At 39.8% G+C, this 576,716-nt stretch overlaps 33 protein-coding genes and 6 long non-coding RNA genes across 72 annotated transcripts; 23 read left to right on the forward strand and 16 right to left on the reverse strand.

The window, feature by feature from the left end:
• Positions 1–11,566: 11,566 nt before the first annotated feature.
• Positions 11,567–14,384, reverse strand: LOC112557356. Its single transcript, XM_025227156.1, has 4 exons — positions 14,305–14,384; positions 13,294–13,488; positions 12,763–12,942; positions 11,567–12,277 (listed from the first exon to the last, which is right to left on the reverse strand). Coding segments are annotated over exons 1-4 (633 nt in total). The 5' UTR covers positions 14,307–14,384; the 3' UTR covers positions 11,567–12,021.
• Positions 14,385–15,338: 954 nt separating this feature from the next.
• On the reverse strand, positions 15,339–19,286 carry LOC112557724. The gene is made up of 4 exons (XR_003097996.1): positions 18,984–19,286; positions 17,605–17,814; positions 17,030–17,188; positions 15,339–16,456 (listed from the first exon to the last, which is right to left on the reverse strand). It is a non-coding gene; the product is annotated as an uncharacterized LOC112557724 (long non-coding RNA).
• A 109-nt stretch (positions 19,287–19,395) lies between these two features.
• On the forward strand, positions 19,396–28,734 carry LOC112557722 (phosphopantothenate--cysteine ligase-like). Its single transcript, XM_025227725.1, has 6 exons — positions 19,396–19,567; positions 20,730–20,955; positions 21,754–21,968; positions 22,245–22,367; positions 25,022–25,087; positions 25,674–28,734. Exons 1-6 carry the CDS (start codon positions 19,430–19,432, stop codon positions 25,869–25,871), a joined length of 966 nt encoding a protein of 321 aa, XP_025083510.1. The 5' UTR covers positions 19,396–19,429; the 3' UTR covers positions 25,872–28,734.
• Positions 28,735–28,737: 3 nt separating this feature from the next.
• On the reverse strand, positions 28,738–54,512 carry LOC112557723. 5 transcript variants are annotated; one of them, XR_003097992.1, is made up of 3 exons: positions 54,365–54,512; positions 52,261–53,421; positions 28,738–51,435 (listed from the first exon to the last, which is right to left on the reverse strand). It is a non-coding gene; the product is annotated as an uncharacterized LOC112557723 (long non-coding RNA). The 5 variants fall into 5 exon arrangements; XR_003097993.1 differs by having other exon boundaries at positions 28,738–50,509; positions 50,724–53,421; XR_003097994.1 differs by having other exon boundaries at positions 28,738–49,850; positions 50,293–53,421.
• A 5,960-nt stretch (positions 54,513–60,472) lies between these two features.
• LOC112556102 lies at positions 60,473–75,040 on the reverse strand. Of its 7 annotated transcripts, none has more exons than XR_003097609.1 (7): positions 74,754–75,040; positions 74,227–74,394; positions 70,352–70,546; positions 68,686–70,035; positions 67,457–67,649; positions 67,033–67,221; positions 60,473–60,902 (listed from the first exon to the last, which is right to left on the reverse strand). It is a non-coding gene; the product is annotated as an uncharacterized LOC112556102 (long non-coding RNA). The 7 variants fall into 7 exon arrangements; XR_003097608.1 differs by having other exon boundaries at positions 67,873–70,035; XR_003097613.1 differs by lacking the exon at positions 68,686–70,035.
• A 7,879-nt stretch (positions 75,041–82,919) lies between these two features.
• LOC112556099 lies at positions 82,920–95,993 on the reverse strand. 2 transcript variants are annotated; one of them, XM_025224769.1, is made up of 16 exons: positions 94,537–95,993; positions 90,920–91,043; positions 90,514–90,645; positions 90,129–90,404; positions 89,587–89,786; positions 89,103–89,347; positions 88,496–88,776; positions 88,090–88,290; positions 87,539–87,699; positions 87,101–87,266; positions 86,658–86,879; positions 86,407–86,511; positions 86,103–86,252; positions 85,546–85,770; positions 85,250–85,344; positions 82,920–84,956 (listed from the first exon to the last, which is right to left on the reverse strand). In XM_025224769.1, exons 2-16 carry the CDS (start codon positions 91,007–91,009, stop codon positions 83,822–83,824), a joined length of 3,684 nt encoding a protein of 1,227 aa, XP_025080554.1. In that variant the 5' UTR covers positions 91,010–91,043; positions 94,537–95,993; the 3' UTR covers positions 82,920–83,821. The 2 variants fall into 2 exon arrangements, with proteins under 2 accessions (XP_025080554.1, XP_025080555.1); XM_025224770.1 differs by lacking the exon at positions 94,537–95,993 and adding an exon at positions 94,374–94,516.
• On the forward strand, positions 87,166–88,047 carry LOC112556104. The gene is made up of 2 exons (XR_003097614.1): positions 87,166–87,300; positions 87,529–88,047. It is a non-coding gene; the product is annotated as an uncharacterized LOC112556104 (long non-coding RNA).
• A 143-nt stretch (positions 95,994–96,136) lies between the features above and the next one.
• Positions 96,137–104,613, forward strand: LOC112556100 (serine hydroxymethyltransferase, mitochondrial-like). Its single transcript, XM_025224771.1, has 12 exons — positions 96,137–96,287; positions 97,390–97,536; positions 97,900–97,979; positions 98,134–98,334; positions 98,502–98,583; positions 99,523–99,645; positions 100,083–100,222; positions 100,692–100,857; positions 101,608–101,707; positions 101,911–102,066; positions 102,188–102,295; positions 102,450–104,613. The coding sequence occupies exons 1-12, from the start codon at positions 96,249–96,251 to the stop codon at positions 102,575–102,577; spliced, it is 1,470 nt and encodes a 489-aa protein (XP_025080556.1). The 5' UTR covers positions 96,137–96,248; the 3' UTR covers positions 102,578–104,613.
• Positions 104,614–105,728: 1,115 nt separating this feature from the next.
• Positions 105,729–116,192, reverse strand: LOC112556101 (GTP-binding protein Rheb-like). Of its 2 annotated transcripts, none has more exons than XM_025224773.1 (8): positions 116,137–116,192; positions 114,521–114,592; positions 113,357–113,424; positions 112,654–112,736; positions 112,319–112,375; positions 111,958–112,005; positions 109,699–109,780; positions 105,729–108,932 (listed from the first exon to the last, which is right to left on the reverse strand). In XM_025224773.1, the coding sequence occupies exons 1-8, from the start codon at positions 116,159–116,161 to the stop codon at positions 108,840–108,842; spliced, it is 528 nt and encodes a 175-aa protein (XP_025080558.1). In that variant the 5' UTR covers positions 116,162–116,192; the 3' UTR covers positions 105,729–108,839. The 2 variants fall into 2 exon arrangements, with proteins under 2 accessions (XP_025080558.1, XP_025080557.1); XM_025224772.1 differs by lacking the exon at positions 116,137–116,192 and adding an exon at positions 115,582–115,770.
• Positions 116,193–118,655: 2,463 nt separating this feature from the next.
• LOC112556105 (nuclear envelope integral membrane protein 1-like) lies at positions 118,656–123,902 on the forward strand. 3 transcript variants are annotated; one of them, XM_025224774.1, is made up of 9 exons: positions 118,656–118,802; positions 119,146–119,264; positions 119,388–119,607; positions 119,872–119,944; positions 120,360–120,453; positions 121,535–121,645; positions 121,956–122,191; positions 122,473–122,634; positions 123,297–123,902. In XM_025224774.1, the coding sequence occupies exons 1-9, from the start codon at positions 118,697–118,699 to the stop codon at positions 123,553–123,555; spliced, it is 1,380 nt and encodes a 459-aa protein (XP_025080559.1). In that variant the 5' UTR covers positions 118,656–118,696; the 3' UTR covers positions 123,556–123,902. The 3 variants fall into 3 exon arrangements, with proteins under 3 accessions (XP_025080559.1, XP_025080561.1, XP_025080560.1); XM_025224776.1 differs by having other exon boundaries at positions 122,473–122,565; positions 123,295–123,466; XM_025224775.1 differs by lacking the exon at positions 123,297–123,902 and adding an exon at positions 122,941–123,280.
• A 5,645-nt stretch (positions 123,903–129,547) lies between these two features.
• Positions 129,548–138,341, forward strand: LOC112556106 (nuclear envelope integral membrane protein 1-like). Its single transcript, XM_025224778.1, has 9 exons — positions 129,548–129,563; positions 129,755–129,871; positions 131,183–131,405; positions 131,721–131,793; positions 133,306–133,393; positions 134,687–134,800; positions 135,666–135,901; positions 136,417–136,569; positions 137,422–138,341. The coding sequence occupies exons 3-9, from the start codon at positions 131,279–131,281 to the stop codon at positions 137,597–137,599; spliced, it is 969 nt and encodes a 322-aa protein (XP_025080563.1). The 5' UTR covers positions 129,548–129,563; positions 129,755–129,871; positions 131,183–131,278; the 3' UTR covers positions 137,600–138,341.
• Positions 138,342–140,777: 2,436 nt separating this feature from the next.
• LOC112556107 lies at positions 140,778–144,154 on the reverse strand. Its single transcript, XM_025224779.1, has 7 exons — positions 144,098–144,154; positions 142,938–143,041; positions 142,583–142,678; positions 142,226–142,348; positions 141,869–141,991; positions 141,539–141,644; positions 140,778–140,966 (listed from the first exon to the last, which is right to left on the reverse strand). Coding segments are annotated over exons 2-7 (537 nt in total). The 5' UTR covers positions 143,025–143,041; positions 144,098–144,154; the 3' UTR covers positions 140,778–140,964.
• A 1,182-nt stretch (positions 144,155–145,336) lies between these two features.
• On the forward strand, positions 145,337–148,296 carry LOC112556108. 9 transcript variants are annotated; one of them, XR_003097619.1, is made up of 5 exons: positions 145,337–145,536; positions 145,632–145,661; positions 146,338–146,676; positions 147,326–147,530; positions 148,108–148,296. It is a non-coding gene; the product is annotated as an uncharacterized LOC112556108 (long non-coding RNA). The 9 variants fall into 9 exon arrangements; XR_003097621.1 differs by having other exon boundaries at positions 145,346–145,536; positions 145,632–145,702; positions 146,573–146,676; positions 147,323–147,530; XR_003097620.1 differs by having other exon boundaries at positions 145,346–145,536; positions 145,632–145,702; positions 146,573–146,676.
• Positions 148,297–152,749: 4,453 nt separating this feature from the next.
• Positions 152,750–216,300, forward strand: LOC112556491 (trithorax group protein osa-like). Its single transcript, XM_025225542.1, is given in 8 exon segments — positions 152,750–152,857; positions 178,632–178,801; positions 202,260–205,151; positions 205,154–205,538; positions 205,834–205,946; positions 208,217–208,351; positions 208,995–209,147; positions 209,875–216,300. Coding segments are annotated over 8 exon segments (4,035 nt in total). The 5' UTR covers positions 152,750–152,841; the 3' UTR covers positions 210,046–216,300.
• Positions 216,301–219,912: 3,612 nt separating this feature from the next.
• On the forward strand, positions 219,913–229,823 carry LOC112556492. Its single transcript, XM_025225543.1, has 13 exons — positions 219,913–220,141; positions 220,793–220,864; positions 221,274–221,303; positions 221,837–222,027; positions 222,423–222,511; positions 223,101–223,361; positions 223,812–223,942; positions 224,380–224,527; positions 224,656–224,792; positions 225,527–225,755; positions 226,045–226,167; positions 226,563–226,789; positions 226,999–229,823. Exons 1-13 carry the CDS (start codon positions 220,017–220,019, stop codon positions 227,705–227,707), a joined length of 2,472 nt encoding a protein of 823 aa, XP_025081328.1. The 5' UTR covers positions 219,913–220,016; the 3' UTR covers positions 227,708–229,823.
• A 4,217-nt stretch (positions 229,824–234,040) lies between these two features.
• LOC112557170 lies at positions 234,041–237,216 on the forward strand. Its single transcript, XR_003097910.1, has 2 exons — positions 234,041–235,142; positions 236,827–237,216. It is a non-coding gene; the product is annotated as an uncharacterized LOC112557170 (long non-coding RNA).
• Positions 237,217–240,219: 3,003 nt separating this feature from the next.
• LOC112557654 lies at positions 240,220–268,640 on the reverse strand. The gene is made up of 3 exons (XM_025227643.1): positions 268,073–268,640; positions 256,249–257,102; positions 240,220–242,280 (listed from the first exon to the last, which is right to left on the reverse strand). The coding sequence occupies exons 2-3, from the start codon at positions 256,307–256,309 to the stop codon at positions 241,886–241,888; spliced, it is 456 nt and encodes a 151-aa protein (XP_025083428.1). The 5' UTR covers positions 256,310–257,102; positions 268,073–268,640; the 3' UTR covers positions 240,220–241,885.
• A 3,318-nt stretch (positions 268,641–271,958) lies between these two features.
• Positions 271,959–279,743, forward strand: LOC112557703 (long-chain specific acyl-CoA dehydrogenase, mitochondrial-like). Its single transcript, XM_025227702.1, has 9 exons — positions 271,959–272,099; positions 273,099–273,249; positions 274,446–274,476; positions 274,763–274,869; positions 275,463–275,627; positions 275,780–276,011; positions 276,668–276,883; positions 277,490–277,617; positions 278,281–279,743. The coding sequence occupies exons 2-9, from the start codon at positions 273,146–273,148 to the stop codon at positions 278,459–278,461; spliced, it is 1,164 nt and encodes a 387-aa protein (XP_025083487.1). The 5' UTR covers positions 271,959–272,099; positions 273,099–273,145; the 3' UTR covers positions 278,462–279,743.
• Positions 279,744–285,132: 5,389 nt separating this feature from the next.
• On the forward strand, positions 285,133–311,919 carry LOC112557963 (membrane-associated transporter protein-like). Its single transcript, XM_025228138.1, has 6 exons — positions 285,133–285,330; positions 305,292–305,434; positions 306,365–306,677; positions 307,393–308,901; positions 309,889–310,064; positions 310,345–311,919. The coding sequence occupies exons 2-6, from the start codon at positions 305,324–305,326 to the stop codon at positions 310,495–310,497; spliced, it is 2,262 nt and encodes a 753-aa protein (XP_025083923.1). The 5' UTR covers positions 285,133–285,330; positions 305,292–305,323; the 3' UTR covers positions 310,498–311,919.
• Positions 311,920–317,700: 5,781 nt separating this feature from the next.
• LOC112557345 lies at positions 317,701–320,719 on the forward strand. Its single transcript, XM_025227145.1, has 5 exons — positions 317,701–318,616; positions 319,014–319,228; positions 319,660–319,817; positions 319,948–320,129; positions 320,518–320,719. Exons 1-5 carry the CDS (start codon positions 318,451–318,453, stop codon positions 320,595–320,597), a joined length of 801 nt encoding a protein of 266 aa, XP_025082930.1. The 5' UTR covers positions 317,701–318,450; the 3' UTR covers positions 320,598–320,719.
• Positions 320,720–321,511: 792 nt separating this feature from the next.
• On the forward strand, positions 321,512–327,409 carry LOC112558248. The gene is made up of 6 exons (XM_025228599.1): positions 321,512–321,591; positions 324,553–324,728; positions 325,072–325,286; positions 325,713–325,870; positions 325,993–326,174; positions 327,212–327,409. Exons 2-6 carry the CDS (start codon positions 324,566–324,568, stop codon positions 327,289–327,291), a joined length of 798 nt encoding a protein of 265 aa, XP_025084384.1. The 5' UTR covers positions 321,512–321,591; positions 324,553–324,565; the 3' UTR covers positions 327,292–327,409.
• Positions 327,410–329,721: 2,312 nt separating this feature from the next.
• LOC112557327 lies at positions 329,722–332,742 on the forward strand. Its single transcript, XM_025227113.1, has 6 exons — positions 329,722–329,764; positions 330,218–330,395; positions 330,820–331,034; positions 331,413–331,570; positions 331,754–331,938; positions 332,528–332,742. The coding sequence occupies exons 2-6, from the start codon at positions 330,233–330,235 to the stop codon at positions 332,602–332,604; spliced, it is 798 nt and encodes a 265-aa protein (XP_025082898.1). The 5' UTR covers positions 329,722–329,764; positions 330,218–330,232; the 3' UTR covers positions 332,605–332,742.
• Positions 332,743–334,485: 1,743 nt separating this feature from the next.
• On the forward strand, positions 334,486–348,133 carry LOC112558125. 5 transcript variants are annotated; one of them, XM_025228339.1, is made up of 6 exons: positions 334,486–334,720; positions 335,375–335,575; positions 335,951–336,165; positions 336,416–336,573; positions 336,793–336,974; positions 337,505–337,750. In XM_025228339.1, the coding sequence occupies exons 1-6, from the start codon at positions 334,678–334,680 to the stop codon at positions 337,579–337,581; spliced, it is 876 nt and encodes a 291-aa protein (XP_025084124.1). In that variant the 5' UTR covers positions 334,486–334,677; the 3' UTR covers positions 337,582–337,750. The 5 variants fall into 5 exon arrangements, with proteins under 5 accessions (XP_025084124.1, XP_025084127.1, XP_025084125.1 ...); XM_025228342.1 differs by lacking the exons at positions 335,375–335,575; positions 335,951–336,165; positions 336,416–336,573; positions 336,793–336,974; positions 337,505–337,750 and adding exons at positions 345,146–345,233; positions 346,303–346,518; positions 346,776–346,933; positions 347,166–347,347; positions 347,888–348,133 and having other exon boundaries at positions 334,702–334,720; XM_025228341.1 differs by lacking the exons at positions 334,486–334,720; positions 335,375–335,575; positions 335,951–336,165; ... (1 more) ...; positions 336,793–336,974; positions 337,505–337,750 and adding exons at positions 344,043–344,106; positions 345,146–345,233; positions 346,303–346,518; ... (1 more) ...; positions 347,166–347,347; positions 347,888–348,133.
• Positions 348,134–350,054: 1,921 nt separating this feature from the next.
• Positions 350,055–352,619, forward strand: LOC112557299. Its single transcript, XM_025227066.1, has 6 exons — positions 350,055–350,190; positions 350,739–350,899; positions 351,160–351,371; positions 351,667–351,824; positions 352,054–352,238; positions 352,391–352,619. The coding sequence occupies exons 2-6, from the start codon at positions 350,752–350,754 to the stop codon at positions 352,468–352,470; spliced, it is 783 nt and encodes a 260-aa protein (XP_025082851.1). The 5' UTR covers positions 350,055–350,190; positions 350,739–350,751; the 3' UTR covers positions 352,471–352,619.
• Positions 352,620–354,431: 1,812 nt separating this feature from the next.
• On the forward strand, positions 354,432–357,639 carry LOC112557224. Its single transcript, XM_025226958.1, has 6 exons — positions 354,432–354,654; positions 355,180–355,342; positions 355,544–355,755; positions 356,288–356,445; positions 356,839–357,020; positions 357,324–357,639. The coding sequence occupies exons 3-6, from the start codon at positions 355,624–355,626 to the stop codon at positions 357,398–357,400; spliced, it is 549 nt and encodes a 182-aa protein (XP_025082743.1). The 5' UTR covers positions 354,432–354,654; positions 355,180–355,342; positions 355,544–355,623; the 3' UTR covers positions 357,401–357,639.
• A 3,432-nt stretch (positions 357,640–361,071) lies between these two features.
• LOC112558387 lies at positions 361,072–365,033 on the forward strand. The gene is made up of 6 exons (XM_025228861.1): positions 361,072–361,196; positions 361,983–362,151; positions 362,621–362,847; positions 363,463–363,632; positions 364,099–364,277; positions 364,696–365,033. Exons 2-6 carry the CDS (start codon positions 361,989–361,991, stop codon positions 364,770–364,772), a joined length of 816 nt encoding a protein of 271 aa, XP_025084646.1. The 5' UTR covers positions 361,072–361,196; positions 361,983–361,988; the 3' UTR covers positions 364,773–365,033.
• A 2,214-nt stretch (positions 365,034–367,247) lies between these two features.
• On the reverse strand, positions 367,248–371,516 carry LOC112557385. Its single transcript, XM_025227199.1, has 6 exons — positions 371,486–371,516; positions 370,730–370,920; positions 370,351–370,565; positions 368,377–368,534; positions 367,963–368,138; positions 367,248–367,547 (listed from the first exon to the last, which is right to left on the reverse strand). Exons 2-6 carry the CDS (start codon positions 370,899–370,901, stop codon positions 367,471–367,473), a joined length of 798 nt encoding a protein of 265 aa, XP_025082984.1. The 5' UTR covers positions 370,902–370,920; positions 371,486–371,516; the 3' UTR covers positions 367,248–367,470.
• A 1,536-nt stretch (positions 371,517–373,052) lies between these two features.
• LOC112557406 lies at positions 373,053–376,068 on the forward strand. Its single transcript, XM_025227227.1, has 6 exons — positions 373,053–373,078; positions 373,745–373,935; positions 374,099–374,313; positions 374,802–374,959; positions 375,183–375,358; positions 375,769–376,068. The coding sequence occupies exons 2-6, from the start codon at positions 373,764–373,766 to the stop codon at positions 375,843–375,845; spliced, it is 798 nt and encodes a 265-aa protein (XP_025083012.1). The 5' UTR covers positions 373,053–373,078; positions 373,745–373,763; the 3' UTR covers positions 375,846–376,068.
• Positions 376,069–378,921: 2,853 nt separating this feature from the next.
• LOC112557355 lies at positions 378,922–381,927 on the reverse strand. Its single transcript, XM_025227155.1, has 6 exons — positions 381,902–381,927; positions 381,058–381,248; positions 380,678–380,892; positions 380,014–380,171; positions 379,613–379,788; positions 378,922–379,212 (listed from the first exon to the last, which is right to left on the reverse strand). The coding sequence occupies exons 2-6, from the start codon at positions 381,227–381,229 to the stop codon at positions 379,136–379,138; spliced, it is 798 nt and encodes a 265-aa protein (XP_025082940.1). The 5' UTR covers positions 381,230–381,248; positions 381,902–381,927; the 3' UTR covers positions 378,922–379,135.
• Positions 381,928–383,328: 1,401 nt separating this feature from the next.
• LOC112557318 lies at positions 383,329–386,284 on the forward strand. Its single transcript, XM_025227099.1, has 6 exons — positions 383,329–383,359; positions 383,928–384,118; positions 384,273–384,487; positions 384,990–385,147; positions 385,400–385,575; positions 385,986–386,284. The coding sequence occupies exons 2-6, from the start codon at positions 383,947–383,949 to the stop codon at positions 386,060–386,062; spliced, it is 798 nt and encodes a 265-aa protein (XP_025082884.1). The 5' UTR covers positions 383,329–383,359; positions 383,928–383,946; the 3' UTR covers positions 386,063–386,284.
• Positions 386,285–389,002: 2,718 nt separating this feature from the next.
• LOC112558333 lies at positions 389,003–392,960 on the reverse strand. Its single transcript, XM_025228769.1, has 6 exons — positions 392,838–392,960; positions 391,887–392,055; positions 391,247–391,473; positions 390,429–390,598; positions 389,764–389,942; positions 389,003–389,344 (listed from the first exon to the last, which is right to left on the reverse strand). Exons 2-6 carry the CDS (start codon positions 392,047–392,049, stop codon positions 389,268–389,270), a joined length of 816 nt encoding a protein of 271 aa, XP_025084554.1. The 5' UTR covers positions 392,050–392,055; positions 392,838–392,960; the 3' UTR covers positions 389,003–389,267.
• A 2,765-nt stretch (positions 392,961–395,725) lies between these two features.
• On the reverse strand, positions 395,726–399,199 carry LOC112557231. Its single transcript, XM_025226967.1, has 6 exons — positions 398,871–399,199; positions 398,173–398,336; positions 397,760–397,971; positions 397,129–397,286; positions 396,368–396,549; positions 395,726–396,041 (listed from the first exon to the last, which is right to left on the reverse strand). The coding sequence occupies exons 2-6, from the start codon at positions 398,324–398,326 to the stop codon at positions 395,965–395,967; spliced, it is 783 nt and encodes a 260-aa protein (XP_025082752.1). The 5' UTR covers positions 398,327–398,336; positions 398,871–399,199; the 3' UTR covers positions 395,726–395,964.
• Positions 399,200–400,584: 1,385 nt separating this feature from the next.
• On the reverse strand, positions 400,585–403,107 carry LOC112557262. Its single transcript, XM_025227009.1, has 6 exons — positions 402,972–403,107; positions 402,283–402,443; positions 401,816–402,027; positions 401,327–401,484; positions 400,921–401,104; positions 400,585–400,766 (listed from the first exon to the last, which is right to left on the reverse strand). The coding sequence occupies exons 2-6, from the start codon at positions 402,428–402,430 to the stop codon at positions 400,731–400,733; spliced, it is 738 nt and encodes a 245-aa protein (XP_025082794.1). The 5' UTR covers positions 402,431–402,443; positions 402,972–403,107; the 3' UTR covers positions 400,585–400,730.
• A 568-nt stretch (positions 403,108–403,675) lies between these two features.
• LOC112557341 lies at positions 403,676–406,715 on the reverse strand. 3 transcript variants are annotated; one of them, XM_025227139.1, is made up of 6 exons: positions 406,514–406,715; positions 406,218–406,398; positions 405,849–406,063; positions 404,865–405,022; positions 404,502–404,686; positions 403,676–404,025 (listed from the first exon to the last, which is right to left on the reverse strand). In XM_025227139.1, exons 2-6 carry the CDS (start codon positions 406,372–406,374, stop codon positions 403,946–403,948), a joined length of 795 nt encoding a protein of 264 aa, XP_025082924.1. In that variant the 5' UTR covers positions 406,375–406,398; positions 406,514–406,715; the 3' UTR covers positions 403,676–403,945. The 3 variants fall into 3 exon arrangements, with proteins under 3 accessions (XP_025082924.1, XP_025082923.1, XP_025082922.1); XM_025227138.1 differs by having other exon boundaries at positions 403,677–404,025; positions 406,218–406,715; XM_025227137.1 differs by lacking the exon at positions 406,514–406,715 and having other exon boundaries at positions 403,677–404,025; positions 405,849–406,340.
• Positions 406,716–408,056: 1,341 nt separating this feature from the next.
• Positions 408,057–420,308, reverse strand: LOC112557957 (leishmanolysin-like peptidase). The gene is given in 17 exon segments (XM_025228124.1): positions 408,057–411,122; positions 411,644–411,799; positions 412,365–412,495; positions 412,998–413,067; positions 413,267–413,362; positions 413,682–413,814; positions 414,009–414,119; positions 414,905–414,981; positions 415,605–415,714; positions 415,979–416,094; positions 416,565–416,665; positions 416,958–417,063; positions 417,711–417,886; positions 418,169–418,323; positions 418,326–418,359; positions 419,038–419,169; positions 419,670–420,308. Coding segments are annotated over 17 exon segments (1,998 nt in total). The 5' UTR covers positions 419,787–420,308; the 3' UTR covers positions 408,057–410,945.
• Positions 420,309–427,011: 6,703 nt separating this feature from the next.
• LOC112557962 lies at positions 427,012–433,291 on the forward strand. The gene is made up of 3 exons (XM_025228137.1): positions 427,012–427,248; positions 430,931–431,133; positions 431,576–433,291. Exons 1-3 carry the CDS (start codon positions 427,012–427,014, stop codon positions 431,802–431,804), a joined length of 669 nt encoding a protein of 222 aa, XP_025083922.1. The 3' UTR covers positions 431,805–433,291.
• An 11,448-nt stretch (positions 433,292–444,739) lies between these two features.
• LOC112556434 (transient receptor potential cation channel subfamily M member 2-like) lies at positions 444,740–481,234 on the forward strand. Of its 5 annotated transcripts, none has more exons than XM_025225439.1 (38): positions 444,740–445,523; positions 445,717–445,840; positions 446,075–446,226; positions 448,272–448,346; positions 450,753–450,924; positions 451,554–451,734; positions 452,265–452,428; positions 452,763–452,952; positions 453,218–453,324; positions 454,031–454,128; positions 454,474–454,673; positions 455,067–455,167; positions 455,886–456,020; positions 456,312–456,365; positions 457,636–457,716; positions 459,600–459,669; positions 460,278–460,393; positions 462,031–462,131; positions 462,606–462,831; positions 463,106–463,219; positions 464,141–464,208; positions 464,527–464,623; positions 464,934–465,062; positions 465,544–465,798; positions 466,177–466,351; positions 466,897–467,044; positions 467,543–467,736; positions 469,429–469,564; positions 469,911–470,076; positions 470,761–470,857; positions 471,376–471,435; positions 473,235–473,392; positions 473,824–473,915; positions 474,394–474,591; positions 474,877–474,979; positions 475,416–475,562; positions 476,158–476,265; positions 476,749–481,234. In XM_025225439.1, the coding sequence occupies exons 2-38, from the start codon at positions 445,742–445,744 to the stop codon at positions 476,860–476,862; spliced, it is 4,881 nt and encodes a 1,626-aa protein (XP_025081224.1). In that variant the 5' UTR covers positions 444,740–445,523; positions 445,717–445,741; the 3' UTR covers positions 476,863–481,234. The 5 variants fall into 5 exon arrangements, with proteins under 5 accessions (XP_025081224.1, XP_025081229.1, XP_025081228.1 ...); XM_025225440.1 differs by lacking the exon at positions 444,740–445,523 and adding an exon at positions 445,583–445,614; XM_025225442.1 differs by lacking the exons at positions 444,740–445,523; positions 467,543–467,736 and adding an exon at positions 468,774–468,958 and having other exon boundaries at positions 445,564–445,840.
• A 1,355-nt stretch (positions 481,235–482,589) lies between these two features.
• LOC112556435 lies at positions 482,590–488,127 on the forward strand. 2 transcript variants are annotated; one of them, XM_025225445.1, is made up of 3 exons: positions 482,590–482,806; positions 485,307–485,450; positions 485,896–488,127. In XM_025225445.1, the coding sequence occupies exons 1-3, from the start codon at positions 482,734–482,736 to the stop codon at positions 487,443–487,445; spliced, it is 1,767 nt and encodes a 588-aa protein (XP_025081230.1). In that variant the 5' UTR covers positions 482,590–482,733; the 3' UTR covers positions 487,446–488,127. The 2 variants fall into 2 exon arrangements, with proteins under 2 accessions (XP_025081230.1, XP_025081231.1); XM_025225446.1 differs by lacking the exon at positions 482,590–482,806 and adding an exon at positions 483,649–484,304.
• A 23,682-nt stretch (positions 488,128–511,809) lies between these two features.
• LOC112557964 (homeobox protein engrailed-1a-like) lies at positions 511,810–523,948 on the reverse strand. The gene is made up of 3 exons (XM_025228139.1): positions 523,663–523,948; positions 523,136–523,249; positions 511,810–514,518 (listed from the first exon to the last, which is right to left on the reverse strand). The coding sequence occupies exons 1-3, from the start codon at positions 523,946–523,948 to the stop codon at positions 514,163–514,165; spliced, it is 756 nt and encodes a 251-aa protein (XP_025083924.1). The 3' UTR covers positions 511,810–514,162.
• Between the last annotated feature and the right edge of the window lie 52,768 nt (positions 523,949–576,716).

Here is a 576,716-nt window from a genome sequence, read left to right on the forward strand (position 1 = left end):
TCTCTGTTTTCTGTATCTCGGAAAGTGCACATACGAAACACAGCTGACAAACATGACTTGCGTGCGCAACTTCCCGAACTCTTTAATAAACTAAAGGAGAAGAGCAAAAGGAAAAAAGGAGAAACTAACTAAAGTTGGGAAGTTATTAGTGGGATTAGTGAATTATTACCGCCGTTATGTCACTAATTTCGACACCATCGCAGCCATTTTGTTAGTAAAAACAAGTGGCTGACTGGACAAGATGAAGAAGACATCCGACACTCTAAAGACCAGCCGAGCATTAAAGGAGGTTACCAAGATGTCAAACATGACAAACCGATGGCAGTGACGAGGATGAAGCACGATATTCCTAAGGTAAAGGTAGTGCCATGACCTTTGAAAGGTCGGTAGGGAGTGAAGTGTTAGAGCCCTCACTTTTCTCGGAGCCAGCTTTACATGAGGGATGAGCCCATCTCACCTCCATCGGTCCCTTACCCTCACCAACCCTCTGTGGAGTCAGGCACCCACTCCCGCCGCCTAGGTTGACTGGGGAAAGTTTGCTGCGCTACATGGGTATCGAACCAGTGTGCCTCTCAGTTCGGACGCCAGGCCTCTAACATATCGGTTCCACGTGTTGTGGTGGTAAGTAATGACTAAAGATAGGGACAGTTGTTAGTGAAACCCCGTGAAAGTCATCTCTGTTCCTCGTTAGCTTTGTCTCCTTGCACTCGATACACTGGGTGTTTGTTTCGTCTTTATAGTTACGCGAAGTCACCTTTAGGTGAAAGCACTTCTCCATTCCAAACACAAGAAGGACGCATAATAATTGCTTTGAGCTTCTGACCGGGTCTGATGAGAAATTGTTAATCTTCGCACCAACGTACAACGGAAAACTCCTGTTATACTTGTGATGTTTCTGTTGTTGTGGCGTGCGTGATTCTCTTTTTCTGCCTTGTATTCATAGCTGATAATGTGTCTCTATAGTTTTCTGATTATGTCTGTATCCGAATATGTGCTTTGTGTATAGTTTGCTTTGTGTATATTTTTGTATTTGTATATGTTTTTTTGTTTGTATAGACTGTATTGATTCTACTGTAACGTAGGAAAAATATGTTATCAAAATGAAAGTAAACTACTCTGGACATGGTGGCAGACATGACATGACATAACACTGCATATTGTGATTGTACCAAGAATGTGGATGCAGCCACTTTGTGATGATAGAACTGTTTAGATGGACAATACGTCTTCATTGTTATGTATTTATTCTCCGGTAAAATAGTAGACAAACGTATACCATCATTCACAACCTATCCCCCCCTCTCCTCTCTCTGTCTCTCAAACTCTCTCTCTCTGAGGGGACACAGTGAGAGAGAATGTAATGTTTTCTGGAAAGGAATCGATTCAAATAATGATGACTACAGTAAAAAAAAAACCTGTCAATATTGCTTTTTTTGTGTCAATGCGGTCCTGATACTGCTAGCATTTTTTTTAAATCGCGATTGATATCACAGGCCTAAGCCGTTAGCCCTTTGGAAATACCCGAAATGACTAGTTCACCTGAAATAGAGCCACGCACACCTGAAGTCGTCTGCTGAAGCGTGACGAGACGTCTGCACTCAGTTTCCTGGAAAGTGAACTTTGATGAACTGCTGCTTATCTTATATATGACCTGCTTTTTGTTTTTCATTTTTCATTTCAACGCGAACTTTCTGTGCCGTTATTTGTTTGATTAATGACTTCACCAGTGTTAACATGGCTGCTAAGAGGGCGGAAGTGGATGTTCATTTTTTCTGTTGTTGTTGCTGTTGTTGTTGACATCAATTTATGGACAGTTGAAACCTCCGTGATAGTCATCTCTGTTCATCGTCGTCAAATTTGTCGTCTTTGCCCTCAGAACATTATTCAACTGGGTGTTTGTTTTGTTATTTTTATTATTTAAAGGCCATCAAACCCATGGACTATAAACACTAAATTATAATAAAGACAGATTTCACGAGCTGACCAAAATGGTGTGACAAATTGTCAGTTGCCACATGTCTGGTGAAATACAAACCTCATCTTGTCATTGCCCCCAAGCATGTGGATACAGCGATGTGGTGTGTTTATACAGCTGGAATTTGTGATACAAAGCCTCACCATACAAACACACATAATATTCATAAATTCAAGCTCACACATTATTCGTTAATACTCTTCACACACAAATACACCTAAACGCCATCTACCTTTGTCTAACCACTCAATCAAAAGATGGGTATCCCATTCATTCCTATAATTCATATTCATACATTTTCAAGTTTAGAACAATGTCACTGTTAGAGCTGGTTCATATATTTGGAAAAGACATGTATTAAAGTTTTTAATCATATGTGCAGTATTTTAATAGTGGACATAGTAGGATAGAGGACGGGGCCACTTGCCTTCAGAAAAAACCCTAACATGACATGTTCACAGAAACAGGCTCCACCTGAATGCAGTAGGACATGCTTGTCCTTTATATGTACCAATGCTTGTAATAACAAGCAGTTAGCAATTTCTTATCTTTCTTTTGTTTTGTACGCAAAGTGTTGAAAAATCTGATGTCTTTTCATCCCACAGATCTCGCAGGCCCGTATAGAAATACTTCTGGATTATGATTTGTTTACCTGAACGATACACCCAGATACCCCCCTCCCCCCAAAAAAAAAAAAAAAACAAAAAACCCAGCGTCCAACAAGAGGGAATCATTTTTCAAAAAAAGCAGCTTAAGGCTAACTACGACGTCTTCTTCATCTCAGCCAGAGACTTGAAAACCAGCGAGAACTACTGCAAACATCCTTCTTTCGGATTGGTCGATTTTTTGATGACGTCAGACGGTTTGCTGCGCCTTCCCCGAGAGCTCCGCGCGTGGCCCCATTGCACGCTGAGCAGCGACAGAGAAAGGTTCAAAGAGCGAGGCATTGAAGAAAGATAACTATTTTCTCCATACAAAACGAAGGAAATAAAAGATTTGTGTATCAAGACTTTACAAACATTCCATTAACATGAGTAACCGACAGCCAATCAAGGTGTGTGAAGAAGCCTTCCTCCGCTGTGCGCCGTGGACACCAATTACCTTCAGACTGCAACAACACAGGATAGTAAAAAAGAAGCCAGGTGAAGAAGAACGTTTTATTGAAGCTATAAAGTGTTTGGAGGCTTTTGGTATTCGCAGTGATGTTGACTCTGTGTGCGCACATCTGAGAACATTTAAAGATTCTGAAATCGCCAAAAGAGTGTTCTGTAATATTCGTGAATGGCCACAACGAAAGCCTTTGAGCTTACCTGATGCTGTCGACCTTTCTGTTACCGTGGAGAACAAAGACAGCATGGCGTACCGAGCTAAAAGGCTCTTTAAGGAGTTCCTACGTGCTTTCCTTAGTCTCTGCCAGAACCTCATTGAAGATAACCAGTCTCTTGAGCAGAGGCTGAAAGGCGCTTTCATTGATGTTTTCGAAGGACTGACAGATTCTAATTTCAGTCTTGAGCCTCACTGGAGCAAAAAAAGCATAGTCAAGCAAAGGTCTATTTGTTATGCAATACGTCTCGTCCATCGCTACCACAGAGAATTTCCAGACTATCACAAAACGATGATCAGTAATCTGGCCTTCCTTGCCCCTTAAAACTGGGGAATGTACCAGCGAGGACAAATGTATAGAGGAGACTACACCAATTGGGATATACCTGAAACATTTAGCGGATTTGAATTGGACACCGAATCTGACAAACCAAGGGATTGGGATGCCATGCAGGGAGAAAGGATAGTTTATGCTGAGAGGTCTACATTACTGTCTCCTTACAAACGTCCAAGATTGGCGGATTCATCGTCTTCGGAGGAAGAAGGATCGTCCTTACCGAAGATCATCCGCAAAGAGCGCTCAAACTTGACATTGCGACAGTTTACACCACCTGACATTGTCGATGAATCTCCTCCCTCCTCTCGCGCGTCATCACCATTAGAGGAGGTAGCATTTAATTATGAAGGACTTGACATCAACAGAGAAAGTAACAATATCGATGAGGAAGAAGGGACGAGAAATGTAGTAAACATGAACATGGATAAAACACTGATCTTTATTCCCCAACCTTCTACCTCTCGTGAAGAGGAAGAACCGTCGACTTCTACACAAGGGGGTACGACTCTGGGGATGCAAGAATCGACTTCCCGTTCAGAAGAAAAACCGTCGACGTCATATCAAGGGGAACAATCATCAGCTACTCTTAATGATCCAAAAGAACTAAGGATTGAAAAGACCTGGACCATATTAACTGTTGAAACAAATGCTGGACTCGAAGTCCTTGATGACCTTTCTGTACCATCCACGATGCCTGATTTGAACTCGGTACAAGAGGAAGAAACCACACCTCAAGGCACGAGGGACGTTACAACAGAAAGGTCAGCAGATGCCGTGGAGACAAATGACATAACCGTTTCTTCTGGTTCTGCTACAGGAGGCACCAGACAATCATCTTTAGCTACAGATAATGTTGAAATATTGAACAAAGTGTTGCAGAGGCCTGATGTTTCGTGGTTTGTGGACAATTTTCTTGTAGAAGTGATTGATCACAAATGTAAGCAGCTGCGAAAGAAATATGACAACTGACGATTTCACAGACTCACTTTAACAAACTTTATATTGTGACTGATGGGTTTGTCAGAAGTGCATTGTCTAAAAATCATTTTGTGAACACGGCTACAGCTCGAGCAAATGAATTTTTACTCTGTTACAAAAATGGTAAAGTTTATTCATTTGACATTTTTCGTGTAATTCAAAATTTGTAAAGGCCATTTTTACTTAGATCTTTTTTCTTCTCGGTATATTTGGTACCGTTGTGGCTATTTCACGACTTTCAATCATTTTTCTAATATTCGATCATGTTCAATAGTCTCTTGCTTTAATCTCACGTGCGCACTGATTTGCGATCTGATCTTTCATTTTTTCTCTGCCTTTGTTTATGTTGTGCTTGTAATTTTGACATATTTATCATATGCTTTTTGTTTGTTTTTTTATATAAAAGTTCCAGTAACGTAACAAAACACATTATAGTATCTCTTTAAAATGTGTATTTTTCTCTCATTCTGTTTTTACACACACATACAAAGAGTTTCCTGAAAAGGAGCTGGTTAACATAATGATAATATACATAACTTACAATATTTTGCTATTTTCCGATATTTTTGCTATATTTTATACAGTGCTTGTTTTGGTAGTATTTTTGTCGCTATGTATATCACAGGCCTAGGCCACTAGCTTTCTGGAAATACCCGAAAATGACTAGACTGCTTGAAATACACACGTACAGGTGAAATGAGGTCGTCGTTGCCACCCGGCATGAATACTGGACGCAGTTACCTGGAAAAAAATCAATTGGCTTAACGGTCTTCTGAGAATTAGAAGAAAAGGAAAATAAAGCGAAGGGAAAAAAAAAGTAAACTAGGTTATGGAAATATTGATGGAAATTAATGACCAGCCTACAGTCGCTGTGTTTGTAGAAGCCGTTATTCGCTGTGTGCTGTGGTCGTCAGCACCTTATCGTAGTCAGCAAACCAGCGACATCGTCAACCTCCCAGAAGAGGGGAAAAGATATTTTTGGGAACCAATCAAAGCGTTACAGAATTCTGGGGCTGTCAATTTGCTTATTTTGTGCCTATTTTGTTGACATATTTTTACATGCTTTTGTTGTGGTTTTTTCTAAGGTTTTCCAGTCACTTACAAAAGTACATTATGGCATTTCTTTAAAATTTGAATTTATAACGGCGAGAGTTCAATATGTACAAGATATATGTATGAGATTAACAGAGGAACAAAAGATCAGGTTGAAATTTTGTAATCAAAGGACTTGGCTAACATGTTAAAGTATTTCCTACTTAGTTTGATTAGTCCATAGGGTCGTGATGTATGCCAGCTTGGACTTTTACCGCACACCTGTAGGACACGTCACGTGTACTGACCTGTCACCATGTAAAGTAAGACAGTTTAAACTGTTGCAGTTTTACGTTGAAGTAGTTACACGTGATCTGGTTTCAAGTTTATTAAATTGTTGGATTTTTAAAAAAATTATTGTAGTCGCCTTGTAAATAGAATTGCATACAAAGATTGTAACTGTACTTCTGTTTTCTGTTCTTCATTACTTATTGTTATGTTCTCTTGTCTTTTATTCTGATGTAGTTACGCCTGATCGGGTTTTACATTGAATAAAATTTAGATTTTTTAAACCATCGTAGTTGCCTTATGAAGAGAAATGTTTAGACTGATTGTAATTCTGTTTCTCTTTTCTGTTCCTCTCTTTCTCTCTTTCTCTGTTTTCTGAATATCGGAAAGTGCGAATGCGAAACACAGCTGACAAATCTGACGTATGCGCGCAGCTTCCCAAAATCTTCAATAAACATAAAGGGAAGAGTAAAAGGGGAAAAAAGAGTTCGGAAATGGTTAGGGTAAGTTGTTAGGAGATTAACGAATTATTACCGTCGTTATGTCATTAATTTCGACACCATCGCAGCCCTTTGTTAGTATATAAAAAAAAGTGGCTGACTGGACAAGATGAAGAAGGCATCAGACACTCTTAAGATCAGCCTAGCATCAAAGTAGGTTCCCAAGATCGCAAAGATGGCGAAACTTTTCCTCCTGCGAACCGATGCCAGTCAGTGAGGTAAAATAGTATATAAACGTATATTATTATTCACAACCTATCCCCAGTGTTGTCCATAGGAATGGGAATCCCATGGGATGGGATGGGATGGGACAGCACACATTTGTATTTCCCATGGTAGTCGATATTTGATATTGTAAAATAAATTTACGCTGAAATTTGCATTGTCAGACTTTTTAAGCACAGGAAAAATACTTTTTTATTCCAGTTTCATTATGCCATGACTTTGTTAACATGTGTGCAATGCGCAGTGTTGTTCATAGGAATGTTATTACCATGGGATGGGATGGGACAGGCATAAATTGCCATGGGATTGGATGGGATGGGATAGAAAAATATGTCCCATGGACAACCCTGCCTATCCCTCCCCTCTCTGTTTCTCAAACATACGTACACTCTCTCTCTCTGGAGGACACAGTGAGAGAGAATGTAATGTTTATTTAACAGTAATCAATTCAAATAATGATGACTACAGTCAAAAAATGTCAATATTTGTTTTTTGTTTTTTGTTTTTTTTTTTGTCAATGCGGTCCTGAGACTGCTAGCATTTTTTTTTTTTTTTTATCGCGATTGATATCCCAGGCCTAAGCCGTTAGCCTTGTGGAAATACCCGGAATGACTAGTTCACCTGAAATAGAGCCACGCACACCTGACGTGAAGTCGTCTGCTGAAGCGTGTCGAGACTACTGCACTCAGTTTTCGAGAAACTGTTGCTTCTCGGGAACGATGACGTCATGAATGACTATATAACACACCCTTGGCCCACCCGCTTGCCTCATTGCCACCTGAAAAGTCAAAGGTATGTGGTCTTGTCTACCCTCTGACAACTAAGCCAAAACGAAAAAAAAGGACAAAGCAAGAAGTGAACCGTGTGTCTGGTGTATAAGAAAACAAACTGTGAGAAATGAACCGCCAGGCTACAGTGGATGTGGGCGTTGAGGCGTTCATTCGCTGTGCTCCATGGTCACCACTCGCTGTCAGACGCCAGACAAACATTCTCGTGGACTGTGCAAGAGATGAACAGAAACGTTTTTTTGAACCAATAAAGTCTTTGAGAGATTTTGGAATCTTCGACAACAACATCGACTCTGTGTGTGAGCATCTGAAAAGGTTCAAAGGTACTGAAATAGCCAAGAGGGTGTTTCGCAACTCTCGTCATTGGAAACAAAAGGAGCGTTTGAGCTTGCTGAGTGCAGTCGACCTTTCTATTAGTGTCGAGGGAAAGAACTACCAAGCGTACAAGGCAAAGAGAATCTTCAAAGGATACTTACGAATCTTTCTCCTCCTCTGCATAAAGTTAATTGGGAACGACCGACGCCTTGCGCGACAGCTGAAAAATACTTTTCTTGATGTATTTAAAGGACTCCCAAATGAGTTCACTCTCAACCCGAATGAAAAAAGGCAGAAAAGGAAGCCATGCGTTGTCTACTCGATCAATGTGGTCTTTATTCGTCATGAAAATCTCACACAGCATTACAAAGCGATGAATAAGGATCTGGACTTTATTTGTCAACTCTGTCATCATGGGGTGAATGAACTGGAGGAGCTTGCTGTAGACAGAGAGTCCAGACTTGTGAGTACACAGTCCTCACAGTATACAGAAAGCAACATAGAGAAAAGGTCTGCTACAGAAGAGACAGAAACAAGACCGTTAAAGTTTGTCCGAATAGAGCACGAACAGTTTACAGCACATTCGCCATACTCCTGCGACACTCCTCCTGCCAGTCCTGATGGATCAACACACGAGAAGGCATTCGTTTTTGATGATGACCCGATAGTCATATCTGACGATGAGGAACAAGGGGAACAGCCAGCCTCTGATTTAAATCATAGTGAGATTGGATTAAACGATCGCTGTATTATTGACGACGAAGAAGAACAGGAGGATCAAAATGTTTTGGATGAAATTTTTCGTCCAGTAGACCCAAATGTTCTCATGCAAGATTTCGAAGGAGGACATAGTGATGAATTGCATCCGTCCTCTAGCTCGTCTTCGGAGGAAAACTTAGACCAAAAAAATATTATCCTCCAAAACACTCCAGGGGTCAGTACACAAAGCACAACAGATGTCAACATTCCACAGCCTCCTGGAATATTCGCCGCTTGTCATGTTCCTGACATACATCCTACTGACAGAACCGTTACTGCCGATAATATAGCTACCGCAGCTTCCCTACTTACTCAGTCCTTCTTATATCCAGAAATGGAGCAGGAAATACTAACCACAGCGTGGAAGTCCCCGGATGTGCGTAGGGCTGTCACTCACTTTTTTTCAAAACTGATGGAGAACTGTTCCAAGAACATGGAATGAAATGTGAAATCACGGACATATATAGGAGACAGAAGTTCGTGGTGAAACTGATGATATAGGTGTGATTCTTTCAGAAGATTTCTGAGAGCAGGACTGGAAAAAGATAGATGATGAGTGGTGAAAGTGCAGACTGAACTGTGCAAAGCAGACACGGGGACAGGTATGCTGTTAACAACTGATAATCATTGGCTTTTCCCCTGGTGGCTTGTTTGTTGCTTAGTAATATTGTCGATTTTTTTGTAGCAATATCGTTTTTTCTCTCTAAGTACTGTCAATGAGATAAGAATCCACACATCATCCTATGAACTGTTTGACCTCTTGTATTTCTGGGCAGGTTATTTTACAGCAGCGTAGTAGCTAGAAACAGTGGTTGATGTATTTTGAATGCTGTGAATTAATGGTGGAATTTTTGTTTTGAGAGAGAAGTTTATAGAATTTTCTAGATGAGGTAAATAGTAGATTATTGGCTGGGGGAAATGTATTTCGTAAGTGAAATCTCGATTTTAAAGACTGGTAATTTTCTGTCCAGGTTTTTGTTTCATTTTTTTTTTCTTCTTTTGGCTATCAGCTTTGTGTTTTTCGGCTGTCGGTGGTTGGATTGTACCAAACTACGGGGAGAGCAGTGGCAGGTGGAGACTGTTTCTGTGTTCTTTTGGTGTGGAAGCATTGTGAGGGACTGTGTAGTCGGAAATGAATGAACATTGAAAACTTGACTGGAATGGGAACTGTCAGGATTTTTGAACTATGTGTTAAATAAGGAGCTTAGATATCTTGGGTTTTTGTAGACTATAATATTCTAATTATTTGTGATTGAAAGATTTTTTCAAATTATTTTTATCTTTAAATTCAATTGTTGTGTTTTATTATCTCATCTGAACGCCACTGTAGAGTGAAGGTAACAGTGTGTGTGTGTGTTTAGAATTTCAAATGTTACTTCAAGTAAAATATAATTAAGGCTAGTGAAACATAATTTGAGTTTAAATTGAGAGATTTTTATTTTAACTGATCAAAAGACAAGGAATGGTTTGCAAGGTCACGGTGTTTGAAGAAGCAATTTAAAAAGAAAACAAAACGTCGTTGTAATTATATTTCTATCCATTCTTTTAAAAGACTGGTAAGATATTTGGTTTTGATATCCCGCACAAAAACCTCGGTATCTATAATGTGTACACACTTTTACTGGTGTAGTAGTGTAGCAGCTCTATCTGAAAGCTAAACAAACACACACGCACACACGTAGAAGTATATACTACAGTATATATTATATAGATACTAAGGGGATAATGCTAGGTTGAGATATGATTTGGTTGAACATTTTAATATAAATAAATAATTTCGTTTGTTGGTATGTCTTGATTTTGAAAAAAAAGCATTCGATTGTATTAGCTGGAGCTTCATGCTGGAGGTTTTGCATGTTTTTGGTTTCAGTCCACAGTTTTTTTAAATGGATAATCACTTTTGACACACATATCAAGTCTAAGTTGTCCGTTAATGGCACATTATCTGAATGGTTCTATGTTAGAAGAGGATGCAGGCAGGGCGACACGATTTCGCCTTTTTTTTCATTCATTCTATATGTAGAAATGTAGCTACATGTATTATGATTAGAAAAAATAAATACATAACCAGACAAAACCAGACTGGTCTTCGTGAATTTTTTTCATTCTGTTTGCAATGCATGTTGAGCCAATCTTATATACTACATTTAATAAAGTGATTGGTCTCCAGTTTTTAATTTGATCTCTAGGTTTATGGTTTATCTACTTTGGGAATACATATGATTACACCTTTTTTGTGTAGAGGATAATTCACCTTTAATAAAACCTTCTTTAAGAGATCTAACAATGAAAGGACCAAGGTGTTTCCAAGAGACCTTAAAAAATTCCCCAGTAAATCCATCACTCCTTGCTTTTCCCATTACACATATTTTTAACAGCCTGACCCGCCTCTTCTAAAGTGATATTTCCGTCTAGAAGATTTAGTTCAAGCTGTGTAAGTTTTTGCATATCTTCTTGAATATTGGTAAAGTTAAAGTCCTGAACAGCTCGCTCTGAGTACAGGTTGGAAAAGAATGCATGCACTTCCGCTCTTATTTCTTCAGTTTTTCTAATACTCTTCCCATTTTGTTTCCGTAATTGCCGAATTAACTTACTTACATTATTACATTTTTTCCAGTGAACAGAAATATCTACTTACTTTCTCTCCTTCTAATATCCACTTTCCCCTGGAGCGAATCAGTACACCCTACATTTTTTTCTCTCTTAAACTAATGAGTTCACTTTTATTCAAGTTCAAGAATTTCTTCTTCCTTTACCTATCTTTACTTTCTAATATTTTTTATTTATCTTTATTTCTTTTCTTTTACTTGCTAGAATATGTCATTGTTTTCATTCTTTGAGCAGCTACACCAAATGTCAGTAGCTCGTCGTTTCTTTGACGTTCTGATAAAAGGTTTAGTGCCAAAACAGACCCGTTGCTGTCTACAATCAGTAAATACTCTCAGTGGTTGAGAAGTTGAAATGTGGTACAGTTCTTTCGGAATCCTCTGAGAAAATGAAAGTAAACCTAAGACAAGTGTTTGTAATGGATCAGTAAATAGAAACATTTTGTCTTTGAAGTTTTTAATTAGCAATGATCCTATTTGATCGTCATGTGCTTTTACCAACCACAACACAGATGCAAAATAACTATGTAATAAAAATATAAATACGCAATGACAGTAAATCAATACGAACTTATTAGAAGCAGTTACGTTCACAGCAGTTTTACAAGAAAATCAACAACTGGGGTTATAGGGGGAAGATGGGAAAAAGTCCTCTGCAAAATTCCTTTTGAGCCATGGGGAGTGGCTTAAAATTTTGGTGAGGGTAAGGATTTCAGACGATTGTTTGAAATTATTTTCAATATTTTGTGAATCCTTGATCGTACTAATATTATGAAATACAAGAAGCCACAACACAACGCATGGAACTAAAGGGCGAAATGTATATGTATGCATGTCTGAATGCTGTGTGTGTGAATTAATTAATGTAACATCACAAAGTTCAATTATAGTTGCTTTAAATGTTGGATTCTAAAAAGTTATGGAACGTATACACCTCTTCCTCGCTAAAATCCTTAGCAAGCTGCCCCTCGAAAATCTTCTGAAGTGCACGCGCTTTTGCTCTTGCATTGCTAGGTGGGTCACATCCTAAGAAGACCTCGGCGAGAGTGATCAGCTGGTAGTTCTTGACACGCTCACGTGAAATAAATTTCTGAGCCATGTCCAGGGTGTCTGAGAACCCGCCGATGACATCAAATGATTCTTCAATGAGGCTGAAACAAAATTTGTGTGTGTCTGTTTCGTTTCACACAATTCTGTCATCTCGTGTTTGGGTGTGTGTGTGTGTATGTGTGGCATGGAACGTGAGACCATAATCAGGGTCAATATATGTAATACAAATGAAATAATCACGTGTTTTGAGACCAGCGGAGAACTATAGGTTTGTTGAATTATACTTCAGAAATAAATAATAATTAATAGCTCAGGAAGAAAAGTATCTATCCTAACCTAAAACCCTTGCGAGCTTACACCCAAACGTATAATTTATAATCATTACTTCACTCATACCTCACTTTGTCAACTCACGAACTTCTCACATCCGTGGTCAAATACTACTGTGTGGTGTTAGCTTGTCCACCTCAAACAGTAATGAGCATTTTGAAAACACAATTCTTGTAATGATACACAAAGGATGACCGATTCCTACACACATATTCTACACTTTGGCGAAGATGTGTTAACAATGACTAGCACTTACCCACATCTCTCTAAACTCAGGCAAAGCACTTTAAAGTGAGAACGATAGCCGTTATGGGCCAGCAAGATGGCTTTTCGTCCGTCAGCCGATTTTTTCACCTCATTCAGCCATTGGATCAAATCCATAAGACATTCCTTCAATTCCTTGTCATCCTTTGCCTTAGTCTCTCGAGAAACAGACCTGATATTATAAATATATTATTTTTTATTTAAAATATGTATATGCACATAGGTTTGTGTTAAAATGAAGACTGTAACAACTAAGTGAAATGTGATAATTGAGGCCATCTCCTACATATGTGGAAAAAAAAAGAAAATCTTAAAAAAAATTATTATTTTTGCAGACCTTTTCCTTCTGTTGATTAACATGATATCGACGACAGTAACAGCAACAGAGCTCTTCTCTATCAGAGTACTGTATTAGATGTCCTACTTATTACTGCATATTTCCTTCTTAAAGCTTGTGTCTTATACTTTGTAGGGAGAGACGGTGAGACGAAGAGAACCTCGGCTGAGATATGCTGTTTATTACCTAAAAAATTCATTTTTCTGATATACCAGGCTGATCTGGGAGAGCTCTGGCACGTGATTCGTGTCGTAATTAAACAGCCCATGTGTCCCAATGCTCAGGAAGACGAGCGGCGTGTCATTATCGAGATCCACTGACGACGCTTGAGATGATTCAAGCGATGATAAAGAGAAATCTTCCTCACTTGGCAAGAAATCCCTGTGACAGAAAATCCCATTCAGTCCTGCAACGGCAATAAATTACCGTGCAAACGTAATTGTACACATGCATTTCTGCATTTTAAGTATAAATAGTAAGGTGGTGGCTACGGTCATTGGATTTACAGTTACTGTGTTACAAAACAGTGGAACTCTCTTCCCTTCCATATCCGCCATTCACCTACCTTCAAATCCTTTAAAAGTGTACTAAAAACATATTTGTTCCGCGATCGTTGCTCCTTACACCAATCAACATAGTTGTCACTAGTTGTGATTATAGTCAATTGACTAATCCGTCTGTTCGTCTTCTGCAGATTTATGATCTTCTCCATCTTTACAGTTTGTTTCACGATTCCTCTTTGTGTCTTTTCTGACGCCTCTACATAGTTTTAAAAATCTGATCGCCACAACCCAGGTCAAGAATCAGCGGCTTGCAACTGCACCGACAAGAAGAATATAATTTATTGGCACCCACGCGATGTGTTTTAGGGTCCACCAACCCACTTCCGATTTGGAGTTATAATGTATGTTGTAAGTATTTTGTTTATTGAAAAGAGGAGAGTCAATGGCTAATTTTATGCTTCCACGTGTGGCTATCTGATGTAGCTGTCAAAATTACGCCCTTACTAAATTTTGAAGCTCCGAATTTTGTCATGACTGCCCTTTCATTCTAGAGATGGTCAAGAGCGCAGGCACATATCCCGTCTTTGGAAAAAAAAAACCAACAATCACTTAACATCAAGAAGAATCGCAAGCTAAAACCATTTCACACAGCAATCTTTCATTTAAGCCAACAGCATTTAAAATGAAAACTTACATTTGTGTCCTTTCGGTCACGTAAGACAAACCAGAGTGGCTCACCAGCCGTTTATGTATTAAAGTTTAAATTTGTACTCGTAGTTCAAACACTGATTGGCTGATATAAATAGATTCACGCCACGAAGTACGTATTTCTTCATCAAAACTTTTCCTACGAAGAAGACTGGTATCATCAAGTCATTACTACAGTATTTTAAAGCCAGCACCAAAGTGTTATTGTCGTTGTAAGTTTTATGCATGTAAATGTGATCGCCTGTGAATATGTGAATTATCATGTTACTCCCAGCTCTGGTTGTTTGGTTCCTCTTTGTGTTTTCTATATTTTGATTTTATTCTTTGTTTAGTACAGTTGTTTATTCTTTTATAGTTTATATGTTCTTTGTTTTCCTGTCCCTCGTATGCTGTCCATGTTTCGTTCTTGGAGCGTGAGTATGCGCTTTACAAATTTTGCATTTATTAGTATTCTACTACAGACGTCACTTGTATAAGGGAGGTAACAACCTCAGAGACAGCCTGCTAGTAATTATGGAAAATTGGCACGAAGGACTTGCATCATAAACATACAAAAAATGGGTTTTAAATTAATTTTAGAGACATAAATTGCACGCCGGGTTTCTTGTATGAAAAGATCTTAAATGCACGTATTTTTCATTGGTAAATTTAATTTTTAAAGAAACCTATAAAAGATGTGTCTAGCCTTTATTGTATCAGCTCTGCTTAGACCTCGGTGTTTGTTAACTTTGTTTATATTGTTTAATTCTGACTTTTTCAATATATTTTAAACCTAACCTCAAATTTTGATTGAGTTCTTTAAAATCACTGTTTTTGTGACTGTCTTGAGTAAGTATGCAAGTATAAATGTGCATTAAAAACATATTTATTCCATGAGCATTACTCATAACACTCCATAAAGTGCTAGGTAAAAAGTCAGAGAGAGAGAGAAAGGAGATAGGCGCCACCCTCGCATGAAGCTTCCCCGAGAAAAGTAAAGTCTATCTCATTCTCAAACGACTCCAGGAAAAAAAGTTACAGGACCATATTTACATTTATTTACTGTCATCTTTTAGTTTAGCTAGATGTTACATTTATACCCGTAATAAACACTGTTATGTAGTTCCTCTTTCAGTTTGGCTAGATGTTACATTTATACTCGTAATAAATACTGTTATGTAGTTCCTCTTTAATTTTGAAAGGCATTGCCGTACAGACATGACATTTATCCGTTAAACTGCCGATCATCATTTAATGTTAAATGCACGCAGACATGTAATTAAAGACGCCCAGCTCGTTATCTCGCTACCATCCAGCACAAGTACTGGACGAAAAGTGAGGGTGACGATACAAAAAAAGGAGATGTGATTTGATTACAAGTAATGGTAACTTTGGTGGAATTACATTCTATCATAAAGTGTGGAGATGGGAGGAGCTGGCGACATAATGAATTGTGACTGTGTCATTCGTACTGAACGATCTTGCGCTTCAGTCATCAACAGAAAACACTTGATTGAAAAGGAAATGGCTGCCAAAAATGTTAAGCTCAGGAGAAATGTGGCAATATGAACAGAAAAACATTGTGTTTTCTTGAACGACTTAGTTTAGGTCTGTTTTAAAAAAAAATTTTAAGTTACAACAAAATATAAGGTCTGCATATGATACAGACAACTTACACATAAAAAATACTGCTTGTGTTTTTAGTTTAAATAAAACTTTGACAGATTCACATATAAGGACTTGGAAAGTTGTGACTCGAGTCCCCGCGTAGTGAATTCTTTATCAAAAGAATATTATACAACACATTAAACTACACTTTAGAAGTTCTGTACGCCTGTATGTATATGGGTATACATGAATGTAAGAAGGAACTGCACACAGCAGAAACTACCAATAGCCTGTTTTAAGTGATGGATTTTACAAAACATTTGAATGAATACACATCTTCCTTGCTAAAATCATCGGCAAGCTGCCTCTTGAAAATCTTCTGAAGTGCACGCGCTTTTGTTTTGGCTTTTTTAGGCGGGTCACATTCTAAGAAGACCTCGGAAAGAGTGGTCAGCTTGTAGTCCCTGACACGCTTCTGCGGAATAAACCTCCGAGCCAGGTCCAGGGTGTCTACTAACCCGTCGATTACTTTGAAAGATTCTTTAATGAGCCTGAAACAAACATTTCGTGTATAAGTTTCACTTGCCACGCTTTCCTTGCTGTGCTACAACTCTGTGTGTGTGTGTTCAGCAATACGAAAAATATATATTTAATGCTAATATATAATAGTTGCAGCAAGAAATATAGTTCTGATGAATAATGTAGATTTATTGAATATCGTTTTGAAAATAAATATGTAATTAATATTTTAGGATAAATACTTCGATCATATACTCTAGTCTAGCGAAAATAAGACTTAAATAAGTACTTAGAGTGATTTCCTCGATCTTGGTTTTGTTACCCTAGAACTGTTTTCCTGGAGTCAAAAGTACCAATTCATCTCAAGCGGTAATGACCATTTTCTCACCACAGTGCGTGTTTCGATGTGCTAACACCCCAATTTCTCTAGACTCGAACTGCTACATGTACAAACAATAATCACTACCAGTTCACATCTCGTTAGACTCACGCGAAGTCGTGCTAACAGCAACCTTTGTAACACGGAACAGTAGTTAAAGTAACCATCACTTACCCACAGATGTTTGCAAACAGGAGACAAGATGCTAACAGTGACCAAGACTTACTCATATTTATCTAGATTCAGGCAAAGCACTTTAAAGTGACAGCAAAAGCCATTATGGGCCAGCAAGATGACCTTTCTCCCGTCTGCTGAGTCTTTCACGTCATCCAGCCACTGGATTAAATCGTTAAGACATTTCTTTGAAACTTTTCTCTTTGAAGACCTGAGATCACACACAAACACACACGCACGCACGCGCGTGCACACGAGTAAAAGAAAGTATACGACAAGCTGAAGGCTACATAAGACTCTTAAAGACTGATCGGAGACTAGTTGCCCTCTAACGTTCATAGAAAAATATATTAAAAGCATAATAAAGTACTTATTTCAAAGCTTTTTTCTTTTTGATTCTAAATAAAACCTACAATAGTTCACAGCGGCAATACTTGTGTTCATAAAATTGGGAGAAGGGAATGGGAGAAAAGGTTGTTGTGCCCTTAGACTCTCTACTTGTCTATCTCCCTAATCGCCTCCTGGACAAACTTCATGATCGCGAGAAAGTAAATGAGGTGATTGCTTGTTATCACCAAATGTATCACTAAGCCGTTTTTAAATTCAACGTCGTGTACCTCTAATTACCTAAAAAAACTTTTATTCTTGTACACCAGGCAGATGTGAGAAATATCGGGAACGTGGTCTTTGTCGTTATTAAATAGTCCATGTGTCCCAATGCTCATAAAGACGAGAGGTGTGTCCTCGTTCACTGAAGGCGCTCGAAAACAAGTCAGAGATGATAAAGACGATGAGGAAGACGATGATGAAAGGTCTTCCTCACTTGACGACAAATCCCTGTAACAGAAAACCTCCCAAAATGTTCTCATTCATACAGTAACGGTAAAATCTTGCACGTGCGCATATGAACACATGCATACCTGAATTTCAGCACATGCAAACACGATTACATCATGCTCAAACCAAAGTTTTCTTTCTTGTCAACACATCTATTATAAAGCCAAACCATGTTCTTCCCCAGTTGTTATACATTAGGGGTTTTTGACAGCAATTTTAACCGTTTAATAGATGTTTAAATCATTATAAAATTATAAAACTGACGAATGATCATGTAGGATTGTGTTTTAATAAGTATCTTAATCTACACTAAGGCAGTTTCTAACTATTCTTCCTCCCGGAACGATGCAACAATGTTCCTCTGTTGTGAACAGTAAGCTAAGGTTACAGTAAAACAGAATTAATGCACTTCTCATCAGTGTCAACATCCTGTACACGCACAGATCTAAAACCTGAGCATGAAGCGAAAACTGTCGCGACGAAGTACAACGTCCGTGGCTGAGAAAATTTGAAAACTGCACGGCCCATAGATGAGAAACAAGAAGCTATATAATTGTAGAGAACTGAAGAAAATTTTATTAAAGCAAATGATTCTCTAACAAGATGTTCCTGATGAACAATACACTTGAAAGCTAGTGGAAGAACCACTAGTGATCTACAAGTGGAAGCAACTTGGCACTGGCATGAACCAATCCAAAATAAAAAGCACAAGTAGACAACAAAGACAAAGCAATCCCCTCAAGTCAGTCTGGCGATGGTACATCATGTTCATAAGTAGCCTTGGGTGAACAACCGTGAACAATCAACCATTGTTTTTCTCCAGGCCTGAAAGTATAATGATAAGCATGTAATTGATTTAAAATATGGAGGGAAAAGCTAGACCGCATCTCAGAGGGCAGTGATGCACAATGTAGTAAAAGTGCTTACCCTTCGATCACTTTTAGTGTTCTGTTCATTACATTAATCAGGATTATCAAAGTGCTTGTTCAATGCTGTAAATGAGGCGCATCAGGTGGTTTGAAAGCTATAAAAGCGCTCATTACTATTTCACTACTCTATGGTATAGCTACCTGCTTTCTTTGATGAGAGGTGACGCGTATGCAAGTGGACATCGTGTGACACTTTTCTTCAAACATGGCAGGAGTGAAAGGCAAATTAAAACAACTTACATGCGTTCCTTTCGATCTGGGAAGATAAGGTTGCAGCTGCTGTTGCTCCTGCTTTTTACTTCCTATTTATTTATTGTAGGACAGTGCTGTTGGAGATGGTGATGTCCTAAATTTGTGGCAAAGGGACAGTTCTAATATTTTTGTTTTCTTAGTCTTCAGCCGCTTCTTATTGTGTACATGATTGGTTGGTATAAATAGACGCACGTCCCCCTGCTCATATAGCGTCTTTTACCTAGCTGAATAATCTGTCTTGGCTGGATAATTTGGCTGTGCGCCAAATACCGGTAAAAAAGTTCTATTGCATTATTTCTCATCCGGCCATACCAGCCTATTCCCCACTGCAGATCTATACACGGGATCTATATGTTGGTCCCGGAGGATAAAGGGTTAAGAATATAGTCGGTTAAGCGGAAGAAGATTTCTGCAATGTGAAGGCCATACCTAAAATGACTTCCGGTAGCACTGACTACGACGATTTCTTCAACAAAACTGCTCCTCCTGAAAAATTTGAGGAGAAGATATGCATCATCAATTCGTTTGTACAATATTATAAAGCCAGTGACCAGAAGTTAGTCCTTGTAACGGTAAGCTTCTCTGCCTGTACTCTACTGTTAATATTCTAGTGTATGGTGTTGAGTATTGAAGGGAGATAATTAGTCTTTGAGATCGTCTGCTAACATCAAAAACATACGAAGGAAGGATTTTAAATGTCAGTTATACGCTGCATGCGAAAATTCTTGCATAAAACACGTTGTATATTTTTAATGAAGCGAATTAAAAGTGAGCACCTCTTAAACACATTTGCAACACAAGGATGAAATGGAACTAGTTGCCCTGGAATGCAAAAACAGCCAATTAATTTTTTTAATAAATAAAATAAAAGGATAAAACTATAAATTTTTAATAAGCATAAATGAGCTGTTCCTACCTGAGATCATCTTTATACTGATTTTTGTATGTAAATCTTAAAAAAATGAGTACCTCATAAAATTTTGAGTCTTTAACACACAATGGAACATGGACCATGTTATATATTCTAATGGATTGTCCTGCAGGCAGCAGATTTAATTGGTCATACATCATGTGCAAATGAGTGGTTATTACTCATGGTGATAAAAATAGCTATCATGAATTTAATAGACTCTTGAATTTAATAGACTCTAGAATGGTAGTAAATGTAACTATTTTTGATTCAACTCACCATCTCGTGATATAAACAGCATGAACACTATCACCACCTAGCTTTGTACAAATCTTTCTCAATAACATAAATGCTGAAGAAATGAATCAGTATTGGGAAGAATGGGATATGTCAATTGTAATAAGTGAAATATGCAGTAATTCGCTAGTTTTTGCACAGCTCTCATATGCAGTAATCACCAGTTCACCGAGGATGTGCGGTTTCTGCAAAAAAGAATTGTTCGATTTTGCAAATATTCCACGAGCATTTAAGTACATTTTGACAATAAATTAAAGCTTCAAAAGAGAAAATGGGAGTAATTTAGAGAGAGAAAGACTCTTTTTTTTAAGAATACCATCTGCCACAAATTATAAACTAATCGTTAGATAATGTACTCATAAATAAAACAGACTTCTTGTTGTTGTTGTTGTTGTCTCTATCCTTGTTGCATGTATAGTAAAGGCATTTACTTAAAAGAGTAGTTTTTGCCATTTTAAATATATTATTTTTTATACTTTATACATTTGTTGAGAAGTATGGTTTCAGGTTTAACTGTCTCTTTTCAGTCAGGTGGCACAACCGTCCCTCTGGAGAGTCGAACTGTGCGGTTCATTGACAATTTCAGCATAGGCACCCGAGGATCTGCCTCAGCAGAATATTTTCTTGACCATGGATATGCTGTCATCTTTCTACATCGTCAAAGATCACTTCTTCCCTTTCATCGCCATTTGCAGCACAATATGTTGGACTGTTTAGCTCTTCAGTCACCTGAAACAAACAGTCACATCTATGGTGCCTTTTCAAATTTATCTTCCAAACATGCTAAACTGATATGAAAAATAGGGACATTGTTTTTTTTATAGAAATGTGTGTTTCTTAAAATTATTGCTTTCCTGAAAAAAATTTGGTTACATAAGAAACACATGAAATATGTACATGTATTACATGCAAAATTTGATAGGAAGACAAAAATTGGTAGAGAGAAGCATATGTCAGTGCCTTTGGATGTCAGTTCATTTCCTTGGCCTGAACTAGTTGTTAAGAGGACTGGGTGGAGGTAGCAAGTGACAGTTCTTCATAGTTTCCTTTCCTGAGCAGCTTCTAAGAGGTCCAGTATGTCCACTCCTTAATGTTTGCTGCCAATTCCTCCCACCTTTAGAGTCACAGTGCCTGAAGGTTGTAGTTATGAAGTAAAAGTCACTGACCTGCCGACACAGGCACTCGGCTCAGTTTCTCCCTAAACCTCCCTAACCCATGGGGAAAAAAGAATACAGAACTAATTTAAAAATAATTTAATATTTTTATAACTGATTTGCTTTCCTTCCCTCAGTTTGATGGACATTGTTCCACATTAGTTTGCATGTTTATGTTGTGTGAGTGTTTAGTAAAACAATTTTTATTGTTGTCAAATTTAATCAAATCACTTACACTGAATAAGGCCTGAAGAAAAGTTGGGTTTTATATATAACCCCCATTATTGCTTCTGTTACAGCCCTCCTGACATCATTTCTATGCTATTCAGACAATCCAAAACCCTGAATGCAACATATTAATTAATTTGTGAAATTAAGCACAATTTCTGTCTTGTAGTAAACCAGGAGAGCACAGTCAAGCTGCTTCCAATCCTTCAGCGTTACAGTGAGTGCCAGAAAAACCGTCGCCTTTGTCTGGTGTCCTTTACATCTTTGGGTGATTACCTACATCTGTTGCGTGTAGCCTGCCAGTCTCTGCGGCCACTCTGCTCTCGAGCGATGCTTTATCTTGCTGCTGCAGTTTCTGACTTCTACATTCCTTCGGACCAAATGGTGTGTTATGTGTTTACAATCAAGGTTTTCTGACAATATGGGGGAAGTGCTAGAGGTGACGGTGCAGGGGAGAGAAGTGTGGGCATGTTTTGCAAATCCATCTATATGCATCTATAAATGGTTTTGCTTGAAACATTTCTTTTAATACTAGTTGTCTCCTTTCAGCTTGTTCTCTGAGTAGAGTTTAAATAGATGATATTGTTTAATTCTTTTGTTAACAGTTGAACACTTAAACTGACTAAATATAGGCTTATGGTTGTCTTCAATACATTCCAGCCAGAGCACAAAATCCAATCCCAAGGAGAAAAACCTTTACACTTGTCACTGGAGCTTGTACCCAAAATGCTAAAACCTCTGGTAAAGGACTGGGTTCCTGATGCTTATGTGATCTCTTTTAAAGTAAGCACGTTATATTTGTTATTTGATTTGAGATACTTGGCATGGATGTGGGAGCTTGTATATATTCTGCATACTTACAGATCTGTGGTGATGTTTCAAAGTGTTGCATGTGCATATGAGGGAATAGTTACAAATATTCTTCTGTTTATTAGCACACAGCTCCACATTTACCTTAAATTAGTAGAACATCCTTTGTACCTTGGGAAAGTCTTTTTCCAACATCAAGGAGATTCTCAACTTTTGTGGTTAATGTATGACTTTAGAGCTAAAGGTTGTCAGTTGAGGCTTAACTCATCCAACAAATTTGTTTACCTGATTCATCTAGTAAGTGACATTAAAATTAAAGAGTCATGCCATTCCCTAAATAAAATGGACTACTTACAGTTACTTCTATTGATCTTAGATTTGACTTATGTGGCTGTCATTACAGGTTCCTGCTTTTTCAGGTTTTGGGGAGAACTGACTCCCACATTGTTCTGTTTCTGGTTGGACCATAGTGTGAAAGTGATTATACACATCCCTTGAATGTCATCCATTGACAGTTTTGCTGGTCTCTTGGTACTTAATTGTTGTCTCTGGATAGATGCATCAGTTGACATAGATAACCACTCGAGTGGCTCCTTCAACGAATGACCAATCCATGACTTATGAAGCTGCTTCACTAAACACCTTCCAGCCTGGATGTCGTTGCTATTGCTGTTGTGATCTTGATGCTCATGTTTATATTTCTAACCCAGTTCTTTCCCCTTGTTACAATGGTGTAATGTACTTACCAATGGAAAATTTTTCTGCTTTATTGGTAGTTTAATTGGTTCCTGAGCGAGCAATCTAGCAGAGGTAGCAGAGAAGACTGGCATAAATGTAAACAGAAAGAAGACTAAAGTGATGAGAATCAACAAGCAGGAATTCCAAATCGCTTTGTGTATCTGGTGAGCATTGTTAATAAGGATGGTGGAGTGAACGATGACATCAAAAGCTGCATAGTCCTACTGTATGGTTCTGAAACCTGAAGTGTAACAAATGCCATCAACAATAACTTCCAGAACTTTACCAACTGATACTTATGCCATATTCTAGAAATAAGATGGCTTGAAATCTCCAACAGCAGCCTGTGAAAAAGAACCAACCAGAATACCACTAGCCAAGACATCAAAAAGAGCAAATGGGGCTGGATTGGACACACCCTGCGCAAACCAGCTGATATCATTGCCAGGCAGACTGGAACCCTAAGGGGAAGAGGAGAGTTAGGAGGCCAAAGCAGACTTGGAAAAGAACAGTAGAGAGCAAGGCAAAGGACGTTGGAACCACTTGGGCCCAACTGAGGGGTGGGGGGAGGGGGCTGCCACAAACTACAGGTCCATTCGCAAGGTGTTGTTGTGGCCCTATGCTCCTCAAGGAGTAACTAAACTAATAAACTAAAAACTATTTGGTTCCTGTAGGGGCATGTGATTATTGTTTATCTGGGCTTCAACTAGTCTGGCATGTTTCATTAGAGTCAATTGTCCAGTCCTTCTTCTAGGGTTATGTTTTTGGAAGCATTTGTCTTCTCTCACCTTAGTTCATTGATGCCATTTTAGCATCACTACTTGCTGTAAGGATTTACTCCCTTGGCCTTTATCTTTCCTAATATTATCCTGATTGAAGGCAGTAGGGCCAGTTGCTGTAGAGGGGCAGTAGGATGGGAATGGGTGATGTTACCCAAACTGGCATCATTGTTCAGTAAGCATTAATTTTTCTGGAAGCTTTTGCATCCAATGGTATTTTCTTTTTCTTAAGTTAACTTTGCTAAAGTAGAAATAGAATCACATATATAGCTGAGCATTGCAAAAGAATAACTACATTCAGCCGACTGGCGAAAAAAATTAGTTTGGCTGTTTTTTTTTTTGTTTGTTTGAAAGGGTGGGGGGTTGCTATTGATACATTTTAGTGACATTGAATGGACAGAATGGGATAAGTAAATAAAGTTGTGCAGGAAGGTAAATATTTTTTTCAACAATTATCTAAAAGAGGAAGAGAAAATTGTTTTAATTATCTCCAAACTGCTGAAATAGGTCTGGAAATATTTTTCATACTGTTACTTTCTCTCTCTTTTAATGAAGAGAAACCAAGTAATGAGAGCATGATTATGGTCATCAGCTGTGATCCACTTTAATTTCCCTGGAGATTGCTCGTTTATGTAATGTCTTCAGCAACATTTGCTCTTATTGTTACTATAGTGATTTCTCTTGCCCTGTATATGCATAAAGTTTGACTCTTTAAAAAAACAAAAAAAACAAAACTGAGTCCTTTAGATTTACGGAAGTAGGGTCTGTGAACTATAAGTGGGTTAAACCGTCCAGGGCATGACCTGAAAGGAGCTCAATACTCTTCTTTTGCTGCCTTTGATCTTTGCTGATTAATTTTAGTCTCCCATCTGCTGTGGTAAGGGGGTTTGCCAGACTTGGAAGAGCTTCCTCCAAAAGGAACATTTTTTTTCTTTTTATGCCTCTCTAATGTGCATCATGCATTGTCCTTCTCTTATTTTTAAGAAAAGCTAGCAGATTGTGTAATTACATCCAACGTGCAATTGTAATTGTGCATGTTTAAATATGTCTATACTGACTAGTTGCTTTTGATCCTGTTTGTATCTATGTTGTTGTTTTTTTCTTTAATAGCTTGAAACAGATAAGAGTATTCTGATTGGCAAAGCAAAGAAAGCCCTGGAACAGTACGAGCATAAGGTTGGACATCTGCAATTTTCATGTATTTCTTAATTATTTGCTCATTGCAGTGATTATTTTTGAACAAGAATGACATTAAGAAGTTCAGGGTTTTAAGACTTTTATTGCATTGAAAAGATCCCACTCTGTCAAACATCTTAGAGTTTTTTCACCTAGACTCCTTAGAACAGGGGTGCCCAACCTACAGCACTCAGGCCATATTCAGCCGGCTCATTTTCACAAGACACATCATTTCGTTAACATCACAATTGTGGCAAAATCGCCTTCTTCTGGCCCGTGAGATTTTGTCATGTCCAGTGCGGCCCTCAGGTGAGAATAGGTTGGGCACCACTGCGTTAGAACTTTTATGACCAGGATGAGTAATATTCTTTGCTGAATCTTTTTTTCCTCTTTGCACTGAATGCCCTCAAGAGATAATTTTCTCTAGTATTTGCAGCTTACTTGCTTTCAATAACTTATCAGGATCATACGTGTACATTTCAAAGAAACTGCAACTTTTTAAATGCTTGACAGAGTAGTTTTACTGCTTAAGGACTACATACTCTTAAACTGTTTATTATTTCATTATCTGTTGTTTGTATTGCAGCTTGTTGTAGCTAATGTTTTGGATACAAGAAAGAAAGAAGTTATACTGGTAACAAAGGACAAAGAAGAACTTCTTGCTCTCTCAGATGAAGAAGAACACAGGGGGATGGAGATAGAGGAGAAGCTAACCAGGAAAATAGCTGATCTTCACTTAGATTTTTACAGTAACAGTGCCATTGAAACTAAGACCTCACATTAAGTAACTAGGTAGTCTTCATCCAGATTTGATAGCGCAATTTCACTAACACATTAAGGACTGAGAAATCTTGGTGAGGGAAGAAAATGCTTGTTTTCTTTCCTCTAGTTTTGTGTACAGATGTCACTATAATTCCTGCATTTTAAATGTTGTTTGCATAAGTAAATTTTCTCAAACATGTCTACTTTGTATGCTTTCGACAAATTATTCTTGAGCTTTATAGTATCTCAAGAGCATAATTGGAGTTTCTGTCTCTTAATCACCCAGCAGTTTTCAATACTGATTTACCAATATTATAAAAGAGGACGTGGAAAGAGGTGGTTGCATTCCATCGAATAACTCTAGTTGGTGAGAAATGCTCTTCACTCATTTATAGCTGGTCTTTGAAGTGAAGCTGCAGTCAATAGAAACAGTGGTTTCAAACTCTTGGCAGCTGGAAATTCCTCACCAGTTGCCCATATCAGTCACTGAGTGTATATCGTACATCTCATGTCACTGAGAGTGTGTAATTCGTACATCTCAACCATTGACCATTAAAGTACATGAGCGCTAACAGGGACTAAAAGGTGATTTCTGCATCTATGTGCATATTTATGTAAAGTTTGTGGGGTTTATTTTCCCTAGCAAATTTCTTTGAACTGCCTGTGCCTGAAAATTACTGGGTGGTGTAAACTGCAAACTGATATATTTTAATTTGCATCAGTGATCAGACCATGGCAGTTTATAATATTTGGAGACAGAATTGGTGAAGATTGATCAAAATTTAAAAATTCCCATGTTTGGAGTCACCACCTGATGTTGTCATTTTTCCACATCAGCACAAGCGTAATTTTTTTTCAAGGGTGATAGAAGGCAGTTTCTCGACCAGTGAAGCAAGTATCTGATGACATTTCCAACTGGATTCAGTTTATCGAGTCCTATCATTTACATAATGGTAATAAATGTGGATTCATAAAGTTATATTAAGCTTTTTTCACAGACTTGGTAACGCTACTGGAATGCTTAGAGGATTGTCCTTTCTAATGATATCAACTGTCATTTATCCCTGTTCTTCACTGGACATGCTTTTACACTACCCTCTTCCCCATTCTTTTCCCTCTGCTCAATACTCTTTTTTAAAAACAATGCTAGGCTACACTGAGGACTAGATCAGTAAGATCTGCTTCTCACCTGCTGTCAATCATCCCACATTTTTGTTAACTACAGTAAATGCATGAATAGGGAAATAAAGCCATATCAGCTTTTAACCTCCTTGGCATTAACCCTCTGCATTATTAGGGATAGAAATTTTATAGGAAAAAAGTTTCTCACTAGACCTTCAGACTTCTTCCAAGTAAACGCAACAAATCCCTACCCCCTCCTCCCTTAATTTCCATACCATCACTCTCAAATTTACCCCATGTGGTGGTGGTGGTGGTGGTTTCACATTTCAGGTGAAATGTCTTCCTTGTTGGATTTATTTTTCAGATGAATCAGTGTCTGGGACATCATATTTTGTGATTGTGATGTAAACAGACCTACAAAATTTAGCATGGAATAGAAATGTGACAAGTTATCCATTCCTGATGTACCTTTGTCTTTAAATTTTGCTCATTGTTGCATCCCCCTCCCCCCCCCCATGTGGGACAGTGACTATTAAGGGTTTTTTTTTTCCTGGCATATTTGTCACCACTGATGCATCTTTTGATATAGGTTGTGAACATTGCATTCCTCAGCATGTGGGTTCACCCTAATGTTACATTGCCTTGTTTTATTTTGTGCACATGAATACTAGAAAACTGGAAATGCCATTTTTTCGTGCATGTTTTCAACAAATTTTGCATTCTGTGGACAATATCCCAATAGCTGTTGACTTGTGTTTGTAAAATTTCAATGCTCATCTCACACATGTGCACGCACACACACAAAGAATAAAATCATCACTATTAAATATTTTTTAAGGGTTTATTGCCAATTAAGTGTGAATAAAAAAAAAATTTTGGAGGGGGGGTTAAGTTTTGAGTTTAGCTGCGAGCCGGCTACCCAACCCTAACTCCTGTACTTTCAGGAGGGGGAGGTAGGCTTTTCCCAATGCTCTGACCAGCATTGCTGATGTGACCAGTCTGTTTTTAGCTTCATGTTTCAGACAATGGATCAATCATGAAGGGAAAAAAAAAAAATCATAATAAGTTACATGTACTTGCTATTAACAGACTGATCACTCAGCAGTGGTGTGTGCTCACCACAAATGTAGTATTTTTAAATAATTGTGCATTTAATACATAGCTCATTTAAGAATTACATATCACTGCAAGAATTACATATTACTGGGCAAAAATGTGATTAAATGTCACAGACAGCAAGAAGTTGCTTTAATGCCTGCTGTTACTGAAGTAACTTATGACTATCAGATAATTATTAGTCCATCATTGTTGTTTTATAAGTTATATAACTAGCTATCAAATGTTATCTTCATCACAATGTATAATGTAGTGTTGAAATAATTACCTCCCTGAAATTAAGAGATGAGTTTTTACTACATCAATGTATAGGAATGTAGTTTCTTGGCCAATGTTTTTTAGATTTTAATAATTTACCTGACTTGTTATTATGTGTATAATAGGATATAAATCACCATGCAGAATATAGCAGGATTCGAGCATAAACCATGACATAATTAATCATGACGTAAATGCTTTTTTGTTAGTTTGCTTTAACGTTGCTTTTCCACAATTATTGATGTTATTTTTAACCAGTATTGTTATGCAATAGCTTAGATATACACCTCTTGCCAATAGAACAAATTTTACCCTAATATGCACACACTGCAAAAATCAAGATTTATTAATTTATAAAAAAGGATTTAGTTTTGTGGCAATGTTTTTTTTTTAAAGAGTTTAGCAAGTTGCTATCTCTGTTATTGTTGTTACGTTGTTTATCAGCATGCAGAGTACAGAGCAATCCATGTGCATCATTTTCTTCCACAAACCAAGGCTTCTTTCATAATTTTGCCTTCATGTTGCTGTTTTCACAATTATAGATGTAATTTTTAATTAGTATTGTTATGCAATGGCCTGATAGATCTCTAAACAGTGTTATCTGTGCATCTTTACCCTAATATGCGCATAATGCAGAAATAAAAAGATGTATGTGAATATTATCTCAGTTAAGGAGAAGACAAATGGGATTAATATTGTTATGCATGATTTCACTTAAATAGCTTGCATAAAAACAATGAAACTAGTGTGGATGAGAGAAGAAGCATACTAGTAAGATGAAGAAGAGTTAATAAGGTACATATACATATACATGGGATATTTTATGATTGTAAAATCTTGTGCTTTAGAGATTTAAATTTGTTTTCACCATCCCAGAAAGACTGATAATGAACATTGCCAGAATAGTTCAATTCCATATCAAATATTTATAATTTTCTTCCTTTGCATATTTCTCCCAATTTCATATCTTTTTAGCACAACAATTAACTCGCTCTGCATTCCTTACCCATTTCTAACTAGTTCTTTTCATTTCAATTTTTATGTCTCAAATCCATTTTTGTCACTTTGAAGTGACTATAACTCTCATATACCATTTACCTGACTTCTCCCATTTCAGTCACCTTGTGTAAACATAATATACCATATATACTACACACACAAAATGTGTCTTCCTGTAATACATTTTTTAATACTAAAACAAAGTTGGCTAATTTTGCTCATACTTTCTTGCTTTTGGCAGAGAAAATCTTTTGGCACTGAAAAGCATCAGCATGTTAAATAAAATACGACAATGTGACCTTTTTTTTTTTTTATAAGGTTCAATCATTTTTACTACACTGAAAGACACAATAAAATCTACAGATTTTAGGTATCCATGTAAGAATTGTAAGTATAGTTCTATCAAGTCATTTGAGTGTCTGGTGGAAGGTATAGTTTTCAATGCAAGCATGGCTTTGAATTCTGTACCATTAAGGTATTTTTTGTGCTCATTGTTACATGTTTAAATGACCAATATGATTTTTTATGTATTTTGAACCCATTGATGTTCAAATTATCTTTAATTTTAACTGAGGTTATTATATTAAAGTTTCTAACCATTGTAATTAACCCTCTTACCACCATATAAAAATATAACATTACAATGACAGGTTTATAACTGAAGACAGTTAAGATAACAGTGAGTGAAGTTTGTTTTTATTATTACTGCTCTGGGATAAAACTTGAACTTTGCAATAAAAGTAATAAAAAACACCATTCCAGTGCTTCCCGACAAAGCCACGATCGTGGCCCATCGTGCTAATGGTTAATTTTTTCTCTTAATTTTGCCTAATGAGAATATCACTAAACCAGTAGCTAATATGAAATTTTTATGGCTACATCTTTATCTGTATGGGTTTTAGGAATTAAGAAAATTATAATTTCCATCTGTTTAGTCCTTTGGGTTTGTTGGGTTTTTTTTTTGTGTAGAAGAAGAGGGCTAGCTCACTCTCTATGCTGCAAGAGTTAAAACATACAATGTTTCTAGGTTCGAATTATTACAAATGCTAAAATAAAAATTGTGTTAAGGTAAAGATTTATTAAAATTACTACTTCTCATGTCAGACCTATTTAGTGCATTCATCATCTTAATCCACCATTTCTTTTGGTAAATTTTAAACATCCGAACATGCAGACTACCAAATATTTTTCTTGGAACAAAACTAAAATAAAACTCAGAAGTCAATGGCTAAAGCCTATGGTCATGATGGCTCCTTCTAAGAAGCATGTATGCACACACAATTGTGTGTATTTTAAATACAGATGACTTATACTATTTTCATTTCTAATTAGCAACGGATATCACGCATTATTGCTTTCAAATTGCTGTGTCATGAACATCACAAGCAACATTTTTCACACATAAATTTTACCATATTTACATTATCCCCAAAATATGAAATTTGAGATAATAAACACTTTTATCCATACCATGTTCACCATTTCCTATTAACCATCACACTGCTGCATTAAGAATTCAAACTTATAATTTTGAATCACATTTTAACTTTTGTTCATTTTACCATAAAATCATGACAAAGCCATCATTCACTTGTGCATCATTTGTCTTAGTTGATAGCCTTATGGCTGCTTCACATTTATGCTTTTCCCCCATCTTTTTCCTTAAATTTGTCAATTTGGTCAGTTTTTTGCACTTGACCCATTGGTATTTTTTACTATTTCTTGTATGTTTATCCATCATATATACACTTGTGCATAGATTGCCTTTATACTATTGGTCACATCACATCTATGCTTTTTCACATATTTTTCTTTAACTTACCAATTTTTTTCTCATTTCTGAACTCGTTTGCAATGATTTTCATAATTTTCTGTCCATCTTTCTATAATTTCATCTTCACTTTTGTAACCATGCTTAGCTCGAGGCTTCTTTTTGATCCGCCAATAATTAACATGATTCTTTAACTTCTCAACATTATTACCAATGTCCCTTTGCATAATTTACATACAAATTATAATCTTAGTTGTTTCACTCTGCATTAGATGGGACCCTTTGTTCAGTTTACTGTAAAACTTATTTCTTTCCGGTTTGCTTTGCATTTTCACTTTTCTCCCCATTCACTTTTTCCTCATTTTGCCAATTTTTATGTGCTTCAACAAATCTAAGGACTTCTTGCACATTTGCTTCATGTCAATTCTTGAGCATCATCATCCAATGATGTTTGATTGGTCAACATCAAATTTTTATGTGCTTCAACAAATCTTAGGACTTCTTGCACATTTGCTTCATGTCAATTCTTGAGCATCATCATCCAATGATGTTTGATTGGTCAACATCAAATTTTTATGTGCTTCAACAAATCTTAGGACTTCTTGCACATTTGCTTCATGTCAATTCTTGAGCATCATCATCCAATGATGTTTGATTGGTCAACATCAAATTCCATGTCTGCTTTTGGGTCTTTCAGCAGATTCACTTTAAATCTTGACCCTTAATCTACTATTATTTTTTAAGATTCCTTTGTTCGGTTTCCACAAAAATACACTTTCAATTTGAGTTTCATTGATCATCAGTATGCTCTCAATTTCATTAGCACTTTCTTAGCTCAACACTCCAACAGTCGTAAAAGATACATGTGTATTGTAGACCTTGCACAACTTCTTAGATTAATGTATGAAGCCTCAATCTTCACAAGATCTTTGTTTTTATTCATACATGATGGTTTTCGTGATAAATTTCACCTCAAATTTGCAGATTTGTCACGTGTTCATGTAATCTTTGCATTTAATCCTTTACAAGGTTATTGCACAACAGACTGGTTTGCAGTCTCTGACAAGACCATTATCAATCTTTCAGTAAGATTTCCATCATGTCGCATTTTTTGTTGCATTTTAAGTCACATTCTTTCCAATATTACATTTCACTTGTAGCACTTTTTCATTTTATCTTAACTTTTTCAGCCATCTTCAGACTGCAATGCTTCATATTTCATCACTTGCAACCTTTTATAACCTTACATTTTAACTTGGTACAACTGTCAAACACGTTAGATCCATCATTCTGATCGAGGCGTTTCTGAAGGCGTAGCAATCTCTTGGAACAAATCCTAGTCACCTTTACACTGTTATGACATTTCTCCTCCCTCTTTTTATGCCAGTTTCAACCACAAGCCACTTCTGCATTAGGAATGTTATTTTGTGCGCAAAGTGTAGAAATACAACATTTTGTATACCTCACATTCAGTTTTTACTTTCTTAGTAGGCTACTTGCACTATTTCTCTAACCTTCTCTTCCTCTACATCTCAGCCAAACTACTCCACTGTCTGATGGTCGTCTGCTCTCCATCCCTGTCACCATAATAACCAAATCTTTAGTTACTGTGCTGCAAAATGGTGGGATTTTTCTCTTAAATATCAGCCATCTACCCACTATCAAATCCTTTAAATGTGCACTAAAGAACCATATTCACAAGCATTACTCCTTAAATCCATCAACAAAGTTGTAAATAGTTTTGATGATTGAAGTCAACCTCTTCTCTGCAGATTGATGACACTATCCATCCTTATTGTTTGTTCCTGGATTTCTCATTGCATCTTTCACAACTGTTTTTCATTACTTATCTGCATAGTTCTTTCTCTGTGCTGACCTTTTTGTCTACCTACAGTTATCCATAAATGCAATGAAGTCATCAAGTAAGAATATTATAAATGTGCAAGTTTGTTCTGTTGACCATTTACCTACTTAAGTCAAAATAAGTTTATAAATTGCATTTCCCTATGTAAAGGTGAGCTTATTGTTCTACCTATACATAAATAAATCAGGGGCGGAAGAATGGGTACATTGTGGTACAAAATTTTCTAGTTTATGTTACTTTCATATAAATTAACATTCAGATAATTAATGCACTATAATTAATCAATCTAATAATTAAGTGATTAACCAAATGCATATTCTCGAGTGAAAGTAAAGAATGCACTTGAAATAATATGTGAAATAATAACTAAGTTAAATGGGTAAGAATTACTTGTCACTAATTCAATAAACATTGAGTACAATGAGTAATAATTATTCTTCACTTACATTAATAGTTACTAAGTATGTTACTTTGAACAAAATATTATATAGTCTTAGTCTGAATAAAGAATACACTTGAAATAACAATGTAGGCATTATGTTAAATGATAAACAGCAAGTTAAATGGGTAATATTTACTTGTCACTAATTCAATGATTAATGGTGTTACTTCTATATAGTTTAGGATTTCACAAAATATTCTTAAGTTCGAGTAAAGAGTACAGTCTAAATAACAATGTCAGTAGTACATTAAATAATTAACATTAAGTGCAATGAGTAATAATTATTTGTCACTTATATTAACAGTCACTAAATATGTTATTTTTAACAACTTATATTTTAGTCAGAGTAAAGAATACACTTGAAATAACAATGTAGGCATTATGTTCATCAGTATTACTTGTCACACCTTCAATGATTGACGGTGATATTTACTAAAAATACTTCTATATAGTTTAGGATTTCACAAAATATTCTCAAGTGCGAGCAAAGAGTACACTCTGAATAACAATGTCGGTACTACAGTAAATAATTAACATTGATTATATGTCACTTATTGCAGGCAATATGTTAAATAGTTAACAGTAAGTTAAATGGGTAAAATTTACTTGTCACTATTTCTAGGATTAAGGGCGATATTTACTAAAAATGTTATTTCTATATAGTTTATGATTTCACAAAATATTCTTAAGTGCAAGCACAGTAAGTTAAATGCACAAAACATTCTTAAGTGCGAGTAAAGAGTACACTCTAAATAACAATGTCAGTAATACAGTAATTAATTGAGTGCAACAAGTAATAATTATTTCTCACTAAATATGCTACTTTTGACAAAATATTATAGTCGTGGTCGGAGTAAAGAATACACTTGCAATAACAATGTAGTCATTATGTTGAATGGTTAGTCTTGGTATTGAGTGCAATGAGTAATAATTATTCATCACTTATTGCAGGCATTATGTTAAATAGTTAACAGTAAGTTAAATGGGTAATATTTACTTGTCACTAATTCAAGGATTAAGGGCGATATTTACTAAAAATGTTACTTCTATAAATATATATAGTAAAGATTTCACAAAATATTCCTGAGTGCACGTAAGGAGTACACTCTACAAAACAATGTCAGTACTACATTAGCTAATTAACACTGAAAGCAATGAGTAATAATTATACGTCACTTATTGCAGGCATTATGTTAAATAGTTAACAGTAAGTTAAATGGGTAATATTTACTTGTCACTAATTCAAGGATTAAGGGCGATATTTACTAAAAATGTTACTTCTATATAGTTTATGATTTCGCAAAATATTCTTAAGTGCGAGTAAAGAGTACAGTCTAAATAACAATGTCAGTAGTACATTAAATAATTAACATTAAGTGCAATGAGTAATAATTATTCGTCACTTATATTAACAGTCACTAAATATGTTATTTTTAACAACTTATATTTTAGTCAGAGTAAAGAATACACTTGAAATAACAATGTAGGCATTATGTTCATCAGTATTACTTGTCACACCTTCAATGATTGACGGTGATATTTACTAAAAATACTTCTATATAGTTTAGGATTTCACAAAATATTCTTAACTGCGAGCAAAGAGTACACTCTGAATAACAATGTCGGTACTACAGTAAATAATTAACATTGAGTGCAATGAGTAATAATTATATGTCACTTATTGCAGGCATTATGTTAAATCGTTAACAGTAAGTTCAATGGGTAATATTTACTTGTCACTAATTCAAGGATTAAGGGTGATATTTATTAAAAATGTTACTTCTATATAGTTTAGGATTTCACAAAATATTCTTAAGTGCGAGTAAAGAGTACACACTCTAAATTACAGTCAGTTATACATTAAATAATTAACACAGAATGCAATGAGTAATAATTATTTGTCACTTATATTAATAGTCACTAAATATGTTATTTTTAACAACATATTATCAGTCAGAGTAAAGAATACACTTGAAATAACAATGTAGTCATTATGTTAATGAGTATTACTTGTCACTCCTTCAATGATTGATGCTGATATTTACTAAAACTGTTACTTCTCTATATAGTTTAGGATTTCACAAAATATTCTTAAGTGCAATAAAGAGTACACTCTGAGTAACAATGTCGGTACTACAGTAAATACTTAACATTAAGTGCAACAAGTAACAATTATTTTTTACTAAATATGTTACTTTTAACAAAATATCAAAGTCTTGGTCAGAGTAAAGAATGCACTTGCAATAGCAATGTAGTCATTATGTTAAATGATTAGTTTTGGTTGGAGTAAAGAATACACTTGCAATAACAATGTAGTCATTATGTTAAATAATTAAGGGTAAGTTAAATGGGTAACAAATACTTTTCACTAATTCAATGATTAACGGTGACATTTACTAAATATATATTTCTTCTATATAATTTACGATTTCACAAAATATTCCTAAGTGCACGTAAGGAGTACACTCTACAAAACAATGTCAGTACTACATTAGCTAATTAACATTGAAAGCAATGAGTAATAATTATACGTCACTTATTGCAGGCATTATGTTAAATGTTAACAGTAAGTTAAATGGGTAATATTTACTTGTCACTAATTCAAGGATTAAGGGCGATATTTATTAAAAATGTTACTTCTATATAGATTAGGATTTCACAAAATATTCTTAAGGGCGAGTAAAGAGTACACACTCTAAATTACAGTCAGTAATACATTAAATAATTAACACAGAATGCAATGAGTAATAATTATTTGTCACTTATATTAATAGTCACTAAATATGTTATTTTTAACAACATATTATCAGTCAGAGTAAAGAATACGCTTGAAATAACAATGTAGGCATTATGTTAATGAGTATTACTTGTCACTCCTTCAATGATTGACGTTGATATTTACTAAAACTGTTACTTCTCTATATAGTTTAGGATTTCACAAAATATTCTTAACTGCGAGCAAAGAGTACACTCTGAATAACAATGTCGGTACTACAGTAAATACTTAACATTAAGTGCAACAAGTAACAATTATTTTTTACTAAATATGTTACTTTTAACAAAATATCAAAGTCTTGGTCAGAGTAAAGAATACACTTGCAATAGCAATGTAGTCATTATATTAAATGATTAGTTTTGGTTGGAGTAAAGAATACACTTGTAATAACAATGTAGTCATTATGTTAAATGATTAACTGGAAGTTAAATGGGTAACACATACTTTTCACTAATTCAAAGATTAACGGTGACATTTACTAAAAATATATTTCTTCTATATAATTTACGATTTTACGATTTCACAAAATATTCCTAAGTGCACGTAACGAGTACACTCTACAAAACAATGTCAGTACAACATTAGCTAATTAACATTGAAAGCAATGAGTAATAATTATACGTCACTTATTGCAGGCATTATGTTAAATAGTTAACAGTAAGTTAAATGGGTAATATTTACTTGTCACTAATTCAAGGATTAAGGGCGATATTTACTAAAAATGTTACTTCTATATAGTTTAGGATTTCACAAAATATTCTTAAGTGCGAGTAAAGAGTACACACTCTAAATTACAGACAGTAATACATTAAATAATTAACAACGAATGCAATAAGTAATAATTATTTGTCACTTATAGTAACAGCCACTAAATATGTTATTTTTAACAACATATATTCTTAGTCAGAGTAAAGAATACACTTGAAATATCAATGTAGGCATTATGTTAATGAGTATTACTTGTCCCTCCTTCAATGACCGACGGTGATATCTACTAAAAATGTTATTTCTATATAATTTAGGATTTCACAAATATTCTTAAGTGCGAGTAAAGACTACACTCTAAATAACAATGTCAGTAATACGGTAAATAATTGAGTGCAACAAGTAATAATTATTTCTCACTAAATATGCTACTTTTGACAAAATATTATAGTCTTTGTCAGAGTAAAGAATTCACTTGCAATAACAAATGTAGTCATTATCTTAAATGATTAGTCTTGGTATTGAGTGCAATGACTAATAATTATTCATCCCTTATTGCAGGCATTATGTTAAATAGTTAACAGTAAGTTAAATGGGTAATATTTACTTGTCACTAATTCAAGGATTAAGGGCGATATTTACTAAAAATGTTACTTCTATATAGTTTAGGATTTCACAAAATATTCTTAAGTGCGAGTAAAGAGTACACGCTCTAAATTAGAGTCAGTAATACATTAAATAATTAACACCGAATGCAATAAGTAATAATTATTTGTCACTTATATTAATAGTCACTAAATATGTTACATTCTTAGTGATAATAAAGAATACACTTGAAATAACAATGTAGGCATTATGTTAAATGATAAACAGCAAGTTAAATGCACAAAATATTCTTAAGTGCGAGTAAAGAGTACATTCTAAATAAAAATGTCAGTAAAACATTAAATAATTAACATTGAGTGCAACAAGAAATAATTATTCCTGACTTATATTAATAGTCACTAAATATGATACTTTTAACAAAATATTACATTCTTAGTCGGAGTAAAGAATGCACTTGAGTAAAATGATTAGCTGTAAGTTAAATGAGTAATATTTACTTGTCACTATTTCAAGGATTAAGGGTGATATTTACTAAAAATGTTATTTCTAAATAGATGATTTCACAAAATATTCTTAAGTGCGAGTACAGTAAATTAAATGCACAAAATATTCTTACGTGTGAGTAAAGAGTACACTCTAAATAACAATGTCAGTAATACGGTAAATAATTGAGAACAATGAGTAATAATTCATCACTAAATATGTTACTTTTAACAAAAATTTTACTTTCTTATTGGGAGTATCATGCATCAGGTTGTACATAACGCCTCAACCAGAGTCTGCCACTGATGTTGATTGGCTGTACTCCGCTCCAGGTGACCCAGAGCAATTATTACTAAAGTCATAAAATTGTAGTACTGAAGTCATAAATTTGTAACTTGTAAATGTGACTCGATGCTTTGCTTATCCTGTCATGCACACAGAACTATTTTTTGCTTTAGTTCTATTCACATATTTATTGAGTCAAAAGTGGAAACTTTTTAAGAGATGAGGTTGTTTTACTCAATTCTACTAACGTAATCCAACATTAACCCACTGAGCAATTATGATAAAACTCAACTCAGCCTACATGAACATCACCATTACACATTCATACCTGCCACATGGATTATGTGATGGATCATCGCAAATTAATTTGAAATATCCCAATTATTTCATGATAATGCCATGTTTAATTGACCAGGGTTAAATATTTAGAAGGCATAAAACACCACAGCATCATACTACAGTTAACAGGAATAGAGTATAATTTTGAGAAAAGATGATGTTTTAATAAGATGAAATTTCACGATTAAATTCACAAAGAGCTCTTGATTAAAGTTTGTAAATTTATAATGAAGAAGCAACATATAAAGCTGGCCATGATTAGAACAATCACCACGAATAATCGTAAGCAATTACGATGTGTTATGTGCATGACTGGTGAATGTTTTATAACTGTGCAAAAATCGACCTTTTCTTCAACCTTTATCAAACTTGGTAGGAATATTCTGCTTCAGTCATTGTCTAATTGGCTGGTATGCTGCCCCACCTTTTTTTTTTAATATAAAAGATGTTAGCAGTGATTGCAAATGAAGCAATACTATGTCAAAACATATTATGTTTGCTATGCGTAATACAGGCACCTACATTTGAGATGATGCCTACAACAGAGAAAGAGGTTTAGAGAAAGTCAGGAGCTATTCTCACTCGCCCCTTTACTTAGCTTCCCATGCCCATTGCTATAAGTACTGTCAACCTGTTAGCTTAGAAAAGAAAAATAAAGAGTACAAGCGTTTGATTACCCTCTGCTAAAGTGACATAACATCAGTAAGCATAACTCAATAGATCAATAACAGCTGTAAGAATCAGAATCAAAAAGGGCAAGGCCTTGTACCCTGATAAAAATCAGTCAACATTTGTTCTTATTTACCTCGATAGTCGGATTTATCTTAAATGACAATACCACTAAATAAATGTTTCACAATCCAAGCTTTATCATTTACTTCTACCCCAGCCTCACGAATAAATCCAGCTAACACGTATTTATCTCATTATTCGATAATCGAACAAATTTTCTAACACTACCATATTAACATACACTTAAACCAATCTTTACATCAAATCTTACCGAAGAGTAAAGAAACAGTTAAAATACCCGCACTTCTGTTACTGATTTAAAATTTCAGACAGCTTTATTAGAATCTCATGACAGAAAGAACTATTAAAAGTCTAACATTCACTCTCCTTTGTAACAGTAATCACATATTACATTTTGGCTTAGCACTGCTTAAATGTTTTAAAATCTTAGTTTAATAAATCTTTTAATTCTTTCTATATGAGCAAAGTTACCTTACCAATTGGTTTAAATCTCAACAGTTCAGCACAAGACACCACAGTACAAACCTTATCTTTGACTCTTAACACAAATATCGCCATAAATTTTCATTTAGTATCATCTGCACTAAAACAATTTTAGTTTAGTTAACCATTTTTTATTTTCTGGCAACAACTCAATATATACCAAATGCAAAATCCAAGCACTCTCCCATTCAACTAATTATGTCCTTGGTTGGGAAGTTAAATGCTACTTCATGTAGACCTAAGTTCAGCATTCATTCACCAGTCAACAAAGCAAAATTTTTACTGAAATCTCAAACTCTAAAATTATTATTTAACTTGTTTAATATGTTGCAGATGCTCTACACTTGTATACAACAAAAAGAACTCATCAATACAACTTCCAACTGTGTAATAGTAATACTTCAAAATAGCATAGGTTTTATCCATTCATAATTCCAGGTTACATGGTAGCTATTACCTAAGAATTTTCTGTTTTTTCAACTAAATTTTTGTGAATTATTGGTCACTCTTTTTTCTACATTGTTTCACCTTTTTTTTAAAAGACATTATCTTCTCTCTCTCACCAATTCATATTTTACCTACTTCCACTTAGTCTCACATACACTTTGTAATTAAAAATATTAATAACATTATCTACATTTTTTTGGATTCACAAAGTACACATCATTCCTAAATATTAGGTTCAACTTTGCAAAAAATGTCTTCAAAAAAAGAGGGGAGGGTATTGTATATGCTTTTGGGAAGAATATTTAATAACACTGACACAGCAGACATCATTAGCAATAACAGACATCATTAACAACCATACAAATTTATAAAATCTAGGTTATTGCTACCTTTCTGAACAACCAAAAAAAAAAAAAACTCCCAACTGGTCAGCATCATAAAATATTAACTTTTGTCTATTATGCCTAATACTGTACAAAACACGAAATAACAGACCATTCCAATTTTCACCATTACAAACTATATAACTTTATAAGATCGTGTTAGTAAAAAAAAGTATTCAGGTAAAAGGAAATACCTTTTCTCTTCCTTCCATACTCCTTAAAAAAAAACTTGGCCGAGATGCTATACTAAGTTTATTAGAAAAGAAAAAATATAAGTGTCAAGCATATATTAATATTAATCTAACGCTAACAAAATGTACTCTTAAATTGATGATACTGTAAGATGTTTTAGATCAATGAAGGTTTGAATTTCAGGCAGAAAGCATTATCTCCACAAACTAGGTGAGCATTTCAATATGCATTAAGTGCAACCATGCATACATAGAAAAGCAGGTAACTGAATGTAGCAAAATATATTAACAAAGTTATAGAATCAAATCTGTAGCATGCATGTGAAGCCTAGCACAGTCATGTCAAATGCCTTTATTTTCACTACAGAACATCCAGGAGAAATGACAATCTTAAAAACAAAGATTTATTATAGTAACCATTTAACCATCTTATTTACTGGCAATACACATTGTTCTATGCCCTTTTCTTAAGACAAGCTCACAAGGTAACTTACCAAAATTATTATTCAATGACAGCTATTGTCAAAGAATATGCATCTCAGGTAAACATGAGCTTTTATGGCAAATGATGCATGCATGATACATAAGTACTAGACTTCTAAGCAAGAATGCAGAAATTTAAGTTAAAAACTTCCTATGAAACAAGGTAACTACAGCTTAATACCTACATACATAATTGAAAACATTGTAAGAATTGTAGAATCTAATGTCAATAAGACAAAATATCAGTGCCACTGCTGGAAATTATCACCATCTGCTTTTATGGTTATAGCATTTATATTTTCACCGATGTAATTCATAGTCTTTATTCATGCTCAGACCTTTATCATGATTAGTATGTTCTCATATATATTAGTGATATCTTTTTGTTTTGTGTGAATGTAAAATCCTGCAATATACCAAAAGCTATTTTATGAACAATTCAAAAATGGTCTCATTTCTTGTATATATTTGAGTTTACCTTTCTACTGAAAACAGATATTTCTTGCTTACAAGTTACAGAGAGGCAGTGGAACTCAAGTCACTGAGCTTTGAATGCTACATATCACTAAAGAATAAGGTCTCAGGTAAATATTTTTTGTTATTTCTTATTTTCCCAGCACTTTCTAATGTCTCCCAAGTCCTTGTCTTTAGGGACAATGGGATTTTTTCCCCATACAATATTAGGTTTAACATTAGGACATTTTCTATTTAATGGTTAGTTTATTCCTTGTTACTCCTTGAGGACCCCTGTAGGACCCGGGGTATGCTTGCCTAGCGAGCATTACAAGAATAGGGTCCCTGCCATCCAGCCAGGCATGTGTTAAGAGGCAACTAAGGTGGACACCTCACCTACAGGTAAAATAGGTTGTAGTAGGGCTAACAACCCCACCAAGTTAAAAAAAAAAAAAGCCCATTACTGAAACTAAAACCAAAGAACTCATCATGGATGGCAAAGGTAATGAAGCACTCCTTGAGGAAGATAGGGCCGCACTATTTAATAGTATCTACTATTGATCTGTTAACAAGGAGTTAGTAGTGATCAATTTTTGGCAAACCGATGATTAACTTCTAGGTCCAAGCTGAATCTTTTCTGGTGTACATTTTTTTTCATCTAAAAGTATCTTCTTTTGACCATTAATTCTTAAGCACATTGTGAAAGAAGCCAATAAATCTTGGGGTAAAAAGGTACTATTGAGCATGAGTACCATGTGAGTTTGCTGTACCTTACAAAAAGTTTGTCAGTGATTGCTACACACCTTATACTGATAATGCAAATAAAAAAATAAAAAAACCAAACAAACACAAGATAAAACATAAAATTAAGCTTTCAATAGTGAGAATATGGTCACACTGAAGTATCTATTAAAATCTATTACAGAATCTGTTTCCTATAAGCACACTGGCTTTAAGTTCATGCTAGTGTTTCTAACCCACTAATGCAAAAGCAATCTGTAAAGACATTGGATGCAGTGTTCTACCACTCCTTAAGTCCTACTGAAACTGTGCACACATAACCATTCAACATAGACAACTGGTATTTCAATTTGAATTAGTAACAAAAGCACCCTGCATGACTGCCCACATGCTCAAAGCCCAACAGTTAAAATCCCATCAATAACCATATACTGGCAATTGTATTGTACATCTAAATGTTATTGGATTTTCTCTATCAAACAAAAGCTTTTTAAAACTTTTACTATTAGATTATTTCATGGGTTAAACTCCACCCTATCAAGATAAGAAAAAAAGTGCATGGTAAGTACCCAAATGGTCGTAGCCCAAAACGATCTTTTAAAGTACTATCAATAAAAACCTATGCTGGAAATTACATTGTACGTATCTCCACTCTTAATAAGAAAGGGGGGTAAAAAAGCACTCAACATATTTTGTCATTTTGACAAATGACCAGCATTAGCATTTTTTTTTTTCTACTTCACTAAGCAAAATCTTACAACTCAGTCTCACTACCTGAGTACTATATAACTTTACTTTTTGTCAAATGTGGCAGCTCAGGCAGATCATACAAATTGCAATATTTTTATCACTGTTTTTTTCAACTTCATTAGTTGTGATTGAAATACTTTTTTATGTAATAATTATGATTTCTTCTTACATCTTCAGATAAGATTGAAAGAAAATAAAAACAGATCTATGTAAGCATAAGGATGTTTTCAAAGGTTTCCATATCACCACAAATGCACAATTTAATTATTCCAACATCTTTTACACTATTAAATATTAATAAAATACCTCTGTGTAGTCATACAAATATGGCAAATGGTCATTTCTGCCATCTCTGCCTTTTTCTGAAGTGTTAGGGTGTCTTCCGTTTTTTCCAGAGCTTGGATGATCATGCAGCGCTCAATGCTAATAACATTTTTTTTGCTGCTTCGAAGAAAACTTTCGTCAGACTTCTTGTTAAAAGACTTCGTTATCGTCAGATTATTTCCTTTCCATCTTGTGCAAAACTTGGTGCCTGTTCCATGAGTGCATTTATCAAAATTTCTCCACATTGTCTAATACCTCCAAACACAGGTTGTTTTTTCAAAAATCTGCACCAACTTTATGTGTAGATCATATTTTTCTTCACATTTTGTCAGAGGCTTTCATTGACAGTAAATATTAACTTTCCTCAGCGATTTCAGCACATACCATGAAAAAGGACTGGTTCAACCATGATGGCAACTGTTTTTTCAACTGTCAAATGTAGCTTTTGATAAAATTTTTTGCCATATGTCATAGTTAACTTTTTACAGGTCAGTATTGGCTGTTTCGGTTTAAAGTTATACCATCAACAGAGGCTTTAAGAAAGTGAGACAACAGCAAGCACCGTACATGCAAAATCATGCGTTTTTCATTAAGCCTACTATTATGTAGAAAATGTATCATTAAATTCTTTTTTCAGCAAACTTTATTTTATACGCTCATAACTGTTAACTACCAGTGTCCAAAATTTTATGCAAAACCACCCAAAGTAGTTACACAGTTCCATTTATATATGTTAATAGTTTTTAACCCACTATTACTTTTTTCAACTAGCTAACATATTACCTATCTAATAAAAATATTTTGAAAGCTGTACTTATCTAAATGACAGTGTTCTAGATTTCCACCAGAATATTTACAAGGAAGTTTATACATCACAGTACACTTTTAATTACCAGCTTTTTTGACCCCCACTAAAGACAACTTAAGCTTTATTACATACACTTTGTTCTTGCAAGTCTCACTGAAATATGATGTAACAAAAAAAGATACTTTAGTATCAAAGTAAATTATCATAAATAATTTGCAATGCATCAACTTTCCTCAATTTTTCCAAGCAGAAAGAATGCTGTAAGTACCACTCAAATGCTGTTTATTAAGTGTTATTGACGAGTTGCATATCAACATGAATAAATCTTAATAGTTTATTAACATTTTCACTCCGTGAATGTATGGTGACAGCAAAGCTTTAACATTTTTAAGTGCATGGAAAGGGAGTAATAAAGTTGTGAATGCTATATATCATGGCAATTGTCCATGTTATGCCAAATGCAAAGTACTGACTTAACATAAACATAAAAAAAAATAATGATGAGATTTCTTAATTTTTAACCATTTAAATATTTTAACAAACTTTAACCATCTTGTATTGTGATTTCAACCACAAATCTCAGCCAGTGCTTTCTTTCTTAATTGTTTAACTTGCTTCAACCATCTTCTTAAGTTGGGATTTCCAACCACAGATCCCAGCTAGTGCTTAATTTTCAACTAAATTTAATTTTTGAACTACAACCATCTTCTTGTATTGGAATTTTAACCACAAATCCCTGCAAGAGCTTTCTTCATTTTCAACAATATAAATTTCTAACAAGATTCAACCATCTTCTATTGGGATTTCAACCAAGCAATTACATTCTTAATTTTTAACAAGCTTCCACCATCTTCTTGTATTGTGATTTCAACTCAAATCTCAACAAGTGCTTTCTTAACTTGCCTCAACAAGCTTGAATTGCGATTTCAACCAACCAGTGTAAGCTTTTGCCACATGACTTAGTCAACTTAAGACTTCACTTTTTATATAAGCATACTTCAAGTCTTGTAGCATCAACTCCACACTACATTAATAATTTCTTATCCATATTCTATTTGTCATATTTTGGGAAGTTCAATGTCATCTAATTAAACAGTCTGAGTTTTCATAATTCAACATAACATCAACAATGTATTGTTCCTACAATACTCACAATTGACTAATGAACATACAATGCAATAATTAAAATGATAATTTTGCATACCCCGCCAAAAAAAATTCATTTGTACAGGTAGTTATTTCCTTATGGTCTTATGAACAAATTTTATTTTTAACAGACAACTCGGACACAGCAGGGTTAAAAATTCTAAGTTTGTTTTCCTATGTGTATAACACAAAAACAAAGTGTTAATCCCATAATTAAACTTACTTGGCTGTTTGCATTATTAAAAAAATTTTGTTCAGCTCTCTTAACAAAGCAGTTCAAGTTTGTAAATTTATCATATAGATGACAGTAAGTGCATAAATTCTTTAACAATTTTTTTTTTGGTGTAGGAAGTTTTTGTAACTAAAATTCAATAATTGACCAGCAAATTTGGTATCGGTAGTAACAGCAAAAATATTTAACATGGATTTCCACGTAAAATTAGTAAACATTTTGTCTTACTTGTTAACGGCAGATTCCTAGCTATTTATACCTTTTCTCACACCTTTTTTCTTGTTTGCGCAGGAAAGAGTATGTTCTCTCCAACATCTCAGAATAGAGATTAAGTCATATTTCCCACAGGTAGCCATTGTCAAAAGCAAATCGCGTGCTGAGGGATTAAAAAAAGAACATACAGAAAGAGATCTGGAAAGACTGAACTAAGCACAAATAAAGAAGCATAAAAGGATCGGAACAATAATCCAGACTGTATATACATGTGAAAGCAGTTGTGTATGTCATCACGTGCACTTTTTAAATTTTTTTTAAAGAATAACTGATCTTATGGAAAGATTTTGGTAAGGTTTACCCAGCACACATCTGTTCCATTTTTCTACCATGTGCTCTATATAACAAAGTCAAAACAACTGTCAATATGCCAGAATGATTTTGCATAACACACGACATTCATTCAAAATTTGTACGAATGTGAAAACCTTTTAAGTTCAGAGAATCCTGTTTATTGGATACTAGTGCCCTTGAGTTCCCCCAGAAACACAGTTGAAGAAAAGGAATGCCCTTTTCTTATTTCAGCATTGAAACAAAAACACTTTTATTCTTCGAGAATTATGTTTTTAACATGCTTTTTAGCCAGCACCTCAAACTTATCTGTTACGACCAGTCTTAGCAAGGGGACTTGTTTCACAACAGACTATTTTGTTGCAAAGCCATATGTTTAGAACTTCCAATGTAATCTTTTTATCAAAGTTAATGTGTTTTAGCACATGAAATGATCGATGCAGAGTCCTCTAAGGATTTTATAAACTGCCCCTGACAGACTGATGTTAACAGCTATGAATTATGGTCCAAATATGGTCTTAAAAAAACTTTTTACTGAAACAAAACCAAAAGCCAATTTGGGATTGTTTTAAGAATATTAGAATTTAACAGATGTTAAAAACATTTCATGGACAAATGACTAACAAGATTGACAACCACAAGTTGCCATGAAACAAAATTACATCTCCCATTTTACAATAAATGCAGGCTTTAGACTTTTGTTAGAGCATATTATGCTCTCATCTTGTTTGCACAATCTCTGATGTATGATGAGCAACTCTTAATAACCACCGATGCAACTAAAAGGTTTTTTTATTAAAATAAATCACTATGGGTGTACACTGATACAACCAAGCTGTAGTTATAAAGACGTTTGCAATTGTGGTTAAGAATGAGTTAAGAATGTTGAGAAATAATAAGTTTTAAAATTGAAAGATCACACATTAGAATGTTCGCTTCAGCCCATGCATCTTAAAAAAGATAATAGTGATCTATGGTTATCTTCCTTTGACATTACAAACTGCTGGTTAATTCAAATTGCTGTATATTACAGTCATTTCAAGCACAGTGAAAACCTAAAACAATAATATGAAGTAATGAATGACTCCAGTTTAACATAGGCACAACAATACTCTCCACGTAGACAACCCAGAAGTGAACAAAATACAGATTAAAATTTCAGTGTTTTTAGAATACATCTTGAAACAGAAGCCGCTGTTGCATGCACAATAGCCAATATAAGAAAAAACTATTAGTGAAAGACCTAGGGAAAAAAACATCGACAAGCATATCATACCGCCAATATAAGACAACTGCTTCATTAGTGCTGGCACTGCTGGCTTAGCAAGCTATTCCTTACAACTAGAGACGACACACTTTAAATTATTCTGTTAGCTTCTACATAACCTAGGCCTGGGATCAGAAGACAAACTTGAATACAATTATCCACGTTATGGTTCCACTTAGTAATATAACACTCCTTGTAGTTCATCCAACTCCCATTACTGAGGCTATAAGGACGTCACTGAATAAAGACTAAGTGGTGAAGGAAACGGAGCCCTTTTTGCTGTGGGGAGCTGTGGATGGGTGAAGCACATCTCGCCAAAACTGTTGGTTCAGTTGGTCAGGTATTTGATGGCCAGGGACAAACTGTTTTTAACTGTCTTTGGCAACCATATGCATGGTACATTATGGACAACAAAAGCGTTGGTCAATAATACTAAGGCATGGTCATAACAACCGAGAGACTGGTGTAAAGTACAGGCCAGGTGAAGTGGCTGATAGAAGCAACACTGAGAACAGATGCGTGCATGGAAAGCCTGCGGAGGTGTGGGTGCGCATGTTGTCTCATGCCATCACAATCGAAGACCTATTTGTCAAGCTGGAGTTGAGCAAACTTAAAAATGACAGGCCATGGAAAGGTGAAATGCTGCATGCAGAGCAGTGATGAGCATTACAATCTTCTAGGTAAGAGGGCTTGACAGTTGGTTTCCAGGCATTCCTGTCAATAAGGTAGGTTCGTGGATGATGTACAGGAGTTGATTGATGGTACTGGTAGGAGGACAATACTGATGCAAACATGGAAGGCTTGGTCTTGGATTGGTTGTTGGAGTTTTACACCATGCCAGCAACTAAAATCCTAGTGGTCTCGGGGATGAAGGAAGCAAGAAAACCAGAGCAGTTAGAGGAGGGTTACACGGGTTTGTTGAGACCCCAGCTGCAGGTGTTTATCTACTAAAATGCTGCCAAAGAAAAAAGCACGACATGGGGGGAAAGTTATACAGCAACAAGCACATTCAAGCTTGGATTATCTACATTCTTGGAATAACTGCTTTCAAGTAGCAAGATTTAATGTCAAAGCATGTAAGATTTGATGAGAACCACTTGCCATTTTCCAGAGAAGAAAGCTACAGATAGTACAAACAGCATGTGTTTAAGAAAAATTCTAAAAGGTGGTTTCTGGCATCATGGGACTATCTTAATAAAATGTGGGTTATATTGTGCTCTAAAGTTTGACAGTAGTTCTGAAATGCCTGGAAATGTTTTCTCCCATCAAGGTGATTGGTACTAGCAGTCTTATAGACTGAAGTTGATCCTAGTTGACAAATGTGCAATCTTTAGCTGAACAATCGACACTATACCCATACTCATGGGGCACGGAGGTAAGGACCTCTATATTTAAACAGGGTAACACAAGCTGCATCATTACTCCATTGATTACAGCGAAATATTGTATAGTTTGTTAGTTTCCCATCAGATGAGAATTGCTACCTAAAATTACTTTAAACAAATGCAGAAGCATACAAGTTGCAGTGTATTGCAAACTCTTAAGTGATGATCATTAAACAGATGTAAACTAAAAAGAAATAAAGATGACTAATTATACTACAGACTTACTGATAACCAAGCCAGAATTGATGGACAATGTGCGCAGTTAAGGAGAAAAAATGCAGAACCCAGTTTCCATGGATATCTCACGGACGAGAAGACCATTTCCTTGGTAGAACAGCTGCAGTAGCTTACCAAACAGGCGAACCAAAACCATTTTGCACAGCAACACTTGTGGCATGGGACAGTAGCTTATCCATTCAAATACAAAAGGGTTATTGTGGCCCTTACCAAGGCCATGGAGTAAAATTGTTTTTGAATTATTTCCTAATGAACTGAAGAAATATCAGGAATGCTTAGCTCATTTAAAATATCATTTATAATCATTTTTTAAAGTGATACTAAACAGCAGCTTGCCCCAAAGAAATGCAGGTTAAGACAACAGGACTGTCAGAAGTGCTGAGGCTGGGGATGCCATGGAACATCAAGAGGCTCTGAAGTCCACATCAGGATGATTAAAAATTTTTTAAAGTGGTACTGAACGGCAGCTTGCCCCCAAGAAATGCAGGTTAAGACAACAGGACTGTCAGAAGTGCTCAAGCTGGGGATGCCATGGAACATCAAGAGGCTCTGAAGTCCACATCAGGATGATTGTACAGAGAAGAGCTCCTGGGCAATATGAAGAGAATGATTTTAAAAAGCTGGCTACAGCCACAGACCTCCAGGTAATCTTTGTGAAAAATAACTTTGAAACTGCAATGAGCTCAAGAACATTAAAACCTAACAGTAAAGAATGGCAGACAAAAAAAAAAAAAAACCAAACTATTCCACATTAGAAACCAAATTATCTACAAAAGGTGTGTCTTTACTGAGACTGATATTGTCCGATATCAAAGTCTGATTAAATGGTAATTGAAGGTAACTGAACACTATACTTCAGTGCCCTTTCAGTGCACACTTGCTTAAGGAATAAAAAGGAACTGTACATGCTAACTTTATAGTGTACACATATAAACAGGTTAAAAAGCAAAAATATCAGTGGCCTTGAAACTATTTTTTTTTAAACTAGAGAACGACACTTGTTACCAAACAGGTCCACATTAGAACTGACCACTCTAACAAGGCTGGGTCCTTGGGTAGAACACGATAGCATGTACAGAAAATTCAGACCGGCAAAGCTCAAGCCCAGTGCAGATTCAGTTTTTATGGGCCCATGGAGTGTACCTTCAGGTCTAAAATAGCGCTTCCTTATTTTTAAATGTTTTACATCAGCCAGCATGTTGTCCAACACTGGTAACTGACTTGCACATTTTTCCTGTATCAAGATCCTAAAAAAACAAAACAAAAAATGGCAAGCCCAAGCTAAACTGCACATCTTGTTAAAAGGAAAAAAAAAAGCCTAAAAAAATTTTGATGTTAGAAGCTTGAAACTGCTTTGTTGTGATACTAGCCATGTCAGAAGACTAATTCTTTCTGTCAATCACTTATTTGAAGATTTTAATGGAAACTTTTTCCATGAAATGAAATTAAATTACAAATTACCCAGTTGCAGATGATACTCATTCCAGACAGCTATAAGATACCATTGTAGTGGCAACTTCAGGTCAGCTCTGAACATAATTGTGCCCTTCTACATGTTTAGTCCTTAGACAAGGTAAAGATGACCTGTGGTTTTAAGAAAAGACTGAAATTTGGGTCAGGCAAGCCCACAAGCTGCGAAGATTAAGGGGGATGTCCAAAGATGAATGATTTCATGAGCTCATAACAGGTACTCTGTAGACCCAAGACTGGTATCGAACATCCAGGCCTTGCACAAGGACGAGTTGCAGCATGTAGAGCCTAAAAAAGAATTTAGCCCATGCCACTATACACACATGTCATGTACATCAACTTATCAGAGTATGAACTATTAAGCTCTGTAAGGATTAATCAGAAACTAAGTGAAGACATACCAGAAAAGTCTTTATGAATTTCAAAAGACAAAAAAAAATTGTTCTGACATCATGTATCCTTAAGAAAATGAATACCACAGAACGATACTTCTCACACCAAATACAAAATGCACTGGACTGCATCCACTAGACGACTTCAAATTCAGCTCATGATGCTTCAAGCAGGTACGTGCCATTTTAAAGCAGTGCCACTACTACTTCTAGATAATCCAAGTGGAATTAACTGCAACAACGACGGGCTTCAGGTCATCTTAATCTGCCAGCTTGTAATACCCCATTGTGCCAAACACATGATGTGAAGCCTTAAAAATAAAAATAAAAAAAAAGCTATCGCACATGTCCAAGATAGGTATTTTTTCATTAGACAATCTCTTGACTAATCTTAACGGCTTTAGAAAAGATTCTCTAATGATAACGTTTACAACAGCAGAAACCCAGCACACAGGCTGAACAAAGAAAAAAAAAACCCACCACAAGAGCTATCTGACTAGAATGCACACACACACAAAATCCAACACCCAATCTCCTATCTGATGGTGTTGACGAACTAGCCCATACCCAAAAAGCAGGAAAAGACCACTGTTACTGCACTTCAGGTGGAAATCTACTGCTGATGGATAAAGACTTAACAGAAGACCCACCATACTAATTGATATTATCTGCATTTTAGCGGGGAAAAAAATTACTCTCTTACTAATACCAGCCACAATAACTTCAGATATTACTGCACATTACACAATAATCAAAAGTATAAATGAAGACACCCAACATGTATAGACTAAGCCAGAGAACTCCCCCAACCGAAATATCTACAGACAACAATGGTAATAAGTTTTGAAGCCCAACCCCAAAAAATATATTTAAAAAAAAATTGTATCACAGCAATACAGAAAGGTTGAACTCGAGAAAAACTTGGTCACTAGAGTCTAATTTAAAAGCCAACAGACAGTACTGTAAAAATACTTATTCATGCTCATCTTTAAGGTAATTTTTATTGCAAGAAAATTTTTCAAGCATCTGCTCATCTTGATTTAAACTTTTTTCTTGACCTGTGAAATGAACTGGGTGTTATTGGAAATACTTTAACAGATTTGCAAAATCTAACAGTTGCCCATAAGAATACTTACTAATGATAATGATCCCCCTTTACATAGTGTTGTGTGCTTCCATCGCCAATGATGTGCCGATGAAATGCCTTGGGATCTGTACTTGCTTACAGTACTCAGGTATGTATGATGGTGAAGCACGTGCAAAACATCATCTGCAGTGTTTTCTGCATGCAAGTTGAAGGTATATCAACCTTTTGGTGCCTCGCGTGTCTTGACAAGTTTTGCATTTCCAGAAAAATGATACTCCATCCCCATTTGAGTGTGGCATTATGAAAATCCAATTTTTTCCCAAATGGTAGCAAATTGATGCTTTTTACAATTCCACTTCTTAAATGTACGTCCTTGTTGGTTACTGAAGATTTAGGTAACTGTTCTTATGGAGTGCCATGTTGTACAGCATTCAAAAATATTTCAATTTGCCCCAAAGCTGTAGGGATCAATTGCTATGAAGAAAAAAGCATCAACCACAACCTAATATATGCTAAATTCCAAAATTTTCAATTGCTGTTGCATTTTTAGCAATGTTATATAATCATGCAACAACATAAAGCCCAACAGTAAGACATTAAAGACAAAATGTCAGCTGGTTTTTGAACATATTTTACAGCTGATTTGTACATGTAGTAACTCATTAAGCACTTTGCAGATATGTAATGTGAACATTTTATGAAAGCCAAATATGCCACAATGTCAACTGAAACATATTTTAAATTGACCCATCTGCAGCTTTCAGCTCCAAATTTTACACTATAGTTATCAAGCTATATTACTTTTTGTGATGACATTTGATGTGCTTGCACATCAAGCCATTTAACCAGATAAACCTTAATTTTTTTTTTCATTTGCAGACATCACTTGTTATTGTTGAGGTAACAGTGTAGGCCAACCATAGTCTACTTTAATAATGATTACACTTAAGAGTGCAAGTTATATGGAGCCATAGGAAAAAGGATGGTGGCAGCAACAACTGTAAAGACGCGAAGACCACAAGTTGACTACCGACGTGTCACCCAGACAGCCTGGACAATAAGACCTCGGGCATCAGGATCAGTTAAGATGGCCAATGTGCGAGAGCAATCCCCAAAGGCCCCAACAAACCAATGTGCCATGTACTTCATGTCTCCCGCAGCCAGAGGCATTAATTGTCAAGTGCCCTTCCATCCTCTTTTTATTACTTTTCTGTAGACAAGAACCAGCATGCCAGTAATAGACACTTATCAAAGGCACAATTGATACTAAAAGATAATATTTAAAGTGTTACAATATACTGGGCAAGCACATAATACCTAATAGTATATGAAACAAAGGAGTGAATTCTTAATTTGATATCAGGGTACCAGCAGGGTGGGAGTATTTCGCCCATGGGGGAAACAAATTTTGGGAAAGCCATGTTACTTTTATCGCCCCATGGTGGTTTACCATGTTATTATTATGCCTGTTATAACATATATACAACTTCTTTTTTTATAAACGTGCTACAATGCAATTGCGTGTGGAGAAATCATTTGCACAGATTTATTCTTGCTATTGGCAGTTGTTTGTGGTTGAACAGGGTACGATCCCAATGAACTACGGATGACAGGTTTAGCTGTGTATCGCAGAATGGTTCAAGGGCTGCCAAGTTATGGTGCAGCATATTAAATAAGTGACTGCTGGTTCCCCGATGTCAAATTTTTCCATTTCCTCTTTATATCAGATCACATCAATCCAGAAAAGCTAACAATTACTGATTCCAAGTTAGTTTTTTTTTTTTTGCTTGTGACAAGGGAACAAAGGTTAAAATGGCGCCAACTGCCCAACACCAAGTCCTCTGGATAGATTTTTTTTTTAGGGTCTACTTATCAAAATTTCTACAATTATTCAGACTATATTATGTGCAATATTGATAAAAGCGCGATCACGTCATTTTCATGTCCAAAGTAAACGAAAATCTATCATCTGATAACTAAATACAGGCCACCATCCAGCTAAATACATTTCTAGGCTGTGTATCCAGAACTAGTAACACAGGACGTATTCAAAATCGCACGGTTTGTGGGAGCTACACCATCGCGACTACGTTGTAAACGTTAAACGCAGAACAAAGCTCGGCAACGTGTAAGTATTTTCTGAGATCACTTACCTGCTCCGTCTCCAGCCCAACATCGCAGACAAGCCATCCCCGCCAGCGCCGAGAAGCGCTTGCACGGCGGGGATTCTCTCCCAGCTCCTGTTGTCGTCTGTTTTCTGCGTTGTCGTGCCTCCCCTATATATACTCGCGGCTCAGAAACGTCGAGAAGCATGACCTCAGCATTATTTTAGAGTTGCTGGGATCGAGGAAATTTCCATAGGCCGGTTTCAGCCAATCCTAACCAGCAACGGAAGACTAAATTTAGCAACTGATGTCATTTGCGCATGCCCAGCGCTGCTGGGTGGATTTTTCCATCAGTGCGGCCCTGAACACTGTAAACAACGTGTTTACGGGAAGGAGCAGAGGGCACCTCAACCGAGAAAAATCGAGAAGGGAATGTGACCCAGACTTTAGTGTGTCAAAGAACACAAAAAGGCTAATGTATTGTGTCTGACAAATCCAAGCTACTGGAAACAGTAGCCTGCAGTTATCGACGTGAACTGTTTATAGATTCTATTAATGCTTAAGAACAGTTTCTCTTTAGCTTGAAAAAAAAACCCAGGTTGCGGTTGATGCACAAATCGCCATCTTGTTGCCACATCATCTTCACTTTGTGGGAGGTAGGGGCGGCAGTCATGGACCTGCGTTTGTTCATGTGTATTTGTGTGAGCTTGCGGGTGTTAAGAAGAGTATGCACTTAAACGCATGTCAAGCACATAAAGAAAATGCAGTAAACAAAAATGCATGTCTTGCCCTGTGCCAAATGATGATGACATACTTGAAACATTCACAAAGATTTGGAAGTCGAGAAGTTTCTACTGACTCTATGTGGCTTGCCTTGTCTTTGGATTTTTTTTTTATTTTTATTTTTTCGAAAAAGGGGGGGGGGGGATTGAAGGCAAATTGATGCTTGCGCCATATGTTGTCGAAAAAGAGCTGTAGATGTACCGGGGGACAGTGAAAGGAGGTTGTTGTTGCAATCGTTAGCCTCAATATGTCGTCCTTGCTATTGCTGACTGCTAGCAAGATAAGTGGCCGTTGGACAAGACTCGGATACCCATGATGCTAACACGATCGAGCAGCCTCTCAAACAAAAAGTTTGAATTTAACGCACATTATTTATTAAATAAATTGAACACAAAAATAAACTGATACACACAGTTAAGCGCATATATATACATTCTTGTTAGATCGAGTGGAAAACTAAACACACAATGTCTACACGTATTTATAAAGAACAGTACATGTACAAACTAAATCCAAACACTGTACAGATTCGGGCACGAAACTAACACAGAGACGTATTGACATTCGTAGGCACATGTCAGAGATGAAAATTCATACAAATATGGCAAACTGACAGTGTATACATTAGACAGATGAAGCAGAAAATTTACACTAAAACAGGTGTAGACATAATTATTAAACAGATAGAGTACAAAACTAAAGCTGAAAGAATCAGTGTATTTACATATCGAAATTTTAAAATCGAGCCAAAGATGTATAATACAAGTCCCTGATCGAGATGTCTCGAAGTAGTGTAAGGCCACACTGATTTTAGATGCTTGATATCGTGCTTCATTACTAATTTCTATTTATATTTGTATTTTATATTAATCAGAAATGTAGACACGCGGGGATCAATGACCAAACTGCAAGCTTGGCAAAATCTGTAACGGGAGCCTCGTGACTAACAAATGCAACATCAGCTGATGCTGTTCACATAAACAAATGCAACATCAGCTGATGCTGATCACACAAGCAATGATTATTCTCATGCCGACGGACGTAGACCATACGCAGGCTGTACGTACGTGCCACGTCGTCCACGCGGCGGCGTTGCGCTGTCGTTGCAAAAGTCGCCCACTCACCCAGTCACGATGAGGTAATAGCTAAATATAGCTTCCAAGTGTCGCGGATTTCGCAATCTTTTCGCAATGGGACTTCCCTGTCCACCAGAGATAATACGTAACTGCTAAAATTAAACTTCATTTTGTATGGGCCCCCGCAAATGGCATTCGTTATATCAACGTTGCAAAAACGTAGGTATGACGATTTCATCGCGTGGGGAATATTACGTGATTTGAGGGAGAGCGAAATGCTTACGACAGATCGTGCAATAACTCGACTGCTTGATCGTGGACCCATAGATGTCGGCATTTTTTCCAGCCAATACATGTACTTGAAAATTTTATTCCTTTCTACACGTCATGGGAAGCTCCAAAGCTGACATCAGAAACTTCCCTTGTAGTCCTTCCTGCTGCAAGAACAAGAAGAAGCGAAACGAATGTTTTATGCGACAGTAATTTTCTCTGAATCTCTCTGCGTTGACCTCAATACGAGATTTACAATCTCAAAAGAGTGCTTGACAAAAATTGTCTATTGTTGTTGAGAACCAAACTACAAACATCACTATACACACATACACAGAAACAATGTCACAGAAGAATCTTAATGTCTCGAACATCCAAGATATACATGATTAATATATGGTACTAAGTCCTAAATGTTCACACAACCCTAAAACTTTGAATGAGGGAGTTTCTTCGGGAATGTCCGCAAAGGTTCACATTGGGAAGTGCTGTAGGTCGGTTGCTTGGTTGATTTATTAGAAAAATGCTTCCACCTTCAGGTAATTTCGCACTATGGTGAAAAGGAAGGTGGGGGGGGGGGGAGAAAATAAAGTATCCGCAGAAAACCTCGACGCCTAGACTTATCACAACATTAGTGGCTATTGGCAGTGAAACGGTAGAACATTAGGTGCAAAGCTTAAGGTATCTTGGCAGAGTGCTAGACAGTAAACTACCCTTTCATGAAAACAGTGAAATCGAAAGGACATCGGTGCCTGTTCCTGCTAAGGCAGTTGAAGAATTTCAGTCAGCGTCTTATCCTTGAGACGATATCGCAGCCCGATCAAGAGCATTTTAACATTCAATCATAGTGGCTTGGCGTTCTCTCAATCAAGGATAAAGCTTGTTTGACGAGAGTTGTTAAGAATGCTAGCAAGATCATTAATTGGCTTTTCGCAAACAATTAAAGACCCTTAGGTCATTTATACACCAGGGCTGTGCGGTTAACAGCTGTCAGCATCATCACAGACCCCTCTCACCCATTAAAATGATTAAATCACTGTTTACAAAGTGCCACCCCTTGGTCGCAGATGAAAACAAGAAGAATGCTTTTACCAAGTTGTCAATACCAAGTGGGAGAAGACTCTTGACCAGGACTGTCTAATGAACCCTTGTTTTCTTATCTGTAGCGCGTAATACTGATCATGGTGTGCCCGTGACAATCATCACTGGGTGAGTGTAACTATGTGGTGGCTGAGGCGTGACTATATTTTTATTATTCATTTAAAAATTACTGGCTCTATTGTGGACATATGTAAACTACGTACTATATTGTATTGTATCTCAAATTGACTGTAGTCATGACGACGTCCACCTACTGATGAATTCAGATTTTTTTTTAACCTCTTCCTTTATCCGCCAAACAACACACAACGGCAGGAACTTCTTAAGGTGAAAGACAACAGTTTAGTTGGGGAAAAGAGCCCACTGTTTACAAATACTCGTACAAAACTTTTTAGACAGCCTTGACTTCTACAGGTCGGACGCTGCGTAGATCAATACTGCGCTTAACCGACATCCTCGTGACAGTCTGGATAAACAACTATCTAGGACATGAACGTGTGCCTGTGAGCGTGGAAGAAGAGAAAAAGAAAGAAGTGTAAACAAATGGATTTTCGCTTTCCTTTTGAAAAACCTCCGCAAAACGGACCAAAATTAATTTTAAAACAAAATATTTTTAGATGTACATTCGAAATATGTGTAGTCATAGTGAAAATCTTCAAAGAAAACATGAAAATCGTGACATCAAAACAAGGGAATTTATTAAGTCGGAAAATCCCTCGAGCCTTACAGAGATGTTAGTTTGCTTTTTGTTTCCTGAAGATCCCACGGCGATGACTGCAGTAACTTTCCCCTAACACCATTTTTAGAAAACGAAACGGAAACCTTGGGATTCTATTGAAATGTGCTGTTGCCTGCAAACCTTATTGTCCGCATTTTTTTAAAGCTATATTGGATGGTGAAGGAAATTTGATCATAGCTGTCGGAGGAGTGAACAGATTTTTCCAGTTAACTACTAAACTGAGGCAGGTTTGTACAAAGCTTCCGGTTTAGTCACATTCTTTGTTGAGACTAACAGCGGAGGACTTCGCAATAGGCTAAGCTTTGGTCCTGGCAGACAGCAATCCACCTACAAACGTCGGTGGTGTCTACCTTTCCTGGTAAATATTATTAAGTACCCTTATACAACGTGGACAGACGACAGTCACAAGCCTCGGGACGAACCTCAAATCGAATACCCGCGCTACTATACCCATAACACATTTCTCTCGAAATAAATACATAATTTATCTGCGTTATAGAGTCAAGAGTGCAGAGATGAGTGAGAGAGAACACAACTAGCAGGAAGTTTGTCAAGACAGTTGAAGTTTGAGAGGAATGAAACGGCATGTAGCTTGTCTATCGGGCACGACTGGAAGCAGACCCTTCAGAATTGTTATGAATGAAGGTATACCTGTTTCAGTAACGCCAGGTAACGACGACATTACAAAGGAAAGTTTATACAAAATGTGACGGATATAGCAACATGAGGTGGAGAATAAAGATGACGATATTCTTTGTTTGAGTAATGAAACGCAACAACTGCGAGAGTGCACATACAGCCACGATCAAAGATCAGGAGAGTACTGCTGTTTGAGAGCTTGAAGCCAACCGGTGGCCGCGGCGCGCATGAACCACTCCGCCTTTGGCAGACACCGCTACTTCTGTGCGCGTGATGCCATTTCCTACACTTTGTGCACTGAGAACTTAATTTGGGTTTGGAACGAAATACTAAAGACACACACCCACAGAAGTGACAGTTGTAGTTGGAAGTAAGGTCTGCACTTCATGAAGCCTGGAGGGATGTATGAACCAACACAATTTCTTTTCAAAACGTGCCTGATGTTGAACTTTCAAACATTTCAGGTATTGAGTTACCAGTCTGTACATGTTGAACTGATGTTCAGATTTCTCGGACTTCATAATCGGGTCTAAGCAGAGATCGACGCCTTTCAATATATCGAATATATATTTCAATATCGAAATCCTTTTGTCCGAGAGTTGTGAGAATGCAGCAAAGCGCACCATGAAACATCACCCTGTCTGAAGAATGATATGAAGTGGGAGTGACCGTAGTCTGGCTCTACTTTCGTCCCTCGTTGTCTAGGGTGAATCGCGTCGGGAGCTGTTCCGAAGGGAAACAACTCCACTTTTTTTTCAAAGAGGGACAGCAGAGTTATATCCCTTGATGTTTGACGGACAGTTACATTAATGAGGGTTTTCGTTTAGATCGGTGTCCTATGGCAGCATATAATCAGCATTTAGCAGTTCTCTTAGTGCTTAATGGCTTAGCTGAAAGTATTCTTTTACTGTGAGCGTCTTCTAGGAGCTACAATTACATTTTGTCTTCATTGACACGGATAAAGAGCGATTGAGTCTAAGTCGTTTTTACAGTTATCTGATCATACCGGGGTAATAATTTTGAATAGCTGGTAGCCAAAAAAAGCAAAGCGAAGCGTGACATCCTGGTTAATGAGTGACAGACTGTTGACTGCACCTGCATCCCTCTCTGTACTATACAACATTCCTCAGAAATAAAGCTGGGTTGTAACTATTACATATCAGTTTTGAAAGCCAAAGAATAAAATTTTGGTTTGTAAGTCAGTTTCTCTGAAATGTGTCTGTAACTGTTATCATATCCCATTGGATTGGAGAATTCAGAAATTAGCATACACAAACGCTCACTAATAGATGGTGACCTAGTTATAACCAGATAGCATTGAAACAAGAAAGATTTATAAAATGGTCGCATGAAATGTTTGAATAATGATCGCAGCAATTGTTTATCATGCCCACTGAAGTAATGTTTTAGTAATCTGTGCATACAAATTTATCAAAAGACTTACCAAATTTTTTTAAATGTTATTTAAATGTTTAACAAACAAAATGAGATGTTATTTTTCACACACACAGTCCCACTTAACATGACAGGAACGACATACACAGCAGATTAAAACTTTCCTTTTTATTAAAACATATTTCAGCACTGCAACTATATTACACAATAACAATCAATCATATGTACAACAAATGGTGACAATTTACAATAAGGAGTTAAAGAAAATGTTGGTGGAGTTAGCAATGAAATATGTCAACATATATTACACAAAAATGAGCACTTATATCAGTACCTCTTTTGGGTTAAAATATGTATATAAAATATATCATATAGCTATAGTCTAATAATATAAACTAATATTTATACATCACTTACTGCAGATCATGGTCTGCATCTTTAAGTCCCTTGAAAGCACGCTTCTCTCCCTTTTTACCTGTTCAGTTATAATTCCTAGCAACCTTGTCGATCAGGATTTGCCACACGATTCTTTTCACACAATCCTTTGCGTCTGTACCACACACACAAAAGAGAGGCTTTTGATCTGCAAATGCATTAGAAGACAGTAAACATGTTTGTCAAAAATATGACACACATAATAGACAAGAAAGGGTTTGGTGAAAATATACATGGCTTTAATTATTTATGCTCACAAAACAGAGTTAAGCTTAAACCATACACAAAATGTACATTTACATCCCTACACATTAAAACCAGCTGTGAAATCCTGACCCCTTAGAACCTTTTTTCTGTCAAGGGCCATATGAATATTTATAACACCATTCAGAGGCAATAGAAAATTATCAACTTAAAATAATAGCCTGCTATATTTGGTCAAATATACAATTAATGGTTGCTTTGGCAGTGTCAGACCACACGATTTTGCTGGCCTGAGAAGTGGATGTTTCAACTGCACCCCTGCCTTAAAGGGATTGAGAAAATAAGACAGCAAGCACCACTTCCATAAACAAATGACATCTACCCTAGCAGCATCGGAAACCATAAGCTCAAGGGGTCCACCAAGTTTGTCTTGATCCGACTGTGATACAGGGGGTCAATCTATCGCAAAGATTGACTCGTCGGGCATGGCGCTGTCAGCGCATGCGCACATAAGCCAAGCTCCACGCTCGCCGAGGCGAAACCAGAGTGCGGGAGATCAACCCCACATATAGGGTCGTGACCCCTAACAATGGCAATGACTCTTCGCCATGGCGTGCTACATACGACCACATGCGTGCAGGCAAAGCCGCCATTTTCAAATTTGTGAGTCTACACTTTTCCCAACAGAAAAGCTTCTCAAGCGGTCAATTTCTATACTGATACATGTGTTCGACGCTTCGATAACAGTACGTATAATTTTTATACTCTATATTAACATAGTTATTGAGATTTTAACTACAGAAATGTCCAAATTTAATGCAGAATATCATTCTAAGAGAAAAAAGATTAAGAGTACACATTAACGCAATAAATGCACAAGTTTTCCAGACAGAGGTAGAAATCGTGCTCAGCAGTTCTGAACGCTTGCATTTGATAATTCTTTAGCCGTTAGCAATGGAGAGAATTTGGAGCTGTCAGAATTTCCTCAAATTGCGATTACGAAAGTGGAACGTAACAGAGCTTCGACAGTTCCGTCTGTTTACTGGTACGATAGCGTTAAAATGCCAGGTTTCTTCGGGCAGTATAATATTTTTTTCTCTTATTTATTGTGGGTTTTTTTTTTTTTTTGTCTTGCAAGTCCTGGGCTGTGTGTGAACTATGCTGATTATTAGGCTCATAACCTTTCATGTTTATTTGTTCAAGAAGCAGTGTTTGTATGGTAAAGGATTTTTGGTGTAAAATGTACTTGCTTTGTCACATATTGCTGATAATGTTGACAGATTTGGTCCTTTGGACTCTTAACTCTGCCTCTCAATTTTATAACTTTTTAGGCTAGCTTAAACGACTTTTTCAAACACCAAACTTTCCACTGCAGCAGATCATTAAGAATATTTGTCAAAGAGCAGCATAAGGATTGTGTTCCCAGTGGTGAACCAAAAAAAAAACTTATATAGATAGCCCATTGACAACTGATTGTGACTGGAAGTATCATTTCAGACAACTTTAATGGTCTTTTTCAACAACAAATCATAATAACTGCATAATGGTCAATAATTTATTTTACTGTTATTCTAGATAGCTGGCTGCTGGCATTTTAAGATGAAAGTGGTCACAGGGTGTGCAACTTCCCACTACAATCTATTGAACCAGATGCAAGCTTCATTAATTAGAGCTATAAAGCTGATTCCTCATGTCCTATGCTTCCAGTTCTCCTGCACAAGTCATTAAGTAAGTGCAATTTACTTTTGATTCATAATATTCATAATCCTTGTGCAGAAAGAAAATTTATGAAGCATGTGACCATTAATGGTCAAAATGACTTCTATGTTATTGTGTGCTGCAGATTTAAGGAAGGAGAAAAAGATAATACCTGAACTGTTTGAACACAGTCATTACACCACAGATAGTGTAGCTTTTGTTGTGATGCTGCACTATAAGAGTGTGTTATTATTATACTTTTGATCTTGATTTGTGAAATCTTATTTGCCTTCTATATTTATTTCCATGCAGGTAACTACCAAGAATCTAGCTGAATCTGCAAGGGACAAAAATGTCGGAGGTGGAGAGTGATGACAAAAATGCTCCCACTCAACCAAAAAGGATACGGATAACTCCGATTAGATTTCGGTCTGTTTTCATTTCCTCTGCTTAATTTTAGGGAATTTTTTTTAGTGGACATCATGTAGGGACACAAGGCTGTGTCCTCTTTCTGGTAAAATAGCATACAGTGATAAACAAGTTTTGTACAATAACAATAAAATGTTCTTTAAAAAAATTTTAACAACCTATCAGCAGCTGACAGTTTTAAATGTACTAAGCTGAAAAAAGTTTATGCAAATGTATTCATTTGACACAGGGATGCACAGCTAACAGCGAAGGAGAGAAGGATGCCGAGGAATCACTATATGCTGACCATTCAGTTATGCAGCAATGTCCACCACCATTGCCATACTCTTTGCCACTAGTGGTTGGCACCATCTCAAGGGTGTCCCCAAGTAGCAGCTTTCAAAAAAGGACTGTTTCACCTTTGCCTTCACACCCCCAGCGCCTTCCGATTCCATTGTCTGGTTTTCAGCCTGCCAGCATAAAGACCCATAACCCCTTGGAAGGTAATTTAAAGCCATTTTGTTTATAATCATTTTAGCTTTTTTTTCTTCTTACCCTTGGCCAAGAGTTATGAACAGTGCTTTTATGAGTTAAACTGGAAGCGGAAAATCCCAGCCTTTTGCCATAGTGAAAAAATTTGAAACAAATATGGATCACATATCAAATAGATATGACAAATGGTAAAGAGTAACCAAAATTAATGGTATTTTCCAGGCATTGTGAACTATAGCAAAGCTAGCAAAGATCAGTATTTTACATGTTTTCTGCTATTGTGTTCTTAGGTTAGAACTAAACTAGAGAAAGTTGGGATGCAACAACTGTCTCTTCTGGAAGAGATGAAGAATGATACAAACAACCTTAAAAGGATGTTTACATGGATGGAGGAACAAGAACAGGAAAGGCAAATGACACGGGAAATCTGCCAGAGGGGTTCCAGTCTCCCTTAACAATCAGCAGAAGATGTAGAGAGTCTTGAGGGAGATATGAAGACAGACCCATAAAAAAGGACATGCTTGGTATGTGCTTTATTCTGATTTGTTAGTAGGAGGAGTCAAATCTTTTTATCTGATTCCCTTTAAAGGTTTCCATACCATACCATTCATTGTATAAAACTAATGACATGTTTGCAGTACTAAAAAGTAATAAAGGCATTGTTATGGTGGCATTGATTAGAGCAGATAGTAAATTTTCTGTACCCACTTTTGCTTGGTTGTATGAAACTTCCTGAATTGTTGCTGTCTTTTTTTTTGCGGGGGGGGGGGGGTGTGTCTTTAAATACTAGTTGTCATAACAGGTATTATAATGTTGCCCACTGCAATTTTTTTTTTAAATGATGTGTATTTATTTTTGTCTGTTTTCAGGAATGCCATTCGGTGATGCGTCGGGCTTCACATTAAAGCATGTAGTGAGGGGCATTCTATCTGTGCTATTTTCAACTGAGTTGGCCTGATCTTACAACTTCAATGGGACTCAAGAACCACCCCTTCATTTTACAAACAGTTCAGGGTAAGGATTTAAATATTTGACTCTGTGTGTGTGTGTGTATACGGTACATTAATACATGCTTGTCATAAAATAGGACTGTTTGGATTGTTTCTTTATCTTTTAGTTATGAACCTTAACCTTTGACTCTGCTAGGTGCAGACAAGAATTTTCATGAGTCATAAAAAAAAATGACAGGAAGATAAATCAGGCCTGGAGAACTGTCCCTACCTCATTTTATTGTGATTGAATTACATTGCCAAAATAAAATATGGACACATGTTTACGCAATTTCTAGTGACTGTAGTCCTTTAATCAGCTGGTTAACACTGTGTAGAAAGGAATTAAAATGACAGTTTATAGACATCTTTACAGTTCCCATGTATTGGGATTGTTTTTGAAATTAGAATTTCCAGAGTTTTTCTGCCTATAGAAATTCTAACTGAAATTCAAATGCAGTTCCACTTGTAGTTCCTTTCTGTTTATAACGCTTTAAATTTTTATGCCACTTTACATATCAGTATAATTTGCTTGTACCTCTTTTTGTTTCACATTATATTCTGGATTTTAGGGTCAGTAACCTACAATTAAGTGATTACTTTTTTATGCAGACCTCATATTCTTATATTTGTTCTATTTTTTAGATGCTGCAAGAAAAAGTTATCCTGAAGCTACGGATGCTGACTTGCATGCATCAACTTGGTTAGCTGGTGCTAGGGATCAAGAGAATGGCAGAAGGGAAAGGGTTGAGCACAGCCTATACGTCAGTTAATTGTTCTGGGGTGGAGGACAAGTAAAGCTGTGCAACTTTCTACCTACAGTTGTAAAATTCTTGTACATAAACCTGCATATACTAAATCTGGATTTATATAATTATATAAAACTGTGCTGTGATTATTATTTACTCTAACCCATTAATTTATCAATGAGGATATTTTCACCCGATCCAATAAGAGATGTGTTGTGGTAAATTCAGAATCATTTATATGTTTACAGTTCTTTTCTAATACCTTCTAAAATTCTTGAACATAATTGTGTTTCAAACATGTGTTTGATGGTTTCCTTTTCTTAGTGATAAAGGTGCAATTTAAAATTTTAATCTGTTTTAAAAGATTGTAGTTAATACCATAAGCTGCAATCCAACCTAGAACCTTTTATAGTTAATTTCATGACTTTGATTTTTTTTTAGAAATGTCTATTAAAGCATCACTCTTTTTTGACAGCAATTCAGTTCATACTTATCATTTGATATATTGTCATAGATCTTTGAACCTTTTCTTTGTGAAAATGTAATTAGTGTTAAGGAAACTGCAATTTAATTTTAATTGTTTTGTCAATGGATACATGGTTTTGCATCGTTCTACAACTTATAATTAAATAACGAATGTTGCATTAATATATCAAGAGGAAACATCTTTTATGTATGCAAACAGACAATGCTTTAAAAAAATTTTATATATTTTAAAAAATTTTTTTTTTATCAGTTTGCTTTTTATCCTTATTTATGATAACATTTTTACCTTGATAAATGATAAATTGTTTATGTATACAAATGAGACAATGCTTTAAAAAAAATTGTATATTTTTAACATTTTTTTTTATATTAGTTTGCTTTTTATCCTTATTTGTGATAATATTTTTACCTTGATAAATGATAAATTGTTTATGTATACAAATGAGACAATGCTTTAAAAAAAATTTTATATTAAAAAAAATTTTTTTAGTTTGCTTTTTATCCTTATTTTACCTCAATAAACGCCAATAAATGACAAATCATGTTTGTTTGTTTTTTTATAACATTTTGCACTTTTGTGCACTCTTTTGCTGCTTGTTATATATATAATTATTGCAAAATACACAAATTATTAATCCATTTGATATTGGTATTTTTTAGGAATTTTGGTATGTCTTGATTTAGAAATATGTAAATCAGGATATGCCGAAATCCCTAAAAATACCAATAATCTGAAGATATAAATAGTGGGATATATAAAAAAAAAAAGATGGGACGTACCCATGAGCCATCAGGGTTGACTAGCGGTCACAAGGGGGAGAGAAGCGTCCCACGCTTGTTTCACAGGTAAAACCGACATGACCCCGTTGTTACGGCCCGGTTTCACTTTCGCTATGGGTCGGACGCCATTTTGCCACATGGCCCCCGGATACTCAAGACATGTGCCCCACCTGTAGCCAATATTCCTTTGCTGCTGGGGTAATGCTTCATTCCCCAATAACCATAAAGATTAAAAGGCTTTATTTAACCTATCTTCCCAATCAATTGAATAATTCCCATTTGACTTTTAGGTAGTGCATTATGTTAAAAAATATATGAATATGACAGATTCACAAGAACTGATCCTTCTCTAATGCATTCCCTACATAAACATATAAAGTTTTTAAAAAAGTAAAGCTATGCTGTAATAATTCCCATAAATTATTATAAACTTTTATAATTTCAATCAAGGCTTTAACAACTTTTTACATACGAGTAATTCATGAAAGGAGTCATCATCATTCCAGCTCTAACAGCTCCTGCTGTGTTCTAACTGGAAGGATTAAATCTTCTGGCAACAGATGAGTATCCCTTGCTGGAGCAGGCTTGTCTTTAGTTACCAGTTCCGTCAAATGAACCAGTATATCTTTTGCTTCCTGCAGCATCAATTTTATTTCTATCCCTTGTTTGAGAACATGCCAGACATAAAACAAAAGTTGACATTTCACAAAGTAATTCACTTTTACATACTTTGATTATGGGTGAATAAAGCCTATCAACGGTGGTTTGTGAGGCAACTCTTGTACAACCAAAACTATTTTCGACATGTGTTTTGTGAAAGGGAATTCACAATAAATCGGAAAAAGCAAACAAAAAAGAAAGAAATTAAACCCATAACATAAAATATTTTCAATTACCTTCGTTAGACACTTACTGGATGCTGCCTTCTAAGGCTCCTCTTGTTTTCCTTGTATAGAATTAACATGTTGGTCATTGAGATGCTCATAATGTGGTGGCACTACTCTTGTGGTTAGTGCACTCGCCTGTGGATATAAGGGGTTGTTTGCCACTTTTGGTTGTAGTGGGTCTGGTAATGGTGGTGCTGGTACACTGAAAAATAAATAATCCATGAAGGAAAGGTTAAGAACATGTAGCATAAGCAAATATACACCATAACCAGAAATGATTAGCAAGCGCAATAACAGTGGTACTATTTCAGCCATAGATAATGTTACAGCAATGCATTATAAAAAGCAGTTAGTACATAATTGGTAATAGTATACAGTCAGCTACTGCATGTGCGCATATATATATATATGAACCTGCAACTTACACCATCCTAAAATAATAAAGTCTTCAGCATAGTATGGTCAACACGGCCTTCCTCTGTAAACTCAATAATGACAAATGTCCCAAGAGGCACGATACTGTTTTGTGAGTACAACAAATTTAAAATTCCCATTAACTAACATAAAAGTAATTTCACACTTATGGAAATGAATTAAATTTGAAAAGAAAATGTATACATGACAGGCAGTGCATGGTTTCACCTAACACTGATTATATTGTACACGGAATAGATTGGGCAGGTGCCCAATGTCAATGTGATGCAACATTTTTTTTTTGCTTTACTATATCCCTATCTCTGAGTGAAAAAGCTTATTGCCCAAATTGTAGTATTTTCTACGTTATCACATTTTTCAATAGTCTTTACAGCCCCAACCCTACTTTCTTATTAGTTGTGATGCATAACACACACAAAACTGTAATTGTTGAAATAAATCACTGGAATAACAACAATTAAAAGCGTTATCTATATGGAAGTATAACATGCTTCTAAAAGACTGATAAACAAGGTAGATCTGAGAGTTAACAATTTAAGTGCTCTTTCATTTCCAAATGATACACAATTATCTCTGGAATTTGTCTTGCGAAAGTGCTCGGTATCCGCTTCTGTGAACTGATGCTCAAAAAGAACTTGTGGCACCAAACCTGTGCGATGTGCCTTTTGTATAGAGACCTGTTTGTACCCAGCAAAGCACGCAAGATTCGTCCAAGCTTGGTAAGAGCTTGTAACTTTGGTTTGCCCATTGCCAAGCAAGCGCCAACTACGATCTGCGATGGGGAGATTGTCAAAGCCGCCTACCTGCTGACATTCGGGACTAAACCGTGTTTTTCCTTCCCGATGGCAGTGACTGTATCTTTGAACTGCATCCATTTGTCTGAACTTGATCCATGTCTTTGAGATGGGTGAGATATGTTTCTTTGGGAAATTTCCCCTCTAAAGCGTTTTGGAAACGTAAGAGGCAGGTCTGGGGTGCATCCAGGTGTTTTCGTGTGGGAGACAGAACATTGTGTCAGTGATGCATAGGCTATGTTCAGTGCATCTGCTTAGGAGTATCAGTCCTTTGCTGTTCATACTGTATACACATGAACAAAGACATCTCTCCCGATTTACGACCTTCAGCCTTCTGACCGCGAGACCTTTGACCCTCTTCCAGAAACGTCTTTCGTCATGCAACGCGCGGAGCATATACAGGGACTGAATGACTTGGTGTCAGATTAATATTAAAATTCGTCCTCTCGTTCTCCCCCCTTATTTCTCCCCTTTTTTTCCCCAGTATGTAAAATCCCAGTTTCATTAATTTATAACGATTGCAAGGTCTTTCGTTTGACCGCGTTTAGGGTGGAATCGAAATTATTAGCGCGTGCTTTGGCTTCAGATGATGAAATGACAGTGTCACTTCTGTAACGGTTTTTAATTGGGAATTTGCATAATGTCGACGCGCCTCCATGCTTTTAATTTACTATTTATTTTTCCTGTACTTTCAGGGAGGTGCCATCGTCGCCTTATTCTTACGGACAGTGCAGTGCCCTTTGTCCATTGGCCAGAGACATGATGTCTCAATTTGTGAGTAACAACAGAAAATGGAAAAAGAAAAGATGGATAAAAAAAACGAAGCTATTATGCATAAGCATAAAGGTAAAGGCATCTCAAGCAAAACACAAAAACCCACAATAAAACGTTAAAACCAGTCTTTCCTTTGAAGGCAGCCGCGGGACGTAGTTTTCCCACCCCTGCTCTCAACAGCATCGGTGATTGAGTTTAAAGCCTCTTTCTCATGTGTATCCATGTAACACTGTGTCGTCTCTAACATATACGTAAATGCATACATACGGGTAAATCAAATGTGGGAGCAACAACTTTTAATAACCACTTATAACAATGCGAGCGGTCCCAGCTGTAAGGTCAGCGAGGAACAGCATGCAGACTGACTAATAATCGGGTGAGTGCGGGGGTGGATGAGTCAGTGTATGTTCTGCCAAGGGACTTGCATGGCACCAGAAATCCCGAGCAGTCGTTCGGTTGATTGCACGAACTACTAGCCTTGAAGCTCGCATACTGGGGCGCTCCGGCACCGGGATTAGTTCCCAAGATATCCACCACGCAAAATATCGGGGTACTGCTCGACCTGTCCAACCGGGAGAGGCGTCTCTATAACAGAATAATAAAGAATGAAAAAAGAGTGTATCTGGGATCCTTGCTACCTGACATAAGTTGCTGTCTCCGGTTCCCAATATCCTGGGAGTCACGTGCCCTTGTTACATAAGACAGGAAGCGGACAGACAAGGGCGAGAAGATAGTAGTGGATCCATAACACAAGACAATAATTGGAAAACAACAAACTGTTATCTCTACAACACTATTAATTTCACTACAAACAATCATAAAGGTCTGCTCCATAACCTTAACTTAAATACCTGCTTCTACAATCTAAAGATCTTCTTTTAAGAAGCTGACATCAGCTCACCTCTCGGACCTCCTCAACGTGTGTGACTAACGTCGCGACATCTCTGTCTCTCCCAAAGTGACAGGGTAAGACAGCAAGAGCCATGTTTTCCCCCTGTTTTTATATACACTTTCCAGATACAGCCTTTTAGTATCTTCGTCTTTAGTCTTCCTTCCGCTGACTGACCAGTCAAAGCAGAGCCCATGGCCATGTGGTCTGGAGAAAAACAGCGTTTTTGTCAATAAGTGCATTCCACAATACCTACTCCGCCATCCGATAGAGTGGTCCTTCACCTATAATATCATACACAATTCAGACCAATTCCAATTACCCATCTTAAAGACCCAGTTGGGGGATTCAGTTGGTAGAAACAATATATATATAAACATATTCTGTCTTTGAGCCAAGGACAAAATACTCTCTCCAAAAAGCTGAGTGAATAAGGTCCCCTGTTCTGGAGATAGAAGCCTTTAAACATAATTAAGCACAGAAAAAAGATCGGATGTGTGATGCCACAGTTTCCAGGGATACGCGTAGTTAACATGGCCCCAGCTCTCCTATTGGCTGTAGTCCCTGAAAAAGTAAATGTATTTATGTACATTTCTAACTTTGAGTGATGATGTGTAGGCATGTAATTTTGGGGGGAAAAATGGACCCCACTAGGTGTGTGAGTGGTCCTATGTTCCACTGGGAGCCATTAAGAACAAGAAGAAGAATGAGCTACGGGTACGGGCACGGAAGATCATTATGTAGGCGTTAGCAAGATGGCTGGGCTAACTCCAAGCAGCCATCTATGTGTATTCATAGCTGAATGATTCATGTTAGACAGCAGGCAGCTAGCGACGATCTGTGTCTTGGCTTCTGGTCACCGATTCCTGATGTCCACTGTGCACTCGCAAGTACCTTGTCTGAAAAAAAGATGGTGAAAAAGTGCTAGTGGGTGTTGGGTGTATACGCTTTTGTACACGTAGGGGTGTCAGATGACATACAGACGTGTGAGTATTTGGGTACGGGAGGGACAATGTGTATACGAACGTGAGTGACCCTCTACTCACATGACATTGTGTGAGTACACGTGAGTCCTAAAGTTTCCTTCAAACGTGATTTCACGAGGGTTTTTTTTTCTGTCTCTCCTTCTTTCCTCTAAAACTTGGATAACCGAAGGCGTGTATCAAAGAATACACAGGGTTAGCACATAGCTATAGCTAACGGTAGTCTCCTGTTGGGTTTGGGGGAGGGGGAGAGGGGAGATGAATTGTGGGAAAAACCAAGTCTGTTGGAAGAGGGTTTGTATTTCGCATGCAGCAAAGGTCGGCAAAGAGGACATTCAACAGGCCGTCATGTTTCTTGGAACCTGCATTAATTCCCACGGACTCTCTGTATATAAATGCTTTCCTGTAAAACTTGTAAAAATCATCTCTTGATACGGGCTGATTCATTAGCTATCTCTCACACACACGTTCGCGTATTTGTGTGTGTGGTACGCCACCAGCGGCAAAATTGCTATCAAAGTACTTTAGTACATATATATATATTTCGACTGAAAATGCTTGAACTTTTGTGCGTGCCTGAATATCTGCACGACATGTAGCGGGATGTTTCCAGTGAGTTAGCTGTACGACGAATTGACAATCACATATGTCACTGTCAACTCATTGCCACAAAACTAAGCAAACCCTTTTTGTTACTTGCTCTCGAGAAACCGAAATCGTAAAAAAAGGGGATAATGAATTCACCTATACAACTTAGCACGCCACAATCGAGAAGGCAGGAGTATTGTGTGTGGGAGGTGGGATAAGTTCGTCAGAACTTTCTTCATTTACTTTTTGAAACCGCCATCGAGGACGCATGAGACACAGGCAATGATAACGAAAACCCATCACAATGGCTGTCACAAGCTGTGAACTCAAAACATCCGGCAAGTGACAGGACTCACGCCCCACCCTGGACACCCTTCGCACTCAGTCACCATGGTCTGGACCAAGCTTGACGCCGTTCGTTGAAATTTGATTCCAGATTAATCAGGACTGTAGGCGCTCGTTAAAAGCCGAGGCAACACCGTCACTTTCTCGCTAAGCCTCGTCTGATCTCGGGAAGAGCACGTGAAATCAAAGGCTGTCAATGCTGAAATTAGATATACAGTGGAACCTCGGTTAGCGAACGCCTCGGATAACGAATACTTCGGTTAACGAACAAAAATTTTGTTAAAAGTTTGTCTCGGATAGCGAACAAAATTTCGGATAACGAACAGCCACGTGAACCACACGTGACCGACCAGCATGTCATCATTCGCGCTCGAGACACAGTTACGATCGGTCGTTCTTTATCTATGCGCATCCTTCTTATTTAGTGATTTGTGTGCTTTATTTTAATAAGATAATCCTCAATCATGATTCCAAAGAAGATTAAGAGCAATTAATAGTAGTGAGGTAATGACAAGGAAGCGGCCAACAAATGAATTGTAAAAGGAAATGATTTCAAAGTATGAAGGTGGCATGCGTCTGTCGGATGTGTGATGTCGTATTACCGCAGAGTTTTACAAAAAAGGCAGAAGGAGCAAACACTGGACAAGTTTTTTCCTTTAACCTCAAAGCTACAGAAAAGGGAAGTCTCCCCCGATTTTATAATGTCACGTGTGCTCATGGAGGGGGAATCAAAGCAGTAATTCCACCCCTTCCTCCCCACACCTGCTTCCAACCACGCCGTCAAAATGGCAAGTTTTCTGATGTTTAAATGCTTTCGTTAATGTTTTTATGTTTATTTAACTCCATTTATATTGCATTATAACTGTTCTCATTACAAATACCTGTATAGCCTGTAACTTTCAAATATTAGCAAGTCAACAGGGGCTGGGAACCAATTAAATCTATTTCCTTTATTTCTTATGGAAAAAACTGTTTCGGGTAACGAACATTTCGGATAACGAACAACTTTCCAGAACGGATTAAGTTCGTTAACCGAGGTTCCACTGTACTATGTTACTCCACACACCCCCCACCCCCCGTGCGTGTGTATGTGTAAGCATAAAAAATGAAATACATTGACTTATAACAACCACATTTACTTTTTTAATATCAATAAAAGTCTCCAATAAATTCGGTTTAATACAATGGAGATGGAAAAAAGGAAGATATTTGGACAAAAAAGTTATTAAAAACTGTACACTTTCACACAGATACATGCAAACACGCACATGCACACTATCTATGTTCATATCGCCCCCAGAAAACTGCACAGGGGAACAGAATTGCAAAACGGGAATCAAGAGTGCACACCTTCTTGCGTCTTCACACACACACACGATACGTCTATACACATATATCATACGTCTATACACATACATATCATACGTCTTCACACACACGATACTTCTGTACACACACATAGGTCTTCACACACACACATACGTCTTCACACACACACATTATACGTCTATACACATATATCATAAGTCTTCACACACACATACGTCTTCACACACACACATGATACGTCTATACACATATATCATAAGTCTATACACATATATCATAAGTCTTCACACACACACATACGTCTTCACACACACACATTGTCAGAGCCTCTCCGCCTTCACACCATCACCAGCGCATTCTCTCGAGACGGTGAAGTCGACACTGCCACACACGCACAGTCATGATTAGACACGCACAGCAATCACACACAAGTCCTAGGAGTCCATAACCATACAGACTCGCACTGCACACCCCGCCCAAATGAACTACCCCCTACCCCACTTCAACACCCATCCTCCACCCTACCACCACTACACTTTATGTGCCCTTCATACACACACTCTCTCCTCTTCTGTTTCTCCTATCGCACGAGTGCCGGGGAGACAATCAAATGTGTAGCCCCAGAACCTAGAGACAGGCCACCTGTGCTCGGAGTCCTCGGTTTACAACAGACGCCGTGACTTCGCATGTCGGGCCAAGGCAGGTCACCCTCTGGCGTCTGAAGGCGACCACTGATTCTGCGTCATAATAACCTGCGTATCTCTTGGTCCTTCTTCTTTCCATCATCCCATTCCAACTTCCATGCCTCATCTGTTGAAGGGGAGAGAAGTCGTTAAAAGCTTTCTTACTCAAGACGAGTGCTTTTTTCCTCGCTTCAAGAAATCTCTCTCTCTCTGACACACACACACCTCGACTCACAGATATGCTCTGCCCTGCACTGCCCCATCTCTCTTGCAGAGATTGCACCATATCATTTTCCCTCCTCCATCAAAAGAGAGCCAGAGAACGACAGAAAAAGTTCAGGCGAAAAAAACCCTAATTAGCACGGGGTAGATCGGGACACTTGCAGCCCAGCTGATTAGCATAGCTCCACGCATCTTAATTAACCATCACTACGTGCCCGCCACGTCCCGTACCCCCAGTCGTGAGAAAACGTCACAGATACCCACCCTGCATGCGATTCCAGGCGAGGTGTTCCAAATTAGCGGCGTGGCGAGAGGAGCAAGCGTAAAATGAGGGCCACTCTCGACTCCGGAATATAAGAGTCACAAAGGGGAGAGCAGTCAGCGCGAGCCCGCCTCTTGCTGTGTCCTGTCAACCCGGCACACGACTCCCGACAGTTTACCTGGCGAGCGCCTTGAGGTAAAAGGGGGACCAGGCCTCCGACTAACGCCGACATCAAAGGATGTCTACATCATGGCTTTTGCTTCCAACAAAGACGACTAACCAACACAGCCACAGGTGAGCGCTCATCTTTTTTTTTTCTCTCTTCTTCTTCACTTCTTGCTGTTAGTGATGCTTCCATCTATTGCAAGTTGACCGCGGTATGCTCTCCGTGCAAGCTGTCTGTAGCGCTGTTCTGCGGCACGAATATTAGAGACGACGAAGAGAGAAAAGTTATCGTCCACGATCATGCAGGTAGTTGTCCAAGTCGTCGATGAAGTTTAGCGAGAGAATTTTTTTTGTCATTTCGCACTGCAGGTTGCATTTTTTCGCGCGCTGAACTTTTTTTTTTTAACTGCCACAGTCAGCGCTGGCCATGAAAGTATTTCAGCTCATGAGAGCGCGTGGTTTGGTGTGCCACTCTTCTAATGCACTCATGTTCTGCAAATATTCATCATTTGTTTCCTTTTCTTACTCTAATAAAACTGATGAAGTGGAAGCAGGATCCATCACTGTGCGCTTGTTTTTCATCTTACAATCCTCTCCCCTCACTCCCAACTTCCAACCCAACCCGCCACACCTCGTTGCGAAACTCGTCTCCCAGCATTCAAAAAACTTGCTTATTCGTCCATCATTCTTGCTAATCCATGCATGCACCTGTATTATCGTGCTTGCTTGCATGTTTGTAAATATGTTTGTGTGCGTGCGCCTGCGCTGATATGTGGCTTCGGCGGGTGTGTTGGTGCATGTCGCTGTGTGGATAAATGAAAGCCAGGTGTCTGATAACAAAAATGAAAGCAAGTGATGGTGAATTTGTATTACCACAAACGTCCACTATTCATCATTTGAAATAATTCATGACCGTCAAAATAGTTATTAAGTAATAACAAAAGCAGCAGCAAACAAATTTTCAAACACAACTCTGTGTCTGGGATGTCGTCGTCGTTCTGTGCGCAGTCGACATAGCACGAGCTTAACAGAAATCGGAGGAACAGGACACGATTACAAATTAAGAAATGTAGGGTAGAAAAAATGATGTGCTGAGTGCAGGGAAGGCTCCAGTAGAGTGCGAGGGCTTACAAGTACTGATCCCAAGTTGAGGTTTTATGCAGGCTGTAAACGATGTGAAGGACAGAGAAGAGAGTGCGACTCCCTCTCCCCCACGCCCCACTCGACAAGTCTTATCGTGTGACACTAAAGACTTGCAGTTTCTTGCCCTGACACGGCCTTGTCTGTCCGACCAGGCACTCTCTTCTTCTTTTTCTTCTCATACACTCACTCTCTCACGCACACACTATCTCTCTCACACACACATGCACAGTCTCTCCCACTTACACACACGCACGCAGATTATACACAACACGTCTCCGTGTCTTTGCTGTGCTTGTGTCGAGGTTGTGTGTGCATGTTGGGTTGGGTGGGGAGGGGGAGATGGTGACCTCCACGTGCAGGACCATTTATCAACCGCTCGCAACTTTTGCCGATTCTCTCCTCCTTGTCTGTGTTTATACTGGTTGTCAGGATAATAGGGCGGACAAAATTTTAGTCATTCGGTTGACAAAATTATGTTAACTCGTGTGCGCGCTTTCCTCTGCGTGTGTGTTCGAGCTCCAAAGTGTGTTAAAAAAGGAAGGATCTTGAACGATTTTATGTTCGTTTGTCTTTTAATACGACCATTATGGTAAGTAACAATGCAGGCATTTAAACAAAGTTCTGCGCAAGCGTGTGGTGTGTGTGGGGTGGTTGGGTGGGAATTTTTTCTGTTTCCGTTGCAGACAAAATACCTCTTAAACTCAGACCATTAGGAACCCTTCCTATGGAGAATCATCCAGACTTTTATTTTTGCTTGTTTGAGAGGATTCATTGCTGTGCAGGTGGATGATGTCTGTTTGGCTTGTTGGTTGCGTCACATCAAGACAACAACTGAGGCTAGTGTAGTCCTATAAACAATGCCACAGACAGAGAGAAATGACACCCCCTGGAAGCGAAATGTGAACCCCCGGCCCGCTATCCCCCCTGTCTCGGTGTCAAGCGCTGTACCGCTGCAGGTGACGAACCCCCAACTGTCCGTGCACACAGCAGTACAGTACAGGCGCCCACTCTCACAACAATGCCAAGCACGCAAGGTGAGTAACGCAGGTGGGGAAAAGCTCGGCAAAGTCGGGTCAGGGTGTGTTTCTTGCAGCAAACTAAAGTACATGTTTGAGAAAAAAGATGCATCTCACAAACGAACCTATCATTTTATAAACACGCAAGCAATCACACGAACACTCAAAAGTACATCATGAAGGGACGAACAAGGGACGATAGTCAGTCTAGTGATATCTTGGAATGATGGGAGAGACTGGATTTCGTGAGGCGAGAATCAGTCTAGTGATATCTTCGAATGATGGGAGAAACTGGATTTTGTGAGGCGAGAAACAGTTTAAACTCTAAACTCACTGTGAACGGGTTCAGAGGGTTCAGAGTGACCTTACTTCGTAACAACATTGACTCACATCATTGTCTCCCCTTGTTAAGCTGGGTAGAAGTGTAATGCGGACACTGCAGTAAACAATATAGTCCGCACACAAACAGGAACTTTAAAATAGTTAATTGCGGAAGGGACACCACCACCACTCCCCGGGGTGAACTGAGGGAGAAAATGAAGGGAGGGTATAAGCGCGAGATGGAGAGAAGGGAAAAACCGTACCAGGCGGGGGGTGAAGGGGGTAGCTAGGAGGTGAAGCGGGGAGGGACGTGCATGGTGGCCGGATGTGTGAACAACCGCCGGCTGTGAGCAGGTGGCACGTGCCTTCACTGTCTCGTGGGAAGTTGGGCAAATTTGCTGTGATTGCCTCCCTTGCGGGGCAGGTCCGCACACGCAAACATGCAGAAAAGCACGCGCTGTAGTGTGGGTGTGTGCGTGCGCTCGTGCGTTTGCATGTGTGCTCGCGAACATTACCGTTATTCGGGACGTTTATTTACAGCACGGCAATCGCCCCTCTCGTACCCAGCAGCGCCAGTGTCGAGAGTTGTCGGTCCCTACCTGATGTACCTGCTGTGTACCCCGTGACTCGTTTTGTTTGAACATCGCCGACACCGTCGTCCAGGTGCTTGATGCGCTGCTCCTCTCCTGCGTTGGGTGTGTCGTAAATCTGTCGTCGACTCCTGCTTCACACCCGGGTAGCTGTCACCCAGGACTCTCAGGTGGCGTAGTGTTTTAAGTGTTAGACGCCCGTCAGCAGCATACTCAAGACCGGAGGCCGTGGATTCAGATCTCATCTTCGAAAGTTTCATTCGTAATTTTCGACAAGGGTTACTCTGACTTTTACCGTGGGTAGAAAGGTTTCCATTTTCCTCCAGTTGAGAAGTGTCTGGAACGAATGTTCTCACCACCAAAGGATAAATATGTTCTCTTGACACCAGAGAGTTAAAAAAAACCCTCCTTAATCCATGTTGCAAAATCATCAAAAGACTCATTCATCAGAGAGAGAGAGATCGGAATAGGAAGTGGGGATCATAACCAACATTTTATGTGTGTTGTCTACATGTCTGTGTTACATCTAACCGGTCGGGTGGGGGAGAAGGGGAGTTTTTGATGAACCGCATCTAGTTATAAGCCTCAAACTCAAAAAACGACCTACATTTCCCTACTCTGATTCACTTTTGTTACCCATACGCGAACTTTTCGGAAAAACCATGACAGTAATGCTGAGCCAACGGTTCACAGACTACAGCCTCAGTGCAGTTGTTGTGATACATCAGATAAGGGTTACACAAACACGACGATTGTTTGTCTTGTCCAAAAACACTCTGTCACCATTGTTCAGCTGTGACTGTGTGTCTGCTCCACCTCAGTTGCACATCCTCTTCTGAGGATTGAAGAACATTTTTTCAGAAATACGATTCCTCCCACCCCCTATCCCTTTTCATCTAAATTCTGAATAGCTTTATAAAACTTATCAGTTTATTTCAACCTTTCACACATTCTTATGTAGTTTTGCATTATTCTTCCTGTTGCTGTTTATCCCCAACTCTCTCCCAGTGTCATAACATATAGATATTCACCTTCTGTCTTGTGTTATTTCGCTTTTTTTTTTTTTTTACTATATTTCTCCAGTTCTTCATTCCACTTCCCGCCCTTCTTTGTCCACAAAGCGCCCCCTTGATTTAACGGTGTTAACTGAGCCTCCACAGGTGCGCGTGGTGTCGACTAGCCAGTCGATCGTGATTTATCGCTCAGGTCGATGTTGCAGGCTCCAGCAAGGTAAGGTCGGGGCGTTTCGTGTCGTGCAGCACGACCACCACCACACAAATGTGCGAACTTGTAGTTTGTATTTATGCGTACACCAACAAAGCTTATATTTTTACAAAGACTATACAGAGTTGTGCCTCGCCAGCGCGCACTCACCACACATGCACACAATTATCACTCAGTTAAAATTTTTGCTGGAAGATGCCCACCCTACCCCAGAAGAACATGACACCAGGTCTGAGGCGTCACAGTGTCAAAGGGATAACCAGTGTACCTCCCACAATGCATCATTCAGCCAACCTGAGCTGCACGTGGTAATGGCCTCGGCCAGAGACTGCGCTTCCAATTAAAAGTTTTACCCTTGGCGGGGCGGCAGATTACCATACAATACAATTCTATTACACTCTGACAGCAGGTGAGACCGTAAAGTTAACTACTGGTGGAAGCAGTCATTGTTTCGTGCAACATCCCGCTACACGTTTGTAGAAAATGGAATGGAATGTCTTCGGTAAGACAGGAATGTGTGCCGTCTGTATGACAGAAACACGAGTCCATTAGACAGGACTGGAACCCATCTCTTCAAGAAGATATGTGCGATACGTGGGACAAGAACAAGGGTCTTTATCGGAACAGAATGTGTATCTTCAGTACTTTAAGAAAAGGGACAACCAGTAGGACAGAAATGTCTTTTTTTTTTTTAGTACAGGAACAAGCAGTTCTTCACCAGAACAGCAACCAGTGGAGGTAGGACAGAAAAGCGTTAATTTTGAGCAGGTCAAGACCTGCGGGTCTTCAACAGGGCAAGGGCAAGTGTCTTTAGCAGGACGGGCAAAACTATTTTCAGCAGGAACAGGAAGACATGTCAGTAAGTAATGACCAAAATAACTATTGCAAATGGAATTAGCAACCTGGTTCACCGCTGTTTAAACAGCTTAACACTTAAAGACAAAATGATCAATGAATCAATCACAGAACAGACTTCTTTCTTTGTTTTAGTGTTGTGAACCCTTTTGAACTGGGATCTACAGTTCTCATTTGAATGTTCTGCACCGGCATTCGTGGTGGAAGAGTTATTTCAGGCCGTTAAATAATGCGCTAGCGATCCAACTTCTAAGCATGTAGTGCACTTCATTTTTTTCCAGCCACGCCATCAAACCCTTCGCAGGTTGGTGCGTCCACAGTTTAAAACAATAAAAACATCTTCCGCTTGCCTTAGGTGCAAATATTAGTTTTAAATTAATCCAATTTTTCTAAGTGGTTATATTTACTAAAATTTGTGTGTTGTTGTCATTGAAAATAAAAAAGATGCAAATGGACCTTGTCATGCTTTCTTCTTTTCAGTTTGCGACATACAACTGCTTGGTGACAACTTGTGCAAGTGGACCTCGATTGTCCAAGGGCTGTTTCCAAACATTTGTTCAACGTGCGACGCCGCTGAAAACACTTCGCATTCATTGCCAGGCCCCACACTGACTGCAGGCGGCCGCCATTGAAAGCAGGGAGAGCGCGTGTGTGCACGTCATGGGAGCAACGGCCGCTAACTCGACCTTTGGGAGCGAGGGCGGTGCAAGGGGTGGGCAATGGTGGTGCAAGGTAGACGGGACGAGGCCATAAACATGTTAGTAGATCGCTTCTTTCCTTTTCACGGTCGTAAATGTGTGTGATTTGTTTAAAATAGGGACAAATAATCGTGCTAAGCCTTTTACAAGCAGTTTAACTAAAACTAGCTTAACTAAAACTCTTATTTTCACGTGATTTCACAGGATAAATTAATTGTTTTATATTTAGCAGTTTTGTGATTATATCGTTTGATAGTTAATAGTTTGATACAATATAGTGTTCATACTATCCTCCCTGTATGATTTATAACTCCGAGCCAGATTGTATTGGCTGTTCATGTTTTAAGTTTATATTGTTTTTATTTCTTGCCTTTCTCCGTAGACTAGCTTTCTGTGTTTAAATGATTTAATTGTGTGAAGTCTTAGCTTGGACTATCGTTTTGGTTCTTCATCTTCCTCTTTATTTTCATCATCAAACTCTCAACCGACTTCACCCGCTCACAACTACACTACTGCAGTTTGAGTTTTCTCTTTCCTCTGTTTGACATTGTTTGTGTGTTTGTCTCATCGCTTTCCTGCTTAGTTAAAGCAAGTTGTCTAAACAATCTTTTCAAAATTATGCACTTGATGCAGGTATCCTTCTTAAGCCTATCCTTGTTTCTTTTGTGGCTGCTCTATTTTTAGATTTTACACTTGTCTGGATTTTTTTTATGTATTAAGAAATTCGTCTGATACTTAAGAGGATAAGAAGAAGCAGTCAGTACAACATTAACGACACGATAGACGTTTGCTGGGTCAGAGGCAGGGTCAAGTCAGACAGGAAATGACCTCACGCTGAAGGGAGCATCCGTCGACAGTCAGAAATGCAGCACTGTCATGGAGTTGCTCTCTTTACTGAAAAGGTCAAGGCCAGCATCAACGATCTGCCTGACATCTCAACGTGTCGATAAATAAAATAAAAAGAAAGTTCCAACATTTCTTCGGTCAAGAGCGATGCCAAGGTTTTCAAGCGAAGACTGCGATAAACCTTTGACACACTTCATTGAAACGTGTCTGGAACGGTTGCTTTCATTTCTTGTCAGTCCTTCTTTCATGATTTCTCAATTCTAAACTTATTTTATATTCTTGCTTCTGTTTATTCGTCTTTGTGAGATATCCTTGTCATTTCAAAAGGACATAATTTCACAAAAAAATTTTTTTGTATCACAATTGTCGGAGTCACCTTGGAGATTGCCATCAGAACTCATGTTGGTCTCTATACATCGGATGGTCAGGCTGACAGACTTCTTTGAGCCCCATAGGAGTTCATGACCAGGTTGACAAACCGTTTTGTGCCTCATCTTTCCCATTAATACTCCTAATTACTTAAGTTGGATTGTAGTGGGGTGACGGTTTTTTCAAAGGTGGCGCTGTCACTTGAGGTCTACACGCTCTTCCACCAAGCTGGTGGCCTCCCCCCATCTACATTATTCTACCTAGTGTTCTGCATAAGATGACATCGAAATTCAGGTATTCATAATTCCTTCATCAACTTTCTGTTGTTGTTTTTTTCTTCATATTTTTCTTTCTTTCCTTTCTTTCGACCAGGAATCACACAGGGTAAAATTTGCTTTGTTTTATTTTGTGCATTTTCAATTATTTTTCAGCCTAAAAAATAGGAATTGCATAGTCTTCCGTAAATTATTGTTACATCAAACGCTGGCATCACAGATCAATATAAAAGACGACCGATGACACATACACACACAAAATAACCGGGCAAATATTTCTAAACATCCAGACTTACATGTGGTGTGCCAATAAAGTTTAAACTCTAAAATGTCGAACATTATGGTTGCTAATATACGTTAGTATTTTTATTTAAATCACATCAAATAAGAGAATTAATGTGTGGACACCACTTATGTTTGAATGAGGAATTGTCAAAGGAGAAAAATCACCAGGCAAATGATCAAAATTTGTGGTGTTGATCGATTTAGGCCGGTAAACAGCCATCTTTCAAAGATGGGTTAGTACAAGGTGCACAATATTCTCTCATTATAAACGCCATAAAAATGTAAACGTGTGCTTAGGAGTATTGCAGGATATTCTGTCGAACATGTCGTGAAGACTAAAGCAAGACCAGATTAAAGGAACAATATAACAACCAGCTTTGGTATCAACAAAATTATATCAGTATTTATTTCCATCTCAATTAAGATAAAGTCGTATGTATTAGTTGCTGGCTGTGCTAAAATAAAGAGTATTCTGCAGAAGGGTTTCTGTACAACACCTGAGAACATCGAAATTCTGTAAATCTTTACAAGCATCCACACATGTCAGCAGTACCGTGTCCAACCAGGTAAGACTGATTGGAGAAATGTAACAGGTTAAAAGTTGCAAAAATGCAAAGTGATGTTACAAAGGTGACGATTTATAAAAGATGTAGTGAACAAAACTACTTTTTTAACACATTTTATAAATTACTGAACTTTTCTTTGTTCACGCAATTCATTTTTTTTACACTCTCCAACGCTAATGAGGTGTAAACTCGAATTAAAAAAAAGGGAGGGGTTAGGGGATGATTTGCATTTTACATTTATATTTTTTAGAATAAAGCATTTTAATTCGACCGAAGGATGCGTAAGACTGGAGCAAAATTAGGTCTCTCATATTCTCATCGATGACCTTTGCCATTTGACTTACATTATATATCATCGCACTGATCTTCTGTTTATGCATTTTTTATTATGGACTGGGCAAATGGAATTGCTTTGGTATTTTAAAAGTGCAAAATGAAAATTATGGCGATATTCGAAGTCTGTTTTATTAAGAAGACACGTATGAAAATGTGTTCAGGTAAATGAAAGCAACAGCAGTTACGAACGAGACCACTTCGTCCTTAAATATAAATAAGAAAACAAGGGTACGGGGAAAGTTGAGGGTGGTGGTAGTGACAGCAATAACCACACAATGAAAGACCCATCAGCATGACTTATTATTGAGCGATTGTAGAACAACGTTAACACTTCTGATATTTTCGTTCCCGTTATGTTGTGTTTGTACTTTTGTTTCAATGTTAACTCGTCCGAACATTCTGCATAGCTAAGGAACCTTCCTTGAGGTGAGCCCGCACGTCATCCAGCGTTTGCCGCACTTGCTGCAGGTCAAAGGTCAGCTTCTGCTCTATGGCCGTCACCCTGCTGCTGAGGTCGTGCAGCAGCTCGCGTTCTGTCGCCGCCGTCTCCGCGTCCTCGCGCTGCTCCGCGCCCTTGACAGTCATATACCAGGCTTCCGGTGCGTCGACCTTGACACTGAGCTCAGGGTCGGAGGTAGCTTTGGACGCGAGCACTGGCCCGTTGTTGGAAAGGACCAATCCGCGCCGGAGTTTGGCCCTACCGAACAGCGTCAGCAACCGGGGGAAGGCCTTCTCGATGTCCACCCCGAGCTTGACGCTCTCTAAACGCCAGTCCACGCTGTTGCGGTTCAAGATCGCGGAGTAGGAGTCGTTCATCATGGCGATGAGAAGGTTGAGGAGCAGTATGGTTGCTAGCACGATGTACACGAGGTAGGTCAGCTTGAGGAATGTGAGGTAGGAGCTCCCAACGCTGCTGTTGACATCGTCATCGAAGATGTCGGCCTGGCCAATCATCATCCGGAAGACAAGGAACATGGTGTCGAGGGGACTTGGGTACTTGCTGGCCGCCACCTGCGACACCTGCAATATGGAATGGATAGCGAAGGCGAAACCGAGGAGAACGAAGATGTAGATAAAGAAGAACTTGACGATGTCTTTGACGATCATGTTCTGGATCATGCGCCAGAAGAAGTGGATGATGCGGAAGCCGCGAGTAAAGGAAATGGTGTACAACCAGCCAACACACAGCGCTAGCGCCAGGGCGTACTCCATGATGCTGACGTCCACACTGTACAGGATGATCCAGATGACGACGGAGCTAGAGTAGATAACGCCGATGATGACAGGCAGGGCCGTATTCAGCACAGCGGTAAAGCCTTTGCGGAAGCCCAGCAACAGCTTGTACTGTAGAGGCGCCTCACCCACGCAGATGGCCTGAGCGAAGCTGTACAACTGGTACAAGAGGATGAAGCTAGGCTCCAGAGGAACGACTGCGTACAGGATGATCCTCGAGGCCGGCCAGGCGGCGCTGCCAGGGTCCGTGCGTCTCCTTTCCAGCAAGTCGATGGAGGAGTAGCTGAGGGCAAGATGAGGACGTAGTTTTTCATGAACCATATGCGAAATCGCCACAGCTCACACACGTGACAACCTCACATTCTTACCACCATCTACCTCGATTTCTACTGGCATTAGGCAACAACATTTAGCTTTTTCATAAGAACAATCGTAACCACATTCAATCATTACATTCTTATTTTGTAGAAAGGGACTACCAAGATGGCGTCACTCAAAGTTGTGGTCTGTTCAGGAAAAAAGTCTCGCTAAAATTCCTCTTCTCTCTTTGTTAGACACACACACACCGTTCCTCACCTGAAAAGCGACATGTACACGATGTGTATCGCCATGATGATTGCGTAGGTCAAAGCCGCGACTCTGCTGTAAGCTTTCTCCATATCCCGAAAAGGCTGCCAAAGGGGTTTTGAAAACGAGAAAAGAATTACATAATAATCTATACTAATATCTGACACACCTAAAGAGCCTCATAATACTGACCGGACATGTTCACACATGATTACACGACACACCATATGTAAACCACACATGTTTACATGTGATTACAAACGACGGTGGTAGAGATGCGATGAGCAAACTGGAAACCCACATACCTGAACATCCAGAACCTTGCAGGCTTGCTCAGAGTTGTCCAGCGACAGCAGCCACTCGAGGTAGGACAGACGAGGAACCACAGTGCCCCCGGGGCAACAGCCGGTGACAGAGTTGTTGGTCAGAGGAGTCATGTTAGTGACAGTGTACAGCACTTCGTCCGTGTAATGAAAACACATCACCTCGCTCTTTCCTAGTACCAGTCGCAAGATGTCGGCTGCCCCAACCTGGGACCGAGAGTCAGATCATGAACGGACCACTCAACCTCTAGAGAAATCTTGAAATATGTCATGTTATCACCGCGTTTGTTTTTGTTTACGACCACCGTCAAATAATAAAATTTATCTTTAACGGATTGTTTCTTATGACTATCTTTGTACTCCAGTCCACCGAAATTCCTTCAAATATTAAACATACCCCTTTAACAGACCCGTTTCTACCTAGAAGCAAACTAGATCTTTACCGAGTGTACAAACACAATTTTGTTTAAAGAGGCAGAGATGAGGAGAAGTGTGTAACTGGCAATATTGTGGTCTGAGCATAACAAGACAAGACTAACCTTGCAAGCCAAGGCCAAGACATTGAGATCCTCTTTGTTGTAAGTCTCGGTGAGCAGTCTCAGCGCCGCCTGTCGGGTGAACTGTCGGAGAGTGTCCTCGTCCCCGTGTGGGTACTCTCGCTGGTGCTTCTGGCACCACCACATCACAGCCTGAACACACACGTGCGCAAACACACAAACGCCCATGAAAGCCATCTTTAATGCCTTCTGTGTTATTGTCTAGTCAGTCAACACGAGCGTTTAGGTTTTGCCTTTTTTTGTTTTTTGTTGCTTGTTTATGTTTTTCTTTGTTAATAAAACTTACCTGGGCAAGTATGGCATCAAAGACAGTCACGCAGGTTTTAGCTTTACGGGGATAGTTGGCAGACAATATAGTCACCATATGCAAGACTGTATTGCCCGATATGTCCTGAAACAGACATCACGAAGATCAGCTAAATGTTGTTATTCCTACATAGACATGTAAGTATTCTTCCTCTCCTGGACGTTTATATAAGTATTTAACCTCAAATTTACAAATGACCGTGTTAATAGTATGTTTGTAAGTCTGCCTACCTGAGCTGACAAGTCAGCACCCAGGATGACGAGTCTGGCCATATGGTCAGCAAAGCCTTCCTTCGCAGCCAGGTGAAGGACGGTCTCCTTGGCTTTGTTCTGTTCGTTGATGTCGGCGTCTCGCTTCATTGCCTCGAAGATGTCCAGCATGGCTGTGAGAGCCTCGGGTTCCCCAGGTCTGACCGCTTCGTGTAATGCGATGTTACCATCGTCATCCTTAGTCTGGCTTAGACAGGTATTCCACACAGGTATTCAGTAACTGTAACGGCAAGAGGCTAACAAACCTTTTTCTAGTGTTGTATTTTTGTAACAGTTACACCAGTAGTAGTAGATGTATGCAGAGAAATGGAAAATAGTTGCAATCTGCTAGATTATTAACTCTCTGATGTCGCACATTGTCAACCTTTCTGATGCAAGGGTCTTACCGACGGAAGGCCACCCACCTTAAAAGGCACGCTGCGGAACTCCCACATCACTTCCGGTCTGGCAAACTTGGCGGCGATGTGCAGCGCGTTGTTCCCGAAGTTATCTTTGATGTTGAGCGACTCCCAGGCGTGAGACTTGATGACGTAATCCATGAGGATCTTCACTGTTTCCGGCTGAATGGACCTGAAAGTTCAACGAAGATGATTGCTAGCTTCAGGTAAGATAAGACGCAATATAAATCGAATGTTAGTATGTGTGTACGTTTATGCGCGTGCGTTTGTGTGTGTCTGTGCGCTGCATAAAATTGTTTGAACCAAATCAACGAACAAAGATGTGACGGCCGTGGTACAATAAATGTGTTATGATTAAGATTACCTCGCTGTCGTGATATTTTCATGGGTTTTTTTTTTCGCCCACACTTATCAACAACTATTAATGTTGACAGACGACAGTACCTGCAGCGAGCAGCGACGTGCAAAGCCGTCTCGCCCAAGTTGTTCCGGATGCTGGCGGTGGCCTTGCTGCTGATGAGGGCGCCAATGGTCTTTGAGAACCCTCGCTCGCAAGCCTCGTGCAAGGCCGTGTTGCCGGCGCTGTTCTGGCTGTCGATCTTCACCTGCACGTGTGTACGCGTGCACACACACACACTCTTGTCAATATAGTTACTATATCCTCTACAATTTTTTCTATGCTTCTTGTTTTGTTTTCAGGTTTTTTGGGGTTATTTCTGTATTTTGTTTTTTGAGTCAATTGACAGCGCGTAAGTGCTAAGCAGAAACTATTTACTATATGCACAACTTTGCATTAAATGGATTTAAAAATCTGTTTTTATTAATTAATTTGACGTTAAGACAGAAATTGAGATGTGAGATTTCTTGGCCATTGTTTATTTGTAAAGATTTTTCAGCGCATGAAATTTGCATGTGTGTCTGTCAAAGAGAGAGAATTAAAGAACTCTTCTCTATCTTGATTCTGAATTTTATTTTTGTATCAAGTTTTATCTTACCTTGTCGTGAAAGCTTTTGATAACTTGGTATCTATCTTCCATCGCTGCTCGGTGCAGAATGGTGTTCTTATCGTCGTCGATGACACCCGGGTCCAGCCCCATCTTCAGCAGCTCGGTGATCTTCTCGCAGTCGCCGGCTGCTGCAGCCAGCAGTAAAGGGGAGCGCACCGCCTGACTGTCCTTGGTGAACTGCATCGCGATCTGTAACCGCAAACAAACAAAATGTAAGCACTGAACACCTACTCGTCTTTCAGAAATCACCCCCAAACCCACAACAATGTAAATATTTGCTCGTCATTCATTAAGTAACAATACATGAAAATAAAATGAATTTTTTTCTAGCATCTTCAAGGCAAGGAAGAACATATATTAAAAAAAAACAAACTCAAGTCGTGGTTTAGCTTACCTTTAAGATTTGTTTGTTGTGGCTTTCTACCGCAAGCGACATAAAATCTTCCCCCATGTGGTTCTTGTGCTTGTGATTAGCTCCCCTGTTCAGCAGCACCTGCACGCACTTTGCGAAGCCATGTCGCGCGGCGTGCAGAAGGGCTGTGTCGCCGATCTCGTCAGCATGGTCGATACCCGCCCCCTTCTCCAGAAGGTAGCTGACGACTTCGGGGTAGCCTTCTTTGGCTGCATGGTGTAGAGGTCTCTCTTTCCCTCGGATGCAGGTGTTCGGATCCGCTCCTGCAAATGGGGTGTGTACGCATGTCAGAAAACCCTCCAGGTTTCAACGTTTTTGTTGTTGTTGTTGGGGTGTGTTCTTATCTGCCCCTGCTGGTCACATCCATGTGTACACATGCGTTTGATTTGCACATGCGCATACTTCCTTACAACCTGCATGTCTTATAATTCACCCCTTCCCTATTTCTCGTATCATTATGCGCTTTTGTACACTATCCACCCTTACTCAACCACCCAGCTCCTTCACCCCGATGAGCCAGACACTTCCAGTAATAACAGAAGAACATCAGTGGTGTAATTCAAAATTTTTAACATTATTTATAACTTACCGTTTTCAATTAAAATCTGAACGATTGGCAGGAACCCGAGGGCCGACGCCAGCACGATGGGGGAGACAAGTCCGAGCTTTCTGGTCTGACCGATGTCTGCTTTCCCTTGACTGACCAGCAGCTTGACGCACTCGGTGTGGCCGTAACGCACTGCCCAGTACAGCGCCGTCGACCCTTTGTCGTTCTCGATGCTGGTGTCTGCGCAACGGTCCAGCAGCACTTTGACGATATCCAGGTGGCTCCACCTGTCGATGTACAGACGGGTTGACACGTGGACGAGGCGTTCATAAGTTCAACAGTTGATTTAAAGAGGCTTGATAGTGTAAGAATGGCTTTTGGCGTTAAAAACTCTAAGAAGTAAAAAGAAAATCTTTCCCTCTCACAATCCCTCTTCCGATTTAAATGAAGAAAACTTTCAGCACGTAGACATATCTTTCATTCCGTATTGTCTTTATTTCTATATTTCTACTCTTGGTCTATCTACCTTGCTGCCCACAGGAGGGTCGTGTCCATCTTGGAATTCACAGCATTTACTTCTGCGCCGTTGTCAAGGTAGAGCACGACCAAGTCCGTGAACCCCAGGAAGGCCGCAAGATGACATGGGGGCAGTGTCCTTGGCCTCTGACCTTCTATTTCCACGGGGGTTTCCTGAGCTAGAATTTCTTTCTTTTGAGCTGCATTTACCTGTGGAAACGCAGCAGGCATTGGTATCGGCTGTGTCATAATTGCGTCTGTTAACATTATATTCCGGGCTCGACCAGGCGAAAACAACACCTGGTAAGTAAGGCTGGCTGTTTACAGAAGAAGAGATAACACACATCTTTGCCCTTTTCGAACAGGTTTACTACTTGGCAAAATATAGATATTAAAATAAGTTATCGCTTTCCGACATATATTTACTCTACAAGAAAGATTAAATGGAATCGCAATTTCATTTAAAGGAATTGGAAAAGACCTGCTAACCGACATTTTTATTTTGGGGAAGAGAGAATTGATGGAGTGGAGTCGAGCACAAGGTTTCCTTACCTTGTTCAGAATGAGTTTAGCCAACTGCAAGTCGTTGAGCTCGGTGACGTAGTGCAAGGCGGTTTTCTTGCCCTTGATTGCCGCCACGGTGACATCACACTCCTGGCTGAAGACAGCTGGCTCCACGCGCTCGGCGATCATCGTCGCCAGATCTCGCCGGCGATGGTGAAGGACGTAGTGCAAGATGTTCATGTTGTTTTCGGGATGCCGCAGCTTCGCCAGACCGTTTTCGTTAGCAAACACATTGAGAAGTTCTAAAAATTGTTCGGGTTTGGCCTGAAAGTCAGAAAACGGTTTCACCGTGAACGTGAGGATTCACGTGGGTTTTTTTTTTTTTTTTCTCTCTCTCTCATTCACACACACACAATCACTAGTTCCAGCATACTTTCTCAGCCTCTTCGAAGAGTCTGTCCTTTGCCGTCCTTGTCCGTGCCGACACGGGTCTGTCCACAACAGCAGTTGTCACCGGTGCCTCAAAGTCCTCGAGTTCCTCTGATATGACATCGAGCTGGCGCTCCTGAAAAAAACACGAATAATGATATTTTAAGTGTTTTCACAGAGTTTTTGCAATATTTTGTCATCTTGACAAATGCCACACTTAAAAAAAAAAATTTCTCCATACAAAAAAGGAATCTATGGTTGAGGCTATTTACAGTCATTCACCAATAAGTATTCGTTCTCGTGTTTGTACCTTTGCTTGTTTATTTGTACTTGATGATTGATTATTTATTGGTGTATTTGTTTCAATGGCAGTGGGGCAACTTAAGTGGGTTTTCAACTCAGAACATTACCTCTCGCCTCGCTCTCAACGCTACGAAGTCGCCATCTTCTGTAGAGGCGGAGGTCAGGACCCCTGTCGCGCGGCGAATCACGCGCGACATCGTCTGTAAAATGTAACTCGGTGATGAACAGCGTCTGTAACGAGAAACAGCATGACATACAATCTGTAATGTGTAACAGCAGCACGTGCCTATAATGTGCACTGGCTATTAACAAACAACTTGCATGACAGTTACCCTCGGTAACATGTAACAGTGTGACGCGTACGTACTGTCAATGATATTCACTAGCATACAGCATGCACGTGAGTATGCTGTCTGTAATGTGTGCCATCTGTACCGCTTCTTGCAGCCTATGGCACATTTCTATACAATTATAGATGGTAATGACATGGGTGTATCGGTCGAACAGATGCAAAGCAACACCCACACATACTCATCAGACAATGGCCGTCTTTTAATTTTCCATCTTTTGTCTTCCTCGCCTCAAGCGTCCATATCGATGTGCATGCCCCCCGCCTTTATGAAGTAACCCCCCACCTCCATCCCATTCATCTTTTCCATTGATACCGACAGGTCGATGTTATTGTTCCCGCTTCGAGTCTTGTGAATGTCCGCAAGAATGACTTCCCGTGTTTACCATCGATCAACTGAACAACAACGTGTAACTGTTTTGGAAACGCACCGTCGTCAGATTACGTCTTGTGTTCGTGTGGATGTGCTGACAAAGATGAAACACACATTCATTGAGTACCTAGACACACTTGTCCCCGTACATTTGAGTCCTTGGATAAATCTGCTCATGAACCACTAAGGTATCGTTAGAACACAGGTCAGTGGCAGGTTGACAATCCATATACACACAAGTCCTTAAACAAATCCAAAAAATGTCCTGGAGGATCGAGCAGCAAACAAACTCTGCAATAAGTATGTCTGTGACCAGTATAGCAGTTATTTGTAGCCTTCTCTTGACACCTTTAATTATTTCCCAGCATAATTTGTGTAAAACAAAGGCAATTTCTACAAACTAAAAAAAGATCATAAGTAAGGTTAATAACGGTGTTGGGTCTGGAAGGCTGGTAGCTGGTAGATCACCATGACATTGTTACTGCGACATCATTAGCTGAGAGGCTACAAAGTCGTTTGACGATTAGAAGCGAGTTCTGGAAGAAAGTTCATGTCAGCGGTCTGAGAGCTGTCGATGCCAGACAAAACTGCAGGAGATCGAGGAGCACAAAAGCACGTGGGTGAAAAAAAAGTGGGGGAAAGGTCAGGACAGGGAGGGTCGTCTAAGCACGAAAGCTACCTTCAATATTTGATTAACACTCGATGATGACTGTTCCCCACCATTAACACCCCGGAAAGGAGGACTGGGACCTGGGGTAAGCGGACCCATAGATACGCTGGGTGCCATGGTAGGGTAGCGACAACAAACACCGCAGCCGACATTTTCTTCCCTCCCCCTGCCCTACATCTCCTTTCTGTCCCTTCCCTCTATCCCTACCATTCAAAGACAGCGATCTATGACTTGTTTAACTGCGATAGATGAATAAAATGAACAAGAAAACAAATAAACAAACGAGCAACTAAGGAAAAAACCAAACAAAAGATTAATGAAATGAACGAAAGAAAGAACAAACGAATGAAGAAATGAATGCATATTTTCATGAAAACCTTAGTGTTTATTGGATGTCGAGCAGAAGAGAAGAAATAGTCTGTAGAGGAAATTTAAAGCGGCTCCTGTGTTGTGGAAATTGATATTGAGGAAGAAGCACCATTGACAATACTATTTGGTTGAGAGCGTGCACAACCTGCACTCTTACGGACATCGTTGCATGGTTGTGAGCGTGCACAGTTTCTGCTCACCTGCATCCGCGCGTTTGTACCACGTGCGTGCGTGCGTTTCAGGTGAAAACAAACGATTAACACCAGTGAAAGATATGTATATGTACATGACACACACAACTCTGACGCCGAAAATCTGCATCGTCACGGTTAGATGAAAATGTAGTGCAGGTCGCTGGTGTGCTAGGGCATTGCGTGCGATGTTGCGGGAGGGGTAGGGGGAGAGAATGGAGGGTCTCTCTCTCGATCAGCCCTTGACAACGCTACACTCAATGGCATGTGCCTTGGGACTGTGGGTCAGGATCGCACGCCTCATTGGTTTGTGTGTTAGGTGCATCGTTCAATGATATTACGCCATGGAATATTTATATCTCTTCTTCTCTCTCCTTGTCTTCTTTTTTTCTGTTTTTACTTTTTGAAGCGCTCCCTGAACCATCGTTAAGAGGTATAAAGTCAGAACGTATGTCTTCCCTTCATTTGTTCAAGTTGTCCGTGTCCGTGGCTTAGTGCGGCTCTCGTCATCTCAACCTTTTCTTTTTTTTTTTTTTTTTTTACCTTCGGGTTAAAGGTTTCTGCCTCGAGAGCAGCATGGTGATTTAAAGCTGCCCACAGTTTGTCTTTTCATAAAAATTTTCCTTATAACCGTCAAATAGTGAAGATGAAAAAGCACGCGATGAAAAGACTTATCGCATTTATAAATATTATTTAGTTTTGCTAAATAATGTGACTGGTTAAGTCACGTTAATGCGGACAAAAGTTATTAATATCTTAATATTTATTTTATCATTGCTACGTTTTCCTTTCTTGTATGACACTGTTTTGCAGTTATTTGTATTTATTTTATCTGTGATTCAAGTTTTGTATGGGTGAATTGCTAATCGTGTGTGGTTCAAATGTCTCCATGCCATTGAGAAGTGAATGAATAAAAAAAAAATGTGTCAAAAATGAAACTTTAAAGCTGATTATGGTAGGGACATAGATTTATTTCGACTTATCAGTTAAATCTGACCAAAAGCACAAACTTCATTGAAACTTGACAGAGCCCTTGAAAAACTGAATTTATTTTTCGAGTCCGATTCTACTTGAACTGTACAACAACAACAACAACAACAACAACCACAGTTTTGAGGATTTGATCACACTCTTCAGTTAAAACACTGATGGCGGATTGTCTGCTGAAATGGGTGGCCAGCATAAAGGTTATATGAAATAAATCCTTTAACTCTTTTTTCTTTTTCTAAGGTATGCAAGCATTGTGCGGGTAATTTTGTTTACAAGACATATGCTGCCTCTTAAGTAGTCTGTCTGGCCAACCTTATTGCTTTGTGCCTGCGTCTGCTGTCTGTCTCTGTCTACAAAACACATATTTTCACAAAAAGGACTGAACCATCGAGCATATTCACGAACGCCATAAAATTTCAGTTCCAGTCTCATAAGATTCTACGAGTTAAATTATAAAGCTGTGGTTAAAGAAGTGTCATTGTCGTGATAATTGCATACAAGCACGCAGCAAACAGCTAAGCTACTTATACTTTATACACATTTTAGCTAGTCAGGCGTTACTGTGACAGTGCACCCGGTGCCAGATCTTATTCTCATCGTTAATGAGATAATTATCTACCTTACAGTCCTATACACCTCCTGCTGTTGAGGCCATTTTCAGGACGTGCTATCCTTGCGTCACTTCAAGTTGTATCCTGCATGGCAGTTAGTCGTAATACTTTAGTGCTACAATCGCTCCTGTCACATTAAGAGAGTTTGGTGTCACTATAAAGTATACTCACCTCACCAAAATGTCGGTCTTAGGTGTGATGTGTCCCTCGTGACGTAACGACCTCCATAGCGGAAGGCAGACAACAGTTAGGGGTTCTTTTCCTGGCGAGTCTTCAATCAAAGATCGTATTCATTCGATACATAATTTACACCACGGAAAGGTTTCTTACCGCGAAGAAAGGCTAGAAACTTCTTCGCAGTCCTCAATAGTAACGATCAACAGACCTTCTGTCCAACACTCGAGACGCAAGGTCAGAAAGCATGGGTTTCTGGGGTAGGTATGGGAGGAGCACGCAAACCACCCTGATCAAATTTTCCTGTAACAGACAACTAGGCAAATAAGTCCCGTCCAAACGGAAATAGACTTTTATAAAGATTGCGACACGCTCACATGGGTAGTGTTTGATCGACTGACGAGAAAGAAAGAGTGGAGACAGGAACTTTTTTCAAAGACCCTCCACCAACACCAAGGAGCGCAGCGATCGACACAGTCTGATTGACTGCCAAAGCGATCAACTGAGTCACGGTTGCACTCGGGTGTGCAGGTTCGTCTACCTGGAGCGCATCGCACGGCAACAGTGGTGTCAACACGACACACGTTCGGGTACCATTTTACACGCGGGGCGACGTCGTACCCTATACACACCCAGAGAAACCGGGCTTGGATATTAGATGAAAATCAGCTTCTACGAATATTGATGGGTGCGTTGAGAGAACAAAGGGGAAGACTACAGACATTTTGTCTTAGTGATTGTCCATTAGGTGTTAAGCTATACTGTCCAGTGTCGAGAAATGGTGGCGCTAATTAATTTTGAATAGTTTGTAAGATTACTATATATACCTTAATTAATTGCGTGTTGTGGGTCTGAAGGAAAATAATTAATCAAGTGTAATTATTGTGAAGAAGAAACCGTGCATGGTTTGTCGTTACAAAAATCTTTCACTGGCAGCAGAAGTGCCAAAGGAAATTAAAAAAAAAAAAATCAACTGGGTCATGTGATACTTTGACATAACTTGTGTCGCAAGAGCTACTGAGCCTGCCAGCTGATGGTAGTGATGCAAATAATTAAGGCGTGTTGGGCATGAGTGTACAATATGGAGATGGAATGTTTGTGGTTGCATTCTTGATCACTCTTTCTTATTAACCTCTCCGGTCCTTTCTCTCGTGCACCTTTCTCTCATGAGCAGCCGCCCCCCTCAACCAAAAAAAAAAAAAACAAAAAACAAAACCAAAAAAAAAAAAAAAAAAAAAAAAAATACGATGAAGCAACAATATAATGTTTTTCACTGTCAGCATGAAGTTTGCTCACCAAAGCCGAACATATCTTCCTATGCCAATGTGGCCTAATGCACTCTACTTGAGCAATTAAGTTACTGAAAATTTATTTGGATTAAAGTGGACTGAATACAGTGTCTCAACCGCGGTACAAACAAAAGTTTCACTCTTTGATTTGCATAAACCATACATATATGTATGTATATAATCTGAGCTAGAAGTAATTTCCATTCGCCTACAATAATAGATATCATATTCTGAACATCTACTTTGTTATTAAAAAGAAATATTCCTAAAATGTCCATTCCCTTTTGGCTCTTGACCGAAACAGCTATATTTCTCAGATTGTCACATTTTGACCTTTGAACTCCAACCTTGGCATTTATAAGTGTTGCTTGGGGGCACGCGTACAGCTGTCTGCTTACAAGTTCGTGGTGCTCTTCTACAATGTACTTCAGCTCGCGCCTTGTCTTCGCTCCGCGTCAGGTTAGTAGGCCGATAAGAGGTCAGCTGTTCGTTCTCTGGCTTAGGGTCGTTGCATGCAGTAGCCGTAGCTTAAAAAACAAGTGATGAAGGAATTTGGTGTGCAGTCAAGCATTGCAGCATCAGTGCACGAGTCTACGTGTCATTTGACGATGGTTGCATCATGTTACGCGAAAGATTCATAAGATAAGCGGCTACTAGAACATATGTTGTGCATTAGGGTCCAAGTGCACGACGGAACAATAGGTGTTGGGGTTGTTATTGGCAGACATCTTGAGAAAAATATATGTATGGTTGATGTACCTATATTAATTAGCTTAACATGGTTTCGCCACGCCTCCTATTTCTGCACGATGGAGATTTTCGATCTCTCTCTCTGTCGCTGTCGCCCTTCCCCAACCACCTCTGATTGTATGTGTGTTTAATGCAAACTATATCAATTCCCTCTCCCAAGAACCTCCGTCTCTCGTGGAAACAGACCATCGATGAATCACACAGAGGTGGACAAAATCCAATAATCTAAAATATAGATATTAATAAGACACATGAAGTATGTGTATATATATATGTGTGCATGAGCATATGATATCCACCATCAATGAAACTAATCAAACTTTCAATTCCAAAACATGTCTGCTAAAGTAAATGTTTTGCAAGATTGTGTGGTATTCCTTAATTAGGACAAATAAATTTATTACGAGTTCAGATTATGTTTAACGTGTATATATAGATATGTGTTAAATATAGTTACTTTAAAAAAGTGTGTTTAGCACTTTGTGAAAGAGACATAATACATGAAAAGTCACAATAGTGACAATAATAAAAGACACCAATAGTGTCTGAAAGAGTTTGTGTAAATGGATATGTGTGAGTGTGCATATCATACCTCTTCTTGTCTTTGTCTTTATATGCTTTTATTAGTGTAGGATGAAGCATAAATATTTTCATCTGTCATCCTATTAAAAAGTAAAAATTATTTTTTTTATATTATTATTTCAATTGTTATTTCATTGTAAATACAGTTGCAGATTTGGAATTAGAAAATTCTAAAATTTGACATGATTTTTAATTTTATTTATTTGCTTTTGTGGCACCATCCCTCTAGAAACTGCAAAATGTGGCAGTCACGCTGTGGGCTCGTCATGGCTCAACTGGCAGAGAACCACTGGCAGAAAGTGACCCAGAGGCAGTCGAGATAATACGCAAAGAAAAATTTCGTCAAACTCATGGACTAGAACTTATAGCATCAGAGGTAAAGAGGAATTAGTCCAGAGAAAATGGAAAGTAGATAGGACCTGTAGTAAGTTTTGATGTCATTTGTTCCTGGGGGGTTGGGGCAGGGGGAACTTGTAAATGCCAATATCAGAAGTTTTCTCATATGAATTATTATGTAACCCATTTATAAAAGTGAAAGCAATAAAATATAGAATATTTTTAAATAATCAGCTTTAATTTTGCATGGCTTTTTATTGGGCTGAAACAAATTTGTAAATAAAAATGGTTCAAAGCATTCCTTAAGTCAGACCAAGAAATTTATAGTGGTTGATGAACAGGAATGATTGCTTATTGTTTCCAGATATTTGGACATTAGGCTTTTTTTTTTTTTGTCTTACAGAATTTCGCCAGCCGTGCTGTTTTGGAAGCACTTGGTTCTTGCCTCAACAACAAATATTCTGAAGGATATCCAGGAGCAAGGTTTGCTTCATAGAATGTTAATTTGTACCATCATCATTAGCCTTGTAATTTGTTTAGATTAGTATTCTGATCCAGGGGAGATAAACCATATTTTCTTGAATGTCAATGATAGGGTGTTATTTAGAAACTGGAAGAGAATTTTTCTTTGTCACAGATATTATGGTGGAAATGTGTTTATTGATGAAATGGAAAGGCTTTGCCAGAAACGAGCCCTAGAAGCATTCAAACTGGACCCTGAGAAGTGGGGTGTAAATGTGCAGCCATACTCTGGGAGTCCAGCAAACTTTGCTGTGTTCACAGCTGTCCTTCAGCCACATGATCGACTGATGGGGTTAGACTTACCTGATGGGGGACAGTAAGTGTTACTGTTTGTTGCTTCATTTATTTTATATATTTTTGGTTGTAACACAGTCTTTCATTTGTTGTTTTCTTGTTCTAGTCTTCAGATTTTTTTTTTTTTTTTCAATAAGGCAGATCATAATGTCCTCTTTTGTTTGGCTTGAGTTTTTATCTTTTGTGCAGCTTGACTCATGGCTTCATGTCAGACACAAAGCGAGTCTCAGCAACATCCCTCTTCTTTGAGTCCATGCCCTATAAACTGGATGTAAGTGGAAATTCGTGACATTAGTATTCACGACATTCGTGTGCCAGACTCTTGATGGTAGACATCAAGTTCCTCGAATATCACTGCAAACTATCAGCTGCTTATTTCTTCTGTCATCTTCGGCTGCTGGTGCTCTTCTTTTTATTCTTTTTGTTGATAGAATAGAATACAAGGCAGGGTACCTCACTGTGCCAGGGTTGATTTCTGCAGCAAACTCTTCCAGCTGTGATTTATTGTCAACTTTTGATGTATCACTTCATCTGAGTCAAGCTTGTTTATGTGTGATGTCAGTGTAGCAGAATAGCAAAATACTTATATTCTTGATGTCTCCTCTGCCCTGGAATAAATTAATCAATCAGTCCTTCCTAACTTGACATCATGAGTGAACAAGATAAAAATTGTGATGTTGCCAGCTGCCATACAACTCTGTTGCTTGCCTGCTTCTCCAACCTTCTCTTTCTCTTTCTACAGTTCTGTTACTTCATCTGTTCCTCCTTTCCTCTCAGTCTTTTGCTCATTGGATACTCTCTCAAATTATAATATTTTCACTGCTTGGATGTGTGTCAAAGTCTCTTTAAAGTGTTTTTTATAGCCATAGGTAACATCTTATAATGGAGAAAATGAACATTAAAAGAAATCACATGCTCCAAAACCCCAGGGCAGTAAATATAATCTACTATACTATAGCTGATAACAGACAGTAGGAGAAGCCTGTCAATTTTGGTTAGGATCAAACAAATTATGTGTATTTTACAGCAATTATCCACTAATATCACATGCAAATATTACCACACAATGCTTTATTTATAAAATTGAATATTTCATGTCCCATTGATGCTGGGATGAGGCATTATTATTTATTTGCTTGACAGTAATTGAAATATCATGAAAGATCTGTTGTATAAAAGTGCTGCTAAATTTTAAACGCTATTTCTGTAGCCTACCACTGGCTACATAGATTATGAGAAACTGCGTGAAACTGCCAGACTCTTTCGTCCACGTCTTATCATTGCTGGCACTACAGCCTACTCACGCCTTTTGGATTACGAGTATTTCAGAAAGGTAAGTTTATGAGCATTGTTTCTAGTAATGATGGCTTAATGTTGTTTCTGATCTTTCAAAGAAACCAAGTTTTGTCTCTTGGATTTATAATGTACGCTGGTGTTTGTAGATTACCACTCAGTTGCTGTTCATTTTAACCTTGGCTTTACTGATTATCATTATTATATTTAATGATTACTGGCTCTACACATTCAAGCTTTACAACTTGAGAAAAGTATTGTTTTTATCAACACAATAAGTTTGACCTTTTAATATCTTTGAACTAGTTTAATTATCTACAATAACATAAAAAAAAATTGACAGCCTGATTTACAACTGAGTGAAGTTACTGTAGCTGTACATTTGCTAAAATGTTACTTTTTCTTTACCCTCATGATCTCCTTTTATATTTTATTTAGTATTTTCTAAAACTGATTCCTGGCTCTGTATTGTGGCAGGTATGCAATGAAGTAAATGCTGTGATGTTAGCAGACATGTCACACATATCTGGCCTTGTTGCGGCTGGAGTCATTCCATCACCATTTGAGTATGCTGATATTGTTTCTTCTACCACGCACAAGACACTTCGAGGACCAAGGTTATTTCATATTATCATGCCTCTTGTAAATTCAGTAACATAAAAGACTATTTCTCTGAACTTCTCTTCCCGTACATCCCAGCCAGACAACTATGCTTTTTGTCTGATGACTGTTTCCTATTTCTGTCACCTTCTTTTGTATGTTGTCCATGTCTCATTTTTGTCTCAAGCGCTAAGTGTATGCTCCTTTATTAGCATGAGTATGCATAATATAAATCTTGCATTGATTATTATTATTCCTCCCCCTCTCTCTCGCACACACACACACAGTCTTACATGTGCAGGTTTTAAAAATCTACAGGTGTCATTGGATTTTTAGATGGTGGAATCTTGCATTTCAAATAAGTTCATTCCCTCAACAAATTTTTCACTCTCTTTCTTTCTGAAAGTGAAAGTCTAATATGCCAGAGTTATGCTTTCAAATAATATAGCTATAAAATCAGTAAACATTTCTATCTACCTTCTTCAGGTCTGGTATTATTTTCTTCCGCAAAGGCATTAAAGAAATCGATAAAAAAACTGGCAAGGAAATTATGTATGACTTTGAAAAGAAGATCAACAATGCAGTCTTCCCAGCTTTACAAGGTGGTCCTCATGATCATCAGGTAGCAGGAGTGGCTGTTGCTCTTCTGGAGGTGAGATCAGCCATTAAGTTATCTCAATCAGTGAAACGGTGATAACATTCTTCTGTTTTAGTCTACTGTACCATTATAAATAAATTGTGTTTATTTAGTGTCCTTTCCTAGTTTCAGCTGGGCTCAAAGTGTTTGAAATACATACACAAAGGTGTATGTAGTACTGGACAGAACCATAGAGAAACATCACAACAGCCTGTTAGGCATGTGAGCACATTCATTCACAACCCCACACACCCAAACATGCATGCACACAGGACAGATATATATATACACACATGTTAAAGTGGGACTTTAAAGTGTGCAATCAGAAGAAGCCAAACAATAACTTTCCATATCAAGTTTTGGTAGGATTTTGGAGATGGGGGGAGTGGGGATTTGGTGTTTTACGCTGAGCCGGCAACTAAGGCTTTATCACAAGGCTGCCAGCCCTGTAAATATAGATGCCACAAGCAGAGAAAGAACAGCGTGCCCGAGATGAAAGTTGAACCCAGGACAGCCAGCCCTCTGGAGATGGTGGTGATGACAATGTACAGTTGTAGTATTTTCAATGATGTGTAAGAGGAATCATTAATATTTTTAGAAATTAGATGACTACATTGTAAGTTATAAAAGGAGTTGCTATATGTTGTATTTGAGACTCTAAAGCTTAAGTTTTTGCACAATATTATTAAACATTTTGCTCTGAATATAGAGAAACAGAACACCCATGTAAATAACCCTGTACTGATTTAGTACCTTCTACCACAGGCAATGCAACCTGAGTACAAGGAATATCAGAAACAGGTGCTAAAGAATGCCAAGGCAATGTGCAGTGCTTTGCTAGCACGTGGATACAAAGTAGTGTCAGGTAACGAATGTCATAAATCTGTAATCTGTTTGACTATTTCTCAAATATATTTGGTGGTTGTTTTCTGCAGACAACTCCAACAATTCACAGCTAAATATTATTTATGTGGCCATTCATGTAAATGTGATATTTGTCTTGATAAATGATTTATGTTTTAATAAAAATGGTTTGGAAATAATGATAATATAATGTGATTTTGCTAGGTGGAACAGAAAACCATCTTGTATTAGTTGATCTGCGTCCCCATGGAACTGATGGAGCAAGAGTGGAGCGCGTGTTAGAACTATGCTACATCACTGTCAACAAAAACACCTGCGCTGGAGACAAAAGTGCTATGACGCCTGGAGGTTTGAGGTTAGGTAAGTCAAAGACAAGTTATTTTAGTTTAGCTTGAAGTAGACTTTTGATTTCCCCAGTACAAGGTGATTTTAAGCAAATTAGTGAAAAGATCTTGGCATAACCAGGCTGTATCTTATACAGGGGCTCCAGCACTTACTTCTAGAGGGCTTAAAGAGGCTGACTTTGAACGTGTTGTGGAACTATTGGACAAAGGAGTGAAGATAGCTTTGAATGTGCAAAAACAAACAAGTGAGTGGTTATTTTGTTTGGCACTTTTTTAAAAATATCAACCCTTTTTTTGTAGCTTTGTTTTTTTTCAGTGAGTGCAAGAGTGAAGTTTGAATACCTGAAGGATTTAATGGTTATGGTCAGTGAAATTATGTTATTTCAAATTATTTTGCAGAGAGTCTGAAGGAGTTCAAGGCTTATGTACTTGAAAATCATGATGCCCTGATGCAGATGGAATCTTTACGATCTGAAGTTCAGAGTTTTGCTGGAAAGTTCAACATGCCAGGTTTTGATGATAGATGAAAAGTCCTGATATTAGGGCTACATAAGTGACCTTGTCATTACAGCATTAGTTCTACGAATATACAAATACCTCATAATTAATGAGTCAGCCTTCAAGTTGCTGTGCCTTCACCTGAGATTATTCCCTGCCTCTTCAATGTGATTGGAGAACATAATTTTGCTGCTGAACATCTAACAGCCCTTAACATTTCAGTTACATTTTATCAATATCTTGAACTTAAAATATCTCAGGAAGATATTGCCCTTTTCAGCATTCTAACATACACAGGAATGCTCGTCATGAAATCTATTTCTCCACCAAATAATCATAGCTACTCATTTATATTCTGTGAAGATGTTTCATAGGAAATAATTTTTGAGATGTGATCAAATGAAATGTTTTCTAATTTTTCTGTTTTTTTTCCTTGTTGACAATTTTACTAATTAACCATGCATTGGAGTCATTTGGTTTTATGTCTTATAAGTATATATTTTTCTTTCCCAAACTCCTTATGTAACTTAATTAGAATTTATGTTGTATGCTTTATTCTAACAGTATAGCATTTTTCCATTTGGTTATTCGGTGAGTTTTTAAAATAATTTTAGAGAGGTTGTGCTATTTTTTGTTTCTTTATGTTCACACAAGTTAATGTCTTATGCATTTACATTGTTAAAATCTCCATGCCCTTGACAACTTTTCCCCTCATTCTGTTGAAGCTGATGAAGTAGCCTCTGTGCTGAAAAGTTAAGTGAGCCAACACAGCTGCGTATATCTATGAGATGCTAACATTGTTCAATCACACTGTGAATTTTCCCACTTTATGTCACTTTTAAGTGCCTAAGTTTTCATCCCTTCTAGATCATGCTCAGTTGGCATGGCTTGGCCAATTTAATGTTTGATGAATAAGCCAAAACTTATTCAGTATTAAATATGACTATGGACAGAAGATAGTTTGGCATACAACGATAAAATGTTACACATGCTGAAATTATTATTGGGTTTCAGTTTAGAAAATATTATCAAGCTGTTTGACAAGCTGCTTATGAGAGGCAAATAACAAGATCTGAAGAAAATGTTTCTACTGTGGAGCATCCTTTTGCAGTATTTTTGATGGATGAGATTGTCTAATTCAGTATTTATATGAGAATCAGGATGAAGTGTTTTGTCATCTAGTCTTAAGAATTTATTATCCATAAACAAACTTTTGACAGTGGTATTTTTCTGCCACGAAAATATATGGGTTTTTTTTCAAAAAAGCAATTTTCTGGTTCAGGATTTTTACTAATGCCATGCTGATGAGAGATACATGTTCTTTCAAAAATATGCTAATGCATTTTTATAGATCATTTACACTTTTTGTATATTTCATTAATGTATCATTGTTAACCACACAAAGTCTTACTGGTGGTTAAGTATATATAAGAAAATATGGTGATGTGTAAATGCAGATTTCTACTTTGTGATAGCTTGTGATTTTGATATGCTCTGAATTTTTGCTTGAAACTGGGATTATTGGGCCAAGTCAAATAGGCATGATTTTGCTTGGCTGCTTTTGCATTTTTCTTTTTGCTTGTAATTTTAAAGAAAGATAAGTTTTTCTTTTTTATTTAAGGTTTTTGTTCCTGTACCCACCCATAATATGACAAACATGAATACTTTAGTTTTGATATATTGCTGGTTCTGCATCCATAAATTTCATACAATTTGTACACCAGTGAGTTACACTAAAAAATATTAATGAGGTAACATAATAAGCTTCTTCCACAAATCTCAATCTGGCTAAGTTTTTTTTCTTCAAAAGACTGTATCATGATTTCCCCTCTCTAGTGATATTAAAATTATTTTTTACATCTGTATGTACAATGCAAGCAGCATCATGGAGCAGGAATTTACAATATCAGAGAATGTATAAAATACTCTTTTCGTGAGGGTCTTGCTTATTTAGAACAGATTTTATTACTTTTAGAGTGTAACAATTCTGTATATTTTTTATGTTGAGAGAGGAACTGAGGTCTCAGCTACTGTTTCTTTGTTCAATGAAGGCTTGAAAATGTCACACTGACTGTTCTTTTTTATCAAACTGTTCATATGCTATAAGAGATAGCTGTTTAGTTTTACTTTATTCCTTGTTACTCCTCAAGAATCATATGCTGCAAGAGATAGCTGTGCTATATGATATTATGGGCCCTAAAAATAAACTTAACATGATCTGTCAAAGAAGTACCAGATGGTAGCAGTTCTGTAACATCACCATCCAGCAATTCTGAAAAACACTACCTTTTATCTATGTGAGAAAGTACATTGAAGATGCAGACTCATCTTGAGACTAAACCATATGCAGTGAAAGTTAAAAGATGGCATCTTCTCCAACTGTTCCCATATCCTAAAGATCCCCTTGTCATTAGGCAGGAGATGAGCAGCTCATTTTGCTAGCAAACTTTCTGGCTGTTCTTAAAGGCTGTAAGGTGGTGGCTATTTTATCACCTGATTTAGACTGAAAACCTTGTATAAGCCGAAAAAGATGGACAAGCAAACAAAAATGTCCAAACCAATATTTTTAGGCCTGAAATAATCCCAAAATAACATATCAGTTAATGTCCATCCCCACCCCTGCATCTTGGCACAGACAAAGCAAACTTAATGATATTGATGTTTGGGTGTTTCTTGGTTTTTTTTCAAAATTAAATTTTCATTATAAATCTGCCTCTTCAGACACTTATCTCAGGGAAAGGTCACCTATTTCTGTGCATCACATCAAGGTTTGAAATCTACCCTGGCCTATTACCTACAATAGTATATTCATCTCAAATCATTACCAGGAAAAATGTACAGTATTTAGGCAAGCTAAGAGTCATGGCACAGACATCATTATACTTTAATTGTCTTGTTAAAACTACTGTACCTGCCAATTTTTGCCTTGTGCCAAAAAATATCAAGGGGAAAAAAATCACATATAGACTGACCACTATTTTCTCCCTCTCACACATGCTGACACTGTGCAATTAACCATAATTACAGAAGATGAAATCTTCTTAATGGCTTTTCATATGACTCAAGTACATGTGAATGTTATTTCATACAAAGGTTTCTAGAGAGACAACTGTCATACATTTAAAGACAAACAAGAGGATAGGGGAATATTCATACCACACAAAACATCTGGTACCATTCTTGCTGTGGAAAAAATATTTTAACTGGAGATATAAGGAACAAAAGCAACACAAGTAGGAAGCCATCACCTGAGTCTCATAATGATGAGGCGAGGAGACAAAGAAATAAAAACCCTCAACATTTTCATCTTGGTCTACATCAGGAGAAAACCAAGATGGGATTATACTGATTTAAGATGACAGCAAAATGGAAAGAATTTTTTTTTAAAACATCAGACACCACAAATGTATTTTCATATCCAGAGAACTACTATGAGTGCAGATGACAGCTCTGAGAACTATTTCCTTTTAACCTTCCCTTACACGGACCTGCATTGCTAAACACTTGTGATTAACAAGTTCGCATAATAATGGCTTAAATGCACCTCAATCACACTTCCAGTAACCAGATCATGAAATATTTTTTAAAAAAACTGCTCACAGGCACCCTTGAACCCATCTTAGTTGTAATCATGCTTTCTTTGATCGGCACACCCACCTCCCAAAACAAAATGATCAAAATTTGCTCTCAAAGTTTGTCCTTCAGATCCATAGTTCAAGAGATGCATCAAACACAAAAGTTGACAAACAGAATCAATCCTTACTTGTGGGCTGTTATTTCTTAGAATTTCAGAATAATCTATTATTCATCTATCGGTAATTTCTCAGAGCTTGGGACAAAAATAAAGACTTTGATTGGCTTGCTCTCTCTTTCTCTCACACATACACACATACTCTCTCTGGTCTCATGTCTCTGACTTTTTATTTTTTTAGTGCCTTTTTCCACTGCACCCACTTACAGGTGGTCCATAATGGGTTGTCTCCCTGCTACATTGTGACATACATCTCCTGGTCCAAAACAAATATTATATATTGCCATCAGGACACATTACATGTTATTTTATGCTCTTTGTACTTCTAAAGAGCTTAAGTGTTCTGTGTAAAGATTCATCACCTTCAAACAGAAGATGTACACATTTTTGCATCATCTTTTACATGAAAACAATTGTAAATGAGACTGAATTCATAGCTGAATCACAAAGAATTTAAAAATAAATATGTACAGAAACAAATTATTTAAACACAAAAATATTGCAGCAGTTAAGGCTTAATGAAAGTGCCTCTTGGCCATTTTGCAATTTCCCAATGGAGATTTGAACAAAGAGAGCAGCAAACTAAAGAAAATGAAATGATAAGACACAGATATGAAGAAATGATGTCTCATTAACTGTCTAAATTAACTAGACCACCACAATCATTTTGACTGTAACTTGAAAGAGATGTATTATGCTCATGTAATACCCAGAACTAAGTGAGGGAATGGGAAAAAATATAGTAATTTTTAATTCAAATATAACAATTTTAAATCAGGTTCTTCTAAAATTGTGGATAACTTCAGGTCACTTACAAACTTTGTTTGAGATGATTTAATAGTCATTATTCTACGAGCAAATAAAGTAATCACAGAAAGTAAATTTTAGCAACAAACTGATTGCTAAGGTATACACAGAAATAAAATGGTGATTTTGTGAAAAGATGTATGAACGTAAAGGGAATTCAAACCACAGTAAAACAGAGCAGTATAAAAGAAAACCAAACAAAAAGGATTTTACAAATGTTAAAAAACAGGAATAATTATTTTATAAAAACCAAAATATGCATAAACATGTTTCCCTCAGATGGTTGCTAGTCCACTTTCTCATAAATCCATCATTTTTTAATGGCATACCCTTTCTTTGTCTAATCAGTTAAGTATATCGGTGGTCAGACAACAGTTAGCTAGCAAGGATCTTGTTCCTGCAGGTAGTACCTTCTGTTGTAGCATTGTCGCTATCATCAGACACTGTAACACAACTGTTCTCTTCAAACTGCTCAAAAATCAAGAATGATAACTGTCAAGAAAGCAGCATACAAAAATTCTCACCAAGACTGCATCTGTGATTAAAATGTCAAAAATAATTTTTCAATGGACTGATGTCATTTATAAAAATGATTAAAATATTGCTTGACGCTTAATTATACGACAAAGGGAGCAGCTGCTAGAATCGCTGAAAATATCATTTCATAGCAGTAAGATCTGGGAACTCTCTTTATGAACATTCCCTTAGACTTGATAAACCTCCAACTTCCTGAAGCCACTTTATCTGACAGCTTGTCCTGGTTGTCCAGCCTTACCTTTATTATTATACTGCTATTGTTAACACTGAGACCAAATATTGAACTTTTTCAAGAGGTGAACTCAAACATTAAAAAATATCCTAGGTCATCATCAAGCACGAGAACCATTCTTAAGACAATTTAAAGGAACACAATGTCTGTGAAGATCAGTTGCCCCAGTAATTTTGCTACTCTACACATTGATTTTCAGAAACCTATCGCCAGATAGCTCTTTTGGGTGCTGTTCCATGTTGTGAAATCGTTTAGTTTCAAGATATGGCATTATAACAACAAAACAGAATTTTTTGCTACTTACCCCATGCTCATTCATGTTTTCCTTTTTGAGAATTATACAACAATCTACCTGTAGAACCTTTCCACTGATGACAACAAAAATTCTTTCACCCATTCTTACACAAAATTCAAGTAACTCTTATTAAAATTCTACTGATATATTTTAACCTTTGTTTTAATTAAATCCCAATCTACAACAAGTCCTTCAGCCTCTGTAGATTAATCTTTCACTGTGTAATGATCACCATCATTAGAGCTGTGTTTATTATCACACTCTCAAACCTCTAATTCTAGCAAACACATATGCCAAAAATAACGATACACTTAATTAAAAAAAAAAATCAATAAAATTTAAAGCACAATGTTTGGCAATGATACATTATACTTTCTAAATTGTTACATTCTGTAGCTCAACATTTCGAGAAGCATGTATGAGACGTAAAACAAACATAATGATGATTTGCCCAAATGAATGGAAAACATCACGTAAGGGGGAAAAGTCTGAGCTAGTAATAACAGTGCACATCATAAGGTCTCCTTGAAAGGTCAACAGAAACATTACATGGCTCTGCACAGATATGTGGACAAGCAGAGGAGTGGGTGGGTCCTGTGGGCCTTTGTCCGACATTTTTATTCAACAAAAACTTGTGGGTTGTAGAGTAATAACAGAAAAATTCTGTGCTCAAGACAAACTGCAGCTGGTTTTGGTTTGTGTCCCGCCATTTTCTTGCTGAGATATGCATTGCACAACCTTCTCAAATATCTCCCTGACTGACTGCAACAGTGAAAGAGGATGAATGGGAAATAAAAACAGGTAGTACAACCCCTTTCTTTGAGTACTTACCATATGACATGACCAGGTGGAGCTCCACCTACTTGCTACCAAAGTCCAGCTGTCCACTCCTGATTGCTCAAAGTTGACCAATGAACAGAGAGAATGCACGCAACCAACTCACACCCACCCCCCCCACCTCAATCCTGCCCCACCTAGCCAGTTGAGTTCACTTGCACTCATCTGTCCTCAGACCAGGAACGGCAAATGCCATAGAACATGACAGGCAGCTGAGCAGGCCACTTTGTCATGCCAAAGGCAATACAAAGCTTCTCCGTAACACCGCCAAAAAATATTTAGCTGAAAACATAACTGACCTGGTCTAAACAAGGCAAACAAAAAAAAAAATTGGAGAAGGGAACTCATTGGCTACATGGGGCAGGATGGGGGGTGGCTGGTTTGAGTTTGTGCTCCCTATTCAAAAGTCACCTATGACCAGTTGAGAGAGGATCAATGGAATTTGGTAGCTAGAAAACACCACAATCATGTCATCTAGTAAAATGTGCAATTTATTTTTTTTTATTTGAAAACATCTTGTTATTTACTGAAAGATTCAAAAAACATTAAATTTCTATCCATTTATCTGGGACAAAAAAAAAATTTGCAACCATTCATTGCTGCTGTTGGGAAGATGTGGTATACGAAAACAAATTCTAGTATATGAACTTTCAATGATGAGGTTTAAAGTGTAACATTAAGCTATACTTACAGAATTTTCTTTGGCTGAGGCCTCAATGAATGGAGCTTTCCAGGAGTCGGCCAACTTTTTGCCATCCTCATAAGACACAACTCTGGCAAAATATAATCTATTACGTCACTTTGGCCATTTTGACCAAAAATGTATACTTTGATGGTGATGATAATAAGGATGATAGTAGACAACTTTGGTGATGATTATCCAAATATTTGTTGATAAAGCAAACATCCATAGTTTCCATCAAAACTGTTACGAGATTTGAGGTACTTCAGTCGCAAATCCAAAATACAAAGAATGTGTACTAGCATGCCATTCATGTGGGACATATATTTTTTTACATTTTTAAAAAAATCAGACAGATTAGCAAATTTAGCATGGCTCTTGTCACTTGTAATGAACAAATGTATGATTAATAATATAATAAATGCAAAATTTGTAAAGCACTCCTAAGGAGCATGCTCTTAGCGCTTAAGAACAAGAACGAAACATGGACAAAATACGAGGGACAGGAAAACAAATAGCATATGAACTATAAAAGAATTAATAACTGCACTAAACAAAGGATAAAATCAAATACAGAAAACACAAAGAAGAACCAAATAACAAGAACAAGAGCTGAGAGTAAAATGAGGAGGTGGGGGCGAGAATTGGTGTTTTACGAAGAGCCAGCAGCTAAGGCTATATCACGGCAAGGCAGCCTGCCCTGTAAACAGATGGCACATGCAGAGAAAGAACAGCTTGCCCAAGACCAGAGCTGAACCCAGGACAGCCAACCCTCACTGTATTGGTGACAGGCGCTAATCGTTGCGCCACTGAGAGTAACATGACAAAGAGGAACCAAATAACAAGAACAAGAGCTGAGAGTAACATGATATAGCAAAAGGAAGGGTGTGAAAAAGGACTAGCATTATGGGAAAGGTTTTTAGGAGTAATGTTTATGGAAGTGCATTTTCAGTGCACGTTTAAAGGATTCAATAATGGGTAGGTGGCGGATATGGAAAGGAAGAGAGTTCTATTGTTTCAGTGCACAATAACTAAAAATCATGTGGCCATATGTTGTTGTTTTGGTGACAAGAAGAGTAAGGAGACGATCATCAGATGAGGAGCAGAGCTGTCTAGCTGGGACATAAAGAAAGAGCAGTTCAGAGAAATAATCAGGGCAGGTGCCAGCAAAAGATATTAAAACACAGCACGGACAGTTTGTACTGGATGCCAGAATGGATGGGAAGCCAGTGTAGAAAATGAAGGAGAAGGGTGGCGTGGTTCCGTTTCCTAGCTCTAAGCACCAGACGTGCAATTTAGTTCTGTACTTTCTGGAGTTTATGAAGAAGGTATTCAGTGCAGCCAGCAAGCAAAGAGTAGCAGTAATCAAGTCTGGATGAAACAAATGCACAGACAAGAGTGTTGGTAGCACTTGTAGACAGTATATGACGGATGGCGATGATCTTGCATAGTTCATAATAGGCAGACTGATAGACAGCTGTAACTTGTTTAGCAAGAGTCATGTCTGCAGTGATAATGAATCCCAGATTCCTGATGGAGGATGCAAAGGTGATGTTGGTTTCACCCACCTTGATGTGATTTGGCAGACAAATGAGTAAAGATGAATTTCTTCTTCTTGAAAATAGGAGGGCTTCCATTTAATCCTCAATGACCTTAAGTTTGTTTGACACCATCCAGTCTTTGACTTCATTAACACAGACTTCTATGGTGCTGGTAGCAGAGTGAGACTCAGCCAGTGGAGTAGAGCAGTACAATTGCGTATCATCAGCATATGATTGATGATAAACATTGTGAGACTAGATGCAAGATGAAAGTGGTTTCATATACAGATTGAACAGAACTGAGGAGAGTACTGAGCCTTGAGGGACGCCACAAGAAAGTGGAGTAGGGCGAGATGTTTGACCATTAACAAACGCAGTCCTATCAGTGAGATAGAAGTTGAAGTGCAGGTCCAGAAATCCCATAGAGGGTGTATAGTCTATGAAGGAGCAGAGAATGGTCGATGGTGTCGAATGCAGCAGAAAGGTCCAGTAGAGTTATAGCAAAAACATTACCTCTGTCAAAGGCAAATAATGTCGGTGGTCACTTTAATTAGTTTCAGTACTGTGAAAAGGTCTATATGCTGACTGAGCATGGAGGATGAGCTGGTGCTACCCAATCAAATGTAACTTATATACATGATTGAAGTGTTGCAGTTTTAAACTTACAGTTATTCCAGTGGACTAAGAATAAATGCTAGAAAGGAGCCTGCCCTACTACTTGGCTTACCTCTCCATGCGGAGATCTGTCTTGTTTGCAACCAAAACAACAGGTACACTAAAGAAGAAAAAAATGCACACAGAACAGCTAATTAGTTTTTATAGTTAGAGTCACACTACGATGCACTGAAGTCCAATAAAATATTTCTACAATTGCAAATTGATATTGTACATTTGATTTTATGATTTAAATAAAGCAAAGCATATTTTATTTCTTTAGAAATGACAAGCTTCTGCTGTCACTAGTGTATTTTCACTATTTAAAAAACTTTTACAAAAATGTTTATGCAGATACTGGTTTTGGCATTTTGTAAGATTCATTTACAGGTGCAAGACCCACATTTTTTGCAAGCTAGTGGAATTATACTTACTCCATTTGCCCTTTCATGTCTAATAGCCTCTGGTATACAAACTTTGCCACACTGAAGCTGTAAAATAAAAATATTTAAAGAAAACATGGCAAATCCAATAGCTTACACTCAAAACACTGCAGTATATTTTAAATTTTTTTCGTACATTATACACAAAATAAACATGAGTAAAGAGATATGGCATACCTTTACACAAGCATTTATGTTTTAAATACCTGTGTCAGTACCTTTAAAAGATTTCTCTTTGGTTTCTTCTTACTCTGGATCCATGCAGAACTGAAAAAAATTAACACAGACTAGTTCCTTCCCACTAATATGGATATAGTAGGTCTTACCTTTTCTCCGAGTTGACAGAGTATACTAAGACATATCCATTGATGTTCATAAAATATGACTGTGGTATGATTGAATACTCATCCTGAAATGAGAATGGGTTCTTATCACATTTAGCAAGTATCACAAATCAATACAGCAGTACTTACCACAAAAGGAAGAACTTAAAATGGGAAAGGAGCATTAACATTTATGTTTCAAATAAAAGTTTGTGAAATGGTTTCATGCAGGTGCTTCACAGCTATGATTCAGGACTAAATGATGATCTACGTTTGAGCACATGTGAGTGCAGCCAAGCATACCTTACAATATTGAATGTATCTGAGTGCGCAATCCTAATATGCCTGCTTATATACATGAACACACAGCATCCATGCATGCAGACACACAAGCCAGCATACAAGACTTATGGGGTGTGTATGTGTTTGATATATATATATCAGGGCTTCTGCTAAGGCTAAATTCTTTGGGGTCCCAGGGACCCCTTCTTCAGATTTTTAAGGGGTCCCCATTCTTTGCCCAAATTTGAAGGGGACCCCATTGACGAAAATTGAAGGGGTCCTCCGAACTTTTAATGCGTACTGTACGCAATTTTTTGTGTAAGCAGAAGCCCTGTATATGTATAACATACTATATACATGCACAGATCAAATCTCTCTCAAAAAACACACACACACTATTTTCCTAATTTGCTTTGTGGCATACCTGTCCTGCAGTGTCAACTACCTGAAGGTGGTATTCCTGCCCTCCAAGTTTAAGGGACTTGTGGAATGCTAAAAAAAAATCATCAAACAATTTGCAACATAGATTTAGAGGATGACCACACGATTTTCTACCTCCCCTTCCCTGCCCAAACTCCTTAGTTACTATTTTCTCCTGTAACACCCATAAAAAATACACCTCTTGATGAGTGGCAATTCTATACCTTATTTCTTTACAAACTTTTATGAAAAATATGCATCAGGTTTTTATCATGGAAGATAATTTTGGTTCTTAGACAGATTAACTCAGGTAAGCATTTTGAAGCCTTTTCCTCTTTACATCAACATCTGCAAAATAAAAATCTTTCTGTAGCAGACTTCCTCTAAATTTTATCAAATTTTCTTTTGTATGCTGATTTTTTTTATTACACTTGGAAGCAAATTTTCCAGTTGAGTGAGAGTAACAGCAAAACTAAGAATTCAGATTTTTACAAGATTTTCAGTCTGTGAAAAGAATGCTAACCTTGAATTTTAAATATTATATAAATAAAAAAGGAAATCTGAATAGATTTCCTTCTCTCATTTTACAAGCAGACAAAAATAAAAGAAATACAAGGAAAACATAATGTATTGCAGACTTTCCAACAAGAAAAGGCCCAAACAAAGCCCACTACTTTTGAAAATGTTTATAGTAATCCCTCACCTATCGTGGGAATTATTTCCAGACACCCCTCAATAGGTGAAAATCCATGAAGTAGCAGTATTATATTTATTTTATTATTTATATTTATTTTAAAGTTTTATAAGCCTTTCCCACTCTCTTAACCCCTTTCCCACACTCTTATAAACACTTCATATGAATTTTCATTTTGTACAGTACAGTATTCACCAGCTGATGAAATAACTGTGCATACTGTATTTTATTTTGATTTAATATTCTTTTAATATGTTTGAATTAACATATACATATTTTTTTTTCATTTTAAATTTTTTAGGCAAAAATATTAAAATCATAAATATCGTATAAATACTTAGATACTGCAAAATCCCATGATACTGCGCAAACTTTGCGATATGGAATTAGAAAAACGTGATATAATGAAGCTGCAATAAGTGAACCACGATATAATGAGATATTACTGTATTTAGTCAATGTAGTAATACTTACTGTTCTCTATTGTTGGCTCATAGTTATCCACAAAATGGTTTTCTACAAATTGTATGATCAAGGAAGATTTTCCTGTAACAAATTAATAAAAAAAAAAAAAAAAGAAAAATCAAGCAGGTGATGGTACCAACTAGTTTATTTAGCTTTGTGATGACCTGACGTAAGTTTATTAGAATTTAATAAAAATGCTGTTGATGTGTTAATGTTATGTAATATTAGTTTTTCCTCAAAAGTTGTTAATTACGACAGTTACTGGATGAGAAAATGAGAGGTAAGGGTTGGAGGGAAGGGAGTGTGGTCGGGTCGAAGGTGGGAAATTATATGCCAAGCCAGCAACTAAGGCTATATCATGGCAAAGCTGCCAGCCTTGTAAAAAGATGCCACATGCTGCAAAAGAACAGCATGCCTGAGATGAGAGCTGAACCCAGGACAACCAATCCTCACTGTATTGGCGATAGACACTAACAGTTGTACCACTGGACTCAGAAGAGGGAAGGGAATGAATGAGAGCGAGAAGATATGTGTGTATATATATACATACATGTATACATGTGTATGCTTTTGCCTTAGTACTAGATACTGAAAAAATAAGTAGATCAGACTGTATAATTAGTTTTAGTGTGTACTAGCACTTAATTCCTATCTCACACACACACACACAAATCATAATGTGACAATATGAGAAAATTATGCAATATTCATGCATTTTTTAACTTGAAGTTTCTTTTTGTTCAGTTTTATCATAAAAGCATCGGTCTGTGAAATCCCATAAATATTTTAAAGTGTACTTATTAACCTCTTCTTTGTTTATCTTTTTACATATTGCAACGCTGACTATATACGACTGTCTTTCTACACACTAAAATTTATCCCGTATTTCGCAATTCAAATTTTTCAATTGCATCTTTTCATATTATGATTGACATGAAAGCAATGACTATTAATCACCAAGCATCTATAATTATAACGATCTCTAGAAATTCTGTCAAATGATTCGCATATCGCTATTGAAACTAAGAACGATAAGTGGAAAAGACACAATGTGCTCACGACTGACATACCAACTGATCTGAAACCCATAAATGCAATCTTCCTTTGCTTAGGTGGTGCTGACATTGTGGTTTCCAAAATAATAATCACGGTTCAAAATAACATACGTTCTTCTTCGGAGATTTCGTGAGGAAATTCTACTCAGTGATGGGTAACCTGTTTTCCACAACCCCATATGAAGGGAAGTAATACATAAATGAAATAGCTTCCCTTTACAATTTTTTTTTTTTTTTAATCCCACGGTTTCTGTTGTAGATATCATGACACAGAAAGATTACAAGAATATAAAAGTTGTAAACATTTTACAATTCTTGGTTTTTACAGCTCTTGGTTTTGCTGAATATCACACTGCCCAAAGCCAAAATCGCTACAGGATCAAGAGTATATTATTTTTAAAAAAATAATGTCCGCCTGTAGCTGTCTATTTGTATAAGCTGATAATTGTGTATGTTCAACTATGTTCAAATGTCAGATTAGTCATTTTCGATTTCCCGTACGCCGAAAGCTACGTACGTTTTGTGAAAGATTAATGTAGACTTTATAACCGTATGTCGGTGCAAACTTACTACTCGAGGGGGCGTGCGACACCATGCTGATACAGGGTGGAGATACAGTCAAATCTCCCTACTATGCCACCCCTCTACTATGCCACTCTCGGTATTATGCCACTTTTGCTGGGTCCAGACTATAAATTCAATGTAAAAAAAAAATTTACTATGCCACCCCTACTCTCGCTACTATGCCACTTTTTTGTGACTGTTAAAAGACACAAGTTGTAAAATTCCGCACAGTGCTCGATTATTATACTGTATGGTATACTGTAACATCGCTGTTAGTGGGGATGGAACATAGCACGCACACAGGGAGGGTGGAGGCTGGCAATGTGGGGGGGGGGGTGTCGCTGGCCGGGTGACAGCCACGTGACAGAGGGAAGGTGTGAGGGAGTCGACTAGCGACAGGATGCAGGTGCGCGGATGTGGTTGGGAGGGGTGGAGGATGAAGAGGTGAGGGGGAGAATGAGAGGAGACAGCTAGCGAGGCCGACGATTCTTGAGAGCTTTGGACCAGACTTGGGCAAAGGACTCCTGTCTCTGACCGGTCCGCCCGCCAGTATATATACTATACATACAGTATTGGGTAAAACTGAGTTAACTATATTAGTCCGGCCCTCTAAAACCATCCCAATTTCTCATGCGGCCCCTTGGGAAAATTAATTGCCCACCCCTGCTTTGGACTGACGGGTAACTTGAGCAAATAAAGCCGTTTTTACGAACCCTCTCTACTATGCCACTCTCGCTACTATGCCACTTTTGCTCGGTCCCGGTAGGTGGCATAGTAGGGAGATTTGACTGTACATAATTTCAGGTTGAACAGGTGCTGTGTCCACGAACTTGTATTGCTGGACTGCTGGCATGCTGTGTCATGACCTTTGTTGACCAGTTGAGGTGTCTGGTACGATAACCTTGAACAGAGGGGAGTGTAGTGTGAAGTGTGTATGCATGCTGTTAATGAACAGAGTGATAGAGATGATTATATAAGTCATTAATTTTCTATTAATACCTTCCTCATTTCTGAATTTTGTATAAAATGCAACAGTGGACAGAGCTAGGAGGGCGCAGGTATTTAACCTGTAAACCAGGGATGGGCAATTAAGTTTGCTTTTCGCAGGCTGGTCTCAAAATTCTCAGCTATGCGCGGCGGTCCGGTTAAAAAAACCCAGGTCAAATGACCACACAACAAACATATAGTGATAATATGGACATCATGATATAATAAGTACATATATAGTAGCGTTCACTTAGCGAATTTATTTATTTTGTAAAGTGATACTGTTTTAATTCGCTCCCAATAAAACATTAAAACCATCCTTTCCTTTAAAGACCCCGGCAGTGTTATATGTGTTATATCTTTGTACTTGTCTACGTTAGAGTGTTACGGACTGCCGATTTCTAATGCTGCTGTACTCGATGAATAAAACTTCACTCAAATTAACTTAGGCTGAATTTAAAAAAAAAAAAAACAAATAAGAAAACGAGCGTACTTCTCATTTTGGCAGACTATAGCCGGTCGAAAGACATCCAGCCCGAGGGCCGTATATAGTTTGCCCACCCCTGCTCAGCCCTCTATTGAGATCATGATTTATCACATCGTGACTTTGACAGCGGGAGAAAAAGAAGCGTTATTTCGGCTGACTTTGGACAAACAGCAAAACACGTGTCTTTAGCAGCATAATGTTCAGTGACTGTAACTATATAGTCAATCATGCATGGAGAAGAGTTGAATCTGAGGAATTTTTGCAATTAAGAAAGGATTGGAGGGGACTGATCTCTATATCCTTAATTTTGGTCTCGCCTGATATATCTTTTTCTGTCACTGGACTTCGTCTTGATGTGTTTTAAGTCATTCCTGCCGCTGGATGTGATGTCCTCTTCCATCCCGGACGCATACGTTTCTTTTGACCGGGAGACACGTACGTACGGCGTCGACAAATAAAAGTTCATGGCAGGGACAATTAATTTAGTTATTTAGAGACTTGCTCGACAAGAAGCCAAGGTCAACCCTTTTGGCAGGAAGAGAGTATTCGAGCACGAACTTCAATAAATACGTTATTAGTGGTCAGATTTACTACATCCGTATTTGACCGAGTGGTCGGAGACCAACTGTTCTCTACACATGTTTTTTTGATGACGTCACATGAAACAGCTCAATATGAGTCGCAAAATGTGAACGAGCGAACTGGTGAACTGTAAGCGAGAACGTGAAAGGGTATTCTGTGTTTTGTGAGGATGAGCTCAGTATATTATCTGTTAGTTTGCTAGTGGAAAGTTATGACATAATTAAAAATATTTGAGTTAAAAAAAAACTCTAATTGCCACTGACAGATTAAAGGCATGTCAACAGGAATTTCTATCGCAAATATATTTCCTCTCTATAACAACAGATTATACATGACCATTTTTTTAATTTTGCTTCCTTTGCAAACATTAAAACAAAACTCAATATTCGCCAGAGTATACACACATTACATACGTTACATCGCACGCACGAGAGTCAGCCGGCGAGACCAGGGGCAGGCAACACTCACAGACAGTCCTGTGACGTCATCGCGGCAAACTCTTTTTTCAAAATGGCTCGTCACTTTCTGTTTGGAACTGTTATAACATTAGTGATTCTCACTTTCACGTCTCCGGCAAAAGTTACTTTAAGCAAAGATGAATGTAATCCTCCAGACTGTAAGTCTGTTCGTTTTTCTTATTGTTTTGTTTACTGTAAATCGCATCATTTCAGACAGCCCAACTCGATAAAATGATTCGTTCAGTTTGTGCTCAAAAATAAGTTCAGTAGTTCACTTGCTGGTGTTTTTGGTTTCACTATTTGTGCCCCAACGGATCTTTGTTTTTGTATTACTTTGCACTGGTTGAGAAGGTGGGGGAAAAAATTCAGATTTAAAAATTATAACATGTAGTGTAAAACGTTTCTTTCGTTAAGTTTCGAACACACAGGACACAGCATCATCGTAGTTTAAGTTTATAGAATGTTTAGATTAATTCATTTTTCTACTTTATTTTCTGGCAGATATTCGTCTACTTAATGAAACCAACTTTAAAGTCAATGAATGTTCATTAACAAAACTGATCATCTTTTGCCATCCTGGACAGAAAAAGGCAGGGTGGAACTTATGGGTGAATCCCCATGTAAGTACAAAGTTAAGCTATGATCCTTTAAAATATTATCTAAACAAGGTGATGATGGTTGTGATAACAATAGTGAATATGACCTTTTTATAAATTTATATGAATCTCCTTACCTATCTTCAGGTGCTGCTGAAAGGCATAGACAATGGTATGCCTCCCCATGATCTGGTCGTTTTTTATGGAAACAACATGTCTGATGTTAAACATCGCATGACTGCCAAGCAATATTTTAACTGGAATTCCTTCATGCTTCTGAAAGAAGAATACCAGCTTTCCCCGTTTAACAACAGCTGTATTAGTTTCAAATCATCTGCACCGTATACAGTGCATTTCCGAATCAAAAGTAAGGGTAATTATGTGGAGGTTTGTTGATCAACTGGGTTAAAACTTATGTTGCGTTTAACAGATTATTTGAAATTTCAAGATTAAACGCTTTTAGGTGGAGGGATAAAAATTAAAGGTGCATGCACACACTTGCTTGCATAGATGCATATCTGCATGTTTTTTTTATGTATGTGTATATATTTTTGTGTATCTTAGATGCTCATCCACATAGATTTACCTATCTCTGTATATAAATATATCAGTACTTGCCTGTCTCTTTCAGATCCAGATTTCTGGTACATTACTTACGTTTTACTGGGTATCATTATTTTCTTCTGTGCACCGTCATGGAGCAGGTATTTCTCTCTGTATCTTTTTGGCATATGATCCTAGTGTCTTTTTAATGGATTTTTAAATATATGAATTGAATGATAAAGCCTAGAATTTATCCATGAATTGAATGGTAAAGCCTGGAATGTTACAATGCATTGTGTTTATCTGTAATATATTCCTCCATGTTTGTGTGTGTGTGTAGGGCATGCATATAGAGATGGTAGTGTGTGCACCAGCAAGTGAGAAAGTGCATAGTGTACCAGTTTATTATTCTGATTTTGAAAAGTATGAACTGACTGTTGCATTTGTGTATAATTCTTCAAGCATTTATTTGCAAACTGGTCTGACTTTTTATTATGATTAGATAAAACCAGTAACATTATTGTTAAAATCTTACCCATATTTTTTCTCATCATGAACAATGTTAATCCTCTGCAGGAACAGCCTTTTTCACTATGGAACAGGCATTTCATTTGGTGTGCTTGCTTCATTCCTCATTGTCTTCTTCGTTCTAACTCGTCTTTTACCACAGGTAACTGTAGAGCAAAGCTGATACGTGGTTGTTTTATGATTTGGTAGTTACTCCATATTTTACATATACCACAACAATTGTGTCATTCCCAAAGTCTAGATGCTGTCATAAACTGAGATGTTTTTATGATGTTTTGGTGTCTAATCTCCTTCATTGCATTCACAGCTAGTAGATGTGCATACAGAGAACAGTGTTAGATTCAGAGGCAGAAAATAACAGTCTGGTTGGCAAAACTAAGGTGATGAAGTAGTCTTTTGGTTGGTTGTAATCTGAGATTTTGTTCAGGAAGCTTTGTTTCCATCTTTATTTCATGAGGTTCTTGGCCACCTAAAAAGACAGTAGTGCTTCCAGTCTTTGCTAACTCATTTCCTTTCTTATTGCTGCTGATTTCACTTTCAAGATTTTAAAGGCAAACAGCTTAGTTTAGCTGATTTATAGATGATCTTTCTTCTTATTGGATTTTCTCCTTTTAACCTTAAAAGGTTGGCTTTTAGTTTTAGAATGCATGGTAACTTTTCTGTTTATGCTATTCCAGCTACCAATTTTACTGACTTAATAAACAAAAAAACGCAGTATTCACTTAAACTTTTTAGTTTAACACCTTTATCATTGTGCATTATCAATAGTTAGAGCAGAATGCTTTTTTTTAATTGTTCACCTTATCCTTTTGCCTGGATACTCCCATACTTGTATTAATTAACTTGAGCAGATTTATTAAAATTGAACAGAGTCAGTGAATGCTAGTCTGTGATACTTAATTGTCATACGCACACTAAAATTATATACATCACTTTGAAATGCTATGTAATATTAGTTCTTTGTGAAATCACGTCTTATATATATATAAGGATGTGAGTGTTTCAATTTCTGCATAAATGATACTTTTTTTTTTTTTTGTTCATAAGCTTTCTTCATGGGCCTTTTTAGGATGGGAACCATGTGTCTGCATATGCTGTATTTATAAACATTTCTTATATTGGCATTAATAGGATCATTGTCTCTGTATCTTCTTTCTAAAATTGTTTTATTTAATTTTTTTAAAATGAAAGGAGTTGGGTCTTAAATAATGCTTTGTTTTCAGCGTTTAAAAACTATAAGTTATATCGTAATGCTGCTCAGTGGCTCAGCTTCACTGTTCATGGTACAACTGGTCAAGAACTACTTGTTTGAGATCATTCAAATCCATTGGCAGGTAACTGGAGTCTTTTTTGCTCTCATATGAATGTTAAGGAGTAATTAATTGAAAACAATTTTTATGTTCTAGCAAATTTTACTCACAGGTTTTCAGAATTTAAATTTGTTAAAAATTATTTGGTTACCTACTCTCTTATCCTCCTGAAAATGTCTCTTAAGGTGGAATGTATATTTTTAACAGAATCACTGAATGTTAAGTAATAATTTGATAGTAGCTGTGTAGATGACTTTTAGAGTAAAAGCATTTTAGAGGAATTAGCAACTGTTCCACCATTGAGCTTACCTTTATTTAATTTTCTTTTTGACAGCTGTTCCTTAGCTACGTAGGAATTTCAGCATTAGTGAGCTTTATTATCGTCTATCGCTGGGGTCCCATTACAGAAACTCGCACTTTAAACCTAGTGCGCTGGATTCTTCAGGCCTTGGGTTTGATTCTGATCTACCAAGGTACTCAAATTGCTGAAGCTTCTGTAGCTATTATCTTGCTGGTGATAACAGTGTACCTAAGTCCACGCACTGTTCCCAACTGGATCAAGTTTGCCTGGTGAGTGTGTGATCTCTGCACAGTGTTCTATTGTCACTGGGACATTCTAAATAGAGGCAGTATAGTGCTAAACATTATATTACTTTTGCATTTTATTTTGCTGCCATCTAAAATAAAAACAAAAGAGGAAAACATCACAAACCAGAATCCCTTGATCAGTTTTATAGCAACCTATAGCTGTTCTGATAAGGAGCTCTCATAGCAGTCTTCCTAACCATTTCCTTAAAGGGTTGTTTTCTGGTCTGAATCGGCCTTCAGAATTTTTGTTAATCAAATCACAGGTACAAGATCTTCCCGCCAAAGGTTTGCCTTTTGACAGAGGATGAGTATAACAAGGAAGGAGAGGAAGAGACACTGAAAGCACTAAAAGAACTCCGGGAGTACTGCCGCAGTCCACAGTGTAATGCATGGAATACAGTTGGTCAGCTTTCATCCCCTTCTCGGTAAATATTTTTCTCACTTGCAGATTCTGTGACTTTCCTCTTGTAGTTAGTTTGCTAGAGCCCTGATATTGATCACAAATACAGGTCAATTTTTGGTGATTTGAGAGTCCAGTGTGACTTCTTTTTTTTGTATGCTTATGCAGTAAAACTTTCCCTATTGGGACATCCGCCCCACCCACCCCAACCCAGTTTATTTTGACAGATATATTTCACTATGTAAACATCCTCTCTGTTACAACAAGGTCTCCAAGACAACTTACGACAACAGTTTGTGCTCTATTTGGATTTTTTTTTTTTTTTTTGCAGACAATGCATGTTGAAAAAATAAAGTACATTTTAAAAAGGACTGGTCTGGTCGTTTGTTCTGTATTACAACTTTCTGCTAAATAATAGTATTGAAAGAATTTTCTGGTTCATTTTGTCTCTTTGTTTACCAACACACATCTATTCATGCTATATTTTACAATCTTTTGCAGAAGTCCCATGTTTATAAAAATAAAATGTTATGACTGACGTGCTGTACTTTATTGTAACTTTAAGCATAAACTGTGTCTATTTAGGATATTTTTATAAAATGTAGATAAGAGTAGCTCTGTGGATGATGCCACTCTTTGGACCTTATGTTAATCTCACCTTTGAGAACCTGTCTATTTCTGCATCAGGTTTGCTAAGTTTATTGCTGGAGACTCCCATGTGACTGATGATGAAATCGAGCAACACACCATGTTTGTGCAGTCTAACGATTTCAGTGACATTGAGGATGAGGTGTCTGCTGGAGGGGATAATGCACAGTTTGAGCAGCCAGACTTCCCTCGGCCCCAATTCAACTATAATCTACCCCCTTCTTTTGAACTCAATGATAGTGATTCTGATTATGAATCTGAACCTAACAACCGATATCATCATTTGTCTTTAGCATGACAATGCATAGTATTCCAGGCAAATTGGCATGCATGAATAGTTGCTACATAACATCATTTTTCACACACTATAATTGCAGTGTTAGAGTACTGACATTTCAGCTTTAGTATTAGTAAGCAGAGTATTGTTGTGCACTTTTTTTTTTTTTAAGATGTACTGTAGTAGCTTGATTTTTTTTTAAACTCCCTTCCTTCTCGTTTAATGAAGACAGGGGCCATCAGTTATTCGGTGTCCAGTCACTTAATCCCCAGACACTTCATCCCCGACACTTCATCCCCGACACTTCATCCCCTAGACTTTTAATCCCCAGACACTTCATCCCCGACACTTCATCCCCGACACTCAAGAACAATTTTCATATCATATTGTTGAAGAACATTAAATTTACTAGCTTATATAAACTTTAACTAATGTTGTAGATGTTCAAATGACGAAGTTAAAAGCATGATTTGAATTTGAATTTCAATTAAATTTTTCGCTGACTTCATAATTTTTATAGTTAAGGATTTAGTTTAGGGATTAAGTGTCTGGGGATGAAGTGTCTGGGGATTAAAAGTCTAGGGGATGAAGTGTCGGGGATGAAGTGTCTGGGGATTAAGTGACTGGGAACCCAGTTATTCAGGCAAAGTAATTTTAGAATATTTCCCCTTAAAAGTAGATTTTCCAAATACTTTTCTGTTTCATTTTATTAATTGTAAGAGAAGCAGCTTGTAATCTTTTTCTTTTTCTCCTACTCCTTCCCATATTCTTAAAAGTGGGTGGGTGAGAGGGCTACATCAGGGGAAGTAATTTTGAAATATTACTCTCTAGAAGTAGATTACCTAAAATATCTTATCTCGTCATCCATTCCTCATCAATGAATAATTTACAAATGACCATAATCATATAAACTTAAATGTTTGTGAAAAGAAGAAAAATATCTGATCATTTATGCCATGTATTCCATGAGGTTGTTTGTGTATTTGTGTCTTCGTTCAACACTTCAAACTGCTTGTAGATAAGGTAAAAAGCTGAAAAAGACTTTTTTTGTTCACATCAAACTGCTTGTAGATAAAGTAAAAAGCTGAAAAAGACATTTTTTTTTTAAAAAATCTGCTGTCACAGTTTTCTTTGAAACTGTTCACATCCTTAGAGGACTGGTGTAATAAGTTAATGTGTTTTCCAAGCGTATCGATTTGTCCTATCTTTTTCTGTGACTTTTTTGTCCATGATTTTCATCAGACAAAAGTATACAAAATGTGTTTTTAGTGAGGGCATATAAATAAGCGTGTATGTATCTTACCATGAACTTGCATGCCTATTGTCTTTAAAAATTATGTTGAAAGCATTTGGTCTTTTACAGTGTAATTCTTCTAATTCAGGATCTCTATTTGCACGAGTACTTCGTTTATGTGCTAATGGTGCTACATATCATGTAGATATTCATTTATCCCCATTCATTTTTTCTTTTTTATTTTCTATGCAATTATCTTAGTCTTAGAAACTTGTTCATTACATTTTCATGAAGAATACTCTCAGACATTCCCATCCATCATGCTTTAGCAGTGTACATTTGTCTTGTCAGGTAGAAGATACCATGCAGTATTAAAAGTACTTGAATTTGGACAGAAGGTTTAAAAGTTGTTTCTGTTTACCTTTTGTACCACCATATTTTTTTAATTGACTGGATGTGTTGCTAACAGAATTGGAGAATGTAAGAAACTGAAATAACTGCATTTGTGTTCTAATTTTGTATTTCAGAAATTTGGAAAGGAAAGAAAAAAATATGACTTTTGGGGTGATTTTTTTTTTTTTGTGGTGCCAGAGCATTGCCTTCAAATTAAAAAAAAAAATTATTTTTACATACTTCCAGATTTTCTCCATTAAAATACCTTATTTAGTTAGCTTTTTGTGGGCAATATTTTATGTGTGTGTGTGCGCGCACGTGCGTAAGAAAAAGTATGCATGGGTAAGAATGGGTTGGTATACCCGAGCTTTTCATTTGCATTTTCAAATTTGTAATGCAAATATGACAGTAGTGTCTGTAGCTTTGATCCCACAAATGGAAACAGTTGGAGAGTTTTAATTTTTAATAATATGTCAATTTTAAAATAAAAAACTTTTTGAGTGTACTAATTGATTTATACCAATCATATATCTTGGGCAATTTCTGATTAAAAAAATTAAATACTTTTAAGGGGAGTCAGGTTTGCTTATTTGCTGTTGTTTCTCGCCTTTGGTGAATCACCCTTTCAGCTGGTCAATCACACTAAAAATAGGACATAGCAGAATTTCCTTTAGGGGTTGTATTTTTGATCAAGATGTTTTTATAGACAACAAAACTTCCCATGCAAAACAATGTCAGTAATGTTTTCTAGCTTGCATATTGTGAACTATGGATTTAACAGAATTGCTACACTCCATCACTCCAGGCGACAAAATGTTATTCAGTATTTTGTCACAACAAAAATTCACTTCTCACTGGCATCCCGATCTCTTCAAGTTTTAGAGTGCAGAATTAAGCTGTCAGGCTTACCTTTGACATTCCCGAGAAAGTCCCAGTCATCTCTACTTGTTGCAGAAGCTCTCCCCAGCTACACTGTAACTGGCTGCAGATTGTTTTTAGACTACTTTGTGGTATCTTCTATAATTTTTTTCTATAGTCAATATAGGGGTGGGCTAATTACTGCCCGCGGAGGTCTTTGAACCGGCCCGTCTACCAAAATGTGAAGTGCACTTGTTTTCATTTAAAAAAAAAAAATTCAACCTAGGTTAATTTGAGGGAAATTTACTTTATCAAGTACAGCAGCGTTAGAAATGGCATTAAAACAAAGTACAAAAATAATAACTCGGCTGTCATGTCTGATGCAGTCGTTAGAGAGCATCGGGAGCGGCTGGTTTTAAAGTTTTATTGTGAGCGAATTCAAACAGCTTCACTTTACACACACGGTAAGTGAACCCCATTATCACTAGGTTTGTTGTGTAGTCACTTTGCCTGGTTTTTTTGGTAATTTACCGGCGCGCCGTATAGCTTAGAATTTTGAGACCGGCCAGCAAAAAGTAAATTTTGCCAACCCTGATATGGATGCTATGGTCTCGGCACTTTGAATCTGATTTCAAACTCTTCTAATTTTTCATCACAAAAAGAAAGGGATTGTACTCTTATCTTGGTCATGTAGTGTGGAACAACTTTTTTAAAATCCGATATTCAATACTGCAGTCTGCTTCAAAAAGTCTCTAAAAAAAAGCCTGTGTATATAATCTATACACCTGCCCACCACAGCGCTGATCATTGGTATTTAGTTTCAATCTGCTTACCTTTGCGTATGAGCTGTCGGTTAAGCAGTTTGACAAAGGTGTATGGTAAAAAAGAATTTTGTGTGCATGCGTATGTGTATAGACAGATTTTTGTCTGCAAATATCATAGGCCCTACTACCAAGGAGAGGTGTGTGCATTAAAAATATTTCTGTCCTGTATTTTGTGTTTGCTTATGTAGTACCAGGAATTAATAACGTGTTTTGATATCTCAGCTATGTTATCCCTAGAAATTCATTCAAAACACAACCTAGACCATATGTTCAAGCAGACCACCTTGCCTTGACTGCGAGATCCTGCTCAATGACTTCGACGTTGTGGTGTTGTGTCTTTGTTGATATTTTGGTTACGTGTGTGTATCACGTTCATTTTAAGTTAATTTATTTCTAAATTTGTGTATTTTACTTAATTTTGTAAAATGCATAATGCCGAAAGTAGGAAAATGCGCCGTGAAAATCTGCTTTTTTCTTTTTGTACGTGAACGCATGTCATTGTATATTGTATTTTCATCGTTTTTAATATGTGTTATCATATGTCCATCATTGGGCATTGTAAATTGTTTTTCAGTTTTCGTCTGTTACAACCCATCCGATCATCTTGTACTCAGCATCACTATATAGTTCAGTCACCCTGTACCTCACTGAAGACCTTGCATCATCGTCACACGTGATCCTGGGCGAGGAGGTAAACACGGACTGACCTGTGGACACTGAAGTAAATTCGCTGTTAACCGTTCTCTAAACGATCATCCCGTAGTCTCGCCGGTACATGGTGAAAATTCATTCAGGAAGCCTTGGTTTGAGGTCTAAGGACAACGCGTGCACCAAATACATTCCATCGTTCCCTACGATGTCCTTTCAGGGTCGAGCCTAATCACAACTCTCGCAATGTTTCCAGACCACTGAGTAGGTGTATGTGGGGGGAATGGGGTAAAAGAGGAGAGAACCTAAGTCCACATTGTCTAATTACCGATTCATTGATGCTGGTATATACTTTCTTGAGAACATAATATTTATCTCTCAGATAGGTATGAACATAAATATACATACCACGTGTACTTCAATTTCTATCATACCTTGGCAAAAGGGATAATGGCGAGCTACTGGAGATTGTTCCTGTATTTCTGAAACTCCTACCATAGCACGTGAGTACGCCTTTCTTATGTTATTCTTTAAAATATCAATATACTTTTCTCGTTCTATACAACTTTTGAAACTACCATACGAGAGAGAGAGAGAAATGAATGTGGATCATATGCAAGACTGAATCGCTGTGCTGCGGATCTATCTGGTAGCGCGGGTTTGAATGTTTCATTTTTTATCCACAGAGCTACATTACTATAAAACTTTGTGGGTTTATCGTGTTGTTGATCGTTGTGGTGTGTGGTTCTAACCCTTGCTGTCCTATAGAGCTGCTACTAATTGCCCTCCTGGATAAATAGTCATCTTAAAAATGACCAAAGGAGAAAACCAAAGGGCATAATGTCGATTGGAAAGTTAAGTTTCGTTTTGTTGTTGTTGTTGTTGTTGTTGTTGTTGTTTGTTGTTTTCATTTACGTGTGGGTAACTCTCAGATTGTGAATTCCAAGAAAACAGTACTTACCTGATTTTAACACTTCATTTTAGACCTAGCAAAATTAAGTGTCAAATTCTGTTCAACTAAATCACATATCTTCGCAATTTTTATTCTAGGAAGAGAAATCGGATGGTGACACCGACTGATAGGCCTACTCCACGAAGACGGAGTTTGAGGCGTTATCTCCTTTTAGCCGATCTACCCAGCTCGAGCCCAAGAAGTTGTTGTTTTTTTTATGGGTTTTTTGTGTGTGTCTGTGTCAACAGTGCCAAGCCAAGCTGAACGGGATCACAACCTCTGACCCTTACGTGTACATCGCCTCTAAATTTGTCCTTTCATGGTGTCTATTAAAATTTCAGTACTTTAACTGGTGACTGCTTTTGTGGAAAAAGTCACAATTTAGTGGGTAAAGCGAGTGGTTTTCAGTGCAAACTGTAGATGTTAGTGAATTTTTTTTTTATTTGGTTTACACGCCTTTTGTTTAGGTGTGTGTTTCTTTTTACATGTTAGTTCGAGATAGATGATGTCTTCAGGGTTTGGATTAGTTTAAGGATTTGGATTAGGGCTAAGGTTTTGGTGTAGGCTTTTATTATGGAAGATTGGACATCACAAAAAGGCTAAAGTTTCAGTTACATTTACGACAGCCTTCCGCTTTGTTATTTTGGGTTGTACAGTCTTGTTAGTCAACGGCCAAGAAGGTTGTAGAACGTTCACACGGTATGCAATTGCCCGTTTAGACACCAAACACCGCATACCAAGCACCGTATCGTGAAGCTCATGTTACAAGAAGTTGGTGACGCTCGGGCATTTTTTTCAAATTGAAATCTGTTGTTAGCCTTTTCCACTATAGTATCGGGGTTTCAGGCCAGTCGTAACACTGGATGGGGCGGGAGGAGAGAAGTCAGGGAGCGGGAGAAGTGGGTAAATGTTGCGAGACAAGCCGACGGCGGCGACGGGAGGGTAGTTTTAAATACGCTTGTCAGACCGTTTGGTTCTTAATCCTTGCGTACCTCGCCTCGGGACACGCATTCTAGGAGGAAGAAACAGTTCATTTGAATGGATTTCAACGTTCTGTTTCTAATTTCAGATTTCAGCTTTTTTTTAATGTTCACGTTTCTGAACGAAGCAGAAGCTAAAGGTAACAACAACGTACCTAGTGATTTAAAACTAGTTCGTTTTGTGGAACCGTGTCCATCCCTGCATGCCTGACAATCTGTTTACATCATATAATGTCTGATGTTTGAGCCTGCCATAATAAGTAAGATTCGAGGTTTTTAGTTTAGACAGTTACAGCTGCATAACGAAACCTCTGTGACAGTTGGTTTTCAGGAATTAAATCAGGATATCAAACTGGCATTTATCAATGAAAATGGGAAGGAAAGAAAGTTTTTCTTATGCCACCCTGGACAGACCCGGAAATGGGAGAATTTGTGGGTGAATCCGCGGGTAAGTAATGTTGGTTAACCCTCTAACGGAGTGAAATTTTATAGCGTTTACCACGAATGTGGTCCCAATACTATTTTGTCATTCATTTCATGATGAAAACGCACATTCTGTGTAAAATGCAATACTTATTTTAACAAAACACGAAAATCAGTGTAATTAACATGTACCACAAATTAATGGAGCTCGTGTATAGTGCACCCTATTCTGTCCGGAACATTCTTTTTCTATAGATTTTCCAAGTCCAACCAGTTTTTCGCCCAGTTTTATCAGAAAGATTCTCCGTTTGTGACTTTTGCTGCGTTGCCACTAGGGATTTAGGAAAATCCAAACAATGTAGGCATTAAAAGTGCTGATATCCGCCATGTTGTAGAGCAGACTTGGGCAAAGGCCGGCCCGCCTCCTGTCTCTGACCGGCCCGCCCGCCAGTATATATACTATACATACAGTATTGGGTAAAAATGAGTTAACTATATTAGTCCGGCCCTCTAAAATCATCTCAATTTCTCATGCGGCCCCTTGGGAAAATTAATTGCCCACCCCTGTTGTAGAGGGTTACTATTGGCCATATTCTTGTCTTTAGTTCCGTGGTGTAGCAGTGAAGCAGTTGGCCCATTGTGTCGACGCCATCTTTAGTCCAAAATCAACCGAGCCTTTTCTCTACAGTGATGTTGGCAACATCCGGTTGATCATGAGAAGTGCTAAACGTAACTACTACCTTGCCATTCTTTGGGCAATAGGAAGTCAGCATTCAATGATAATAAAAGGCAAAGAGTGCAGTATTTGTTTGCCTCAAATTACTACTATAATCATCCTAAGGAAGCAGTTTTTGTAGGGTACACCACTACGCGAGGCAGTTTCTTTACCGAAGAAAGAGGGAAAATGGACACCAAAATAGGGTCTAAAGGGACGCTGTGAATAATTCGACACCGACATAAGAAATACTGTTAGTTCAGGCACACACAGGGAAGTCGAGGGGACAATTTTGGATGACACGCTGTTTATTTCTTGGAATTCATACGTAAGAACGTGGCTTTTATGTTAATGTTAGGATTAGGTTTTGTTTATGCAGAATGAGAAAAAAAAAACGCTCGGTTGAGGTCAAGTTTTTGGTAGTCAACCCCCGTTCGCGCATGCATGGAACTTTATTGGGGGGATAGAGTTTCGAGCAGGAAGCACTGACTGGACTATCGCCACAATAGTGCGTGAATTATGATTATGTCATAGTTTAGTTCAACGTACCAACATTTAAACCCAAATTATACATTTTCTTTGTTTTATTTCTGAATATAACTGAGCTTTCTTGCTGTGCAGCTGCATGTAACACGTTTTGACAAAGATACCCCTCCTCATGACCTGGCAAGCTACAATGGAAACAACCTGTCTGATAGGACACAATTTTTGTCTGACATGGGATATAAGGAAAAAGATCTTCGTTTTATGCCACTACAAGAGGAATATAGGTTCTCACCTTTCAACTACAGCTGCATTGGCTTCAGATCTACGGAATCATTTGTGGTGCACTTCCATGTGACAAGTGAAGCCCTTATATTTTGTCGTTTATCTGGCCATGATGCCAGCTAAGCATCTTTAACTATTTATTAGAAAGTCCGTACTGCAAATTCAAGTTCGTAGTTTCAGGTAAAAGCATTGAATAAAAAGCAAGCTTACTCCGTTGAAAGGCGGGGTTTTTTTTTCTGATGGCATTTTTGTAAGACAAAAGTACAAATGAAATTCTTAGGGCTTATTAAATATTTTGATATCAGAAGGCGCGTACTTTTCTTTTCTGAAGTACACATACAGACATGCACATACATGTGTCGCCCTGACAATGTGTACCTAACTGTTTCAGATCCAGAACTGTGGCAGATGGGTGGTGTCATTTGTGGTATCTTTATGTTTTTCTGTGCGTCGTCTGATATAAGGTATTTCATTGTTCATTCAGTCGCGCATGAATGAGTAAACAAGTGGAGCGTGAGAACGTGTTCTAGTTACGATTGAGTAGTGTCGACTCACGCATTATTTAGATTAGTGATAAATAGTAGGAATATGATAAAGGAACGCCTTAGACCAGTCATGCCCAACCTTTTTCGGCCTGCGGGCCAAACACATTTCCGACATGCGTGTCACGGGCCGCTTCACCGCAAAAATACAAAAAAAGAAAAAAAAAAATAGAGCAGATACCATTTTTATTAGAAACAAGTTGTACTTACCATTAATTATGTAGTAATTAGTGGGATATTTGAAGTTGTTTACCCGAAACCAACTTCTGAATGTCCGGCTGCATCGTAGAGACACCAAGTCAGAGCACTGAATCGAAATGTTCGTCCATCGAAAAAAAGAGAGACGCCCCTACGTACGGATAAATACTTCTTCTTCCCTTTTTTTCGTTTTTTTAGGTCTTTTTTTTTTTTATTACTAACATGCCGATTTCCTGCACTGTGGGCAGAAGTTTAGCGGGCCGGATGGCACCTCGTCGCGGGCCGGATATGGCCCGCGCGCCGTAGGTTGGGCATCCCTGCCTTAGACAATAAGCCAGATTCCACTTTCTTAATAATTGTTCTTTAATATACTAAGCTACGTTGTGTTTTTTCTGGGGAAATACGCTAGGGGCTTGGAGCTAGTACATGTAATTATATTTTTTTATGTCAGCAGTCTAGTATAAGTGTATTGCATGCACGTACATGTCAGCGTGAATGGAGGAGCAGTCAAGAGTATAGTATGATTAACTGTGACAATTTGTCCATCAAGCATGCCTGTTCCCCTAGGCCCTCAGCGTGTAGATCTTTCTTGGAGCTGGTTTTCTACGGATGTATAGACGAAAACTTGAAAGACAAAAAAAAAAAAGGCACATTTCTTGTGGTTAAAGGAACTTCAATTTCTTCTTTAGGCCTGCTTATCAACAACCATTGCATTAATCTTAGAATTTCGTAAGAGTTCTGCACTGATTATTTAAGAGGGATTTAATGTAAGGTCTTCACAGCTATGGGCAGGATAATGGATAAGTTAATGGGCGGATTTATATGTATATAGGTAAACGCCTTTGGCTTTTTAACTGACATGATTATTAACTGAATATTCCCATATTCCCGATATCATTGGGAAATAGGCATTAGAGACCAGGTTTTTCTGTGAAGGCAGTCATCTCTTCTATCTCGCTGTTTTACATTTCCCAACCTTGTAATGAACATTACCCATTCCACATTTGTGTTAATTGGGGAAGCTTTCGGGGATATCCAGCTGGCTAGTATGCAAATGTTAGGGGTTGGACGCCATTACTCTAATCACTAAGTTATTCACTTACACACAACATACATGCAACTGTAAGTAAACGCTTGTTTTGACACCAGAAATTACAAGCGAAAATAATTAAGAGCGTCACAATCTATCAAATAAGCCCAACTTGCTACTTTACCTGCCTTTCTTCTTATTTACAGTTTGTTGTATAGGGGCTATCTGGTACCGCATGAGGCAGGCATGTTAATCGTCAATGCTGTGATGATTGAAGTTGCAAATTTGAAAACGGTAACCATTATTTCTTGAATTTTGTTTTAAGTAGCAGTATCTAGTTTGCTAGAGATGGCACGTGACAACACGGGTTGTCACGTGACAAATAGCTGCCTGCGCTCTTGTTACTCCAGGTGCTTGTTTCTATTCATTTAAACAAACTTTTTTCTGTTATGTTTTTTTCTTCTGTTCTTTAGACTGCTTTCATAATATTTCATCAGCCTTGTCATGGCGAAAAAAAGCCGTTTCTGGTAGTAAATCTTTTCCTTCAAGCACTTATCATGGACATGACTACATGGAGGATCACTTACAAGTCACTTCAGTTCCACCTGTCCCTCTCGATTAGACAAAAATGGACTAATGACCGTTAAGAACAAAAATTCAATCAGCTCATTACCTTTTTCAGCCATCTTTATCACTGAGTTCACCTCCGTAGGTTTTTTTAAATTTTACTGTAGTCACAAGTCCAAACTACAACGGGGAGGCGGGAGGAGACTGTATCATGCCATCTGGTAGGTACTCACAAAAAAGATTTTTTCCTACCAAAAATTACATGTTTTATCATACAGCACCAGATGTAGGTGTATAAAAGACGTCTAGGAACATAGTTCTATGGATCTCGGTAGTGATGGTGCACTAAAGCTTTCACAAGAACTGTTCCACACATGATGGAAAGATGTCTTAAAGTGCTAGACCTGGCTCTCAATTTCTCAAAGCCCCTCCACTTACTTCAATAACACTGCGCTGCTTGTCATTATCCGTAATTGGGTTAGTTAGCACCTTCTCCATGCTCTAGGTACACTGGGCCAGGCACAGCTCCTCTTATACAAAACGTACAAAGCGAAGAGCAATGTACTCATGGGTGAAATTGCCCTTGGTTAGAAAAGAAATTGGTAAAACTAATTCTAACCCAGAAAAAAATCTCCAGATTCATGAGCCACTGAAAAGATGAAGTTAACTAATCTATTTTGATAGCATGAATTCCCGAAAAAGCGTGAGAGTGCATACGCGGTTCAACTACAAGAAACCAATCAAAGAGAACATATAAAGATATACCATTAACAGCGTTTTGAAACCACTCCCTCCCTCCCTACCCCAGTAACTGAGAAACGTGACATTTTTTAAGCAAACACCATCAATTGTATAAATCCTAATCGGTTTTATGCAGACCAGCCGTCATCTTCAGCTCAGTGGATTCAGGCTGGATATGCATACACGGTTTTTTGTTTTCAAGCATGTTTGCACGAAAGCGATGAGTTTCATTAATTTTTTTTCCTAACTTAACATGAAGCACGATTAAATTTTTCACAGAAGCTGAAGATTGCAGAATTCATAGTGAAGGCAGCGTCATCATTGGACCTCTTTGTACTACTGGTCTTCAAGAAGCTGCTCCCAGAGAGCTTGGCAGGGTTTATGAAAAGCCTGGTAACTATAAAACATTCCTTCCACCCGAGACCCAAGTATGGAGGGGAAAGGGGAGACTTACGTTTAAGGGTACAGTTTTTCTTTGTGTACTTGAAACTTTTACAGAGCGAATCCGTGCCAAGTACATATTTGTTGAGTTCAAAATGCAACTGTGTTGGCAAAAATATATTGAATTATTAAATACCATAAAAATCTTTATGAGTAAAACAGGATGTGATATCTCCCGCAGAACACTGTCATGTTTCTAGCTTGGTACTGAGTGAAGTGTAGCTGAATGGTTAAGGTAATTGTAAGTTATATGCCTTGTATCTTAGCGAAATTCTCGTAGACCATATTCCATCCAGGTTTCTGGAACAGAAACAGGGTCTAATCTCTGCATTCAGGTTACAAACTACCTTTCTCTTTCCTTCCTGTCGATACTTCAACACCCCAAAAAGTGATACAAGACCACTTCGAAAAGATTTTCAAAAACCTGTCTTTTTAAATCGTTATACAAACCCTGGCAATGTGTTCGTGCGTGTACGCCTAAAGGTATATAATTGTGTAAACTCCATCTTATCCCCATAGGGATTAGGTTAGCATCAACAAAACTCCATTATCAGTAGTAATAACAAAGATGAGAGCTTAGTTTCAGAATAATAAAAAACTTAAAAGGCCGAACTTCAACCATATCAACTGATTACTTTCAAGCAGGATAAATATTCATCGTCCAAAGCGTCCATTTGACAAACTGTCCATCTGTTGAAGGAAATTTTACTTGTCTAAGTAGCCTGCAAATGAGTTCTTCATTTACGGTCAGTTGATATTTATGAACAAACATGTACAAACATCAGTTGTTGTTTTTTTACTTTTTTTTCCCTGACAGTTCTTTCCTCGCCACACGCCGTTTTCGTCATTAGTGAGCTTCGCCATTGTGTATAGCTTTGGTCCTATTACTGACCCACGAAGCCTAAACTTGGTTCGCTGGGTCCTCCAGGCCTTGGGTTTGAGTCTCATCTACCACAGCAGTCAAATTGAAGAAGCCTCTGTTGCTATCATCTGGCTTGTGCTGGCAGTGTACCTGCGTCCACGAACTATCCCCAGGTGGATAAAGAACCTCTGGTTAGAGACTTTTCTTTGTTCAGTGTTAAATTAAAATAGATTTTACTATTCTGCTCTTCTACTATTCTAAATTACAAAAATCATTAAAAACATTGCAAGAAAATGACATAGCACATTTGTGTGCAACGCCTTAGTTTTTTTTACAGGCAGTAATTTTGTGTCCTTCACTGACTCCCTACTCACCCCCTCACCACAAAAACACATACACACACACACACAAATGGTTTACATATTTCTAAAACAATCAGAACATTTTTGCAGTAGCACGAAATTGAAGGAAAACTAATATGCCTGTTTGTATTAGGTGTGCAGTCTTAATATCACTTTTACTTTAGTGTTACGTTTACTGTTATTGTTTCTTATTACTGCCGAAAGCTTTATATTAATTTCTGATCTCTTTGTTACTCCCCAAGACTTCTGACAAACACCTCACATCAAAAGGAAAATATTTTATTTGGTTACTACAGGCTTATAAATTATTCTTTTTCTCTGACTTCTTGTTATTTTAATCACAGGTGCAAGTCTTTTCGGCGAAAGGTTCACCTTTTGACAGAGGACGAATACAACCGGGAAGGAGAGGAAGAGACACAGAAAGCACTAGAACAACTCCGGGAGTACTGCCGCAGCCTTCCCTTACTCATAGCTGGTCAGCTTTCATCCACTTCTCGGTAGGTGCACATCAGCTTTCATGCTTCACAGATCTGACATCTTTCCTTTCCTGACATCTTTCCAGCTGATGTTGCTTTTGCCTTAACCACATTGTAAATACGAGGGTAGGTGCGCAGTAGCTGATGTTATCAAATTTAAGTCCTACATCCCTAAGCTTACTGCAGATGAACAAGTCTTCTTGTATTAAATATCACCAAAGTCTAAAAATATGGACTGAAAACGATCAACATTTTTTGTGGAACAGAGGTTATAAAGGCCATTGAGTTTTATGCTTTTTATAATATAGCTGACGACGCTGCTCGACATCCTTCCCAAAAGCCAATTTCAATCTTATATGAGGTTGAAACACATGTTTTACAAAACCTCAAACTTATAAAAATGGAATTCAAACGACTGCAGTGCATTTCTCCCATCATTGGAAATATGCCATACACCATGGACGTATATTGATGAACTGATGTCTGTATGCCGAGACTCGCTCTTGGCCTGTTGTGGAGTGATCCGCTGTTAGTCTCGGCGAGCCCTAACAAAGAATGTGCATAAACCGGAAGCTATGTCGTCTAATGCCTCTTTTTAGCAGTTAACTGGGAAAAATCGTCTGCCAGCAGTCCAGGGATATTAGTTCGTGCATACACTAACTTAACATTAGTGATCATAGCATGTCGCGCGCGTGGGTGGGTGAGAATACACGGAAACCAATATTATTTAACCCCCCATCCCCACATACACACACCTAAAGCTTTATCCTCATTTTGGCATTTACTTAAGTATGCTATTGACGAACATTTTGTGAAATGTAGAAAAAATAACTAGTGGCAACGTGTGATGTCGCCTGTCTATTCTTGCTTCAGGTTTGTTAAGTTTGTTTCCGGAGAGTTCCATGTTACTGATGAGGAAATAGAGGAGCACATCATGTTTGTGCAGTCTCAGGATTCCAAGGATGTTGAGCTTCACCCCAGCCAGCCCCAGATGCCCCAGACTGCTGAGCCTGATGGCAGTGGCTCTAAGCCTAACATTGTTAGTTCTTAGTAACAGTTATTATTTTCATTTCCATCAAATATGACGACGCCATGAACCTGGTTCACATTGATGATCATTACTAAACATTATTTTAGTAAAAGCTGTTTGAGCACTTATGTAATTCGTTGACATTCGGATCTTAATAATCAGAACACAGATTTATATAAAAAAAAATGGTTTGATTGTATCTAAACTTTCTAATAAGCAGTGCCCTACCCTACTAACAGTTCAATGTGTGCGTGTATGTGGAGGTGGAGTGTTGTCAGGGGAAGTAATTTCCCTTTAGCATTACAGTGTTGCATATAAAATGGTCGTATTATAATTTGTTAGCATTTCCGTATAGACGGAAAATGATGTAAATGAGTACTTCATTATCACTTACCTAGTACAATTATAAGTTTTATCTTTTCTTTATTTTCTGTTTAAATAAATTCTCTTCCAATTTCGTTGCCACTCTTGCTGTTATCTTCCTTGGTATTTTGGCTAGGAGGAAGGACTTGGTTACAGGAGGGTTGGTGTCGATGGGTACAAAGAACGCCTTTGTAAGTAAGGTGCATATTTAAACATAAATTCTGTTCTTTAGTATTCTATTAATCCAAAGGGAGACATCCGCTGCCTTCAGAAAGTGGTTAACGGTGTCCAGTCACTTAATCCCCAGACATTTCATCCCCGACACTTCATCCCCTAGACTTTTAATCCCCAGACACTTCATCCCCGACACTTCATCCCCTAGACTTTTAATCCCCAGACACTTCATCCCCGACACTCAAGAACAATTTTCATATCATATTGTTGAAGAACATTAAATTTACTAGCTTATATGAACTTTAACTAATGTTGTAGATGTTCAAATGACGTTGAAGTTAATAGCATGATTTGAATTTGAATTTCAATTAAATTTTTCGCTGACTTCATAATTTTTATAGTTAAGGATTTAGTTTAGGGATTAAGTGTCTGGGGATGAAGTGTCTGGGGATTAAAAGTCTAGGGGATGAAGTGTCTGGGGATTAAGTGACTGGGAACCGTGGTTAACAACGCAGACGTCATTATGGTGCATAATTATTTTATACTTGAATTATTTTAAATTAGTGCTTAGTAATGTTACAACAGACATAATGTTTGGTGCAAATTCATTTCCCTTGAAAAAATGGATTTACCATGCTGACGAAGACAGATAATCGTATTAACACTGGCCATAGTTTGATGACTCTATAAAAATCCTGCAGGTTTTTTTTTTCTTTCTTTTTTTCTTAATGTTAATAGTTAATTATTACTGTGTATGCTAATGAATATCATCGTCACCGATATATGTGAAATAAAGATCCGTTTGAATACTATTGATTATCGGGGAACAATATAGTTATCCTCAGGGAAGCCTTCGATCTCCAAATCGGATAATCCAGGATGATACTCCGAGCCGAAAATAATTCTGTTCTGCTGGCTGTTATGAGACTCAGTGCTGCTGGCACTACTCAGTAGTTCAGGCCAACATCATTGAGAGCACTGAACGCGATGCTCAATAAAATAATGTAAATACAGTGATACCTCGGTTCTCGAACATAATTCGTTCCAGGAGGACGGTCGAGAACCAAATTGTTCGAGAACCGAAGCAATGAAACTCATAGGAAATAATGGAAACTGGATTAATTCGTTCCAATGCCTATTTACTGGCCTAGTTTGTATATAATATGTAGAAAAACATGAGTCTCAACAAGAAATAAATGTATTTATTAAAACAAAAACAAAAAAAAAATGTACTGTACTGTACAGTAAATTGTGTTTCATTTACTGTACCTGTACCAAACTTTATGGCGCAACTTCGTTCGAATTCCAAGACAAAATTTTCTCGAATTTCCTGGTCGAATACCGATTTGGTCGAAAGTCAAGGCGTTCGAGAACCGAGGTATCACTGTATGTGATTCTTCACTAAAAATCGTGTGTGTGTTTTTTTTTATATTAATAATAACTTGTTTTCTGTTCTCGTTTAACTAGTAAGCGAACTCTAACCTATCCTCTGAACAAAGACTTAACAGTATATGAATCGAAGTACAAGAAAAAAAGATTTAATTTACACAATAATAAAACTCAACAGCGTAATGGCTTCTGTAAAAGGGGGTCCTAATACTTACTATCCATACTTCCAAACTTACAATGTGTGTGTCTGAAGTTGAAGTAAAGACATTAGAAATTTTCAGGACACTTCTGCGGAAATGTGTCCCTGGATTATTTTGTGAACAGTCGACACGTCTTTAACTTTCTTCAACGTTAAGAGACTTTTCAACGAATCCCAGACGAGTCAGGCGGGTGGACAATGACTTGGTAGAAAGTGGGATCGAACACTTAGGTTAGAGAATCTTGGCGCAAGTCTGTGTATATTTTAAATCTTATCAGGGTGGTGTTCGTTCCACGGCTGTACGTGGCATCGTTCATCACGGCGTCTACCACTGTGTGCTGTATAATTTCATTTTTAGAGATGATTCAATTATACTAAAATTCAATTATGAGCATCTCGACAAATATTCCCTTTGTTTCTAAGTCTCAATTGATTACTAAAACCTTCAAATTTACCTGGATGCATGTAAATCTGAAATTGTAATACTTATTTTCTTTAAATTACAATAGTTGTTAAATATTTATATATTTAATGTAATGAGTAGAAGAATTTAAAGTAATTACAGAAGAAATATAATTTACAGAAAGTCCATCAGAAAGGCTAATACAGAAAATCCAAATTCTAACATCAGATTCTGGTTGGAAACGGCTGATAACGGTGTATAGCCAGAGAGGGTCTGGTATAGCCACACTCTTTTGGTCCAGATAGCAAGATTGTCATTATGTGGAGACGATGTCAATACTTTGGTAGCGGATGTAATTTTCAGCTTCAAATGTACACGACATGATCACTTGGAACACAATTATTGACGGCAGTGTTTTGTCGATGGTGACCTTAGAGAGTCAAGTAGAATGAGATTACTATAACTAAAAATAATCATGTCAGACAGTGTGTGTCACTAAAGTTTAGGTAAAGGAATTAGAAATTTTCAGGACACTTTCAGGACATTTCTAGATTCGCCATACTAATTAACGGAATAACACGTTTACAAAAACAGATAAGTAGAAATTTAAACCTCTTCCGATCCGGAATTCTAAGAAATCATACGAACATCCAAGAAAACATTTGAGACAATAATTTCTTCAATGTTTTACTTCAGTAACATATGGTGCAAAACATTTTTTGTCATTGGCTCAAGAGACAGTCCACAAGACCAGAGTCTTCGACCTAAAAGCAAAGACGAGTTGTTTTCTGGTTTCGGAAGTTCCACTTAGTTGACTGTCGCTCATCTTTCATGTGGAGACAATTGTCAAGGAAGGCTCTCTGAAACACATAAGCGCGAAATAAATATCTCAGTGAATTTACTTATCCAAGCTCTCTGAAGATACTTTGTAACGGAATCGTTCTGCAAGGCGGAACTGAGTTTTATGGAAACATTTGCATGTTGTGCGATGAGTAAAGATGTTACTGATAGTTGTTTTTAAAAAAATGTACTCTTCTGATTAACATTGTTGAGTAAACTGTGATTTTCATGTCTGTGTGTTGTTAGTATTCGGTATATACTACATATCTTCTCAAAATCAAAAACTAAAATACAGAAGACTTAAAAATGTCACCCGCGGACAACTGTAACATCATAAAATGGGTTGTAATAACAAATCGTAAGAAAACAATATATGTATGTAGATAGACACTCATTGCGCTGTACACTATGACGTCATAAACAGACCGCTTAGACACACACAGAAAGACAGAGAGAGAGTTTGATAGTTGAACTGTGACACAATTCGAGATAAAGTGACCTCTGGAGACACATGGTGGATGGCGTCCTAGTTGAATGACATAAAACCCAGAGGTCACGACCTGACTATTCTTCCGTTTCCTTGTATACTCACAGCTCTTCTCGACCTCATCATCAATCGGAGGTGCATAGCGAAGCTCTCTAGGCTCCAAGTCCATTGGCAAAGACCGTTTGCTGCTGTATACGGTTTTCTCAATAACCTGCTTATTAAAAAGCGATTCTCTGATTAACTTCAAATGTCACACATCGACAGGCTTCTAACCAGACAAAGAGAACAAGCAACAAAGTGTTAGAACCTTTCTAACTACGGCTTAGAAACGCTTGCAAAAAAGATGACATCGGGTCTGGATTATCTTAAGGTTGTGAGTAGGAATGAAGTGGTTAACAAGACACTAATTATTAAAAGAACACAGATCTTCTTGACCTCATCAGCATCAATCTGAGCTCGATCGTCTTCCGTTGGCGGCCAGAACATATCGCGACGCTCTCTAGGCTCCAAGTAAGTTGGCAAAGCTCGTTTGCTGCTGTATACGGTTTTCTCAATAACCTGCTTATTAAAAAGCGATTCTCTGATTAACTACAAATGTCACACATCCACAGGCTTCTAACCAGACAAAGAGAACAAGCAACAAAGTGTTAGAACCTTTCTAACTACGGCTTAGAAACGTTTGCAAAAAAGATGACATCGGGTCTGGATTATCTTAAGGTTGTGAGTGTGAGAAGTTAGGAATGAAGTGGTTAACAAGACACTAATTATTAAAAGAACACAGATCTTCTTGACCTCATCAGCATCAATCTGAGCTCGATCGTCTTCCGTTGGCGGCCAGAACATATCGCGATGCTGTCTAGGCTCCAAGTCCGTTGGCAAAGACCGTTTGCTGCTGTATACGGTTTTCTCAATAACCTGCTTATTAAAAAGCGATTCTCTGATTAACTACAAATGTCACACATCCACAGGCTTCTAACCAGACAAAGAGAACAAGCAACAAAGTGTTAGAACCTTTCTAACTACGGCTTAGAAACGTTTGCAAAAAAGATGACATCGGGGCTGGATTATCTTAAGGTTGTGAGTGTGAGAAGTTAGGAATGAAGTGGTTAACAAGACACTAATTATTAAAAGAACACAGATCTTCTTGACCTCATCATCATCAATCGGAGGTGCATAGCGAAGCTCTCTAGGCTCCAAGTCCATTGGCAATGATCGTTTGCTGCTGTATACGGTTTTCTCAATAACCTGCTTATTAAAAAGCGATTCTCTGATTAACTACAAATGTCACACATCCACAGGCTTCTAACGAGACAAAGAGAACAAGCAACAAAGTGTTAGAACCTTTCTAAATACGGCTTAGAAACGTTTGCAAAAAAGACGATATCAGGCCTGAATTATCTTAAGTCATTATGTCTTTAAACATAAAAACGATTTTTTTTATAGAAAATTCACAGAATATGATTAAGTATCATGATGAACCTGTAGCAGACGAAGGTCAGCTTACCTCCTGCAAAGGCTCTACCTGTTGTGCGCTGATGCTGACTAGTGCCAGTGAGCACAGCAGCAAAGCGATCAACGAATATTTCAACATGGCGGGCAAGTGCGGATCTGCGCAAAAACAAAGAAACAGCAACAAAAATAAAAAATAACAAAAAAACCAAAACAAAACAAAACAAAAAAACCAAACAAACAACAAAAACGGTAAAGATAATACCAGTGTTGTCTTTACTACTGGTGACCACAAATCAACATCTCACCAGCACCATTACCACTGGCACGTGGAATGTGAAGAATTAGGCACAATTAGGACCATAAGGACCGGAACATCAGGATTAAAGTACCCATGGTAATTAAATTATTTCTGCAAAAATAATTTCAAACGTCGTTTACTCACGAAGATCAAAAGGCCAGAAGAAATGATTAGAAAATGGTACATAGCTTTAACTTTCTTGTTTGTACAAACACAATTCATGGTATCGTAGGGTTGGCAAGTGTCTAGCTCATAAATCATCATCCGCTTGTAGGCAATATTTGCTTCAACATTACAGTTATACACGACTATTCCCGATCATTCGAGCATGATGCTGACACCCGTTAACAGTTTTACAATAAACATCAAACTATAAGACATCGCGACAGTGCATGGTGACTGGCATGATAAAGTTGATCTAAATAAGTACATGTTTACTAAGAACTGAAAGGATATTGTGGTGAATCTTTTAGTATATGAGCAAGAAAGAAATTAAAGAGTACAGACCAGAGTTTTGTGAGGGAAACGTCGAACCGGACTGTATGGGTAGAAGCCAATAAAGTAAGTAAAGTGGAGAAGGAAGCAAGCAGTCATGTGCATCGAACACACCAGACAGACAACAGCGTTCTGAACTCTTTAAACAATGTGGAATGTGGTATGACAGAGACCAGTGAAGAGGCAGTTGCAACAATCCAGGATTGAGGACATTGGGAGACAAGAAGCTTGACGATGCCATCAGTACTTACTGACGATAGGAGAAAAGTAAGATACACAAAGTGGGCCTTACAGAAAGTATGGAGACCAGATGACAATATCCCTGAAAGAATAAACATATTCGTTTTGCTCAGCTGTCAATGAGACAAGAAATCTACCTAAACACAAAATAATTTAAAAGTAAAAAAAATATTTCTCACCAGATTTTGATGCAAAGGTCGTATTACTCAGGTGTGGAACACGTCTGGACCAGAAGGGATATCGTGCATTTATATACCTTCCAGCACATGACTCCTGCTGCTTGGGGGCGGTACGCTCAGGCGTGGTGACGATACATTAAGGATTACAAAGTTTGCAGTCGTCAGGCTTTGACCCCCTTCCTTTGCGCTCCTTCCTCTTTCATAAGGCGAAATTTTTAATTGGTGAAAACACCTGTCTATCTAATTAGCTCATTCCAAGGCCTCATGTCGCGAGTTGACGATTGGTTCAAGTTTATTCGCCATTTGTACATCATCGATGATTGGACGCTATTTTCGCTGACTCCACACCAGACAATATTTACTAATTATGCTTTAGCCATGTGGATTTGGGGACAGATCCCAGATGAGCTGGAATGTTTATATTACATCTATCCAAAACTGTTTTAAATACTACTTTGAGCTGGAGGCCTTAATTAGTAGTATAAAATCAGACATCTGACTACTTCTGAGTGTTCATTAATATTTACCCATAATCCTTGTATTGAACACGCATCCTTACTCTTCAATGATAATTTTCATATAAAATACACATGCAGCTTATGTTAAAAAAAAAGATGCATATGAAAATCTCATCTGATTTAATAGTTTGGTACGCTTTATTAAATACATCATGTCAGATGTCGGACATGCAGCATACAAATGATCCCAGTCGTTGCGAAAATCCTGCCATAGTCAGTTCATTCTTTCTTTTTTGGCTCAGTTTTGCTTAATTTTGCTGACTTTAACATCGCTGGGACCATTTAAGATGAGATTTTCATACGCATCTTGTTTTTTTGAACATAAGCTGCATGTGTATTTTATAAGAAAATTATCATTGAAGAGTAAGGATGGGTATACAATACAAGGATTATGGGTAAATATTAATGAACATTCAGAAGTAGTCAGATGTCTGATTTTATACCACTGACTAAGGCCTCCAGCTCAAAGTAGTATTTAAAACAGTTTTGGATAGATGTAATATAAACATTCCAGCTCATCTGGGATCTGTCCCCAAATCCACATGGCTAAAGCATAATTAGTAAATATTGTCTGGTGTGGAGTCAGCGAAAATAGCGTCCAATCATCCATGATGTACAAATGGCGAATAAACTTGAACCAATCGTCAACTCGCGTCATGAGGCCTTGGAATGAGCTAATTAGATAGACAGGTGTTTTCACCAATTAAAAATTTCGCATTATGAAAGAGGAAGGAGCACAAAGGAAGGGGGTCAAAGCCTGACGACTGCAAACTTTGTCATCCTTAATGTATCGTCACCACGACTCAGCGTACCGCCCTCAAGCAGCAGGAATCATATGCTGGAAGGTATAGAAATGCAGAAATTTCCTTCTGATCCAGACCTGTTCCTCACCTGAGTAATACACCTTTGCATCAAAATCTGGTGAGAAATTTTTTTTACTTTTAAATTATTTCCTGTTTAGGTATATATCTTGTCTCATTGACAGCTGAGCAAAACGAATATGTTTATTCTTTCAGGGATATTGTCATCTGGTCTCCATACTTTCTGTAAGGCCCACTTTGTGTATCTTACTTTTCTCCTATCGTCAGTAAGTACTGATGGCATCGTCAAGCTTCTTGTCTCCCCTTGTCCTCAATCCTGGATTGTTGCAACTGCCTCTTCACTGGTCTCTGTCATACCACATTCCACATTGTTTAAAGAGTTCAGAACGCTGTTGTCTGTCTGGTGTGTTTGATGCACATGACTGCTTGCTTCCTTCTCCACTTTACTTACTTTATTGGCTTCTACCCATACACTCAAGTTCGACGTTTCCCTCACAAAACTCTGGTCTGTACTCTTTAATTTCTTTCTTGCTCATATACTAAAAGATTCACCACAATATCCTTTCAGTTCTTAGTAAACATGTACTTATTTAGATCAACTTTATCATGCCAGTCACCATGCACTGTCGCGATGTCTTATAGTTTGATGTTTATTGTAAAACTGTTAACGGGTGTCAGCATCATGCTCGAATGATCGTAAATAGTCGTGTATAACTGTAATGTTGAAACAAATATTGCCTACAAGCGGATGAAGATTTATGAGCTAGACACTTGCCAACCCTACGATACCATGAATTGTGTTTGTACAAAAAATAAAGTTAAAGCTATGTACCATTTTCTAATCATTTCTTCTGGCCTTTTGATCTTCGTGAGTAAACGACGTTTTAAACTATTTTTGCAGAAATAATTTAATTACCATGGGTACGTTAATCCTGCTGTTCGGGTCCTTATGGTCCTAATTGTGCCTAATTCTTCACATTCTACAAGCCATTGGTAATGGTTCTGGTGAGATGTTGATTTGTGGTCACCAGTAGTAAAGACAACACTGGTATTATCTTTACCGTTTTTGTTGTTTGTTTTTTATTTTTGTTGCTGTTTTTTTTTTTTGTTTTTTTTTTTTTTTTGTTTTTGCGCAGATCCGCACTTTCCCGCCATGTTGAAATATTCGTTGATCGCTTTGCTGCTGTGCTCACTGGCACTAGTCAGCATCAGCGCACAACAGATAGAACCTTTGCAGGAGGTAAGCTGACCTTTGTGTGCTACAGGTTCATCACTTTAACGGTTTAACCCAACATAATTCTCACTGACAAAGACGTGACAAGCCTCCATTGTCCCAGCCTTGTGCGCAATTCGTGTTCTTTTAATAATTAGTGTCTTGTTAACCACTTCATTCCTAACTTCTCACACTCATTCTGCCCATACATCCAGACTTTGTGTCACGAAGCAGTTAATATAACAAAAGAAACACAGTCTGGTTCATACGTCATTTTGTGATGTCGTCACTTTAGTTTGACCTAATTGTGACGTTGCTCAGTCTCCTTGATTTACACTTGTAATCGTCTGCTGTCAATACTAGGATTTGCCAAGCGCCTTACAATGGGTCTGGAATAAGAGCTTTTTAGGCAAAAGCTAATTTAAACAAAATATTTCATGATATGTAATCATATTCTGTGATTTTTCTAAAACAAAAAACAAAACAAAACACTTTTGTATGTTAAAAAACATAATGACTTAAGATAATCCAGACCCGATGTCATCTTTTTTGCAAACGTTTCTAAGCCGTAGTTAGAAAGGTTCTAACACTTTGTTGCTTGTTCTCTTTGTCTGGTTAGAAGCCTGTGGATGTGTGACATTTGTAGTTACTCAGAGAATCGCTTTTTAATAAGCAGGTTATCGAGAAAACCCTAGACGGCAAACGATCTTTGCCAATGGACTTGGAGCCTAGAGAGCGTCGCGGGGTGGACTGGTTGACAAGGGAAGTCTATCCAGCTCCGATTAATGCCGACGTCGAGTCTAGACAGCGTCGCCAGATATACATTCTACCAACGGAAGGCGATCTACCTCTGATTTATCAGGATTAGGTCGAGAAGAGCTGTGAGTATACAAGGAAACGGAAGAATAGTCAGGTCGTGACCTCTGGGTTTTGTCATTCAACTAGGACGCCATCCACCATGCGTCTCCACAGGTCACTTTATCTCGAATTGTGTCACAGTTCAACTATCAAACTCTCTCTCTCTCTCTTTCTGTGTGTGTGTCTAAGCGGTCTGTTTATGACGTCATAGTGTACAGCGCAATGAGTGTCTATCTACATACATATATTTTTTTTTTTTACGATTTGTTATTACAACCCATTTTATGATGTTACAGATGTCCGCGGGTGACTTTTTTAAGTCTTCTGTATTTTAGTTTTTGATTTTGCGAAGATATGTAGTATATGCCGAATACTAACAACACACAAACATTAAAATCACAGTTTACTCAACAATGTTAATCAGAAGAGTACATTTTTTTAAAAACAACTATCAGTAACATCTTTACTCATCGCACAACATGCAAATGTTTCCATAAAACTCAGTTCCGCCTTGCAGAACGATTCCATCACAAAGTATCTTCAGAGAGCTTGGATAAGTAAATTCACTGAGATATTGGTTTTCGCGCTTATGTGTTTCAGAGAGCCTTCCTTGACAATTGTCTCCACAGGAAAGATGAGAGACAGTCAACTAAGTGGAACTTCCGAAACCAGAAAACAACTCGTCTTTGCTTATAGGTCGAAGTCTCTGATCTTGTGGACTGTCTCTTGAGCCAATGACAAAAAAGGTTTTGCACCATATGTTACTGAAGTAAAACATTGAAGAAATTATTGTCTAAAACGTTTTCATGTATGTTTGAAGTATGAGGTCTTAGCATTACGAATCGGCAGAGGCTTACATTTCTACTTATCTGTTTTTGTAAACATGTTGTTCTGTTGGTCAGTATGGTGAATCTACAGATAAAGTGTAATTATGTTTTGTGCATTTGAAAACAAACATAAATTACATCCGCTACCAAAGTATTGACATCATCGTCACATAGTGAAAATCTTCCTATGTGAACCAAAAGCTTGCGGTTATACCTAACAAACGAAGCATGTTATCAGCCGTTTCCAACCAAAATCTGATGTTAGAATTTGGGTTTTCTGTATTAGCCTTTCTGATGTTTTTTCTGTAAATTATATTTCTTCTGTAATTACTATAAATATACGACTAATTACATTAAATATATAAATATTTAACAAATGTCGTAATTTTTAAAAATAAATATTACAAATTAAGATGTACGGTCGTCAAAGTAAATTATGATAAACCGTAGAGTACGTAGTAGGGAAAACATTTTGTCAGCTTTTTTGTAATTAACAGTTTTTGTAATTGTACCTAAGGAGATGGTAAGGCAGCGAGGAAGAGAAGATAGGCACTACTAAAACGTAGAAGTTTCCCCGAGAAAAGTGAGATTTCTAACACCTCAGTTCTCATCCACCTGAAAAGGTCAGACAAACGACCTTTATCTTACCTGCTTCATACATTTAACGATTTTAACCCCAGGCTGCACGTCAGCGCATTTTGGTTGTTTGTTATCATTCTTCATGTACTAGCCTCCAGTGAATTCCGCACACAGCATTTTTTCACACAGAAGCTAGATATAATAATAATAATAATAATAATAATAATATAATAATAATAATAATAATAATAATAATAATAATAATAATAATAATAATAATAATAATAATAATAATATAAAAATAAAAAACACCTCAACTACTTGCACGTGCATACACAGTACAAGCTGCGATATCTTTATCGTCACCAATCTATTTGCAAGCGGACTAACTCAAGCTCGCCTGCCTAACTCAAGCCTCAGCAGTTTCCCCCCTTGGTTCGTTACGCGTGCAGCTTCTGCTCCGCTAATGGCAGGTGTCGTCCAGCGTCGTTTGGCGAAGTGTAAAATAATTCCCTTTTCTCGGGAGCTAGTCTTTACTTTACAGGAATTTCTCTGTGAGAGCGGTGCCCAGCCCATCATAATTCGCTGCCTGTAGCCGTCTAGCGCTCTTCAGTTCCCATTCCCGCCAGCTGGATCGACTGGACTAAGTTCACTGCCCTACACGGACATTGAACCCAAACCTCTACGTTTGTACGCAAGTGCTCTGACTATTGGGCTATATGTCTCACTACCACATGGAGTGCATGCCTCATACTCACACTCACTCGCGGTCGGATATAAATCTGTTCTTACATTTTTTCCATTAAAAAAAAAAGACTTCACTAGGCATACCTTTGCGGTTTACTTCATTAAAAATCCTAATAACTTTTTGTTTTTCAATGAGTCATTCTTCACACCGAACTTTGTCGCTTCGGGACGGGCAAACTTCCAATCTAATTTTTCGTGTTTGTTTTCTCCGAGTTTTCTATTTTTCCGTCAAAACTTTTTGAGTCCCTCATACACAGTCAGCAAAGTAGATGTCATTGACGCTCAACGGTTGTTTCAAGCAGGGTCTGCTCCTCTAGCGCGAGATAGGCCAACAAACTATAGGTCACGGTTGGGTCCATGACATCATCCGCTTTTCCAGTTTGATGTTTAGTTGGTGTTAGTGTTTGTGGCTGGAGGCGCATGGCCATTAAAATCAGATCAGTCACCCAGCCTTTGACTATTTAATACGACCAAGCCTCATTTGAGACCCATAAACAAAGCTAACAGGCTCCGTAGTCTTGTGGTTTGTAGGCTCCACTTTCAAGTAAAAGGTCGTTGGGTTCAGGTACGCGCGGGTCCGAAGACTAAACCCCCTTCCATCTCTCTCTCTCATACACACACTCCTGTCCACCAAGCAGTGACGGATATCTTATTTATCAGGAAAAGTAACAGTTGTGCGTAAAGAGAAGGTTGGGCTATGCTTTCAAGTGATTCTGATCCTTTTACAGTATGCTGCCAGTAAGGTAAACACTTCCTTTATCTTTTTGCCCAGTCTTCCTCATAAACTGTTTGTGGTACAAACATTAATGTGCTTTTAGGAAAGATTTTGACCCTAAGGTTATGTATCTATAGAAATGTTTTAGTTTCCGATGAAAAATGGAGAGGAGTTTTTATAAAACCTTCCTTCGGGTGAACAAATTTGAATGATCAAGCCAATACACTAGATCAGGCACCAACCGACTATATTAAGAATTACCTTCCTCTTTTTTTTCTTCTCTTCCTTCCATCATGATCGTCGTCGTCGTATTGTGTGTTTGAGAGAAAGAGAGGGAAAGAGGCAGGCCTGACGAGAAGGGGGCACAGGGGTCTGATGTACCTGGGCCTGCGGCTGTGAAGAGGCCCCGGCCTTGGTCAGCGAATGTTTTCCCTTCTTCTTTTCCTTTTCTTTTGAAGAAAGGTTGGCGTAACATTCCTCGCTCTGGGGATTTTTTTCTGTGGAGCGGGGTGCTACAACTTTAATTTCAAGTAGTGATGTAGATCCTAGTGCACTTGTCATACTAATGTTTGCAGTCTATATTACGTTACTGAATAAAATATAGAGTTTGACAATCGAATTGTAAACATGTTATTATATACTAGAAAAGTAATTTACGATTACAATTACAAGGGGCTCAGAGAGGTCTTTTGTCGTGGGGCCCGTGCTGGTTCTCGGTGGCCGTGGAGAGAGGGAGAGAAATTTACCCGGTGTTGTGCTTTTGAGTTCTGTTGCCATGCATTTTACCTGAATGATCAATAAGGTAATTTCACACGATGTCGGAAAATACAACTGAGAGGCGATTTACACAAAAGACAAATTAATTGTTATCTATACTTGGCCCAAAGTATATAGTTACGGAGTTCTTCGAGAAAAAAACTCCTTCTCCCATCTTGATATATATATATCCTGTGTTCAACAGAGGCAACAACTTTTCAGAAACAAGTGGGTTTTTAGAAGGTTTTTTCTGTTGTTTTTTTTAAACACATGCATTCGTCTTAATTATTATAAGAAAGTATTCTACAGTTCTGTGAATCTCTAGACTTTGTTATTTTGATCAGCAGTTAAAAGATGCAAATGCCTGCACCTTCAAGAGAACCGGATAAAATATCATATAAAATCATAAATAATCATATCTCAGACTGCTCATTATTACAAGCATCAGGCAATAAATAGACTCGATTCATAATTGCTACTATTCCAAGCCTCAACTAAATCTCAGTAAGACCAGACATACTTTCCGACATGATCGTGAAGGCCAACGTAGTTAATTAAATAAACTTTCCAAAGTTCCTCCGTCTCAGCGAAAGGCCCAGCTAATTGTGAAAAGGAAAGACAGGTGTACAGTTAGAATACATATTAATAGGCATGCGTGCAGTCTGGTGCAGATGATTTTGTTTGTCTACAGTTTACTTGATACGAATGAGAGATTAACCCTGGCCACGGGCGATAGTGTCAGACCGTCGGTGTCACTGATCTCCCCTGCTGAGTGAGAGTAACCTCCCCTTCCTACTCTTATCGCCCTTACCGCTCGGTCCGTGACAGCGATGGTTAGTCTTACCTTCCGAAGTGAAATCTGATCTTATTCCAGCCATCGTAAAGCATGCTGCTTTTATTGGACGCCGTCAGCGACCCCTGTAATGGGCGGCGGCAACTTTCTGACACTCCGCCCGGGGAAAAAAAAAGATGGAGATGACCAAAGATCTACCGAAGCTTTCTTCCAGTCTCTGCATCCAAGGAGATCAAACTCTAGCTTTTATTCTGGTAAATGCTAATTCTATCATATGTCCAACTGACTACTCGGAACTTCTATCAAGCTGCTATCTATATTCTAACTTTTTTTTTTCTTCTGATCTAAATCTGAAACTAATTGATAGACGATGACTCGCTCTGCTTGAAGCCAACTAGCAGCCATATTAGAGCTCGTTATTGGCTTGGAGCTTTGCACGTAAAGGGTAGGATTTGTGAAGGCAGGCTTTTAATCTTCTTCTCTGCATGACTGGGTCTTCGCTTCTTCTGCCCAAGTCTCGGTGAACGAGAAACGACCTCCCAGCTTTGCAACATCCATCGGCAAGGGGATCTAAGTGCACAACAGTTGCACGTATAAGACAAACAAGAACTTGTAAGGCGATCCCGTCTCAGTGTTAGGGATACTTTCTTCCTGTATTTTCTCAGGTGCCAACGTTATATGCTTTCTGTTTTCTTGAACTGCAGTAGTTGTGCGATTTCAAAAATGAAGAGACTGATGTCGATCTGTTCCTGTTTCATATTAGTTTATTATGACATTACGAGTGTTAAGATGGCTATCTAGTGGCTTCAGGAATTTCTGTTACAACACGCAGGCATTAGCTCACTGGTTACAGCACACAGACCTATTAGATCTTCTGCTTCGTTTGGTAAATCATTGCCCAAGCTATACCTTCATTTATGGCACAGTCAAAAGGTAATGTTGCTTCAGTGAGACTGAATGTGTGATGGTGAGAATAATAGAGACTTTTAATACAAACTAATATCCCTGGACTGCTGGCAGACAATTTTTCCAGTTAACTGCTAAAACGAGGCATTAGACGACATGGCTTCCGGTTTATTCACATTCTTTGTTACGGCTCGTCGGAGAACTTCCCAAGAGGCCAAGAGTGAGTCTCGGTATACAGACGTCAGTCCATAAATACACGTCCCTTCCTTTATCCAGTTTAATATACATGACTTTGGTAAGTTTCTAATTTTAAAAACATTAGCTCTATGCAACATCCGGTTTAATCAAAACAACAGCACCAACTTTTTCAGCGCTTTTTTATTGGCTCATTTTCTTTTCTGATTTAAAACTAAAAGAAGTGGGCGTGTGGAGTATGAGCAATCTGGAGTGCATGCGAACTGAGAAAAGTTTGTTCGCGAGAGAAAGATGGCTTCCTCGAAATTGGTTAGAAGGCCATTCTAAATTCTACTGTCTCCTGCTTTTTTACTGAACTCGAATTGTGTCTTTGTTGTCGATGTGGAATGCGGAAGCAACTTTAATATAGTGCACAGGTGACTTTCTTTGGACTGTCTTATAATAGTAGTCCGACTGTCGTTTCTGGTCTCTGTTCAGTCTCGGAGTTAGAAGCATTGAGAAACAGATATTGTATGCCGATGTTGTAGATCTTCTTAAAAACCGTTCTCAACTAGGCACAGTGCCGAAGAGCCAAAAAAAAAGAAAATCTTCAAAGTGCACCAAAGTCCCATTGTGTTGGCAAATCAGTCTAGTCTTCGGTCAGAATGTTGACTAAAGTTCCCATGTCCTGAACGTTTGACTTCAAGCCGTTGGTTGCCTCCGACGTTGAAAAACAGCTTTGCCAAACTTGATCAAACATTCAACATCTGCTTCTTTAAGAAAGCCCTCAACAAGATATAAAAATATTTATGATACGCAATGCTTTACTTTTAGTAAATACTTCTAGTGCACGTTTGCTCTCTGTCACACGCACACAGAGAAAGAGAGAGAGGGGGTGGTGCAATTTGCAGCCTTTAATTCCCGGTCTTTCCATTAGGTTATTTTAGAGTTGCAGAAACGGGCACATTGTTAGAAGCCATTGCAATTACGTAGATTTATGCTAATAGTTACACCGGACTTCACGCAGGAGAATGAGGTCTCGTGACACTTGCAACCTCGTATCGAGGTATGTAGCATTTCAACCAGTCACGTACGATGTATGCTGCTTGAAGGATAACAATGTCTATTAGTCTTCGTCCATTACTATTCTGATCTGTGGCGGCCCAAGGTTGTAAAAAATCCAGCCTACTACAGACTTCAGAAACCTACTCAGAAATTGTGTGTTTGTGCGAGTGTGTGTGTGAGAGAGAGAACCCCTCGTAAACGTCCGAGACATAGAGATTTAAAACTGACAGCCGATAACAGTTTACTGGTTTGGTTCGAAAATTAAACAAAACATTTGTCTTCGAGGCTCCTTTCCCGAACAAAGCGTTGGCCAAGCGCATTGGTCAGAGTGGGATGAAATAATAATGTGTCGTGCTTTTTTTTTCATATTTTTGCAGATAGAGAGCGCTGTTATGTTTGGCAACAGATTATTTGATAAAGTGTATACCACGATGACAAAAAAAAAAAAAAAATCCCCTAATTTACAAACTTAGTCAGGAAAACGGTATTTATGACTGTCTGGCAATGAAAGTTATGATCCTGAGACATTTTCTCTCCACAAATGTGACAAAATGCCCTGTAATCAGATTCTCGCGCTGTGATTAGTTGAGGAAAGGCTAGAAGTTCATTCCAATATCTTAACTTGGAAATCTCGCTCCCATACTTTGTTGTTGTGTCTATTATATTTTAATGTACGCATACATGCCGTGCTCTGTCTATATTTAGATATTTGTGAGTATTGAAAGAGAGTAGTGTATATTAAAACAATTCAATTTAAAAATACGCTGATTATTATTGTATAGTTAGATGATAAATATATACTTTGAAAAATTGCCATAATCAAATATTCGATTATATGTGCCATAGAATGCGATGTTCACTCGCATGAATATAGTAGCAACTATAGTGACTAACAGTTCGGCAAATTTATTGTAAAATTTCCCCGGCATAGTCTTATGTATAATTGTATGTGGCCTTGAACAGGATGCTCTAGAAGACTGTAGTAACAGAGGTGGAGTACATTTTTTTCAAACCTATGTTTCATAACCTTTTGCATCACGTCGACGAGGGAAAAAATTTGATTCCCAGCCGGGGTCACAGTCTGTCTGGAGTTATCACATTTTTTCTGTGTCTATGTGGATTTTATCTGGGTACTCCGGTATCCTCCCTCATCCCAAAGAAGTGTATGTTACGTTAATTGTGTAAACTATCTCTGCATCATCTGAATAAATAAGAGAGAGGGTGCGTGTGTGTGTGCACGCGCATGTAAAGTTTCGCTATATGTCGCTAGAAGTGACCGTTATCAAGAACCTATCAACACCGTTGTCAGGATTGACTGCACTTGCATGCCAGTGACTTTTCGCAAGTACCACCTTCTTCTACGGGGTCCAGATGTCAGCACAAACTGACTACTGGAAACAGATGGCAGTGTTTTCGGATCGAAACTTGATTTGGTTTCAACCGCGCGCCCAGACACCTGTCCTCGTCGAACTACATTTACCGTGGTTCTCCGCATTTTCAAATATCGTATCTGAGGGTGAACGAGAGTCTGGACGGACACAGTGAGACCTTTCTACTATCAGATCAGCTCACTCTTTTATGTTTATTAACTGATTTTTCCTCTGCCCACCTAGGCGTTGACTTCTCTCCAGGGTACTGCAGAATTTGGAGATGTGTGTTTGTGGCAGCCGCAGAAACCTGTGCAGATCGACACCGATTGTCAGAATCTCACTAACTTTGGAAATATTATTCATATGTATAGAGAGAAGAGTGGTGGATTGTACCACAAATCGTTATCTCCCCTTCACTCGAAAATGCTTGGCCCCGTCGCCAAACATGAGCTGTTAACCTGCCAGATGCGCATAAATAAGCTTGATTCAAATGAAACGATATCTAAAGTTGACAATAGCATTACAGCTAGAAAAGTTAGTAGCAGAAATCAACCCGGACAAACTGGGTGGCCAACATACATAATATTATAGCTATATTATATTAGCTAATTATAGCTATAAATTATAGATAGCTATATTAAGACCAGCACATATTATGACAAACCTTCTGGGATGATGACAAGACGACGGTAGTCTTTCCAAGACCATCTTGGAGGACATCCCATGAAAAGAGACTGCTTATTCAAGACATTACCGTCTAAAAATTGATTGCCATCAACACTCCATGTCCAGCTTTCCATAAAATATCTTCTCGAAACGTTGGCGGTCCTACAAATGAAGTCACTGGAGTTTCAGGTTTGAGGGTTAATTCCCAAATTATGACACCGTCATGTGATTGGTATTCCCCACACCTTTCAATTTTTCTTCTCCTGTTTGAGAAAGCTCTTCTTTGGCTGTGTCCCGTTGCATCGTATTCGGTTATACGTTCAGAAAGTGTTTTTTTTCTTCTTGGAGGACAAAGCTCTTTTGACTGCTTTGAATTGCCCACAGCACGCCCAGCTTTGACATGAAAAGTTGTGCTTTGCTGTTCTGTTATAGCAAGCTTTCGTGGTAGATCATTACCTATGCCTTCCGCTTTTACAAAGGACATGTGTGCAACACACACACACAGTGCGTGTGTGTGATATTTTCAAGTTGGGGACATGTATAGATAATGTCTACAACAGATGATGTTTGCGACATAATGCTTACTTATATATAGTTACATAATGCTCACTTACATATATTAAACATTTAACCTACTTAGTGTTCTCACTATTGACACCAAGCAGACGCTTATCCCTGCCTCATCCTTCCTCGTTATAAATGACAAACGGAAGGGTACCCATGGATTTGTTCTTAACTCTCTCACCACGTGACACGTTTACGCGGGGGAAAAAAAAAGAAGTCTGATTTTTGTTTGTTTGTTCTGGGAAGTACAATTATCTAACAGTTTATTTTCTTTCCTACCGATTGTTTTCAGTGTTCACGGAGGCAAGCAAGTAGGGACTTGAGCCAAAAATCGGAGATATATTTACAAAAGTTTAACCAAAATTTAGAATTGTTTCATGAATTCGACGAGCATCGGATAGCAGAAATATCGACCGGAACGAGCCTGCGGAATACTGTAAACAGGTAAGGTGCACTGAAACTGATCATGTGTACACTAAACAACGACATATATTATCAGCCTTACTCCCCCTCTCCCGCCAACCCCTTTAGTTTATAACGATAATTTGTGAAGCAGTCTCACAAACGTATCGCGGAACTGCCTGTCCTCCTCCCTCATTCCCCGCTGGCCTCACCACGGCGATGTGAAGCCATTCGAACGTTGCCCGTAGCGCGCCTCAGTCTACCTGGCGTTGTTTTTCACCGGTCTGTGACCGTCCGATAACCGCGAGATGTGTAGGCTGGCGGCACATGCTGCAGATAATAAGTGGCTAACCACATAGCCTTCAACCTTTGCAGGACACCCCCCTAGTCCCTCCCCCCCGCCGGTTTTGGCGGGCTTTTAGTACACCCTCTCCCCCGCACCTTTCCCCCTACCCCAGTGTTTTGGGGGGGTGCAGCTTGAGACTTCCGGACTACTTCGGCAAGGCTCGGTTACTGTCGGCTTCGTTCGCGTTTCACCGCCATCTTTGAACGAGGGCCCGATGTACTAGCAAAGTGAACAGGATTTTTGCAACATTTCGAGTTTGTTTCGAACGGAATATGGGATTATAAGAATCACAGAAAGTAAGGTAAGGCTTGAGATGTTGTGTTGCTGTGCGATCTTTCACGCACTTCACAGATCCACTCGCATTCCTTTACACGAGAGTAAACGCGATAAAGTAGACCTCTTGCAACCAACCGCTTGCCTAGGAAATTCCTTCAATCGCTTCTTTGTCAAAGAAGCCCAAAAAAATAGCTAAGAAATTCTGCACACCTCTTCGCAGGAAAAAAGTGTAAAACTGCAGGGTGATTGCAGAGAACTTTTCTCAATTCAACGATATCTTTCTTATACAATCATTTAATTTGCGGGAAAGTTTGTTTCTTTGTTTATTGTCTGCAGAAAGCAAGCATGCTTGTGTATTTTACCGATTGAGTATGTTGTTGGTGCTTCTGAGTTTTGCAGAATGGAAGTGGGAGTCAGTACCTACACTTTTTCTGTCATTCAAGACATTAATAAAAAGTTTGGCATTACACTTGTGGACTTCATTCTAGGTTCCCAGCGGTGGCAGTAGCAGGCGAAGTAAGGTGCACATAAAACATTTTCTCTTTAATCATTCACACCTGTGGCCCGCGTCCCGAACTTTTTTAAAGAGTCCGGACGATGTGCCATCCCACTTTATATTGGAATATTGACATTCATCTTTAAGATACAGATCGCCATGTTAGCAGGGACACTTCCACAAGATTTTATTTACTCGTTGACAGGTGTACGTTTTAAGTGAATGCAAATTAAATGTCATAATGTCACATAAATAACCTCAGTTCGAATTTTTCAGAAATTTACTGCAAACTGAGTGCAGCGAGCCAAGTGTTGTAACTGTTGTAACTGTCTCAGTAGTTAGGGATCAGGAAAAATATATGCATAAAGAGGACCATAAAAATGGTGATTATTTAAAAAAAAATTGATAAACTACAAGTACTTTTTAATGACAAGATACAGATCTGTAATCTGTTTTAGATACGCAGCATGTGTTTGGCAAGTATTTAGGCAACAGCTTTTACCTAATACTGTATGGATTAATCCATGAAAGCTGTCAGCTTGTTATCATTCAGGTTTTAAAGCTTTAATTTGTCATTTTTTATTGTGATCCACTGTATTCATAAATCACCGGTATGGCTGGATGGTGTAACAAACAAGAGCTTTAGATACTGATCAGAATTGCAGATGACCCTTGAATTTTCAGCTGTTTGAATTTGACTTTTGAGCCGTCATATTATCTTCCGTTTTACTGCATTACTTAAACCTGCATATTTTATTTTGAAACATATCTTTTTAAATGGTATTGAATATTATCTGGAAATAACAATACTAAAAGCAGAAGACTCAGCAGTAATAAAATAAACATAAAAATTAAATAAAAGAATTTTCTTTGTTGAGCAAGCCAGTCAAGATTAGACTATGTAAGGTATTTCATTTAAAAAAAAAGCCTGAGGCTAGATGACATAAAGTGCACTGTTGTTATTATTGTAGTTCAGTGATGTTCCAAACATGTTTGAAGCATTCAGTTTGTGATGTTGATTTCTCTTGTTAAAGGTGATACTATCTGTGAAGAACCAAAATACATTTTCTGAAATAGAGGAGTGACAAAAGTTTTAATTGCTTGTACTCAATCATACCTATATGACATGGTTTTAACCCATAATGACCTGGTTCTTTCTTTAAGTTTTACCTTCTGATTTAGGTTGATACTACTGGTCGTACGTAGGTAAAACTTTTCAGGTGGATTTGGATTGGTAGGTAGAGTACATAGGTGGTTATTAAAAATAACTCAAATTTGTAATAAGTGATATGGAAATTGAGAACTGTTTCTGTTAAGCTGTGTGCTTTAAATACACTCAGTAGATACATCCATCAGTGTAATAGAAAAATAATCTGCTGTGCCACTTTTTATGAAAGGTCCTTACCTAGAGAAAAGTTTGCTTTGTAAGTATAGCTTGGTGACATGAGAAACCTGACCTCTGTACCTCTGTGGGTGCCATATAAAGCAGGAAAAAAGGGTAAAGGATGCTATTTATCTCACTGAAATTCTAGTCTAGGGTAGAAGTTACCTGCATTCCTAACTTGACCTACAATCAAAGCTGAGTGCATATACTAAACTTAGCCTGTGTGTGAGAGCTATTTTGACAACTTTTATTATATGAAATACTGCTTGTTTTGTTTAATTTACTGCTATATACAGCTGCAGTACATAAAGAAAATTGATAGGGTTCACAATATATATATGACACCTCTACCTGACTGTTTTGTTTGTGTGCATTTTTGTAGAATTTCTAAGTTATGAAAAGGATTTATGATATTGATTTTGATGTGTTAATTTTTAAGTTTTCTGTCTTCTTTTCTTTGCTGTTTTTTTGCTAACTTGTATATTGCTCAGAGGTGGGTTGCTTTCAATCTTACATCAAAGAAATTAGGTATGAATTTCAAAACAGGCAATTGAGATTGTTGTTTCTGAAAGAAATTACAACAAATTTCAGTGAATTTTTCTGCTTTTCCTCCATTGTCCATTCAAGTTGAATTTTAACCCTATGTACATTGATGAAGCAAATCCTCTGGTGACTTAACAGTGGTGTGTATTCTACAGACTAGTTTGTTTTCTTAATTTGTCTTTACTGGTCTGTGCTGAAGCCTTTTTGGCATAAAGAATTGATTGTAATATGTTGAGTCTGATCTGTGTTCTTTAAAATAAATTTCTGTTTTTAAAATGGTACTCTTAAAACATTTAAAAATAAATGTAAGTAGTGAATAATCTTTGAATATTGGCCTAGGTGGCACACAAAAGGGTGAAAGTAAATGGTTAACATTTTGTTTTGATCAGTGTGAGGTCCTGTCTAGCCTTCTGTGGAAATCACAGCCTTGTGCCCTGGTGAAGAGGATAGGAAAAAGCTAGCTCAACAGCCTGGTGTTTGGGCCATTGTTCACTTGTTGCCTTTTAGGGCCTACTGGGAAGGAGGGGAAGCTAATGGTGGAGGTGTGTCGAAGGAAATGTGTATAGAGTGTGGCAGGGTGACTGATGGTGCCATGACTTTTGACCCATCCACCTCATGTACATGGGGGGGGGGAGTTCATGGGGGTAAGGGAGCAAGGAAAAAAGAGAGAGGTCTGTCCCCAGTTATGTACTGGCAAGTAACCAGAAGTATTGTTAGAGAAGAACCTGCACCTGTGTGCTTTTTGTTTTCCTTTTGTGTATTCTTACTAATATTAGGACCATAGTAGCTCACAAGTTTAGTCATTGCCTGTTCATTTGTTTGGTAGGTGCTGTTGAAATGAAAACTTTTGGTGTCCAGCATAATCACAGTAGAAAGTCCATTTGCATTCTTAAGTCATCCGATGTAATTGTTAGATTGAATGACAGAGCTCAAGTATCATACACATGCATTTTTAGAGCTCAGTTTAAGATAGTTTGTGATATTTCCCCCATCACCCCTAAAAATAGCCACATCAAGTTTGAAACTCATATCTTGTGGTTAACTTCTGTCCTGGCATTGTAAATCATATCCTCTGTTTAACTTCTGACCTAGCATTGTAAAGCTCTTCTTACTTCATTTGATGAAGTAGAAACTTGATTGCAAATGTTATCAGGAAGAAAGTGGAATGCCAGCTGGTATATTATGATTTTAAAAACAAACTTGTTTAGTCAAGTAACTGTTCAATAGAGAGAGGTGTTGACATAAAAGCATATGCTACATGTAGCCATTTATAGGATATTATCAACACTCTCTCATATTTCTGCCTGTGTTTAAAGTTTTTGCATTACATGAAATACCTTACTGTTTTATGTGAAAGTAGAGAAAGGCTGCACTGTTCAGCCAGAGGGAGGCTTGCTTTACTTCCACTGTAGCTAGATAGAAGGGCAAAGGAGATATCATTTTATCTTTTGGAATGGAACCTCCAGGGATGCAGATATGTAGATAAAGTGCTGATGTAGGGAGTAGAGTAATCTTTGATTGCCCCCCTTCGCATCAAGCCATGTCTGGTGGCATGATTAGCACAATGCACTGGTTTCTGCTGTCAGTCCTCCACCACCTCTGATGTTGTCTCACTGGCTTCTGCTGTCAGCCCTCCACCATTTCTGATGTTGTCTCACTTGGCCTAGATTGTGGAAGGTTAAAAGCTTCACACTTTCTGAGCTGGGTACAGTAAATAGACAGGTTTGCACTCCCCAGGGAAAGTAGACTGGAGGCAGTGTGTGTGTGTGGGGGGAAGATAAACTTAGAAACAAAACCCAGCACCAACATAGACAAGTGCATGCTTACAGTGTAATATGCATTGTATGCACTTGTAAGAAGTTGATCTGTTATACCACCTAGACAAACTTACAACATAGTGTATTTCAAACTTATAGCAGTATCTTGACAGAATAGTTTTTGAAATAGCTTAACATGCGCTTATTTCAAATGTTCTAGAAAGCTTTTTCAGACATCTTTTACTGACCCTGGATCAGTCATATTTCATGATGCCCAATGTAGCAGTCACGCCTTGTCTCAGGTCTTCTCCATCCCTTATCTTTGGTTTGGTACTTAGTATCTCTTATCATCTGACAAGATCCAGCTGTGTTAGAAAACCTCTGTGCCCCATTTCCTCCTGGTAAAGTTTGGGAGGTCATGCAGGCAGGGAAGCAGCAAAAGTAAGCTAAACATAGGAACTGAGTTCCTACCTCGCCTGTGAATGAACTGCAAAGCACCTAGTCCTAATCTTCAAAAAAAAAAATTTTTTTTTTAGAAGCCTCTCCCAAAAACCTTTTTCTTTCTTCGCCATCTGTCTCTTTTTCTCCACCTCTTCCTGACCCATCCTGTATCATGGTGAGGATGAAAAGCTAAGTAGTGCTCTTTGTGTGATGTTTGACTTCTCCACAGTCTTGTGTATTTTCTTGTTCTTAATGATAGGTCTGTTTAATGTAATGTACCACGTGCATCAGTGTTAAGATGTTTTGTTCTATTTTTATATTTCCATTTATTTTGAATGAATTTTATGAAGGATGGATTTTAGGGGAGGTTTTAATGCAGGGTGTTTAACAAAGGCTTTTGGGTAGGGAAGATTCAGATCAGGCATCTGTTGAAGATTACATAACTGTCAGTCCTGCAGGGTGAACGGGTCCACTTGTCAGATTTGTCGTTTAAAGAGGTGTGGTTGGGACGAGGTGAATGACATCCTCCCGGGAACTAGCTTTAGAACATTCTCCATCGGAGCGGGAGAATGGAGGAGGGGCGTTGGGGGGAGACAAAAACAGAGGATGAACAAAAATGCGGACCTACACCTGTGCCTGACGATAAGGTTGGTATCAGGTGGCAAAATTAGCACACCATTTTACGCATCACTGCCTCGGTTCCTTCTTCAGGGTGGCGCCCATTATCCCTTGGCGATCGGATGCGGCTAGCGGAGGTAGTGTGCGGTCAGGCACGCGCTTCTACTTTGTCTTCTGCCGCTGGAGCAAATGATTGTCGCGGAAAGGACTTAACTGGCAGTGCTGAGGACTACAAAACTTTCAGCAGGATGCTTTGTGCTTGCTTTGTTTAAAATTGCAAAATAGTTTTCATTTGATATCAGGTAGTTGGCATGAAAATAAAATTTTTCGTTTATAGAATTACTGGCAGCAGTAGTGTTGTCAATGAAACAACTTTCTTCTTGCTTTCTTCCGAACTCTTTCGCTTTTGTTTTCCATGTAGATGATTAATCTTTTCCCTGACGATCTCTTGCAAAAGAGGTGAATCGATAAATAAATAATCTCACTCTTCCGTCTACCCAGCCGTTCTTTTTTCCTTTTCTCTTACCCCTTCTTTCATCAGTGCTCGCTGGGAATCTCATTCATTCCTTCCCCCTTGTCCCCCGCCCCCCAAAACCTTTTCTGCTTTCCACGTATGTCGATGAAGCGCGGACATTTGTGGATTTAGTATTAAGGAAAAGGCTGTCAACAACTGCTCCCGAGAGGGCACTTGGATGTGTACACTTGCAGCAGTTTTCTCCACCCCATCAAATGCCACTTACCGCGATGCTTTTGAAAGACGGACAGTCGCCCTATCCCTCAATCCATCGGCTGACTCGGCGTAGAAGACCAACAGTAAACGTTGTCTTGCTAAGTGTGAGCCATGTAGGGCTCTCCTCCATCAAGTGAAGCCGTATCTGAATCACTGGTGCTCAAGAATTCCTAAGAAAATAAAAGGGGTGGAGGCGGGCAGCTTAAAAAAAAAACTTTTTTTGGTCCATTTCTTTGCTCCTTTATTTCCCGACATTCAGGAATGCGTTCGACACCCGCTACTGAGAGAGAGCTAGATCTTGGCCACCTTAATTGGAAGTGTTTATAAGACAATGCCAAATGATTTTAAGTTAAGGCTTTAAACAAATAATGTACGAAAAAAAAAAAAAATGGATGTGTATGTGCGTGCGCGCGCATGCGAGGGAGGGAGAGGATTTGCAAGGTTATGGTCTGTGATAAAACTTTGAGGGGGGTATATGGTGGGAGTGGTGGTAGTGGAAATGTTACCGCTGCACAAGCCCTGCCCACTCAAAGCATTGATTGCCCAATCTTCCTGGCCCTGTCACATCCAGCGCTGAAAATTGAACACAGTTGTAACCTCTCATTTCATATTGATCTCTAATGGTCGATTGTCTCACAAATGGTGTGGGGAGATAGGTGATTCTCTGCGGCCTACGTGAGAGATGGTGTTTTCTTTTCATCAGATTTGGCACCCCATTATTGCTACCCATTTGCTACTTTTCAGGTCCCTTTTTACCCCCCTTTCTCCATCTTTCCCTGCATTCTAGTTGCCTCCCCCTTCCCTCATCCCTACCAATTCTTCTGTGTCAGAACTGTGGTTCTGGAAGGAGATAAATTTGAACGCACGAAAGGATGGCTGTTGCTTGCCTCAGGGCCGCTCAGATCTATGGATAAATTTTCCTCAGCTTGTGCCTGAATGGATGGTGGAAATCACCACGGCAATTTTTTTTTTAAACACCATAAGGAACAATTTGTTTAAATGTGTGTGGCATTTCTGGTTTGTGGACTTGTCTGGATCAACTGGTACTGTCATCGGTCATGGCATCTTGGCATTTTCCCACCACAGTGCTGTTAAGTAGCAGCAGTGTGCTAAAAGGTTCCTTTTTAACCTTTCAATTGTCGTATGGTGTCTTAGAAGTCAGTGTAGAAAGTACTTTCTGTTTGACATTGTTATCTGTTGAGAATGAAGCAGTGTATTAAAAGATAACTATTAGTTTTAAATCATTGAAAGTTAGCGTTGGTATTAGAAGTATTCATGCATAATACTTTAAAAATTGTTTGCATCATTGAAATTTGAGAAGGCTGAAGTATTCTAAATTGTTCTTTTCGTTTTAGCATTTTAAGCTTCACTAAGTATTTTGGAAATATGCGCGCAAAATATTTTCATTCTGAGATTGACTTTATGTGGAGTTCTAAAGATATCATCATTAGATTAGTACATGGATTAATGTAGACAGTGGAGCATCTTGATAATAATAGTAATCAAATGTGTAAATTAAAAAGCCCTCTTGAAAACAGTATTAACCTGTAAACGTTTCTGTCCTTAACAGTTGCTGATATTGTTTGGCTCGTTCAGGTCTTTGGTTTCCTGTTTTTCCATGAAAGCTATTTTAGATTATTGTCTCCTTAGCCGATATTGCAAAGTGATGCTGAAGTGTTCAGTGCTTGATGTGACTATAAAACTTTATTTAACTTCTACCTAGTCCTACGCAAGTATGAATTGATTTAATTGCAAAGCATAAGTAAGCTACTATTTGATTCATAAGCATAAGTGCAAAAATATGCTTAATAATTTGAATCAATTCTTGTATTTTAACATTGGGACTAGAGAATTAAGAATAAACAGGTAGGAATACTGAGGCAGAATTTTCACATTTCGCAAAAGGCTGTGGTGCAAGCAAATTGCAAATTTGTATGTTTAAAGTTTGGAATGTGAAACTGCAGTTAATTTGCTTCTGCTCTTTCAGTTTCTCTTTCTCTAGGTTGTTTACAAGAGACACCCAAAAGAATGGTTTAATAATTGTTTGTCGGCATGCAAATTCTGCTGTTGTAACAGTGTACGTTTTTTTCCCAAGCTTATTCACATGACACAATAAATTCTCAGGGAAAGTCAGTCAGTGCAGGCATGTTTCCTCCATTTCTTTTTGCATTCCCTCTGTCCTTCTGCAGCCATTCTGGACCCTTTGCTGGAATACTTCTTTGTTTAAGAACAATGAAAGCAGTGGGTGCTTATGTATGTTCCATTTGTGAACTGTTTTTCATATATTCAAGTTTGGTTCCTGCAGATCATGTTTGGTATTTGGACTGAATAAGGTGGTTGCCTAATTCAATTTTATGTGGAAAATTGATTGTATTGTTTATATTGTTTCGTATACATTGTTTTGGTGATATGCCATTAAAAATAATTTGTCTGCTTATCAAAGATTGAAGATATTGAGATGAAGTAATTTCTTAACTTTACCATTATTATTACTCTAAAGGAAGAGGTAAGTACTTTTAAGCCCTACAAAAGAGTTTTATGATTTTTTATGAATTCTGTGAAAAGTTATTTATATCTCATTGCTTTGCATGGTCTCCATGTTTTTGAGATATCTTGGTTTTGCTTTTTCCGACATTAAAGTTGCATGGGTCTTAATGTTGTAGTACCCTAACTGAAAGGGCCCCTGTACTTAGGGATGGAAGCAGGATTTGCATTAGGGACACTTTTATGCATAAAAAGAGAGGAAAAAATGTCTCTCACAACCCAGTCTTATCCGGGTAGAGACAGAAGGGTCTCGTAAATAAAGTCCAACCACCTCCGCCTTGCAGCCCAGCCTAAGCAGGGCGGAGGCAGATGAAGCTCATAAACAGAAGTCCCTTAACTTCCACCCTATTTTGGAGGGCCAGCTAAAACACTTTCTTGTTACCACTGCAAGTCATCAAGTACTAACTTGGAAGTCATGGGTTCAGACCCCAGGGTGTCCGAAAGGTGTGTATGTGACCCATGTTGACAGGGCTGGCCGTCAAGGGTTTTCTCAGTGCAAAGAAATCGCCTCTGTGTGGAAAGTGGGCGAACTTCTAGATTTCGCTAGTGCTGCTTCTTTCATTCTTCTCCATCCATCCCTTCCTCCCAGCTCAGTCCTGCAACGTCTTGATTCACTCATTGCCATCATCGCCGTCACTCCTCGCCGCCGTGAGTACTCGGCGATAATAAGCATTTACGAACGGCAGGTCAACTGGTGTGGCGCGCCTAGAGAGGTGACGGCGCGCGAGCTTGCGTCATGTTAAGCAGTGTGACGTCAATGGCACATTTCTTTCCCTCCCTCCTTCATGCTCGGTCAAATTAGCTTTGTTATCTCGCGTGGATGTGAGCTTGTTCGACGTGGCCAGTGAGTCGTGCGAAGGACTCTTGCGATGTCGGTTCGCCCAACAGCTTGATCATCTCAGGGGTGAAGAAATTCGGAATCATCCGCGATGCAGCAGGCCTTCTTTCTTTAAATTTTGTTTGATAGTTTTGGAAATGCAGTATCTTTCGCGAGCTGTATTCGCCATCGGTTGTCGCGAGTTTAAGAGCTGTTTGAGTGTGTTTAGGTGTTGCTGAAAAGGATGAAAACTCCTCGAGAGCCATGTTGTAGTCGTGTGGCTGATAGATATGGCGCGTGTTAATTGGCTTCAGACATGTTCATTTTGTGAACCCTTCATTGCCAACAAGGCAGCATTCAGAGATGAATTGGAAATATATTTCAACAGCATCTATATACTTGAAGGTTACTTATTCATTTTTGTGAGCAGAACCGTACTTGTCAGCGTAGTGTGGAATGGGGTCGGATGCAGGGAGCACGTGGCACCCAACACCCGTCGCTTAGATTCACATTTGTCATTTTCCGCGAGTTTTCGCAAAGAGCTACATAAGAAAATATGTTGTTCATTTGTGTTAGAAATCAGATTAAAATGGAGATGCCTTAACTCACTACGGGCCTTGGGGACACGCAGATGGCTTTTAGATTGGTCACTCGTGCGTGAAAGACATGCTTAGTCGTCCTTTGAGGGGAACAACGAGTTTTTAAGTTGGTTGAGAACGCAAAACACTTTTGCGGGAAAATTTTTTTAAGGTGTTCACGCTGACGTCACATTATGCTTCAGTTATGACCTAGTTACAGCCTCAGACGTCATAAACGTTTTTGAAAGCAACCGTTTGTATTGAGAGGCAATTCTGGCGCCTTTTCTTCTACTCTGCTCGCATTCCTGTGGATAGCAGCGAGGCATAGGTGTAGGAGTCGGAACAAGCGGGGCTTTGTTTATTTATTTAGTTTTCGTCATTTCATCTGAAAAATCGGACGAAACGGCGGGCGAGTGCCACCTACCGGGTAAATGAGCCTAGACCCCTCAGGAAATCACTGGAGTGGAACTAATGCCTGTCCCCAGGTAGTCCGCCATGCAATCGTCTGGGCCTCGGCTTTTGCTTATCGTCTTCGTCGACGGCGAAGGCAGGGAAGGGTAAGGGGAAGGAGGATAGAGAATAGAGGTGTTTGTGTGTAGGGCAAGGGGGTAAGTTGGCGGGCCTGGGCTCTCTCGAGGTCGCTGGAGAAAGTGCATGGTCATTGCTTCTTCCCGCGCTGGCTGGTTGCCCGACCTTTTGGCGTTGCGTGACCTCCTCGCCTGTCTGTCGGAGGGACCCCAGTGATTGCAGACTCGTGTCTGAGTGATTGACAGGTTTTGATCGGACCTGATCAACCCAGCAGGGTAGTTGCCTTATTAGGCTAGGTTTATGTCGACATGCCGTGCGAGATGTCCGTTGAGAGAGGTGCACTGGTGTAAGGCTGGTTTGCTGCTGAGGCCGGTGAAAGGACACCCAATCAACATGCCTCGTGCAAGACCTGAACTCACAGCATTAAAGACCCATCGATGTGAATTTTATGAAATAAAAGGTTAAGTTCTTTAGGAGAAACTGCATAACCCAATTTCTAATTTTTGCCATCGAAATAAAAACATTCAAACAGGAACTCGTTGGTGTCATTCTGGTACACGACTACTCAAATCATGAAGCTGCGGCTTAGTTATATTTTTATGTATCCACGGAGTGACAAGGCGCACAGGTATAAATGTCGATACTTGGTTGTATCTTCCAAAACGAAGCATGACTGATAGATTATGGGAATTAATTTTTGTTTTTTTAAGTACTCTTTAGTAGACCTTTAAAATCGTGACTGAGAATATTTGTTTCGTTCCAGGCGTTGGGGTCACAACCTTGGATGGGTTCCAAAAAAAAAAAAAATCGCTTGAGGTCTTCATTTCCCCCGCCCCCCTCCTCAGAAGTGTATTGTTTGACGATGATAAAACAACCATCTGGTCTCGATATCAACTTGATTGTTGCTACTGGCTCGTTCATCGTCCACAGTACCTTCTGTCTGACCTTGTCATCTATTGTTGTTTACCATCCCCTTCCCTTCTCTCATTCACCGTATCTTCGTACTTGGTGATTGTATCGTGTGTTCGTGCGGACATTATACTTATACTCGGTTCATTGTCACTGCTGGTGATTACAAATACCGACCTTCCCTCGGTTCTGTTTCACGAACTGATGCTGTTGTGGCATTGTGAAACCGAATCTTCCTCTTCCCCTCCGTCTGTCCTCCCTCTCACCCCTTCTCTCTCTCTGACTCAGCGCTAAAGTGTAACCTCATGCTGCAGTTTCTCGGACACTTGTACACTAGCTGAGGAAACTATAACACCACCATCCTGAGTATTCACCACACTTTCGAACCTCTACTCACCCGGGGTATCGAGGCAAAAATGTACGGAATTTCGAAATGAGTCTGCGGTAGGGACCTGATCGCGGCTAATTCCATTCGTTATCACGTGCAGTTTATCGTCGGCATCTGGTTGGAGGCGGGGAACACAATGAGGGTTTGCGATATTGGAGGAAGGGTGATAAATGTGCGTGGAAGGCGGTCGTCGGCGCATTTTGTGCTTGCCATTACCTTTTACCAGGGATAATCATTTTGGTGGCTTTTTATTTTCCTTCGTCAAGTGTCCACGAGGAAGGGTCTTGCCATCGTTCTGACCAGACCCAACGTCCTCTTTAGTAGTCGGGTCCCCCCTTCCTTCTCAACCCACGTAGTCTTCCCCTCCCTTCTCCTCCGAGTCCCGCTGCAAGAGGCAGGTTTATGAAGTGAAACGGACTCTACAAGCGACCTGGAGACTAGTTTATGGTCCTTCGGGGTAGCGCTCTGCGTGGTTAGGACCCGGAGTCGGAGAGTCCTCGAACCGTCGCTGGAAGCCCTTGATTTACAGTTTTTGCAATCTGTCGTCATTTCCGGCTGAACACTACTGCTTCGAGACAGTTTCGGCGTCTGCCGCACGGAAGCCTTCAACACTGCTTGAAAGTGCTTCTGGGTGTATTCCCCCTCCTCCCCACCTCTTCCCCTAAGATTAAGGTTTGGGAATGGTGGTTAATGCGCGCGGAAGCAGTATTGGTGATTTTATGCTGAAGGATAACAACACCTGTACGTGTTCTTTCTTCAGGTTAAATTGCCTTAAATTTTCTCCTTTATACAAAGGCTCCTTTGTTAGGGATCAGAGATTTTTGTTGGCGAGGAAACGCGAAATTTGCGCTAAATTATTTACATCCCCTTCTTTCCATTTTTTCCCCAACATTTTGTCTACTCCTTTTCAGTCGCTGTCGTGTTAGTTTGTAGCTTTAGGGCCGCTTTTATCCGGGCAAAAATGCTGAAGCAAGTATTCGAAATGTCTGAAAGACCCATTGGCAAATATATTTGGTAAAAATGTTTATATCTGGCTTTCCGTGTTGACCAAAGTTCCAATATTCCGAAAGATCACCCCCAAACCATTGATTTCTTTGCTAAACTTGGTCAAAAGTTTGACATTTTCCGTGTTAAAAATGACATTAAACGGGGAAAGAGCCTTCGTGGGGATACAACATAACCGAGAAAATTTGATGAATTTTGGGTCGTCATACACTGAGCAATACAAATACGGTTTTGAGGTGTGTAAATCGTGTAATGAGATGTCTTATATTGAAACCTGTGTAGAGGGAGAAGTTATAAAAAGCGAGGTTGTGTGTTTTGTAGATAGGAATTATTTTCTATAACATAATTCGATGTCCCGTTGTCTCCATGTTTCTTGTTTGTTTCTTTATGGTGCCGAAGACTGCAGAAATTATTGAATTTAATGGCGGGAGCTCAGTGACCGAGGCTTCTCCTGTTTACCTGATGACAGTGTCTTCGACCATGATTGGATTGTCATCCACCCAGCACCTCCTAGAGGGATGTCAGTTGTTCTAGCTGCGACTTTTATGGATTTTTTGATCGCTAGGTGAGGCTGTGTGAGTATTGTGGGATGGGCCAGAAGGTGTCCAAGCCCTTTTCAGGGTCACTGTCCACCCAGCAGTGATGGTTGCCGGATGTATTCAGCGAAGGTAACAGGATGAAGAAAGAGATGAGATGCGCTGTGCCGGAGATACGGGGAACCGCTTCCACAGCTGACTGCCCCTGCGGCCATTAGGCTGTAAGACCTTTAATTATTGCTCGATAAGGACGATGCATTAATCAAGATTTATCATCCTGGTTTGTCAGAGGACGATATTTGACAGTTACCGCAGGCGTCGTCTTGTGTACTTCTTGCTTTCTTCCCGTCTTACCCGATCTGTTTTTTTCCCCCGTTTTTTTTTTTTTTGAGTGAGACTGGCGCCCATTATATTCATAGCTGGTTGTCAACGCCGCTGGCACAAATAGAAATGCGTTGGAGAACAGAGACCTACTAACTGGAATATGAGATCGAGCGATGCCTATCTGCAGTCGCAATCCACCTGGATGTCGCCGTAGTCTTGTCGCCAGGCGCACCGGAGGGCGGGGGAGGGGCTAGGTAATAATACAGGTCTCCGGAAGGAGCTGATCCCTCGGCCAAGAAGAGTCTGTCCTTCACACTTTCCCTCTCGCACCCCTCCTTTCCACTGACGTACGAGGACATCTTGCTTTTTACAGAGAGAAGGAGAGGGGAACATGTCTGTGTGTGTGAGCAAAAGATTAAACACGAGGGCTGTGTTCGTAGCAGGTTAGTTATGAAATCGTGTATGGTGGTACTCTCATTTTTTGCTTATGTTTTTTCCCCGTATTTCATTTATGGTAATTATATTGATCTTAAGGCAACCCAAATCCACCAGTGCACAGGTAAGCACCTATCTCACGCTCCCCTCCCGCCCTCAACACCACAGCAAATTACACAAGGCTAAGTGAAACGCATGCATACATCTTACACTCATTAATGGCAAAGATAAAAAGGCCAACGATTTCAAGCTCGCATTCGTGAGGGCTGCATACCACCACAGGTCCCAAACTAAAATAGAACCTGGCTGGGCTTCCCTGACACCAAGTCGCCATTTTGGTCCTCAAATCAGAAGTGTCTTGCAATTGTCTTATTTTTCACAAACCGTCAGCGTTGTATGTTTTTGTTATCTTGGACTTCTTTAGTTCTTACTTTCAAAAGTGAGGTGGTAGGTGTAGTGTGTTCGTGTCCTATGCTGGTTTATTTGATATTACAAGTGGTAAAAGGGAGGGGAATTGATGTTTTACCAACTAAGGTTATGTCACGGCAAGGCAGCCAACCCTGTCAACAAATGTCACATTCAAGGAAAGAACGGCGTCCCCGAGACGAGAGCTGAACCCAGAACAGTCAACCTTCACCGGACCGCCCTGCGAGTGGTAAGATGGCTGCGCGGGGGCTTCAGCTAATTCAGTAATAGCCACGTGCATGGTCTATCCACTAGATTTAGATCAGTCCATATCACTCACTCCTGTAGGAAGGGCGCGTATTTTTGTTTTGTTTGTTTGTTTTAATAAGCCATCGAGGATGCTTGACGTGCACAGAAAGTTTCACGTCCGGAACTAGCGCATGTTGGTGTCTGGACAGGAATGGGAAGAGGAAGACTCGAGGATGTTCTTGTGGCAGGATTCTCTTTCCTGGAGGTGATGCTTCAGGACAAACTGCTGGCCCCTGCGATTGAAATCGTGGTCCATAGGTGTCAGTGCTAGGTCCCACTCGAAAGTCATGGCTGTTAGCGCAGTCAGTTGGAGGATGTTTATCAGTTGGTTTCAGTGTGTAAACTGAACACGTGGCTGATTATACGGACGGGTGTAGGGGAAAGAAGAAGAGTGGTTTAGCACGAGTTAGTCAAAGATGCCAAAGTCGCTTTTTGCCACCTAGACCGACACAAGGCGGGAGGGACGAAGGAAAGCGGGGCAAGAAAGTTGACCTTTGACGTCGAACTAGCAAGTAGGACTAAACGTGACCAAAATGCAGCCGGTACAGCAAACAGAAGACATTTTCAGAGGGGAAAAAAAAATTAAGTCCGTGTCGGAATCTGAATCCTAACTATCCGATTCTCCTGTTGCGCAGCCGGACTGGTGATTGAGAAGGGAAACTACCTGCACGCGCGCGTGCAACGTGAAGCACGAATAGGAACAGGTGGGGTACCTCAGGAACCAGCTTGTAAACAGCACAGCACAGGGCAGAACTGGGGCGGTGGAGGAGTCTTTTCTTGATGACCTACTCTTTTCTCCTTTTTGACCACACCTTTCCCCCGACACCCTTCCCGCCTACAAAAGTACAAAGAAGATATGCTGTACATAGCCGATCCGTTGTAAGTTTAGAGAAAAAAGCAGCAGTGGTCTTAATAAAATGCTTTTTATTTAAAACATTTTTACAAGAGTGTGGCTGTGATTACTAGGCATAGGCTGGCATTATAAAAGAGTGAAATCTGTCTTGTGGGTGAAATTCCCTAGAGTCGAGGTCTGACCTGAAATAGAGTTTTACCAGTCTTTTACTTTGGAGGTGGGGAGGGTCATTGTATGTAGACATGCGATAGATATTCTAGCATTTATTGAAGTTAGTGCCATTACGTGACCTCCTGCAAAGTTTGTACTGTTACAGAATCTCATGGTATATATTTTATCAGTGAGAGGTGGAGGGGGGGAATTGCAGGAGAGAAAGCCAGCCTTCAATTGGTGACAGGCGCTAACCGTTGCGCCACGGGACCGCTTCAGAGTGAGAGTGGAGGCAAGAGAGACTAAAAAAAAATGTTAACAACAACAACCACCAAAAGCGATGTTTTGTTTCCCCAAACATCCATGTAGATCGACTTAAAAGGACAATCATAAAGAAGAAAAAGAAACTACCTTGATATATAAATTCGTGCAAGCATGTCGTAACGAAAAGAAATTGCGAAAAAACAGATAAACATGTGCAACTATATTCCTCAACCAGAAGTACAAATAGTGAATGTCGAGGCATCAGCTATAACTAAAGACTTCATTTTTTTTTTAAATGAAGGCGGGAAAGGTGGTGTCTTTGTCACCAGCTGCCCGACTTTCCCCAACACACAGAAGACCAAAACTAGTCAGACTACAACTTTTTTTTTTAGGGCGAGCTCACGAGTTCATTATTTAGACCTTTCAAGCGGCAGAGGACTTTAAAAAAAATGTTAAAATTCAAACAAGCAAAAGATTTCTTTCCTATTGGAACGTGCACAGTTGTGGGAGTGCGATGATTGGACAGTTTGGAAGGTCTGATTCTCATGATAAAGTGCTTAAAAGTTGAGGCCTGGGAAGTAATTGCATAGGCCGGGGTACGTTCCATGAAGCGTGTGTATGGGTGGATTATGTGATATTCCTCCCAAAGACATCTTGACAATAGGGCATTGTGCAGTGAGAACTGGTGCACTGTACTAATAACCTGTTTCATGTTTTGTTAGAGAGCTCCACCGCCGACTGAATTTAAGCTAGACTTCGGTTTTATGTGACCGCACCGCGCGCACCCAGGCACTTGCACGCACGCACGCACACACATACACACACATATTGTCTTCCTTGGTGCAGTCCCTGTGTGAGTGGTGCACCACATGTGGTGTAGGATGTTGTCGGGGTATACTGACAGAAATAATAACTGCTGTAGGACAAGCAGGGACGGTGCATTTTATCTATACATACATGCACAGATCTTTACTAGCGTTCCATGGAATAGTGTGAGGAAAGATATGCAGCACAGGGTATCAGACCACAAACTGCGAGCAGTGACAGTTGCAGATTCGACAATCAGGACGGCTCCCCGGAGCATGGATAGGATGAGAAGACATGCAGACCAACCGTACTGACATGGGAAATGTGGAGATACTTGACCTGTGCCCAAACCCTATTTTACCGTCTTTCCCCATGTAGTTTGCTTCTTTTGTTTCATTTTATTGTGACATATGACTAAGAAGGGACAGCGAACCCTTTTGTAAATATTTAAAAATAAAAGAATAATAAAAAGAATCTGTTAGCTCACAGTGGTGTAAAGGGAGGTAACAATGCACATTCATAAGACAACTTTGCTTTCACTCCGAGCTTGAAGAGCTCGTTATTCAGGTGGTGTGTGTGTCCTGCCCGAAGCTATTTTAATTATCCACCCCGCCCCTCTCTGGCCCAGGCGGTGGCCGGCCCGGGACGTCGCGTGCGTGTGAGCGTGCGAGGCGATTATGTTGTCCAGGCCCATCACGTGGATGACGCAGCGGGTCGCTGTCGCCGCAAAAGCCGCAGTTGGGGAGCTGGCAATGTGGGTTGAGTGGGCCAGCTTCATCATGTTGCGACTAAATCGCGTCGGTTGCGGCCTGGGTACTGGGGTGGGCAGAGGGGTAGGAGTTGGGCGACTCGGCCGATCTGTTTACGTTGAAGTTTGGCGGGTAAGAACTGTCACCCCGTGTTGATTGCCTGGTGCGATACGGACGGACGAAATGGGTGAGCGTTGAAGATCCTCCAATCTGCAGGTGTCTGGGGCCGAAGAATTGTTTTGTTTTTTTTTACGGTCGGAACATGTACAGTGCACACAGCAGCGCATGCAGGGGTAGGGGGAATCCTCTGTAACCAAAGGATGAGACTTATTTCTAAGTTAAGATGGTTATTGGCGTAGGAATATTTTCTTACTGTGTAGAAAAGAAAGAAGTCTAAACCAAATCGTCATGCCAGAATACTCATGGATAAGCTAAGGATGTAACTCACAGCTCTCCCATTGGCGGGAGCCTTGGCGACGGAACATCTTCATGTGCGTTCACGACTTTCTTCTCGTGATGATACAAAGCACATGTTTTGAGAAAGGGAAGGCTATGGGACCACGAACTTGTATTACTCGACTGCTGGCAGACGATTTTTTCCAGTTAACTACAAAAACGAGGCTTGAGACTACAGAGCTTCCGGTTTAGTCACATTCATTGTTTAGGCTTGCCGAGACTAACAGCTGAGAACTTCGCAAGAGGCAAAGAGTTGGTCTTGGCAGACAGGCAGCAGTCCACCTATACACGCCCGTAATGGGACTTTTATACTTTATTAAAACTTAATTTGAAGAACTGTTTGCAAAATATGTCTTCGTGCGCCAAATACGAGAACAAGGTGTTTAAAAAATTATGCTGGCCTTATACACCTGTAAAAATACTTTCAAAAATATATTTGCAGTAAATTGTTCTACGTAGATCGTAGTTTTGCTTCTGATTGTTCAGGAAAGTTGGCATGATAAAATAATCCGTGCAGTAAAACAAACAAATCTTCCCATCTCGCCATCCCCTCTACCATAATTTTCAAGCAGTGTAAGCTTTGGTCGTAGGGTTCCCTCCCTCCCTCCCTCCCTATCCCACTCTCGCACTAACACTAAACCTGTCCTAGCTTATCTATGATGACTGCTAAAGCTTTTGGCAAGTGTCCAGTGTCCGAGAGCGCGCGGAGGACAGAACTTTCTCTGGGAGGATAAAACCTTTCTGACGCGGATGACTGAAGTTTGATTTGAGGAGCAGTCTGCCCTCGGGGGCTCTTCTCGATGCACACAGGTTCGAGGGTGGCGCTTTGTTCCGCTGGGGTCGACTGCTCGACTGTTGGTTCTAGTACAAGAAAGAAACTGAATGAGCGCGGGTATTTTGGGGTGGGTGGGGAGGCGTGCGCACCCATGGTACAGGATGTTGTTTCAAGATTGGCTGATAAGTTTGTTTTTTTTTAAGTCTGAGCAAAAACGCAGTCGTCAATTATTGTTGCCTGTGGCTGGAACAATCCTGATAACCGTCAGCTTTTATTAGAGCCTGTATTCGCCATATAAAGGCATTGACGGACATTTGTAGGGAGATGGTAGGAGATTGGGGTGGGGAAGGTGCGAGGGGTGAAGAAAGAAAATAGGCGAGCTTTAAATAGAGCTTGGGTATAGACGAAATGATTGCTTGGGGTTGGGTTACAATCATTGCAACTATCTCGTCAAATGCGAAGCAGTCTGTACACATACACGCACGAGTGCAGCCAAATCATTTTCTTGTTGGTAGAAGGCGAACAGACACACATTCAAGGTACCCCCGATCACTACCACCACCACCACCGCCACCAACCACAAAACAAAATTTCAGTGGTTTACCTTCAGATAATGACCTGCCTTTTGACTCATTATCACTTACATGCTTAAATTGAGTACACACGATCTTTTAGTCCTCATTTTCGCTCCACTTTCCTAGTTTTTATTTTGAGTACCGGGAGGAGGGAGGTTGTCACAGTAACAGTGTGTATCAGACACAGGAATGACAACATAAATGCATTACAATTAACAAGCGACAAGAGATGAACTGGGTGCATGTTAAACCTAATACTTATCTTCCTCCCTCTCCTTCTCGCTTCTCAGTTTTATGGCCAGTCATTGACCCGAGGGCGTACGTCGCGAGGTGCGACTTATATATGGAGAGTTTATAAAATGTTTAATAAAATTTATGGTAACTAGATAAAAGACCACAATACTAATAATCAAATAGTGGGAGGTCTTCTCAGCCTAACATCCCGCGAGACAGCAGTTCCCTCCCATCGCACCACTCCCCTCTCACCACGTGTGCACAATTTTTGCCCAAAGCGTAAGCGGGTGGGATGGGGATGGGGATGGGGTGTGGGTGGGGAGTAGGATGATTAACGTGTTTGATGAACGTTGCATATCCCCTTAACAGGTGATTTTCGGTTGTGAGGTCTCCAAGTCCTAGATCATACTGTTACAGCATGTGCGACCTTAGTTTGATTTATGTGGCAAGTAATGATTTTTTTTTTTTAGGTGGTGGATGGAAGGGTGACTTGGAGGGAGGGGTGGGATAATGAGCAAGTCGTGTTGAGTTTACGTGGGGATAGCATGCGAGACTGGGTTGTACTTCAAGATGCAAACCGCCTGACGTCGCATGGGGTGGGGGAGGTAAGGCTGTTGTTGTGGACTTGGTGAAAGACAGTTTGCCGGCTGCCAACTGACTTGTTCACCTGACGGTGAGTGACAGCGGTTTTACCTCTCTTTCTCTCTTCTGACCTTTCTGCAGTCGCGGTTTCCCCTTCTTCTTGTGAATTGTGCCCAGTAGAGTGCCGGTTATAAAAACGGATGCAACTTCGCTGTGTTGGGTTTTTCAGTTCTGCTGATATAAAATTCCAACAAAATTAAACAAAATATACCAATGAGGTGAGGCTTGCGTTCAGGAGACATTACTGTAAACATGTCAGTAGGTTTTGCTGTTCATTTTCGAGTTTACAGTAAGTGACCATTTCCTTGCGGACAGGATGGGTTTTGACCGCTACTTCTCCTCATGGGTGGGGTACCCATTAAACACTGATGTCCCAAAGGACAGACCCTCCTAAACCTGAACTGACCAGCATGTTAGTGGAGATCTGCTGTCCACTGCATTCATTGTTGAGTGGAGCTGGACAGAGGCGACAGTAGTCAGTAACTTGAAGACTTTGAGCTCAGAAACCTTTTGTTCTGAAAATGAAAAGGAAGCCAGAGTTACAGGTTGTTAAAATGTTACGAAGCGCTTATGTAATCATGTGTGACCTGTCAAAACAGCGCCGATGAAGGAGGTGGTGTGAAGTGTAACCTTTGACCGTGGGTGTGGAATTGTAATGACACCTTTTTTTTTTTTTTGCTTTCCAGGATGCGAGAGGGCCATGTCGATGAAAGCTAACAAGGAGAACCAGGGCTTCAAGCTTCTGGAGGAAGACTGTCTCGACGACCGACCATGTGCCGCCGTCAAGAAGTTCGTCGCCTCTGTCCTCGACAAGAAGGACCTCAAGGACCAGGATGTGGCTGCAAGCTTTCGCAACGTGAGTACAATTCACTTGTCGTGCACGTGAGTACAATTTACTTGTCGTGCACGTGCTCATCTCTGTGTGGCACAGCGTATGGGTGGGTGGATGGATGAGGAGGGGATTAGTATATTGCGCATCTCTTAAAACTATGTCAACAAGTGTCAAATACAGAGAAATTAACTGCTCGAGACAAGATTTGAACCCATGACATCCAACCCTCGTCGTATTGTGTTTGTGTGTAAGAGATAGAGAAAGGAAGCAGATGAGACATCGCTAAAGAAGAATGAGTCAGTCTGATTTCTTGTTTGAACGTAATTGAAACAATACATTTCTTGTCTATTTGCTTGTTAAAATCACCCTGTTATTTTCACAAATATTGAACAAACTTATTTCATATTTGAGTGTTATTTATTGTATTATAATATTGATAGATACAGTTGTGATTAACATTGTCCAAGACACAGTCATCGTATTTCTTAATATCATTAGTTTCCTTGGAACATATAGGACATATGTGATTCTGTTGTTTGTTCTATTTTTATGTTTTTTGTCATATTGATGTTTCGTTCTCATAAATAGGAATGCTGATTCATATCAGATTATTTCTTAAACTTTAATTGTGACCCTGTTCAGTATGAATAATATATTGATATGGATAATCCAGCTGAGTACCTTCAGGTTAAGAACCACTTTGTCGTAATTGGTTAAACGTACTTTTTTCTTGTAGAATTGCGAATTTCAGCAGGGCATGCGCTGCACAGGTGAATGTTCGCACAAATATTCCTGCTTGCCATCGGGTGAACAAGATCAGGGGCGAGCAGTCAGGTGACGCATCCGCCGTCTAGCCTGATAACAGATGCGCGCTATCTGAAGGAGGGTCGGTTATGAAAAAAATTTAGTTGATATTTTCAGATCGTGGCAGTGCAGGTACATCAAGAGAAGAAACATCGCGATAGCCAGGATATTAAAAAAGAAAAGTCTCTTGTCTAAGTCGAGTCTGTTGATGACTTTAATAAACTCGTGTCCAGTCTGGCTTGCGGAAAGCTGGTGATGTTACGGCCGGACGAGGTGGCATTCGTTGTTTGTGTTAAGTTGTCCAGTCGACTCATATGAAACTGTATTGGGAGCCCTGCTTCGCTGAACTGTGTGGCAAGCACAGCTCATCTTGCTGTCCCAACAGCAGTGTACCATTTGTCATTAGTCTTCATGCAAAGACTCACATCGGGGAGTTTGGGAGGATACATACAGACCGAGTGATCATTGGCCACTAGACGTTTTTCTTACCGAGGCGTCTGTGTAGTCTGAAGTGGGCTGTACCAATGGCCTCACCGTCGGCAGACTGTTCACATTTCAAGAAACGAAAAAGTGTTGAAAACATGACTGTTCGCTCTCTTTTGCGTTTTCGTATTAATTTTTTAAATATTTTTTTTTACACCGCACGTTATTTTACCTGTAATTTAAAACGTTTGTGACACTGACTGCAAAGAAGCAAAGGATAATGGATTCTGACTGCGGGACGTAGCTTCATCACCGACCGCAGAATGGGTTCGTGGACTTTTTTCGGGGTGGGTGAGTGAGAAGGACAATAATTGTCGCATTACCGTGGTCAGTCTGCTGTTGATTCTGCTTTATGCGCGTGGAAAATGGAAGCCTGCGCGTGGTTTTATGAGTCTGAAATTCTGGTCTGTTGCTGCCTGTAACGGTGTCAGCTACGTCCAGCAACCTTTCCCTATCCCCCATGATGGGGGTAGTTCCCTTGTCCTCCCCTCTCATCGCACTCTCTTTTCCTGCTCCGGATGCGGGCAACGTTTGGTCCTGTCGGTTCACATCTCTAGTTTATAGACGTGGAATACGAGGCTGAGGGGAATGTACTTGGATCATATCCTCAGACTTCGTTACAATTTTATTTTTGTCTGGACCTGATTCTTGATCGTTAGCCGCTCTGCGTTAGGGTGCACTGCGCATTAAAATCGCACCTTTGGTTCGGAAATAGGTGAAGACCTCGTGCCCCGCGACATCACGACAGTAGACTCGTAGTCATGGCGACGCCTCGTTATCACGATATCAAAGCCTTCGCATTGGTTGTGGCTTTCAATGACCAGTCCACGTGAGCCTCCTCTCAATCCCGAAAGAACTTTAAAAAGCAGGACGAAAGTGTTGTTATCCTATCAACAGTTTCATCGTTGACCCATTAAGTCTTTAAAATCGCGTAGTGCAGAAAGGTTGGACCCTAGGAATGTTTGGTCACTCGTATCGGTTGTCATAGACAACAAACGTGAAGTTGGTGTACAAGAGGTTAGCATTTTTTCAGCATTGGCATAGATAAGAAGGCGGTCAAAATATTAGCAACTTCCCATATTTTACGCATTCAAGGGAAGTGCATGACTGGTGGGAGAAGACGAGTAGTGAAATCTTGTTACACAAACCCATCGCTACCCGGGGTATAAACAAAATGCGTAGGCGATTTTTTGTTTTAATCAAGAGCTCTACTTCCAGCACTCCATCTCCTGTCTTCTTCCTACTCCCTTCCCACTCCTTACGGGTGGGAGGAGGCGTCCTGGTATCATTCATCGTCGTCCCGGTGTATTACCCGCATTGTGATACACGAGGTGAAAAGAGTGCAACTTGAATTGTTCATGATCACAAAGAGAAAAATAAAATTAAAAAATGGAGAACGAAATCGCATGTGAAAGCAGCCCTGCCTGCGCCAGCCTGCATATTCTTAAAGTAAAAGTAATTTTTTAAAAAAAAGCTAGTGGAGGGGAGCACTAGTTGCACATGACAGTTCCAGTGCGCGCGTTCCTGTCTGCTGAGCGCTGGCGAGGGGTCATGCTACTTTCCTGGCCCTCGGCATTTTGTGCGCAGCTTTACGGCTGGTCACGTCGTGCGTTTGCACGCCCCGCAGCCTCCGCTCTGGCGTCTGGCATGGCCGCAGCCACGGGGTGGAGGGAGGAGCCTGTGATTGGCGAAGTCTGGCGATGAGAAACACCCGACGTTCGATGTGGCTGCACAGGTCACTGCAGCGATTATGTACTTTGGTAAATAGAACTAAAAAGGCAGTAAGAGAATCTCGGTGCAGGGAGCTGAGTAATGGTGATGGTGCGGTACGGGGTTAAATGGGTGGGGGTGTCGGGAAAAGTGTGGTTCGGATTCGCACCTTGCCTCCTCCTCCTACTGTCTACCCGCAAAACCCTCCTCCCACCACTTCCGCGCACAAAGGTTAGGGCAAAGTGATAACAGGCCGAACAGGAGTTGGAGGGCTGTGGTGCTTGAACTTCACCGGGACACATGTTTCTCCTTCGATGTGAAGGTTGTGTGAGTGTGTGTGGAGACGAAAACTCGACCTTCCCGTTTGCAAAACCTCTTGGCAGGATCGGGTTGGGAGAATAAAACCTCTTGTGTGGGGATGAATGCTGATGGCCGTTATGTCACTTCTTGTAGAATCGAACCATAAATTTCGTGTTAACCCAGCAGGTAGTTAATAAACGTAAGAAAAAAACAAAAACAACAACAACTGTGAGCTCTAAATAAACTTGTCCAGAACACGAAATACGCGGTTTTAAAGAAGCTACCTCTTGGTGCAGTTTGAAATTTGAAAAGAACTAACATTGGCAATGAAACGGCTGTAAGACCAGAGCAGTTGCCAAAACTTCAAATGTACCAGGTGTGGTTTATTGTCAAGCCTGACAGGGATGTGTCTAGTAGAACAACATCATGCTTGCCCCCCCTCTACTTTCTTTTTCCCTTCATCTTTCTCTCTCTGTCTCTCACACACACACTCTCTATGTGCATGTGTGAAGGCGAGAGAGGAGTAGAAGGGAGGGTCTGGGATTTCGTACGATTTCTTACGGTTTAGAAAACTGGCATTGATGTTGCAGCTGTCACGCTGTTGCTGTAAGCCACTATTCATCTTCCACATCTACGGCTGGAGATGGCATAAAACAAAGCGTGTCAAGCAGAAACCGAGGCTTAAAACGCACGGATTTTCGGTAGTGAGCCAGTGCACGTGCTGTCCTCTCCCCGTGCAACCTTTTTGTCTGCAGATTGTGAAGCAATGTAGGCCATGCATGTACTTATCCATCACGAATGTGCTTGCAATACTTAGTCCAAACTTTGTGCGAAGACTTCGTTAAAAGATGTATTTTTTTTTTACACAAAGATTTCATGAATAAATTAAACCAAAAAACTATGTAGCCTGTAGCCATTCTAATTTTGTGACTACACTGCAACGGAGAAGAAAAAAACACGATTGTCTTGAAGATGAATGGCAACCATTTAGAGCCTGTGCCGAAGAAGTGTTATTACTTACTGGTATCTAGTTTGGAAGTGTGCAGCTTATCAAAACATCCGAAGACAAACATGAGAGATGTTCCCCCATTTACTTATCGAGGCCGCATTCCTAAACACCAGACCACAAGACTTATTTACTAACACTGATATAAAGCTCTTCTGTAACCGGCCTTTACTCCACCTTTTGTCCTCCCCTCCCCCATCTTACAAAAAGTTATTTTAGTCGCGTCCCACCCACGAAGTTTCCTCTCTGGAATAAGAGATGCTTGGTACTGTTTCTTTTAAGATACTTGAAATACACAATTCTGTCATTTTGCCATCGACCTTTTTTTTATTTTTATGGATATTTATGTTTACAGAATAGACAACAAATACAGAAATAATGTTAAACGAAAATAAATTTCTTTGAATACGGTCCTTGTAGAATAGCAGTGTACTGCCAGGCGGGAATAAGGGATTCGAATCTTTTTCTTGTCAGACCCTTAAATATACTGTTTTTTAGAAAAAAGGCTTTTTTTCTGTTTCAAAAGATCGTTTTGACCTAAGGCGTCTCACTTCTTCTGCCGCCATTGCTGTTCTAGCTTCATACTTTGCCCGATATTCTGTTATTTACAGTCCTCGCCTCTTGCTATGCGGACGGAATATTCGACACATCTGGAAAGGGGAGGGAATCGATGAGGTAGAGGACAGGGCTCTTAAATTATTGGAGGTTTTTGTTTATGCTGTTTTTGCCCGCATGAGGGCACCGTGCCGGGGACGCGGGACGTTTATTACCGACGGCTGTGGGGTTTTAATGTGTTAATCACGAGGCATCGCATCGTGTGCTGTTGGCACCATCGATGGACGGTTGGACGGTGCACCTGTGTGAAGGCAGCTCGTACGCAGCCAATTCATCATCATGCAGCGCGGGGTCATGTGAGGGCAGAGCAGGCGCACAAAATACACGGCTACAAAGAGTGAGTGGGAGATGGTGGGGTAGGAGGTTGGGTTGTGGCGAGTGTACGTGTGTGTGTTGGGAGGGGGGAGGTACTGGTTCGAGTCACGTGACTTGTACGGATGTCCTCTCTCTGATGGCAAAGCTTGTGTGGACGCTCACAAATGTACGTTTGTAGTCGTGGACATGGTAACCGACGTTTCCGAAGATATTACATTCGTTTTGTGGATGTATATATGTATGTGTGTGCGTGCGCTTGCGTTTCACGTGTGAATTCGCCCTCGTTTTCGATCCAGGCAGTCGATCGTCTTTTTCCTTAGCATGACACACACTTTTCATATTTTCTCAGTCTTTTCTCCGCTATGTAGTCAACGCAGGAATAATTTTTGTTTTGTGCACAAAAGCTTAGAGGTAAGCATGACAATCTAGACTTCAGACCTGTAGAATTGCATGATGCAGATGCGAGGGCGGGGAACGGGGTGGGCAGGTGCACATCTTTGTGTTGTGCGACTCGTACGCTGAACAGCTTCTGATTGCGATCACCCACTGAGGATTTGTCAGGTCGTTCATTCTTGTTATCACGTGTGGCATCCATCTGCCTAACTTCTCCAAGAGATAAGGAAGTATGGAAAGAAAGAAACAGATATTTACCTTTACCATAATTAAGTCGTGCGACTCTCAGACATTAAAGTTAAAAATCACAGTTGGATAATTATCTTCTGTTGACTTAAAAAAAAAAAATAAAGAATCCGCGGTGGGAGTAATCAGATCGCTCCCTCTTGTATCTTACTGTCGGTTGGAAGGGGCAGGGGTCAGAAGAGGCAGAGGTATCTTTCTAGAAGCAGGCGCTCGCTTTCTCCCTTGTTAACAGCCAGCTCCTGCCGACTTTTCCCGTTTCATAGAGGAACACTTCCGCACGCCACTTCCACCAGCTGCAGAAGGAGGACTGTAGAAGGTTTGCCTTTCTCTTGGGCTGAAGATTTCCCTTGAGCAGAAGAGAGAGCACACTCCTTCTTACCTCTCTTGCAATCACACACACACATTCTCTCTCTCGTGCGCAGACACAGACGTTTTTTCACGTTTCCCTTCGCTCTTTCCACCCCTCCCCGCGCCCCACCGACCCTTCACGATTCTTTTCTTCACACAGTCGGGGAGATGGCGTAGGAAATCGGAAAAGAGAATCGGTTTAAAATTAAGTGCAGGGCTGTCAGATAAAAAAAAACTTCTTGCAGTGCACGGGAAACGCCGGTGCCCATCGTCATGGCCAAGCAGCTTCTGATGATGAAAGCTGCTAATGGGCGACAGTGACAGGACGACAGTCGTGGAGAGGTTGGAGATGGAGTTGGCCAGGAGTGAATGGGCGGGCAATGTTACAACGACCACACCAGCCTTTATGGAGAAGTGCTGTTGATATGGCGGAGAGTGGGGAACTAACCTTAAGAGTTCTAGGATGAAAACTTTTTTTTTAACTCTTTGACCTTGTAGACATCGCAAAATGAGTTGCACGTGCGCCGCTTCCATTGTGCGTAAGAACACAACGGCGAGTTTTGAGAAAGTGGAAGTGAACAGAACAATTCTTCAACATCACTTTTCTTCTTTGTGTGACATAACAGCATTATAGTCACACCTTCGCACATAAAGAAACAAAATCAACTAAATAAGTAAGAAATGCCGTGCACGTTTTTACAGTTGATGTTGAGTATTTGGGATGGGTGCTCCCCCTCCCAATTTTTTTTTAAAAGCCCAACAACATTGAATCGTTAAGCAGCACCTACCCACCTAACCAGACTGACCGAGTGTTTCAGCCTCATGACTCATCGGCCCTTTATATGTGTCCTTGCACGAACACTAGCATGCACTATAATAACTTTGCATATTTTGTGGATGATGATGATGGTGATGATGATGCACTCGCAGGATCTGGTAAAGCTACATGGGGGGTAGCAAGGCTTGCTGACGGAAGAAGCAATGACACGACCGATTACAGTCCAATTCGCCTGATTAAAGCTCTCGAGCTCTTGCTTGCTTTGGCCGCCATGCTTCCAGACCTGCAGGCAGTTCCGCAGAACCCGCCCAAACACTCAGCATACCCTGAGTGCTTGTCTACTCCACGCACCATCCGGACAACCAAAGATGATGCTTCTTCTCCGGTCCGTCCAATGGAAATTCTGATGTGGTTGCCCCCAGGCATGGTATTGAACTCTGACAAAATAGTGCTGGTCCCATGCGTTCGCTCTCTCGTCAAGATACCCATGTATGCTTGCGCTGTCTTCTGTCCTCCTCAACCTTTTCTTCCTCCTTCTCTCCCTCTCTTCCTCTCACGTGTCAACAGCACCAGCAGTGTAGACCAGTCAGCAAGCACATAACCGATCTTGATGTGGGTGAACGAAGGCTGGAGGATATCTGCAAGACTGGCTGCCGTTGGCGTGACGTGTGCCAGTACTGGAGACGCTGAAGGTTGCAGATTGGTGGAGCCAGCTGCTCCCTCCGCCATATTACTGGCAGCAGGCACGGAAGAAGGAAGAGGTAGCAACTGTAAATCACGACCTGGTTTGTCTGCAACCATGGGGTCGGGTAGCTCTTCACAGAATAAGTGAAAAGGGTATTTGTGAGAATCGCTTCAAGATAGTACCTGTCCAGTCAGGACGAGTTTGTGAAGGATAATTAAAAAAAAATTTTTTTTGGGTCTGTTTTCGAACGCACGCGCGAGAAGCAGGAATGTGTTGCACGTGTGTGTGTGTGAGGGTAGGGGTAGAGAACGATGGCTTGCTGGGAGGAGAGCCTGGAGCGCACAGGTGAAGCAAATAAAAGCAGTTTGTTTTGTATATGGATAGGCCGCGCGGAGAGAACAGTAGTGGAGTGGCTGGAGGAGTTTTTTTTTTCCATAAGGGTAGAAGGTGGGAGGTGAGGGGGAAATATTTTAGAAAAAGGCTGCATGGTCAGATACTCGCTCACATCCGATGTGTGCATGGCTAAGAAGGACAAGGAAGATAGTGAAGTGAGAACAGGAAAGAGAGTGACAGTTTCGTTTTTGTGGTTCAGCCCTCATTCCTGTTTTTCACATCCTATGTGGTTGTAGTTTTTGTGTTTGTTTTTAGTTTCACTGCTTCTGTCAGGCTAGGTACCTTCCAGCACAAATGGTGTTCAGGCCTGAGCAGACAGGCCACCCTGGTTTACGACTAGTACCTCAGATGGCAGAGTACTCTAAAATAGTACCCGGCAGACAACACATTGCTCTGCAGCTAATACATGAGTATTGAGTAGGTACAGAGTAGGCTGCTTTACAGAGAGCATCCATGGTCAACAGCACGTACACATCACTCTGCAGATTATGCTTTACAGTTTTACCCGAGAAGACGAAGGATATATTGCTTTTTCCCTGATACTTGACACATTTGCTTACAGACAACATTAAATAATAAACATAGGATACAGTGGTTTACAACTTGTGCCTGAGGATGTAGGATGAAGTGATTAAAATTTGTATCTGGACAAAATCCACTGCCATGCATTTAAAACGAGGCTTTCTTTTGGGCTCTACGTCGTCTGTTGGGTAACAGCGGCATAGTCGTGGTGTGGATGGTGGGGAGAAAAACTGTCAACCGTCAAATGGGATTTTAACGAAGTCTTATAGTTGATTATCACGAAGTTCGCACACCGTCCTGCTACAGCGCGCTATTCTAAAGTTCAGGAAAGATTCAGCGTTGGTTTTTTTTTTTGAAGTTGAAAAAAATATTTTAAGGTCAAATATATTTTTTTCTGAATTTTTAGAAAGGGAAAGGTACCACGTGACCGTATTTAGAGTGAGGTGTTAAAGCCTTTACTTATCTTGGCCCAACATTGTGCGATGGTAGTGCCTATCTTTCCTCCCTTTCTCGTCTCTTCCCTCCCTCAACTCTGTAAGGGGGTCAGGTACCCGTTTCATAACAGAGTGAACTTGTTGCGTCACACGGGTTTAATTTCAGTTCAGAACTTGCTACCTGTTACTCTCCGCGACAGAAACAAGACCTCGTGCCTATGACGTTGAGCACCCACGTGTGTGCGTCACGCGCACATTTCTGGGTACTTCCCAGGCTTTTCCTGGCCAACCGAGTACAACTTCTCCACATCCGGCGAGCCGAGCAGGAAACGTAGCTTTTCTCTGCCAGGCTCCTTGAATCGTTCAACCAGCTCCCACAATGGCGAAAACACGAGATTCCCAACCGAAGACTAGGTCAGGCAGAACGCGACCCCTGACCCCGGTTGCGGGTGAGCAAGACGCCTCCAAGAGACCCATCATCCGAAACGCGGCAACTGCAAGGAATTCGGCGCACAAGAGGATGTGGAATGCTGGGAATGGCGGCGGAAGAACAATGCGTCTGGGGTCACACGGAAGCACCCGGCATTCTCCGGATAATCCTGCCGGCTTAGCGGCGTATGATTGTGCGCGTGAAATGCGCAAGGAAACGAACGACTTGCGCACGGCTCTTGGCGGCGCTCAGTTGTCGCACCTTGACATTACCTGGCTTGCTTCCCCTGACATCTTCTTTATAGCGCCCAACCTTCCCCCGAAACTTGTCTTTTGTCAAGTTATGATGTATGATTTTTAACAGCTTGCTTTCTGAGAGAAGTAGGGGGAGAAGCCTCCTCAACCTCATCCCACCCACCGACGTCATAGGAGCCAGCGGGTCATTAGGTCACGACGCATGACCACTCTCAAGTGTTACACATTACACAGTCTTTGGGCTCGATAACAAAAGCAAAGGGCTGGAAATAGCTAATGCAAAAAAATATAAAAATGTCGTGTTTCACCATGACTTTGAGTTAGGTAACAGGAAATCGAGGATTATTGTCGGAAAGAACTGAGTTAACGATACATCAGAGCAGGCAGGGGTGCAGTGGTGAAATATGGGCTGGGTAGGAGGGAGGAAGGAGGGATCATCCTCCTGCGTGAGCCTCTCTGAATCATAGAAATACCTGCTGCCGAAAGGAAAATGAGAAAGGTGTGCTTAAAGGGTGAGTGGTGGGAGGAAACGGGTTTTCTACTTAAACTGAATGAACCACGAATGCAGCACAAAAAAAGCATTAATGTGTTTTATTGAGAATGAGATATAATGGGATGACACTTATATCTTCTGTTATTGTTTCTAATGCGAATCGTGACCTCTGTACAGCAGACAGGAAGCGATGGAAGAGGAAGGGAGGGGCTATGCGATAGGGGGTGGAAGGTTGGTGATGGTGTTTATGGATGCGGCAAAGAAGGGCAGGAAATGCCAGACCTAAATTGTGAACGAACGATTCTCGCCGAGCCTCTTCATTATCTCCCCGCTTTTTCAGTTGGCGCCTGGAGCTGCTGTGTGCTGTCGAACAGAGAGAGTTACCGGTTTCTAGGTGGCACGCTGTGTTCGAATCCAGACGTGGGCTGCTAACAGTCTCTCTAGACCTCTGTTTTTTTTTAAAAGTTCTTTCTTTAATTAATTAAATATAATTAATTTGAAGCTGCTATGCATACAGTCTATTGCACACAACTATTATCAGCGTGACAAGACACAGTTGTCTGTAGGCTCTTAAAGTAGGAAAGGACCGGCCCAGATGAGAGGAAGATAACCCTTACAAAAGCTGGTTCCGAGAAAGCCTCACTCTCCAGCAACGAAAAGTTAGGAGACTTATCTTTTTATGAACATATAAGTAATGAATGAGAATTTGACAAATGAGCAGTTCTCGAAAACTTGTGGAAATGAAAGGAGAATTCCAGAAAACGGTTTACTTTTAAGACAGCCGTTTGAAACGAACTGGTTTGGTCCGGCGAGACGTCCAAGGTACGTTGGATCCATCCAAGTATAAAGAATTGTTTTTATTGACGCTTGCGAAGCACTGGGATCTGAAAGTCTTAACTCCTGACTCCTGATATCAGACCAGATAAAATCGATCACAAAAGTGATAAAGCTGTTTCAAGCACAGCTCGTGAACGTCTGTAGAAGCATTCATTGCGGAAGAAAGACGAGGAGAGAAACTGTCGAGAAGAAATCGTTGCTGGAAAAATGTTGAGAGGTCGATCACGTATGACTTTTTTTTTTTTTTTTAAGTCTTCAGATCAAGAGGTCTCAAAAGCATTCTTCCTGGACGGTCATGACAGACGTAGGTCATTTCCAGAACATAAAAGTCACAAACCTCTCAGTCAGCCCTCACTGAGCAGAACCGAGCGCTCGGTCGCTCTTGTTGACTGTAGCAGCGGCGTACACAGTGTCTTTGGTTTCCTGGGACACGTGGACCAAAATAAATGCTTATCCATCCTTTCTAATCCACCCCAGTAAAAGTACATTTTTTAAAATTTTTTATTTTTTTTAGAAAAGACAGACCCCAGAGAAATTTTCAAAAGACTAAGCCAGTCATTGATGTTATTTTAAAAAAGTATATTTTGAGACCAAAAGGAAGAGTGACTGTAAACATATAAAACTCGAGAATAATCAAGGGTAAAAAGAATAAAAACAATGTTTTAATAACTATATTGTTTACATTTAATCAGTAAAGGCGCTTCTTAACAGGACAGTGTTGAAAAACGTTTTAAATAACCGTCAGGTCAAACTTTGCCGAACTTAGTTCATGTTTGTCCGGCTTAAACTGACCTTAAAATGGGCAAGATGTTCTTTAGTTCCTGTCTTCCTGCGGTTTTCTTTATCCCTCAGCCCGTTCTGTACACCTTGTATACGCGGCTGGATTAAAGATTTCGTTAAGAAAGTTACAGAGAAAACGATTTGTTTCTGAAGATTGGCATCCAATCAAATTCTACTGACTTGCAACACACTCGGCAGAATCCCTTGCCGAGGCAGTATGTAGCAATGTAGAAAGTGGCGTTTGAATAATGACCGCAGGTACCACTAGTTGTCATCTCGGCCAACCATTTTTTTCCCCTGCTGTCTTCGCTAATAGCCAATCTGTCGACCTTTTGACCTCTTTTTCCGGTGGCTGTTGTTGATGTGTCGAGGGGGGAGAGCAAGGCTTAGTGAAGGCACGCTGACTCGTGGTGTTAAAGGTCTAATGGGGAGCAATTTTTTTGTTCTAAACGGGGTAAAGCCAGTGCAAAATACTTATTCCCCTAAACCTTGGTAGAATTCTCCCCAACTCCCCGTATAGCTTTTCGGTTCTCGAGATCCACGCCTACAAATATCACCATGCTAAGAAAGAAGTCAAACTCTCAACAACAGACACCCTTGATTAACAAAATTTATTTTACTGTTGGTTGCAGCTTCGACCCCATAAACGTATCCATGTACAATTCCGATCCCTCCCCCTTTCTTTTTTCTTTCTTTTTTTTTTTTTTTTTTTTTTACCTTGACCTCTTTCTGTTCACGTTTGTTCACATGTACAAAGGGGCGACTTTGGAAACAAGTATCCAGCACTGAGTCGTTACAATAAAATTGCCCCAGGCTCCACGAGACCTTTAACTGCTGGAGTCTTTCCATTCTCTGCCATCTCTGAAGGCGGGCCTGCCTAGTGAACGAGGATTTTCGGTCTGACTACTCTGTTAAATAAAGCTTGCTCCTAAGAAAACGGCTGGAATTCGTGCACGATAGACGAGAGCCGATAAACCCGGTTTTCTGTTTCTTCTGGGTACTGCCTTCGTGGGCCGCTATGAATCGTTTCCTTCGCCTTTCCTCACCCGTCATTACCCTTGTGCCCTTTGCCCTCGCGCACAGAGACGTTCATTATGATACTTAACGTACCTAACGTACGGATACACGCGAGAAAGGGGAAGGGGGGAGACGGAGATATATGGGTAGCTGCGGGAGACAGAGGGGGGACTGCTGGAGTAAACTCTGTGTGTGTTCCCGTATATACTTCAGATTATTATTTACGGGAGGTACCAACAAAGGAAAAGTTCTGTTGTGTACAAAGGTAGACAATAAAGATATACAAAATTCTTATGAGACTTGGGTACACTGGCAACAGAAGTTGGTCTCGACAATGAGGGGAGTGGCTCAGAGACTATACTCTCCCTCCTCCCTCCAACCCCACCTCGTTTCCGTGGCACATCGCAGCGACCTGTGGTTGATAAGGGCACACGGGGCAGGCCGACTATTATTAGACTGACAGCAGGGTTATGGCGGCGCGTGGCGGATTTCCCCTTCTCCCGCCACCACAGCGTGGTCAAGTTGATAGGTTGTCTGCCCCTCATTATCCTTTCCGCGCCGCCAGGTCTCGCCTCCCCACTGCTCCCCCCCTACCCTGCCATTTCCCCCCGTACCCTCCCAAACCCCACAGCTCCTTCATCTCCCAGCTCCCCCTCATCGCAGCTCCGGTGAAAGCCGCCTGGCAGTGCCGTCTACAGTAAAGTGTAGGTATGGTCTATTGAGTAGACAGGGTCTATTAGATAGACGGAGCTCACGGGGCAGAAAATCGGAAGTTATTATTTGTTTGGTCACGGCCTGCAGAACCTGAAACGTTTCGGCGACACGAGCCAGCCCGCACCTTGCAATAAACATGGGGCAGTTCGGAAAGTTTGTCGTTTGATACCCTTTCTCCCTGAACCCTTCCCACTCACCCACTACCACCACCAGACTGTCCCCACCCCCAATTCCTTCCTCCTCCCCCCACCAATCCCTTATCCATCTGAGTTAAGTAGTGGGGTGGAGAGAGAGAGGAGAGGGCAAGGGTGTGCGAGCTACCGGTACCCCGGTTATCTCGCTTTGACGGTTTTATTGCAATATTGCCGCAACATCCTACACCCAGTCATTAAGCACGGGTGTTCCAGTAGATTGTTGTAAGTGATACGAGGCATTTCGTAATAAAGTTCGCGTGGAAAAATGAAAAAAAAAAAGTGTTTCCATCCGCTAAATGCAAACTTAATGTAATCGTCTGCAGGCCCCTTTGTTTCGCCACGACTGGTGCCATGGTTACCGACAGTTTTTTCAAACTCATCTTGCTCCTGATGCCCGGTGATGCGGTCTTTTCTCTTGTAGCTATGTTTTAACTGTTGCATCACGCTGTACCTTGATTTTGATGGCAACAGGAAAACATCCAATAACCATGTGACAACAGCTTATGAAAAAAAAAAAACAAACCAACAACAAAACACAGGACGCTCAAAGAAAAGCGAACACAAACTGAAGATGCATATGTTGAAATGGAAACTCTTTTTGTTTGAAGAAGAAGAATCTTTCAGTTTGTGGGTCTTTTTGTATTCTAACCCAGCATAGAAATTGCTTGTTAGACGTTTTGTTATTTGACGGTATATATAATATATGTAAAGCATGGCGGCGATGCTTATGTGAGTTTGGTCTGGTTGTTGTCTGTGGAAATCAGCACCATTTTTCCGATCCTAGATTACTCTCATCTATGTATTTTTATACAGTGTGTCTTTATTAAATGCTCATATTACCATATATTAAGGTGTTACCAGCTGCTTCAAGTTAAAAATTAAATTACTTCAAAAAGGGATAACTACATTTTAGATGGTAAACTACTTGGAAAGAGAGGACGGGAGGGTGAGAGAGAAAGATACCCGTGGCAGCCAGCCGGTCTGCATTATTTCCCTTTCTTACAAAACTGTCGGCAGCTTACCCCGGCCCCCGTTGTTCTTTGGTCTGGTCTGCGAGCGCACTGACAGCCTGTCAAATGTCTTTCGGGCAACGCCTTTGCTATTGACGAATAAAAATATGTTTATATACCGACAGAGCTAATCGTAGCCAGATAATGAATTATGGGAAGAGGTTTTGCTAGTTAGCGGACCTGTGGGGGATGACGGTAGAGACAGTATTAATCATTCATATCGCCGCCAAGCGGGGCATTGGGGAGGCACTGGAATCAAGCAAGCTGTGTAAGCACATCCGCTGGCACCGACCCACACCTGCTTCCGAAGAGGCGAGTAAACAGTTGACCCCGGGTGGGGTGTGTGGGTGCGCTCCACGGGAATCCCATCCAGCTCATAGTTTGCACCCGCGACAGGCAGTGGTAAGGAGGACATACAGGGTCCCTCGCGGGTAAAATGTCTCCCAGAAGCGTTAAGTGAGCAGCATGGGTGCACAGATGGATGTCCCATTTCAAGACAGCAGCAGGCTTTCGGTAGAGTTCAGTTCCCAGATCCGACACCTTTGCCTGTCATTCCTGGTACGATGCACAGAAGCTCGCACTTCATGAGACGATGTTATCGTCATCTTTAGCATATGTCTGCTTATGAAAACAATATAAAACATTGGTGGCGGTGGTTATTGTGTGTGTATGGGAGGGAGGTAAACGATTGTAACGATTCTGGATTGCTTAGTGTTGCCTCCCCAACCCACAACTCATGCATATTAAAAAAAATGTCTCGCAAAGGTTGCGATAACCTCATCATCTCAGAATCGTGCCAGAAATGTTTCAACCATTAAGCAAGATTCCACCATCTCCACCTCCACCCTCCGTCACTTGACCAGTTCTTTTCAGCACCATCCTCCCTCCCTTGGGAACGACCACCCCCTAGCTCCCTTAGCTACCACCTCGTCCCATGGCCGATTGTTGTGAAGTGTTATTGGTATCAGTAGCAAGGCGGATGATCAGTCAGACGTGCGAGAAGTGGCGAGGTGATATTTGCCATCTCCACTTAAAACTTTTTTTTTGCGCATGCGCCGGAACAGAGAACTGTCAGCAATTACTTGCTTGCGCCTTGACCATCGATCCGCAATCGACAGTGGTTTTTTTTTTTTTTTACATTTTTCTCTCCTTCATTGCACCATCCATTGCTTGATACTTTTGCCACTGCGAGGAAGGGGGGAGGGCAGGGAGTGGGGGCCGTGTTCTTTTCGACTCTAGACGCAAGGGAAGACAAATAGGAGGTTTTTCAATGGGCTCGCAGGGGGACAGGGGGTTTGGAGGACAAGGATCCCATTTGGCGCGCCTTCCTTCCCAAACACCATCAACGGAGTGGGTCCTGCCGCTCCAAGTCCGAGGAGCTTGAGTAAATCCTGTTCGAGCGTCGAGTCTGACTCATAATGGCCGCTTGCCGCGAGTTTGATCGGAGCGCTCGCTCTTGGGCAAACACGAGGCTTTTGTAGCCAGGCTATCTGCTGGGCAAACAGCGGAGTCGGCCTAGAGGTGTGTGTGTGGGTGGGTGGGGTAGTGCTGGCGAGCGAAAACAGCGTGGAGCATCGATAGGCCCCCGCGGAGGACATTCATGTGCTTGGGTGTTTCGAAAAACCGTCAACCGTGGTGATGGAAGGAGAAATCGGCCTGGGTGATAAACAAGATGGAGCGCGCAGCCGCTCATGCGGGCTTCTATCCTGCTCCATTGTTCCGCTAATTTGAAATCAGGTTTCACGCGTCTGTAGCCACGAACCTTCACTCTTCTCACACCAGTTTTCTTTCTATTCTCTCCCCTGTCTCCATTCCATATCTTGTTTCAATCTTTTTCTTTATTTTGTTTGTCTTTTTCGCTGCTTCCTCTTGTCGTCTTCCACTGTTTTCTGGGTTTTTTTTTCTTCTCTTCTCTCCGTTTCTCTGTTTCTATCCTGCCCGCCTTTCTTGGCAGCGAGGCCAACGTAGTCAGGTCTTACACCAAGTCGGTAGCTAGCATTATTCGTGGTCGATGATGTTGGTCGTGCTTATTTTCTTTCTGTCTTCGATTTCGCCATTGATTACTCCCGCTAATTTTTAACAGCCAGACAAGGGGTGGCAACTGAGGCGTCGTGAAGCTAAAAACGACTAACTTTTGTCTTCATCGCTCCATCCTCGGCATAAAACTGAAGAGGCATCTCTCCTTCTGAAACGCACTCTCGCACGCACATACATCCAGAAAAATATATTATTTTCTAAAATGTTCCTCAGTCCTTTTTGTAACTGTAATAAAAGCTGGATTTCTCCGAGAAAGTCGTTGTTGTCGCTTGACGAGAATGCAATGTCATGGCCTGCAATGTTTGCTGGTTTGACACGACGGTCATCTTGCCTGAAGATGTTTAAAACGCTCGACGAAGCAGCTTGCACAGTTTGTCTAGAGGCTGTACTTGAGAAGCGGCTGTTTGCACTTGAATAAAGCAAAAGCCAGTTTACTCATTGCTAACTCGTGATCCTAACCCCGACGCCAGCCGAAGAGGGGAGCAACCCGGTCGTCTTGGATGTAACGCTTGCAACAAGAAGGATTAACAAGCATTGCGTGGCCAAACAAAAAAAAAAAAAAAAAAGGATGAATAATACAAACAGCCAATCAGACAAGGATTTCATCAAAATTGCAAAATTATAAATTGTCACAGAAAAATATTTGTGCAACTGTGAATGTTAGGGGGAAAACACTTGCTTTCAGGAAGGCGGGATGGGTAGGATCAATCAGACACACAGAGCATCCCGTCTCCTCCATCTCCAGGCATACAGTACTAGAAGTCTATAACAGTTAACATGTTTTTCGGAGGGAGGAGGTGGGGATATTTTGGAGGGTCTGTGTCGTTAAATTCCTTGACAACCTCAGTACTTGTTAGTAAACCAAAGACAAAAATGGAATTACTATCCTTAACTTCTTTTGCAGTATTGTCTGCCATGCGAGCCATTATGTAACTACTCCATCTCTACACTATTTATAGTACCTATACCTGTGTCCCTTATACCTTTATCCATTGCATTATGTTCAACTCTTATACTTCATCTTTGTGGTGTTCAGAGTGTCTAGAGCATCTCACCGTCCATTGACTACTACCTAATGTTCATTTAGTCAACGAAGACAGTGCAACCTATCTTGGTCGTGATGCCACGCAGTATAAGCACACATTATTATTATTATCTGGTGTAAACTGGTTTGTAAACCAGGGACAATATTCAGTGTATACTTCCTGAACGGGGATTATTATTACGGGGTAGAAGGACCTAATGGAAGCCGGTCTATAAATTGAAGACAAGTGCGCACGCACTGGTATCCAGCACGCGCTTCTGGTGCCAGCTGACCTGTCCGTCCCTTCCACCCGAAGGTGTATGTACCCTGAGTCCTTCCGCTACTCACTATGATCCATCAGATGATCTCTCACGTTCACCTCCCTGCCTTCGTTCCTGTCCTTTTCCGCTTCCATTCTCATTGTGTGTCTGGTTCTAAAGTATCTCGCTGTACGGACTGAAACTCGGAAGACACGACACGAATCAACCGCCACCATCCACCATCACCAGCTATACTCTTGTGCTGACTACCCGTGAAGGTAGGATACCCGAACGCCACCAGAGGCAACCTGGTGGTGGCAAAAGTGCGGAGGAGGTGTGGTGTTGGTGGGACGGGGGAGGAGGATCGGAAGGAGTCGCGCATCCCACATTATGTTTCTTGTTTTGCTAAGCGATTATGGCGAATGTGATGAAGTGTGTCAATGCCCGGCTTCCCACAGAAGTTGCAGGGCAAAGCCAAACACATGCTGCATTCATTTCCATACCGCGCCTGCTAATGTGATCATCGCAAACAATTGTTTTCAATTGTGTAGGCGGGATTATTCTTAAATACACTTCCTCCAATCACCGAGATTTGTTTTTTTAAAGATTATTTTCCATTCTTTTCTGTCCTTCGTTTCACTTCGTGTTGGTTTCCCATGTTTCTGGTCGTGAAATTCCATTAAGCCTCGCGAGACTGCAAAAATTTGAGGGAGTAGTCTTGTGGTGTTGTCGAATTACAGAGCTTGCGATTACACTCTATATAATGAGGGAATGAAAATCCATGGACACTCGACATAGATGGTCCTAGCTCTCCTGTTGGCTGTATCATAGACATCACCATAATCAGTGTACATATGTAATGTCAGAGTTCTCACCTCTTGCCTGGGGATGTTTGTAGCTATTCTCTAAAACTTAAAAAAAAACCAGACTTTGGAAAACAGGGGTGGTTTCCTTCAGCGAGCTGAACCCACAAACTAATATATGAATAACTATGTACTTAAACCTGTTTAAGTAAACGTGCTTTAGAAACCGCAAAATCATGGTGTGGTAGGACATCCTGCCGGACATGCCACAATGGCAAATTTCTTTTTCGCGCCGGTCCTGCAACAAAGATTTGCCGAACATGGTCCTGTACTCGACAATCCAGGTTAGAAGGTCAGTTTGGAGGTAGTCTCACGATGGGCTGGTGGTTGCCATAGCACCTGCCTGCTTGTCAGAAGTCGGTTGCGCGGTTGCCTTGTCTTCAAGGCCCGTACGTTGCCGTAGCGTGCGGATGCGGTGCGAACGGGTAAGTCACCGCGCGGAGGAGAGTGCTGTCTGCTCGGGTTTCGGGCTTCCTGTCAGGGCCCGTCGTGCAGGCCGGCCTTGTCGTCTGCTGCGGTTGGCGCCATGATAAAAGCGCCCGGGGCCGTCGGCAAGCTCGGGATACCGTCACCATGGCAGCCATTGCCCGGAGTGCCGTTGGCTCGGACCTGCCTCACAATCAGTGTAGATACCGACCGGAGTGCTTTAAGACCTGCGGTGTCCTATTACACGATGATAGCGGGTCGGACAATCGCGATTAAGATGAATATATGATTCTCAGTGTGCGTGTGTTTGTCCCCGACAAGAAGCACAGGTCGGATGGGGAGGTAATTCGGTCATTTGGAGGAGTTGAAGCTAAGAACACACGTGTGTGTCCCCCACATACCACTATAGAGCATCCTCAATATCGGGGTTAGGCTTGTTATCTCGCATTGTCTGCACGAGTGCTCTCGAGTCCAGAATAAGCTGTTCTAAAAGAACTGCAACCAGACCCCATGTCATGTGACAAAATTTGCCTAATGTAGTCACTGGACAGCATGTGTCCAGTTAAGGAAACACCTTTGGAAAGGCTGGAAAGGTTAAAAGCCAAGTTAAGAGTTGTGACACGAGTGCGACCGAGGCGCGACTGGCGATGTGGAGAACAAGGTTTCGGTTGGCGGTGGTGTACATAGCTCCGCTCGCGCTTGTCATTGCGGTTACCGTGGCAGCGGCTCGTGAGAGAAACTGGAAAGCAAACTGACCCAGGTGCACGACTTCTCTCTCTCTCCCCTCCTCCACCTTCCCTCTCCTATCCTCTTGACAGGCTCGGCCTTTCAGCGAGCCATAGCCATCACGGGAGGGAGGAAACGGAGGACACTGCCAACAAAACACGGGCTCGATTTTTGTGGCCAGGCCGCAGGTTGAGGAGGGGTTCGGGGGGGAGAGATGGCCGAAAGGACAGAGAGGGCTTTTGTTTGTCCCAGTCAAGACGTTCACACCGACCCCATTTGGAGGCAGAGCTGTTTCAACTGGGGTCTTGGAAGGGATCGTGGTGGAGATGAGGGAAGTTGGCCTTGGACACATACACCCTCACCCCCTCACCTTTCCCCGCTTAGTGCAACGTTGCAGCCGACGACAGTTTCCAGCTCTGCAAATTTTTATGGGTCTGCACTCGTTGCCCTGCGGATGAAACATGAGATCACGTGACGTCGATCTATCGGCTAGGAAAAAAACAAACCCCCGGGAAAAGCCGTTAAAAGGTCTTAAAATTCCAAACTGGATGCATTGTTTAAAATGGTTCTACTTCTGGGCATCGGAGAAAAGCAGAGATAGAAATGTGTTTGTATGTTTCGGGCGCTTGTTGAAAACTTCATTTATAATTTTATTCTAAGGACAGCAGACTGCCCACACTTACAACTGACGCTCACTATGAAGGGTTTGTGTGGAGAGGACACTGACTAAATGGATGGCTTCGTTAGGTGGTTGTATTTGCGCGTTGGACTAAGACTTTTATCACCTTTTATTAGGCACCGGCACACAAAATTAATTTCTTGTTAAATGAGACTTTTATGTTCACATGAAGGTACAAGAAAATATAAGAAAAAAACTGAGTCTTTATCTTTATTAGTTTTGGAGATATTGCTGAAGTTCGTGGTTTGCTTCACAGCTGTAACTATTTCGGACCATGTTCAAAGCTCTCATATGTAGCATCGTGAAATCTTGGACTTGGCATGAGAAGTTAGCAACACTGATTTTGTACTAAAGTGACTGAAAAAATAATTTGCAAAAAGACATACTGGGAAATATACCCAAACTTGACAATACTCAGTTTTGCGCTTGGTCATTTTGCATATTTTGCATTTTGCATATTTCAAGTACTCCGTTTCCTATCCTAATTTACCAAATATACCTAAAACTTTGTTTTTCAAGGTAACCACTATATACAGTTGTTCTAATTTTTCTACAAACTTACAAGGTCTCTTTCGTGAGATATACAGCTTCAAATATTACATAATCAATTTTCGGGCTGAAAAATAAAAAGTTTTAGGGATTTTGACCTTAAAGCAGCTGTAATTTCTAATCTACTGGACCAAGGGGGTTCGAATTTGGAATACCGATAGAAAACAGATGTATCTGTTAATCTGTGTTAATTACTTTTACATGTAATGTAGGAGGGGGAATGGTTAAAAATGAAGAGTTCGGGGTATTTTGCACGTGGTTCAAGCTACGTCATTTCAAAGTTGACGGATATTTTTCTTCGTCTTTTAATTTGCTTTAGGACTGTTAAATTCCATTAAAAAATACATCAGCATTTCCGCCAACCCTTCGCTGAATCAGTTCAATATATATACATGGATATCCATTGCGAATGCTTGTGAACGCGAGCACGAATACCAAGACAACCATCAAAACGCGTTACACTACACACCCGGAAAATGGTCCCCGCGCGGCTTGCTGACTGTCGTGCCGGGTACCATTAATCCTTACAAAATACACATTATTCCCCCGTCACACAAAAAACAAAGACGTATGAACACATCACGAAAGGTTGTGCTTTATTGTGATTCAAAAATGATATTTCTGTTCCTAATAGTCCATGAAATACTTTGAATTAAAAACGAGCGATTTTTGTGCTATCGCCGATTTTCCACCGGGTGTGTCGGTACCTGCTGTTATTGTCGCAAAGTACTAATGAAAACGCTCCTCGTTGCACAACGACCAACACCAGCATGGTCGTGTGTAGACATGTGCGCATGGACAAAGACGGTAGAGCCCGAACAGGTGATTGTCGCGGTCGACAAATAATGGACCAAAGCATCAAGTTACGGCCCATTCCGGGTACATTTCTTTTCTCCAGTAGTTACGCAAATTTCGGGTAGACAATTTCCAGCTTGTAATTTTTGTGTAAAAGAGCATTGTATTACGCTTTCACACTTTTCCACACGGTCGTAGATGGATCAGGCAGAGTAGATGGAAGGTATTGTGTGTGTTGGGGGTGGGGTTGGGGACGAGAGATTCATTAGAGTAAATGATTATGATAAGAGAACACTGGAAAAACTTTGGGAACGTTGGAAAAAGAAGAAATTTTGCCCCCTCTCCACTGCGAGGGGAGTTCACGGGGATCACAACTGTATTTTGTGTGACAAATTCTCAAGTGTTTCAAATCTTTTATACATTTACTGTATTTCACACAATCAAATCTACTTTGCATATTTCTGTATAAGCTTGTATATTTTTGGATTTTAACATGCCTTTCGTTTGCATCATTAAAAAGATCAGAGCTACTGGCAAGCTGTAAATTTCTTATAAGAACAGAAATCAGTAGAAAACTAGAAAGATAATTATCCATAAACATTTCTCCAGTCAACAAGTATTCATATTGTTTACCTTTTTTCTGTACATCAGTTTCTTTTAATGCATTCTCTCTGCACTTTTCTCCAGCACAGGGTGTGTTGACTTGCTTTCTGCCCTGGTGCAGACCTTATTATCTATTGTCATGGATAAGCCAAGTTTATGGGTAGTTTTGTCTTTAGAGTCCTACAGCTAATGATTATGAGGGCCGGCAGCTGTGCCACACATCCATTTTCAGGCCTCTGGCATTTCTGTCTGGATAGTTGGTGCTGAAACTACACTTTGCAACAGGTGGTGAGGAGGTTGTCTTATCCTGTCCTAGTGACAAGATGTGGTGGGAAAGGAAATCAGGGGAGATCATGAAGGAAACAAAAGAGTTGATCATGTGACTGTAACTCCTTCTAAATTTCAGCAGCAGCCCTGAAATTAGTTGGTTATACCCACTTGCAGATTTTATTTAATGACAATTGTTTTTGCTTATAGAGGATAAGCATTGTGTTAATTTTTGGTTAATCTATTCCCATTTTTTTTACAGCTAGACAGTTTTGTTGTGTTTGTGTGCATGCACGTAGGCATGTTTATGCATGTTTGTGCTTTCACCTACAAGTAGGGTTAAAGGATAAAAAGAAAAGATGCAAAAATGTATTGGTGTAACATAACTCCTTTTCAGTGAAAATTTCACATTGTTGCAAACATTACAAAAGTATTATGGTCTGATACACTAGAGCAGCATGATTCTTATCTTTGGTATTATTATGTTAACAGCTTATGGAGTACCGAGAGGCCCCACCATCTCCAACCATGGGATCACACTCTGCCATGGACAGAGATGGACTGGGGTCACCCAACACACCAGCCTCACCTCCGCCTATGGGGGCTGCCAGCAGCGGGCACACAGAACGGCTGCCCAACGAGCTGTTGGACGAAATCTGCGAGGACATTGGGATGAAGTCGGGTGAGATGGAACTGGATTTTGTGGAGTTTCTGATGGAGCAGGATATGGATCCTCAGGCCTACATGACGCCAGAAGCCATTCTCAACAGTGGTGGAAGTCTGCCCAGCGGAGCAGGCTCAAGTAGTGGTAGCAGTGGAGGGGGCAGTATTAGTGCTGCTTCATCAAATATTTCAACACCATCCAACAGCAGTGGAAGTGGTTGTGGTTTTCCTCCTGTGCCAAGCAGTGTAGGCAACACTGGAAGCTCCACAAATGGAAGGCAGAATGTGGATCACGATTGGCCCCACCACATGCCCAGTCCAGTGGTTACAGCTGCGCCAGGCACAACCACTGCCCTGTCAAGTGGGTCTAATAGTCCAGCTACCAAACGAATCCACTTGTCTACATCAGAGAACAGTAGCCCCAACAAAGAAAGTACTGGGCAGCAGACAGCTCTAGTTCAGCCGCCTGGGTCAACTTTGTTGCCTCAGCCATCACAGTCACCCAGAGGGACAGGACAGGTATTCAAAATGCCGCAGACTCCACCAACACCACGGCGATCATTGTCATGTCCACAAGGGACACCAGGTTCCAGTGTTAGCAGTAATGGTGGCAGTGGGAGTGGCAGCTCCTCAGTGGCAAATGGTCAAGGTTTGCCATCTAAGAGTGGCAGGATGTCTCCTAGACCTTTCAGTTCCCAGAGCCAGTTTTCTAAAGAGGCTTCTGAGGCCACAGGTCATTCCCAGTCTAATAACAGTAGCTGTGCTGGTATAAGTAACTTTCTTTTTAAGAACTCTGAGGCCGTGCCGAGGACTCAATGCTATTCGCCCAAGCCTGTCCAGTTTAGTTCATGTGATCATGCACGGCGAAGTTCTGAGGGCACCATGCAGATTGCTCCTTGCCAGCAGCCACCTCCAGGCATGCAACAGTATCACAGCATGCATCATCAGCAGCATCCCCATCAGCACATACCTGGCAAAGACTCTGGATTTCAGAAGCCTGAAAAACTTGCTCCACCCAACATAAATGTGAAAAACTTTCTGCAGCTCAGGTGGGGGATGCAGGGTGGTCCTGCTCACCCTCATCACTCAGTTGGGATGGGAAAGAGTCAGTATGGGTACCACATGCAAACACCCCATCACCATCCAGGAGGAACAGGCCGGATGGACTCCCCATTGGACCAGGGCTACTTCTCCAATGAGTCTGCAGGAAATGGCACATCAAGCTCTGCTCCCTCCCCTGCGCTGACAACATCCAGCATGTCCTCAATGTCTTCACTGTCTTCCATGACCTCCCTCTCAACCATGATGCCAGCTGACCCCAAGGCTTCAAACCAGCCATCTATAGGTTCACGCCAAAAGTCTGTGCACTTTGCTGATCTTCCAGATGGTAGCCCTCCAGACGCTATGAGCCAAGGGCAGTCTGCTGCTGGTATGGACATTCAAGGGTATGGTCGATTCACTAGCAACCAGTCCCCTTCTGAGTGTGCCTTTGATATGGACAGCGCCCAGCAGAAATCTATGCAGTCCAAAATTCTTCCCAGACTCAACCACCACGTCATGAAGCCTGGTGTTGCCCCATACACTGTGCCCAATGCTGCTGGTGCCCCTCCGGCTTCCACTGTGGGAAACTATGACTTTAGCAACCGCTCGTGTTGTGCCTTAAACCAGCAGAACCGTACCAGCCCTGCAGATATGTCAGGAAGTGGCGGGAGTGCTGGGTCTATGCAGCCATTCGACTTTGCCAACTCTGGGTCTGATGGGAAAAGTGGAGGTGGTGATGGTAGTATGTATTATGTGGACAGCAATCAGAATATGATGAGGATGGACTCCTCCCCAGGTATGGACTACCCAACTCACACAAGTGCCTATGGCAACTGTACTGGCGGGTACAATCTTCCTGTTAATCAGATGAGGGCTATGCAGCAACAACAACAGCAGCAGCAGCAGCACCACCAGCACCAGCAGAGCAGTGCGATGGCACCACATATAATGCATATGCACCAGCAGCATCCCCATCAACAGCAGGCGCCACAGTCAGAGACCTCTTCCCAAGGGTACAACAGTTGCTCCATGCAGATGATGCAGCAGCGCATGCCATGCGCATCGCCTGGGTACACAAACCAACAAGGCATGCCCATGCAGATGAATGGTGGCATGGGAATGAATATACCATCACCTATGAACATTCAGCAGCAGGGGATGGGACCCTCTCCTGCCCATGATGGCTTGGGAACCATGGGACCCCCTCCTGCCCACAGTTTTCAGCCTCAGTCAATGTCTACTCCATGCATGCCTAGGGGTCCCGGACAACCAACAGTAAGGAGTGGCATGCAAGGTCCCTCATATGGCCAATTGTCTCCAGGAAGTTATGACTACAGCATGAATGACCGGCAGCCCAACAGTATGGATGTGCAGATGTTTACAAGCCAGCAACAGCAACAGCAGCACATGTCTAACATGATGCCTTCACAGAGCTCGGGTTTGTCCTCCAGGGTGGCCTGGTTCTGGGCCTGGCCCGACACCGCCACCCGGCATGCAAGACATGCCAGGTTCCCAGCATCCCAGCTTGGTCAGCATCCTGGACAGATGAAACCAACCCACCCCATGGCACCACATCATCATCACCACCCTCATCCACCTCAGCAACAACCTCCCCCTCACCACATGCAAGCCATGGGATGGGGCAGCCACCACAGCAGCAACCACAGGTCCCTCCCCACCCACCAGTCCCTCCCCACCCAGGTCCTTGTTCTGGTAATCCCAACTGTGCTGGATGCAAGGTGCAGGCAGCCAACAGGCAAGGTCCAGCTTCAAAGGCCTTCTCCTCCCAGCAGAAGTTCATCCAAAACCTTATCATGGATGAGTCAAACTCTGCCTATCGTTCTCACCCCCTCTATCCTCTGCTTCGTGATTTGGTGATTGCTGGCATGAACTTTGACGACCCCAAGTTCCACTATCAGCAGCTGCTTAGTTTACTACCCCACGACTTTGAGAAGCTCCTTCAGAACTTCTTGCATCGCAACCCACCATCTGGCAACTACCAGAGCAACTATTCAGTGGAAAGTGTACTCATGGACAGCCTTAGACTTGCACATAGCTACCTCGTTGGTAAGTGCCTGCATGTGCACATGGGTGGGCATACTTATCTGTGTACACATAATGGGAATTGAATTAAATTTTATGATGTGTGTGGGCTGCACTTTTTTTCAGTCATTTGTGACTAGGTTCTGATAAGATGGGCATCTGTCTTCTAGTTTTGATATAAGATTAATTTAAAATGGCATACAATAAGAACATTTGAAGTTAATGTATTGAATTAGAAACACGGGCTGTGGTATGTTGGTTTTAAAAATTGCTTGATGTCCAAAAATTCTTTTAAATTGTTTAGGTACCAAATTTGCAGAGAAAATCCGTGCAAGACAAGAGCAAGAGAAAATGAAAGCATTGACATCCACCTCTATACGCTCCATGGAGGAATTCTGTGAGAAGTTTGACCATGCACAAATGGTGGGGATTGTAAGTGCATCTGTCACTTGTTGTGCCTGTGTGTGTATGGTGTATGGGTATGTGTGTGTGTGTGCGCGTGTGCATGAGTGTCATTCATTGTTTGCATTTTGCATGCAAGACAATGATATGCAAATGTCTAGCTGTCCACATATAAGGATAAGCTTTAGTGCCACTGGAATCTGGCATTATTCCCCCTGTGAACTGATCAGATTAGAGAAGAAGCCAGGTTGCAAGCAAATTCCTTCAACTCTAACTTTCTACCTTATTATGAAGCCTTTTCCACAGATAACAAAATGTTTTTGTTGGAGCAAAGTTTAGTTTAGGACCATTTACGGTAGCAGACCTGTTAGGCAGGGCTGTCCCTGTCAACCTCAGTCTTTCTCATAACTTTTTGATCACTGAACATTTGTCCAGGCACAACAGATTAAAATCATATGGATGGATTTTTTCGTTTTGTGACAACCCACAATGGCTGGCAACCCTGCTTCATGTAGTGTTGCTTTCAGAGAAAGGGGAGAATACTGCGTTCCCCCTCCTCCCCTCCCCCTTACACACACGCATTGTGAATGAAAGGCCGAGGTAGGCAAGTGGTCATTTATAGATGAGTGGGCATGGGAGGTAATTGCCCCTGGATGCCTGCGTAGCTAGTCTCTTCGCGCTTGTTATGTCAACAGTGGATTGACACCTCTGTGTTTCGGTCAGGCAGCACCGCAGTAGTCATCATCATTATTAACTTTTCTATTGAAAGAAAAACAACGGGAAATTCCGCTCACAAATTGTGCCGCTTAACTGCCAGCTCTAACACACACACGCGCAAATAACAGTTTGTGTTGAAGCAACCTGTTGGGTGAACAGTTGGTTGGCACGTCACGAGTGGTGGCACTTGCATGGGTCTGTAGGCAATTCATACAACAACTGCTACAAGAGGACTTCGTCAACAAGACCTGAGTTCTGCATTGTGAACTGACTCTTGTGCGTGTGTGGGCAGAGCGGGGACTGGGTATAGTCAGTGATAGTAAATAGTACCTGGCAGGTTGGCCGATAATGATGTATTGTCTGTCTTTCCAGAGCGCACAAACCCTAAACTTACTGTTGGTTATGTGTACATTTTTTTTTTTACTTTTGAAGGTCCATCGTCAAACTAGAGTTTGATTCGCCGTTGAAACTTGTGCAGGTAACATTGCGATTCATTGGCGCGTGCGCGCACACACACACAATACATGAAGAGGAGAGTTTTCAAGCGTTGACTATAGGGGACAACTTTGAGTTTTTCAGACTTTAACACTGTTCGTGAAGCCTGCCAGGTCAGAACAGTCTTCCTAAGGTTACTCAGCAGGTTGGTGGGGGTAGGTGGGTCCAAGGAGTATGGCAGTTGTGCTATGTGAGGCTGGTGGGGAGGGTTGAAGAGCGAGACAGCGCGGGGCAGGAAGGAAGAGAGACAAGGGAGAGAAGGCAGGCGAGACACTGAGTTGTCGGGGAGAAAGCAAGCATGGCCGGTTGACTCTGCAGTAGTGTTGGTGGCTGCTGACACAGCGCATTGTTTCTGCTGGCCCAAATATATTTGCCCATTAGAGGGACCGGCAGATGCAGGGGCTGTCTGAAAACGTGAAAAGGGAAAAGGTTTCTCTGGGTAGAGGGTTGGAGGAGCAGAAGGCTGCATCAATAGAGCCAGTCAGGGGAGAGAAGACATGAAAAAGTGTTTGCTGCTGACAGGATGTGTTACAGGATGGTGCATGGAGATGTGTGCCTGACGTCTGTGTTCATAACTTCTTGATGCGGAAACTCCCACCTCCCCCATATCCTTGTATACCTCTTCTCTCCCTTATTTTAACAGGTTCACAGATGCACCTCATGTTTACTCTCATTGTGTTTTCCATCACATCAGACCCTTTTCTCTCCACTGTTTACTAGCCTTTTACTGGTCATTAAAGACAGCTTAAACTGAATGTTGCCCTTCATGTTCTGGTACCTATTAAAGATGTAAGATATATTCTTCTTCAGGATTTACATTCGATACCTTCATCCCGTTGTGTGTGAGAGTATGTGTGTTCATATATTCCAGAGGCTGTAGTGAAATTGTATCCATATTTATGTATAGAGCTCCATGTGCATGTATTTATATAAATCTGTTGATTTTATATATATATTGGATTCTGCTTTAAAATATGTATATAGTGACAGATACTCGCACTTTTGCTAGAGCTATGCTGAAGCAATAAAGAAATCATTCAATCATAGTAATGGTTCAGATGATATTAACTCTTGTTTACCTCCAACAGGGCCAGCCTACAGGCATGAATGGATGCAGCCCTTTGCTAATGGCAGGCGGAGGACAGATGGGGGACATGGGTATACCAGCTCCACTTCATATCATGACTACCATGGGCCCTCCCACTAAGGTCATGGTGTCATTGGTGAGTGATGCTTCCTGGAAAAGAGAAGCATGTGTTGTCTACATCCTTTTCTAGAGTACTTAATCATAATCTACCCTCACCAAAAAAAACAACAACAACAAACCCTGTTCATGTTCACCAGATTGTTAACTTTGGTTCACTCTTTCAGAATGCTGCTTCTTGTATGTAACTGTGCTTAAATTTTTTCCCCATAAGAATTACTGAAGTGTTTATAGCAAGAGCTCTAGTAACTAGCTAAGGTCTCCTACCACCATTGACACACCTAGCAAGAAGAACTTCCATTAAACTTACACAAAAAAATAAAAGCCAATAATACACTAATGCTAAAGCCACTGCATAATATATGATCTTGTAAATATGCAAAAATATTATAATTATGACCTGTGGTGCATTTTTTCTTGTTTTATGCAGTTTGATTATTGAAATTATTTATAGTTAACCAAATTTGTTCCTCTTAGGGCAAAGGTAGGGCCAGATGTAAAAAATTACATTATTTGCTAACCTTTCATAAATAAAGAATCATTGACTTACAGAAATAGTGTTTTTCCATGTACTGGATTGATATTCTGCCAGTTTAGTTTAATCAGCGAACTGACTGTGCTGTTTGTGTGATTCCTAACATGCATACTTTTGTAACTGACAGGGTCAAGGGAGTTTTGTATCACCAGGAATGGCTGGTGCTGTGGCCTTCCGACAAATGAAAGATGGCCCAGACATGCTTGGAGAAGGGTCAAGTGTGGTGGGAAGCACTGGACAGAAGACAGAGTCAAAGAAGCACCCTAGCCTTCCTAAAGAGGTAAGTAGTGGCATAAAGGGCTTGAAGAGTTTACACACACACTATTGTTTATAAGAGTTTAATGTTTGAGAAGCATGTTTGATTGTCCACCTGCCTGGTGAACTGTCACGCTCACTGCAGACAATGCTTTAAAAAAATTCTGTGCATTACTTACACAAATATCCAGGGCTGCTGAGAAATTGGAAATTACTAAACCACTTTGAAAATTAATGACCATGCTTAGTGGCACCCACTTTAACAGAATAGCTGAATATTACATGTCAAAAGTCAGAGACGATAACAGTAGCCAGGAGAGGTTTTTCGGAGGTTCGTGATGCAGGTCACGAACCAGCTTTTGACTCATTCTGTATGAAAGAGCATCTAAGTTTTAACATCTAAATACCTTTTTTTTTATACTTTTCTTTCAGACAGTTTTGCTGTGTTTCATTTTAAAACCTAGTCAGTTGACAGCATTTTTTTTTTATATCTTAATGCATTCCCAACTGTAGACATTTTCCTTTTCTCTTCTATACATTTTTTCTCATGAAAATTATGCTGCTAATCAATTTTGATGGCAGGTGTGATGTTCTGTAAACCATCAACACTTCTTTTTTAGTTCATATTTATGTTTTCTTTTTGTGGGCTGTGATTTGCAGATATGTTTTGGTTTTAAATTTAGATGTAAAGTGGTTGCAAAAGTTTAATGGAAGGAAGCCAGAGCTTATATTTGTTCTTCTCTTTGAAACAGGCGGTGTCTTTAATGATGGAGTGGCTGAGGGGACATAAGGATAACCCATATCCTAATGACGACGAGAAAGCCATGCTGATCAAACAGACAGGGTTGACCATAAATCAGATTAACTATTGGTTCACCAATGCACGACGACGCATTCTACCGAAGTGGGCACAGTGCAAGTGACCTTCCCTTATGTGCTGACTGTAGCCACAAACATTTCTGAAGGCCAGACATCAAATGTGCTCCCTTTTACCCCTTGTGCTGTGTATGTGTGTGAGACTGTGAGTGAGTGTGTGTGAGAGAGAGAGAAAGGCGAATCCCTATCTCCCTGTCTCCCAAGAGACAGAAAACTTCTTGAGCTTCGTAATAGAACAGCCTCGTCTTATCTCCTCAGTCATGAAATATGTGAGATAATGGTTGTGGTTCTTTCAGGTTTTACCAATCTTATGACTGCTTTGTTTAGCGTAATACCTCTGTTATGTCAGTGACAAAATACACATAAAAGCTGCTGTTTGTTTCATGAGGTCAAGTTGAACTTGACCCTAAAATGAGTCTGGCTTTAGTAAGGCAAACAGTCAGTGGAATGTGAAGCCATTTCAGCTGTTGTGAATTGCTGCAACAAAACCCCACCTTTCTCAACCCCCTTACAAATATGGCAAAGTACTTAACACAGGACTTGATAGAGGCATTATGTTGCTGGTGATAAAATCAGAACTTACACACAAATTTGGAGTAGGTCTTAATATCTTGAGGTCTGTTCATGGTCATAACACATTATTTAAGTTTACCCATCCGTTTTTTTTTATGTAAGAGAAGAAAAAGAAAAGTTGAACTAAGTGTATCTTTCATTTGTCTTGTTTTCTGACAAAGAATTGCTTGTGTGAAAGGCCTTTTGGCTATTGGTTGTGTTAATTAGGAAAAAAGACACATTAATGCATTCAAACACAATTCTTTCACTGGTTATACAGAGGACTTAACTATTTTGATCGCATTCTGATGAGAGGGAGGCATAACAACGTTTGTTTACTGTCATATCAGCAGTGTGAAAGGATATTTAGATTAGAAGTGATTAAAAAATTGGATTTATTCACTCAACAAAATCTTGCCTACTCACCTCAGTAAGTTTAAAGAAAGGATGACAAGTTTTTTTGACAGAAACTGTTGAGTGTGTGCAAGATGTGTTTTGATAAATTGTCATATCTGCAGCAAGAAAGTTTTTTTTCCAGGAAACTTGCCTTTCTCACTCACAAGTGGTTTTCTGCTAAATTTTTTGCAGTCTTGTTACACATCCACACGGTGAAAATGAGTGTTGCTGGTGTCTGTTTTTCTGTCCATTATAGCGTCTTCACACTCTCCCGTTATGCAACCAGCTTTTGCTGTTAGATGGCGCTGACAGATTGTTTTTAACTGGGCTGCCTTAGGAGGTAGATATGAAATGTGTCAACTGTACTGCCTGTTTTTAATCAATGCATGGAGTGTCTGCTTATGGCTAGATGGCTTTTATAGTGATATACTGCACAAAATATATTTCCTGTTTTGTTTTTAGATGTGGAGGATGAGCTGTTGGATCGGTTTTAATTTTATGCAGCATTTGTTGCTAGTGATGTCTCTTTTATGTGTCTCATGAATTATGCAGTTCCTTTCAAGGGAAAGATAATGAGTATGCATGTGAGTGTATGTGGGTGTGCAAACATTCATGGTCATATTTTGAAATAAGTTGCAGCAGGCATGTATGTGTGGAGTGAGAGACAGAAGGGGAAGGATTTTGATAAGTGGTCAGCACAAGCAGACACATATGATACGTGTGCCTTTGAAACAAAAGCTAAGAGTTGTATTCACATTACTTATCAGATTCTCCAAGGATAGAGTGGGATGATGTAGAAATAGACAAGTAGTTTAACACACGAAGGCATTATCTTATTGTCTCAGTTCCTATAGCTGTACTAAAAGTTAAAGTGTTGGAACACTGTGATTGATTGATTGTTGGTGTTTTAGGTTGAGTCAGGAAATCACAGTAAGGTTGAACACTAAATCTCTCTGTCTTCTGTGTACTACTACATCATCATCATCATTACCACCTCCTCCTCCTTCTTCTCTTCTCTACCACATACAATTTGTATGAACTTCTTTGTTTTGCCCTATAAAATAACTTGCATCACAAGCTCGCCTCAAGAGGTCTGGCTTTGTAAACATTTATGGGACATAAGTGGCTGCTTTTGTCTCGCTTACTTTCTTGGTCAAATAAGGAAAGGGATTCCCAAAGAGAAAAAAAAAATCTGTTAAGTGTTTCCGTCCATAAAGCTTTTCCTTTGAGGACTCTAAGTGGAACTTAAAGCCACAAGAGGTGGGGATGGACTAGACCTCTTGATGTGAGAGGCAAGGAGAAACTGAAGAGAGAGAGACAAAATTCAGTTACTTTTGTTCAAAACCACAGAGCTTGTGTTTTGTCTTCACTGACATTGTTGCAGTTGCTACCATCATAAATCTCTTTTAAAGAGGTCAGCTCACAAGTCAACTTGATTCTCAAGAGGTCACTTGTTTAAAGTTGTTGTAAGCGTAGAGTTTTGTTTGGAGTCATGGTGAGCCAAAACGTTTAACTTAGTGTCTGCACCATAGAGTTATTACTGTAACAGATCAGAGCTGAGTTAGATTTTCACTCGAGGAAAGTGGATTCTTAAGTCTTATAGTTAGCATAATGCTGGTATTCTTCGAAACTCACTAGGTGGTGTTTTTAAGGGCAGGAAAATGTCATGCAATAATTATAGATGTTGTCGTTTTGGTGATTTTTTATAACGTTGCTATGCATTGTTTCATCCTACCAATGGTATATGCGATGACTTGCCACTTTCCTTTTATCATCATCGTGTTCATTGATGTTGCATAAAGCAGGCAGCAACAAAGCTTTCTGCCATAGACTTCAATGTGAACATGCATGAACATGAACCCATGAACACCTCTTTCGCACACATTATTTTCCAAATTCTTGCTCTTTTCTCAGTTTCAATCTTAGTTCTTGAAACACCTTTCATTTTGTCAAAGGCATTTACATTTGTGGAAACAAAATTGATCATGGTGTACTTCTGTGTGCTTGTTACAAGCAAAGTGTTAGGAAATGCACAGATTATGTAATATTATTAACTGTTTGTTGATCTATGTTTGATGTATCATCTGTCAAATTGCAAACAGGGCTGTCCTTGTTTAAATGCTGCTGTAGAATAGGATGACTGAAACAAGTACAGTCAAGTGCCTTATTGAATGAAATTTTTCTTCTGTTATATTGTTACCACTGCACCTTTCCTAGTTATGTGCTTGATCTCTTTCTTGTCTTTATTTATTGAAGTACATACCAAACTTCCAGCTGCTGTCATCCTTGCACTGATTATGGAAAATACGTGGGAAATTTTAAAATAACAGGCAATGTTCTTACTCATTATAGCCATGAAAATCTTGTGTGTTGAGTGTAACTTTCCAACGAAGCATTGGAAAATTGGAATATTTTATATTGATAGGGTTTTGTTTTTATATAGCATTGCCAATGGCAACCTTTAAAAATTCGGATTGTAGATTTTTAATTGCATATTGTATAGAAAGAGTGAAACTGTAAGATATAAGATCTGTCAATGAATTCGCCTGTGTGCTATCTTCTATGGCTGATTCGCCATTAGCTATCAATCTTCCGTTTGTTGTTTGATGGATAAATTATGCACTTCTTTCAAACCATCTGGCCATAGAGTGAATGGTTTCTGTATTATTAAGGAAGTGCTGCTTAATTGGGCTTTTTTTTAGTATTCATTTCGTTTAGAGACTCCCAGTTTTACTTCTGAATGTTGGCTTTTTAAAAGCAGGCAAAAATTGTGTTTTGAAGACTGTCATAAATTAAAAATTTCAAAGCATAGGTGTGTTTAGGTGCATGTGAAAGGCATTTTGGTTGGGTATGGAAATTGTGCATCACATCTTGTTATCCCAGGTCCAAATTTTCTGGTTTAAAAATATGGTTTCTTAGCTGGCTGCAGTTCCAAATGACAGAACCTACTTGCATCTGAAGTGAAGCATTGTGTGATCTTTGACAGAATTTTACCAACTATACATAACTAATGCAGTAAGGCTGTACAATTACTGTATCTGTAATTACACCTGAGTTTTGTACTAGTCACATTGAAGAGATGACATGCATGCATCATCTACTAAAACTTAGGATGTGTGCATGCACGCTCTTAAGTGTACTTCTTCAGAATGCACAAATCACTTGTCACCTGAACTTAATATTTATCAGCAAATGCCATACAGTTGTCTCTAGAATTTTTTTGTAAGCTAAAGCCATATGGATTTTTCCAGTTAACAATAAGAGAAAGAGGCAGTGGAAGGTTAATCTTGTTGCTGAGAAGATTCTTGACTGGTGCTTAAGATACCTGTAATCAAAATTTGCCATCAAAGTATTGAATGATACTTACCATGGAACAATTTTTTTTATTTCCTGGAGAACATCTTCCTCTCTTGAATGAATTTAGATGTCCTTGCACAACTTTCTACATTTTTGAGAGACAAGCCATTCAATCAAAAAAAAAGAAGTAGTGACAATTATGGCAATCACTCTTTGCCAATATTAAAATGGTTAATATTTGTTCTTTCATGAAATGAATTTGCATTTTCTTCCATATATTTGAATATGACTGCGCTTCAGTCATGTCATGGAGAAGAATAGGCAACAGGGCATTTGATGAGGAATTTTGTACCACTCAGTATTTAAACTTTTTTGGTCAGTGTTTTTGTTATTTGTTTAAGTAGAAGAGAGGTTGTAAAGAAATAAACAGGGTAGGATAACAGGGCCTATTTTCTTTTGTACCTGAACTTCAGAAACAAGTGTTCAAGTTTTCCAAAATAATTTAATTACATTCAGGGTTTGAAGCGACAAAAGAAAATGTATATTTTCCTTACTGAGACAAAATACTAAAACCTGTATCTATTGTTGAGTGAAAAAAGTTTGCATTTCTTAAAACTTAAATTAATGCTGTTAAAATTTTAAAGAAGCTCAGAAGAGGGTCTGTACAAAGACTGTAATCTTTTTTTTTTTTTCAATGACAGGAATGACACTAGCAGCATGAACCCTGCATCTTGTTAATGTTGGTAACTTTCAGTGCAACTGCAGCCAACATCCGCCTTTCACAGAAACCTTTGCATGACTTAGTGTATGTGTTGTGTGTTTTATGAAATATTATTTATTGCTGTAGGAGAATCAGTCTTTTATTGGATATTTGTTTTTAGTCCCATTTCAGTTACAAACAGATCTACTTAAACAGCTAATGAAAATAATCCAACTTTGCCACATGGGGGTTAGATTTTGACACTTGTTTGAGGTGTTGCCATTGTGTTCTTGACTATTATGTTCTGGGAATTTTGTGTTGTTCTTGAACATTATTTCTGGACCACATCAGTTTAGTCTTTGTGACACTTATACAATTTATGCATTTGAGAAAGAGAATTTCACATTAGGTTTTTATTGATTTGTGAGCAGGTCTGAAATTTTGTTTGCTTTGGTGTGGTGGTTATAGAAAGGGTTTGTGTTTGAATGAGCTAATGTGGGTGAATGCTATTCTTGCTTTACAAAAGCATTTAAAACACAGCAGGTGGGTACCTGTTCTTCCTGGCAGTGGAAGTTCTGAATGTTCAGGGCGATTTTGGAGTTATACTTGCATGTGATGTGCATAGGATGTAGCAAGATTACCACCATTCATGTGGTTTACCTCTGTCACTGCTGTAGTTGTAGCTTGTTGACAGTGTAGAAATGTTTGTATATAGCAAGGAGACACCACAATAACTTTGTTATTTTTTGCATTTTATAGAACATTATACACAACAAGTTTTTATTACATATACATAGTTTGGCTGCTTTGTTTGGTTTGTTGTGATTGTGATTGCTGTGTTTATTAAGCGCATCCTCTCCCACTGTAATGCTAAACTGGAAAAGAGTTTAGTTGGATGCTGTGAGGATATGATTCAGATTCTGAGAGTGGTAAGCACTTATAAAATTTATTCAGGAGCTGTGAGCAGGTAACATTTGTCTCTAGATGGTCAGCTCATGGTACCTGTTTCTTTTTGAGGAAAGTTGCTTGTTTAAAACAGCAGTCTAAGTAAAAATGAAATGGAAGAAGTGTATTTAAAATATGAAATATAATTTGTGTTGTGTTGATCTTAGTTTTTGAATTTAGTGTTGATGGAGGATTATTAGTAATGTTGGTAGAGGGGGCGACTTGAAAATTATGTGGACAAGAACAAAATGAGCCAATTTTAATAATCAACAACAAAAAAAAACCACCAACTTTAAATTGCATGAGAGGTTCATATCATTGCAGCATCACTGATAAGGCAGTTTATATCATTGTTGCAAGTTTTAAGAGCTTTCATTAAGACGGATCTGATGAAATAAAAGAATTTTTATCACTTCTGTCTTTGGTTATAAACTTAGTTATAAACATAAAGCTAGGGCTTTTTTGTTGTTGTTGTTGCTGCTGTTAAAGTACTAAATTTACACATGCATCTGGTAATTTACTCAAGATCTGCAAGAATCTATGATGAAATCTGTAACAAGCAGTAATATTTGTCAAATCTTGTAGGCTAACATTAACATGGGGATTTTTACCTGGTCTTTATCAGTGGCATCTCATTTTCTTGCCAGATCTTCCATTAAGTCGTGTCTTTCAGAAACTTTGCTTACTCGTGTTCCATTTCGGCATGATTGTGGTCAACTTGTTGTTGACCACTGGATTTCATCTTTCATCTGTCTGAGAAATATTTTTCAGACATTGTTTTTTGTCCTTGGTCAGTCTATTATTTACCCAGCCATTTTCCAGGATGTGAATAGTTAACATACCTTGTTTGCAAATTCTAGAGCCAGCCCCTCTTTATAGTGCATTTTGCTTTTTTTTTTTCTTTTTGAATCAGTTATTGACCTCTGCTTCCCATTTTGGTTTTCAACTGGTGTTGATTACCCTTTTGCTTTTGCATTTCTGTTTTTCACTTAAAGATAAAATGCAACCTCTTTTTGATTTTTCCTACCAGCAAAATTTTATTTTTGGAAGCAAGGAAAGAATGGTATACATAGATCTGAGTGAAACAAATAAGGGTTCTTGTGAAGATGTCTGGTATAATAAAGCTGACTACTCTATATCCCTTCCTGGCTACTCCCATTTTAGGAAAGCAACGCACAGGAATTTCATGAAGGTCAGTTTGTAGGCTTCTTAGAATTTCAGAAACAATATTATTTTGGGCAACACATCCAAGGATGATGGTGCCGCTGTATGTGCTGCAGAATTTTGGGCATTGATTGGGTGTCAGTTTAAAATCTGTCCATGATTTATTTTGCACTGCCAGATGAGCAGTTCTGATTTTGCTTCATGTTTGGGATCTGGTCACAATAGTCAAAGATGTTTTGGCCTACTTGCAAGCATATGCTTAAGTGCCTTTTTATGTTTTTCCTTTCCTGAAATTCAGGTGTTCTAAAAAATGCATTTTGTAAATAATGTTAGAACAGTTAAAAATTAGTAAAACATGATCTCCACAAAAGACTTCTGAACAAAACTTGCACTTGGAAATGGGCAAGGTTTGTAGGATACTGTTTTGTTTTTCAAGATGTGTAAAAATTGCAACACGTCAATTTTTTTTTCTTTTGTAACTGATGTTTTGCCTCATCCATCTTTGTAGTATAATAACCTTGCTATACTTTCTGTCTTTTGCCATCATCCCACATTCACTGTGCAGATTTTCTCCCATTCATGTGTTCAGATTCAAAGCATGGGGTTGTCAGTTTGCTGTATTTTGTTTCATCATATATTGCAGTGCTCCTGTTAGTGTTGATTTTTCTGTCCTACTTCTAAGCAACATTTGTGAAGGAACAGGATGATATTGGCCAGTGGACCGTCCAGTTGCATCGTTTCATTTGTTGTATATTCAACAGTTTCCCCTGGCCAGTTTGTCTTCTAGAGTGGGTCGAACAATGTGTGTACAGTTTACAACAGTGTACATTTAAAAGTGAGCACAGGGACCTAATGATTGAATGCATTGAAACTTTAATGTTAGTGTCATGCACAAGTAGATCTTTTTGGCAGTGGAAACATGATGTGCTGCATTTATACTTGTTTTATGCGTTTTGAATGTGTAGAAAGTATGAGTGTTTGACTAAGCATCACAGCTGCTGATGCAGTTTGTCCACAGAGAGATGGCTGGTTAATTTTAGCACCATGCCTTAGCTTTTTTTTTTTTTTTTAGCAAGTCACTGAAATCTTGATCACTGCAGCTGCTTTGGGGTTTGTTTGTCCTGCCTCCCCTCTGTGCAATTGAAGACCTCTATACAAGGATTCCTGCAAGTACCACACAGACACACATTCATACATGCACACACACCCCAGCCCCACAAAAAAGCTAAAGACTGAAAGCCTTGCTAATATTGATGTTAGTTAAATCAAACTGTGCAGCATGCTGTGCCTTGACGTTTGGGTTTTTCACGTCTTCTTTATTTTCCTTGTGTTTTTTTTTTTTTTGGTGATACCATAATGTGGTACAGTGTTTAGTGACAAAACTACAACATGAAACCATTTGTGACATTTACATTTTGTAATTTTTATGAAATCTGGAAAATAAACACCAGAGGTATACAATTAATCCCTGTGTAAGCGTGCATGCATGGATATGAAAGAACTGTGACAGGAAGAGAGGCATACAATGTTGATTTCTATGCAGAATTCTATCACAGTCACTGTATAATCATCTTCAAATGGACTTCTGACCAGCTGGTGCTGGATTACTAATACATCAAAGACTAAACTTCAGTGCTATAACACCAGCTCATGTTGGCATTCAGAGACTGTAGATATTTCATATCTTTCACCTTTACATTTTCTCACCGTGTCTTTGAAAATTCATGTATGATATTACTGTCAAATTAAAAGAAAAATTACAATTTAAAAAGTACAGTTTTCAGCGCCTATTTGTATTTTTCAAAAACATTGCGGAAGTTAATGTTGATAAAAAATACATTTCTCCAGAAGGAAAAGACTGGCATCCCACTACACATTTCAAACATAAAGTCATGCAGATGGAAAATTGTTACAGTGTATTCTATGGCAGAAAGATAAAGGTACATGTGGATCGTGGGCAATATAGCTGATGTAAGATAAAAACATTCCAAGATTTGATAGTTGCGTACAGATCACCACACTGCAGTGACTGTTGAATATCCTGATTTGGAGAAGTAAGAAATGTGGATTTAGAACTACACTGTTAAAAACTGCATTTATCTTACTATTTGTTGGTGAACCTAGCGATAAACGATTCTGTTCTTAAAAGCTGCTACTATTTCCCTTCAATGGTGAGAACAATTTCACTAACACCATTGAAGAATTAACTATCAACTCCTTCTGCTCACTCAGCAGCCGAGTGGCAAAAATTAAGGTCCTGCATTATTGGGAAGGTAATTGCCGCAGGAAAGAAGGAAAGATAGAAGCTCGGACTCAATCTACCCTGGACACGCTGAACCACTAACGTTCACTACCCTTTTGAGTCTTTGCCTTTACTTAACGAGGTAATGCAAATCTGTAGGAAAACATTACATTAAATTTATTTTTACGCTGAGCTTGATTTAAAAAAAACAAACAAACAAATAAACGACTGAATCGTACCTTTTGTGGCCCCAAAGCGTTCTCTGATAGCTGTCTACTGTCCTTATGGAAAGAAGTCAGTTTTTTTGTTTTATACTAGACTACGAAACACAACTCTTTATTATCCATAGCAAAAGTGTTAGACAAGTAGCTTCCCCTTTTCCTTGCCTTGATAACATAATTTTCCCTTCGTGCGAGTTGTAGACTGGGTAAAAAAATCCACTCTGGAGTGTTGGTGGAGGGCTTATATAAAACAGCAAATTGAAACCATATATTTTTTTTAAAAGTCAAATCTAGAAAGAGAAAATAATTAAAAATATTAATTTTAAATTTAGATACTATGTCGCTGTAAGGGAAATAACTCCTGATCTTATCCTTTTTTAATTTCCGGTAACAACCACCTTAGCAACCGCTACGGATGACCAGTAAGAAGCATATAAGACACATATAAAGGAACTGGTTATTTACATCCAAGTTGTTGCACTTGTTTTTACAGTGGTCAGAATGACCTCTCTGGAGTTATTTCGACAATCAGAATACAGTCCTAGAGAACAAAATGAATGGGGGACAGGACAACCAAAGGAACACAGGGATCTCTGGGTGCCCAGGAATGCTACCTGGACATATACGTGAGTATCTCAATCGAGATGTTTTTCTCTTGCCTTTCTTTTTCATTTTAAAGGGAAATTTTTCTTTCCAGATGCTCTTAAACAGACTAACAAAACGACTTTTTAGTAAATCTAATGGATTCTACATTGTACCCGTGTCACGGCTAAAACTTACATTCGCGTGTTTCACCTTTAATTGTTTTTTTCATACTTAACTTGGAAACACTTGCAGACCATTTAGTAAGTATAAGCTGTCTCAAATACCACTATATGCTTCTGGTTATGAATCTGAGAGAAAGAAGTTGTTGAGGATAAAGGAATTATTATATTATTGTATTGAATTAATTTAATTCCCTACAAGCGTCTTTATAAGATATAAAAACACAAGTTTATTTTTTATTTCTTATGCATAATAGTTTAATGAATTATACACTGCTTGAGGCAATAAATATGTTCATTACTATAATCATTTAGATCGAAGTACAATCTTATAATTTCTGTGCAGTGTATTATACAGAATGTTGTAAAAAATAGTGAAGGTTGTAAAGAACAAAGTACAAAATAACAAAAAAGTTTATGCTCATGGACATAATAAAAATAAAAAAAATCAAGTGAGTAAGATGTTGAGAAGTGATGCAGCAGCAAATTTCATGAATAAGTTTTTTTTTCTAGCGGTGAACCTAATGAGCAGAGATACACTTTGACTCAACTAAAGCGAAGCAATATTCGCAGCACAGATGAACTGTAAGTATTTTTTTTTAGTTGCTTTGTTTTTTAAAATTATATACAAATATATATTTCTAGTAAGAAAGCCACATTTACTTGGTGGTTAAGCGAGAAACTTTGAACTTTGAATGCATAATCATTGGAGTAATTTGTTGAAATTTACTTTTTTATTAAAGTCGAAAAACTTTTTGTAACATGATGAGGCGAGTAATTTTTCTTCTGTCAGTACATGGATGAATGAACATAAGTCTTGACTATTATGAATTTTTAGATATCTCTTTCAATGATCCTTCCTTCTTTTTAAAGTGAGTGTGAATTTTATGTTTTGTATGTTTGTAAATTAGAGTGTTTGTGTGTGCTTGTGTGCGTTTGAAGCCAAAATAGGTTATGTTGATTTAAGCATAGTTTTTTTTGCTTCTTCTTCCAGAGTTCCTCGACCTCAAGATTCTGTTATGGTGTAAGATTTTGATTTTTTTTTTTAATTGTGCACACTCATTTATATATATGTGTGTGTGTGTGGTATGTGTGTGCATGCACGTGCTTGCATGTTTAGATTGATACAAAATCAAATTAGGACATTATGAACAGTGTCTAAGAAATTCAACCAAATAGGCAGCAGTTGGTGATAGTTGTAAATATATAGCAATGTGCCCATTAACATTTATTGCTTTGGGTCTGATGAAGCAGGTAAATAGCACAGATGCAAAATCGTAGGTCACCTATTTTTAGATCCTTAACAGAAAGCTTGAACTTTAAAATAATGAAAATTGCCTTCCTTTTGCTTCCCTAGCAAAGCCACGATTGTGGCTCAGTGTGCTCAAAGGGTTAAGAATTTTAGCCTCTCAGAGGATAGAGTCGCATAAGCTTTATGCTCATCTTTGCAAACATGCTGTTCAAGCATGCTTATCTTATCAACATTGGGCTCATGTTCCAATATAATTGTAGATGTTGGACTTTTTAATCATTTTCTGGATCTACCTCTTTTCACAGGAAAGATCTTATCAACTTACCCTTTCCAGCAGAACACCCTTACAGTTCACACATTCCTCGCTTTGCTGTCTTCCCAAAGTTTGATTCACCAGAAGATCCTAAAAGAGGTGTCGCTGCTCGAAGTGAGATGCCGATCAATGCTGAGATGCCTGCACAGCCCTATGATATTCTTGTCTTAGAGAAAACTAAAGGCATGTGTTTTTTCTTTGAATTTTATTTTTGAAATTGAAAGATCATGCCTACTGTCAGTACATTAAGAGAATATGACAGCTGATCAAGGTTCACAATAGTGACAGCTTTGTGCTCTCATTTTTGTCAATAGCACCAGTCCACAAAGACTAGATAGTTAATGACCTTGAATTTATTGTCGGAAGATGATAAATGCATTTCAAAATTTTCAAATGAGCTGATGTTTTCTAACAGAGACATATAGTTTTTCATTTGGGATGTAGCATGACATACATTTTAATGACTCTTGCATCAGTTGCTAATAAAGTTGTATGAAAAAAGGCCAGTATCTGCAGGAACAAGAGCATTGTGTATGCTTAGTTGAAGAGGGATCTGAATATTGTATACAATGTTTCAGGATCTGGGACAAGACATGTCATCCAAGCACAGCCCAAAGATTCTGAAAGGGAACCACTTTACTGGCCAGGAGAAAACTTTTTTGATCAAGTAAGGAATCTAAAAATTTATAGCTATTACAAAACGGCTAGATTTCAAGCTTTTGCAAAAATGAAACAAGAAGGGACAAATTAAATATTAAATACTTAAACAAAACACTTTTACATCATTATTATAATATACTAAATGCATACTAAGCAAAAATTAAATTAGTAAACAGTAAGACTAAATCATATTGTCTGAACCAAAGAACATATAGCCTTAACAGGACAAGCTTGTATTCTTATTTTATAAAATTACAATCCAGAATTAATTATATAAACAAGAGTACAAGTATACACATGTACTTGTACATGCGCAGAAAGATGCATAAATTATAGAAACAGATATATTCATCTCATTTCAGAGACCTACAGGGAAGATTTGCTTACCTGTTCGGAACATTAAAAAAAGCCTAAACTTGAAGCAAGCAGTTTAGAAAAAAGCTAAAGAAATGACCAATAATTTTGTCTTTATCTTAGGCATTGTGTTTTTGTATTTAGCATTGTATTTTTATTATGTTTTTATCTTAGGACACTGCTTTAATTATATGTATAATTTTATTATGTTTTTATCTCTAGCCTTATGTTTATATCCACAGCAGGTGAAGGGACATGGTGGACGACAACAATTTTATCCTTTCCCACCTAAAGGTATAACGCCCAATCTGCAGTCACGCCCAGAAGAGATGAAGGTCAGCCTTCGCACTGCCAATGTTCTTCACAACTTGGAACGTTCCCATTGGATGACCTCTTATGACCTGGACTATACAGGACTTGGACCTTCTAACCCACTTTCCCTAGACAACCTGGACAGCAAACTTACAACCAAGATTATGACAAGGCTTGATGATGACAAACTGGTATGTCAGTAGTGTTGGAAAACAATGTGAACTATGTGTAGGTGCAAATGTAGTGGATCTCATGTTTGACATTTTAGGGAGCATGCTTATTTTCTTTTCAGAATGTTGTTTGGATTTGCATCCATCTATTTTACTGAATAATTTATAAATTTATTAACTGGAAAGTATTCATAAAATATTTCATCCTAAGACAGTTAAGTTAAAACAAATTTATTCGTGACACTACTCTCCCGAAAGAAAATATAGGTATTAATTGGTCAGCATGATTTTAATAACCAAATATAATTATTTAGAAGCCTCTTGATCAAACCTTGGCTTTGAGCCATATTGTAAAGACATTTAATACTAGACGGAGATTTGAACAATTTAAGTGCACAGAATAAAAAAAAAATTTATAGAAAAGAAAGGCTTGCAGCATAATCAGTATAGTTCTTTTTTCTTTGCTGTTAGTACCCTCATTTCATCAATACTTTTGACCCACCTCGGGGCATGGAGGGGCGACTGTCACGGAAAATAACACCAGCACCAGCGGCTCAACGTGTCCTGGAAAGCAGCAAGCCAGAGAATCCAGGATACAAAAGGTGAGTCACTTAAAGCTGAATGCAACAAGGCATGTGTGCTATATTATTAACACCAAACATGTGAAAATCTCATGACGTCACTCAAGAAACATTCTTAAATCTTAAGGCACCCACAAAACCATCACAGCCCAAATCTTAAGCCTTTTTATTTTTAACGACTTTTATGTACATAATTATCATAATGAAACTCACAGTCTCAGAAAAGGTTAAATGATGAACAAATTATGTCTAGAATTTCTCCAACAGCTTTTGGGCTTTAAGAAACAAAACTATGAAGTTAAAGTGTATGTGGGTTATCAGATGTTATGTGCACATACATAGATTTCTGATTGTCCGAGCAGGTAACGTTGATTGATTTCCTTGAAAGCGATGTCAATGTTGTAATCTGGTGGGATCACTTCAGGGGGTTACTATTCAAATTGGTGTGGTCCACTTAGGAAACCAACACTGAATGAGCGTGAAGAATATCGCTTGCTTCATGGAACTGAGTACGTCAATTTGCCAGACACCAGCAGCAGCCCATCTCAAGACATGAGGTGGCGTGAACTAGACCTGGAAGCTCGGCCTGGACCATGCCTTGAAAAAGTATGTATACTGAGGAAGATTCATTTGGCCACATGTTTTATGTCTTTAAGTTTTCATTGTATTGTTAATGACTGTCCTACAAGTCATTGTTTTCAAATGTAAAATAAATCTTTATATCTATTGAGCAGATTGAAAAAGCTAAAGCAAAACAGTTTGATGTTGCCTTCACACCACCTGGTACACCCCTACCGCCTGATGAGTTTAATCTGATTGACAGCAAAACAAAAAGAGATGAGGTTATCCAAGAAATCGAAGCTTATAACAGGTAAGTAATATATAATGGCTGGTAATTTTCATGATTTAATTCAGTGCAAGCAATATATGTATACAGTTAAAAAAATGTTCTAAGCAAAAGCCAAAGGAGACATTCGTACTGACGAAAAAAGCAGTAAGCGATTGGCCTTTTTCCCCAATTGTCTTGCTGCCAATACAGATTAAGGTATCTGTTTATCTTTTCTTTTTAGCCATTTTTTTAAAAACAATTTCATAAATATTATTCATTAGAAATGAACTTACAGCTATGGTTTTGTATGAAATAATAATTTTGAATGTTCACAGTTTGTTTTTTTGTTTGGACTCCGTGACATAGGTAGCAAGCAGTATATTTATTCTCAGGTGTTTGCATTGTGACTGCATACCACTTAGTCTCCCTTGTGACTGACATTAAGAGATGTCTCAGCAGATAACTTGAAAGTCTAATGCAAGGCAATGGTGAGAGTCTAAATTAACATAAAGGAAAATTGGATATGTGGAAAAGAAGGCATTTTTTTTTCTAATAGTCTCAGTCTCAGAAGCCCGACTTTCCTGAAATCTAACACTTTGACTGTTTCAGTCCATACCTTAGGCATTACAAGATCCTATTTTTTAGTTGCCTATTTGTCAGTGCTAGGCTATAAATGGTACTTGGGTTACTCTTATTTGTGCAAGTGAAAGGTTCTGGCAAAGTTTGCACCCTGTAAGGATTTTCGTGGTCCTCTTGGACCCTTTCTTTAATTTCAGGTGGAAACTTCTCAACATGCAGGCACCAGACCACAACATCACAGCATTAAGAAATAAGTATGAAGCACTTTTTGACAAAGAACTCCCAGACACATTCTATAACCATGGGAGTCGCTACAATGAGGAACGAGCTGGCCTATATAAGACCAGCTATGACCCACACCTGTTGACTCTTAACTTGTCAGCATCAACACCTGAGATCATAAATACTCTTCCCTTTAATTCTCAGGTAACAACATGAACATGTGCCAGAGTACTGTTAGGATAATGAGAAAGTGGCACCCCTCTGTGTTTTATATCAATAAAGCTTTGAAAGTTTAAAAAAAACAAAAACAGAATGAGAGAATGTGAGAGAGCAAGAGAAAAAGAGAGTGAGGAAAATAGACAGCATGATCGGGAAGGAAGAAAAGATAGAAGACAGAAGCAGGGAAAATAGGAAGAAGGAATAAATAAATCAAAAAATGATCTCAGCTGCAGCACCAGTACCTGACACAATAAATGTCAATATTCTTCCCCAGGGACAGACCCTGAAGGCTGAACAAGGGTCTCACTTGAGCAAGGATCTCCGAGAATCCCTGAAGTGGAGCAGAAACTTGAGCTTAAGTGCACCTGACCTTAGAAGCGACTACGAAGGACAAGAGGTGCCTTTTAAACTTTTTTTTTCCAGATCATTGCAGGTCTGTGAAGAGAAGGTAGAAGTAGACAACACAGACCAAGATATCATTGTGGTACAGGGGTATATCTCAAAAATTAAAAATAAAAAAAAAACTATGGAAGAAAGGATAAATAAATGAAGTGAATTATGAACTCTATGACTAAATGCTTGCAAAGAAAGGAGGAAAAACTAGGTGATGGGCAAAGTTTCCATGTACAGTATATATATATATATGTGTGTGCATGAGATATATATATATATGCACGCACAGGCATACATAAAAAATATGAGACAGAGGGTGGGGGAGGGAGATGAAGAAAATGATGAAAAGAACAAAGAGGACCAGTTTTTGATTTGTGTGTGTGTGTGTGTTTCTTGAAGATGTTACAAGCATACAAGGACTTGACTCGTCAGCAGCAAAGACAGTTGCTGCCTCCTGCTCCACATCAAGCAAGCACACAGATCCAGGAAAAGGATCTGCTGCAGAATAACTCAACCATGGGCAACAGCTACAATACCCTCAAATTCCTCCAGGAAAATGAGCTTGAATGCTGTGTCCGAAGTGATCCAAAGACCCTTATGTCATCAGAAAACAAGTCTCTCAGCAGGTAAGGAATTGATTAGGCTGACAAAATATGAGAGCAAGAAAGAAAGAGAAAAAAAGAGAGAAAGAGACAGAGAATATGGATCAAGATGTATGAATATTGATGACAGCTTGTGTAAAAATGCACGCATGTATGCCTGCACGCACACACACATTTCTTTACTGCTATTGGTAGATAAAATTTATAATTCAAAATGGACATTTCAACTGCAGGGTTCGTTCACGATCTGTTCCACGCCCCTCCAAGAATGTCCAGTTTTCCAGAAGCGTCACCGTAGCAACCATGTCACCAAACACTATACCAGTTTTATCAGTTGAAACGCAGCCCTTGAGTGGAGAAGAAGTACAAGATCAGGACAAGACCAATACAACCGAGTACACCAGTACACATGCTATGTACAATGCCAACAACACCCTCAACCCAAAAAGGGTTAGGGGAACACATGACATCCCGGCTGTTTTTTCTTCTCTTCCTGGAAAACTTGCAGCAGTCATTCGAGATAAAGAAGATACTCAGGTTTTCACAAATCAGTCTTCACTAAGCGGTCTAAAAGGTCAAAGGCCAGCAACCTCTAGTGGGCTATACAAATCAGAATCAAGAGATCAGTTTGAAAGTCTGTCCACCAACTTTATGCCAACCAACCTTACAGCATCCACATCCTTTGTTTCATCTTACCAAAATCAGTTTCCCGTTTACAACTTGACCTACAAACATGATCCTCGGTTTGACTGGGAGCCTGGCAGTGGCATTCCAAGGCCCCAGAGTTCATTGCTACATCTCCAGGAGAGCTTTGTTAAGTCTAAAGTGCGACAGAAGTTCCATGAACAGTTTCCAGAAATCAATCCAGACCTTCGCTTTAACATTATCAAAGGCAAAAAGCATAGTTTTGGTGGGTTCAATGCTCAAGTTATACGAGGGTAAGCAAAAAAGATAAGGGAAGGTTCCTATTTCTTTTTGTTGCATGTTTTCTAAGAATGTTGTTTTCATTGTCCTTATAATTTTAGTAAATTAGTTGGTGTTTATAATCCTGCAAAGGTATTTCTAAACTGTTCTTGCACTGAAGAAGTTAGATTTTTGAAAAGTTTAAGAAGCCATAGTCATTGTATTTCATCGCACTCATGACCAAATTGTGTGTGTGTGTGAGAGAGAGAGAGAATAGAATGTCCATTAAAGTCCTTGAAAACAGTTTCACATTTATTTTGTCATAGGATTTTTTTTTTTGTTGGCTACAGTACTGTAGTCAGCAGTGTGTTAGTTGTCACTATCTTCAGTACTACTGCAACTTTTACATTTGAAAGGACTGTGCATACATTTATGTTGAACATAACCATCTTCCACATTCTTTGTTACTGTTATGACTGCTGACAACAATGTTGTGATTTACAGTATTAAATAATTAGATGCTCAATGAAAGCTCTTGCAAAGAAGAATTGGAAATGATTATAGCATTGTTAAGCTGTCTTCATTTTCATAAACATCTGTGACATGCATTAATGTAAAGTTATCTGATGACTGTACTAACAAAGTTGATTTTTGATGTAAGAAAAAAGCGAGGCACACATCTCCCAAAAGTTGTATTAGTTACATTCTTTGCTTCACTCACTTTGTTTGCTCACTTGCAAATATCAATTTTTCTGTAATAAATATATAATTCTCTAATGAGAAAACTCTTTCTTAATCTGTTATTTTATGTCTTCTTTGTTCCATGTTTATTTTTTCCTACATCAAGATAAAACTATCTTCACCTTTGATGTTCGATGCTGTGAAATGTGTCTGAGAGATTCATTACAGTAACACAGAAATCTTATGCCTGGTGTAAGAACCATTATCTATGTAGAGACTTCACCCGTCTCAAAAGGGTAGTCCATGGCAATTCTTATGGTTGGCATAACAACCATTATTTGTATAGGACCCATCTATCCCAGGCCATGGCAACTCTACTTACACTCTTTCCTTACTACTACTGTTATCCCCTCCCAGAAATGCTGTAATCTTTGTGTCAGAATGACACTAACAAAGGGTAGTAAAGAGCTTAGAGCATGATTCTTTCTCTTGTACCTTTCTGAAAAGATTTCCATGAAATACCCTTTCTGCATCAATCAAAACATCTGCACTAACAGCAAAGGTCATTGGTTTTCTTTTTTTACTGCTGTTAATCTTCTATTTGGAACTGACAATACAAAGTTACTATATTTTCTGTCATCATTGTGGCATTTAGTATGTAATACATAGCCTAATATATGTTGTTATGCAGGTGTGTGTGATTATGTACTCACAGATACTTATTTGGTTATATATAGATACTCTGTATAAATTTATTATTTTTAGTTTTAGTTTTCTGTCTTTAGAGATTTTAGGTTTTAGACATACATAAAGTTATTTAAATTGTCTTATTAAATATAAATTAATATTGACTTTAAGATCATGTTAATAACAACTGGTTAGTTGTTTTGTTACATAATGTTGCCCACATTAATGAATCTGATATCAGCATTAATGTTTTGAATCAGTATTGTGTTTGAAGTCTGTGATATGTGAGCTATTATGTTTTTGAAAAACTGTATTTTAATGATTCCACTTAGAATGTATATGTACTTCAAGCCCACAGCTACCAGGAAGGTAGATGTTATCTTTCAGCTCTATTATTATTTACTTTATGGAAATCCTGTAATAACTTTTTAAACGTTTCCTTATGGGTTCCACCATTTTTGGAACGTATTGTAAGCTTTATTAAAATGACAGTGAAACAATGAAAGATCTCAACTTATATTAGTATTTTTATATTTTGAATGTATATATATATTTATTTATTGCAGTGAATACTTTGTGAATGACTTGCCGCATCAGTATTATACATTATGGTCTGCATATACAGCCTTCACACAACTGCTTTAATTTACGTTATAATTATATGTCTACATGTTTATTGTTACATCTTTACATAACTATATACTTTTTACTTGCTAAATAACTGATCTTCTTGTCAATTAGATATGATGTAGCATGAATTGAAATATATTCTGTGTTTATTGGTTTTGCTGAATGTTGTTTTGGTTTTCATCGTTCTGCTCTCCCACACCAATTAATTTGTCAATGGTTGAAGCTTCTGCTGAGAATATAAACAGCTTCTCAAGAGAGATATAATTTTGAAGATAGCTGATTATTGAATTATTATACATATTAGATTATTTGTTAACGTATGCACTTTCAAGGAATCATCTGTGTTAGTAACATGCATGAACAACAACCAATTGTATGTACAAAAAAGAGATGAAAAATTGCAATATCTTTACCTTTTTCTACATTCTTTCATTTAAAATGTTCGATGCCGTGTAATGTTTCTGAGGGATTCAGGCGGGCAGAAGGTGTTAACAAGAACGAATCATAAGGGTCAATGGCTTGAATATAATTGAATCTGTGGAGTAATTAAACACTGTAACATGAATTATCTTCCCTTTCCCCCACCCGCACAAAATGACATTTCTACAAGAGATTACAAACATGAATATGTATTTAATTAACATCATTACTACATTGTTACAATTTTTTTCTGGCCAGAGACGTAACGTTTATCTAACGTCCTAACTCGACGCACCCGTTGCGTACACCGCTACATCTATAACTCCATGATAACTTCGAGATCTTCCAGTGCGACGTGAGCACGTGACTGACGTACGTCATGCAGCCCAGAATGCTCCCGCGTGAGAACACACATGTGAATGAAAATTGTTTTGCAGACTTTTCTTTAGATGATTTATATAAACAAACAGAGAGGAGTTAGTCAGGAACTGCATGGAGATATGCGACGAGTGTGTCGCTGCCTTGCGTGGACTCGGTTTGACGGAGAGATTTGTTTATCTTTACCAGTCATCAGATAAACATAACCACGTCTCTGTCCACAAAAAGTTGTAACAATATAGTAATGATGTTAAACATTTTTATGATTTGTTATCTCATGTGGAAATATTATTTTGTGGGGAATTTTGGGGAAGGGAGGAGGGTCGAGGGAAGATAGGCTGCAGTCGAGTGTTTATAATCACTATGTTGGTTATATTTCATCCTTTTTCACTCCACATATCGTCATTGTGACATAATTACAGTTGTAACGAATGTAGCTATACCTAAATTTGAAACTTTGTGCTGCTACCTGTACCTTCTGTCGTGACATTAATGATCTTTATTATGGCACTATTAAAAAATTAAGTGCATGTCGTTAATTACCAAGGGGTTAATGATGTAATGTTAGAGGCTTGCTAGCTATTTGCAATTATGGTTGCAAAAACTTTCATGACAAGAAAAATTTTGATATAGACCTTCACCATCGATAAACATTTTCAGAACTATAGCAGCGTCATTGTGAGTGGACAGCATTATCAAAGTGTGTACAAACAGCTAAGTAGCTTGTACGAAAGAGGTATCATCTTTGCTTGTATTGTCACTGTAAAATTGTTTTCGTACAATTTGTGGTCTGAGACATAGACCAAGCACCGACAGGGATGGTAGGTGTGTGTCTGGGGTTGACTTAAAAGTAGCCCGCCTTCTATATACGATCGGACGAGGCCGTGTAGTTTTTTTTTTTTCCCCCAACTGACCGACTTTTTTCCATACAAGACTTGGACATATAAATAGCCAGCTTCTGTATTGACCTGGTGGGTTTGTTTTGTAGGCGAATTAATGTCTATCTATAACGTCTTCAGGTTTCATTTAGTTTGGTTTATACTTATCTGCACATTGCTCTGAATGCTAATAATTTTTAAATGTGTGTGTGTTGGTTGTGAAATCTGTTTGAACCACCTATTCTTTTTTGGGGAGAAGACTTTCAAAATCCTTGTCAATTAGGTCTTTTTCTGTTTTGATTGGCACCGAATAAAGTTTAGGTGGATAACACGCTTTACTGTTTTGCGAATTTCAAGCAACGAGAATGAAGGGAGAAGTAAAGAGAGCAAAACTAAATTTACTGTTGATTTGATGAGGCAGATCTTATGGAATTTTTCTCTCTGCCAGCAATACTGGTGTGCAAGTGGCGTGTACTGCAGACTTCTAATCCAGGGAGACAAACCTCCCGCTGTTTGCAGGCGGGGGCGACTCGACCACTTGCTAACTCGAGCATCGGCTTGAGACGAGTCGACCATTGTCAAGAATCAACAACCACTTAAGACAACTGTTGCTACGAGAAGACTAATCTCCATTAACGTTATTTATCATAAAGTATTCGATATTCACTTCAGTTTAGTAGAAAATACCTACAAACATACACATTAGAGCATTATACTTGTTGAATACGTCTGTAGTGTGTATCTGTGTATGTGTGTGTGTGTGCAAATATACAAGCACTAGAAATCACACAAGTTTATTCTTTCTAGTTAGTAAAGTAAAGTGCATTCAGCCAAAGCAAATGTTAATCAAATTATTTAGGGACATGGAATTATAGCAATTATTCACATCGCCATTGAAAACTGTGAACAAGTTATTAAATACTTCGAAATTAAAGAGAAATAACTTTCAAAGTTTCAAATGAACTTGCTTGAAAGATTTGCATTGTATAGTGTGTCAACTACAGGTTAAATCTGTCTGGCCATTAATGATTCGGCCATATCTGCTCTGGAGAAGAGCAGGATGTTGATGTGTTGGTGGATTGCATTGCACTCCACTCTGGTTTGGAATGTCCATTGTATCCGGTTTTTGACATTCAGAAGTGTTTAGATCATCTGGTAACTAACTTGAAAACTCTGTTGCTGTGACCTCGGGTGTGTGAGGCGTGTGGATCTCGTGGGACCTGATGGTAGCTGCTATGTCTTTGCTTTTCTGGGGTGTTTTTAGAGATTTCTCTAAGTGGTCTCACAGTGGCTCCAGGTGTTTGTTGAAGCCTGACCCAGACCATCTAGCTAGTTCTTGAGAACTTGTTTGGTGCGGTGAGCTTTGTTAAAGTCTTTTTTTTTTTCTTTTGACTTCTCATTTACTTTGAAGTCCTCTTGCTTTGGGTTGATCAATGTTGACGTTATCATGGGAACGGCACTCTTCAGTCTTCTTATCAGGAGTTCTGCTGGACTTTTTTCGCATTGAAGTGGTGTTGACCAGTTCACATGGCCATAGATGGGTCTTCAGCTTTCTTGAACCGACTATTGATGGTCTGTTTAACTCTCAGCTTTCCCGTAATCTTGCTGGTGGTATGTTGGAAGCTGTAGTGCTGGGCAAACTCAGCAAACTGCTTGCTTGAAAACTTGGGGCCATTGCCTGATGTCACCGTCTCAGGGATTCCGTGTCGACAGAAGATGCTCTTGTTATATTCAATGACTGCAGACGTGGTGGATATCAGCAACGCTACCTCAATTGTTTGTACATTTGTTGTGAAATATTTTTGTGGCTGTTGCTACTCCATGTCAATAATAAACCGTCTTTGTTTCCTTGTGCGCTCAAAACCGTCGATGTCAATTAAAACCGATGACATCATCTGATAACGATTCGTGAAGCAATTGTTTGTCTCTTAACACGAATACATCTCTCGACATTTGTTGAAAATACAACTTTACGCTATAAGCTGGAATGCAGGTAAATATCGTTGTATACTTTAGAAATCTACAGTCTAAAGACAACCCACCTTACGCGAAACAGCATTGCACCACCAGAAAAAAAAAAAATTTTGCCCCAACGGTAAACAGTTCAAAATGTTCTAAAATGTGTAGATCCCACTTTGACTCATGTTGAATACCTCTGGAACTCTGGCACGCATGCGCGTGTGTGTGTGTGTGTGGCTCAAAATCACACAAGTTAACTCCTTTCAGTCATTAAACCCAAACAAATATGAATCAAAACATTTAGAGATACTGATATAACAATAACTCCACAAGACTGACTACAGCAACATCAGATGTGAAAATTAATTAATTAACTATTAATTAGACTTGTTATTTATTTTACGGTTGCCGGCGACACCGCAACCTTAAGCTCAACTGTTTGGTTGGGTCTATCTTTGCTTGTATGAATAAATGATTGTTCATAATTTATAAATTTATCTATGGATGTGTCTATTATGAATTTATATGCACCCTATGTGTGTATTTGAATACGCGTGTGAACATATGTAGGTATGTAATTATCCCGATAAGTGTCAGGAAGTGGAATAAAGTGCTTCTCCATCAAAAAATGTCAAATGTCATTGGATTTGTAAAAGGCTACTGAAGCCGTGAGACCGTGCGGCCTGTTGAGAACTTGCCAGTGAACTATAAAGTCACGCAGAATGTCAGGCACACTGGCATTTGTCTGCAGGAGCAAATTCCCAGCAAGACTCAAGCTTGGCGCCTACGCAGGTTCCCTGGAGTCGCCTGAGGGCGAGCAGCTCCTCCACTGGTGTGCAGTGGGAACACGAACTTGCATTGCTGGACTGCTGACAGACGGTCTTTTCCAGTCAACTGCTCAAAACGAGGAATCAGACGATATAACTTCTGGTTTATTCACATTTCAGATTAACTACTAAAAACGAGGCATTCGACGACATAGCTTCCGGTTTATTCACATTCTTTATTATGGCTCGCCGAGAGTAACAGCGGATCACTTAGCAAGAGGCTGTGTTGGTCTTGGCAGAGAGACAGCAGTCCACCTATACACGTCCATGGTGGGAGTAATGTGGTGTACTTCGCTATCGGTGTAAGGAGGTAGTCTTGCTGACATCCACCACTTCTCAAAGGTCATTGAATATATCATGTTTCAAAAACCACGGTAACAGGGAAGAATTTTCCGACTTCCATAAAGGTTTGCAGTTATAAAGAACGGTATGACGGTAATCCGAGGAGAACAAAATCGCTCCAAAGATAGTAGTCGTCGTCGTCGTCGTCACCATCCTCCTACTCCTCCTCATCATCATCTACAACAACAATAATAATGAATATAGCTTTCCTGCACCGACAGTAGGTAGTAAACCGGCAAAAGACGGCATGCGACTCATTGTAAATTTAAATTATCATATCTATCATACCGTGGTTCTACAGTTTTCTACAGAAGTATTTTAATATGTTGTCAAGATGGCCGTCCTGATTTAATCGTGTGCTTGGACTCGTCGCTTGCAAATTAATGGTTAAGTTAGTTGAGCTAACAATCCGCATTTATGGCATTTTCTGCCTCCTGTACACAAAGAAATAAGTGTAAGGGTGATTAACCAGCTGTGTGAGAGGAGGTAGGGAGAGGAGGGGTGTAGGGAGATGTTGTAGATAGGGCAGTGCTCAAAAGCAGACTATATTTTCGCTGTAAAGTGACTGCAGAGATACATTCGCCAAAAGACTGATACCCGCAGACTGCTTTGGATATTACTTCTCGCAAAAGTCTGTCAGTCATTTCTTTCTGCAGGGACAGCTTCACCATGGTGAGTGGCTCATTGAGACTAAACTTTTTGTTTTCAGTCTAGTTGTCATATCGTTTCTTCCCTTCGTCTCTCTTGTTTTTCTTTGAGGGTAAGTCAAACCGTCGAGGTAAAGTATGTCCACCGTTGTTGTAAGTGTCAAGTTTATTGTTATACTTTCAATGATACAAACAATTTCAAGGGTTCTATTAGTGTCAGTAGTATGCTTAGTGTCCTTGGTCTCATCGAGGGTTTAAATTTCTTGTCTTCTATTTGGTGTTTTCTTGTCCTTTTTTATTACTGTGCTACAAATCAGATTTTCTGTTTTTCCCTTTCTTCATTCAGTTTTCCCTGTCTCAGTTCATTCTAGGCACTGTCGTTGTTGCAGCAGTATTTTCGCTCAAGATCTTCTACATGTCAGTTTTCTATGCATATTTGTCGACTTTTGTATGTTACATCACAAAACAGATGAGTATTCATTTAAGTTGATTGACTGCCTCTTCGATAATTTAAGTTTTGATACTTGATTTAGCTAAAAAAGACAATTTGGAAACGGGACTATAAGTGTTCAACACGTTGACGTCAAGCGTGGATTTCTGAAAGACCAACCCGAATGGTTTGCGTGTTTTTGCAGACATTGGTATATATCGGTGATATAAAACTAACCTGTAAATATCAGCTTCCAAAAGCCCTCTGTTAGTTGATTATCCGCTAGCCAGAACGCGTGACAATGTGTTTTTCAGAACCACGAGAAATGTAGACTGTCAGCGTCCGAATAATCCAAACTGTCTCTCATTCTCTTTATGATTGGCGTTGACTGCAGGCAATGCTGTGAATGGTGTACCAAGGTGACGTAGTACACTGTTACGGCACTCGTTGATAGCAGGTGCGAATCGTAGCGGATAATTAATTAACGGATGGATTTTGGAGCCTGACATTTACAGGTTAGGTTTATATCGCCTATATTTACTGATATCTGAAAAAACACAAACCATTCAGGCTGGTCTTTTAACAAAGATGGGTAAACACCTGATGACAGGCTGACATTTACAATGTTTGTGATGGCAAGGAAGTAAAATATCTAAGCACAAAGAAGAAGGCTTGTGGGTATTGGGTCTAACTGGCAAGTTGTTGGCTTTCAGAATAATCGCCTCTATTTCGGTGTCAGAGACTGCTCGAACTTTGGTCGAAGACCATCCCCGAAGAATATCACAAGAGATGCTGTCAGGCACCGATATCGAGTCCAAGGATGATTAAATGTCTGAAATCTCGTTAGCAAAATAATCACAGAACACTTGAGGCAGCTGTGAAGCAGGATAGGCAATGGGCAGCGGCATTGCCTTGCTCATTCCAGTCATTCGATTGCATATGTCAAAAAGTGTTCTGGAGGAGAAGCAATTAATTATTTGAACCTGACGATATGATGTATTGGCCATGTTGACACATTTTGCAACGCCTCGCTTGGCGGCTTTATAAATGTCTTTGTGGATGGCAAGTCCAGTCCAGAGGGTGGCTGGGGTAGCGCCATCTGCAGTTGTGCTTTAAAATGTTACCCTTTCATTAAAAGTTCACGTGAAGACTTGATGATGATGACCAAAGCACTTTTTTTTTCGTGTCCTTCTGGAGGTCAGTACAAGATAGGCTGTTCATCTTAAGGATCAAGAGGTTTGGGTTATATGTATTCTAATGGCTCTTAATTCCGTTACAGCTAAAGAACTTGGCCAAGGTAGTGGCATTCCTAATGACGTGGCACCTGCTGGTGGCGCAGAAATCACCGTTGGAGAACCCTGACTGCTATCTTTGTCACAGAGCGTGCGAGATCAGTGAATGCGTCTGCAAAAACGAGTGCATCCATGGAACAGGGAACGACTGCAGAGGGCTGACGAGGGTACAATTACTACTCGTGAGCATGTTTGTGTCATCGCTGCAAGCATACGACTAGCAAGTGCTATAAAGACTGCACACCTGTCTGCTAGAAGACTAGGAAGACCAGGTTATGAACGAGATCCTGAAACAAAACCTTAGCCACATAACTTACGAAATCAATCATACTGGTTTCAGAATAAAACGAATGATTAAATAAACAAATAAAAATGTAGGGTTTTCTGCTTTTTGACTTTAACTTTTTGTGATACAGATTTACTGGTACTCTGTTCAGGTGCTCAAGGGACTGGTTGGGTGCAAAACTTTCTTTTTATGATTAAGTACAAGTTCCCAGTAGGTAGTACCGCTCTTCAGTTCTTGCTGCTGGTGGGAGCATTGGTGGTGAGAGAATTTTCTTTCTTCAAATGGGTGAAAACTCATGCCATTCAGATTCCGCCTGTGAATGGTAAATCTTTTAGAGTAGAGAGGTGGAAACGTGAGTGGTCTTCGGTGGAGCCAACTGAGATATTTAAATGTTATTTTGTAGCTATTTTCTCCTAAATGTTTTAATTTACAAAAATGAAGATAACAACATCCTAGTGAACGTTTAGTTTCAGCTATCATTACAAGGATTAGCAACTTCTTCATCTGCATCCGTTCACTTAGCTCTCCTCTCCAGACAATGACAGCCAAGTCAGGACTGCTAGCTAAAGGTGACCTGACACGACTTAAGTCAGATAAAAAGATTGCCTGATAGTCTGGCGGTCAGAGGATAAACAACTCAGCTTTGCTAGACACGAATAAAACCTTTTTTTTTTTTCATTCTTGGTTCGACCTCTTTACCACTGCATAACGAAGAATACGTTGCTAGTGGTAGTGATTGTTTTGGAGAGAGATAAAGTCTGTTGCAGACAGTCAGACTTGTTGCAGATTGCCTGTGACGTGTGCTGCAGCCTTAAGCTGTGACGTGGCATCCACAGGTCTGCAGGGAGTCGTGATGGCCGACAGCATCGCCGGTATGACGCTTCAATTATTGATCTTTTTTCCCCTTTGTGGAAGCCGCCAAACGATGCGGGGAAGGCTGGCGGGTGATGTATGGATGTTGGTGCATTGATTCTAATATGTTTGTAGTTTGCGAAGAATGCTTGCTGTGCAGCAAAGGGGAGGACCTGCGTAGGCGGGCACAGATCGTCGGGAGTTGGAATAGAAGTAGAAGCTGGGGTAGGACATTTCTTTATGACAGTTTCTGAAGGTGGAACGGTTGAGCTGTCTTGCGTGTTGTTGGCGTCTTTATTCTGTTTTTCACACACACACACACACACAGTCGCACTTGTAAATCCGGGCTGCAAATTCTCAAAAAGCACCCCGCCAAACCTTTTTAACATTCCATACACAGGTAGCTTAAATTGCCCGAGTTTTAGTCTACCTGTCCTGACGGTGAGGCTCTGTTGCAGTGATGGGACTGACAGAACCGAGAGTTTTCTCGTCTTGTTTTGCCAGCCATTCGAACAACAGCCCAACGAGCAGGACTTTCGTTTTTTCCGATTGCACTGCACTTAAGCCTCATAACAAATATTAGTCCAGTGAATGATAGTCAAATCAAATTCCCAAAAGGGAATCGTTATCATCTTTATAATGTGGGACCGAGTATTCAATTTTCTTATTTTTATAGGAATGTATTTCACTGTCAACATCAGAAATTCAGTCTCCCTCTCTCTCCATCTCTCTCTCACACACACGCACGGACGTAGACAACACAGCTCCTAGGTTGAAATCGTTCACACGGACATATACACATTCGTATTCATTCTTTTCGTCCAATTCCATCCAGTGTACATAACATTCTTGAATAAAAACAACAGCGCGTGTGACAGAAAGCACGCCATTTTATTCGCCACCACATGCAGACTAAAGACGGCACGCCAACAAAAAAAAAAAAAAAATAAAAATAAAAAATCAAAAACAAACAAAAAACAGCGACTTAGCAACAAGCATGGAGCACTGTTTACTGTCAAGCCATTTTTTGTTTTTGTTTTCTCAGCCTCCTTTAACGATTGGAGCTTTGCACACAAAGCGTAATGAGGGATGCGGCAGAGGGCAAGATCAGTTTTTGTTGTGAGGATTGCAGCCTGGTCCAGGCTGGTGGTTGGTTCTCTGTGCTGCTAGGTGATGCACTTTAGAACGGTATATTGTTCAAAAAACAATACTTGCAGTTATTAAAAAAAATTGTTCTCCATGTCCAGCATGGAAATTTTCCTGGCAGGTCAGCCACGTGACTAGAGCGAGCGATTCCAGTGATTTTAGAAATTTTGGAAAATTTAGAAAATCAGCCACAGCATCAATCAGTTCACACGCATACAAACTCGCATAAAAAAGCTAGAAGGAAAATGTAGGCATCAGAGAGGTAGTATTGAAAGGAAGGGAGAAAAAATATCAAATATTTCCGAGCAAAAAAATGCTGACTGTAAATACCTTTCCATGATAAATGTTTTTCCAAAACCCCGACAAAACCTTTAAAAACGAAATTCAAGTAGATTCCATTGTGGGTCGAATAGTGTTAGGAACTCAAGAGGGAACTAGGTGAAGGGGGAGGGGAAGAAAAAGTGAGCATTGTTTATTCTTCACGGTCTGTTTGCTTTTGAACGTACGTTGCTGTGCTTCTGCTCGACATCTTCTTCAAACAGAGTTTTTTTAACGGCTCTTGTAACACCAAGGCGTCAGCAAATAATTTGACATTGCTTCTTCCATTGCACCGTTAGCAGCCAAGCTGACCAACCGAGATGTACATAAATAAAAAATATAACAATAACAAACGGTTATACTGATCACTAGAAATTAAAGGAAAAAATATGAACGCAAAATAATTTTAAGTCCATTACCGACTAGAAGTAAAGGAAGGCTAAGGTCTAGAATCACAAAGGTACAGAAAATACTACAATAACTCTAGGATCAGCATACAATTCCATGGACCATCATGATCAACTGTTTCAATTAACTGCTGAAGACATTACTGACAACGATATGTCTTTAGCTGAGAAAGTAAGAGAGAAAACGATAACATTTAAGACGTTTTAAAAGTTAGCATGTACCAAGAACGATAAATGATTGTTCATTATAATACGTTATATGTCCATTATAAGAATAATGCAAGATATGAGTTTACGTGAAAAAGGCCTTTACATCAGTCTGTTAGTCTGTCTGTCTCTTGTGTATGCATGTTACTATGATAATATCAACGTTTGTTGAACAAATGTTTTATTAGAACATTCTGGAAACAAACATTTTGGAAGGGATACAATAATTGATGACAACGAAGACATCTAAGCTTGCCATAAGGATCAGCCATCAGACCATCCAATAAAATCACGTGACCGTCCGAGGTAGATCCAGATGCGGCCTCCAGGGGACAGAAGCACCACACACTTGTCGTTAGGTGGAGCCAGTTGACGATAATAACAATAAGTACAGCAGAAGAAAGCGATAGCTATTTGCCTTCCTCACCCCGTCCTTCCGTTCTTCCTTCCTTCATTCAGTTCGGCAACCTACAAAGCCTGATGCAGATTATTATAAAGAGAATATAGAAGGCGAACACACACAGAGGGAGGAGAGAAATAGACAAATAAACAAATTATTAATTTGTCAAAATCTTTAAAAAAAAGGACTAAAAGATTAATAATCAAATCAAAGTAGAGAACAAACTTGATAACTTGAACGATCAATGAAACGAAGGAACAAGACAATGAACGAAGAACCACAGGCGCGCCAGTGACGAATGAAAGGTTGTAAGCAGGCTACTGTACTGCGACACGTCACCCTGTAGCATGTTCACTGCAAGATACGAGTGTGCGTACACTCATGTGAACAGAGGTATGCAGTGTAGTTCAGTTCGTGTGTACGTTGCTTCCATAGAGCGCAGCAGCCTGGTTCAGTGAACAAACACCATCGAAACATCACTTTGGTTCGTCAAGTAACATCGAGGTTTGAGAATGTGTCACGTGACTTTCCCTGCTAATTATACAAAGTCGATAAATAACGGAAATAATAGAATCAGCAGCTCACAGTTGGCTAATAACTTTTGGGTTGTTCTCAAGGTCCTTGGCCTCGACTCAACCAAAAACAACCAGCCGTGCAGCTACTAAATCATTTAGTCAGTCTGTCAGAGGGATGCCTCCTTTAAAGGACTAGTGGGGTACACAAATTTTATTATGATAGGGTAAAGGTCAACGAAAAAAAAGTATGCTATTTAAAAATATTATTTCCTCAAATTTTGGTGAATAGTTCCCCTCCTCACCTCCTTCCGTTCTCGAAATACAAACATCACCATGCGCAGAAAGAGGAGAACAACACAGACATGTCAAGATGATGGATACGTTTACACTGTGAAGGTCTCAGTCAGTAGAAGAGCTGGCACCAAATATTAATTAGGTGTACAAACGTAACCGACTTCTATGAATGATGAAGTTTGTATGCGCGCATCTCGAGAATGGCGGTTTTGGGAACGGTAAGGGGTGTATTCTCTCAGACTTTGAGAAATAATCTCTTGCACTGAGCTTTACTCAGGACTACAAAAAATTTCATCCCCACTAACCCTTTAAGCAGCTATGAAAATGACCTTTTTTATGTTGACGACACTACCCTTGGGAAAAAATATGCATTCGACTGACAGAGGTCTCTGATTTTTCTCTCTTTTTGGGCGTCTGATTCATTGAGAAAACCATCGTTAAAAAGAAAAAAAAAATTTTCTTGTCGCGTTTGTGGAAGAAGTGAAAGTTTCACACCCCTGCCACTCTTCTCCTATCTTTCTGTCTTGTTTGCGCACGCGCAGTCATCGAACAGGGAGACAACTTTAGTAACCTGCACGTCATCTCTCTAGTCCTCCAGAATGATGACTCCATCAACCTCCGTCAGCTGGCCAGCCAGTGGAAGTCCGCCACAAGGGCTGATAGCGCTGTGGCCATGAAGACAGCCACAAAGATGGTCAGAGCCGATGCCCGCGTGGTGGCGAGGGCAGAGACGGGCTTGAGACATCGGTCGTAGATGAAGCCGTCCGCCGGCCGGCACACGTGCTCCTTCTCGCAGCAATCGGCGTTGGTCATGCACATCTTCCAGAAGGGTGAGCAGCAATTATAGTACTTGCCGCACACCAGGTCGTCGCGGCAATGATAGTCAAAGACACAGGGCTCTCCCAGCGAGCTGTGACGACACCGGAAGTCTGTCCCCTCGTGCGCGCGGAAGCAGGAGCCGCTGCAGCACTCGTCGTCCCTGCCACAGCCTTCGTTGGACCAGCTGCACGACAAAGCTGCAACAGTCAACACCAAAGATCATCGTGAGTTTCTCTGACTAAACTAAACATTCTACCGATGTGCATCCTCCTCCTCCTCCTCCTCCTCCTCATCATCATCATCATCATCATCATCAAGAAAAATATTAACGATATCAGACACACACACACATACGACATTGTTTTAAAATCCAAATGTTCATTGAGGTTCGCAGCTGCAACACTTCAAGTCTATCAGTGTGCCCCCACATCGACCCAGCAGAAAATAGAAAGTAAGCAAGTCAAGGGAGAATATAAAAGATATAAAAAGAGAGAAGAAAACAAATACAGAATAGCATAATGCAGGGCTTCTGCTAAGGCTAAATTCTTTGGGGTCCCAGGGACCCCTTCTTCATATTTTTAAGGGGTCCCTGTTCTTCGCCCAAATTTGAATGGGACCCCAATGACGAAAATTGAAGGGGTCCTCCGAACTTTTAATGCGTACTGTACGCAATTTTTTGCGTAAGCAGGAGCCCTGGCATAATGGACAGAACAAGAAATTGGGGAGGAAGGAAAGTAGTCACAGAGAAAGAAAGAATAATAAATATAATGAAGAAAAAAGAAAAAGGAAGGGACAAGAAAGCAAAGAAAATAAAAACGAAGGCTAACGGAAAAACAATCTGAAAGGGAGAAAGAAAGGGGACTAAGAACACACGACACCAGATTATACAGGGGATAAAATAAGAAATAAAAGCACTATTTTACTTAAAATTCCCGGAGAACCGAGAAAACTACAATTCTATAGCAACATTCCCATTATTTCGTCTATTCTGCCTATCCCGTCGAAACTAATTAAAAAAGATCGACGGTTGTTTTGTCATGAAACTCCAAAATAAATTAAAAATAATGGTATGTTTGCACGAAGGACGAACTAATTTCTAGACAGGGACAGCCCCTGGAGATGGAATGACGTCATTGGGAGCCATAAATAAACCAGCCAATCGTTGTGTCCGACATGCACGCGATCTGTAAAGCAGAGATTTCTGTTCGCATCCCCCTCTCGTCGGCAATTTATTTTCGGCGGTAGAAATGTATTCTTTCCACGCATAAAACCCATTTGTATCGTTTTCCAGCGAGAGTAAATCAATGTCGGACTTGACAGAAAGGCGTCAGAAAGGAGGATCAGTAGTGAATTCCGGTCTGAAGTAATGACGCAAGCTCCTGTCCGAAATTATCTGACGTCCATACATCCTGTCCCCGGATGTTACGAATCTTTTGTTACCCGAATGGCCGACTATGTTCACACCGACCGTTCTTAGCACATTATCATATACATACTAACGTGAACACTAGCAAGAACATCAAAAGACAGAGAGGAAATTTTAGCCGATTTTTTTTTTTTTTTGAGAAACAACAATTATTCCTTGAAAGGTCTTGGAGGTGTGTATGGGGAGTGACACCTCGAATAAAGAACTAGACGTGGATAGAGACGACAAACAGATGACAGCTTTTCTTAACTAAGTTGTTACCCATGTATGGCCTTCCAGCGCTAGCGAAATTCAATCAAGCGATGTTGGGGCTCATTAGAAAGTCATCCTTTTCTTCGTTGCCAAGGAGGACCAAAGAGAGGGTGTCCACGTGACAGCGGAGCAGGGCCGTCAGTTTGTCAACACGAGCGCGTGCAAAATCCGTTTAGAGTGCGCTGTAATTTTATGAGGACTGGACGACAAGGACTTGGTCGCTGCTGGGGTCTAGTCTCCTGGGAGACTTTGTACCAGGCTGACAAGTTGAACAGGAATTCACTGCTAACGAACCTCCTCCCTCCATCTTCCCAACCTTCCTCCCTGCAGGGCAGCAGACTATACAGACTGAATAAGCCATCTAGACACTGCTTCTGGGCGGACAGCAAACGAAGACATGTTGACAACAAGAGAAGGTTTTGGTCGGTTTATTAGATAACGATTGTGACGAGTTCCTGTCAATAACGAAGTTAGTATATGCAGAGGGGATGGAATGAGAGGCAAAAACCGTCAACATATAGTACTCATTCATTTTCAAATATATTTTAACATTATTAATGTGATTGTATGATTCCTGCCATCTACACAACTTGTCGTCATTTTAATTTGTCTATATTTAATGAATAAATATAGCAAAAACTTACATGTTGTACCTCCTGATTCATCCACACACACACACACACGCAGAGGGGGCGGGATAGAGACAGAGAGGACAGAGAGGGGGGATAGAGAGAATTGAAAAAAGAGAGGTGGGCGGAAATCTCCATGCCATCAGCAATGTCGCAGCCATGGGGTGGACGGGTAGATTACGCCCGTGGTTTCACAGTCTGTCAACTTTACTCAGCCGACAGTCATCATGCGCCGGATTTACGAGTTGCTTTATTCGCCACGCGTGTTTTATGCATGAACCTTTTACACAACATTTTCGATACTTAGCCAGCGGGGTAGTAATACGGCAAGGGAAGGGGGAGAGAGAGAGGGGAGAAGAGAAGAGGACGTGGGTGAAGAGAGTAAGCGAGAGAGAGACAGAGATGTAGGGGGAAGAAGGAAATGATGAAAAGAGAAATGATAGAGGAATGACAAAGAAATAAAAACGAAAACATGTGTATGTGTGTGCACGTAAGAGAGAGAGAGAGAGAGAAGAAGGAAAGGAAAATGACAAAATGCACGAAAATTGTGATATTCATAGTTTTTTTGTTTTGTTTATTCTGTTCACGATGATAACATAAATAATAGATTGAATGAATAAATAAATAAAATTCTTCCGCCTTTCTAAAATGAGAAAACCTGTTGCAGCTCCATAAAGCGCTGAGTGTATTCAGCAGCAACATTGAAGCTGAAATCGATGAACTTTCCAGCTGCGAACCTGTCGCCTCCATATCCGAGCTTTGTGTGAGCGGGCAGTGCGTTTGTGTGCTTGTGTGTGTGTGTGCGTTTGTGTGTGTGCGTTTGTGTGTGTGTGTGTTTGTGTGTGTGTGTGTGTGTGTGTGTGTGTACGCGTGCGCCTGCATGCAAGCACACTCATGACGTCACTCCTACCCAAACCAGCGTTTTTCAGGACATGGGAAATTTTTCTCATTTTTATTTATCAAGGTGTCTTCGTGAGCCGACTAATCTTAGCGTGCAGAAGGCCAAGGTCCCTGCCGACAGGTGCGATCTATTTTCCACGAATGCGTGTCTGCATGCGAGATCGAAGCAGGCCTCAAATGAAATAAAAATGGCGACGGATTCAGCAGATGCAGGCAATACTCGACATCTGAAGGACTACAACAACGACGACGACGATGACGACGATGATAATGATAATGATTCTTTGAGCATGTTTTTTGTAATAACAATAAGAAGGAAAACAACAAATAGCAGCAGGTGGTGCTTAAATTTTAGCATAACTTACGTAAACACAGTGATAACAATTAAAAATAAAACTTATTTATCAATTTACGCGAATGCGCAGTCTGCTGGTGTACGAGGCGTGTATGTAACTGACACCGCCATTAATTAATTGGAGCTCCACTAATCACGTCAGGTGCAAAATCAACTCACGAACTGTACACGTGATCAAACTGCGTAGCTCTTATTCAGTCGGACTAAACTCGACTCACACGACAACAACTGTGCTCCAGCGGATCTCTCTTTTTTTCAAGTTAAATGTCAGATATTTCCATGTTATCGTCAGATGTCATATTTCCATAAAATAAAACCCGCCAAAAATAACAAAACATCATAAAATCGTTCAGCACGAACAGCATGTCTACAATGTTTATAGGTGAGGTTTGGAAAAAGGTTTTACACGTTGGCTTCGTGGTGTTCCTTCATTTTGTTCGGCCTTGCCACACTTGAATAGAAGGAAAGGAAATAATGATAAAAAAAGATGATGAAAAGAATTGGTACTAGGGGTCATTGGGTAGGTGGGTAGACATGGAGATGAAGGTGGGAAGCAGGCAAGGTGAGAGATACAGGTAAATCTGTTAGGAAAGTGCCATCTGATGTAAGTTTATGGGGATCTGGTAACGCACTCTCTTCCAAATGATCTTCGGACATCAAGAACGAATCCACGATGATGCGATCGTCCTTTACGACTGCAGAGTCATCGCTCTGTGATGTCAGGATGAAAAGACGGATGAAGTATGAAGTCAGCGGTCAAGAAAACAAAGTAAAAAAAAAAAAAAAAAAAAAAAAAACCACAGACGCAGACGCAGGAACTACTGCGTAAAATGAACAACTATGCTTTGCTTTGCCAAAAATCAACATGTACATTGAGCAGATGCGGCTACAAATCTTTGTCACAGCGAACACAACATAAAAGTGAACAACAACGAATCGTCATCTTTTCAGTTCAAGCCTTGCATAGTGAGAAGACACCCGCCTTCCCATATAGCTCACAAATAAACATGAAAATGGTTCTACGCCACATTTCTCTAATCTACCCTTTCTCTTTTAGTCCATCCCTATAATAGTGCCACTCTTTCTTTCTTTGCTTATTTCTTTCTTCATTTTTCATTCATTTAATTTGTACGATTTTTTTTAAAGTTTATTTAGTCATTCTTTTATGTTTATTTAATTTTTTTAATAGTTTATTTAGGATTCTTATTTGTTCATTTTTTAAATTTTTTTATTTTCTTTTTCTTTTGTTCTTTCTTCATACCAATTTTGAAATTTCATTCTTTCTTTCTTTTCGTTCATTTATTTTTGTTTATTTTTTTATCACCACTCTTTATTCTTTTTCTTTCTTTCTTTCTTTCTTTCTTTCTTTCTTTCTTTCTTTCTTTCTTTCTCTTTTGTTTGTTCTTCAAGCCATTTTTAAGTTCCTTCGTTTTTCATGTATCTCGTACTCTGAAAAAATTAGCTAAAAGTTTAGCTAAAAGATCATGGCGTCTTTCATGTAGTAGCACAGATATCTCAAGAACACAGCCCAGGCGTTTTCCATCGCTGGAGTCCACTCCAGCTGCACAGTCTCTTGAGCCGCACGGATGAACTCCACCAGAAAGAGGTCCACGTACCACGCCGGCACCTCCACGCTGGCGTGCACGAGGCCAATGTGAAAGGAACACTCCTCCAGTTTGCTTTTGAAGGGCAAATACAGCAGCAACTGGTCGAAGAAGAAGCTGACGTCCCAGACGTGCTTCAGGAAGTTCATGTGTCGTTCCTCGTCGTCGTCGACGTCGACGTTGCCGAACTGCAGCTTTAGGCGCGGCACGCGGCGGCACATCTCCACGAAGGCTGACTCGATCAAGTCCGGAAAGATGCTTCGCAACAGCTTCCAGGACTCCGCCACGATGGTTTTGTCGTGAGGCTCGAAGTCAGGGAGTTGCAGTGGCATACCACGTGCTGACGCCACCCTCTCCCACGAAGGTTTTTCAACAATCCGGTCTATCGTCCGCCTCCTGTTGGATCCGAAACAACCACCCATGGATGCTGGCGAGTCTGTTAGAAACCACCTTTTTTCTGTCGTATTTTTGTTTCCTGGATGATGAAGATGATGATGATGATGTCATTGGGGTAGAAAACGAATAAACGCGCTGTTTGTTGTTGGCGGCGGAAGCTTAGAAGCATCTATGGCAATGTTAGCTGACAACAAAAGCAAGGCTGATGTGACATGGTGTGACAGGGTCGAGCTTCTCTTGTGTACTGGATGAGAACGACACTAGTGGAGGAACGGAAAGTCTGGACATACGTAATTATAAGATGACGCAAAACTTCTCTTTCTTTCAGTTGACGTCATTGATGGCGTCAGACACGCTCAAAGTTCTGAGTCAGCAGGTTTCTCAAATAGAAAAACAAAAATAATGCGCCAGGTGTAGGTAACAGGTGTTTATTGTGTTCCACACACACACACATATATACACACACACACACACACCACACTGAGCGATACACACACGTGTGAGCACGGACGTGTATAGGTGGACTGCAGTCTGTCTGCCAAGACCAACGCTTAGCTTCTTGCGAAGTTCTCCGCTGTTAGTCTCGGTGAGCCTAAACAAAGAATGTGACTAAACCGGAAGCTGTGTAATACCATGCCTCGTTTTAGTAGTTAACTGGAAAAAAATCGTCTGCCAGCAGTCCAGTAACACAAGTTCGTGGTGTGTGTGAGTGAGAGGAAACGAAGGGACATTCATATCACGGACATGCTGTGCCTGGAGCAGTGCTCTTATCACACGTGCATCGAGTCTATTTTTGGTGTTCTGACGACATTCTTGCCAATTACTCATTTAAATGACGTGCAGTGAAAATTGTCCAATGAAATCTAATCGTTCACCTAGGAGACAACAACCACAGTGGGCGGCAGAGCACTAGAGTGACGTAACACCACTTTACCGCACTCAAGCGAGATTTTATTCCTGGCATTGATTACAGGTCCAAAGGGAGTAATTTGCAAACGGATATTTCTTAGACGGCTGGATTTAAAACAATTAAATTTAAACATTATACATATTTTGCCGTTATCTATCTACACCCGTTGAAAAAAAATTGTAAACAATTCAGTATGATCTTTAAGTCTATGGACGCAGGAATGGGCGTTGCGCTAATGTAAAACATTCATGAAAACCAACAGCCGGATGGACAGGTAGTCGAGAGATGGAGCTGCCAGCTGGGTTTTGGAGAGGCAGGCATGAAACAGAAACTACACCATACCTCACCCACACCATCATGACGTCACTGACATGGGTGGGCGGGCATGCACACGACCTCTTCTTTCTGGAGGCAATCGACATGCAGGACCCGTAATCAGCAGCTGTACCCACCAGATCGAAGGTCGATAGATTTTCTGATCGTAAAACAGACGTCGTCTTGCTTTTAAATCCCAACGGAGAGTGACAAGCCTTCTTCCACCCGCTCGAGGTCTCAACGTCTAACTCACCGGAGGTGCAAGTGCCGACCGACAAGGGCGTGTCGAGGCAAGTACACTGCTTTCCTCCCTTCCTGCCTCCCTGCCCGTGGCCAAGGAGACGCCTACATGCGCGCACGACTAAATGTTAACGGTCTGGCCAACAAGCCACATCCTGCTACTCGCGGTTAGTGGATAAATGTCTTGTAGACAAATATTCGGCGGTGGAGGTCGATAAAGGTTCCTGCCTGCATGTTTGTGGTTAGTCTTCTTTACGATTAACCTTTATTCTCAGTTGTTATCCTCACTTATTGACTGGGTTGTGCGTGTCCAAATGTCTTACCCTGCATCATTTTTTTTATTTGGTTATAATTTTCACACCGAAAATGTGTCCAGAGGTTTTATCAAACAGCTTCTGTTTTTGTGCACGCTTTCGGTACTTATTTATTAACAGTTCAACAATCTTATGATAATTATAATAATAACAATTTTTTTTAAACAGTACAAATACAACGTTAAAAATCATGTATTATTGTGTCAGTAAGAATCAATATTTGCAACATAAATTTCATTAGAGGGTTCTGCGAATACCTGAAATAAGAGAGGACAAAGGGAAAAAAAATCCGACCGAGGAAAAAAATTCAGCAGCGAGAGAACAACACCACCACCAAACAAAAATAATAACAAATAAAATGAAGCAATAAAAGTTATAACCGAGGGAACGGCCTTGTTTTGATCCTCTCAGAACGCGCCCTGGAAAAAGCTTGTGACTGTGAGACGAGCTTTACAACATACGTCGGCACCAAAGCCGTTAAGTCTGACGTAGGCACGGCCCGACGACGGTAACGGCATTTGATGGAGTACAGCGCCGCTAGAACTAAGGTGAGACAACCCGCGAGGAAGCATGCATTATTGATTGCAAAGGAAAGATAAGCCGGTAATTAAGAGCGGGTCGCGGACCTAGTGCGCACAAGCGCGTTACGTGGTCGCGTTTGGTGACGTCACACAATCACGACAGCGCCGAGAAAACCGTTGAAGAGGCTGGAGAGATTTCAAACCACACTGATATCACTTTCCACCTTTCTCTCTTTGGATCTTTTCTTATTTTTCCATCACGAAATGTTACATTTTGTATAATCCCTTTCTGTCACTCTCTCTCTCTACCTCCATAACTACTTACCCAAAAACAAGTCTGTAAATACCATGTAATGTAGTATTGCTTTATCGATATCTGGAACTGAACTTTCTGTATTCTCAACTAGAAATTTTTCACCACGGCTAGAAAGCTCGACATATTTTGCTTGGCAAAGAAGGACAATTTCCGAAAGCAGGTCTGCGATATTTTTGGCATAAAACTGGTCTCAGAAGCACTTACTAGGAATAATGCACTTGTAAAGGTAATGATTGCATATGATTGCTGTCTTATTTTGCTGTTCTTGCTTCATGCTTCAACCAAAAAGATGTTTTCCCGACTTACGAAACGTTATCTGATTTCCTAGTTACTATCTGGCCTAGTTGCCACGATAAAGAACGTCCTTGCGGTGCCTGTCGCCATAGCAACTGGACTTAAATTGTTTACCTGCCTCCCCCCACCTGCTCTATCTTTTTCTCTCTCTCATGCACGAGGACTCAGTCACAAATGCAAAGAAATGAAAGTACACACACACTGAGGTGGAAGCTGGGGTGAGCCTCGCATATGAAGTGATATGTGAATGAACAGGAAGGATTGAGGAGAGAGAGAAAAACTTGCAACCTTCATTTGTCTGCACACATACAGGTCACAGGAATCACAGACTTCTCAATCTTTACCTATCTCTCTCACACACACACCACCCACGACACAAGCAAAACTGAATCTGCGTACAAATACTTCACGGCGAAATAAAAGGCGCAGAAACGCCCATACTGCGCACTCTACTCGTAGTTACAAACATTCAAAGAGGCAAAATACACAGTAATACGAACGTGCACACACACGTGCACACACACACACACACACACACACACACACACACACACACACACACACGTGCACAAAGCATACAAATAAACTCGCACACAAAAGCGCTATCCACCCGTATTGCCCATGGTTCTCGTCTCCTTTATCCCGCTCACCGCGTGACCCGACAATCTGTTTTTACACGACCGAGCTGGATTTGATTGATTTCAGAGTTTTGTTTTTCTCTCCCGACACATACTCGAAGCAGTTGCTCGCTTGTATTAGCGGACCTCGTGCCACGGAATGATATTGATGGCGCAGGGGCAGCGAGCTTAACACGGATGATCAATGAGTGGACCTGGCAGTCTTCCCTTCACCTTCGTGTCTGTGCGCGCGTGCACGCACGTGAGTGTGTTTCCGTCTGTGTCTTTATTAAAATCTTCTGTCTTTCTCTCTCTCTCCCTGTCTTCAGTATTTTTCTCGTATTGTTTTATTAGCAGAAAATAGGGAGACTGTATTTAATGTGCTTCTGAATAGTCTGAGGTGAAGATGTTGGACTCCTGGACATCCCATAGAAAAGAACCCAGACTGAGGTTCTTTTCAACGTTTACTCATGGTTTGAAATAAAAACTTTTATGTTAACTTTCCACCAGCTGCACTTTAGCTTTGAACTTATTCACAACATGTGGACAGCGAGAACACAAAACAGAGTAGATGGCTTATATTAGATTATATTAGCGTCTGCATCCATTGTCCACACAAGCGCCCATAAACTTCTGCAGACGGTAAGAAGAATTCTTTGTATGCAAAAGGAGTTATAAACACTATTGTAATGGAACCTCACACCTTAAGATGGCGCCGTGGTGTCGACAGTCTGCCCCAAGCACAGATTCTACACCTTCTACGCCCAAGGAAGTCGGGAATTTACAGGTGGGGCTGGTCTTAAAGTTCAGTGAACGTTTTCTTTTGAAAATGAGAACAAAACCTCCATTCAATCGATGGCCGGCCACATGCTGCTGACACTGTTTCAACAGCAGTTGTGTTATACTTCAAGCTGTTCATACAACGCATGTGACGTCACACAAGTTTGCTTTGTACGGAGCATTGGCTTACCCCTAACCCTATCTCCAAAACTCTAGAGTATCCATATATGTCGAGGAGTTTATTTTCTAATTTCATGACTTCTAAATAGATAACTATCTAGGAATTAGCTCCAAGTTTGCTATCATACATAGCCAGTAGATTCTGTATCCGTCGAGGACGACCCTGTTTTCAATTCTTCAACTTTGGGGATAAGCTTAAAGCCATGACATCTGGTGTAGCTGGTACTATTCAAGAAATAATTCTGTTATCCAATAGTGGATATCTTTTCATGGTTACGTGTACTTTTTGTAAGTTTGGATGGGAAGGAAGGGTTAGGGAAAGGGGTAAGTCAGAGGTTGGGAAGGGAGTTACTGCAGCGGTCTGTTTATCCTCCACAAGCGATAATCTGGGGACATCCTCAAGTTCAGAAGGGATTGTTTTCAACTAAAAATATCCCAGCCTCAGGTAAATCCCATCGGATAGCTTAAAGCTTAATGAATTGTCATTTCTAGAAAGTGGATTTATTTTGCAATTATTGCTGGGCATTCTGATTATAGTCATTTTGAGTGGGTGGTTTTTAAATCCTTACAGGAAAAAGAAAAAGAAATAAACAATCTTACTGGATACTCTTTGTTTCGATTTTTTATTAACAAAAGATGATAAAAAAGGAAATGTGACCCCAAAAGACAATACCTCCACACAGATCGACACCAGTAAACAAGCAGAGAGGAGAGAGTTATAAGGAACCATAGCGACTACTGATTATTTATACATCAAGGTAAAGGTCGGTGATTAGGCGCAGAAGGAAATAATAGATCAATGCAGGAGGGAAGGGGAGGGATGGGTTGTGTAAGGTTTTGAGTTTGCGATCTTCGACTACCCACGTCTGACACAAGAAAGGAAAAGAAAAGAGGGAAGATAAACATTCTGAAGGAAAAGTCACGCTTGACCGAACAAGTGTCTGCCAATGTATAGAACAAAGAAACAAGAACGTCTCACATCAACAAACTGGTCTCGCAAGTATTGTTTCAGAGGAACATTTTTATCTTGAGAAATTTAACCGCGAATACCACACACACACACACACACACTTACATACACACATACATACACAACATCGTCTCAAACAGGTTACTCGTTGGCCTGGCGGAAGGACATGGTCTTCAACAAGTTCGTGTCAAGTGCCAGCCTCATGAAGCGACACATTCACAAACAAGGTAACCGTCGAGTTCATGAAATAAGAAACTGGGAGCTCGTGCTGGAAATTAGGTACGAAAAATTAACGAAAGCTCACAGTTCTCCAATTCGCTGTTGCCTTGACGACGCGAGGGGATGTTCTTACAATATGACCTTTTCCTGGTCATATTGATATTTGTGGGCCTATGATGGAGGGTGTGGTAGCTAGTGTTCCAAATCTGGAAGTAATTTATCGTAAACAAGTGCATTTGAAAAATGTTGTTTTCGAGTTTGACATTAGCTACAGATGGTAATCCATTTTCTTTGGGAATTAAAAATGTGTTTTATTCAAAATATGTCTTCGTCAAAATACCCGAAAAAAATGGAATCCACGACACGGATGGACCGGATCCTAAGTGGGGATTATAAAGCAGCTAAACCGGCTTTCGGAAGAGATATGGGAAATTCTCAGACGAAAGACTCGCAGGGCTCGTGATAAGTGAGCTTTGGTGTAGTAGTATGGAGGGTCAGTCAGGCCTGACCACTTGTTTTGCACGCACCCAGCAGTGTTTTCGCTGCGGGAGGCTGGACATTGTCTGGCTACTCATGTGATATTGAGTCAAGCATCGCTGATGGTGGTGCGGGAACGCATACGTCTCTTTCTCCATCTCTTCGTATGCGTGCGAGCAAGCACACACACAGACACACACGCATACAGATAGTGAGAGAAAGAGAGAGAGACACACACTCAGACACAGACATACGCGCATACAGATAGTGAGAGAAAAAGACACACACACACATCTTTTATTGCCACAGCAAGGGTGCGAGAATCTCCTCAAATTTGGCTATATACCCAAATCTATATATTTTCCTTTATAATTCACCTATGTTCCCGTATATATATAGAGAGCAAAAACATACTAAAAACGTTTATAAGGTTGCACGCCGACTTCCACACCTTTATGATACCTTTCACCTCCCTCCTCCCACTATACCCACCCTGACGTATCATTCTAGTCTTTCACAAAACAACACCTTTCCATCAAATATCTTTTCTTGATGAGTTACCACACAGCTTAATAATTCATTATCAAACTACGTTTTTCCCACATCATGAATATAAAAAGCCCAAACGGTATAATTACTAACTCATTGATGATTCGAACCTGACTTGCGAATTGGCAAATTAAAAAAAAGTTAAACTGAATAGAAACATGTTTAGAACAGTGTGCAGCAGACAAATACAGATAGACAGACAAAAAAAGACAATAAGGAAATATTAGAGAGTTTTCTCTTTCCCTCTCTCTCTCTCACAGGCACAGACGGGCAGGTTCTCCCTATACTATTATTTTTTTGAATTAATTTATTTTATTTGCCAATTCGAAACTCAGATTTGACGAGGTCTGTAATGGGTGCACAACCGCAGTTGAATATCAGGAGAGAGAGAGAGCTGTAAACACTTCCTAAAACTTTGTCCAACGTGACGTCTCCGCCATGTGTAAACGGATGTACCGAACACCGGAAGGCACTTACAACCTATGAAAGCTGCGCGCGCACTCTAGCCCTTGCCAGTTGAACTCAGAGACCAAAATCTCAATCATTTTGTAAATCACATCAGAAGGGCATAATTTACATTGTCTGATGCCTTTTACATACCTTGTATTATCATCTGCTATTTGATGAGTGAGGGGTTTGTTATTCTCATTTGTCGTGAAAGTGTGATATTTATGTGACTTTCTGTTATTAACAAGCTCTGGCAGTGTAGAATTTCTACAAGGCTCAATAAAGGAGTGTTGTCGTCTGGAGGTCTGCTCGCTCTTCAGACAGACGCTGTACAGGAAGAGCAACTCGCCCACCACGCTGGCATCAGGTTTAATTACGACTGCCGGACCAGCCGACCAATATTTCTTTCAAGGCACCCAGCCCCTTCCTTGCCTCTGTAATCAGGAAGGACTCGGCTCACATTTCTTTTTATCTCTCCCTTCGTTATTTACTTCCATAGTCTTGGCTGGCCCACACTCTAATCAGATGTCTGGGGCAAGTATCAGCTAACTTCGTGTCTATAATTTACCGTTCTTCCGATTTCTTGTACCTTTATTTTCTAATCAAGAATTGGAAAAAAAATCTGATTTTTTTGAGAGTCTAGCCGAATTCATAACCGTCGTCTGTTGGGGTTTTGGCTGAGCTAATGTAAAACAAAATTTGTGAATACTCAGCAAGGTGTTACCTCCAGGCACACACTTTCTCGCGCCCCCAGAGTACAAGGGTCGAACAGACGCGTGCAGTGCTTCACGAATGGCGATCTACAGAGCTCCTCATCGTTATTCAGCACAAGGAGGCCTGTCTGGCCAAGGATTTCCCTCCCTGTCTTACTCCTGCCGTGTGCCTTGACGCAGAGACGCCTTGATTAATTTTATTCAGTCAACGTGGGGCTGGCGCGCGCGCACACATGCACTCACACGCACGTGCACGGGATAGAGCTTGAGGGAGCGAAAGAGAATTATATACAGAGAGAGGCTGACACAAAGAGGTAGAGAAAGAACCAGACAACCAAAGGAAGTCAGGCGAAAGTGTGACCGAAAAATTCTGCAGAGAGAGTGAGAGATGGAAGGGAGAGACAGAGAGAAAGAGACGGCAAAGAAAAGTTATCGAAGACCAGGAAATACGATGATTGTGTTTTTTTTCTCTCTTTTTTCCCCCCCAAGTAATTGATTTCTTTTCGCAAAGTGGAAAAGCTAACGCCGACTCTCTACAGGGGGGACTGAGAACGAAAAACACAGATATGTGCTCCCCAATCTCATCGCACGGCTTCACACACTGTTCCCAACGCACCCGCTCATGGAAACACAAATAACGGTTTCATGTTGAAGACCGCTTCGAATTCACACACTCATCAGCTCCGGGTGCAAATCAAAGTCCAGCTCACGCACTACAGACTGTGAGAAGTTGCTACTCACCCGCAATGGCGCCGCACACGGACAGGATGCCAAGACAGCGCAACAGGAGCCCAGCCGACATGTTGGTTGATGTTGTAGCTGTGCGAGGGTTGCTCTGTCTTACTGCCAGACAAACATGACTTCAATCCAAAAATTAACAAGACATTGGAACAACTTCCTTCCAGCTTCGTTTTGACGAGACCATTTGCAACGATGCATCATGGTATAGGATGGCGTTTGGCGGACAGCGTGACATTTCTGTAAATTCCTAACATGAAGTCTTCGGTATGTGGTTGAAAATATCCAATCCTGCTTTTTTGGTGAAAGCTTCCTGATATCTGTCAATGTCTGGCAATATCAGCAAGGAATAAACCGTGCTTGTCTGTTATCTCAGACTAGAAATAGGTTTCCACAGGCTCACACTATTATTGTCAAATGCCAGATGTTTCTTGGTTTTCTGCAAAGACCTACGTCCTTCGAGAATAAAAAAAAGAGGACTAAGTGAATATACTTTTAGCTGTAGACACCAGACTTGTTTTTCCCGAAGTTCTTTTTTTTATTAATTTCTGCGTTAACGGTCCTAACCACCAGCAATATTTAGAATTTAGATCCCTCGGACGATCGGAATAGTGTTTTTTTCTGTCACAAAAGGCTCATTCTTTTCGTCTCTTTGTTGAAATATTCTGGATTAATCCAGGCTGCTGTCAGGGTTTCCGTGGAAATCGATGGAATTTGTTGGAGCGCAAGGCTGATGCAGATTCTACAGCTGAAGTGGATCTGTCTATTGCCACCCTTGTCCAAGAAGGTCTCCACTTAATTTCCGTAAAATGACAAAATAATATCGATGACTCCGTCATAATGACCTCGACACGCACCTGCAGAATAATAATGGAATAAACATTAGCAAGCACAATGATAATAGTTGTATGGTTACAGGCGAATTCGTAATATTAAAGGAGTACAGAATTAGAACTACAGGATAAGGAAAATAAATCACATGTATTTTGCACAATTCTAGAAAAAATAAAAATATTAACAGTAGGAAGCAGGTAAATACCTGGGCAAATAGAAGCATTAAAAACAGACATGGAATGAGCAGTTTAGTAGATAAAAGGAGGTACTGAAAGGCGATGTAAAAATTGTGGTGGGTATATGAATTGTGAAATGTAACTTCCACTTTTAAAGATCTAGTGGGATGCATTTTTTTAGCAGCTGGTTAAATGTTAGTAAAACATATTATTTCCACAAATATAAATGAATAGCTGTCCCCTCTCCATTCTTGCAATATATACCATCCTACCCTCCCAACATCACCAGACAGAGGTCAAAATCGTGATGTCACGCTTGTGGACAGATAGCTACGCATTGACAACCTAAGAGTATCCTGTGTTGTTGACCACTTTCTGTTTACACTGGTCATGCAAAGTCATGAACATCATGGACACAGACAACACACAGCCCGTGGCAGACAATGAGGATCAGGGATGTGCGATCGTTTCGTAAGACCACAAATAAAATGATACCTTGTGTGAAAGAAGAGAACAGATGAAAGGGTGTTTCGGATAGGGAAAGCATCAGTTGGGCAGTCTCTATTCTGACAACAAAAGTATAGTGACTAGTGTCTTATCGGCTTGATTAATTTCTCGATTATTTTTCACTTGGGTTGACTAGATATGCATGCAGAAAGAAACGCAGAGAAAAGGAATGAAGAGGATAATAATAATAATAATAATAATAATAATAATAATAATAATAATAATAATAATATAATAATAATAATAATAATAAATGAAGACACTTATAGACAAACGAACAAATACACAAACTAAGGAACAAACGATACAGCACAAAAAAATAAATAAACAAATAAAAAAGCAAGAAAACAAACAAATGAACAAATAAAAAAAAAACTACAGAGCAAACAAATCAAAAAACAAAAAGACAACAAAACAAAGAAACAAACAAATGAAAAGACAAACGTAAAAAAAAACAAGCAAACAAATAAAACAAACTAATGACAAATCCTGTGAATAAATAAACAAACGAAAAAAAAAATAATAACCGAACGAACAAACGAAAAACAAGCAAACAAACAAACAAGCAAACAAACAAACAAACAAAAGGTGAATAAACAAATAAACCAACCAATCATATTATCAGCAAGTCCCACCAGCCACATTATTGACTGCTACGTTTCGACAGGACTGTCCTTTCTGCAGTGCGGGATCCAGTGCGGAATGATATTAGTTTTTAAACTGTTTACTCCACGACCATGCATCTCTGCGGACGGACGATGTTGATTAGAAGTAAATTCTCCTTCTCGTGTCGATAGCCTTTTCTCGCGTCTTCGCGTGTCGATCTTGTCTTAAATCCCACGTGATGCTCTTGACTCCCCGCCGAGACGGCGCCATCTGTCCATCTTCGTCCGCAAAGACGTCCCGAAGACTTTCCGATGGAGACCACATCACTACAAAGATTTTTGGATGCAATGTAATCTTTCCCATTCAAAAGAGAAATAGGGGGCGGAATGAATGAATAATTGGAAGAAGGAAGGAAAGAAGAAGAATGAATTATTCCCCTTTCTTCTTTGTATGACAGAAAACGAGGACAGTGCGAGGGGCGACGAATACAGTCTATAAACCTGTTAGGTGCTAAAAGATTATAAAGACGGATCCAGACAATGACATGATTGAAGGAAATGACCTTCTTACGACACCAGAAGAGCGTAATTTCGAGAACATTCTCTACCAGTGGCAGAAGTACGTTGTGCACGTAAACTGCCTGGAAGCAGGCGGGAGGAGTGAGAAAGGGGGTCGACAGGTGGAAGTAGCCGCCATCGATCTGTCCGGGCGACACCTACATTGTTATCGGCTAGCCAGAGCAGTGATGTCTACTACCCAGACTCTTGCGAAAGACAGGCAGACAGACTCAGCTTCTGTCCACCATCCTTCAGGCTCTTTGCCAAAGGCGCAAGGGTGGACGGGAAAGATTCGACTGTTGGGGAGACAGCAATTTCCTCTTTCCCCCCCAGAGAGCTGCTTAACTTCAAAGCGCGAGACCAAAGATGACGAAGTAAGGAATGGAATTTTGGTGTTTTACCCTATGCCAGCAACTAAAGGCAGAATAACAAAGCAGCCGGTCTTGTAAACAGGTGCCATTGGCAGAAAGAAGGACGTGCCCGAGATGAGATATGAACTCAGGACAGCTCGTCGTCACTGCATTGGTGCCTCATCTCCTAAGACATGTTCGAAGCTGTTCAAGGAAAGCGGAGAGGAGTGAACCTTTGGCCGGAAAAAATTCATTGAAAGCTGAACTGCAAAGCAAACTGCATACTTTGGAGAGTGTCGTGGCCTTTAAAATAAGTACTCCTCGGGGAAACTCAGGCAATTAAAAATAAATCGGCAAAACTGTAGAGCTCTGCTGCCCATGGTGACCTGCACACCTGTACGCGATTACCTTGGTAATCCCATATACGCTTCATTGGTAATCAGCCATTGGGCCGTTGATCATCCTTTCATCTGCTTCGTTTTTTCTGATTCCCAGGAGAGACAACTGATGGCGAAGGTACAATGAACACACTAGTGCTCAAGCGGAACAACAGCGGGGTAGGCTGACTTCTACACTGCACTACCGGCTCTCAGAGACTATTTGTACTCTGTCAACTGCTGAGTGATTGCTTTGGTTGGAAGGTGCTTCCACCTAGAGGGAATTTCGCACTATGAAAGGACAGAGAATTGGAAGAAACCGGAGTACCCGGAGAAAGCTCCCGATGGCTGGTCCTGCGAGCAAGTGTCCCATACAGAGAGCGTCCCGAACCGAGATCAGAACCCAGGGCGACAGTGTTCTGTCCTAGTGTTCCTATACGATCTCGCCTGCTAACATCCACAGGTTCCACTTATGAGTGAGATGAAGAAAAAGCGAGATTCACGGATGAGTGGTCCATGGCACGCGAGACAACTATACAAGGCGGCTGTTTGTCTTCGCCCAGAGCGGACAGGATCAGCTTCCAATTTGTTTCCTCAGCGCCACCAGGGGCTTACCTGCCCCCCTCCTCCGACTGTTTTTTGAGCTCAATGTTCGCAAAACATCAGTGTACATAAGCGCTCATGCACGAGGTACGCATGCGCAAAGTGATCACTTTTTTATTATTATTTTTTTTTGGGGACGAAGACGGTCTACGGTCAGCGAAGAGGTCATAACGAAAGTTACAACAGTTCGGTTTTTTTGGACGTTGAAAGTCTGCATTTCTCGTGCTAAAGTAACAGTTTTTCAGAACCACGAGAAATGTAGACTCTCAGCATCCGAATAATCCAAACTGTCCCTCCTCTCTCTCTCTTATTGGTTAGGCAATGGTGTGAATGGTGTACAAACGTGACGTAGTACAGTTATTAGCGCTCGTTGATCACAGGTGCGAATCTTAACGGATAATTAATTAACGGATGGGTCTTGGAGGTTGAACTTTACATGTTAGTTTTATATCGCCTATATCTACCGATATCAGGAACAAACGCAAACCATCAAGGTTGGTCCATAATTTTTTCGTAAGTTTTAACCCTAACCCTCTCCAGCCCCACACTGTGAACAACAGCAGTTGCGAAAACAGTTTTCTTATGCCATCTCCGTATTAAGTCACTACTGCATAATTACAAGCTCATTTAAAAATGTTGATACAATATAGCATCAGGACTGTAAACAGTACAGCTATAATAAGATCATCATGCACGCACACGAGTACCACGAGAAAAGAAATCGAGAAAAATATTTTCAGGTCGCAAACGATGCAACGTTTTTTGAAGATTCGAGGGCTGAGTTCGCAGATAGCCACCCCTTCCCTTACTGCCACTGACGATCAAAGTGTATTAACCACCCCCTCCTCTCGTTGACACCATTTTCAACTCCTCTTCTTTCTTTTTTTTGCCTTTTGTTTCCGTGGAAACAAAACGTGCGAGCGTTGAGCTGTGCGAGGCCCAAATCTTGTTGTGTCCTTATCTTCGATTAAAGATCGAGTTTCTGGTAGGCTGGTCTTATTTTATCTTCTGTATTGCTTTCAATTTCCTGCAGCAGCAGCAGCAGCAGCAGCAGCGGCGAAATCCTCCTTTCCTGTCTTGTTTTAAGAGTTACAATATTTTTCTTAAGAACATCATCTCTCTTGGAGACAACTCTTGGGTGTCATATGAGAATTTGGTTCACGTGTGAGGTCGAAGATTTGGAAAAATGTCCTCAGGTCACAGAAACATTAGCTGCGCCATGACTGGCAGAACTGGTGGGCGGAAGGTAGGAGGGGAAAAAATCTTTCGGAGGTTTGTACAATTTAGGAAGGCGGGGGAGAGGTGGTGATGAATCGCGAAAATACATCTGTTCTCACACTCACGTTTGTTAAGTGTCGGAAATGGTTTCAGAAGTGAGGCAAAATAGTTTACCGACCAATGGATCTTGTAAAAGCTTTAATGTGACTTAGTTCATGTTATTCTCTCTCTCTGGTCTTCTTGTTTCTTTTTTTTTTTCGTCAAGATTTATAAAAAATTCAGTTCTTCCGGATTTGTTTTCATGACATTGAGAAATATCTCTGTAGAATGTGCGTGACCACAGGTGAAAAACAACAAAGATTGAGGCCTTGGCAAGGCAATCGATGATGCACATCAACACACACTTATACAATATATATATACACACGCGCGCGCATGAAGAGCATTCGAGGCTTTATCTGAGCACAGGATTCATAACACTCTACGTAAGATATTCCTCCTCCATCCCATCATTGTAAAAAAGAAACTGCTCCAACTCTCTACTAATGAACTAATATAGACAGACTATTGTTGTTTCCACCTGGTGGAACCACGAACCCTCTTCTGGCTACAATGAAGCAGCGCAAACTGTCAGTTTTGACCACGAGACCGGGCACCATTCTTTCAGGGTATTTTGAAGAGTGGTCGAACAAGTTAAAAAAATCCCTGGGTACCTTACATAAAAGAACAGAGTTCAATACAAGGTTAGGAGGCAAGCTGTGTCCATCCCGACTTTCCGACGACCAGCACCAGCTGACCAGCTTACCTAGTCGCCAACTAGTCGATGATGATGATTGAGGATTGATTGATTGATTGATTGATTGATGATGATGATGATGATCCACTTCTTGCACAAATTACGCACACAAACATACATACTTGAAAGGAAGCAAACGGACGAGACTACAGACACTGTGTGGCACTGTAATGAACGATGGAGTGTGACTTGTGACTGTGTGACATTATGTGAGAGGTCATTAAATGGCCTAGAAATGTGTGGCACGATAACGGTAGTAGAGAACATTTCCCCCCCCCCCCATGGGCAGTCTTGATATTTAAAGCATCATTTGCTGGAAATAAAATTTATCTACTTAACAATTAACCTGGTGTTTAGCTGTATGTGAGTAGTTTCACCTAGTGTGTTCACAGCCTGTACAATCCCACCCTGCCTGTCACTTAGTAAGAAAAAAACTAACACTTTTCTTAATTGCACTCTAGAGAGCAGAGGTCAGTCTCGAGGGAAGGTAGAGATTATCGTGGACTTTGTACCTGTACGTGCAGGTGAGTGAGGTCACCACCATTGCAAACCTTTATGTCAGCACAGGATTGACAAATAGATGCGAGGTTAATTGAACGGCGCTGTAAAGAACTTGTGATTCGAACCGTGGAGCATTTATGTGAACTGTTTGATGAAATAAATCGAGAGTGATAGTGGATATGGTCTGTCAGGTGCTACGGCGATGAAAGCTAGGTTGTAAAATGTCCAACCTTGGTGTAAATGTTGTATTTAAATGATTCCTTTTTCACATTTCATTTCCTAATTATATTTGCTTATGTCTAACATTTTTGAGTGTTCAGATGCGCCTGTTTGAACATTGATGACGTGGTGAAGGTTAAGTCCAGATAAGTGTTAACCATTGTGTACCCAAAGCCAGATCAGATGACATTCTCCACCCCTGGTGTGTATTTATATATAAACTGTGAGGCTATGTAATAAATGATTGTGTGCGACGATCGACTGTGCGGCACACTAATGAGTGATGCTGGTTGACATGTAAGTGCACGATGGTGTAGTGTTGCTGAAATGCCAAAATGCACACATTAATTACGAAAAATACCGCACCCAGCCCCGCAGGCTGGTCTCATTATTTCACGCATGGCAATGACATGTGCACAATGACAGGACCGCCCTGCTCGCCAATAGAGCTCAACGACCGGCTGACTGATTTTCCGTTGTGTCCAACGCACGTGGGATGACGCACAACGCAATTTGATTCACTAGACTGCTGTGACCAACACCTGTTGCTGTCATGTATGAATGTAAGACCATGGTGAACGCCCATGAATCTGTAACCTGGCCGCCCGTTGTGCATATATGTGGATGCCAAGAATAAATGAGAAAGATAGGATAGACAGACAAGAGAGGGAAGAGAGAGATGGAAGAGAAAGAGCAACAGAAGGAGAATAAAGACAACAATCTTAATGCTAACACAGGCGGCACAGATAACATTCCAAATCCTTTAATAAACATCATTACTAACGGACAGATACTAAACGTCTCACACTAACCAGCATCCATCTCGGGCGGGGTCCCAGTCCCTCCTAAATATTTTGGTCCAGATCCGGCTCTGTCTCTCCCTCTTGCTGCCTACAGACTAATTTTTCAAGTTCTTTCATTTTCCATTCTTTTCTTTTTAACCAGTAGAGTTTTATGGAATACATATGCCATGCTATAGTCACACCGGAGCATTCAGGAACGAGAAAAGGGTTGAAGCAGCGGGTTAGTAGACAGACATAACTAATTAGTGTGCCCGTAATAAAGGAATGAATTAAACCAATGCAAAGATATGCTTACTACGGACCCCATCACGTGATAAATCTATCAAGTATATGAACTACACAGGTAAACGGACGGGTGAGCACGTGCACGATGCATTGAGGACGAGGACAACGATGACGACGACCACCACCACAAACCATCTGTCACCCCGTCCCTGTACTGCAGCTGTCGTGTTTATGCATCGCGATCTCGGGGGTCTCATTTATTGCAGTTATTACAGGCGCCAGGGTTAAACGGCGGACGATCTGCACAGCCTCACGGATACAATGTAACGGGCGCCATTAACGACATCGATCACGGCGCCAACTGCTACAGCAAGGACCTCTACAACTGCTGCAGCTTCGGCTTCTGATGGTGTGTGTGTGTATTAGTACATTTGAAACCCGATCTTTCAAGCAGGATTGTGCCTACATTAACCTATCTCTTTCTACCTCTGTATGTCTGTATGTGTGTTCAACCGCGCTCGTGGGTAAATGCACCGCTACTATTAAGGAATGTTTGATTGTGTGTTTTCGTGTTCGTGATTGCATATTTACGCGCGCGTGCGTGCATGTGTGTGTTTTCTTTTCTTCAAACATGTTTCCATTTTCTCTTGTTAGCTTATCATCTTCCTCCTGTCTCTTATTGTCACTGCACTGAGAGAAAAAAAAATCATCACGAGACTGCGCGAGAGCACACCGTAATTCGCCGCGCAAATACCACTGCCGCCCTCACTACCACACAACCTCAAACAGACGCCACGGGTGACATTTAAGCAAAAGAATATAAAACAAAGCGAAACATGACAAAAGACATGAACAGAGATGAATACGAAAAAAAAAAATTAAAGAAGAGAATTGAAATAACTCTTGTCGAGCTATTACCTGAACTCTTTGTTTAGTTACGACGGCGCAGTGAAGCTCGAAATCTCGGTTTGTCGACAGAGGTGTTTAAGAGACGAGAGTGCTGCTGCTGCTGCTGCTGCTGCTGCTGTTGTTGCTGCTGCTACATCTGACATCGTCGAGAGGATAGGGGGAGGGAGGCTACCCAAGGTTCACGCTTGACCGTCTGGAACATGCGCCGGCTTCTATCTGCGCACTACCTGGTCACAAACACATCATGGACGGATCTGGAAGCTTTTCTTCCACAAAAAAACATTGAGGCGCTGGTTCCCCTAGCGACGCCAACGAGCGAGAAGAAAGGCAACAAGCCTGTCCACAAAGTGTCGGGCAGTGGATTCGAACCGCTCCTACTGCTCGCCAAACCCTTAACTCCCCTCCTCTCTACTGTACCAAACATCACCTTTCAACCATATCCCTCCACCCCAGCCACTCCTCCCCATCCTTCCTCGACAGCTTCTCATCCCGTCTCGTGTCCCTCCATCCCACATACCCACCCTCCCAAACAAAAATCGATCGGGAGGCTGACCAAGGCAAGGCGGCTTTGTTCGATAAGGGATACAGACTTAACGTGACGTACCAAGAACTAGCTAGACACTCCTGCAGACATTCACAGTCCTTCTGCCGCATTACATCCATCAAATCGTGATGGGTGATCAGAAGTTTCTAGACTGGATCTGCAATGCATAATTAAACTCTTCAAGACAGAACATCGCAGAAAGGAATTGAAAAAGAGAACAGTTCTAAGTTGGGGGGGGAGGATAGTTTAGTATTGCTGTTCTTATAGTCCAGCACCGGAAGCTGCGGTTAAGTCGTCATCTAAGATTCCTACAGCACCTTTTGGAAGCAAATTATTCTCCCACATCCCCCAAAGAGCAGTTGGGGGCTGTAGGGGAGTCGAACAGTCAAAGAACCATAACAACGGGCCTAGTGTAATTTCATTAGGGATATAATGATGTAGACATGTAAACATGCAGAAACAAATTATCTCATCATATCGAAAACGTTTGTCTTGGATCAGGGGTCTCAAACTCATATTAGCATGTGGGCCGCAGTGGAAAGTAACAGCCAGTCAGCGGGCCGCACCACGAAAAGAAAATGTTTTTTCATTTTCACTACTGTCACTGCAGTTAAATGCTAAAATAAAGTTTTTATAATTATTAATTATATTTAGTGTAGTTTATTACATGCACAGGCAGTTTAGTTTATTAAAATAAGTTGACGTTGTCTCTGTCACTAATAACGGGGGTAATTTTCACCGCGGGAATTAATCACCAAGCACAACATACATATACACCGCGGACGTGGCCACGGGCCGCACAAAAATGTTTCGCGGGCCGCATGAGGCCCACGGGCCGCGTGTTTGAGACCCCTGTCTTGGATGATGTTGAACCAGAATGTTTATACCCAAAGCGTGTAGAAGGAAGAACAGGAAAGAGTTGGAGTTTACGACCACCAGATCCACAATATTTAAAATGAGAATGAAACTACCACGTGATTGTGTTTGATGGAAGGCTAGTCCATATGGCTACATCAACGAAAGAAGTTTATATTTAATGTTCTCCATGTGCTTATAATAATTTTGGCAAATGATTTTGGAATACCTTTTAAAGACAAGATGATATCTTCAGTGTGATAATTTTTGTTTTTTGGTGAGTGAGGAATCTTCAGTTGTTTAAGAAAAGAGTTCTGCCAGGCTTTCACATTAATTAAGATCCGTGGAACTGATATCTCGCCATCCTTAATGCACCCACGAACAACAGCATTCTCAAAACAAATATTTGATTGTGTGCAATCCCCCGAGAAGCTCTGAAGTCACTTACCCCAGCATGTTTTTACTCCACAGTCATAGAAATACTGCACGATTCGTCGTGGGACTCTTAAGTGAATTACCTGCTTTTGGTCAAATTGCACAGGCTACCTCAAGCATAAAAAATACTAAATGTGGGAACGATGTCTCTCTAAAAAGTGGTTGTACGGACAGATAATGAAGTTGTGTCTTTATTGCAATGTCTGTCAAGGGGAAAATGAAGAACATTTTTTCAAATAAATGCTTTTTGAATGAGGATGATATAATGATAAAATAATGTTTGATTTCTTTTGCACATGAGAAAATTGACTCCACCTGGCAATTGTCTGAAAACTTTCTGCTTTTAGAAAATCCCCATTTTGCAGAATTGTAGAGTTTAAGCTCCGTACCTCATCTTGAAAAAGAGTGCAACTTTTTCTAGCGATTGCATAAACACAATAAAAGATACTCCAAGTCTGAAGAACACAGCCTTTCTATTTTCGAGATACACATGCCTACAAACATCCCCTTACAGAGGTCAAGGTCAACAACACATACGTCATGATTGTACATGGACACGTTTATGTTGTGAAGGACTCAGCCAGTGGGACGGCTGAAACCATTCGTTAATTATAAATATCTGGGTTCAGACGTGAGTTCACGATTATGACCTCTGGCGTAATGACTGCAGTTCATAATGTTTCTGGTAAGCCCTCGTAGCCTTCAGCCTGTTCTTAATATCAAGTACGAAGTCATTAAGTGGTTATTAATGATCAAATTACTGTCGATAGGTTTTACACTAAGAGAGTCAGTTAGTCATTAACAAGTGACAAATCTTTATTTACGAGGGCAACCGAATAAGCAAAAATTATGATTTTTTTTACATCGAACCCATGACCTAAGAAAAAAAGAAACCGAAACGCTACGTTACTACAATAAAACAAAAGAGAAAAGTAGAATACTTACAAATATTGGGGTGGGAGGGTTGATGTCTAATTCGACAGGGACTAATTAATAAGTAACATATAGTAATGCTCATGGTTAGCAATGGGTGTTTATGTTGAGAGGAAGGCCTCTTAAGTGATCAATGTTTTTGATATAGATGTTGGATGTAGGAATGAATGAACGAGACAGTGAGTGGTCGCAAAGTGAGTCACTCGTCATCAACACCAAACTTCAATCCTAACACACACACACACAGATGACATCTGATCACCAGAACTGCGTGGAGCTAAGTAGAGGTTCCTCGCCTATTGGTTCTGGCTCTGGCAGAGGCTTAGCACTGGTGGGAAAGGGCGGGGGCGGGTGAGAACATACAGCAACGGTTACTCACTTTGTAAACACACAGCTGCACAGTCGTGGTTGATGACAGCACTCAAGTCGCCAGGCAACAAGCGGGGTTTCCTTGACGAAGCCACCCCGGCTACTACAGATCCATCACAAGACAGGACTTGTACAGCAGTGAACTCTCGACCTTTCTTCTCCTTCCATCCCAGAAGTCGTCACATCATCGGCGACAACGCTGAACTTTGAACCACCTCCAGTCCTCGAGGTCGAAGCGTCAAGCCAAGGCGTCGATTGACGCAGAGAGGAAGAACTACAACCTTCCTTCCGTCTTGTCCCAGCTTTAAGGTGCTTGTAATTTTTACTGACTTTGTCGATTTAGGAGACTGTTCGACCTCTCCAAGAGTTGGCGGCGGCGGCGGCACAGGCAGCGATGCGAGATAAACAGCTGGCACACAAACCGAGGGCTGCATGCCGCGTGTGTTCCGCGCGACGTCAGACTGGCGCGCCAATCAGCTGATGCTCGCTAGTGGCGAAGAGATCGGTGCGCTTGGCGATCGACGCGGCGCGATGACGTTTCACGCTGTCGGTCACGTGACTAAGACAAACCCTCGCGAAGTTCACGTTTCTCATCGCAGCGACAGATGCTAGCAACGAAATATTTTTTTCTCCACTTCATCCATCTCGGTCACGCGCTCTCTTTCTCAATCACACGCACGCAAGCTCATACGTGCGCGTCATACAACTTCAACGTATATGTGTGCAAGAGAGAAGAAAAGAAAAAGGTCAATGACACTAGAAGAGAAAAAGGAAATACATGGATCAGTTTTTGAACTTTCTCTTCCTATTTTACTCGTTTTTTTTATATAAGTTGCTTATGCGCTTCACTAGCCTTGAGGAATGTGTGGTATCTGACTCCTCATCCGCCAACGACCTAAAGTTAGAAGACGATCGACCTTTACCTTTTAAGTGATTACTCATGATTCATGTAAATTACACCTCAAGCAAGTTTATTGTTGATTTCACACTTCTAAATGTTAGAGTCATTAAGTCAATCAGACGGTCCTCCTTATGACAGGAATCTGCCATGTCGATCAACGGCACGGTGTGTTCAAACAACCAATCCTTCTAATATGCGATAAAACAAATCCTTTCTTAAACTATAAAATATTTTATTGAGAAGTATCATCGAATACCATTTGGAAAGATATCAGATACCTATATTAAGTAATGAGTTCTACTTTGAGCGACTTCTATAAAGACAATTTGTACAAAGATAGGGACTCTAGTCTTTGAACAACCATCAGAAAGACGGGTGGTGCTATCATAGATAGGAACTATCTTCTTTTCTCTCATGATGTTCTCTCTCTCTCTCTCCTCTTTTTTACCAGGTATTTCTTTCCTTCCCTCTTTCTTTGTGTATTCGATGTGTCAAATGAATGTGTTAAGAGAAAGATGCCACGAACGATATGAGTGGCAAATAATTGTCTGGAAGATCTTTAAAAAACAATAAAATCTCACCATTCACTTTTGAAAAAGTTTTATTCTTTGTTATCCATTTCATCTTGTTTTCTTGTAGCAAATTTGCTTGAAAGAGGTGTACGAAGTAAAATATTGAAAGGAAAACTCTTTTTGAAATAAATATATACATAGCCAGATTTTACCGTTAGGAGAATAAAGTAACAAAAGACAGTGTGGATTTTTTTAAAGTGACGATGAAACCAGAGAAAAGATCTCCTTCTGGTCAATCATACGTACCTAAGTTTCTTACCAATTTATCTATACATATTAAAATAATGACATGTTTAAGCTTTGCTCTCTTTACTCAAAACAATTGAAATGCTGTGTGCAGGCTTACATAATATCAGGGAGGATTGTCGCGAATAGGTTTGTAAACATACGAGGTGCATTGAAAAGCCAGAAACTTTATCTCAGAAACGATCTAATCTTCGTTGTCCAATATGCAGTATTGGGTAGAGTAGACTCATCGGGTAGAGTAGACTCATCGGGTAGAGTAGTGTCATTGGTAGGACAGGACCATGGAGGCAGCAATTGTGTTTCGCCCAGGGCGCAACATTCCCTAGCACAGGCCCTGTCCTTGTGTAAACACATGAATCGACCCCTCCTCTCTCTCTCTCTCACAACACACAAACAAACAACGGATATCAAACAGATATGAACAAGTTAAACAAATCCCACACCGGTCCCCCATAAACAAGTCGATAGCTCAATAGTTGAGTTAATGTGACGCTGGAGAGGCCCATCGGTCGCCAAAAGATCAGTGTCTACCGAAAGGGAGATCGGTGTCGAGCAAACGCGAGATCGATTTCGACGGCGATATCGGCATCGAGCTTGGCCAGACGAACTCCTGGGAGACCCTTGGCATCAATTGCATCCCCTCAGAGATATGCAAGTACAGGGGATGAAACAGATGTTGTCAGGCTTCAAGCTGAGCTTATCAGCTACTCAGTGAAAGGTTTGATACTGATCGAAACATTTTTCTTGCGGTCGCAACATTTTAAAAAGGGAGAGAGAAATATTTGCTTGTATTTGTATGTCAGCATGGCCTAATTGATTTCCGTTAGGCGGTGTTGCTTTTTCAGAGCTTCCTTACCTGTTCACATTGTAGTGAACGAGAATTTTAGCTAACAAACTTTTTTTGAAATACGGAACAATTGTTGTGCAATAAAACAAACGGATTTGTATTCCCAAAGATTGGGAAGGGAGAAAGCAATGGGTGACCGCTAAATAACTATTCTCCAGATACCCAATAGTACTCGATGATGCTACTTTTTGCTGTAAAGGAATATTTATCTTAAACTCCTTTTTTCCAACGGTTTGCTATAGAAGCTGGTCTTTGCAAGTAAAATAAATTCTAAAATAAAATAAAAAAAAAGAAAAAAAAAGAAGCGAGAGACGTGTCTGGATTGGAATTTAGTTACAAATTAGCCTCTACAATTCACCTCTGTTTTGCGACTGGAAACTGCCTGAATTTATCCGTCATAGCTCAGCTATTTACCGTCCAGGTTCCATAAGGCTTTGACGTTTTCCATTCTATCAAAAGCAATTTTTCGATTCGAAATGCATGCGGATGACTGGAGCTAAAATATAAGACATTGAAGTTAACACGAATTGTAATGGCTGTATCCTATGTTAGCCGAGTTGTTCGTCTTTTCCCAACAAGATACACTTGACTGAGAAGTAGATGAACTGATCTAATAGCACAGAAAAACCAAATTCAGATTTTACTTCAATCGTTAATAAAATAAAGAAACAAAAGCTAGCTAAATGTCAAATAACCAAAATCAGTACCTGGTGAGACATCTGCTTATTATGAAGCCTGCGGTACACATTGAATTACCAATTGCTTATCTCACACAATATATCATCACATATTTAATGACTTTATTTCATTGCCTCGTTGTCTGCTTTCGGGGACATATATCACATAAATATATGACACTTGATTAAGTTATGGAATGTCTGCCAAGTTATTTGAAGTTTTATTTAATTACCTGGTCGAGTGCTTTTAATTGACAATAAACGGACTGGACGTATCTTGTCATGCCTCTTAAATGTAATCCAGGCTGCGTACATTCCAGTCTTCGGGTTTTGAAGAATTCATGATTCGCATGAAAACGTCTTCATCAAAACTGGTAGATGCTATAGAGTGCTAGTAGAGGACGATCATTAGATTGCAAACGTGTTACTCAAAGAACTCAAGTTAAATCACAAATACTTTGGCATTTTCTTACTCTAAAATATAAAGCTGTAATTTCTCAAGCATGCTGTACCGAAAATGAACTTTCTCTATGATTAATTTTTTTCTAGATTAAGTAAATAATAATAATAAAAAAGTTCAGGGGAGGCAATCGACTTGTGTCGTCATCGGTCGATTGCTTCCCCGGAGTTAAAAATATCCTCCGCAAGGGGAGCGCATTCTGTTGCATTGGTTCAAGTATGGCGGCCTCAGGACGATCGCTGTGGCGTCTGCTTTCGACCGTTAGACCAAACTCAGTCCAGGGAAATATTTGTCCTCGACTGTTGTCCTCCGCAACAGCAGAGCTCAAATCTGAGTAAGACGCACTTTTAAAATTTGCGATGCTACTGTGTCTTTGGCAAAGTCTGCATTTCTTATTCATTTGTATACATAAAGACTAGTGAGTTAAGAAAAGTATACACGTACTTTAAGAAGAGTTCAAAGTCCACAGCAGTTCTGAGCAACCTTTGAACGGATATGATTAAAGTCATAGGTTCAAGTTTATGTTGTAGTGTTGACTGGACAATTCCTCATCATGATTATTTTTGTATGTTTAAAATAAAGAGGAAGAAGTAAAATATCAAAATGTAAAGATTGTGAGATAGATTTTGAAGTATCAAAGCTAATTGTTGATATTTTACTATATTCTTTAAAAAAAATTTTAAATGACAGAGCGTTTGAGTGTGTATCAGCTAGTCTTTCCTTTATCATGAATTTCATATCCAGACAGCATAATATACTTCATTTAAAATGCTGAAAAAAATGACATTTTATGCTGATTGATGTTCGTGTCACAGTATTTCTGAGGGGCTTGATAAATCTATCCTAATAAACTTTCAATGTTAACATCAATGCTATCCATAAATAATTAAAGCTAATGTCATTTAACTATTTAAAATTAGACCACAGCTTAAATGTATCTTGTATGTACATTCAACAGCTTTTATTAAACCAGTTATAATTGATTACTTTCTTTGCTGGTATGGGGATTTTAGTGTGAGGAACAACGTGCAATTAGCAGGATAATGATTGTTATAGAGAGGAAGAAGAACATATATGAATGTCAGTTGATGATAATGGTAGCATGGTGCAGGGCAATTCCTTTTATTTGTTTTCATCAGCCATTTCAGTCTGGTTATAAGCTGAAGCTACTAAAGCTGGCAAAGAGGAGTTGTATCACTAAAACTGCTAAACAAGTCTTGATGGAGCTGTGTAAGAGTGTGTGTGTGTGTGTGTGTGAGAAATTAGATATTATCCATGATATAATAAACTTGTGTTGTCTTCCTCCTAATGTTTGTTTTCCTTGGATACACAGAAATGCAAAGACAAAGGGTCGTATAGAAACTGCTCAGGCAGGAAACCATGATGGACATTGGCATCAGAAGAATTTTTTCCGAAGATCATGACATGTTTCGTCAAACTGCCCGCAGGTTCTTCCAAGAGGAGGTTGTACCTTTTCATGCAGAGTAAGCATAAGTCATCATATTAAACTTACATGCTTGCGTAAGTACCTACAATAAATAAATTCTGAAAGAAATAGGAAAAAAAGAGTCTGTTATTTACATTTTTTAATTTTATTATTTATTTAGCATACACCAGTTTTTGATCTTGTTTTGAAATCATTTTCGCTTCTTTTTCTCTTCTAAGTGATGCGTTTTGATGCCTGTAAAATATTATCTACAGTTCTCATAATTTCTTTCTGAAATTTATCTGTGTTTACTTGGTTATAATTTCTTTTATTTTCATCTTGATCAAAGCCATTATCCCTCATTCTTTCATAAAGTCGACTAGCTGTCAGTTCAGGGTTGCCTTGACTGCAGAGGGAGATGCTGTACTGTTGTTGCCTTCATGGTGTAGTCCCCTGATACTTGTCTAAGAAGTTGATGCCCAATCAGCAGTTCTGGTCTTGCACTTGTATGTCTTGCATCTATTTGGGCACCACTTCCTTTTCTTTTCAGGCCCCATTGTTTTAAATGCGTTGCCCCTTTTACTTCAAACAGTGACCTTGAAGATTTCAAATCTGCCATAAAGACTGAATCACCTCTATTGTGGATACCATAAGTAGTTTGTGGTAATCTTTTGCAACAACAATAATAGTCATATAAATACCTTGTGGCTTGTAGGTCTTCTTTTCTCATCACCTTTCCCTTCCTCTAACCCTCTTGTTTTTTTTATTTTACAAACTATCCTGCTGTATTTTTTTTTTTTGTGCTATTCCTTTTAGTTTGACCTTTAGTTTAGCCACGATCATGGCTTTGCCAGGGAAGCAAAAAGAAGGCAATTTTCATTACTTTTATTGCAAAGTTCAAGCATTCTCCATTCCAAAAATGTGAAGGTTTCTTGGTCTAATGGCTACCTGACAGCAGCAATAATAAACAACAAACTTCACCCACTATTGATCTTTAAATTACAGTCTTCTAGTTATTAATCAGTCTTTGTAATATTTATACTTTTATGCTGTACTAAGAGGGTTAAAGCATATTAAACTTACTGCCATGCAGGAAAATACCTTAAATACATATTAGTACATTATTATTATAATAAAACTGCTAAATAGAAGTTACTTCCTTTGCTTAGAGTTACAGTACTAGTTGAGTTGATAAGAAGTATATTTTCTGTATGGACAATATTCTTTGACATGAGTTTTCCTTTTGTTTTGCAGGTGGGAAAAAAATGGACAAGTTAGCAAAGAGGTGAATAAAACACTTTTTTTTATTATATATATGTGGAGCAATTTTATCAACAGCAGGTATGATTTGTTTTATTAGCATATGCTATTTTGTAGACATGGTATACTATGATTGTTATGTAAAAAGAGTTCATTTTAATAATTATTTTTAATATATGCTGACATAGCATTGCAGTGTCTGAAAACACTGGCAAGGTTTCTATTCTATTAATTAATTCTTTTGCCTATTTTGATTAAGGAATCCATGTTTTATAAAAGTAATAATTTGGAATAATGGATTGCTGTTTTAGGTATGGGAGAAAGCAGGTACCACAGGTCTCCTAGGTGTCAACACACCTGAAGAATTTGGTGGCTTAGGGGGGGACTACCTCATGGCCAACATTGTACAAGAAGAACAGTATGCATTGATACTGTGTTTTTACTGTTAATGTTTTTTTAGAGGTATGGCTTTTAGAGAGGAAGTTGAAAAGATTTTTTTGAATTCGCTAGATTTCTTTTGTACAGCTCTCATGTTTTATCAACATCTTAGATAATCAAGATTTATTTATGAACAAATGTGACATTCATGAACATGTGAATCCTTTTTTGATATGACACGGTTGGATCAGTGTCATGAAATGGTTAAAGAGAACAGGTGTCTCACTTTGTGCCCACACAAGGCATTGTACTAACTTAGATACTATTTATTAGATGGTAGGGATCTGCATGACACTTCTAAAGCATCTATTAAAAACTCCCTGTTATACTAACCATCATGTAATGACTGCATCGTACACTGATTATATCCCTTCATACTTTCATCCATTGCTTTACATTCTACTCTTATAATTCATCTTTATGTTGTTTAGTGACTATATGTACTCACTGTCCACTGGGTGTTATCTTTCATTTATCGTGATTGGTCTGCGCAGAGAGTGTGATCTGTCTTGGTCATGATGTTGTGCATTATAAGTTTACATTATTATTATTCGGCTCTTTTGTGTTTTGCAGGGCTTATGTTAACTGCACTGGCCCAGGGTTTGCTTTGCACTCAGACATTGTGATGCCTTATATTACTCACATTGGCACAAAGGAACAGATAGAAAAATTCATTCCTAGAATGACTGCAGGCACATGCATTGGTGCAATAGCCATGACTGAGCCAGGCGCTGGCAGGTAAGTTTACACAAGCAAGACTTAACGTGCGTATAGTTGATGTGTGTGTTCAGTTTATTTTATATTTCTTGTTTTTGCTTCATTCTAAAACTAGAGAAGAAGGTTGTGGAAATAGTATTCTGCATGGTGATTGTGTGTGGTGATGGTTGCAGTGACCTGCAAGGTATTCGGACAAATGCACGGCGGGATGGAGATGACTGGATCTTGAATGGAAGTAAGGTTTTCATCACCAATGGTTACATGTCAGGGGTGGTCATTGTTGTTGCAATAACCAACCCTGATGCCAAGACCGCAGCACATGGCATAAGTCTGTTTCTAGTGGAAGAAGGCATGCCTGGCTTCAAGAAAGGGAAAAAGCTACAAAAAGTTGGCTTGAAGGCTCAGGTACAATGGCTTATGTGAGGTCATTAAAGTCAGCATTGAATGCACAAAAGGAATCCTGGGATAGTTTGGTTATTTTGCATTGCAGTGAGTTCATGACATAAGTGGATATAACAAGTCAAATGCTTGAACTTTCCAAAGAAAAAAAATCTGGTGATCTAGGACAAACTTATTCATTTCCAGTTATTGCTATGTGTATCACTAGGTGTGTGTAGATATATATATAGGCAGGCTTGCTTTTTAGGCCACGTGAAGCTGGAGGCATAGGAATTAATTTGGAGTCTATTTACTAGATTAATTAAAAGCGTGGGGCCCCTAACGACTATCAAAAGCATGGGGCCCCATCTGCCTGGCCTTAAGCACAGTCCTGTTTATAGGCTGCAAGGTTATACATATCTGATGCATATGAAACATGGATCTTGTGCTTCAGTTCGCTTGTGTCAGATTTCAACTATCTTTGATAGGCAGTGGATAAGAGTCTTATTTGTAATGAAGTGTAATGAAGAAGAAAAACGCATGAGCAATTATTTAATTTGTTATAAGAAGTTATAAACATACATTACATATATCTATATATATTTATGAGAATTCTTTTAGGTGGAAAACTTGTTTTAGGTTGAAAGCAGTATATAAGGTCTTTGTCTTATGTCACAATGCAGGATACTTCAGAATTGTTCTTTGAAGATGTGCGCCTGCCAAAAAGCGCTCTCTTGGGAGAAGTTAACAAAGGCTTCTACTATTTAATGCAAGAATTGCCACAGGAGCGCCTCTTAATTGCTTCCCTTGGCCTTTCGGCCTGTGAGTGGATGTTTGAAGAAACACGCAACTACATCAGACAGCGAAAGGCATTTGGAAAAACCCTGTCAAAATTACAGGTAAAGCTGGATATATTTTCAGTACTACACTGAATCTATTTTAAGTACCATAGTATTCAAGATAATGTACCATGTATTTCAAGAGTATTGATTATTACATAAAAAAAAACAACTATAAAATAATTTATTTGAAACAACTTTTTGATGTAAAGCAGTTTCTTGCACAGGGTTAATGATAAAATATTAGTTATTTTATAAGTTGTATGAGTAAATGAACATTAATTAATAATCAGATACTTTGAATCAAGCTATTACTGTGGATAAGTGTGTGATAATTATAAAATGGTGATAGGAGAAAAAGAAGATGATGGTGGCATTAAGGTTATGGTGACAATACTGTTGGCATTAACAATTGCTAGTCCATCGCAATAGCAGCAGTAGGGTTTCCCATCACAAGAGTTTTATCTGGTATGTTTCTGTTTAGTAGAGCTATCTATTGTGATGCTTTATATTTTTTTGTTATTTATGATGGATACTACATCTGTGCGCTAATTTTCTTTCCTTGTAATCCTCTTTCTTAAGAAAGCAGTTTGATTTGTTTTATTTAAATTTTGCCATGTACCATGTGCTTGTCTTCTGGTTAGTAATATTAGTTGCTTGCTGCAGACTGTCCAGCACAAAATGGCAGAGATGAAGACAGAGATTTGCATTACAAGGGCCTTTGTTGACCAGTGCTTGGAGATTCACAATAATCGGGGTCTGGATTCTAGCTCAGCCTCCATGGCAAAGTACTGGTAAGTACAACTGTCTTTTTATTTGTGAAGTTTATGTACAGAATAGTGGTCTGGTGGCCCAGCAGTTAGCACCTGTCACTGTTACAATGAAGTATTGCTGACCTGGGTTCAGATCGCTTCTCAGGCATGCTCTTCTCTGCATGTGTGGTCTGTTTACAGGTCTGGCTGCTTTGCTGTGATATAGCCTTGCTGGCTCTGCATAAAACACCAGTTCCCTCCCTTGCAGATCGAGTCTTTTAGTACAGAAAGTTTTAATACCTTGGGTTTTTTCCTTTAATGATGCTAGTGAGTTCTTGTTTTTGGCTGTGTATGAGTATAATATCATGTGCATTTGTACATGCATAAGAGAGAATGTGTTTACATATCAAAACATAAGGGAAATATGACACCTTTGACTAACAGTGGACTCTGGTAAGTGTGGAGTAGAATGTCAGTTGTTTGAGGCCTGCCCCATTAGCAGTTGTCCAACAGAAACTGGTACCTGCTTTATTAGGGAAGTTATTAGAAAAAAGCTGGAAGAAGAGGGTTGGACTTAGCCTTCCGTATGCCATGTCTTAAAGATGGTAAACTTCTTACATTCACTATGGCCACTGGGCAAGGGGACTATTTTTATTTTTGTTTTCATCATTTTTATTAAACTTGTTCATTTCATTCTTGTTGCAGGGCATCAGATCTGCAGAATCGTATTGCCACACAGTGTCTGCAGCTTCATGGAGGCTGGGGATACATGCTGGAGTATCCTATTGCGCGTGCTTTTCTGGATGCTCGCGTGCAACCAATCTATGGTGGCAGTAATGAAATCATGAAGGAATTGATTGCTAGAAATGTTGTTGCTGACAAGTGAAGTTTTCGGAATTTTCGAGTGCACATCCCTGTTGGAAATGACCAGAAGTGTTTGACATGTCAGGAACAAAATGTTCTGTAAAGCATTATGTGAAATACATAATTGCATATGCCTGCATACAATCTACTTACTGTGCCAGTTATGAAATCATGAAATAATTGAATGCAAAAGGAAATAATTATTTTTGACTTCAAAAATTAAAGACCTTTTGTTGTTGCTATGATTACAGGTTAAAATTCTGCTTAAAGCCAGATTCTAGTAAGAACTGCAGATGAGTCGGAATTCATGACATTACAATGAAAATGTTTGTTTTGTGTGCAGGTTGCATAGGTATTACAAGGTTACTGTCTCAAAATTAGATATAAGTTTGACAGGACTGATTCTTTTGAATTCTGTGTATTGTAATTTTGACTTAACTTTGCATACTGTAAACTAGCTGTCAAATTATGTTACTTATGTAAACTTCATTTTATTTTGTTGACAGAAGAAAATTACAGAAAAAATCTAAAGGTTTTCTTTCTAGACACTATACTTTTCTTCTACATTTTATCCTTGTTTTGCCTTTTTATATCAACTGATTCTTTGTGATTTGGAAACAGAAGTGCTTATCAGGTGAAGGAGTAGGTAAAGTATAATGTGATGCCTGAACATTTGCTATTTACATATTACACAGTAGGAAAAATATTGCAAAAACAAATATTGGGGTCAAATATAATAAAATGTATCACTTTTTAAGTCATGCTGAAAGGATATGATTTTTTGGCTTATGTTGACTACATGTTCTTTAGATAATGACATTTAATAATGTATTCTTTGCTTTGTATTTTCTCTAGTGTTTTGGCATTCCTTTCGCTGTCTGCATGGCAGTATATTAGAGAAGGACTGTGCTGTTTAAGATTCTGACTTTGCTAAAGAATGACAAAAATGAATCAGTGAATGAGTGGGAGAGCAGGTGGGTGTGTGGGTGGGGTTGCCTATGGCTGCATGCCTTCCATGTGCTATATGTATATTTTCTATCTTGATTGTGTTAACATAAGCAACAAACATTATTGTAGCTAATATATTTGAAAAACATGACCAGATCAACATTTTTTTTTGAGGGTTAATTGCAGCAAAATACTTGTTATTTGTAGGTAATGAATATATACCAGGAACTATTTTTTTCTTCCTGGCCAATTGGTCTAGTTTTAATATTTAATGCAATATCTCTGAGACTGTGATTTCTTTGGGTTTTTTTTTTCTTTTTGTATGTTATATAAAATAAAGTAGATTTAAAATGAAATGCTGTGTTGAGTATCCAAGTTCATTTTCACACATACACCCTTCTTTGATCCTAACATCTTTGCTATTTTATATTTATATCTTTCTGATAAAAGGTGGAAAGAGTTTCCTCTGTCATTTTTCGTCTTCTTAACACTGAACTGTGGTGTGTATTGGTGTGCCCGCCATTTTAACTATCGGATGTAGTACCTCTTCTGTACTTCTTGGTGGCTTTGGTTCATTTCTGATGGTTCCGCAGGGTTCAGCTTTTTTTTTTTTTTTTTTTATTAACCTTAAATCGTTGATCGGCGGACTTTTGCATGTGTTAGCGACTCGTCTGTGGGATGCTCTGTTTGGTGACTATGCTTTCTATGGATGTCTTCCAACTCCTATAACTCAGGTGGAGCCACGTGCTATCTTTGAAGGCTGCTCCCCCAACTACTTTGCTGAAATCTTGTCTGTCCGCACTCCTGCCCGAAACCTTCGCTCCTCATCAGACTCCCACATTCTATTCCCTCCCACAAAGACAGTCACATACGGACAACGGACGTCCTCCCTCTGTGCTGCTCAGCAGTGGAACTCTCTTCCACATCACATTCGCCACAGACTCCAAGGCTACATTCATACGCCCTCTGAAAACATATCTGTTCACAAAGTATTAACCCTGAATTACTATTATTAACTCCCTGGCAATACTGTCTGTCATGGTGACTATCAATATGTTTGATGGTATTCTTCATCCATTGCTTGACGTTCTGTGCCTGTACACCGTTCACTATAGTGATAAATATAGATATATCTGTTCATTTATCATTACTGGTCTGCGCAGTGAGTGCGGTCTATCTTGGTCGTGATGGTGCGCATTATAAATACCCATTATGATTATTATTCCAGAATGCACATCATTACATAGAGGAACTCACTCTAGTTTATGACATAGGATGCCTCATACATGTTAAGTCAGCTTGTGTCTCGTCGCCAAGGCAGACTATCATTGTGGGTCACCTGGATTCAAATTTTTCATCCACCATGCACAGTTTCTCTGGTTGATGGCTGGTTTATGTGCTAGAAAAATACTTCAACTTACAGATGATTTTACACCATGGGGTCGGGGAGCGCACGGAGTATATAACTGTGGGTTAGAGCTCACAAAGTAAGGAGAGTACCTGTAGAAGACCTTCGCCTAGTAAACAGTTTCATCCGTGTACACAAGGACGAAGTTCACAACCTTAGATCCTCCCTGCACTGGAGACGTTAAGCAAGCTTTTCACCATCACCCTAACACAAATCCTCGCAATATAAATATTTTTTCTGCATGTGTTACCTACTTACATTACTAAATTATTGGTCGCCGGGTGCAGCGTCAGCTGCTTATACAGCTTAAAAATATAGCAGGCAAAAACTCTGGTTCCAGTCTTTAATCTCGGACACCACCTGTCCATCCATGTGACATTATTTCCGGGAAGTTTAAACATTAATGGCGAACAGCATTCTGATGGTCAGGCGAAAGTCTTGAACTACTCGTGCTCATGTCGAGAAAATAGGAGGTCCAAACAGAAACATTAGTCTTTAGTGGGTTTTTTTAAGGCCAGACACCGGTCGAAAAATTGTCAAAAATTTGTCATTTTGGCCATTTTCAGATTACTTCATACTGTCAAAGTTCATATTTTGTTCTATTCACTCGCCAAGTGGTTTTTCATAGAATAATCTAGAAATATGTCTATTTTGTCAATGAAAACATCTACTTCTATCCTATTTACTTTTCCCGAGCGCAGAATTAGCGAGAATAGAGAATGTTTGAGACATAGCAACACACCTCGCCACGTGGGCAACTGTGTCACATCGTATATCGGTCGAAAGGTCATGACATGAATTTTCAAACAAAGGCTGAGTCAAAACCCTTAGAAGGCCCCAAGCTATGATACAAGCTCTTTTCTAGACGACACAAAGGGTCGGAAACTTCCTTATATGGACGCATGCGTAACATACTTTGCATATAGCCAATCAGAATTCACTAATGCGACCTAGACGTGGTCATAGGGCACACGAACACGCTTCGGCTGTGCTCGGGTATCCCACAAGGCAACTGTCATGGCCTCCGGATGTATAAACAAATGCGACGCAACTCAAAGCTTGTTCTGGGATATTTTCTTTTCTAAGACATTAACGTTGATATTAAATGTTTATTGTGCCTGTCAGACGCTCATTTCTTCTCACAATACCACGTGCAAAAAAATAAAAACCACGTGGACGTTCTTAGACCGTCGTAGCAGCTAAAAAAAGTAACTTAGTGAACCGAATTCGGCTGTCGAAATCACCATCAGTCATGTGGTAAGCGAGCTGAAAATAAAGCGAAGTTTTCATTTCTGCTGCAAATCTCGGTAGTAATCAGGACTAGATGTGAACATTTACACATTTGAGTGAACGTGCAATGCTAGTTATTTATGTACTTTGTCAGGAATGTAGGGAAACAGAGCTTACATCATTTGCACAGAAAACAAAGGTTGGGTGGGGGTTGGATGGTCTTACTCCAACCAAATGTAACAAACAGAATGTGAAGACAATTATGTATAGCATTCCTAACAAACAATGAAAACTGCTATCTAGTCAAGTTTGAAGCCATTCAGTGTCTAGAGAGCACATCATTGTCAGCCCCCTAAAAGGCCAGACAGCTATAGTGCTTTTCCCAGAAATCTTTGACAGAAAATAAGATACCCCCTAGCTACAAAAATCAACCATCTTTAATCCATGTGACTACAGAGGTAATTCATCAAATAATCCTAGCATACAGAGGAACAGAACATGAGCAGCTGCTTAAATTCTGGTGCACTCAGTGATGTATCTCTAGATTTCATGAATAGGTTATTCTTATTCCTATTTGCCCCCAGTGGAGCATAGGGCTGCAAGAATTGGTGATACTCCCCTATAAGCTTTTGAAATAATTTCTTTAATTGATGTTCATCCCATCACCCTGCAACTGAAGGCTAAGAAAGATGAGAGTGTTTCCTACTAATGCTGCTACTTCAGTAGATGCTCGCAAAAATTGAAAGCAATATGCGACATCATCACTAAATGTTAGATAGCAAAAGACCAAAGATGGCAAAAACCATGAAGCTAGTGGACACTGAACTTCTATATAACTAACTAAACCTATAACTGTGTTGCTCAATGTTTGCAAACACCATTGTTTTTATTACTGTGTACTTCTCTGAAGCCTGGTCAGCAGTTGGGTACACAACACAACCATGTTGACTTTTCTAAAAGTGAATAAAATAATTAATTTTATTAGTAATGTTAAAGTTATATGTAGTAACACATTGAAAGATGGTTATATTTTTCATTCACCAGGTAAATTACATGAAAGGCTTAGATAAAACAAAGTTACTAAGCTTGATATTTCTGCTCGCGCTTTTTCCGTTCATTGTTTTTGTTACAGTTTGTTTACTTAAAATCCCTATAACTTTATATTGACATGTGATACAGGCCTAAAATTTGAATGAAGTTTTCTTCATACATATGTAAACATTTCAGTGAGAGCTTTTTAAAAAATATTTAGTGGTTTAGTAGTTACTAAGCTTTCACTTTGTTTTCCTTCGCCTTTTCAGTTTCTTGTTTTAGTAAGCTTGTTTAGTTCAAAAGCTTATAACTTTATATTGGCATGTGATACAGGCCTAAAATTGGGTTGAAGTTTTCTTTATTCATATTTAAACATTTCTATGAGAGCTTTTAAAAAAATATTGAGTAGTTTAGAAGTTACTAAGCTTTAAGTTTTTCTTTCCGCGATTTCTCAGTTCCTTGTTTTGGTTAGAGACTGTTTACTTCAAAAGCTAACTCCTTCTTTTTGACAAGAGATATAGATCTGCAATTTGGTTGAGCTTTTCTTCATACATATAAAAACATTTCTATGATAGATTTTTAAAAATTACTTAGTAGTTTGGTAGTTATACCGTTTTCCATCAAAATTTCTTAAAATTTAACACACTTTTTTACAAAAAAAAATTATAAAAAAAAAACTAAGAGGAATTCGCAAATTATTTATCATAGAAATGTAGATCTGTCTTTTAGGTAACTATTTCAAAAAGAATTTTGAGTCTACTCACAAAATTGAAGAAGGAGTTAGCTTTTAAAATTGTTTGTTTTGGCGCCATTTTGGATTGTTTCCATGGCAACCGATAGCGCGACGAGTGCAGTAAAACCATTTTTTGAAACTCCATTCAAGGGCTAAATAGCTGATACAAAAAAATCCGCGCTATCCCGTGAAACAAAAAAAATTTTTTTTTCGACCGGTGTCTGGCCTTAAAGGCTATTACAAAAACAAAATAAATAAAAAGGATAGCAAAAAAAAAAAAAAAAAACAGAAAAAAAAGCAATCAACATCCCTTCTCAACGACCAAACGTTGCATGTTTTATCTTTCTGTTACAGTAATGATCTATTACATTTCTTAAAGGTTCTTAACTAGGTAAATATAACGAACATTCGACGAAACTTTTAATTAGCCGCTACATTTTATAAAACTTTTGCTAAACAATAGTCAAACGTTCACCCATATTTGTATTGTCAAAAGAATCTAAACATATCAACTTGAAGATTTGTGATATTAAATTTATCCAACCATCCCTTCACTCGTACTTACTGGCTCTTTCTTGTTTTATGCATCTACTGGGTGTTGAGGAAACTGAATAAAATAGATGAGAATGTTAATAATGATAATAATAATAAATAAAATTTAGCTCTCCATTCTGGTCAGCAACGATTTCAATGGGCTTGAACCAGCGCGAGATACAGTAGCAAAGTGATAAAAGTAGGAGTAGAGAAAACATGGGTGGAAAACAAGGGGTACCACTAGCTGTTGGCAGTGTCCACAAAAGACATGAGTCTAACGACCAGCGCTGAACGCTTCCAAGGTGGTCATGGACCACGACGCGATGAGGGGCAAAGGCATCCAGACACTGGAGGACAGGAGCGGTTGTCCCCATCTGTCTCATCTGTGGCGAAACAGGAAGTCGTAGCGACTGACCTGGCTTGCTCAGACATCACACCCCTACATGGATTTGACCATAAAGAGCTTGGCTACTTTAAACTTAAGTTGAAGCAAGTCTGAACTGGGGTGCAGCCAGTCCAGTCCATGGAGGAGCGATGAAGGAATGAGTCGATATACAGCGAAAACACTACAAAAAACTTGAACTTTATGCAGATCTTTATGTCGACTTAATAAGAGCAATTTTTATCCGTTCTTCAAGGGATCTAATTGTGACTGGCGGTAGGGAAGGCGAATTAAGCTGTTTGGCAATGACAAAGCTCCTGATGTCCACCATGAGTAACCAGGTCTCAGACGTAACGGAAAGATGGTTTCACAGAAGGAGTGGGACGACACTCAGAAATGTGAGGGTTGGGATATGAAGGTGTGCGTGTGTGTGTGTGAGAGAGGAGGGTAGAGGGCGGGAAGTAAATCGCAGCAAGGCGCCGTCTAGGCACGTGCGTGCGGGCGCGCGCGGCAATGTCGTCTGCAAGTCGTCACAGTCGCTGCAGCAGACGACGTCGGCGCTTGGTTGTGCCTGGTCCTCCCGTTCACGGGGTGCGCATACACATTGCCTTGAAGACTGAACAGGTAGGAAACGGCCTTTGTACTTTGCCTCACTCTCCTGTACATTGTCTGCCTCTCATGCCTGCTTGATGCCCCTTCACTTGTTTATTTGTTTTTAATTCTGTTTTCGTGATGACGGCACGAATTCCATAGACCCTGCACAGGTAGCTGGTTCTGTCAGACATTCGTCTTTGCAGCAACAGAAATAAGATTGTTCATTGTAGAGGTAAATTCTTTTATCGCCTTTCACAAGTAATGCCGCTTATGTTCGTTATTACATAGCAGGTCACATGTCCTATCTGTTTCGTTTTTGTTGTTGTTGATGATGATGATGAGGCAATTAAGACTGTATTAAGTCTCTTTCAGGTGATTTTATATGTTGCATGCACTCTTAAACACTGTGCACTTTTAGTTTTCTATATCCCACCGAGGGGAGACTGTTTATTTTACTTATATTCTTTAATTAATAAATTCGAAAATTCTCGTAATGGGTAAACGGTGTAGAAGACGAGAAAAGCTATATAATATGAGATGCATAGCAACCCTAACCTTACATGTCTTCTTTTTTTATAACCAGACCGTGATAATTATACTACGTGTGATTTTTAGGTATCAGAGCCACAGAACACATATTTCTGAACATTTAGAATTTTTTTTACAATGCCGACTCAGGTTTCCTTGAGAAGATTCAAAACCACAAAGATGTATGATAAAAGGCTTTACGTGAATACATTGTAGATGTCTCTGAAAAGACCTGGGTACCCGACTATTAACTTTCTCCCAGATATACCTAAACATTCACGTATTACAAGCTATTTATACTTACTGCAAGTTTATGTTCCCTGGTCCCATTGTTGTGCTTCAAATGGCTGCAGCCAGATATCGCACTGCAACTGTTTACATCTTATATTAGATGTGTTTGTTCGCCTGTCTCCACCTATTAAAATGGAAAGGTCAAGCAAACAATACTGTCTGGCTCGGCTTTCTACCCAGGGGGTTTGACGACCAAGATGTCAATGATTGCTAAAGAGGCAGTTAGGCCGATTGTAATAAGTCTACAACCGAGAAGGAAGACTAGAATTTCCAGCCTTTGAAGCAGGATACTGTAATCAAAAGCGGATTTTACTTCACATGGCCATAAAGAAACTTATTATAAGACCCCAAAGGGAAGAAAACAATAGAAGTGAAACGAGGGCCATTTCTGTATTTTTACTGGACTTTGGTGCCGTCTGCTACAGTCTTCAGTCACTGTCAGCTCGCTCCACTTACTCTCGATGCGATTTAAATTGTGACTGGGATTCTTGGTTGATACAATGTTAAAGACGAACTCACAAAACTAAAAAAATATTAATATTGACGAAAATCTTATCTTGAAGGAGAGACGGTCCTTGCTTTGTCCAACCAAGTCTCTTGAATGGAGAGGGAACGCTAGAAATGTCTGTTTTATTTTATAATAATAAATGTCTATTGATAGTTATGTCTAAAAATTCAAATTCATTGGTTGGTTGGATGGTTTGGTAGGAAAAAAAAGGTTATGTTGTCAGTTTACGGTATATTTCGTGCCACGCTTGCTTCCAGAAGCAAAGTCCTCCACTCAGTTCCAGACAAAACTATTGTTCAACATCTCGGCTGTTCCCTCGCACCAAGGGGGTGGAACATCGCTCCAATAATCAGAGCTATCTCAATGGACATAAGGCGAGGGGCCTGATGGGAAAATTCGTGGTCCGGACGGTCCGTCATTCTTATCAAGTCTGTGCCAGCCTGCAGCCATCTTGCAGGGGAGGACAGACATCTCCAGCAGTGGCAGGGAATTACAGAAGGGCCGGCGAGGTGATCGGCCGCTTCGTCATTCTTTCCGCGACCTGCCCTCTCGCCTTCTCGTGATCTTTCCAATTTCTTGCCCGAGATTATCGCGCGCTACGCCTGATGGGACTAGCGGGCTGAGCTCCTGAGCTCCGAGATATGAGGAGAGAGGTCCGTGGTTTATGGACCATGCGCCCACACGGCCAAGCTAATAGCTTTTCGTTATTAATGTATTGTAATGAATAACGCTGGCTGCTTAAAACTAGACTGGCATTTAAAAAAAGGAAAACAGCTTGCGGTGGTGAAGTCTGAAACCATTTGACTTGTCATCATGTCTTGTCTCAATCTTACTTCACCCATTAAATTCCGATATTCCCACCCGCAACCCCCAAGCTCCGCTTCTCGCTTTTTCTTGGGACAATTTCAGATGGTGAAAGTCCCTTTAAGAAAAAATTGTTTACAGGGCTGGCTGCTTTGCCATGACATAGCCTTAGTTGCTGGCTCGGCATGAGACACCAATCACTATATCTTTAATGAAGAATGGAAGGCTTAGACGACGACAGAAGGGTTGTGCCGATGTCCCGCATTCAGTTCCAGAAATTGTTTCCTTTCCAAACCTTCAGGTTCACATTTGGGATTTTTATGCAAAGGGATTTGACCTGGGAAATCGCGTTTATCTTCCACCAATAGGCTTCAGGTAAAAATGTTAGGAAACAAGAAGGCTTATTAGACTAACGTTCATATTTCAAAGTGAAAGATACTTATAGCCTACAATAGCTGTATATTTTTCAACAATAAATCAAGATTTTAGGAGAGACAGAAAATTGTCAATTGTGGAAAATATGGAAACATACACATACACACACGCATAAACGTATATATATATATCTTTTAGTATATCCTGATGACTGGAAGCTGGAGTAGAAGGAGAATACTTTCTGCAGCTTTTTAACTGTATCTTTTACTGGAACACTTGTAACTGTCTGAAGGTCTTCCCAATTTCTAGAAATACAAGATTTATCTATAATTTCTGCTGGGACCTTCAGATAAAAATGTGGTCAAATACTTTAAATGAGACTTAAAACAGGTAAAAAGATAAAATGAAATATGCAGTAAGTAGCATTTTTTGCACTAACAAAATTTCATGAACCAAAATAAATGTTCATCTAAAACTTTAAACAACGACCTCAACCATCATCGTTAAACTAATCTAGCCGAAATCACCCAACGAAACGACAAGAAAAAAAAAAGATAGAAAAAAAATCTGGAAGTATTTCCTGCTCTTGCATTCCAAGCTGAGAGAATCAATTTTTGTCGTTGAACCTAAGAGGATTGTGCTGGCCGCTCACTGGAATCTGGGTTTGTATTACAAACGTGATATGGATTTCCCATGATGACTTGCGTCCCAGCGGTTCCGATCACATCGACCTTAATCAAGCGTTTCCTGTGTTGTCTTCCTCTCACATCTCGTTAGGCCCTGGGTCATTCTTTGGGCGGAAGTGACTCTGTTTCTCGCATCCCAGCCTCAAGGCCTCGGTAACGAGCGAAGAAAGGAGATCACTTCTGGCGAAACTCCAATGAGATGTGGCCAACAGGCAGGGACGCTGGTCGCCAACAGAAGCCAACAGCTGCCGATGGTCCCAGAGGCTACAGGGACTACTCCCCTGTGGAGAGTCCAGTTGCAACGGATTATGGGTGTTGCAGATGGATGAGGATTACACAGCGAGGAGGAGAAATAGTTTTGGTCTTATCAAGGCAAGAAAGAGAGGAGCAACTAAATATGGAGATACACATGTTCATGGATAGCTGTCTTCTCACTTTACTGTCCACTAGTAGCAAGTAGGACATGGCGCAAACTCCTGTTGTGGCGTGAGCATGTCCAATAGCAAATATCCATAATACGGACTGTAGAGTCAGAAACATATTTTATCCAAACATTTGAAACAAAAATAATTGGAGCTTAAAAAAATGAGTGCATCAACAGCTAAAATTCGAGCAGATCGGCCACAACGCATGCGCAAACAAAAAGTGATGTGAGCGCAGCCTCTTGAGGGGAATCTGTTGACTCAAAAAAAAAAAAATAAATAAATAAAAAATAAAAACAAACTTCGTACAGTTAGAGCCAGTTTCTTTCGAGGCGATCTTTTGCATACACACATGCGCATGCGTAGGACTCAACAGACACGCATGCGCAGATGAACCAGGAACATGCAATCATTTTAATATAAAAAAAACGAGTAGAGGAAGACTGCAAACTATTTAAATAGACTTTAAGATAACAATAATAATTTCTGTTGAACTAGTTAAGTAAGCAAAGCTATTAAGTTAACGATGATTGATTATTACTGCAGCCATATGAAGATAAATCGAACAATTCTACTTACAACATATTGCTATGTAAATATAAGACATGCGTGAGTTAGAAAGTCACAGTCACATGCCGGAAATTACCTGTAGCGGCTCGCACCTGCGCAGTGTATGTTCTCAAAACTCATGTCGGCAAAAAGTTGAGACCTTGACACTAGGACTGGTATAATCTTATCTCCCCTTGTGCTTCATTCTCACTCACTTCCTACTCGTGACCTCAAAGTCACACCATGGACGTGTGTAGGTGGACTGCTGTCTGTCTGCCGAGACCAACGCTTAGCCTCTTGCGAAGTTCTCCGCTGTTAGTCTCGTCGAGCTTAAGCAAAGAATGTGACTAAACCGGAAGCTTTGTAGTCTCAAGCCTCGTTTTAGCAGTTAACTGGGAACAAAAATCGTCTGCCAGCAGTCCAGTAACACAAGTTCTCACTCCCTCCATGCTCAAGCCCTCAAAGTCACTCGCAGAAGGCAGAGATCAACGACTGGGTCGTGACACGAAACGTGCTGTGAATGCCTCCTTAGTTCACAAACACTCGCAGTGCAACAGAAACTGATTTCTCACTTAGACACTACAAAGTTCCTTTGTATTCCTTTCTCGGCTGTTGATTAAAGCTTTGCCCACACGAATACCGTGGAGTACCCTCTAACCCTGTGTCCACACAACCATCAAGATCCAAGGCTTTATTAAGGCGCAAAAAATGTGACACTTTCAGGACAGGCATTTATGTAATGACAATTCACAGGCTTCACACATAAATGTTGTCATTGTCTAAAAATGAAATAAATTACCATCCTGCGTAAATAAAGGTCTTTGGTGTAGCTTCTGAATATTGAGTACTGCGATAATTTTGATATAATTATAATCAGTCGTGTCTGCTCGATTTTAATTCCGTTTATATTTATAAGATGTGAATGTGACAAGTCCTTGACATTTTATATCTTGAACTCGGTTGATCAGTTGTACTCCGAGAAGCATCACTCACATCAAAGAGCGTGATGACACTATGTGTCAGGTTGTTTTCCCCTTTTCTTGTTTCCCTTGAGTTAAAGAAGGGAATATAATAATAAGTCATAAAGATACGCTTATTATCACCAGAGATTCCTCAATACTCAGTCAAACATATCTGCTATTATTTTGACACACAGATGGAAATGTTATCATGTAGTCCACAACAACAGGTGTCAGAACAATAGTTATTTCAGATGGATAGCTATTTCTTTTGAAATACAGTAACATAAAAATAAATACTGTTAGAAATATAATTGTAAAATAAGAAATACTGTAAAATAAGAAGCAGTTCTGTGAGATAAGAAATGCACTCATTCACATCGTGTTCATGAAATTCCCCTCAGGGGAAGACGGCAGGGAAGGGAAATCCCAAGACACCTCTGATATAGCTGAAAAGGTCAGAGGTCACATCTGAAGACCATCGCGGCCAGGGAAGCTGTTCGTTTCCTGGGAAGAAAATAGTTCGTCGCAGACCTGGTGAAAGCCATCAGTTGTAGGCCAGACCTGAGCTTGGGAGGTCCTCTACACTTGTTAATGCTTTCTTTACACTTAGTTTGTGCTTCAGTTTACAGTTTATGTACAGTCTGGGTCTTGCTTGTCTTCACAACACGGGCTGTTTATTTATCGAACAGTCTTTACAAAATCTTCCCCGAATTTCTTCAACAGAATTTGTTTCTTCGAACCACTTTACATAGAAGTTTCTTAAGGCTGCTGCTGCTGCTGCTGCTGCTGATGATGATGATAGGTTGTCTTTAAGTTCAGACGAGGGTGGTAAGAGAATCAGAGTGAGGAAGGCTGACGGGTAATCTGTTCCAAGTTGATGGGGCTTGGTAGGAGAGACTCCTGTCCATATGTCTTTGTATTAGTTAGCGGGACTCGAAGAAGCCTGGTGTCAAAAGATGATTGAAGAAGTCTTCCTATCGTATAAATTAGTGGGAGTTCGGAGAAGTACCGAGGACCAGGATAAAAGTTAAGTTAACTGAGCATTTCAAGAATTTATTTGTAGGACAATAATTGTTCAAATCGTCTGTCATTATTCTTATGTATTGAATAAGTGATAAAGACTTATCGCGAATCTGGAAATTGACCTGAATAAAATAGGTAATTATAATTACTCTACTAGAAAGGGAATACTCTGTTTTATACTATGCATGTATATGCACGCGCGGGTGAGTGAGAAGAGAGGAAAATTATATTCAGGAGTGTAGATGACACAGTGAACACGCGAACTTTTCTATACTCATCATCCGGAGCACCTTTATTTTGCATGTTTATTTTAGCCATTCAGAAGACAGAAGACCAGTTCAAAACAACGCCTGGCAAATTAAGACATAAATCCAGACATAGAATTTTTGCCAAAAACTGCAAAGGTACCAACAGGACACAGTGATGACCGACAGGAGAAAGATGGGAGGGGATGAAGCGAGTGAGTGAAGAGGGCTGTCGCCAGGACACATTTTGTCTCTCTCTCTCTTCATTACGAGCGACCGGTTTCTCTCCTTCACTCCCACACTCCCCCGACCCTGTCGATTAATCTGTTCCGCATAGTCAGGAGACAGGGTGCCATCCAGGCACATCATTGCATTATTTCCCCTTGACTCGAAACATTGGGTCGCACCTCTCCCCAACCCCCACCGTTGCCCTCAAATGAGCTGTCAACTTGAACATTAGAAAGGGACAACGAGAGTGCAGCAAATACAAGACTGCAAGTGTTGAACTCCGAATGTTAATTACTCATTACCCTTGACTCAAATGAAGTTCAAATCGAAAGCTGACAATAAAATTCGGAAGTTCGCTAAACGACTACCAGAGGGACGACTGGTATGTGACACATAACACAGAGCATTGAATAATAATATTCATGAACACAGTTATAAATCAGGGGTGATGTTTAGCAAAACAACATCCTTCATACATAAAATATTGTACATTGACAAAAGAGGTGGCTGCGTTTTTGTAATTAATAATTAACAATTAGAAACAACACATTAAATGATTTTCATATTTGTCAATGAATATTTCAGTCCTGTATGAGCGCATGCTTTATGCTCTGTCTCTTTACATAGGAATTTTTTCGTTGACAGCTTAATTTTTATATGTTTTGATTCTATCACAATGGTGTTCATTGGTGCAAGGACCTTTTGTTGCGTGTTTATTAACGAGAGTGGCTTTGCTTCTGTGCACGATCTGAAGTAACAGCATTGAAGAACAAATACGCCAATGACCATAAGCCGTTAACAACAACAAACAAACAAACAAACAAACAACAACAACAACAACAACACCACCACCACCACCACCATCACCACCACCACCACCACCACCACCACCACCACCAACAACAACAACAACAACAACAACAACAACAACAACAGATCATTCTGTCTGCAATATAGTATTAGGCTCCCAAGTCTGTAAGTTTTCTCTGTAGATACAGGTGACACATTCTACATGGCCGCCATCATGGCCTCTTTCATTTCAAGCATCGGCGTCTTTTAAGGATGCCAAATCGTTCATTGATTGGCGGATTTCCTCGACAGGCATTTTGCTGGAGGGAGGAACGGGAGTGTTATTTTCCTGCGACTTGCAAACAGCGTCTTCACACCTCCCATAAGGAACATCCACAAGCTCCATCGACAAGTATCTTTCGCAGATATATAGATATATTTACACCAACAGAGGGGGAAGGCGGAACGATCATTATAATTCTTCTCTCTCCTTCATTACTTTTGACAGAAACTGCAAGACAAGCAGCCATGTACTCTCTACACGCCATTCTTAACTAAACAAAGTACTAAACCGTCAACGCTCCGAAGTCTCATTGTGTTGGCAAATGTATTGGCAATGTCTAGACAAATAGGTTTCACTTGGATTAGCATGTTGACCCGAACCATGTGACCTTTACGCAAAAACTTTGTTGACTTGGTCAAACGTTCGACGTTTTCCCAGGAGGGATTAAAACTGTCATCAGAAACTGAAAAATCAGTTAGTGTTCCTTAACTCATCACGAGGAAACAAAAGGTCATGCAAAGTCATTCATCTCAGAAAACCGGGAATTCTAAAGTAATATGATTATCTTCATGGTCATACCAGCACGAATGATCCCGATTTTGAAAGCTGATAATTGTATTCTTTGATTGTCTGATCTGCTGCGCTCCATCGGACCTACCCTACGACTGGTGAACGCAAAACAATGCCTCAACACCGGTTGTAGGACGAACTGAACTGAATTGTATTGTTGTTGGCGTGGTGTACCCGTAATCACAAACTGTCGTGACAGTGTGTAAGGAAGTTCTTTGTGCCTCCTCATGCGAGAGAAAGAGAGAGGGAGAGAGAGACGGAGAGAAAATGCTAAAGAGAAATGCCTACAAAACTCAGACTTTCTAAAGCCTCATTGTGAAAGTCTTTTGGCATGGAAGTCCCTTAGCCCTGGGAGGGTCTGTCGGCAGCGGCTAATGGTGTTCCTACAAAGACGACCACTTCGCCAGACGACACTCACTCTGGTGACCCGCCTGCGGCAGTGTCTCCGGCACAGCGACCCCCGGCATCCGTGCAGCGACAAGACGACGACCTCGGCGCCTGACGCATGCGGCGGATGCTGGCGGCGCTGGTGTACGATTCACGTGATTTGAGAAGCGTTTAAAGTTGACTTTGTATGGGCTGGCAACGACCGTTGCAATTATGGCTTTGATTCTGATGCACGCTCGATTAGAAAGAAAACACCAACATCACATCAAACTGAAAATAAAGCGAATGCCAACAAATAACTTGGTCGAATCAAACTATAACTGGGAACAAAAGAAAAGATGAAAGATAAAAGATTTGTGCTGCTGTCAGGGTACATTGGTTAAATTGTTAAAGGGACATTGTGTTTGTGTGTGAGTGCGGATTTTGTGTGTGAAGATGGACTCGGTTGCCCTAGAAATTGCTTGTTTGCCTCAATTAAGTTTGCATTGATATACATCACGCGCATAATTGTGCACATGCAGAGTTATCCAAATATTTCAGGCACAAAGCACAAACATTCACAGATTTTTCTTGCCTCTATTATACCTATATATCTACTTGTCACCAGGATTATCAAAACGATAAAAAAGAAAACAACAAACAACCGATTTTGCACGCACGCTCGCACACTTGCACACACACACACACAGACAGACAAACTCTCACACAATCACGCCAACACCCACGCACACCAGAAGACTAACATTTACATGCACTTGCTTCACATCAACCTGTCATCAAAGACTTCTTCCTTCTCCACCCTCACCACCACTCACGTCATCATCGCCATTAGAAACCAACAGCTGTTACAACACGTCATCATCTCTACTCTGCCTCGCTCGCGCATGCTCAGTGCCTCACGCTGCCTCGTCAACAAGTCTCACGTTTCCTCGCCGACGAGATCAAACTTTACTCGCTTTCAAAAACTAACAAACGAAATAGTCTGCGACAGTAATGTTTCCGAATTCGTCCGTTTCTAAGATCGTTTTTGCCCTGGCCACCACACTCACCCCCTAACAACTACAACCATGACTACTGTCCCAAACGCTTCCCACCCGTCTCGTCTCTCCCGCGGGCGTCCACCCCCGATGTATCGTCATCGATTGAGGATGGCGCTGGATGCGGCCGGCGATGTTTGCGAAGCTCTGCGGTCCGTGGCCGGGGCACGCGGCCTGTTGCCGGCCTCTGTTTAATTAATCAGCGTGCGGCAAAGAACTGACACATGGGTCCTTCGACAGCAGTAAGCAGGATGCTACCCTTGCCTGCACGAAGACAGGATAGCACCCTGAGCGGTTCCTATCCAACAGATTCTCCGGTTAAGTAAACCAACGGGACAGTCTCTGGAAAAAAAAAATGATTTAAACGATGTGATTCCAAATGATGCGAGAAATAGATATTGAAATAAAAGGACAAGAAAAGAAGACAGTTGAGTGACATGTTGCCTCGGGTTGTGTGTCTCACGTGACCCGTGATACAAATGAGTCTGAATGAATCCCGCTTTACACTGTGTGGGCGACAGGCGGCTTACCTCTGAGCCACTGGGTGTCCTCACTCTTGCGACATCTTGTCCAAACTCCACAGTCTCAAGAAATATTATGTAAAAGTCACACATAACTGATTTTGTGTTTCCTAAATTCTCCGACAGTAATTAAATAAATAAGTCCTTTGATGGTAATTAACTAAGGATGCCTACTGTCCATGTCCAAAAGTTCTGTTAGCCATAATTAGAAGTTTTTCCTGAAAATATGTTGTGGGTAGGTACCGTGATGATGGGAGAGACAGAAAGACGAGTGTACAGCTGCTGGTGTACAAGATAAATTCAACGCACACAATGAAGTCGAATAGTTGGCCATTCAAGGGGCGGTAAGCACAAGCTGTTTGCAGCGTGGTTAGCGCTAATTATCTCCACACGTCTGTAAGTCCTCTAACAAATCCTTGTGATCTTCTCAAAATGCCGGCCTATTAGCGCGGGAAACAAGTCTCCTTCACATTTACCGGGAAACATGAAAGCCTGTTTTAATTACAGACAGAGTCATCGTGGACATACTTAGAAAAGCCTGGTGTAAATAATCTGAAAAGACGATTTTCCCAGAGGACGCTTTCCAAAAATAAGACGAGGATTCAGCGAGAGATTTTTTTTCAGTAATAAAACAGTTTGCAGTACAGAGAGCTTCAAGGGAAGCGAAGAAAACAAATTTGCAGATGTTGCCACCTAGGGTAGAGACGTGGGTTTGGAACCAAACATAAAAAGAATGCGATAAGGGATTATTTTGTCTTATCAAATTCCATGTCCATAAATAAGTTATTGTTAGTAAAAAGGTGAAAGAAGACCGAGCTGAAACAGAAGAAGGGTTTTGTTCACGTAATCAAGTCATTTTGCGTCGTAAATTTTGATTGGCGCTCAGTAAGGACATTGCGAGGGCGAAGACAGTTTCGGAGATTTGCGTTATGAAGAAAAGGGGAGAAAACTCCGAAAAGTGGAGGGCTGGGAGGATGGGTGTATCACTCTCGAGGGACTGGAACTTTCTGGGCTCTGCAAACGATGTCGACACTCCTGCTTATTTTTCCTAGCTCCCTGTCCGGATGCTGGGTGTCGACCGGGCACGCTGACCCCGAGAAAAGCACAGCTGAGGGCACCCAGAGCGAGTGACCCTTGACCCAGCCCAGGAAACTAAGTTACATAGATATGTTGCAACCGTCTCTAGTCTAGAAGTCAGTTCCTTTCTTACAACTGTGCACTAAGTCACTGTCGTGGCTGATGGCATTCCTCAAGCAACAGAATTCTCATTTTGTCGTAGAACTCCTAAAATCCCGGAATTCAATCGGTGTAAACTGCAAACCAATGGACTGAACTTTCCGCGCCTTTAATTTGCAGAACTTTTTTCTTTGAATTTCGTCCATTCAATGTCTGGATCAATCCATAAAAAATAAAAAAAGAAGTTCATTTCACATGTTCCCTAAGGAGTGGTATTAAAATTTTATATTTTTTAAATGTCATATGAGATGAAATTGAGAAGTGATAACCAAGATTTAAAAGCATGAAAACGAAAGAATATCACATAAAGCATGAGTTCTTTTCCCCTTTTCTTGCCCTTTTCCCTTCTACTTTTTGTTTATTTTTCGTCTTTATTCTTCTTGTTGAAAAAAATTACAGAGAAGAAGACAATAACAGAACATGAGAACTGAGACAGGTACACATTTTGTTGACCATGTTTAACATTATTTTCAGTGTCTTTTTTTAAAATCCCATTTAAGCCGGCAATGAAAAACAATGCCTAGGTGTTTAAATGAGTCAACATTTTAATAGGCTTCGTCTTCATCATTTTAAAGATAACAGCGCCATATTTTATTTTTCTAAAGCTTATGTTCATCTCGTTTGTCTTATCTATATTTAATTCCAGAAAATTCTCCTACCAAAGGACAAACGTTGGTAAGGAATTGCCATGATCTTACTTATGCATCTGCGACAATGTGGTGTCAACAAAAAATTTAAGAAGATAGTTATTCTCTTCAGTACTTCTGCAGCTGTCTGTATATACAACAGGTGTGATACAGAAAATAACAACAGAATACCGATCATCTACAAAAACCATCTGCTGTCTACAAGTGAAACAAAAACTCCCGATATCCACAAAACCAGTGAATGTACAAGATGAAAATCCTATATCAGTCTCAATGACAACAATTAAGGTTCTAGTTGTATCGAACGCAGCACTAAAATCAACAAAAAGCGATCTTGCATGTTCTTTTGCCTTTTCCGGATGTTTATAAATCAACACAATTTCTATACATTGCGTTCATTACAAATTTACAGAGCATACACAGTCAATATTACACTATCGTTACAAATGTTCCTTAAAGACTAGAGAGGGGAACACTTTCTTTATTTATGTCTTTATTATGATACGTGAGCAGTCAATGAAATGTTTCAAGTAGATATCTGTAGGCCACAGAAGAAAAAAATCGAGAATGAAGAAACTTGAATTGTCGGCAAAAAAAGCTTACTGTGTATATAGACAATATCAAAGCAGTACTCATGTTACACTGACAGCAGAGCAGAAATTATTACGCACATACTAAAGACAGGTTTCACTAAAACAGTGTTAAATAAAAGAAAATGAAATTTAAATGAAGTACAATAAATTAAACTAAATTAAAACGGACTAAAATAGATCAAAGAAATAAAATCAAGTTTAATAACAATACAATAAATTCAAAGAAAACTGAAAGGAATCCCCACCACAAACAAAAATCCCAAACAGAATAAACAAAACTGTGTGGAAATTTCGAGCGATAATCGAGTTCTTAGAACATTAGTCAACAGGATCTGATGAGTTGCCATGGAAACGGAGTTTTTTTGCGAGCCGTTGGGGGGAGATTTATTACCAGGTTCAGCTCCTTATGTTATCTGTGGAACCTCCCAGAGCCTTTGAAGAGTGCATTATGGGAGTGTTAGTCCACTTTCTCTCCTGACAGTAAAAACCGACCTGAAGTGGAGGCTTTCAGAGGTTGGAAAGAAGTCCTTTGTTAAAGTGACTTTTAGCAATCCATCATTTCGCAGGCACTTCCCCAGGCAAAGATTTAAACTGTTGAGGTTTAGATGAGCTTATCATAACGAGGCAAGAATGATGAGAAAAGGTCATGGCTGCTACCCTAAAGAACTGTGTTGTTCCCGGCAACATCAATACAGCCTACCCGAATAATGACAAAATAATGACACTCAAGGCCACCACAGGTAGAGTAGATAATGACACTAATAGGTTACTAACTTGTATGTTTCTGTACAAAGACAGATTCATCTAGAGAGGAGAACAGATGATACGAGGCTACAAAGACAGCACTTGAGACGGGGACAGTCTGAGACATGAGTAGCATCAGTGTTAATGTAACGGGTTGCGTGGCCTATAAACTGTTGCAGCAGTCTGATGAATGTCAGCATCCACAACTTAATGAGGCTGGACAGGGTTACTGCGTCTGTCGCCAGGCACTCCACTTCTTCTTCTCTTTCTAGGATCAAATTTCGGCCGTCGATGTTTCATCTTATTGACCTTTTTTTTTTCTAAAGGCGCTTTGGGATTACTTTTATTTCTGCGATTAATGTTCCTCCTCAGTTTGCCGTAGGTTTCCTATTACTGATCTTGTTTTTAATCTGAAGATTAAAAGAAAAAGACGGAAGAAGAAGAAGAAAAGAAAAAACGAGAACGAGAGATGGAAACGAGGACAGGAGAAGAGTGGAGTTTTGTGTGATAGCTCAATTTCTTTCTTTATTATATTTATTTTTTTTAAATTTTTGTTGTGGGAGGGATATGCGTTCATTATTAATATCATAGCGTAACGTCTTGTTCTTAAAATACCGACCGGAGATAAACTTCGGATGTAACATAGGAAACAGATCTTCAGTAAAAGGCCGACGGCAAAGATTTATGACCGATGGCTGGTTTTAGAATGCTAAGGATGTTATTTAACTACATACAAGACATCTTTATTGTCTATGGTCGCAAGAGACATAGAAATTTTTCTTTGTTGGGAGCTCCGAGAAAAAAAAAACATTTTCAATAATAATAATGTAAAGATATATTTTTCTTCAGACACTGATCAAAAGACTATCTTGGCAGTGACATCTTACTCAAGATAGATAAAGGGAAGGACTCTTATTTTAGGCAAAGATGGCATGTCCGACTTTTTCTTGACCCAACAGAAGAAAGAACTTTATGAACAATCCTTTGAACGTCTTCTTTCGGACCTGAAGATGTTCATGAATAATAATAAAATGAGTGCCAAAGAACGACTGAAATACCTACAAGTGGTCTTTTTCAAGCCACATCGTGAGTATCAGTTACTTTTTCTCTCGCTAGTCGCCTCACCGAAGATGAAATACCGGAATAGTGTATCCGTTTGTCAGATTTTCAAAGAACAGAAATCATTATGCCGTGTCCATTCTCCGTTCTTCCATCCATCCCCTGATTCGCGAAATCACTTTACGCAAAGACCGTCAATCGATCGCCGCCTCCCCGAAAGACCGTTATAAATCGACCACGGGAAGCAAATGTTGGCCGCTAGCAAAGACCTTCAATTATTTATCAACCTAAACTGCCGGTCCACCTGAAAGCCTTGATGACTCGCAACTGTGTATGCATCGACTGTCAACATCGTTGATGAAAACGAGATGGCATCGCGTGCATATCGCGCAGTTATTACCTGAACTCTTCTGACAGTCATTACCGAAACTCTTGTAATAGTCATTACCTGAACTCTTCTGACATTCATTACCTGAACTCTTCTGACAGTCATTGCCTGAACTCTTCTGACAGTCATTAACGGAAAGTTTCTCATAGTAGATGCTGAAATCACCGTCTCACTTAAAGTTGGCAGGCATAGCTGACAGCTATACCTCTTCAAGACTTTATGTATCTTATACACACAAAAGTGTGGTGTTGAGAGTACAGACGTATTAAAAAAGATTGATTGGACATGCAGTTGGAAACTAGAACATTTTCCAGTTTCTCCATCATAAATTTTTTTCTTCCATGAGCCTGATGAATCGGTTTTGTGCTCTTTACTCTCAGCGTGGAGACAGTCCTTCTCTGGCGCTGATTGGACCATTCTAGAAAAATCAAAACTCGAGTCACGAGATCTGGTGTTATAAATTCTTCATGGAGTAGGGCAGCTTTCAGGACGACTGCAATATCGGTTAGCGACGTCGCCTGCAATCTGTTCCACCTGTCATGGAAGCAAGAGATTCCTATGGTAAAGGTAAAGGTCCAAACTGAATCGACATTCTGGACGATGTGCCATGACACAGGAACATCAGGATGTGTAACACAACAGCGCGAGGAGCTCAGCAGAGAGGATGAAGGTTGATAAAACGTTTAGTGAAAACAAAAGATAAATCAGCAACCTTCCCATAAAACATTAAGTTTGTAGAATGCTTGAGCTCTGGGTGAACTTTATTATAAGGAAAAAAGATGGAGAAGCCAATAGTCTAATCTCAGTAGCAGCAGCGTTCGAATCCAGAACCGCACACAGTAGCTGGTTCGATACCCCAGTATGGATACTGCTCCATCCCACCGTGGGTGCCTGTCTCTTTAAAGGGGTGAGAAAGGAACTCAAGCGAGGTAGAGGAGATGGGCAAATCCTTCCAAACATCTGGACCCGAGATAAGTTTGGTCTTTAACACCTCATCAGTTCCCCAACTGACTAAGATTTCGCGACTACCTTAACATGCGATGTGGCGTCCAAGACATCAATCACTGTGAAATTTTCGAACCTTACTTTACAATGTTTATACATAATTCTTCATCGTAAGAGAAGCAGTAACGAGATTCTGTTGGAAAGAAAACTCCAGTAAGCTCAGGCCAGAAAGGAGCATCACGAGAAGAGTAGAAGGAGTTCATGCGGAGAAGACGTTGGCTTCTGAAAGACAAATCTGTCTCTCGGCATTCACAGCAAATCGATGTACAACCGCCGACAGCAGAAGATAAGAGGATGCAGCGTGCATTTGATAGTTTTCAATGTGAATATAAATAATGATCCTTAGAAATGGGAAAGACCAAAGCTATATATTTATCAAAATGTTACAGCCTGATACTTTCTGCTTTTTTAAGAGACGAAGGGAGAGAGTGCTGCTGACATGTCAGTTCATCATGATGCAGGTTGTTGTTTATGTTTCTGACATTTCTAAGACTGATGCAGGCAGAAATCATTACTTGCACTTACGTAAATAGACTAAGAGCACTTTTGTAAGTTTCAATTAAACTTTGAATTTTATCCTAATTATGATCTCGAACACTCTATAATCTCTTACGAAGCCTCTCTGAAGTGAATGCTTACTTTTAAAAAAATCATACCGAAGAAGATGTGTACTTAATAACACTTTTACTTAGATATATAAGCACTGTGCACTCAACTTATAATTAAGTTGTATGAAAGCACATTACTTACAAACATTGTCCATTTGTCATTTAGACTTAACATACCCAGCTTCAGTTCTATGCTTCGGTCTTTAGCAGGACTGTACTGCAATAAGAAAACACACACACACACATATATATATACGAATTCACTTAGAGACCTACATTTCAATGGAGATAGAACCACTTAGACATGTGTTCCTTGAAAACTCTTGAGCATCAACAAAAGAAAGCAAAAACAAAATTCATGATCCTTGTTTCTCATCGTCATGGAGTCTGCCGACGAAGATCAACAATAGAAAGAAATATCACATTGCAGGCAAGAAAGCTGCAGCAATCATTACAGCTGCTCAATCAAATGCAAGGACCAAAACAAATGCTTCATAACTGTCACAAACAAGATCCACTTCAAACGACAGCAGTGTGTGAAGGTACAACACGAGGGCCATTGGCTACGCATGGATGGGTATTGATGAGCAGACGGCAGTCGTCAAACAGATTTCATCAAAGCGACGAAGACGAAAGTCGGCAGACACCACGGGTGTGCACTGTCATGTCTGTTGTTGGAATGCTGTAATATTTATAAGTGTCTGACGGAGGGAAAAACAACATTGATCTCATCAGCGATAGCTGCTGCTGCAGCTTGAAGGGTCGTGACCCTTGTTGTCTACACACGCAGCGCTAGGTGCAGCTGTCGTTCTGTAGTTGTAGTTTGTCGTCACTTATCTCTATCTTCTCTACCACTTTCTCTACTCGCCCTTGGGCTTGTCATCATGAAGTTCCACGTCTGTTTGTGATGACTTGTAATCAGAGCTCTCCCGAGCGGCTCCTCCCAAGAGCAGGTTTCCTACCTCCATCCCTCTGACTTAGCTAGCATGCAAATTGGTCTGTCAGTCTTCTTTTCATTTTTGTTCATCCGTTCATGCATTCACCCACCAACCTATCCTTATATTCCTCCTTTTTGAATACGAGCGCCTTAACTACTCTCCCATACTTCCCGAACACAAAAAAATCAAAATATAAAACCAGACATCAAACAAATATACGACAATTAACATTCTCTATTACATGATATTTTTATAAAATATTTATTGCACTTTGTTTCCAAGCCGGAGGCTCACAGTCATAAACTCTGTGTTCAGTTCTTCAGGGACACTGTAAACTGTTTTATCAAGCGCACTCTAATCGGCTTATTTATTTTTTTAACAGTATACTTAGGTTTAATCCGAAATTTATAAAGCACAAACTGCAACCGATTTGTTGCTAATTATAGCCACCTTCAAACTTGTTAATGGTTAATCAAACGAGCCTAAAAATTCCGTGTATCAGTTCTGTTTACCATTTAAATGAGTCGACTGCTGTTAGAACAGAAACATCGAAATCCTATGAGAGTGCCTCAAATAAGCGATAAAAACAAACGCAAAACAAAATTCGATACTTTCCAGACAAAATAGGATAATTTCTGCTCGCAGACAGATTGGACACAATCAGGACAACACCATTCACTTGCATTGTGACATTATCTGCGAAATCCGTCCACCATCTTCAGCGCCAGGAGACGACCGGGTGGCAGTGAAAGCAATTCACTTAACATCTCGCTTTCATGGCTTCATTACAGTGTAGCGGCTGAGCCCTCTGCTGTGACACTGTCTCCAGCAAAAGACAGAAAAAAATTTCGATGAAGTCCTCAATGTCCCAGGCACAGTAAATAAACGATGGAGACAGACTTTCAGCGCCTGGTCTTGTTTACAGAGCACTTGCTTAGGGAATTCTTGAAACACTGTCGACGTGTCCCACCCTCGCCTGTCAATACTCGTGATGTTCTTGTCCGTTAAATTTTTAAACTACAGAAATATTGCTGGACGAGCTGGGGGATTGTAGATAACGGTAGTCATTATTTCCAGCTTACATTTCTACTTTCATTTCAATATAAAACTTAAAGTAAGAACACAGGGTATTATAAAAGCCTGTGGATTTAGCTTTTTAAAAAAATGTTACACACCTACAAATAATTATTTCTCAAAATAGAACTTGAAGAGATGACAATGTCTGTCATTAAATGCGACAAGATGGGTAGGGGGTGAGATGTATTCAAGCTCAAGAAATGGTTAGTGGACCATGGGGTACACCATCATGAGACCACACAGACCAAGTAGTGTTTATGACTTGTTGTCAGCTATCTACAGACTTTCAGGGCTTCTTAGCTGGAGAATTACGGTCAGGAAAATAAGATTTTCTTCGTTAGTATGTACTTAACAGTTGGCGGGAGTACTCTCCCTTGAAATTATCTAGCTCGAACAAAACCGCGAGTTCGCCTGGAGGCCGTCTACAGACATGAGTGTGAAATCTGTGAGCAACTCCCTGCAGCAGGTTGGACGTCTTGTAACCACGAGCATCGATTACCGCAAAATGTCAGCGGGACATCGGATATTCCCTCCACTGAATCACATTGAAGAAAGCTTTCTTGAAGTTCTTAGTTAACTTCAGGATGTGTGTGTGTGTGTGACTTCAGGATGTGTGTGTGTGTGTGTGAAAATGTCAGAGAGAGATCTGATATTCCCTCGACCGAATCAAGTTGAAGAACGCTGTCTTGAACTTCTTATTTAACTTCAGATGAGAGAGAGACAGAGAGTGTGTACTGTAGCTGGGTGTTAATGCTGTTACTTTGTGCTTATTAATAACTTTGCTTGTAAATATATATGTAGATATGTATAAAGTGTTTGTATGTGCTGTGTATGTGTGTGAAGATGTAAGAGAGAGAGAGAACGGTGCAATAAGTGCACTTATTAATAGTAACCTGTGTGTGTGTGTGTCATAGACAGAGCCTGCATATAAGTACCACACACCTTTTCAAGAAATTTTACCCGCAGTTTGTAGTATTTGAATTTTCCTCAGCACCCAATTTACTTATAAATATGAATTATAATGTTCTGTGTGTACTTTCATAACTGAATATTGTTTGGTTGAGTAACTGGAAAGAACTGACCTTTCTCTCTGGCTAAAGAGGCTGTGATATAAAAATTTATTACTCAATTTTCATCTAGAGACAAGAATTTTATAAATTGTGTTGAGTCTCAACTGTAAACAATATAACGGCGTTATTCTGCCCCTCAAAAAAAAAAAAAAAAAACAGAAACAAAAACGAAAAAAAAAAACCAAACCAGAAACCAACCCTATAAAAACAAACAAAAAGCCAATCCGAAACCAAACGAAATAATTAACCAGCCAACCAAATAAGGACAAAGTAAACGACTTAAATTTATTAAATATTGGAATTGCTTACAGGTACAACAACCAACTTCATTTCTTGGGTCAGAAGGCCGTGCACTATGATAACAGCTGCTACATAATGCTAAAGATGGTAATCACAATGTTTACATTCCTGACTGCAGACTAGAGGCCAGCCACAGAACGGAGGGTCGAGATGGACGTTGGAATCTTACGAGCGCTGAAGACCCTGAAAAACCACCCGTATGTCCAGTACGTGGGGCTGGGCTTCGCCGGACTCGTAAAGGCTGGGGCTGAGAAGACTCAGGTACTGGTACCTTGCACTTTCCTTATATCAGTTGGGTATAGACTTAGAGCTCTGATATTTTCATTTCCATAAGTCATCGCATTTCAAGTTGTCTTCAGTTCAATCGTACAACAATACTTCGCCTCCAAAATGTATCTAGGCTAATAAGGCTATCACTTCATGTAAGACTGTTTACACAAAAACATACACGCCATTAACACCTGGTAAACATCTGATAAACCTATAACAAACATATAACTCCTCTTGGTGTAAACGCGTGGTGGGTCACGTGACATTGCCTACCACGCAGCAACAACGGGTGAGATGCTGGCTCGGACACAAAGACACAGACTGGCTGGCAACAAAAGCCGTTATTGTGAGGACCGTACAAAGCCTGGCAGTCCACAAGCTCAGGGTCTGTGTTCCATGAGGACGGGAAGCTGTCAGCGCCGCCAAGAACGGAATAACCGGCCAGACTTTGATCCGACAGTAAGAGGCGCCTGGCCACCGCGGCAAAATGGCCGCCCAATCGCTGACAAATGAATCCTATCAGGAAGAAATCTTCTGATATGAGGATAAAAATAGTTAAGTGCCAGGGCTGATTAATTCTCTCGTTGCCAAGCTTCGGTATTATATTTCTCTGGACGGTCTGCTCTGTCTCTCGCTGTCTAGCGGCAGTACTTGTGTGCAGAAAAATTGTAACAGAAGCAGCAGCAGCATTATCGTTGTGTACATCAGTCATCGTATACAACAGTATCAGTAGGATACATTGGTAATGGATACATCAGTAATTTTATGGAGATGAGGCATGAGCCGCATCCAGCAAAAACATTGAATTTAGCATCCAACAGAAGTATCAAATGAAATAGTTGGGATTCATGTGAGGACTGTTAAGGTTTCCGAGCTTCTTTGCAGACTCCGTGTTATCTCAATCTTCTTTCTCGTCCGCAGGGTGGCGCCACAAGCCAGCGGAAAACCAAGCTGCAGCTGATCCGCCTGAGTGCGGCGGTGTGCGGCATCGAGCTGTGCTACGCGGCGGAGACGGCGTTCGTCAGCCCCATCCTGCTGAAGCTGGGGGTACCCGTGTCCCTCATGACCATGATCTGGTGTCTCAGCCCCGTCCTCGGCTTCTTCCTGGTGCCGGTCATGGGGTCCCTCAGTGACCGCTGCCCGCTAGCCATTGGCCGCAGACGACCTTTCATTCTGGCCATGACCGTCGGCATAGTGATCGGCTTGGCTCTCGTGCCGAACGGAGAGGCTCTGGGTAAGGTCTGTGGTGGGGTGCGTTACGTAAGGTCTGGGGTTAGCTCCTCAGTGGGGTGCGTTACATAAGGAATGAAGTAAGCTCTTTTTAAAACTTGTGCGTTATGTAAGGTCTGGGTACATTCATTAGTATGGTTGAGTCTATGTAAGGCACTGATCCGAAACCAACGGAAAGACCTTAACTGGCTCTGCTTGAAGCCAACCACAGGCGCCATATTGCAACTCTTAAGTCATACTGAGCATTTGGAATGTCTTACCAAAGTATTTTCATATTTTTTGGATATTGTTTATTTAAGACTCTTTGTTTTTGAAACTTTAGTGGTAGGTATTTTTGATATATCTCATAATGGTTTATATGACAATTTGGTGGTAAATGCCTTAACAACTTTTGTTCTAGTGCGCACTATTTATTCAGTAGTTTTATATATGTGATTTAAGGTCTGTAGTTGGGCATTTAATGTAAAGTTTAAACTCTACTAGTTAGTCCTAGTTTAGCCCTGCATGCTGCAGCTGTCTCCTAATCTTTTAAAAAAATAATAATATTCTAATATTTCAATTCTGCAATCTACTCTAAGAGCACACCTTTATGCAACTACATTATAGTTCTAGACATTGATATTAGCAGTTTGTCTAAAGTTTTCTCTTAAGAATTTGAAAGATTGACTATAATATTCTGACTTTTTAACCCAATACATTGATACCCGTGTTCGTTTTAGGTCTACTTATGGGTGACAACGGAACAGCCACTCTTCATCACCCGAAATATTTTGCCACGGCAAATACGTCCGTGAGAATTCGCGGTTCGCCACAACAGATGGCCGATAACAACCAGATGCCAAAAGGGTCACAGGTCAAGTATGACATCACGTGGTCTAGGCTTCTCGACAACTCCTCGTTAAGAGAGTGGTCTTACCAAAGTTCGCAAGAGGTGGCTGGCGAGACTCGGTACTCCATGTCCGGTAAGGACGAGTCCAGAGTCTTTCCATACTCCGGTATTGTGACGACTGCTGGTGTGGCAGAAAGTATTCCTGGCAGTATCTATCCCTCAGAACATCGCACCCCCGACGGAGTCTCTCCATCAGAAGACGATGGCAGTAAAAAATCGCAGCCTAAAAGCTTCTCTCCGTTTCAGCTGTCTGAGGAGCACTTCCGAGGCATCGTCCTGACTATCCTAGGGGTAGCATTGCTGGACTTTAACTGTGACGCCTGTCAGTCCCCCTGCAGGGCCTATCTTCTCGATGTCAGCGTGCCTGAAGATCACTCCGCAGGCCTGACCATGTTCACAGTCATGGCTGGGTTGGGCGGAACCGTGGGGTATGTTATGGGTGGAATCGACTGGAACGCCACTAAGTTTGGCGAAGCCTTCGGAGGCCACATACGTGTCGTGTTCACGTTAGTCGTTGCTGTTTTCCTCTTCTGCGTGGTCTCTACAGTAACCAGTTTCAAAGAAACTCCGTTAAAGGAGTTAGGATTGTCGGAAGAAGAGCTGCAGAGGAAGAAAAAGAAGGTGGGAAGCTCCAAATACCAGAAGTTCACCAACGACCTCGATGAAGAGGCCGAGACAGAGGCAGAGGAGTGGTCTGTCGAGAAGACATGGACCTTGGACTACGGGGCTCTAAGGAGCGGGGATGGCGCGTCAAAGGACTGTCAGAATGTCGGATTCTTTGACAGGTCGAGGTTTGACAAATTTGCAGACGAAGACAACCCGACCTTGTATCACATCAAAGACAACGCCATTCTCAGGGACGCGCTTCGCAACGGCCGACTGGGTTCGTCAGACCCAGAAGTTGATCCAAGCGGCGGCCACGACAACCCCGCTCTCGGAGGTCACGCTACCGAAACGAAAGACAGATTCGGAGAGATCCCTCAAGGGAAGTCCGGAGCAGGTGACCTCACCTTGGACCTTAACGATCATCCAACAATTGAAGTGTCTGCTGACGTCACACTCAAAACCTACCTGCGCTCCATCGTCCACATGCCGCGCTGCTTGTGGGTCCTCTGCCTCGTGAACCTCTTCTGCTGGATGTCACTGGTCTGTTACTCGCTTTACTTCACCGACTTTGTCGGCCAGGCGGTGTTCTTCGGGGACCCCAAGTCACCACCCGGAAGTGACGCACACACCCGTTACGACGAGGGAGTGCGTCTGGGTTCGTTCGGGATGTCCCTCTACTCCCTGTCTTGCTCTGTCTACTCATTGCTCATAGAAAAGCTTGTCAGACGATTCAGTAAGTGACTCCATTATCTTCATCTTCATCCTCATAGTTATCAAGAAGATAAAATAGTGTATTTGTGTTCAGACATGTTTGTGCGTGGGTTGGTTAGGGGGCTTTAAGTTAAGCACATCCACCATTTTGTTCTGTTCCACACCAAATTGTACAGTAGTATGACATTTTTTTCCATGTGGTATGGCTGCCTGTTTTAATATTTATTTGACCTTTTATACAATGACACTAGTAGCTCAAAATTTCTGTGCATAGAAAATAATTGGAAAGATCTGCGATCATTTACTCAGATGTCAGAGGGTACCCCATATGAGAAAGAGATAAAGGCGGAGGTAGATAAATCATACATGTATTTCCGTGACGAGTATATACAATTCGGACTTACTCACCCGAGGACCATAGTCCCTGAAACAAAATTTGTGTCCGCTTATTTTTCCTGTTGTTCAATTCTATAAGATGTCCGAGGGTCTGTATGGTGTTTAAGTTAGCTTGACTTTGGGCGATATCTTAGAAAAATATTGTGATTATATGTGTAACCTTTCAGTACAAAAGAAACCTGTCGCTGTTTGATGTAATATTTATCCAAAGCTTGTTCCCTACGGATGTAGTTCGTAACATTCTGGACAAGCGATATCCGACAAATACCATTTACAAAATTTTTTTGTTACACCTCCGTCTGTTGAAGAAATAATGATTATTCTCCATCATTCTCAAGTGTCTGTCATATATCTTCCCAGACAGTAGAGAAGACACTTCCGATAAGATAGCATCTTAGTTCTAATTCCTGTTCTGACTTACCGTTAGTGGGTTGCGTTACGTAAGGACTGCCTTAGTTCTGTAGTAGGCGGGTTATGTAAGGTCTAGTGTAGTGGACAGCTTGAGGGCGCCACCTTAGCTGATGAACTTTCCTTCTTCGGCTATTATCTTCATCCATAACAACTTACAAAGTCACGGAAACCGATATTGTCATTATTTTCATCCTAACTACAGGGGCCAAGCGCGTGTACGTGATTGGTCAACTGGTCTTCACGGCGGGCATGGCCATCATGGCGGCTGTTCGCCACAAGGTGGCGGTGGTGCTCCTGTCGCCCACAGCTGGCATCATGTACGCCACTCTCTTCACCATGCCCTACCTGCTGGTGGCGCACTATCACACCTCGGGCTTGGTAAGATCCTTAGAACACTTTTAATGTAAATACTGATTGTGATTGCAACAATTGTGTGTGTGTTGGAGAATGTCTGTTTGGGGTAGGTGGGTGACTCGTCGACTTTTTCTGTTCCTCAACCCATTCCAATCCCTCCACAAGCACTTTCTCTTTTTCTCTCTATATAAACATTATTTTATACATACATTGATATAGTTTATCATTTGAATATAAACATAGCATCCTGATTGGATTGCCATGAAATCTGAGTACATCTAAAGGCTATGCTTCTGTGTTACAGTTTTCCAACGGACTGAAAGGTGAGCAGAAGCAGGTGCGGGCCTGGGCACGGATGTTGCCATCGTCAGCAGCATGGTCTTCCTCGCACAGTTTCTCCTCTCTGTCGCCATGGGAACCATCGTCTACGCCGTCAGCTCCACCACCGCCGTCATGATCGCCAGCGCCGTACTCAGCTCTCTCGGAGCTCTGACCGCCACTAGGGTCACTTACCTGGACCTATGAACTCTGACCCTAGACTCCTACTTTTTTACACAGCTGCAGGCATCTTGTACGTGGATCATATTTTAAGACAAGTTTCAATGTAAAGCAGGTAGATTGGAATTGTATTTTATACAATGTATTTGAAAACCCGGTCGTGTAGCATCGCCATGCTTTTACGATCATCCATGTTGGATTCATTTTCAATTATTGTACTCATTTAAAGACGTTTGTATTTTCATTTTTGCTGTCACAAGACAGAGCCTGTGTAGTTAACCTTGCTAGATTAAGGGAAGGATGCTTTCTATTTTCTATTTTTTTCCCACTGTCTGTTGTCTCCTCTAGGATAGGACTTCTGGCTTGCCATGACGAAGTGGGTGTCACAATACATGTTATCTTAATAAACAGAACCAAATAACAGGAAAAGGAAACTAAATTAAAAAGAAAAGCTGTCAACTTTGAATCTGTTACTCTTTCTTTTCACTCTCTCTCTATATATATATATACACACACAGACGCAGACGCACACGCACACTCACACACACACATGTAGGTACATCATTCCCCCCAACCCACTTTCTTACAACTGCACATCAAGTGTGTGACAATCGAAGTATCAACCGTCCACAGGTGCCTTGGAAACCGAAGACGGGGCGCCGTTTGTAGCGAGAACAAGTGTGAAATGTCCATACAGTGCATCCTGGCTAATGTGTGGATGTTTGTCGCTGAGTTCGTGCACCCATGCAACAGCAGCAGCTTCTACAGTAGAATCCGTTTAGTAAACATCACATTTGCTTATTTATTGTTAAACATGATGTTGTGTTTTGGGACTTTTGTGAGCGCTTGTGCAGATATATTTGTGAATATATGTACCTATGTATGCGTGGTTTTGTGTGTGTGTGTGTGTATGTGTGTGTGTTAGTGTGCATTTAGCCTTTCTAAATTTTGTTTGAGCAATAACTATTTTAGCTCTTTCTCCCTGTGTGAATATTTTTAAAACTCTGATCGACTGAGTGAATCAGTATTAAGACACAAACACACCTCCATATACACATTATATATAAATATATATAAATATATAATGATATATATAATTACAGTACTGTTAAACTAAATATGAACATAGCTGAGCGACACTCTATGATAAAGTACTTAAGGGACAGATAACTGAAATAAATATCAATCAACTCATTTGAAAAACTAATTTAACCCTGACATTTATTATTATTATTATTTCAATATCTTGTTAGTAACATGTAAGAAACATTTCATACGATGTCTTTCATTTTAATTCCGATCGAATGTTAAGACATAAGAGTTCAGGTAAATATGCTGTAAGCTGGACTGTCGAATCCACTTCGGCAAAAAAAAAAAAAAAGTTATTTATTTCTCAGCAGTAAATATTTATTAGGGACGTCGTATAATCTATTTATAGCATGTCTTACCCTCTAGAGATGATAGAGATGATAGAGATGATATGACTGTAAAAAGACTTCATATAGTCATAGCGAGCATTCATCGTTTTTTTTTTTTGATTTGTCGCTGTGTATTAATGGTCATAGAACAATGCAAAATAAAGTTTCTTTTTATTACTTTGATGGTCAAAGCCTATTTCTTTGTGGTAAACATACGTGTGCTAGACATGTAAAGGTGAAAGAGATTTAAAAATAAGAAATGTCGAGCGAGTCAACGATACAAGACAGGAATTTGAACCACAGCGATAAAAGAAACAAAAAGAAACACACACATACACACACACAAGCATAGTAATAAATGAATAAATAAATACACCAATCAATCAGGAATGTAACAGAAATTATTTCTCACTTCAATTACCTCATCCCGTTTATCTTTCCTTTCATGCAATTCTCTCACTCACTCTCACTCACTCACATGCGTATCCGATAACGCACTCACCTCCTCACACAAATATGTATCTAGAAACACATACTAGAACACATACACACATATAAACACACATACAACCATATATACATAAATACATAAACAAACAAACACACGCACACACATATATATACAAACACACACAGACAAACATATATATAAACAACCAATTATATATATATAAACAAACACACAAGCACACGCATACACTCATATATATAAACACAAATATACATAAAAAACGCATATATACACAAACACACACACATATATACATATAAACGAACACACACGCACGGCGCAGTACGAGAGTCTACAGAATGAAAACAATTTTTAATTACAAAACTATAATTTCTCATCTTAACAGCTTAAGTCTAAAACTTCTTTTTTTCGAAACAACGGCTAGAGTATTCCTTTAAGAGAAAGTTGTCTTCTCCTGCTGGCTGGGGGGGAGCAGCTAGGGGGCGCTAGAAATCTCATTTCATGCGGGATCAGCGCGGCACGTGTTTTGATTCTGTCATCGCCCATCCAGTGATGGAGGGTTCAAAGTATGATAGAAGAGCATCTTATGAATGGCGGAGGGCTTTGAGGAGGATATGAGAGCGAGAAGAAATGAGTGCTACCATAATGAAAACCAGCGGGAGAGTGGAAACGAGGGGAGGGGAGGGGAGAGGTACAGGAGGGGATTGACTTGTGCTGACCAAGAAGCTGTGAGAATATAGTCAGTACTTTATCACGGTTCATCCTGAAGGAAGCCATTCACACATTTTCTTGAAAAAAAAGCAATCATTTTCTTCCTAAGGGAATTATCTTCACTTTGTCTCACTTCGAGTCCGTCTCTCTGACGCGCAGACGTACGAGCACATGAACTCGTGGAAACATTTTGAAGAGTGAAGAAAATGGAAGTTCGAGGCAGGCTGGGAAAAGTTTAAAATATCCGAGGAATAGTATTTTTCTGGCGCAGGTCCATGCAATCTACTCATTCACAAACTAAAATTTTTTCTCATCACAATCTGTACTTGCGTTAATACAGAACTGGGCAAACTACTTTCACTTTCTTCATTTCATGGCCATAAACCTCTTACAGTTCCTTCCTGAAAGTGCTCTCCCCTGCACTCTCCTGGAACGGGAAGCTCTGATGAAAACGGAGACAAAAGGGAAGATCCATCCGTGTTTTCCCAACAAAGCTTTGGCTGCAAGAGCGGGGTGGCAAGAAAATCGCTTTTCTAATTAAATTCCTTCAAAGCGGATTCTTTTTCTTCTTCACGACGGCGAGTGGCGAGGTATGATCCTAATGGATCGATTCAAGATCGCTTATTCAATCAGCGGGGCCATCCTCCACTTCACATATGGCAATAATGATGAGGCTTCAGTGGCAGGCTGGGAAGGGTGAATGGTGGGGACCCAGAGACCATCTGTAGCCCGTGAGGACATCACTAGACAGTCCTACAGAGATGAGTTCCTGTACTTTGTCCTCTGTCTACCGTGAGCAGACGTCCTTTGGGCGATGAATCAACGTCTTCTTTTACTTAATTACCTTTTCTTTTACATATATACATATTTTTTTGATGGTGTGAATGCAGGTGTATGTTGTAACAAAATATTGAGTGTTGTAATTAGGTGTGATCGAATGCTGGTCTGATTAATTATCCATTGGGCAACAGGAAAACACAGACCTTTACAACTGACGCCTGCCAACCTTACCAATGGTGCACTTACAGAGACTCTAGCTATATCACTAAGGACCAAATTTATTATTATGTTCATACACAGTTTAAATTTCATAACGTTTATTTAACAGATAGTAAATAAATAAGCTTGTTTTTAAACAATAACAGGGATATAGAAAGAACTTTTTCTTTTTTTTTTTTGTTTTACTCCTCAAGTTCAGTTGACGTCCTCGCCACAGCGCCATGAAAACTTTTATTATAGAAAAGATTTTTTTTTTTTTTTTGGGGTGGGGGTTAAAATTAGCTTCTTCACTGTGTCAAATATATCAAAACACTTCTATATTTCAAAACATCATTCATTTATCAATCCGTCTCTAAAGCAATTTATTTTTCTCATCCTCTTCCAAAAGATGCTGGATAAAAGAAATACAGGAAGAGATTTCTTTTCCCTTTATTTCCCATGAATAAAAGCACCGATTGAAACAAACAGGTCACCGTGGGAAAAATCTTTATTCAAGTAATTATTTTTCTAAGAGTACGTTTTCTTGGTTTAAAAAAAAATCCAAACTGGATCCATTGCTTATATCGGATGACCATCCAGAAGGCAATTTCTGAGACGGATGGGGCGCAAGGACGACGCCATGTGTCTTTCTCGGCACTTTATTAGTTGTGCACTGCAAGCTGTGGGAGGACATCGGTCGTCATGATGGCGAAGTCAATTTGTGTTTCGACTAACATGATTGATTAAGTCGTCCACGTCTTATCAATTCTTGCATTCAATCAGGGGATTGGCCTCAACATGGCCTACGTGAGTTCACGACCCTGCTCCTCAAAAAACCAAATTATGACGCATTTGGCCGCCGTACGATCGGAATTGGTTTTTATTTCTTTGATTTTTCAAGACATAGATGCAACTCCTTCCTGAGTCTTCTTTTCTTCTAAGGTTAAAGCAAAATCTCAGCACATACAATAACGCAGTCGTCTATCCCTTAATGTTGTAGTAATGAAAGATGTTTATTTGAACAACCAGTGTATTTTAGCTATGTTCTCTTGGCGTTAACCAGTAAGAATTAAAAAAAAAACTATTTTAAAAGAAGAAAAGATGTTGCCATGGGGTGATGAAAAAAGACGTGAGGGGAGATCGTGACTCATGAACTACTGGGCCAGACAGAAAAGCTGGTGCTAGTTGTTATGACGAGCAAAAATGTAGTCTGAGTGACAAAGGATCCTCCGACACCGTTGGCACCGCCTTAGCGGAATTTTCTCTTTAATGCCTTCATAATTTGATGTATTGCGTAAATCACCAGAGAAATCCATTCCTCGGGATGAAGCTGTGGCGTCTGCAGTCGTGTTGGTGTAATGATGGTTGTGGCCAGGATAAAAATATTTGACAGCAAGGAAGAAAAGTTGTCTAAAGGTCAAGACTTTTAAATCTCGTATTTCCTCCTTGCAAAGATGATGATGATGATGATGATGATGATGATGATGATGATGATGATGATGATAATAATAATAATAATATGGGTTAACTAGAGCTCTATGCTTTGACCCCTGCCTCTCCCTCCCCCAAAAACAAAATCACACACGTAACATAGCATGCAATGTCTATACGGGAGGAAATATCATGCGGTATTCGTTCTTCGGTTTCGCCGTCTCCTCTTGAGGGGGGATGCAGAAAAAAAACCCGGATCCCAAGAGAAGTAATGCGAACAAATCTGAAAAAAAGCATGACCATTCAAGAAGCTTGGAATTTCTTTTTTTTTCTTTTTGATTCATTCATTTTCTTAACACGGTATCATCAATGATTGAGAATAGACTATATAAGTAATAATGATAGTGAATGTTGTTTTTTCGGTTTTTTTTATTTTACTGTGGATTTAAGTTTTCTTACATGTATTCTAAATAAAAATTTTGATAACTCGTCCATTTTTTATCTTTCTTTTTGTGTTTGCGTATTGGCATTTTATTTCGTTTGCAGATTTATTATTGACTGTGAAGAGCCTTTAGGGTACAGCTAGACTGTTAAATGTAATGAGTTTTATGTATTGACAGGGGCTTCAGGTACGTTATTAATGTTTGAAAGAAGAACAAAAATGCAAGCTGACATTTGCTGCCTTTCTTAGGTTGTGACAAAATACAGAACAAAACGAGTACAAACAGTTTGGCCTTTCACTAGCAATAGACTGTCAAACGTGTCCTCTCACCGTGACTTTGTAGTCTAAATAGTCTAAAGTTGGGAAACATTTTTACTGCCGAGGGCCACTTTGATAATTATTACATTATTGACGAGACATACAAAATTAGCTTGCTTTATTTGTTCAAGCTGTAGTCTTGCCACAGTATGTTCACATTTTGCAAAGTGTACAATTCCTGCGAGTAATCAAAATCCACCTTTTGTACTCAGGTACGTGAACAAACATTCTATAGGCTCTATGTTAAAGTCTATAAAAAAACATAGAGAGACAGCTGTTCGGAGTCTGTAAATATATATTTATAATAAGAAAGTTCAAACTGTAGACATTATATATAGTAATAGCAAAACCGTTTTTTCCTAGTACACAGTTTTCTGTTTGTGTTCAATGAAAGTACATTTATACTGATAAAGATCATAAAAAGCAGTTGTTATTATGGGATACACATGCTGGTAATAACGAGAAATTTGCAGATTGACCAGGAATACAACATTATTTAACAAGATCAAGATCATCTCAACCAATACAACCATGCCTACCTCGGGTGTGAAGGAGACGCCGGTGTGTTTTTTCTAATGTTTAAGGGAGTCAATCGCAAAATGCTCAACATACCATGTCAGAAGTTCGCTCCCCTGACATTCAACTCACAACATCGATTAAGACGAGACCTGAATAAATGCAAATAAAGATTTCTAATCACCACGAATTCCATGAATATATCTATATGTATAATTACTGAGCGAGCGGTAGTTTGCCTTCTCATTAACTGTTTACTGCAGGAAAAAGTTTTCAGAAGTCTGTTTTGTCTGTTCTGCTTCCGTTTTGGTTATATTGGACTATCACATAATGTGAAATAGTTCATGATCGCTGTAACGAATACAACATTTATATAAAAAGGTGGATGATACAGAAATAGGTAGGGGACACAAGATTTCAGTAAAGGCAGCTTTTATTTGTTATTGTAGTGATGATGACGATGTTAATGAGAAGAAGGATAAGGATAAATATGAGTCTGGGAGCCGTATAACAAGAACAAGCAGAAATTAACACCCAAAACTAAATAGAGAATTTCAGACAATTTATTATTTTGTGATTTACTCATAATAATTGTCTCCCTTCAAATCACAAAAAGCGAATCGCAGATTGATGATTTTATCGGTACTTTTGCTTATTGTGGGCGAATATTGGATTGTAAAAAGGAAAATAATTTATTAGTCATTTGAGCTTTGGACATAATTACGGCTACTTCCGAGATTTCGTTTAAATAACCTGAGGGCTCACACCTTGCCATAAATACAAACACTGATAAGAAACACAATGACGCTCATAGTTTTCACCTGACAGAACCTCCTAGTCCAGAGGAAATAAGTAAACAAAGAACAGTGTCTGAATATTTTATTTATTTCTGCATTGTACACGGGGCATTGTTGTGATCACAGCTGCACTCATAACTACAGAAAATGAAGAGATTAATTAGCTTCTACAGATCACTTGCTGTAGTAACAAGAGGATGAAAGATCGAGCAACGTTTACAACACTTTTTGATTTCTGTGAGTTTTATGAGTTCTAATACGTGGCAGCAGGTGGTTATCGCTTAAACCTAAAGAAAAACAAACAAACGTCAATTCAGTTAGAAATGTATATAAAGCAAGAACAAGACCATCTTGTGAAAAGTTTGGTTTTCCCGGTAAGTATATCACTATCCTATTGCATGTTGTCAGTGTGGTTATAGCTGTAGAAGTAGAAAAAAGTACGGAAGTTAGCTAGTCTGGACTTTAGGACCCAATATTCGCCCATTGCCACTTCCGAACAAATGTAATTATAATTATATTTATTAATGCTTAATCAATGGCAATGTATTTCTAAAAAATCTAGAGATTTGGTAAACAAAACTAAAGATAGACAAATACTTTTTTCTTACTTATTTTCTATTTATTTAATAACTTTCGTATTTTGGTGAATTGATCAGTAAATAAGTTAAACAAGCAGGCGTGTTGACAATTAAAAGACAAGAAAGATGATAAGTTTGACGATAACTCTGAGCGACATTAGACTCAGGTCTTGGCAACATAAATAAGCAAAGCAAAATGTTTAACTGTCTAGTCCCGTCTGTTTGAATTGTGTTGCAGCTCAAGACTGAAAATGTTCCGCTTCGTAAGTTCTTTGCTACTTCTGTCCCTGCTGACCCTTGTGAAGACAAATGAAGATACCAGCACAACAAAGCTAAGGACGCTGATTGAACAACTACAACAGGAGGTTGTAGAAATAAAGAATCAAGTGTCGTCAGCGAGCAGGTGTTCATGTCAAGGTAGGAATATCCGGTGTGCAATTAATAACGACTAAAAAATGCAAACCAAACTTGATTACTCCCTAAAAAAGCGAAATTTTAAAAAATACTTAATAATGCAAATCATCAAAACAAATATTAAAATTGAGACAAACGTGTATTTTAAATGTATCGCCAGCTTATCTGATACACAAAGAACTAAAAATGGAACAAACTAGCATGATGTTGTTAGTGAAATGCTTGTCTCTCGTTGGATAAAGCTCTAACTGTTGTATCATGTCCAACCTGGGGACATTAATTTTTTCGAGCTATCCTTTGACAAAAAACGTAGCTTACCGTGACCTTTCCCCCAGAGATGAATATGAACAATAGATTGACCTTTCCAAACTACTGTTATATCTAACCCGTAACTTTATAGAGTTTATTGAAGAAGATGGCTACATCCTGGCATTCCGAATGGTTGCTGGCATCGGTGACAAAGGATACAGCGTGTTCGTCGACGAAAACAGAGATGACGACTTGCCTCTTGTCAGGGCCGTGACCCCGTGCGAGTGCCGCTCCAACTTGACTGACTGCAACAGGCACTACCGGGGTTCGATCCTCAGATACTGGTCCCGACTTGCAATCCAAACCGTGAGATCATAGTCTCTTATCATGAGTATTATAATTAGCACAACATGGCTGTTGATACATTTATAACACCTATTAGCTGACCTTACACTTCAAAACGGAAAGTTGAAATGTGGATAGTGAGTCTGCTGAAAGTACCATCAAAAGAAACATTCAGTTGCTCATTGAAAGTACTTTACACCATATTAATATGATTAATTATTATATTATTATTATAATTAATAATAAAAGCATACATTATTTCTACATTTGATTAAGTGTTTACCACTTCTGTGGTCCAGATTTGCTTTCTATTCTACTCAGGGTTTCTTAATTCTTTCAACCATTACTTCCTGATTTTATCTATAATCTGTCTCATCAAGCTAGGGCTTAAGTATTCGGTCATGCCTGAATTTAAACCGCAACGTGTTGACCCGTGCTGTTTACCTGAACAGGTGAAGCTGGTTGTGTACAAAGAAGGGCAGGCGAAGCAATATGTTGTCTTTAATGGCACTGGCAGTACTTATTCCAACTGGATGTCTCCTACAAGGCTTGTAGAGTCGTCGTGGGTCGATCTCAAATCATCCAAGACCAACTTTTTTTCGACCACCGGGTACGTTTTCTGGCTAGTGCAACACAGACAATCTTATTGTTTGTACTTACATTCTTCCATTCATCCATCTGTCTGTCTGTCCGTCTTTCTGTCAATCTCTAGACCTAATACTGGATGTCTTTGTCTGCAGGGACGTAGGACTGAAGAGACGATTCTACATGAACCATGTTTATAATGGGTGTTCGGGAGATTCCGGGTGGCTGGTAGTGAAGGACGAGACTGACGACTGTGGCTATGCTAAACCCAGTGGCGTGAAGTACCCGCTCATCCTCTACTCGCCGTCATTCAGCCTGGTGCAGTACCAGTCTGCAGGTAAGTCTGACTCACTGAAAGTCTACATTGACATTTAATAAGAACCTCCAAACTAAAGAATAATAACGAGAAAGTTTTTTTTAAAGTAAACCTCAGTCGCATCATGCGCCATTGTTTGATTTATTATCTGAACGTGTATTTCTAAGCGATCATATCTGTTTTGTAAGATGATGGCTAAACGTGTTTGGACAACGGCGGACTATGCTGATAATATTTCACCATAATACGTACTCTTGTTGTCGAAGATGGCTAAGAATGTGCAGAGATGGAGAGAGATGGAGAGAGATGGAGAGAGATGGAGAGAGAGAGAGTAATATTTGAAATCATCCGGATCTGAAACATTTTTCAGAGATATGATGTTTACTTTTCTGTTTTTTTTTTTCTGTAGCCATTGACCGCGCCGACTCTCTGGCTGTGTGGGTGAAGCTCTCAGGGGTCAACAGTCTGAAAGCAGTGTGTCAGAACTAAGCTCCCATCACGACAGCGGTGGCTACGATGAACCCTTCAAAGAGGAAAACCAAAATGGAACCTGATATGAATGATATCATTATCATCCGTAACAAGATGACATTTTAAAATAAAGCATTTCTGAAGACAATTATTTTCTCTTTCATACTCATTTGTAATGCTGGAGTTGTGCATACATTGTGCATACAGATTGTGGTATTTAAGCCCGAGCAGTTACAGGAATATCTTAGTAGTTATATACCAATACATACACACTCATTTACATACAGAAGATAAATACACGCATATATTATTCCTATTGCATCTTTCTTATCCATATGCAAACCTAATTCTAGAAACTTCAAGGAAGTGGGAGCAGTAATGTTGTAATTCCTGAGCAAAAAGAAACATATTAGTGAGACATTTTATACTTTCACTTCAGTTTAATATTTAATACATTAAAATTTTGTTAATAGATTAAAAGAAGAAATTTTGTGAAGTGCTTTTTTAATATTTTAAATGCCAGCCGTCTGAAGGTACAATTAGATGACCAGAACGACGACAGATGAAGTGAGATATGATGATGCCTTATACGATTGTCAATGACTTTTATAGCTCATCACTAAAACAATGAGAGGTCTGAACCATTAGTAATAAGACAAAAGTACACTTACCTTGCAAACGCACGAAGTATTACACACACACGCAACGCTCTACGAGCACCCGCAGATGACGATGAAGAGATTTGTAGGAGAATAGAATCGAAGAGTCTCAAGTTCTGAGGAATGTCACTGAGAGAGTTATAAAGAAGATGGCGGAGAAGACGTGTTTCCCGCCCATTAAAGAGCAACATGTATATGACGTCTTTTTCTGCTCCATTTGACGTGGAAAAATGACGCACACAAGACGTCAGACACAAGACGCCATTCGTGCACGAGACACGAGACCTACCACAACTCCTTACACTATTTCTGTATGGAGAGTTGTACGAGCGGACTACTGTAAGAGAGAGAGAGTGAGTAAAATTGTCGTCGTACAACATTTGGACCTGATTGTGCAACCTCCCCTGACTCATTTGTGTACAAGAAATCCTTTGTCTATAAACAAGAGCTCACAAGGGGGCGCATACATGTGTGTGTATTTAAGGTTTTTAACTGTCATGCATCCTTTTCTGAGTTTACTTTACTTGGCTTTAAAAACGTTTGGGACAATGAGGGCAGGATTTGTTTGGGGATGGATAAGAGTTGTAAAAAACTGTAAACTCAAATATATTTAACATTTTCAACTTTCATAGTGTTTAAAACATTTAAATTTGAATCCAAATTTTAGCAGAGAATGGCGGCATTTGTGAAATAGAGAAAAATTTACACGATAACGAGATTCACATGTCAGCCCTTCACTCATTTCTCTTTCAGACGCAGAGCTAAGCTTCCGAAAAAACTTTAAGGTTATCGTTACAATAGAACTTTATTAATCCACAAAGGCACAAATCATTTTTAAAATTTACAAACTATAACTTAAAGGTCTTAAATATCTACCTTTTTATTTTAGCGTTGTTATGCGATAGATGTGTGTGACAGCAGCTTGCTCCCGTTATTGGTGTGTGCGACACAACGTCCTCATGTCTTCGGTATAAGTAAAAGTAAACTTATCATGTTACTGGTAGACGTGGCAAGTTTCTCTAAGATTAGTACGTGGTTGATAAACGATTTTTAAGGAAAAAAACTCTCTTCTACAATAATACGAATGAAGCAAAGAGTTTCTTCCTTTTTTGATAATGTGGCTTATAGTATGATAGCAAATCTTTACATCTTTACTTTGACAACATTATGAATAGTCTGAGGTGAGTATATACTGAGTTGACAAGATTACAGTAAAGACAGCTCTTATTTATTATTGTAGTTATAAAGATGATGATGAGCAGGATGAGGATAAGGCTGACGATGACGACGATGTAATAATGGCAATGATGATGAGAAGGATAACGAAAAATACGAGTCTGGGAGCAGTATAACAAGAACAAGCAGAAATTAACACCCAATAATAAAAAAATTCAGACAATTTATTTTGTGATTTATTCATAACAATTGTGTCCCTTCAAATCACAAAAAGCGGATCGCAGATTGATGATTTTATCGGTATTTTGTTTATTGTGGGCGAATATTGGATAGTAAAAAGGAAAATAATTTATTAGTCATTTGCGCTTTTGACATAATTACGACTACCCCTGATACTTCGTTTAAATAGCCTGAGAGCTCACACCTTGCCATAAATACAAACACTGATAAGAAACACAATGGCGCTTATAGTTTTCACCTGATACTCAGAATCTCCTAGTTCAAAGAAAAAAGGTAAACAAAAAACAGATTCTAAGCACTTTATTTATTTCTGCGTTGTACGTGGGGCATTGTTGTGATGACAGCTGCACTCATAACTACAGAAAATCAAGAGATTAATTAGGTTCTACAAGTCACTTACTGTGGTAACAAGAGGATGAAAGATCGAGCAAACGTTTACAACATTCTTTTTGATTTCTGTGAGTTTTATGAGTTCTAATACGTAGCAGCAGGTGGTTATCGTATGAACATAGAGAAAAACAAACGTCAATTCAATTAGAAATGTATTTAAGCAAGACCAATAACAACTTGTGAAAAGTTTGGTTTTCCCAGGTACGTAAATGACTATTTTATTTCATGTTACCAGTGTGGTTATAGCTGTAGAACAGAAAAAAGTACGTGACGTTTAGTGACTATTGCTTTTGACTTTAGGACCCAACATTCCCCCCACCTGCCACTTCCCAACAATTTGATCATAATTATATTTAGTAATGCTTAATCGATGACAACTTTTTCCTAAAAATCTAGAGATTTGCGAAACAAAAATAAAAATAGACAGATACTTTTTTTTTACTTATTTTATATTTTATAGACCAAATAACAAAAGTTATATGACGAGGTGAAGTGTTTGTGACGCTGCACTGATTGCGCATGTCAGGGTTTATCGTCATCAGGCGTGACAACAAGTTTGATTGGTCCTCACAAAGTCCAAGAATTTGACTGGCTGGTAGAGACTGCTTGACGAGACAAACACTTTATTAGTTAAAGCAGAAAGTATAAAACGACACTTGTCACTTCTGTACGACTACCGACCTACGTAAAGGAAACGGTGTCTTTAGACTGGTATTCTCAGTTTTCTCGTGTCTTTGGTATTAATTGCAGAAAATTCCTTTAATATTACTTAATGCTTTGCAGAAAATAGGTAAAACTTGTTTGCCTGATGATGGGTATACCCTTAGTTTTAAAAACCTGTAATTCTAATGTTTTTAGGATTTGTTGAGTAATCATTTGGAAGTCAGTTTGAGAACCATTTTAATTTTTTGAATTAATGGTGACACAAAAAAAGCATTATTAAAATAGAATTATGCTTGACAGAATATTGCAAATATGAACAGCAACGTTTCGAACAATTTTATTCTATGCGTGGAAGTTCTGGACTGCTGTTTAGCTGTAATTTGCTTTCTTCATGTGAAATTATTTTTTTATTTGTTCACGCGATGTTGTATCATATTTGTGCATATATTCTTTAACCTCTATTTCATATTTTTTTGTTGCGCTTGATCCACATTCCAGCAGCTGGCTATTGCTAAACCCTGTTTTGTTTATTATTTCTGATAATGTATTGTTATGTTTTCTAAGAGAAACTTTATTACTGTTTGTTTCAAATATATATTTAAATACACATAGTAATCGCTATATTTTTTTTTGTGTCTTACTTTCTAATTTCTGTGAATTGATGAGTGGATGAGTTTAACGAGATGGGTGAGTGAAAGACCCGAGGTGTTGACAAGAAAGATGATAAGAAGTTTGACGATAATTCTGAACAAACTCAGACGCTTCACGCGGGCCTTTGATGCATAAAAAATATGCGAAGTCAAATGTTTATCTGTTTAATCCCGTTTGTTTAAACTGTGTTGCAGTTGAAGGCTAAAAATGTTTAACTTCGTAACTTCTGTGCTTGTACTGTCCCTGATGACCTCTGGGACTACTGCAACTACGAACAGAACGGAGTTAAGAATTCTGGTTGAACAGCTACAACAGGAGGTGGTAGTATTAAAGAAGCAATTGTCTTCAGGGAGCCTGTGTTCATGCCAAGGTAGGAATGTTCTGTGTGCCACTAACAACAAAATTTGAAAGAATTTCAAACCAAACTGGATTACACCATAAAACATTTTTCATAATCCAATTATTACAGGAAACAGAAAAAAAATATGAGATGAGATGTAACTGTAGCGCCAGATTAGCTGTCACGAAAAGAAGTTAATATGGGATAAATGAGCATGATATTGGTAGTACAATGCTTGTCTCTTGTTGGATAAAGGTCTGTACTGTTGTACACAACCCGGGGTCATTCGTTGTGCGTGCTATGCTTTGACCTTTCCTCCAATGGCTAATTTGAATAATATATTGACCTTTCCATCAACCCTTGACTTGAACAGACTTCATCGAAGAAGATGGCTACATCCTGGCATTCCGAATGGTTGCTGGCATCGGTGACAAAGGGTACAACGTTTTCATCGATCAAAACAGAGATGACGACGTGCCCCTGATCAGGGCCGTGACCCCGTGCGAGTGCCGCAAAAACTTGACTGACTGCAACAGGCACTACCGGGGTTCGATCCTCACATACTGGTCCCGACTTGCAATCGAAACCGTGAGATTATACTTCTTTTATGACGTGGATTATAATTAGCACGACAAGGTTGTTAGTGTATTTGAAATGCTTTAAGTGAACCTTAAACTTCGAAAAGAAAAGATAAAATGTAGATAGTGAGTGTGCTGTGGTTGGTAAAGTTTGGTTACTTATTGCAAGTACTCCATCCTCCTTCAATAATTGAAACATAAAAGTGAGCATTTATAATATTATTATTAAATTTAATTATGAAAATTAGAAATGATTTTTAGACCTGATAACAAGTTGTCCAGAGTTGTTTTTATTTTACTGATCACCAAGGTTTCATAATGCTTCCTATCATTACTTTCCGCTTATATGTATAATCTGTCTAGTGCTGTCTGTCTTTGTCCGCCCTGACTTGAATTTATAACGCTACGTGTTGACCCGTGCTGTTTACCTGAACAGGTGAAACTGGTTGTGTACAAAGAAGGACAGGCTAAGCAACATGTTGTCTTTAACGGCACTGGCAGTACTTATTCCAACTGGATGTCTCCTACAAGGCTCCTAGAGTCGTCGTGGGTCGATCTCAAATCATCCAAGACCAACTTTTTTTCTACAACCGGGTACGTTTTCTGGCTAGAACAACTCAGACAGTCCTATTGTTTGTACTTCCATTCTTCCATCCATCTGTCTGTCCGTCTTTCTGTCAATCTCTAGACCTAATACTGGATGTCTTTGTCTCCAGGGACGTAGGACTGAAGAGACGATTCTACATGAACCATGTTTATAACGGGTGTTCGGGAGATTCCGGGTGGCTGGTAGTGAAGGACGAGACTGACGACTGTGGCTATGCTAAACCCAGTGGCGTGAAGTACCCGCTCATCCTGTACTCGCCGTCATTCAGTCTGGTGCAGTACCAGTCTGCAGGTAAGTCTGACTTACTGAGTCATTGCAGGTATTCTGACTGCTCATAAATACACGTGTGCTTAGCAGTACAGTAAAACCTGCCTGTTAATACTCACTTAGGTTCACTAAAATCAGGTTGTCATTGAGAGGTGTCGTAGCAGCTTATAATGCTTTTTCTTCGTTTTTGCACTCACTCTGTCATGCCCAATCTGTATCATTACACATGTACTGGGGTGAACTTGGATGCTTTCCTCACCTGCACTATTTATATTTTATATGGGATTTTAATAAAGCACAAACAGTCGGTCATATGAAATTCATTTGTATAAACATGATTTCTGCAATTTGTTAGTAACGAAGTACAATTGACAAATGTTCGCTAATAAAAAGACAACAATCAATGGACAGCTTATCATTTAGACCATAAACTATATCGCTCCGGCTATATCGACCTCCCACCTGAGTCGAATCGACCCATGTCCGGGTTAAATGAATGCCCCAGCCACACCTATTTCATCTTAGCTGAACGTCTGCATATACATTTCATAAGAACCTCCAAACCAAATACTTTTTTTAAAAAAGCTTTTGTTATGAAATAAACCCTAATCGCGTTCTGCCCCATGGTTTGATTTAGTATTTTTTTTTTTTGGCATGGCAATTTTTTTTATTGAGTAAATACAATTTACAGAACATAATTCAGACAAAATCCAAAGATGAGAGAAGAGAGAGAGAGATAAAAAAGAAAGAAAAAAAGAAAAGAAAGTGTCCACATGGCAAGTGTTGGATTAATATGTTGCATTGTTTGATTTATTATCTGAACGTGTATTGCTAAGCTATCATTTCTCTTTTAGCTCGCTGTGTTGGTATTGTTAGATGGTAATACCTACTCTAGCTTATCCTCGGAGATGACTTAGAATGTACACACACAGAGAGAGAGAGAGAGAGAAAAAAGAGAGAGAGAGAGAGAGAGAGAGAGAAGAGAGAGAGAGAGAGAGAGAGAAATATTTAAAATCATTCAGAAATATAATGTTTACCTTTTCTGTGGTTTTTTTTTCTAGCCATTGACCGCGCCGACTCTCTGGCTGTGTGGGTGAAGGTCTCAAACCTCAACGATCTGAAAGCAGGGTGTCAGAAGTAAGCTCTCTTGACAACAGCAGTGACCACGATGAACCCTTCAAAGAGGAAAACTAACATGAAACGAAACCTGATATGAATAATATCATTATCATCCGTGACAAGATGACATTTTAAAATAAAGCATTTCTGAAGACAATTATTTTCTCTGTCATACTCATTTGTAATGCTGGAGTTGTGCATACATTCATGCATACAGGCACACAAAAATTTATTAATAACTAGCAATGTATATATATAGAGGGAGATGTAAGCAATCAAAAATAACTGCGAAAGGCAAAAACTGCCTACCAAAGGTCCTTCGTGCAAGCAGCCATCACCATCCTAAATAAAAGAGACGAGGACTCGCATTCCTGTCATAATAACTGGCATCTGTCTCAGGAGGTTTAGGTGTGCGTGTGTTAAATGTAGTGTATGGCTATGGATGTCTGCATGCTATGTTTGTATGTGTGTGGATATATATATATACGCTTTATTATGTTTGTATGTGTGTTGTAATTATGATGCAAAGAAAAATTTATGTCTAGGACTATGCCTTGTACACAAAATAATTCTCCGGATTGTGGACAAATTGTTTAAAGGTCGTGGTCTAATCGGTAAAACGTTTAATCGACCGGTTAGCTATACATAAATGCATACACGTGTAAATATAAATAAATACGAATTCTACGAAAAAAGACATCCGATTCATTAAGCTAGGACTGCACACATTTTCCAGTTTGTTTTCTTTGTGACACAGTATACTCTTCAATTTGACCACTTGTACTAGACTGGGAGTAAAACAACTCACGAGCAAGATGGGAGAGATACCTCCTTCATAAAAAAGTTTCCAGGACAAAGTGGTTACAAGAATACCTTAATGCTTACATATATATATATATATACACGCTCATTGACAAGATTTGTTTAAGGGGAGGTGGGGAAAAGAACTGCAAAAACTGTTGACAAATACATTTTTCAGCTCTCCGAGTGTTCAAAGGACAGACGACATAAACACTTAACATTTGACTCTGCTCTATTAACAGAAAGTGATGTCACCTGTGTAAGACAGACAAACTGAAACAATTGGACACTACTGTGGGATTCAAATGTACTCCCTTCACTCGTTTCTCCTTCAGACGAAGAGCATGAACTTACTGAGTATTTGGGATTATCGTTAAAACAGAACTTTATTCATCTACAAAGGCAATTCAATGCATGAATAATTCTCAAACTTACCAACCGATGCGAAAAGCTAATCATTCAAGTCATGAAGAACAATGCTCGATGTTCAATCATTTCTCTAAAGAACAATATATGATGCATAAAAAACGCAAAAGTCACATAAACTGTCTTGGTAACCAAAAGATTTTTTTTAAAAAGAAGGCAGGTCTGCGGTCAGTGTTTAAACATTACAAAAAACGTACCCATCCTCACACTACAGCCTGCTTTGTAGTACAGTTGTTGTCTACACCTATCCGGTAACTACATTTTCATTCACATAATATAACAGAATATGCTATATCCTCACTATATCCTCACGATCTTAAATATCTGCCGTATTCTTTTAGTGTTGTTATGCGATAGACGTGTGTGAAAGTAGCTTTGTCCCGTTATTGGTGTGTGCGACTCAATGTCCAAATATCTTTGGTATGTGTGAAAGTGTGAAATCTTATCATGTTACTGGTACACGAAATAAAAGATAAAGATAAATGTGAGTTTGGGAGCCATTTGACCAGAATATGCTGAAATGCACACCCATTAATAAATACAATTCAATAAATAAATGGTGGCATGGATTTCAGATAAAATATGTATTTTGGGATTTATTTATTCATAATAATTGACCTCCTTATCATGAAAAGAGCAAACCGTTGATTGATGATTTTATCGGTATTTTGTTCATGGTGGGCACACACTAGATCGTAAAAGGTGACTAATTAGTCTTTTCGCTTTTGACTTAATTATGGCTATTACTAAGATTCTCCTCCAACCTCGACATTTCGCTGGAACAGCTTGAGAGCTCACACCTGGTCATAACTACCAACACTGATAAGAAACACAATGACCCTAATTGTTCACACCTGAGGCTCAAGCCCTCCTGTCTGACTAGTCCAGTGGCAAATGTAAATAAACAGACAAAGAGCAGTGTCCAAACACTTTACTTATTGCTGTATTGTACACACGGCATTGTTGTCATCATAGCTGCGTGCACAACTAAAGAAAATGAAGAGATTAATGAGCTACTACAGATCACTTGCTGTAGTAACAAGAGGGTGAAAGATCGAGCAAAGTTTACAACACACTTTTCTGATTTCAGGGAGTTTTATGAGTTCTAATATGAGGCAGCAGGTGGTTATCACTAGATCAAAGAAAAAAATTCCTAACGAACATGAATTCAATAAAAAAAAAAGTATTTAAGCAAGAACAAGACCATCGTGTGAAAACTTCGGATTTCACTAGCAAAACTACCTCATTACCAGAGTGGTTTGCCTGTGGTATGTATGTTAGCAATGCCATTAATCATATTATATTAGTTTATTATATTTGAATGAAAATGTTTTTACCAGATAGGTGTTTTGTCTTAGGAAGTTATACTTCCAGAGCCGATAGTTAATACTAAATTATTGAAAGAATAATACAATTTCTTTTTTCTGCAACCCTTTGGCACTGTGCACTTCACCTCCTTTCACTTGCAACGGATTGGAAATATAATATCGAATCACGAATTTGAATTAATTTTACAGCAAATTTTTGCACACAATAAATACATCAGATTACATTTAGCAAGTAAGTCGACCCCAACATTCGCATTAAATACAGCATCATGCTAGACAGATAGATGGATGAGGGTGAGAGAGATGGAAAAAAGTGAAGAAAGGGAGATAATCACGAATTTCCTGCTCATAGCAGGTGACACTTAAACATTTGCCTTTTGCCTTGTAATTCAGTGTTTCAGTTCAAAGATGCTCTACTTTGTGACATCAATTCTGCTAGTATGTCTGCTGACCTTTGATGTCGCGGACGCCAAACGAAACAAGACCAGCTTACAGAAGCAGATTGATGAATTAAGGGGAGAGTTCGAGGCCTTCAAGAACGATAAATCCAGTGAGAAGCCATACTTCGGAGGTAAAGATGACTTATCGGCATTCTACCACATAGGATGAGTCAATGCAACAAAACTACACTTGACAAATAAATGGACGACCAAAATTGCAAATGAAAAATCAAAACAAAATAAATGAACGAACAATCGAAAAGTAAAGAAATAAAAAGTAATAACACATTGAAATGTATACAATAATGGATTTTGCGCCCTTAGTAGCACAGAATGTCGAAAACACATGGGTCCCATTGAATGAATATTCGACCCATGGGTCTTTCGTGTTTCCAGCATTATGTGAAAAAATAAAAAACAGATGCCTTCTATAAATAGAAAAAACAGAGTACAAATCGCACAGAAATGTAATGTGTGATCGAATTCTATTTAAGCAGCATTATGATACTCTAACTCATTTGTTCAAAACACTGGAGTTCGTTCGTTCCTCAACAGCATACATACAAGATGGCGACTGGCTGCTGGCCTTCCGCTTGGTGGCCGGCAACAAACAGCCAGGCTACGACTCCTTCACCGACGTCAACAGAAACGACGACGACCCGCTTGTTCGGGCCTTGACCCCGTGCTCCTGTCTCGCTGCCAACGGCACGTGCACCCGACACTACCGCGGGTCCATTCTCACCCAATGGTCGCAGCTACCCATCAGCAAGGTTATCTCCGACACCTCTTTGCTTTATCTGTTTTTATTATCTTTGCCTGATTGTGTGTCTGCCTATTTGAAGACTAATACAGGAAAAATGATGAACTATTCGTTAGGAGGGTAACATTCATTTTTTTAAACTGCTCAAAAGGTCAATCAGAAAAAAATCAACTCGTCACTAAAAATACTAGAGAGCAGCAAAAATTAATTAAAATATTAAAAAAACAGCTAACGTTTAATGAAGCTCGGAATGTTTGAGAGTTAGCTAGTCTTAACAATCAGCCTCAAATGATCCCATAGGTAGTAGAAAAAGGCAACGGACAGAAGTGTTTCTGCTGGTAAGGATGCTAGTATCCCCGAAAGTGAGTGACTATCGCACTCTCCACAGGTCAGGCTCTCTATTTACGAGGGCGGTCGACAGAAGGCCTTCGCTGTCTTCAATGGAGCCGGCAGTTCCTTCTCCAACTGGTTCTCTGCTGACAGACTGGAGGATTCGTCATGGACAGACCTGAAGACGTCATCAAAGAACTACTTTTCGGTTGCTGGGTGAGCTGATTCTTGTGCAAAATATTTTAATTCTGGAAATCCCCTTTTTTTGTCTGTTAGCAATTTTTTGCCTCTTTTCTTCTATCGGTCCATCTTCTTTGTCTTCCCTACCCTCCCCCCCCCCCATCCGCAGGATTTTGACATATTTGTGCAAAATTTGATGAGTTAATTTTATTTTTTCAGAGACATCATTCTCAACAGACGATTCCTGATCAGCAGCGGGTACCTGCTGTGTGCCGGTGACAGTGGGTGGCTTGCGGTCAAGGACGCCAATGACGTGTGTTCGTGGGGTCAGCTGACCACTCCCGCCTCTTTCCCGCTCATCCTGTACTCGACGACAGGAACTAAAGCTCGCTACCAGTCGACAGGTGAGAAGAGATATTTCACGGTGAATCAACTCGGTGCTAACAGCTTTTGTTGTTCAACAGCTTGTGAGCTACAGAGGTTAGCGCTGGGACCAGTGAACATCAATCTTCAACCTTTGTGTTGGTTCCAACCCAGTTAGCAAAATTCCTTGTTTTTGATGCTGGGCGAGCTATGGGCAGTAAAATCTTGTTCTGGACGCCAGAAAAACCGTTGCCGTGATTCTCTTTTCGTCGACCTGTCTTTGTTTTGTTTTGTTTTGTTATTTTGTTGCTTTACTTTTTGCTTTTAATTTGCTTTTAGTTGTTTTTTATTTTTCCTGATATTTGTGACAATCAGGCACACAGAATAAAGCAAACCTATTAAAGGTATTCATAAATTGGAAAACAACAATTTACGATACACATATAATTATAGACTACTCTCTTTCTTCCCTGTGTGTCTGTGTGTTATAAAGTTTCGCAGACTTTTACCAGTATATTTTCTTTCAAAAAAATAAATAAATAAATAAAATAAAAAAAAAATCGGGAAAATAGAATTAATTTTTAAAATTAGAAAATCTGTCAGAGAGTTAACTTTTCAATCTTTTTTCAGCCTTTTCTAGGGCCGATTCTCTGGCGGTGTGGGTCACCCTCAAAGAACCAGAAGACTTCGGCGAATCCTGCTTCTAAAAAAAAACCCAAAAACCACTGGCTTTAACATTTCACTACGATTGTTCTTGAGCTAAGAACTGGACCTGAAAATGTTGCCATAAATAAAATAGAGCTTTGTTCTTAGTTTTGAAATTAATAAAAACTGCAAGTACAATTTGTACGATGCCTACAGGTGTTTGTGAAGATGCGTGTTTGCACGTCTGGGTTCATCTATCGTCCGACCTGACAGAATTTAGATATGGTCTTGCACAATATTTGTCCCAGAAGAATGGACAAGCGATTTAGAGTTGTTTCGACCTAAAAAAAATAATAAAACTCCACACCCATCCCATCCCACACCACCCTGCCCCTCAGCAGAAATGCGGGCTGATGCTCATCAACTAAAACATAGATCAGGGTGAGAGTTGTTCATCCTTCTATAACAGACTGCTGTCAACCGTATCTCAGGCGTGATTTTTACTCGTTTTCAGCAGACAGGTGTTACCCGTATTGTCTCGCTCATGAGCTTCATCCCATTGTTGGGTGCTGATGAACTTGCTGATGCTGGATGTAAGTGATATGATGTACACGTGGCACCTGACAGAGGATAATGTAGGCTCACTGCATCGCTATGTCTGCTTTGAAAACAAGTAACTCTACCTAAAATCAACAAGTGTGGGATGCATCTGCTATGTAATGGACAGGGCCACAGAGCACAAATAGTGAAAATATGTTGGAGAGAGACCTGGGCTTGTTTTCACGATTCAAGATTTTTTCAGTGGGGTTACCTTACCCACCCTGTCTGCTGGACAGTGGCTAAAGTGCCGTAGTCACACCCTTTGTGTAGACTTAGCAAATCTTTTAACCTTCTGATAATTTATCTGGTAATGTTTCAACTGCAAACATCATCGCACGTACACAAAAATATAATAAGTTACCATCTACACATATAAATATGCAACATGGATCATCTTTATGAGTATTGCACCTATAAATTTAGAATTTTAGCTTACTTGGATTAAAGACGAGTAGTGAACATGCTGCTGGTTTATGAAAATAAATTAAGGATTGAACCCGAATTTTTGTAATCAATGTATTAATTAAAAATAAATGCATTTACTTTTTTTTCACTTATACATTTTGAAAAACTCGAAAACTTATGAAGAAATGGACTGACTAAAATATGAAGGACTTACAGCCACTTAAAAAAATTTCTTTGTGGGTAGCTGTGTCTCCACTGTTTCTTTCCATTTATCTCGACAAATCGTATCGGTATCAATAAGAGTGCCTACCAAGAAAATAAATAAATAAAAACATGTCAATAATTGATAATAGATTTGATGACGGTGACTTATCAAAAAGATATTTTTCTTCTGCATACAACAGCTTAAAATCCCTTAGGGAAACACCAGACTGGTTACCTATATCTCCGTATTTTAATCGACCTTAGTATTTTATTGAAGGTTTTGCATAAATGAATGCACATTTGATACAATTTTTTTTAGAAGTCGTTTTCATAAAAGCTAAAATTGTAAGAGAGACAGAGGTCCTGGTGTTTTTAACTGATTAATGAGCTATTGACAGATTTGCAAGGTGTTGAGTGTTAACATTGCGGACATGCGCACTGAAATGAAAGGCAAAGCAATAAACAATGAAGTTGTCATTTCACACGCGATTCGCTGTCAACCGTGTCTGCTTTGCGTGATTTGTACCTGTTGGTCACACAAACATCGTACAGGTGTTACCCTCATCACCACATCCGCGCCTGACCTGCGTGGAGATGCAGGATAGATAGGTAGCGGAAACGATGAATAAGTGATCGCTGTAGAAACATCAATTACAAACAGCAAATGACAATAGATGTACAAACTATTCATTATTCTCTCTTTCATACATCTGTGCACTACCTACAGGGCTTTGTTTCGGCGACAAAGCGGAAAGAAAAGCATTTGTTGTTGGTTCAGCATCAGAGGCAACAGCTGGTAACCGTGTCTGTGGCAGACGACATCCAAATTTGGCGGCTTTTTGTCTCCTTTGTCTAAGAACATGAATATGATAATTTATCAATCAGTGTGAACAGCAATAAAAGGAGAGTGCAGGCCTCTCAGACTGATGAGAGTGTCTTTCGACTGGAAACAACTTCCTCACCTTGTTGGTATGTACGACAGCAGATTGCTCTGTTGGTAATTAACTAAATCACTTAATTAATGTTAACAAGTCGTTGATAGGAATGATGTCAAGCTAGTGTCAAACTAATTAATGGAACATGCTTACAAAATGTTTTCTGTCATGATAAAAAAAATTAGTCTACAATATTTTATAGGTGTCCTATTGTGAATATATTATATTTTTTTATTTGATTTCTTTACACCCAGACTGAAATAATCTAATATCAAAACTGTATGGGTAAAACAGAATGCAATAAAGTTCATAGTATAGTATTTTGATAGTTCTGAATGGTGTTCATAAATTTTTAAGTACTTTTTTTAAAAACATTAATTGTAAGCACATTTAGAATATTCTGTGAGTATTTTTTTTTTTTTTACTTTCGTATTTTTCTTTAAAGACTCACAGCAGATTAATAACTTACTGCTTTGCATTCTTATAAGCGAAGATTTGGTGCCGAAAATATCTAATAGCTTGTGTAGATATGTACTGCTATGTGCTGCATCTTGTTTTCTTTAACATCTCTGTCTCAACGTTCCTCTTCCCTCACGTCAGTATTCTCACTCCATTGACACGCAGTAAACAAAACTGACATTACTCACGCTAATTAGTTCTGACAAAGTATAGACATCTTTCACTTCAGATGTGGTGCAATCGAGACTGAAAATGCTCTACGCCATACTTTCTGCACTCGTGGTATATCTACTTACCCCCGGGGTCGGTGCCGCTGAAGACACAACGTCCAGTGCCGCTAAGGCCGTGGCTCAGTTGAAAATACAAGTCGACCAACTGCAATCGCAGCTCAATGAATTTAAGAAGCGAGGAAACGGGTGTTGTAGCCAAGGTTTGGGATGTCTTGTGTTCTGTCTAAACACATACATACCTAAGACAACAATGAGCAACATATAAAGTTTACTATTTTTAAAAAGAAACTTTTTCTCAATTGATACGTCGTGTAAGACAGTCAGGAAAATAATTAATAAACAAACCTTCTACCACCAAGTGATATCTATTATTTGTTAAAGCAGGAAACCATTGTATAACGGGAAACTTTACGGCGGACATTTCCGCGTTAAATTTTTCCTAAATGCCAACTGGACAGTGTTGTGTGAGAGAGAAAGGGAAATATCAAGTAAACAACAAGAGTACTAGTAATACTGATAACACGATGTCTTTTCCACATTGTTGATAAATTTATTCCATTCTAACCGACGAGCAGAGTTCTATCAGGAAAACGGTTACATCCTGGCATTTCGACTCGTTGCTGGCGTCCCTGACAAAGGATACGACGCGTTCGCTAACGAAAACAGAGATGACGACGTGCCCTTTGTCAAGGCCGTGACCCCGTGCGCGTGTCGTTTGAACTTCACTGGGTGCAACCAGCACTACCGGAGCTCCATCCTCAGATACTGGACTCAACTTTCAATCGAAACCGTGAGATTATAATGACAAAATATTCATTCTCGGTATCACATTTCTAATTTGATTATGGGTTCATCAATAGCAATTAACAAATCATGTTTTTATAGTTTACTAACTCTCGGTGTTCCAGAACCCTTTTCAACTCTTGTGCTTTTGTCATTTCTTCATTAAGTTTATTAAATAACTTTAGTGCTGTAAAGGATTGGATAAGATTTTTTCATACGTAACTTGCTCATCTTTTCTGTCCCACCTACCTGAGCAGGTGAAACTGGTTGTGTACAAAGGAGGTCAGGCCAAACAATATGCAACCTTCAACGGAGCTGGCACCAATTTCTACAATTGGATGACACCTGCCAGACTAGTAGAGTCATCATGGACCGACCTCAAATCATCCTCGACCAACTTCTTTTCCCCTGCCGGGTACGTGTTTAGTTTGACAACCCAGAGATTTTTTCGAACATCCTGCTGGGTCCATCGGTCTGTTTGTTTGCTTGTATTGTTGGTTCTCACTTGTAAATCACTAGTAAATCTACAACTCGATATCTTCGATTCCTTCTTCAGAGACGTCAGTTTGTTTAAATCCTTCCATCTGTCCGCCTTTCCCTCTTCCTGTTAATCTCTGAATGTCTTGGTCTGCAGGGATGGAGGACTGAGGAGACGCTTCTTCATTAACCACGTCTACCCTGGGTGTGATGGGGATGCTGGTTGGCTGGTAGTCAAAGATGAAAATGACGTTTGCTCTTGGGGCAACCCCACTGGTGTCAAGTACCCGCTTATCCTCTTCTCCCCTTCATCCACCCTGGTCCAGTACCATTCTGCTGGTAAAGTGTTTTGTCACTGAACTCAACTCTCTTCATCACTATTGACCTTTGAGTATCATGCTTCTTTGATGTCTCGTAGTTTTGCTAATTTTTTAAGGAGGTAGTAAGCAATTATTTACACAAACATATAGATATTTTGCATGCATAGCAATATATATATACATAGTAATGATAAATGTTTAACATAATCAAAAGTGTATGAGATGAACTCGATATGACACTGAAGGTGATATGTAGAGGTAACATTGCATTGTATATTGATAATGTACAATTTTGTGTACGTACACGACAGTCGTAAAGAGAGAAGTGACCGTTCTGGGTATAACTGATTAAAAAAAATTATGAACACTTTTGTCAACAGTTAGACGTTAGTAATCTACTTTTTAAGCTCATGGATTCGAACTGGCTTCCTCTACAGCTAATCAAACTAGAATTAAAACAAGCTGCGGAAATGGTGAAGACAAAACTTTCTAAGATGTGATGATTATGTTAAATAACTATCTTTACCTTTGTCTATTTGATGTTGTCAGCTGTGGATCGCGCCGACTCACTGGCCGTGTGGGTGAAGATTACAGGGGTCACCAACCTGAACGCCGGGTGTCAGTAGTGAGCTACCCGGGTGGTGTACAGGACGTCGTGGGCTACCCTGGACTTCTTGTCAAGCAGATAAAAATCACTACATCCTCATCATTACCAAAGATCAGATTTGAATCTCGAACATTCTATAAAAGCAAAAGTTAAATGACACTGAATTAAAATTTGTTTTCTGGACCTCTCATGTTTGGTTGCGTGAGATGTTTGCACTGCATGGAGGAAGGAATGAAGATTTACCACACACACACACATGCAGAGATGTTAGAGAGCTATGTATATGTGTCTATACATTTATTTCTTCATCTCTCTGTGTATATGTAAGTGTCTGTGCTCTTTACGCCACTAGAGTAAATAATCACCTGTTGACACAATATATATTCACTAGAATCACATCATTTCAACGACTAGTTAAGTGAACGGGCTGTGAAAATATCTGGAAAAGTGCGAAATGAATTTCATGTAGATTACTTCTAAAGTGCAGAAGTGCAAAGTATACTTTTTGTAGAGGGAGTTGTAGAGAGGGATAGCAACATAGGACCTCCTGGTATCTGTCATCTTCGCTTTTGAGTTTTATTTAGTCCAAAGCTCCTCATTACGATAGAAAAACACTAAAAATGTTGAGAATGAAGTAAAGAGGAAGAAGAAAAAATGAAAGCCAAATATTTAAAATTAAAGTCCTAGGTTTCAACATCTTAAATGGGAGAAAACGAAACAAAGAAACACATTTACATCCATCTGTACAAAACAAAAAATGAATTTGTGATCATGCATTTCTTAAATGAAGCACACCTTTAAAACAGAAACAAAAACGTTTATAATTATAAATTTTATGTAATGAAAATTTCGTTTAAAAGAATCAAGGATCTCTGGGATAAGTTAACATGAAGTGTTACTAATGAAATTAAGCAAAACTAGATTTTAAAAAAAGCAAAATTCTTTCGTTGGTCTCTGCTAACATCGTGTTTCTGAAAGGACATTTATTGCATAAATCATATTTATTATTTTTATCCTACACTAATTTTCAGATTAAATTAAATCATTTTTGAGTAGAAAATTTATTAAAAGAAACATATATACATGAAAGTTTACAGATGTAATGCAGTAATCATTTTATCTACATTTTCTTACAATTCGTGCATTTTATTGTCTGTCCTGTTTTTCAAGCAATCTCTAATTTCATTGAGAATCTGATCTCACCAAGCTTACAACATATAAGTTAAAACATTTATTAGGGTTAGCCCAATCTGTGCAGGCTTAACAATGTATGGGATAAATCATTCAAACCAAGTATAGACAGTTGACAGTGTGAATCAAGGATGTACCATCAAGATGTCAGAATGGAACATGATATTCCTTCAATAATTCAAGTGAATGCCAAATGCCGCGAGATGCAATGCAGCAATACAAACCTCTTTTTTAAAACATGTTAAAAGGATGTCATATGATTTACAAAATTATGTCTTGATTTATGATAGATTCCCTAATTTCTTCATTTTCATTATTTAATGACCTAATTTATCCTTTGTTTACTGAATATACATATGGTGTAATTCTCTCTCTTTCTCTCTTAACCTTTTGAATTCTTAAGCAAGAGCCATTTATAAGCAAAAATTGAAAATAGAGTTCCGTTAACTGTATTTTACAAAGACCTCAGAAATAATTCTGTAAAATGTTTTGAGTAAATTATTCAAACTGCGATGTTAATCTCTAAATTCTCAACTTTTTGTTTCTTTGTTAACATACGTTCGGCTTATGCTCACGAAATCCCAAAAATAAACAAAAAAATTCATGCATACAAGCACACAAAGGTGTATAGCTATATATATATATGTACAGAGATGTAAGCAATCAAAAATAACTGCGAAATGCAAAAACTGCCTACCAAAGGTCCTTCTTGCGAGCAGCCATCACTCAGGGCTGTGGTTCAATGGACTCTGGATTGTAGAGAGATTGTCTAAAGGTCGTGGTCAAGTCGGTAAAACGTTTCATCGACCGGTGACCTATACATAAATACATACACGTGTAAATATAAATAAATATGTATTCTACAAAAAAAAGACCTCCGTTCATTAAGCGAGGGTTGCACACATTGTCCAGTTTGTTTTCTTTGTGACACAGCATGCCTCCTCAATTTGACCCTGTGTACTAGACTGGGGGTAAGACAACTCGCGATCAAGATAGGAGGGATGCCTCCTTCATGAAAAGTTTTCCAGGACCGAGTGGTTGCAAGAATACCTTAATGATTATATACATATACATACACGCTCATGGACATTCGGGAGAGAAATAGACACATTTATTTTTATGTCATCTTCCTTATCCATATCAAAACCCTATTCAAGAATAAGTAAATTGAGTCAGTAATGTTGCATACACACACACAAATATATCTTGATAAATGGAAGTATATATACAGTGGTACCTCGACATACGAGTTTAATTCGTTCCGTAACCTTGCTCGTATGTCAAATTGCTCGTATCTCAAAGCAATTTTCCCCATTGAAATTCATTGAAATGCCATTAATCCGTTCCAGCTCCCAAAACACCACCTCAGTTGTTTTTGTTAAGTGTTTTTGAATAAGAAAAAGTGTATTTACAAGAAGAAACATTTATTTATGAATAACAAATACATATTCTATAAAAACATATTAAATTCTTCGTTTGTGGAAGTGTGTGGGATCTGCTTCAGCAAATCACCGTAAATCGCTCGTGCCTTCTCACACATGATGCTTTGTGTTAAGGTTCCTCCTTGAAGCTGCTTCTCTGTCACCCACACAGTCAATAGTTTCTCCATCTTTTCCTGGAGAGAAGTCCGGAGCTTAGAAATTATTGTAACGCCCCTAGCTGGCGTTGTACCCTTTATCAACTTCTGTTTAAGCTCAGTACATATCATTGATGTGCTACACCAGTACATCCTCGCCAAGTCAATTACTCGCACACCTTGCTCGTGTTTTTCTACGATTTCGCGCTTTAATTCAATAGACATCATCTTCTTCTTCGGACCCATGGTTACAAAAATAAATGGGATAATGTTTTGTAAATGTACAAAAAGCAAAAAACGCGAACCCAACTTATCAAAATGCTTCGAAAACGAGGGAAACAAGCACACAGACTGAGGTCTAGTCTGAGGTGGGAGAAACTGTTAGACGCTGCACACGACCCTAATATCCGCCCTGCATGTTGGGGTCGTGTGCAGCGGTGTAGTGTGCGATTGCTCGTATCTCAAATCTTGCTCTTATCTCGAAGCAAAATATCGCTCGCTGGGCGGCTCGTATCTCAAAACACTCGTATGTCAGGGCACTCGTATGTCGAGGTACCACTGTATATATATGGGGTTTGTCGATTTGACTACTTTCCAAAAGAAGCAATACCAAACATTATTCTGAGGGATTTTATGCTTTAACTTCAGTTTTATATTTAAGACATTAAATTACTATGTTAAAGGAAGCGTTTTTTTTATTTTGAAACGCCAGCTGTCTGTAGGTACAGTAGTGAACTTTGTAACGATTCGCGATTGAAAGCGAGTGCTATTTTTGTTGTTGTAATTATTTGTTGTCTGTGGTACTAGGGGACAGCAGTCACGCAAGCGCTGACGTAATAATCCCTACGCAGATTATTTCACGTCATTCGACGTGTTTTACGTAGAGAAAGTTGTCATAGGCGTAACTACGGCGACTGCGGCCGATTGAGGTGGGAGCCATGGCGACTACACGGTACAGAGATTATGATTGGTCGCCATGGACAACACGAAGAATCGCTAAGCAGTCGTCGTGGTTACCGCGTTGCTAATGGCCTGATTGGTCAGAAGTGGGAAAGTAGAAAGTTAATTTATCTTTCCTTTCTCCTATCGTTCCATTTCTTTCACGCTAAACATTAAATGTGTTAACCGTTGGCCGGTCATTTTTGTTGAAAAAGGTGGAAGAGTGCGGCGAGCGTGGTTTACATGCAGATGTTCACACGCGCTCGCATACACTCGTGACACACCCTTCCCAAAACGTTACAAACATGCTGCTGGTTTATAAAAAAAAAATTAAGGATTTAACCTGAAATTTGTAATCAATGTATTAATTAAAAAGAAATGCATGGCGGTATTTGCTTTAATTTCACTTACACATTATGAAAAAGTCGAAAACTTATGAAGAAATGGACTGACTAAAATATGAAGGACTTACAGCCACTTACAAAAATTAATTGTGGGTAGCTGTGTCGTCAGCTGTTTCTTTCCAATTATCTCGACAAATCGCACCAGTATCCGTAGGAGTGCCTACCAACAGAATAAATGAATAACAACATGCCCATAACTTATGATCATAGATTTGATGACGGTGAGTTATCAAATGAAATATATTTTTCTTCTGTATACAACAGCTTAAAATCCCTTAGCAACACACCAGACTGGTTACCGATATCTCCGTATTTTAACCGACCTTAGTATTTTATTAAAGGTTTTGCATAAAGGAATGCACATTTAAATGCATTTTTTTTTAGAAATCGTTTTAATAAAAGCTAAAATTGTAAGAGAGACAGAGGTCCTGGTGTTTTTAACTGATTAATGAGCTATTGACAGATTTGCAAGGTGTTGGGTGTTAATATTGCGGACATGCGCACTGAAATGAAGGCAACGCAATAAGCAATAAAGTTGTTTGTCGTTTCACGCGCTATGCGCTGTCAACCGTGTCTGCTTCGCTTGAGTTGTACCTGTTGGTGACACAAACATCGTACAGGTGTTACCCTCATCACCACATCCGCGCCTGACCTGCGTGGAGACGCAGCTGCGGGCATAAAAAATGAACCAATATACAATTCATGAATGTTGACCTCGAGGGCACGTGATTTAAGATATGATCATGTGGCAAATGGAGGACAATGGATCACATTGTGTTGAAATGGATGTTGTTGTTGGTTTTTTTTTCTAGTTCATCTCTAGATTCAGAACAAATACATTTTTCTGCGATTGTCCAACTCGTTTATACATCGACTTCTTCTGTTTGGTTCACGGCAAACATTTATCAACACAACCACCACGACCGCAACAACAACAAAACATCAACATAAAAACCACTTCTGCTAATTTTATTACTATCGGTAGTAGAGGAAGTAATAGCAGCTGATAGTGGTTTCAATACAAAAGAGGCGTACTTACAGAAGTAATGAAAAACTTTCTCCTCGTCGGGTTTTTCTTCTTCGTAGTCCAGCTTCCTCCCCCTTTCCCGTCAAACCACTCACACTCACTCATACTTGCCTGGGTAGAGAAAACACCGGCTATACACCAGAAAAAAAACTCACAATCTGTTCACTGACCGTCCAAACATTTATGGGTTCAAGCAAGCAAGAAGCCTTAGGACATATTATAAAATGTGAGTCATTGTGTTCTGAAATTATTTATGTTCAAACCTTTCAAAGTTTTTTTTATCACTTCCAAACAAAATTGAAATTAAAAAGAAAGCAGGAACAATCTACTTTAACCAAAAGGGTTCTTCTAGAGCTAATATATGTTAAAATGTCTCCATTCCAACACAGGGTATCATGACCGCGGTGACGTTTAATACGTGTCTTTAAGATTTTTGATATTTATTCAGATTATGAATTGAATAAAACAGTTATTAAACAGTAAATGTGTCCATTGTATCTCTTCCTCTGTGTGTGTGTGTGTGTGTGTTAGCTTCTATTAAATTAGACCTATCTCCACCATATTTATCTAATATGGAGAAAGGTATCAGAAGGGGCACCCTTCGATACATCAGCAGCTCTTCAAAAGGTTTAGATAAACCAACTATAGGTCATGAATGTGTAGCAAATTTACTCACACAAAGTCTTTGAATTATTGAGGAAATTTTCTATGCTTCTTGTGTCCATGTCTGAGTAAGGTGTAAACACACCATAAAGGTACATTTAATGAAATTTCTCAGAGCTGTTGGCTCTTTCTAAAGGTAAACGTAACAATTTAATTAATACTTGGGACTCAGGCACAACAAAGCTTAATGGTAAATTACCAAAGGAGAAACAAAATCATAACTTGAATTTAAAAACAAACAAATAGGATTTGCATTCAAACGCAGAATATCGTGCAAGAAATCAGCAATGATGTTTTAGAAAACCGGAAAATGTTCCTGTGATTTGAAAAATAATGTCAGTGCTAGAAACAGGTATGGTAAGAGCAGAGGATAGATAGATCGCCGAAAAGACGAATAAGTGATCGCTGTAGAAGCATCAATTACAAACAGCAAATGACAACAGATGTACAAACTATTCATTATTCTGTCTTTGATGCATCTGTGCACTACCTATAGGGCTTGGTGTTGTCGACGAAGATGAAAGAAAAGCATTTGCGGCTAGTTCATCATCACAGGCAACAGCTGGCAACCGTGTATGTGGCAGACGGCATCCAAAAAATTGGCGGTTGTTTGTCTCCTTTGTCCAATAACAGGAATATGATAATTTACTTATTAGTGAGAACAGCTATAAAACGAGACAGTTCAGGTCCTCAGACAGATGAGAGAGTCTTTCGACTGGAAACGACAACATCCTCACCTTGTTGGTATGTACCACACCAGATTTCTCTGTTGATAATTAACTAAATCACTTAATTAATGTTAACAAGTCATTGATAGGAATGATGTCAAGCTGGTGTCAAACTAATTCATGGAACATATTTACAAAATATTTTCTGTCATGATAAAAAAAAAATCGTCTGCAATTGTTTATATTGCGAATGTATCATAATTTTTGATTTGATTTCTTTACCCCCAGATTGAAATAATCTAATATCAAAACTGTATAGGTAAAACAGAATGCAATGAAGTGCATAGTATAGTATTTGATAGTTCTCAAATGGTGTTAATAAATTTGTAAGAACTTTTTTTAACAAAGAATATAATTAATTATAAGCACATTACAAATAATGTGAGCCTTTTTATTTTACTTTTGTTTTTGCTAGGCTCACATCAGATTAATAACTTAATGCTTCGCCTTCTTATAAGTGAAGATTTTGTGCCTAAAATGTCTAGTAACTTATGTAGATATGTATATAGCTATGTGCTGCATCTTGTACCTCTATCTTTTGGCGCCTCTGTAAATCTTTCATCGTGTATATGGTGAGTGGGCTGCTGAGACAACTTTTACAAATACAATTCCAAATGAGAGAAATGACGTGTAGAAATAGCAATTAATCATGATTACATGATTATCAATTCACTGCTTTGTTTGTGGGCTTCCAAAGGCGATGTTATTGTTTTCCCTCTGCACTGATCAAATATCAACTCATTTTTAACCATTTAAATAAAGAAACACTACAGCAACTAGTCAATAATAACAAGACCAAAATAATTCACATACACACATATGCTGACACATCTACTACTCAGATCAAAAGCAGCAAAAAAGAGCAAATTTCTCACACTTACCTTGCTTACTTACCCCCCTCTCTCTATCTCTTCAGTTTTTTCCAACGATCTCTGTCTCAACGTTCCTCTTCCCTCATGTCAGTATTCTAAATTACACTAATAACACCCAATAAACAAAACTGACATTTCTCCCGCTAATTAGTTCTAACAAAGTATAGACATCTTTCATTTCAGATGTGTTGCAATCCAAGACTGAAAATGCTCTACGCCATAACTTCTGCGCTCGTGGTATATCTACTTACCCCCGGGTGCTGTAGCCAAGGTTAGGAAAGTCTTGTGTTCTGTCTAAACACATACATACCTAAGACAACAATGAGCAACATATATGGTTTACTATTTTTAAAAGGAAAATTTATTGATACGTCGTGTGAGACAGACAGGAAATAAATTAATAAACAAACCTTCTACCACTAAGTGATATCTATTATTTGTTAAAGCAGGAAACCATTGTATAACGTGAAGCTTTACATTTCCGCGTTAGATTTTTCCTAAATACTTAACAGCCTGATATTTTGAAATCCAAAATGATGGAGAGAAATAGACAATAATATTTGTTTGTGTGTCATTTATTGTTGAATAACCATAGGACGTGGCTTATTTCCACACAACCCTCACCCAATCGTAGAAATGTGCTTATCGTCAAAATCGCACAACAACAGCGTGGAACACTTGTAAATTAAGTCTAGTAAATGGTAAAAGAGCTTTAACAAGATAGTAATTATTATACGTGTGAGGATTTGTAAAAATAATGTATGTAGAGTCAATACGCGGTTGATATGTTTAGTGGTGGCTTATGTTGCTAATGTTTAACGCGGGAGGAAGCCTCAGCAAGTGATGGAAGACTGTAATATAAATATTTAATTAAGGCTGTTTTAATGAAATACAAAAGTATATTATAGATGTTGAATATTAGACTGAAGGCTGTTTGACAGTGCTGAGTGACTTGGGGAAAGACAGTAATTTGTTCACACACATACACATGTACACACACGCGAGCGTGCAAGAGATAGAGAAGAAGAAAAGAGGGATACAGGTTACAGGCATCCAAGTCGCTATATCCTATTAAAATGGAAATATTTGATTTTAAGAGCGGGGTTAATAGAGCTTACTTCGTAAAGTAATTATCATTTATCAAATAAAAAAAAAAAGAGTAAAATGCAGACTTATTGCAGTACTTTGCTCGCTTGGTTCAGTCAGACTGGACAGTGTTGTGTGAGAGAGAAAGGGAAATATTAAGTGAACAACAAGAGCACTAATAATACGATAATATTATAATAATAATGTCTTTTCCAACTTGCTGATAAATTTATTCCATTCTAACTGACGTGCAGAGTTCTATCAGGAAAACGGTTTCATCCTGGCATTTCGACTCGTTGCTGGCATCGGGGACAAAGGTTACGACGCGTTCATTAACGAAAACAGAGATGACGACGTTGCCCTTTGTCAGGGCCGTGACCCCGTGCGCGTGCCGTTTGAACTACACTATGTGCAACCAGCACTACCGGAGCTCCATCTTCAGAGTCTGGTCCCAAGTTCCAATCGAAACCGTGAGATTTATACTGACAAAATATTCATTCTCCGTATCACATTTCTAATTTGCTTATGGGTTCATCAATCGCAGTGAACACATCATGGTTTTTTTTTTAGTTTACTAACTCTCAGTATTTCTTAACCCTTTTGAAATTCTTTTGTGTTTTTATCATTTCTTCGTGAAATTTATTAAATCACTTTAGTGCTGTAAAGGATTGGATAAGATTTTTTCATAAGTAACTTTTTCATCTTTCTGTCCCACCTACCTGAACAGGTGAAACTGGTTGTGTACAAAGGAGGTCAGGCTAAACAATATGCTCTCTTCAACGGAACTGGCAGCACTTACTCCAATTGGATGACAGCTGCCAGACTAATAGAGTCATCATGGACCGACCTCAAATCATCCACGACCAACTTCTTTTCCATTACCGGGTACGTGTTTAGTTTGACAACTCAGCGATTTTTTTCGAGCAAGCTGCTGGGTCCATCGGTCTGTTTGTTTGCTTGTATGGTTGGTTCTCACTTGTAAATCACTAGTAAATCTAAAACTCGATATCTTCGATTCCTTCTTCAGAGACGTCAGTTTGTTTAAATCCTTCCATCTGTCCGTCTCTCCCTCTTCCTGTTAATCTCTAATCTTAAGACTGAATGTCTTGGTCTTCAGGGATGAAGGACTGAGGAGACGATTCTTAATTAACCACGCCTACCCTGGGTGTCTAAACGATAATGGCTGGCTGTTAGTCAAAGACGGTACTGACACTTGCGCTTATGGTAACCCCACTGGTGTCAAGTACCCGCTTATCCTCTTCTCGCCGTTATCCACCCTGGTCACGTACACGTCTGCAGGTAAAGCGTTTTGTCACTGAACTGAACTCTCTTCATCACTATTGACCTTTGTGCATCATGCTTCTTTGATGTCTCGTATTCGGAGATACTAATTTCTTAAGGAGGTAGTAAGCAATAATTTACACAAATATATAGATATTTCGTATATATAGTAATATATATATAGTAATATAAACATAGTAGTGATAAATGTTTAACGTAATCAAAAGTGTATAAGACGAACACGATATGACACTGAAGGTGATAAGTAGAGGTAACATTGTGTATTGATAATTTAGAATTTTGTGTACGTACACGACAGTCGTAAAGAGAGAAGTGACCGTTCTGGGTATTAATTGATGAAAAAATTATAAACACTTTTTTTCGATAGTTAGACGTTAATGATCTACTTTTTAAGCTCATGGATTCGAACTCGCTTACTCTACTGCTAAATAAAACTACAATTAAAACAAGCTTCTGAAATGGTGAAGACAAAACGTTCTATGATGTGATGATTATGTTAAATAACTATCTTTACCTTTGTTTCTTTGATGTTATCAGCTGATCGCGCCGACTCACTGGCCGTGTGGGTGAAGGTTACAGGGGTCACCAACCTCAACGCCGGGTGTCAGTAGTGAGCTACCCGGGTGGTGTACAGGACGTCGTGGGCTACCCTGGACTTCTTGTCAAGCAGATAAAAATCACTACATCCTCATCATTAACGCAGAATATAATCGAATCTCGAACATTTCTATAAAAGCTAAAGTTAAATGACACTGAATTAAAATTAGTTTTCCGGACTTCTCATGTTTGGTTGCGTGAGATGTTTGCACTGAATGGAGGAAGGAATGAAGATTTACCACACACACACACATGCAGAGATGTTAGAGAACTGTGTATATGTGTCTATATATTTATTTCTTCATCTCTCTCTATATATATGTGTGTGTCTGTGCTCTTTACGCCACTAGAGTAAATAATCACCAGTTGTCGACACAATATACATTCACTAGAATCACATCATTTCAACGACTAGTAAAGTGAACGGGCTGTGAAAATATCTGGAAAATATCTGAATTTCACGTAGATTACTTCTAAAGTGCAGAAGTGTACAGTATACTTATTATGGAGGGAGTTGTAGAGAGGGATAGCAAATAGGACCTTCTGGTATCTGTCATCTTCCCTTTTGAGTTTTATTTAGCCCAAAGTGACATTTGAGAAATTCTGTGCTTGCTTAGCTCCTCATTACGATAGAAAAAGTCTCAAGATGTAGAGAATAAAGGAAAGAGAAAGAAGAAAAAAATGGAAGTCAAAATTTTTAAAATTAACGTTCTAGGTTTGAACATCTTAAATTGGAGAAAACGAAAGAAACAAACACATATACATATACAGATGACAGTGTGAATCAAGGATGTACCATCAAGATGTCAGAATGGAACATTTGATATTCCTTCAATAATTCAAGTGAATGTCAAATACCCACGAGATGCAATGCAACAATACAAACCTCTTTTTAAAAAAACATGTTAAAAAAGATGTCGTGTAATTTAAAAATTATGTCTTGATTTAATAGAATCCCTAATTTCTTTATTTTCATTATTTAATGACCTAATTTATCCTTTGTTTGATGAACGTACGTTAGTGTGATTCTCTCTCTCTCTCTTAACCTTTTGAATTCTTAAGCAAGATCCATTTATAAGCAAAAATGCACAATAGAGTTCTGTTAACTGTATGTTACAAAAAATTCAGAAATAATTCTGTCAAATGTTTTGAGTAAATTATTCAAACAGCGATGTTAATCTCTAAGTTCTTAACTTTTTGCCTCTTTGTTAACATACGTTCGGCGTATGCTCACAAAATCCCAAAATAACCAAAAAAAAAAAAAAAAAAAAAAAAGACTTGGAATCTTTGGTAAGCTGGTGAATCTTTTTTTGGTAGCAATAAACATTTTAGGCAAAACAAGTGATATTTTGGTTATTGCTGCTGCTTTGTATCGTGTGTTGGTACAGCTTGTGTAACAGCTACAGTGAGTCAACTCAGTCTTGAACTGTTTCATGTTCCTTCTCTGTGACAAAATAATGTTGGGAAAAATGTGCAAAAAGTCTTTGACATCAAATTCACGACAGTTAGTAGATGCACATTCTCGTGACATTTCGCACATACAAACACCCACACATACACATTTACAGCCCCGGGTGCCTTTACCCTGCTTCTACCTCTCGTCAGACCGACCTGAATACAATTTTTGTGCACGGGTGGTGTTAGGCAGGTATTTCGAAAAGGGAAAAGGGACTTCACCCAACTGGGAAATATTACCTTGCATTGAACTTTCGTCTGTCATTCGATGAACGTTGTGAGCCCCACTCGACTGCTAATCAGAGTGAGATATTGATAAAGTTGACAGAATACGATTAGGTGATAGGGAAGCCAAAAGATATACAGTAACACGTGCTGAAATACTCTTGGTGTGAATACGTAAGCTGTTCAGTAATCCAGACAATGAATTTTTCGAACATGACTAGTTTTATTTCCCCCTCTTCCTCCCCTCCACCCTATTTTGATCTTCAACACAATCTGGTGACAGCCTGGTGACAGCCTGGTCACAGCTTGGCAAACCCGTCTCGCAATGCATTGGTGGATGGCGAGAATTGTCTCTTTTACCTGCACAGAGAGCGACTGGACGAATATTGGCTGCTAGCCCTTCACTCATACGTTCCCGCCATCTTCAGCTCCTCCCTCTAGCAATCATCAAAAGATTTGCTCACATCAACATCAGTCGACAGCTTCAGAGAACATTCACAAGCGGAGGGCGAGATATATAGAGTCCTTCATCTACAGAATAGTAGGCACGCAACTGAGTTCAGGTATTTTCTTCTTTCTTCTTTTCTTCAGAGCGTTTCTTTATCCTCCCGCCCACAAATTCAAATTTATTTTTTATAATTGTTCTAATTTTAATTAATTAAATTAATATCAGTATTCCATTTGTATTTTCTGTATTTATGAGGCACTGTTTGCACCAGTAATTGTTCTGGTCACAGTGTTACAGTGACAGTTTATTTTCGCTAGAAAAATAATAAATAAAGGGTAAAGTTTATCCCATGCCCTTTCTCATGTCCTTAGAAATATATATGTATGTGTGTTAGAGTCCTCAGTTCTAGAGGCCACTTTATGTGATGACTGTGTCCATCTCCTCTCCCTCCCTGCCTTACCTTCCCCAACCTTCTTTGAAGACAGGTACCCATTCCCATTACCTGGATTAGGGAAAGTGAACTGCTCTACACGAGTATCGAACCGCATCTTTCTCAGTTCAGAAGCCAGCATTTTACCATTCTATCCACTTCCCCTTATATAAAGGGATAAGGTCAGAGAGGAACAATGTCCATGGTAACTCACTTGAAATCATTCGTTTCAGCTGAAGACTGACCATGCTTCGCTTTGTAGCCACGGTGCTGTTGTTCAGTGCGGTGACCTGTCAGGACGACCTGGTCCTGAGGCTGACTAACCAACTCAATGATCTGAGGGCTCAGCTTGATGCAATCAAAGAACGATGTTCAGACCTCGATCCTTTAGGAGGTGAGACTTGCCTGTCGATAAGCTCACTGGTTTTACAGACAGACAGACGGACACACGGACGGACAGACAGACCCATAAATATAGAAAGAAGAAACAAAGATACTCTTAGTTTCACGGAACTGGTTTTGATTTTCTGTTCTCAGAATTTAGTTTTATTTTAACTGCCCAGAAGCCGCATACCTAATGTCCACATAACAATCAAGCAGTAATTAAAATGATCGAAAACATCATGGTCTGCCTTGTTTGTCTTTGACCGACAGGGATGGTAGAGGAAGATGGCTATTTTCTGGCCTTCAAGCTATTCGCTGGGAACGGCAGGGACGCGTTCGGAAGTTATGGTAGTTTAGATGAGAACAACGACGTCGTCTTCCAGCGTTACGTCACGCCCTCGTCCTGTCGCCACACCGGAGCCTGCGGCCACAACTTCCGCGGAGACTTCCTGTTCTACTGGGACGAACTTCTCGTAGATACTGTGAGTTTTAGGACTGCACTAACACTAACACTAGCACTAACAATCCCTACATGTTAGCCCAACCTCATCTAACCGACTTTGACTGACGCCTCGTTTTTACCTGTTACTTATTTTCTGTTTGATGCTAAGGTTTATCCCAACTACACACTAGGAAGCTTCCAGAGACTTTCTGTAACTACATCGATGGTTAGAAAAATAGTTATTGAGTTGTCCAGGTTATACTTAACATCAGGAGTGAAGATGAAATAGTAGTTGTTGATTTACAGACAGCATTGTCTACTATTTTTTCGAGCAGGTGAAGGTGAATATACACAAGAATGGTGAGGTTGTGCACTACGCTGTGTTTAACGGAACTGGCTCGACCTACCTGAATTGGTTCAACCAGACCAAACTTTTGGAATCGTCTTGGCTAGACTTGAAAACATCCTCAACGAATTTCTTTTCTATTTATGGGTACGTGACTGGTGCATGATGTGGACGAAATATTTCTCACACCACCAACTCTGCAACCCGTATACTAATGCGCATGTTTGACTGTTCGGTAGTGTGTCCGTGGTCCATTGTCGAGCGTAGACGTGTGTGCATAATTTCTGTCTGACAATCTGTCGAATCCTGAGTGTTTGTATTTACCTTTGCCTATATGTATTTTTTTATTCTAGACATTTCTGTTGTCTTTTCCCAGAAATTCCAAACTGAGAAGACAGTTTTACATCAGCTCTAACAGCACTGACTGTGGAAGTGATGCCGGGTGGCTTGTCATCAAAAACTCGAAGGAAAAATGTTCCTGGGGCAAGCTGCCAAAAACTGCCAAATACCCGGTCATTTTCTATGCCAATCCCAACCACGCAGTCAAGTTTAGTTCTGGCGGTGAGGATCTTACGGAATAAATCTTCACTTAATCTTTTTTTAAAATCCATTATATTATTGAATCCACATATAATATTTTTAATATTTTACAATAACAATGATCTTAATGGTGTGAGCGATTTCTTCATCCTGTGCGAAACTTTGTGTTACAGACCTCGGCCAGGCAGACTCCATCAGCATCTGGGTGAAGCTGCAAGGTGGTGTCAAGCCGAGACTGCCATGCATTGAATGACCCTCCCTGGGACAGTACAATGAGGAGAGAGCTGATAAATTGCTCCTCCACCAACACACATGCATGAAAACCTTAAACACTTTGCTGAAATGTCGACTAGGAAAATTTGAAGACTACAACAGTTAATAAATAAAGACACTTCAAAGCAATTCTTGGTGTTACGCTTGCTTCTGTGTGTGTGTGTCATTGGATGGATTCCGTGGTACATGGTGATGTGCATATATATATGTGTCTATCTATCTGTCTGTCCACATTGACATACTCTGTGTTCTATCAAAGACAAATGTGAACTACATCTGGACATATGCGCCCACACACACACACATACACACAGTCACATAGTCACACACACTCACACACTCGCACACACACGTTTATTTGCGAACACATGGCGCAAGGAGCCTCAATGCAGCAAGAAGATAACCAATTTAATGATTTGAAAACTCGCATACAGATACTAGAAGTTTTCTACAATCTTGCATATCCAGAACACACAGAGAAACAACATTTTTTTTTTAAAAAAAACTGTCATCTCGGATGATTTTCTTTCATCCTCCGGACCAGCAAGAGCAAAAAGTAAATTTCCAGACCACAGTCCCCGAGTGCAGATGTTAGCTGTAGACGGGTGGAGACTTGTCCCTGGCCAATGGCTACAGATGTTGTTTGATTTTGTTCGTTTTTTTATATGAATGAAAGAAAAACGGAATCTCTGAGTTTTAATGACTGCAAAAGAAATGAATCAGTTGCTGCTGAAAATTATCTGCAAATGATCTGAAGATGATGACAAAAATTAATTATACTCGGTAAACACAAATAGTAAATAAACATTTTATAAAATAGAAACGGCAAACAGCAATGACGACACATTTTTTTTCTTTGTTTTGCCTCATCCTTACTACGAATGAACTTGGAGGTAAGGAGCTAATTCTATATAGAGATGATATGGATACAACACATTTATATTTACCAGTACTACTTTCACACTTATTGCATCATTAACTTCCCCATCATAAAGCCCGGTTCGAGAAACTATAATGTCCCTTGTTTCTGTGTGAATCACAGGTAAAAGTAGCAGGACAAAGACTAATAGGTAAACTCGGCTATATGAAATTTGTCGATTTTAAAAAAAGTTTTGACTTAAAAAAAGGGAAAAGACAACAACTGAAACAGGGAACAAACCTAAACTTCTTTGTCGCTACCAAATTGGAATTTCTTTCTGACTTAAGAATCTCATCGGCCATTACCTACCACAAATATATATAGATTTGATGGTACATAAGAGGAACCCCATCCTGAACTGTAAGGAAACAAGACTTAGAGTTGAAGCTGCGTTATTAGGAAAAATCTTTTGTTTATTTTTTCTGGTAAAAAAAAAACCCCAAGAAATTGTTATTTTTGCTTTCGATAAATGCAGCTCAGCTATTTATTTCACTCCAGTTAATATATTTTACACTTGATATCTCGCCGGTACCTCTTACTGACACCGTGCATTTCATTCATTTATTAATTTCTTTTTCAGTGTGCAGCATCTCTGGGCAGACATCATCATTTCTCATACCTACAACAATTTCATCTCTATTTCATATTGAACTGCTGAGCCAGAAAAGAAAAAATAAGAGGTTTTCGTGACAAAAGATGCCTGGTCGTGCATTTCAAGCCCTGGAAATACTTATCAGTCACAGATGATATCGACTGTGACACACCGAGCGAGAAAAAAATCCTTTCCATTAGTCAGCAATGTTGTCCATGGTGGGACACGCTTGAATATGTCCTCAGAAGGGGCAGGGATTACAGCTGGCAACTGATGCTTGCAATAGTGATCACACCTACACCACCTGGCAGTTGAAAGTATGCTAAACTCTTGTGGTCCAGACCAGCCCCGATGATGCGGTGACCGAAAATTCGATTTGAGTGATTAAGATATTGTTTGCAAGCGACGGCAGCTGGAGGAATATTATGAAACAAGCTGTGAGCACCAGGAGGACAGGGGTGGACTGCTCTGCTGTTGTTATTCCGTTCCTGCCCTGACATTCAGGGTTTGCTCCCAGACCTGCGACGGTTTCATTCAGAGAAGAGACAGGCCAGCGAGAGGGAAGAAGTGTTTAAAGTCCTCTTTCTTCTTGCCATCGAGTGTTGAGATTGATCAACCTGTCTTGGCCACATATAAAATACCTTGTCTACCTGGTACGTATAACATCTTTTCATCTATCATAAAGTTTATGTAAGTGCCAGGCAATGTCCAACTATGTGTATCGTCTGTTACAGACAATGTATATGACTAACATGATGTCTGGTGTTTATGTAAAACGTGTTAATAAAGCATCTCATTACACTAAATATAACTGCACCTAGGACTACTTTAGCGGTCTGATTATCAAATTATATATATATATAGTTCTTATCTCGTTGTCTTTATGCCAGCTATAAGCTGAAAAAGGAGAGGACAATCACACCCACCCACCAATCCACCCCATCCACACACTCACCACAAAGCAGAAATGGCAAACAGACGAAGTGATTATTGCTGGCTATCTAAGTAGGTAAATGGAAAACTAGACAGCCTTTCACAGACTAAGAAGATCTCGTCGACAGATTCCTTGTAATATTGCAAGAATATTTTGCAAACTTTAATCCATTATAACATGCTTAGATGGCTGGGTCTGGCTGGAGCAGAAAGCCATCTTTGTTCCCTGTTGTCCCCGTTTGCAGACCAAGGAGAATGTTTCTCGCCGTGGCCTCAATGGTGTGTCTGGGACTCCTGACCTTTGGGGTCAAGGCGGACACCGACATTGAGCAGCTAGTAAGAACCGTTGATGACCTTCAGGTGGAGATTAACGGCCTCAAGGACGCTGCTCGGATGCTCCCTTTGGAGGTAAAACACTTCACGTAGGGTTAGCATAGAATTTCAATTGATTTCATGTCTAATGGTGAAAATAAATAACAATAAAGATCATAACTGTTTCAGTTGATCCTAAGTGTACAGGACATGTCTAAAGAGACCAGCGGAATCTCGCCGAACTAAAATTGTAAAAATGTCTGATGACAATCTGACCAGCTGGTCTGTGTGATGTAGGTTTCATTCAAGAAGATGGCTATATTCTGGGGTTCAGAATCGTGGCTGGCAAAGGACCCTTCGCTGAATGGCCCTGGGAGATGGAAAGCAATGGCGATCAGGCGTATTTGCAATCCATGAGGCAGTGCACCTGCAACACTGGCGCAGGGCCTTGCAACCGCCACTACAAAAGCTCCATTCTTGATTTTTTGTATACAATCCCAGTCACGACAGTAAGTTTTTGAGTTGTAAGGGCGGGACAATGCTTTGGACACCTTCACTCACTCAACTCACTCAACTCACTCACTGCTCCTGTGTCCCCTCAGCTGCTAGTCCTAATGTCATAGATATTATTGCTGCGAGGAATGCTTTATTGCTCATTTTGCTCATAAATACTATTTATTTATTACTTTTAATTTATTGAATTATTTTGACGGGTTCAACAATGCCATTTCCTTCTTCTACAATAGATATTACCGGTAATATTAGTGTAGATGACCCAAGTCTTTCACTACTTTTTTTTTCTCTTAGTCAACAGTAATCTTTTATTGAAAGATCTGATTCACTTGTGTCTATTTCTGACTGATTATTGGATACTTTTCACGATTCTACGAATAATTTCAATGTCCTATGGAACCGCTGGACGTGGCCAATAATTAGGTGGTCCTCAGGACATGACACGCTGAAGGTGATCGTCACGGGTCTAGCAATGGCCACAAATGTTAATGAGACCATAGTCATGCAAGTTTTGTTCCTTCCTACAAGGCCAAGCTCTCCGTGTACAAGAATGGAGAGGAGAAACAGTTTATTATCTTCAATGCGAAGGGCACTCCTTATTGGCCTGATATCTTCGTTGCGTCGAAAGTTCTGGAGTCGTCATGGGTAGACTTGAAAACGGAAACCCATGACTATTTTACTTCTGGGTAAGCTTTAGAATTTGTGTGATTAGCATTGTGTAAGTATATGAATTTTCTTGTCGTTTGATTGTAATTGTCAGTCCAAGCTTCAGGGCAAACGGGTTGCTCCGCATGTTTTTCTTGCTTGTATATCTGTTCCTCAGTCCATCTATCTCTTGTCTCTTTCTTCCTCTGCCTTCTGTATTTGTATATTAGACCTCCATGATCTCTATGTCTGAAAGGTGATGCTGGCTATTTTTATTGATGTCCCTCGTGTAGCCGTAACCCTGATGATAAATTAACTAATTTTTTTTAATAAAAGCACTTACTAAAATACTGATCCAATCAAAAATACCTGTTCATACATGAAATGCTGGATCCAGTACCCTTCAATAATTTCGTCCTGAACTGCTTCTGTAGGGAATACTATAGCGGAAGAAAATATTTCTTCAACCATGTCAGCGGTGATTGCTCCACCCTTGGCGGATGGATGTTGGTCCAGTTTGGCCAGGATGCGTGTTCTTGGGCCATCCCCCAAAATGGCTCCTATCCGATCATCCTGTACTCGCCAGCCAAGACCTGGGTCCGGTACGAGTCTGAGGGTGAGGCACCTACTTTGATAAGTCAATTGTAGTAATAATAGTAATTGTAGTAATTGTAGTAATTGTAGTAATCGTAGTGTCAAGCTATCTGTGGTCCCGTGTACGTTCTCAACATACACCTCCCTCATTTTGCGATACTTGCAATGGTGCTATATATATATTAATGCCTTGATCTACCATATACCTTGTTTGTAAATAAGACAATGAAGGGGTGTGTTTCAAGTAAATAACATCTTTAAGTTTATGTTTACTTTTGTGTAACTTCTAATCGACGGGGTTTTTTTTTCTGTCCATGTGCACTAGCTGAACAAGCGGACTCACTGGCGCTGTGGCTTAAGGTCGACAACGTAGAGAACCTCAACGCCCCCTGTGTCCAGTAGAAGTCATTTCCAAAACTAAAGATCGTCTGACAGGATGCGATGGTTGTCCAGTCAATTTTGGTTCACAGTTCATATACAGACAGCGGCATCTCGGGAAGACTGCTGCGACATTGAAACCAGCCAATCAAATTTTGAAGAATTCCGACTGATGGCAAAAGAAAGCGAAACAAACCAGAAAGATTGTAGATGACCGTATCGGCACTTGTTAATGTGTTTCAGCAATAAATATGGGTACAAAAAAGGAGTTTTAGTGTGAATGTTTTGTCAAGTAGATAATATGAATGTACGTTAATTATAAATACTTAAGAACAAGGCAAGCTGGTCCACACACACACACATGCACGCGCGCAAACACACATACATTAGATCCCTCTTTCAGGGGGATGAAGAGGGAAGTGAGTGTGCTTAACCATTATTAAAATTGGGGTCTAAAAATTTGAGATAAGAGAGAAAAGAAGAACGGTTACAATATTCTTACCACCCAGTTTAATATTGAGACTAACATGTTCACAAAGGCGCTAACCGAATCAAACTACATACGTTCATACTACTGTAAATACGTATCAATGAGATGGAAGAAGTCGAACAGAAGAAAAATTGATGATTACAAATATTTAAATCGTCAGTTCAGTATGTTGTGATTTACAATCCATGTACAAGCAAAGTTTCTGAAGCGAACATAAGCATTGACAGCTTAAAGACAAGTAAACGAAGTCCAAACTCACAGTCAATACTCTGAGTAAACCCAGTTGGTTGTGCAACTAACTCATTTATGACAACCTACATTCCTGTCTGACCACGAACTAATATCCCTGGACTGCTGGCAGACGATTTTTTTTCCAATTAACTGCTAAAACGAGGCATTAGACGACATAGCTTCCGGTTTACTCACATTCTTTGTTACGGCTCGCCGAGACTAACAACGGAAGAGACTAAACGTTGGTCTCGGCAGACAGCAGTCTACCTTTATACAGTCTTGGTCTGACTGAGAAATGTTCACTTAGCTAAGGTCAAAGATAAAACAGACAAGATCTTTTTCTCAACAAAATGGCTGCTGAAATGTTTTGAAATTTTCCTGACAGGTCCTCTGTCTAAGACGAAACATAATCTTTATATTTATACTTAATTTACTTCACACCTAACAGTTTTCTTCAAAGCCATTAAGTGAATTTGGCTTATCATAAAAATCTGCTTAAATAAAATAAAACCGTTGATAATTCCATGTACCTAGAGGTCTTTCTTTTTCTTTTGACCACTTTCACATCTTTGCTCTTGCTGAAGTAAAGGCTAACAACTACGCCATACCTGCCTGAATCAAAAGATCGCAGGTGTGAAACTTCCAGGTGGTCGACACTCTTTACCTACCAGCAGTGAAGAGAAAGGAAACGATGGTCCAGAAGCATTTCGTCGATTATGATATACAGTGATACCTCGGTTCTCGAACGCCTTGACTTTCGACCAAATCGGTATTCGACCAGGAAATTCGAGAAAATTTTGTCTTGGAATTCGAACATCCGAACGTCAGAGATGAGCCGAGTTGAGCCGAATGGCGTTCATTGGGCCCAGCGCGCCTTGCTTGCGTCATCAGTGACAATAACCATCCCCCTTCCCTCCTCCCTCCACATTCATTCCCTCCTGCCATAAAGTTTGGTACAGGTACAGTAAATGAAACACAATTTACTGTACTGTACAGTACATTTTATTTTTTGTTTGTTTTAATAAATACACTTTTATTTCTTATTTCTTGTTGAGACTCATGTTTTTCTACATATTATATACAAATTAGGCCAGTAAATAGGCATTTTCTGGGGCTTGGAACGAATTAATCCAGTTTCCATTATTTCCTTTGGGTTTCATTGCTTCGGTTCTCGAACAATTTGGTTCTCGACCGTCCTCCCGGAACGAATTATGTTCGAGAACCGAGGTATCACTGTACAAACATTGAGCAGCAGCAATAAAACTAATCGGAAATGTTAAATAATAGGACTGACTGTCCCTCATCTCACAAAATATCGTTCACCTGTAGATGAATTATTTTTACTTTTTTGTAAATATCATCCCCTTTGGATACATTTCTGAAATTTCTTTAAACTTATGAAAACTCTTTAAGTATACGCAAATGCATTTATGCATCACTGACTGTGATAAATTTTGTTCAAGTAAAAAGTGTTACTCATATCAATGTGTGATGAACAGCTTCACTTTTGTAATAAACAGATAAAACACTTAAGAAAGAAATAAAAGAGAGAAATAAAGACAAAGTGCGTTAGGTCGAGGACTGACTACAAGATACGAGTTGTCTTCTTTCAATGTCACAAGCTGAGTAGAAAACATGAATTGTCTTCTGTTATGAATCTTAGGCTAAGTAGAAAACACTAGTTGTGTTATCTCTGGCATTATGGGAATTTATTTTTCTTGTTAATGATGTGTTCACTTTCAGGTTATTAATAAACCAGGCTCTAGGAGTAGACTTAAACACACAACTCATTTTACATACTTACTATCAATTTAAATAGATATGAAAAGGCTTTTTGTAAGACCAGAAATAGAGGTTTTGAAAGTCGTAGGTAAGGGAGCGATAATAACGACAGGACTAACGAATCTGGCGATGAGTTTTATGCTGAATAAGCAGCTGAAGATTTGTTGTGGTCTAGTTCAAGACCAGTCAGAAAGTTATTTTCAAAAATCTATGATATGCAGTCAGAGGCGAAAGCGTGACACCCAGCACCCACAGTCCCCTCCGTCTCCCCCCACAGACACACCTGGTGATGGTGATGCAGAGGGTGGGAGGGACAGGTAAGCATGCCGCTAGACGCAAGCAAAAGCTTTGTCTGGCAACAGATGCGAGGACATGGCTCAGAACCATTTCATAATGAACATCGACAGAGGAAATCGACTGTGCAATAAAGCCTCATAAGAAAAACGTGGCTTTTATTGTGAACAGCAGTTGAACGCGGTGACGACTTGGCACGATGCATGAAGATTATAAGTCGCCTTTGTTTACTGGCGATGTTGGTTGTGCAGCTTACTTCGGAGAAGGGAAATCTACTTAAAGGCTTAGTGGCCGAATATTTTATTCTAGTGTCTGTGTGTCAATTCGGTGCAAAGTACTTTGGGTGGTCACACACCTTACTTCAGCCTACAAACGTTACGTTGCCAAAAAAAAAACCCAAAAAACAAACAAACAAAAAACAAACAAACAAACAAAAAACAAAAACAAAAATTAAAGTAGTGACGTCACGCCTGTACAGAGACACGCCTTATTAACATAATGTTCCCAGTTCTCCCATTGGTTGAGAGTTCAGAACAGTACATGAATCTACGTACAATCATGACGTCAGTGTTGTTGACACCTTTCTCTGCACGGTGACGTTTGTATATTTGAATCTGAAATATGGATGTGTACTCACTCAGAACTTGAGTATCTTACTATGAGCAAAGAAATAAAAAAAAAAAACTATTTCTTCCCCTGCTAGACCTTTATTTGCTGTAAGTACAAACATTCCACGAGCTGGCGCGTGACCAGCACAGACTTGACGAAAGGAAATATGTTTGGAGTGGTTCTAATGCTCTTTGTAACAGCAGCTGGGAAAGAAATGATGAAAGTGGGTGACTCCCTCCACAGAAGGGAGGAGCAAACGAATTCGATTTTGTTGAAGGTTCAGGGTCTGCTCTCTGGATTGGTCCATATGAGTGAGGAGGTTAGTGAAGGTAAGAACGATATAAAGTTCTTTCTGCTTCCTGTGGCAACGTGTCAAGATTGTGTCTCGACTGTCTTCAGTGTCTGCTCTGCTTGGTATGTCTTCCAGCAAATCATTTTTATAGTTTAAGTGTTAGGCTAATGTAATTGCCCTTGTGGATTCATAAAGTTTATTGTATAGCCGATGGCTACCCCATCTATTATTTTTGGCAGAGGCAACATACATCGCGCACATACTATTTTTTTAAATTTTATTTTAATAATCTTATGAATGCTGTAAGCTTGAAAGATGTGTCTCTTTGTCGAACTTCCAACTGCTTATCTATTTTAAGAACACATAGTAACATTAAATGATAATTATAATGTGAAAAATAAGGCTGAATGTTTATAATGATATACGAAGGAAGAACAATAGAAATCGAACAGAGTAAATAAACCGATAAACTGATAGCGTGGCAGTCAAGAAGACTGGAACAGGAAAAAAAATCTCACAACGAGAGAGAGAGAGAAGAAAAAAGAAAAATTGTAACTACCTGTCTTGTCTAAGCAAGAACGAAGTATCTCTTTTAAACTTTGTCAATACCTGAGTGTGTTCTAATGGGCGATTTTGTGTTACTAAGCTCAGGTAGGATATGTCTGTATATATAGAAGAAATAGACACCTGAAATCGTTAGATGACCTCACGCCAGCAGAAAAGTTTACCATCCTACAAATCCTCCTTAACAAAGAAAATGATGATGATGATGATGATGATGATGATGATGATGATGATGATGATGATGATGATGATGATGATGATGATGATGATGATGATGATGATGATGATGATGATGATGAAAAAGTAAGCTGTGTACAAAAACTGCGCTGTCTTCACGTGTACAGACCAAGATGCTGCTTCAGGTTTTGGTGTTGGGGGTTAGTCTGGGACTCCTGGATCTTCAGACCGAGGCCGCCACCAGCACAGAAATACTGACTCTGACGAAAGCTATTGAGGACATTAAGGTGGAGATCGAGAATGTCAAGAGAAACTGCAATAAGACTGAGCAAGGAGGTAACAAGATGAACTATGCGTGTGACAGATGCATTTCTCTTGTTGATAGGACATACGTCTGTACGAATGTCTCATTACAAAGCTGAAACATTCTGTGAACGGTAGTTTGTTTGTTTGTTTGTTTGTTTGTTTGTTCTTTATTTTTTTTTTTTTTTTTTTTGTTTTTTTTGGGGGGGGGGATACACATTTTTCACAAAATGGACGACATGACATGAAGCACTAGGCAGCTTCCACAAGTAGAAGATTCTCACGTAGCTGACATAAAAATGCTACCAGGTAAAATTTATGTTCACATATATAGATATCAGTAGGTAGGGGAGGAAATGTATAACTGATGATGATGATGATTGACGATTGACGATGACGATGACGACGACGACTACGACGACGACGACGATGATGAACAACAGGAAGCGGTAGGAAATTGAAAATCATCCTTAACATGATATAAACGTGTATGACCTCACAGGTTACTTTCTGGAAGATGGCTATGTCCTCGCCTACAAGGTATACTCCGGAGGGGAAGGCTATCCTGTAGAGGCTTTCTACAATACGTATGGTGTCGCCACCTACAGGAACGACGACGATCCGTTTCTGCGAGCCCTTATGAAGTGCAGTTGCTACACCAACGGAAAATGTAACCGTCACTACCGCAGCGGCCTCTTCAAGTACTGGGTCCAACTGGGGGTCACCCAAGTACGTGGCAGGGATGGGGGCCGAATGGGGGATCTGGAGGGAGAGGCGGAGAGTGAATGAATGAGAGAGCGAATAGGCGTTTTGTTTGCATGTGTGTGTGTGTGTGTTTGTTTGTTGGGGTTTTTGTTGTTGTTGTTTTGTTTTGTTTTGTTTTTGAGATAGAGAGGGTGCTAGAAAGAGCACGACAGTCTGTAAAACGTATAAATGTTTCTAGCCTGTGCTATCTGACCAGGATCCTTTTGTTTGATTGCTAAAACGATATACCTTGATTTTTTTGTGGATTTTAATGCACATTCTTTTGCCTTCTCCATACTTCTGAGACGATTATTTGATTCACCTGACAGTCCTGCAAACACATCTGACAATTCAAAGGGACATCAATCGCGACATAAACAGGTAGACAACTTATGACGACCTGCTTCCACAAGATTGATGATACAAGACTGACAGCGATCTGTTTACACAGGACTGACTTGAACTACTTACACAAGACGGACTTCACAACCTGACTACTCCAGACTGATTTAATGAACTGCTTGCATAACACTGATTTAACGATGGCTGTAAATACTAACGAAGTCAGTTTTAATTATGAGTCTTTCTCTACCTCATCAGGTCAAGCTATCCGTGTACAAGGATGGGGAGGAGAAGCAGTATGCAGTGTTTGACGGGAGGGATTCCTCTTATTTATCTTGGTTCAACGAACAGAAACTTCTGGAGTCGTCCTGGACAGACCTGAAAACAGCAAAGAAAGATTATTTTAGCTGGGATTTGAAAACTCTTAGGTTGGTGTGATTATCAGGCAGAATTCGACTTGTTTTAGTCTCCAGTCCTTAACCATCTATAGTTCTTGTTTCTCTCTGTCTGTATGGATCAGTAACTTCTGTATGAATATTATTTGAAACTTAAAGAACTCAACTTTGCTTTTTTCTAATGTCTGGATACAACTCAATGCTCTGTACTATTTCTCCAAATCTGAGTGAAAATATTCCTTCTGTTCTCGAGGTAAGCCTCTACAATCGTCAACAAACACAGAAAGAGACCAACAACAGACACAATCTTCGGGAGTTGTATGGGAAAATATTTAATAATGGGAGAACTTGGAACATAATTATGCTAATTAGGAGTATTTGTGTTTAAAAAGGTATTTAGTAGAGAACAGAGCTTTGTGTAATATTTGTAGACATCTTCATCTATTTTTCTGTATTTATCCATTGGCGACTCAGCTAAAAATATTCGGTGTTTTGACAGTGACCCCAGGGGAAACAGAAGAATGTTCATCAGCAACAATAGTTCTGACTGCGCCACGGCCACGGGCTGGCTGATGTTGAAGGAGTCGTATGACAAGTGTGATTGGGGAAATCCTCGCGACAACAAGTTCCCCTTCATCATCTTCTCTCCCACCAGCACCATGGTCCAGTTCAAGTCTGGTGAGGAGGCAACTGCTTTTGTGACGAAGCAATGTTTGGCCACGAATTTTAATAATTTATCAAAATATTCATGATGATGTCACAAGACCAATAATTGGTTTCTTCGTTGTTAAGGATTCTTGCTCTAGCAGATAAGAGTAACTATTCTGTAAAATCCCGATAGCAATAGTGTCACTGAGATGAAATGATTCAAGATGTCTTTGTAGTGCTGGTTTTTTTGGTCATCAACCTTATGAATATCATGAAATAAAATGAATTAAAGAGATCAAATCAGTTTTATACAATCACAAAGAGAGGCCTATACCCTTTTGTACTGACAAGTTATGTAAGTGATTGTAATAAGTTCTTCATGGGAAAATCTTATGTATGTACACTGTATACCAAAAACATTTGTGTCTCTGTTGTGTCTGTGCACTAGCTGAACAAGCAGACGCTGTGGGTGTGTGGATTCAATACCCGGGTGTGGAGAATCTAAGCGCCACGTGCATACAGTAGTCATCATGGAGAAGACAATCGTGTAAAGCATGGACTGACAAGATGTAGTGCTTACTCAGCAACATGGCTTACACGAGACAAAGTAAAGCAGCAACAACAAACAAACTATGTAACCCAAAAAGAAGGCTAGAGGTAAACAAACAAATTAACCAGACCATCAAAAAGAAAAAACTGTTGTCCAGCGACTTGAGGAAGAAGAAATTTGTCTCAGAAATCCGTGAAATGGCAATATGTATCAGCAATAAATGTGAGAAAAAGAAAGGTGGATTGCCTCCTTTGTCCCTTCCTCTCTCTCTTTATCTCTCTCTCTCTCTCTCTCTCTCTCTCTCTCACACACACACACATACAAGCGAGCGTTCAAAGGCAGTGTGTGAAAGTGAGAAAATAAGGAAACCGGATGGTTTATTTCAAGAGGGTATTACATCAATGCATCTCAGGAGAAGAGGTCAAAAACAAGTGTACATGGTGCGGGTCTGTAAACATTCATACTGACAGATCCTCACTTTTAAAAAGATATTTCAGCTTTGTAAAGCATAAATAAAACTATAATTGGCATTTCTGTGACGATTTCGGTTGTTTGAGATATTTAATGTTACATGCTTCGGTGAATGTTTTGGCCTGAGAGAATCATGTCATTGAGCTCTGCTTCTTTCTTCCTTCTCTTTCCCTCTCTCTTTCTGTCTCACACACATCATCGCCTACACACACTTACTACCGATTCACTACAAACACAAACGGTGAGAGAGAGAGAAGGAAAAATGCAGGAAAAATACAGAGGTGTAAATATTTTATCTACAAAACATATTTTGTGATGGCTGAGCGACTTCTAGTAGAAACTGATTAATAAAGACAATAATACGAAAACGTTGTACACTGCTAAATAACACAATAATTAGATATAAATATAAATATAATTACCTGTACATGTGTTTGTATAGACTTGCAAACATTGTAAGAACCACAACCACTCGCAGCAGGAAAATACTTTGTTTGTACCGACGAACCTCTTCCCATAGATAATGAATCCCTCTACTGTACTGTCTACACAAACACACTTACATACATGTACAAGTTGCTCTCTTAGGATTTTGTCTATCTTCACAACGATCTTGTCGTTCTTTCCAAACATCATGCTACTTACACAAGATTCGAGATTTTATTCTGTCACACTCTAAGGGGTCTCAAGATATTTAAAGTATATCCATACATATTGACACACATTCCTATCTTTATATACACTCTCCCTTACATATACACACCCGCATGTTCTGTTTATGATAGCTAAAAAACAAAACACAACCTATTTTTTTGTATCACCCATTCTTTCCCTCTGTCCACCTTTTCATGTATTCCTGGATATGCAGTCAAATTTACTCAGGCTTGGGATACCGAGAGAAGAAGACATGTCTGAGTCACGAGTTGTAAACATCCCGAGTTGAGATCAGTGTGTAGTAGTAGGGTAGTGTCCGTTGTTGGATTGACCTCGCGTAGACGACGTATGACATCTTTTTCTGTTATTGCTTATGAAATTTTATTAGAACTTAAGTATGTTTCAAAGTTGTAAACAATAACATGAGAGAAAGATGTGTGAATTGGACATTGTTTAGAATGGTAGTATAGTGCAAACTCGAGTTACAGGTTTTAATAGTATGGGCGGATTTAACTAGACTTACTAGAGACATTCTGGACAAGGAAAAATCGCTTCTCAGGACCATTCCGTGAACCACGTGATTTTGGTTCAGCACGCAGCAGCACGTGCTAGGAGCCCCGTGACGTCACCGCGGACTACCTCCCCTGTGACCACGGTAACTGCCAGTAACACGGCCAGTGTGTACGGCCTTCGTGTGTGTGTGTGTGTTTGTGTTAGTGGATTCTAGTTGGCTGGACAGGTAGAGAGCGATGACCCAAGAGGACGATGAGCTGTGAGTAACGTACTCAACGATTGCTAGGCGGTCATCAGATAGATAACAGAACTGAAACCTCGCTGCTGAACAGAACAGACTGCGAGGAATGTAATCTTTATACTTTTTGTGAGATATTGGACTAAGTTGAGACTGATCAGGGTTAGTGACCCGGATGTAAACATTATGTTTAGTCTTAGATGTTTATCGCCTTCAGAAAGAGGTGTTGAGGAGAGTTGTTATTAATTAGTATTTGTGTTGTAATCTGTAAAGTCCTCAGTCACTCGACAACAAAATAAACATGTGGGCAGCTCCAGGCAATCGTTCTGTTGTGTGTTGAAAGAAAGAGCATTAGTCTGGTGTGTGTGTGGGTAGGCCAGCCATGCTGTGACAGTATGTGTTAACAAAGACAGGGGTGTTTGTCATAAACGTTTAAGACATTTTCCCACTGATTGGAAGTGCATGCCAGTTGAAACATTATTATTGCGCATGACAAAGATGGCTACCTCAAACACGGTTAGGGGACCTTTCTCTCACACCACGACATAAATCATTGAAACACTCCAAGTCGTTGTTCAAATGTTCTTGCAAGTTTTTATTTGAGCTTTTGACTTCTCAAACTGAAATATGGTGACAAGGTGAAACCTTTCATTTTCTGAAGCCACGAAGTACACGTATCTGTCACGTGACAATTATTCAGAAGAATCAATGGCTACAACATCAGCTTGAATCATCAGATCATGCGGGATCATGGCCAGGACTTGTGTTATGTTTTACATTGCGAACATGCGAGTTTTCTAGAAGCAGGACTCGCCGAATGTTTCTGGTTCCTTGAAGGAGACCCACACAGCCAGAGAGTCGGCTTTAGACACGGCTGTCAGACACACACAGACAATTAGAGTAAGTTGTCTGACACTCATCATGAACTTATCATACCTCACTTTACATCAACCATTTGATAGAATCATTTTACTGCTTTAGTTAAATCAACATTAAGAAAGTTTTGTCGAAACCTTCAATAATATCTAACATCTACAGTCAGTGCTGCTAGAAGTCAAAGATAGATGATGAAGATTACTGATGTACTACATTCCATTTCTTGCATTGGCGCAACTGACAAAAAAGTATAAAGAACGTAAAGAGGAAGAAACCTGGAGTATCAGAAGAAACAAAACAAAAGCATTAACATGGATGTTAACGTATAAAATGTACAGAAAAGTTCTTTCGTAATACTAAAAAGAGACTAGCGACAATATTAATCTGCAAACAATGTAGCGATGTTGTCTCACCTGTCGACTGGTACACCACTTTACTTCCTGTCGCAGAGTACAGGATGAGAGGGAAGGAGGTGGACTTGCCCCACGTACACGTGTCCTCAACATCCTTGACAACCAACCATCCGACGTCGTTAGCACACCCAGGGTAGGCGTTGTTGATGAACAATCGTCTTTTCAGTCCATCATCTCTGCAAATTAAAAATCAACGAATAACAACTTACGAACATTTGAAAATGTCTCTTAAAATCTATCCATTCAAAACTGGTAAATTTAAGAAATTATATAAAAATATCATTTGAATGTTCATTGTCACACACTTCTTAACTTGAAAAATAGGATTTGAGTAGAGAGTTAAAAATAATGTCCATTACAGACACTTGGAAGAGACTTCACAATGATTTCACGAGAAGTGTCAAGTCAGTTCACCCAGTGATGGAAAAGAAGTTTTTTGCTGACGCCTTCAGGTCGGTCCACGAGGAATTTTCCAGTCTGTCATTAGTGAACCAGCTGGTGAAAGTAGTGCCCACTCCATTGAACACAGCAAACGCCTTCTCTTTCCCTCCCTCGTACAAAGACAGTTTCACCTGTGGATGATGACAGTGACTCTCAGACAACAATACTTCTTACAAACACCACAAGTATCGTCACATCTACCAGCCAATGATGTCGATTATAAAATACTGCTGATGTATAAGAACAATAAACTCATTTTATATCACAAGCTGAGGTTCAAGATGAGCTGAGAGAGAGAGATACCTTAATGCTCTTTATCATTGATAACATTTTAACAATGATATAGACTACTGTGTAATAATGATAAAGTCTGTTCTGTAATTACCAAAATGTGAGATTTTAGTGTGAAGAGGAAATCCTGATTAATCCTCATAGATGCCAACAAGAGGGGCTAAGGAACACATGCCGATCTCAAAGAAAAAATGAGTTTTATTTCTTGAGCACTATCAGATTGTCAGATCACTCTAGACCAGCGGTTCTCAACCTTTTACATGTGACGACCCCCCTGACGAACACCGGTACGTCCGCGACCCCCTTAGCCAGCTAGGTCGGTGGAAGAGCAGGGGGGGGGGGGAGCCTTAGCTAACCTCGAACGCCGCGTCGAGGAAATCAATGCAATTCAACAACGGAAGAACAAAGTTCGTATCTGCAAGAAGTATAACTGTTAATGAAATTTTACTAAAGCAAATTCTGCGGTGCTAATAAATATTATTTTTGGACACTCACTTTGATTAATGAGAAGGTTGAGCCTATAGAGAAGCGAACCTGTGTGCGATGTTCGTACCCACTGCTATTCGCAGCTCAGCCTCTGCGTCACACGATTTCTGTATTGAGACTTCAGTGCTGCCAATGCTCAAAATCCTTGCTCACATATACGAAGTTGAAAATGGCAACAGAACTTTCATTGCTTTCTCAGAAAGGATATTCACCGTTGATGCTAATCCAGAATGTTGGCACTGGTGTTGTTTGGAAGACCATTTTCAGGGATCGGTCACTCGAAAGGTCGATGAGCTGCTCTTCTTCTTGCGTGGACAACCCGCTTGTGCTAGGATCCGCCAGAAATGGATTACGAATCCAATCGTATTTAGTCACATCAATTTCAGCGAAATAATGCTGAAACCTTTCTTGCAGTCCGTTTAGATGGGCAATAATTACCTTCTTCACCTGATCAAGATTCAAGTTGTCAGCCTTGCACTTACACAAGCACGGAAACATATCAAAAATATTTTCTTGGAGTATCTTCTGCGTCCACAACGAAATGTTTCGGACGAAAGCATTCATCTTGTCAGTTGTTTGTAATATGGTGGTGTCCTTCCCTTGTCTGGTCATGGCCTTCTGTCAGGGACCTATAGAGTACTAGGACTGAGCACGTGCGAATGAAAGGGTGTGAATGATGGACGTTTCCTGAATGCCTTTTAGATGTTTTTTAAAAAAAAGAGAGGTGTGACTGGAGAGGGAGAGGGGAGTCAGCGATGAGAGATTGGGGAAGAGAGAGGGCAAAAGGTGAGAGGATGGAGATTGGAGGCTTAATTGTTGAGAGGGGGATTGTGTTTTGAGTTTTGGAAATGAGAAGTCACTGCATTGCCGAGACAGTGTACTTGAATAGGGAGAAGAGATTTGGAGTTTGATCGCCCTCACCACTCGGTTACACAATGTAAACTAATTTCACTAATACCAGTATAAGAAACTTTTTTAAAAAATGACCACCTTCGCGAACCCCTTGTAGGCACTTCGCGACCCCCCAGGGGGTCGCGCCCCACAGGTTGAGAACCGCTGCTCTAGACTAAGGTTGACAGACAAACATTGTGATAGGCCAACAGAAAGCCATGAAAGGTTAAAAACATGAAAAACCAGAACAAGAGGAAGAGATGAGGAGATAGTGAAAACCTTAAGGATGGGCAGCTGTGTCCACAGGGAGAGAACTGATCCGCGGTACTGTCGGTTGCACGTGCCGTTGATAGAGAGACACGAACACGGGGTCAAGGCCCGAACTAGCAGGTCGTCGTCGTTTCTGTTGACGTCCATGTAGGCGTCGTAGCCTGGCTGGTTGTTGCCGGCCACAAGGCGGAAGGCCAGCAGCCAGTCGCCCTGCTGAACGTATGCTGTGGACGAAACCACACAAACCTACAGAAGTCTTGTACTGACTAGTGAGCTCATCAACCTTCTACCTTTTGTCTTTTCTTTTTCTTGTTTCTTTATTTTTGTGTTTGTTTGTGTCATTATTGACAATGCTATATTCTATACTCGTATGTGCGCGAGATCTTACATCCAAAGTACGGCTTGTCATCATCAGATGTTTCGTTCTTGAAGGCCTCGAACTCATCTCTCAGGTTGTCAATCTGCTTTTGATAACTCGTCTTGTTCTTGTTTTTCTTAGCGTCGGTGACCTCAAAGGTCAGCAGACAGACCAGCAGCATTGACACCACGAAGTGAAACATCTTCACACTTGTCCTGAAACACAAAGCTTTGTACATGGTAGTCTTGTGATACTTTCTGGACTGATTTTTCTTTGGGAGAAACGTGAAAAGAAAAAAACTCGATATATTAATGGTTTCTGATGATACTGGCGTTTTCTTATTATCCATTTAATTGTAGACATCTTGGATTATATATCGAGATAAAAACTTTACCAAGCAAAATCACCAGCAAAGATAATAGACCCGTTATTCTGATGTAGTTCCATAGTTTTTATATCTTATACTCAATCTGTATGCAGGTTTGAACCTGAAGCATGAGTTGGGTTGTATCAGCGACTGAAACTTCGTTAAGATTTTAGAAAAATACCCATATATCTCTTTCTAAAAGCTAAGGAAACAATCGTCCTACGATCTTTTACATTTACGATTATTTTGGAACTAAGAAGTTAACAATATTTACATCAAAAAATCTTGTCACGCATAGGTACAGGAATATTATTTAAACCAAAAAATTTAACATACGCGAATGGATGTGACAATAATTAGACGGAAATAGGTTATTTTGTCAAAATCCTCCTACATTTTTATGTAAGCTGTTTTATTACCTTCCAGAGACAGCAAGATCCTTCCAACGCTGGAGATATTCCTGAAGAAGCCAGCAAGCAGTTATATACTCTTTGTTTCCATCAATCACTGTGTTTACTATTTGATCAGCTGTTGACTAATGTGTTACTAAGTGTGAACATTAGAAAAGATGATACAAAGAGCTTTTTATTAAGATACAAAATGGTAATTCTAACTATTGCCCTTTCTTTCTGCTTTGGTCTGTACAGCGGATACTGAGTTAGTCCTCGTCTTCTATAGACATGACCACAGCTGTCTCCAGAACCAGTTGCTTCTTACAATGCAGCAATCTGTTCTATTGGACTTTCTGTTAGCTTTGTGTTTCCGTACACAGGGTGGGAGCAGTACCCCTGAGGTGTTACTGTGGTGGTTGTAAAGGACTGCTGGTGATGAAGTGTCTGCAAAGAGAATCGGCTCTCATTGTGTTTTAATCGGTTTTTCTGTTTCTTGTCAGTGAAAATGGCCCAGTTATTCAGTAGGAAAATAACTGCTGAATGAAGACATCAGAGAACGTTTGCTTACATCAAGCATTCCTAACATATGTTACCGCTTACATTCATTTTATTTCTTTGTGTTCAAATCTGAGGGGTCTCCCACGAACAATCAACAAAATATTCCGTTTTCTACTATTTAGACAATATTCCCAGTTTTCTACAAACTAACAATTTTCTGCCTTGTCGTAGAACAATGTGAAGTAAATGGAAATTTGAATGAACACAGAGTGATCAGGCGAATAGACTCAAAGTGTCGTCTGCATGTACACAGTGCTATCAGTCCTTATTTTTCTGATCATTACTAATAACAATTTATCATCCAGACTTTTTATCTTCATCATCAGCCTGTACAACTCTCTTGGGGTGTAACAGCCCACATCGTATAACTGGTATTTTAGTTGGTGTTGTTTCCGTGATTAACTCTGCAATTTCATGTGTCTGGGATCTGCCATTAGTAAATAACCATGTCTGGCTCGGCAGAAACAAAGAAAGAGTCAGGTTGTTTATTGTTAGACCATTGCCCGATACAAGCTTCCCACACCATGCTAACAAACCCATATCACTGTAAAAATATTAAAGTGTAAGCAATGGAATAGGTTATGTATCATGTAACACTTTAAACACGTTTATAAAGTGAAAAGTGTACCTATAAAATATTTAAAACACATTGACATCCTGTGGACAAACAATTGTGTTTTTTGCTTACACTTCAGCATCAGCACTTCTTCACAACCGTCCAAGTAACATCTCAATGATGTGATTGTCACGGAAAAAAGTCCAGAAACACAAAGCTAACAGAAATTTCTACACCTTGGACTACATTGTGAGACCCACCTGACTGTGGTGACAGCTGTGTGCAAAGATGGAGACCAAAGGTAGTTTAGTCTTTTGAATCTTTTGATTCTTGTTTCTGCTTTCAATTAAAAGTTCTTTTTGCTAGGTTTTGAATGTCCACATCTTGTGACACCTTCGTCAACACCTGATGGGATTCTGTATAGAATGATCGATCTACCCAAAGAGTATATAACTGTTGCTTGACTGAACATCTCCAACCGTTGAGGGATCCAGGAGTCTCATCAGGTAAGAAATACTGTACACATAAACTATCTTACTCCGTGCCATTGGGGCTTTCTCTCGTAGTTTTTAGGTTGAACTTTATTCTAAAAATAGTCTTAAAAGAAAACAGTTTCCAACTTGTAATTCACGAATTGTAATATTCAGACTACTAGCCAAGAAATCACGTGAAAGCTACTTTTACAGTATCTAAATGTTAAGTGAATATTTTTTGTAGAGACCTGTCGCTTCTTCACACAACTTCTAAGTAATTTTAAGACTTTATAAAATAGAGTATTATTTAGCTTATAAACTCTATCAATTACACGGCCATCTGCTCTCAAAACGATTATCAGATTGCCATATTCCAGGAAACTTCTATTCCATTCGATTTTGCGTTTTCGTAATGTCTCCCTTTATATGTCTGGCACGTCTATGTTGTAATTTCATTCTTAAATAATAATAGTCAGGAACCAAGTAATTCTACAGCTCAGACATCACCTTCAGTAAGAATAGTTTAAAAGAAAAAATGTTATGCAAATGAACCATGAGTTCACGTTATCGTGTTTCATCTTTTTACAAGCAGACTGAATACAACTCAGTATACCGGGGAAACACATCAGGCCTACAAATTTATAATTTTAATAGGAATCTCATCAAACCACTGCGTGTGCAAAGCTTTGTGTTGTAAAGTTTCAGGACAAGTGTGAAGATGTTTCACTTCGTGGTGTCAATGCTGCTGGTCTGTCTGCTGACCTTTGAGGTCACCGACGCTAAGAAAAACAAGAACAAGACGAGTTATCAAAAGCAGATTGACAACCTGAGAGATGAGTTCGAGGCCTTCAAGAACGAAACATCTGATGATGACAAGCCGTACTTTGGATGTAAGATCTCGCGTACATACGAGCATAGAATATAGCATTGTCAATAATAACACAAACAAACACAAAAATAAAGAAACACGAAAAGAAAAGACAAAAGGTAGAAGGTGGGTGAGCTGGCTAGTCAGTACAAGACCTCTGTAGGTTTGTCTTGTGTCCTCCACAGCATACGTTCAGCAGGGCGACTGGCTGCTGGCCTTTCGCCTTGTGGCCGGCAACAACCAGCCAGGCTACGACGCCTACATGGACGTCAACAGAAACGACGACGACCTGCTAGTTCGGGCCTTGACCCCGTGTTCGTGTCTCTCTATCAACGGCACGTGCAACCGACAGTACCGCGGATCAGTTCTCTCCCTGTGGACACAGCTGCCCATCCTTAAGGTTTTCACTATCTCCTTATCTCTTCCTCTTGTTCTCGTTCTTGTTTATCGCCATTTATCAATTTTTTAACCTTTAATGGCTTTCTTTTGTCGGCCAAACTTAGTCTAGAGTGATATATCTATGTAAAAGTAGTCGAGAAATAAAACTTATTTTTTATTATTGGGATCGACATGTGTTTCTTAGCCCCTTTTGTTAGAATCTATGAGAATGAATTTCTTCTTCATACTAAAATCTCTCATTTTGATAATTACAGAACAGACTATATCATTATGAAAATGTTATCAATGACAAATGCCAGGGAGTTCAGCTGATTAACATTTCTCTCTCTTAACAGAACTTGAACTTGTGATATAAAACGAGATTATGGGTCTTATACATCATCAGTTTTTTATAATCGACAGTATGGGGTTGTGGGTTAGTAGATGTGGCGATGCTTGTGGTGTTTGTAAGAAGTATTGTTGTCTGAGAGTCAGTGTCGTCATCCACAGGTGAAACTGTCTTTGTACGAGGGAGGGAAAGAGAAGGCGTTTGCTGTGTTCAATGGAGTGGGCACTACTTTCACCAGCTGGTTCACTAATGACAGACTGGAAAATTCCTCGTGGACCGACCTGAAGGCGTCAGCAAAAAACTTCTTTTCCATCATTGGGTGAACTGACTTGAAATTTCTCGTGAAAAACATTGTAAAGTCTCTTCCAAACGTCTGTAGTCGATCACATGTTATACTCTCTACTCAAATTCCATTAATCATGTCAATAACTGTGTACTTATCAACACTGGAATGATATTGTGATAACATTTCCTTAAAGCTGTCAGTAATGCGTGTAGAGATTTCTAGAGACTGAGTTTTGATATTGTTTTGTAATTTGCAGAGACGACGGACTGAAAAGACGATTGTTCATCAACAACGCCTACCCTGGGTGTGCTAACGACGTCGGATGGTTGGTTGTCAAGGATGTTGAGGACACGTGTACGTGGGGCAAGTCCACCTCCTTCCCTCTCATCCTGTACTCGGCGACAGGAAGTAAAGTGGTGTACCAGTCGACAGGTGAGACAACATCGCTACATTGTTTGCAGATTAATATTGTCGCTAGTGTCTTTTTAGTATTACGAAAGAACTTTACTGTACATTTTATACAGTTAACAACAATGCTAATGCTTTTGTTTTGTTCCTTCTGATACTCCAGGTTTCTTCTTCTTTGCGTTCTTGATACTTTTTGTCAGTTGTGCCAATGGAAGAAAAAGAATGTAGTACATCAGTAATCTTCATCATCTAAGTTTTACTTTTAGCATCACTGACTGTTACATACTATTGAAGGTTTCGACATAACTTTGTTAATGATGATTTGAACTCAAGCACTAAAATGATTCTATCAAATGTTTAATGTAACGTGATATATCATAAGTTCATGATGAGTGTCAGACCACTTACTCTAATTGTCTGTGTTTGTCTGACAGCCGTGTCTAAAGCCGACTCTCTGGCTGTGTGGGTCTCCTTCAAGGAACCAGAAACATTCGGCGAGTCCTGCTTCTAGAAACACTCGCATGTTGGCAATGTAAAACACGACACAACTCCTGGCAATGATCCCACATGATTTGAGGATTCAACCTGATGTTGTAGCCATTGATACTTCTGAATAATTGTCACATGATAGATAGGTGTACTTCATTGGCTTCAGAAAATAAAAGGCTTCACCTTGTCACCATATTAGAGTTTTAGCCTTCAAAAAGCATAAATAAAAAATAGTTGCAAGAGCATTTGAACAACGACTTGGAGTGTTTCAATGATTTATGTCGTGGAGTGAGAGAATGTGTTTGAGGTCGCCATCTTTGTCATCCACACTAATTAGGTGTCAACTGGTATGCACTACCGGTCGGTGGGAACACGCACCCCTGTCTCTCTCTGTTAAAACACACACACACAATTTTATGTTTGTTAATGATCTACTCCTTTTGTCAAATACACCGACTGGTCTTTAAAATCAGGTGCATTGCCTGGGGACGTAGCTGTGATAAAACTGAAGTGATTGTTGATAGTGTTTTTGAAGTTTTAGGTTTAATGATCTGTACCACACTTCCCTCCCCTCGCTGTGCGTTCCTGCGTGAGCGCGCGCGTGCGTGTGTCTGCTTGGGTATATGTGTGTGTGCTCGTTCTGTGTGTCTTGCTTCTAAGGTCTATTACTCATGGCCAGTCCTTATTTCGTGTGTCCTTCAGAATAATCACCTTAAACAAATTTCACTGTAGTAATTTCCAATTCCTTCCTGTTTTTATTTGTCAACTTATGCAGACTGAGCATACGACTAGAGATGACTCCGAGTCGCTCAGGCATCGCAAAATAAGTTCTGTAGAGAAAACATTTACACGTCTATATTTTTTCCTGCCCACCTCTCTCTCTCTCACTGTTTGTGTGTGTAGTGAGTCAGTAGTACCTGTGGGCTGTGGTGTGAGAGAGAGAGAAAAGAAAGAAGGAGTGCTCAAATGACAGAATCATCTCAGGCCAAAACATTGACCGAAGCATATAACATTAAACTTCTCAAACAATGGAAATCGTCACCGAAAAGTCAATTATAACTTTTATTTATACTTTCCTCATTGTAGAGATCTTGCACAGCCAAAATAACTGTGTGATAAGCTCACTAATTACCAATGAACCATATACCCTCTTGGAGCCGTACAAGTGGCCAGGTTGCAGATTGTTTTTTGTAAACATCTCAGTGAAGAGAAAAACTTCGGGAACCTTCGGAAGCGTGACGTCAGTTCGTGCTAAGCAAACCTCTGATTCATTTTGCCAGCTATGAAACTTGTTCTGGCGCTAATTCAACAACTTTTAAAAACTGTGAAGAGATGCATAAAGTTTATTGCGACATGCAAAATAACTCAAGACCTAAAACTGATGACAGGTAAAGGTAAAATAAACGAGGGCCCAACACAACCGAGACAATGTCAAACTACAAGTAGGTTAGATTAGTGAAGATCGCGAGCACCGTCTCCGTAGTGTATGGGTTATCTTGCTAAAGAAAACAAAAACAGACCGATTAAAATAAACAATTTCAGTAAGGGAGTAAACATTGATTTCTTCTATCTTCTTTTAAAGACTTGATTATATATATATCATGAGTAAACAATTTTTCAGTGCTGATCAGGTAACAAAGAAAACATTGAAGAATGGGAGATAATAAGCAAAACCTTTTTCATGTGTCTTACGTCCCTTTGATTAGTTTAGTTTTGGCAGTTTGAATGAGTTGTTTAGTGTGGCGTCTATGCACATAGTCTAAATGCTCAAATTATTAGCTTGAGTGTTATTTTAGTAGCTTAACTAAGTAATTAAACAACATTTTAATTCAGCTGGACCTTTGAAAATGTTATCAGAGAGACTTTCATAAACTTGACACCAAAATTTGTTTGATTGCTTTATGGTTAATTGCTGTTTATTTCCTGTCTTCGTTACACTACTGCCCCCAACCGTGCAAAATCGCCTTGAGGGCGAAGCACTTCACCTTTTCAAACACAACATCAACAACAACAACTGCTCAGCGTATTGGGATCACCTTTACGCAAATTATTTGTTTTACAAATCTGATTATTAATAGTTAAAGAAGAGAAAGACAGAGATATAAGTGACAACAGCAAGAAATAAACGTTAAACTGTGTGATCACTAATGAAAAGTAATAAAAAGTCAGCAGCCATCTGTTGAAACACACACACACCTTCACTAACGCAAGAAAACAGAGGACTACCCCATGCCAAAAATAAATATGGTAATAAGAGGTTAGTTAGAAGTTAAGAAGAATAAGATGTCAAAGATGTCAAGCCTGTGGAGAAAAAAACAAGAATATCTGATTGTAGAAAGTTTTATTTGGTTATCTCTCTCATTCTACTCTTTCTTTTCTAATCTCTCTCTCTAGCCTCCCTCTCAAAGACATTTTGAGACGCCACTATGTCTAATGTCTAATAGTTTGTTTCTCATTATACAGAGACACTTCGCTCGCCAGACGATTCTTCATCAACAGCGTGTACCCAGGGTGTGCTAACGACGCCGGGTGGCTGGTTGTCAAGGACAACGCGGATACCTGCTCGTGGGGCCAAGTGACTGCGGGGGCCTCCTATCCACTCATTCTGTACTCGGCGACAGGAAATAGAGTCCTGTACCCGTCTCCTGGTAAGATAAGCATCTCTCAATTTCTCTCTGCGGTCATCACCAGCAATTTTATTTGTACAAAAGACACATGACTATGTTGTTGTTTCATTCGTTCATTTACTGTCTACTAGTCTTTTTTAATACAAAGTTCTTTCGTTTCTTGAGTTTAGTCATAAGGTTTTTTTTTTTTTTTGCTTCTCTGTTTTTACATAAAAAAATATTTTTAGCATTCTTTGAGTTCTCTGCCTCTTTCCTCTATTCGTTCTGTCTTTCTCTGTCTCTCTGTCTGTATCTCTATCTCTTTCTCGAGGTTGTTTTTTCCTGCACAGTTCAGGATGGTAAAGCATCAACTTTCTAATCTGTCATTACTGAACCAAACGGTAAAAGAAGTGCCCTCTCCATCGAACACAGCAAACACCCTCTCTCACTCCAGGATACAAATCATTGAAACACTCCAAGTCGTTGTTCAAATGCTCTTACAATTTTTATTAATGCTTTTGACTGCTCAAACTCAAATATGGTGACAAGATAAAACCTTTTCTTTTCTGACATGAACTACACGTGGCTCCTATCATGTGACAATTATTCAGTATCAATGGCTACAACATCAGGTTGAATCCTCAGGTCATGCGTGATCCTGGCCAGGACTTGTGTCGTGTTTTACATTGCCAACATGCGAGTGTTTCTAGAAGCAGGACTCGCCGAATGTTTCTGGTTCCTTGAAGGAGACCCACACAGCCAGAGAGTCGGCTTTAGACACGGCTGTCAGACAAACACAGACAGTTAGAGTAAGTGTCTGACACTCATCATGAACTTATTACACCTCTCGTAAATCAAACATTTGAATGAATCATTTTAGTGCTTTAGTTCAAATCATCATTAAGAAAGTTATGTCCAAACATTCAGTAGTATATTACATCTACAGCCAGTGCTACTAGAAGTGAAAGTTAGATGATGAAGATTACTGATGTACTACATTCTATTTCTTGCAAAGGCACAAATGACAAAAACTTGTCAAGTGTGCAAAGATCAAGACAACTGAATTATCTGAAGAAAAAACAAGAAAGTTAACTGTATGAAATGTGCAGAAAAGTTCTATCTTGATAGAAAAAGAGACTAGCGACAATATTAATCTGCAAACAATGTAGCGATGTCGTCTCACCTGTCGACTGGTACACCACTTTACTTCCTGTCGCCGAGTACAGGATGAGAGGGAAGGAGGTGGACTTGCCCCACGTACACGTGTCCTCAACATCCTTGACAACCAACCATCCGACGTCGTTAGCACACCCAGGGTAGGCGTTGTTGATAAACAATCGTCTTTTCAGTCCGTCGTCTCTGCAAATTACAAAACATCATATCAGAACTCAGTTTCTAGAAATCTATACACGCAATACTGACAGCTTTAAGGAAATGTTATCACAATATCATTCCAGTGTTGATAAGTACACAGTTATTGACATGATTAATGGAATTTGAGTAGAGAGTATAACATGTGATCGACTACAGACTTTTGAATGAGCATTAACAATGTTTTTCACGAGAAGTGTCAAGTCTGTTCACCCAGTGATGGAAAAGAAGTTTTTGGCGGACGCCTTCAGGTCGGTCCACGAGGAATTTTCCAGTCTGTCATTAGTGAACCAGCTGGTGAAAGTAGTGCCCACTCCATTGAACACAGCAAACGCCTTCTCTTTCCCTCCCTCGTATAAAGACAGTTTCACCTGTGGATGACGACACTGACTATCAGACAACAATACTTCTTACAAACACCACAAGTATCGTCACATCCACTAACCCACAACCCCATCCTGTCGATTATAAAGAACTGATGATGTATAAGACCAACCAACTAAGTTTTATATCACAAGTTCAAGATCTGATAAGAGAGAGAAATGTTAATCAGCTGAACTCTCTGGCATTTCTCATTGATAACATTTTCATAATGATATAGTTCTGTTCTGTAATTATCAAAATGAGAGATTTTAGTGATAAGAGGAAATTCATTCTCATAGATTCTAACAAAAGGGGCAAAAGATAACATGCCGATCCCAATAATAAAAAATAAGTTTTATTTCTCGACTACTATTAAATAGATATATCAATCTAGACTAAGATTGATAGACAAACATTGAGATAGGCAAACAGAAAGCCATAAAAGATTAAAAATTGATAAATAGCGATAAACAAGAAGCATAACAAATGGAAGAAATGAGGAGATAGTGAAAACCTTAAGGATGGGCAGCTGTGTCCACAGGGAGAGAACTGATCCGCGGTACTGTCGGTTGCACGTGCCGTTGATAGAGAGACACGAACACGGGGTCAAGGCCCGAACTAGCAGGTCGTCGTCGTTTCTGTTGACGTCCATGTAGGCGTCGTAGCCTGGCTGGTTGTTGCCGGCCACAAGGCGAAAGGCCAGCAGCCAGTCGCCCTGCTGAACGTATGCTGTGGAGGACACAAGACAAACCTACAGAAGTCTTGTACTGACTAGTGAGCTCATCAACCTTCTACCTTTTGTCTTTTCCTTTTCTTCCTTTGTTTATTTTTGTGTTTGTTTGTCTCAATATTGACAATGCTACATTCTATGCTCGTATGTACGCGAGATCTTACATCCAAAGTACGGCTTGTCATCATCAGATGTTTCGTTCTTGAAGGCCTCGAACTCATCTCTCAGGTTGTCGATCTGCTTTTGATAACTCGTCTTGTTCTTGTTTTTCTTAGCGTCGGTGACCTCAAAGGTCAGCAGACAGACCAGCAGCATTGACACCACGAAGTGAAACATCTTCACACTTGTCCTGAAACTTTACAACACAAAGCTTTGTACATGCAATGGTTTGATGGGATTCCTATTAAAGCTTTTCATTTGTAGGCCTGATGTTTACCCCGGTATACTGAGTTGTCTTCAATCAACTTGTAAAAAGTAGAAAAATTATAGCATGAACTCATGATTCCTTTGCATAGCATCTTTTCTTTACAACTATTCTTACTGATGTCTCAGCTGTAGATTTGCTTGGTTCATGACTATTGTAATTTAAGAATGAAATTACAACATAGACGTGCCAGGCAGATAAAGGGAGACATTATGAAAAAGCAAAATCGAAAGGAATAGAAGTTTCCTGGAATATGGCAATCTTATAATCGTTTTGAGAGCAGAAAGCCGTGTAATTGATAGAGTTTATAAGCTAAATAATGCTCGATTTTGTGAAATATTAAAATTACATAGAAGTCATGTGAAGAAGCGATCGGACCTCCTTTTTATTAAAACAAATTCACTTAACATTTAGACAATGTAAAAGGAGCTTTCATAAAATTTCTTGACTGGTAGAATATTACAATCGAATTTTGAAACTGTTTTCTTTTAAGACTATTTTTAGAATAAAGTTCAACCTAAAAACTACGAGAGAAAGCCCCAATGGCATGGAGTAAGATAGTTTATATTTACAGTATTTCTTACCTGATGAGACTCCTGGATCCCTCAACGGTTGGAGATGTTCAGTCAAGCAACAGTTATATACTCTTTGGGTAGATCGATGCTTCTATACAGAATCCCATCAGGTGTTGACGAAGGTGTCACCAGATGTTGACATTCCAAACCTCGCAAAAAGAACTTTTAATTGAAAGCAGAAAAGAGAATCAAAAGATTCAAAAGACTAAACTACCTTTAGTCTTCTCCATGTTTGCACACAGCTGTCACCACAGTCAGGTGGGTCTCACAATGTAGTCCAAGGTGTAAAAATTTCTGTTAGCTTTGTGTTTCTGGACTTTTTTCCGCGACAATCACATCACTGAGATGTTACTTTGATGGTTGTGAACAAGTGCTAATGTTGAAGTGTAAGAAAAGAAGAAAAAAATGTTCATCCATAGTATTTCAATGTGTTTTAATTGTTCTAAGAGTATCGGGCAAAGGCCTAACAATAAACAATCTGACTCTTTTTTTCTCGCCGAGCCAGACATGGTTATTTACTAATGGCAGATCATCCCAAACACATGAAATTACAGAAACAACACCAACTAAAATACCAGTTATACGATGTGGGTGTTGACACCACAAGAGAGTTGTAAAGTCTGATGATAAAGATAAAAAATCTGGATGATGAATTGTTATTAGTAATGATCAGAAAAATAAGGACTGAGAGTAGTGTGTACATGCAGACGACACTTTGAGTCTATTCGTCAGATGACTCTGTTTGTATTCATTCACATTTCCATTTACTTCACATTGTTCTACGAGAAGGCAGAAAATTGTTAGTTTGTAGAAAACTGGGAATATTGACTTGATGGTTCGTGGGATGTTCTTTTGATTTGAACACAAAGAAATAAAATTAATGTAAGCGGTAACATATGTTAGGAAATGTTGATGAAAGCAAACGTTCTCTAAGGTTCTCATGCAGCAGTTTTTTTCCTACTGAATAACTGGGCAGTTTTCACTGACAAGAAACAGAAATACCGATTAAAACACAATGAGAGCCATTGACGCACATTTGTGGTCTTTGCTGACACATCATCACCAGCAGTCCTTTACAACCACCACAGTAACACCTCAGGGGTACTGCTCCCACCCTGTGTACGGAAACACAAAGCTAACAGAAAGTCCAATACAACAGATTGCTGCATTGTAAGAAGCAACTGGTTCTGGAGACAGCTGTGGTCATGTCTATAGAAGACGAGGACTGACTCAGTATCCGCTGTAGAGACCAAAACAGACACAGGGGCAATAGCTAGAATTACCATTTTGTCTCTTACTAGAAAGCTCTTTGTATCGTCTTGTCTAATGTTCACACTTAGTAACACATTAGTCAACAGCTGATCAAATAGTAAACACAGTGATTGATGGAAGCAAAGAGTATATAACTGCTCGCTGGCTACTTCAGGAATATCTCCAGCGTTGGAAGGACCTGGCTGTCTCTGGAAGGTAATGAAACAGCTTACATAAAAATGTAGAAGAATTTTGATAAAATAACCTATTTCACTCTGATTATCGCCACACTGATTCGTGTATGTTTAATTTTTTGCTTTAAATAATATTTCTATCCCTATACTTGACAATCTATTTTGAGGTAAATATTGTTAACCTCTTAGTTCCAAAATGGTCGTAAATGGTCTTAAGAGACGAATGTTTCCGTAGCTTTTTCTAAAATCATAACCAAGTTTCACTCGCTGATACAACCCCACTCATGCGTCAGGTTCAAAGCTGCATACAGATCAAGTATAAGATATAAAAATTATAGAGTTACATCTGAGTAGCGGGTCTATTGTCTTTGATGGTGATTTTTCGAAATGGTTTCCATTATTTACCTCGGTAAATTTATCATCTCAATAATCGAGATGTCTACAATTTTTAACCTAACATAAAATGGTTAATAACAAAATGCTAATATCATCAGAAACCATCACTTTATCGAGGTTGTTTTCACGTTTCTCCCAAAGAAAAATCAGAAAGTATCATAAGACGACCGAGTACAAAGCTTTGTGTTGTAAAGTTTCAGGACAAGTGTGAAGATGTTTCACTTCGTGGTGTCAATGCTGCTGGTCTGTCTGCTGACCTTTGAGGTCACCGACGCTAAGAAAAACAAGAACAAGACGAGTTATCAAAAGCAGATTGACAACCTGAGAGATGAGTTCGAGGCCTTCAAGAACGAAACATCTGATGATGACAAGCCGTACTTTGGATGTAAGATCTCGCGCACATACGAGTATAGAATATAGCATTGTCAATAATGAGACAAACAAACACAAAAATAAAGAAACACGAAAAGAAAAGACAAAAGGTAGAAGGTGGGTGAGCTAACTATTCACTCTGTAGGTTTGTGTGGTCTTCTCCACAGCATACGTTCAGCAGGGCGACTGGCTGCTGGCCTTCCGCCTTGTGGCCGGCAACAACCAGCCAGGCTACGACGCCTACATGGACGTCAACAGAAACGACGACGACCTGCTTGTTCGGGCCTTGACCCCGTGTTCGTGTCTCTCTATCAACGGCACGTGCAACCGACAGTACCGCGGATCAGTTCTCTCCCTGTGGACACAGCTGCCCATCCTTAAGGTTTTATAACCTCCTCATCTCTTCCTCTTGTTCTGGTTTTTCATGTTTTTAACCTTTCATGGCTTTCTGTTGGCCTGTCACAATGTTTGTCTGTCAACCTTAGTCTAGAGTGATCTGTCAATCTGATAGTGCTCAAGAAATAAAACTCATTTTTGTCTTTGAGATCGGCACGTGTTCCATTGCCCCTCTTGTTGGAATCTATGAAGATTAATCAGGATTTCCTCTTCATACTAAAATCTCACATTTTGGTAATTACAGAACAGACTGTATCATTATTTAAATGTTGTCAATGATAAAGAGCAGGGCTAAGATTTGCTGCTTAAGTTTTTTCTCTCTCAGCACATCTTGAACCTCAGCTTGTGATATAAAATGAATTTATGGGTCTTATACATCAGCAGTTCTTTATAATCGACAGTATGGGGTTGTAGGTTAGTGGATGTGGCGATGCTTGTGGTGTTTATAAGAAGTATTGTTGTCTGAGAGTCACTGTCATCGTCCACAGGTGAAACTGTCTTTGTACGAGGGAGGGAAAGAGAAGGCGTTTGCTGTGTTCAATGGAGTGGGCACTACTTTCACCAGCTGGTTCACTAATGACAGACTGGAAAATTCCTCGTGGACCGACCTGAAGGCGTCCTCCAAAAACTTCTTTTCCATCATTGGGTGAACTGACTTGACACTTCTCGTGAAATCATTGTGAAGTCTCTTCCAAATGTCTGTAATGGACATTATTTTTAACTCTCTACTCAAATCCTATTTTTCAAGTTAAGAAGTGTGTGACAATGAACATTAAAATGATATTTTTTTATATAATTTTCGTTAATTTACCAGTTTTTGTATAGATAGCTTTTAAGAGATTACTGTTTACATTTTCAAATGTGCTTAAGTTGTAATGAGTTGATTTTTAATTTGCAGAGATGATGGACTGAAAAGACGATTGTTCATCAACAACGCCTACCCTGGGTGTGCTAACGACGTCGGATGGTTGGTTGTCAAGGATGTTGAGGACACGTGTACGTGGGGCAAGTCCACCTCCTTCCCTCTCATCCTGTACTCGGCGACAGGAAGTAAAGTGGTGTACCAGTCGACAGGTGAGACAACATGGCTACATTGTTTGCAGATTAATATTGTCGCTAGTCTCTTTTTAGTATTACGAAAGAACTTTTCTGTGCATTTCATACAGTTAACTTTCATGTTAATGCTTTTGTTTTGTTCCTTCTGATACTCCAGGTTTCTTCCTCTTTCCGTTCTTGATACTTTTTGTCAGTTGTGCCAATGCAAGAAATAGAATGTAGTACATCAGTAATCTTCATCATCTAACTTTCACTTTTAGCAGCACTGACTGTTACATACTATTGAAAGTTTTGACATAACTTTCTTAATGATGATTTGAACTCAAGCACTAAAATGATTCTATCAAACCGTTGATGTAAAGTGATGTATGATAAGTTCATGATGAGTGTCAGACCACTTACTCTAATTGTCTGTGTTTGTCTGACAGCCGTGTCTAAAGCCGACTCTCTGGCTGTGTGGGTCTCCTTCAAGGAACCAGAAACATTCGGCGAGTCCTGCTTCTAGAAACACTCGCAGGTTGGCAATGTAAAACACAACTCCTGGCCATGATCCCGCATGATCTGATGAGTCAACCGAATGTTGTAGCCATTGATATTTATGAATAATTGTCACGTGACAGATACGTGTACTTTATGGCTTCAGAAAATGAAAGGTTTCACCTTGTCACCATATTTCAGTATGAAAAGTCAAAAGCATAAATAAAAACTTGCAAGAGCATTTGAACAACGACTTGGAGTGTTTGATTGATTTATGTCGTGGCGTGAGAGAAAGGTCCCCTAGATGAGGTAGTCATCTTTGTCATGCGCACTATGCATGCACTCCCAATCAGTGCGAACATTTTTTACACGTTTATGACACGCACCCCTGTCTTTGTTAACACATACTGTCACAGCATGGCTTGCCTAACCACACACTCACACCAGACAAATGCTCTTTCTTTCAACACAGAACAAAACGATTGCCTGGAGCTGCCCACATGTTTATTTTGTGGTTCAGTTGCTCAGGACTTTACACATTACAACACAAAAATTAATAACAACTCCCCCTCTAACCCTCTTTTTCAAGGCAATAAACATCTAAGACTAAACATAATGTTGACATCCGGGACACTTCCCTGATCAGTCTCAACTTATTCCAATATTTCACAAAGTGTAAGTATAAAGATTACATTCCTCGCAGTCTGTTCTGTTCAGCAGCGAGGTTTCAGTTCTGTTATCTATCTGATGACCGCCTAGCAATCGTTGAGTACGTTACTCACAGCTCATCGTCCCTCTTAGTGTCATCGCTCTCTACCTGTCCAGCCAACTAGAATCCAATAACACAAATACACAAACACACACACGAAGGCCGTACACACTGGCCGTGTGGGTCAGGCGGTTACCGGGGTCACAGGTGAGGTAGACGGTGACGTCACGGGGCTCCTAGCACGTGGTGCTCCGTGCTGAACCAAAATCACGTGGATCACGGAATGGTCCTGGGATGGGATTCTTTAAGTTAAATCCGCCCATAGGATTAAATCCTGTAACTGGAGTTTGCACTATACTACCATTCTAAACAATGTTCAATTCACACATCTTTCTCTCATGTTCTTGTTTACAACTTTGAAAAATACTTAAGTTCTAATACAATTTCATAAGCAATAACAGAAAAAGACGTCATACGTCGTTTAGGCGAGGTTAATCCAACAACGGACACTACCCTACTACTACTATACACACAAGTAAACTCGTGAGGTTTACACCTCGTTACTCAGACATGTCTTCTTCTTTCAATATCCGCAGCCTGAGTAAATTTCCACAACTCGTTCCGGTCAAAACCTCCTGGTGAACTGTGTTCACTAAACACTGTCTGTCACGGTTAACCTTTTCCTATCTAATGTTTTCATCCATTCAGCCATACATTCAACATACACTTTTTTTCCGTGAGCCGCAAAAGGGTTAAATATTCAGAAAAACACGGGAGGCACGGAGTGGTCAGTGACACACACACACACACAATTGTATGTTTGTTAATGATCCACTCTTATTATCAAATACACCGACTTGTCTTTAAAATCAGGTACATTGCCTGGGGACGTAGGTGTTTTAAAACTGAAGTGATTGTTATAGTTTTTTTAAAGTTTCAGTTCTACTGTCTGTAACACACTTCTCTTTCCTCACTGTGCCTGTGTGTTTGTCTGTGTGTGTGCTCGTTCTGTAACTGTGTTTGTCTTGCTTCTAATGTCTTTTACTCATGGCCAGTCATTATTTCTTTTGTACTGGAATACTGACATTAAACCATTTACCCTGTTGTAATTTCGATTCTTTCCTTTGTTTATTTGTCAACTTATGCAGACTGAGCATCCGACTAGAGCTGACTCTGGTTATCAGCTGGACTCTTCGCCACCTTCGGTGTTTATGTCCTTTGGTTTGACTGTATATCCAGGAATACATGAAAAGGCTGGAAGAGGGAAAGAATGAGTGATACAAAAAAAAAAAAAATGAGGTTGCGTTTAGGAATGTGTGTGAATATGTATGGACGTAGTTTTAATTAAATGTCTCAAGACTTCTTACAGGGTGACAGAATAAAGAATCTCGAATCTTGTGTAAGTAGCATGATGTTTGGAGAGGACGACAAGATCTTTGTGAAGATAGACAAAATCCTAAGAGAGCAACTTGTACAAGTATGTAAGTGTGTTTGTGTAGACTGTACAGTAGAGGGATTCATTATCTATGGGAAGAGGTTCGTCGGTACAAGCAAAGTCTTTCCTGCTGTGAGTGGTTGTGGTTCTTACAATGTTTGCAAGTCTATACAAACACATGTACAGGTAATTATATTTATATCTAATTATTGTGTTTTTTAGCAGTGTAGAACGTTTTTGTGTTATTTTCTTTATTAATCAGTTTCTACTAGAAGTCGCCCAGCCATCACAAAATAAGGTTTGTAGAGAAAATATTTACACCTCTATATTTTTCCTGCGTTTTTCTTTCTCTCTCTCACCATTTGTGTTTATAGTGAGTCAGTAGTGTGTGTAGGAGGTAATGTGTGTAAGACAGAAAGAGAAAGGGAAAGAGAGAACAAGAGAAGGAAGAAAGAAGCAGAGCTCAATGACATGATTCTCTCAGGCCAAAACATTCACCGAAGCATGTAACATTAAATATCTCAAACAATAGAAATCGTCACAGAAATGCCAATTATAGTTTTATTTATGCTTTACAAAGCTGAAATATCTTTTTAAAATGAGGATCTATCAGTATGAATGTTTACAGACCCGCACCATGTGCACTTGTTGTTGACCTCCTTCCCTGAGATGTATTGATGTAATACCCTCTTGAAATAAACCAACGGTTTCCTTATTTTCTCATTTTCACACACTGCCTTTTAACGCTCGCTTGTGTGTGAGAGAGAGAGAGGGGGAGAGAGAGAAAGAAAGAGAGAGAGGAAGGACAAAGGAGGCAATCCACATTTCCTTTTTCTCACATTTATTGCTGATACATACTGCCATTTCACGGATTTCTGAGACAAATATTTTCTTCTTCAAGTCGCTGGACAACAGTCATATTTTTTTAATATCTACCTAATTTGTTTGTTTACCTCTAGCCTTCTTTTGGGTTACATAGTTTAAGTTGTTTGTTGTTGCTGCTTTGCTTTATCTCGTCTAATCCGTGTTGCTGAGTAAGCACTACATCTTGTCAGTCGATGCTTCACACGATTGTCTTCTCCATGATGACTACTGTATGCACGCGGCGCTCAGATTCTCCACACCCGGGTATTGAATCCACACACCCACAGCGTCTGCTTGTTCAGCTAGTGCACAGAGACACAACAGAGACAAAAAATGTTTTTGGTATACAGTGTACATACATCTGATTTTCCCTTGAAGAACTTGTTACATCACTTACATAATTTGTCAGTACAAAAAGGTATAGGCCTCTCCTTGTGATTGTATAAAACTAATTTTTATTTATTTATCATTTTATTTCACAACATTCATAAGGTTGATGACCAAAAAAACCAGCACTACAAAGACATCTTGAATCATTTCATCTCAGTGACACTATTGCTATCGGGATTTTACAGAATAGTTACTCTTATCTGGTAGAGCAAGAATCCTCAACAACGAAAAAACTAATTATTGGTCTTGTGACATCATCATGAATATTTTGATAAATTATTAAAATTCGTGGCCAAACATTGCTTTGTCACAAAAGCAGTTGCCTCCTCACCAGACTTGAACTGGACCATGGTGCTGGTGGGAGAGAAGAGGATGAAGGGGAACTTGTTGTCGCGAGGATTTCCCCAATCACACTTGTCATACGACTCCTTCAACATCAGCCAGCCCGTGGCCGTGGCGCAGTCAGAACTATTGTTGCTGATGAACATTCTTCTGTTTCCCCTGGGGTCACTGTCAAAACACCGAATATTTTTAGCTGAGTCATCAATGGATAAATACAGAGAAAATAGATGAAGATGTCTACAAATATTACTTGTGTAAAACTGACCTGTAGCTCTTGACAGTAAACTGACAAAACACAAAGCTCTGTTCTCTACTAAAAACCTTTTTAAACATAGATACTCCTAATTAGCATAAGTTCTCCAATTTTTAAATATTTTCCCTTACAACTGCCGAAGGTTGTGTCGGTTGTTGGTCTCTTTCTGTGTTTGTTGACGATTGTAGAGGCTTACTTCGAGAACATAAGGAATATTTTCATCCAGATTTGGGGAAAAAGTAAATTGCATTGAGCCATTAGAAAAAAGTAAAGTTGAGTTCTTTAAGTTTCAGATAATATAATACAGAAGTTACTGATTCACACAGAGAGAAACAAGAACTATAGATGGTTAAGGACTGGAAACTCAAACAAGTTGTATTCTGCATGATAATCACACCAACCTAAGAGTTTTCAAATCCCAACTAAAATAATCTTTCTTTGCTGTTTTCAGGTCTGTCCAGGACGACTCCAAAAGTTTCTGTTCGTTGAACCAAGATAAATAAGAGGAATCCCTCCCGTCAAACACTGCATACTGCTTCTCCTCCCCATCCTTGTACACGGACAGTTTGACCTGATGAGGTAGAGAAAGACTCATAATTAAAACCGACTTCGTTAGTATTTACAGCCATCGTTAAATCAGTGTTATGCAAGCAGTTCATTAAATCAGTCTTGAGTAGTCAGGTTGTTAATTCAGTAAATACGAGTAAATAGTTCGTCAGTCCTGTGTAAACAGCTCGCTGTCAGTCTTGTGTAATCAGTTTTGTGGAAGCAGGTCGTCATAAGTTGTCTACCTTATGTCGCGATTGATGTCCCTTTGGTTTGTCAGATGTGTCTGTAGGGTTGTCAGGTGTGTTTGTAGGACTGTCAGGTGAATCAAATAATCGTCTCAGAAGTATGGAGAAGGCAAAAGAATGTGCATTAAAATCCGGTACAAAAATAAATCAAGGTACATGTATATCCTTTCAGCAATCAAACTAAAGGATCCTGGTCAGATAGTATCGGCTAGAAACATTTATACGTTTTACAGGCTGTCGTACGCTTTTTAACACTCTCTCTCAAAAAAAACAAAAAACAAAAAACAAAAAACAAACAAACAAACACAACACACACACACACACACACACACACATGCAAACAAAACGCCTATTCGCTCTCTCATTCATTCACTCTCCGCCTCTCCCTCCAGATCCCCCATTCGGCCCCCATCCCTACAACTTACTTGGGTGACCCCCAGTTGGACCCAGTACTTGAAGAGGCCGCTGCGGTAGTGACGGTTACATTTTCCGTTGGTGTAGCAACTGCACTTCATAAGGGCTCGCAGAAACGGATCGTCGTCGTTCCTGTAGGTGGCGACACCGTACGTATTGTAGAAAGCCTCTACAGGATAGCCTTCCCCTCCGGAGTATACCTTGTAGGCGAGGACATAGCCATCTTCCAGAAAGTAACCTGTGAGGTCATACACATTTAAATTCATCATCAATCGGCAATCGGCAATCGGCAATAGGCAATCGGCAATCATCGTCAATCATCATCATCCGTTATACATTTCCTCCCCTACCTACTGATATCTATATATGTGAACATAAATTTTACCTGGTAGCATTTTTATGTCAGCTACGTGAGAATCTTCTACTTGTGGAAGCTGCCTAGTGCTTCATGTCATGTCGTCCATTTTGTGAAAAATGTGTATCCCCCCAAAAAACACAACAACAAACAAACAAACAAACAAACAAACAAACAAACAAACAAACAAACTACTGTTCACAGAATGTTTCAGCTTTGTAATGAGACATTCGTACAGACGTATGTCCTATCAACAAGAGAAATGCATCTTTCACAACTATAGTTCATCTTTTTACCTCCTTGCTCAGTCTTATTGCAGTTTGTCTTGACATTCTCGATCTCCACCTTAATGTCCTCAATAGCTTTCGTCAGAGTCAGTATTTCTGTGCTGGTGGCGGCCTCGGTCTGAAGATCCAGGAGTCCCAGACTCACCACCAACACCAAAACATGAAGCAGCATCTTGGTCTGCACACGTGAAGACAGCGCAGTTTTTGTACACAGCTTACTTTTTCATCATCATCATCATCATCATCATCATCATCATCATCATCATCATCATCATCATCATCATCATCATCATCATCATCATCATCATCATCATCATTTCTTTGTTAGCGAGGATTTCTAGGATGGTAAACTTTTTGTGGTGGCGTGAGGTCATCTCACGACTTCAGGTGTCTATATACAAACATATCATACCTGAGCCCAATAACACAAAATCGCACTTTAAAACACACTCAGGTATTGACTAAATTCCGGAAGTTTTCTTCACAGGAAAAAAAGCTAAATTTAAAAGAGATACTTCGTTCTTGCTTAGAAAATACAGGTAGTTACAAGTTTTCTTCTCTTCCTTTCTCTCTCTCCGTGTGAGATTTTTTTCCTGTTCCAGTCTTCCTGACTGCCACTCTATCAGTTTATCGGTTTATTTACTCTGTTCGATTTCTATTGTTCCTACTTCGTATATGGTTATAATCATTCAGCCTTATTTTTCACATTATAATTATCATTTAATGTTACTAAGTGTTCTTAAAATAGCTAAGCAGTTGGAAGTCAGACAGAGAGACACATCTTTCAAGCTTACAGCATTCATAAGATTATTCAAATAAAATTTTTTTAAAAATAGTATGGGCGCGATGTATGTTGCCTCTGCCAAAAATAATAGATAATCGGCTATAAAATAAACTTTATGAATCCATAATTATATTAGCCAAACACTTAAAATAAAAATGATTTGCTGGAAGACATACCAAGAGGAGCAGACACTGAGTACAGTCGAGACACAATCTTGACACGTTGCCACTGGAAGCAGAAAGAAGTTTATATCGTTCTTACCTTCACTAACCTCCTCACTCATATGGACCAATCCAGAGAGCAGACCCTGAACCTTGAACAAAATCGAATTCGTTCGCTCCTCCCTTCTGTGGAGGGAGTCACCCACTTTCATTTCTTTACCAGCTGCTGTTACAAAGAGCATTAGAACCACTCGAAACATATTTCCTTTCGCCACGTGTGTGTCGGTCACGCGCCAGCTCGTGGAATGTTTGTACTTACGGCAAATAAAGGTCTAGTAGGGGAAGAAATAGTTTTTTTTTAAATTTTGATTTCTTAGCTCATTGTAAGATACTCAAATTGTGAATGCGTACACATCCATATTTCAGATTAACGCATACAAACATCACCGTGCATAGAAAGGTGTCAACAACACTGACGTCATGATTGTACGTAGATTCATGTACTGTTCTGAACCCTCAACCAATGGGAGAACTGGGGAAATTATGTTAATAAGGCGTGTCTCTGTACAGGCGTGACGTCACTCTTTTATTTATTTTTATTTTTTTGGCAAGGTAACGTTTGTAGGCTGAAGTAAGGTGTGTGACCATCCAAAGTACTTTGCACCGAGTTGACACACAGACACTAGAATAAAATTTTCGGCCACTAAGCCTTTAAGGAGATTTCCCTTCTCCGAAGTAAGCTGCACAACCAACATCGCCAGTAAACAAAGGCGACTTATAATCTTCATGCATCGTGCGAAGTCGTCACCGCGTTCAACTGCTGTTCACAATAAAAGCCACGTTTTTCTTATGAGGCTTTATTGCACAGTCGATTTCCTCTGTCGATGTTCATAATGAAACGGTTCTGAGCCATGTCCTCGCATCTGTTGCCAGACAAAGACTTTTGCTTGCGTCTAGCGGCATGCTTACCTGTCCCTCCCACCTTCTGCACCACCATCGCCAGGTGTGTCTGTGGGGGAGAGGGAGGGGACTGTGGGTGCTGGGTGTTCCGCTTTCGCCTCTGACTGCATATCATAGATTTTTGTAGATATCTTTCTTACTGGTCTTGAACTAGACCACAACAAATCTTTAGCTGCTTATTCAGCATAAAACTCATCGCCAGATTCGTTAGTCCTGTCGTTATTATCGCTCCCTTACCTACGACTTTCAAAACCTCTATTTCTGGTCTTACAAAAACCCATTTCATATCTATTTAAATTGATAGTAAGTATGTAAAATGAGTTGTGTGTTTAAGTCTACTCCTAGAACCTGGTACATTGGTAACCTGAAAGTGAACACGTCATTAACATGAAAAATAAATTCCCATAATGCCAGAGATAACACAACTAGTGTTTTCTACTTAGCCTGAGATTCATAACAGAAGACAATTCATGTTTTCTACTCAGCTTGTGACATTGAGAGAAGACAACTCGTATCTTGTAGTCAGTCCTTTGTCTTTATTTGTCTCTTTTATTTCTTTCTTGAGTGTTTTATCTGTTTATTATAAAAGTGAAGCTGTGTCTCACACATTGACACAAGTAACACTTTTTATTGCGTTCTATATCGTTCTCGAAATACTTGTTTCTTAAAAACAAAATGGAATATTTTGTGAGATGTTGGACAGTCCGTCATATTATTTAACATTTCCGACTAGTTTCATTGCTGCTGCTTAATAATTGTATATCATAATCGACGAAATGCTTCTGGACCATCGTTTCCTTTCTCTTCGCTACTGGTAAGTAAAGAGTGTCGACCACCTGGAAGTTTCACACCTGCAATCTTTTGATTCAGGCAGGTATGGTGTAGTTGTTAGCCTTTACTTTAGCAAGAGCAAGGATGTGAAAGTGGTCAAAAGAAAAAGAAAGACCTCTAGGTACATGGAATTATCAACGGTTTATACTTTATTTCAGCAGATTTTGATGAAAAGCCATGAAAAGAAGATTTAATGACTTTGAAAAAACTATTAGAGGTAAAGTAAATTAAGTATAAATGTAAAGATTATGTTTTGTCTTAGACAAAGGACCTGTAAGGAAAATTTCAAAACATTTCAGCAGCAATTTTGTTGAGAAAAAGATCTTGTCTGTTTTATCTTTGACCTTAGCTAAGTGAACATTTCTCAGTCAGACCAAGACTGTGTAAAGGTGGACTGCTGTCTGCCGAGACCAACGTTTAGTCTCTTCCGTTGTTAGTCTCGGCGAGCCGTAACAAAGAATGTGAGTAAACCGGAAGCTATGTCGTCTATTGCCTCGTTTTAGCAGTTAACTGGAAAAAAAAATCGTCTGCCAGCAGTCCATGGATATTAGTTCGTGGTCAGACAGGAATGTAGGTTGTCAGAAATGAGTTGCACAACCAACTGGGTTTACTCAGAGCACTGACTGTGAGTTTGGACTTCGTTTACTTGTCTTTAAGCTGTCAATGCTTATGTTCGCTTCAGAAACTTTGCTTGTACATGGATTGTAAATCACAATATACTGAACTGACGATTTAAATAATTGTAATCATCAACGTTTCTTAGGTTGGACCTGTTCCACCTCATTGATACGTATTTACAGTAGTATGAACGTATGTAGTTTGATTCTGTTAGCACCTCTGTGAACATGTTAGTCTCAATATTAAACTGAGTCGTAAGAATATTGTAACTGTTCTTCTTTCTCTTTTACCTCAAATTTTTAGACCCCAATTTTAATAATGGATAAGCACACTCACTTCCCTCTTCATCTCATTGGAAGATGGGTCACTTTGTATGTGCGTGTGCGCGCGTGCATATGTGAGTGTGTGGACCTGCTTGCCTTGTTCTTAAGTATTTATAATTAGTGTACATTCATATTATCTACTTGACAAAACATTCACACTAAAACTCCATTTTTTGTACCCATATTTATTGCTGAAACACACTAACAAGTGCCGATAAGGTCATCTACAATCTTTCTGGTTTGTTTCGACATATTTTGTCATCAGTCAGAATTCTTCAAAATTTGATTGGCTGGTGTCAATGTCGCAGCAGTCTTCCCGAGATGCCGCTGTCTGTATATGAGATGTGAACCAAAATTGACTGGACAACCATCTCATCCTGTCAGAGGATCTTTAGTTTTGGAAATGCCTTCTACTGGACACAGGGGGCGTTGAGGTTCTCTACGTTGTCGACCTTAAGCCACAGCGCCAGTGAGTCCGCTTGTTCAGCTGGTGCACATGGACAGAAAAAAAAAAGAAAAAAAACCCCGTCGATTAGAAGTTACACAAAAATAACCATAAACTTTAAGATGTTATTTACTTGAAACACACTCCTTCGTCGTCTTATTTACAAACAAGGTATATGGTAGATCAAGCCATCAATATATATATATATACCACTATTGCAAGTATCGCAAAATGAGGGAGGTGTATGTTGAGAACGTCCACGGGACCACAGATAGCTTGACACTACGATTACTACGATTACTACAATTACTACAATTACTACAATTACTACAATTACTACAATTGACTTATCAAAGTAGGTGCCTCACCCTCAGACTCGTACCGGACCCAGGTCTTGGCTGGCGAGTACAGGATGATCGGGTAGGAGCCATTTTGGGGGATGGCCCAAGAACACGCATCCTGGCCAAACTGGAGGAACATCCATCCGCCAAGGGTGGAGCAATCACCGCTGACATGGTTGAAGAAATAACTTCTTCCACTAAAGTACTCCCTACAGAAGCAGTTCAGGACGAAATTATTGAAGGGAACTGATCCAGCATTTCATGTATAAACAGGTATTTTGGATTGGGAGATTGTGCAAAATAGTTCTTTCACAAACATTAAAATAAAAGGCGTCCTTTTTTGGCATGTGTTTTCCGTACAATAGTTGATCGCTTAAATATTTTATTTAACGCAGCTAGTCCTTTTAGAAACAGACTGTGCCTAACATTTATCTTTGGGGTATATAGTCCATGAACAAACGTTTCGGAAGTTCTGACTAAAATCCTAACATCTGACAGATTTAGGATCAGTATTTTAGTAAGTGCCTTTATTAAAAAAAAAGTTAATTTATCATCAGGGTGAGGGCTACACGCGGGACATCAATAAAAATAGCCAGATTATATTTAGAAAATGTAAGAAGAGTAACCTGTGAATAGTCAGTGGCACTCCTAGGACGAAAAAACGAAAAAAGCAAGAAAAACATGCGGAGCAACCCCTTTGCCCTGAAGCTTGGACTGAGAATTACAATCAAACGACAAGAAAATTCATATACTTACACAATGACAATCATACAAATTCTAAAGCTTACCCAGGAGTAAAATAGTCATGGGTTTCCGTTTTCAAGTCTACCCATGACGACTCAAGAACTTTCGACTCATCGAAGATCCACCTCCAATAATAAGTATCCTTGGCATTGAAGATAATAAACTGTTTCTCCTCTCCATTCTTGTACATGGAGAGCTTGGCCTTGTAGGAAGGAACAAAACTTGCATGACTATGGTCTCATCAACATTTGTGGCCATTGCTAGACCAGTGACGATCACCTTCAACGTGTCATGTCCTGAGGACCACCTAATTATTGGCCACGTCCAGCGGTTCCATAGGACATTGAAATTATTCATTATATTCATTATTCAATAGAAGATTACTGTTGACCAAGAGAAAAATGTAGTGAAAGACTTGGGTCATCTACACTAATATTACCAGTAATATCAATTGTAGAATAAGGAAATGGCATTGTTGAATCATTCAAAATAAATTAATAAATTAAAAGTAATAAATAAATAGTATTTATGAGCAAAATGAGCCAAAAAGCATTCCTCGCAGCAATAATATTTATGACATTAGGACTAGCAGCTGAGGGACACAGGAGCAGTGAGTGAGTTGAGTGAGTGAAGGTGTCCAAAGCATTGTCCCGCCCTTACAACTCAAAAACTTACTGTGGTGACTGGTATTGCATCCCAAAAATCAAGAATGGAGCTTCTGTAGTTGCGGTTGCAAGGCCCTGCGCCAGTGTTGCAGGTGCACTGCCTCATGGATTGCACAAACGGCTGATCGCCATTGCTTTCCATATCCCAGGACATTTCACCGAAGTATCCTTTGCCAGCCACGATTCTGAACCCCAGAATATAGCCATCTTCTTGAATGAAACCTGCGACATCACACAGACCAGCTGGTCAGATTGCCATCAGACATTTTTAAAGTTTTAGTTCGACGAGTTTCCGCTGGTCTCTTTAGACATATCCTGTACACTTAGGATGAACTGAAGCATTTATAAGCTTTATTGTTATTTATTTTCACCATTAGACATGAAATCAATTGAAATACCATGCTAACCCTATGTGTGTTTTACCTCCAGGGGGAGCATCCGAGCAGCGTCTCTTGAGGCCGTTAATCTCCACCTGAAGGTCATCAACGGTTCTAACTAGCTGCTCAATGTCAGTGTCCGCCTTGACCCCAAAGGTCAGGAGTCCCAGACACACCATTGAGGCCACGACGAGAAACATTCTCCTTGGTCTGTAAACGGGGACAACAGGGAACAAAGATGACTTTCTGCTCCACCCAGGCCCAGCCATCTAAGCATTTTATAATTTATGAAGGTTTGCAAAATATTCTTGCAATATTACAAGGAATCTGTCGACGAGATCTTCTTAGTCTGTGCAACTATAGACTGTCTAGTTTTCCATTTATCTATTTAGATAACCAGCCAGCCAGCAATAATCACTTCATCTGTTTGCCATTTCTGCTTTGTGGTGTTTGAGTGTGTGTGTGAGGTGGATTGGTGGGTGGGTGTGATTGTCCTCTCCTCTTTCAGCTTATAGCTGGCATAAAGACAACGAGATAAGAACTATATATATATTATTTTATAATCATACCACTATAATAGTCCTAAGTACAGATATATTTAATGCAATGAGATGCTTCATTAACACGTTTTACACCAGACATCATGTTAGTCATATACATTGTCTGTAACAGACGATACACGTAGTTGGACATTGTCTAGTACTTACATAAACTTTATGATGGATGAAAAGCTATCATACGTACCAGGTAGACAAGTATTTTATATGTGGCCAAGACAGGTTGATCAATCTCAACACTTGATGGCAAGAAGAAAGAGGACTTTCTACACTTCTTCCCTCTCGCTGGCCTGTCTCTTCTCTGAATGAAACCGTCGCAGGTCTGGGAGCAAACCCTGAATGTCAGGGCAGGAACGGAATAACAATAGCAGAGCAGTCCACCCCTGTCCTCCTGGTGCTCACAGCTTGTTTCATAATATTCCTTCCAGCTGCCGTCGCTTGCAAACAATATCTTCATCACTCAAATCGAATTTTCGGTCACCGCATCCTCGGGGCTGGTCTGGACCACAAGAGTTTAGCATACTTTCAACTGCCAGGTGTAGGTGTGATCACTATTGCAAGCACCCGTTGCCAGCTGTAGTCCCTGCCCCCCTCTGAGGACATATTCAAGCGTGTCCCATCATGGACAACATTGCTGACTAATGGAAAGGATTTTCTTCTCGCTCGGTGTGTTACAGTCGATATCATCTGTGACTGATAAGTATTTCCCAGGTTTGAAATGCACGACCAGACATCTTTTGTCACGAAAATCTCTTATTTTCCCTTTTCTGGCTCAGCGGTTCAATATGAAATAGAGATGAAATTGTTGTATGTATGAGAAATGATGATGTCTGCCCAGAGATGCTGCACACTGAAAAAAAATTAATAAAATGAATGAAATGCACGGTGTCAGCAAGAGGTATCGGCGAGATGTCAAGTGTAAAATATATTAACTGGAGTGAAATAAATAGCTGAGCTGCATTTATTCAAAGTACAAATAATACTTTCTTGTTTGTTTGTTGTTTTTTTTAAACCAGAACACTGAAACAGAATATTTTTCCTAATAACGCAGCTTCAGTTCTAGTCTTGTTTCTTTACAGTTCAGGATGGGGTTCCTCTTATGTACCATCAAATCTCTATCAACCTTTTTGTGGTAATGGCCGATGGGATTCTAAAGTCGGAAAGAAATTCCAATATGATAGTGACAAAGAAGTTTAGGTTTGTTCTCTGTTTCATTGTTGTCTTTTCCCTTTTTTTAAAGTCGAAGCTTTTTCTAAATTTCATATAGCCGAGTTTACCTATTAGTCTTTGTCCTGCTACTTTTACCTGTGATTCACACAGAAACAAGGGACATTATAGTTTTTCAAACCGGTCTTTATGGTGGGGAAGTTAATGATGCAATCAGTGTGAAATTATTATCGGTAAATATAAATGTGTTGTATCCATATCATCTCCATAATCATAGAGTTAACTCCTCCGGGTAAATTTTTAATAAGAATTAGGCAGAACGAATTAAAAATAAAAACTATGTGCCGTCATTGCTGTTTGCCGTTTCTATTTTATAAAATGTTTATTTACTAATTGTGTTTACCAAGTATAAGTAATTTCTGTCATCATCTTCATATCATCTTGCAGATAATTTGTAGTAGCAACCGATTCATTTCTTTTGCAGTCATTAAAACTCTGAGATTCAGTTTTTCTTTTATTCATATTAAAAAACAAAGAAAAATAACATCTATAGCCATTGGCCAGGGACAAGTCTCCACCCGTCTACAGCTAACATCTGCACTCGGGGACATATATATATATACACACCACCATGTACCACGGAATCCATCCAATGACACACACACACACACACAAAAGCAAGCGTTAACACCAAGAATTGCTTTGAAATGTCTATTTATTAACTGTTCTAGTCTTCAAATTTTCCGACCAGACATTTCAGCAAATGGTTTTCATGCGTGTGTGTTGGTGGAGGAGCAATTTATCAGCTCTCTCCTCATTGTACTGTCCAAGGAAGATTATTCTATGCATGGCAGTCTCGGCTTGACACCACCTTGCAGTCTCACCCACATGCTGATGGAGTCTGCCTGCCCGAGGTCTGTAACACAAAGTTTGGCACAGGATGAAGAAATCGCTCACACCATGAAGATCATTGTTATTGTAAAATATTAAAAATATTACGTGTGGATTCAATAATATAATGGAATTTAAAAAAAAAGATTAAGTGAAGATTTGTGCAGGAAGAGGCTCACCCCAGAACTAAACTTGACTGCGTGGTTGGGATTGGCAAAGAAAATGACCGGGTATTTGGCAGTTTTTGGCAGCTTGCCCCAGGAACATTTTTCCTTCGAGTTTTTGATGACAAGCCACCCGGCATCACTTCCACAGTCAGTGCTGTTAGAGCTGATGTAAAACTGTCTTTTCAGTTTGGGATCTCTGTGGGAAAAGACAACAGAAATGTCCAGAATAAAAAGTAGAGATAAGCAAAGGTAAATACAAACACTCAGGACTCGACAGATTGTCAGACAGAAATTACACGCACACGTCTACCCTCGACAATGGACCACGGACACACCACCGAACAGTAAAATATGCGCATTAATATACGAGTTGGTGGTATGAGAAATATTTCGTCCACATCGTGCATCAGTCACGTACCCATAAATAGAAAAGACATTCGTTGAGGATGTTTTCAAGTCTAGCCAAGACGATTCCAAAAGTTTGGTGCGGTTGAACCAATTCAGGTAGGTCGAGCCAGTTCCGTTAAACACAGAGTAGTGCACAACCTCACCATTCTTGTGTATATTCACCTTCACCTGCTCGAAAAAATAATGTACAATGCTGTCTACAAATCAACAACTACTATTTCATCTTCACTCCTGATGTTAAGTATAACCTGGACAACTCAATAACTATTTTTCTAACCATCGATGTAGTTACAGAAAGTCTCTGGAAGCTTCCTAGTGTGTAGCTGGGATAAATCTTAGCATCAAACAGAAAATAAGTAAGAGCTGATAACGAGGCGTCAGTCAAAGTCGGTTAGATAAGGTTGGGCTAACAAGTAGGGCTTGTTAGTGCTAGTGTTAGTGTTAGTGTTAGTGTTAGTGTTAGTGTTAGTGTTAGTGTTAGTGCAGTCCTAACACTCACAGTATCTACGAGAAGTTCGTCCCAGTAGAACAGGAAGTTGCCGCGGAAGTTGCTGCCGCAGGCTCCGGTGAGGCGACAGGACGAGGGCGTGACGTAACGCTCGAAGGGGGTGTCGTTGTTCACCCATAAACTACTATAACTTATGAAGGCTTCCTTGCCGTTCCCAGCAAATACCTTGAAGGCCAGAAAATAGCCATCTTCCTCTACCATCCCTGTCAGTCAAAGACAAACAAGGCAGACCATGATGTTTCCGCTCATTTTAATTACTGCTTGATTGTTATGTGGACATTAGGGATGCGGCTTCTGGGCAGTTAAAATAAAACTGAATTCTGAGAACAGAAAATTAAAACCAGCGCCATGAAACTAAGAGTCTCTTTGTTTCTTCTTTTGATATTTATGTGTCTGTCTGTCCGTCCGTCTGTCTGTCTGTCTGTAAAACCAGTGAGCTTATCGACAGGCAGTCTCACCTCCTAAAGGATCGAGGTCTGAACATTGTTCTTTGATTGCATCAAGCTGAGCCCTCAGATCATTGAGTTGGTTAGTCAGCCTCAGGACCAGGTCGTCCTGACAGGTCACCGCACTGAACAACAGCACCGTGGCTACAAAGCGAAGCATGGTCAGTCTTCAGCTGAAACGAACGATTTCAAGTGAGTTACCATGGACATTGTTCCCCTCTGACCTCATCCTTTTATATAAGTGGAAGCGGTGGTTATAGTGCTGGCATCGGAGTTGAGAGGGAAGCGGTTCGATACTCGTGTAGCGCAGTTCACTTTCCTTAATCCAGGTAATGGGAATGGGTACCTGTCTCCAAAGAAGGTTGGAAAAGGAAGGCAGGGAGGAAAAGATGGACACCGCCCTCACATAAAGTGGCCTCTAGAAGTAAGGACTCTAACAGATATATATATATCACGACGTGAGAAAGGGCATGGGATAAACTTTACCCCTTTATTTACTATTTTTCTGGCGAAAATAAACTGTCACTGTAACACTGTGACCAGAACAATTACTGGTGCAAACAGTGCCTCAAAAATACAGAAAATACAAATGGAATACTGATATTAATTAAATTAATTAAAATTAGAACAATTATAAAAAATAAATTTGTGAGCGAAAGGATAAAGAAGCGTTCTGAAGAAAAGAAGAAAGAAGAAAATACCTGAACTCAGTTGCGTGCCTACTATTCTGTAGATGAAGGACTCTATATATCTCGCCCTCCGCTCGTGAATGTTCTCTGAAGCTGTCGACTGATGTTGCTGTGAGCAAATCTTTTGATGATTGCTAGAGGGAGGAGCTGAAGATGGCAGGAACGAATGAGTGAAGGGCTAACAGCCAATATTCGTCCAGCCGCTCTCTGTACAGGTAAAAGAAACAACTCTCGTCGTCCGCCAATGCATTGCGAGACGGTTGTGCCAAGCTGTCACCAGGCTGTCACCAGGCTGTCACCAGATTGTGTTGAAGATCAAAACAGGGTGGAGGGGAGGAGGAGGAGGGGGAAATGAAACTCGTCATGTTCTAAACATTCATTCTCTGGATTACTCAACAGCTTACGTATTCACACTGTGAGTGGTTGTGGCTCTTCCATACAATGTGTGCAATTCTATGCAAACGCATGTATAGATAATTATATTTATATTTAATTATTCTGTTCTTTAACAGTGTAGAACTTTTTCGTATTATTTTCTTCAGTAATCAGTTACTACTTGGAGTCGCTCAGCTATCACAAAATAAGTTTTGTGAAGAAAATATTTACACCTCTATATTTTTTTCCTGCCCCTCTCTCTCTTTCTTTGTGTGGGAAGTGAGTCAGTAGTAAGTGTGTCTGGGCCGTGGTGTGAGAGACAGAAAGAGAGAAGAAAGAAAGAAGCAGTGGTCAATGACATGATTCTCTCAAGCCGAAACATTCACCGAAGCATTAACATTAAATATCTCAAACAATCGAAATCGTCACAGAAATGCCAATTATAGTTTTATTTATGATTTACAAAGCTGAAACATCCTTTTAAAGTGTAGAATTTCACTTCAAGCATGGTACACAGATTTTTCATTTCTCTGTTGGAAAACATCGATGGCCGACGTCGTCAAGGTCCGGACTGGTCTCGTACTGTTTTGAGGTTTGGCAGCTGAACATATTTAGGAGAAGCAGGCTTGACCAACGGTGTCTGGAGCCTTAAAGGAAACCCATATAGCCAGAGAATCCGCCCTGGACACGGCTGCAAGAAGGGAAAACAAGACAGTGAAGTCCTCTCCTTGCTGCCATAGACAACATTTTCTGTTCTTAGCTTGAACATGTCGCTGGTAATATAAAGCTTTAAGGTAAATACGCTGTAATTAGTGAAATTAGAGCTATATTACTTTAAAATATTTTCACAATGAGTAAATTTGAGTATGTAAACACATTATTTGTACTACACATATAGCAAAAATGCAGATTAACAACCACGAGAGAAAAAATGAGGGAGAGATAGAACAAATGCTGGAGAGAGATACAGAACTTAAAGAAAGAGAAAAAATAATTGATAAACTTTATAAACAGATAAAAAAAATATTAATTAAGAAATGAAAGAACAATTTAAGAAAAAGAGACTAGTAGACAGTAAATGAACGAATGAAACAACAGCATAGTCATCTGTCTTTTGCACAAATAAAATTGTTGATGATGAGCGAAATTGAGATATGCTTATCTTACCAGGAGACGAGTACAGGACTCTATTTCCTGTCGCCGAGTACAGAATGAGTGGATAGGAGGCCCCCGCAGTCACTTGGCCCCACGAGCAGGTATCCGCGTTGTCCTTGACAACCAGCCACCCGGCGTCGTTAGCACACCCTGGGTACACGCTGTTGATGAAGAATCGTCTGGCGAGCGAAGTGTCTCTGTATAATGAGAAACAAACTATTAGACATTAGACATACTGGTGTCTCAAAATGTCTTTGAGAGAGAGGCTGGAAAGAGAGAAAGAGCTTAGAAAATAAAGAATAGAATGAGAGAGATTACCAAATAAAACTTTCTAGAATCACAATATCGTTAACGAAAAAAAAAAAATCTGTTCACCCAGATATTGAGAAGAAATTTTTGGGTGCCGTCCTCAGGTCGGTCCAGGAGGAGGTCTCAAGTCTGTCAGCAGAGAACCAGCTTGTAGAAGAACTGCCCGCACCATTGAAGACAGCGTAGGCCTTCTCTCGCCCTCCTTCGTACAGCGACAGTCTGACCTGTGGTCAACGGCAAGAAAGAGGGGACTGAGCAGGGTGGACTACTCTCTTCTACCGTCACAACATCACTAGTACGTTTAAACACAGTTAAGAGAAGCAATGAATAATTGAACAGCACTAAAAGTAAGAGGGGCTCAAGGGCTACTTTTGGTTCTGATTACAGGTGATGCTCAGTGCCAGATGTCTCCGTAAAAACCGCCCTTTGGTTCTCGAGTTACACGTCTACACACATCGTCAGTGACGTCATGTCTTTAAACGCTTTCTGGTCGAATTCTCATGAAATATTAGCAGTCGAACAGCTTTGGGTATGTAGTCAATCTAGCGATCACCTGACAACATGCTTTTACGATCCCAGTGTTATCTCCCCTTCTTTATGAACTAAACCTGCTGTTGATAGGAAGGGAGCTGGCGTAAACTGATATTTTAAGCTTGTGAAAATATTAATGATAACAGGCGCAAAATTTTATCAGTTATTTTTTATGAAAGTTAAACTGTAATATAAAGGAGTCATAACTAATATAGAAATATAGCAAAAGATTTGCTAGAGCATAAAACAATCAAAATGATGGAAATCAAGCAAGCAGACATCTCTATGACCAGAAGAAAAGGGGAATTATGTTTTATGCAAATTAATGTTATTAGTGATCATACCAAAAAAAAAAAAAACTCTTCCATCAATGAACAACAGAAGTGGTTTACCCCCTTGACTGAAACTTTTCAATTGTGCTAGCTTTAAGACAGATTGTCAGACAGACAAATAGACATCGGATTAAACAAGGGGACAAAAAGACAGGAAAAGAGAAGTCAAGGCGGTAGAGGAGATAACCTTGTTGATGGGTAGCTGCGACCACTGGGTGAGAATGGACCCTCGATAGTGTCGGGTGCACGTGCTGTTGACAGCGAGACAGGAGCACGGGGTCAAGGCCCGAACAAGAGGATCGTCGTCGTTTATGTTTTCGTTCATGTAGGTGTCGTAGCCTGACTGTTTGTTGCCGGCCACCAAGCGGAAGGCCAGCAGCCAGTCGCCATCTTGTATGTATGCTGTTGAAAGAATGAGCAAATCTGATTTGAACCTGCTAGACTTTGCGTATTCTTTCTTTCTTTTTTTCTTTCTTTCTTTCTTTCTTTTCTTTCTTTCTTTTTTCTTTCTTTCTTTCTTTCTTTTCTTTTCTTTCTGAATTTCTGAACATCTCACCTGCAAAGTATGGTTTGTCATCAGATCTCGCCCTGGAGTAAGCTTCGAACTCTCCACGTAAGTCGTCGATTTGCTTCTGTAAGCTGGTGAGCTTCCTAGCCTCCGTGACCTCAAAGGTCAGCAGACCCAGCAGTACTAGTGTCACCAGGTGAAACATCTTCTGAATGTATGCACTGAAGTTCTGGAACACAGAATGGTCTAATGAGATTCTTGCTCTCTCTCTATCCACACACACACATGTTGATACTCACTAACGTGTAAAAATCTCACTGGAAATGAAATTCAGTTCAACTTACCCGCCTTCGTTGTCGACAGAGGAAGATGAACCTGCAGCGAGTAGTAAGCAGTTATATACTCTTTGCCTCTACTGACCTTCGTTGCCTTTTTCAGCTGATTGTCAACCTATCCTCCCACGCAAAAACACAAACAACAGCTTTCAGGAAATAAAACTTTGATCCGAGTACCGAACTTTGTTTAAATTTGTGTTTAGCTTTGTCTCCTCCCTGTGGTGTGTGGTTCCTAGCACCCGATCACCTTCCGATTTCTTTCACTGAAGGTACACGTGTGACCAGAACTGGGAAATCATTGCATTGCATCAATCATCACAGCGTTTAAATATTTTAAGCATTTTTCTTGTGTAAATATATTAGTAAGCATTGAAAATGCTCTTAGAATGAATAAAAGCTCGGAAGTAGCTTTGTTTACGAAGGCATGTTCACCCACATTATGTGTATTGACACTCACTTGTAGACATTAAATGTATAACCCATTGTTCGGACAAAATCAGTAAAGCTAAACAGAAGTTGTGAGCAAAACTCACAGAAATAAAAAAAGCGGGTTCTATAGCTCGCCTGCTGTCCGTCAGTGGTTAACAAACTTTTGTTTACTTTTACAAATAAAGTAAACAATATTAGTTTCTCTGCAGAGGGACCATAGTCTGCATGCTCTTCAGTGCTGGTGGGCGTGCAACCTGCTCAGGTGCAATCTTGTGTAAATACACCCTCACTGTGTGTCGACAAGCACTCTTTGTTTGGATGTTGGCTGCTGTTCATTGTGCAGTCTCCGTTTGTTGACTTTCACATGTTAAGAGAACAAGACACCCGTGAAGGGCATCAGTACCGAATTTTACATAGAAAATCTCACCAGCGAACAGACGATGAGCACGTGCAGACCGTCTCATTTTCTTGTTCGTGTCTCAATAGCTTAAATCCTTTTTAATGCTGGCAATATCGTCATTGTTGTTAGCTTTCTCTATTACCCTCCTTTGCCGAGGAGAAAAATTGTTGTAACAGATGAAGAGCTTTTCGTGTCTTGTAACGCGCTGTGTCAAATTAGTGTTTGCTGCAAGATGTCAGATTGTGGTTTGGACACTATTGCCTTCGTTGAAGACTTGTTGCATTTTGAGCACATTTTTGTTTACATAGAAAAAAAAAATCCAATCAAAACAGCTGTGTGAATGTTTTTTTCCCCCGCCATACAGGCAGGCCATGGTACTCGTGCGTCCTAACCCATAATGGCCGTTCCCTGCTTGTCCCCAATTGCTTATCAATGGAATTTTAAAATGCTGGTTAAAGCTTTTTAAGAAAGGTTTGCTACTGTATGCTCGCATGAAGGCTACACAGATGTTTACTTCCTCTGGTTATTAGCGACGGCCATCAGTTTCCTGACTGATCACATCTTCAGCTGGCTGTACCAGGAAGACATATATTCATCCCTGGCACACACAAACAAAAGGAGGGAGGGAAACACAGTAAATCAAGATCCCCCCCACCTCTAATAACTTGATGCACCTTAAATATCAAATCACACACAATCCAAAAACATAAAAACCAAACACACTGCCGTTGAAGACACTTGTTTTAAGCGATGACATAGTTTAAATAAGTAGTGTATTTTATTAGCTTATTAGTTTGGACAAAAATTTTGTTATCGCTTTTATCATTTTATTACTTTGCAGCAAGTTATCTTCATGCAAGCTCATGTAAGTATATGCTTGTACACTTATAAATCTCTTACTCCCTCAACTGACACATACTGTGTATAAATTGAAAAAAAATAAAAGAAATTTTAATTGTTGAAAGATACGTGCAAGAGCTTCATTTAATCTTACCATGTACATGCATGTCTATTGCAATTTAACCATACGTTACGACTAAAGTACATTATGTTCTACGGACCTTTCCCAACTACCTTTTACCTCATTCTCCATGCAGTCCAAAAATAATTCATACCATCTACCTGCCTGCAAAAAATCTTCCTCTTATCAGTTTGGAAACACCCAACCCCCCACTTTCCCTGCAAAATATAAAAAAAATGAATCAAAGAAAAACTCTTTGTGTTCATTTCTTGGAATTTTTAAAAAAAGTCTTCAAATTTCTAACTACTTGATGTCACAGATTTCAAAAGAAAACAATAAAATTAGCTCAAACCCCTCTATATGCTCAATATTTATGCAAGCATTCACCAACAAAAAATAATAAATAATCATTACTATAAAATCTCAGGAAAAAGAACTACACAAATTAATTGTTCTTTAGACACAGTCATGCATATTAAACTAGTCTTTCAGATCAGTTATTGTGACCTTTTACAATAAGATTCTTGTTACTAATCTGACCTACAGACCTCTTGCTTCCTTAACATAGGAAGGCAAACGTAAGTGCATTATTCGTTGTCATCATACTCTCAACTATGACATTCTCAAAACTCAGCATACCAAAAATCACAGGCAAGATAAAAATACTGGAATTAGCCCACATTCTGGCATTAGATTGACAGAAATGCTGTCTACAGCTCTCTGCAATAATTACCAATATCCTTTGTATCACAAACTTGTATTACTGGACTGCTGGCAGACAATTTTTTTTTCTAGTTAACTACTAAAACGAGGCAGATGTGTACAAAGTGTCCGGCTTAGTCACATTCATTGTTTAGGGTAAGCGTTGGTCTTGGCAGACAGACAGCAATCCAATAATTATATGTGCTGTCCATATTTTTGGAACAAGTATTCATTGACTCATCACTGTCTCCACTACTTGCTTTTAATAAAGTTATTGTCAAAGTAACCTAAAAAGAAGATTACCTATAAAACCAATAAATCAGCAATAAATGGTGTAAAAAACCTATTTTATATTATGGCAAATGAAAAAAATTAAAACCATCTTGTGTCATGTCACATAAAAATCATTAAAACTTCATCAAAACCCGCAAACTGAAAGAACACATTGTTTGATGCCGTCTACCATGTACAGCATTCTTTGCCATGCCAGGCTGCACAAACATCAATAAAAAGCTTCAGGACAATAAACTGAATTACTGTATAAACAGAGGTGTGCCGCCATTTCTTAGTTTTCCACTAACCCTGATTACACATGAATTAAAAGGCAAAATACAGCATGTGATAAAATCCCTAAATGCAACACACATCCATAATTTTCCTATGAAGTAAGGGAAAGTAGAGGCACTTTATTTATTACAAACCCATACAACACCCAGACATGACCAAGTTCATAACTCATTAAATAACATGCAAGCACATAAATAAGACACTCCGATTGTAAATGCAATGTGACATTTTCAGGACATAATATTTCAGCACCAGTGCAAAATTACAAACATACAGTTAAGCTACTAGAAAAGAAAAAAAAGAAAGTAGAGAAGAAAAGGAATGAAAGAATAAAAGTTTGAAATAAGAATTTGAGAAAAATGTATTTTCTTACATAAATTACTAACAAAAATCTATAGTAAACACATACATGCAAAAATCTGGGAAATTCAAAACAAATCTTCATCTATTTCCATCTAAACACCTCACACACACACACAAAGTTTGAGTCTGTTCCAGACAGTGCAGAACATATTGCCACTTCCTTTTTAACAGCTGATGAGCATAGGTGGCACAGATTAGCTTGACACGTAACTCAGCTGTCATTTTAAATAAAGCTAATTCCACAGCTCACACTGCCAGTCAATTCTTTTTACAGTGTCAAAAGAACAGCCCTTCGTCTTATTAAGTTTATATATATTTTTTTTCACTCTCGTTATTTGTTTCAAAACTGTTTCAATGACAACAATTGCTCTCATTACAACAATGAAGCAAATTCCTTTTCTATTTTAAATATTTCAAAAAATATTCTCTCATAATTATACCAGAACCTCAACTCATCTCCAACTTGTTTTCTCCGTTGTCATAATTAATGACCCTTTTGATTCATGCTGAAAATCAACTGGAAGCTAACAGACAAATTCTTAGCTAGAACTCAACTCAGATATCAAATGGGTTTGTGAGGAGTAGCCATTTGCAGTCCTACTAAAGGCAAGTGAATTAGAAAGCTGGCCTTCAATAAGTGCTAATACTCTGAAATATTCCCCCTCACAATTTCAGGTTAAAATTGTATCTACTGGGCCAGTCAAGAAATGCCATTTTTTACACGAAAAGCATAAAAAAGTGTTAAAAAATGATTCTTTTAAAACCCTTAATTGTAATCTGAACAATTCAGAACTCCAGGATTTATTATTTTAACCTGCTAGTCAACTGCAGTGTTCCTTTAACACAGGAAAATATTCTAAAATTGTGCAACAGGAATATTAAGATCAAACATTTGTCAGTATTACCTTCTCCACCTTCCTTCTCATGCAGGTAAGGATACTATTAACACATTTTGCTTTTCCTAGAGGTATAATGAATGCACACTGGTTATTAAATCCCCTTCTTAACATAAAAACACATCATCTCATTTGAAAGACATTGGGTAATTCATGTATGCATAAAAATGAGGCTGAGACAAGAGTACAAATGACAATGTTAACAAAGTGCAGTTCTGTGGACGATCTAGCAGTGCAAGGTACAGGTGGGTCTACCTGACGCAGCTGCTTTAGCGGAGCTGGTCGATCAGGAGGGCAATTCTGGACAAACAAACACGTTCAACTATAGTGCTGTCATTCGCATCATTATGTACAGGTGAGTTCAGGGTACTGGGATGGGTTTTACCACGAGCTTATAGGACATTTATATAAACTTTTCAGAACTTGAAGCAAAGTCAAGAGCTAACAGTGAAAAATGCTCATTGTCCCTTCCCTTTAAATACCTTATCCCTTGAAATCCACTAAAACTGTTCAACAAGCACCATGTTTTATAAGGACACTTAACTTTGATCAACTATTCTAAACTTCAAAACTCAAACTTAATCTCTCGTAATAATTTATTTTTCTATCTTATCCTCACTTAAAAGAGCAATGAAAAAAAGCTCTATCTCTATCACATCAACAAAACTTTTCACACTTAGCAAATTTTCAAAGTCATAGATACAAATTCTTGGACTCATGTGTATGCATGCACACCTGAGGCCACCTATACATATATGTACAGGTGGAGAATGAGAAATACAGGGATGAGCGAAAAGAAAGACAAAGTGTGATCAGCATACCTGACATACTTCCCGACAGTCTGGACAGATTACAGAACCTTTGTGAAGGTATTGTTTCGATGTGAATGTAAAGTTGTGAATGTATCCTGCATGGTAACAAGGATATGAGGTACCCCACACCTCTATTAACAAGCCCCGGTCACTGCTGCAGGAAAACTGTGAAAGAATATTTGCTTACAGAGTTTCAACAAAGTCCAAAATCATTTCTTAAGAAATTAACAGAAGTACATGTAGCATTTACAACAAATTTCAACAAGGTAACATGGAACTTCACTTTCATAGAATGGGATAAGCAAAGGAACACAATCCAGACTTGCAAATTAAGAATGATTTTCCTCATCTAGATTTGATTAGGATATACAAGAAAATTAAATGGAGTAAGGTCCTACAGGATTGGTGGTTGACTGTTAGTGGGCTACAAAGTCTAGCACATGTTATATTAAAGGTGGAGCTCATCTCACTTTTGGCTGCTACTTTTCATCTTCCTTGATTAAATGAGATGTGAGAGAAGGGGAGAGAGAGAGCTTAGAGAGTTTTCCAGTCAGCAAAACTCAAACCACTGTCTTCTAATCCGACTGGTATTTATCACAAGTCTGCCTAAGAAGAGCACATTTAACAATGAAATGGTTCTGACGGCTGACCCACTCACAACTGAACTGATGAGGTCAGGGCAAAAGGCATCAAGAGGTGTGACATTACACATCAAACAAGAGTTTATTACCTTGTAACAGCCACTGCCACTGTGCTGTGGGGAGTTGACATCTGCACACTTGTAAAGCAGCCATTGTCCATTGTGGTTAAAGCAACGTGACTGGTTCCCATAGACTTCCCCAAAGTAGTTCCCATTCTCACCTGCAAATTTGTAACAGTTTAAAAGCAAATTGGGAAAATTGACACATTTTGAGTGATTACAACAGATTTTATTCAGAACATTAACTAGGCATTGTTACTGTTTAACATCACAAAGCAGCTGACCAAATTAAACAACTACACTGAATAAAATGCTGCACACTGAATCTCCTGTGCCCAAAACTATTTTCTTTGTAATCTAAAAATCTCTTACTAGCACTATGGCTTTCAATTTAATATTTAGAACTCATCAATTCAAACAGTGCAATTTTTACTAGCTGTATCTCAAGAAACACGAAGTTGTATATTGTACTTGAACTATGTCAGGTATATAAAAGCTAACAACAGTTAGGTCTCATATGATGGGCGTCACATAATAAAAAGCAACAGGAAATCATCCTTTCAACAACTTTTTTTATAACCTATACAAACAAACAAAACTTCAATGCTCCATTATGAATGAGACTAGCAAGATCCCTTAGATGAGGGAGCTAAACAGACTTACTAATACTGTTGGACTCCAGAACACAGCTGGAACCTCGGACAATTTTCTGTTGACTTGTCCAGGAAAATTCCTGTTGATAAAACTATACAGTATACCCTCATATTTAATATTCACTTTATTGTGTCTTCCAAAAAAAAAAAAAAAAAACTGAGATTGTCATTACTGCAATATTCAACATTTGAAATGCTATGGGTTATAACAAAACATGTCAACAACATGTCTTAAACAGCATCACATAACTGAGTGCTTTATGCCTTTTCACTATGTACCTGAAGATACGGACAGTAGTCAGCAAGCATCACAGATCCACCATATTTTCTCTCATTGCCAGGCTGTATGCCCTCCAGCTGATTTTTTTCAAAATACTGTTAAAACAAAAAAAGACAGAAAGAAAGAAAATGTTTACTGATTAAAAACTCTCAGAAGTAACCATAAAGACGTAACACTTTATAATGAATTCATTTACAAAAAGCAGCAAAGTGTCTTCAGAAAACTCAGTATACACAAATATAGAAACTTTGTCATGCGGTTACTTATGTCCCTTTAGAATATTTTAATAAGATTTCCAAAATTGGCAAAATTTATCCTCATTGGGTAGAAAAATCTCCTTAAAGCGATTACTCCTAAACTGACTCACTAGTCAGGATGCATATGACTTGGTATTTGGGTTTCACAACAATTCACCTGGTACTGGATTGGCAAGTCATGGCTGAATTCCACCAGATTACACAAAGCAACAGCATGGCGATTATGAGTACAGTCTGTCCAAAGCTCTCCACGTTTTATCTGTTTGCAGTATGGGTAGATGCTCTCTTTGCTGGCAAGAAAGTATAAACATATCAGCACTATTTAAATGAAAACAACACAAGGAACTGTAAAGTACCACTGATGTTACCTCCCGTCAAGAACGTTTAGCACACAAAAAAAGATTCAGATTTTCAGATGACAAACAAAATGGCTTTATAAAAAAAAAAGAGCAATACTACTACATACCTATGATTAAAAACTTACTTTTTGAGGCGTGTCGAAATCCAGTGATAGCAGCTCTTCTGAACAAAATCGCAACCAAGTCCTTTGCCCCATTCATAATCCCCTGCATTTTCATAATTTGCCTTATACCACCTATTGAAAAAAAATCATGAAAAATGTAGAGGTTCACTGGATAATAATTATTTTATGATGAGAAGTCTTTTTCTGAATTTTACCAGCAGCTATTGTAACATTTAACAATAATAATTACAACTTTTCTAAGCATACTTTTTTCAAATGTCAAGACATTTATAGAATGATAACAATACTTTATCATCTAGCCTATTACTATACTTCTATGATTCTACTGTTATTGTTGTAATTCTTATGTGTTGTCCTTTGGAGATGTAACAGAAAGTTTTTTAGGATAAGCTACTCTATAACTTATGATTCATCTCTTTGCTCAACATCTCCCTTTATGGCTTTTCTGTAGCCAATGTTACCTTTTATACAAAAGATGGAGCACACCAAGATTGCTTGATCACGTAGAGGAAAGCTGTTAAAAGGTGTGCTGCTTTCAAACTATTAATAGTTCTCTGTTTTTGGAGAGGAAGTGGGGGATGAACGTAACTCCTTAGACCGCATTTACCTCAATTTCTCAATCTTATTTGGATCTTGTCTTTTCTTCAGTTTAATGTGTAAATTCTTATGGACATGGGAAACTGGCTCGTTAGTCTAGCTGATACACAAGTTAAATCTTTAATAAATATTTAAAGATGGTGAAAAAGGCATAATTTTCTTGAAAAAACAAATAGTTCAACAAAAAAGGCTTTAAACTGTGCGCACGCATCGGGAAACACACACACTGCTATTTTTTAGTGATATATCATAAAATAATTGTGTAATATGCATTTTAAATTGAACATTCTGATTCTTACCCGGTGTCCTCCATCAGTGCTAGAGTGATGCGAGATATTACGGAATTCTGGGTGTATGTCCCAGTCATGGCTTCATTCTAAACAAAATGTAAATCTTAATTACTACATAATATCTATATGTATAAATAACTGATAAATATACACATACATAATTTACACACATTTAGGCATGGCTTTTATATCAATGTCTTGCTTATAAATTATTGTTAGTGGATTTTATTGCTTGTCAAGCAAATGCAGATTTCTTCGGATTTCATGGTTCAGTTCTGGATACACAATCATAATTTACAAAATCTTGGAAAGAAAAGAGTTTGTTTGTTAAGTAAATGTAATACCATCTGGACTACTAATTAACTTTACTTTCTTGTAGTAAATCTAAACAAATGATCAATAGATTCAAAAAGCACAGGAAAATATATTGCAGTATTAATACTTTAAATATCTTCCATCTCATATTATCTAGCATTCACACCCACAGAGTAATAATAATCAAAAACTTTAATTATAAATTGTATTTGCATGTAGTTACATTATCAGCATAAAAAATTTAATCCTGTATTCTTTTAATGGTTAAAGAAGAGAATCAACAAGGAAAATCGTCCTTCCAATGGTTTGACTGCAATTTTCCCTTAAAACTTCTGATTATTGCGAAAGGCCTGCATCACGTTCTTGAATAAATGAAGACAAAAAAACTGCTTGCCTCAAAAACACGCTTTTCCCAGTGAGTAATGGCTGTTCCATTTATACCTTGGTCTTCCAGCTCTGCTCCTTCAAGAGTTGAACAGTTGAAATGCTTCCGCACCTCTTCCTAAAAATACAAAAAAGCATCCATGTGGTTCATGCTGAGCTAACAATACCAATTAACAAGGACACTAAAAAATTGTAAAAATTTGTAATTTTGGTAAAAATTAGATCAAATTAAACCTATCTCCTATTTGCAGTCATCCTGTATAAAACAAAGGACACGTGTTGCTGCAAGTTATGGGAAAGAGAAAATAACTCTGTTTAAACAAGGAGGAAGAAGAAATAATAAATTATACTCCTAAAGACATAAAAGCTTCACAAATGCATGCTGCACTTTTGGGGTTACAATCATGCTGACATTTTTCCGTACCAGACCTGTTTGCAGATGCCAGTCAGTGCGCTGTATTTCTTTCACTACTCTGTCACTCCATCGATACATAGCTTTCCTATTTGAGAAGAAAATTTTAAAAAATGTATAACATCTAATTAGCTACTTTATCACAATACTAACACATAAATTATTTCTTGGACAAAACAAGATTGCCACACTCACTAAATAGATCAATATTAGTAGAATTTAAATTTTCTTAACTGAATTTGCTTCGAGCATTTTTTTTTTTGCAGTTAGATGTTCAAGAAGTTAAACAAATGTAATGACGGGAAGTAGGTAGCAACACCAAACTGGATCCTATCACTAGAAATCTTGCCAAAAATCCAATTTATATGTCAAAACTACAGGTGGGATGATCCATAAGTAATATAAACACACGTCTCGATTAGCCTTTGTAACATGGCCTTATGCATTGATCATAGCACTTGTCCAGGCTTTTATAACAAGGGTCTACAAAGCAACTCCTATGAGTTAATAAACAGTGACTCAAATAAAAAAAACAGAAAGGGCCCACAAGGTACTTACGCTCCATCAAAGTTTAGAGGTTTTCCTGTGAATTCATTCCTCTCTGTTAGAGGATTTCCATCTGCATCCCGATAAAATGCGTAAAGACTTGCAGTGAAGCCCTGTTGCAAAGAAAAAGCATGAACCTCATAAGTCATTTAAGATTTGTTAAAGACTACCAGTTTCCACATTTTGTCCTATTTATGTATGGACATCTTAGGCAAAATGTTCATTTTATTTTTCAAATATATATTTAAATAGTAAGGAATGCTATGGAAAATAAAGTTGCATAACTTATTAAATATATACTAAATGTTGATTTTCTAAAAATAATAGAATTCCACCTGGCCTTACTCTTTTCATACTTATGTGACACAGTAGGCATGCAAGCACACACACACATGCAGGCCTTACTAGTGCATGGAGAATTTCATGCTTTATTGTGGAGAACAACTGCTGCCTCTCTTGCCAGTTGTCAGCAATGGACTCAGGACATACACTAAAGTATCCAGCAACTGGCCTGTAAATATTCAAGGAAAGAATAATCCGATGGTAATTGAAGAAATGTTAGCCCTAAAAGGAAGAAACTGAGAAAGTTTTGTTATTTAGTAGATGAGAATGATGAAAGATTAGAGAAAGGATGGGACCAACAAGAAGTTTGCATTATTAGAGCATCCTGCATCATATTTCTGGAAACAACACAATAGCCGATGGTCAAATATAGTTTTATATTTATACAGAATGATGTTTTCCAGTTCTATGGTTAATATTTAGAATTTCATGTCAACATATCACAAAAATAGATAAAGACGACAACTCCATTTAGCAGAGGCATGATCCAGCTGCATAAAGCCACATAAACCATGTTGCTCCCAAAAGCCTAACAGAGTAAATAGTTTGAACTTTGTCATTCTTCCACAAAATATGCAACTTCAGACATAAGAACTTTGCAAATTTTGATGTTAATGTTTCACAATATTTTTTCCTAGAAAAATCATGTTTTCAGAACATGATACTGTACATCCAGTTCATGCAGAAAAAAAAATGTCGTCTTTTGGCCTTGTGTGCAACAGTCTAAACTAGTGGGAAAATTTATTCCATATGTATTATAAATTGTACTTTGATATATCTAACCTTTACCTGAACCTGCCTCATCTCAACTCTCACCTGTCCAGCGCACTTTCTTGTTGGCAGTGAGCAGCATAGGCCACAGTCCTACCATGCCCGCAGCGAGCTGACTGAATTGTTGCAACGTACAAAATAAAGTCAGCGTTTATTACACCAGGCCCACCAGTTAAGTCATTCAGGTACTGAGATTTTCCTTCGTCATAATAATAGCAGTCCTGTATGCAGCAGAAAGCATAGGGTGTTAATAATATTTCAAAGCTGTAATACATGGCAATGCCAAAGACTTTCAGAAAAATCTGTTATAATCTTACACTTGTGAATTTTTTTGTAAATATATATTGTAACGTTAAGTTAAATACTAATGCAATATTTTTAAACTATGTCAGCTATTTCTATATTTGATTTACAGAAATCAAGAAACAGAATTCACTCTATTTATTAAGCTATCAAGAAAATAGAAACTTTAAATGAAAACAATGGAAATGAAATGACTTCACCTCCAAATGTTTCGAAGGTATGATAATTTCTCCACACACTGTTTTAGGAGCACACTCATTGATGCAGTACACTCTCTTGTTGTGATAGCTGACCCGTACATTTTTGCACTGCTGGCGAAGTCTGATTTTTACTTCCGTGGCACGCACAAATAATGTTCTTCCCAGTATTTGACTGCCTTTTCAACCTCTGCCTGTTGTAAAAGTTTTAAATTTAACACTTTCTTCCAATGTGGCTTTACTGTTTCTGATTGGGTCAATGTGTGTGGGAATCAGGTGAGAACCTATGTACATGATATTTATCATTATTTGTCAAATCTATCAATTTAATCATATCAAGAGAACTATGTCTTTCTAATTTTAAAAGAAAATTAATAAAAATTAAAAGCATATAGTTAGAAAAAGTTGATAGTATTAAGGTGATACATTTAAGTTTGTGGCAAGTATTAACATCTAAGAAAAAATTATATGCACACTCTCCACCTCTAATGCTAAATAATGCCTAGCTCAAATGTAAAATTAGCACTTGTTAGAACAGTTTCTAGCTGGCTGTTTAAAAGCTACATAGATACAATTTGCATCCTTCAGTTTTATACACCTTATCAGACACTGGATTATAAAATATTGCATTTAAGTGACTCCAGTTTTAAAAGTTTCTATCCCAATTTATACTGGTTCTCTGGAGCAAAAATAACAAAATGGAAAATGGAGTGAAACACATGAAATAGGAATCAAAAATTGTTTTGTAACCTTTCATTGTTTCAGATTATAAATAACAGAACAAAGGATGTAGATTGTTAGAATGAATCTATTTGACTATTTCAATTCAAATTGTTAAAAAGATAAGAAAAAAAAATGAAAAAAACTAGTACCCTGATTAAGTTATTATGAGGCAGAGGCAAAGAATTCACACTTTCATCAAAGTGAATGTGTATCTTGAGTGGCTTATCCACACTGCGACGCTTTACCACATGGTGGGGCTCCATGAAGACATCATAGAACACCTTTAAACAGTTGCAAATATTAATGTTACAATGCTCTAATTTTGTACTATTCACATACAAACAATTTATGCAACAAACATAGGCAAGTTTGCCTAATTGTTGTTTTTGAAATATGCTTACTTCAAAACTTTATTAACTGGGTTTAGATAATGTACATTAATTTGCATATATGTTAAGAGTGTGAGTATATGAGTTTTACAAATTGTGTATTTAGTATTGTTACTATTATCATATACTATTTATATTCATGCACATGACAACTAAACTAAACAATTCAGACCTGCTGCCTTCTGATTACTTTCATGTTTGTGTAAATGATGATATAAACTCTGATGTGGATGGTGTAGAAAAAAATTCCCTTTACAACAATTGCAATTCTCTCTTACTTTAATTGCAGCTTTATGTCTACCTCAAAGCATGCTCATACAAGGCTACACAGGTATCCATAAATTAACTTACAATGAGTTGAAAATTACTAGCTACAGCGTCATAGTACTCACATCATGTTGCTTTGGTAGAGTATGTGTACATCTGTTATCACTCAAAGAGTATGCTGAGAAAGCTGCATCAAGAAATGAAACTAGAACTATAAAGATGCAGTGCAAACTGACCAGCATTTTTGCATTAAATGCAAATGTTTTGCAACTCTAAACTATCTTGATATTCGTTCCAATTCGTCAGTATGAAGCACCCATTTCCACTTTAAATTTTCTACTTTCATTTTTCCAGCAGCTTGGGAATGGCGATCTGTTGTTTTTAGCTGAGAGGAAATGATTATATGTACGTTGGACTACCATCAGCTGATATGAAGTGAATCACTTAACAGCAGTTCCGGTTTTTCAGTCAAACATACAAGGCAGACATCCTCGTCAGTTTTTGTATGGAAAGTACTTTAGACTTTTTGTTAAGTGCCTGTGCAATGTGTACATCATTACACGTCTGTGTCAAATTAGCCTAAATTTAGACGTTTTCATGGATAACAGTCTTTGAGTTGTCCTTGTAGCCAAGAAGATGAAAGTGCAAGAAAATGCTAATGTTACTCAACAGTACGAAACTCCGAGGTCTCCTCTACATCTTTGTAACTTTAGATCAACGAAACAACCCATTGTGGGACGAAACTAATCCTTTCTTTAAAAGAGTGCCAAAATACTAAGGGAGATCACGCACATCTCTTCGTATTTTAACGCTGCAATCTACGGCACATGCAGACATGCTTGACATAATATTAGGGTTTTAGTGTTTTGCGCAGTCTTTAAATTTTTTTTTAAATCTTTCCTTGTTTCATGCACTCATGCGTTTTGACCTTTGAAGTGCTCTATGTCTCTCTCTCTCAACCGGCACACAATGGCATACACACATCATACAAAGTACAAAACATTGGAATGTACTGTGAGCAACTGGCATAGCTCGATCACGAACTTGTATTACTGGACTGCTGGCAGACTTTTTTTTTTTTAACTACTAAAACGAGGCATGAGACTGCAAAGCTTCCGGTTTAGTCACTCTGTTTAGGGTCGCCGAGACTAACAGCAGAGAACGTTCCAAGAGGCTCAGCGTTGGTCTCGGCAGACAGACAGCAATCCACCTATACACGTCCATGGTTCGATTATACTTGCACTTGTATAGGAATACAGATCGGGATTCTTGGATGTTAATTGTGGGACACAAAAAGCTATTTGTTCATTGATCTTGGCCCGGGTTTTGTGTGACAAGTAGTTAAATAGAATGCTTTATTTGGGTTCGGCACTAAATAATTGCCTTCTGTCATCCTAATTATGATACGTGGTGACAGTGACACTCATTACGGTTGTTTACTTTCTCTTAACCTGCAAACCACAACGACATAAATATTTTTATAAAATGAAAAAAGGCTTGTTCTTTTATTAGCAAAAAATTAAAAAACCATGATTGGTGTCAAGCATTGTATGGCGAATATAGGGATACGTGTGAGTGCGTGGGTATAGCTTATAGGTGGGTATCGAAGTGGGTGTGTACAACATTTCTGCGCCTTCTTTAAGGCATAAATCGATTCTCATGTAATTTTCATTCTGAAAAGCGTGTGTAATAAGTGTTACACAAGCAAACATTAGATAGATGCAATATTGTTGTACGCCTTCAATCTCCCCCTTGCCACCCCTAAATAAAGAAGAAAAGCCCGTGTGTGTATATATGTTCCTCGATCGCATCAGGAAAAATGTATAATTGGTGATTTCAAACGCTTTTCTCACGAAAGGATTGTGGATAACCCATTCCTGACACATCCGTATATGATGTAAAACTTATGAGACTAAGGCTACACTAACAACAAAATTGTACGCTCTATGCTTTAGTTCCTTTTAAAACAACTACTACCGTTTGAGTGCAAAAGCACTTTATAGCTCTTGAAATCTACTATTGAAATATTAATGAAATCGTTAGAGACAAAGTTGGGTTTTTTTTTACCGCAAGAATAGAAAATGATAAAATGATAAATGATAAAAGAAGAAGCCGTCCTATCTGTCGTATCCCGCACTTTTAGGAGATACTCGCGTCTTTTGTGAAACTGGTTAGGGAACGAGTGAATGTTTTCTTTATCCTTAGTTTTATGTGAAGAATGAAAAAGTGTGACTGTTCGTGCTTGTACATGTGAAGTAAGACAGTTCATCATTTGTCTAAGTGTGCATGTTATTACAAGTGTGACCATTCATCATCTGTCACAAAACATTTAAAAGACTGAGGTATACTTTCAAGGTATGTTGTTTGTCTCGTAAAAAAAAATATTTTCTGCTAAGTGAAGGCAGAAAGACCCGGTCCTTAATACTACATAGTATAATGTTAATTTCAGAAAATAAAGAAACTGGGAACAATATTTAATTGCTCTTCCATGATTCTGGAAAAAGTTAATTTATAGAGTACTGCGATGAGGTTACTGAGCTGTAATTAAATCTGGGTAATGTTGCATTCAACCTTTATGATATCAATGATATTGTGATGTTGATGCCTGTTTTCTAGCTAACTGTCATGGTCATTGAACAAATATTCCCTTCGCTTGAAAATATAAATAAGAAGAACAAGACATTCCTACGCAGATTTTAGTGTGATCCTGCTTGACCTCTTCGGCTGCTCGGTTTGGACCGTGCCAAATATAGGTTTCAAAAGACTTGCTGTTTGCTGTTCGCTCCCTTTCACATTCCAACAAGCAGATAGACGGGGTCATGACGGTGTGACCTTCAAGCTTATTTAGACTGAACTACTGGAGCAAGGTGTGTGTGAGAGAGAGAGAGTGTGTGAGTGTGTGTGTGAAGAAAGCTTACACGCGCGCAAACGTACGCACGCATCCACCACGTTTTCATGCCCATGTACTCATCCTTATGTAATATATCCAGTTAACCCTATGTAAATAATTTAATCCCCTCATGTGAACAATGAAGGCTTCTTCGTTCATCTGTCCTCACATTTTTCTCGTGCCTGTTATTATCCGTCGGGGAAAAGTTACTTGTTCGACAACATCGCTGTATTTATGATCTGAATTTGAACGAGGTAAGTGTATATTTAACTTGCCCCGCCGGCTCGCATGCCACGCATATATAACTGTTTGACCGTCAGCAGAGTTGCAAGGCTGTGTGCAAAATGTTGTTTTTTAGCTTAAAGGTCTAGTGGGGAGCAAATTTTTCTTCTAATGATTGGGTAAGGCTTTTGTTGCCCCAAGTCTGGTGCACACTCCGCTTCCGTCCTCGAGATACGCTTGTACTCATCATCATATCTAGAAAGGGATCAAACTTGTGTCGTCCAGTTTGTTCACAGATACACCTAGTTAACAGATTGTCATAGCTTTCCCAAAGCATGGCTATAGCTTAAACAGCATAAGTGTATGAATGTTCTATCCCTATGTCTGTGTTCTTGACTTCTTTCTGTGCTCGATAATGTTTATCGGTGTAGATTTTGTGAATAGAAGGATGATAAACACTCAGATTTGTGGAAGTAATATGTTTTACACTGAGCTTTACTGATTCATTAAAAATAGCTCCACCTCACCAGACCTTTAACAAAAGCTATTGAAAAACAGGATTGACCACGACCACTGCGACGCAAAACTAAATCCTTCGCCGGGACAATCCCCAGGGTCATTCTGGGGACGAGGATAAAGATAGTGTGTATTATGTTGAAGATGTAGTAAACAGTCTACATTTTCTTTACCTCAACCTAAGTTCGTTTATTATTTTTTGCTTACATTACATAAAATAATTATTGGGCTTTTTTCCCATGACCTTTAAAATGAATACACCACAGCCTTAATATTTCTGCATTTCCTAATACAAATCTGAAGATATGAAGACATGAGCAAGGACAAAGAAGCTAAGGAGAGAACAAACAGATGAACAGCCGGAAAACATTTAATTACTAGCTCGTGCCTTAAGACCGATGTCGTGCACCCTGCTACAGACTCTTTTTAACTGTTGTAAGAAGACCAACCAGACTCTATAAGTAGAAGTAGCAGTGGATGAGATCAATAACCTAGGGTATAAGGCTCTGATAATATGCAGTAACTTGGTATGCAATTAGACCTGCTTAATCAAGGAGCAAAGCTTGTAGGCGACAGCTGGAACTTAACTAATGCGGCTAATGCAACTGGATGGTTAAGAAAAGAGGCTACAGTACTAAAAAATTGTTTATTTCGTCAGCTAGTGATCTTATCTCTGAAAAACTTTGGTTTTAATTTTTCACTTCTTAGTGTGATTCGTGCGCCTCGAATGGAAAACATTGCTGTCAAAATCATTCTTTCCCCTTCTCTATCTTTCTTGTGTTATACCGTCACTGATGTTGCTACGTGTCAGCTGCTACCCAATAAAATTTCAAATTCAATATCTGTCTGTGTGTGTGTGTGAGAGAGAGAGAGAGAGAGACTGTCCCTGTTTTGCCTCTCTCTTCATCCGTGCACATGTGTCTGGCATGTTGGCATGCTTGAGTGCTCTTCTACCGCGCTCTACTCAATGAACCGAATAATGACCCGATGCATAAACTCAAACACGTCAGTGCCTCACGTCTCGAGAGAACAATCAACCACTTTAATTCCCCTATCCATCCCACCAGGTAATAGGGGCCAAACTCCCTCAATTTTCGGAAACGAACGGTCCCATATCCGACGCCTTCTAAGGCGAACGCCGCGATTTAAAGAGAAGCCATTTATTGAGTGCGTCACCTGCACAAACATCACCTTGTTACAATCTGTGTGACAGTTACACAGTATCTACATCTCTAATATCCTTTCTCCCTGTCAACAGCATATTTCAACTACCTACACGCAAGTGTTGATATTTGTGTAGGCGATTGCTGCCAAACCCGCTGGCTGTCGGCTGTCGCACCCCTTACTCAGAAAAGCGAACCTTTACGGTCTGCGTCGTACTTGACAGCGCTGTTGTCACGTGGTCTTTGATTGGTTGACAGCCTGCCAACAGGAGCACATTTCTCGCATGTGACGCACTCGCGGCAGCAGCCTAATTATAATTTCTCACCTTTCGTTTTTGGGCGCCTTAATTCGCTTTGGCTGTTGGGAAAGGAGGTCACAATTCAGAAATGGCTAGAAGAGAAATCCAGTAAGTATATCATTTTAATATGTCTTTAGACTTGCTTCATGATGAGAGTTCTCCTACAGGTCCTTTGAGTTCATGGAGGAGTAGTGTTGGGATTTTATGTCTGCTTGAGGCAGTTCAAAGCAGGTAGCTAAGAATCATCCATTTTCTGTATGTGACAAACGGTGCTTTATAGCTGTGACTTGCCGCGTGTACACATCGAGGTGATTTATCGTCAGTAATCAAGACTTATCAGTGTTGTATATAAACTGTCGATTAGATTGCTGGCCCTTGACCGCGCAATTGCCAGTAATTTGGCCGTTATTTATTGAGTGAGGGAATGAATGAGGCAATGAATATCGCTCAGTCAATGCATCTATCCAAATGTGTCTTCGCTGTCTGTCATCAAGAAAGCGTTTGTATTAATGGCTGTCAACAGAATGCCAATCTCCCGGTCCACAGTATGTGATGAGATGTGTGCGTGTCTTCATGCGCGCACGTGCATTTCTTTCAGCACTTAGGTGTAGACTGGTGAAGGTTCTATATACATACTATACGTGTCCACGTTACTGTATATGTTTTTTCTCTCTCTCTCCCCCCCCCCCAACCTCATCCCTAAACTTTCATCGCACAACTGCTGCTTTTCTACCTCAATTTCTTCTTCTCCAATCATCGACTTAGACAAACGCCAGAACAGAGAACTGTAGCTCTAGTAACCTTGATTAGTAACTCTATTCATTGAATCCTTGGTATTTACCGTAAAGGTTTCTTGGCTTACTAGCAGATTCAGTAAATACTTTCTCGAGAAGATATTGGACAGAAATGTATGAAAACCTTTGCTGAAGTGAGAGAGAGAGAGCGCGAGCGTAGCCTCTACTCTGTCTGCGCTACATCACATTAAAAATGTAGTGTATAATTAATTCATCACATTAAGCAATCTGTAAAAGCCGACCTCCCTTAAAGTATACTATACAGCGAGAAAGAACCTTGTCTAGGCTTTCATATTTTTCGTGTACTTACTCATTCGCTAACATATTACAGGAGAACATGACTAACATAACTCGATCAGAACGTTCTTTGTCGACCTCTATCCAGTAATATTTTTGAAAAGGTTCTCATCTAATCTCCAGTATTTTTAAGGCAAGATTACATGTCCTTTGACAACCAGGATCTGCGTTCAAAAAACCAAAATTACTTGTCCTTTGACACGAGACTGTGAACATCACCTGCGTTACTTGTCTCCCGCTTTTAAATGTTACTTTGTTACCTGTCCTTTTTACAGAGAGGTTTCGAGAAGGAACTTGCATTATTTATCCCTTGGCAGGCTCCGCGTACAATAACCACTCTTCTCATTTTACTATCATGTGCATTTTTGTTCAGTAGGCGCAACCTGCGCTACTGGTCACAATGATTGAACAGCTGCTACTGATCTTGAACGAAAACATTGCTCACCCTGCATGGGCGAGACCAGGTCACCAAAAAAAGTATGTCGCGTACGAGAATAGATGGTTTGTCCTTTTTTGGTAGAACAGGCCAGAAGGTGGCATTCGTGGAGGTGTGTGGTGAGAAAGAGAGAGACGCGTGAGGGATGGAGAGATATAAGAGAGTTTGTGTGCAGCTGAATAGGTATGTGCGTACATGTGTGTGTGCGCGCGCACTACTACCATTGTCGCAAGATGATCAAAGCTATTGTTGTGGCAAGAAAAACTGGAAAATAAAAAATAAATAAATAAGAAAACAAAATCAATACTGAGTGACATGACAACTTTGCAAATACGCAGAAACCGTTAGGAGACACACCACATGGCGCGCTTCATGAAAAGTGTGAGTGCTTCAACGCTCGAACATGGGCTTACAACATCTCGCGGTCTTGCCGAGGTGTAGTCCCTCAAAATAAAAAAGAAGGTCACACGTAACCACGTGCCCGCCCGCCGCGAAAGAGCAACCAAGTGAAACCATCAGATGCTGAACGCCAAAAAAAAAAAAAAGCTCAGCGACTTCAGGAGTGTTAACAACCGCTTACAGTGGGGATGATCATGAGTGTGAATTTTTTCGTGTTTGTGGTTAGGTAAACAGTCTTAACAGAGAGAAGTTTAGAAGGAAGAGATATATTAGAGTAGATGTTAATCTGAACAGATAGGCCTGTGTACATGTCCACGTCTTTATGCAGGTGAGTCAGTGCCTGTAGCTTAGCTTGCTGTCGTGCATGCACGCGTGTCTTTCACCTGTTTTCTGTTTAAAGTTTCTCAGGCACACGCCAGCACACACGGGTATGTGTGGACACGCGTACATTATGCAGATTCACCTGATTCAGTCTACCCTGGGTTACGGAACTGTGTTGTCAAGTGCAGCGCAGAACCAAACGCTTTTCATACGGCCTAACAGTCACTTAGACTTCTCTCTCTGTGTGTGTCACTGCATTTGTCGAACCCTCGCCCTGACACAGGGTGTTGCACTGGAAAGTGGTTTGCATGTGGAGGTCGTCTGCTGCGCGAGCGACAGTGAAATTACCGGAAGTGTGCCCGTGGAGGTGGGTGCTCTCAAAGGACGCTAGTTGTTTGGAAAAGGAAGGTCTCGCAGGACGCACCGACAACACCGCGCCTTTCATCCGACTCGAGGACGCAACAGCGATTTCTTGAACAAAGGAGACCGATTATATGTAACTTATGTGGCCGCCGTTAAACCTGTTCTGCTTTCGAACCGTTTTTCTGGACAGAAAAAAAAGTGCTGGCAATAGTTTTTAACAAGCGACCTGCTAATATGTCACGTGACCTTAGGGATTGCTGACATCCGGTCGTATACCCACAGAAGTTCATGTTATGCACCGCAATCGTGTATTTCAAAGTGGTTGTCATTGGAAGAATTTTTTTTTCAGTGAGGTGGGGGGTTGGTCTTTGAAATGTATTTTAACTGACGTATGAGCGGGGAGAGTTCTTTTCACAGTGATAAAATTATTACTTCAAAATGCAAGGTTTATCAAGGGGATCGTGTCTTGCCTGCAGAGTACTGAAAGAAGGGAGAAGTACAGTAGAACAGGTTTTTCGTTCGTAGAACAGCCTGGTCTTAACAAGATAGAAGAGGCGTGTATTCGCTCAGGTAAACGAATGACACCAGCGAAGGATAGGCAGATAGACGAAAATATTTTATTTATCATTTACAGCAATGAAACGCAAATGACTCTCAAACTCACCCCACGAACATGCACGCACGCACACATGCCCACAGATTCAATATTTATGTAACCTTGTTTGGCCTTTTCATGCCGGTGTTTATCTGTAATCTAAGGGAACGAGATGTTAACTGCCTAGAGACAACTTCAACACGACGACATGATAAATCGGAATGTGATGCACCTGCATGTGTGTCTCATGATAAATGGTGAAGTAGTGTTTCCATAAAAACTACTCAACGAAGATGATGGGTGAGCGAAATAGAACTAGGAGAGAGAGAAGAACGAGGAAGAAGAATAGAAGAGGCACCCAGCCATTGTGTACACCTGTGTGATCGAGCAGATGGACCCTCCCCTGTGTTGCCAGCCACGTGCGTCCTTAGGACACGCTAATCATTAATCAATACACTTCGTCCATTGTGACAACAAGTTATACAGAACTGTACACTGTCCACTAGTGTGGTATCAATGTCCGTTTGATATTAATTCAGATCGAAGTCATGCCAGCAGATCGGTTGACCAATGATACTGGGAGTCTGGGTCTGGTCACGTTCGTATCGGAGTGGATCAGAATGTGTGCGTGTGTGTGTGTCTGAGTGTGTGTGTTTGAGTGTGTGTGTGTGAGAGAGAGAGAATGTGTGTGCACGTTTCATTATGTTTTGGATTTTATCTCTTTTCCATGCCTTCGTGTAAGTGAGTGTATACGATAGCGAATGTTTCCATTTAGCCTTTTTTGTTATCATAAAAAAGAATCAGCTGATCACCAAAACATTCTTTCTTTCATTATCAAGCCCTCTTGTGTTATCTGTTTGCTGGTCACTTTTACTTTTGTATGGTCGTGTAGTTCATGGTCTTTCTTGTGCAGCGTATTGAGTTTGTGTCCACAAAGAGAAATGGGCTTTACAATTATTACTATTAGTATCTACTTGTCATTTTCTTTGAAGTTATGCCGCTAATGTTGTTGATACATTGTCTTCCAATCTCTACTTCCATTCTCTTTCTCTACCTCCATTTTTTTCATCCAGTTACAGCGAGGATTGTCATATTTTATTTTTCAACCGCTATTTCCCTCCTTCCTCCTACTCCCACCGCCCCCTCCCACCTATTATCCTCGTTATCGTTGCTATGCAAACAGTTGTCTCTCCAATAGAAATATAATAATTATTATTAGCAGAAGCAGAGTTATTTATAAAGTAAATTTCCTAGTGTGGAGGTGAACTCAATGTGCTGGATTCTATACGATCTGTTTAACCTCTCCCTGCCCCCATCTTCCCTAGTCACATTTGCAAAACGATCCAGTGATTGCTTCCTGCAATTTTTTCTCTTCCTGTTGCTGGCGTCCATCACTGTGTCTGACGATCTGACTATAGCAAAACATAAACTGGCGTGTGCCTGTAGACTAGTAAATTAGTAAACTGTACATGAATACCTGCAAGTAGGGTAAGCATTTTGTGTTGAAAGTTAACACTTCAAAAAAGAGTGCCAGGGAGCGACATGGATTACTGTTAAACTATAACATCCTGAGGGTTAGACGAATGACAAGAAAGTCCACCCACAAAGCAAACATGGCCTAGAGACATACTTGCCGAAAATGACCCTGCTTGGCGAAACAGAGATAAATTTTTAGTTTAAAAAAAATGGAACAAGTGTATACCAGGCTGCTACTGTACATATTATGTATACAAACGTTTAATGGTTATGTACAAAAATCTATATAGAACGCAATAACCTTTTAAAACTAGTGAAGTAAAAGAAATTGTTACAAGTCTATTATAATTATTTTGTAATTTTTTTTACTTTTAACGCACTACGTTAAAGTAAAATTCAAATCTATATTTATGATTGCAGATATTTAAGTGCATAGTGCATTATATTAATGGCTATACAGTTTAAGAGTTTGGCTGCAGGAAGGCCTGAATAACACTTAACAAAATATGACTGTTTTACCCGCGCGGCTGCTGACCTTTGGCGATGACCTTTTGCTGCGCTGTTGACATCATTATCGGAAAGGAAGGTAGGGGAGGATCACCCTCCCACACGGCCCTCTCCGACCACTCGTTTAGCTCGGCTCGGTGTTGAGAAGTGTTGATGAATAATCGATGCGAGGTTCTTATGTCGTGTGTGTTTACTGCACCGTTCCTGCGCCCCCATCTCACGAGGCCATCGACCGTGTCGGTGTGGTTATAGGGCTGACATGTGAGCGTGTGTTTACAGCGATATGCTTGCAAAGCATTCGTTCCATCATGTTTACAGTACTATCAGAATGCTTACATAGCTGTCACCTCAGCTGTTTATTTTTCAGAAATGTTTTTTCTTTCAAGCACCATTTGTTACATTTTAAATAATTCATGTTTCTCCCTAAACATTATTGACCTATTTTAGCGAAACTGTTCACGGTCGACCGGCCTGGGCATGACCTAGTTCTCTTCGGTTGTAAAGACTTAGTAAATTCTGTTTTTCTGTTTCTTATTCTAGTAGTGGCATCTACAACTGGGGCGGGGGTTGGCGCGTGCGGGGGGTCTGTGGCAACATGTAAGGGGAAACAATGAGTGTCGGACTAGACTAGGTTTCATGATGAGAGGTAGTCTTTCCAATCTGCGCAGCACGCGGAAGAGAACACCGACGAAGGGCAGAATTAGTCTTCGAGTCACGCAAGCTCTCACCCAACTGCTGTATTTACTCTGCTGCTCTTTGAACGCCCGAAATGCCTGGCTTGGGAAAACATTTAGTTTGCCTAACCGTTCCTGCAAACACGGGTTTGCTCCCCTGACATCGCACATCACACTACGATCGAGTAGCGATAGAGGGATGAAGAGCAAGCAAGCACGCATGCACACACACACACATGCAATTACAGTCACTATGACTGTCACCATCCTCACAACCAACAGCAGACAGTTATAGAAGAACTGTAACAATTTGAAAACAAAGTCGAACATAAGAAAAAGAACGATCGAGACAAGCATGTCACAACACAGCAATCATTTTCTCTGCAGCATTTGGATGAATACTTAAGAAAATTTGTTGTTATTTTTATTTTCAGAGAAGATGTGCGAAAGATCTTCAGCAAGTACGTCAAAACTTTGTGCAGCGCCTGAAGAAACCTGATGCTCTGACAATGCTGCAGGAGGAGTTCTCCCTCACTGAGAAGGAGGCAGAGATCATCTTTGAGCTCTTTGACAAGGACCAGAACTGCGAGCTTAGCCTGTGGGAGTTCCAACAGTTCTACACCACGGTGGGCGCAAAGTGAGCCCCTTTTTTTTTTCATTTTGTATTTGCATGTAAGAACAGCTCACCCTCCCAGCCTCACCTAACCATGCACCATCTATTTTACAAGCATGTAATCATTTTCTGCTGAATTCGTCTTTAGTTCGTAGTGTGTCAAAATAATGTCATCCAAAGTCAAACTTTTTTATTTAGACTGTGAAAATGCTCACTATGACTCGTTTTTTTTTATTATTATTTATTTGCTTCAAGTTTTTGGAGTAAAATTACTTCACGATCTGAATGTCAGGAAGCTCGAGAATGATTAATGCCAGTAATCACTTTTTAAGTCTGTTAAATGAAAAGAATTTTCTTTTATAGTTCTTATGCAGAAAAATGTATATATTTAATTATATTGTTATCATCTGCAGTAGCAAAAATTCTACTTGTCGACTAAAACGAGTTCTTACTATGTGTATTTCAGTGCCCACGAAATGATAGATTCCTTTCATAAGCTGGAGAAAGATCACAGTGGGACTATCGACATTGAACAAGCCTGGGACACGTTGAGGAAAATGAAAACAGAAGAGGGGAACCAACTGCGCGATGAAGATATCGAAATGCTGCTAAAAACCACGGCTGGAGAGGAGAAAGTTATCACCCTTCCAAAGTTCATTAACCTGATGTGTCGTTTGAAAGTGTACCGTTCGTAGTGAGAGAAAATCATGGCACTAGAATCGAAAACTTTAAATGAAATTTAAAATGTTGCTAAATCTTTTGTTTTAAATCAGCTCGAAGAATTCCAAAAGATTGCCTTTATGTCATAGAGTGGAGAAAGGAGAGAATACCATCTAAGGGGACGCAATACGCTTTTTTTGCCCACTTAAAGGAGATAAATTACCTCTCTTGTTGTGACTGAGCTTCTATGAAAAATGCTCATAGCATATAATATGCTGTGATAAGGCAAACAATGTTCATAATGCTGTTTCTTCCTATTAATGTTTATTAAACAATTTTATTTTATCTTGGGATAAATCATATTTTGAAAGTAATTGACAGATACACCTTTATTTATGTATTTTATTTATGAAGTGACCCTATTGTGCACTTATTTAATAGTTGTAGATAGAATCAATGCTATATCAATTAACTTGCACAGAAAATATCACTTCTCACAAGAAATTCGAGAATGGGAACATCCTAGTCAGCATATTTCTTATGTTACAAAATTTGTTTCATCAAAAATTGTGGATATGGTGCTGTGAGTCGTGAGTGCAACATGCAGTTCTTTCTTTTGTTCATTGTCACTTTTTATGTAACATTTCATGTTCATCATCATTATAAAAGTAACTTAGCCAGTCTTCAGTTTTAATTTATCATCTCCTGAAATATTCCTTTAGACTTGATTTACTGTAGTCTCGGACAAGATAGAGTAGACTTGATGGTAAAAGTCATTAAAATAAAAACAATCTTCTTCTCTTCACGTTTAAAACAAGTAAAACCTAATTTTCTTTATAAACTTTGCCAGACTCACAGGACAGGGCTTTTAAATTGTTAGCCATATAAAGTCCATCATTTATTTCTCTGCACTACAAAGCACTGAAAAAGTCATTCTGTTTCTTTCCTGTTGTTGGCTATAATGAGTAACTTTGGGGAAGGGATGGGGTTACATTCATTATTTTAGACTTGCTAGTTGTACATGGGTATACATATCTGCATCATACAGGGCAAACTTTAAGAATCTCACCCATTTTGGCGTATCTGATCCTAAAATGACTATACACATTACACATAAAATACCACCACTGTAATATTTATTCTTTTTAACTATTTACCTGATCCATATTTTTATAAGGACTGCAATATTCTTTTAAAATTTAGTTTGTTAATGTGAAAGGCTAGTCCATAGTTTGACATTACAGCTGCATGTATATCTATTTAAATTCCAACATATTTAGGACTGCTTTTGCCAGCTACCTGTATATTATTGCTACATCTAGAATACCCTAAGATTGTTTTCATTACTATTCATGCATATTTTAATAATTAACACAGCACATAGTTCATGTTAAGCATGTAACATGCCTCAATTCATTGCAATTATGTCCTCATTACAAATACAAAATAGGATACTTATGAATGTTGGTGACAAGAAAGTGTGCTGGTGTGTAAACACAAATAAACATTGACTTCTCATCCAGCAGGTGATATGTTGTAGGTATTGGACAAGTATGTGGTGCTTTGGACTTTTGTATTTTGATGTATTGTTAACTATCGGCATTCTGAATGTTTTAAAGACATTTTTTATTTTGTTCTTTCGCTCTCTAAGTGTTATTGAGATGTTTCTATGTAATTTATCCGAATAACAGACAAAGCAAACTCTTTATAATATCAAATACACATTTCCTATGTACCTGTGTACACACGCATGCCATGCACATACAAAACACACACACATATCGGAAAGACACATGCACGCAGACGCACTCACAACCACACTAATGTACCCACTGATTCACACAGACTAATACTTTCACACCTCATTTTCTTCTCTTTCCCTCATTTGTTGGTTTCCTCCATTACAGTCAAATTAAATCTCGCTCACTGGCTCTGCAGTCTAATAAACCAAAGTACATACCCACAAATTAAAACCAGTTCAAAAGAATTGTAAACTTACACACAACCTTCCTACTAACGTTGGGATCCCTATTGAAATCAGTGTTTCCACGCGCAGCAAATAAACATAGACCTGCACTAGCGTGACTGCTTAGATACCATTTAATTCCGGCCCCCAGCAGCTCAGGTCGTATCGTACTGGTCTGCCACAATTTCGCAATGGTTCTATGTATGAGGCTGCAGACAAATGGATAGTATAAGGAACGATAATGGGGCGAACTGCGTGTATAGCGCTACGTGTCAGGTGGGGCTTTGTCGAGACCTAGACGAGTTTGTGCTAACCCAGTTGCACTCGTCTGGCACTCCTCTCGAGACATTTTGGTTTAATCACTCTTGCTTAGTTGTTTGGCCGGGCTGTTTGTTGGCTAGCGGCTGCTTCGCACTATGAGTGGGCGAGAGAGATCACCAAACCTATAAATAGCAGCCGAAAAGTGTCGCGTGTGCCAAGACGAGATCTGAACCCAACGCTTTTTAGCTCTCACCACGATGGCGAGTGGTGACCAACGTGCAGTCGAGTGCCCTTACCGTCGACATTATATGGTGGGAGAGGAATAAGAAACATATCTCTTGAACCGATAAAGGAGATGAAGTTTCATTCTAAATACTTCTTCTAATAACAACAATAACAGCGACATACTTTTAACATAGTATCAACGACAAACTGCAACATTGTACTAGAACAGTCCTTTCCTCTAACATTATCTTCTCCATCTCTTCCTAGAGAGAGCACGACTCTTTGGATTAGAACGATTTATAAAAAAATGACATCAAAGCGAAAGGTCAACGACAGTGCTCCCTCGTGGGGGTGGGGATGGCTTTCTAAATGTTCAAAGCTTTGAAACATTCGAATAAAGGCATCACCAGGGGCATAGCTGAGCTTTATTGGCAGCTGGATCAAACAGAAGTAATAACGGACGAAAACAAACGTTCAGCTAAAGGATATCGTGTTTGCTAGTTAATCTATCCCCAGAGCATTCTGAATCCCGATTAAGACTTTTTGGGGTTAATAATGCAAAGCAGAAGTAAATCGATAATGGTGGTCATGGTGCCAGAGAGCTCCGTCTGCTGTGGACGATATCCGCCATCACGGGGTCCGGGGGTAGAAGGCCACGGTGAACCAAGTGAGTAAATTAACTCAGCAAACATACCTGTGCACTATTAACATACATCAACAATATAAATTAACATACCTCTACATTATTCACATCTGCCCTCTACAATATTTGCATCTGCACACTTTGATGAAAGTGCTGTGGCAAGTTCGCCTGATGTGGACTAGTTTGCTAATGCACGTGTGTTTGTATTCGATTAAAGGTCAGAAGAAAGGCAAAGGTCCTATTTCCTCCCTTCCGACTATGTTTTTATCTGATCATTGACAACTGTTATCCAATGAATATGAGTTTTATTTGAGTAAAATTTCCTATATTGTTTACAGAGACGCGTCTATAAAGACGCAACACTAGCAGCATCATAATTCATTTATTTAGTGGTTTAATTATCACATTGATGATGTGATCAAATCAATTATTGGCAGTGGTCGAATCGACTACGGACTGTGGTCAAATCGACTATGTAATACGGTCGAATCCACTATGGGTTGTCATGGGGTGGTCGAATCGGCTAATGGTCGAACTGGCCGGTCTCCAACTTAACGACTGGCCATATTGCAGATGTAACTAAGAAAGGCGAGGGCGTGGGAACAAAGTTACCAAGGGCAAGTGCATTTTCCCAGATGAAGAGAAGACAATAACACCAACGCAGTTGATGCGAATATCGTTTATTTTGATGCACTGACAGGAAAACACATCCTGCCATAACCTCCCCCTCTACAGAAATGTAGGAAATTTAATCGGCAAGTGAGATGGATGGAAAAACTGACAGAATCGCGATCTGATGTTCTGCTTGAAGGCCGAATTTTCATCGCGCATTTCTACCTGTATCATAAGTCTCTCATCGCAGGACAAATGTGATGGTCTCCTTGGTTACACATCCTTCATCTCTCATTGCCAGCGCGCGTGTAAACTTCGCTGGTGCTTTGAATCACTTGTTTGAAAATGTTATGGGGCGGGGTACTCCCCCTTCCTCTACCAATGTCTGATTACAGAGTGCCTCATGATCGATGTTGATGGCGACATCGTGATCTTAAGAGCATAATCGTGTGCTTGTGTGCCACCTTGTCGACATGTTGCGTGTGCTGAATGATTTAATGACAGTATATTTTCTGGCTCAGTGGGGTTGTTATAAATGCCTCTTATTTCAACCTCAAAAGCCCGCTGTTATGGTCGACTTTTGTTCTGGTTGGAATTTTGTCGTGCACTGCTTTCCCCCGGTTTTTCATAATCAATAATTTTGCATAGGAAATGATGACAAACCAGAAAACAACATATCTTGTGACAACTTCTAGAACTTAGCATACAGTCTATTACAAATTCTATAATTCATTCCAGTTCATAGTTTTAAGACGGGATTAAACTGAAACAGTAACTGTACCATATAAAATAACAGAATAAAAGAACAAAAGATATTAAGCTTCCCAAAATTTTAGTGAAAACATTTCATAAAGGTTAATTGTGTTTTATCTACGTTGATAATATCTGTGACCATCTTAAGCCTATGTCGAAAAGGTGAAACATTCTGATATTGCAGCTTCTAGATATGTATGTAGACATCTGTTACCTCAAAACATCCTTTCTAAAGCAAAACATTTATTAGTTTCGCTCATTGCTTTTTTCTAATACATCGACACCAAACACTCGTTACACGACTGTGAAAGAACTCCACAAAGGTCGCTCAGAACATTCCTCTGTGAATAAAGTTTCCGACATAGCAGCTTCACTAGCCATTGCCATATGAATGTTACAACATGCCATTCTTTGAAAATAAACGAAACCAGCTTTCATAATTTGATAATTAAATAGCACAAGAAAAGCAGAAGAGATCAGAAGTTTATTCAACTTTTCCGTCTTTCACGATTTATAACATTAAAGTCAATAACAGTTTAGGTTAATTGTCTAGGTTCCTTTCTCCGTAGCACATAACTTTTTAATTTGACTTGAGGTACTTGGGGGACGAAAATGAAAACAAGAAGAGAACGCCATAGAGAAAAGAAAAAGCAGAGAACATTCCTAAATCGTTTCTCTTTCTGACTGGTGTCCTGCGATCGCGCCGTGTGTTTGTAGCTGCTCAACGGTAAGCCCCATGTAGCCCTCCCCGGATTGATAAAGTGTCCTGGGCTCAAATCTCTCCTCGGCACACATGTTTTATTTCCCATGACTGAGCCTGGAAGTTCTCTTCTTCTCTCCAGATGCTCTCCCCTTGTTCTCTTACCGACATTGAGAAATCGTTGCTTAGTGGAAGCTTTTCTCTCCTCAACTAGAACAGCCGGATTGCAAGATAAATGTGTGAAGCTCAGACTAAACCTAAGAAAAGGGAAATTTTCGTCTACAGGAGAATTGCAGAAAACATTTTCTGGGAGAAGTGTCAGACTAGTAAAGGTATGTAATTAATCTTTAGATTCTTCTCTGAGCATTGTAAACATTAGCAGTCTTAGCATATCAAACTAGATAGCTAGATAAAGAAAGAGAGAACTGACTACATAAACACAGAAATATACCATATATATATATAGATATAAACGTGCAATACAATATGTGTCTTCGTAGAATAATATACATGCATATAATACTAACAAATATAGTATCATTGGTGCAACTCTTCCGTCTGGCGACTGAAATACTTTGTGGGGTTTTTTGTTTTGCATTTTGGCAGCTCCATTTGAGAATTCCTCTTTTGTTTGTTGTTGTTGTTGTTGTTTTTTTTTTTGTTGTTTTTTTTTTTTTTTTCCCCTTTTAAATGAGCTTTTTTCACAGTTTTCGTTGGGTAAAAATATGTAGGCAGCGGCAGACAACAAACGACAAATGACAGCGAGCTCTCTTCTGTTGGAGATCGATTTAAAGTGCACGTGATTTCTATTTACTCTACTCTGGAATCAAAACATTATCGTAGATTTACATTTTGTTTGCTTAGTTGTGTACATTGCACTGGCCACAGTGAGGGAAGATCCATATTCGCACAATCATCGATGCCTGACACTTGGATTTAGCCTGTTTACCGAAGTGGAGCCCGTTAAACGAGAGCTCTCACAGACCGATCCATCATGTGCTGATCGACAGCTGTATACATCCGCGACTGCAACAGTTTCAGAGAAACGGAATCGCACATTAAACAACAGATGTCGACGATATTTTTCTGAATCACCAGTCAATAATTATATATCTATGAAATTTATTTCATGCGCTTAATTCAATAATTGTTCCCAGTTTCTTTAATATTTCAGTAGTTTTGTTTTCTAAACAACTTAACTGAACTGAACTTTCTTCGTTAAAAATATTTAATGTGACAGTGTACTCCTGAGTACTTACTGTCTAAAATACTTGACGAGACTTTTTCGAAGAAAATCCTGCGGGAATTAGAAAGATAAAGTACAAATTACAAAACTCTTTGATTTAGGTCAGAGAAAAGATATGACAGATTTATCTTCGTACGAGAAGACACACCCACGCCATCTTGTCTGAGTTGCGTGTCAGCTGTAATAAACCGGTAGTATCAATAGCTGAACATCGAAGAGTCTGCATTATTTACGCTGTGCCGGAAGAATGTTATTATTTCCCAAGTATGTTTCATTACTTTTTGTTTTGGAAGAAAGTACTGCTTTGGTCATACATAGACAACATCGTTATATACAGTGTTTAGGCACGTGATCGTCTCGAGAACAACCCTTTTTATTGCGTTTAACTATTTCCACTACTTGAAAAAAAAAAACTTTATTTGGTTTTAAGCTTCCATGCATATATCAACTGAGAAGTTAATGAAGACCTACTGCAGTTATTTTATCAAATGACAAACGATTTTATCTTCAGATTCAGTTACATATTCAAGAAATTTATAACGGTAGAAGGGTGTGTGCATACAGGAGACTGAAAAGGAATTTTTTCACCTTTATGCTATTATAGATATCTAAACTGCTACCCTTCATGTGCTGACTCTTAAATATTATACAAACAAACATGCGTATATCTTTAACCGTTTTATCGCCGTTTAATTTATCAAAGAAGCAATGATTGTGCTACTGATAATAACTGGGAATATTTTATGGTTCCATTTTTTATTCCAAACGTTCCAAAGCAATCACACAACAGGACTGAGAGTCAGGTCATAACGGGTGTAATGAAATGCATATTAGGGTACTTGAGGTGGGTACATTTCCAGACTGCAGCTATTGCGTGTGAGAGTACACCACGGGAAGACATCGACTAAATATTCACTCGTAAAAAAAGCTCTAAGCCTGTGGATGAAAGCAAAAGAAAATATGTTCCTGGTCAAGACGAGGGCCTGTTTTGGCCTCAAGTGTTCTGGACAGGATATTAAAGCCCAGAAATAATCAGGAGCGATCGATTCGGGAAAAACATCGATCAGTTTTGGTTGGTGGGAAGGCGGGCGAACTCAAGAGGCAGTGAGAAACCTACGGGATAACTATCTACACTTCGCCAGAGGCCCTCACATCTAGAAGTTCTCGTGGTAAATGCAGATTTCTACTGACTGGAGTTTCCTAGGTTGAGACTTTGGATTCTCCACACCTCTTGGGGCCATCAGTAGGGTTGAAATCCTGCCTTGTGCTGATGAATGTTTTCCAATAGTTGAACACAACAACAACAGCAGCAGCAGCAGCATAATAATAATAACAATAATAACAATAACAACAATAACAACAACAATAATAAATCTTTTAAAAAACCAAATAATTGTCCTGAAATGAGAAAAACCTTACTGAGCAGTGTGGGTGAACGAAAATTGACACCTTATGCATACACATGCACCTAAACTGAAACTGATCCATTAAATAAAAGAACCTGCAGCTCAAAATATCGCATTTAGCACTAGCAGTAGTAACCGAGCAGCCAGGCTGAAGTATCTAAGGCCTTTTGTGTTGTCATCGAACACATTTTGTCAGATTGCATGCCTACATTTCACTACAATAAAATTTCCAGAAATCGTGTGATAATACTATGCAGATAATTAAGCTGCAACATATGTTTTTCTAAGCTTTACAGTACTTGACCAATAAATTCAGCGTGAAAAGTGTTGGAAAATGGGTGAATGATGGCTGAGGACAATTCCATACATGACAGCCAAAACAATAACAAAGCAGCCATGGTTACACAGTGTACATTCCGGTGAACAGGTATTTGTTTCAGCAATTACTAGGAGAATATGCCATTTTTAAAAAACAAACAAAAAAAAAACCTGATGTCAGGATGCATTCTGGTAAAATGCCGCGAGCATACAGTGGGCCTTTCAACGTTAAAGGCTAACCCGAGTGCAACAGTGTTTTCTTTATGATCGTATCTGCATGTTCAAGTAGATTCAATGTTTTTCACCATGCCCAGCTGGATATGCATATTCACATACTTGAATATTTATATGTATGGACATTAATATCGCCATTCATTCTCTTTCGTTTTATTAGGCATGATCAGAAACAAAGTGCAGAAACAGTAATAAAATATTAAGGTAATCAGAGCTATAAATTTGTCTCTGAAAGTTTGCTCCACAAGATACAATGGAACATTTCAGAATAATAAAACCTGGGTTTGTCGATGGCTTGAGATTCCGATTAAACTATTGTTCTGACTTTTTGTCTTGACGTCAGTTTGGTCTGTCCATAAATATGTTTCTTAAGTATTTTCTTCCCACGAAAAGTAGTTGTCTGTATCTACTCTTAGTAAGATAGAATTGCATACTTGGTAATCATGAAATGAACACATTAATTTGTGCTTTGCTAGAGTTCTTTAAGTTTTAAGAATATATGTACCTGTCCGTGCGGCCAACGTTGGTGTGGAGGTTGGGCGTGGAGTGGGTAAACTGGGAGGATCTGAAGGGGAAGACTGTTTAATTTTACTTTGTCCACGGCATAAACACACACATTCTATCACTTCTTCTAGGTCATCATCTTCAGTAATAACAACAAATCCAGCTAATCTAGTGACGATCTTTTTTGTTACGGGAAAAGTACATGTAGATGGTGGTTGTCGATATTAAATTGAGCGACGAAGCATATGTCACCGTCAATGGCTCGTTGCAGGTCCTAAATCTACTGTGCCAACCTCTACAAGAAAGTGAATCTTTGCAGTCGAAGATAAACAAAGCATTTCATTGACAGTTTATACAACAGTGTCAACTTGTCTGCACTCAAGCAACTTGTTGACACACGCCGGAAACGAATCATCAGCGACACACCCTGAAACCACTCAAGCAGCGACTACTAACACAACAATGTGGCGACACACACCCACCATAGCTGTAGCTCTACTGTTTCTCTCTGACTCAACTCTTACTGCAACTCCTTCAACACTCACTCTCACAGTAAGATGATAAATTATCTGTATACTATCAGGAATTTCTTTTTTACAGTTGAATAGTCAATGAAATTCATCCCCTACATCCTTAGTGTTACAATGTGTACAGAGCCTTTCAGTTCAAGGAATCACATTTTGTCAACATTTAAATAGCTGGTCAATGTCCTAATTTTTATTAGGGTTATTCTGGAGACAATCTTTAACGGAACAGTAATGATGTATGGCTTGCCAGTCAGTCGATTAGCTTTAGAGTAGAGTTTCTCTGAAACACGGACAGGTCAGTAAACACACCTGTGCCAGAGTTTACAATCAGGCTTTTTTGCTTCACTTGAAGTCTGGCGGTAATATGATAATGATGGGGAAGTATGTAAGTAAGGTTCTAGTGAAAGGGTATATAATTTTAGTTTTATTTGCATTAAGTCTAGTTCTCCTAACCAATTCTGGATATTCTGGTCCTGAAAGGACCTATTTATTTTCTTTTTAAACCGAACACCTGATATATTTATGTTTTTCTGGTTTATTCCACAGTTTAAAATCTTACAGGGCTGTCTGGACAGTATTGATATAAATAGACTTAAGTATTTTTTATGTGAATTTAGAAGTATTTTATATACAACATTTGATAGTTTGTTACGGTTATTTGCATTAATCAATTGAAAAACGGAGCATGTTACTTTAAATAAGAAGACTAACAGGGAAGCAGCCACGCTGTCCTTATTTTACCTGTAGAAAATAGAACTAATTTAGTTTTGTCTAAGTTAATTGTCAAGTTCTACTTGTCACAGCATTTTTTACGCTTTAATTTTTCTGGTGTTTCAGAACAAATGACAATATCATCTGCATACAGTAGTAAGAATAATTTAAATAGAACATCAGTTTCTTGAGGAGTAAGATTGTTTGTTACCAGTTCGGTTAGTTTTTATAGAGTCTGCTAAAAGATGTAGACCCGGTAGTCAGGGAAAGAATGAGAGAGAATGAACGAAGACTAATAAAGCTCTCGAGAGCCCGGTCGGGACTGGACTGACATACACGGTTGCTTGAAACCTGCTTCTGCGGCTCCTCTTGCCTGCTACAGCACGATTAAAACCGGAAATGTACTAAATGCACAACAAATATTTCACAGAATGCGTTTTTCGTAGCTGATACCATCAGGGACATCACTGCATACAATATTCTTCCCGCATCCTCTCCTACCAGTCCCTACTATTGTATTTCACGCACAGGTTGTCCAGTCCAATCAGCTATTTAGTTTTTTTATGGTGTTAAAGGACAAATCGATCAAACATTAAAAACGGTATCGAAATTTACTCGTTTCGCGTTTCACCACCCGAGACTAGCTGAATGAGAACACTAAGCCCTCGGCCGTCACTCTCCTGTTTCGACAGCGTTCGACATTCGTGTTCTCGCGAGAACCAGCCATCCAATGAGGACCTCGTGACCGCATCTTTAGCCTCGTTTTAAGGTTGTTTGCGCAGCTGCAATTAAAGGGGCCTGTGTGAAACATTGGAAGTAAAATAGTATGGTGTGTCACTAACCAAAAATTAACCAAAAAGTGAGTTATAAATAAACACCCGACTCATAATCTAATCCTTTCGGTGATGGGTGCCATGAGTCCCACGGCGTTTAAATGAACTCTTTTGTTGGAAAGGGTGGTGAATGAAAATTGCCATTCTGACCGCTCACTCACTCACGTGCAAAGGGTGACAATTATTTATAGGTGGCGCCAACATCTGAGCAGTGCCCAAGAGATGCATTTATTCAGATCTGGGGTAACATTAATTTGCCCTGAGATTTATCTAATCATTAACGTGAAGACTTCTCACCACACTAGACCTCTGAATATTATAACAATTCTTTGAAAAGATTTTCTACTCATATGGAAGTCTGTGATGGCCTAGCAGATTCTGTCATCATCCAACAGGTTGGACAATCCCGAAGACCTCTTCCAATGGGGATTGAAAGAATCTTGTATCTTGAACACTATCTTTAGAGAGAATGGAAGTAGCTAAAAGACAGCAGTAAATTTACGAATAAACTTTCAAGATTAAATAGAGGAATCGGGCTAAGTAATATCACGCTGAAGATCTCAGATCATAAATAGTATTGCGGTGATATAATGCAGAAATTCATGAAAATGTCATGAAACGTTCGTGGATTGGCTTCTGCAATTTTATTTTTAATGATTTATTCTTTCATGATATTCTGATAGTGCTGTTTCTGTTAGATCACACACACACACACATGCAGGCCTCCACTGCAGAGGCGGATTGGTTGATAGGGAGAGAGGGGGTGGGGTGTGGTGGGGGTGGAGGAAAGTCGAGAAATGAACAGCCACAAAAAAGGAAAGGTGGTGGGTATGGTCGTGGGAAGTAAACAAACTAGTCGCAAATCGATCGATTGGCCAAATATGAAGGTAGAGGAGGGAAAAAAAGTGATCGTTAGACACTTGATCTCAAGGTTCAGCTAAAGCCGCCATTATTTTGCAAGTGTACGTGCACTGACTCACCACTTTAAGCCATGCTAGATGGAAAGCACTATTAACTTCGACTCTCCTGATCCTCCCTCAAGTATCAACTCAACTAGATACATATTTCATAACAGCTTTCACAGTGGCATTAACAGCTAGATAGATAAATAGATAGATTGATCTCATTTCCTTGCCAGAATGAAGAATGAGATGACAAGGACAATAAAATTGATGTGAATTGATTCTTTGATAATTTTGTATTTCCCTCTTACACTTTTATCTAAAAAACAAATTCTCACTAAGGCATCCTTCTTTTCGGGAAGAATGTACGTGTTATTATTTTGACTGCAACTCTTCTTTCTCCTCATTTAAAAAGGAAGATGTAGTCCCTTACATTTTCTCAAAGAGCGTCATGAGAGAAATGATTCATGACCATCATATCTCCATTTTCCTCGGTGGGACACCCATATGCACTTTCGCTTTGCAGAAGACGTTGTTGGGCACCAACCGTGAAATTCAATACGTTACTTACAGACTGACAAACGGTGGGAACGATCATGGAACGGAAACAAGCACTGATAAAAGTAAAGTCGTGATAAATATAATATCCACACACACACACACACATACATATAAAGCAAGAGTAAACTGAGAAAAATCCATAATCTGTCTGTCGTAGGAGGTTGTCGGTGGGAGAAGTATTATTATAAACCCCGCTTTAAAATCAGTACCATTTTAACAGATAATTTGACCGTGTGAGCGCCATAAGGGTATCGAACCTCCGAGATGGGATGAGAGTGCTAACATACAACCTACCTAAATACCCTTCCACACGTTCGCTTTTCTCGCTTTCAGATCAATATTTTCGATTTCCTGAAGTCTTTTATTTTTTTTTTCGGTTTACTACGATCGACTCACGATTTCCTGTGAAGAAAGCAAATGGTTTATTTAGTACTGATTAGTATTCTTCACTCCTTTTCTGTCCGCAGAAAGAAATGAGGAGCGGGCGTGGTAACGTGAGAAAATTTCTCACATGTATACTGTTGTACTCAGTGGTTGCAGAATTTTTTCGCGGTTTGTGCAACAACTGTACGTGTGGGAGCTGTTTAATAATAGACCTCATTCGTTCTTCATTCATGCACTTGTATCATGTTTGTAATCGTGTCATCCGTTTGTTGACGCTCATATTTCTTGTATCGTCGGTTCGCTTTATCATTTTATAATGGACTTGTGATCAAGTCCGTGGTTTTATAGTCTGTCGTGTGCAGCCCATTGAGCTGTCATCCCCATTAAAGGAAGTGTGGTTTAAAAATTCAATAATTATTTTTAAATTAAAGTAGTAAAAACGAGGAAAACAACGCGCACAAATGAACATTATCCGTTAACTACATGCTGACTATAGGTGCAAAGAAAGGCAAGGACTGGCACACCTCATAAATATTATTTTACCTAGGTCTGGCACTCAAAATGTGCTCGTCGAGCTATAGCGACGTTGTGGAGAGGTCACTTCCAGCTCTGTAACCCCTGAGTCATCAAGTGACCCAGCTGCCATAGCAACAAGACAACAAGCAGTATTCACAGAGATAGGGCAATTTTTTTCGCACCCACCTCACTTTGTCGATTCTTCTCGGGAAACTCGTTTCGGCATTAGAAAGGCACTTGCTATTAATTTCGAAAGTGTCTCCCAGTTAATCTAGTTGTTGTCACCACATGTACTAACGATGCCAGACCACGATACGAAACTATATTTAGCCTAAAAGTTTGCCAGCGTCTGTGCGGTCGAGTTCGAGCATCTAGGAACAATCGACAGTGATGTTTCGTGCTATACGGATTGCATTGTTACCCCCGGATGAGTGATGGATGAAGTAAAGGAAGTAAGTCATATGATTCAACTTCATAACTTATTCGAAAGCACGTGAATGCTATTCTCGGAGTACACTTCGCGCACAACGATTGTGGGAACAGGTGGTCGCACGCTTGTGTTCTGTGTGTAAATATTTGATGACTGACCACTGAACAGTGTTAGTGTTAAAATATTAAGATATTGCCGTATCAATTTCTTTGCAGAGACAGTGGTAACAAAATCTTGGATATGGCAAACCAAGTTCATCCTAGTCAGCTTGAGATGACAGAAACAGGCGCAAATCTCTCAAAAAGCCTTATAAGCCTAAAGTATAATGAAGAAGCAAAAGTGAGTGCTACTTCTATCGGAATTTGTGTGTCAGCATTTGCATGGATGTCTTGTCAACAAAGGAGGTTATTTTCAGAGTTTGGAATAATGGATATTGCAAATTAAACCCATTCATATGAAAGAAAATTGTATTCTTAGGTGACTTTTTCCCTAAACTTGACATGATATATTACATGTTTTAAAACAAGGTAAAGAGAGTATCCTTTACTTTATCTGCTGTTGTATCCACATTAGGAAGTGGAGGAGGATTCACTTGTTGGGGCAGCCTTGAACATTTCAAGTTTGAAGGAGGCACAAGAACCCCAAGAAGGCAAATGGATACGAGAACACATCAAATGTCGTGAATGTAGATGGTTTGTGGAGGACAAAGAATCAAACGATGAAGTGTAAGTACAAATTTTAGTTATGGTGATGAGCTTTATATAATAACAATTTTTATTTATTTAGCCATATCTTAGTGAGCACTAGCAAAAGAAACCACAAACATGCAAGCATGCAATCAAGTTTGCTTCCTTTGGTTGTGTTTCTGCTTTTAACCAGAAACGTTAAGGTAGAAGGTGAAGAAATAGGAATGAAAAAGTCCTTACAAGAGAAGCAGATAAAAGATCAAACCTTGGCAAGTTGGAGACAGGATTTCTTTAAATACACTCAGTCCATATTTATCCACATGATTGCTTGTTTGGTAGACTACTAAAATGGTTTCTTGAGGACAGTTTTGCCACACTGAAGGTTTTGTGTTTGTCTAATTTCATTCCCATAAATTATTTCAGATAAAATGTAGAACAATGAATGCTACTTATTAATGATGTTGCACAAAACAAATAGCAATAAAAAGTAAAACGAAAAATCTACAAGATTGCCATGAAACATGATGTCAGCAGTTATTCTAGTATTGTAAGATGGTAGTTTCATGCTATATAAAAACATTTACTAGGCTGCAGGTGAACTATACATTTATCATTGCACTACAGTTTTTAAAGACCTATCTGATTGGTGACACATATCACGCTTAAAAGACTCCTAATGTATCACTTATCAATGGCTTGAACATGAAATCACGAGAAACTTGAATCTAGAGAAATTAGATGAAAATGATTTCCTTGCCTGTTCAAATCTCCACTGTGTGACATCAGTATTAGTGGCATCATGGCTAATACAAGTTTCTCGGAAAATACTAAATCTTGAAAGACCAAGCTCAGTATGGAAACTACTGTATTGTTGAATGCACAGGAAAACATAGTGACAGAATAATTGTTCATACATTCCTAGAGGACCTATCTTTGAGAAGACAGTGGGTGGACTTCGTTTATGTATGTAGAACAATGTGTCTACACAGTACTTTCTTGTATGTGAACACCACTTTGTTCCAGAGTGTTACCCAGTAATGCATTCACTCAAAAAGCGAGAGGGTTTTGAGGTATTGCACAAGCTTCTTCCTTTAGGGTCTGTACCTACTAAGCAGAAACATGCTTTTCCTCACCTAACAACACAAAGTAGCTGCACAAGCACCTGAAGTTCTCTTTATAAATGTACTTCAAATTCAACTTTTCAAACTACAGTATTATAGATGTGACTGGCGACACAATATATTGTTAGTAACATGCACATAGTAAATGATAAATAGTATCTGCAACATTGTTCCCAAAAAGATATCCATGCATTTCCTTTTTTTTTTTTAATTTGTGCAGGTAAAAGTCTCGCTTTTTCTTACTATTATTTACACCAACAAAAATATGAGCGACTATGCCCACACAATTTGCAGATCAGTCCTAATGGTAAATTTTTGCACTTGATAGTACTAAGGGAACAGACAAATATTGTAATGGTCACCTCCAGTGTGCAAAATTTGACGAACATCAATGGTGCTTACCATGTGGTACTGTAAAGTCATTCTTGGTGGTTTGTTGCCTGCAGTGTTTGGAGTTTTGAACCTTTATAATGCTCAGGTTCAAACGTATTTCAGGTTTAAGACCTTTAAGGCCAGAGAACAGTGTTTATCATTCATCTTCGCTACTAGAGCCTGATAACAGAAGATCATCTGATGAATGTGATGTATTGTTCCACCTTCTGGTCATCATATGCTTACAGAGACACAAAGTGGATGTCACCGGCTGTGACATTACATATTATTCGAGCATGGGAGCAAGATTTTGCAGGGCTTGTTGACTGTATGTGCAAATCACCAACTTTGAAATTAGATAATAAGTGAACTGTTCTGTTTCAGATGCTAAAATTTACAGAATATATTTACATCTACCTAGCAGAATCTGTTTTTAAGTCGAACGCATTGGTAGGTCTTTAATTGCCAATTCAGTCTACTTTTGTTTCCATTGGAAATAAACATGTTATTATGCAAGATCTCTTACTTAAAAATCTGCAGTGTAGTCCATGGACTGGAACTGCTATAATAATAATTGTTTCTCTGGTGCAGGGAAAATATTGTATACAGCAGGATGGCTCCCAAAATAAATCTTAGCCCTAAAATGTCTTTACAAGAAAGCGAGTGGTAAGACAGATTCACTGAAAATGAACTCTTGTATTTTTTTAACATCTGCTGCTTAACTAAACTTTTGCAGAGTCTAACACCTGTGTAATGTCTTTCAAAGCATTCATAATTTTTATTATTAAGTAGTTGATTTTGAAACAGAAATTTTTAACATTTTACAAGTTATTGACACATTACATAGTATATGACATGCTGGTACTTACACATCTGGTATGGAGGCATGCTGATACTTACATCATAAACTGCTGCTGTATTGTATGGCTTAACACGCTGTCATTATCCTTCAGATTTATTCCTTGTGATATGTTTCATACTTGTCACACTCCTCAGAAGACAGAAATCCTTTATTTTTATTTTGCTAACACCATAGTCTTAAAAAATTTTCTAGTGTTACTGTTATGTGTATTTGTGAGTAATACACTTTACTTTGTTTTACTTTCTTATCCATACTCTTTGTTTACTGAGTCCTATTTAAGAAAATGTAATAAGAAATGTCTTCCTTAGATTTGGATAGATGTCCTTTTTTTAAATGATATAGTGTAAAATATTTATGTTCTACTTATTAAAAATTTGGTTGTTGTCTTTCGAAAAACATATATAATATGAAAACAATGTAATCATTAAAGATCAAAATCAAGATTCATTTATGACAGATTTTAAAGCATGCAAACTATCCATGTTTTGAAATAACAGAATGATAACCAAATATATTTGTTGGTTGTGGTCTCTGTTAGTTAAGCTGTCATATCTTTATCTTTTACATGCATTTGTAGCTTTTGTGCAAACTCAAATAATGCGTTTCACTTTTACATGCTTGGCTGACTGCTATGTATGAAAATCGTAGAGGTTGCTTGGTATTGGAGTGTACTGTCTGCATGAAAAGAGGGAACACTGTACATAACATTTAAATTTTAATCCAGATTATGAAATTGAGTTCAAAGTTGTTGACAAATTATAACACAGTCATTTTTAATTATTTTATCACCTAAGAAATGCCCATATGGATTGATCTAAATTTTAACTTCTCACATCACTGAAGGATGAATGTCTGTCAGATGGCTGTGATATGTCTAGTGTGATGATGAGAGGACTGGGTACTTTGTTCTCAGCCTCCAGCATTGCCTAGTGCTGATGATTTTGCAACATGAAAAAAGAGAGCTGAGTGCATAAGTCTCTCTTGCTAGTACAATTAGCCTTTTGTCAGAAAGTCCTATACCCTGCCCCTTCATGGCAACAGGTCCCTGAGGTGAGATTCCCCAGTCACAAAATTCCCCTTTCCCTGGCATTCCTAGGTAAGGTTTTGAGTCAGGGGCCAAGGCTCAGGGAACCCAGATGGAAAATTTACAGGGCTGAAGATAGTGGCACCAGGCCAATTTGCACCCTCTTAAAAAACCATGGTGCCAATGTGCAGTAGCAAATATGTGAACCAGATGGTGCTCACCTTTAGAGATCCCTCAACGGTCTAACCACAACTACCTAGGTTTTACACCAGGTCTGCTGCACCAGGGGGTGGCAGAGAGGAGTAATTGGCAGCAAAATAGCCTTCATAAACAAAAAAGCATCCACCTTTCACAGTAATGCATTAGAATGCAGAAGGAATTAATGTGGAGCTATAACACACAATACATGAAAGAATGTCAGCATTTGTTGCCTTTAAGAAACCAACCTGTAAAAAGGGGAAACCCATTAAAAAGAACAGTTATTAGAACTTAAGATTAAACAGAGCATATTGACCAAAAAGGGGGTGTACTGACTGGTGAGGAACAACATTCTGAACAATCCATGAATGAACGATTTCCCAGAGCTGGAGCTATGATATCATAGCAGAGAAGTGGAAGACTAGCAGGATGAACACAGACTGATCAGTCCGTTAAGTGACTTCAGGTCAGTGTTCCTTACCTTCCCTCTTACAAGGAGAAAAAGAAAGCTGAATGCTGAATCACCTTGAGAACATTGAGCAAATGCCTAATCATTGAACTTAACAGTTGAAGTTTTAAGTGAGAACAGTGATGTTCTACAATGTTCAAAGGTTTGTATGGCATAAACAGAACAGTTTTTGATCATATTTTGGGAATTACTAAATTAAAATAAAATTAACCCACTAGTTAGAAAATAACATTGCACTTGAATTGTCCTTTTAGATGCTTGTGGTATCTTCATAAAATGCAACTCGTTCATTGTATGTAAGTACTTTATTTCTATCACTCTTTCAGCTAACTGCAAGCAACTCTTTACTTACTAAATCCTCCTTCCTATTCTCACTACTCCAGGATATGCTCATCCTCATAGTTTGTCACAACCCTCTAGGCTGTCAAATACCTTACCCTGACTTTTCACCTATAGTAGTCTCACTGATATTCTTATTTTGTTGGATATGAAAAAGGCTATTTTCATATTTTCTTGCAGTGAAAAAGAAAAAGTGTGTAAATGTGGCTACTCATTTCAAGACCACAAATACCAACAAACTGCCATGAATCATCATGATCAAGTCTGGAAATATAACACACACACAAGTACGCTTCCCACAAATGCATATGGTGAAATTGAGTTTGTTGGTCATGGAGACAAGGTTGCAAAGGTAAAAAACACTTTTTCATTTAAGAACATTTCAGAAAAATGTCCGTCTGTCTGTGTGCATGTTTGTACTAGTGTGTATTTCTGTGTATTTTGATACATATGTAGATATGATTTTGGAACAGAAAGTTGGTATTCAAATTTAACATTTTCTCAGGCTCTTGTCTAAAAACCTTCCCGTCTACCCAGTGGTGAAGAATGGGTAATTCTTTATTCAGGGAGTGTTCAAACTAGTAGTGGAAGATGAGGGCGTAGCCCATCCTCCTACATATCATTGTGGAGACATTATAAACCATGCCTTTGCACTGCCACTATGGCCACCAGTCTACGGAACAAAAACTCACAGGATTCTGATTTATACTATATTGTAAACACCATAAGAAGTGGAACAGCCAATAAATTAACATCATCACCTTTCTGGTTGACTAGACCTACTGTGTAAATTTTCATGTTTTATTCATTTATCTCAACTTTTATGCCTATGTATTTGCATATGCACTTACATGTGATCATGAGAACTAGAGAAAGACCGGTAAGAGACTGAAAAAGCGTGCATGGAGAAAGAGGACCATTGCACAAATAATAAAAATGCTGCAATATATTTATAGTGTATTCATATTTATCATCTTGCAGTATGTACGAGTGGACACTGACACTGACATGAAGACGATGCTGCAGCTAATGATGGAAGTATGGAGCATGAAGAGACCGAATCTCCTCATCTCTGTCACAGGAGGAGCCAAAAATTTTGTTATGCGAGCTCGCTTGAAGGAGGCTTTCCGTAGAGGACTAATGAAAGCAGCACTCAGCACAGGTAGTGTAAATAAGATGGCTTAATGAAGTTACTGAAGGGGGCTGCCCAAAACCAGGTCCGCTGGCGAGGTGTTGTTCCGGCCCTACGCTCCTCAAGGAGTAACAAGGACTAAACTATACTAATGAAGTCAATAAAGCACCTAGAATAATAGTGCTTATTTTATACGTACATTTTATATTTGGGGTTCTTTTAAATAGTTTTATTATCTCACTGGTGAATTTTGTTAAGTATTCAACTTTAGAAGGTCATCTTGCAGATCCTGAAAATAACATGGGATTTAAAAAGGAAACATAACTATCAGCATTTATACATTTATACATTTATAAATCAGCATTTATACAAAAATTATGTATCTGATATGACTAGCAATATGCTAGTACAATTTCTATCACTACTGTTGTTCATGTGCTTGATTAATGTTCAGAGCATGATCCTAATATTGTTACAGAGACCCTATATAAATGTACATTTATTATTTTAAAAAATCATTATTTTTGGTATTCAGTCTTCTTCTTTCATACCTTTTCAAGGTGCTTGGATTATAACTGGAGGTACCAATGCTGGCGTAATGAAGCATGTGGGTGAAGCAGTGAGAGATTATGGTTTGACTGCTGAGGGTCAGGTCATTGCCATTGGAGTAGCACCATGGGGCTGTGTTCAGGACAAGCATCTCCTGGAGTCAGATGGCTTAAAGGTCAGCCTTTGCTTGCATTTACACATATGCCCAGTTTGGTATTTTACAGCATGATGGTTTAGAAGGCTAGTAAAATATCTGGACAAATACTGAATGGAGATGCGAGCAACTATTTGCTTAGTGTATTAATAAAATTAATGTTTCAACACTGGCTGTATATACTTCAGTATAAAGCTGGAGTTTTAAATGGTTTACTTTTAGCTATAGAGGAGAAAAAAGATGAAAATGCATATTTGCATGACACAAATTGTCTGGAGAAGGAACTTAGACTTAATGTTTTGGGAATTTTCAAATGTTGAGCACTGTTAACTCAAATCATTGTGGCTATTAACAGATGCGTGGAAAGTGGCCTGCACAATACCGCATCAAATCAGAAGTAGGAAGATCCCAGTCGTACCTTGATTCCAATCATTCACACTTCATCCTTGTGGACAATGGAACCCAGCGCAAATTTGCTACTGAGATTGCTTTTCGGGCCAAGCTAGAGAAAGAGATCTCTCTCATGCAGACAAGTGCCCGGACTGGTGAGTAGCACCAGTGGTCTAACTGGGTATTTCTTCCACCATTTAGAAAGTTTCTTAAAGGTATTTTTAATCTCTTATCAGTAAGTAAAGGGATTTTCAAAATAAAATGGGTTTATGATAATTCTATTTGTATGTTGCACTCTTACCTGCCTGTATGTATAGATGTGTGTGTTTGCATATGTCTATGCATGCATATATGTGTTTGTGTGTGTGTGTGTGTATGAGAGAGTTGATGAGAGTTTTATTTATGTGTTCTTGTGTGTAGATGCCGTCAAAGTTCCTGTGGCCTTGCTAGTGTTGGAGGGAGGCCCTGGCACACTGGAAACAGTTGACAGTGCAATATTAAACAACACACCTGCAATTATAATAAAGGTACTGGTTAGAAATGTCCCAAATGGTGAAGGAAAAGATCACACCTTTAATAATTAAGCATATCCTTTTTTTGCTTTTGTATTTTGTTATTTAATATGCACACATTTGTTTCTTTGATCCTCTCTCATGCCTAAAGTTGGCAGGTAAGTGCACTATATAAGTGCACTTATTTTTGGTTTTCGGGGGTTTTTCCCTGGTTTTTTGCTGTTATCGTCAAGTAATGAATCTGAATGTGCATGTATGTATGAGGATTTTAGAAGTGGATATTTTATGTCTGTTTTCATATGCATGTGTGTGTGTGTGCATGCGTGTACATAAATGTTGTGGGGTAAAATCAGGATTTAAAAAAAACTAATTTATGTCCTGGAGTATACATGATCTGTTAATATATGCATGTCTGTTTTTAAAGCTATTCTATTTATAGCACAGTGAAGTAGTATTAATTTTATTATCATCATCATAGTCATAAAGATTTCCTTGCTTGCTGTGTTAATTGCACTCTGAGAAACAGAGTTCCCGAAACACACTTAAATATCATTTCAGTTTAAATATGTGACTTGTGTCTTTTGCAGATCACAAACTTATTTGGCATAAGTAAATGTAAGCGTATTAGTGAATCAAAAGTTATTGTAAACATTCACAATGGCTTCTAACTGGAAACTGCAAGTTGAAAATGCTTAGGGAAATAATTGTTTCATGTCTGCAGGGTTCAGGCAAATGTGCAGACATATTGGCCTATGCTGCTCAAAATGCATTACAGAAAGAAAGTGTTTCGTTTGACAAAGATGGGAAAGAAGTCAAACAGTAAGAGAACCTATATAATTACTTGTATTTGCAATTTAAATTTATTTGTGGTTCATTATATGTAAAGAGAATCAGGGATATGATAGTCCATGTGCAACAGCTGTTATTTTGGATCTTATCCCACCCAGTAAGATACGCTTCCCTTTATCAAGGGCTTAACCTTTTTACAGTTTGATTGAACATGAATAAAATAATTGTAGATACTTAGGAAAATATGGGCCTTCATTCATACATTCTTGATAACGCTTTACATTTCATAGTCATGATGAGTCTACAAGATTGATTCACAAGCATAAGGTCTTCTTTATCTCTTTTCTTATAGCCTAATTTGGATTTGATTTTCAGACTAAATGTTGTCATTGATGACAAACTTAAAAAAGACATCATGGCTATGGTGGAACAGACATTTGGCCCCAAAAATGTGGCTGGAAATTTCGAACGAGTTGAAAGATGTGTGGGCAAACCTCACCTCATTACAGTCTTTGAACTAGAATCTCGGGGCAGTCATGATGTAGACAAAGCCATTCTGAAAGCTCTTCTCAAAGGTAACAACAGTGTTTACCAGACTGAGCTTGTATCTGTGTTTTTATTGTGGTCATTGCATCTGTTAATGAATTTTCAGTGTCCTTAATAGGATAGTACTTAAGTATGCATATTTAGTTTTCTTTCTATGTGCATGTTATATTTATGGATATAGGATGGGTGGATAGTTAGGTGTGCATGAGCATTCAGGAAAGACGTGTAGACTTGCAGCTATAAATAGTACATGGCTGGCAAAGTGGCTGATTTTTTGTGTGTGTGTGTTTGTGATCAATATTCATGCAGCATGACAGAGTTTGATTGCATGACATTTTGAATCCACTGAAAGTATGTACATGTAGAACCTTCAGCTTTGTTCAATCCAATATTTGTACAATTGTTTTTTTTCTTTTTCATAGCTAACAAGGATCAGATAATGGATCAGCTCAAATTAGCACTAGCCTGGAACCGTATTGATGTTGCCAAGAGTGAAATTTTTATAGATGAGAGACCTTGGCCGGTGAGAAACTTCTAAATCGATAGTTGTGATTTTTTTTTTTTATCTGCTTTGCTTTTTATGAGAAGAAATCTTTTTACTTCTGCTGAGGGTGTCAAAGGATGTTTGTAAGATGTCATAAAACTTCTTTGATGATTGTGCCTGAATATTCCAAGGGAAGGTTGGTGCACAATAGACTTCAAGGTGATGTTTGTACACAAAGTACTCCAAGGAAGAGCATGCATTTTCCAGGGAAGAATGATGAAACTGAGAGAAGAAGAAGAATGCACAGCAGTTTAAGTCTCTTGTTCAGTAGCTGTAAGTTTGCAAACCTGCAGGTTGATTTGCAACTGAAGTGAACATGTCTTTATCACTTCCGACATTACTGTAGACATTCAGTAGAGGTAAGAGGAGAAAAAAAAACGGAATCATGAGCTGTGAATGCAAGAAGACGTTCATGAAACTGTCCTTTCATTTTTTATGTGGAGTTCACTTAAATGCTTACTCATCCCCAGTCCTGAAAAAATGTCATCATTTTTATTGTTATCATATTTTATTACACAAATAATTTATTGATTAAAGCCTTTCAAAAGGTATTTACTTGTGAATAATATTTAAAGTGAACTAAACATCTGAGTATTAAATGTTTTTTTCTTATCAGTCTTTACAGACTGTTTAGATTTATTTTTACTGTTCCATGTTTGGCCTGTTCTCATGCTTTATGTTTTTCTCCCTTTACCAGACTGGAGTTCTGAATGATGTCATGATTACAGCTATACAGCTAAACCGAGTAGATTTTGTTGACTTGTTTTTGGACAATGGAGTAAGTCTGAAAGATTTCCTGACGGTTCGTCGCCTTCTGCTTCTTTATAATGATGTAAGAATGACTTTTTTGTATTTTTAATCTTCTGTCTTATTTTTTTCCCATTTTAGTAGATCTGACTTCCTAATGCCCCTCTAAATGTCGAGCTCTGAGGATCACCCATCGACATATAGACAGCAGAGTTTGCTATAAGGAACACAATCACTGAATGCAGAAGAAGTGGCATTAATAGGAAAAAATACCTAGAAAATGGTCATTTTTGTTATTAGTGTGATTGTGTTCATGTTCATCTGATTTCAATTTGTAATGTCTCAACATTTACAATTTATTCATTGTTTATAACAGATTCCAAAGAACAGTTTGCTGTATACACTACTGTGGAAAATCAAGTCTGGACAGGTATGCAGCAGAATTAGTTTTGTGTTTACTGATATAGACAGTGTAAATGCCTAAGCCAGAGGCATCCATGTATATCATGTTTAAGCAAAGCCATTGTCTTTATTGTTGTCATCATCATTATAGTAATTATTCTACTCATTATCTGTATAAACCGTTCCACTTAGTCATGTATCTCATGACAATCTAAAAACAGGTTATCTGTGTTAAGAAAAACCCCATTAAGATTGAAGTAGATGGAGGTTAATTCAACATTCTTGAGAGTAAGACTGTCATCATTATTTAAAGCTTTAGCTGGTTAGTTTGTTTATATGGTGTGTTGTCAGGATTTTTTTTTCCATGCTGCATGTTTGAATGGTATTTTTGAGATGCTGAATGTGCATGCCTGGTCAGTATCTTTGCATGCTGCATGCTGGGGGTTAGTTTCCACGTGTGTCAGTATATCTATCATTGTTTCAGTCAAAGAGTTTAGCCCGTGGCATGGTAAAAAGTTTTTATATTTTTTCTTCTGTCTCCCAATTACAGTTAAATAAAATCCTTAGAGCCCTGGTGTACAAATGTTCGCTGGCTGCATATTTTATGTTTTACCTCCAAATTTGTGACACATGTGTCTCTTTATGGTGTGATAGGATATGAAATGCACAGAGGTGTGGTGTGATGCACATTTGACAGTCAGAAATTTTGTTATATAACTTTCTTTTTGCAGAAATGTCATTTAAAATTTGTGTGTGCACATGCATGCGCATGCATATATGTGTAGTGTGGGCAGTTGTATCTGTGTTGAAATTTTTTTTTTTTTCTTTATGATTGAATACCAGGCTAAGAAAAATAGTGTATCTAAAAAACAACTATATCATTAGCCTATGAATTTAATATAGATGTAGAATTGAAAATTTTGATCCAAAATGAGGAATAAAAAGGAGATAACTGCAAAACAATGGCTGACCTATGTACACCTTGTATCTTGTACTAATTAATTCCATTAACAAATTCATGATAATTGGTGCTTAATTATAAGTATCTCTCATCACTTTTAATTTTTTTGTATTACTTTTATTGACATTGTGCACTGTAATGTAATTGATGGTAAAGCTTAACATAAAATAAATGTTAACAATAAGAAAAAGGAATGACTACCTTAATGATGAATAAAGGAACTATTTAGTGCAAAAAATTATCTTACAAAGAAATTAAAATATTGATACAATAAATTAATGAGAAAACTCGAATGTATTTTTAGTGACATTTATTGTATTAATTTGAATGTTTATAGCGCACAAAATTTTCGCTGCAAGATGTTGGGGTTCTGCTTCAAACACTTCTTGGGGATTACTATCAGCCAAATTACCTTACAGTAAGTGTTCTGTCACGTTGAGAGAGGAGGGGGAAGAATGTGGAAATAGACAATAATACTATTGCTTAGAACAGGGATGCCCAACCTTTTTCGGCCTGCGGGCCATATCCATTTCGGACAGCCGTGTCGCGGGCCACTTCACCGCAAAAATACAAAAAAATAGAGCAGATACCATTTTTTATTAGAAACAAGTTGTACTTACCATTAATTATGTGGTAATTAGTGGGATATTTGAAGTTGTTTTCCCGAAACCAACTTCTGAATGTCCGGCTGCATCGTAGAGACACCAAGTCGGAGCACCGAATCGAAATGTTCGTCCATCGAAAAAAAGATTGAGAGACGTCCCTACGTGGGGATAAATACTTCTTCCTTTTTTTTCGTTTTTTACGGTCTTCTTTTATTACTAACATGCCGATTTCCTGCACTGTGGGCAGATGTTTCGCGGGCCGGATGGCACCGCGTCGCAGGCCGGATATGGCCCGCGGGCCGTAGGTTGTGCATCCCTGGCTTAGAAGCTTTCATCTTGATACATTTTGTACTGTGTCAGATGAGAGCTGAATTCATTTTTAGTGTGTGCAGAAACAGTAGGCTGGACTAGTTCAGATGCATTTGGAAAGACAGTTGCCATTAGATTATGAGCATGAAAGGATGGACTGGACATCTTGAAGGTCATATCTTCAGTGTTGTACCATATCCCAGATAACAATTGTTGATACCTAGCATTCTTGTTTTACATGTTTGAGATTCTGACAAGATTTATGGATTGTCAATGTGTTAAATCAACCATTGGTCCTCAAAAGCTACTCAGCTTGAGGCTTTAAGAAAGTTTATCAAACTTTTTGTGTGAGTTGCAGATTTTTATTATCATGCATATTGCTCATGATTTAACAATAGCAAAATGAATGATGACAAAACTGAGGTCATTCCACTAACCTCTGCAAAGAAACTGAGTTTTACCCGAACTGGCAGGAATCTTGGTGTTATCTTAAAGATATCATTATCGCATGAATCTCACAATGAGTGCAGTGTACGTTCGTCTTCTTGAGCCTTGCAGAATCAGTCATGTCCAACCCTTACCATCAGGTTCTACCACCAAAATGCATATGCTTGCTTTTGTACTGTTCTGGCTGGGATTTTTGCAACTCTCTACTCGTGCTCAAAACCAACTTTTGTTGTCCTTCATAGGCAACAAGCAGACCATGCTATACTTCTCCTCCATGAACAAGTGGCCCAGTGATTCAAAGCTTAGCGCCTGTCACCAATATATTGAAGGTTGGCTGTCCTGAATTCAACTGTCATCTCGGGCACACTGTTCTTTCTCTGCATATGGCATCTGTTTACAGGGCTGGCTGCCTAACCTTAGTAGTTGGCTTGGTGTAAAACACAAATTCCTCTCCTTCTCCATGAACTTCGCTTGCTGACAGTCCAAGCTGGTGTTGATGACAAGATTGGCACACTGCTAAGGTTTCCTCGCTTTGCCACCTGTCTGAACTGTTGACACCTTACCACCTGAGTCAGTCTCTTCAGTCTTGTGTTGCCCTTCGCTCTTTGCCATGCATCAAGAAATTTGGTAGAGGCTGCTTGCTGTTCTCTGGACCCACTGTTCAGAATTTTCTTCAAACTGTTGTCAATATTCGAAGCTTTCAAGTTCAGCCTCAAGACCCACCTCTTTTTAAAAAAAATCTTGAATAATCAAGTGATCTTTTCTTCTCGCTTCCAAGTTCTTCATCTATATACTTTGTACTTTGTACTATGTACTTTGTCCATGTTTGCCTTGGTGTCATTCATTGGCTTGTGCTTCTGTTTCTTTGTTTATTTGTAATATTTCATGCACAGAACATTGAGCTCACCTCTACAAATTCTGTGATTTTTTTTCCCCCTAGGTAGAGAAACTTCGAAATCTTAATGCAGATACTATCCTGAGTGAGAAAGAATGCCCTGTGAGTCCTACTGGTAAGTACTTACAGGCAAAATAATGGATACAGCATGCTTAAAATTTCTTATGTTTTAATTCTAGTATTACGTTTTCATTACCATTTTATATTTTCATTCCCTTGTTTTCATTTCTTAGTTCTTTCTTCAGTTATGTTTTCTTGACTTTTGCTCAATCTTTTCTGGTTTTCATATACAGCATTAATCTTTGTATATTTGACTCTGCTGTTGGAAAATCATTGTGTAAATGATTGTATGTCTGTGTGTGTGCCTGCAAATGTATTGTATTTTCCTAAATATTTATAATCTACTAATACCACAACATCTTGCATTTTATCTTGAGTGAAGGAAGAAGAATCAGGATGGGGGCTCAAGAGCCATTTGCTTACCGCCTGTGTTTTGTAAATGTTGTCTCCTGCATGAAAATGTCAGTAGGAGTATTAAGAAGAGTAATAACGAGATTATTCTACCACCTGCGTGAGGTCAACCCATGAGTCGGATCTTGCATGTGGATAAAGTCGCCATCACCTGAGGATCCAGAACAATGCAAGTGTCTCATAGTTTGGATTCAGAAGTTTGGGTGCATGTACTGCTATCTCACCTTGCATTGTTTGTTGTTTCTTCTATAGAAGAGTACTTTATGGATGGAGACAGTGACTTTGCACGACCTGCTCAGGAACTTTTTATTTGGGCTGTTCTGATGAACAGGCAGGAAATGGCTAAGCTGTTTTGGAGAGAGGGCAATGTGAGTCACGAGAAATAAGACATTACTCAGCTGGTTCATTTAAATAGGACATTTATACAGAAGGTTATCATGTGGTTTCTTATTGCTGCAATGTATTATGCTCTAGGCAAAGTCGCTGGAGTCACTGTTACCTGTAAATCAAAATAGTCAAAAAGTTGACAGCAAACAGAAAAAAATGCAAAATACTTGCTTCGAAGCAGCAGGGTTCTTAAATCAATTATACTTACAAATTCAAACACCTAAAGCAGCGGTTCTCAACCTTTTACATGTGGCGACCCCCCTGACGAACACCGGTACGTCCGCGACCCCCTTAGCCAGCTAGGTCGGTGGAAGAGCGGGGGGGGGGGGGGCAGCTTTAGCTAACCTCGAACGCCGCGTCGAGGAAATCAATGCAATTCAACAACGGAAGAACAAAGTTCGTATCTGCAAGAAGTATAACTGTTAATGAAATTTTACTAAAGCTAATAAATATTATTTTATTGGACACTCACTTTGATTAATGAGAAGGTTGAGCCTGCTTGCTGTTGCATAAAGAAGCGAACCTGTGTGCGATGTTCGTACCCACTGCTATTCGCAGCTCAGCCTCTGCGTCCACACGATTTCTGTATTTCGACTTCAGTGCTGCCAATGCTGAAAATCCTTGCTCACACATATACGAAGTTGAAAATGGCAGCAGAACTTTCATTGCTTTCTCAGAAAGTAGAGGATATTCACCGTTGATGCTAATCCAGAATGTTGTCACTGGTGTTGTTTGGAAGACCATTTTCAGGGATTGGTCACTCGAAAGGTCGATGAGCTGCTCTTCTTCTTGCGTGGACAACCCGCTTGTGCTAGGATCAGCCAGAAATGGATTACGAATCCAATCGTATTTAGTCACATCAATTTCAGCGAAATAATGCTGAAACCTTTCTTGCAGTCCGTTTAGATGGCAATAATTACATTCTTCACCTGATCAAGATTCAAGTTGTCAGCCTTGCACTTACACAAGCACGGAAACATATCAAAAATATTTTCTTGGCGTATCTTTTGCGTCCACAACGAAATTTTTCGGACGAAAGCATTCATCTTGTCAGTTGTTTGTAATATGGTGGTGTAATATAGGGGAGTCAGCGATGAGAGATTGGGGAAGAGAGAGGGCAAAAGGTGAGAGTAGGGAGATTGGAGGCTTAATTGTTGAGAGGGTGATTGTGTTTTGAGTTTTGGAAGTGAGAAGTCACTGCATGCCGAGACAGTGTACTTGAATAGGAAGAAGAGATTTGGAGTTTGAGCCCCCGCACCACTCGGTTACACAATGTAAACTAATTCCACTAATACCAGTATAAGAAACTTTTTTTAAAAAATGACCACCTTCGCGACCCCCTTGTAGGCACGTCGCGACCCCCCAAGGGGTCGCGACCCACAGGTTGAGAACCGCTGACCTAAAGGAAAAATTGGAAAGGAAGGGAAAAACTCTGTATAGGCAGTAATTTGTTAGGGTTTCTTTGAGATGTTGATTTAATTGTACTGATTAGACACCAATACTTGTCTGAGCTACAAAGGGTCTGTGGCAAACATTGATAGATTAACTGCAGTGTAAAAGTGGACACGGAAAATACCACCAGTTCTTCAGTCATAAGACTGGTTGCTGATTTGTGCAGGAATCAACAGCAGCTGCCCTCACTGCAAACAGTTTGCTAAAAGCTATGAACCGTTACACAGATGACACAGACCTTCTTCAAAGACTTCAGCGCAATGCTGAGTAAGAGTTTTATGTCAATCAGGCATTTTAAGCATGTTTTCTGTTTGTATTATTTCTGTGTATAACCCACTTATAGTTATTATTTTCTGTGTTATTTAGATTTCTTGTATTATTTCAGGGCACATCAGTATGCATCCTTGGTGTGGCTCTTATGATGAGCACCATTTTTTTTTTATATACATCCTTTCTCTGACTTTCATTTTAATAATAATGTTTTATGTTTTATTAGTATTTTATAATAATAAACATATAAATAGTTAATAACATTTTTCCTTTTTGTTTAAAATTAATGTTTTTGAAGATTTGAGTAGTAGATGATTGAACACAAACATGCAAAATATTTGCTATACCTTTTTAAAATATTTTATTTAAATTTACACAGAATAATTAATGGGTATATCATAACTAAGCTGACTGAATCTCTTGACAGAGGTGAAAAAGTTGGTGTTCTCATTGTTGCATTACTAATTCCAGTGAATTTGAGGATCTGGCAATTGGGGTTCTGAACAAATGTTACTCAGTCAATGAACATCGTGGCCAGGACCTTTTGATACGAGAAATGCCAAACTGGGGAAATGCAACCTGTGTGTTAATTGCTCTCCAGGCTGACAATAAACGGTTCATTTCTCAGACAGCCTGTCAGTCACTGTTAAACTCCATCTGGATGGGTAGTTTGTCTCAAGACAACAGTCTGTGGAGGGTAAGTGTTACTCTGAACGTCTGCACTTTTAAAAAATCGCAGTTGTGAATATTATCTGTTTGCCTACATATTCAGTTTTGTGTTATATTTTTTTCAAAGGCGGGACTAGCGCATAATTGTAAAATGCTCAAGGAGTTCATGTGAGAATACGGGCTGTGCTTTTATTTATTTTGCTTTCATTGCTTGTTTCTATGTTTGTCTTTGATATTTTCCCTTTTATATTTTTTGGTGCTGTTTTATGTGCACAGACATATATGTTTTTACTATCTTGCAGATACTTTTGAGCATGTTTGTCTTACCAGTTATCTTCTGGCTCATTAAGTTCCATGAAGAAGAAAGGGCTCGTTCAGAGGACTTCAATGTAAATGTACAAGAGCAGAGAAAAAAGGTACTGTTGAAGAAGCAGAACTGTGTATATCACTTTGCACAGAAAAAGGCAATATATCCACAAGGAAAGTTTTAAATGTATTTGCTTGTGTTTTGCAATGATGGAGTATACCTTTTCATTGCCATGTGTACGATGTGGAAAGAAAGCATATCCTATCACCTTTCTGGTTGTAAAGGAAGGTAAACTCATGAATGGGCAAATGTTCATTCTGTATATGAAGCCACTTTGATCTTCCATCCAGTCTCACAAGTACAGAACTCTGCTGCAGGTCTGGTGCTTAGAGCTAGGAAATGGGACCACACCACCCCTCACATTCGTATTCTACTCTGGCTTCCCATCCGTTTTTGCATCCAGTACAAACTGTTCATGCTATGATTTAATTTCTTCTGCCCTGATTATTTCTCTGAACTTCTCTTCCCTTACATCATAGCTAGACAACAGTGCTCCTTGTTTGATGATTGTCTCCTTACTCTTCCTGTCATCAAAACAGCAACATATGGCCACATGACTTTTAGTTATTGTGCAGTGAAACAATGGAACTCTCTCCCTTTCCATATTTGCCACCTGCCCACTATTGAATCCTTTACACATGCACTGAAAACGCACTTCTTCCGTTAACATTACTCCTAACAACCTTTCCCATAATGCTAGTCCTTTTTCACAGTCTTCCTTTTGCAATATCATGTTACTCTCAGCTCTAGTTCTTGTTAGATGGTTCCTCTTTGTGCTTTCTGTATTTGATGTTATTCTTTGTTTAGTATGGTTGTTTATTCTTTTATAGTTCAGATGTTATTCGTTTGTTTTCCTATCCCTCATATGCTGTCCATCTTTTGTTCTTGTTCTTAAGCACTAAGAGCATACTCCTTAGGAGTGTGAGTATACGCTTTACAAATTTTGCATTTATCATTATTATTACTGCAGACAGCAGATGGACATGCTCCACCCCCACTTACTCGACAGCCAACATCAGCAAATATTAAGAACTCTGTGTAAGTAAAATAATGTTTCTTGCTGATGTGTCATAATAAATAGCAGCAGATTCCACTGTATTGCTGTCTAGGTGCATATCTTCACTGTACATTGTGGGTACATGAATATACTGTACACTGTATGGGTATATAATATAGTATACATCACACTATTTTAGGTATAAAATATTAATAGATTTTTTATAGCAAGAAATAACTGGTATCTCATACTTTCGAAATTAGTTGGAATGCATAAATTATCTCAGCTTTGTAGTCTTTCTTTCATGCTTTACCTGAATATAAATTGTGATTTTTTTTTTTTTCTGTTTGTTTCTGCAGTCCAGTCAAGGAAGAGGGAAGAAACAGAAGGATGTCCAAGTGCACTAAAATCAAACTTTTCTACACTGCTCCAGTTGTAATCTTCTGTTTTAACTGTGTATGTTTATTGTATTTGCACATGTGTTTGCAAGTATGTGTGTATGCATGTGTTCAATAAATGTAAATGTATGTCCACTTACTTGCACATGACAAAAATTAAACTAGATTTGTTTTCTTTAATTATCTAACTTATTGCATAGCTTTGAGGAGAAATTGTAATATCACTGTGATTTGCAAAATAATAATAGCAAAAAAATTATATGCAACTGTCTGGAATGTATAAATGTGAAGAAAATCAACAAAGTTTAGTTTGTCTCAACCTTAAATTCCTGGGCTGCATAAAAACATTCTGTCTGCTACTTTTTCAGATTTCCTACCTTGTGTTCCTGGGCCTGTACAGCTACATTCTTATTGTGCAGCTTACACCAGCCTTCCATTTCCTAGAGGGCATCCTCATTGGATGGGTCTTTACAATCTTTGTTGAAGAAATGAGACAGGTTGGTGTCTCTTTTCTACAGAATTTGTAAAATGTGACTTTTTGAAGTGCAAGTTTGCTGTTATGTCTATCTAATCAATTTAAACAATTATTGTGAATGATGAGCAGAGGGGATTGGTGCTTTATGCTGAGTCTTCAACCAATGCAATATCACAGCAAATCTGCCAGCCCTGTTAACAGGTGCTACATGCAGAAAAGGAATAGCATGCCTGAGATAAAATCTGAATCCAAAACAGCCAGTTCTCACAGTATTGGTTATAGGCACTAATCATTGTGTCACCAGACTGTCCTTGTGAAAGATAAAGAGGAGAAAAAGTATAATTCCAGCTAGGGAAAAATTCAACCAATGCAGAATCCTTAAATTTTAGCACATTTTTAAAAAGTTGACTTTCTTTTTGCCTGAAAATGTTGAATGTAGACTCACAATTGAAACAACACTTTTCTTGTGGAAACCAACAATGCATGTATTCTTTTGTGCACAGTTTTCAAGCAACTACGCTCACTCTGTGGCATCCAAACTGACAACCTACTTCTCTGATTCGTGGAATTTACTTGATGTTATCACTATCAGCCTGTTTGTGGTTGGGATGGTCCTACGCTTTATCCCAGACAATGCCTGCTTTGAGGCATCTCGTGTTTTCCTCTCCATTAACCTCATCAGCTTCTTCTTTCGTATTTTGCATATCTTCTCTGTGAACAAGGAACTAGGCCCAAAACTGGTCATGATTGGGCGTATGGTAAGAAATACTCTTTCTGAAGTGGTACAATTCCTCATGATATATATTTATGTAAGTGTGTGTATACTTATATATAAATATAGTTTACTTCGATGGTAGATAATAGAAGAGTATAAAGATATGCTAATTCGTTTAAAGTTGTCCAGTAGCAAACAGTGTAGAACATGGGATGATAGTCTGGAATTGTAGTTGATTCCAAAGAACAACATCTAAAAATGACCACTTGGGTCGATCTCAGTAATAAATATAGATGATCTATAGAATATTTATTAATCAGAAATGTAATTTGAGGAGTTGTTTATCTGGGTGTAGCTGAAAATAATCCTCAAATAAATTTGTTGGTCATGTGACTGTATGTGTTTGTTTGTGTCCACTTAGGTGAGAGACTTGCTGTGGTTTGTGGTGATACTGCTGGTCTTTATTGGTGCTTACTCCATTGCATCTCAAGCCGTCTTGTTCCCAAACACAGAGCTGTCATGGAGTCTTTTGTACCAGTTGCCTCGGAAAGCTTACTGGCAAATTTACGGAGAACTTTTCCTGGATGATATTGAAGGTTAGTGAGGAAAGATTTCTTGCAGCAATAGATTCAGCACATCCAGATTGTTCTGATTGTTGCTTAAAAGAATTTCTAACGATGGCATTAGATGCCAGACAGCATGAAAAGAAGAAAACACTAGTGGAGAAATACTCATGTATGTAGGCATTACAAATATGAATACACTGTCACATGCATCCAGATATAAACTGTGGGCATCAAACATTATTTGCCAATTTATCTGATTGCTTCATAAAGCTGAAGGCTCTCAATCTTAGAAGCATGTAATTGATACATTGATGTTTTGCAAAAAGAATCTGGTGAAAAAATAGGGACAGTTTCTTCACAAAATAGTTTGCACACTTTAGAACTGAAGCTGTGTTTTAGAAACCATTGTAAGTTAGCTATCCTTTTGCAACCTGAAGTAGCTCTCATTTAAATTCAACTTCTTAGTTCACTTCCCATTCTGTTTTATATGGTCTTTGTTGCATGATTCAGTTAGATTTTGCTAGCCACTTCATATTTTTTATAGTTATTAAAAGTTGTAAGAATTGTGTCAGCAGAAGGAGATTCAAACTGTGTTACAAACACCACATCTTTAGATAAAAGATGTCCTTCAGACATAGGACGTTACTTCGTGCCAGTGCTTTTGGGCATCTATATGCTGTTGACGAACGTATTGCTGCTAAATCTGCTCATAGCCATGTTCAGGTCTGTGTTCAGGTTTTGATTTACTATGCTTTTCATACTTTCATATAAGATTTCTAAACAAAATACCAACTTTGTCATGTTCTTGATGTTGACATGTATTGAAAAACAGGTTAACCCCTGTACTGATACTGAATATGCACTTTTGAATGAGTCCTACATGCAGTCTACATGTTTGAAATGATGAAAACTTAAATATGACACATGAGGTAGTAGTCTTTGTCATGGTCTACATGGCATATTAAGCTCTATCATGGTTTTCCATTAAAAATTTATGAAGCAGAGGCATCACATTCTAGTGCAAGTTTTTGTACTGGTATTCACAGTGGAATCTGTGGTCATGCTTACAACAGAAGTGCAAAAACACTTTAGTAAGATAATCTGACCTTTGACTTTCATCTGATCTTTTTCTAAAATAATGATGATCTACATCTTGTACTCTATGATGCCGCCATGGCTTATGAAGGGATTGCCCTGCTGTTTGCTGTGTGTTGTTATCAGCTACACATTCGAGATGATGCAGCAGAACACAGACAACATCTGGAGGTTCATGCAGCTTCAGGTGGTCATGGACTATAGTCTCAGGCCTGTCCTGCCCCCACCTTTGATCTTTTTTTCCCATCTGTGCTATCTCACACGATGCCTTTCAGGCCACTGCTGTTGTCAGCATGTTAGTGGTCAAAGTACAGCCTTCAGTAAGTTTTGAGTTTCGTTGTTAAATGTTTGTTGTGGATTTAAATTAATGGGCTTAGTGCTTCCTTCAGTATGCTGCAGATTTTGTGCCTATAATATTTGATGTTATGGGGCATCTGAAGTACAAGTTTTTGAGAGGAGTGTGTGTGTGCTGCTTTTGGTCCATAACTTCATGTTGTCTAATTATGGGTGTTCATCTTTTAAATGCCTGTAAAGTTTTCTTGTTAAACTTCTGCATGTTTTTGTGCATTTTTCCTGCTTTGATGTTGTGAGTTTTTCCCCCTTTGAAATCTTCTTTTATAAGTAGAGAGAGGCTGAAGATTACATGGGATCTTTGGATTTTGCTTTTATGGATGTAGTTACTTATGGTAACTTCCAAATGATACAAGACCAATGAATCAGACCAGTTGAGCAGTTTATTTACAAGAGCATGGCATAGGTTGCTAAGGGACATCCCATTCACAAAGTACCTTTCTTTGAACCATCTGAATAGTGGCTACATGGGTTGCAACCATGATGGTGTTGATCACTGCTAGACTATTCATGAGTTCACAGAAAGTCAAGAGTGATTTCTGATACACTGTTGCCAACATTTTGACTAACACAATGACCTCTTGTGGATTGAAATCATTGCTGTTGTTGATACATTTTGAAACTTCATTGATCAAGCAAAATATTGACTCTGGCCAACATATCTCTTTTATGGTTTCAATTTAATTGGTTTAGCTTCAGTTTATTTTACTCCATTAATGATAAAAATAATTTTCTGCCATTGTCTTAAATGAAACTTTTAGTCCTAAAAGACTGATAATATACATCAGTTTCAAAAAAAAAACACACACACACACGCACACACACAGAGTGTATTACTGGGTTGTGCACTGTATGCTTTAAGAGTAACATATTGTCTATATATTCCCTTAGGTGGAGTGTGGTGGCTGTTATTTTGCAACCCCCTTAGTTTCCCATATTGTTTGGTACTCCTGCTTTCTCAGTGTTGTCATTCCCATATGATGTGTGTCATTATGTTGAACAACAGCTACACCTTTGAGAAAGTGCAGCAAAACACAGATATTCACTGGAAATTTCAGCGATTCAACTTAGTAGAAGAGTATTACTGTCGGCCTTTTTTGCCACCACCACTAATGATTGTTCACCATATGTGGCTTTGCGTACGCTTCTGCTGCAAAAGATGCAGTAAGACCCCAGACTCTTCAGATTTTCGTGAGTAGCAGCAGCAAACCTTCAGGAGCTCATAACAGTTCTAGATTTTGTAACCGTGTTTTGCAAGTGTTATTGAAATTATATTTTAAAATGACATTTGAAGGAACAAAAATGTGATTTTGTTCAATATTCTTACATTAGTTGTGTACCTTGTATGCCATGTACACACACATATACACACTTTTATTTTGACTGGAGAAGCTATTTTAGATGATGGTTGACGATTATTTCTGAGTAATACGTACCTCCTTTCTTTTTGTTATTCATTTTTCTTGTATTTGTGGTGGCTTTTGCATTTAAATATTTGAGCTTGTAGTTTCGTGTCTAATGAAAATGAGAGCAGCTGTGAGAAAGGCTATAAAATATGACTTACCAGATATTATTGAAAATTAAAGCATATGCATATTAGTTGTAGGCTGTTGCAAATTGCATGCAAGTTCTCAAGCATAATTTTATTATTTCTTGTGCAGGGAAGCGCTATGAAAACCCCAATGAAGAAAAGCAGCTGGTACAGTGGGAGAACATTATTGCTGACAACTATCTGACAAAGATGGAAGCTAGGGAGGCTGACAGTGTGGAGAGCAGGGTTAGGACAGTTGTGGAGAGGTGAGTGGAAGCAAATAGGTCAGCATTGTCGTAGAGAATTAGGGATTTATGTGTTATATTGTTATTATATGGATTTATGTATTGGCTCTTAGAGTGTTGAGTTCTGTACATTCTTGTATTAATAAATTATTTTTGCTTCTAATTTGCCGTGTACAACAAGTTAGCAGCTGTTTAATTGTGTGTCAAAAGATATAATTTTTCTTGTTGAAATCAGTAGTGTTTTCTGCAAGTTTTTGAAGTCTTTGAGTCAATATTCAATAAATGGAATTAGAACAGTGGTCAGACATTATGTGATTATATCTATATATGTATACTGTATGTAATATATTGTTACATTTGATGGCAGACTGGAACTGTTGAGTGCCAAAGTAGATGACATGTCAGAAAGTCAGCATGTAGCAACAACACCTGGACCCAGACCTATCCAAACATCAGATTCTGTGCCTGTACAGCAACAAGTAGTGCACATGTCACCACAGCTACACCAGCGCATGGCTGCATTAGAAGAACATGTGTGTCTATGGGTTTTTAAATTTTAAATTCTCTAATTTATTTTTTCAATTGATCAGTTTAAGCACAGCAGATCTCTATACCTCTTGATCCCCCCACCCCAAAGAAACTTTATAGCTGCTAATTCTGGAAAGAGGTTTGAAGTGTAGACTTCAACAGGGACTTTTTTGACAGTAGACAGTAGCCTTTGAGGTCTGTTTAATTTTTTTCCTCCATTAAGGAGGTTTGAACATATGGGTTTAGCAGGCAGCATAAGAGCTGCTTCATCTTTCTTGATCAGCGGAGCATTATTAAGAGTCATTTGTAATCTCATTTTACTTTTGACCTTGTTCGTTTTGAAGAATAGTCCACTCACTGACCTGGTTCTTCAGCAGTCTGTTGGTTATGTTTATGTAGGTCTGTTCTAAAGTATGTTGTATTCTTATGAATACATAAAAGACTGTGCATTTTTGTTGTACATTTATCTATCATTTAAAAAATTTAGATTGATGCTTTTTTTTCATTAAAATATGATTCAGCAAGGCTCTGATTCTGCTCTATCATGAACTGACAATAGGGAGATAGATCACAAAGTGATCAAAGTTCTTTCATCAACATTAAAATTTAACTTTCTTATTTTACTGTTGCTTGTGTCTACACAATGTCAGTGCTCTAAATGAACAATAAAACTTTTGCCCTCTGTGTAGATGACTAGCACATCTCAGGTTTTGAGCAGCATCATGAAATCGATGGAAGTCATCACCTCAGGAGCTACCACAACCTCTTTTCCTGGGTCTGATGTTGGTAAGAAACATAGCAGCTGATAAACGCTTAGAAATTGCCACAAATTTTTTTTTAACAATGTTTCCCTAAATCAGTTTTCTTTTCGTAAATATTGCCCCATAAATAATAAATTAGAGCTTACAAATAACAGAATTATCTACATATAGATAAATAAATGCAGACATACAAAATTAGAAGCATGGATTTGTAATGCTACAGAATATTTTTGTTCACTTCCTTTCTTTACTCTTCTTTCTGTTTCTCTTTTTCATCATCGTATATCACCACCTTCATAATCAAAAATATTGATGAATAACAAAATCTGATAAAATACTGTAAACATTTCAGGTATCATTACCCATTAATATATTAAATAATTCCTTGGTATAGAAGCATATATTTATTAGTAATAAATTAACAAATTAAAAGATGAAAAAATGTTTTTTGGAAAGGGTTAATTGTATAGACTTCTGTTTGTTGGAATACTACCTTGTGTTTTACGGCTCAAAAGTTTTGTTTGACACATTGTGTATATGCAGAATGTTTACCTAACCATCCCAAGGCTTTGAGACTAAAGCCGATTGTATATTCTCCTGATGGTGAGACCATGATTGTTGAGCTAGAGTGAATGCAGCTTTATTTGGCATTAAGTGTATTTACCCTTCTCCTGCTGCCTTGTTATTGCCTGTGGTAGGTTTTCTAAGAAAGATTTTTGCAGGTTGATGAATACTGCCATTTTCTTGTAACTTTTATTTATTTTAGTATACAATAATATATTATCCATAAAACAAAGTCGTTCAGACTGTAAACTGTAGCACGTTTCAAATAATTTCTTACTGTCTGCTGAAATCAATGGAGAGGTTGGGGAGAGGGGATGCAGAGGATACGTTGGAGTTCTGTATCATGTCTCATTCTGACATGCACACAGATCTGATAGCAGTATTTTACAATTTGTTTTCTGTATTGTACTGAGATATGTGATCTTCCTGTATATTTAGTGTATTCTTTTTCTGCTGTTGTGAGAGACCTTGACATCTGTGTCATAACATTGTGTGTCTACATCACACAAAAGGCAAATAAAGATCTATTTGTACTTATCACATTAATTTGCTTCTGCCAAATGTATATCTAACCATTGTACTACATTCCTAAGATTTTTTTTTTAAGATCCTTCCAGCTATGTTTGGAAATGATGTGAATCCCCATCATTAGAAAGTACTGCTGTTTAAGTCAGATAATTGGTGCAGATAATTATCAGGGTTTTAATGCCTCCTTTAGACTGCACATGCTTTTTTTCTTCAGTTCTTGGTGTGCAGCAAGGATCTTCTGCCATCATTCTGTTGATTAGGTTTGAAGCTTTGTTTAAATGTAAAGAAATGTATTGAAGTTCATCTTCATGTTTGTTCTGTTCACTTTGTGGTGTGCAGAGTGTGCTCTCTGCTTTGTTGCTTTGTGAATTATTTTATTGACATTGGCGTTAATACTAAGGAGACATTGCTTTTGTTGTTAATATCCTTATATCTTTCATCCTCTGATCTTTTTCTTTTTTTTTTTTATTTCATCGATTGATTTGTTTTTTTACCTGGATAAGTTAAAACAATGACCTGTCCTACATCTCTTAGCTGATGCTTACATATCATCAAATGACGATTCTTTTTTCTGATGAAATGTCTTTTTAGTTTCTTGTAATGAGCTGTTATATTTTTGCAAAATGAAGTTGCAATGATTATTGTTATAGGAGTGTTTTAAATAATTTCTTTCTCAGATTACATAATTGAAAAATAAAAAATTAATACTTTCCTACTTAGACAGTAGGTAATATTTCACACATCATCATTAAACATGTGGTATACATTCTTTAGTTCATGCAAAGCAGTGGTTAATTGGAAAGGTTGAAATATACATCACTACTTTATGGTCTTCATTCACACATTATGTTTATAAAAGATATCATTAAATTTACAGTTTGTCCAAGTCAAAGGTTGATTCCTGGGTGTAAGCAGGGCCTATTGTGCTGAAATGTTTTCCTTAGTAATCACTGGATAAGCAAGAACATTTTAGTATAAAACATTATGACTCCTTAATTAACACAGCCTCCTTAACTCCTCAAGCACCATGCAATATCATTTAAAGTACAAGTTAAATTTCTTTCATGTTGTTAGTTATGAATCCTTCATTCTTTATTAAGAGCTCTTTCAAGTTGTTAAAAAAATTGTAAGTTTGTGTACCATAATTGAAGATATTCTGGTCTTGTGTCAGAGATTGTTTTTATGACCTTTTCAGTTTTAATAATAATTATGACCAAGTCATTAGTAGGAGGGAATAACGACTATAAATATGCAATAAAATAATTAGTACTGTCATGAACTTAAAAACTTTAAAATGATATCAATTCCAGAAAAAAAACTAGAAAAGCCAAAATCTACAACAGTCAAACAGTTGTCATTGTCAGAAGTGGACAGACACTCTCAAGAGCATATCATTTCCCGCTCTGCGATATATCCTGGCAGCTTTGTTGAACGATTTCCAGTCCCAAATGATAAGGTTTCATGGGATGTAAGTAAATATAGAAACTGTAACCAGCTCTACAGAGCTATTTTACAAATGTGTTGTGTCTTTGGTGATGGTAGACTAGTTGTAACTGAGAATAGTTTTGTCATAATCCATTACTTCCAGGTAACTGATGACTCAAGAAAAGTTGCTTTTAAAACAGAATAAATATAGTTTGGGGTGTTCACTGTGAGAATGCTGAATGTCTCTAGTCATAGCAGAACAGTTCTGTCTCGTTTGTTACAGGATGGAAAGCGTACAAAACGAATTACATAAGCTATAGTATACTTGCATATGCTGATTAAAAGATATAAAATGTAGACTTCAAGAACACAAACTTCCCTTATAATAAAAATACAATAATTGTGTTTGGGTTGTATGTCCTTATATGTTAAATTCTACTTTAAATGGTGACTATACTCTTTTTACATTCACAGATACATTTTCCACAATATGATCCAGTTAATTACACTGCCCAGAAAGTGTTACAAAATGAAGAAGGGACTGATGCTATTGACTTGTTGCAGCTGTGAGTTTGTTGTTTTTTTTGTTTTTTTTTAAGATTCTGCATGGGAAAATGAGCTTAAGTTGGTTGCACAGCACAGTGCATTATCCTCCACACATATGGCTTTGTAAGCTTAAGTAAAGCAATTGTACAGAAAGCAGACATAATTTTGACTTACGTCCAAAAAAAAATTGTCACCTATATTTGCTTGGTAGACCATATCTAGCAGTAATGTTGGGGACTTTGTTACTTTAAAGATTAATGAGAGGTATAGTATAATGCTTATCACACATTAAATGGTTACGTAAAGGCCAACATACATCAACACATATGTTTGTGCACTCACACGCACACATACTCATGCGCATAGGGAGGAAGAGAGGAAATTAAATATAGTATGGCTGTAACACTTGATTTCTCCTAGAAAAAAATACTTCGATTGCATAATTGTTAAATTGCTTAGTGTAATAAATATACTGTATACATCCTTCACTGTTTTCAGGCAACCAAATGAAAGAGAAGGGCTTTTTTCCTTCAATAAATTTGACGAGAAGGCAAAAATTTCACGTGTTAGTCTTCAAGGAAAATATAAAGTGGTTAACGGCCTTCCATTAAACCCTGTGGGACGTACAGGTATTATAGGTCGAGGACTATTTGGCAGATGGGGACCAAATATAGGTTTCAATGCTTTAGTCACAAGGTGAGAATTGGCATCATTATTTTCATCATTATCTGATCATTTGTGAGGTAGAGGTGTTTCAAGATGAAGCATGCATGTAAATTTCTGACTGCTTGATTACCTTATTGCCAAAGAAAATATTCTTCTTAAAAGGAGACAGATGCACACATACATATAAACATGGATTTGTCCCATTATTAAATACTGTGATACATGTAGACACAAATTATCTTATGTAAATTAATGTGAATGATGTTGTCCCTGGTTCAAGATGATTGAAATTAGCCTTTCTACTTTTTATCATAGGTGGAAACGTGATTTCCTGGGGAATATTGTCATCATTGATGGAAAACGTGTTCTAGAGTTTATTGCTATAAGATCTGACAGCAAGAAGTGGTCCATTCCTGGAGTAAGCTTAGTTTTTTAATTATAAACTCAAGTAATAAACTTTTCTAATTAATACTATTTGTCCTCAGTTCTGAATAAGCCAAACAGGTAAGTTTAATTTTTGTCTCAGTAGATTTCATGTTCTGCCATGATGATCAATTATCGTATTTAAACAGAACTTAAAAAGTTATTAACTGTTCTTACAGAAGAGAGAATTGCAAAATCACCAGTTAAGCTTGTTTTTGATCTTGACCTTTCATTCTAATAGTCTTAAACAGGCTTAAGTGTGTGCTGTTTTCCAATGTTAATTACTGGGTATATTGTTCCAATCACACATTTTCACTCATCCACCCACTAACACAAGCAATCACAGAAAGAAAAAGAGAATCACCTATGAATACATAAACATAATAAATAAGCAACTTCATTTAAAGATGTGTACTTTTTACCTTTTTCAGGGTGTCGCGGAAAACATGAAGATGCCATGGCAGGTGCTGGAAAAATACTTCCTTTTTGAACCTTCAGATTCCATAAAAGATGACCTACAGGTGAAAAAGGCAAAAATCAGCCAAGGCTTGAATGAACTGTCAAAACATGGCGAGGAGGTAATTGTGTTCATAATGTTCTGGTGATGACTAAAACAGTAACTGAAACGAATAGTACCATTCAATATAAACATTAAAAAGCTTATTAAAAACATCTGAGTAATTAGCTTGTCCAGAGAGATCAGTCTTTTATACAGCATTTGTCACAAGAATTAGATTAGATTGTCATACATTATGGCTTCTGACAGCATTAATATTGATATTCTGTTTTCTGGTTTGGTTTTTTGGGAGAGATCAAGATTTGGCCAAAAGTAAATAGGGGAGGCTATCACAGCCAGTGACAGTCCTGTCAAACGTAACACCTTTATTTGTCTCCCTTTATCAGTTCAGTTTTGCTGGCGATTTGTGAAAACAAAAACGAAAAAGAGGTTCTGTAAAGAGTAAGTTAAAACTTCCCCTTTCACCCCAATTTCTATGTCTTAATGACTGGGACTTAAGAATCGTGAGCAGGTGGAAACAACCCAAGACAGCAAAGCTATTACTCTATTCTATTAGAGAGGTGGAAGAAGACATTGCTGATTGTTATATTATTTGTATAGCTCAGATCGTCAGACTACTTCTCAAATTTATTGTTGTTATCTTTGTCCTTGTGTAGTTGTACAAGGGTTATGCTGATGATGCTAGGAACACTGACAATGCCTGGCTGGAAACACACGTGATCAACTATCATGATGATGATCTCTTTAGAAACGTGGAGCTGAGGGTAGGTCAATCTTGTATATTTTTTGTCCTTGACAACGTTCAACTGGACAATAGTTCTGGTTTTGAAGTAGGTAACTGTATTGTGTCTTTACCAAAGAAGATACACAGTGTCATGTTAGTTAAAAAGGGAGAGAAACAGAAACCAGTGGTGAACAGAGCAAATTGCACCTGAGTCACCATCAGCTAAAATATCTGCTTGTAGAAGACAAATCAAACAATACCTTTAATGGACTAAGTTTTTGATTAAAAGCTTAAAGCTGGGAGTTATTGTGAAAGTATGAAAGCTGAAAATGATTAAATTGTATTTTTAATGTGTATTAAAATTGCATCTTTTTATTTTCAAATAGTAAAATTAAAAGTTATTTAGGCATCCCATCCTTTGCAGTGCCCAGGTCGTCCACCTTTCTTCCTTCATGATGCCTTTGACAGAAATCTGTCTACAGAAGCAACCATTACATTTAACACTTTTATGTTCATTTTTCAGGCAACACCAGCAGTAGAAGCTGTGGCTTGGTGTGCAATATCCAATTCAACTGCACATGGATCGCATATGTACTTCTTAAAACTTGCTGCAGAGAAGCACAATGCCACGTTTTAACAAAACAAAATGAAACATCTGAAAAGAATCACATTAAATAATATTTTTAGACTCAATATAATGCTGGAAGACAGCTGTATTTTCCATATACGGTCCCTAATCTTCAACTGCATTTACTTGATCAGGGTATACATTGTCAGGATCTCTTTCACTTTTGTACTGTATAACATCAAAGAATTTTTTTTCCATTCAAAAATATGTCAACTTTGTTGTGTGTTCCTGAACAAGGAATTAACCATTTCTCTTAGCAGTAAATATTACATGCCCATATTCTCAGGTTTCTTTTAGGTAGCACATAATATTTTAGATTAACACTTCTGTATTTTAGAATGCCCTGTGAAGAGACAAATATTGAATACTGCCTCACTACAAGACTGCTAGCAACATGTCAGTAACAAGATATATGCAATTTTTCTTTGAAACTTTGGAGGCACTGTGACACTGCACCAAAATAGTTGTCAATCATTTGTCGTTGAAGGATGCGGTATGGAATTTTATCACATATTGCATTGATTCCAGTTCATGCTGTAATTCAAGCATTCTCGTAACCATTTTTTTAAATGAAATTCAATTTATTTTTCATAGAAGACATTAAAAATACCTGCAGCTATTTTAAATTGGACTAGCTTGATGGAAGAGCTATCATAGTTCATCTCATGTAGCAGTTTTGTGAGAAGTAGTAAAGAAATTATGGTATGAGGATCTCCATTGTGCTCAATTCGGATATTTTTCTCTGTAGGTATTGGTTGAATGGATGTTACAAAACTGTTCCATTTCTTGCATATTTTATTCATGGTCTATGAATATTCATAACTATGAGGCTAGTTATGGTTCAAAAATTGTACGGGTGTTGTGTTGCACTTTTATAGTTAATGTTGTACGAGGGACATGAGCAGAAAATATCAGTGCATGAAAGAGAGAAAACAAACGATTGTTCTTACAAACATAGCAATAAACTGCACAAATATTTTACTTTCTGTCAAATTTTACCACAGTGTTGGATTTTTAGCAATATATTACTTTTGTAAAAAAAAACCTTTTTTGAAAGAAGGTACTTGTAACCGGGAACTGGTACTATGAAAATTTTAGTGGCAACATGTAATATAGTGCCATCAAATATCAAGTGCCACCAAATTCTTGAAATGAATGACATTGCATCAGTAAAGATTAGTTATCAAAATGCACTATAAAGGTTATTTTTCCGCATTTAAATGTTCATAGGGATGGGTCTTGCGTGCAAGGCAAACCTGGTAATAAGAACTGACTGTGTATTCTGGCAGTAAATAGTAGATATTTCAGCATCCTCCGAGTTGGTCATGGCTTGTAAAGATTAACTAGAAACTTGTTTCTTCAGCTTGTGTTTTCTTAAATCGGACATGTCATCAGATGTTTAACTGTTTTGCAGTTTATTTTACTTGTTGATCCTATTGTGGGGCGCATGTGGGAATGTGAAAATTGATACTGTGGCATTATGTGGCTCTTTAATAGATTTATTAGTTTCAAATGTCAAGAAAGACAATGAGAGAAAAGACAATGCTTGAAGGTGTTAATGGTGACCTTTGTCAAGGAAGGCATAAGACTAAGAGGGTTCATTCAGCAATACGACAAGTGCCTTAATTTTCATATTAACAGTGTTAATATAAATTTAATGTTTTGACTCCTCTGCCACTACAGCAAGTCTTTCTTTCAATTGTACATTCACAAGGCTGTTTTGGCAGGGTTAGTAATGTTTGTACTGATGATTACAAAGCTTGTGTTAGATGAAAATAGTGCATCTTGGACATTTATTGTATAATAGTGAATGCTTTTGCATCAATAATCAGACATAAAGCGCATATTTGATCATATTTGATCCCTTGACCTATTTACTTAATGGCTGCCATCAGGATTTTTTATTTGGCTATTCAGATCTGTTTTACATCCACTGAGATTGTCATCAATATATGTGTGCACCACATGGCACATATATATTGTATATTGTGGATTTCTTTGTTGTTTGATAGGCTGGATGATTTTATTTGTAATCTGATAGGGCATATACAAAATGCATATTTGTGACTTGCTACTGTACATCTGATATAAATAGCAAGCTACAAATTCACTTAAAGAATATTATAATTTCTACAAATATTTCACAGCATAAATGACATATTCTATGGCATTCATCTGGCTGCAAAAGTGCAAGCTGGCCTTTGTGGATGTGAAAAAAGGTACAGAGGCACATTTTAAGGAATGGCTGTTCTACTCTTTTCACCCTGTTATTTATCTATGATTTCATTTCCATTTGTATTTAATGCATATATATCGATATCATATAGTTGTCTGGAAATAGCAAATTTCTTTAACATACTTTATACATTTCTAATTATTTCTTTTTTTATTTACAAAACAACAGGGGCTTTCATCTGATCTTATGTTATTACAGTCCCATTTATAATTAACAGTTATGCTTATTTTCAAATGTTGTATAGTCTTACCATATTTACATATACTTGCAGACAGTTGTGTTGAATGTAATTTCAGCATAAAACCATACACATGCAGATGAGCGAGAAGCCATATTATTTGTATTGATCACATATTATTTGTATTGCAAGATCCTCATTATACTGTTATGTTTTTTAAAAAAAACTGTAAATATCCATACTGTGTTAATTGAAAGGGGTAACAAAAGTTTGTCAGTATCTGTGTCAAATGAAACAAGCTCACCTGTGATTGCTATTTTAAGTGCATAATATATACACATTTTATTTACATGCATTATTTTTATTTATTCATAAATTTTTAATGTCTTTTGTGGTGTTTTTTGAGTAAATGTTAGGTGTGTTTTGTACAAAAATTTCTGATTAAGGTAAATATTTTAAATGTATGGTCTTAAGGAGCTGTTGATAAGATAGAGGACAAGTATTTGAGTGGATGTGTGGCTAGTATACATTATGTACAAGTGCATTTTTACATTGAATAACCTGATTTTATCAGTAATTGAAACCTTGACCATAATATGCTAAATGGCACGTAGTCATCAGTTTTGAAACCAAAGGGGAGTATTTGTGACCGTGATGCTATCACAGATTGAGAAAGAGGCAAGAAACAAACTTTTCATCAAGCGTGCAGTCGACATATACACTCATAGATGTGAAATATAAATATGTAGCGGAAGATACAGCAACAAAGCACGAAGCCTGTAGATGACAAAATGTGAAGCCTGCATGGTATTTACATTAGAAACAAAATGTTATAGTTGCATCCTGTGAAAAATTGCAGACAAAATCACCGAGACGAACAACAGTTTGCAGAGATCGTTAGTGGAAAAAGTGGTCTACAGGTGGAAACGACTTGGCGCAGGCATAGGATAATCCAAAATAGAGGTGTACTGCACAAAAAAAGTACATAACAACAGAAGACACCAGTGGAATGAAACAAAAAGACAGCAGTCCTCTCAATTAGTTTTATGCTAAGGGACACCAACACACACAGTGACCAGTACAGAAAACACAAATTTTACTTCATGAAATGTCACACTTGGAGAAACAATACTGGATGAAATTGTTTCCATTTCATATGTCTAACTTGTTTTTTGATTCTAAATGACACTCCGTATATGCAAAGGATCAGGGGCATGACAAGTATCGGAGGTTTCTATGACTGATGGCGGTAGTGATGAAAATCGCCGATGTACATCCGTAGACTAATTGTGCTGAATGATTGTTTTATGATTATTATAGAGCTGTTAGTAGCAAGTTCCAGTGTTTTGTGACTGCTGGCAATGATGATGTCACTTTCTTACCAGGAACTTCTTGATAATTTATTTTTAATCTGGTTGTTAGTAGTTGGGATTTTCCCCAGTTTGTGCCATGCTGAAGGGTATGAGATCAAAATTTTGTATGACAATATGCTGCTTTGTGTATAAAGTGTGTATGATTTCACTCTACTAGCTCTTACAGTATTGTTGCAAGATGTTGACATTTGTTACTTTTATTTATCAAATGATGCTAACTAAACATTCCAAACTCATAAGGATATGGTAGACAATTTTTTCCAAATTATACAATTTCATGAATTTTTAGATGGATTTTTAACATCAAATTATTATTTGAACATTTTAAATCGTTAAATCGTGGAGAGTATATGGCTTGTCTGCAACGACAACCCTGATATTTTTGAAATGGTATGTTCGTCTTTGTGAACACTTTTTGTTTATGAATTTATTGATTGCTAATGCATTTGTTTTGACTGTATATTGGGGCTGTGTACTTAAAAACTTATGTTTTAACATTAAACAAAAGCTCAAAATAGGAGAAATTTCACAGGTAATTGAAGTTTTATAATAACAAAAATTAAACAGGCTAACAAATAAAGTCTTTTTCACTAAGAAATTTACAGTTTGTGGCTTTTACTCTTCAGAGGATGTGACTGGTCTGGCTGTTATCACCTGCAACAGATGCAAAAACATCAAAACAAACAAAAAAAAAGACAGAGTTTGTCTTTTCTCACATGGTAGCTATTAATTTATGTATTCGCTTGCAGTTAGAAGTTGTTGACATGGGAAGCGATGTTTTATGATGGCGCTGATAGTTAACATGGACTGAAGTGTTGTTTGAGGTCGATGGCTGACTAAAGTATCTGGACATAAGATGTCGAGTTTAATCAATCTGTGTATTTTCTTCGAAACAGTAGACTGAGAATGACAATGACAATAATTTTTTTTGTAGTGAAAATTTAGATATGGTGCTAACCGTAACCCTTCACAATATGCAGCAAACGACAACCTATACAGTACCTGAGGTGACTGCCCCGAATCTCGTACACAGACAAAAAGATTTTGCACCAAACGTGGTCGCCACACTCATAGGTCACCAGGAACCTCTACTTGTGGTAAGCTGGTCTGGTTATTCATGTGCTCCGGCACCTTGGTACCTTCATGGTAGCTTGCCCGCAATGGCCACAGGAAGAACTGGTTGACAAACGTGAAGGAGTGGACTGGTCATCCTGTGCAGGATCTGCTCACTGTCGCCAAACACAGGTGTGAGTGGCTGGGCTTGTCAGCTGCTGAGTCTTTTTGTGTGGTTCCTCTTCCCTCTCCCCCTCTCCTCCCCAACGACCGGTACGTCTGCCTGCCAGCGATCTTCATATACGACGTACCACGGACGTCTTCATTAAAAAATCCCCCATCATGCCTGAAGGAGGAATCTGAGGTAGCCCCTACCCTGTACTTGTTTTTATCCCCACGAACCTTCCAATGGAAGCGCTCGACATAAAATTTTCAATTCCCCAGATGTACCAGTTCTTACCTTTTTTACACACAAAATCCTACTAAAACGCAAAACAGTAAAATACAAGGACATTTTCTCCGCAAAAAGGAGCATATGAAAGGTAAGATAATCCGGAGGTGATTCGAGGACGCTCATGATGCAGGTAGTCAGCAAAACGCGATATAATGGCGACCTGCACGCCTGCCGCTCTCTGACCTGCCCCAGTTTTTTATATTTTTTTTTTCTTTTCCGTCTCGAAACTGAATCGAGAGATAACCAAGTTTATGCGATAAGGTTGCTAGATTTTCTGTTGCCCAACACAGCCTAGGCTCACATCCCTGCCCCTGATCCAGTTAGTTCCCGCAATCATTTCTGTAGACACTGTCAGGCTGTAGCCGAACACATTTTGTTACAATCAACGTGACTGGCTGCCGTTTAAACAATGCGCAAGATTTGAGAGGGGGAAAGGGGGAAAAAAATGAAAGGAGGCGAAGATGACTTAATATCTCTGATAACGATTACCTCCCTTTGCTCCGGTCGCTGGACGGTGTTTATTAACATATGAATGAAGCACATGAAGTGAGGCATCGGAAGAGAGAGAGAGAAAATCCGACAAGTGATGGACATTTTCACAATATCACCAGCGTCTTTGTCCTGCGCACTACATCGTCCTAGGAAATCTGATCCACACGGTAAGAGGATGAACTTTAAAACTTTTCCTTTGAACTGTTAATGTTTGCTTGGACTCTCTAAACTTCAGTATCAACGGCTGCTGTTACTGGATTTGTTTCCAAACTCCCCTTAAGACTGCTAGAGTGTTTCTCCTTCAACTGCAGCAATTGTTTCACGAGAACCTCTTCATTAGTTAGCATTTATTCAGACATCCACATCTTTCAGCTACAGTACAGAAAAGCAGGTCTGCTGTAGAATTAGAGGGTTAATGGTCTTGCTGTTAGAATAATCGTGACTTTGAGCTTTGGTGTATGTTGTATGAACAGCGATTATGGTACAGAGCTCGCTGACAAAAATGTTAATCTGTAGGCGGCGATACTTGTAAGTGTTCGCTTGTGAGTGAGAGAGAAAGAGAGAGAAAAAAAAGAAAGAAAGAATGAGACAAATGTTCGTGCGTTTATTTCTTGACTGATTAAAATTTACGGTAGTTCCATGGTATCTCCTCTTCGATTATTTTCACACGTCTGTGATGTAGACCCTACTTTCACGAGTAATTTTATCTTGTAGAACGATACAATATGATAATAAATACAATGAAAAACATCAGATACTTCTTGAATGTCACTTGACGAAATGCTAATGTTAAACATTCTCCAACGTGTTTCATCAGCCTCGCAGGACCAGAATACTTTCTTTGTCCAGTAGTACAACATGCAGACCATGTTGATACCAATATAAACTGCGGTACATCACTTGCTGTGTTTATTATATTTATTTACAGTGTGCAGTTCCTGACTCATTCATCAGAGCTTGTTAGGGATTTGTTGAAATACCTTTTCCCTGTGTTTTTCCGTCCTTCTTGCTAATGGAGGGCTACAGTTAGCAGCCGTAACGAATATTTAATGACGTGACAGGATGCTAATCACGTAGTCCCGTGTCACGAGGCGAGGTGACTGTCGCGTGCTGTGGCAGACATTTGAGACGGCGACAGCTTTCACACACAATGAAAGCGAGAAGTGCGCAGACATTCGATCTAGTTCCTGGACGGAGGAGGAATGGCAACCGTTACGAAAACAGGGGACGCAAATCAAAACTACGTAGGATACACACGCGTTGCGTAACCGTACTAGATTGACAGGGACAGCAACTCGTGTAGGCGCCACGTGGACTTCACACAGTTAATTTGTGATGCCAGGGACGAAACCCAATAAAGCACAATGCAACCACGAACTAATATCCGCCTGGAGAGCTGAAGAGCCCTGACCCTGCTTGTCGTCACGCTTCAGCTGCTCGAAGGTCCCTCTTCTTTTCGGGACTGGACAGCACCTCCCCCTTGACTTCCTCCCCCCCCCCCCTTTCTTCACCTTCTTTCTTCGCGCACGCGCAGTCCTTTGGTGCGTTTTTTTCTGTCGTCTTCATCCAGCAGCGGACCGTGCCGGACGTGTGGAACGGTGTTAGACCGTGGCCCTGATAGCCGTGTTTTTCTCTCCGTCAATCGACCTGTCATAAGCCGTTCGGGTGAGTAGCTGTCTGTTCTTTTGGGTTCCACACTATTCTAGTCGGTAGGGACCCTGATCGGCGGGTGGAAGTGCGCGTGAGAGGATTTGTGCATGCTAATGACTAAGTTCAGATTTTTTAGTGTGTGGCATGTCAGGTAAGCATTTGCGAGATCCGCCTGTTGACTGAACATTTGTGTGGATTGTTCTCTCCACAGGCTTTTGTTGTTGTTTTTTTTTCGTGGATTGTGGTTTTGTCATCGTTGTCGTCGTTTCTTCACATTCTTCTCGTTTTCCTTCGCTCTTCGTCCACGCTTTTATTTCCACTTCGCCATCTACGCCCGCCATTGTGTCAAGGTCCAGCTGTCCACCCATCAATCCGTCCACCCTCATCACCTCGTGAGCGCGTGACCACGTGACCCTTCTGTGCGGCCAAGCCTACAGCTCAAGCGTCGCGTTTACAAAAGGCGCTCGGGGAAGGTGTGCCTGAAAGCGAAAAAGAGCGGGGGTCAGCTCTGGAACAACACAGGGTCAGCGGGCAAGAGGCAGTCAGCGGACAATAGACTTGCCACCCCGCAGTGCGCGCGGGTGCTGTGTACTCTGTGTGTATTTAGTCTCTCTCGCTTGTGCACAGGGCCGTGTATTTTATTTATTCTTTTGTTTGTTTGCTTGTTTGTTTGTTCTGATCTTTGATATTTTTTTTATTGTGGGTTGTGTTATTTTTATGTGTGTAATAAATTAGTTTATTTTGTACGGTAATTTTGTCTTTGTCATTGCTGTGTGGTCTGCTGTTCGATTGGAACGTCGCGCCGTCTCTGGCAGAGCGAGTGGTTGTGCGTTTGTGCTGTTCGAGCGGTTGCATCCGGCGACGTCGGGGGCGGTTACGCGACACAAAACAAAGCAAAACAAAGCAAAAACACAAAACCATTTAACGAGCTCGCATGTTTTGAGCCGAATATTCTTCTTGAAAGCTTTTAGTTATACTTTCTTTCACATCATGAAACCAATGTCATCGTTGTTGCAGATTCATTGAGCTTGAAGAAAGGGTTTCGCATCTTGTCTGTTCCAAATTTATTGAAACAAGGACAGCGGTTGGATAAATGTGCACCAGAGGAAACCAGTGACATCACAAAAGACATGTCCCACTCATGTTGTCCTTCTATCCAAGGTTTTATTATTTATCGTTATTTTACCTTAACACAACATTTCATTATTCTTTCTTGGGGAGTAAGGACATGTTTCATTAAATAGTCTTTTCATTCGTTTAGAATTCTGTATAGATATGTAACTAGTTTTAGATGAGAGGGCTTTTTTCTATACTTTTGCCTGCATGCCTGGGTAGAGAAGTGAATGCAAGTTGCTGCGAATCCAAGGTGCATATAAAGGCAAAGAGTCATTGCGTCGTCTTTACTTCGTCTGTAATCAGTTACACGGCAGTGCCCCGTGGACAGGGAGAAATTTTTTTTAAGCATTATGCTTTTTATTACATCTAGCTTGTTGCCAGTGAACTATGCTCATGAAATCACTATAATAATATTTCTGTAGTCAAAAAGGTCATAAACTTGCTGTTTGAAAGCTGCAACTATTCATTTTCGTTCTCCTTCTGCACCCAGATGATGTACAAAAGCAGCAGAGACCATGGAAAAAACATGCTGACCTGGAGAAAGATAACGGCTTTCCGATTGTAGGGTCCAAGCCAGCTGGATCCGCTCCCACATTCTATCTTTCGCAATCTCCCCTGACCCACTTGTCCTTCAGCAATGTGCTCTCCCTGGCTAGTGATGTCCACGACCTTCGCAAGTCATCCATCATCTCCACCTCCTCAGTTTCATCTCTAGGCAACCAGAGCAGCATGAACTCAGATTCTGAAACTGCATCCTTAGGTTCTGTGGGCACCGGTGATGACCGCGAGGTCACCACGAACGATGATGCGGCAGATCGACATGGCATGCAGAAAACGCAAGCTGGACCAAGAGCCGTGCACTTCAACCTGACCTGTCCTCAAGATCTCTGCAACATCCAGAAACTCGACACTTACAGAGACTGCCTGAGCCCGCTGGGCTCCAGCCGCTATCGGACGGCAAGCCTGGGCAGCTTGTCGGATGCCGAGGTGGTGACATCACAGGCCCACGACCCTTTTGTAGCCAGCCTGTTCAACAAGATCGGGCGACTGAGCGCTGGCGGAGAGCTTCATGACCCCCTGCGCAACGTCACGCATGTGTGTCACGTGTACAAAGGCCTGTTGGCAGTCACAGACGTCCTGGGCGGCCGCATTGCTTTCGTCGGCCGCAGCGGCCGTGTCGTCAGCAACTTCGTAACAGAGCCCAGCTCCGAGCCGTGGAGTTCCTGCGTCACACCCAACGGCTACCTGGCCGTTGCGTTGAGGCGCCAGAGCTGCGTGACGGTGTGGTCTGGCAAGGGCAGCCTCGTGCGGGAGTTCGGCTACGGCTTGCTGACGTGTCCCACCGGCATCGCCTGCGATCGACGCGGGAGGTTCGTGGTGACGGACGACAAGACCAACATGGCGGCCCTCTTCACGAATTCGGGAGAGTTTATCACCTACCTCCGCGGTCCCGGGCGGGTCAGGATCAGTAGCGACAAAGAAATCGACAGAGATGGCCAACATTTTAACGGGAAGAAGCCCTCCGCAGTTACGTTTCACATTGCAAAGGAGAATAACCGTACGTCCAGTCCCACTGGAAATGCCGGCGATGACTCGATTGGTACACCATACATCTTCTCGCAGCCTCGCTACGTCTGCGTGACGGCCAGCGGCAAAATCGTGGTGTCCGACGCCGGAAGTCACTCCCTGAAGATCTTTGACCCCGACGGCAACTTCTTGCACGCCGTGGGCAGCTACGGCAGCGGCGACGGGCAGCTGAAGGCGCCTTACGGCGTCTGCTCGGACCAGCAGGAGAACATCTTCGTCGCCGACCACTACAACAACCGTGTCAGCGTCTTCACCATCGACGGCAAGTTTATACAGCACGTCCTGACGTCATCTTCCGGCTTGTCCAGACCCAAAAGCGTAGCCGTGCGCTCTGCGCACCACCGGAAGCTGTACGTAGCGCACGGAGGACTGCGCTCCACGGAGGTGTTAATGTATCGTCTGCTAGCGAAACACAACCGTAATAACATTGTCACGGTGAAATTCGATGTTTGATGCATCCTCCTTTAAATAGCTAGATCGGGCTTTCGTTTTTACTTTTTAAAACAAGCTTCTGTCCTAAAACAGTGATGCTAATCTATGATGCTAACAGTGAACAATGAAAACAGTTATGCTAATGCTAATTTAGCTCCACCTAAAGTACTAAAAATATTTATAATTCAGCTTTGTATATTTGTATCATATGGAAATACTATAAGCAGTGCGACGCATGATAATTGTGGAGATACAACTTTGAAGCCTGAAAATGATGTGAAAATAGATTGTAATGTGCGTATGATATACCTTAAAATCTGTACATTTATTCCGGTATAACAATACGAATGTTAGCAGTAAGAGCCATACCCGTAGCTTGGAACACCGGTGTTGTGCTTTTTGTTGGTTTGTTTCCTTCTTTTTTTTTCTTGCATGTTTGTGCCGTCGGTTTGTCTCATGTTTGACAACGAAATCTTATACTGACTTATAGGATCTTTAACGACAAAGGATTGAAAAAAGAGGAAGAGACAGAAAGGAGAGAGGCAAATTTGTTTTCGGTGTCAGGAGTTTTTCAGTTGGTGGTGATGGTAGTGGTGGCGGTGGTCGACGTGAGATTCAAGTGCACTACACATGCTGTTTTCCGAAAATTAAAGGATTTCGAAATATTTTTATTGCTATCAGTCTAAATATATCTTTCTTTTAACTCTTTCGTTGTGTGTCTAAATATGGGACACTCACTAGCAGTGTGTGCGTTGTGGGTCAAGTGGTCGATGTACGACAAGATACCGGAAAGGTAAATAGATATCTACGATCATCATGACCCACGGCTGTCGAGACATAAAATATGTAATCTCTGTTGCCTAAATTTGCATATGGATCATGTTTGCGTTCTAAAACATTGTTTATATTTAAGCTCCAAACGCGTGCTTATTTGTTTAAAGGGGGCCTGAACTGTACAAACCTGCCTGTGGGGTGACTAACATTATAGAAGTATTGTATTTTAATTCGGTAAAGTCATAACTTTCACCCGCAGTCGCACGAGAGAAAGTTGGTACACATTCCAGGGGAAGCTACTGCTCTACGTAATCCCTTCATAATCTTTATTTGGAGTTGTGTCCCTTGATCCACAACAAAGTTTGCTGTCTTCACCGTCACTAAAACATAAATTGCACTGCTGCTGTGTGCAATGTCAGTTCACAAATAACACATTCACACTCAAAATAAGGAGAAGAAATACTGTATATAATAAATGTTGATCCATTTAAATTCCAAACGTCTTAAATGTTTTCTTATGTCTGAGAGAACCGCTCTTGTTTCAACTGCTCTTCTATGTCTTCAATCAACATTTTGATCCCTTGTTATGTCTGTTCCCATACATTCTCTTCGGATTATTAGTATTTTTGCGTGTATTACATTTTAATTACAGTCCGCTGGATCTCTTATAACAGAAGTTTAGAATTTAAAAGTTGCCTCCTTGGAAATGTATGAAGGTGTACAGAAATAATATTCCTTTTATATTTTGCTCGAGGTCGCCAATAAGTGTCCTGTGATACATTATCTCTAAAACTGCATAGAAACAGATTTTAACATTTGAAAACCTCAGTGGGTGGTGTGGTTAGGACTTATGAGGGGAGATAAGATACACGTGATTTTCCGCTTAATGCGCGGTGTCATTTAGGGGTGAATCCGTGTTTAAATTCTGAATGCCTTTCGTTGAGTGTGTGTGTGTGCATGCACTATTTTTAGACTTTATAGTTGCTCTACAGACAGCGTCAAGGCTGTCCTCTGTCACCAATACAGCGAGGGTTGGCTGTCCTTGGTTCAGCACCCGTCTCGAGCACGCTTTTCTTTCTCTGCATGTGGCGTCTGATCACAGGGCTGGCTGTCTTGCCGTGATATAACCCCAACAGACTGCGTCACTCGAGTACTGTGCACCCAGTGAACGGACTGATGGTAGCCCAACACAGTACTAGTGAACAGAGTAAGAACAAAGCACAAAGAGTAATGTGAACGGACAATTCACTAGAATTACTTGCTGAGTAGGTATTTGCGTGTCCCACAAGCTCTACCTGTCTGCATGTTTGTGTATCAGTTCCAAATCCAGTGGCTATATTTGTCGGTCTATAAACGGTGATGCTGTCAACCTTGTGTGCATTCCCCCCCACCCCACGCGATCCGTTATGAAGTGTGCTGTCCTCATCAGTTGATGACAGTAACGCTGTTTAGTGTTGGCGGAGAAAGGTACGGCGAAAGGAGGGCAAACGAATAATTTAGCTGACATTTTAACGATCTGTTTTCATCTCTTTTAATCGGGTGCAATGAAAAGGGGGATTGAGAATACGCAAGGAGTGAAATAGTTAATTATAGGAAAGAACGCCAGTCTTGCCGTGCGGTGTGCTGCACGTGCACACGAGACGGGAGGAAGTGGAAAAGCGAAAAATGTCTTCTTGTCGTCTTCGATGGTGAGGGTGTACTTGTTCTATTCTCCCGAGGTGGTGTCACTGCGATGTAACGGATGGGTAAAATAGTTCGGCGACACAATCTAATCTGACTTCTCTCCTGCCATTTCTCTACCTTCGCCTTCAAGTGTGTGTGAGTGAGAGAGAGAGAGAGAGTTTGGGAGTAATCAGTGTTTATGGTGTGTAAGTGTGTGTATATGACTGTGTGTGAGAGAGAGAGTGTGCGCGAGCATGACAGATTGTAGTTACCGGAACACCCTCGATGAAAAGCACATGTTTGGAAACAGTTTATTTTTCTTAACTACATGTATTTTAATCATTTAATATTGTTTTTTTTTTACTTTTTGATGTTTGTAAACTTTTTCTTTCTTTTTTTAATTATTGTTTACTTAAGTAAGACATCGACAGGACAAGTTAAGGTATTAACAAACACACTGTAGTTAAAACTGTTGATAAATTTCAGCTTTTTTTCGCAAGATCGACCGGACACTAACGAAGCAGCAGAGAATACACTGTCACTGTGCATATATGTGAGCATAAATTCTAAACCAATTAGACTTCTATATCTCCTGCAGTTTTCAGCAGCTAAAACGATAAGCCTCTACACTAGAATTACTCTTGATGCTTACAACGACGATGAAAAAAGAGTTAAATGGTAAATCCGCCAAAAAAAAAAAAGAATAAAATTGAAAGTTTCGGGAATAACCTTATTTCTCTTCCGCAGAAATCCCAGAATCTTAAAGCGGAAGAATAAAATTAGAATTCAAAGAATGAGGCAGTGATTTTTTTTTTAAAAGAAGAGACTTCTCACTAGATGTTGGTATGATCAGGCGAAATATTTGAAAACAAAATGGTTGCGACCTATAGAGGTCAGCTCAGGTGTATCAACTGTCTTCGCTTTAGAAAGTAGTACCTGGCCTTTAGTGCAAACGTCATGTTGTTGTTCTCTCCTATTTAGCCTGAAAGAGATTTGACAGACATCTCGGGCGCATTCTGTGTCTTTTTTATTGCTGAAGGGAGTTGAAACCCATGGCTGTATAGGTTAATTTTATGTTTTTCTTTCTGTTCGGTCACTGTCATCAGAACTCATATTGTACACTACTTCTGACTCGCGATTATAAAAAGAGATTTGGAAAAGGTCCTTATGAATGTTTGAAAGAAATATTTCACAAACCAATAAACAGTTTCACACGGGGAGACTGAAAGAACAAAACTGGAAGGTCCAGTTAATGACATCTATCGTCAGTAGTCTATCATCATAATAATCGTCGTCTGCTGGTGAACTCTAATTAATCTCCAGCAATAAACCCTGAGAAGCTGTTCTGTGCCATCCACCAATAGGAACGTCGCCTGAGGCTGTCCACTAATTGATCTGTTCGTGAACAGTTTGCACATGGTGTGACGTCACTAACGGGGCCTTAGGGGTGCGTGAGGAGGGGAGGGGAGGGGAGAGAGGGGAGGGGATCTGCTTGGGAAGAGATCTGAGATCGATCGTTCATGTTTCTAGTCGCAGTATTGGCTGAGAAATTGAGTGGCTAATCAGTACTAACTGCACGATGAACACGTGGCGGCAGCATGCACGCAAGCACGGAGAGAGTGAAAGAAGAGAGAAAAGAAAGAAAGAAACATGAATATGTAGACAAAACGCAGACAAAATGAGCGGAAAGAATAAATAAATAGAAAGAAAGAAAGACTGGCCTCTTGGTAAAGGTCTCGCTGCTGATCTCTTTGAAGCAGTCCCAAGATAGAAGCTTGTTTCACGCGCTGGTTATGAAGACATGTCTGAGAGAAATAGCTTTCTTACACTCGCGGTATGGCGCCGCATCTTGTCTGCACTTTGGCACTGCAAGCACGAAAACACACGAGCGGCACGGGAAATGCTCACAGGATTTTTGTTTTTTTGTCCGAGTAATATTTCACACACCCAGTATTGAAAAAGAAGAAACGGATACTGGAAGATAATCTTGGCAAAGGTTTTCGTTGTTTCTTAGATGTTTAGTTCTCCTTTTCATTGGCTCTCCTTCTCTCTCTCTCTCTCTTCCCCCGCTCCCCCCCCTCTCTCTCTCTCTCTCTCACCGTTGTGAAATTGTGAAAAAGTACTTTCCGAAAAGTTGGCGAAGGCCTTGAAGCATGTCCTTTGATGTTTCAAACAAGGCACAACAGGAAACAAGAGGAATAACAATGTACAAAAGCCTTGTTTTTTGGTGGGGGTTTTTGTTGTTTTTATTTTATTTTTTTAGCTTCGTGTGCAGTCAAAAGATACGATTCTCTCATGTGATAACTCTACAGAATGCCTGTAAACACTTTGAAAACGCATCTGGTTGTCACAAAGCTGGGCAATAGATAAAAATTATCCTAATATGAAATGAGGAAGGCTGGCTGAGTAACTCACATCCTAGAAGGCTGACCAAACAGATGAGGGGAGAGGGAGATAGACCTAAAAATACAGTTGGATGTTTTGGCCACATTTTCGTCCTAATCGACCTTTCCCTCTCGAACCCCTTTAAGGGGCTGTGAAACAGGCGAGCCCCTCGTCACGATTTTAATCGTCGCGAAACTGAACTTTATTGGGCATGGACGACAACGGGAGTGAGCGGAATTCATGCTCCAGTTTGAAAATAGCTCGTCTGCCCTGCGGCTGGCTAGTAGCTAATGCGTGACTGGCGAAAACATATTTAAGTTCATTCGTTAGCTTGGTATAAATCAATTAATCAGCTCAGCATCCTGCATGGGAAAGTGGACAGAGGCGCCGCGATGTTGGTGGAGGGCACAGATGGGGGATGTACTTGCTTATTGCCTTGTAATCCGTCACAACCAATAAAATGATGGGTGGGGAGGGGGAGATTGGGAGCGTGAGAGCTGTGAGAAAGAATGAAAGCAAGCAAGCAAAACGAGAACGAGAGAGAGAGAAGGGGTTAAAAAAGAGAAAAATGAAATTAAAAATGATGCGTGTGAAAGACTGTCGGACGTTGAGACGGATGGGCAGACAAGGAAGGAGGCAGAGGACAGGTGGGCAGATAGACTCGGACTGAAAATAAGAAAGGAACCTTAAAAAGAGGAAAGGTGTAAGTCAAAGTAGTGTATTATGGGAAAAACGTTGGAGTTGGGATGACCATTGAATGTGTGTACCACATACTTCTATAATCTGTATGATCTGTGAAGTGTGTGTGTGTGTATGTGTGTTTGTTTGTTTATGTGTGTGTTTTTGTTTGTTTGTTTGTTTGTTTGTTTGTTTGTTTGTGCTTTCAGACGCCAAAGGCCGCTCTTAACTAGGTAAACCTCCTATTGACAAACAAGTTTCGACTCAGCATGTTGTCCGATGTCTTGAATGTTCGCCCCCAAATCATAGGCTTCTTGTGATCTTTATGCGCAACTTTGCCAAGACTTGGTAAAACCTTCGATAACAATTGGTTGGCTAAGAGCATTAATAGAGCTGGAAAGGACAGTGTGTATGTGCGTGTGAGAGCGAGCAGCTGTTCCGATAAGTCTCCACTGTCGCCAACAGAGGACACGTTTCTGTTACCACACCTTATTACGCATAAACTCGCTTAACGCACGCGGAATGAAAGAAATGAAGGAAGCGAAAAAAAAAAACAAGAGGAAGACAGCAAAAACGAAAAAGCGAGTGGGAGGTAGCTAAAGGAACGAGAGAAAGGCGCGATAAGGAGAGTAACTTTTCCGTTTTCGTGAAGAATTTTGTTCCCATGTTCCTTCTCCAAACTCCCCCTTACCGCAGGCCGCGCGGACGATCCCCCCTACCCCCGCCAAGAAAGAAGCCCGGATACTGGCAAGTTGTACGTTCCTCAAGTTCCTCGTCCGGGGCTCGCCACCTAATTGACTCTTGCTTTGCCTGCTTCGTCGTTCGATTCAGCAGATAAACGGTGAGCAGAAGGAGCGAAGGTTTTAAAAAAAAAAAAAAAACCCACCCCGCTTAACAACTGTACCGTCTTATCTCGATACTGATCTCCACACGTCGCGAGACTTCTCCGCAAATTAAGCACCCCCGTGTTCACGCCACCATTTGCATTATTTGCTGCGTGTGTGCTGTCTCGCTAAGCAGCGCCATGATTGATGACGTCAGAACACGTGCTGGCTGACAGCTTCCGCAGAGACGACATGTTGCATTTGTTTCCGTCCTTTTAAAGAAGAGCTTTTCTTATTTTCATCGTGGTCTACGCCAACAGGTTCAGCTAATAGGTTTACTTTTTGGGAGGCGAAACGAAGAAGAGAGAATTTTTGTGTTTTATTTATTTTTAATGCCATTGTTGCAGTGCGTAAACATCTTTAAAACCAACAGAGAATCTTCTTAATTCTTAAAAATTCAGAAGGGTTTTATATAAAAATTTAACCATTAATTTTTTAAGACATTGTGGAAATATTTCTATTCTGTTTTAACTCGGCAAAAATGATTTTAAGTTTGGTGTATTTCCAAGTCTCAAACTTTCGTTCTTCTTAACTTTTATTTTAAAAAAGCAACCGTTTGATATATGACGTGGAAAATTAAATGATTGGAACAATTAAGAATACTAGCAGGCAATTTATCAAGAATTATTTTTGCCCGAAAGAACAGATCATTCTTACACTATCTGTTTTTAAGTGAGTGCCATTTTTCTTTCTCGTTAAATCCAACTGTTGCTGCTTGTTTCCAGGCAAACTGCTCTCTAAAATGTGCAAGAGTTTCTGCAAAAATAATATCTCCTTTTTATATGATTGATCTTGATTTGAATATTTACAGATATAATTGGAAAAAACTCATAATTATTCTTATAATCAGATGATCAACGGAAAATCTGCTTGCTATTTTATATAATGTCCCCTTGAAAATCGTGATATGGGTATAAGGGAAGAGCACTGAGGCTAGAAAATATACAACGGTGTAAAGGTTCGAAACTAGTATCAGGCCAGTGAAAAAGCATACTTATCGTGTTCTCTCTCTCTCTCATTATATCTATCTATCCTGTGTGTGTGCGCGCGTGCATTTGTTTCTCCGTGCGTTAATGAAAGAAAGAAGAAAAAAGAAAACCTGAATAAAGGAAAGGGAAGAAATACTAAATAACTAAAGAGAGGAAGCGCAGCAGAACGCCATGCAACACCTAACATAATAGTCAGTGTTACTCAGAGAGGCATGTTAAAGGGTGTCACGAAAGGAAAGAGATTTCCACATTCCGCGAGCCAGTAACGCAGTTATCTGCCGCTGTGCAAAGGGAAGTAACAAGTGAGGGGAAGGCTCGCAGTCCTCCGCGGAAGGCGAAGAATCTGGACAAGCAGAGGCCCGCCGTCTCCTGTAGGCATGACGGGAACGAACAACATCAGCCGTTCTGCCAGTCTAGCAGGCGTAGCCGCCATGTTTTGTGTCCCATCATGCCACAAAACTCTCGTCTGCCACGCCAAGCTGTCAGACGGCAGTAATGTCGCTGCTTCCAGTTTGTCAATGTCTCAATTTTTCACAACAGATCTGTTAACGTCGGGGGCCAGGTTCTGGCTCCTGAGTAAATTATGGAAACCGAAGAGACTTTCTGCAAATGAGCCTGAAAACAAAACAACGCACTGAGTGAGTGAGAGAAGAGAAAGGAGAGAGAGAAGAGATAGAAAAAGAAGTATCTTGGAACTCTTCAAGCCGAGAAAACAAGTCTGGCATTCCTGGTGGTTCCTCCACTCCCCTCACGATATGAGTAAACATATTCATCAAAACTATTTATATATTTTTTTCTGTTGTAAGCAATGTTGTGTGGTTTCTGATTGAGCTTTAAGCTTGATCAAACCACTCCATTCCCATAATTTTCTCTCATTCGATCGACATTCAAAGATTTTATCTGCAGACCTACCCTGGATGTCTGAACCTGTACGTGAGGGTGCATCTAAATGTATAATTATGAAAAGCAAGAAGAAGTAAGTATAACAGTTTCTTTCACTCCATCCAATGAGTTCCACAAACAAAACAGCATCCGACATTTTCCCGCAGCCGAAGCACACATGCAGTCCAGACAGAAAACGGAGAAAAAAGTGTAGATTTATGTCTTGTCTGCAGACATAAAGCACAAGCATTTCAGATATGGTCACGTGTAGCTCAACAACCATACGTCATTTTTAACTACATACGGAATTTCGTCAGAGAGTATTGATGTCTTCTGTCTTGATTTCGTCACAGGTGACGTGGTGGCAAAATATGGCGCTGATTTACGAATTGCAGATCGGGGCTCAGTTGCACAACACATGTCTCAGCCTCACAACTGCTTTGTAGAAGCAAATTTTGAAAAGCTTTTAGGAAATTGCTTCTCGACTGTTTAGAAGTGGTGCGGTGGACGTTTCAGAATTATGTTGAGAACGATTTTTTTTCTATTAAGTTTAACACAGCTCGGAGATGTTCTAAACTCGCTGAAAATGTTTTGCAGCTGATGACTGCTGTTCACCTTCAGACAGGAACCTGAGGTTTTGACATACAAAGGAAAGACCTCATGTTAAAGGAAACGACGAATTGTTTTAGCGTTTGTATTTTAACAAACAGATATCGCCAGTATTATTAAAACGATATAAAAATTACTAACTGACGAAAACAATCCATTCAATAATTCTCCATCCATGTGTATGAATTATCCTTTGGCTAATTTTCCGTTGAAGCCGCCTGAAGTCCGGCTTAACCACTGCTATTTTAAAATAGTCTAAAACAGTTCTGTGCACCGCATTTAGAAGAATTTTTGTATTATTTTTACCCTTGCTATATGTTTTTGTGTGCAAGATAAGAGACTTAGCCTGTCTAGCGCGTTGTCTCCTTTAAAATACGAAAAATGTCCTCGTTATTGCTTTGTTATTAAGATTAATAACTGTAAATTATAATTTGAAAAACAAGGATTACTACATATTGCATGGAAGAACGTGTCATCACACACACAGCCGACGACGCGTGAAATGTAAGGCTTATTAATAATGTAAAGAGAATGTAACTCAAGCTGGTCACATCTGGAAAGGGAGGTGACTGAATGATGTCGCATGAGGCCTTTACGACTGGGACGGAGGAGTTCGGACTGGGTGCCCCATTAAGGAGAATGCACGTGCTCGGCGCAGCGATCATATCGTACACGCATACAATAAGCAAACGTGAGTCACGCACGTCTCGGGTTTGTTTGCCTCCGAACTGCGCATGCGTGATACACAGCCACACCGCCATAACTAGGGACTGGGGGAGCAAACAAACAACAGGAAAAAGTAAACAAAGTAGAATTTTGTGGCCTGCGATTTGTGTAGTCTGTAGGTCTGATGAATTTGTTCCATACAAGTTGTAGACAATAATCTAGATTGGTAGGTAGAAAACAAACAATAACGTAAAAGCATTATCATCATCATCATCGTTTTTATTCTTGCTGATAAATATAAGCTGCACTGTCAAACTCAAAACTGAATGCCGGGAAAATCGTTTTTGTGCGTGCGTAATTATTTGAGTGTACATGTGAAACGATGTAGATCAGACTTGGGCAAGAGGCGGCCCGCGGGCCGCATCCGGCCCGCCTCCTGTCGCTGACCGGCCCGCCCGCCAGTATATATACTATATATACAGTATTGGGTAAAACTGAGTTAACTATACTAGTCCGGCCCTCTGAAACCAATTTTTCATGCGGGCCCTTGGGAAAATTAATTGCCCACCCCTGATGTAATCTAATTATAAATGTCGATGTCTGTGTGTTTATTGGCACTACCTTTATGAAAGAGAAGCTAGTTATGGATAACTTGGGTTTTAATTGGAGATACTGAAGTTTTGAGTCAGGTCCCATCAAAATTTGAGATTGCTAATAGATCGTCTACTCACAGTGGCGTGTGAAACACAACTGGGACAACTGACCGGAAGGTTGCCATTGCGGACTCTGGCGGGAAAAAAACAATCTGTCTATTTTATGACGGAGGCAGACCCACTGGACCAAAAAAAAAAAAAAAAAAAAAAAAGATGCTGGGTGAAACTTCGATACTATTAACAGTCTTCACTGTCGACACAAAGACTGAGGTTTGCCGCTGCCGCCACCGCACCGCGTGCCGCTGTGCAGACGTCGTACGACTCTTCACTTGTCCTTCCAGCCATCCTCCCACTCTCAGCCTTTGATCTCCATCCCCCCATCTCTTCCCTTTTGTCTGTGTTACGTGTGAGGCGGTGACCTCTCTGTGATCTACTCGCTTGATGCTGTCTGTGTATTTATGGAGTGTCACTCGTTGTGCTCGGCCAGTCAGCTTTTAATTCTCGTTAGAGAAACAAAAAGAACCAGGGAAGCTCTTAAGTTTAATGATGTCGCAGGGATATTAGGGGACTTACTGTTCAGCAGACACCAAGATCACATGACTGCACCCGAAGCGGTCAGGTGAAAAAGTTGCCGTGACGTCAGCAAATAAGGTGTTTATAGCTCAACATGGGGGAAGTCTGCAAGCTGTGAATACGCCTGGAAAATTAATTTGGAAAAGGGAATGGGGCGTATTAAACAGAAAGAAAAAAAGAAAAAAAAAAGATGCGTTTGCCCCTTGCCTTATCTCTCCTTTCGGTGCAGCTCACTCAATAACTTTCGCTACTGAAACGTGTCTGCTAAAAGGGGTGGGATGAGTAGGGGGGAGATAAGTTGCGTGCCAAGGACCGGCCTCGCAAGGCAGGACGGGTAGAAGACTCGAAGTCGAAAAAAGGATGATCGTCCCTCCCGCCACGCCGGGTGGCCCCGTCAAGCGCGGCACGGGAACAGAGGTGAAAAACTAATATTTTACTAAGTTTAATGAGGCATGAAGCAAACCTTACCTGCCCTATTATTATTTTTTTGGGGGGGGAGGGGCAGGAGGAGGGTTGAAAGCGGGTGTCACGGAGCGTGGTCTAGGGAACCACACGTTTTAGTTAAACGCACGTCGTGGCTGTTCAGGTTACTTCGGGTAGATGTCGGTGGTGACCGATGATTTGTGATGACGACATCGGGATGGTGATGAGGATGAGGGCTGGTAGAAGATGACAATAGCAGTGGCGACAGCTGCAACCAAGCAAAGGGGAAAAATGAAGGTTGGGGAGAGAAAGCGAAGGCTGGGTCAAGCGACGGTGATTGACGGAAAGGAAGAAATTTGCTTCATGATGATGATGATGAAGATGATGATGCCATTTTAATGATTTAAAAATATGTATACTGGGTAGTCCTTGCACACCAGTACTTTGTATCTTCAAATATAATTTTTTAATTGAAGTATAGGCACCGTAAGTTATATTTTTCCGTTTTAATTTAGATAAATGTTACCAACAAGACTTGAAATGTTGTGTAGAATATGATGATCTTTTACATCATGGCACTACAGTTTACTCCAGTAGCTAAACAGTATATATATATATGTGTGTGTGTAAACAGTTCCAAAAAAATCCCTTAAAGAAGAGAAATTTTTGTTGTCTCTGAAGCAATCAAGAAACTCGTTGTCAAGATTGATGCTTTTGTTTAATTATTTGGAACTATCATCTCACAATATTCGTTGGCAAGGAAAAAAATATATATCACAAAGGATTAAATATGCTCACGTTGACAACAGATCAGAGGGGACAGGGCCCTGTGAGAAAGCCAGGCCAACCGGAAGTGACGTGTTTTCGCGGATCAGTGCACTCCACGGGAAGTCAGTTTGCTTCGCCGCGCTGGTCGGCAAGTTCAGACGCCGACATAAAAGGTTTTGTCAGGACTGTGGGCTGGCAGCGGGTTAACCGAGTGGTTGAACTCGTATTCAGCGGGTTCTCCTGTGGAGTAAGACTGAGCTGAGACGTAATATAAAGTTAAAGTAAGTCCCTTAGCTCGACAGTAAACGTAAGTGGTTCAGTGGATCTACATGACGGTATATAGGAGGCGAAGAGCAACCCTCTTCTTCAGTACCTCCCTTTAGAGATCAGATACCGATTATAATCTTCTTTGAAAGCTGCTGGGTTGGTAGAAGGAGGCATGAGCAGGTTTCGAACCTGCGACTTTTTGCTTTACAGTCGGGGGCACAGACAAGCACCAGGGTTCGAAACCTTCCTCGAGATACTTGTCGTACAAAAACAAGTCCTATCTACCTTATAAACATCATGGAAGTGTAGGCCATACAGTCACTGAACACGCACTTCTCCTACCTATTTTTTTTTTTTAATCAGCTTTTGTCTTCACCATCGATACCGACACTTTTTAGACACCAATTTTTTTTTTTATCGAAACATTGTTACAGTTTCTCGAACAATAGCTCTGGCAAAAAACAAAAAAACAAAAAACTAAACAAAAAACAAAAACAAAAAAAAAAGAAAAGAAAAAAAAGAAAAGAAAAATAAAAACCCGTATGATAACAATGTAAGGAAAGGCCACCCATTCTCGCTGGACAGCTCCCAGCAGCAGTCCCCTTCAGTCTGCGGTAAAAAGGTAACATCAGTGCTTGAAACTCTTGCCAACAGGAACCGCAAAGTGGGTATCGAGTTGAATGGTCTATTACTGTTTGTTGCCTGCGGGGCGGAAAACACTATAACAACATAATTATCTTGTAAAGGTCCCTTGTCTGTCCTGGACCCCGTGTGGCCCCCAAAAGTCCTTGCATTGAAAAGTTGTGTGTATAATTTAAACATCAGGCGTGGAGTTGAAAGCGATCGTGGCAGAAGGAAACTTCGCGAAGTTTGTTCAGGCCATAACACAGACCATGACGCCTGTGAGCCCCTCACAAGAGAACTCTTCACCACCCTTTAATTACACCAACTTGCTACTTTGGACACACAAAAAATAGGTGGGGGTGCGGGTGGGAGGGTTGTCCTAAAAGTGAAGAGAAGGTCTCAATGTTTTTTTTTTCCATTCATGCGTGGACGCCTTTGACAAACAAGTTTCAATGAAATTTCCAATAAAGAAAGAAAAAACACACACAACAACCTCCCCCAACCAGAAAATGCATGCAACATGTTATTAGGGAAGCTTTTCAAAACTCTGCCATTTCAGAATCAACTACAATCATCTGTGCATATACATTACCATAAGATTGCAGTTTGTAAATATGTTTGCGATGATGGTGGCCGCGTGGCAGAAGGAACGGGGGATCGGGGGAGGGAGAAGAGAATTGAAAGAGAAAGGGAGGTGAAAGAAAAAAGAAAACATTGGCTTCTTCTATCTCCGCCAAGAATGTCAATACCAAAGTAAGAGAATATGTTATTATTTGTAGTTATTATAGTTGTAAAGATCCCTTTACACTTTTCATTAGTTTTTTTTTTTTTTTTTTTTTTTTTTTTTTTTTTGTATCAGGGTCTTACAACGTCCAAGAAAAGCCAGCTTTCCCTTGTAATCCAAGTTGTCTAAGAACACCTCTGCTGTTCCCTGCAGCCATGGCACAAGGTGCTATCCCAGTCATCATCGCGCTTGCAGGAACAGTCCCTGTCATTGGGAAACGCGATCGTCTTCCACGGTCACGTGTGGAACAAAGATGGGGTGGGGAGTGGTGGGGGGAAAGAAAGAAGTGACAGGCTGGAATGGAGGATTGATGCGAGGCTAGGCGTCAGTTATCTTTTTAAACGGCTGGAGGAAGAAAGGTCTGAACATCTCTGGAACTCGCTGGCTCCCGAAGCCGAGACGGAGTATCAGTGTCTTTTCACCTCCCTCCCTTGTAATTACCCATACTTCCGCCTTCCTTCCAACGTTATTGTTTTCACAAGGTGACGACAGAGCTGGCAGAATTAGCTGCTGATCTAATGAAGTTTTTCGTCCTGAAGCGAGATTGCTGCCTCTTGTTCGACGGCCAAAGCAATGTTTTGAAACGCTAAGCCTCCGCCCGTCGTTGTAAGGGGAGTTAAAAAGTAATATTGGCAGGAATTCAGAGTTAACTACCCTTTCACACTTCGGGGTTTAGGGTATCGTCAATGGAGGGGAGGCAATTTGTCAAGCAAGAGCAGGTCTTGTTGAGCAGTCAAGTTAACGAAGACGAGTCGAACAGATAAGATATGCATTCCCCCTACCCCGGGCAAACCAAGAGGAAGAAATGAGGTTTGGAAGGATTGTACTCGGTTTATCAATGGCCAGAGAGAAACGACGGAACCTGTGTACCCCACAACCCACCGACCCCCAAAGCAATGGTTGGTTCGTTCTAGTATAGAGAAATCATTTACTCTTTGATTAAAAGGTCGTCGGTTCGATGCACGCTAGGGTCTGTGACTGGATAACGCCTCCTGCCAACCTCACAGCTTGTCGGTGGGTAGAAATGGATGCCTGATTTATCACTGGAGGTTTGGGCGGCGGAAGGAGAATGATGGGCTCCTTGTAAACGCTGGTCCACTATTGTCCATCTTTGGGGCACCTACACAAGAAGACACTTATCCACACACACACACGCTATAACACACCAGCGTTGTATGTGCCTTAAGTTTCAATCTGCATCAATATTATGGAATCTGTCATTTGATATTATATATTCATTTAATCTGTTGCCATACAGTTTGGAATCAGAAGCAAGATGCCCGTACATGAAGACCGAGGAGGGGATGGGGATACAACAATGACATGGACGAGAAATTAGAGGCGCTGCCTCCAGCAGTGTCTAAAGACACACAAAAATACAATTTATTGAATGTTTGTTATGTGTAATTAAAACAAGGGGAAAATGTTTCTCTTTCAGTTACGGACTCTCGACAGTCATATTTCCACCAACATTACAGTCATTCAAGAGCGAGCTTACAAAAGAAGATCAGTACGACATCTAAGGACAAGAATTAAAACGATATTGTAAATCACTCAAAAATGGTCAACCGTTATCATTTCTCTGGCTTGTTAGTTAATTAGACACTTTCCTTTCCTTCTTCTCGTTAACGATTAACATAATTATTACAATCGTCTTACCTTTTGCTGTCATTTGCATCTACCGTCGTGTGAGAGTATCGCACCTGCAGAATTATAAAGTACTCTCAACTACAATACCCGTCAGCTTTAAGTGCGGCCAAGTGTCTCTCACATCTCTTCCCTTGGAGTCAAATAGCGGAAAGTCAGGGGGAACAGGGCGATCACCGTGAAAACGGGCTCCAGACTGGTTACCTCCCGTGGGGCGGGCAACTCTCTGGCTGAATAGATCGCTTAGAGAAAATGGCTAACATCATTATCAACGCCACTGGGAGCTTGGGGCTTGCGAAAACGAATTCTTTGTTTGGCTGGACAAAAGCGACTTGCTGAAATATCGTCAAGGGAAGGACAAGCGTCAGACCTAAGGAGGTAAATAAATTGTCAACCGGCGCCCGACCGCAAGGAGGGACAAGAAAATTATAGGTGAGAACAGGGGGGTAGTGTGCCCAGGCAAGGGTGACTTGGTGAGTGTCGGAGTTGGGGAAGGAAGAAGGGAAGAGAAAAAAAATCTGTTGCACATCGGCAATAAACAATTTTTATTGCAGTTTTTTTTTAAAAAAAGAAGGTCAGGAAGTCTCCGGGGAATGGGATACGATACTCTAGCGTTTGTAGTTTAACACTTCGCAATGGTTTCGTTGCTCAAAAGAAACTCGATGGTGTCGGGGAAGGAAGGACAGCATTGGGTTATGTTGGGACACATGTTTGTATCATGGAAATTTTGATGCCTGATTTGCATTTGCTGTGAAGTTCACTCCGCTGGTGTGTCGGATTGATTTGCATAACCAGAATAATTTACTGTCAAATCAACGAAGCCAGGGTGATTTGTGCGGCCACAACCCTTGACAGACTTATCAGCGCCGTGGCAATAATGACAGCCCGACATTATAACTGACATTCCACAGGTCTTTCACTTCGTTTCGCCCTCTTGACGAAGGGTTGTAGGAGTGCCGAGTTTTGTAATTCAATTTTGTTCGCTGCAGTGGTTATTTCTTAGTTAAAAGTTGTTGGGTACGTTTTTCTAAGGTTTAAAATAATTACTTAGTTTGGAGCATGAGTGGGATAATTCATGAATACATTTCTCTATGCATTCTTTCATCTGTAACCTAGAATATGTCGACGTCTAGTGAGAGTCTCGTAAGATGATTGGATGCTGGTGTTTGTTGACAAGCAGGATTGCATTTGTTAGGACTATTTGTGCTTGTCAAAATGCTCGCCATTGTCTAGAACTCTAGATGGTTCCGTTGACGGAATTCTGGAGGGTTTTTTTTTGTTTTTGTTGTTTTTTTTTTTTGTTTTTTGTTTTTTGTTGTTTTTTTTTTTTGTTGTTGTTGCAGGTTTCAGTTGTCAGGAAGCTTGCGTTTCTTAAGTTGTTTGCATTTTTTTTTTTAAGTCTGGAGCTAACATAACTAAGGTGGACAATGAAGTTGATATTTGTGAAAGATTTTTAATGATTTAGTATTGCATGGAAAGCTAACGCAGAAAGTTTTTGCTCACATTTTCAAAAGAAAAACTTATAATCGGTTATTTTTATTTGACTCTTGTGGTAGGTATTACAGAAAACAGCAATACCCAAAGCTTCGAATTTAAAAAAACAAACAAACAAAAAACATAAAATTAAAAAGACTACGGGTGGTTTTCAGACTGAAGGCTGCAAGGAGTCACAACATTGCCAGTGTATCTCTACTCGTCAGTATGAGAACATAAATCTACAGTCGAGTTCCTAAACCTTAAACTTCATTGGTCTCTCCTATTGCTGTTTCTGAGGTGTTCGTGAACAAAAGGGAACACCGGTTGGCTGACCTGTCGACGACGACCCCTGCGGAAGCAGATGTGAATGCCATGTGCTGGTCACGTGTTCTGGGCATCCGTGACGTAGATCAGTCTGTCTCCTCTCTCTCTCACACACACAGAGATATACACGCACTCACGCACAGCGAGCTAAAGGGTATTTTCAGACAGACACAAACACAATCATAAGACAATGCAGGTGGAACTGGTTCAGGATTTGATCAACAGGTGGCGCTGCCTCACGAAGTACACAAACCACGCCATGGGTATCATCTGATTCGTTTATGTTTTCAAGACTTAACTCCACAAACTCAGAGAAATCCGTTTTTAACTTGTAAAAACTATTTACGATGAACAATGCTTAATGACACGACATCCTCAAACTCGCAAAAACAACTCTTTTCACATCGAAGGCGTGCGTGCGTGCGTGCGTGCGAGCTAACGAGTGTGCGAGAGAGTGAGTGAGTGAATGAATGGCAGAGAAAGGGACGATTTCAATGTCACCGTAGACTGATTCCAAAAGGTTTTTAGTATTTCAAGAGGCTTTACTCAAGTTCAGCTTATTAGAGTCCAGTCTTGCACAACCACTCGTAAAACACTAGCACTGTGAACGACACCTGGTGACGCCATTACACGAACGATAACTTTCTAGCGCCCGCAGATAACCCAAAGATCACACTCAAAGGAAAACACACAAACACACACAACCGTAACAATAACAACAATACAACGAGTGGTTGCTCCCGATGTTGCACTTTGGTGCAGGCATTAACGTGTAGTTGTGAAGGAGAGATTGAATAGGGAAGAACAGTTAAAGGAAGGAAGCGCTCCACTGCTCTAGGGGTGCGCGAGAGGGAGAAGACGGGAGAGAAAGAGAGACAGAGAGGTGCTGGTCCTACTTACACCCAAATTAAAATGTGTAACATTGAACTTTGTGACAGTAATGCTGGGGACGGCGAGGTTGTCTTTCACCATCCGAGGTCTCAATCGAAGTCGGTTAGTCAGAGATAGTGAAATACTTTGAGGTATGTGAACAAGGAATCTCAAGACATACACAAAAGGTTTCTTTCTCGTTGTAGGTTTAACAGGGTACCGCATTAGTAAAAAATAGATACATTACAATTTACATAGACAAGAAGGTCTTTTTTTCAGTTTTATTCCTTGTTGCTCCTTTGAGGAGCTTAGGGCCTCACATAGACGAGAAATTGGTGTAAAATCTTTATGAAAATCAAGTTTTCAGAATGGGTTTAATGACAAGAAAAGAAAAGAGGAGAAATTATACTCCAAGATAAAAATGTGCCATGAACAAACTGGAGTGTGAAAATGAAAGATTAGAAATTGTCGCTTTAAAAAATTAATTACCTGAAATGTGAAATGATGAGCGATTGATTCTAATCTCCCATTTGCACCATGTGGTGCAGTAAAGCTGTGTACGAAAGCCTCCGCCTTGTATCGCGCCCAGTATTGTGGGGGGAACCTTAGCTCTCTGAGTCAACAACCACCCGGTCTCGATCCGTAAACGCATATTTGTAAACCTTTTATAAAATTGACGGTGGCTGGCTTTTCGTGGAGCGTGTTTAGTCAACATAAAACAATTCATTAAAAAAATTTTTTTTTTTTTTTTTGGGGGGGGGTTGGTACAGTACAATGGTTTTATTTGTTTGTTTTGGTTTTTGTTGTTGTTGCCTGCGTTAAAATGTACACGCGTTCTTGTCGGACGTGGCTGTATTGTTTTAGTTTATTTATGAAGCAAATAGAAGGTGCATGGGCAACCACAACAGTGATGGTGAATCGCGTGCCCAGATCAGAGCAGCCTGCCAGCCTGCCAGCCTGTCCCATGGGTCAGACACTGTCATACACGGCCAGTCTCCAGCCAGGATCCAACATGAAGCCGTTGTTTGTGTCGAGCACCAGGCTAAGTCCCTGCAAGAAGCTCACTCGGACCGGATAAAGCCTCGTAAGTTCATGGAGTTTATGAAGTAAGTGGTAAACAGAGCGCCTCCAACATGCATTAAATGTCTTCATCAATTATGTTTTTAACTACTGGCGGCCATAATATACAGCAGCCACCTGCTTTGGATTCAGCCCAGCAGATCAGGTGGCTCCTGAGCACAAAGCCTCACCTGTACGTAGAAAGTTAAAGAGACGGGTGACTCCAACTGTCGTTCGTTTAATGTGTAGATGTGGGTGCAGGCCTGACGAGAGGTAGGGGGATGCTGTACCCGGGCCCACAGCTGTGAACGGGGGCCAGGCATTGGTCAGTGGATCTGTTTCATTCTTCTTTTCCTTTTCTTTTTCCTTTAAAGAAAGGTCGGAGGCAAGAACACAACCAGATGTTGAGTTTTCCAGACCGAAGGTAGGCACCACTTGTCTAGAAGAACTTTTGCACATTGAGATCGCTAGACTTATCTGCTACTAGAGGATGGGAGGCCTGCAAGCAAATCAATGCGAAACAGGATGTGATGTATGTAGACGCCAAACGGGGGAAACGAGATTCAGAAGTGGAATCAAGGAACATCGTGTGACACAGCCTTTAGTCGCTCAGTGTGCGCCTGACATTAGGACCAACAAATGCTTGATACAACGCTTGGATTTTTAAGCAATAGCTGGGATGAAATGTTTTCATCCGATCTCTAGCAGATGGTAGACAACATTTGTCAGCTGAGTAGCTTGATTAATTGTTACCATATTAGAAGGCAATATTATCCATCTGTAAGATTTCAAAGTTAGATTGACATATTCATAAAGAGACGGCAGACCGACTTCTCTCTACATTTTTGGGACTCTGTTAAGGAAAAAAGAAAAACAAATTACCAAAAATATTTGAAAACAAACAAACACACACACACAAGCAACAGAAATACGTGAGTATTTACTGAGTTTGACATTCCCTTTCTAACTTCCTGTTCTTTCTTCAACTTTTTCTCTCTTGTTCGTTATTTTCCCTTTAAATCGATGAACAACCTTTAAAAAAAAAATTGAAGACGTGGGTATTGTCGGGTATGTCTGGCTGCTGTAGACACAGACTAAGCTGCAGCGGTGGCCGCGGTAAGCCGTGAAGCTGGATACACTATCGCTTGTCACTCATTCCCCGGCTAACCCCAACCCCTTTATTTTCTGTCAGCAGTGAACTCCTATTGTCATGCAGTTTATGGGCTTAGGGCTGCTGAAATTCTTTGTGAAATTGTCGTGCTAAATGCCGTGCGTTGTCAATGAAGACCGTACGACACTGCATAACCCTCACAATCAATGTCAGAGATGTTTTTCCCCCGCCTTTTGTTCCTGGAGGAGCTGCGCCCCTGGCCGGGTGACATTGAAGAGGCACCAAGCAGAAGCGACCACACTGGGAGAAATGTAGACAGTGGAGTTACGTGTAATTTATTTCTTAAGTGCCGCTGATACACTCACTCACGGGTGGTCGCCACCTACTACCACAGAGCTGGTTCGAAACCGTGGTGTAAATCCTGTTTAAGAAAGCCAACTCTTCATTACCACGAAATGAGGCTTAAAATAAGTAGTCTACGTGACGGAGAGATAGATGGCAAGAGGCAAGATGCATGATGGTGGAGTTGTTCTAACAATAAAGAAATGTTGACATCAGATCTTTGACGAGACACAAATGAATTATAAAACTTTCTAAATCATTTAATGTGGTCAACTTCTTCTGAAGCCATCTTCTTCCTAGTTTAATCAACTGAAAAAGTTCCGTTGTATATCATTCCTTAAAAACAATGTACGCCATGATGGTCTTCTGCTTGCGTCATTAGTGACGACATTGTTGTTGACGCTGATGCTTGCTTGCGTCATGATGGCCCTAGAAGCGCCCTCGCGCGTGCATCTCTTTCGTTCCTTGTGTTAAAAACTCGCTGATTTTTCCTACTGGTAAAGGCCGTCCGTGACTTGCTTGATAAATAATACCATTAAGGGTTATTTAATCCCCATTAAATCAAACTAAGGCAACAGAAAACTTAATGTAACACTACTATTGTTAACATCCATCTTTTGTCGTGAGGTCACAATTCACGCAGGGTGCAAAAGGAGGATGTCGGAGGTTACCCATCTCGCATGTTTTCCTGTCTTATCCGAAATGTTAACGATTTAAAACGTGATTTAAAGAAATAAATAAGGAAACAAAGATTACGTGTAAGGTTCAAGGAAATGACAGCTGGTGACCCTACAACCCTACAGTAACTACACTCTTTTTCTCATTCCACTTAGTTTTGGTGACCGATCGCTGAGGGAGCCTTGTTGTTCATTCACCTGCATCCAAACTCATGTGCAGTGCGACCGCACCTGGCTGTTCGTCTCCTTGCATCCGGTGTATCCACCCATCGTGCACCTCGCGCCTTCTTGACCTCCCGGTGTTAAGCTGACCCCTCCGCCCCGGTGTTCGATAAGGGGCATGCGGATAACACCGACACTCGACGACTTCCCTATCAAGACGACTGTGCGGGATAGTGACCTCCCCTTGTCACCTCGCCGCGATGTATCAATCAGAAGGCACGTAAACCAGCCTCCATCCGGCCTGCAGAAGCTCTCCACCTACCAGGCAGAGACTTCCGCCATGCGAGAAAGTCCGCGTAGGATTTCCGTAGGAGGCTGCGACGTGGCGAAGACGTTTGGCCGGAGAAGACGCTTACCTGGCGAAGCTCACGTAACGCCTCGAGAATTATCGATGTGGATAAAATAAAGCGAAGACTTCACAATGGACTTCGGTCTCAATCACACTTCCACGCGCGTGCAAAGAGGGAGCAATGCGTGCAGTGGCGAACTTCTGTCATGTGACACTGTCATCATGTACACGGCACTTGCCGATGATTCATCCAGGTGCCAGTGAACGGCAATGGGCATGACAAACCTGAGTCCTCAGATACAGCAACGTAGCAAAAAAACTGTAGACTTTTTGCCGTTAACCAGATATTCGCTACTTTTAAAAAGTTGCAATACAAACTATTTATTTACTAGCATTTATTTACATTTATTACATATTTCTTATTACGAAGATTTCGTGTTGCTTTGATAACAGTTACATTTTATTGATGGCAATACTTTTCATTACATAATAGCCGTGTGTGTATATATAGCTTACTTAGGAACTGTAACTATGCGATGTATAAAAATATTTATCTTGTTTTATGACACACGTATGACAACAAATCCACACATGTTAATCAAATATTTTTTTTTTTTTTTTTTATAAATAAAAACGACTTATTTAAAAACTCTTGACCTTCGGAGATGATCGAGACTGTAATAACTCTTGGCCAGCTTTTTCGAGAAAGAGATGGAGAGGGCTGTGACCATCTTATCTCTGTCTTGCCTTCCTCAATCCTTAGTGGCGTCCGTTACACATTCAAACTAATCACATCAACTGTGAAAAAACAGCGCCATGCAGGTCTCGATCAGACTAGTATTCGCGCAACCGACTCAGAAGCCGGTGAGGACAACACTCTGCTAACCGTGAACAAACGACAAGATGAAGCCAGCAGAATGAGAAGAAAAACTTTGCTCTTAGATTAAAGGAATAATTTCTGGAGATAAATCTCATATTTATTTGTGGTGGAAACAAAAATTTGACTGACGTGTCTCGAAAAGTCAAATTTCGGTTCATTAATTAAAGCATTTTTGCTGCAACACAGGAATGCTATTGTTTTCTTAAGACTTTGCCATTCAAATTTTCCTTCGAACAAACAGCTTATCATGGTTGAGGTCACTGGACGATCTTTTCATCAAATGTTGTAAAGAGTTTAGATCATAGTTTTTTCCTCTTTCCTTCCCGATGCCGAGTGAAACCGCAAGCACGAGAGTTCATACACAGAAACTTTCAGTTACAATTCTTCTTCAAGTCACACCCACACAGTCGCACATACAAATGTACTATTCTATGATAATAATTATGGAATTTTAAAAGCATATTTCCCTGAGCCGAGCTCAATGTGCGTGCATGAAAGAATGTAAACGCAACTAGAAGCAGAAGAGAGAGAAACCAGAGAAAGAAACAGGGAGTGGGAGGTAGAGAACTAGAGATAGAGAGAGAGGCAAGAGACATAAAACTGTCGACAACATAACAGTGATAAAAACACGATAAAGCATGTAACCCTCTGGCACCTTGTGCAATATTAGATCATACATCACTTCCTGCAACAAGTCCCAGATCATCAAGAGCACACTTAAACTTCTTTCTGCTCGCCGGCTATCGGACTTTGTGACACGGACTTCTAGATTGCATTTATTGCACGTGATACTCGAAGCACATTTTACTGGAAGCTTTTATTTAGTGTCTTCGGCATCCCTCATACATCGTTTCATTCTGCCATCAGCGAATACCTCCAATCCTCATCTCCAGATCCCTCAAGAGAAAAACAACAATGTAGCGAGGATAAACTCTGAGGGATGGCGACAGGGGGAGCGTTGCAACGAAAATTTCTTGGACATCCGCTGGACGGTTGCAAGGCTTCATCTGGCATTGCCAGACATGAATACCAGACTTCCTTTCTGTGTTTTTGGCACACGCTTCCCCTCGCCAAACTCACCCTCGTGTGGCAGATTTAGTCTGAAATCCGCAACCTCCGTAAGCTTGTTCTCATCTCTCGGATAAGATACTGCAGAAGGTCTGGTCTTTGTAATGTTGATGTTTGGGCTCGAGGTGGATAAAGATATAAATGTAGAGACATTTACGGCCCACACGTCCGCGGACATGGCGATAACAAGCAAGAAGGTATTAAGCTTGCGTGGCCTTGCAAACATTAATCAACTCTTGCGCCGATCGTAAAACAATATTATGGAATATTCTTTAGTATCTTCTCGCTTCCAATCTCTATCTCTCCGGCTTCTCTCTTTCGCCTACTCACAAGTTTAGCAAAGTGTGCCTGTACAATCGTTTTTCATACATACGCGCGCGCACACACACAGAGAGAAAGAAAAAATTCAGGAAGAAGTGGGTGAGATATAACAGAGAGAAAGAGAGGGAAAAAAAAGGAAGTTTGTAAATAAGGAGATCTGAGAGTCGGCCTGTCAGAAATTGGAGATGAGCTAAAGTTTTCTTCTTCTTTTGAAAGTTTTTTATATATTCTGTAGGTGGCATTGGGAAACCAATCTCGTTGCATAATAGTTGTGAGGTTAAAAGTCAGTAATCAGTAAAGCAGCTGCCAAGATGGCTTCTCTGTTAATTTTTTTTTTTTTTCCATACACATAGATAACAGATAATAACTAAACTGTAAAATCAGACAACCGAAATTTCTCCAGTGACTGAACACTCAGCTGAACTACAAAAAGTCACACCCAGAAACCAAACAGTGATGAGAGCTCACGAAGATGACATCAGCATTGTACCTGGTTTATTAACAACTTCTCAGTGAACATGAATGTGATTTCCTTAGAGCTGTAAGGAATAAAATAAAAAGATTCACATCAAATATTACATTAAAATATGCAGATGCTTCATGGGCATCAAAGGAATGCTACGGACGACATCAGTCACCAAGTTCTACAGCAGCTGTTTGTCCGCTCGTCACTCGGTGATGGCATGTAGACGACGAACAGACTCACAAACATCAGTAATGGAGGGTAGAAACCTTTTGAGAAGAAAAAGAGAGATAGTGATACAGGCTTTAGTGATGGGTGGGTCAGTTAAATGAGTAGGGGTGTGCCGGCTGGTTGGCTGGCTGGCTGGGTGGCTGGTCTGAAAGCGTAGCCTTTGATCCTCATTATCTCGGTGACATCCCCCGTACCCAGTTAAATGGAGGGGAAAAAATAGTTAGCAGGGACTCATGAATATGGAGTGACAGGCTCTTTACTACCATTACTAGACTTCCAAAGTTAAATTCACAATGACTCCTCTATAAATAATTTTGCACATGTTTTTCGTTTATTCATTCACTTATTTATTCACGCACTCACTCGTTCATTCATTTATTCGTTCGACCGAGCGATAGTCATTGTTCTTGCTTTCGGGTTTGTTATTTGTTCGGCTTTGAACATTTTTACTATGTTGCTTTCACGATTCATTGCCTATCACATAGGCAGGCATTAAGAACGAAATATAAATTACTAACTATAAAAAAAGACAAACAGTACGGCAGCTAAGCTGTGAAAAATAACGATAGTTTACATGATCATCACAAAACCAACCTCCACGGGGTTGAAACAAGGAGAGATTTCCACATATTTACAAGCAATTCCCTTTAAAGGTATAAAATCCCACGTAAGAGATACATTCATCATATTATCACTCCATCCCGTCTGCATAATTTGTCATTTCATCTCTTCTACATTCGTCACTTCGCCCATTCTATAGCATAATTTTAAACATTCTACACACAATGGATATTACTACACGATGACAGAGTCAATGCTATCAGAGTGTGATGATCACCATATACACAATAACATTGGCCATTAATAAATGGTGCGGTAATTTACGGTAATGACTAAGGTAATGTGATTGTGCTGGCAGGTGGAGCGGACATGACATACAAGTGTTGCTCGTGACTCACTGTCCTAGTGAAGGAGTGTGTACACAAGGATGCCACTGCACGGTAACGGTCATTACATACGAGACAGGAAGTTGTAACATTGTAACGTGTGAGCTGGTGGAGCTGGTGAGAGTGGAGAGATTACAATATGGATTGTGAGAATGACTGGGATGGAGTGAGGATGCAGAGTGTGAAGGGAAAGACAGCAAGGCGCCAGGAATTGGAAAGTGAATTTCAGTATTGTCGTCGAGGGACTGGATACAGCATATATATCCAGTATACTGGACAATGTTTCCACAGCCATTTATTTCCAAAATAGTCTCTCTTTCTCTGTCTCTCGCGCACGTTATTAGTTTAAAACTCGGTTTAAGCATCTACATGCACCTGCAGTCACGAAAGATGCTCCTCAGTTTTGTTCGTTGCTTTTGATGAACATGTGAATTATGTCTTTGACCGCCTGCCATAAGGAACGAGTTGACATTTGTCAATGCTGAGCGTGTAGTCATACTAGTGTTCACCTGTAAGTGCTGCACATTTGTCACGACAGGTGTGATGTCTGTCACATGACCAGTCATCAACAGCTAGTTTTGATTACGGAATTACCTTCCCCAAAGCTGTCAAGAGTCGTTTGGCTTCAGACACAATCAGCACGAGTCCGAAGTTCTAAGGTTCCGATTACGGGATTGACTTCAGGCCAACAACCAAAGCAAACGAACAAACAAATAAACAAACAAATCTTATTAGCAGTTGTCCAGCGTAGGTATAGTATAGTGTATCTTCCCTTGACCTTTCTCGCATCCCTGTCTCGCCAGTTCTTCACACAGAGGCTGAGACTAGTCTGCAACACGAATTCATGTCCTGCAAGTGTCTAGGGTCGTGAGAAGACTGAGGTGATGGATTTTTGGAATATTTGTCGCGCAAAAATGTTTGTTCCTAACTGACAAAGCTTTGTTCAGTTCGAATGCAGCATTTGTTTTTAAAGAACGATGATCTCTACTGTTCAGAGACAAGGTTTGTTTTTAACTGACCACAATCTCCTCGGAGGGGAGGAGAAGGACGCCGCGGGAACACCATCTGAGACAAGGTTTGCCAATAACTGACAATCTCTTCTGATAGTAGAAACCGTTTTGTTCCTGTCTAACGGTCTGGCCACGTTTGCTCTTATCACGGTCTCTTCTGGTAAGAAGCAGCATTTGCTCCTAACTGACGACGATCTCCTCCGCCGCATCGGTAAGCCTGACATCGTTTTCAGAGTCTTCGACGGTGATGGTCGAGTGGTTGTACAGACCTTGCGCCATCAGCTGTATCGCTAGTGGGTTTCGAACTCCGGACGACTTTTTGATCTTGGCACGCTTGTTCTGGAACCATATCTTGATCTGAGCCTCCGTCAGCCCCAGTTCCGACGCCAGGTGGCGCCTCCGGTTCTCCGTCAGGTAGCGGCAGTCGTCGAACTCTTTCTTGAGGCGCGCAAGCTGCTCGTTGGTGAAGGCGGTGCGAGGTCGCTTCTCTTCGGCCACCGCGCGATCCCTCCGCTTGATCTTCCGTGAGCGGGGACCTGGAAAAAAAGAAAACAAAGAAAAGTAAAGATTTGAACCATTTGGCTCTGAACTGGCAGATTACTGGCTTCCCTAGTGAAGACAGGCGCCCGTCGGGTGGTGCTAGGTGTCTGTATACACGAGCAAAGTATGGCAAAGACTCCAGATGATGGACTAGAACAGCCTTTAGGTCATTTGTTTATGATTGCTTGACCAGCCAGCTAGCCAGACCATCGTCCAATCAATCAACCAGCAGTCAGTCAACCAGTCAGTCTGTGCCGGCGAGTGATTAAACCACTCAGCCAGTCTGGGTTGAGGAGGTCAGTTAGCAAGTCGTACCAAGCGGACGGGTCTACCAAGAGGATGACAACTGACAAAGATAACCTACATGCCAGAGAACTAATTTCTATGTGGGAAATTTACAGCTTCAAATTTTACATTAAAATTACACTAATTGTATGTCATTAAAAAAAACATTAAAGCTCTCAAAGCTGTTGGCAGTTTCGTCGCTCTCGTCCTCTCTTCATCGGTAGTTAAGATAAAGAGGTCACTTTTCCATCACTTAATATTTCTCAGTTTAGAATATTTCCTTCTATATACATGAATATATAGTTCTATTGTGGGTTTTAATTCTTATTTTATCTTCTCTTCCTGTTTAGATAAAAGATACTGTCCTAGAACTTGTCGCTCTTGTCCTCTCTTCCTATGTAGTTCAGATAAAGAGGTACTGTCAACTTTCTATCATTTAATATATCTCTCAGTTCAGAATATTTTAAAGTAACCTTGCGTGCTTTTAATTTTCATATTTTTGTTGTTGTTTTGTTTTTTATGAATCTTATTTTCAAAAATGCCAGCTTAACATCTAAATCAATACAAGCTCTTTAAAAGACAGCAGAACTTCTAGACACCAACAGGACAGGTCTGCCGTCTAGCCGAGCGTTATCTTCATTATTTTTTTATTTACTTTTTTTTCGTAAATATTGTTCCTTTCCCTCCAGTCGAAACCCACACCGGCGCACGAAGTCAGCGGAGGCGTGGACACGGTGAAGTGATTAAAGCTCGCAGGGAGTGAGACGTCTGTGTCCTGGAGTTAGTCTCGCTGTGTCAAGTCAGAGGCGAAACTTAAAGCCGCCTTTTGTGCCCACGTAAACGATACAGGCGCCCTACACCCGGGAACACCCGGCTAGCCACCCCTATCTTTGCCGCCGCCGTTTGCCGCTCCATCCAGCGACAGTGACACGGCAAACTGGTGGCCCGGTGGTCCGGTGGGCCACTGGCGAGAGATCGTATCGACCTCGAGCACCTTTCAGAAGGTATGCTCATCCCGTAGGGACACCTGTAGAGGATGGAGGGGCTAGGGTTGGGGGACGGAGATTGGGGAGGAGGGTGAGACGTCAAACAGAAAGGAGAGAGATAGAAGATAAAAAAAAAAAATGCAGCATTTTAATGAAGCAGACTGTCATTAATCTGTCTAGATTATTGTCGGCCTTGGCTAAGAGAGTGAAGTTTATTTATTTCTGCAGCTTATCGTAATACGATCTTTCAATGTGAACACTGTAGAAAAAGTGTAAAGTTTAAGTTCCGAGGGAAAGAAGCTAGGGACAGTGAACAATGAATGGATAAAGAAAAGAAAAGAACAAAACAGAAGCACTGTACACACACGTAGACATTTGCACAGACATATAAACACGAGCGACTGCACAAACACAGAACTTCTGTACACACACAAGCACGAAAACATACACATATGATCTATATATGTATACGATGTATACAACAACATAACAAAAATAGGAACGACTAAACAGTTTTACCTAGGATAAATCGTTCAGATTTTTGCTCGTAATCACAGATGTCCAGAAACTGAAGCCAACAACAGAAAAAAGGACTCTTTCAAAATTTCGTGTGCAACTTTTTTTTCTAATAGAATTTCAACGGTTTTTTTTTTCTCTCTCTCTCTCTTCTCCTAACACTCATCCTTTCATCCTCGTTATCATCAGCACCATCAACATCGTCATCGCCGGGGAAAAGGTGGCATCTACGGCCCTCCTGCTTTTATCAGGTCAGGTGAGGTCAGTCAGTTCGGAGTCTCGTGCTGGCAAGGCGCAGTCAGGTTAATGGAAATGCCTGTCGACACTGCATGTTGACATTGTCTGCACTCACGTGCAAGTGGGAGACAGCACAGTCAGCTCACCTGTCGACAGGTTGACTTCAAGAGTTGACAGACAGTGCCGCTTGGCAGGGACACAGAGGTGAAGCTCAACATCATTTGGGTGATGGGAGTGGAAGGAGAGAAAGAGGATGGAGAAAGAGGTAAGAGAGAAAGGCAGTAACAAATAATCAGTGCGTTTAGAACATGTTTCTATACCTGGCTGTGGTAATCGCGGATATCACCGATTATTCTGAGTGTGAAGTTTGTGTGTGTGTGTAGCGGATATCTAAAACCTTCATTAAAAAATCGGAGTTCAGAAAAGAGAGAGAGAGAGAGGAAAAGAAGAAAGAAAAGGGTGGATCTGAGAGATAAGGATGGTTGGAGAGAGTCTGAGAAGGGTTAGGCGTTAGGGGCTGGCAGTAGTGTGAAGAGAGTACTTTGTTAGGGGTGCCCTGTCACTAGCCACCGCAGACTCCGCGAAGAGCCACCCCGACGCCTCCCCGCGTCATACAATCCCACCGCCGGACAAAAGACAAGCAGAAACATTCATCGACTGTCTCGCGGTGCTCTGACACCTCTCCAACCCAGCGGCGGCAAGGGAGGGACGGAGGGAGGTTGGGTGGGGAGTTAGCAGACGACCGACCCAAGGGTCCGTGACGCGAAGGTTCGTGACCTCCAGGTTTTGGTGGCTTCCGAATACCAGAGCCAACTGTGTCTTCTGCGCCATTCCTCGATAAAATACATAATCTGAAGTTCTTATCAGGTGAAGGTTTTTGCAAAGCGATGACTACTGTTTAGGTAGATGAGATGGTGTAATCCACCATGGATGACCTGGATTGGGTTTACGAGGGAGAGAGTAAAGTGATTTACAGTGATAGTTGATTTACAGACACGGTCTGTGTTGAAAAATCATTAAAAAGCAGACAATGAGGGCCAAGTGGAGGACAGTGGAGCACACGAAAGCAAAACGATGATAAGGCAACTAATGACAGAATTACGATGGCAAGGACAGCATTGATGAAAGCAAGGCAAGGACAGCAAGAACATTGACAACAAAGTGAGGCAACCTGAGCTGGCAATGTCGCTCAGCCTTGATTAAAACAATAAAGTTTGCAAATAATGCTCTTTAAACTGTGACAGGTTAGCAAAATGAAGGAACCGGGCAGTTAGAAAAGACTCAACGAGATTCATAAGAATATACAAACTCTTCCCTCGCGATACTGAGAATACTGAGTTCATGCACTGCTCCTGGGGTAAAGAGCACGACAAAGATGGGAGAAGAACTTAAATGGAAGGTGGGTGGTAGCGAGAGGGTGGATGAAACAAAACGTAGGCAGATGAGATGGCTAAAGGACTGTAAGGAGGACTAGAGGTAGACAATTAAAAAAGAAGAAAAATAAATAAACAAATATGAAATAATCGAAAAAAGAGATATTGATAGATGACTAGTCACTAAATCAATCACGAAGTCAATCACCTAATCAATCATTCAAGTATAAAATGAAAAAGGAAAATAAAAAGAAGGAAATTGTAAGTCTCTTCGTTTTAGGGTATCATTATGAGATCTGATGAGTTTTTATGAGATGTTAAAGAAACGTTTAGCTGTTATGGTGGTTTCTGCCATAAGTTGTTAAAATTAATTCAAATTTTAAATCACTTTCCTGTTTTGATCCTCCCATCATTACTTTACAATAACATTGAGACTACCTCAAGTAGTATTTATTGCTACTTCTGGCTATAAAGCCGACATGCGTAGATGCTGAGTATGGCTCCATCTGTCGTACCTGTCTCAGGTACATTTACCAGTATTGAGAGTCCAACAAGAAGGCTTACGAGATTATGAAAATAACGATGAAATTCACGACTGTTACTTCGTTGCATAATCAAAAGTTCTGATACTTAGAAATATTAGCACTATCAAGGAGGAGTAGCGGGGGAAGGTGAAGTTTTGGCTCGTAGAATGAAATGTAGTGAGATCGCCATTCGAGAGGATAAGGATCGAGTTGATGGACCGCAGATTAAAAAAAAACTGATAAGAGATTGTCCTATCCTTGGTTTAAGGCTCGTTAGAATGAAAGGTTTTCACATTACTGCTTTTACGACTTCTTGGTTATCAGACATTTTGAGGCAAGTGACTGGTACTAGGAAGTGAGAAGATAGCAAAACGAAGCCGCGAGTGGGTTCCCATACTTTGCCCTCTGTGTGTGTGTGTGTTGTGTGTGTGTGTTTGTGTTTGTGTTTGTGTTTGTGTGTGTGTTTGTGTGTTTGTGTGTGTGTGTGTGTGTGCGCGCGCTAGACACAAATGGCTTACAACAACAACAACAACCACTGGAAACCGGAGGAACTTTCATCGCTCGCACTTGGCCCAAATGAACAGACGCCACTGGCACAAACAACAGTCATCACAAAGGCGTTTAATTTCGAACCACTTGGGAGGAAAGGACACGATGCTCACCCTCCGCGACTCCACGTGTCAGTCAGATTGAAGGGAGGTGACCTAGGAGAGGAAGGGGGTGGTGGCTGTGTGGGGGATGGACGGTCAGCATCAAAGACAATAGAAGCAGACGCGGGGGTCAACTTTGTTGCCAGGGTCGTAAGCGCCGCTGACCTACGCGGGTGACCCTTGGGTTAAACGCTCGCTCGGCCAAATATCCATGTGTTCAGGCTCCACGGGCAAGTCTGTGGCGAAGCGTGCAAATAATTTTTTTACAGATTAAACATTCTTGTCATGTGGTCGAACAAACTGTCCAAATTGGTTTCCGTCCGTGAGTCTGTGTTGGTCTGTGTGTGTCTGTGAGAGAGAGAGAAGGGGGAAGTATATAAGTGTGTACAAAGTGCATGTCTGTATGTACACTTGTGAGCGCGTGCATGTGTGTGTGTGTGTGCGTCCGCTCGCGCAGATGACTGCGAGTGGCATGAGCTTGAGTTCCTCCTCCCGAGTCTCTAAATTAATGGCAGCCCTGTGTCGCAAGCCAGTCTGTTGCCGATGGCCGCCCACACTAGCACCAAGACAGGAAACAATTTATTCGGTGGGTTGGACATGTTCGCTACTTTCCCTCCTGGCACCTAATTGCGCCCTTTGACCAGCAAATGGCAAATAGCCGCCATCGGTCTCCAGTAACACTCACATTGACTCCCTCTCCTCATCCGACCCAATCTCAGCAGCCGTGTCAATAATTTATTTTCCCTCTCACTCATTCTTCTCTCTCTCTCTCTCTCTAAATAAAATCTGTAAATATTCCTTCTTCTCTTCTTCTGCCATCCATGAATCATTTCTCCTTCGCATTCCTAGTTATCAAAAGTCTCTAAAGTTATTGTAGATGGTACATGTAGGTGTGTGGATTTGTGAGTCTGAGTGACTGAGCAAGTGTTTATGTTCCAGTGAGTGGATGAATTGAAGAAATTTTCTCAAAGTAATTTACGTGTGCATGATTGTCTGATTAATGCGATAAAATGGGCCATAATCAGCAGCAAAAAAATAAATAAACCATTTCATTTTAATATCAGTGAATTCCGATTTAAAAGATATACGGCTGTTACATATTTTCCCACTAGGAAGCTCGCTAGTATTCTCTTTTTATATGAAAGCATTTCTTTGTTGAAGTGATGTCTTTAAAATCTTTACATTGAAGACATTTAGTAACACAAATGGATGCAACTTCCATTTTAAAACTGAGATTTGTTGTTAAAATTTTGACCTTAAAGGTCGTTCTTAACAGGAAAAAATGTGGACGACCTTTCCTAAGTGTAAAATTTGCCAGTCACTTCGTTATATTTGTCCTTTCAATTTCCTCGAAAAGATTGGGAAACAGTGATAGTGTTGGTCAGCAGCACACAGTAAACTGGCTATAATATAAAATATCTGAGAAGAGGAAAAGACTTTCAAAATATATTATAAATTCCTGAACCGATGTTGCCAGCATAAAAAGATGACAAATACTTATAACACAATATTTCACGGAAACACTGAGGGAAACAAACATGTAAATCCCGTAGACAAATACGGGAAAAACTGCACGACTGTCGGTAATTGATATTTTAATGTCATACTTGAGGTATCATGTAATGTCTGACATATTATGTAACAGTAACATTGGAGAACGATTTCCTGAAAAGGATTAACAAAGATGTTTTGTATTGTATTTTGTATTTGTATTTCTTAAAGACAGATTAGTGGGAGCAGGGCGCGTGGAAGGAGAGATAGGATCGCGGTTCATGTCAACATTTTGACTAAAGGACTCTGGAGGATATTCACTGTAATGTCAATATGTATTTATCTTCCGTAGTTCATCTTGTAGCTAGACACTCGAAATAATCATAATGCTTGTATAGCGAGGACTCCCACCATGCGGCAAAACTCTCCGTGCTTCACATTACATGTTAAAAAAAGTATTCTCTCCTTCTCTATCTCTCTTTCTCTCTTATCTCTCAATGAGTACACACACACACATCAGGAACAACACATGACTACAGAGAGAACAGAGTAAGTACAGAAAGTTTTTTTCGGGTAAGTGCAAGTTTCATTTCGCAATATTCAGAGCAAGTCACTCGGAAACTCTTCGACAAGATAGTGTTATCATAGTCATCAACTATATCAACTACTCCCATGTTATAGGGCTTGCTTCATGTCTCAGGGATTGCTAAATCATGTCTGTTTGTCCAGTGAGGAAGAAAAAACGGTGATTTAAATGAATAAGCCGCTAAGTTTGACAGTACTTCAGTTTGAAAATGTTTATAACTGAAATAGTGTAAGTAATTAGCCTTGTTAACGAGACAGCTGCTTACAGTCGATTCAGTTAATTAGGATTCAGATTTATTAAAAAAATAAGATAATTTATGCTGACAAACTAAATTAAAATAAATACACATTTCCTTATTGCGTACATCATTAATAATACACTTAAATTATTATTTATTTTATATTTATTTGCTATTATTTCAATTCATCATTTTTGTAATCAGATTACAATAGATATAACTTTTGTTTGAGTGAGTGACTGATATAATGATTGATTGATTTATTTGTATTATGCAAGAGTCAGAATTACACTCGCATTTAGGGTTGAGGGGAAGTTGATATGTATCGATCTATCAATGAGGCTATTGTAACACAAACCTGTGAGAGACGAGCTACGATTAATAATAATATTATTATTATATTAATATTTTAATGTCATACTTGAGGTATCATGTAATGTCTGATGTATTATGTAACAGTAACATTCGAGAACTTTTTCCTGAAAAGGATATTATTTTTATTAACAGCGACATAACTACGATATAACAGCAGCATTATTACTGTTGCTGTTGTCGCTGTTGATGCTGTTGTTATGTATTCCTCACCTTATTGTCACTTCAGTCGTCATGATTAGTTTAAATATCCGCCGTAACTTTATTTTATTAAACTAACATTAAACCAAACACTGTGGAAACTCCAGGTGGAAATTAGATAACAATCATAGGCAAGCGCAACATTAAGAAACCATTCGCTTCGCTCCCTTGATCTCAGATCACATTGCAATATCATGTGACTATGAGATCAGGTTCACGGCCTGAACGTCCTTCTTTCCAACGGATAATCGTCAATAATGTGCAATCGTGCTTAGCAAAAAGTCAGGGCTGGGTCATTCTAGGGCTGCATCTAGGTTTAGAAGTTAATTTTACTAACAGTAGGACAAGGGTAACTCATTAGATTCTTACTCACCTATCTCTATGTAATGATACGAAAGAAAAAAAAACTTGTCTCAATTAGACGAGGTTGTTTGGTTTAGTCCTTTTTATTCCTCGAGGAGCATAGGATCGCAACAACACCTCGCCAGCGGACCCGGTTTTTGGCAACCCTCTTCAGGGGAGGGGTCAAACTAGAATGTACCCTGGCCCTCCAGATTGGGGCTTTTGCTTTGGGCTAACAACCCTCTCATGTTATATAAAAAAAAGCTGTTACAGTAAACCGCAACAATTAGACGAGGTTACAACGCATGATTTAGAAGCCGCGGTCATATGTCTTACAAACACAACGAACATGCTCACCAATAAAGGATTTTGCCGCCCTAGTGCTTAGTGAGTTCTTTGGTACTCAAGAGTTCTAGAATGTTCTTTGTAACTCTATGTACCTTCTTAACTGAGATGCACATAACAATGTTAATTTTGGGTCTGGCATGGTACAACCTTCTGTTCTCGACATACGCGCCCAAAAACACCACCTTGCACAGGTCAACAATGCTGACGTCAGAATTGTACATGTTTGTTTGTTTTGTTTTTTTTTTACGCTTTCGAGGCTTCAGCCAATGGGAGTGCTGAGAAATGTTAAGGTGGAGCTGTGTACAGGACATCAGGAGTTTCTGTGCATGGTGATGCTTGCAGACGTGTATGTAAAGGCGAGTAATTGTCAAGTTTCCGTGTAAATATAAACACTGCGCAAGACCACCATTGCTGCTGCAGTTGCTGCACTATAACAGAAGTCAAAACAGGTGTGACGCACTCACCTGAGGAGGGTCTGTCGGAGTAGCGAGTGCAGAAGACCCAGGCCGGCCACAGGTTGAACTTCTCCGGATCGGCCTTGCCTCCTCGCTCGTTGCCGCTTCTTCGTACTCTTGCTGCTCACATTGCGACTGCCGCTGCTGTCGCTGCAGTTGTCCTTGGTGTGTCGGTTGGAGTTGCAACCGTTGCTCGCTGCCTCCTTGTTCCTGATCTTGTCTTTACCGTGCACCGCCTCCCCCGCCCGCGCGTCGTCAAGTCAACCGGCGACGGAGACCGCACTCTGGCCATCTGGTGCTGATGCTGCTGCAGCTGGTGATGATGGTGGTACCTGTGTGCGTGGTTATGGTGATGGTGGCTATTGTTGTTGGTGGTGTATCTGTGACCAGGGAGACGGAAGCTGGGGCTTTGGTTGAAGTGTTGGTAGTACCTGGGATTCTCGTTGTTACTGGCAACCAAACCCGAACGGACCCCACCTTTGCGCACCCCAAAGTCAGGTTTCAAAATGGCGGCAATTGAAAAGTTTGTGTGAGACAAGGGTGAGGGATTATGGTGGTGGTGGTGCTGGTGAGGGTGGTGATCATCGTCTCTGTCGTTGGCGCTGTCGTCACTGTGGATGTGGTAGTTGCTACCGCTGCTGCTGATGCTGCTGCCCCCGTTGTGGTCGTCGTCCACTGAATTTTGCTGCTGTCATCGATCTCTGCCGTTGGCTTATGATCGTCTGTCATTTCATCGTCGCTATCGTCGGAGTCGCCGATGACGTCGATGTAGTTATCGCCGTCGTCTGTCGCGGCGCACCGATCGTCGCCTTCCTCTGCCATCTTGATGTCGCCCTCCTTAGTGTCGCTGTCGCCGCTTTTCCTGTCCTTATCATCCAACGGCTTGGCACTAACAGAGCAGCTTCTACTTTCATCGCCGCTAGGGGGCGGTGACAGCAGCACGCTGGTCTCGCTGCAGAGGCAGGCAGCGGGGAGGGTGTGGGACGAGTTGGAGAAGAGGAGGAAAAGTGCGATGAGGCGATGGAGGAAACCTGGGGGAAGAGGCTCTTGGGGGAGGAAGGGAGCATCACAGCAGTTTCCGTCATCACTTCCATGTCGTCGGTGATGTCAGGCATCGAACAGCTTCCCTTCGGGAGCGCGTGAACGGCCTTCCCGTGGGGAAAATCGTCTCTGTCTGGTCAGGGATCTTCCTCTTCTAACATCTGGTGGGAGCGATTTGTTAGATAAGCGGCAACCACTACCGACCTTGATGAGTGTTCTTCGTTTGTCGTGTGGTTTCTTCTCTAAAAATGTTTTCACGGGACGTGTGGCAGGTTGCTTTAAAGAAGGATGTCTAAAAGATAGTAGAAACGATTTATGAAGAAGAAAACGCCATGTAGCACGTGACCAGCGGGTCAGGATGACAGGTGACAAGGAAATTACAGGTAGTTGTCACAGTAGACCAGGTCTGTAGCTGTCTGGAATGACAGCAAGAAAGACGAATTCCTGGTAAAAGGGACATCTACTTGGACAAGGTCTGTAAAATTAATTGTTAATTAAATTAATTAATCACTTTCTGAACCTGTCACACTGTAGTACAACAGCTATGTGGAAAGAGAAAATAATAGTGAAAGGGTTGATCTTCTTAGGTAAGACCTTTTTTTTTAATCAATCAATAAATAAATCAATTTTAAAACCTTTTACATTCCAGTTCACATGTTCTCTTTCGGACAATAAAGAGTGATCAATCCTTTTCTCTGTTGGAACCTGAACGCTTTCCCAACTATCCACCAAACATCTCCGTTAATCCAACAGTACCCATGCCTTGTGGGCCAGATGGCATCCTCTAACCTCCGATGTAAAACTGTGGGTCAAGTACTGCGTTGTCAGACGATAATAGAGAAACTCTGCAGCTTGTGTTTAATTGAATAATTAAAGTCTGTCAAGCGATCAACCAATGTATCCAGCAATCTGTCGGCAGTGCTTTACAAACACTAAAGTTTTCATTTTTGTTTAAGCGGGAAATTACACAGAACTAATTGCACTTCACCCGTGTCTTCTCCCAGAAAAAAAGCCTGTTCTATAATGTTCTTTCTTTCTTTTTTTTATTCTTCATTCTTCTTTCTTGTACCTAATAAATGCAAACGTACTACTATATATTATAACAAACTCTACAAACAGTTTCAATGCCTTCACTCCTAGCACATGTCGACAGAAGAGTATTCTTTCCTGGTGGTTACAAAGGCGACCAGACTGGACAAAATTTTCACTCAACGCCACCGCATTCCTTCACGCGCCAGTTCACAAATTATCATCTCTATTAAAAAAAAATAATAATCATAACTTCAGCGGCTTGATTAGTCGATCATCAGAGTCAGATGAAAAGATTATTATTCAGCTGATACATATTGCGAAACTTTAATGTCGGTCAAAACGATATCCCCATCCCATCTGCCAGGCAAGGTGAACATTTATCAAACAAGGGCGACGGTTGAACATGTTGTTGTACGGTCTTTGATGTTGATGTTGTTCTTTAAGAGATCCCAAGCTGCGACCCTCGAGTAAATTTCTGAACTGCACCCCTGTGTCTACCCCTATGGTCTTCGTTTACCCATCTCGTTGTTGTTCACGTCTGCTTCCCATCGTCGATGACACATCGCCGAATAGCGCAAACGCACCGTGCACGACGACGGCAACACCACCAGCTCTCACCGCCGCAGTTCGGCGATGGTGTGAATTCGCAACGCTTCGCGGCCGGGCGATGGCAACGATGTTGCTGGCGACGATAAGGCAACCGTAACGTGGGTATCGCAACACGTCATTAGACACACACACACACACACGTACGCACACACACACACACACACACACACACACGTACACACACTCTCATTTTAACCCTCTCGTTGCCGATAAGGGGCAGTGGCACGCTCTCGGCTCGTGCAGAGATGACGGACAGCGCATCCCTCGGTTCTTCTCACTCTCCAGCAGTTAGCTGCCAGGTGGCGCTGTTAGCGGCAGTTTGCACGCGCTTGTTTGTTACGCAATCAACGGCGGTGGTCTGCTGCTACGTGTGAGGCATCCCCAGCGACTTGTAGTTACATACTTGGTGTGCACTCACCCGGTAAACAAGTGTTAAATACTACCACTAGGTACCCGAAACTAATAGGTACAGCTTACCACTCCTGTAACATTTATATCCGAGATATGTAAGAGAAGGATCTACAGGTAACACTAAAATGTCTACAGGTAACACTGGGGTGAGGGGGTCTGTCAGAAGGGAGATGCGAAACAAAACCAAAAAACTAGAAACAAAAATGAAATGGGATCTTGCAGAGTATCCCTACACCCACAAAGTTAGCGAAGTTGAAGAAGAAAGTTCCTCCGGCTGATCAGCGAGCTTCGGGCAACGATAGCTATAGCTATGTTCATCCCCTCTTCCTCCACCCTCATCCCATGCTGGGTGCACAAGGCATAAAGACATCGTCACACGCAGAGAGAGAGATGTCAAACGACCGGCCACCCGTCACGATATCAGTGGCTGATAACACGTGAGTGGAATAACTGAATAACTAAGCCTGGGTGTATAAATGGTTCATTCGTTACAAGTGTCAGCTTACACAAGCTGTTCAACAAACTTTGTCTTTCTCTCTGTTCATCTTCTTTTTTCCTTAATTTCTTCCTTCTTTGATTTGGTCTTGCTGGCACTGGTCATTTCCTGGACAAATTATGCCGTTACAGTTGTCTGTGAAAGAAGCAGTGTTTTGTAACAATGACCGTACATAATTTTATGGAAGGATTTAAATTTTGTAAAGTTTGAGATCCCTTGGAGCCAATGTGACGTCACTGGAGTGCGATCCTTTGGTTGACATTATTGTAGGTAGATATTGTTATGACAGATTAGTGTAGCTAGACATTATAATTGACATTAGTTGGGAAAGTAATTGACATTCCTATAGTTAGATACTGTAAACAACCTGATGGTAGATACGGTTAGTGACGTTGCCGTCGTTAGATGCTGGGTTGACGTTGGTGTGCAATGTTCATTATCGTTGTTGTTTGCTGTGTCCTGTGCTTACTGCCTCTTTCAGTGTTTTAAGCAATTTGTCTTTAGAAAATGTGATTTTAAGCAAATCTTTCCGTTCTGTGTTATTGACGGATTTGATCACTTAATACCAGACAAATAAAGGAATGTTAGGCAATGTTTAGCTAAGATTCTATAGAACCGCCTTTTAATAACTTTACCACACTGGTCAAAACGTTTGTACTTATATATAATACTAAACATAGACGGAGAGGAGAGAGAGAGGTATGACAAACTATCTGGCAGATGAAAAGAATGACAAATACAAACACACGTACACACAAGCATACCACATATAACCTTCGCGTAAACACACACGCACACACTGAGGAGAGAGAGAGAGCAGCACAAACATAGCTTACATATGATCTAGTCTCCCAGTAATATATCAAGTGTTGTAAAATGCTGCACAATAACAATAACAATACAAAATAATATTCCATCTATGCACACTTTGAAGCCTAACATGAAGATAATGATGAAGAAAACATTCATAATATCATTGAATCACACGTAGAGAGAGAGAGACAGAGAGGCATGAATACAGTCTACATTATATCCCTTGTTGTACCCACCTGTCTGCCTGCTCGCGTCGACTGGTGAATAGACTCGTACACACACACGTACACGAGAGTACAGTCTGTCGGGTACTCGCCTGCTCAGAGTTCACCTGCCTGTCACTCAGAGGCCAGAATGCAGTAAGTCCAGCATCCTTCTCTCTTCCTGAGAGGATTGATTCTACTTCCTGGCGACTGTGTGAGGATGAGACAGACACTGCACACCCGTACACTGAGAGAGAGAGATTGCAGCTACCCGTTGACTGTTGGGCGCACTGACAGCTCATCGACAGCCCTTACAGGTACATCGCGGAGGGCGGGGCCTAGCGCCAGAGGTACACGGCTGGGCGGAGATGCTTCCACCAATCAAAACCGGGAATTGAGCGACGGCGGGCGACGGTGGGAGGGGCTTGGAGTGCGTGTCTAGCAAGCGCGCGCAGAGAGAGAGAGGAACTTGTTTACACTTGAAATGCATTTGTTCACAGGTACAGTTACATATCACACGGAATTGTGCGACAGCTCAGGCGGGAGGGAGAGCTGGTTAGTGGGAGGGGAAAGGGATCGGTGTCAGATGGAGAGCGCACAGACCACGGGAGGTGGAGGTAGTGCAGTGTCAACTGACCAAGCAGCTCGTCGTCTGTCCGACCTCATCCCTGACTACTTAGCTGTCTGTCCCCAGCAAGTCAAGTATGCTATTGTTTCTTTTCCTAACAGTTTTTCAATAAAGTCTTGAAAACTTTATAAATACTGACAAAATGAGTTTTCATGTGAGCTATACTCTTCTTTAATCATGTGTCGGGGAGACAGCAAAAATTACTGGTCAAGTAGTCTCTTGGTTTATATCTGTTCATCATCATCATCATCATCATCATCATCATCATCATCATCATCATCATCATCATCATCATCATCATCATCTGCTCACTGTCGCCAAAAAAAGTAGCTGGCCTTGTCAGCTGCTATCCCAGCGACCAGTACAAGGCATGGGACGAATGAATGAATGGAATAAAGTCCTTGTTAATAATCTGTTTCATATTTATAAATCGTTTTAATTTTCCTTAATTTTGTTAATTTTGAAGCATTTTTTCCTCAATGCCACCATTGGTAATATCTAGACCGAAAATACAACCGGTCTCCAGTTCAAACTGGAAGCGGTTGGTTCGATACTTGGTTGAGCTAGCGACAGTTTCCACTGTATTCTAGCAGAAAAGGGCGATCCCATATTTCAAAGAAGATTAATATGTGGTCGGAGCTCTCCCATTAGCCGAGGCATTAGCGACATAGGCGTATTCATGAACAATCCTGATGTTTAACCTCTTAAACAAAAATCTTGAAATAATCTTTATTATCAAATTAATCGCTGACAAAGTCCAAGTTACTAAGTGCTCTGAGAAACACTAGCTGCTTACCGTGGACAGAAACAGTACAGCGAACTTGTTTGGAGAGAAACAACTGAACAGATAGTGATAACTGGTGCAGCTTCCCTACAATGTCAACAACAAAAACAACAACAAAACCCTGCAAAGACCCAGACGTTAGCGCAGTTGACCTAAGTTCCACTATGTTATAGAGCTTTAGATGGCATTGTGAATCATCTGATAAAAAAGAAGAAACGCAGTCCATGACGTCACTAACCGACTGATGAAGTCATGTGTCTGATGACGTCAGTTCACTGTAGCTTTTACCCAGTCACAGCGACCCTCTAACAGGTTTTCCTGCCAGACTTCAGCGTCATAGATAATGATAGTAATGAGCAAATAGTAATGAGCGACCCGATAGTCACAAAGTTTGTGGGCAGCACACACACACACACACACAGAAATCGCAGAAAATTGAGAAAGAAAGAGAATAGAAAAGAAGGCATATTTGTTTGTTTGTTGTCGTTGTTTACGGTTGTGTAGGGAGACGCAATCAACGTTCCTGCAGTCACCACAGTGCACACCACACCCTGACTTCGTGCTTGAGTCACAACACCCGACATCGGGCGTAGACTTACATTCTTCGGGGTGTGACTCTTTCAAAATCGTGATTGCTATTGAACAGACGCAATAAACAGATGGGATTGTCGGAACATCCGGTCCCTTTTGGGCGATTTCACAACAGAGACTGTTTTGTTTTTTGGCAATTTTAGGTACAGTCTCTGTTTAAGGTTATTTCGGGTGCATCTCCTGCGGCGATTTTACTGTTTAATTTCAGTCAGTCTCCACAGAGAATTTGAGAGAAATTTCCACACAATGTCTGTTTGCGGGGTTTTTACACACATTCTCTTTTTGGTGCGAAAGTGTTTATCTTCTTAGCTGCTTTTTTTGGCCAGATTCACACGTGAGTGCTATTTCTGTCAATTAGTCATTGTATTTTGTTCCATTTGATAATTATCGTTTTGCAACTACAACTTCTATAGAAGTGTGAAGATGCTAAATTTCCAGCAATGGAAACTAGGTGTATACAGGTTTCTGACAAGAATACACTTGTCTGCGAAATGGCACTGCACTTTGTATCCCACACATACTGCGTGAAACCGCTTTTTCTTACAGGAATTTTATTTTTCTTTTGAGTTGCATGTTCCCATGAACCACACGATCTTCTTACCCAGCACTGCATGACCTCTCACTGCCTTCGTTAGAAAAAAAATATCTCTTGCATTACTTGATTATATATAGTTTATATTGTATGTTTGCGTACGGGAATGGCCTTCACTATTTCTGACTTACACATAATGTCATTTATCTTTCCGAGCTTCTACCTCTCTGGGAGTTGCTTAATCCTAAATTTTATAGTTTGTTTGTTAGTTTTGTGAACATAAAGAGAACACGGAGTAAGCACCCACCTAAGCTTAATAAAAGCACACCAAAAGGCATTAACAATTCTAAAATTACTGAAAACAAACAAACACACACACACACACACACACACACACACACACACACACACACACACACACACACACACACACACACACACACACACACACACACACACACACACACACACACACACACACACAGGGATCTTACATATTGGAGCTCAGTCCCCAACATTAAAAGAAATTAATGTAAAAGAAAAGAAATAAAAAGAGGAAATCACTGACTCACGCTCTGGTCAGTGCCACAATGGCGTTCGGCGCACATGTCGCCACACTTTGTCTCATATCTGTCACGACGAGGACTAAGCGGTGTAGCAGGCAGCGATCCGTGCAGATAATGAAAGGGCCAGAAACAAAGAATTGATGAGTACACAGGTGGAGGAGAAGTCCACAGATGAGATGCTCGCAGATGGGCCAGCCACTTCCCTACGTCTGCTCGACAAATCGATTTAGGGGTGGTGGGGTGGGTGGGTAAGCATATCGGCGTGATGAGGGTGGCACAGAGTCAGAAAAGCTTTTTGATGAGAGTTCCTCCCTGTCCACCCACCCGCCACCTTGCTTTCCCGGCGGAAAACATCAACTGGCAACAACCTGCATGTCAAACCACAGCTTGATCGTTGAGAATCGGGCACATATGGAGGGAGTGATGGGTTTCTAATCCAGCTTGCACGTGGCCATCGCAACACTGATTAAAGGGACTTTTATGTGAGCTGAGAGAAGAAGCTATTGATCGATTGAATGGAACGAAGGGCGCTAAAAGGGAACTTGGACAACAGTTGTGGGAATTCTATCCACAAGGTGAAAAGGGTTAAGAATCGAGGTTTTTTTTTTCAGATGCTTGTACCGCCCTCTTCTCCCATCCATGCACATGAACTTAACAAACCATCATAGTACTCATCTTCTTTTCCTCATTACAAGGATTTGTAAATATGGACTAAATATCGAAAGCTAAACTCAAACTGTTATTCCTATTTTGTTGGAATCCAACAAGCAAAAGCATTAGTTTTTGTTTTTCCTCTTTTCTGAATATTTCCTAAGATCGGAAAAAAGCATTTTTCGCAAGCAAGAAACTATTACCGGCCAATGGAGAATTATGGACAGTCATGCAGAGACATTGGTGTGAGTACATATTTGTAAAATTGGAAGCCAGCTGTGGAATGCGGAGCGATAAAGAGAGAGAGAGAGAAAAGAAACGCTCGTGAGGATAGGAGTAGTTCCTACAAGCGTTAGTCTTCAGATATTTTGTGACGAGGATTTTGATTGGACTGTGTCATCAGAACGTTAGAAATATTTGGGGAGCAAGCGCCGACGGAGGCAGTCCTTTGAGAACATAGAGAAGTGCAGACTGTTGGGCTCAGAAACACCCAATAATACCCAACCATGTGACTTGTCACAACCTTAAATCACTTGTAGTCAAGTCCCCTTTTTTTGAGTACATTGTATGTGGCTACATGTAGATGCGGAATTACACTTTTGCGCTTGTACACGGACACAAGCACTAGAGGTCATCAGGTCAAGCACACACACAGAGAGAGAAATACACAATGATATACACACAGTCATATACAGACATGTAATGAGAGAAAGGTTAGAGGCACAGACAGACAGGACAATTGGATAGATGCAGGGATATGTTTGCTCGAACAAAGAGCAACATTTTAGGGAACAATCACGGGTAGATAAACCAGCAAGCGGACACAGTGACAACCACACTGTATACAGCGGGACATAAGCATGTCTCGAAACAAGTCTACAGTCTGTAAATAGTAACCTAAGTAATAAGGTTTATGATGCCCCTACCCAGAGTTATCTCTCGAGGTCCTAATAATTAGCAGGTGTTTCCTTGGGTCCTCCAGTGGGGAAGTGAGGTGAACCCTGCATGAACCTGTACATGAACCTGTGCATAACCTGCATATATACTCGTATACGAATCCGCCAACGGACATCTCACAGTATTTGTAGACATCCACCTACAGGTATCTCTACAAATGAGCAAAGAGGTGTAGTGGACTGTAGCCTGTAGTCATAGGCATGGAAATGGATGCTATAACAGTCTAGGAGCGATTAAAGGAGATGGTTAAACAATAAACCCCGACATGGAGCATCTGACAGGCACGCTGTGCCCACTGTCCCCATCAACCAACCGACCCTTCCTCCCGAGGAGCGAGCTCTCGCGGTGACCCGGGGCTCGGCTAATGTTGCCGGGCAAACCCTCCCACTGCCCAGCCTTGCGTTGCGTTACGGGCATTTGATTTCATTTTGCAGGCACTCGGCACCGAGGCATGTGCCACATGTGTTTGCTGTATCTATTGCCTAATTTTATTTTCCGAAACGTCGCATGTCGGAGATGACGTATGACCACCATGTCCTTCTCCCCCCTTAAAACAACACACCCTCACTGGCAGCCCTGATTGCTTGCCGCAAAGTTGGGGGGAACTGGGGAGTTCAGTGTGTGTGGTGGTTGGGGGGAAATTGTTGCTTTGTCGCAACGCTGCGCCGTAATTGATAATGCCGGATGCGGCCATCACTAGAGCTGCAGCGTCGACGGTTCTGCGGCCTGCTGCGGTCACTGGAAAATTAACTCCGATCACACATCGTACGCGAATATTAATGGCTGAAAATGGCAACTGCTGTCAACCTCTCCCTTAGCACCGAGTCTTTCCCTCCCCACCCTCTAACCCACTACACTCTCACTATTCGAACCTTTCCTACCCCTTACCACCACCCCCAATCCACAACTACCTTCAACGTGCGATTTTCTCTGTCTTTCTTTTCTCTCCGCGTGCTACCCCACTTCCTACCCGCTATCATTCAACTCGAACAAATGGAGTGACTTCTTCTACCCGCTTCTTCACAGAACAATTCTCGAATAACAGTAAACCTGGTGCAGCAGGTTTTTTTTTACCTCCCCTGTCTTCCCACCCTTCACTCTCTCTCCTGACAGTTTACAACTTCCCGCGGGTGAGGCGTTAATGGAGGACGCTGTGCGATTGTCTGCCACTGGTTGCGCTTTCACCTCCTGGTGATTCCTTGCACGTTGGGGGTCATTATGTCAGGTGAGTGGAATCGTGCTGCTCTGGCAGTCAGCGAGTAACACTCCACTTTTGTCAGAGGAAAATCCAACAACAATTTTTTTTAATTTTTCATTTAGAAATAACTTGCTAACGATCATCAGTTTAAATTTTCATGACAACTCCGATCGTCACATCTGGTAGATGACCTCGTCCATTAATTAAGAAGGTAAACATTTAATCAAGTTTATTGATTTACAATAGTAAATTTCCAGGGTTCACCTTCACTTCCCCAAAGTAAACATTATATACGATTACTAAAAAGAAAAAAAGTTTTATCCCATCTACTAAGGGCAAGAAAGGAAGAGAACTTCATAAAATCTTTACTCTGGGTAGCAGTGATGTTGGTCTGTTAAACAAAACATTCATCTTCACAAACATCTATTCCATTCCGTGAATCATTCCTGTCAACATGCGAAGTCTCTCGTCTCCTCCCAGGTTAACGAAATAAAAACAGTTTCAAGAACTCCGCGATGGTACTCCCCTACCCACATAAGCTCCCTCCCTGTCGTGCCCCGCGCCCCTATCCACCTTTCAGTTCGTCGGAGTTTGTTGAAACGCGGGCTAGACAAGGAGAATGAGCTCCCTTGATTTTCCAGACGGCGCTGTGAGTCGGTGCCCATTGTTGCTGGCGTGACAGACTTTTGTAGGGGAGGTAACCGAGTTGATCGTATAGCGAGAACTCTGTATGATTACCCGGTGAGAAAACGGTTATTTGGCCCCGTAAAATATAGCGTCCCCCGCGCCGTCGTGGGGAGATGGTGTTCAGTTTCCTGTCGGCCTCCCAATGTCATATTAATACAAGACAATACACAACTGCCTTCCTGTGGACATCCTACAATGGCGGAGACGCTACACTGTTAGTCTTTCCTGCTTCAAATCGGTGTTTAAACCCTTTGTCCAGCAACAGCAACATCTTCCGGTCTTTGTCAGCGGTCTTCACAGCAGTGACGTACTCGCGCTTACCTGAACTCACGTGACTAGCATCTAATGTGACGCCACCACTTCTGTCTGACTAACACGTTGTTGTTGTTGTTGTTGTTGTTTTGTTGTTGTTGTTGTTTTGTGGGGTTTTTTTTTCACTTGAAAATTTTCACTTTACTAAGTTTTCATGTATTTGTTCAGAGCACCCAAAAAGTATCAGGTCTAGGGGCTGGTGGGACGGTAAACAAGTGGTTGGTTCATCGGGTCTAGGGGATAGGATTTAAAAATCAGAGACCAACCCTCTCTTTCACCCGTCTTTATATTTTTTTCCTGATAAATTAGTGACTAGTTTCTTGTGAAAACCTGCTGGTGTGCACTGGGTGTGTGTTTGGATGGGTGTGGTGCAGGTTGCTGTACAAGTCAACAACAGTCCTGCCAAAGACCGACTACTCTCTAAAACGCACTTACCTGCCTTACAGTTCAGGGTTCAGGACGCTAACTGTGGCTGCCATTGTCTTAAGTGAGCTTGTAAAGCTCAGTTTTGTAATCTGCCTTCCTACCACTAAATTAATACATCTCTGTGGCTATTTTGTTTAAGAGTTCCGATATAGTTCTGAAATAAAGAAGAAAAAAAATGAAGACATTAAATAAAGAAGTTGCAGACATTTAATCTGACATTTAACCCCTTTAGAGTCGGGAGAAAGTGGAATTTTATTGGTCAGTGGAGTAGGACTGTGTTGAATAAATGTTAGGGACTCGCACTCGTCCATCTGCATTTTGAAGGTTGTGTTCCTTTTGTGTGTGGAGACGATCGAGATACGAACACTTAAGACGTATGTAGGTTTGTTTTACGGGACACGTTGTGGTTGGGTTGGGAGTGGGGAATAATGAGGGAGTGAGAGAACAATACACTTCTCGTATGTTCGCCAACATCATATCTAGCTGTTCACAGATAAGCACGCGCGCGCTAACACACACACTAATACACACATATACACAGTACTCACACACATAAAGTCTCCACACACACACATGCATACATGCATGTTCACACTACGGTGAAGTACAAGCAATCACAACTTCGACACGAACTGAACTCTCCAACTACCACTTCCTGCCTGCGACTCCCAGCGCCACAGTTGTCACGAGGATCGTTTCTCACCCCCGCCAGTCAAGAGCTGCACAAAAGAGTCTCATTTTGTGTGGCAACTTTACGACTACAACAGTGTGAGTATGGATGAGGGGAGGCTTTATTGTTGCTTTTGCTGTTCTGTTTGCGTGTTTATCCGTACGTCGGACGCCGTTGGTGAGTTGACCGTTTACAGTCTCGGAAATCAGCAATCTCCGTGGCAGTCCTCCACTCGACTACCTGGCGCTCACTCTCCCCACCCCTCCGATCCCCTGCCGCAGTCTGGGGCTGGGTCACGCCTCCTCCGTATCGGATGTATGCGTGACGAAGTGGTGGAGAGATGTCACAAGGACAGGTGGCGCTGACGCCAGACAGAAAGGGGTAGAGTACCCTGCGACCACCGCGAGACGAGGAGATGATAGGGTTTCGGCATTCCTGTGGACTGACTTAGGGGTCGAACTTCACGTGTAGGGTAAAGTGCCAAAGTGTCAAACTTCCCATGTGACCTGAAGTCTCATTAAGGTCTCAAACTGGTTAGCTGGAGGCAACCATACGTGTTACTAAAAATAGTTTGAATGAAGTGGACTTCCGTTTCTAGCCTTGTGGTGTACCGAAGCGTGTGACAGTGTATCAGCTGTAGCAGTTGTAACTACTAACAAAGGACAAAAGAACAAAAGTGGTGGGGAACCTACTATTCAGTGATTAAACTAGACACAATTATTAAAAAAAAAAAGAAAAGCTGCAGAATGCAATGATCATCAGTGTTTTCATCATCTTCGGAACCAAGAAGAACGGGTGGATGTGATCCCCCAAATCTCCCCCTCCCCTACACACACACAAACACCATTTCGGGGTTTTTTTTAATACCAGAACTGATTTCTGGTGAACAAAGGGTTAAAAAAATACTTAAACATTCTAGGTTTTTGAAATTGTTCATATCTTGTAGTTCTATGCCTGTCGAAAGGACACAATAGTTTCCAATATCGTAATATTCGGCCACCTACGCAAATAATATTCCTGTCACTTCACTTTAGAAGGATGAATTATGGATTTTCTACAAATTCGAACATGTCTTTGATGACAATGTTCACACGAAACTTTATTCATCAGGAAGAATGCGAATGTTTTCGAAAGACTGTCAATAAAACTAAACTAGAAGCAGACGATCGGAACTTGTCTTCATAATTTTCACTTTAACCTTTTTAATTGTTCACAGTCACGAGGTCAAGAAACCCTTCTCTTGGCAAACAAGTTGGGACCGAACTCATCACGTTGACTAAAGATGGACGTTCGCCATGAAGCCATTGATTTCCTGTGACCTTGACCCAGCTTTGCCAAACACGATTAAACGTTTGACGTTTACTAGGTTAAGGACATTTAGTCAAGAATACTGGAGTCTGGCGGCTGTAATGTTTGCCTGAGGGATGCCCCTTAAGGTTCACCATGAGGATTATCTTCATCGTCTTCATTATCAGCATCACCCCATCGAGTGACATCTAGCGTTTATCTGCAAGGGGGGACAACTTTACAAGAAGAACCTTAATCTTGTGCTCCCTGCCGCTAAGATCTTTAGTCTCTGAATTTTCCCCCGTTCGAAAAGTCTTTTTTTTTAATTCTATTTTCTTTTGCTCTCTCACCCTATCCTCACTTTTTTTTTCTTCTTTTTCTTCGAGTTCAACCTCCACGACATTAACCTCTGCCCTCCGCAGTACAAGGGGAGCGAATCGCCTGTTCGTCGCGTCCGCAGTTTAACAAGTCGTCCGCTCTGCCGCTTCCTTGATTGCCACCGAGCACGGGCAGCCAATGTGTGAAGAGATTGAATTAACCTTCTTCCACCGCCACACGACATTAACTCTTTGGGTGCTAAGGTTGCCATTAAGACTCTTGATGACCTCTCGGCTCGAGCCTCGCGCGTGCCCCAGCCGCGAGCATCAAAGCGCACGTGCTCTCGACGCCTGGTGGTGAGCGACCTTCATTTTTCTTCTCGTTGATGTCAGCGCTCATTTGCTAGAGGATTTTTTTTTCTTCTTTTTTTTTCCTCCCTTCTTCTCCTCTTAGTGAGTGCAGTGCGATAACGCAGTTCGCTGGCCAGCAGAGACTCTGGCAAAAGTGTGGGTCGACCGCAGCAAATTGTAGTCTCGGCGACACGCACTCGGGAACCATAAACACGTTTGTAGGTCTTGCTCCTGGTGACAACGTCCCTTCGCATTATCGGTCTTGCTTCGAACTCTGCATCGCCTTTCTTGGCGTTAACTGCCGGTGACCTCCCCTGCCTAATGCCCTTCTCCCCCTCCAATCCGCTACTTTCTCGTCACCCTCCGTCACGAAACACGTGCCCTGCAAGCAGTTAAAACCCACCCTGGCGAGATTTCGATTTCAAGTGACTGGAGTGAGTCTATTATAGGTAACTCCTAAACCTGAGGGTACAAGCTTACGAAGAACGACGAACTCTCCGGTGTCCGGAATGTGACAGTTCGTGACATTTTAGGTCTAATTTTAAGCCTAACTAGGATATGTCTCTTTGAGAAACGATAGAAGGCTTGTCCATACAGCCCAGTGATCTCATGGTTTTGACTCATTTCTGTCTGACGGTGTGGGATTTTTCCGAATCATTGAGTAAAGTTCAGTTCAAGACCATACGTTAATTACGCATGACGTGACGTCACTAGTGTGGCTTCTCTGTGAATTTCCTAATGTCTTAGTAAAACTCTCCTTCAGTCCTCGAGAAAGATATCTCTAAATATCACCCTCGCAAAGATAATATACATAATTAACATAATGTCCTATCTCAACCTGAATCTGAAGCCTTGACAACATTCGTCCATGTACAGTCCTGAAGTCTTGTTGACGTGTTGTTGACTTCTTCCTCCGAATGGGGATGTTTGGAGGTGGTTTTTCAAGAACGGAAGGAAAATATTCAGCCAAGTTAATCTCTTGGACTGAGTTCCTCTCCAGTCACTAACAAAAAATATTGCACCCCATTAGACCTTTAAAGACTTTGGCAAACTGGAGTGGACTGTTTGCTAAAATATGCTTGGTAGCACCTTGTCATGAATGCAAGAAAATCATTGAAAAATAGTACTAAGGTTGGTCTTTAATGTGCAAGTAAGGTTCTTAGTCATCAGACTATAGAAGTGTTTTTACAGGAACAGAGACATCCAACGGCATCGGCCTTCTGTTCTATCTAGCTAGTAAAGTTTTAATTTGTTATTCCCCTTAACGATAAAAAACCACTTTCACTCGCCTTAAAGAACCTTTTAAAGAAGCTGAATCTTCCCGAAAAAAAATTAAATCACCTGGGGGAGAAATCACTAGATGGAAGGAAAATGGATGAAAAAAAGTGGAAAATCACATTGTCGTCTATGGCCCATTAGCACAAGAATGTGATGGAGTACCTCGCGACCAAAGAGCAAATCTTCGCACAATTATGTAAAAGAAAAGAGTAAAGAAAAGGAAGAACAACGAAAAGGAGAAGAGGGATGAAGGAAGGATATAGTGGAGAGCCGACGGGAAGGGTGACACAGGCCGTGCTAATAATTACGTGAATTTTAGCAATTTGGAAAGTTCACTGCTGCCTGCTAATGGAATTTTCCGAGGCGTTGCACAAGCTGCAGCAATAATCGAAGACCCGAAGGAACTTGTCTCGGGAGGCGGGCCGATGCCTGCTTATCGTCCTCCACCACCGCGGCATGGCGCCTAGCGATACGCGCCGAGTGCCCTGCCCATGAAACTGTCGGCGCGCACAACTGCACAGCAATTGGCGACGTCATTGATCCGTGTGCACATATAATGTCACCAAGGCTGACAAACGAGCACTTGTGCCAGGCAGCACGTCCATCTACGGGCATCGGAATGCAGATTGTTGAAGACATGGGGAGGATGGACACGGAAGACTGGAGAGAGGGAAAAAGAGAGAAAGGGCGAGATCCTATGCTTCTGTTTGTTCGCAGTCCTGATATTTTGTAAGACAAGAGAAGACAGTGTTGTATTATAAATTTTTACATGACAAATAAAGAAACGAATATTATTTTGATATTTAAAATACCCAATATTCTTTAACTTTGTAACAGAGGGAGTGCCACTAAAAGCATGAACTTATAGTATGGGGTCACCTTACGAGTAAAATTTTCCACATAAACCAATACTTAAATAGTAAGAGAGAATAACAAATAACAGCAGCACAAGATGACAAGATTAAATTAAGAAAGCGCAGACATGAAGTGTTTAGTGGTTGGCAACATCATGATTATCAGAATATAAACAAAATTTTAATGATAGCTGAACGTAACAGGCTGAATCAACAGAGGATAGAGAACCATGTACGTATACATAGATGATCCAACATTTGCTCGTTCACTGATGTGTTGTTGTTGGGTTTTTTTTTTCGTATGGTGCTAAGAACACATACCAAAGGCAGTCTGAAGATCTAGATAGGAGTATTTTTTTCCTGATAACCGGCGCTTTTTTTCATTAATTTTTTGCTGAAAACCACAGCTCCCTTTTCGAAGTACACATTTACTCACAACTATCAGACTCATTTTACTCCGTTTGTCCATAAATATGCACAATTGACAATGGTCCGAGTTCTTCCATTGACTGTAGTCTTCACAATGTGAACGAAACAAACCCCGGTTATTTGAAATGTCCTTTTTAATTCCTGCATCTGGTAAACGAAAAAAAAATCCTCAGTTAAAATTCATTCCTTTGTTTTATCCATTTGTCCTCATCAACAAAAAAAATAATAATAGAGGAAAAGAAAGTCACGAGAGAACGAAAGCAAGTGACTAGGCTACATGAGGAGAGCCAAGATGGCAGCTACCGATATCAGATGGCAGAGGTGCTCCGGGTGGAGGTAGAAGGCAGTCGGGTACAAAAGCTCTCTCGCACGGTGGGTAGACAGTGCTAAGTACCCGTGTTCGTACCCTTTTAGCGCAGCGATTAGGCGCTTCTCGGGGTGATGAACACGCTGGAGGTCAGAGGGTCAGACGGCGGGACCCGAGGAGAGATGAAAATCTAGTTATCCGCCCTGACTTGGCTACAGCAGGTGCCAGTTATCCGCCCCTGCTTGGTCCAAGCCTGCACAGGCACGATTAGTGACAGAGGTCTGGGTGAATATCTGTGTGTTCGTGTATGGTAGTGAGTGTGTGAGACAGGGAGAGAAAGAGAGACAAATAGCGGATGAAGGAGGGGGAAGAGATGGGGGAAAGAGTATGACTGAGAAAATACATTTCTTAACCAGCGAAGCTTTGTCCTTCTAATTATAGTTATGTCATACAAAGCTAGTCCGTGTCCTACCCGTTGGCTTTTAACAGCGCGTTCGCCCCGTCAAAGATGGAAGACGATCGGGTTTCCGAGGTCCCCGTCCACCGCCATTTTTCATAGGGAACAGAATGGGGACAGAACGCCAGATTAGAGCAGCGCCGAAGGAGTTAGTCTTGCTAATAAGCGGGTATCGAGGCCGGCAGATCCGTCTTGTTCGCCTTGTCGTCTCCAGCGCCCACCCAGCCGTCGTCGGCAGCATGAGATGTCAACCCAGAAGGTGGGGCCTGACGAGGCGTTGAATTCGCGACCTTTAACCCGAGGGGGAGAAAATTCATTCCGGCCTACCCCATATCGGTTCAATCAGCCCCCGTTCTTCGGGACTTGATTCGATTTTAACTGGCGACTCTCTTGTTCTTGCTCCTCCCTCACACGCTCTGTCGTTTTCTTTCTCTCTAGTTCTCTTAGTCTTTTTTCCTGAGGCTGGTAAAAATTGGAGGCAAGAAACAAACTTTAGTCTCCATCTCTCTACTGTCTTTTCACCTTTCACCTCTCACCTTTCTCTGCAGGCGTATTATTCCTTCCATGAGACGCTCCACCCATGTTGTTTTATATATTTTGATCTTGTTTACTTGTGATTCCTCCTTTATATTGTTGATGGCCAGAAATCGCACGAAATCTGTGTGTGGTCTGGTCTAAATGAGTTTAAAAAAAATAACTAAATAAATAAATCGACATATACGGGAAATTTTTTTTTGGCAGAACATTTTCACACAGTTGTAGGGACATGATACAAAAATGAATGCTAGATAAATACTTGACAGAAAAAATAAAGAAAGAAATGAGTCTCATAGAAAGAGAAAAAGAAGGCTGGATGGAAAAATAAAAGAAAAAAATTAAAGAAAAGAAAACAAAAGAGAAAGAGGAAAGAAACAATGAAAGAAAACAGGAAAAGCAACAAATAAAAGGAGAAAGTAGGGAATGAAAGAAAGAGGGAAGAAACAAAAGAAAAAAAAAACGAAAAAATAAGAAAACAGAATTTTTAAAAATAGTAGACTCAACTGAAGAGTATTACATAAATATGTTTTATATATGTAATACGATATAATGACATCTGGTATGGATAACTAGAGGTGTTACTTTGAGATTTTATTAATTTATACAGAGAGATGAAAATTCACAAAAACCGGGTTTCTTCATCCAATGAATCAACACACGAATGTTTCAAGGTGGCCATCAAAAGCCGGCGATGATAACGAACTATTCCACCACCAGTGACCTGAAACTAAAGGCGCGCAGCAAAGAGCAATCAGCAAGCAATCCCTCCCACTTCCGCCATCACACCAAAATAAAAAACAACCACCTCCCCCCACACCTAATAACGGCCGACATTCTGGCTGATAGATCACAAGTCGCTTTTCCCCTCGACACGCGTTCGAACTCGTGCTACTTGTTCTCAAATTTTTATCGAGGCTATTTAGAAGCTTTTGATATTGTGGCGAGAACACTGTTTTCACAGATGTCACCTGCACCTAAAAACTTATTTTTTTTATTATAAAGGACAGAATATGAAAAAAAAGGGGATGGGGAAGTTTTTCTGAAATCAATGTTCGTCTCATTTCGGAGGAAATGATGGTGCAGCAGTCAACACGAACTGCAGCGACAGAGCCGTTGTTTGCGGAATGCAACTATTGCACATCGGACAAAACCTTATCAGTGTCCCGGGGTTAATCGCCTTGCTTCGTATGCAGCAGCAGCTGTTGCGGGAGCTGCAGCCACAGGACACACGCGTGTGTGTCGCTCTCTGATTAACGCCAGGAACAAATTGGCCGGTGATTCACTTTTATTGTCACATTTCCTGTAGCTTCACAATGTTATTCCACATCGCGGACAAGGTGGGGTGGGAGTGGAGGTCAGGGGTGGAGCGCGGATGTGGAAGTAGTGTTCACGGCCGGGTGGCGATTGTCAACCGGAAGGACTAGGCAAGCGGGTGCCATGATATCGGTACGGGTGCGGAAAGGGCAAAGATAGCTGCTTTGCACGCAACAAAATAAATATTACGTGTGTCTAAAATAGTGTGAGTATTATAATATAAATTCTGCTTTATAGATATAACATGAAATGTAGTAGTAGTAGTTTTGTTGTTGTTGTTGTTGTTATTGTTGTTGTTGTTGTTTTTTTTTAATGAAACTACAATGTAAGGTAATGAAATAAGCACTAGAAAAGCTCGAAAGTATTGTTTGTGGAGGACATAATGGGAGCAATGAGTTTTCACTGTACTTTCCTATTCTTTCACTGCTAAAGTTAAGAAAATAGACACATCACTTCAGTAAACATGAATTCAGTTTGTGGTGAATCAGCTTTTAATTAAGAACGAATCTTTAAATGCTTGAACCTGTCTCTGACCGGGGAGGCTTGTTCAGTTAGGATGACGGGTTGAACCCAATTTCAGACTCCTGGGCTCAGCTAAACGATTGACTAATTGACTAATTGATTTATTGATTGTTTGATTGATTTAATGTAGCTTCAACCTCTTACAACTGCTGTAACATAATCCGATTACAAACAAAACTCTACTTCTTTAAGCATGTGTACCACATGTCTTCCCTTTTTCCCTGATATCCTTTTGATAATTTCTTTCTATTATCCCTGTGCGGAATTTGTCGCCATCTCCCTCCATCGGTCTGAGGCCAGACAGTAAAGGCCACATCATATCAAGTGCTAAATGGTTTTGCCAACAACTCGTCAGTCAGTGAGCTTCTCATCTGTCAGTCGACTGACTCTGAAGAACAGAGTTTTTTTGTTTTGGCTTTTTTTTTTTTTGGGTGGTTGTCACTCAACACAAAGTAACAAAGCAGTCAGTAGAAAGAGGAAAGGTTGTAAAGAGCTAGTAGAAACCTTAGACATACAACAATGAATGTTCATCCAGACTACAGCATATGATATTCATTTCGTCCATGTTTATTTATGTGCACTTTCGACCAACGGTTAGCCATCCGCCCACCCATCCAAGCATGTTGACGTCTGTCGACAAATTCATTTTTTTAAATCGACAGACGTTGAATCTGAAACTGTGTTCAGCAAACCAAACTTAATATAACCCTCTCCATCTCAACACAACAGAACCTCTAAACAAAATATAATAGAAAAAGTGTAAAACTGTCATGTCACAGTTCAAGTGTGCCCCGCTTCCTACGCCATTGCCAGCAGCAGCCAATGGGAGACAACAAAACTACCGGACAGGTATCCCGCCAAATACAATCTCGTGTAACTCGTAATTTCTTTTGTCTACATTGAACATACAAATCATGTTGAACAGTAACAACAAACAAAGCTGTAAAAGGACAAAGGACAACGATGTGCGACTACCAGGGTCATGACCTGAGTCCTAACCACTCGGTACGCAGGCGTTACCTTCCACTTAAGTGTCTCTGGCGAGCGAACCAGCAGGTCGATTGTGAGCATCCTACTCACTGGCCAGGTCCCGCACATGCTGACGGCTAGCTGAGACAAAGGTTTTGTACACCGACAATTTTTTTATTATTATTAAAGTACTCTGTAACTGCGCATGCGTATCAGGTTAAGGCTGGCTCTCAAGCCAGTGGGATTAGAGTGACGAACATGTTTAGCCCACAGTCACATCTTGTTATCTCTTGCTTCTAATTGACCCCACCACTCTCTCTACCTACTCCTACCTCCCCCCTACAACATGTGTCGACAGCACCTAATGCTAAGATTACCTGCGACTACCAAAGGCTTCCAGCTTCAGTGTGATTAAAGTGATGAATTTAAGACAACGCGACAACGACGACGACGACGATGACGATGATCTGGATGTGAAAACTTGCCTTTCCACACACACACACACAAAGAGAAAGAGACGGACGGATGCACCCACAGAAACACGAGCATCACTGCTCCTACAACCACACCAGTAAGCAACACCCTTCACGTGTGTAAGTGTACCGCACGTCCCCCCGAGTCAGCACGCACCCAAAACAAACAAAAACATGATTACAAAACAAACTCACGCGCGCAGACACGAGAAAGTCAACACAAGTACCGTCTGCGCCGCGCTGGCTTCTCTCGCGCGGTTTTTCGGGCCTTGCAAAAGTCATCAAGCAAGGGAAGACACTGGGTACAAAGGGAGATAACTTCATCTTCCCGTCACGCTTAGCCTAAGAAAATACAAGCACGCCCGTGCAGTTCTGTGGTGGCGCTGGAGTAATGAGGGCGTTAATTGCTTTCCTTTCTCCGCTGTTACTTCTCTTTCAGCACCTAATATCCTGCAGAACTGAACTTTTCTTGTAATCACTTCCTTGTCAAATTATTCTTAATTATTAGAATATGTCTCCATATATTTCTTATGCATAAACTTTTACAAATCTTTAAAAAAAAAGTGAAAAAATATAAGAAGGAAATAAAGAACTATAACAGCACACAACAATATATATATTATTGAACCAATAAACAAATAAAGAAATATCGTCCGGAGAAGGCACACCCGTTTCGTGGGGAGGTGCACTACTGTTTGTTGCAGCTAGCTTCCTCATCCGCCTTCACAGTGAAACAGAATACTGACGAAAACAGAACCAGTTCATGGATGATCAACTTTTAATTCAGGAATTAATTAATTAGGAACATCAGGAATGCTGGTTACCTGAAGATACGGCTGTAGGATCTCGGGTATGATGGCCTAGCAGTGGGGTAAGGTAAGGAGGCGATTCGTTCACCCCTAACCGTTTTCTCAGTTCGCCTTTCAGACCTGCAGGAGGTCATCTCGTCGGTCACGGTTGACTTCTTTCGAACGGACGCCTGGATCAACAACCCGTAGACGTCAGGTAAACAGAACCGTTGAGTTCAATGAACCCAGGGCGGTGGCTTCTTGACCATGACAGTAAATAACTTCAACCCGTGGCGAATATTACCAACATATTTTTTCAGGTTTATTTCTGTCTTGTATTTTTGTCTCTACTGCCTGGGTGTCAAACATCATTACATTATTTCCTGGATATGAGCGGACTTTTCCGAGGAATATTGTTCCGAGCTTTGTGTGTGATAGTTACATCACGTGTGACGTTCTCCCTCCACACCCTTCCCATCGACTGGATCCGACTGCTGCAAGCCGAGCTGGAGGGCAGATGGCGACGAAACCCGAAATCCGAAACAAAACCTCTGATTTACTCAGTCCGTGCCTTGGCTCGATGGTGCCTATAATGACCGTATCTTCCGCTTCTTTGAGGCTCTATGAGGGATGTTTTTGGTACGGAATTAAATGTCACTCCTAATCGGTCCTCCGCGTTTGAACTTCACTTCCTTCACGAACCAGCACCACGGACTGCCGGGAAATAGCGAGCTGTTCTGTAGAGTAGCATGGACCTCTGCAATGTTCTTCCTCGATGGTCCCCCATCCTCTGAACCGTCTCGTTCATGCGTGTAATTGCAGACTGTCAGCCACAGAGCAGCGCGGAGAGTTGCCTGCGCCTGAAGAAAAGCCCGATTAAAGGAGTGGCGGGCCTTTTTGCGAGGCTTTGTTGGTTTCTCTGCGGATGCCTTTCTGCGTCTGCGTCGCCAATAAACACATCACAAGCAAGAATAGAGACCGCTCTGAGGCGGGGACACCGACAACGAAGTTTGGGAGGGTTAGGGCACAATGTGATGCCATCCAGTTGTTACCTCAGCAAATATTTTGCTACTTGACCCTGCCCAGTCAACGGTGGCTGGAGCACAATGAATTCTGCATCAGTTTTTCCAAAGATGAGATTTGGTCAGACATGTCCGACTCTCTCGAGAGAAGAGCTGGGCGCTTGTAAAGAATTGTAAAGAAAAGGGACAATTACAAAAGAACAGTGGCCCTTGAGGTACCTCAAATAACATCTAGCAGACCAAAAGGTGGTGTATGAATGTGAATCGTGGACTGCTGGCATTTTAAATGAATGACATAAAAGAAGAAAAGAAAATAGTCAAGTAAATCTGAGATAGAGGATGCACTGGAAGATTTACAGTAAACAAGATATACTATCTACAGTATACGCCCCATAGATTTCTCGAGAAGTTTCGTTTTAAAATATATCGAGCAATTTTTACCTAATTGACTCAGGATTTATGCACGGCTATATCCTGCTTTTTGAATTTCCTTTTTTAACAGGAGGGGGAAATAAAGAAAAAGGAAAAAATTATATTTTCAGGACAATGTCCATAAAAAAAATTGTGAAACAGCAATCAGCATTCACTTTTATTTTTTGCAGGGGTGGGGTGGGAGATAGGGGAGGGGGTTAAGAGAGATGAGACTTAAAAGAAATAAAAAGAAATACAAGTCCAATATTACATTAGCAATATAAACCGTCTTCCTACGTTGTAGTTTATCTCCAAGCAGGATGTTCTTGCAAACGGTTTGTCATCACTTGCCAAAAAACCTATACAGAGATGCTAGAAAGAGACAGCTTTTGTAAGAAATCGTTTAAATTGTTAATTTCAAAACAGCTACAGCGGAAAAATGTTTTCTTAGTGCTGAGACATCCATCAATCCTTGCCGAGAATCGAGCCAGATGGAGCGGAACTTTTTTTCTTCACAGGGTAGGTACTCAAGTACGCATCGGTCGTTGGTGTCGTCGCACTCCCCAACTTCCTCCCAAACCCTTTTGTAGTTTTGCCCCATTCCCTGCTCTCCACTGCGAAGATGAACATATCCCTTTCAGTATCATGTCAATAAAGAAACATGAATTAGAGCCTTCGAATCCTTTTTACCAAAAGAAGTTTTAGCCCCGAAACTGTAACCTCGACTCGGTTTCAAACAAGACAAAAGTTACAAAAGTTTGAAGGTAGGGAGTAGAAGTACAAGCAGGGGTCAAATATACGACCAACAACTCGTTTCAGACAAAATTAGGCATTAGCTTCAAAGGGCTTTCAACGTTCCTGAGGCGGTCTGGGGGGAGCGAGTGACATTTCAGTCGCTGAGAGAAAATCCTCGCCTGACAGGCATTTCAATCTTCTACGAGAGAAGAAGAAGAAAAACAGCTTTCGCCTTCGCTAGTAAAGCTCTGCATACACGTGTCCTATTTTCTGTCGGGTGGAATCGGCGTGTAATAGCAGGCAGTGTAGCAAAGCGCAGATAACTGCTACCGCCGTAAAACGATAGTTGCGATAAACTTGTCGGATCTACGGATCACGGGCAAATTAGCTCCCTTTACCCACTGATAACATCTTAACAGGAAGAATTTTCACGCCAACTTTTCGCTTTTGTGCGTTTGTGTGTATCTGTCGTTTTCTCTCGTTTCCTTTAAAGCCTTCCTTCCTTCTTTCTATGTTTTTTGTTTATATTTGGCTTCTTCCTCTCTCTCTCTCCCTCTCTCTCTCGTGTTGACAGTTGGAAATACGGGGTTTTATTTGCAATAAAGCTAAGTCTTAGACACGGTCTTTGGGGAAGAAGTAAAATTAAAGTTTCTGTAAGTTTTACAGTTGTCAAGATGTAAAGTTAATTATTTCTTTTCTCGCTTGTTGTCTTCGTAATATAAAATAATTTGTGATATTCTAGATTCTCTCACGATTATTTCTCTGTTTGTTAAAGTAAGCTGTCCTAGTTTACTGACACCATGCAACAATTATTTATTTATCAAGATGTAAACTTATAAAATTGGAATTTTATCTTGTACTCTATCAAATCATTGCAGGGTCATCAGTGATGGTCCAACAGTCCTCGACTCGACAGAACAACTGTAAGGACATCTGGCTCTTCGGTTCTTCTCCTCCAGAGCTACTGTGATCTGTCGAGAAGTGAAACAATCATCACAGTCTTTTAACCAAACACACACACAGGCTGGAAAATGTGGCGGGTAATTAATGACAGCCGATGACTTAGCTGACGGGTAGTAAGGGAAGAGAGCGGGAGTGGTGTGAGGGAGCCCCAACCTTTCGTCGTAAGAGATTTGTAGTCTATTGCTCTTGAAATGTAACAGTTATTGCCCCTGACGTTCGGCAAGGGAAGGAACTAGAAAAAGAAGATTGTGCTTTTGAAGTCGAGAACTGAACGTGTGGAGAAGAGACGCGTTGCTCATGAAGGCATCGAGAGTTTTATCATCCTCGTCATGAACGCGTGCGATGCGCGTGCAGGCTGTCTGCTGACGACACTGCGTTGGGAGGTTGTGCGGGTACCAAAGTCGGTGAAACAGGTTCGCAGCCTGCCATGTCACGTGGTTTACTCCCAAAAACTATTAGGCTTTTTTTTTTAATCCAAACTTTGGTCAGTTATTATTCTGTGTGGAGAAAGACTTGACTGCTGCTTTTGCAAGCCGCGCTGGTGACTGTTGCAAAGCCATAGCTGTATGCACTTCTCTCTTCTCCACACATCTAGTTCAAATGTAGACAAGTCACAAATTAAGCTTATGTTGTGTCGGTAGGACTGTTAAAAAACAATTTGGGAGTTTACATTTTGGAAGCTTTATTATTTTTCTGAAAAATAAAAAATTGTTTAGAAAAGATCAGACAATTGAAGACTAGGACATCTATAAATATATTTAACTTGGCCCTCAATATTGGGTCTGAACAGTTTGTGCGTGGGAGACAGAAGCATACGGATAAATGAATGTACTTTTTCCGCCAAGTTCATCCTCCTCAGAAAAAAAAAAAATCAAGGGATTTCATTCAGCAAACAGACGAGCAGGACGCAGTTACGTTTCCTTGAAAACGTAACCGCATATTGAAGAAGCGGGTTGTCCTCACGTCACATTACTTCCGGGCAACTGCAGACTCTAGCCACGACCTCACATCTCATTAACATAATACAAGGGCACGTCACAAACAACTCCTGACTTATTTGTGCTGAAGACCGCATCCGACCTTTATCAGATAGTCTCCCTTGATTACACCCGGCGGTCGTCTGCGTGTGGTTTGTGCGGCTGCTGCACCACGTCCCCTCCGACGACCAGAGGACGGGGTTCAGGTGTCAGGGTATAAAATACGACTCCTGTCACAAACAGAGGCGTGAGAGTCTGTAACTCGAGGGACAACCGAATCCTTGGATGAGCTCCGTTAGGTTTCACTCTCTGATACACGAGCCACACGAGATCGGTAACAACATGCGATAGTCAAGAGAATAATAACACACACACAGAGTCTGAACATGATCATTCAAAAACAAACAAAAACAAGCTTGAAGTCGTGACCCCGTGGAAAGCGAAAAAAATCAATATATATATATATAACTTGTATAAACTATTTATATATTTCTAAAGATAGAGTATAAATATATATTTTAAGGGAAGTGAGTATGGCATCGTGCCTCACATATTGCTGTAGTGTCAATCCAAAAGGATTTTATTTACCTTTATGTCTAGCTACAAGTCGATTGGTTTGTTCTGAATTTACTTTGATTTTAATTAGTTAGGTAAAACAAAGAAGTCTTTTTCAAGACGTTAGCTTTTCTCCACATATCTCTATAAATTACTGATAGTTCAATTTCATTCCTGTGTCGCTAGATATAAGAATGAACTAGTGGAACAGTATTGTTCAGACGTTATGATAATCTTTATTTATATCTTGATGTTTAATATTTGAATAAGTAAAATTATTCCGTTACAAATTTACGTTCTGACAGCAACCGACAGATTATTTGAACTCTCTCCTCTTTGCACTAGCCCACAGTGAATGTTTTCCCACGGAGGCAAACTACCAGCCTTCCTCCCCCCTTGTATGATCGGAGGGGTAATAAGTATGACAGATAACCCCCAACCTTACACCATGCTTCTTCGCAACCGTCGTCAGATCAGTCATCAATCACTGACTAATTATCGATCGGACGCGCAGATAGGTAAATCGTCACTTTCCCTAGCTCCATCTGATAAGTTCTTGCTCGGCGAGCCCAGACTGTACAACCGCTTGGAGGAAGTTCCGGTTTGTCGCGGTATAGCTCAGGTATCTTCAGGTTTGTGTGTGTCGGTGCGCTCTTCCTGTCCGCCATTGCTGCGCGACGCCGCGTCTCGGCTATCCTCCATTCTCGTCTCGAGCAGACGACAGATCCACGCGCGGGAAAAAGCGAGATGTCCCGCCACGAGCAGTGTGCTGTGCCAGTAATTGAAAGTGGCAGACTACCTGACTGACAGGTGAGTCTTTCCCTCGGCTGAAGTCGAACTGTTATCACAGATAAACACATCGATAACGGAGATGAGCCGATCAAATCTGAGCGAGGAAACTGTAGGAGGGGTAGAGAGACTCGGACCAAAGAGGGTGATAATAATAATAAAAATAAAGGAAAAAGACAGCGAGTGTATCGACTTCGGGGGTCTATATAACGTTTCTTCAGTGTGATGAGGTCAGAACTAAACACAAAAGGTCAAGGCCAAAGACAGCTTAGTAGCACTTCCTACTTTCGGTCATGACCGCCCTAGGCGTCGATGAAACTGATAAGATTGATCAAGCGAAGGTCCTCCATCGGGTTCACCAGACGAAGCTACAACCGTGACCGCTTTCTATAATTATCCTACAGACCTACACCTTGACCTGCGCGACAAATTTTTCTTGTCTGTAGTTTGCAAAACCCAAGTTAGGGTTTGGGTTGGACAAGAGCAAAATACAGTGATTTCTGTTTGACAGGTGACGCTTGCATTTATTCCTTCAATGGAATCGTAGCCAGAGTCTTGGGAGTCCTTCAGGAATAAGCTGTGTAGAGAGAGTAAGACTTCAACCACACTTTGATGGCGATTCTGCATATTTTTCACTACATTTATTCATGAGCTTGAGTTATAAAAAATCTTTTAAAGCCAAACTATCTCTTCTATATCATGGACAATTTTTAAAATAGTTTATCAATTTTTGTTGTTGTTGGTCTCATACTAAAATTGCAATTTGGGGCAAGACAGTTTTAGAGAAACCACGAGAGGACAATATCTCTCTCTCACACAGAAGTGCGCTGGCGTGCGTTCGCTAGCTACCGTTCGCGGCTAGAGTGGGTTTGTCGACACAGGCCCTGCTTCTCTCTGGCAGACAACACATGAAGGTCGGAGCGAAACTGAAGCGTTTGTAGCTGCCACTAGGTGTCAGGTTTGCTTTACTGCTCCCGTCTTTCGTGGCAGGGCGCCGTCGACGTCCTCGTGTCTGCATGACACCTGCGCATGCGTTGAGTTGGTACGTAACCAGAGTACGAACGACTGATTTATTGATTGATTGTAACACACACACACGTGCACTCAGTCTATCAAATATAAAAAAAAACATTCGACATAAATATGTTTTCAATGCTTGTGATCATTCTCTCAGCCTTTTCAATCAGGTCTGAGCCATATCATGCAGAACATATTATTATTATTATTATTATTATTATTATTATTATTATTATTATTATTATTATTATTATTCACTCAGATACATTTCTTTGGGCATATAAATCAGATAAAATTATTTTTAACTGGTATTCAGAATGTCAGGCATGATGGCGACAGCATGGACAATAATGGACAATGATGACGATGACGATGACCCCGATGGTGATGATGCAGCATCGTATAAAAGCATGGAAAAATACAATGAGGATGAACAAAAGAAGGGATGCAACAGGAAAAAGATATGCATGCAGCAATCTGTGTGGGAGAACTCGCAGCCTACAGATCCAGACACAGCCCACCATTTTGTCGCTTCGCGGAGCCCCGGCACAGGTCTTCATTCGTCCTGAATGCGATGACCGTATCCGGAAAGGCAACTGCAAGGCGCTTGAATGTTTTATTCTTCATTTGCATGAGTTGCCGCCCGTCCTCAGGTGTGAATTGCCGAGTTCACATAAACTTCTTACGCCGCCGGGATTAAGTGACGACGAATTACCTGCTTCCGTCCCCTTTGCACGAGCTTGCACTCGGCAGGCGTGTGAGATTCTCATCAAAGTATCGCTCACCTGACGAGAGTTCGCGAGATTTCCATGTTTTATCGCCTGGCCCTATGTCTAATGCGCAGCGTGGACCCAAGACAGACAGGGAGAAGGGAGCTGGGGTGGGAGCAGGAGGGAGTAGTGATGAGTCTACTGCTGGGTACAAGTAAGACATGGACGTTTTGCAATGCTTACCTTAGTCACGAGTCAGTAGAATGAAGTGCACAGCATGAAACACAGGTGCACAGATAGGCAGACAGACAGGCGATTTCAGACGAAGGAAGAAGTTACACCTGAATATAATTATATATATCAAGCAGGGCTTCTGCTTCTTTTTAACTGTGTATTTCCTGTTTTTAAACCGTGTTTAGATCATCACAAACTAAGAATCTCCGAAACAACAACAACCAAGACAAAAGCCTGCGAAATAGAAACTTTATCTTTAAAGAAGAACTATAGTAGCAGTGCTTCGGGTTGATCTTTCAAGAAACATTTAGAGTGGAATTTATGGCCGGTCTTTTATAAAAAGCACTTTTGTTTCAGCCTGTCGCTAGGAGGTGATTAATCATGGCATGATATGACAGCTGACAGCTGGGATGGTGTTCCAACCATGAGTAGTTTACTGTTACTGAGGTTGGTTTTTGTTTTTGTTTTTTGTTTGTTTTGTTTGTTGTTTTTTGTTTGCTTGTTTGGTTTTTTTGTTGTTTTGTTTTTTGTTTTTTTTTAGTTTTTGCGCGTTTCAGTTCAGTTTGTATTACCAGACTACTTCGTAAGCGTTGGTCTTGGCAGACAGACAGCAGTCCATGAATGTCTTTGTAACAGTTCTCTTCTCGATTTGCAATCTGATTGACGTTTGTATGTTTGTCTAGACATGTATGTCTGCCGGTGTCCAGTCACTTAATCCCCAGACACTTAGTTGAAGTTGAAAGCATGATTTGAATTTGAATTTCAATTAAATTTTTCGCTGACTTCATAATTTTTTTAGTTAAGGATTTAGTCTGTCTTTATCTTGAGTGATCGTAAGAGCGTACAATAAGACCTGCTGTTTATTGTCTCAGACACGGTGAAATATATGTATATAAATAAAGAGAGATAGAAAGAAACTCACACGCATTAACTTTTATTAGACAGAATTAAAATCAAGGTTTCATTGACAGTGGTGTCGCAAGTAAGATGATTCTTTTTCGTGCCTCATTACTTTCTTTCGTTATTTTTTTTTCTTGCATTTTTTTTTTTTTTTTCTTGCTGTCTTTCTTTTTTTCCTTCTCCCCTTTTCTGTTATTTTTTTTCTTAGTCGTTCCAATTCTTTTTTTATTTTCCTGTATTGGAAAATTCAAACAAATTCATCTTTCTTCGTGTAGAACAATTACAAAAATACAAGCAGAAGACTTCAGGACGTGCAGACTGCCGATAAGCTTTCACTTTCTCTTGTGTCTCCATCACCTTCCTCCCTCCGTCAGCACGCCGAGGACAAATTGATTCTTCACTGAGCCCTCGTGACGTCTCAATGCCGAGCGGCTGCAGCAAGCAGAGAGCAGTAGATGCTGCACACATCCGCACTTTCCTTCGTGCCTTTTGACTCACGAGGAATTACCTGCCAGAAAAGTAATTATCTTGTCAACAAAAATGGATCATCGTGTTGTAAAGACTTTTGCTATTATTTTTTCTCTTTCTGTTATGCGTCTCCGTTGCCCGCGTGCTGCATCGTATCCAGTTTCTGCTAAGTTTTCTCCGAACTTTCGTCTTCAAAACGCAGTTTTCTTTTCTTTTTGAATTTCAGGAAGATGTATTTTTGTAGTCAGTCCTGCACTCGATGTAAGCAAAAGGCGAGATATCTGCTGTTATATAATGTGCTCAGGAATCTCAAACCTCAAAGGCAACCTTGGCCAAGCGGGAGACAGGGCTAAGGTTTTGAAATGAAGGTATGTTTTAAAGCCAAACATAAGTAACCAGAAAGCAACCAAAAAGCTTGTTACGACCTATCTCTAACTTATGTGTGAGTCTAGGTTTGTAGATAAACAGATTTGCTTGCCACAGTGGTTGTCACTGTCCTAAGTAGCAGATATAATGCGATTAAAATTTTAAAATTAATTTAAGGAATTGCACGACTAAAACTGTCGCGGACAGAAAACTACAGCCACTGAGTAAAGGTAGAACAGTCAAGTAACATTGCTTTTTCCTCTTCTTTCTTTCTCTCTTTCTTTCTTTCTTTCTTTTTTTTTCTTTCCTTTCTTTCTTTCATGGTATAACGGTAAGTCTTCAGGTCGATTCCTTCTGCTCATATGATAGTTTCTTTGCCAATAACAAAAAAAAAAGTAAAAAACGAAAACAGCCAACGCTTACCTTGTAGCAATGTTTCTTGGAATGGGAAAACACTTGGAATTCGTGCGTCTGCTTTTATGCCCGGGTTCTACGTGAGAAAAAGTTAGGAGAAAAAAAAAATAATTGTGGAGCTGAAAGAAGAAAGATTGACAGCTTCCTTGCTGCGAAACAAGAACTGATTTCAGTAATACATGTGCATCCGGAAGAGGCGGTTTCTGCAAGAGCAGACTTCACAACTGTCCCTGGGAAAGAGATAAAAGCAGCAACAACAAAAGCGACGGTGGAGTAGTTGGCGATGAAAGCTCTCGGTAAATATGTTCTTCCTGTTACCAGGTCTTACGATGATGGCTGTAAACAGTTCTGACACTGCCTTTTGACGAAATCTGTCGACACAGTTTCAAAACATGTTACTTCTGTGTGTGTGTGTGTGTGCATGCGTGTGTGTGTCACAGAGAGAGAAAGTGTGTGGGTGTGTGAACGAGTGAGCGATTGAAAGCGCGCAACATTTACTGTACAAAAGCGCATGCACAAACACACAAACACACAACCACACCCTATCTATCCCTCCCCACGACGCACGCACGCGCTCGCGCGCACACACGCACACACACTGTTGTTATCACTTTTAAAGGCTAACTCGAGTGAAATATCAGCAGAATGTAGCACTATCACAAGTGTGATGATTATAACAGTAATTCTAAAACATAACTTCATAGAAAAAAAAACCCTAAGTTTTCATAAGCATCATCAGAGACAAAAACTGAACATCGGTTTTAATATGAAAACGGTGTATACACGGTATAAATGTTCCTTAAGAGTGTGAGTATGCACTTTACAAATTTTGCACGAGTTACCTTCTGGTGAGCAATAAAGTGACTGATTTCACAATAAGAGCTCCATTCTTCAAATTAGATGAACTGAATTTCAGGTGTATGCTGAGCTTCATGTCGTTATTTGTTCTTGTTCTACTACCTTTAACAAACACTGATAATAAACACAAATATAGCATTATTTACGGTCCGTCATAGATTAGATTGTTACATAAGCATGAAAATCAAGAGAGTAGATATAGTAACTAAAATTGAACCCTGACCCTTAACCTACTTAATTTAGCTGAACCTCTCTGACAAATATCAGCTACATATATATATATAGTGTCACTCAAGTATCTACATCGCTCTTAATTACTCTTATCTCCCCCAAAGTGCTACATAAGAATGTTCTTATTTAAACATTTTCCCATGTATCTGCATATATCTTCAGGGTTCATTCCGATGGGAACAATAAATTCTATATTCTTTCCAAACACGGACGTCGTGCCGAGAAGGTCCGTGAAGTTCTTGTTTCCTTAGACACAAAGGACATTAACATCATTAAACGGGATGTCATTAAACGAACAAGTGAGGAGGGAAGGGGTAGAAGAGATAACCACATCGTAGCTTTTCTTCACATCGTCGGCACCGTTAAATATCTTTTAGGAGAACATCATGCGAAAAAACCTTCATAACCTGACTCCTCCATTTCCATTGAAAATTTCATTGAAACCAACGCATTGCAGACGACATCTATCTGATGGCAGCCACAGAGGACTGAATGATCTTACCAACAGACTGACGATTCAAACGCACAGAAAATGGAGACCATAGTCAACCGCAACGGCAAAGCAGATACAGTATCTAACGGAGTACAGCTTGAGGAGATCTATGTCTTGAAGTACTTAGGAGCCATCCCTTTCAAATATATAAGTTACTCGAGTCCCATCCACATCAGGAACGCGACATCGATGGCAATGGCTGGACTGGACAGACTCAGTAGCAGCAACATCAGGTCTGTTGCCAAGTACAGACAAGTCCCTCGTAGTTCCGATCCTGATGTAGGAACGTCAGACGTTGACGCCATTTGACGTTGCTGAGAGAAGAATTCCAACATTGGAGAACACTTGCCGGGTGAGGCGGCTCCGAGTTCCATGGCACACAGAATCAATGACTTTGTACGGACCACATTCACTATCACAGGGGCTTACCAGGAACCCTTTTTCACAACAGTGAAATGAATCAAGGAGGTCTGGTTCAGCAATGTGATCCGACAAGACACTCTAAGACCGTTTTTGAGGGTATCACTAGAGGGGTCGAGCTAGAGAGGGACAGAGAGAATTGGATGGCAAGCGGGAGGAAGGGGACTAGTCATACAGGACCAACTCACCACAGTTCAAGTCAGGCCTGAGTGATGAACTTGTCAGACGCTGCATCTATCCAATTGCACCAGCGAACCAACATAACCCTTCATCAGTTGGTACCAGTCAAGGGATGAATGAATGAACGAATGAATGAATATGCTAAGGAGGTGCACTGACACCCGTTGATCCATTAGTCACCAGTCGGATGCCAGTTCTCACGAAAACAGCAGAGGAAATGAAAGACAGCGAACAGAGTCTTTTTTTTTATTTAAAAAAACAACAACCCCAAGACGCTGCTAAAACAGAGAGACAGAGACAAGGGGAGAGAAGACATATAGTTTATGGCATTCATGGAACGAAGCGGCAAAAAAAAAAAAAAAGGAATTAAAAAACTAAGAGTGGAGATCATGCAGGATGTAAATAAAGAAGATAATGTTACTAAGCGCAATGAGACAACAATAAGCAACAACAGGATTGTTTAGTTATCCCCCTTGTCCAACTTTTTTGTTGATGTGGATTTGCCCAGTATTCTTACGCAGACACGAAAATACGAACTCACAGTCACCGCTACATACACACAAGTTTATATATGACAACAAACACAGGCAGAACGAACCGCACGTGCACGGTGTGACAGACACAGGCACACAAACATTGTTTTAAACATTGACACTCCTTTACAGGCATCATGTGAATACCACAATGCCCATGTCAACACGACATATTCTGATTTTATTATTTTAACTCAAATGGTGTGCACTACATTTTAATATGATTGCTTATATGTAGCTTATCATTATTATGTCTATTATGACTGTATATCAATAGAGAATTGATTGTTTAAAATCGAAAGAGTAACTACACTCCTCAGTAACTGTACTCTCCTGTCTTCCTCTCTCTATCTCTCTGGCGGTCAACTGACGATTAATACCGTTGTCACCCATTCAGTAATGATCGTTTGACCTCGGTTCGGATCTAGTCTCGGGCACAGTTTTTTATTTATTTTTTTTTAATAGATGGCACCTGGTTACAAGGCAGGCCGCTCGGCCATGATATACCCTTAGTCGCTGACTTGGCGTACAATACTGTCTCCTTTTGTATCTGTCCACTCACTCTTCTCTCTTTTCATGTGTTCTCTTCCTTCCTCCCTCTGTCTCTCTGTCACACACTGAACTAATAAAAGACCAGCCCCGCCAACCCCACCCTAAATACGTTAAAGTGTACAACGAAGAAGGCACTTTTAGTTCAATCAATTAGTCATGGGCCTTTCCTCGAACACCCGCATTCTCTGTGGCCGCCTCCCACACAGTCGGGTGTAGATCGCACGTACCCACCATCCCCTCCTGCAGTGTCTGCGGACAGAGAGCCCAGATTTTTACATTATGCACGATAGACGTCGAAACGGTATTGACTTACCAAATGTCCCTGCCACCCGACTGCGGAAAGTGTGGGGCGAACGGGGTGTGTTTCCAAACATGGGGTCGGGTTGGTGAGAAAAGACGAAGCTGAAGTCATAAACCAGCGGCTAACTTCCTTTCCCGTATGCAAATGAGGGACGGAGCTTCGACGAGGGCTGAATAAGATAGCAGACGCTACCTCCTGAGCTCCGAGGACTCGACAATCTGATATTCCTGCTGAAGCTTTTTATTAGCTTTTCAGTTGGCGATCGTTAGCTGTGCAATCTCTTGTTCGGATTCCGCAGAAAGGAAGAAAAAAAAAAAAAGATTGTATCTACCTATAGTAGTACAGGCCTTCAGGCTGTTCCTTACCCACCAAGTCTTTTTCTTTCAATTTATTTTTATTTTTGTGAGTCACCGTTCACGTTCGTGGCAGGCGCCCATTGCAGTTAATTGAAGTTTAGTGCAAAAAGTTACCTCCAAGGTTAGAGAGACTTCTGTTTTTCTTAGAGTCGAGACTGCACGTGGTGTTCTGCGATTGTGTCGTCGCAGTTAACGTCAATCCGCCCACAATGGCCGGGACGATTCAACGTTTGCACTGACATAACGTAGGTGGAAAGATAAGAGCCTCAGACGTTAGCTGTCGTCGGATAACACACGTCGAAACAGCTCGTGCTTGACCTAGTCTCCGACCTTCCCATCATTCAAGTCTCGCAAGAACGTCAAGTCATCCGAAGGTTCTTCTGTCTCTCGTGGCGCAGTTTATACACCGCACAGAATTGCTGAACCAGTACAACATTACATTCATCATAGTGATGGAAAAGTCAAACAAATCGTGTTCATATGTAACATTCGTGCACGCACAATGTACAGGTAAAAATAGTCATCTAACCATTGGCTATTGAGCTGCTAGAGATCGCACTTGTTTCTAAGCAACCTGGTGGGCGCGGTGCTCATCAGTCCTGCTTTAACTTTTCTCCAGCTTGCTATTCGGAGTCAGGAGATCGATGAGATCGAAGCACTTTGGGGTTCAGATGCCTGTACTTTGACCTTCCCACTATCAGTTGTCTACCCCTTCACACACACACAGACATACATACACACTGTACCTCGGTGACCACCCCTATCGTACAGTGCACCCGACACTGTCTCGCCTCTCGCCAGGTGTGCCTCGCGAGATCGATAAATCTTGGGATCTACCTGCTCCATGGCCGGTACTGAAATACGGTAAACTAACAGGTGCAGTTGTATAGTCTTTTTGCCTATGTGCGTATGCCCGGCTATGACATGCCACCTGTTCTGTGACGTTTCTTTAACGTTGGTCATGCAGCTCTTTTCCCCCATGTACGTTGTCTGAGGTCCAGAGCTCCACCATACCTTCTGAACCGAGAAGGTTCTGTGAAAACCGTTTGTGAGATGGTAGGGACTGGTGTTAATTAATATTGCTGGTGGTGGCGGTTGCCGTAATCGTATAAAAAGGTTGTAGGAAAGAGGAAAAGAAAGGGAAGGAACGATTGAAAAATCTGGTTGAAAAGGTTGATAAGTTCCAATCGCCCAAAAAAAATTCCATCCGTCCAGCCATCTAGCAAAAGACATTATGGGCAGCGCAACAGAAAGATGGTTAAAACTGAGTTTAGAAATAAATAACTTCCTTGAGCATCAAGAGAAAAAGTGTTTGCCTTGCTTAGCTTTGACTGTTAAAGTGCAATTTTGCTAGGGTATGTTCTATTTCCTTTGGCGAAAAGTGCATTTCAAAAATAATTTTGTGGGAACGGTTGTGAAAATTCAGATCAGATTTTACACAAATGGATAGATAGTCATGGGTAGATAGGTTTAATGATGTTAAAGCATGTTTGTAGGGAGTGACATACGAGCGTGGGGCCAGGCTCATTTCCAGGCCATTGAAAGGATAAGAGTGTACGATAAAACTACTCAACCCCTCATCGAAACACTAATCCTCCCCTTTCAATCATGGCTAACACAGGACTATAACTCATGAAGCTACAAGTCATTTATGAGTAAAAAAAAATCTTTAATGATTATTGAAGCGGGTAGAATGGCAGCGAGATTACTCTCTCTCATAATTCTTTTTCAAAATCTCCATAAAAGTTCTTGGCGCACAACGGCTTGGATAGCGAGGGTCCCACGCGCAATGAGAGTCCATGATGAATGTCAGACTTCAGCTTACACGCTGTTTTCAACGGAGAATAAAGGATGGGACAAATGAATCCATGACCATCAGTTAAGCGAGCAGTTAAAGCACGGTTCCATCGCTTTTTGTACTGTACTAGTATTATTGGTCAGTTCTGGCAGGCTCAAGACATGTCATAACTGTACTAGCCAGTTCTTAAATCTTGGAGTCGTCGAGATTTTTTTTTTTTTTTTTTTTTTTTTTTTTTTTTTTTTTTTTAGATAGTGTTAATATTAGGTGTAATTCCTACGTCTTCTGGAAGATATTTCCAGAGAAATGCCACCCCGCTAGTAAAATATTTTTTGATGATGTTAGTGTGACTGTATTGTATATTAATTTTGTTGAGAGTGTTTCTGGGTCTAAAAAATGATTACTTTGAAGAATGTGTTAGTATCAACATCATATATCTGATTAATTATCTTATGAGGGTCTATAAGACTAGCTCTCGTGTGCCTCGGGAAGGTAGTTGGAGAGCTGCACATCTTTCTAGAAATTTTCTGTAAGGATCGAGCTGCCTGTTGCTATAGTCTCTTCAGGGTAGCTGAGCATATACTGCTTTCTCACTATCCATGACTAGTGAACTCGTTCTTAAAATTATTTTAAAAGTTTTTTAAAAGCTCCTGAATGGCTTAGAAGCAATGTCTTTTTCACACAAAAAAAAACTTTTAAATTTCTTTTTACAGAAACAAATTTAAAATTAAGACCTGTGTTGTGCAACTGAGCCTTGCAACACATTACAGAGTTAATATATTTCTTGGGCATATTTAACTCATGATTTATAGACATAACCTAAAATGTCATTATCTTGGTATTTTTGAAGATTTAAGAGTTCTTCTGTGTTTGCCTCCGTTAAACGAGACCTTTTATATATATATATTCGACGATAAACTGTTTTTGGCATAAGTTCCTAAAGCTCATCCACATGCTCTTCTAGAAGATGAGCCAAGAAGCCCATTCAGAACTTGTAGATTATGTTTTGTATATAATGCTAACTCACTTCTAGGACTGGTACTTCAGAAATACGTCATATTGCAGTAAATAATACTCCGACCTTGCCAACTGATCAACTAAATTTTAAGGGAAAGTTTTTGTTACAGAGATATTGTAAGATTCTTTTAAACGATGTTTTAGCAGCTCATCTTTCATATTTACCGTGTCATCAGAATGATGCAAAGTATATTCTCCATTGATTCTCAAAGCTGGATTGTTTAAAAATGTCTACAATAACTTTAAGAAAACATAACACGTTGTATATTCACACATATATTAACATGTATAGGCTTGAATTGTAATACTTAAAATTGTGTGAGCTGTGCCCATTCCCCGCGATGTTGAAGTCACATGGTCTAACAAAGAAACTGTCTTTCTTCTTCTCTCTTTCAGCCGCATTCTTAATTCTTTGTGTCTTTATATTCTAAAAGGGTGTGATAGGGTTTTATAATAATATCATGTCTTCGCTTTGTTTGTGTTTTGTTGACTATCAGTGAGTTCCTCAGGGTCTCATGTTTAATTTCATCACTCACTTTTATCATCAGAATCCAACTTTCTCCAGTGAATTCCGTTCTGGTAGGGTCCTCAAATCCCTCCAAATTTCCTAAGCCTAAGCATTTAAGGCCTTAAATCTCTCAGTAGTAACTTTTCTCCGTCTGCCTATCTTTACTCCTTAAAAATAATGTAGTTTGAAAACTATGAGTTATACAGCTGGACTTCGATCAACCCTTGCCAGGTCTCCTTACAACCGACGACGAAGATGGTCTCTCGCGCTAGTTCTGTAAGAAAAGACTTTGAATAATAGAATTGTCCTTAAAATGTATACCGAGTCTTTACATAAAAGTGTCTGTAGTCTGTGTAACGGATGCCGGAGGGTTGAGGGGGAGGTGGAGGGGAGGCTGTACTTTTACCTCAGTCCGGGTAGGTCTGCAAGGATCCTCTTTCGTCTGGGACACGAGTGTTGATGCACCGTCTGCACGCATGGGAACCTGACACCGAATGTTCCAGAATCAGTGATTCAAGGGATTTAAAATGAAACCGGAGCACGGTGTAAATACAAATATCTACGCCAGGATGGGCTGGCTTCAGTCTTTTGCGATCATGAAACACTCCTTTCTTTGCCCCCTTTCCTTTCGCCTTTCTATCTCATTCTTCATCTCTCGTTCCTCTTTGTCTCTGTCTCTCACATGTCACGCACTGTAAGGTTTATGTACCGATCTCTAAACAAGTCTTTTCGTAACCAGATCGTATTACTTAAATAAAGTACACAGGCGTTATTTTAGGTTTACGATATTGCACTTTTGCAAGTAAAATGCGTAGTCGATTCACAGAGTGCACGTGATCTTGCTGTGAAGCCTGTCACGCTGTTTCAAGGCCAGTTATCACACGTTACCAATAATGCTATTTCTTTGTCCTCCATGTTTGTGCCGTCACGCACGATGACAGTTGAATGGTTGTAGAGACTTGAACACCGCAACTTTTTTTTCGGTTTGGCGCGTTTATTCTGGAACCACATCTTGGCCTACAAGACAGCCATGACAGATTAATCAGTATTTGCGAAATCAGTTGGTGGTGTAATTAATCTTTACTCGCATGGCTGTGACTAGACAGAACTTATGGAGTTAGTTCCACGTTTTGTCTTATTTATTTGGTAGAGAACCCTCCATCTACACGGTCACTCGTTCGGTGTATTTCATTGCGACATTTAAAACTTCACAAGCTCTTAGATCTTTGCCGCCCGTCAAAAGCAACGGGCTTCACTGATAGCTGTGATCAGTTTAACAGCAGACCATAAAAACCAAATGTACGAAGGACACATCGCCGACATACTGGGTACTACCCGTAATCTTAGGTCTACAATGAAAACAGGAATGTATGAAGGGGTAGTATGTAAAGTCGCAGGGTATACTGAGCCTTTAAAAACCGCGATTTCGAGGGAATAAAGTGCAAATATGCCGAGATTTCTCAAAAATAAAAATGGCTTTTGTAGAAATATGAGATCTTTGTTTGGCTACATTTACTGTTAAAACAACTGATTTGGGAAAATAAAGAAATCCAACGAATTCACAAACGACAAACGAAAGTTCATTGAAAAAGTGTGCTCTGCGGGAATTAACCGTAATTTAATTAAATTTTTTCAATATACAATTTTACAAAACCTCTCCGTTTTGTCCTAAATGAGTTGTACTTGAGTATTCTCTGTAAACAGTTATATATATATTTATTTCGTTTTCATTGCGATCATATGGCGAAGAAATGACAATTGTAAACTATTGTTATCTTGTTGGTCATATTTTCTTCCTTCAAGCCTTTCCTTTTGATTGTTGATGTGATTGAATGCGTTGTTGCCAACTATGTATAAAGTGCTGTGGATGCACTAGTCCCTCTCTATAAACCTTAATTTAGAGATGATGATTGAGGCAAACAGGGCAGGCCTATACCATTCTTTCCATTTGCGGTTGTCGTCATCATAATCTTTCTTTGTCTTCCTCTTCTATTCTTGAGCTGGCCTCTCTGATCGTGCCCGTCTTGCTGGTGTATATTAGTGGTGAACAGCTGTTCCTGCCGCTGTTATCGCTTTTTTTGTTGAAGGGGTTGAGGGGTGGGCAGTGCGTGACTGCTGTTTTCAGTGGATGTGACCTTTCTACACACACCGCTGCGGGCTCCGCGTGTCCCGAGTCCTCGCCACGTGACATGGTCATCACAGATGCATATTTTAAACATTCATTACACCGACAGTTCTTTTTTCCGTCAGAGAGTCACAGCAGCTTCATTGTCGCAGACGGTGGCCTGTTGGTGGCTATTGACCAGCGTGACACTCAGGTAACGAGAGCTGTACCTTCTGTCGGTGGACAGTTGCGGAACATAAAACAAAGATTAAATGGAACAAGAAAAAACACGATGAAATATGTAGCGAAAAAAAATACTCCAACGAGGTTAAAAAAAACAAATTCAGCACAGAGTGCAGCAGCTCAGAGTAAGCAGACTAAGTGGGATTCAGAAAAAAATCTGTGTAACAGAAGTAAAGTACTCATACTGTTGTCTTACATCCAAAAGTTAAAAGAAAAAAGACAAGCAGAAGGCTATGGTGAAATGAGAGATACTTTTGTCCTGAATTGTTCAAATTTATGAGCTGGAAAACAATCGCTTACTGATAATTACTTTCTAAAGCAGAGTTCTTGGCAGTACGAGGCGGCTGCCATGTTTTGTTGTCGAGTTTAACCGAGTCTGGGCGAGTTTCTTTTACGTGGTCGTCGATACACAGTCAAGGATCTGGGCGAGGAAGACCACTTGGCTTGGCAGAGAATGTCTGTCTTGTCAAATGGTGCCGCTTACATCACAAATTCGGGTCAGTTTGTTTCCTTCTGAAAGAGTTCCAACCTTTGGCAACGTTTGAGAACCAGGGGCAAAAGTTAAGTTTTAAACACGATTATAAATAAATAGTCCCTTTAACACCAGAGCATTTGAGCAGCAACGAACGTCAATATTTATCATTAAAGCTCCATCTCTTTATTGTCCGTGCACTTTCTTTTAATGTGCTGAAGAGCTTGTATTATTCTTAGCTTGTAATTGTGCAGACAACCATCCCTGCACTCCTACACTTTGTATTTTACGCGTCTTTTTATGTTATTTTATGTGGCAGCTTACAACTACTGAAAGCAAAATCCCAAGAAAATAATCCCACTACAACCGAAAAAAAAAAAAAATTACAAAAAAAATAACTTAAAGTTCATGCGCACCGCACCTTGAATCAAGAAGCACACATATCTGGCTGACAATATCTTTGTTTACCAGTCATGCGTCACAACTCACAGTGTAAACATCAGGCTATACTACTATGCACAGCTATCCAAGCTATTCGGGGTTCGGCGAAGCTAGTTTGACGCAGTTAATGTTCCTTTTCATCTTTCTCTCTTGATGTTTGCTTCACTTGCAACTTCCTTTCCCCGTGGGGTGCGAGAGTACGCTGGAAAGATGATGAAATGGATACAAAAAAACAAAAACCAAGAACGAAAACAAAATGACAGTGATGACATGATTGTAGATGGGAAGAAGATTTCTCTGAATTGATTTCCAGATATCAGGCTGTGGGTCGACGTAGGTGGCAGCTCGCCCTCATCAGGCGAGTTAAGGAGTTAGGGTTAATATGCAACAAAAGCCACACGTCCACACCAAAAGGTGGGTTAAGGTATAACACATATAACACAAGGGTGCGGGTATCAATGTTTGGCCAAACTGAAGGAATGCGCGTGAAGGACCGTGCCAGCCACGAGGCGCGCGACAGTCGATGATGGAGTGGATGTGGGTGAGATAGAAGATGATCGGCGACGACGGGGAGACCGTTAGAGGCAGTGGGAAGATCACAGGTACCCCCGGGCCCCCAGGGCTTTCCTCCGTCTCGTGTACGGTGAACGGACGGGGAGGAAGTGATGCAGCTTACGGCGACCTATGACCCTGAAAAAAAAAAATAGTGCGAGATCCGTTTGATGTCACGATTGTCGCGCCACAGGAACACCACACAACCTGTTTACACGTGTCAATCGTGCAGATACAAATAATCGTTTAAGATCGATACAATACTTTTATGTTATAGAACACTTGGACACACTTGAAACGCTTTTCCTGTTCAGCACGGTCCTATGCTGCTTGAAAACACACAAAATACTTACTAGACTGGTTAATAAAACCTATATATTTATAACTATATGGGATATAGGGGTCAGGGAGAGAGTCCGCGCATCCAAAGTCTAGTAAATAGAGGATGCACGCGAACAACACACGATATTTCGAGAAGTGTTTTAATTTTTGGTTAATATAGAATATTTTACTTGCAGATTTCGAGATGGTTAGGCACCATTAGGAGGGAGAAAGTTTTTTAAAAAAGATGAACTAGCCATCAGAGAAAATAACATATACAGATGATGATGATGATGATGGATGATGAGGAGGAGGAGGAGGAGGACGACAACGACGACGACGACCATAGGGTTTGCTCACCAAGCGAGGATCTGTCCGAGTAACGGGACAGTACACCCAGGCAGGCTAGACTGGTTTTGTACATCTCCTCCGACACACCGCAGAAAGCGTTAGAAGTTGACTGGTCAGCTGCTTGCTATCCTGTCTCTTTTTTCGGACATATTGGAGGGACCTTTGTCAGTGTTACTGAAGACGACTGGCTCTTCAGTGGCGGCGACACTAAGAAAGGTGAAGTGAAAAGTTCTTTCTCTCTTGTCACGGATTCAAGCCTCTTCGGCAGAGGAAAGTAGACTGCGGACCTGCAGGATGTCTTCCACGGTAGTCTAAGGCTTAGCTACATCTTCAAATGCGGGGAACAGATAAAAAAAAAAAAATAACAACAAAAACAACAACAACAACAACGGGTGACTGAGGCGATAAAAACAGCCAAGTGAACGTCAGTGAAGACGGCGAAGACGAGGGTCTTCGAAAAGCATCGATAAAAGCTTTGTGAGCCATAAGTCCTCACTGAGGATTTGCTCGATGGAAAGGTTGGTCACTTTCCTAGCGCCTGTCTCTGAATCTTGTTCCTCGCCCCCTATGACCTCTCGACCCGGAAATAGACCACTGGCGTGCGCAGAACTGTTTAAACTTAACTTTGGTCTGTCTTTGTGGCAACCGTGGTCACGTGCTTTTCCGTCTTGGATTTCCTGAAAGTGTTTCAAGTGAGGTTGCGGACCTGACCCTTGTCTCCTTCAGATATAGCAACTACCACTTTGATTATTTCCCCTGACAGTATGTTGTGTTTAAATGATATTTTCGACGGTAATTACAGCCAATTAGGATTACAAAAACTACAAGCTCACTTACAGACAATCGTCTTTAATCATCAGTAACTCAATGAGTTTGGGCAAAAAGTCTGAGTTTTGAATTAGCTTGATTATCATGATACTGCATGTCGTAAGAGGTGAGATGCTTTTCTTATATAAAGACGATGATAAAAAATGTAATTGTACTTGAGACCCGTCTTTTATTTTTTCTCTCTCTCTTTGCCTTACCAAGGGCGGTGACAGAGACGGTTATTGACTAGCCAAGACACACCCCTTCTGCCCCCTAGTTCAGTCCAGCACTTGCCAAACACGTCTGGAGGTTGAAGAATAAACATAGCTACATTTCCTCTGTAGCTCTTTTTTTCTCTCTTTACCCTCTTAATATTTTTCTGTCGTGACACTGACGCTAAACGAGGTTGTTGGATTCATTTTTGCCGCCATGACGAGCTGCGGATTTAAAAATCGCGACCTGTCAATCACGGGGAGGAGGCGGAGCAGACACGAGGTCCCTGAAGCTTACGGCGACCAATCGCGCAGCAGTAAGCAGCGACCAATCACGCAAGAGCAAAAAAAAAAAAAAAAAAAAAAAATGCCGCAAGCGCTCGCGAGAAAGCGCGTCACGTGACACCACTTCAGTGATAGCGCTGCTGACAGCTACAAGTTTGTCGATTACCTGCTTCAGTTTGCAGGTGTGTTTATGTGAGAGGCAGGCATCTCCGACCATTAATTTATGCTTGAGTCACAAGCAAGGACCTCACGTGACAAGAAGTTATAGTGCGTGACTGTGAAGCAATAATAATAATAAGCAAGTGCGTCTACCCTGTGTAACTCTCGTGTAAACAAACTGACATCGGTCATCTCAGGTGGAACACAAGTCTAATCAGCAACTGTCAATTTGATATTGTGATTGAAAGGAAAGCGTGGTCTTTGTTGTATAATATTAAATATCATAATATAATATTTTGAGATATTTCTAACATGGAAACAATATTAAATGTTCCCAGTCTGTATCACAGATGAAGAGACTGGCATCCATAGCAAAGGCAACATCCGAAGCTTCGAGAACAATGCCCTAACCAGAGGAGAAGCCTGTCGGCAAGAATGGGGGAAGGGTGACCGCAAGATGACACCAATAGTAGGAAATGCGTGCACACCAACACCTGCTGGTCGCTGGGTTGTGTTTTAATGTTCATAGCGATATCAGCAAGCTGTGACTGAAGTTCAAATACAATTTCACCTTTAAGAGAGAGAGAGAAACAGAAAACCACAGTGATTTCCGGACTTTCAGGGTCCTGCCACTGATGATAGACTAGAATTCAACAAATGTTCCTTTGTCTATAAAATATCAACAGACAAAACGATCCCCACCCCTAGACTGTCTGCATTATTTTTCACGAGAGAATCCATCGAACTTAATATTCAAATTCCGCGAATTGACCTATTCAAATCGAGTTTAAAATATTCAGGTAGTGGAACAGCATTCCTTCACACCTTCAGCAGGTGAAATTCAGTCTCAATCAGTTCAAAACAGGGGTTCTAATACGGAAAACTTTGATTGCTCCCTCCCCCTACTCCTTAAGTCTCTTTACGAAATGTTTCTGTAATTCTTGTGTGTGTGTATATATACTTGTTTTCTCATGCACCCCAACTTTTTTTTAAGTTATGTTGGAAATTAGGTTTATTTTTCTCATGGCATTTGAGGATTAGATATAAAACAAATCATATTGCTTTATTATTCTCGTTCAAAAAAAAAAAAAATGCCAATTTGTCTCTCTGCCTTTCATTCGCTTTTTTAATTTTGTCTCTCTTTCTCTCTAATTCTCTCTCTTTCTGTCCCTTTCATTATATTTCCCATCTCTCTCTGTCAGAAACGTTCTGTTTTGTTCGCTGCCACACGGACACTGTAAACAATAATATAACTCCTTTTATTTTCGTGTCCTTGTCCGGCTTTCTTCTGCCGACATCTTACACTACAGCTCTTTAAATTTTTCTCTCTTTTTTTAACAAAGCCACCTCCGCTTGTAACTTAAGATAAATTGTTGATGGAGCATGACTGACACTTACCACTAAGTGTGGTTGGGGTAAAGTACGGTCGTTAAGGGAGGGTAGCCTCCGCACTAGACGTGCTAAAGGTTACACTAGCACAATTTTAGCACTAACACTGTAGTCTACCACACCCTTTAGTCTAACAAATGTTAAAGGCACTGAAAGAGGAAGCGGGTTCAAGTCTTCTGATCTCCGCTACACTACTGTAGCCTGTCGTAGCCTGTCACATCATGGCTGCTTTCCCAGGTCCCACGCATCGTGTGTGATGAGGGTCTTGCCGGCGGCGAGAGCTTTGTCCTGTCAATAAATGATTGAAAGAGAAATTAGACATATTGCTGCTGATGAGTGAGAGAGTGTACAGGGGGATGTCGGTGTGTGTGTGTGTGTGGGTGGGGTGGGGGAGGGCACTGACGCAGAAGGTGACGTGTGGAAAAAATTCCACTGAGCTTTGGCAGAGGGGTTAAAATGGCGCTCTCCCGGCTTCGCACCGACACACTACTACTGTCAAGATGGATTGTAATGTGACATTTGATTTGTCAAGATTTGCGCAGTGTCCTACAGTTAAGGATATATATATATACAGTGAAAACTGTTAAACTACCTCTGCCAGTGTACCCTGCTCATGTTGCTGAAATGTGTCCCGTCGTGCATATATATAAAATTGTTCAAGAATCAGATCCCCTTCAACTTCATTCTCTTTCATCTTCCTCTTGCGTAGCTTTTTTATCAGAAAATATTTGTAAACTGCTTATTGGGACAGTTTTGTTTCTTCGTTATTCTCCTTTTCTTTCTTTGTTTGATGGTCTAATGTCCTCTAGACTACAGTTCAGTAAACTTCTCTCAGCTAGTGTACTGATGCCAGTGTGTGTGTGTGTGTGTGAAGCGCACGTGTCATCTACCGATCAAGTTGTCTGTAGGTAGCACCTTACCTGTTGGTCAGCCAGGTCTTCTTTACAGCAGAATTCATCTAACCCTACGCCTGGAAATTACCCTTCTCCTGACTTTGTCCATCCAACTAAAAATGCTGAGAGTTTAATAAAGACCTTCGAAACTAGTTTTGGAAAAGCAACAGCAAATGCAAAAAACATAGGTCCTTCAACACTTAAAAAACATTTACTATTGGACTATTACACTGACACGTTATGGTAAAGTTCTGGTAAACAGTTATGGTAAAATCCAACCTGGTATTTGTTTATCCATTTTAAATTAAAGAAGCGAGTCTGGTCACATATGTCATCATTTGTGCAGAAAGCCACAATGCAGGGCAGGAGTGATTCGACTTTTGTTTGTAAACCTCTCAGGCATTCATTCTGTGAGGCCCATGAGGCCTCAGTTTGGAAAGTTAAAGCCGGGTGTGAATAAGGTCCATGGGGTACCCGACTGACTATGAAAGACAGCATGGCTGCAGAGAAAGGACATTCTAGCCACTCTGTCTGACATGCCATGCTCTGCACCCTGGATTAGTAAACCATTCACAGCTTTAAGTGGTTAACTGCCCCTATGACCACAAGTCATCACAAAACATTGTATTATCTTTTTTAAACTGTTTTAATAATCATTGAAAGTACCCACATGTCCAATAACGGAGACACCCGACATAAAATACCCACTTTTTGGACAAGGTAGATTTTAAGCTGCACTTTATTAATTCTGAATTAATGATAGGGGGATTGTATTTAGTTAGTTAGCTTGTGTTGTGTCAGCCTCCGTGGGTTTGCATGAGGTGCATTGTGCAGTTTCTTTTTACATGGAGATTTGACATTTGACTTCAATCCACAGGCTTCATTCCTTCTGACCTTTGACATGCGGATTTGTGTGTCAGGGCCATGGAAATCATGCCGAGTCTGTTAGTGTTTAGAGATTTCGTGTGAAACCATGGACTGTGAAAAAAGCAACACGTGGCTGAATAGGCAACACTTGATATCCAGCCTTATTCCTCCTTCATTCATTTTATGTCTTGTAAACCGAATTGAGCTCGCTGCCAAGTGAAGAAATCCAAAATCCTCCTCGTCCTTCTCCTTCTCCTCCTCCTCTCATCATCATCATTATCGTCATCGTTACAACCAATCTTTACTCTCCAAGGAGATAGGGTTGAAGGAGAAGAAATGGAGAAAAAAAATTTAGGGATGGAAGGAGGGGTTAAAAAAAAAAAACCTTCGGTTGAGAGGAGAAAAGCAAGCTCGGGTGCAGCTCGTCCGGCCGCTCACTCAGCACCAGCAGCGCAGACCGACTCCGCCGTGTCGTCGTCGTGGTTTCGCCATCACCAGCTGTGCGGAACGTGTTTGCGCCGCCAGCGCCCTCTTTAATGGCCGCAGACACGTTGTTTAGCGCGTGCGCAGACATGCGCAGTGAGGCGGTGGCGCCGCCCTGCACGTGCGATGGCGCTCGCGCGATCAGCTGGCCGAGGAGGAAGGAAGACTTTTTACACGGAGGCGCGTAATCATGTTTCGCGAGTTTTACACTTGTTTCTCTGGACGCTCTGGCAGTAAAAGGAGAAGTTAATTATTGCCGTACGGGTAGTGTTCGCTTTGCTGCTCTTCTCAATGATACGTTCTCGTCCCTCCCAAACCCTGTTATCGCCTCCCCCCTCGACCCTCGTTTCTTTTTAGGCAGATCGCTATCACTTCCCCCGTTTCCTGCACTTCTGGTCTGGTAACCGGCAGCCCGGCAAGTGCTACAGAAAGGGACTGCAGTTGAAAACCTCTTTGAAGTGGAATGCAAACATCTTTTTTATTATTATTATTTTGTTTTGCTGCAGCGACGTGCAGATGATGCATTGACTTTTCAAAAAAAAAAAAAAATGGTTCTCGATTCGAGCGGAAGTTTCACTAACTGGTTAAAATTCCCAATTGCAATCGGTTTGTGCAGCTTGTAATGGTTGATTTTAATGTTATATGTGAGTTTAAAAAAAAAAATTCATTGAACAAAGCCCACAGTCTTCAGACGGTGCGAACACTCGCAACGAACGGTCAAAGAAAGTTTGAAACTTGGACACTTGGATAGATGAAAACACAATTGTAGAGTCTGCAGAAACAAACAAAATGTACGTTTCTTCTCTGCTTAAACATTTATTTATCAGTAATACGACCCAGGCATCAATAGGGTTCATGAAACAGTGTCAGCCTCCACAGCAGAGAGTCTCGCTCGCTGTCTGGTAACGTGACCCACCAGCAGCGTGACAGACGGGTCACGGGAATCGTCACTTTACAGCTCTCGTGACGACTTAAGCAGCAAGCAAAACAACTAACGGAAAAAACAAACCCCAAACAAACAAACAATTAAGCAAACAGCGGCTCCTTCTCGCCGTACCTCTACAGGTCGTCAGTGATGGATTGTCGGCTGCACCTCGTCACGGGTCACTTGTTTCCGGCTGTCTTTCACTCTCCTTCGCTCCAGAACTCCGTCTGTAGGTCTGTCTGTCTGTCTGTAGGTGTGTATACCAAGGTACGAAGTTTTGAAAATAGCTTAGCATTCTGTATCGAGGTCTAAACACAAGATTTGTTTGTTTGTTTGTTTGGTTGGTTGGTTGGTTGGTTGGTTGGTTGGTTGGTTGGTTGGTTGGTTGGTTGGTTGGTTGGTTGGTTGGTTGGTTGGTTGGTTGGTTGGTTGGTTGGTTGGTTGGTTGGTTGGTTCGTTCGTTCGTTCGTTGGTTCGTTCGTTGGTTGGTTGGTTGGTTGGTTGGGAAAGTGCTTCCACCTTAAGGCGGTTTAGCACTATGGGGATGGAGAGGAAAACAAAGTACCTGGAGTACCCGGAGAAAACCATTGAGGCCTGTGTTTCAGTAACAACTCTGATGCACAGGTACATTTGCTCACTATCAGAGCAGACTTCCAGCAACCTTCGATCACATGACTTCAGCTCGCCAACCGACTCTCAAGATCACAGTCACCTGACCGGCTATCGATGCGATTCCTGCTACTCTCCGCCTACGCGTACTCCGGATTCCCTCAGACCGCTTCACCCCGATGCTCTCCGCCAGCACCCGGCGACTCAGCGGAAGCGCCTGTTTGTTTTGCGTTTCGCGCATGTCTTGATTTCGTCTTGTTGTGACGTAGCCACGTCTGGCCAAGACGGAGTGAACGATAGCGTTTCGCGCCTGAAATTAGGATCGCAGAATTTCCTTACGAGCCTCTTTTGAACCGTTCGGTCTTCATTACCTCCCCTCCCGTCCCCCCGGCATCTCCATCTTTCATTATTGTTTACTTATTTTTTTTAAATGTTGCTTTTAATTGTGAAACGGATTGGTTTGGACCTGCGGTCGCCACGCACCGGATGCACGGGTATGGAGCACATCATCCACGCTAATGATCTCTACTCACGCAAAGCGGGCAACGGGGAGTTTTCTGGGTGATTTCTGTTTTGTTTTTAATGAACTGTGTAATTAATGAACGCAGTTTGGACGAAGATGATGAAATTAAATGAACTGCGATGATTAATTTCTTGAAGAAAATTCAGTCGGTCCTCACTTTCCAGAGAGCAGCTGGAGCTAATACTCTGATAGGCTCTCACTATACCGGGTATAGTCTGCCAAAGCTGTGCAGTACCGGGTGCACTCAGTAGCTAACCATGAGTGACAACATCGACTAATTCAGCGTCACCTACATCACTCCATCTCTTTATCTTCTTGTCTGCTCAACATTCAAATGAGGTGAACTACATTCATCTCGCCATGTAGGTGGCCACGCGGTTTCACTATTCGCCCGCATGAACCAGCTGGGGAGGAGGTACATGTTACAGTTGGATTAATGGCGATTTGTGTGCAACAGACACCATTCATCAATGTCGTCTGCATTGTTATTGTTTTGATTTTGTTTTTGTTTTGTTTTTTTTTTAAATCCAAGTTATTTGTACTTTGTTTAGTTATGACTGGCTTGATTTGCCCTACTTGTCGTGACAGCAGGACTTTATTATTTATGACTAACTTGACCTACCCTACTCGCAGGCTGGGTCACTCCGTATTATAGCACGTGACCGTGTTACGTGTAGTACTACCTAAAGCACCTGGTAACATTTGAATATTTAAAAAAATCTAAAAACTGTCTTGAATCAAAGTTCTTTTCAATATCGTCGAAAAATGTTTTTTTTTTCAAAATGCTGACGGGAAGCGAACAAGCAAACAAACACATGCAGATTAAAAGGTATGAAGAGAAAGATGAATTTTCTACTTTTTTCCTAGAATTTTCTTGAGAGTAACCCATGAGTATGCACTCCTTTACTGGCTCATGATATATGCAAATATGTAACCCATTCAGTCGGAACTCTCCTAAAGGCATGAGAAGTAACATCATCTGTTGTGTGCTTTTACAACACTCCTACATCTACCAATATAACTCACTCACCAGCTCTTTTAAAGTGGCTACACCTCATTGACCTCGAGGAGATCTATGTTGAGAAAGTCCAAAGCAGTGAATCACTGGTGAAGAGCAGTTTGTAGAACAAGCCGTGAAAGTCAGTCGGCAACGGTGATACATTCATCCCTTCCTGTCCTCGACAGCCGAGCAAGTAATTTTAGCAATCATTTGCGCCAGCAATTTCGGAGCACGTGACCCTAAAAATCCCCCAAGGACCTCTCTAAGATTCAAAGGAGTTGTAATTTCCCTAAGAATGAAGACAAGGAGAGGGAAGGGACGTCTTACGTGCCGTAGTCGTGACGTAGTGTCGTAAATATGTCGCAAAGGTACATTTAACACGAATTGCCCAGTAATGAAAATGAGTGTCAAATCTGATATGGCAGAAAATAAACATGATGGGAGCTCGCTCTGGTAACATACGCTGCGAAGGTTCAAGAAAGTTCTTCCGGAATCTTTCAGTTAGAACGTAGAGATTTTGGGTTATTTCCCCATATCTTGAAATAAACCAGTAAGGTCAAAGTTCGCCTTTTTCTAACCTCTACCTTTGGCCAGGGCAGATGACTGGCTAACTATAGACTGTGATTGCTGATGGAACAGGTTTCCACCATAAACTTTATTGATGACGACTGAAGCTATCTCTGCGTTGCACCGTACAGTTGATTGACGAGGGGAGGAACAATATGTACATTCCACTGTACACTTTATTGATGACGGCTGTGGCTAGTTGCACGTTTTATTTTGAAAAAAAATTTATTGAGAAATGCACTGGCTAATTGTGCATGTTTCTAAAGTGTAAAGAGTCAGCTACCCATTTCCAACAGCTGGGTCGACTGCACCATACGGGTATCGAAATGGCGAGGTTACGTGCACGGACGTCACTAACCACTCGGCTATCCGCTTCCTCCAAGTTTTATTGATGCTAACTGTAGCCAGCTGACGCAGCAGCACGCCATCTTTGTTTTCTGCACAGATGAAACTTTCTGGGGAGTAATCATTGGACGTGTTTGATTTATTAGTCATCGTGCGAGCACTGAGTGTCGCTGGAAACAAGAAAAAACCTGGACGAAGGTTTTTTTTTATAACGATGTAGCAATGCAGTAATGTTAAATGCAATATGTAACATATATAATAACGTAGTGCTATGTGACAACATCTGGTGTTGCAATTAGTAGTGGCAGTGTTGGTCTAGGCATAAACAATGAAGACCATGCTGTGATTAAACTACGGTCTTGGTCTTACCAAATAAAAGTAGGCTAATCGCCAAGTTGATAATTTTGTACAACTTACGAATGATGTTATAAATATTAAAATGGCCCTGGACAGATAAAAAAAAATCCCCATCTCTGCCTTAGATGGTTGGGGAGGTAAAGAAGCGAGAGACAGGAGATTAACATCGTCTGTCCGTAAAACTGGACCAGAGAAAAGAGAGGTCACTAGTACCACGCTCCACAACGACCTGAAAAATTCAGGGGAGACCTTTACCTCACCTGTCTAAACACATCGATCTTGACATCTCAATTAACTCAAGTCGATATCACTAGACTTTTGGATATGCTTATCTAAACGACAAAAACGTTTTCAGCTCCTAGCTGGGTATCTTGTATTAAAGAATAA

The sequence above is a fragment of the Pomacea canaliculata genome, linkage group LG2 (assembly GCF_003073045.1).
Source record: "Pomacea canaliculata isolate SZHN2017 linkage group LG2, ASM307304v1, whole genome shotgun sequence".
NCBI classification, from domain to species: domain Eukaryota; kingdom Metazoa; phylum Mollusca; class Gastropoda; order Architaenioglossa; family Ampullariidae; genus Pomacea; species Pomacea canaliculata.

Coding starts and splice junctions, on each gene's coding strand:
- LOC112557356 (XM_025227156.1), bottom strand. Junction 12,943..13,293: donor CAGAAAAATGAATTTTTTAG/GTAATAAACAGC, acceptor TTATAATATCAG/GTCTGTTTCTCGAGAGACTA. Junction 12,278..12,762: donor CTGAGTTTAGAGAGATGTGG/GTAAGTGCTAGT, acceptor ATTTTGTTTCAG/CCTCATTGAAGAATCATTTG.
- LOC112557722 (XM_025227725.1), top strand. CDS start 19,430: ATGACTTCCGGTAGCACTGACTACGACGATTTCTTCAACAAAACTGCT. Junction 19,568..20,729: donor AGAAGTTAGTCCTTGTAACG/GTAAGCTTCTCT, acceptor GTCTCTTTTCAG/TCAGGTGGCACAACCGTCCC. Junction 21,969..22,244: donor ACATTCCTTCGGACCAAATG/GTGTGTTATGTG, acceptor AATACATTCCAG/CCAGAGCACAAAATCCAATC.
- LOC112556099 (XM_025224769.1), bottom strand. CDS start 91,009: ATGTCGCGCGTGATTCGCCGCGCGACAGGGGTCCTGACCTCCGCCTCT. Junction 90,646..90,919: donor CGTTGAGAGCGAGGCGAGAG/GTAATGTTCTGA, acceptor TGTTTTTTTCAG/GAGCGCCAGCTCGATGTCAT. Junction 84,957..85,249: donor GTGTACATGTCGCTTTTCAG/GTGAGGAACGGT, acceptor TCTTGCCCTCAG/CTACTCCTCCATCGACTTGC.
- LOC112556100 (XM_025224771.1), top strand. CDS start 96,249: ATGTACTTCAGCTCGCGCCTTGTCTTCGCTCCGCGTCAG. Junction 98,584..99,522: donor CCATGCCCTATAAACTGGAT/GTAAGTGGAAAT, acceptor CTATTTCTGTAG/CCTACCACTGGCTACATAGA. Junction 100,223..100,691: donor AAGACACTTCGAGGACCAAG/GTTATTTCATAT, acceptor TACCTTCTTCAG/GTCTGGTATTATTTTCTTCC.
- LOC112556101 (XM_025224772.1), bottom strand. CDS start 115,636: ATGTCAGCACCACCTAAGCAAAGGAAGATTGCATTTATGGGTTTCAGA. Junction 112,376..112,653: donor TCTGTCAACTCGGAGAAAAG/GTAAGACCTACT, acceptor TTTATTTTACAG/CTTCAGTGTGGCAAAGTTTG. Junction 112,006..112,318: donor GACATGAAAGGGCAAATGGA/GTAAGTATAATT, acceptor TTTCTTCTTTAG/TGTACCTGTTGTTTTGGTTG.
- LOC112556105 (XM_025224774.1), top strand. CDS start 118,697: ATGGCTCGTCACTTTCTGTTTGGAACTGTTATAACATTAGTGATTCTC. Junction 118,803..119,145: donor TGAATGTAATCCTCCAGACT/GTAAGTCTGTTC, acceptor ATTTTCTGGCAG/ATATTCGTCTACTTAATGAA. Junction 119,608..119,871: donor AGTGCATTTCCGAATCAAAA/GTAAGGGTAATT, acceptor TGTCTCTTTCAG/ATCCAGATTTCTGGTACATT.
- LOC112556106 (XM_025224778.1), top strand. CDS start 131,279: ATGGGATATAAGGAAAAAGATCTTCGTTTTATGCCACTACAAGAGGAA. Junction 133,394..134,686: donor AAGTTGCAAATTTGAAAACG/GTAACCATTATT, acceptor AATTTTTCACAG/AAGCTGAAGATTGCAGAATT. Junction 135,902..136,416: donor AGGTGGATAAAGAACCTCTG/GTTAGAGACTTT, acceptor TTTTAATCACAG/GTGCAAGTCTTTTCGGCGAA.
- LOC112556107 (XM_025224779.1), bottom strand. CDS start 143,024: ATGTTGAAATATTCGTTGATCGCTTTGCTGCTGTGCTCACTGGCACTA. Junction 142,349..142,582: donor CTCCGATTGATGATGATGAG/GTCAAGAAGATC, acceptor TTTAATAAGCAG/GTTATTGAGAAAACCGTATA. Junction 141,645..141,868: donor CTCAGATTGATGCTGATGAG/GTCAAGAAGATC, acceptor TTTAATAAGCAG/GTTATTGAGAAAACCGTATA.
- LOC112556492 (XM_025225543.1), top strand. CDS start 220,017: ATGACCTCTCTGGAGTTATTTCGACAATCAGAATACAGTCCTAGAGAA. Junction 222,028..222,422: donor TGTCTTAGAGAAAACTAAAG/GCATGTGTTTTT, acceptor ACAATGTTTCAG/GATCTGGGACAAGACATGTC. Junction 223,362..223,811: donor GGCTTGATGATGACAAACTG/GTATGTCAGTAG, acceptor CTTTGCTGTTAG/TACCCTCATTTCATCAATAC.
- LOC112557654 (XM_025227643.1), bottom strand. CDS start 256,309: ATGTCGGCTGGGCTCCTGTTGCGCTGTCTTGGCATCCTGTCCGTGTGC. Junction 242,281..256,248: donor CGTGTGCGGCGCCATTGCGG/GTGAGTAGCAAC, acceptor TGACTGTTGCAG/CTTTGTCGTGCAGCTGGTCC.
- LOC112557703 (XM_025227702.1), top strand. CDS start 273,146: ATGATGGACATTGGCATCAGAAGAATTTTTTCCGAAGATCATGACATG. Junction 274,870..275,462: donor AACATTGTACAAGAAGAACA/GTATGCATTGAT, acceptor TGTGTTTTGCAG/GGCTTATGTTAACTGCACTG. Junction 277,618..278,280: donor GCCTCCATGGCAAAGTACTG/GTAAGTACAACT, acceptor TTCTTGTTGCAG/GGCATCAGATCTGCAGAATC.
- LOC112557963 (XM_025228138.1), top strand. CDS start 305,324: ATGGACGTTGGAATCTTACGAGCGCTGAAGACCCTGAAAAACCACCCG. Junction 305,435..306,364: donor CTGGGGCTGAGAAGACTCAG/GTACTGGTACCT, acceptor TCTCGTCCGCAG/GGTGGCGCCACAAGCCAGCG. Junction 310,065..310,344: donor ACTATCACACCTCGGGCTTG/GTAAGATCCTTA, acceptor TCTGTGTTACAG/TTTTCCAACGGACTGAAAGG.
- LOC112557345 (XM_025227145.1), top strand. CDS start 318,451: ATGTTCCGCTTCGTAAGTTCTTTGCTACTTCTGTCCCTGCTGACCCTT. Junction 319,818..319,947: donor AACTTTTTTTCGACCACCGG/GTACGTTTTCTG, acceptor CTTTGTCTGCAG/GGACGTAGGACTGAAGAGAC. Junction 320,130..320,517: donor GGTGCAGTACCAGTCTGCAG/GTAAGTCTGACT, acceptor TTTTTTCTGTAG/CCATTGACCGCGCCGACTCT.
- LOC112558248 (XM_025228599.1), top strand. CDS start 324,566: ATGTTTAACTTCGTAACTTCTGTGCTTGTACTGTCCCTGATGACCTCT. Junction 324,729..325,071: donor GAGCCTGTGTTCATGCCAAG/GTAGGAATGTTC, acceptor TGACTTGAACAG/ACTTCATCGAAGAAGATGGC. Junction 325,871..325,992: donor AACTTTTTTTCTACAACCGG/GTACGTTTTCTG, acceptor CTTTGTCTCCAG/GGACGTAGGACTGAAGAGAC.
- LOC112557327 (XM_025227113.1), top strand. CDS start 330,233: ATGCTCTACTTTGTGACATCAATTCTGCTAGTATGTCTGCTGACCTTT. Junction 330,396..330,819: donor TGAGAAGCCATACTTCGGAG/GTAAAGATGACT, acceptor GTTCCTCAACAG/CATACATACAAGATGGCGAC. Junction 331,939..332,527: donor AGCTCGCTACCAGTCGACAG/GTGAGAAGAGAT, acceptor ATCTTTTTTCAG/CCTTTTCTAGGGCCGATTCT.
- LOC112558125 (XM_025228339.1), top strand. CDS start 334,678: ATGAGAGTGTCTTTCGACTGGAAACAACTTCCTCACCTTGTTG. Junction 334,721..335,374: donor ACAACTTCCTCACCTTGTTG/GTATGTACGACA, acceptor CTTTCACTTCAG/ATGTGGTGCAATCGAGACTG. Junction 336,574..336,792: donor AACTTCTTTTCCCCTGCCGG/GTACGTGTTTAG, acceptor CTTGGTCTGCAG/GGATGGAGGACTGAGGAGAC.
- LOC112557299 (XM_025227066.1), top strand. CDS start 350,752: ATGCTTCGCTTTGTAGCCACGGTGCTGTTGTTCAGTGCGGTGACCTGT. Junction 350,900..351,159: donor AGACCTCGATCCTTTAGGAG/GTGAGACTTGCC, acceptor TTTGACCGACAG/GGATGGTAGAGGAAGATGGC. Junction 352,239..352,390: donor AGTCAAGTTTAGTTCTGGCG/GTGAGGATCTTA, acceptor TTTGTGTTACAG/ACCTCGGCCAGGCAGACTCC.
- LOC112557224 (XM_025226958.1), top strand. CDS start 355,624: ATGGAAAGCAATGGCGATCAGGCGTATTTGCAATCCATGAGGCAGTGC. Junction 355,756..356,287: donor ATACAATCCCAGTCACGACA/GTAAGTTTTTGA, acceptor CCTTCCTACAAG/GCCAAGCTCTCCGTGTACAA. Junction 356,446..356,838: donor CATGACTATTTTACTTCTGG/GTAAGCTTTAGA, acceptor CTGCTTCTGTAG/GGAATACTATAGCGGAAGAA.
- LOC112558387 (XM_025228861.1), top strand. CDS start 361,989: ATGCTGCTTCAGGTTTTGGTGTTGGGGGTTAGTCTGGGACTCCTGGAT. Junction 362,152..362,620: donor CAATAAGACTGAGCAAGGAG/GTAACAAGATGA, acceptor ATGACCTCACAG/GTTACTTTCTGGAAGATGGC. Junction 362,848..363,462: donor TCCAACTGGGGGTCACCCAA/GTACGTGGCAGG, acceptor CTACCTCATCAG/GTCAAGCTATCCGTGTACAA.
- LOC112557385 (XM_025227199.1), bottom strand. CDS start 370,901: ATGTTTCACTTCGTGGTGTCAATGCTGCTGGTCTGTCTGCTGACCTTT. Junction 368,139..368,376: donor AACTTCTTTTCCATCACTGG/GTGAACTGACTT, acceptor TTTAATTTGCAG/AGATGATGGACTGAAAAGAC. Junction 367,548..367,962: donor AGTGGTGTACCAGTCGACAG/GTGAGACAACAT, acceptor TGTGTCTGACAG/CCGTGTCTAAAGCCGACTCT.
- LOC112557406 (XM_025227227.1), top strand. CDS start 373,764: ATGTTTCACTTCGTGGTGTCAATGCTGCTGGTCTGTCTGCTGACCTTT. Junction 374,314..374,801: donor CACAGCTGCCCATCCTTAAG/GTTTTCACTATC, acceptor CGTCATCCACAG/GTGAAACTGTCTTTGTACGA. Junction 375,359..375,768: donor AGTGGTGTACCAGTCGACAG/GTGAGACAACAT, acceptor TTTGTCTGACAG/CCGTGTCTAAAGCCGACTCT.
- LOC112557355 (XM_025227155.1), bottom strand. CDS start 381,229: ATGTTTCACTTCGTGGTGTCAATGCTGCTGGTCTGTCTGCTGACCTTT. Junction 379,789..380,013: donor AACTTCTTTTCCATCACTGG/GTGAACAGACTT, acceptor TGTAATTTGCAG/AGACGACGGACTGAAAAGAC. Junction 379,213..379,612: donor AGTGGTGTACCAGTCGACAG/GTGAGACGACAT, acceptor TTTGTCTGACAG/CCGTGTCTAAAGCCGACTCT.
- LOC112557318 (XM_025227099.1), top strand. CDS start 383,947: ATGTTTCACTTCGTGGTGTCAATGCTGCTGGTCTGTCTGCTGACCTTT. Junction 385,148..385,399: donor AACTTCTTTTCCATCATTGG/GTGAACTGACTT, acceptor TTTAATTTGCAG/AGATGATGGACTGAAAAGAC. Junction 385,576..385,985: donor AGTGGTGTACCAGTCGACAG/GTGAGACAACAT, acceptor TTTGTCTGACAG/CCGTGTCTAAAGCCGACTCT.
- LOC112558333 (XM_025228769.1), bottom strand. CDS start 392,049: ATGCTGCTTCATGTTTTGGTGTTGGTGGTGAGTCTGGGACTCCTGGAT. Junction 390,599..391,246: donor TCCAACTGGGGGTCACCCAA/GTAAGTTGTAGG, acceptor CTACCTCATCAG/GTCAAACTGTCCGTGTACAA. Junction 389,943..390,428: donor TGGGATTTGAAAACTCTTAG/GTTGGTGTGATT, acceptor GTGTTTTGACAG/TGACCCCAGGGGAAACAGAA.
- LOC112557231 (XM_025226967.1), bottom strand. CDS start 398,326: ATGTTTCTCGTCGTGGCCTCAATGGTGTGTCTGGGACTCCTGACCTTT. Junction 397,287..397,759: donor ATGCAATACCAGTCACCACA/GTAAGTTTTTGA, acceptor CCTTCCTACAAG/GCCAAGCTCTCCATGTACAA. Junction 396,042..396,367: donor GGTCCGGTACGAGTCTGAGG/GTGAGGCACCTA, acceptor CATGTGCACCAG/CTGAACAAGCGGACTCACTG.
- LOC112557262 (XM_025227009.1), bottom strand. CDS start 402,430: ATGCTTCGCTTTGTAGCCACGGTGCTGTTGTTCAGTGCGGTGACCTGT. Junction 401,485..401,815: donor ACGAACTTCTCGTAGATACT/GTGAGTGTTAGG, acceptor TTTTTCGAGCAG/GTGAAGGTGAATATACACAA. Junction 401,105..401,326: donor AATGTCTTTTCTATTTATGG/GTACGTGACTGA, acceptor CTTTTCCCACAG/AGATCCCAAACTGAAAAGAC.
- LOC112557341 (XM_025227137.1), bottom strand. CDS start 406,238: ATGACAAACCATACTTTGCAGGTGAGATGTTCAGAAATTCAGAAAGAA. Junction 404,687..404,864: donor AATTTCTTCTCAATATCTGG/GTGAACAGATTT, acceptor CTCATTATACAG/AGACACTTCGCTCGCCAGAC. Junction 404,026..404,501: donor AGTCCTGTACTCGTCTCCTG/GTAAGATAAGCA, acceptor CCCTTCTTGCAG/CCGTGTCCAGGGCGGATTCT.
- LOC112557962 (XM_025228137.1), top strand. CDS start 427,012: ATGCAGATTCACCTGATTCAGTCTACCCTGGGTTACGGAACTGTGTTG. Junction 427,249..430,930: donor CCGGAAGTGTGCCCGTGGAG/GTGGGTGCTCTC, acceptor TTTTATTTTCAG/AGAAGATGTGCGAAAGATCT. Junction 431,134..431,575: donor TACACCACGGTGGGCGCAAA/GTGAGCCCCTTT, acceptor TGTGTATTTCAG/TGCCCACGAAATGATAGATT.
- LOC112556434 (XM_025225439.1), top strand. CDS start 445,742: ATGGCAAACCAAGTTCATCCTAGTCAGCTTGAGATGACAGAAACAGGC. Junction 459,670..460,277: donor ATGCCCTGTGAGTCCTACTG/GTAAGTACTTAC, acceptor TTTCTTCTATAG/AAGAGTACTTTATGGATGGA. Junction 470,858..471,375: donor TTTTCCTGGGTCTGATGTTG/GTAAGAAACATA, acceptor GTGTATATGCAG/AATGTTTACCTAACCATCCC.
- LOC112556435 (XM_025225445.1), top strand. CDS start 482,734: ATGGACATTTTCACAATATCACCAGCGTCTTTGTCCTGCGCACTACAT. Junction 482,807..485,306: donor TAGGAAATCTGATCCACACG/GTAAGAGGATGA, acceptor TCGTTGTTGCAG/ATTCATTGAGCTTGAAGAAA. Junction 485,451..485,895: donor ATGTTGTCCTTCTATCCAAG/GTTTTATTATTT, acceptor TTCTGCACCCAG/ATGATGTACAAAAGCAGCAG.
- LOC112557964 (XM_025228139.1), bottom strand. CDS start 523,948: ATGGCAGAGGAAGGCGACGATCGGTGCGCCGCGACAGACGACGGCGAT. Junction 523,250..523,662: donor CACCATAATCCCTCACCCTT/GTCTCACACAAA, acceptor TCGCAATGTGAG/CAGCAAGAGTACGAAGAAGC. Junction 514,519..523,135: donor CTCCGACAGACCCTCCTCAG/GTGAGTGCGTCA, acceptor CTTTTTTTCCAG/GTCCCCGCTCACGGAAGATC.